General features: G+C 38.9%; 5 protein-coding genes and 2 pseudogenes across 61 annotated transcripts; 2 read left to right on the top strand and 5 right to left on the bottom strand.

The window, feature by feature from the left end:
- Positions 1–1730: 1730 nt before the first annotated feature.
- LAMB4 (laminin subunit beta 4) lies at positions 1731–96798 on the bottom strand. 2 transcript variants are annotated; one of them, XM_069461864.1, is made up of 34 exons: positions 96744–96798; positions 91596–91659; positions 84444–84601; positions 80587–80722; positions 77389–77462; positions 76170–76358; positions 74826–74889; positions 73531–73745; positions 72313–72433; positions 70916–71104; positions 65464–65643; positions 62964–63073; positions 60687–60766; positions 59992–60142; positions 47566–47751; positions 46112–46227; positions 45183–45303; positions 38715–38892; positions 37479–37622; positions 35906–36137; positions 35299–35456; positions 33595–33819; positions 32475–32695; positions 28363–28459; positions 25864–26239; positions 22941–23101; positions 20140–20345; positions 19280–19483; positions 15888–16032; positions 12599–12806; positions 10464–10602; positions 7643–7816; positions 5829–5982; positions 1731–2369 (listed from the first exon to the last, which is right to left on the bottom strand). In XM_069461864.1, the coding sequence occupies exons 2-34, from the start codon at positions 91627–91629 to the stop codon at positions 2230–2232; spliced, it is 5286 nt and encodes a 1761-aa protein (XP_069317965.1). In that variant the 5' UTR covers positions 91630–91659; positions 96744–96798; the 3' UTR covers positions 1731–2229. The 2 variants fall into 2 exon arrangements, with proteins under 2 accessions (XP_069317965.1, XP_069317964.1); XM_069461863.1 differs by having other exon boundaries at positions 91596–91662.
- An 18110-nt stretch (positions 96799–114908) lies between these two features.
- Positions 114909–378912, bottom strand: NRCAM (neuronal cell adhesion molecule). 50 transcript variants are annotated; one of them, XR_011231788.1, is made up of 33 exons: positions 378719–378912; positions 319683–319844; positions 249779–249853; positions 191942–192153; positions 189768–189785; positions 186600–186705; positions 184325–184521; positions 183034–183156; positions 178836–179006; positions 176734–176845; positions 173932–174116; positions 172357–172488; positions 164688–164831; positions 162453–162564; positions 160902–161068; positions 160660–160807; positions 155301–155425; positions 154832–154861; positions 153245–153346; positions 148721–148918; positions 148552–148622; positions 147323–147548; positions 146429–146544; positions 144254–144458; positions 141927–142049; positions 141151–141336; positions 140144–140179; positions 134476–134601; positions 133076–133228; positions 127589–127720; positions 126684–126762; positions 123769–123830; positions 114909–117415 (listed from the first exon to the last, which is right to left on the bottom strand). XR_011231788.1 is itself a non-coding variant. In XM_069462421.1 (33 exons), the coding sequence occupies exons 4-33, from the start codon at positions 192045–192047 to the stop codon at positions 117178–117180; spliced, it is 3915 nt and encodes a 1304-aa protein (XP_069318522.1). In that variant the 5' UTR covers positions 192048–192153; positions 249779–249853; positions 319683–319844; positions 378719–378912; the 3' UTR covers positions 114909–117177. The 50 variants fall into 50 exon arrangements, 47 of the variants coding, with proteins under 47 accessions (XP_069318522.1, XP_069318521.1, XP_069318526.1 ...); XM_069462421.1 differs by lacking the exon at positions 123769–123830 and adding an exon at positions 178275–178331 and having other exon boundaries at positions 141160–141336; XM_069462420.1 differs by lacking the exon at positions 123769–123830 and adding an exon at positions 178275–178331.
- Positions 378913–397196: 18284 nt separating this feature from the next.
- PNPLA8 (patatin like phospholipase domain containing 8) lies at positions 397197–436204 on the bottom strand. Of its 4 annotated transcripts, none has more exons than XM_069462685.1 (10): positions 436144–436204; positions 424673–425820; positions 424385–424534; positions 416955–417106; positions 412984–413078; positions 412091–412262; positions 407788–407845; positions 404951–405145; positions 401566–401761; positions 397197–398185 (listed from the first exon to the last, which is right to left on the bottom strand). In XM_069462685.1, exons 2-10 carry the CDS (start codon positions 425729–425731, stop codon positions 397911–397913), a joined length of 2352 nt encoding a protein of 783 aa, XP_069318786.1. In that variant the 5' UTR covers positions 425732–425820; positions 436144–436204; the 3' UTR covers positions 397197–397910. The 4 variants fall into 4 exon arrangements, with proteins under 4 accessions (XP_069318786.1, XP_069318787.1, XP_069318785.1 ...); XM_069462686.1 differs by lacking the exon at positions 436144–436204 and adding an exon at positions 435974–436096 and having other exon boundaries at positions 424673–425687; XM_069462684.1 differs by lacking the exon at positions 436144–436204 and adding an exon at positions 435974–436096.
- A 21999-nt stretch (positions 436205–458203) lies between these two features.
- Positions 458204–463431, bottom strand: THAP5 (THAP domain containing 5). 2 transcript variants are annotated; one of them, XM_069462063.1, is made up of 3 exons: positions 463315–463431; positions 459893–460085; positions 458204–459434 (listed from the first exon to the last, which is right to left on the bottom strand). In XM_069462063.1, the coding sequence occupies exons 1-3, from the start codon at positions 463392–463394 to the stop codon at positions 458520–458522; spliced, it is 1188 nt and encodes a 395-aa protein (XP_069318164.1). In that variant the 5' UTR covers positions 463395–463431; the 3' UTR covers positions 458204–458519. The 2 variants fall into 2 exon arrangements, with proteins under 2 accessions (XP_069318164.1, XP_069318165.1); XM_069462064.1 differs by having other exon boundaries at positions 462977–463372.
- Positions 463432–463687: 256 nt separating this feature from the next.
- DNAJB9 (DnaJ heat shock protein family (Hsp40) member B9) lies at positions 463688–468725 on the top strand. Of its 3 annotated transcripts, none has more exons than XM_069461557.1 (3): positions 463688–463924; positions 465566–465792; positions 466741–468725. In XM_069461557.1, the coding sequence occupies exons 2-3, from the start codon at positions 465576–465578 to the stop codon at positions 467190–467192; spliced, it is 669 nt and encodes a 222-aa protein (XP_069317658.1). In that variant the 5' UTR covers positions 463688–463924; positions 465566–465575; the 3' UTR covers positions 467193–468725. The 3 variants fall into 3 exon arrangements, with proteins under 3 accessions (XP_069317658.1, XP_069317659.1, XP_069317660.1); XM_069461558.1 differs by having other exon boundaries at positions 463688–463918; XM_069461559.1 differs by having other exon boundaries at positions 463688–463784.
- A 66697-nt stretch (positions 468726–535422) lies between these two features.
- On the bottom strand, positions 535423–540040 carry LOC138376992 (adenylate cyclase type 3 pseudogene; annotated as a pseudogene).
- A 58-nt stretch (positions 540041–540098) lies between these two features.
- LOC138376993 (ankycorbin pseudogene) lies at positions 540099–540749 on the top strand (annotated as a pseudogene).
- Positions 540750–576716: the final 35967 nt, after the last annotated feature.

Consider the following 576716-nt stretch of genomic DNA (forward strand, 5'->3'; position numbering starts at 1 on the left):
CTGGCACCAGCATCCTAGCCTGAGTGAGTGTACTGAGGTGTGATCTTGGGAGTATTCCCAGATGCATAGTTGTCCTTAGTGACATTTTCTCCAGCCATTTCTTCAGTTGTGTGGTATCAGATATCCTTTCAATAAATTCCTTTCCTGCTTAATAAGCTGTTGTTGGTTTTCAGTGTGTGCATCCAAGAACTCAGACTGGTAAAATCATAATATTTAATTGGCTTTTTATTGTTTTTAGGTTCTTTGCATTGTTAATATAAGGAGTGCTGCAATGAGTTGACCACAAAGGTTTTCCCCCCTCATCGTTAAAGATTATTTTCTTAGTATACAGGTTCAACAGCAGAATTACTGGGTCTTAGATCTTGATACACGTTGTCAAATTATTTTGAGATGTATAAGACACGCTATTTCACTGAACCTTCCCTTGGACAACTGATACAGCAAGTAATAGAAGTTAGAATGATTTATCTGACATTAGTGAGGAATGAGATTTTTCACATATGTACTTTTTTTTTTTTAGATAACTAAACCTTATTAAGTTTAGAAAGCACAACCATATATAATTGAAATCTTTCCAAAGTACATCACATACTTTTTAACCTCATCAAACTACAATGCCTGGGGGTCTCCTGGGATGATGAGTTTATCTTGCCTTTTCACTTGATTTCCCAGGTAAGTGTGCTTTTCTAACTGCTGGGATTTTTCTGCCTCTCCAGAACTCAACAGCCAGTCAGTCCTCCCAGTCAGCAGATAATATCTCTTCCCACACCCCCTGGCCTACTACTTGCATAGTCTCTGATCACTGAAAAAAAAGAACAATTAAATATTGCTATTGCAAACAAAAAACCATGCGTGTAAAATTGTGTATCATTTGTACAGAGTTGAAAGTCAGTCCCTGATGGGGAAGCTGGAATGTGTTCCACTCCAGCATTGGAGTAAAGAACTTAGACTTTGCAACAGCTGCCTTTTTTTTGACTCTCTGGATCATTTTATGCACAGTTCATTGGTAGAGGTTTGCAAATCTCAATGCTGGATATGTGGAATTTTACAATTGTATCCTTCAAGAGAGATTTCTGGGGTGGTCCTTCCTGTAGAAAAGTTTCCTTCTATTGTCCAGGATCTCTTGGGAAATAAATCCCATAATTTTCTTTAATGGCCTAAATTTTTAAGAATTTTTCTATTTATGTGTAATCCTAAAGCCCTTTTGTTGAATTTTTAAATCCATTTTTTATGAGCCAGTCCTTAATAGAAAAGCTCCAGCTGATCTTCCTCTTTCATACATCAATGTTGATGTATATTATTTCTTAAAATAATCCCTCTGAAAGACAGCTTTCGCAAACAGAAGCAATGTGCTCTATTATAAATCGAATGTGCAAAAAAAGCTGATGTAAAATCATTCATTCTGAAATGAGACAATCTGATCTTTTATACTAAACAATAAGAACATGATTGCTAGTCTTTTAAAAATAAGTAGATTTTATAGCAGAAATGCCTGCAAATTATGAAAAGTAGTTCAATAATTATCTTTGTGAATACTGTCTTCTTTTCTTCCTTTCCTTCTTTCCTTCCTTCTCTCCCTCCTCCCGTCCTTCCCTCCTCCCCTCCTTTCCTTCCTTCCTTTTTCCCACTTACCAAGCGAATGTGAATACTGTTTCAATGTCATTTGCAGAAAACAATCCTCTAGTTGAGAGAATGAGCATATAGGAAAACAGGTGTGAAAGCAAGTTACATTTTTAACTGTATGCATTTTATCCCAAAGAGAATAATAGTTTTACAAATAAAAGCAAATGCAAATAAATATAAAATATAGGACAATCTAGTGCAAGCCATCCATATTCCATCCTAGTATTAGAGACATTTAGTTAGCATTTAGGTTCACTTGACTGAAGTGATCATTCATAAATACAGTACGTATGTAAACTTTTACCTTCCATGTGTAGCCAATTATTTTAAGTTGTGAAAGAGAAAGGAAGGCAAGAGGAAAGGTTTCTGAAACCAGAGCCAATCTCTTTACTTCCCCTTCTCTACTATAAAGGGGCACTGAAGTGGCATTTTGCTGGCCCAGTTTCCCCCTCCAGCCACACAGAGCAGCGGCGTAGTAAGGAGAGGGGTGGGGAAGGGAAGGTGGGAGAGGCGGACCATTGGTATTTCACAAGTTCAGTGCAGCTCCTCAAGTTTGCTCATCAGAACCCAGAAACGAAGGCACGATCTTTTGCACTTGAACTCTACCTAACTGTAGCAGGTAGCATATTTATTTTCTTGTTTAACAATTTCATTTTTAATGGCGACAACTTGATCTTCTAATTGTTTCAGTTGATCGGCTTTTTCTTGTCTACTGAGATTCAAATCTTGGATCTTTTTTTCTAAATCTGAAAGAAGAAAATGTAAGAAATGATAGGTTTCCATTTGATCAATTCTTCCTGGATATCCGCATCGTACCAAGCACAGGGATTTGTGTGCCTCTTAAAGGTAGATTTAGTTTTGCGTTTTGATTCCATGGATAAAACATCTATTTTCACCAAACTTCTCAAGGTTTTCACATGTACAGAGCAAATGGATATTTTTTTGTCTAAAAATTTGTATATCTAAAGGCATTTATCAATGTGAGTCTGTTGCTGGTTAGAATTCATGAGAAATGAAAAGACGGGTAACAGCCTTGATTGGATTTGGTGAAGTGCTATATTTCCAAAGATTTGTTCTTATTACTTTAACTTCATTTTTAAACATGTGTCCTTCACTTCAGTGTTTTCCAATCTCTTGGAAAAAAGGAATGACATTTTCATTTCTTCATTCTTCTTCCTTGTTGATATTAAAGTCTCTGAACAGTAAGAGCAAGGTGATGCCTTTCTTGGCTTCACTCTTATCCATCCATCAACCCATGGATATGTTATTCCATCCATTTAGCCAGCTATCCATGCCTTCATTTAGTCATTCTTCATTCAACAAGTATCTGGGGATTCTAGTAAACCTTAACAAGGAGCCCATAAGTAGTGGATAGAAGAGGCTTAGAGAGCTACAGTTAACAGTATGAGGTGGCCTTTCTAAAACAAACTCAGACCTTGGGTAGAAGTGGAACTTCTAGAAGGAGAAAGGTAAATGTCCACTTCATTTGGTCAGATCACACGTGAGTACGAAGTTGATTTGGAGTAACTGTGAAACTAACATGTGTTTTGAGGAAAAAGCCAGATTGCTGAAGAAATTTGAAACTGTCCTATGAACAAATATTGAATTAACTGATGATATTTCACGTGGAGAAAAGATCCAGGGCACGTGGATAGCCATAGCTATTTTCAAGTATGTGAAGGGGCAGCTTAGGAAGGAGCGTACATATGTCCTCTGTTATCCTGAGGAAATAAAATGGAAGCCAGCAGGACCAGCTCCATGAAGGAAGAATTTGTCTGAATATAAAGAACTTTCTGTAGTCATGACTGTTCAAAGGCTAAAGAGCTGCCAAGGTGGTATGTGTTCTGCTCTAGAAACTTTCAAACAGCATTTGGGATTGAACAGGGGATTTAATACTGGAAATATATTTGGACAAAAAGGAAAAAAGACCCCGGTGTTTCTACCAGGTAAGTTAATATGATCGATCTGGTTACTTCTCATTTCCCCCACCAGACCCATTCTCCACCCTGTTCTGTGTCCAGGAAAGCTAAACTTCATGGAGGACACTCCTGGCTGCCTTGACCTCTGCCTTGCATTCCTACTCGGCCAATGGACGTGCTGACACATGACCACAGGGTGGAGAGACCACAGTTCCCACCCCTGTTCAGCACCAGGTTCTGGCAGTTCTTTCTTGCATGTGAGCTCCAGCTCCTGCAGGGTGGCCTCTTCCCTGACGGGGCAGTGTTCACAGGGCTCTGGTAACATTCCTGCTTCCCCTGTCCCTTCAGGCCTAGGATGCTAATGGCTTCTGACTGTTGCTAGTCACCTGGTACCCTCCACACCCTCAGCTGGTTCCCCTAATTCTTGTGCATTCTTTGTAGTTCCTCCCATCAAGAAGTAGAATCTACTTCCCTTCTTTCCACCCCTATGCCCCTGAACCTGGGCTGGTTTCGACCAATAGAAAGTAGAAGAAATGATGTTGCAGGATCTCAAGACCTGGCATCTTCTCTTGTCACTCTTGGGGAACCCTGAAACCACCAGGCTGTAAGGCAGCCGGGATGACAGACCATGGAGAGAGCACGCCAGCAGCTCAGCCCAGCCCGGGTCTGGGGTGACGGGTTGAGCCATCAGCCAACGTAGCTGCTTGAGTAGCCCGGGTGAGGCCCGCAGAAGAACCACCCAGGCACCCCACAGCAAAGTAAGAATGGTTGTTGTTTCAAGCCATTAAATTTTGGGGGGGTTTACTATGCAGTGAATAGATAATTGAGACAAGTCCATTTATAAATACATTATTCAGAATTATGTGTGAGTACACTTTCTGTCTGTTGCTGTGACCCAACAGACTCAAAGTTCCATGGGGGTGGCAGGGCCTGGCTGCCAATCTGATTTTAAGAACTATAAAAGTTTCAGTCAATGGGGATCAGTGGAAACAATCTGGACTCTGACATAAAACACAGGACAGAAATACTCTCCTCAAGCTTTTGCTACTGTAGTAAGGACCAGGGTCTGAAATAATAGAAACTGATTTTCACAGTATTGTCTATGGAATGTAAGGTAAAAAAAAATTCCATCTATCCTAGACTTTCCTTTTAAAAATTTTAAGGAAAATAGTTAAAAATGAAAAAAAAAAAAAAATTACCCATACACCAGCTGCTCACCAGCTGCTTTTAAAACAATTATACAAATGTACACAGAAGTGGTTTCCTCTTCGTTCCCTTGCCTCACCAGAAATAACTAATGTTAGCACTTTGGTATGTCTTTTTCCTGACTCTGGCCCATGTTAATGTTGCAATTCATTTTTTTCATGTCATAGTGATGATATAAGTGGTTGTAAAGCCAAAGACTCATTTTCTAAAAAAGAAGCATTTATAACTGAGGAGTTTTGGTTATTTAAATATTTAAGAGTTACTCATATTCCTAATTAATATAATTAAAGTTTTGGGAGACAGTAAATACAACCAAGAATAAAACTATACACTCACCATTTGATATTTCTTGGTGATTTAGAGGTAGTTAAAAACATCATTGCCAAGAAAAATCATAAATATGAATTGTGGGAAAAATATTCTGATTAGCTTTCTTATTGTATGTATTTTATATTTTCTATACTTTGTTTGCATCAAAATGTCCATTTTGATCAAAATCCTTGTCCAGAATGTGATTCCTTCTGGATTGCTATCCAAATATGTATGCTAGATGACCTAGTGCCCTATCATACCGATCCCAAAAGAGTTACGTACATGAGAGGAAAAATAAGCAGTGTCAGTTAGGACAGAGTTTCTCAGTCTTGGCACTGTTGACATTGTGGGCAGGATAACTGTTTGTTGTGGGGAGCTGTCCTGTGCATTGTAGGATATTTAGCAACATCCCTGGCCTCTATACTACATGCCAGTCGTACCCCAGGGTGACAAGCAAAACTGTACCTTTAGACAGAACACTGAATTAGGAAAAGGACATTTCAAGGTGCCTAAAGGAAAGCTCAGTTTGTTTTAATGCTGGACAGATGCTCATTAACATCTTTCTAGGCAAATCCACGCAAGAAGAGGCTTGTTAACTTGCAGTTCCCAAAACACAAGACCAATTCCTACTTCTCTCTCCTCAGTGGACTCTTATGTGGTTAATCAAACTGTGTTAAAGATAAATTGAAATTGGTATAAATTCTACCAGGAAGGGAGAGTAGTATGAGGTTATTGTCAAACTGGTGGGGTGGGTAAAAGAATAGATACCTGTTATTCTTCTTATCTTGTCTTCTGTATCTCCAGCCAATTTTTCTGCAGCATCTTTTAGCTGTTTAACTTTTTCTAATGTTTCCTTTGTCAGTCCTGTAGTGTTTGTTTTATGTTGAAGAATAGCATATTGTTTTTTCAGCTCAACAAACTCCTGTAAGAGAGCAACACTCCCATGACCAGAAAATATTTATAAAGCATGTACATATGCATGATGATTTTTCTAATACCACTCATAAAAGGAAGACAGACGAAATCATAATCTAGTCAATATGCTTAAGTCACTTTGATATTTCCAGCAGGGCTTTTGTTTGCATGCATGTTTTTTCAGGTTGAAAGAAAGTATCTCAGTGTCAATGAAAAATAAAACTCCTTTGTTACAAAATGTCCATCATTACTGCATGTCAAAGCAACTATTTATGAGGCATCAATTGCTTGTTTTGCACTACGTTATGATGGGAGATACAGAAGACAGAAATGATCTAATCGTGTCCTTGACAAATCTCTGGTTCACTTGGGTCGATCAGTTGTACATTGAAAGGAAGGCCAGAGTAAGTGATGAAGATATAGAAGCAGCAAGGATACCTTATTTGGTTGTCAAAAAGGTAAGACAGAAATGAGAGAAAGGGGGCATTAAGGGAAGTAGATCTCCCTTGGAAACAGAATAGAAATCTTTGGATTAGCCTGTGTTGTTGACAAGTTGGAAGGTTAAGTATATGAATAAAGGCCAGAGCTGGGAACGAAATACGGAGATGGGAAGAGAGTGAGTAGAAAGTACCTTTCTTAATCTCTGTTCCACAGAAAATGTTCTCAACTCTTAAGTCACTGGAAATATACTCAGTACATTAGGAATTGAAAGCAAGGGAATAGACCAATTGTAAAAACAATAACATTTTTCTTTTGTTTAAGCTATCATATTATGAGACCAACCAAAAGACTTCTTGTTAAGAAAATGAGTTGATAGGTTCTTTCAGCAACCTAAATTAACAGGCCACTTTCCACAACTGTTTAATTAACTCACTCTGATTTTGGTAACTTGATCTACTCTCTTTGGCAGGTGACTTTCATTTATTGTTTTCTTTATATGTTATGTGATTGAATTAGAGTAAAGGGCAAATACATGCAATATAGACAAACACCACACATTGGGCAAGTTCGGAAGTTCAGGGCAAATTTGATTTATGGGCTATTTGACCAGGACACCACTAAGAACACTAGGATGGGCAGACGGGGCAGGGCACACTCCAGCATGACTTGGCCAGGGACTTCTGTCATCTACAGAGACGGGCTCCTGCTATGGAAGATCCTTGTGTGTCAGGATCCCTCGAACATACACCACTGAATCACAGACCTGCATAAAAGGAAATGCTGAGGCCGGGCGCGGTGGCTCACGCCTGTAATCCTAGCACTCTGGGAGGCCGAGGCGGGTGGATCGCTCAAGGTCAGGAGTTCGAGACCAGCCTGAGCAAGAGCGAGACCCCGTCTCTACTAAAAATAGAAAGAAATTATATGGACAACTAAAAATATATATAGAAAAAATTAGCTGGGCATGGTGGCGCATGCCTGTAGTCCCAGCTACTCGGGAGGCTGAGGCAGGAGGATTGCTTGAGCCCAGGAGTTTGAGGTTGCTGTGAGCTAGGCTGACGCCACGGCACTCACTCTAGCCTGGGCAACAAAGTGAGACTCTGTCTCAAAAAAAAAAAAAAAAAAAAAAAAGGAAATGCTGAGAAATGGCCCAAAAATCTGGGGTAAAAGATTATCTTTCACGGAAGCACAGTTTGCCTGCTCTTGGTGGCAGTAGTAGGACTAATGACCTGCTCAACGCGCTCAGCCTGGCGGTGGGCGGATCCGGCCTGAGCTTTCACACTGACAGCTTGGTCTTCGTTCCTTTGCAACTTGGTCCACAGCAGCGAAAGTCCGTCCTCCAGCTCTGACGGCTGCTTGGCTAAGTCCAGCGCATTCTTCATGTCCTTGGCTTGGTTTTCAGCCTGTTGTTGATTTAAAGACCAGAAAGGGAAAATTTCTTTATGAAACAAGAAAATAAATGATATAAGCTGGGTGTAAAGGGAAATAATGCCTTCGCTTTTTCTGTTGCATGTATTAAAAAATGTTATAATAAAATATTTCAAACATACAAAATGTTCTGAAAAAATCTGACAAATATCCATGTAGCCACCAGCCAGTTTAAGAATAAAGCATTGATAATGAGCTAAGGGCTTCTATGTATCACTCCCCATCATATCTTCTCTCTCTTCTCCCAAAGGCAACCACTATCCTGAATCTAGTATTTGTCATTCCATGTGTTTCTGTAGGCTTTTTACTACAGGCTATGCAGTGTTCCTAAGAATGTGGTATTTATTTTTCACCTTCTATAAATATATCATATTGTATATTTCTGCAACCTGTTTTTTTAAATTCAAAATCATGCTTTTGCAGGTCATTTAAGTTAATTTCTACAGCTTTAGTTCATTGATTTTTACCAATTTAAAGTATTCTATTGTTAGAATATACAATTTATTTTTTTATTCTCCAGCTAGTTCAGGTGGCTTCTAATTTTTTCCCTTACAAATAGTATATTTTATACTTGTTTCTTATTTCAGTGACTATATTTATCATACCTAGAAGTCCTGTTTAAATATATTTCAAATCTAATTAATTATTTGTTAGCTCTTGTCTCTTGTTCATTGATCATACTTTCATACCTTTTTGGATTTTCTTAAACATAGTAAACATTCTTATTTTATATTCTATATCCAATAATGGTAATACCTGTTGTTCATTATTTCTAAAGACTCTTGTTTAAGGTAATGTGTTTCTTTATGTGTTTGGAGGATCTTCTTAAAGGCTAGCTAGTGTTTAAGGTCATTCCTTTGGAGGGGATTTTTCCTCTGTCAGGCATCTGAGAGCACTACCAAGCCAGGACCACTTCAAATGACAGTTTTAGCCTGGGTTTTGGGGGCCACCCAGGTAGTGTGAATTCTAGCCCCAAATTTACATAAGAGCCAGTTTGTGGTTAGCAAATCTTAGTGGGGACTTTACTCTCCAACCCAGAGGCAAGTTTCTCTATGAACTCTGTGTGTGTGTGTGTGTGTGTGTGTGTGTGTGTGAGAGAGAGAGAGAGAGAGAGAGAGAGAGAATTTAACATTTCACTGAGGGTTTTGCCTTTTGGAGTCCCAGCTCTATGCAGGGATCTTGTTCCCTCCCTGCATGGGCTTTGATTTCTGTCTGTCATGCATGGTGACCATTAAAACCCCAAGCTCTAATGCACCAGGGATTGGCAGATGCCTTCTACCTGCCGTCAGGTTAGTGCTTAATTACCTCTGCATTCGTGCTTTCCTGTCATTTTTGGCCTCTGAGGATGTCCTGAGTTTCTTACTAATTCAGCTCTGTACTTAAATTAAATATCCTCTCTAACATTTTTAATTTTTTTTTCCTAATAGGAGGGTTCCCTAGGGTATTGGTCTACCATATTTTTAGAAATGGAAGTCCCTTCCTATGCCTTATGGCACATATGAGAGTATTCCTAGAGCAGGTATCTGCAAACTTTTCTGTAATGGGCCAGACAGTAAATATTTTACACTTCATGATCTGGTTCATACAGTCTCTGTTGCAACCATTCAACTCTGTGCCATTACACTGCAAAAGCAGCGTGGACAATATGGCCTGTGGCTGTATTTTGCTAACCCTTGTTCTAGAGTATATGCCCAGAAGGGGAAAAGCGGTGTGGGCGGGGGGGGGGGGGGGGGGGGGGGGGGGGGGGGGGGGGCGGGGGGGGCTTCTTTTTTGCTACCCTGTACTGACAACCTCTTCATAGCTAACGCTTTCATTTCCTGGTGCACTACTTCCTGTTCTGTTGCTTTCTGCTTTTCTTCTCGAGATGCATGTAGTAAATCTATAAAACACAGCTGAAGAACAGAGGCTGAGTAACTCACAAACTGTACGGAAGCAGCTATGATAGGATGGAGCCTTGGAGGAACAGACCTCACACCATGGGACTGGGGCTGCTCTGTCCTCCAACTCCAGCCTTCCTCTCCCTGGTCCACCATGTGGGTCAATCCAGGGTCTTGCTCCCATCGAACTCTGGATGCAACAAGTTCTTTTGGGTGAGATGTTCTTTCAGTTTTAGGATACTCTGATGGGATTTCATGCAAATGTAGTTACAAAACCTTGCAATAATTGCTCTGTTTTTCTTTGGTTTGTGAGCTTTTAAAACTCTCTTCCTTTCCCTGGTGTCAGCAGGAATGAGCCCTGGCCTCATATCTACCACTAACTAGCTGTGCGACCTTAAGCAATCACTTAAACTCTCTGAGTCTTAGTTTCCTCATTTACAAGCTGGTGGTAGCACCTGCCTTGGTGCGACCCCAGAGACGGTCATAATCGATGAAGTGACGCTAGAGAGGGCTCTGTAGAGCATTAATTAAATGCATAATGCTGCCAACATTAATGTAACAATACTGCTAACATTCATGCAGAACATTAGTTAAATGCCTAATACTACCGAAATCTTATTTTATCCTCAAAGTAATCCCATCAGACAGGCAAGGCAAGCATGACATTGGCATACATAAGAACTACTGTGCTGTTTCCACCCTCAAAACCTGTTTTGGGCTGGTTTCCAGGAAGATAGAGAAATACCTGCAGCACATTCTTTCTTATTTTTGTTATCTCTGCAGTCAGCTGTGTGATGGTCGAGTTTGCCCGTCCTTGAATGATGTGAGCTTGTTGCAACTTGTTCAACGTTTTGTCAAGATTTAATAGAGCATTTGCTGCTTTCCTAAGGTAAGATATTAGCATACCACGTTAGATAAATATACAATTATTCATTTCTTTCACTATGAGAGTTTATTCGCCTCAACTAAAAACCTTGCTGAATTATTTATAAATTTATATTACTTAAGCAAGGGAAAGTGCTGAAGTCTTTGAGATAGTTATATTTAAATGCCAGTAAAAACACATACATACATACACATGCATACCCAGTAGATACAGATTTCACTGGATATGGAAATTAAGGATATAGGTCTTGTTTTTCCTTTATTTGTCATAAGCAGGGAGGTTTGGGGGGTGTAACTGGCAAGCTTTGCATACATAAACTATGCTCAGCCAATTTTGATTCCCTAATTTCTAAAATGTAAGTGACACTCTCCAAACCCTTATTGGAGTGTGGGGAGTAGGGGGTGGGAGAGCCGAGAGGCCCCACTGAGAGCAGAGAGAGGCTAAAGGCCCTGCATTTTCAGGCTGTGTTTATTCAGGGTTATTTAAGCTTCACTAACATTCCAGCCACTCAGGGGCCTCATCAGAGGTTAAAATCACAAGCATTCCAAGTGATCCAGTCTATTTTGCAGACATGAACTCACCTCAAGTCAACATTCACCAGATACTTAGATCTATGGGCTCAAAACCACCTGGAGAAGAACGTTCTGAGGGAGTGAAATATCAGACAGACCTTTGCAGAAGCATCATTAGAAATGCTTGTGCCCAGAACAGAACTAGCTAAATTGCAAAATATTCCCTTCCCCACCCAGCCCATCCTCTCCTCCCATTGGTAATCTCCTTTTCTCTTTGGAAACTTGAGGAGCCTTCCCTCCTTACAACACGGCCCCCCCCCCCCCCCCCCCCCCGCCCCCTGCCGCCCAAGCATTTCATTTCTGTGACATTCCAGCATTCCTGGGGCACCTACTATTCCCCACCACCACATCTTTTTACTGTATTCTTTTTTTCCCTTTGTATTTTCAGTGTAGTGCTCATTATATCAAACTTAGAAAGTATCCAAAAAAAAGTTAAGGGGGAAGTGTACCAGTAATCCTGCCACCTTTAAGATATTGGCATTTTTGTCTTACAAAATTGTTTCTTTTCACGACAGAGATTCTCTTCCATGTAAACTGTTACCTGCTTTTAAAAAGCATATTACGCTGTAAGAATCTACATGTTAAAAATCTTTCATCAACATCATTTTTAATTGCTGTGTGTGATTGTACTGCAGTTACTTAATCTTCCTGGTTTTAAATATTAAACCTGGAAAGGCTGGACTTTTGGATGAGTCCGGTAGGCTTCATTTGTGTACGTGGATGGCGACACAGCGAGGGCAGCTCAGGTCTCCACTCTGCTGAGCTTCCAGCAATGACAGCAGGTGTTGCTGTTACCACCACCCAGCTGACCCCGTAACCCTCACCCACGGCACCCCATGCCCATAAAAACATCAAGGTGGCTTTTCCTGTTTGCTTGGCTAAGTCAGCAGGGCAGAAGGAGGCAAGAGTTTTAACTGTATACCATATATATCATTTTAGACTCATATTATTCCTGGGGCACTAGTATCCATATTTTCCATTTCCCATCATCATATCTTTTTACTATAGTTTTTTTTTAATTTAGATTTTCAAAGTGTTGCTTATTATAGTACTTGTTATTTGGAAAGTACCAAAAATAGGTAAAGAAGGGAAGATACACCAGTATTTCAACCACCTGTTAAAATATTGGCATATAATTAGTATATGGCATTTATTGACGTGCCCTGGTATAAAGAGGGATTAGACCACGGGAAAGGCATTTCAAGTCAAAGGGAAATAGGAAGCGAGGGTCCCTGCACACTGTCACCCAGTTGCCCAGCTTCCTGGGGCACCTCCAAAGACAGCTTAGCTCTCAATTTGGATGCTGAACCACTGCAAGGTAATTTCATTTGAACATTATAGTTCCCTAGGCAAATATTTTTCAGATGGCCTTTTAGCGGATGGTCTGTTAGAGCAAGATAAGAATATTAATCCTGTACTTACTCAGCTACTTTGGCCTTCACCAAAAGCTTTTGGGCTCCATCTGCTGCTTTATTTAGCCTGTTCTCATCTGTCCTGTAGTCCTCACAGAGTTGCATAAGTTTCCGTATTTTGTCAAGTTCATGGGTGAGATTTTGTGATATTCCTGGCAGGTGGATGTCAAGTACATCGTTTGCAAGCTTCTCTATGTCTTCTGGAGGCACATTTTCCTCTTAAATAAGAAGGTGGGTTTTAGGCAATCATGTCCCCTTAATAAACACTGTACCTTATAACCACAACGAACTCTAAGTCAAATGCACTTGCATTTGATTATGTGTCCCTAGAATACAGGGATTAGATTGTACATGTCCCATAGATTCTTCTTCATCCTTAACTGTCCCTTCTCTCTGTAAGAAATGCTGCTTGTGTAGTGCTGAACACTCGCTGAACACTTGTTGGAAAAATGAAAAACTAAAGACTTGGAACAGTGTGTATGTTCTACAAAATGTCATCCTAAGAATTATTTATGAGAAGTACAGACTCAAAAGCAACTAAAATGTTTAGATGTCTGTCATTACAATTTAAACACAATGAATGAAATGGTGGGGAAGCACTGGATTTGAAATCCAACAAAACTTCATTTTGGTCTTCTATGACATTAAAAAGGCTCACAGTTTTTGCTCATCTATATAATTGGTTAACTATACCTGACGCTACTACTTAAAGGCCAACTTTGAGATAGGATTGAGACAATACAGAGTGAAATACCATGTAAATAACATACTGTAAGAAACTTTTAAATACCTCTATTCCCTGCTTTTCAGAAAAATAAAATTTGCCCCTGTTGAAAACTGAAGTGCAAGATGGATTGCTAGGGTTTGGAGCAATGGCCATTTGTCACTTACTGAACACCCATCTATGTAAGGCACAACGTGAAGTTGCACAGGGAAAGCTGGACTTGAGCTAGACTTGGATATTATCCTCATGGGGTTTACCATCAAGTGGGGAACTATAAGTCATTGTGTTCAAATCTTAACCATATAGGAACAGAAGTGATAAACGTAAGGCAAAATGTTGTGGGGTTCAGAGGAAGGGGAAAATACTTCAGGAAAGACTTTAAGCAGGCATTTAAACTGGGCCATGGAAGATAGCAGATTAAATTTATGGAGACTGTGAAGCGTGGGGAGGGGTCAGAGGCACTCTAAGCTGAGGGAGTCGCAGAAGCAAAAGCTCAGTGTGGTGCAAGAAACAGTGCGTGGATCACTCTTGGCAGGAGAGTGGTGTGTCTGAATGGGAGGAGTTCAAGTCTGCAAAGGCTGGAAGCAGATCACACCAGTCCCTGAACTTGAGGCCAAGAAACTTAAGCTTTGTTATGGAGACAGTGGGAGCCATAGAAGGTTTTCAGCATTTGAGTGACATGACACAAGTATATATCTTTTTTGTAGTCATTTTTGCTTTAGCTATTTTGCTTAATATAAACAGAATATTTTACTTTCTATAATGTTTTTGAAACAATATAACAAGAATTTTCTGTGAGTAAAGTAAAACCATATTTTAAACAGAATCAGGCTATTGGCTCTTGAAAGAAATAGTAGCTTTTTAATTTAAAAAAGCTCTAGTGAAAAGTGAATTTAATTCATTAAATATTTTTGGGATTTATTATGAGCTAATAGATTCAAATTTTTATATAGAGAACATTCAGGAGAAGTTACACATACCTTTGTTAATAAGGCATTCAGATTTCAAGGAAAATATTAAGATGGTCAAAGAAGAGCTGAATAGTATGGACATCATCCATTGTAATGATATTTTTATTTGAGCTTTACAGCCAGGAAAAGAGGAGAGGCAAGGGGCAGGTGAAGGATACTGCAAGGCATGATAAGCTTCCTGGTCACCAGCTCTTGGGACCCTGAGCAGTAAAGTTTCTTGTATGGGAAATAATTTTTCTCTATGCCTAGTTGTAATAATATTATTATAATAGTTCTCTATGCCTTTAGTAATAACAATCTGGACACATATTTTTTCAATTCTTCAGGTTAATTAAAGTTTTTTATCAGAAATGTATTCAGTAACGATGAATAATAATAAAAGGACAGCCTCTATGACCCAGTAAATGAGGAAGAAAGCAGGTTATAGAGACCCTATTCCACCATGACCATATTTCACTATTTTCATGCAACTCATTTGGCAATTTTGATTTTGTTTTTGTTTTGGTGCCTGGATTGACTTGTATCTATGGAAATAGCTAAAGTATTTCTCAATCCAACCAGTTCCTGGATCTGGGGCCAGTCAATACCAATTCATCTAGCTAATTCATTGAAAATTTGCTTTTGAATAAACAAAATGTCCGGTAGACTGATTTCCACACAGACTGCCAATTCATTTTTACTGATTATTTTGGTCAAAGGTAATTTCTGCCTAATTTTTAATCTTGAAAATCAGCATTAGATGCTGCCACTACAATTTCTAGAAACACTGAGATAGAAAAAAATACCTGGCCATAGGGATCTCTTACGTATGTTAAATAGATTAGTGAAGTGATTGTAAAGATTGTAATGGATGCTCCAATTGTCAAGTAATTCACATGGAGAGTGTTAGATTTATTGAATTTGGAAAATGGTTATGGAAAAGAAAGCCTTTTAAGGTTAATTCCATATAATGTTGTACCCAAACTACATTATTTGCAGAGTGAGGTTTCAGGTCAATTTCCAGCTACAGAATTTGATTTTTATCTTTAATAATTCTCTGGAGTTTAAAACAAACCTCTCCCAAAATAAGGCACAGTCAATAATGAATCCAATAGTTTCTTTTGGTCAGTCACAGAGAACCAACAAAAGAACACTTGAATAACAGTCAATAATAGTTAATAATCAAGTTTTTAGATACTATTTCACTATAGTATTTGACAAACTAACAAAAATTTGGTATATTTTGATCTCATATCATCTCTGTCAGCAAAGAAAGTTACTGATCCTGAGGTTTGGGAATCTGATCTAGGCATAACATTGAATTTTCCTTTTTTAAAAAATAATAAAATAATTTTAAACACAAAGTTCATGTGCTTGGAATTTTAATTAAATTCTAGGATTTATTAGCAAATTAAATTTATACAGAGAGCCATAATTTTTTGGCACACAGTTGGTATTTTGAGATTATTCTCATTAAGAAATTTAAAACCAAAGGGCACATCATTTTCTTGATTTAGGCATGTCATTTCCAATTAATATAATTTGGAACTGGTCATGATGTTTGAGTGTACATTTAAAAAAAAAGAAGAAACAAAACTAGTCCTAATATATATATATTTAATTACCTAATAAAAAGTTTTTCACTTTTTTGATGAAAAGACTCATTTTTTCTCTTTCAGATTCACTTTGGTTTTTTATATTTCCCACTTTCTCACTTAGCTGTACGGCGTTGTTTTTGGAGACTTCTGCCAGTTTACTTATATTTTTGATCTGGAATAAGAAAGAAACAACAATGAAAAAAACATACTACAATTAGGCATGTTCTATGATATTTAATTACTTATCTGGGCCAAATAAAACTGTCACTAAACCTAAATGGAATTCTCGCTAAACCATAGATTCATTTTAAAGGACTCTTTCACGAGGTGATTATTTGTTTTCATTATCACGTTTTCTTAATAGCATGAATTTACCTTTTAGAACATTATTAGTGGTCAAAATTATTATTTGAAAACAACATTTACCTAGTACTGATGAATTTTTCTAACATAAATGTAACATACAAATCTTGTTTTAATGAGGCTTTAGCATTTTATAATACCAAAACTTGCATAGAAATTACTTAGGACTACTTACCTGCTATGGTCATCATTTTTAATGGGTTGATAGCATTTTCTTTTCTATTTTTTTTCCTAACCCCTCCCATCGTATTTTCTTTTCTATAAGTTAAAACAGTTACTCTTCTAAACATTCCTCAAATTCAAGTAATGTACTTCCTTTGAAAGCTAACAGGAAAGCATTCCTCCTCTTAATAAATGAACTTGAACTGAGAGTGGGCTACAAAGATAAATTCTAAACACTTTGTAAACTTGGTGGAGGAATGATAGGACTAATAGGCTAGCAACCTAGAAGTGCAAATTCTTCATTGTGTGATTTGAGAAAGGTCATGGACTTTTTCTTGGGATTCCAACAAATTAGATTGAGAAAGGGAAAAAAACCCAGAAAGCAATAGGACAATATTGCCAACAAGCTGAGCTTTATTGAATAAATTAATTGTGACAGACGTAGGGCTAATTAGGGTCAAACATAATTAGGAAAAAAAAAAAAAACTCCCTTTATTTCCCCACAAAAGGAGCTTGCTTAATTTGAGCCATAGAGATTTTGTGGAAAAGGATTTAAATTATAGTCATTTGGCAAATGATAAAACAAAAAAGAAGCATTTACATGACTAAAAATGTGTATCTTAATTTTTTTGAGTTGATCCTTAATTTTCTAGAACTTTCTTAACTTTAAAATGGATAGCAGTAAAATGAGAATTCCAGAAATAAATATGCTAGGCAGGAAAGCACCAAGTGATACGGATGAAATCTCAGTGTAGATTAGTTGATACCATATTCAGAAAGAAAGAGATCGCTAAATTACTTCACTCTTAAAACATCTCTCTGCAATCCATCTTCTGTCACAAGTGACTCCTGCGAATTCTCTCACAATCTCTTCTGGCACTCTTCCCCCTCCTAATCAAGAGGGAACTAGCACACCATTTTATCAACATGACAACCTCTCTCATCCTTTTCCAGTTCTCCATTGATGTGCTCATTGAACCAGATTTTGCTAATATGGATTTCATGGGTTATCTTTTAACACCAATAACTTAACGCTATTATTAACTTAATAATATAATCAAGTGGCGATCAGGACTCATGTTAATGGGGTGAGATTTCTATTTTTTTTTTCTTTGAGAAGGGACAATATAATAGTTTAAAATTACATTAAACAATTAAGGACTATTTCAACCGCTGCAGTGTAAGGCCAGGATTTGCATTTGATATGTTCACTGCTGTAGTCTCAACTTCTAGATCAACGCCTGGCACATAGTAGGTACCAAGGAATATTTGTTAAAGCAGTGAAGAATTGCTTATAAGTGAAAAATGATGTGGCAATACAGAATCGTGACTATGTAAGTAATTTTCAATATTTGGTATGTGTAGGGATATTCTCCAGCTTGGCTAATCAGATGCTTGCTCCAGAACTTGGACTCTCAAGGCAGTGGACAAGGACACAGGGGCACAGGGATATGTGTGTATCTTGGCTATGGCTCTCACTCATTCCCAAACATGGTCCTCTATACTTCTCTTGATTCTGAGACTCAGATGTCTTTGCATATATTTCTTTTTTGCTCAGGAGTTGGCTTCTACTGCTTGCAAACAAGAATGCTGACCTATATAATATTCAACATATAAGGGTAAAAAATTCAGCTCTTTAAAAGCTTTTTCTTCTTTGTCAGAGGTTCTACGTTTATTGTCAAAAAAGGAACAGATTGGGGATCATGTCATCATCTTGTTTTCAAAACCAAAGACTGCAATGTATTCTCAAAAAAACCTAAAGAAAACTAGGTAATTAAAAATAATATTCATTTATAAAATAAGTGAAAAGTAAATGAAATCATTTCAAATTATTATAGATTCAATTATAAGGTAGTTAAATGTTAAAACAACTTTACCATGTCTATCAACACAGGAAGAATTCAAAGCATAAGGGTATATTTTTATTAAACTATTTTCTAAAATTAAATTCTAACATTACAATTTGTATATGTAGAATTTCAAATATACCGTGATTTTATGAAAAATTATTTCTTGCTTTGAGAGATCTCTAGTTTTCAAACCTTCCAGGCTAGGCATCTTGACATTTCTATGTAGTGTTTGCTGTAGAAAAAACATGTTCCTCAAGTACATAACCTACAATAATATACTTTGAGTTTTTTCTCTTCTCCTTCTCTTCAGACACACACACACACACACACACACACTCACACCTGACCCTTGAACAACTGGCTTTGAACTGCACAGGTCCACTTATACGTGGATCTTTTTCACTAAAAGTTACACCGATTAAGTGTGCCTGCCTCGCCTGCCTCCCCTTCCACCTCCTCCACCTCCGCTGCCTCTGCCACCCCTGAGACAGCAAGACCAACCTCTCCTCTTCCTCCTCCTCCTCAGCCTCCTCAATGTGAAGATGATGAGGATGAAGACCTTTATCATGATTCATTTCCACTAAATGAATAGTAAATATATTTTCACTTCCTTATGATTTCCTTAATAACATTTTCTCAATAACATTTTCTCTTCTCTAGCTTACTTTATTATAAGAATACAGTATATAATACATAGAACATGCAACATATGTGTTCATCAACTGTTTTTAAGTTATTAGTAAGGCTTCCAGTCAACAGTAGTTAAGTTTTGGGGAGTCAAAATTTACACATGGATTTTTGACTGTGGGGCGGGGGTTGGTACTCCTAACCCCTGTGTTGTTCAAGGGTCAACTGTATACATATATACACACATCTATTCGAAATCTATTTCTAAATCTACATTTATATCCATATTTTTATCCTATATTTCCAGGGTAAGAACACCTAATATCTAGAATTATAAAGTTAAATGGCAATTTTATAAATTTTAGTCTGTTTCTTTATTGCTATAACTTTAAAAATAAAGCAAGAGAAGACATTTACCTGATTCTTCAACCCATGAACCCGGTTGTCCAGATTATGAATCATGGATTCTGCTTCCTGGGCTTTTTGGAGGGCATTCCCTGAGAGGGTCAGGGAGCCGTGGCAGCCGGGACCACCACACCGCCTGTGGCCCTCAGGGCCTGTGCAGAGGGCACCACCACAGGGCGAGAGCGCACACGACAAGTTCCCTAGATCTCCGCACACCTTCTGAGAGAAATGATTCATGTTAAAAAGCAACTGGTGGGCGGAGTTTTTCTAATGCCACCAGGGCTCATTGAGGCAGAGCACTGCTTTATTCATATATGTTTCTTCAATAGGCGTTCATGCTTAGTACATAGGCATGATCCATTGAATGTTTCCTAGGTAACACACATCTAACTAATTTATCATTATTGTGCCAATCTGTCATTTTTCTTTTTTTTCCCTGACCTCATTCTTCCCATCACATGTCATTTTTATATTTATAGTTTTTTTGAAAGATAGTTAAATGTTTAGGGTTTCCATGTAAATTTCATTTTTATTCTTTTAAAATAGAAATTACCTTTTACTTATAATGAGGCAAAGAGGAGCAAATGTCCATAATCTGTACCATTTTGGAAACAGTAAATAATAGAAAATAATCAAATCAAACTGCAATCTTTACTCTTTGATTTTGGTCAAACCTCGACTTAAGAAATAAAAAATTTATATATTATTATTTTTATGGTATATAACAGAACATATATAAACATATATTTTTATATTTATGAAATATAAATATAAAAGAAATAAAAAATATAAGATAGGCAAATACAATTGAAGAGGTCTATATACCAAGTAGAAACCACAAACATTTATATTATAACATCATGAATATTTACCTTTTCATTTAATATTTGGATACCTGGTATCTTAATCTGCTTTAATTTTTCCAATGACAAGTTTCCTTTTGATGTTAGTGTATCTAAGATGGTAAGTGAGTCATTCCTGGTATTTTCAGAGTTATTTATGATGGAACTAGTTTCACTAGTTTTCTTTTCAGCAGATGATGATATGTGATGATACTTCTTGATGTTTTCTGAGGAGTCTGCATCAACACAAATTGAGGTAAGGTAAATTTTGTGAAAACAAATGAAATTATATATTAACTATTAAAGAAATCATTCCACAATTTGGCTACTGTCTTGGTCTCAGTGATCGCTACAAAATTTCAACATCCTCTTCCTTGAATTTGTGTATAATGGAGAAGGACTAGAGGTAGTGTAATAGATATGAATATAATTGATACAGATCACTGTGATTTAAGTCCACAGACATGGGGTGAGTCTTGGCTTCACCCTTTACTGCCTGGGTATGGTCTTGAGCAAATCAGTTAATCTAGATTTTGTAAATTGGTGATAATATGTGAGAGCAGAGATAATATGAAAATACTCTGTAAAATATTCTGCAAATGTAAGGTATTATGAATACCTACATAAATTCAAATATGATAAACCAACTGAGTGCATTTAACTCTATAGAGCAGGGGTTTATACGCTTTTTCAGCAAAGGCCAGAGAATTAATGTTTTAGGCTTCTCTGGCCATAGTGTCTGTTACTACTCACCTCTGCCATGTAGAGCGAAAGCAGCTACAGACAACGTGGAAATAAAGATGTGAGACTGTGTTCTAACGAAACCGTATTTACCAAAACAGGCTGTGGGCAGGATGTGCCCTCCTGCTGTAGTTTGCTGACGCCTGACGCTGAGGCGGAGAACAATAGCTAACAGCAGCTGACTGAGAGCTTTCCATGTGCCCATACTGTACTTCCCATCAGTTTTCTTCCTTAATCTTCACAAAACTGTGTGAAATGTACATTAGTATGATCTTCATTTTACAAATAAGGAAACTAAGCCTCTGCTGAAGTAAGTTATTTGTCTGAGATCTCCCTGATAGTAAGACATAAAGCCAGAATTTCAACCCAGGTAGTTTGACTCTAGAACCTGTGTTCTTAAGCACTTCTCTATATTTTCTATGTTTGTATTAAAATACAAATTTATGAAAGTAATATGGTATGTTTTAATGTAAATTATAACATATTAGGGCTTTAAACTATAACTCCATATTTTAGGAACCAGAAGCTTAGGGTCCCTACGTTACCATAATTCAGACATGAGACAGCCACACCTTATCTTTTTAAACTTTCCTGGTTGTTACACTACCATATGCTTTTTTTTTTTTTTTTTTTTTTTTGAGACAGAATCTCGCTCTGTTTACCGGGCTAGAGTGCCGTGACATCAGCCTAGCTCACAGCAACCTCAAACTCCTGGGCTTAAGCAATCCTCCTGCCTCAGCCTCCCAAGTAGCTGGCACTACAGGCATGTGTCACCACGTCCAGCTAATTTTTTCTGTTTTTAGTTGTCTGGCTAATTTCTTTCTATTTTTAGTAGAGACAGATGTCTCGCTCTTGCTGAGGCTGGTCTTGAACTCCTGAGCTCAAGGGATCCTCCCACCTCGGCCTCCCAGAGTGCTAGGATTACAGGTGTGAGCCACCGCGCCTGGCCTTGCTGCTCTGTTTTCGAGGCAGCTTAAAGATGCTCTAACACAACCTTAGTGCTGTTTGGGGTTGTTTATATTGTTATCTCCCCCATTATACTGGATTATTCATCTCTCTATTGCTACTGCACAATGCCAAGCACTGAGAAAAACTCAGTAACGGCTGCTGGACTGCAAATTTGAGAGGATTAGCATGGGGGCAGTTTTACTTTATTCTACCTGGCTTGTGGTGACCTCTGATGGATTTTGAGTTCTTTCAGTGGGTACTCTCTTCCAGGTGAGGATTTATTTAGGCATTCCTGTAGAGCAATTAGGTTTTCCTAATTGCCTTCTATTGTTTTTTCTTTTTTAGGTCAACATCAGATGAAAACCAGGAGTATACACAATGGATAAGGAAAAGCTATCAATATTTTTGTCTTGACATGGGTTCATGTGTATTTTCCCTTTACCTCTCAATTAGATGGGTTAGGTGTAAAATAGACTCAGTGTTGCCTCTCTTGGTAGGAACAGGTTGTCCACTTCCAAATATAACAGGGATGTCTTCTTAAACAGGGGATGAGCTAATTAAAGTTTTGCTTTATAGTTCCATTTCTCCTCCAAGTTGAACTTAGCTTTAGCATGGCTCACATTTAGTTTTAAGAACTACGCAATGTGAATTAAGGGCCCGTAGTGTGTTGCATGACTCCAATCCCTACAACATTCTTATGAGAAATGTGTTTAATAATTCCTTTTTGCCCCATATTCCTTTGCATTTATGGTTATTGGAAATACAACAGTTTATACCCAGGAAGGCATAGAAGCATCTCTCTCTCTCATTTGCCTGTGGCCAAATTAGAATCTCTAAGTTGCTGATTACTCGAAACCCCTCACATGGGTTAGGACCTGGAAGATCACATTGGGTGTTTGTATATGTTTAGTATCAGACATTGTTAGCCTTACTTGTTGTTTTGGGCAAATACCCTCCAGGCTCTGCAAAGTTTAAAAAGTTGAAATATCCACAAACAAGTAGCACCTTTAATGGGTGTGTCTGCACGCTCTGAAGTGTGCAGGCAGTATGTGGTAGGCACAGGATGACTCACTAATGGAATTTACTATGGATTCCATCAAACTTCGTGCAAAAACAGTTGAAAATGCATTTTTTTTCCTTACCCACAATGCTTGCATTAAGGACGATGGATTGTAAATCAATTTCTTCCTGAAGGTCTTTAAATAAGAGGTCTGCCTCATTCTTCATTCTTTCTATTGTTTCCTTCAGGTCTTGAAATTCATACACCGCTTTGAACTGTTCATTTAGCTGCATGATTTGTTTTCTGTTGGAGAAAATGAGGGTAAATGTGGTTAAGCGTGTATACATTTGATGTATTGGTGGAAAAAACATGCCACAAAAAGTGCCCTCATTATTAGGTATTCTCAATTAGAAGGGATTCCCATCCATCTTCTAATTTTTCATTTGACAACTTATAATTCTACTTATGGCTCATCTCTTTCCTCTTAATTTAGCTTCCTGGAATATTTCAACATTCACTTAAAATATGACCAGCATACAAGATCTAGTAGAATAGAGGTTTTCAAATCTTTCCATTTCAACTGTTTATGCTCTGTCTTCATTTTGGGTTTCAAAACACGTATTCAGACATGGTTCATTTAAGTCAATTAAGAGAGCTGGTCTACATTCAGCTTGCAACACATGATAAAACTGAACACCTTACCCAGCCGGGGGTAAACTCAGTTCATCATTTAGAATAAATCTGTATTGAGCAAGATTCTTTTTAGCACTACTTCTATACAAGGTCTTAACTTTTAGTTTTCATGAGTGACGAGGAAGTTTTCTTGCTGGTGAGTGTTCCCTTGGGTGTGTTTTTCTCCCCCATCACCTTCTTCTTGGATGGGGCACACCTTTGTCCTGCTTCAATTTGCTGGATTCAGCACATACAGTTGGCTCAAGAGAATAATGAATATACCCCCATGATGGGAAAATTGGGTACAAATCTTGAAGGGTACAGTTGAGGGAAGTTATTATAGTAATTCATGGAACTAATTTATCTTGGCAATACTGCAAAGCATTAGCTAACACTTCCTACTGTTTTCTATGATAACTCTCCTTTCTAATTTATAGACTTTTTCTTCAGGGTCCAACTGTCAAGATTACAGTTCTTTAGGCTAATACAAATAATAATAGAAATAATTATTAATAATGTTATGATTGGTACTGCTCAAGCACTATGTGCCAGCCACTATGCTAGGAGACTTGTCTTGAGTAGTTCTCACAAGGGTCCTCCGAAATAGAGACTTGATCCCCTTTTTTGATGAACAAACTGAAGTTGGAGAAATTAAGTAACTTGCCCAAGTAAATTCAGAGAGAGGTGGTTTGACTTCTGAATTTATGCTCATGAAGCTCTGGGGGCGGGGTCCTCCCATTCCCCCTTTAACTTGTAATTTATCCAGCAATGTTTACTATTTAACTCCACCAGGCCTCGAGTGGACAAGCACTGGAGAAGGCAGCCCCTTCCGTGGGGTGCTCCCCAGTGAGGCAGTGGCCAAGGAGCACAAAGACGTGGGAAGAGGACACAAGCCTTTCTCTGAGAAGGTCAGGGCAGGCTTCAGGGAGGAGGTGGTGCTGGGGCGGCCGTTAAAGAGAAGCAGGAGTCCAGCAGGTGCACCAGGAGGGAACGGGCATCTTGGCTTCTGTGGGCTCATCACTGCAGGCCTGGCCTGGGGACGACTCTTCTCTTGCTCTCTTCCCTCTGGCTCTGCGTGGGCCTCCTGCAGTCTCTTTGTACAGAGCATCCCCCGTGGACTGGCTCATTCTGCTTTCTTGGTGCCACTTTGTCTGTCATTTTCCTAATATCTGTAACCACATACCAGTGGTCCACGGGCCAAAGCTCACCCTCAGACATGTTTTCTTTGGGCATTTTACAGGTACTGTTGGGTTAGCAGCCTGCATTTTAAAGTGGGGATATTTCCATAAAAACCTGGATATTTGACATCTCTTGAAAAGTGGGGAGATCTGGTAACACAGGGCCCAAATCCTGCAGTGTAAAAGTCTTTAGAGGGGTATAGATGTGCCTGTTCTCACCTGCCAGTTTGACCTAGCCCTGTGACCTCCTTGGGCCCTGCCACTGTGTTTATGATGCATACATTGTCATACATTTCTGGGATATTTGCCTATAGATAATGATTGGGCCTTATGTTTACACTTGTGTTATGTATGACATAAAATTCTGCAGCTTCAACTATTCATTAATCCAGGAACTTTTACTGGGGAGGAGGGCTATTTTGCTATATAACCACACTTTTAGGGGTTTCTTAGCAGACTATGTGCTTCTATGAGGGTAGAAACTATACTCAATTCATCTGGTTTTGCCCAGAGCAGGTTGGCAAACTTTGCCTGGGGAGTCATAGTGTCTCTATCCTGACTACTCTACTCTGGCATTGTAGAGGGAGACCAGCCACAGGGGAAATGTGAATAATGGGTGTGGTGGTTATGTTCCAGTGAAATTTTATTTATGAAACCAGGTACCATGGTTAGATTTGACCTCTGGACTGTAGTTTGCTGACCCTGGACCCACAGCAACCAACGTAATCTCAAGAAATGGTTGATGAATGAAAAAAGGATTCAGTAATATATGATAAAAATGATCTTGCATTTTGGAAGAATTACCATACTTGTTATAAGACTACGCATTAATGTATGGACTTCTAAACAACTAAAGAATTTGGGAAGATTGGGCAAATTTTCCCTGGCTGCATCATTGAAAAAAATATATTGTTTGTTTTTAAAATGACTTCCAATTTCACATCTTGCAGCTCTGCTGGGTTTGGGCTTCCCAATTAACCTCTTACTGATTGCCTTTTTGTTATAATTAATGGCATCTGGAAAAATCACAGGTAATACTAACTAGGTAAGAAAAAGGCAGATAAACATGATTACTAGCCTGGCTAATAACTGAACAACTATCAGTTTTCTAAAGTCACCATAGGTGCATTTCTAAATTGAAGGCTGACGATGTTAAAGGTCAGTAGGAGTTCAGGTAAATCAGGAATTTGGCTATTACTTGAGCACAAATCTTACCTAACGGAGTCATGATAATCCTTGACTTTTAAGAATTTCCCTGATGAGAAAACAGGATGTTTCAAAATCCTTTCTATTTCAGACATGTTCTCTCTGAGGCCTTTGAAGTCTGCCTCACAGACTGGCAGGGGCTCTCTTTTATCTTGCATGGTAGCGGCCAGCCTACTTAACCCTTGCACAGCTTCGGAGAGGGAAGAAATGTTGTGGTTCCACTGATCAAAGCACAAGTGACATCGAAGACAAGTAGGGAATTCCTGGCCATGACCTGGGGCACAGCGATCGCATCGCTGGCCGCTGACACCCTCGCGGCAGCGGCACCTGCCTGTGTCTGGGTCACAGACGGGCTTCTGGGCACCTGCCCTGCTGCAGTCGCACGCTGTAAAGGAAGAGAGGGAAGGAGCAGAGAATGTCACTGGGTCTTTTGCTTATGACTGGCTCAAGAATAAAGTCCTTTCCCCTCTCCTGAGAATCTTTCCAACTCACATTTCTAAGGTGAACATTTGAAACCAATAGTTTCAGAGATCTGTGCAATGGCCATTACAATATAGCATGCCTCTCTGTGTGCCACTGACAAATCAGTTCAAGGCTTCTCTATGGGAAATATTAGATGTCATTTTTATTGTGTGACTGTGAGTGTATACATATGGGTTTTTCATCTTTTTGAGTGAGAAGCATGGATTTAATTGCAGACAGCACGGTAATAACTCTGCTGCCACTGCCTCCCAGGGTGATTCAGGCATGTCATAGACTCTCTAAGAAGTCCCTTGACCACATTTTTTTTTTTTTTTGAGTAAAATCCAGCCTGGGTGTAGAGAACCATGTTGTTTTCTATTATATAAGGAAAACTGTTTCATTCTCAAAAATAGGGAGAAAATTAAATTCATTTTGTCTTAAAAAAAATAACTGATGCCAACACAGCACTTTATTTGGGTAAGTTTCTGACCAATTCCACGGGTGGAGGATGGGGAGATCTAGTGGTGTTACTGCAATTTCCAAAAGGTTAAGGAATCACTAGCCTACATCTTTGGACAGACTGTAAGGAACAAGTGATTTAAAAATGCATTTGACAGCCTGAGTAAAAATAATGCCAATTACAAATAAGAACTGATTAGCACACACTAGGCTCCTGAACTAGATACCATCTGCCTGGCACATCCAGCCGTGGTCCAGAGGCCTCAGCAGGAACCCCTTGGGGGCAGCATTATGTCATTTTACCAGCTGGAGGCCAAGCTTCTCCCTCATTAGTGGCTCTTCCCAGGAGCTTTGGTGGGGGGTCTGTGGCCTGAGTTGACCATTTGCAGTTTCCTCTACTGCTTCACTATAAAAGATGAAAAAGCATTTTTATGAAATAAGATTATTGAAATATTATTGGGACACGGAATGAGGCTCTCTGAGACAGATTTGCCAAGAGCCAAAATTCCTCCCTGGTTTTTAAAGTAGGAATTCCACTTGGAAAAGTGTGTGAGGCCTAGAGTAAGTCATTGAGAAAGGGTATTTGAATGGGGCATGGGAATGAAGGCAATATTATTTAGGCACAAGAGCACATTTATAAGGGAATGGAGAGGAGGAAGGAGCTACCATGGGTGGGCTATGTAGGGGTGACCACAATGATAAGACCGTTACATTTGACATTTCTTTGGGTTGAGTTCCTCTAGAAGCTGACTTTAAATGAAGATTCAAACATCCTGCCTCTTAGAACCAACCCAGACTCTAAATTAGTGCTGTCCAATATGGTAGTCAATAACCGCATGTCGTTATTTACATTTCAATGAATTAAATTAAACAAATAATTCCATTTCTTAGCTGCTCTACCACATCCCAAGTGCTCCGTAGCTACCTATGTGTGGCTAGTGGCCCCTGCATTGGACAGCGAGGGTGCAGAGTAGTTCTATCACTGCAGAAAGTTCTACTGGACAGCTCTCTGCATCCTACAGCTAGTGGAATGAAAGGCACTAGAACGCAAACTCCAAGAGGACGGGCCTTGCCTTTCTTGTTCACTGTCTAGAGCTCCCAGTTGGCATTCTACGAGTACTTGGATAAATGAATAAGGGAATACTCGACACACCCAGAATCTTGGGAGTCGCTTTGAGGACATATCTCCTTTCTGGCTTCCTATGATCTATCGCCCAGCCTTACCTCCACCTGGGTTAGTCATTTTACTCAATATGCTTCCAAATAACAGAAGATTGGCAAAACCTCCTTAGAGGTTTGTTTCATTGTAATGACTCTGAGGAATTTTAATATAGGTTACAAATTTCAATATAGGCCACAAATTTAATATACACTAAACACTTTAATATACGAGAAAAATCATCTTTTTTATAGGGCTACAACAATATTATTTTCAAAACTAGGATTAGACTTTGTGAATTTTCTAAGTCCACATTGTTAAAAAGCAACAACCAAATAAAGACACTTAAAATTCAGCTGGTTCGTGGCATGCCCATGGCAGGGCCAGGCTGACCGTAGGCGTGTGTTTTTACAATTCCCAATACTCACGCAGGCATCGGCCCCGCGGATCACCATAATAGTCTTCCTCGCACTCACTGCAACGTTTCCCGCCATAGCCTAATTTACAGGGACACTGGCCTGTAAGCTGTGAGAACAGTCACGGGTGAGGAATTGACAAGCTTTGTGATTGAAAAACATGATGCATTTTAATAGGAATCATTCTTCCCTCCAGTGATTTAGAACATACAGCTGTGCAAAGGCGGAGGAAGTCTGATTCCCATGGCCAGCAACCACCCCCGACAATACCAAAGATCAGGAGTTAATGATGTGTTTTGGCTTAGGGCTCTTGAATATACCGCCTGCTTCCAGCTGTTCAGGGACAGGTGGCCCCAAACTGGAAAATATACACAGATGTAGATGAAAACAAAACACATGATGGGAAATGGGCCACATTCTTTTCCTCTATGGTTATGGGAGTTCCCCCATAAGAGAGAGAGGCCAAAGACCTGGTCTAACATTCATCAATTAATTTGGCAAGTAATGTTTTCATTATGGAATGTACAATGTAGTTTCTACCAACTGGACTTGTGTTTTGCTCAAAAAGAAAACAACATCTTTTTTGTACTTTAGACCTAATTGCTTAATGACAGCTATTTAACTGTGTTTTGGGGAGAAGGCTGAACTCTCCTTTACCTTACCAACTGGATTCCTGACCAGCTTTTCTGAAAACTAAGGAGGTTGAAAAATACAAAATAAATACAGGAAAAAATACAAAATAAATCACTATTGTCACAGTCCTAAATAATACCCAGTCAATTCTGCTTAAACAACAACTCCATGTTTCCAGTGGTTAAGTAGCTGGATTCATAAAGTGACTGGATCTACCAAGTTTCATCCATCTTTGGAGTTCTTACAAGATTTGTTCAAACATAGGGAGTTATGGAGAGCTTGTTGGGCTGGGGCCTGTCATATTGCGAAGTGTCCTTGATTGCTGGGTGGTGCTTTCTTATAGTGATGTAGAATCTGCCTCCTCGTAACTTGTTGCCATTGTCCTGAGTTCTGTCTTAAGGAATTGCACAAAACAGGAAGTCTTCCTCTTCTCGTAACTAGAGATGGCCACCTCAACTCGCCTTTGCTTCTCTTCTACGGGTAGATCACCCCTAATTCCTTCAAGCCTTCATAACAGAATAGCACGGTTCTACCCATCATCTTCGTTGTCTTCCTTTGGACACATACTAGTTTGTTAATAATGTTTAAAATGTGGTGCTCAGAAATGACAACAATGACCGTGGCACTGTCTGGCCAGTAGAGTAGATAACGGGACAATAACTGTCCTGAACGTGGCCATGGCACTCCCCTGCTCCAGCCTGCCCAGGCATTGCCTGTTTGGCAGCCCTGCCACACTGCTGGCTCCCTGGAAGTCTGCACACAATGAAAGTCTTCAGATGTTTTTCACAAGAGCTGGTGCCAAATTATTACTCCCACCCTATATTTATATAAGGAATTAAAAAACCCCAATTGCAAAACTTTATTTTTACCCTGTTAACATTGCATCTCCTTGTTCCCAGCCTACATGATAGCTTGTTAGGATATCTTGTCTCTTGTTCTGTCTTTATCATATTAGCTGGTAACTTTGCAATATCTGTAAATTTGATAAGCACGTTTCTTCAGCTCCATCTAAACTGTTGAAAATGTTGACCAGCATGTTTGGATCTCTCTGTAGGAATGCACCAGGGACCACCTTCTGGCTGACACAGAGACATTTATCAGTAGTTGTTTAAACAGCTGGGAATGTAAAGGTCCACATGTCTTCTCTCCAATGAAAGTGTTTCCTGATTGCAGAAAGCAACCTTCCCCGAGGGATCCTCTATGGACCAAATAACCCAAAGCATCCTTGTTATGAGAGGCATTTTGGTTAAATCAATGCCATTTGACTTTCAGAAGTAGGCTACTCCCGAACTGTGGTCTTCACTAAATGCTGCTACAAATATACTTTCCAGTAGGTCTAAGAAGCAGGTAGTGATGTTGAGATCCTCAAGAGTCCTACAGGAATTAGGAAGCCAAGCAATCACATGGAGATCTACTGATTTATTCCATGCTTGGTGGCAGGTGTGGGGAGTGCAAGGGAGCACATGAAACAGGCATGGTCATCCAGTGCCCAGAGCTTGGTTCCTAACACCATTCTCCAGGAAAGGAACTAGCACTGGTTGGAGAAATGGCTGATTCTAGGACGGGGGCAGGAAATATATAAGATGAGCCTAGAGCTTTTTGTAGTACCAGAAAGTAAGGAAGTGCTCTTAAAAACCCTATAATATTGGCCTATGTCAAAGGAACACAAGGGCTAATTAGAAGAGCTTCCAATGATCAAAGCTGAAACAGTCTGAACAATAACATAGAGTAGTGTTGGACTATAATGAAAAGTATGGTATAAATATCCCTGAGTCCATACTGATATAAATAAATGGTTGAATGAATGAATGAATGGTGGACAACAGAGAGATTTCAGTTCAGAAGCATTCCAATGATTCATGGAGGTATTCTGCCCTCAAGCAGGTAGAGCATAACTCCCTACTCCTTAACTGTGGGTTGTACATAGGGACTTCCTTCCATAGAGTACAGTCTGGAAAGTAGGAAAAAGACTCACTTTATGATATAAAGACCTGACAAACACTACTTTAGCCAGGTGACCAAGATTTACATCAATAGTGACATCATGTTAATAATATATACCCTTGACATGATGTGATAGGAATGTCACTTTACCTCTCTGGTCTTATTCTCAAAACCCATAACACCAGTCTACCCATGAGGAAAATATCAGATAAATTTGAATTGAGGGACATTCTACAAAATATTCCTCAAAACTATCAAGGTCATCAAAAACAAGGAAAGTCTGAGAAACTGTCCCAGCCAAAAGGAGTCCAAGGAGATAAGATAACTAAATGTAATGCATTTTGGATGGGGTCTTAGAACAGAAAAGGGACATTAAGTAAAAACCGAGGAAATCTGAATAAATTAAGGAGTTAATGATAATGCATCAATACTGGGTCATTAATTGTGACAATGTATCATTCCAATATAAGATGTTAATAGTAAGAGAAACTGGATATGGGGTATATTTCCCTTGTTCTATCTATACAACTTACAAACTTGTTCTAAAATAAAAAATTTATTTAAGAAAGGGTATGGTGTGTTTGTGTGGGTTGGTGGGGGAGGGTTGGAGAGAAAGAAAATGAAGAGAAGGGAAAACATATTCTCTATATAAGAACTACTTTGAAAAGTTTACTTGTGTAAGATTTGACCTTTGAATAATAAGTTGAACAGTGGAGCTGAAATTGGAGGTGAGCCATGCTTACTAATTGAAAAGACTCCAGTTTCTTAAATTAGCATTTTGATTCCAGTTAAACCCTGATCCCTATATTGTAGATTTGACCTTTTCTAAAATTTCTTGTCATTGTTTTACCCTTTCCCCCCAAGCTCTATTAATGGGAAAATTGTTTCAAAGAATTCATTCATTAAGCCAAAAGACGGAAACCAAAACAACAAAAAACTAAGCATATTAACAAATAGTTTTTCCACAAATAGATAGTTACAACCATTAAAAAATTCTGTGTTCATTGTTTTACTGAGAGAAAATCACATGTGCAGTTTTAAGTAGCACTAACTGTTTATGAAACATTGAAGATTTGCTCCCGGTATACTAGTTTGCATTGTTGTTGGTCTGGAAGCAAAGAAGACACTTTACCCATATGTAAAGCAATTGGTGAATTATAGGGAATTTTTATAAGTGGAATTGTGGGCTCTGAAGGTACCTATTTATTTTAATTCTGATTAACAATCATTTCTGATTAATGATCTAACTCTTGGGTCCTCTCTAGGTTGCCATCTGTGTTTCACTGTGTATAAATTCTGACTTCCCCAATCACAGAGAGGCCTAGGGAAAAGAGAAGCTGGCAAAGCTTAACTTTGAGAGCCTCATTCTCCTTTTTTGGTGCTTTCATTTCTGGGTAAATGCTGACTCTATCCCCTATGAGGCCAATCCTGTTTATAAACTGTAATGAACAATTGCACATACAGAAAACATTCCTTACACACTTGGAAACCATGTCTCACCATCAGTTCTCACTCTGAGTGCACTAGTAAGTTTTAAAGTGTCTTGCCTGGTCACAGTGGCTACTTTGGGAGTTCTGAGGGTCACAGTTGCATGACTGACATCCTCTTCCGGGGACCAGATTCCAGTATCCGTCAGCACAATGGTCACAGGCCAGGCCGGTGACATTTGGCAGACAAGGGCATCTGCCAGTGACAGCATCACAGAGACAAGCTCCCCCACCAGGGGGACACTCAGCTGGATTCACACCGGAAGGATGGCAGGAGCATCCTGGGATGATAAAGCCGTCACTAGAGATAAATTCGATAATAACACTGGCATTGAACAAACTGTCTGAACAGCTTTTTAGACCTGGATGTATCCTTTCTCCAAAGGGCTCTAAGAAACACCTTATAATAGTATACTTATAATAGTAGAGGATTTATCAAAGAATCTAAGTAGGCTAAACCCATTCAATGGTTTCTGATCCCCTCAAGCAGCAAGTTCATATAGTTCAATTTACTATGTGCCAAGAACTCGCAGTTAGGATGACTAAAAGTCTCATTTTTTCCCTCATGCCACTCACCAAAGTTCCATTTATTTAAATGATTTGAAAACAATGGTTTACTAAATTGACTTGGGTGAACTGAAATAGTTAAAATACCTTCTGAAAACGAGCAGTTTATTTCCCGTTTCTTTATCATAGAATCAAACCTTTGTCTTCTTCTACATCAGTGATTCTCATATTTATACATTAAAGTCACTTAATGAGCTTGTCACAGTGCAGATTCCTGGTCCTCACTCCCAGAGATTCCGACTCAGTGGCTCTAAAGTACAGCTCAGGAAACTACATGTTCATTCTCGGGGTACCCGCCCCTCCCCCTCAGCTTCCAGATGCTTCCGGCACAGGTGGACCATGCTCCGAGAAACAATGCTTTCAGCTGTTATAAGCAGCAGTCACAAAAGGCAAACTAATAACACCAGTGAGTACACTGTGGCTGCACCTGAGAATACGGCTGTAGCGCGGTACTGATTTTTGCTGAGGCGTTCAGTGCAACAGCCCAGTCACCCAGTGGGTGCTGCTTTTGCCTGCTGGGACTGGCCTAACTGAATTGAGCATGGGACAGCTGACACCACTCTCATAAGGTGCCACTCAGACACATCCCCCCCTGGGAGCTTCACAGACTTACTTCTGCAGGTCTGATTGAGGGCTGATCCGAAGTAACCTGGTCTGCAGAGCTGGCAGTTTGGGCCCCGAGTGTTGTGCAGACACCTAAGGCACTCCCCTGTCACCCGGCTGCAGGACTCCGGATCAGTTACATCTATGTTGTTGTTGCAGGCACATGGCCGGCAAGGTGCTCCTGAAATTTTCGGATTTCCATAGAAACCGGCAGAGCATTCTCCACACTGAATACCTGGAAGAAGTGGGGAGGAAAAGGGAGTGGGGTGAGGTCTGAGTACTGGGGGAAGGGAGAGATTGATGTAAACAGGAAATTATTGGGCTCCTCTAGGAATAATGAGAAGTCACATACTTGGCGTAAATAAGGAAAATTGTTCTAAATTAACACATTCATTTTCATTATTATTCTTTCAGAGCTAAAAAGCCTATGGTGAAGAGTGGATTCTAATCTTTCTTCAAAATCTATGGAGCTGTGGGCACAGATTTCTAGGTCCTTATATACTCAGAGTCACCCCTGTGTGCCCCAAAGGTAACCTCCTCCCCGTTCACCCTGTAGCAGCCCAACACCCATTCGATCCTAGGGCTGAACTATGGTTAAAATACAGCAGCCTTGAAGGGAAAGTCCCAAATAGCAATCGCCTGAGATACGTGTCTAGAAGTGAAGATGAGCTAGAGCAGTCCTCTTGGCATATGCTCCCTGGAGGGAGTTTCTAGTAAGCGGAGTATGGAGAAGCCATCCTTCTCTCCAACACTCGTGACCCTGCCTACCAAGAGGTAACTGCAGTAGTTTAGGAAATCAGCCTGTGGGTCCACTCTCCACATTTTAGTTCATCCCACTTGGAAATGCTCTTGTAGCCCAAACATGGTTTCAGTTCTCAAAAACTGACCAACCATGGAGAAGTGGCTACAAGAGAAGAGGTAAGAATTAACTAGAGCCATGTGTAACCTTAGATGTAACAAATAAGGAGAAAATCAGTCATGTAATTTATTATCATGATGGTAATTATCATTGAAGAAAATAATAGTGCCATATGTTCTATGTATGATTAAATCAGACTTCGTAAGTTTTTTTCTTGTTTGCATTATACATTCACACTCATGCTTAAACTCTTTAAAGTAAAATTTTGGATTGAGCAATAGATACAAATTTTGAGTTAAGACTTATGCAATGTCTGTACACTGCCCAAATGAGTGCTTTAAGACATCTGAAAAAATTATGATATTCTCTCTGAAATATCAAATTGATTGCTTAGAATTATAAAAAGAAAGCATTTGGCTAACTAAATTTCTAATTTTTAAATTGCTTTGATTTATTTAAAATAAAATTATCATGTTAAGATATATATGTGATTACATAGTATATGTTATAAGCTGAAACTATGTATAAGTTATAAGCATATATAACATGCACAATCACATACATATCTTACTTAACATGTGATAATTTTATTTTAAATAAATTCATTTGACTTGATCTCATTTGGTCAGTTTTCCATAACATTATTTAAAAACAGGTATTGCTCAGTGGAGTTTTTAATTGCCATTGGTTTTTGAACCATTCAAATTCTTTGTTCAGCAAATTAGCAAATTGTGTCTTCTTAACATTTTATACCACTCATTTGTCCAGGGCAGATAAATTATGAATGTGTGATCATTTTTCAGATTGCAGTGTGGGACAGAAGGAAAAAAAACCATCATAAATTATACCGCATACCTACATAACCTTGAAGACAATTGCACACTACATCTGAGCTCCAAGGATTCTGATAACAGGAATGGGCAAAATACTGATTGCTTGAGGGAACATCTGGACACAGGCAAGGACGACAGGGCTGTCCTGAAGAAGGATTTCCATAGTAACCATCCATGCACCTGTCAAGGCAATTTCCTTTTACCAAAATGTTCGCAGGAAAAGCTCACGTGTTCGCATCAATGTGGATTTGCTATGCTTTAGGACAGTGCAACTCTCAAAACTCAGTATTTTAGAAGGTGCTCATTTGCTCTGTAAAAGGACTTTTTGTTTTATATTGAAAGTCTCAAGGTGTAGTCATTAAATTCAATATAATAGCACTTGATTTACATGTCACATTTGAGGAACATAAGAAGCAATTTGCCAGGTCAATGTGTATTATCAATGTAATCCAACATTTTCTGGCTCATAAAATGATTTTAAAGGACGATGGAACAATGAATGGTCTCCCCCACCCATCGCAGTCCTTCTACGCTTGAATACTGCTAAGTGTCTACTCAGTGGGCCTCCATTGTGAGATCAGAACAAAAATTTAAAAACTGAAACATTAGAGTGCATATGAATTCCATACCTTTCACAGTTTCTTCCAGTTGTAAAGCCTCCACAATTGAAGCATGATCCCGTCTCTGGATCACACTGCTCAGCAAACCCGTTACAAAGGCAAGGGCGGCAGTTGGGAAATCCAAAGTAGCCCGCCAGGCACCGATCACAGCGGTGGCCGGCCACCTCTCCGTGGCAAGGACACTGTCCTGTTACTTGGTCACATACCGTGTTCTTGGATCCTTGAGGATGGCAGTGACATGCTGGATAAGGCAAAGAGAGGTGTTGGGTGGGGGCAAGTGGTGTGGTGCTGAGGAGTCACAGTTCTGATTTTGCGTCCCTGTCCCAGGCCAGGGGAATACAGTGAGCCTGAAAGGGCTTAGAACAGAGGCTGGCATATGAGTCCCAGGTAAATGTTAGTTAAATAACAATTTGCTGATTCACTTAATAAACAGCATGTTGTAAGCAATTGGGCCTTATGAATATTTGTTGTTTATGCAGAAGAACTAAACTAGAAACATGTCTTTAACAACTTAAACTTCTATATATCTTAGGAGTCAAAGTATAACTTTGAGACTATAAAAAAACGTAAGAATCCTTCTCACGATGGTCAGACTGCTCTTTTTCCTAGACGAAATAGTAGAGGCCCAATCCTTTTCTGATAAAGTGTTGAATCCCTCGAGCCAATCTTCCCTGGACAAAAGTGCGATGCCTGTTTGTTTGATAGGGGAGGCGTGGGGAGGAAATGTTTGTTCTTTTGTGCAGATGCCTTTGTGTGTCTTAAGCACCTTGTAACTTTTTTGAAAAAGAAAAGAGGAAGTAATGATGGGCCCGGGTGCCATTCGCGGGGTGGGCAGCCATGCCCAGGCAACGCCCAGGACGGGGACCATCTCTCTGAATCAGGACTGAAAAGATAGGCTCCCCCACCAGAAAGAGAAATGAACCTACCCATAGGTTTTCATGGTTCTTAAGGTAGGTTTCCATGGGAAACAGTATTTTCACTAGCGGTTTACACTGTGAACAGAGAACTATATACTCTGTTGAATTATCAACCATGGATGAAGCCCCCTCTAATCCCTTATCGATGGGTGGCTTACAAAATGAGTTCCAAGGCTGTTTGCAACTCTAGCATCAGAAAGGGCAATATCCTCAGTGGGGCAGGTCTTACCTGTGGTGACAGTGTTATCCATTTCTTGACCTCCCAATCTCATCGTTATTTTAGCCTTTCCAGCCACTGGGCTTACGTGCTCGATCATAAAGCTGGGTTTGCACAGCCAACCCCCTTCATGGTGTCCCCACATTTTACCTGCACTACCATCCATTTGGTACAGACTGCAAACTTATAGAAGCATGGACTGTGTTTTGTTCATTACTCACGGTTCCTAATAGAGCTCTATACACAGTTGGTGCTCACTGATGAATGGATGAACGAAGTATGGTGGAAAAATTTTCAGTATATTTTATCTATGTAGATAGACAATCTGAATAACGTGGTCAAATTTCCAATCCCCCTCCCCCTTACAACTCCCCACATCACTTTGCCTGCCTTCAAAATGTCAAGGTTGTGAACAAGTGTGTTTCCCCTTGTGTTTTTTGCTACGTACAATGACAGCCGTGCTGCCCCAAACCGTAGCTTCCAGTTGAGCACCTGTCACAGCAGCGCCCAGTCGCACCAGGTTTACACTGGCACTGGCCTCCAAGTCGGCTGCAGCTGGACCCAACCGAGCCCTGGGGGTGACACTTGCAGGCTGCAGCGAACAAAGGCAGAGAGGTAGAGGTGAAGGAAGTGGCAGAGAGGCACCTTGCCTTGTTAGTTCACTTCTCCTTCATTTGAGACCTCACTAATCCTCTGCTCCCTCCACTTCTACATGGGGATAACATAGGTTCTACCTCATGGGATTGCTGCATGGAGCAAAGGCAATATGGTCTGTGAAGTACTTGCAACAGGGTTTGGCTTGTTGAGTGCTCAATAAACATTACTTAACAAATTAATAAAAGGCTTAAAATAATTGTTTTAGATTATTAATTATTCTAACATGATTATTACTGTTGATATTATTACTTCAATTCCTGACGTTCTGCACCGGTGGCGAAGTATACCTCCTAGTTTTTGATTTCCCTTATTCCATATATTTCAGGAGGTGGATGGCACCCTAACTTCATAGCTCTGTCCTAATGGACGAAGCATTTGCTTGGAACTCAGGAAGCTTAGGCTGTCATTGTAGCTGTCACTTTGTGGCAGTGCTTCTCAACTGAGGGACAATTTTGGCTCCCTGGGGACATTTGACAGAGTTTGGAGACATTTTTGGATGTCACAACTCAGGTAGGGTGATACCGGTATCAGATATGCTGCTAAACACCCTACGGTGCATAAGGCAGGCCCCCACGATGAAGAATTACCCAGCTCAAAATCTCAATAGTGCCAAGGATGAGAAACTTTTCTTTATAGTTAAGTGAAATGGGCAAGTTACATAATGATTTGGGAACCTAATATTAATAATTTCATTAATTAAATGAAGATTTTTGGATGAAAGAAGTTGTTTAGAGTTCCTTCCAGCCCCCAAATTCTAGGATTCCGAATGAATATTTTAGGACCATCGTTCCAACAGTCTAGCATTCCAATGTTACTGCCAGGCTGCTCTTTTATACGCTTACCGAACCGTGCACCATGATTCCAACATACCAGTACACTGCTCTGCGTAGCTAATTGTTGGGTGATGGATATTTTGGTTGTTGTTTGGAATGGATATGGATACTAAACTAAATCGATTTACGCACATTCCAAAAAGCATTTGTACAGATATCTCTGCTTCCGTAGAGCCTGTTAAACAGATACTCACCCACCGCGCCATTGTGTAGCTTGGCAGACATGCTGACCATAAGCCTTTCACACACGCCGGGGAGCACTTGAGGTCCCATTTCCGAGGCAAGTTCAACACAGTTGTGCAGCTGAATCTCATCTAAGTCCTGCTTGCTGCAGAAATTCTCCAATGAATTGATTTGGGGAATAAGGCCAAGCTTTTGAAATAATGAGAAAAGAAGACTTATGTTCAAACTATCTGCTGTTCAAGATTCTAGTTATACAAAAAATATAGATCTATGAGAATAATGGTTCAAAGGAGACTCAGTCTAATCCTTTAAATTGCTTAGGACTGTAGAGTTTTAAGATTTTCAATTTATTTGAGAAATCTTTAAATATTTATATTAATTGACTTATGGCAAAGAAATTACAACAAGCCTTTATCTTTTTATTATCATTATTATTATATTTTACTTGCTAATAAATTTGTCTTAGCTTTGAAAGACTTTTAATTAGGCTTCTCCCGATAAATTAAGAAATTAAAAGGCTTAGACACTGCATCCCATAGTGTTACTATGGAATTCTAATTTCACAAAATTCTCAGCATGTAAACAGTAGTGTTCTACATCACACTAAACTGGTCTCTTGGAGCTTCACAGCACAGATTAGCATATTAAAGGCTCTGAAAAGTCCTGCAAGAAAGATACTTTTTAAACTTAGTGCTTCTTACACTTATTTAACCACTTGATCCCATATCCAAATAGTACTTTCTAACATGCCATGAAACCAATATTTCACAGGTGCCCTATTGGAATTGCAGGGTTAGACCACGCAGCTATTGTGGGGACAAATGCTTTGTTATAAGCTTATTCTTAAATAAAAATCGTCTAGAGTTTAATACCTATGTGAAGAAAAGCTGTTCAGGTATATTTTTTAAGAAGAGTTTATCTAAGTCATGACCTAATACTACTCAAAATGCTTATTAATGGCTTTGGAAGATACAGTAGAGAATGTGTTGGTAAAGCATATTGACCACATCAAGTTGGTTATTTTGAACATCTGGTGTTACAAACTGCATTGAAAATAGGTTTTAATTTGGCAGGTCAAGTGAGGAGACTGAAACTGGCAGCACAGATAAATCTCCCCTGGCCGTCCTTTTGCTTTGTCCATGCTGAAGCTAGTTTCCATGGCCCTTTGCTTCAGCCCTCCCCAGTCTTTCCCTAAGTGTCCTTTGACGCTCCAAGCTGGTGCAATTTCAACCCTAGATGACTTCAGTTGACCCTTGAACAGCACAGGGTTGAACTGTGCAGGTCCAACTGTAGGCAGATTTTCTTCCACCTCTGCCACCCCGAGACAGCAAGACCAGCCCTTCTTCTTCCTCCTCCTCCTCAGACTACTCAACGTGAAGACGATGAAGATGAAGACCTTTATGATGATTCATTTCCACTAAACGAAGAGTAAATATATTTTCTCTTCCTTATGATTTTCTTAATAACATTTTCTCTTTAGCTTACTTTATTATAAGAATACAGTGGATAACACACATAACATGCAAAATATGTGTTAATCAATTGTTTTTAACTTATTGGTAAGGATTTTGATCAACAGTAGGCTATTAGGAGTCACATTTTGGGGGAGTCAAAAATTATAAGTGGGTTTTCAACTGTGGGCAGGGGCTGGCCCCCCTCGCCCCCACGTTGTTGAAGGGTCGGTTGTGGAAGAGGTGTCCCCACTACTTGTCCTCTGCCCTCTGGAAACCCTTCTGTGCCCAGTGCTTTCTTCTTCGCTCTCTGCCTCTTAACTGACATTTAATTGGGCTTCAGTCTCTCCCATCTTCAAAATAGCTCCTTGATCTCATACGTTCCTCCTGTTACTGCCCCCGTCTCGGCCCCTGGACAGCCAAATTTCTTGAAACATTATTTCCTGCTGCCTCCTCTCCCCTCAGTCTTCACGACAATACAGTACCTCTGCCCCAGCCCATCCCTGAATGTTGGGGTCCCTCGGGGTTCTCTCATCAGCCCCCTTCTTACTCCACAACTACCTCCTAGGGGACCTTGGCAACACCGTGCTGCCATCTGTAGGCGGAATTTACGTCTCCTGCGCACCTCTCCGGGGTGAGCTCCGGATCTGCACTGAGCTAACTGCCTACTGGCTCTCCCACAGGCTCCGCAAACCAAACATGCCGAACCCGCTTTCCTTTCTGTGCCACCCCCTGCCGTGCTGCTCAGTGGAGAAAACTGAAGGTGGTCGCCTTTGACACCTGCCTCCTGGCCGTCAGCACTCGCCACCTAACCCACACCCCACCCGCAGCAAATCAGTCACAGCCTGGGCAGTTCTACCTCTTAGGTGTGTCTAGGTGGCGTTTATTGCTTTGTTCCCCTGCCGCTTCCCGAATTCAGGCCACCTGCGTTACCACAGTGGCAGCCCCACAGATGTCCCAGCCTCCACTCTTGCACTCCCAATCAATTTTCTACACCACAGTCATGGTGATCCTTTTAAATGCAGTTTGTTCAGATAATCCCCATTGTAAAACTTCTCCGAGGCTTCCCATTGCCTCAGGATAAAATCTAAACCGAGAGGATGCTCTCCTCTCCCCACTCCCATCCTCCTAGGTCCCTGGTTCTCAATATGGGGGGCACCTCCCCCCCTAGGGAGCATTTTGAAAATGCGTGGGGGTGGCTTTAATTGTCACAGTGATCGGGTGGTGCTCAGCCCTGGCATTTAGCAAGTGGGAGTCAGAAATGTGAGACATTCTCACGAAACAGAATGTCCCCAACAGCTTTTGAATGTTTCACTGAAAATCCGTGAAGGAGAAAATCCTGTTCCCAATGGTCTGAGCTGGGAGCCTAACTATTTTTTTTTAACATGTAAACATGTTTATAACACAGCTGCTTTGTGGCTGTCTCATAGATAGTGATTCGACATCTACAAGCATCTTCCCACTTCATTGTAGCTCTTGGTGTTTCCATGCCTGTGCATATACATACTGAAGTCCAGATGATTTATTTATTACTTTTGATTGTTCCTCTGTATTAATATTAGCACCTTACAGTGTTATTATTTGGAAGTTATAGGTACAGGTAGGCTATGAATTTCATTTCAGGATAGTAAAGAATGTTAGAAAATATTTGTAATAAAAAGGGGCGGTTGGGGCAGATGAGGCCGAGAACCACTGCATGAGTCACACTGCGCTTTTTGGGTCAGTCCCTGCCACTGCTCCCAGGACCTAGCACCCCACACTGTCACCACCTGCTTGTCTGCATCCACCCTTCAGAGAGTGAGCCCCAGGGCGGCAGGGATGGTGCATGTCTTGTTAACATCTATGCCTACTACCGAATCTCATTTATACTAAGTGCTTCAAAAAAATTTGCTCAATAAAGAAGAATATTTACATTTCTACTATTGTATCTTTAAGTTGATACTAAAAGGACTGCATTCTCCAAACACAAACCAAGTGGGGAGAGAAGAAGAAAAAAGCCAGATGGGCTAGGGCTGGGGACAAGGGCAGCCAACTGGAGATTATTTACAGCTATTGGTCTGAGCCGGTTTGGAGCTGGCCATTCCTGGAACTCAGCAGATGGACCAGATGACAAGAGTCCCTGTCAGCTATAGGATTTTGTAATGCATGACTCATTTTTTCTCCTAGAAACTTCTAAGTACTTTATGTTTACCAAGTGTAGTCCATTCCAATTTCAAAAGAAGAATGACAGTTTTATATTCTACAATGCCTAATATACTTTTGACTCTAAACACAGTTTTATAGAAGCACATAGCATGTAATCTGGACAACTGAAAACAAATTTCAGCTGCCTCACTATGCTTGTCAAACAAAAGGCATTTGTGCAGAAGGAGCGCCCATGCTTGAACAAAGGTTTCATTTGATCTTCTTGGTCATATACTCTGGTCTTAGATGCAAATGTTAATCTGGCTGCAGAGGAGAATGAACTTTGAAAGGGCCAAGTCCCAAGCAGTCGCGTGTCTTATTTCCCAGAGCAGCAAAAGCGGTGGTGTGGCATTAATCACAACGGTCTGTAATAATGAAATGTGCAATGACTTTCTCCTACTGGATATTTTGGGTTGGGGACTACAGTGGACGCTGGAGATGCCCGGCTTGGATCCTCTGTGGCAGGCTGGTGTACCCATCCTCCAGCTGCTATGGCATTGCATTGGCTCCTAAAAGGCTCACAGCTGTCCCTTTCAGAAAACTTCACTCAGCCACCGGATCCAGGAGTTAATATACTCACTGGGTGGGGGCTGGGGGTGCAGGCGATGGCGGTGATGAACCTGTAGCCAACGACTTCAGTGCATATAGGCCCACCCCTCTGCCTCCAGGTGGGTTCAACTCTGTGGTGCAAACCCTGCTCCCTGTGGGGTCAGACTGAAGCCATGCTGCAGCGAGACCACATCCTTCCTTCCCCCATCCTCTCCTAGTTCCCTCACTCCTCTTCTCCCAGGAACACACCCTCAATAAATCACATGCACCTGAATCTCAGCTTCTGCTCTTAGGGAATCTGACCTAAAACAAGGGTCTAGGGCCTTTTCCGAGGTTTCTGACAGTTTGCAAAGATCAGATTGCTCTCTTAATTTTTATTCAGGCTTCAGGGTTTTCCATAGCTATATGTAAGGGAATGAATGATTGCTTGAAAACTGATCAAATGGATATATTTAAAACTTAAGTTCAAATCATTCACTTATTGCCTCTATCAAACATCGTTGTAATGATTTTATTTACATGTCTGTCTTCTGTATCAGGCTGAGAATTCTTTGAGGACAAGAACTATATTTCATACCACAGGACCACACAGCCTGGCCCGTGTCCACTCAGTGAACAGGCGATAAACGGATAATTTGTACAGATGCATTTAATACAGCATCAAGTGACAGTCTTTGGAATTTACAAAGTTTAAAAATATTTAGGATATGGATTTAAAATGAGAGGTATGTTGGTTCTTACACATTTGAGTTTCATGATTATTACAACATCCCTTAATGACCTAGGACTTCATCAGTTTCTTCACTAATTTCACTACTTTCTGCACTGTGAACCTTTCTTTACTTTGCCTAAGTTCCCAACTTTCAGCATTTTTTCCCCTAAATTAAACCTGTTGGATTTGATTTGCTTCCTTTTGCAACTCACTTGTTGGTTCATGAGTGCAGTTCTATTTAAAGCTCCTCAGTAGAGAAGATGAGTTATATGGATAGAGAAATTATGATAGTTTAAATTCCCATTTAAGAGTTTGTTTCTGCTTTCTACTTCATTTCTACCATAATAAGGAAGAACCTCACCTCAACTCTTACACAGCCCTCATGTGCAGGATGTAGACCACCTTTGCTTAAGGTTGCCTGATAAAATGTGGCCATAAAGTCTCTGTGCAACTTTTCAACTCTGCGTTTCAGCTTGAAAGCAGCCATACCTGATATGTAAGCACACAGGCCTGGCCGTGTTCCAATAAAATTTTGTCGGGCTATAGTTTGCCAATTAAATCACGATATTAGGAGATTCTCACAAATATTAAAAAATGCAATTTTAACAAAGCAATTTGATTTTTATCCATGAAGTTACCTTTTAAGCCCCCCCCTCCAATTCTGTACAATTCTGTTAAAGGTGGGATGAAACTGGTACTTTCATACTTTTCTGATGATCCTGAAAATTAACTGGGGAGTGCTTTCTAGAAAACATTTTGACAAATTATTTCAAGAGCCATAAAACCTTAAGTAAGGAATACATTTAAAAATATTTTAAAAATATGTATCAAATGTACGTGGTAGTGAAAAATAGAAGCAACTTACATGACCACGAATAGGGTAATAGATGAATAAGTCAATGTACTGAATGCCCCAACTCTGCCCAGGGACAAGCCTGGGTCTGAAGGGCTGCCCAGAGTGAGAGGTTTGGAAGGAATGCCTATGGCCCAACTCTGAGGAAAGATGCTGAAAGAAGTCACTTAGGAAATATTTTGCACGGTTCCTAAAAATGATCAGAAGACTACATAAGCACCATAAGAAAATGCTTATGATAAAATGTGAAGTGAAAAAACTCCATATACATAATTTTATGAACATACTGATTACAGTGATACAAAAGCATAGGATGTACACAATGGGAACTTACAAAATGGTAACAATTTAAGTGGTTGTATTTCTACCCTAAATGCTCTATGATGCCAGCATGTTGCAATGGCTCAGAGCAGGGATCTGGAACCAGGCAGTGTGGCTCTCATTCCTGACTCACCAGCCCTGTGACCCTGCGCCTCAGATCCATCACCTGTAAAATCATGATAGTAGCTATCTCACAGGGTCACCGTGAAAATTAAATAATATGTAAAGCACTTCCAACCATTACTGGGACATACTGTTATATAAGATTTATAATTGCTACTAGATAACTTTTATAATTAAGCAAATGCATTTATAGTTTTCCAGAAACATTTCACCCGGGAGTCTAAAAGCAGAATTATAACGGTGCTCAGTTGAGAATGAGGCATCCACAAAGCTCTGTGATACTTACAGAATCTACCAGGATGTGTGAATGAGTGTGGGACTCTCCTTCCAAAGGCTGGGAAAAATAGACATCGATGGAATATTGTACATCTGGTTCTAAACAGATGGGTGTAGGAAGGAGCATGATTCTGTATTAAGAGAAATAAAGCAAAAATTCAGTGACAAAAGTACAATTATATTACCTGAGTGGCCATAGTATGTGGTAGCATTCCCCTAGTGCTGTGAAGTGGGCTCCATGTGGGGCTGAGGACAGGTCTAAGTCTAGACCAGCACAGGTGGGTTGGCTGGGTGGGGAATTCACACTTAGATCCTTAGTGGCTCTTCCACAGGATTGTGACAAATAGCAAAGTCTTAGAAACTATTGGCCATGGGTTGTCATGACAGCTCTGGGGAAAGGATGGCATAGATATCCTTCATTCCATCTGTCACGCTGATACCAACAGGGTCTCTGTTTTCTTTTGCCACAAATCTCTGATGAGGCAGAGTGATTGGCCTCAAAGTTAGTAGCTTTTAACTTCATAGACTCTCAGCTGTTAAGACTACTCAAGCTGAATATTTTGTTTTTATTCTTATAACGTTTTACTTTTTCACATTTCCACGTGGGGGACTGGAAAAGGAACATTCTGGATTTAGAGTCAGGCTATCTGGGTTGGGATCCTGGTTCTGCTACACACTAGCAATGAGTCTTGAGCAAGTCATTTAAGTATTGTTCTTCTCAATTTCTTTTTCACCTGATGAAGACAAAATCTACCTCACCAAGTTATGAAGATACAATGTGATATTAAACATACAGCATAGTGTGGCACAGTAAGTGCATAATAAATGTTATAGTCTTCTTCAACACTTCTCTTCCACTTAGTTCCCAGATACAAATTATTGATGCAGGAATGAAATCCTAAGAAGCCTTCAGTGTCTGAGGTCGGGTCCCAAGCGTACCTGGCAGCCGCTGGTAAGGCAAAAGACGAAGGCTTTGGCTGTGGATTCCTGCGTGTACAGTACTCGTGCCCTCCGGGGGGGTTCACCACGAGCTGGACAGCCCAGTCAGCTGCAGACTAGACAGGCACGACATGAAAGCACATCACGATGAGGGTGCAGGAAACTGTTTTGCACTCATTCATATATACCTAATGGACAGGACATAAACTGAATTTGCAACCCACATGCTACTTGGAAAATAGAGCTTTGGAGTTGAAAGAGGTCTTAGAGGTTTGCTCCTGGGCCCAACTCTCATGTCTGAATTGTGATCCAGGCAGAAAGAACAGTGCTTCTGGCTATAGCTATACTTATGGGCCTGGAAATACCCTAACCCTTCTGACAGGTCTAAATTTTCAACCTCCGTCTCCCAAAGAGTTGATTAATTCATCATGTCCCAGATTGCAGAACAAATAATAATGGTTTGGCATCATTCACTAAGGGATATATATATATATATATATATATGAAATATATATATATAAGATATATATATATATGAAATATATATATATAAGATATATATATATACACACACACATAGAGAAATATGTAAATTAGCTATATTCTGGATGCCTTACAATTTGGAAAAGCTTTTTAAAGTTGTCAGGGATATACTCTCTCCATGGATAAATTAATCTATTTTTTCTTTTTTAATGGCTTTCTTATATTCACCAAGTCAAAGTACATTAAGCTCCCTTGGCTTTCATTTGTAAGTGAGAAATAGAGAATTATGTTATGTGCAGAATTTCAAATACAGTCTCTAGCAGGGCTTCAGAGCCTCTAAGACCACACCCACCTCCAGCTGTGGAAAACACTTTTCAAGGGAGATGGTTGGTGGGTTTCAGATGACCAAAGAAAAGGTTAGGAACCACTGCTCTAGATCAAGTATTTTTCTAATTTGGTTTCTGGTCTGTCTTAGATGTTTCTCGACAGGCGGGAGGTGGGAGTGGGAGGCGGGGGGTGGGGTGTCTGCTTTTAGTCTTTCTCCTGTTGCAGGGCAGGATCCAAATGCAAGTAAATGCCTCTGCTGCGTCTTCTGTGAGTTTCTGTACATGTGTTGGTTTATTAAATTTTTGGAAAAAAAGTCCCAGGAGGACAGGATTCATGTTATTTTAGTTGTTTATTATTCTTATGCAAACATTCAGTCACCACTTCCGTAAACCTGGTACCTTAAATATACATAATAAGTCCAGCTTTAGATTCTCTCCCTGGGATCAAGCACATGTGCATACGGTTCACCATGTTGCTTCAATATCTCTAGGAAACCCTTTGGTTTATAATGCTCTCCAGATGTTCTACTTTTTGCACATCATTTTATGATGAACCTTTTCTAGCAAGGCTAAAATGAAAACATTTAGTTTGAGAATACATTTTGGTCAGTTTTGACCATCGAAGAAGTTGGAGTTCAAGGATACCTGGGCTTCATAGCGGATGGCAACAGTGAAGTCCACAGGAAAGGGAATGTTGCTGACAGCAAATCTCAAGCCAGCCCCAGGGAGAAGCCTGGCAAATCCGGGTCCAGTCCATGTGACAGGGTTCCCAGGAACTGGCTCTCGTAAAACAGTGTGAACAGCAGGCCCCTGGCCAAAAGTCACCGAGCTCTAAAATGGGAGAGGAATGTAAATAGCTTTGCCTACAGTCAAGGCCTCGAAGAGTTCAGGAAAACAAAACAAAACAAACCACCCCCAAACCAAAAAAACCACTACCCTCCTCCCCATATTTCCTGGTGTGTATATGATTCATCTGAGTCACGGATAAATTATTCCAACCAGGATACGGTCCAGAATCCAGCTGAGAATAATGTGCTGAAACTGCAGCTTTGGAACATATGTTACTGTATAGAATGACTGATTGGAAAGCAGTGTCACTAGAAGCCACTTTAATTTTAAATACCCCATGTATTAATGAACTGAGCAAACCCCACACTGACGACCCTGGGTGTTCTCAGATATGATTGTGGAGTTCTGGATAAAATATGGAAGGAAAAGAATAGTCCCAGGCCTACTTTACAGATTTTGTGTAATCATGAATGACAATGAGAAAACCCACACAGATTTATTTTCTGGCTATTTCTCCTATGCAAACATGGGAGAAATGCTCCTCTTCTATCTGCTTGGGAGCATATAAGTACAAACCTCCTAACACACTTGATTGATTAGCATCCCTGATGGTCTCTATATTGGACATCTGCCTGAGGCCATCTGGACCCTGTAGATAACACCTCTTTAATTATTTTTGCATCTGCCTCTCCACACTCAACAGCCTCCACTCAAATTCCTCCTCTTGTTTCTTTTGCCTGTGCTGCTGCAACAGTCTCGTGGCTCTGCTCTCCTCACTTTCCCTGGTCCAATTCATATTATGAATACATACCTCTGCCAACAAAGCAATTCAAACTCTAACTGCCAACAGAATAACGCCTGAGTAACTTAGTCTGGAGTTCAAGTTGCTCTGTGATCCGCACCAAACTGCTCTTCATTTGATGTTTGCTTAGTAACAATTAAGTGCCAGCCTCTGAATTAGGAATGCAAAGATAAATAGGATGGAGCCCCTGCCATAGAGGAGTTTAGAATCTTGCAGTAAAGAGAGAAATGTAAATAAGCAACTGTTCTACCACATTTGGTTTTAATAGACAGGCATATATGAAGTCATTTTTATGTAATGTTTTTCAAACAGTTAAGACATACCATCAAAATTGCAGTAGACACTCCATATTCCCATCCCAGATCGCCTTTACCTGGTCGGTGCACCCACCCCCTAGTTGCTGTGTGTGTGGCTGCTAACAGTTCACAGTTGACCCTTGCTCTGGAGACCTGGTCTCTCACATCTCCCCAACCTGCACACCCATCCCTCAGGGAACTCATAGCCAATAACTAGCTGCTACGAGGGTATAAAACGCTTGGACTGCAGTTTATGCTCCTGTGCTCCTCTGAGGATCAATCCAAGATTTCGTTTTGCCCAAGACCACTTCTTACTCTGCCCTTTTTTTCTGTCTTGTTTCCTTCACTATCTTAAAGAGTATTCCTGAAGAATACTTTCTTAATAAATCACATGCAGCTGAGTCTCATCTTAGGCTCTGCTTCTAGGGCACCTGACCTGAAACAGTTGATACAAGTTTACCTAAAAGTAGATCCTAAGATGCAATACTGGAGGTGGATAATTTACTGTTCAGCTGGAAATGAGGACCCCGGTATGCAACATGTACTGACGATCCCTGGCATGCAGGAGTGGTGTGATTGCTAAAACTGTCACCTGTGGAGAACTGGGATAAGATAAAAGGGGAAGTGGAGGAAATACTGACTTGAGCAGTATCTTTGGCATTGAAAGATATGCAAGACATAGTAATTATAAGGACTGTGGAAATGAGTGGCTGTTGTTGAATGTCTTTGAGGAGAGAAAATGACAGGCTCAGGATAATCAATCACCAACTTAAAGCGAAGTATGAAAATCGGAGGGCATTTTTGGGGACATGCTCATTAAAGAGATGCTTGTCTCCTTAAGAGCAGAAAGTGCTGAAGACTAGTCATGAGACTTAACTGTAAGAGTTGCAGAACTTCAGAGAAGGCCAAAGTATCAGCCTAGCTAAATTACTTATGCAAACATGCAGATTTCTTGGCCAGGCCCAGATTCTCTGATTTAGCATCTCAGGCAGGCAATAGAACTGCATTTTAAAACTCCCCAGGTAATACTTATGCACAGTGAGATTTGAGGATCACTGATCTGTGCCACAGGGATACGGGGAGGGGTGTAGTGACTCATGCCCTGCTCTTCCCTTTCAGGTGGACTTCGGGTTGAGGAGAGCTTCTTCCAGCATAGAGTCAGAGAAGGCTCCGTGGGGATGTAGTGTGGGAACGGAGGCATGCTTCCTCACAGGGGGGCAGTGGAAGACATGGGTCGATACACACGAGAACCTTGAGCCTCAGGTTCTCCTCAGCACTCTCAGACTACAGATGGAACCCACTTGCTTGTATTGGAAAACAGAGTCACCATTCTACTTCTACCACACTGCAGACAATGTAGAAACCTCAAAGGATGCAGAAGCTTATAAGAAAATGCATGCCTTCCTCAGGATCTGCCTGTGCTCCCCACCTGACCACTTGCCCAATAATTAGGGTCAAGTCTCTGCATGTCAGGGTGGGAAAGTACCGGACCTTTGAAAGGGATTACAACCAAAGGAGCTGTGGGATCTGGCTAACATGTACCATTGGCAACTGGGAGGGAATGGCTGGGTATGGATCCTGAGGAGCAGAATACAAAACTGCATAAGAGGGACTTTGTAGATTTGGGGCCACCTGTGCTATAAGATTTAGTAGCCTCACAAGGGCCCTGGGAGATGGATCTGATATGTTACTTGGGTAACTATTGGAAGCTTGGCAACAGTCATGGCTCAGAAGAAATAAAGTGGAAATGCCAGAACTGCTGTAGCAGGTTGTAGAGCAGACACAAGGCTCAAAGAAGTTGGGATGCGAGAATGAATCTCGGGTAGAAGACCAGAAAATCCACCAGCTAACATGTTCCTGGTGGGGGAGGAGCAGAGGATACTTCATCTACCAAGACAACAGGAATGAACTGGAGGGGACCACCAGCATCACTGAGAAGCTGGGCATTCACTAGCCCATGAAAATCTGGGTAGTGGTACTGAACTCTTGAAAGCAAGGTGGGTATAATTATTATACTGGGCAGCAAGGCTGGAATGAGAGACAAGGGGGACTGACCCACAGGAATCTTCTTTGGAGATGGTTAATAGAACATGGTGTTCCTAGGAGCAAGATCGATGATCAGTCAACAAAAGTATTGTTTAATGAATGTAATCACAAGTGGGCAAGCATGAATCAGCAGAAGGCTGAGGTCAGCTGCACCATGGAAAGACATGATCTTTTGCCAAGTTTCTAGATTGGAGCCACTTCTCAGACCCAGAATCCCCTGACTGAATGAAACGGGTCCCGGTGAGGAAGGGCTCTTCAACATCACAGCAAGTGTGATGCTCTCACTCATTCTCCAAACAGATCTACGAGTATTTACTTGAGTAACTAACTGTCTATTGGGGAAGGGAACAGACCCATATCTTTCAGTGTTAGTGGATACAGGATCTGAGTTGATGCTGATAACCAGGTACCCAAAGTGCCACCAGAGTGCCCCTGTTAGAATAGGGGCATATGTGGGTCAGGGAATAAATGGAGTGCTGGCCTAGGTCCCTTTTATAGTGAGTTCACTGGATTCACAGAGCCACCTATTGATAATTTCCTCGAATTCCTGAATATATAATTGCAATGGACCTGCTTTGTAGTTGACCTTGGTTCTTTGACCTGTAGGGTAAGAGCTTTTACAGTAGGAAAAGCCAAGTCAAAGCCTGTTAAATGAGCCCCCAACCTACCCACCCCCAAGCCACAACTGTACATAAAAAGCAATATTGCAAATCAGGGGCATCCTCAAAGTGCCACTCTCAAGACTTAAAGGGTGAAGAACTGGTGGTTCCCATCATATGCCCCTTTAATTCACCAGTCTTGTCCCTGAAAAAATCGATGGATGACTGGTAGATGGAAGTGAATTACCACAAATTTAACCAAATTGTAGCCCCACTTGCAGCTGTTGTGCTAGATGGAGTATCTTTACTAGGCAGATTAATACAGCCTATGGTACATGCTGTGCAGATATTGATGTGCAAAAATGTGTTCTTTTCCATACCTATAAGGGAAAGGAAACAGCAACAGTTTGTATTTATTTGGGATCGGGAATAGTGTGTGTTCACAGTCTTGTTCCAGGGCTATGCTGATGCTCTTTCTTTCTGTCACAACAGAGCCTAAAAGGATCTGAATCATCCAGATATCCTACAAAATATCACACTAATCCCCTATGTTGAGGGCTAGTAAAGTGGGTACCTTTGCCCAAGGTGGTGTTCTGTGGTCTCCCACAGGGAGAATGAGCACTCTGTGGCCTTGGCTGGCACTACTTTGAGGGCTCAGAGTGTCTAATTCATAAAGGTAGGAAAACACAACATCTCCTCTGCACAAGGGACCCACTTTGCACAGAAGTTCAGCAGTGGTCATGTGAGTTTAGGATCCACTGCTCCTACACAAACCATACCACCCAGAAGATGCTGACCTGAGAAGGCAGTGGAATGGGGCCCCTTAAAGACGCAGCTGATGCATCAGCTTCACTAGCTTGGAAATGGCACCCTATGAGACGGGGCAGTATTCTTCAGGATGTTATGTATTCCTTAAATCCATGGCCTTTATGTGATGCTGTGTCCCAGCAGGTAGAACACATGGGTTTGGTGAACCAAGTAGGATCAGCCATGTCCACCAGCCCAGTGACCATGGGAATTTGGGCTTCTTGTCATTGCAACATCAGGCTCTGTGGATCTAGAGGTCTTGATTCTTGGATGAGGACAAAGAGTTCCACTAACCTTAAAGCCATGGCTGCTGGTCACTTGGGCTACTCATGCCAGGAGACCAGCGATCACAGGAAGGAATTACCATAATTGATGGTGGGACAGGAGGAATATTTATGGCACGGATGGATCCACTGGGGCATCTCCTATACCTGTGGCCTGATACGGGTACAGTAAGCAGGGGCTCCAAACCCTGAGGGCTGAGGCGATGAGTCATCTCACCCAGAAATGCTAGTTGAGAATAAGAAGAATCTAGAATGGGTGGGGAGGTGGGAGGGAGACAGTATCAATTGTAGCCTTGGTACCAACTGTAGCAGCTAGAGGCTACAATTTGTCCTACTAATGTCCTTTTGTAAACTTCCCCAGGTCTTATGACCAATCAAAATCCTGGAGAAGCTGGGCCTGCGTGCAGTGAATTTAATATAAGAAGGAAATGCCAGGGCCAGCTGCATGGCCGTGCAACCTGCGTAGTTGCCTGGTGCCCCATACTCAAAAGGGCTCTATGCTTGGTTTAGTGCCTTGTTGCCACTCTCCTGAAATAATTAATACTTTTCCTTTGAACTTGCTCTATAAGGGAAGTCTCTTGGGACAATGGCACATGCACATGAGCAGAAGAGATATGCACGTGTGTCTGCTTCCATGTGGCCCCATTATATATAGTACACACAATGGCCCATGGACACAGAATTCTAGTGGACTTACTATGCACGAGAGTTCAGTGAGACTAAAAGTGGGGTACGTGTGTGACTAAGCAGGGGCGTTAACAGCTCCAAGAAGCCAAGCTTGCTGTTAGAACCAGAACTTGTTTGGAATGCGGAAAAAAGGCAAAGGCATTCTAACATGAACCACCAAGGCACCCTACTGCATCCTTTCTTATTCATGTGACTTCCCTGTATTAGCCAACTACTTCTTCTGAGAACAATGACAAAAACGAAAGAGAAAGATAAGGCAACCCACAGTTTCTTTTCCTTTCAATCCTTCTGTACTCATCAGTATGCTGAAGGTAAAGGGTTGATGGAACACATAGCAAGAAGTGAAATAAAAACAGTGGAGTTAATTTTGTGCAGGCTTCCTAATGTTCTGGTAAGAACAAAAAACATATGTATGTGTGACTACAAGTTGACAATGTGGATAGGAATACAAATTTGGTAATTTCAGTGATTTCAACACTCTTAAGTTTGCAATTACAAGAAGCATTGCACGATACAAAGATGAAGGGTAAAATTGGTGCTAATAATTTAAATTTTTTTCTATTTTACACAGAATGACATTAAATCAGCACATAATAAAATCCTATGACAGGTTGAGAGAAAGACCATGAAAGAAAGCAAAAAGCTTTATATTATAGTGCTTTCAGTGGCCCTTTCCCTGATTTTTGAAGAGGGCCCTGTAGGTGGGTCTGAGCGCGTAAGAAGTGAGCATTAGTAGACGCTGTTGGTTGGCAGCCGCGTCCCCGCTACTGGGCCAGGGCGACCATCTGCCAGCTCCTGGGACTATTGGCTGCTAAGGCTCACAACTGCCCCCTTCTTTCGAGGTTTGCCCTTGGTCAAAGAAAGCCACCTCGCCTAGGAGGTTACCCACATCTGCCTTGGCAGCACACAACCAATGACTGGCTGACAGGGAACACAGTAGGCTGGCCCTTGTGCCTCAGTGGGGGCAGCTCTGCAGTGCGATTTAAGGTTTGGAGCTTCCCTGGAAGATGAGGCCCAAAGCTAGACTCTACCCCAGCCCTCATCCTTGCCTCACCTTTCCTCATTTCCTAGCCTATCTCCCTCATGCCACCATAGCTTGTTCCTGATGTGCACTCCTTCAATAAAACGCATGCACCTGAATCACTGTTGTGATCTGCTTCGAGAAATTCAGCCTAAGACAGTGACTGTACACACTCACACGTGTGTGCCCACATTTATATAAAACTGGAAAAAAATTTCACACAAAATATGACCTTATTATGTTTCTTTCTATTGTACTAAACTGATTCCATAGCCTACTTACTGACTGGAATGACTCGCAGTTTGAATATTACTGCTCTACAGGATCCCAGAGACTGAAACAATGAATGATGTCCAGATATCGGGGTAGGGAATATCAGAGAGAGATAAGTCCAAATTGAACCTTAAGGGATGAGTTGAAGTTTTCCAAATCGATAACACACAGGTGGAGATTTCAGGCAAGAGTTAGGAGAGAGTGTGTAGTGTTAGAGCAGGGTTTCTCAAAGTGCTATCATGAACCACTTGTATCAGATCATCACGGGATGCTCAGCAAATGTGTAGATTTCTTAGCCAGGCTCAGATGCCCTGATGTGGCATCTCCAGGCTCAGGCTCTGGGATCTACTTTTTAAACAAACTCCCCAGGTGATACTTAGGCACAGTAAAATCTGAGGATCACTAATCTGTGCCACAGGAATAAGAGGAGGCCAACAGTGACCCATTCCCCAGTGTGCTCTCTTAGGTGGAGCTCAGCTTGAGTAGAATTACTACTTCCAATCTAGAAAGTCAGAGGAGCCTTCATGGGGACATGGCGTGGGAACAGGGATATGGCGTGGGTGCAGAAACAAGCACAAGAAAGAGCACAGCCATGCTGATGGGTGTGTGTGGACCACGCAGCAGGAACTCTGACCTTCTCAGCTGGAGGTACTTCTCCTTCATCTGACTCCATGTCACGTTACATGTGGCTCTTTTATGATGCTTAACCCGCCCCGCCATGCAGTAGATGTGTGTGAATAGGGCTCATTTCCTCCACAACAAGCTTAAGGGCGGGCCAGTGCTTCTGTTTTCATTCATTCAACCATTTCACTCACTCAGGAAGGTCTCTTATGTGTAAGGAACTGTTTCAGGTGCTGGGTTTGTGAACAAGACAACCAGGTGTGCTTTCACTCACTGCTCCAGCACAGCCGTCTGTGCATATATACCAGGGAATGCTCAGTAACGATCTCAGCGCAACTGATAAATGAAGCAACGGACCAACGAACAAACAGGCCTACGGCAGTCACGACTTTGCGTGAATGATAGTTCGATGGTCACAAGGTCTTCAGGACTCCTTGGGCTCCTGAAGCCATTGGCAGCCAGGCCCTGGGGAGGTGGCATCATTCTGGCACTGACACCAGCACTGACCAACCTCAACTGCCTTGGAGTCCAAGGCGTGGCCACAGCATCATCCCACTGGCCATCAGCTTATCTTTTCTTCTCCAGTTAGTAGTGGGGCCATTCCTCAGCACTTAACCTCTCCTCACTAAAATGACTAGAAATTGTGAATTCCCAGCGCCTGACTCACCAACCCCGCAGAGCCCAGATTTCTAGAAATTTTCGTTTTGAAAAGAATTAAAGCTATTGACGTTTTCCCCAGAGGCTCTAATTACTCTGAGCTGGCTCTTCCTCCGCTCCATTTCTGTTCATGAGGGTAACAAGAGCTTACTGTGAGCGCTCACACAGGCCAGGCAGGCTCTAAGTGTGTTATTCATCATGGCGTGTCATGGCGGCCATTAATAAACGGTTTACCTCACTTGGCTCGCCGGCACGTAGGCTTTGCTTCTGGTTTCTCTTCAGTATTATGTTTCCTTTGTCAATTACGAAATCATTTCCTTGTTGCTGGACATACACATCACATTTAGGCCAAGCTGTTGCTAATATCTTAAAAAGAAAAGAAAAGAAAAGACAGTTAAAATATAATCATCAAAAGTATCAATTCCAGGTAATCATGATTCTCATTGGAAAGCCTCTGGAAGAAGTAATGCAGACAATTTATAATTTTTTATTTTTTTGTGAAAATGGGGAAATTTTTGGTGGTCCTAAGACTGCATGTTGGGTTTTCTTTTTAAAGGATACTAGTAAAATCCTAAACTGGGAAAACATTCAATTCTTACATACTGGTTTTGTGGTGTTTAAAAAAGTATGAATGCCATGTTTAAATGTTAGATGTCAAGAAGGAAGTTGAAGAAAACCAACAATAGGCATGGCACAGAAATTAAAAAAATTAGCAGACAGTGTAACTTTCAACACTCTCCCGCCCAGTTCTTACTGTTTGTAGATTTTGGTCTTACAGGTTCACATGGGAGGTGGTTTCAGGATAACCAAATTCCACCAGCCAAACTAAAGGAGAGGGAAATCGCATTCATGCAACTCTGATTTCCTTAAAACACTGGTTTTTAATGGGCTTTTCTTTTTTCTCCTTTCCTTAGTTGCCAACCCAGTGAAAATCTCAAATTGTTCCATTTCCCAGTTTTCACTGCATCCTGGATATTGGTGTCTCCCTGGTCAATGGAAATACTGTTGGTTTTACAGAAAAGATTTTCAATTTTACAGGCACCCTAGTTGTTTGTCATGAGCGTGCAGCCTGGAGGTCAGCTGCAGCCTGCCTCAGCAACCTGGTTTATTTCAACATCTACTATTCTGCCTCTCAGTCATGCTCTCTGTGCAGCTCCCAGGCCTCTCTGTGGTGAGGACCCTTTGGATGGGCCGTTCTAGGATTATGTCCCTGTGTCCTTTTCTTCCACCCCTGTGTTCATCTTGTAACACAAAATTATAAACTATTTCACTGATACTATGTAGAAAATATATATTGTGGAATTGGCATTTATACTGTACTATATTAAATTATACTATCTTAAATTCAATCAATATTAGCTTGTTGTGACTTTGAACCAAATTTCTTCTACAAGTTGTTCCTGTAAGAAAGTGAACCAGTGTTTCCCCAACTGCACAGGAATCACCTGGGGCTCTTGTTAAAATGCAGGCCTGATTCAGTAGCCTAAAGGTAGGTCTGAGCTTCTAATGAGCTCCCAGGTGATTCAATATTGCTGGTCAGCAGACTGCATTTTCAATAGCAAAGGTCTACACTGCTTTTGGAAGAGCCACCAGGGAAGTTAATTGTAATTCTTCTTTGTTCTCCAATTAGAGTATTAAAACAATTATTCATAAGATGCAGTCTTGGTTTTATGTTCCTTCCTGTTTCTATCTGCAACCTTTCTCTTCTCTCTGCTACCACTTCACTTAGATCCTTATCTGTTCCCATCTAGACTATTGCAGATGGCTCTTCCCTCCAACCTGGGCTTCACTTCTGTTAGATTAAGTTTGCATGAACACTGAGAACAGTCTTCTTGACATCATTCCATTCTCTTGCTCAGAAAGCTTCAATGAGTTCTCATTGCCCAAAGAATAAAATTTAGCCTCCTTAGTAGGAGAGTGTAATTTTATTTTCCAATACTTCTTCCCTATGTAAACTCCCTGCTCTAACTGTGAATATACTTGTATTGTTTCTCTTCTGAGCTGTTATTTTTTAAGACTTTGGCTAGACTGTCTCCTCATCTATTTCACCAATAGAAATCATACTGTTTTAAAGTCTCTGGCTACATTATTCTACCTTTGTGTTAAGCCCATTCATAAGGAATCACTCCTGGCTCTGAAATTCTAACACACTTATTGACTCTCCTTGTCATATGGCACTGCCCATCCTCTGCCATCTTGAGCTATAGAAATGTACTAGCTACAGTAAAAACTCCCAGGACCAGGGATCCTAACTAATCCCTTGCTATATGGTCCTTAGCCTGGAACAAATGGGTAGGCAACATTTTAATGGGTTAAGGGTAAGAGTTTTGAAACCAGGTACACCTAGATTTCAATCCTGGACCACCCTCCCCACCACCACTATCCACCAGGTATATGACTTTGGGCAAATTACTTAACCTTGCTAATGTTTTCCCTCATCTGGAAATTAGGAATGTAATACTTAGGTTGTTTGGAGAGTTAAATGAGATAATGTATATAAAGTGTGAATCACAGAGCAGTAAATAAATGAAATCATAATACTACAGCAGCAGTGATAGCATCGAAAGCATACCAAAAATTGTTAAATGAATGTGCAAATAATTAAATAGTTCCTACATCTTTTCTATTACAATTAAAGATAATGTCTTTAGCAGAGGAGGAAATTATTCACAGTATTGCCTTTTAAGTATTCAATATCAATCCCACCTTGAATTTCCTGTCTTTTGTCATAGGTATTACTTTCCAATCTTTTAAGAACGTTTAACTTGCCCTTTAAAGCTATTCTGTATCTGTGATATTTTTCTTTAAGCCATGGAGGGAGTAATAAGGATTCATGTCACGAGGGACATGACCTGCTAACCAATGAAACCAGTATTGTTACAGACAGTCTACTCATAAGCCCTGGTTCAGAGGTGTGTTAGCATTCTCAATATTATCCTATTTAATTGATAACAGGATAAACATCCATTCAGGGTGTGCTGTGTGGTGGGTGCTGCCCCACACAGCTATACTGAATACATGTTAAGTAACAGTTCTTCTGTTTTAGAAAATTATGGTGTTTTTTTTTTGTATTTTCTTATCTAAAAAATGGGAATTAGTTATGGTCTAAAATATAACTACCAATATTCCTTTCCAAAACTTATCTTTTCAGCCACCACCACAATATTAAAGACCATGAAGAAGAATCCGGACATAGGATTGCTTCATTCTGATTCCACCCACGGAAGGTGTACGTCTGAGTAGGGACAGTGAAAGTCTCATGCTCTTGCCTCAATTCCAATCAGTAAAAGAGCAAATTCTAAGCCTCCTATTTTCATTCCTTCCCACCAACAGTGTCCAGACAGGAAAGAGATTCCAGGAGCAACTTGGTCATGGGAACCTGGAATGGGTTCCCCTGTGTTATCTATCCAAATCCTGTCTTTAGAATAGATTTTCATGTGCTTTCTCTCCTTAAAGACCTTTACCTTGACTTACATTTCCTTTGCCATATTCCTGTCTGTGGCTGGAGTCACAGTCTTGAGAACTGACCTTATATACTTTATTCATTCATTCATTAGCAAATATCCATAAAGCTCCTACTACATGTCAGGCACACTGTGCTAGGCGCTAGTGCAACAATGATGAATGCCATACACATTCCCCTCCTCCCCCCTTTATAGCTTATAGTGTCATGGGGGAGACAGAAAAGGCATGTTCAATGGACCCATTTTAGGGCCAGGCACAGTGGCTCAGGCCTATAATCTTAGCACTTTGGGAGGCCAAAGTCGGAGGATCACTTGAGGCCAGGAGTTAAAGATCAGCCTAGGAAGCATAGCAAGACCTCCATCTCTACAAAAAATTAAAAAATTAGCTGGGCATGGTGCCACATGCCTGTAGTCCCAGCTACTCGGGAGGCTGAGGTGGAAGGATCACTTGAAGCCCAGGAATTCTAGGCTGCAGTGAGCTATGATCATAACACTGCACTAAGCCTGGGCAACAGAGTGAGACCCTGTCTCTAAAAAACATTTTATCTGTTTTATCTGATGGTTGCACTGAAAGGGCAAGAGTAAACTCTTTCATCATTTGATCTGCATCTGTGGGCAAAAGCACTCTTTTCTAGGTATTTTAACCATGATCTCGAGTGTTGCTGTCTGTATTCACTGACGTGCCATCAAATGAAGTCTGTAGAGAGAGTCAATGAAATACGCACCAAAGGCGCAAGTCCTTGGAGTGGAGTGGCTTCCTCCGCCTCGTAGAGATAGAAACGCAAAGGAGCAAAGAAGTACCCAGGGGCTGGTTCGGTGCAGCTGCGGCCAACGATGTGTGGGCGGCACTCACACTGCCCATCCTTGGGTGAGCACCTGAGGGAAAAACAATTCATCACGAAAAAACATACAGGGGGGTGAGTGCAAAATGAGGGTGTGGGGGTGCTGGGCTAATGCCCCCCGAGTTTGGACCAATTCTTGGAACTGATCGATCAACAGTCCTGTGGGCGGATGCGGAGCAGCCATGGGCTCAACACTGGTCTTGAAAGCGAATCCTGATAGCCACTTCTTTCCCCGGCGGCTTTCTGGTTCTGCTTTAAAAACTGGGAAAAGGAGAGCATTAGGACCTCTCTTTACAGGATGGCAAAAAGCTGGTGTTTTCCTCAGGTCAAGTCACGTGTGTCCAGGTATCTATCCCAGCAGCTCGTGGGATACCCAGGCAGGAAGATCGTCTACCTCACCTTTGGAAATATCTGAAGTAAAAGAAATCAATGCAGTTGTGGTTAACACCTTGAGATCTTTGCTTGTCATGGAATAAAATTCTCCACCTGTGACTATGAGCATATTAGAATAAAATGTGCTTTTATGTGAAAATGAGGACTATTTCTATAGAATTTCATCACTCACTTTACTGACTTACATGTTAGAATAAGCACCTCCAGGGTCACAGTCACAGGGAGAACACCCATGGATGTGATTTCCCAGGCCCCAGTATCCAACCTGCAGAGAAAAAAGGCTCAGTTGATTCCAGCTATAAAGATATTTGCTGCTCTGTGGTGTAATGTGATAATTACTACAATGCAATTGCCACAGAGCACTCAGCTAAACAACCTGAACAATCACAGAGCAGCCTTCCTTGACTGCACACTTGGTGAGTGAACTCCGTGGACTCATCTCCCAGCTCCAGGACTTGAAGTGAAGGGGACAGGCAGTTTGTCCATGTATCGTGTCCAGTGGAAATGCCATGGAATCCACACGATTCCTCTAACAGCATCAGTTTATGCTCAAGCTGGGTCACTGAGTCAGTTCTTCCTGGAGAAGTTCTTCTACCAGCCTATTTGCAAGTGCTTTAATAAAACTGATAGGTCCCCTTACCAGAGCAATCCCCGCCTATTTTATGTACACAATTCTGAAGAGTTTGGAGGTAGAAAAATCAATCAAGCTGATTTGGAGATATACTAATATCACCATTTAGTAGAGTCATTTGCTTCTAAGAGTCAGTTGTTTGGCACAATGTGAACCCGTGTGAGAGAGTCAGCTCTGTCGTTGAAGACTTTTTTCATCATTGCAACATCTTGACCTTTATTCAATGTAAACAGCTGGTGAGATACAAACAACTATTTTTCGAGTCTGATAACATTTAGTATGGAATGCTCAGAAAAATACTTCCCCTTCAAATCTTCATTTAACTTGCTCTGATAAAATTTAGATTTTAGTCAGCATAAGACTCCTATTAGAAATGGTCTTGTTAAGTATTCATATCCTTTTGTTATCGTGGCAAAATTCTATGCTCGATTTTTCAGAAAGATTTTAAACATTAAACATTGATGTTTTTGGACACAATGCAACAAAGGACTGTTGATTTTTCTCCCAAAACCAAACTTCAGTTTAAGAAAAAAAAAAAAAAAAAAAAAGGGACATGAACTGCTTCCCTCAGGATGTGGCTGTGAAAACTCCCTCCAGGCCACGCACGGTCTGCTGTCGTGTTGGCCACCTCAGGCCAGACCCAGGGCAGCACTGGATGCACGTGGATCAGGAGCACCTCATGGGTGCCTGGGCTTAGCTGGGATGGACAGTTCCCCATGGGGTGGCCCCCGCTCAGCTATTTCCCTCCTGCAAATAAAATTGACTCTGCATCACACACATAACAGTTAACCAAGCCAGTGAAAAAAGTCAACCTGAGCTGAAGGTTTGTCTGGAATTTTCTGACTTGGTATCTTTGTTGATTCTGTGACCAACTGTGCACCCTTCTTTGTGTGACATACCTATGGTCACAGAGATTGGTGTGGCCAACCTTCCTCTTTTATGTAAAACTATTCGATTCCCTGACCTGTCTCACACAGAGTCCCTTCTTCATTTGTCCTTCCTTACATCTGTTCCCCACCTTCTCTGTCCCAACCTTTTTTTAGTAAAATAACTTAAAATATTAGCACAAAACTACGTCCTTATAGGCATATGTTTCTTATTTATCAGCTACATTTCTTCAGACACATCAAGGTCACTGTTCTTTTATTAGGTTAAGTGTTTTTTTGTTTCGTTTTTTTTCTTTCTAAAATGTCATGGTGGGCTGCCAAGATTAGAGAACAAAGAAAAGAGTTGGGTTTGAGCTCGCCCATTGCATGACATATTTCTTTTGGAGTAAAATGGTTTCATTTTACTAATTTTAGAATATACATGCTCGTGTGTTTAGTGAAGTCTGTGAAAAATCCAAGAGTTTATTTCCCACAGGAATCTGAAATACATGTAAAACCTCAGTTGCTGGTTTTTTTTTTTTTTTGTTTTTGTTTTTGAGCTCATCCAAAATATTTTTTAAGCAGGGAAAGGTAGGGATTATGTACAACAGACAGAAGAAAGGCCTCATGGTCTGGTGGGCCAAAAGAGTGGGCAGATGAATGCTCTTCTGTTCTACTGCTTGGCACTTTCAGGAAACAATGGGTAAGCTCATTGACATCTGTGCCTGGGTTGGTTCAGTCCAAGTCAGTTCTGTGCTGGTAAATGTTTAATAGCCAGCTCTCTGCAGGGGTGGGGGGAGCCTGATGATAATGTTTGCCCATTTCTGTAGTTAAATACTCATACCACAGGAGTATTGAAATACAATAGGACAAGGAAAGAGGTTAACGAGGCCAAGTCTCTTCTATGCAATGGCCATAGAACTCTGCATCACTTTATAAAAGGAAAATTGTAGGCAAATACGTACAGCGCATTCATCGCAGTGTGGTCCAGTGGCATATGACCGGCACAAGCATTGGCCCGTATCCACATCACAGGTCGAGAGTGGCAGACTCCCAAGGGGGTTACAGTTGCAGGCTGAAAGTGCAGCATACACAGTTATTCTCATTCTTAATTCCTCCGCTCTTGTCAATGCCCCTAACAGCTCATACCACACTAAAAGCGTGGCCACAATAACACAGAACAGCCTGCCCTGCCAGGTTCATTGTATGCCTGGCTGCATCATTATGGTACTGCCGATAACCTCGCACAGGAAATCCTGTGTCAGACACTTCCAGAGCCTGATTTAGTTCTGCTGGATGGCAATTAGGAGGAGACAAGTAAGTAGGAAGTTGTGTAAGCTGTAGTATTGGCACAGTTATCCTGAGTGATGCTGACCAGGGCGCGTGACTCCGGGGCAAGAATTTCTGAGTGTCACAGTTATCATCGATGGCTTCTATTCTGGCAGATGCATCTGTCATTCCCCTTTCTCTTTGCTCTCTTACTACCTTGTTAACTTTTTCTCTTCATTCTCCCTCTCCTTTTTCTCCTCTCAGTCCTGCTTGCAGTGTGAAGTCCAAGAAGCTATGCTACCAGAGCAGGGTATACCCTTCTCCTGCAGGAAAACCAATATTCATGGACACAGCTGAAATGTCCATCAACTGATGAGTGAACAAATAAAATGTGGTATATCTACGTGATGGAATATTATTCAGCAATAAAAAAATGAAGTACTGATATAAGCTACCATGCAGACGAACCTCGAGAACATTATGTTAAGCGAAACAAGCCAGTGGCAAAAGACCTCATAGGATTCTATTTGTATGAAATGTCCATGATAGGATAATCTATAGTGACCGAAAATAGAGTAGTGTTTGCCTAGGGCTGGAAGAATGGGATATAGGGAGGTGGTAGCTAAGAGGGTATGGGGTTTAAAATAAAATTTAAAAAAATAAAATTTATTATCTTAACTATTTTTAAGTATACAGTTCAGTTGTGTTAAGTACAATCACATTGTTGTGCAAGCAATCTCTGAAATTCTTTTCATCTTGCACAACTGAAACTGTGCTCATTAAACAATAACTTCCCATTCTTCTCTTCTCCAAGCGCTGGCAACCACCATTCTACCTTCTGTCTCTATGATTTTGACTACTTTAGGTACCTCAAACAAGTGGAATTATATAGCACTTGTCTTTTTGTGACTGGCTTCTTTCACTTACCATAATATCCTTCAGGGTCATCCATGTTGAAGCATGTGTCAGAATTTTCTTCAAGACTGAATAATATCTCATTGTGTATATGGACCACATTTTGCTTATCTAGCACCCATCAATGGACACTTGGTCACTTCCACCTTTTGGCCATTGTGAATGCTGCTGCTATGGATATGGGTGTACAAATCTCTCTTCAAAACCCTGCTTTCAGTTCTTTGGGGTTTATACCCAGAAGTAGGGTTTCTTTTTTGTGGTGAGAAAAATGTTCTAAAATTGATCGTGGTGATGGTTACAAAACTTTTAATGTACTCAAAATCATTGAATTGTATACTTTAAAGGGTTAATTGTATGGTACATGAATTATGTCTCAATAGAGCTGTTACAAACACACACAAAACAAAATAATGTTATCCTGTTCTTGGAGGACATTGGGTTAGTCAGCGAACAAGGAAGATGTGTGGAGTGTTGAAAAGTGTGATGGGAAATCAGTTTAACTATATCATTTATTCTCATGATATTTCATTTTGCCACCAAACCCAAGAAGAACATTTTATTACAGAAAGATTCAGCCTGATGCTCTCTAAACGTGCAAATAATCCACACTTCCTTACACAGGCAAACATATGGAGCATGATCCTGTGACCAGATGGAATTATTTACTCAGATTCCCTGAGGAATCTGCAGCTCCATGGGGCCCCAAGCAGTTCTGAACTTCTGTGATCCTATAGCCAAGAGTCTGCCCATTTGGCCTCAGAAAACTGCTGAGGATTTTTTTCTATTTCCCCTCCGCTCCTCCCCTCCCCTTGGCTCTTTAACTTTTTTCTTTTCTTTGTCAGACAATATATGGACCAATACTAGGAGGAGTGTGAGAAGAAAGGGGAAAAGTAATTGAAAAAATAAAAGGAAAAGAAACCACCACTTGAAAATTGCCTAAGAAGACATCAATCTTGCAGAAATGCATAATGTAATTTAACGAATTTGTATGTAGAGTCCTAGTGAGGACCATTTTTCTAAAGGTTTCACAACTTGGCATTACATTTTTTGACACTTGCCCTGTTTGTTCCAGGGGGGAAAATGTGAACACTCCCTGCTGGCCCTTTATGATAAACCAAGGAGCAAAGTTCTCTACTAAGTTCCTAAAATTTTTAAAACTCAAAGGCTGGCAGGGGACTCTTATGTATTTACAATTACCCAGTTCTGTGGGCTGACAGAGACAACCCCAGCTTTTAAAATGTGTCGTGGTTGGAGGCCCAGCCCCAACCCCTGTGGACTTACGCTGACAGCCCAGGGGGTCGGTGGCGCTCAGGCCATAGTGGTTGGGCTTGCACTGGTCGCAGTTGGCTCCTTCCACGTTCTCCTTACACAGGCATTGGCCGGCCACGGATCCCACTGCAGGGTCAGAGTGGCTCACACAAATGCCACCAGATATGGTCCCATCAGGGTCACATTCACAAGCTGGGAACACAGACATGTATTGTCTCAGTTAGTAGCAAATCGTGGGAAGCCTGAAATATAAGCATAGCATTTTACCCACACTATAACTATCTTACTTTGTTTAAATAATTAAATATGTTTAAATAATTAGACCAACAGGCAAGGGCTATTTGGAAATGTATCCCAGATCTCTGGCCTTGGAAAATGTTGAATAATTCCATACATCTATATCTTAAAAGACTTTCAAATGATTCAAAAGTCAGAGGACTAGAGGAAGAATTCTATTGTGAAAACTGGATATTAGGAATAGAATGATTCTTTTGGGGATGATGAAATGTTTTGGAACTAGGTAGAGGTGGTGGTTGCATGGCATTGTGCCCGTGAATCGTTCATTTTGAAATGGTTAATTTTTATATGCACTTCATCTAAAAAATAGATAGAACAAAAGAAAACAACTCTAAAGGTGAAAATAAGGCTAAGAGACAGGAGTGGGATGTTGTAATGACATATTTATATCATTACAAGGGATGTGAGAAAGAAAGAGAAATCACAGAAAATGTCTACCAAAGCTCTGAAACATAGTTAAAAGGGAAGTCTTTCCTTCTCTACCATAGAAAAACATGTCACCAGGAAAAGTGACATTCTTTTTGATCCTTCCTGGAAGAAACACCTGTAAGAAAGAAAGGGAGGGAACAGTTAGAGGTATTCATGTCCTTGTTCTCTTTTTGGAAATCTGCTGGTGGGATAAAAGCTTAGGTGAAGAGATTCTGAAAAATGGAATAAACAGTCACCTGTAGCAGGGGAGCAACAAAAGTAGCAACCCCTTTTTTTCTGTCATATGAAAAAGAATGCTGACAGTATGACTAATTCCAGAGGGTAGGACAAGGACTAGCGTGTAGAAGTCACAAAAAGTAGCACTTGATAGAGGATGAGGAAGAACTCTCTAACAGTGAGGGCTGCCCAATACGGCAGTGAACCCTTCATCATTGGAGGTGTCCAGGTAGATGCTGAAATGGCACTTGTGGCTTTGGCACAGAGGACAAGTGTGCTCGTGGGCATTAGATGGCCACCAAGGTCTCTTGTACCTTTGTGGTACTGTGTTTCAAAGGGATTCTACTTTTAAGAAATGCAATAGGCCGGGTGCAGTGGCTCACGCCTGTAATCCTAGCACTCTGGGAGGCCGAGGCGGGTGGATCGCTCAAGGTCAGGAGTTCGAGACCAGCCTGAGCAAGAGTGAGACCCCGTCTCTACTAAAAATAGAAAGAAATTATCTGGCCAACTAAAATATATATAGAAAAAATTAGCCGGGCATGGTGGCGCATGCCTGTAGTCCCAGCTACTCGGGAGGCTGAGGCAGGAGGATCGCTTAAGCCCAGGAGTTGGAGGTTGCTGTGAGCTAGGCTGACGCCACGGCACTCACTCTAGCCCGGGCAACAAAGCGAGACTCTGTCTCAAAAAAAAAAAAAAAAAAAGAAATGCAATAAACATAAAAAATTAATATCCTGATTTTAAGGAACGTGTGTTCACATTTATACACGTTTGCTTTGGATTACTAAAAAAACTTCTCAAGTCTATGTCAATATAACAGCCATTTAGGTTAGTGAGTTTAGTGGAAAAAATCCAGTCTAACCAGTTGTTTGGAGTCATTGAAGCAAACAGGTTTAGCTGTCTGACAAGAATCTTTCAAGTTTCAATTGCTTGTTACTGGTTTGTGACTGGTGATAAAATCTTACTATGGAAAAACAGCATTGGGTTCTGTTTAGTTTGGAAAAACCACGATTTTCTTTTAATTAAATCCAGTTGCTTCTAGAAAGAAGGGAATAAGCTGGATTCATTTTAGAAGTTGCCAAAAGGAAAAAGCTTAGCTTTATTTTGGAGATATTCCAAAGGATCAGTAGTGAGTCCCAGAGTATAATTTAATTATGCACAGAAGTATCCTCTGGGAAAGGGATGCGAGAGGGTAGATAGTAACTTTACTTGGAAATAAGTAAAAGTAAACTTATGTAAGGCCTTTAGAAGTCCAATAAAACCTATGTCACAGCCTTTAGAAGTCCAATAAAACCTCTTGCTGTCACATAATTTAGTTCCAGCAAACTTTATTATCAGTGGTTGAGTCTACCAAATCTTTGTTTTTCTGTATCAAATTTAACTGTGTTAATTGTAGAAAACCCCAAATTAGTCAACTCTTATTCAACTCTTATGCCTGGAATCTGTTTATGTAAATATTTAGGTTCAAACAAGGACAACTTAGAGAAAATTTATATGAGAATGCTAGTCAATCTTCTTAATACACATCGTCTGTATACACAGACATAAACACATGCTTAGGTAACCTGGAGGAACTGGGGAGTCTGGTGACCAGAGTTTGTTGCAAGCTCCTCATCTACATTTTATGGAATAATTCCTTGTTTACAAAGAATGACTTCTTTTTTTTTCTTTTTTTGTTTTTGTTTAATTTTTTTTTTATTTTCTAAAATGACTTCTTAATTTCATATCAAGTGTACAAGTTTTCTTTCCTTGGTTTCTTTCAAAAGCACTATCAAGTTAATACTAAGTTGTTCTTAAGGAAAAAGACTGGCTGATTTGTTCAAAATATTTGGTTTATTATTTCTAAATCTCTTTCCAGATTCCTAGATTATCTGTTTCAAAATACTATATTTTCCTGACTCTACTCAAGGGAGCAATTTCAACTTCTTTTGTAAATTCAGAGCTTTTAAAACAATAAAAGGTGTTGGTCAATGAGTGGTGGCTCATGGCTGTAATTTCAGCACTTTGGGAAGCGGAGGTGGGAGGATGGCTTGAGGCAAGGGGTTCAAGAGCAGCCTGAGCAAAATATCGAGACCCTGTCTCTACAAAAAAAAAAAAAAAATTATCTGGGAATGGTAGCGTGTATCTATAGTTCCACCCACTGGGGAGGCCAAGGCAGGAGGATTGCTTGAGCCCAGGAATTTGAGATTGCAGTGAGCTATGATCACACCACTGCACTCCAGTCTGGGCAACTGAGCAAGATCCTGTCTCTAACAAACAAACAAATAAACAAACAAACAAAAACAACCAAAAAAGAACAGAAGGTGTGTATGATTACAGATTCTGGTAAAAATTGGAAGACAGGAAACTGCTCTAAAGAAACATATTTTCTGAGAATCCAGTTCTTAATATCAATTTTGAACAAGTCATGTAAGATAAATTTTATGAAATGAGATATCCACTAAATAGTCTGAGCAAAAACACCTCATTGATGCTTTTTCTATATTGTGATCATTTAAAGTTTGAAATCCAGGACATTGAATGTGTTCAGATGGCTACTGAATTACTTTTGTATAAGACTTCATTTTATGTGTCATGATTATATGAAATTTGAAGTTATGTATTTTATAGCAGACACCCTCCCACTCCACTTTAACATTACAATGATGATACAGCCTAAGAGGCAGGATCCTGGTATAGGGAGAAGCAGTCCTCCACGGCTGCTGGGTGCCGACTGTGAAAGGCCCTGCCTGCTCTTTCCCAGGCCGTTTCTCAGGGTTGTGTTTGTAGCAAGCAACCTTGAGACATGAGGTAGCATCTTCCCCCAGACAAAAAGCAGGTTGGCTTCCTTCCGTTTGCTATAAAGCAATGAATGAACCCTCCGAGCTCAATGTTCTCCAACTGTGATGTAAAATCACTAGGTGTGCAGTATCCACATGGTATATGTTGTGTTGCCTCCTATGGGACTTGGAGACATGGGAACCCAGGACAATACAATGATCTTGTTGCTTGCTATGGCATAAGTTATAAAGTCCTTTGTTTTTGGCCCAGGAGTTTCACATCTTCAGCCAGTATCCATGAAACAATAACAGGCTAACGTCCTAGTTCTGCAAGTAGAATGCAATCCCAGACCCAGTTACTGACTCTGGGTATTTGAAATTAGATTGGAGTATTTATCTGGGCAATAATGTATAGCAGTGTTGGGATAAGAGTGAGCTAGCAAGATGCCCAGGGCACAAACTTTAAGGAGGGACTCACTCTTAGGTTCGTGCAAGCGGCAAGTGTCAGCTTTGCACTTCCATGACCCTGACAGTGAGTGAGTCCTTCAATTGTGGGACCCAAGTATTTTCCTTGCCTCACTCTAGTCCCCAGTCCCGCAGAGAAATGTAAATTAAGGCAATGATGAGATACCATTTCATTGGCAAAAATGAAAACGTAACAAAACCAAAATTAGCAAAAATTGAAGTTTGAGAAAACCAAGTGTTAGCAAGGATATAGAGCCACAGGAACTCTCAAACATTACCACTGTGAGTGGTAATCAGCATGCCCACTTAGGGAACAGTTCCGTATTATCTAATCAGTCTGAAGAAATCCATACCCCATGGCCTAGAAATTATACTCCTAGGTATGACTCTTAGGGACAGTTTTTGCACACGTACCCAAGGTCATATATATAAGAATGTTTATTGTACCATCAGAAGAAAAATAGACAAATAAATTTTGTCATGTTTATAGGAAGGAATTCTATATAGAAATTTAAATGGAAGAATTAGGGCTACCTGATATGGACAAATCTCAAAAATGTAAAGTTGCATGAAATACCCAAGTTGCTGAAGGATACATACAACATGGTATCATTTATCTAAAGTTTGAAAACATGCCAACATATAATGTTTTGAATAAAAACATATGTGAAAGCGTAAAAACAAGCACAGTAATGATAAATACCAAACATACGAGAGCTTTTACCCCTAGCAAGGAGAGTAGGGACAGAGAGGTACACCTGCTACATCAATAGTGCCTGTCTTGTTTTATTAAAGAAAGTCCTAAAATATGAAGTTTTAACAAAGCTGGTGGTGGATAAAAGGGTGCTTATTATATTGTTCTCTATTATTTTGTGTACGGTTAGAATATTTCCTTTTTAAAAGTTGGGATTAAAGGTAAAAGATTTTTAAAGGTTGATTGATTGATTGCAAGGTAAATACGTCCCCTCACTCAAATGTTTTAGCCAATCTCACTACTTTAATTACTTCTCTGGGCTGACTTCCAGGATACCCAGGATGTCCGTGGCGTTTTCTGAAAGCATCGCCCCTCCTGGCGGAATCCAGAATGCTTTCCCGATTCCCCAGCATCAGCCCCTACTGCCACCCTAGCAGGATGGACGTGGAGGATTTGGATCAGCTGGTCTGCGGGAAGAGCTCGGACAGCGGAAGTGTTTGCAATCCTCCACTCCCCCGGAAAGTTTGGAGGTGCTGTTAAGCTGAGCGGGCTGGCAGCTAAGTGAGACCCAGCTGTGACAGCGGCCAGGGTCGCGGCGGGGACTTACGGATGCACGCGTAAGGATCCGAGACGGCCCTGCGGGGGTCCCTGTGGAAGAGCGGCCTGCAGCGGTCGCAGTGCTGGCCCTCGGTGTTGTGCCTGCAGTCTTCGCACACGCCCCCGCTGCGGCCGCCGCTCGCCAGGTACGCGGCCATGTCGAAGTGACAGCGGTCAGAGTGGCCGTTACAGCTACAGGCTGTGAAAGGAGAGGAGAGTCACCGAGAGGTGTGCCCCGGCCTCGGGACCACTGGCCACGGACCTGCTCATCCTCCGCGACCCCTCGCCCCCCACTCTGTTGCACCAAGTGCACAGAGGGTCTTTTTAGCACGCTGAGTCTGCTCGTGCATTTTATATAAAATGTGCTCCTGAAACGTTTAATAGGTAGTTTTTAAAAATCAAGTGAACAACAACAAAAAACCATTTAGGTGCTCTAGAAGCCGCAGAGTGCAGTATTTGTGGTAGGGTTCTGTAATTAAGAATCCTTCTACCGACCTATGCTTTGTCAGAATTTACGTGAATGTTCTGTGTACTCTGAGATTCTCAGATAAGATGTCAGAGCTGAGGCCGCCCGGCCCCTCCCCTTGCATAGGGCAGAAGAGCAGTGAGGGCTGCAGGTCACTCTTCTCTCATCCGGGGTCAGCCAGGGGACTGAGGGAAAGGCAGGCTGTCTGGAGACATTTGTTTGTCTTCATGGTAACGTCTCCTCCATGACTATGCTGTTGGCCTTGTTGGTTTTTTCCCAGCAAGGGCCAGGCTGCATCTTGCTGGGTCCCCTTTACTGTGACTCTCACAGATGGGGTTTTTCATTAGAGCTCTTCGAGAGACCTTTCATTCCCTGAAATCCCATTTTTCTGGGGAAAAAAACTGCATAACAAGTTTGTTGGGAAGTTCATCAAAAATTCAGAGGCAGCAAACATGTTACTCAAAATAAAATCATCTTATTCGCCTAAATATTTGATTTAAAAATACAGTAGCCTGTCAAACTCAATCCTGGACCTTATTTCTCCTATTATCCTACAGATGGGTTTAAGGTCGTGATCATGGAATGTGTGGTTATTCAGGAAGGCGGTAGGGATTTCTGCACCAAATCTAGTGCTCACCAAATTCTTGGAGTTGCACGGTCCCCACTGTCATTGCCATTCCATGGCTCTGTCCCTCTTCTGGAAGGGTGCCGCGCAACATGCATACTGCTTCATTCGTAAAATGAAAGTTAATGTGTGGTGTGCGAGTTTGAGAGGTCGGTGATTCTCCCAAGTGAGAGACATTAGGGTATCATACTAGGAAGCTGTGGAGCTGGGAGCCGCAGCTTCACCGCTTTGGTGCCTGCAGCCCCACAGAAACGCAGTAAGTGTTCTTCGAGATAAGTGCACACTCAGTTTATACAGAGAACTTATTTTCACCCACGTCTGCAAGTGTTGTCCTGGCGTCCTGCAGCTGGCCTCCAAGGAGCGTCCTGGAAGAAGTCCTTGCATCTCTCACAGTTGGGACCATCTGTATTGTGCTGACAGACACACCGACCATGGACCTGCATTGTGCAGTAAGGAAAAAGAGAGTTCAAAGAGGGCTTATCTTTGAAGATGTTGGGGTTCTTCAAATGGAAAAATAAAATCCCAGGGCCACGGGGCCTCTCTCATTCTTAGTTTCCCATGTGTAAGTTACAATACCAACCTTGATTATCTTCTATTATTTTCTTAACTGGCTTTTAAAAGTTTGATAAATTCAGTGACCACTTACAACATATTTTTTTGGCATTTCTGAATTCTAGTTTCAGGGCAGCACATTGCAGCCCTTGGTAAAACGAGGGACAGTATGGGGAGGTGGGTTTGTGTGGGCGGGGGATGTCAGTGGTGGTTTAGGGGCATACGGGAAAACAGGGAGTTAGAGAGGGGCAGGAAGCTGAAGAAAGGCATGTGATTCTTTTGGATGCTCACAAAATGCTCTAAATGGCCCATATTCAAAGAGAGAATCTCTATGTCCAATGAAAGGCAGCAGAGTGGGAAGGTCCAATAGCCTCAACACCAAACCTTATATAATTACACCTAATAAGTAGTTTAAATTTTTTTAGTAGACGCATCTTGGGGCTCTGCATAAAAATATAATTGTTCTACTATACTAATCTTTAAAGGTTATTCCTCAAAATGAGAAAGATCTATAGTATTAAGACACAGACATTCATAGTGTAAGAATGTTACTTGGATTGACCATTTTTACAATATCAGATATCACTGAAACACCTTAGCATTGACTACAGGACCTTGCACACAACGGACTTGCAGTAAATTTTTGCAAGAGAATGAATGTGGAATTATAGTTCCTCCTTGCCAAATTTCTATTCTCTACAAAACAAACAAAAAGAAGGCCAGGTGGACTGTCTTGAAAACACAAATTATAAATTCTGCTCATGAGCTCAATGATGTTCATATGGGGCAGAATCCACAAGCACCTCTGTCTAGAGGAACTGGAAGGCCACTGGCCTGCTGGGCTAGGTTGAATGACACCTGCTTCAACGCAAAGCTGGCACTCTGGTTCGTTGATCTCCACCTAGAGTGTCTGATCTACACTTAGCACCAGGACAGTGAAAGGTAGGCAGAGAGCCAACTGCTTTTTGGGTTCATAACTCACCATTTCAGGAGGGCTGAAAACGTCTCCCCGCATCTGCTGCGCAGGGCCACACTCACTCGCATGGCCATTGCAAAAGCAGCTTCCTTGAACAACCATCTCGTACAGAGCATAGTAGTATTTATCAAGGGAATCATTTTGCCTCCTTCCAAACACAGTATCCCCAAGGGTATGGAGTTTGGTAAAGTTTATCCTCAGGTTTGTCAGTGTCACAAGGTCTAGACAAAGGAAAATAATGAAAATAATGAATCAAGGTGCACGTCAGCTGTGTCAGTTCAAGGCACCCTCCTTGACTGATAGCCCCTCAGTGCCTATAGACATGCAATTACAGAGCAAGATGGCTGACTAGAGATACCAGGTGCACAAGAAGGGACCAAAGCAATGAATAAACACCTAAGATTTGACTGGAGTGTGGAGGCGAGAGCACTGGAGTATGGTAGAGGAGTGGGGACACTCTTATAGTGGGGATGCAAACTGTACTGCCACTATGGAGAACAGTGTGGAAGTTCTTCAGAAAACTACCATATGAGCCAACAATCCCACCACTGGGCATTTATCCAAAGGAAAGGAAATCAGTATATTGAAGAGGCGTCTGCACCTCCATGTTTATTGCAGTACTGTACACAATAGCCAAGATATGGAATCAACCTAGGTGTTTCAACAACAGATGAATGGATAAAGAAAATGTGGTATATATACACAATGGATTACTATTCATCTATAAAAAAAGAATGAAATCCTACCATTTGTGGCAACATGGATGGAACTGGAGGACATTATGTCAAGCAAAATAAGCCAGGAACAGAAAGTTAAACACCACATCTTCTCACTCATATGTGTAAACTAAAAAAAGTTGATCTCATAGAAGTAAAAAGTAGAATAGAGGATATTAGAGGCTGGGAATGGAAGGGGGAAGGGAAGGACAGAAAGAGCTTGGTAAAGTATATAAAATTATGGTTAGATAGGAGCAATAAGCTCAAGTGTTCTATACCACTGTAGGATGACTATGGTTAATAATATGTTATATAGTTTCAAATAGCTGGAAGGAGGATAGTGAATGTTTCCAACACAAAGAAATGATAAATTTTGAGATGATGGATATGCTAATTACCCTGATGTTATCAATACATGTTACATGTATTGGAACATCACTATGTACCCCATAAATATGTAAAATTGTTATATATCAACTAAAAAAATTAAAAAGTTCTTTTTAAAAGAAACACAATTACAAAGAATATGCCAAACACAAAGTTTTTAAAAAGGAGTTGATGTGAAAAATATAAGGGAATTCATACCTTGGATGTAGGGGGTATAAGGGTTTTCAATTTCAAAACTAGGATCCAAAACTTTAAAAACAACCTGTAAAACAAATGTAGGTAATTTATAGTATATTACCCCAAAACATAATTACCAAATGCAGTCTTAAAGCAGAGGTCCTGACCTTACAAGAAGGCTGAGCCATTGCGTCTCAGTTGGTGTAGGATACAGATTATCATTTGGGTCACCATATGAATTAAAGTATTGAGAACACAAATGAATATAAGTAATTAATCAGGGAGAGAGGGGGGTAGATGGGGAGAAATGACTTAATGGGTACAATGTATGTTATTCTGGTCACGGATACCCTAAAAGTCCTGACTTCACCAATACACAATCTATACACGTAACAAAATTGCACTTGTACCCCATACATTTATACAAATAAAAGTTACTAATCAGTCATTTCTGGCTCTTTATGCACAAGCAGAAATAGACAGAAATGGTAATAGGACTGGTGAAGAGGGCACCTGGGCTGGGATGGGATGGAGTGATGGACCAGTAAGCCATTATCAATTTGGATCTGGCAGGGAATTCTGGAGCTGTCTTCTGCCACCCATTCTTTCTGCTCTACCTGATAAAACGGTACCTTCCCCCACAACCCCACACCCACCCTACCCCTCTGCCAGTCCTCAGCTTTGCTCAGAGGGATGTTCCTGGCAGATTCCTCTGGGGTGGTGGTTTACAGCAGTGGTCCCCAACCTTTTTGGCACCAGAGACCGGTGTCATGCAAGACAATTTTCCCACGGGATTTGGGGGGAAAGGAGGCAGCTCAGAAGGTGATACGAGTGATGGGGAGCAGCTGTCAATACAGATGAAGCTGCTTGCTTCTCACCTCCTCTTGTGCATCCCTGCCCCCTTCCTAAGTTTCATGGAAGACAATTTTGCCACTGACAAGGCGGGGCTGGGGAGAGGGGCAGTGGGGCTCTGTGGCCTAGTCCCTTACTAACCACAGACTGGTTGGGGACTGCAGGTTTACAGAGCATGAGAATGAGATGGCTAAGGCAGGGCTGCTGCTAGCCTGCACGGCTCCTCTGCAAGGGTTAGAAATGGGCATTCCTTCCTCTGGGTGTCCTGCGCCATGGTGCCCAGTTTAAATTTTAGCGCCAGCTCACCTTTAGCTAGGCACTCTCGTGTAGGATTATTCCTAATAATCTGTTTATTATTTCTTATTCAGGACTCATTTCAATTTAGACACTTTCATTTTTAAGAAGCCAACAGCTCAAGTTACATTCCAGTAAACATTACCTAGATTTTTTTCATTTAAGTTAATCTTATTTTTAACAGTTTAAGTGAAAGAAATACAAGTAAGGAATTGCTACCTCACCACCAGTTGAGGGTTCAATATCCGAGTATTTGGAGTCACAAACAATGTCTCCCACTCCGTGGGCCTGGCCAGATGGGATGTTGGGAAAGGAAGTAGCACAATCTTTTGCGAAATATTTGAACACTTTCCAGGTGTGTCCATAGTCTTGGGAACGTTCAACTAACATTGCAGCAGGACGAAACGTCTGTGAAAAAAAATGACTAAAAGTTGAAATGTTTCTCTAAGGCAGATTTTATCTACTTCGGATTGAATATTTATATATTCTAATTCTATTTTTTTAAAACTTTATGTGTGTCTTTTAAAATCTACTATACAATAAATACACCAAGATCTTTTTCCAATAAGTGGGCATGTATTTACGAGTATATACTTTGTCCCTGTAATCTAATTTCATTTTTAAACTGTTCATGGCTATGTGAATTATTAATTGAAGATGACATATAAACTGAAAAGCTAATGTAATTAATATTTTACAGCAATTTGCTGTAGTTCTCTTTGCCTAGAATGCTTTTCCTCTGGCAAACTCATAAATCCTTCAAAACCCATCCATGAAGGTTTATTATGATTCTCTAGAGCAGATTTAGCCTCTTATTTAAGAGCCTTGTTTAAATTCCCCAGCATTCTAATCACACCTCTATTTTTGTACTTATCACTTTGTATTATAATTTTCTACTTATATATTTGTACACATGACTAGATTGTGAGTTCTTTGGGGGCAGAGACTGTTTTTTCTTTTTCTTTTCTATTCATTTTTTTATTACCAAAACTAGCACTAGGCCTGACATCAAAATTAAAATTTTGATGAATGAGTCAAGATAGACTACAGTACAATTATTTGCTCTGGCATCTGACTAACCTTAGTAAAGGCTCTTTAATTTTTCTTCCCCCCGTGATCACAATCTTTCCATATTTCCCTAAATAATTTCCAGTTCTTGCCCTTTTTTCCTGAAAATTATTATTCTAGTTCTCATGGTCACTATCACCCCGGTACTTGGAGTTTTCCTTTTCTATGTGTCTTCTAAGATTTCTTTTTATTAATCAGATAGTCATTGATTAACCAGCAGTGGTTTTTTTTTTTCATTCAAGAACAAAAACCTAGATGACAAAACTTCGTTTGAATTTATTCTGTTTTTTGTTTACTGCGAAGGAAGTGAAATTCTAGGTGGACGCTGAGCATCTAGGGAGCAGAAGGACAGCAGCCTACACATCTGTACCTTAAAGGTCAAGATAAGGTGACTGAACTGAAATAATGCCTCTAGGTCCAATCTGATGCTGACACCATCGAGACCTAAAGAAAAATCCAGAAAGAAGAAAATCAGTGATTTTGAGAGACCCGTGTTTCTCTTGTGAGTCCCCCACTGTGGCTTGACTGTAATGAAGTCCCTTTGAAGTCACATGGCTGGTGATCAACACTCTTCCCCAGTCTGTTGGAGGGTATCTCATGCCACTACAAGCCCGGCGGATCTATGTGAGAGCAGTATGGGTTGGTTTGACTTCAAAATATTAAGGGAGTACAAATGTTTTTGGTTACATAGATGACTTTTGTAATGCTACAGGTGTGCCCATCAGCCAGCCCATCTATCAGTTCCTTGTACCTGTTAGGTAGGTTTTCACCCACCCCCTCCTCCTCCCTCTTCCCTGCTTGATTTCTGCTGAGTTTTATTTACTTTCCTCTGTGCACATGTGGGCTCATTGGTTGGTTCCAGTTGACTAGTGAGTACATGTGGTGTTTGTTTTTCCATTCTATACATACTTCAGTTAGGATAATGGCCTCCAGTTCCATCCAAATTGTTGCAAAAGGCCTTAATTCATCCTTCTTCAAGGCTGAGTATTATTCTATAGTATACGTATACCATATTTTGTTCATCCACTCATGAATCCATGGGCATTTGGGTTTATTCCACATCTCTGCAATTGTGAATTGTATTTCAGTAAACACTCAGATGCAGGTGTCTTTTTGATAGAAAAACTTCTTTTCCTTTAGGTCGATAGCCAGTAGTTGGAATGCTGGATAGAATGGTAGGTCTACTTTTAGTTCTCTGAGGAATCTCCACTCTGTTTTCCATCAAGGTTGTACCAATTCGTAGTCCCACCAACAGTGTAGAGGCATTCCTTTCTCTCTGCATCCGTGCCAGCATCCATCGTTTCTGGCTTTTATTAAAGCCATTCTGACTGGGGTAAGGTGATATCTCATTGTGGTTTTAATTTGCATTTCCCTCGTGATGAGTGATGTTGAGCATTTTTTCATATGTTTATTGGCTTTTTGTCTATTGTCTTTTGAAAAGCTTCTGTTCATGTCTTTTGCCCACTTTTTAATGGGATTATTTTTACCGACTGTGCCCACATCCACATTTTGGTGGCAACACACATGGCCACTGTGTGGCAGCATTACATACTACCAAGGGAGTTCAGAGACATTTCCCATCAGTGCAAAGAGAGGGTTCACTTGCTTGTACTCAAATCTTGACTATACACAAACATGAGCTAGCAAGCCAGCGCTCAGTAAAAACCAACACATCCCTTTCTTCCGACAGCTGCTAACCGTCATTTGAACTAGCATTTTATTGTTGCTTGAAAAATGACAAAGCTTGGAATGTTCCCCTTGGAGTGTGGCTCTGTGGGCTCCCCTTTGGCTGAGGAGATGGCAGAAGTACCCTGGGCAGGACTTTGCACTGAGCTAGTTAGCCCCAATCCATCTAGAGACCCGGGAGCCCAACCCAGACTCATGGACGCTTCGATCTCTCTAGAACACCACTGCCCGACAGAAATAGGAGTCACATATGTCATTTTAAATGTTCTGGAAGCCACATTTAAAATAGTAAAAAGAAACAGGTAAATTTATTTTTCATAATATACTTAAACCAATATATTTAAAAGTTAGCATTTCAACATGTAATCAATATTTTAAAAATTAGTAATTCCTTATTATACATTTTTCCCCCAAACTAAGTATTAGAAACCTGGGATGTTTTACACTTGCAGTCTATCTCAATCTAGATGGGCCATGTGTCAAGTGCCCAGTAGCCACGATGTTGGACGGTGTGGCTCTGGGCAGCAGTGTCGGGACCTCGGTGAACTTGGTTCCAGCTGAGAGTTCCAGGGTGAAAGGCTCGGGACAGCGTTTCTGCTGAGAGGGCGGCCGCATTCCAGGCTTCACATCAAGGCCTCTCCACCCTTTCTAGAAGGGGGATCTACTTTTCCTCTCTAAAGTGCTTGGCTGAGAACCCCTGTTCTATGAAATCAGCCTGGACAGAGTCACACTCCCTTTGTGAGAAGATGTGGAACAGATGCTGGACATGGGGGTCAAAACAGCTGTTAAAAAACAAGGCGTCACTCATCACGAGGAGAGGTGACTGCGGTGACAACCATTTCTGCTCATTAAGGGGAGTCCAGCTACAGATCAATAACTAGGACCCAAAATGAAATGGCATTTAGTAGACACCGATCGATCATGTGTCAAGTGGATGACATTAAAAAAATGGCCTCATGCTGTACTTGCCCTAAGCTATCTTATATATCATGACTCTTCCCACTCCCTTGTCACTGTCTTGAATCCCTTAAGGGAAATGTGTTTCGGAGTCTGAAGAGAGGAGGGATTTTAGCCCACAGTGGTAGAGATGTGGTGAACGGAATCATTCTGTGGGGGTTAAGGAAACTGAAAGGGTTCCAGACCCGTGCTGAAGCGGGGCCACTGGGAGTGAGCACACCCACTGGGAAAGCCCAGCCTGCAGGGACGTGCGTTTGGGCACATACAGCCCATGGCTGGCGCTGGGACACGCGGGATCCCTGATCAGGCCCACGCTCAGGGCAGGCGCCAAGGAAATGTGGACGGATGGTCAGGGCCAGTGCAGGTCACAACTGCTCATGAACAGAGAAGGGCTCACATCCAGGAAGGAAAGAACTTCAGTCAGGAGCCAACTATCCTTTCAATTCAAATTTTATATTGAAATCTTTGGCTTGCAGTAAGAAGCAAAATGTTCTTTTCCTCTTTCCCTTCATGTGTTGGAGAAGGAAAAAGCACATGGTGCTAACTCTCAGCCCTCCCCTGGTATTATTCATTCAGTTTACATCAGTGTGTTTTGTATTAGGCTTAATTTACCAACACTTCATAAAATTTCTTATTTATCACAAAGAATGAAAGGATGCAGAGATATTTTCTTCCCCCACATGGAAAGAGTGAAACATTCTGAGTTATGTGCTTAAAATACACTTAGATTTTCCTATAAAGGAAAGTATTTTTTTTGTTAAAAAGAAAATAAATTTTGTTTTTATGTTAGGCTCTACATTTTTGGTGGATACTATTCCATTCCAGTGTAATATCTTATTGTGATATTATTAAGACACATACAGAGAGGAAGATGACTTATTAAAATATTAAGAAATAAAAAACTGTAAAGGAACTTAAATCATACCATTTTCAGATTGCCACCATGTCTTTTCTCTGTCTGGTTCAAAACTTGCAATGACATTCTCAATGGTGTGGCTGTTAGGTTGGGTGTACCAATCATATGGAAATCTGGAGTCACAGATGAAGCACTTTTGTTCCTCCTGGAAAACACCATCGTTAAAATTAAAAATAAAGAATTATAATTACTTATTGTTGATCTAAATTAAAAACAAGCTGTGCTTACTATATTTGTCTTTGAAGCTGGCTAAAAATAAAAAGCAGAGGAAATAACAAGACATCAATTTTTCCATCAATAGATGCCTAAATATAATAACTAAATTAAAACATGACCTAGAAATTTTAGGAATTTATACATTCAGGGCAAGAATGCAAATTTATGTGAAATTAATTTCTTGTCATATAAGAGGTAGACGACCTGGAAGTTAATTTAAACTGTAGACAAATAACTGGGATGCACTTTTTGAGTTAGAACTAATTCCTTTACCCCAAAAAGGAATATCTGGCAGGAAATTAATGAAACAGTTGGCCACTAAGTTATCTGCAACTGTCATCTTTTTTCCTCAAATTTTCCAGATAGTTTTTGGTAGAAAAGCTTCCATGACCAAAGCCTTTATATTACATGTGTGTACTTAGGAAAAGATTTCAATAGACTCACAACAAAGAGGCCCACTCTTTTATCTTTTCCAATTCATATTAAGACCTTTTAGTCTCTTAGAGGAACTAGTTTTGCTTTGCATGGATTTTCGCAGGTTACAATGGCAAAGACTGGCCTTTGAGCTTGTTTAATTTCATGTGTCCATTTGCAGCTGTCCTTAAAACTCCTAAGGGGCTTTACAAAGATTTCCAAAGCACTGTCAGTGGCCTGCATAGTTATTTCTGGCTAATTCTTGTGGGACTCTGAAGGAGCTTTTTTGCAAAGTTTCCAGGAGATAGGGCTGTTCATTATAATCTGCCATGCTGGAAACTGCCTACGATAGCCTAGGTACTCAGCTGGTGGGGAAAAAGCGCACATAGTTTCATTGCACGTCCTTACCGTGGCTTCCAATGCCTGGCATGATCTGAACAGGGCCATCTCTTTGACTTTATGTCTGTCTACCTGGCTTCCTTCCCTCTCTTGGCTCTAGCTACACTCGCTTCTTACTATTTTTTGAGCACACCAAGAAACTTTCTGCCTTAGAGTCTTGCCACAAGCTATTCAATCTCCCAAATATTCTCATCTCTTGCTCCTTCCCTTCTTTCAGGTCTCTGTTTAAATGACATTCATCTCAAAAGGACATTCCCTGACATTTCCCCTATGTAAAATGCCACCATCTCCTACCCCATTCCCCTCTGCCATGCTCTATCCTTTGCCCTGCTTTACGTATTTCCTAAGTCCTTATCACTACTCCAGACTACATGATATAGTTGCTGGTTTTTAGTCTGTCTCCATAATTATAAGTGAAGCTGAATGAAGGCAGGCACTTGGTTTTGTTTATTGCTGTATCACATTACCTACAATAGTGCCTGGCACATAGAAGGTACTCAGTAGAATTTGTGGAATGAATGCATGATAGTTTGTTTTTTTTTTTTTGAGACAGAGTCTCACTCTGTTGCCTGGGCTAGAGTGCCGTGGCGTCAGCCTAGCTCACAGCAACCTCAAACTCCTGGGCTCAAGCAATCCCTCTGCCTCAGCCTCCCAAGTAGCTGGGACTACAGGCATGTGTCACCATGCTGGCTAATTTTTTTCTACACATTTTTAGTTGTCCAGCTAATTTCTTTCTATTTTTTTAGTAGAGACGGGGTCTCATTCTTGTTCAGGCTGGTCTTGAACTCCTGAGCTCAAACGATCCACCTGACTTGGCCTCTTAGAGTGCTAGGATTACAGGCGTGAGCCACCGCGCCCAGCTGATAGTTTTAATCATTTCAGCTAGAGTCTGTCAAAGTTATCCAACCCTTCAAGAGATCCATATAATCAGTGCATTTTAGAAGCACTGGTCATCGTAGGCCTGGTTGTTGAAGAAAATCAAAATGTCCTTCGAAAATGAAGGCCTGATGGATGCCAAGTTAGTTCTGCATAAGAGTAGGCTAGCCCCAGAACTGCTCTAAATGAGTAAGTGGAAGCCTTGTGCTTCTGTCAAAAGATGTCAAATCTTCAAAGTATTTCCAATCATACTATGGAAATTATTGGGTAAAATGCTTAATTATTGCTTACCTTAATTATTGGGTAAAATGCATAAGCCAAAAATGGCTTATGGGCCATTTTCTGAAAACATTTTAGAAGCATAGGCTTTGATGGGGCTGGTGCCCGAGGATGCTTAGTTGTGGCCACTAGATGTGGGAGTTCCAACTTGGGTAACACATAGGTCAATGTTGACTGGAAGCTTCTGAAGAAAATGTTTCTTAGACAATGGATGGGGAAAAAAAATCATCCTTCATGCTGCATGAATGTTTTTCTAGACTAGTGATTTTAGCCCCACCTGTAATACTTTGTCAGCCTGAAACATTTTGAGGTTGTTTTCCAGCTCTAAGCTTTCTAAGATTTCTCTCATTCTATAGACAAAAGAAGCCCCTGCAGTTGGATTTACTTCTATTTTTGGTGCCATAACTTTGAGACATAGGAACGCCAATTTTTAATTATTGTCAGAGTATGTTGGCTCATGACAACAGTAAGCAAATGTCAGTGGTTGAAGAATAAGATGGGTGATGTTAGTGTTGGAGAGTTTCAGATGTTAGAGTTGAGAACTACTTCTTTGTCCAGAGGACCTGGACTCTGTAAAATCATTTAAAGAGCATCCATCCCACATGGCCTAGAATTGAGCAGAACTTCCACCATGTAATTTCCTTGCATACGTAGAGAATTTGCTTTCTTGCACAAGTACTTCTCAAACTTAGAATAGTGCTAAGCATCCACGTATTGTGTCCACTTATTTAATCATCATCTTTTCCTAGAAATCAATTAGAATACAAAGCATTTCCCAGAGACCTAAACAGGTTGCTTTAAATGAACAATACATGGAAAAGCCTGGGCCACTAACATTAGGCTTATGTCCAGCTTCCTTCCTGCACATCCTCTCATTTAAGGGGTTGATGTCATTGCTTCAGGGTTTTCCGTAGGTATACTACTATGATGACCTTGGATGCTTGTTCTGCTGCCAGTATGTGGGGAGGAAAAAAACCTGAAAAAGCCACTGATCCTTTAAAAAACTGTTCTTTAAGGGAAAAAGGCACAGAAATATGTTTGCATTAGGACTTTATGGTTTTTAGACAATACAACTTCCAGGTAATACTATGAAGTTGGTATACAGTCAATTCACGGTTCTACACCCCCTTCTCTGTCTAAGGCAGAACCATGAGCACACTCACATTCAGCACAGTGGCCTCAAAGCCCTGCAGGATCTTCCATCTCCACTGAATGTGTCAATTATGTTCTCTCTATGGGAGTGACTAATGCAGCTAAGTAGACTAGTAGATTTTGCAGTGATTCCCTTCAAAGATGAACCAAAAAGACTTAATTATGAAGATAACAAGAAATGGAAATTAAGCAGATCTACCCTAATTTTTGATTAGCCAAGGTTTCCTGGACTTTGAATTATATAGCAGTTGGCTCCCCAGTTAGTTTCACATCTTCGGATTCCACCAGGTTATATGCAAATACTGTGCCATTTTAGATCAGAGACTTGAGCATCCATGGATGTTAGTATGGAGAGAAGGGTCCTGGTACCAATCCCCCTGGGGTACCCAGGGACAATTGCCCCTGTGTCTCTATTGTTCAGGAAGGAGTATTGGCTCCTTTAATGTTGTCTGAGTAGCCCCAATGTACTTGGAAAAATCTGCATCATTGATTAAATAATGTCCCAGCAAGTAAACAAAGAGCCAACTCACCTCTAGGTAACTGAGGATACAGTATTTCTGGGCTCCGTTCAGCCCGCAGGTGGAAGAAGCTGTAAGCTGCCTGTTACGGCCCACGAGGAGATTGCCGGCGGTAGGGTGACAGGCACCCCTGCTGCAGTCATCTTGAGCCTTCGAGAAACTGAGCCACCCTTGAACACAACACAAACAGTTACACAGAAGGCAGTCTAAAGGCAGCACAGACAGAAGGAAGAACTGGTTCAACTGGAAAGTTAACAGTCGGTTTATTTTAGATACTGGTTCTGTTGATCATTAAGACCCTGGTAGTGGATGTTGTTGGTGCCCTCAGCCTGATGGACATCTCCTAGCCTGGGAGGTTACATCTTCTGTGTCCCGTCCCCTCCTGGGGCAGCCTGTAGCCAATGACTGATGGATACAGGTTCAAAGGGCTGGCACCACTGCCTCAGACTGGGATCAACTCCTTGTTGCGATTCATGCTCAGAATCTCTTCTCGGCATCAGTTGAAGGTTGAAGCTTGACTCCAGCTAGAACCCCACCTTGTCTCCATTTCCTCACTCCCGTACTCCTGAGAATACTTCCTCAAAAAATCACTTGCCCACAAATCCCTGTCTCAGGCTCTGCTTTGAGGAAACCTGATTTGAGACAGCTTCGATTTACTGGGAATTCTTTGTATGTCATTTTAGGGCAAATAACAGAAACTAATACATAGGTATGAGGAGGGAGAGGCCAAATCCTGCCTGTTACACTAATTCCAGCAAAATAAGTTGGAGAATTTAAGAAATGCTTGGGAAATAACTTTCTCTTAAAATACATAAATTCAATTGAGCTCCTTTATAACCTGAATTGTTGGGTTCAGATACCCAAGGGAACAATTGTGCTCTGTTGGATACAGTGAGAGATTGTGTTCTAGTCTGTATAGCACACACTTATCCTGCCTCAAAACCTGCTGTACAAGTGATCTGCCATGAAGGCACTTGGTCACAAGTGTGACAAGATTATTATTGCAGGGGCAATACTATCTAAATTGTCACCTCAATTCTCTACTTCACTTTTCACGTGTAGCCTCTGAGATAACATCCTTAAGTCTCTGTTTAAAAACTATTTTAGAAATTCTATTTGTTTCAAAATTTTAAGTTCTGGAGAAGGGGTAAGTTACTTGGAGAAATGAGGAGTATATTATAAGCATGTAAAAAGGTTAGCTTCCTAAACTATTGCTAAATAGTAGTAATAATAGTAGTAAATAATATAAAACAAAATAAATCCTAGATATGAGATAGAAAAGGGGTAGAAGAGAATTTATGTGATTTAGAAGCCAGTTTCCATTACCTGGAAAAAATTACAACCATAAGGTATCCATTTATTACTTTCTCTTTTTTAACAAATTTGATATAATGGCAAAAAGAATCAGAATCTCTAAGCAGAGATTCTGGACAGGTTGTAAGTCATTTATAAACATTCAGGCAAATGTGTCTCTCATTAGAGAAAGAGAAAGAAAACACCAGCAGTAAATCCTTTTGATATCAAGTCCTCCAGAAGAGTCCGAACCATAGTTCCATGATTGTATATTTCCAAAGAAGTCTTTGACTCTCAGGAAAGATTTATACTGAATTAGGAAAATATTGCTTCACTCAAGTCTGAAATAAAACCCTTGCACACAAATTCGGGTTTGATTATTGAGTGACTGAGAACGCAGAGGTTGGTAAATACCTAGGTATAGTTAGGCACAGCTAATAACTGTATTTGGACATTTATATATTTATTTAACATTGGCTGAAGATGTATTAGACTTTTAAGTTTATTAATAGATGATGAACAGTCCCAACTTTGCTTGCTGGGTGGCATTAGGTATAATAACTCTTTGAGTCTTAGTTTTTTCAAAATATGGATTTGCGCTAAAGATAAATGCTTCCAAAATGTGATGAACTGAACTCGAGATCAGCAGGATTCTCCATCAGAAAAGGATGTGGGAGATGCTGCACCCTATATCCTTTTCTTGGATATTTACAATGGACACCAGCAATATTAATGTCCCTGAGAAATGCTTTCATGAAAAAAAACAAAATAAAAAGTAATTCTCTTTAAAGTTGTTTAATCTAGTATTTCCCAAATTTATTTCACCATGTAAGGCATTTTTTATTCAAATCAGATTAACATTTTGTACAATACTAGGAAAACACTTTGGGAAATCCTGAACTCAATTTTATTTAAGTGTCTTCCAGCCTGAAAAATCCTATGATTCTGGAAGTGAGGGGGTCACTATGTCTTACTTAAAGATTGGTTTTAAAGTTAAATCTCAGGAATTGATTCAAGGTATAAGTCATATGTAATCAAATTATTCTGGAAAAATTTGGAAATTGCCTATATAGCACAGGATACATGGCTTTGTATGCACAAATCGTAACCATAATTCTCAACGTAACATTTGAGAACCATCAAGTCAGATAAAGGAAAGGAACGGAGGAAAGGATATGTGCAAAGGGGTGAGCATTCGAATCATTCTGAGTTAAGGTAACTGTTAAATTGCTATATGTGCACATGGGGTGAGTAGGGTAATCTGAGCTACTTCTTGCCTGCAGGGTTTGTGTCTTCATGGTAGGTATTACAGTTTGGTGAATGATAATACAGCAATATATTTGTTAATTGTTGGGTAGACTGAATAGAACGAAGTGGAATCTTACTGGGGGTTAAAGTCTGAAGTGAACACATGTAAAGTTAAATGCATGTATAATGAGAGTCAACTATAATATTTGTGGATAGCTATTTATAGAAATAGTTGTATTTCTTCTTTTAAAACGTGTATTTGAACAGGACAGTGTAGTTTCATTGTTAATTCAATTAAAGGGTTAGAATCCTGTTTGATTCTGGAGGCCAAATCTAGGCACTGGTTTTCTCTTGATTATAACTCAAATTACAGGCAAGGTAATTTTGTGGAAATAAAATAGCCTCTGGATGTAAGGGCACAGGACCTATAATAGCTAAAACACTTTGAAAAAGAGTAAAGGGGAAGAAATAGCCCTACCCAATATGGAGGCTTACTATATATAAGTAAATAAACAAGCGAGTGTGATATTGGTGGAGGAACAGACACATAGATCAATGGACTAGAATAGAGAACCCAGAAATAGAACTACATAAAAATGCCCAACTGAATTTTGAGGTGCAAAGGCAATTCAGTAGAGAAGGGATAGCTTTTTCAATGGATAGTGCTGGAGCAATTAGACACAATAGGCAAAAAAATGAACTGCAATAAAAACCTCACACCTCAAGATAATTAATAAATGTTAACTCAAAATGAATCATGGACTTAAGGGTCCAATATAAAACTATAAAGCTATACAACTCCTATAAAACATAAGAGAAAATATTTAGGACTTAAGGTTAGTTGAAGGAAGGATTTTTAGAATTGACAATGAAAGCATGATTCATAAAAGGAGAAACTGGAAAATTGGACCTTATTAAAACTAAAAGCTTTTGAGTTTTATCACAATGAGATATCACCACACACCTATCAGAATGACTCAGATAAAAAATAGGGATAACACCAACTGCTAGAGAGGGTGTGAGAAAAACTGGATCCCTCATATTTTGCTGGTGGGACCGTACAATGGTACAGGCACCCTGGGGAAGAGTGTGGTAATTTCTTATGAAACTAAGTGTGTGCTTATCATACAACTCATCAGTTACATTCTAGGGTATTTAACCCAGAGGAGTTACAACTTCTGTTCACACAAAAATCTGTATATGAACATCCACAGCATCTTTATTTGTAATAGCCAAAAACTGAAATCAACCCAGATGTCCTTCACTGGGTAAAGGTTTAAACAAAGTGTGGTACCTCTGTACCACGAAATAGCACTTAGCAATAAAAAGGAGTGAACCACTGACACATGCAACAACATGCATGGATCCCAAAAGAATTATGCTGGGTGTAAAAGGCTATATATTGCATAATTCCATTTACATCACATTCTTGAATAACACAACTATAGAGATGGAGGACGGATTAGGAGTTGTCAGGGCTTAGGAAGGCAGATAAAAGGGGTCACAAGAATCTCTGCAGTGATAAAATTGACATAGAATTAAATACACACTCATATAAGTACACACATAACTGGTGAAATCTGAGTAAGATCAGTGGACTGTATCAATGTCGATTTCCTGGTTGTGATGTTGTACTATAGTTATACAACATGTTACCATTGAGGGAAACTGGGTGAAGGGTATATGTCTTTCTCTTTGTATTATTTCAAACAACTGCATGTGAACTTACAGCGATCTCAAAATAAAAAGTAAAACAAACAATCCTCTCTCCCCCACCCCATATTTACCCCCTTAGCCTCTGGATGGTGAACCAAGTAAATCTCACACTCTCAAAATACACACGTGGCATGTTCCAGCACTTTTTATATACTTTACCCTTGAGACATGAAAAGACATGAAAATTTATGCCAAGCCCCTATTTTAGTAGACAGATGGGCCTATAATATAAAAATAATTACCATACTGTGAAATAAGCTTGGTTTCTCCTCAGTTTTCTCAACTGTAAAAATATAAGTAAATAATTTTTTTCATGGACTTGTTTTACATTTAATGAATTTCTTTCCTTCAACTTGGCCCCCAAAATAGCCTATATGGCTATTGAAAAATCATGTTCTTTTATGTACATATTATTGACATCAACTATTCTATTAATATGGTCATTTTGTGATTATCATCAGGCATGAAACATGTATAGATCATAAATTCTATAGCTAAGAATATCATACATAACATCTCTACCCCCACAAGTTACTAAATGTCAGTTTGAACAGGAAAAATTTCTGTCCTCAACCTCATTGTAAAATTATCCTAAATCAAAAGCAAAACATTTCTTTCTCTTTCTTTGAGATAGATGTGTGATGAAAGTTAGCTCCATCATACACTTATTTTTTTGTGGTGTAATAAATGATCCTAGATTGGTTAACATGGATTTTTTTAATTCTCCCAGCAACCCAAATCCACATCTCCTTTTATTTTCTGGAATTGGCATCTACAATAAATAACTATTCAGAAGTTTGGACTTCAGCAGACAAAGGTTTTTTTAAAAGCAAGGTCAAATATAACAATTTTGCTGATGCTATATGTGGATTAACTAAGACTTCCCTTCCAGGGATTTATTTATTCTTTTAGACAAGTTCCATCCTGAATTCTTTTATTGGAGTTGTTGCCTTAGAGATTTCACATGTTTTTATAACCTGACTTGGCCAAACTTGTTTTGATCAGATGTATACTTTTCAGAAAAAATATTCCAGGACTTAGGGAAATTGAACTATTATTCCTGTAATATAATAGGTATAAATATGAACTTCGTTTCTAAAATACTTGGCGAAAAGTGGCTAGAAACATAAATAAAGTTTCATGCCTGAACATAGACTCAGCAATATCCTTCCTGGGCTGAAGCTTTCAAATGCCAAGTCACATTAGCGATAGGTTGGAATTGATTCAGAGAATAAAGATGTTTATATCTTTTGACAATCAATTCGTCTCAAAAATGACATACAACTTGAAGATAGAATGATATTAAAAATGAATTTAGGAGATCTGGTCATTTAAAGAAAATTTCTGTAAAGAATCTTTTTGTAGAATAATTACTATATAATTTCTCTAGTAATCTTGCATATTGATATAATTTTCTTAAACACATGAGATGTTTTCTCATACTTTAGAGTTCATGCCAAGCTTAGAGGATGTGAATATACACAAACATTTATGTGCTCACACACGTTTAGTTCTTATGGGTGAGAAAAAGTATGAAGACTACATGTTAGATAAAGTTTGCAGTTGGCATTAAGTTCCCCAAACCTGTGGGCCAATACACTTTTTACGATTCTTTCTCATCTTCCTCAGTCAGAATGCAAAATGAAGTGTTTAAATAGGCTCCAGTATCTATATAAATGCTGATGTTCAAACTACCAATGGGAAAGTGCCCAAGCTGGTGATGTGTGGTTGGCCTGGTTGGGAATTTGACCATAAGCTACCCTAGAGGTCTGGGTTAGGTCAGGGTAAGCTTAGGTTTAAGAAATCCAGGATCGATTACGGCGAGGCCTTTTCTACCTAAGCTAATTTAGAAGATTTTCCCTCCAGAGAGAAGGATCCCCTATCTGAGGAGGGTTCTTAGTGGCTTAGAACTTCTGCAATATGTGAGTAAGGTATTCAACATAGAGGCTGGGAAGAAGGGGGAGTCGTCCTCAGTGGATCTTTCTGACTTTGGATCCTGGTTTAGTTTGAAAGAGAACATCCAAGGCAGGTGTATTAATAGTTCAACACCACTCTTTTATGATCATTTGAGGCCAGACCTAAGCCTCACAGTCCTGGGGTATGGAGTTATGAACATGAGTCTCTGCTCCCACCGGGAGGTGGCTCACACCTCTCCAAGGCAGAGAATTTTCAACAGAGAGCAAATGAACTCTTACCATCTAGAGCTGTTCTTTCTCCTGTTAGCAGTAGATCTAACTGGAAAATTACCTCAGGGTTGGGAAATTGCAAAATTACAAGGCAAGATTCTGAAAGTTTGCTACTGTGAAGAAATTCAGCACAAACATTTGAAGAGAAGATTCTAAACAATTTAGTTTGCACTCAGTAACCAAAGGCAGGGCTGTGATAGATGCAGAAAACTCAGATCAAAGAGAGTAATTGTTGGAAACATCTTTTCTATGATTAATGCAAATAATTCTTAGCTTATTAAAAACAGCAGAAGCATGGAGAATTTGGCCTTTTAGCTCAGAGCTGCTCCTTACTTAGAAGAGTGTATTTTGCCTATCAATTCCTCATAAGACCTCATCACTGGGACAAATATTACCTTCAAAGCAGAGCTTTTAAAAAAATTAAATGCGTTATATTTGTGAATGAAGAATCTGAAACTATTCTCTCCATTCTTAAGTACTTACCAGACTTACCTGCTGATAACATTCCATTAATGAGTGATAGAAATAGGTGCATGTGGAAACTAAACATGTTTGAATGGAATTTTTTCCGTTGCTTAACACAATTACACAACAAGATAGCTATGCAAATATGTATCAGTATAGAAGAAAGAAGTTTGGATGTGTTTAAAAACTATTCCTATTGAATATTTTGGGACAATTCAATACAAACAGGAAAGGGATTTAGACAACTAATACTTACCAAGGTGTAAAAAAAGGGTCAGTTGAAATTGCATTCTTTTGTCAGGAAATGATTAAATTCAGTTCTTCTAGATTAAAAAAAGGTTAAAGTCAGTAACTGACAGAATCAATAATTGCCGTCATCACATATTATTTAAAAGCCCTCAAACTTGTCTAATGGTGCTTAAATGCTTTAGAGATATAAAATACACACAATGTCCAGTTCCTTAGAAAATAAGAGTGCATAAAATTTTAACAAATATTTGTTTATTATTAATGTTGCCATTTTTTGAAGTGACAAGATTAAATAACTTGTGGGAAATAAGATGAAAAAGTATAGTCTCCTCTGCATATTTTAATTTTAACCTATTTTTTTTTTGCCCATGATGAGTGCAATGAGCACTGTCTGGGGAATGGACACGCTTGAAGCTCTGACTCGGGGGGATGGGCGGTACATGGGCAATATATATAACCTGAACTTTTGTACCCCCATAAGAAGCTGAAATAAAAAAAAATTACAGTTAATACACACTCATTGTAGAAAAAGTAGAAAATTCACACAGGCAAAATGAAGAAAAGCATCACCTATAGTATTACCACTCAGAGAAAAGCAATTAATATCTTGCTGTATGTTCTTCTATACTTTCTTTCCTTGCATATAAATAATTAAAAAAAATAATATCACAGTTTTCTTGTTTCAATTAATATATCCCAGACATCCTCTGTACCAACAAATTTTTTTAAAATCAGTATTAAACCCGTGTCTCTCCCCTTTGTGGATTTGGCCATGTCCTTGAGAGAGATGCCTCCCTCCATCCCACAGTCACTGTAGTTGGGATGCTCTGGTAGAGATGGGCGTGTACATGCACCTCAGTGCATAGGGAGGTGAACTTCTTTCCTGCACCTGTACTTTTAATTACCACATAGTATTCCAAATGTAGGAAACTGAATTTATTTAATGAATTCCCTATTGGTTGATGTATACTTTCTTTCTAATATTATAAATATGTCTGCTAAATCTTTGTTCATATTCTTAATTATTCCCTAGGATATATTAAATGGAGTGGAAACAATGGACCATGTACATATATGGATACACACAAATACACATACTACATGTATAAATGTGTATGCATATGTAAAGGTTGTTTTTTTTTTTTTTTTTTTTTTGAGACAGAATCTCACTCTCTTGCCTGGGCCAGAGTGCAGTGGCATCAGCCTAGCTCACAGCAACCTCAAACTCCTGGGCTCAACAATCCTCCTGCCTCAGCCTCCTGAGTAGCTCGGACTACAGGCATGCGCCACCATGCCCGGCTAATTGTTTTTCTATTTTTAGTTGTTTCGCAAATTTCTTTCTATTTTTAGTAGAGACAGGGTCTCGCTCTTGCTCAGGCTGGTCTCGAACTGCTGAGCTCAAACGATCCTCCTGCCTTGGCCTCCCAGAGTGCTAGGATTACAGGTGTGAGCCACCGCGCCCGGCCTATATAAAGGTTTCGATGTCACTTTCCAACTGCCATGCAAAAAGTTTGTCCTAATTTACACTCTCACAACAGTCTATGGGAACAATAGTTGACATGAGCCCTTGTCAATATTATGAATTTTTAAATCTTTGTCCATTAATAAAGCAAAAAATTATGCCTCATCATTATTTTAATTTTTTATTTGGATAGTAGCAAGTATAAAAATATTTTTCCTATATTTTCAGATGAGAATATTTTTGCCATTCTATTCTTCAAGGCTTTTCCTGGTAAATCCTTTGTTAATCCTTCTAGTTCCACGTTCCTAACCCCTCCACTCTCACATCCATTGTTCTTAGTCTGAGTGCTCCCCGTGCTGCTTTCTGAATGCTCCTCTCCAAGGTTGTTTCCTTTGCCTTGAGATGCCACCCTCCTACACCCAAATGCCAGCTTCTCTGTGAAGTCTTTTTAGGGTGTTTCGAAATGCCTCATTTTAGGCAAATTTCCCATTCTGTGATTCAAGCTCTTTACATAGCCTGGGGTTCATTTCGGAAGACCAATGTCATAAGAAAATGACTCACTGAGACACAGTCTTCCTGCAGAAACTCCATCTGAAAGTGAGCTCTACCTGTTAGAAAGTCTGTAATCCTGGACCAATGATCATATACAAAACCTTGTGAAGACCTATGGGGGATGGAGCCTTAGGGAGGTCCATTCTCTATAAGCCATTTGAATCCAAGCACTGAAACTTTGTATCCATTAAACAAGTCCTCATGTCTCCCTCCCCCCAGCCCCTGGCAGCCACCATTCTACTTTCTGTCTCTGTGGATTTGACTACTCCAAGTACCTCACATAAGTGGAATCATAACAGTATTTATCCTTTTGTGACTGGCTTATTTAACTTAGCATAATGTTCTCAAGGTTCATCCATATTGTAGCATTTGTCAGAATTTCTTTCCTTTTTAAGACTGGGTAATATTCCATTGTATGTACCTGGGGAGATTTTAAAACCACCAACGCTCAGGTACAACCCAGAATCTCTGGGGGGGGCCTGGTGTCAGCATGTTAAAATGCTCTCCAGATTCTCATAGCAGCCAGAGCTGAGAACCACTGAAGGCTCACAAACACTTAAAACTCATTAATTTGCCCCCCACCCCTCCTGGATTCCGTTCTAAGACAAGGACAAACCCAATGGTTTTCAAACTTTGTTGCACATTAAGGTCACCTGGGGAGCTTTTAAAAATCCTGCTGCCTGGGTCACATTCCATACCAGTGAAATTAGACTATCTTGCAGTAAGGTCCTGGTAGCAGTATTTTTAAAGATTCTAGGTGATTCCAGTGGGCAGCAAAGTTTGAGACCCACTGTATAACCATGGACCAATTTGCTCAGGCCAGAAACATGAAGGTCACCCTTGATTCCTCTTTTTCTCACCCTTCAAATATAAATTCTCATCAAGCCCAGTTGATCTTATCTCCTTAAACCATGGTTCTCAAAGTGTGGTCCCTGGACTTAATAAGGTGACCAGTTCATCTCAGTTTGCCTGGGACTTTTCTGGTTTTAGCACTGCAAGTTCTCAGGTCCCCGAATCTCCCTTTGTCCTGGGCAAAGCCAGACGGTTGGTCACCCTACCGGACCAGCAGCATCACCTGGGAACTTGTTGGACACGCAGTGATTGGGCCCCAGCTCAGGACCTAGTGATTAACAAACTCTGGGGATGGGCTCAGCACTCTGCTTTCACATGCCCTGACGGTGAGTCTGATGAATGCTCAAGTTTGAGAACCATGGTCCTAGGTAATTCCCAAGTCTTTGCACTGTAAAGCTCGGAGCTACTGCTGCTCCTAGGGATGACAGCTAACACTTAATGAGAACCCACTCTGCAGCAGGTTTGTAATTGTCTGCGGGCCTGACAACTCCTCAGACAGTGCAGGTCCAGGCTGTAGTGTTGGGGTGAGCAGAGGACATCTGGTAATGTCTGCAGAAATTTTTGGCTGTCAACAGTAGAAGAGAGGGATGCTACTGGCTTCCAGTGGGTAGAAGCCAGAGACACTGCCACAATAAATATGCTGCAATGCATCAGACAGTCCCTGTCCCCACAACTAAGAATATTTCTGCCCAAAATATCAATAGTGTGGAGCTTGAGAAACCCTGTAAGTGGCTTCAGTGCCCTTAGCCATGTGCCTTATCTTCCCGTCCTTCATTTCCTCAAATTGCTCACCTCGAGTCTTCCTCCCTGTTTTTTATTTCCCATTTTAGGTGAGCTAAGCTTCAAACTGGATAAGTATCATAGTGAGTCTGGTAACTTCTATAAATTCTGTCATCTGAAATCACCTACTCAGTCATTATAAAACCTGTAGCTGCACAGATAGCCCAGTTTCAGGGGTTGTGGTAATCCCGTCCTTCACCAAGCTATAGATGTAATTGGTACGGCTTTTCCGGTTGGTTTACCAGAGCTGAGATTTTGAAACTCACAGGAGCTACATGATATTTTTTTGCATGCTAGATTCATTGGCGAGTTTGAGTGATATATGTAAAAATGATTGGGGTTAATAAATGTAACATTATTCCTTCTTTGGATGAAAAATGTATAAAAGTATTTCCAAAGGCACCGGATGCATTTTGGTAATTGTTTAATGAATGCTGCGAGCTGACACTGGTCTTAAAATGAGTTAAACATTGCAATAAACAGTAAAATATATTAAACCGACAATAACTTTCTGGCATTGCTAACTGATTTAATTTACTGACTGTTGATCACTAACATTGCTTTATCTGCCCTCACTTGAAGCCTGCTCCCTGTCCAACATCTTGTCAAAGAGGTTTTTTTTCTTTTTTTTTGCCAAAACAACTTGGATGAGACAGATGAAGATATTAGGGACAAATAATGCCGAACTGCCCAGCTCCTGACCCACAGGTGGACATAGTGTTCGATAAAAGCCTGTTCACAAGAAAGGCATGCATTCCACTCCCGTTTCTACTACTGTTCCTTTCTTCTGCAAATTGTGCAGTAATTTATAACACAGCAGATAATTATAATTAACATATTTATATTAATCTTTAAGACTTTTTCTAGCATGCTTCAAATGAGTGATCTTATACATCCAAAGCGACAGTTCTCATAGGAATCTTATATTTAACTTTCCCTTGTTTAACTTTTTTTCATATTATATCACTAGAGATTTCAACTATTTTGCCTTAATTGCATCACAATGAGGGATGCAGAATGCAGAGCGATAAAGTTTACTTTTAATTACAGCAGACATTTTTCTTAAAACTTAATATTTATAAATATCTAGGATAGTAACAAAAATATTTTGAAAACATAGATAGTTCTAAAGAATTTGAGCCTTTTCTAAATTGTCACAAGCTGTATCCCCATAACAAAAATAAGTATTCACTGAGCACACAACTTAAAATTGTGCATTTCAACACTACATCATTTGAAGCTTCCTTCAAGGTACAGAAAGGCTCAAATCGTTGGCTATAACTCACTGTAAGTATCAATTTTCCCACTGGATGCTGTTTTGTGTTATAATTACCTTCTGTACACATGTCATCTGATTATCATTCTGTAAAAATAATCATAATCTATGCTCTTACTGTATTTTTTACTTTATGCTGACTCCCCACGCACCCCCCAAATTCTGAACTTGCTGATACCTTCAGTTAATCCATAAAATTCTAATTTACCAGTGAGACAGCAGACAAGACTCACCAGGATTCGAGAGTCTGTGTCGGAGGCCCAAGCAGCAAACAGGGCGTGTGAAGACACACCTGAAAGTGAGAGTCGATTTAAGTAGAAAATGTTCTCCCTGAGGCATCTAAAAGTAGGGGGGAAAGAAAGATGAGAGCTATTCCAAAACCTGCCAAAAAGATGATTGTGAAGTTACCTGCCTTAGGTTTTGACTAACAAGCACACGCATGCGCACACATAGACACACACACACACACACACACACACACTGCATACAGGGGGAAATAGAGCTCGATTTTACAGCAAATGTTCTTGTCTTCTCTAAAACCCATTTTAATTGCCACAGATAATGCAGAGACATTTTGTCCCGTTTTATTTATTTATTTTGTAGTTCATGTTGCAGTGGTCATTTTTAGACACCTTGACACTTAGCTATGAAATGTGCTGAAGTAGAGGGGCTTGTTTCTTAGAAATGAGAGACCCTGGCCCCACCCCCATCTGCTTCCCAGGGGACCAGGGGGAAGACTTCTGTCTGGGTTCTCAAGGCTCTGTTCATTTAATGGCTTGCACATTTCTGTTTACCTTGTGATTTGGCAAGTATAACTCTGAGAGAACCGCAGGTTTAAGTGGTTTGGGAAGCCATTCTTCTACCAAGTAGGTTTATAGGATAGGAGTGAAAGAAAGGCAGAGTCTTAAATTGTATTCACCTGTCAGTTTATGAAAATATCCATTTCAAATGTATGTGGTTTCAGTGGGTAAGTCTACTGGTTGCTTGAAAAGACACACGTGGGATTCCTAGAGGCTCATGGAGAATAATCCCGTCGTGGAAGAATCATGGCTGTGAACCGAGCCAAAAGAAGACATGCTGTTTTCCACCACGTTTACAAGTCAAGGAACAGATTCAACAAACATTCCTCCCTCACTAGTTTTACAGACCTTTAAGCATTTTCGGAGTTTTTTTTTTTAACGGTTCTTACCTGTTACTTGTGTTTTTATTTATCGCTGTGTTTTAACTTGATACCACCGTTGTTTTTAATTTTGTTTCCTACGGGTCAGGTCCGTCTGCTCCCTTCTGATGTTCTAGAAAGCAAACTCCTAGAAGGCAGGAACCACGTCTTTTCCTTTTTAGGGCTAAGTATCAAGGAAGCTTGCAGTCAATATTTGCTGAACTAACTTGTTTTATTTCTTTATATAAACCAGCAGCGTCCATAAAGCATGAGGTAGTAGGAAACCAAGGAGCAGTATGTGGTTTTTAGGTAGAAACTGAAGCAGGGAGTTGGAGTGAAATTTAGGGACTTTTCAGTTTGTTCAATGAATGGGTTTGTGATCTGTTTTGTTAGTCAAATACTGTTTTTTCCTTTAGATATTTCAATTATTGTTCAAAACAAATTCTGGGCACTAAATGTTTATATTTTAAAATTATTTCAAACATTGAAATTCCATAACAAGTTTTTTCCTTTTGATATGTAAATTTAAAAAGCTTGCTGTATTCTTGAGTGATTTTATTATATCTTCACTGTTTTTCCCCTAATATATGTATCTGCAGTTTTATAATGAAAATTGAAGTGCCAACATGGTTTGAATTTCAAAAATTTGCCTTCAAACAATTGAAAGAATATGTTGCTGTAGGATATTGCCTGTAAATTGATGCCATGTCTTGGTATATCTGCCTCCATCTCAGAAAGGCTCAACTATTTTAGGATTGGGGCTAGGCCTGGAGGCTGTCAGGCAGGAGATATTTTCCCTAAAAATAATTTGCCCACTGAACAGTTGGTGAGAAGCAGTCTCAGTAAAACTCTTCTTAAACAAAGTCTTGCTATCTCTCATTTTTCTTTTCCAAAATGAAAATAGCTCTATTGTTTTTCCTGAAAAATATATGCTCATTTATCCTAAATAAGACAACATAAAAACAAATGAAGAAGTAAAAATCAACTGAAAGCCTAGAATTTTTTGGCGAATATCTTTCTAGATCTCTCCTCTCCCTCATTCTCTTGTTCTTGCTGACTCGCTCTTCTCCCAGAAATAGAGGATGGGCTGAAGAGCAGGAGCAAGTGCCCAAACTCAGAAGTGTGGAGTCCTACCTTTCTTTCTTTGCTTACAAAACCTTCAAAACTGGCAAATTCCATTAGGTAAAACTTACGTGTCAAAATCCATTTGTTGTACGTAAACAGTTTAATGCCTTCAGTTGAACTAAAGCTGAGTTGGAGACAAGTGAACGTTTCATCTCTTGGCGTTGGACGGGGTATTTCCTCAGTAGGCAGCCGGGGAACAAACTCCTTGGTGGAGCCTCATTTTAACCCTTAATGAGCTTTCTCTGGCGGTGGCCTTGCCTGCCTTTCCTTCTTGGTGGCCCACGTCACTGCCGGGCCGAAGATGCTGCACCCAAAGAGACTGGCCCTCAGTCACGGAGATTGCCCGAGTCAGGGGGATTTCACCAGGGATGAGGGCTAAGGAGTCTTCATTAGGCACAAGGAGCCTAGCAAGTCCGCACAGCATGTGTGGGGGATTAGTCAGTGGAAGAGGACCTTGAACAGCTAATCAGCCTTTAATAAGATTCAGTGAACCTGAATGAAGCTCAGATCACGGTGCTGAAGGGAGCTGCCACAAGCTGCCGAAGCTCTGAAAGCACAGGTGGGCGTGGGCCTGCCACAAAGTCCTCAGGCAGGGAGGAAGCGGCAACCCCCCACCCCCACAGGACTGCTACCAACCCCCTTGGGTGACCTCAGAGCGACCCCAGGCAGACAGCCCATTGGCACCTGGCGAGAAGCCCGGGGATTTACCATCTGGTTTCTCTTATAACCCACTTTCCCAGTTCCTCCCCCAACAGAGAAGGATGAGGGGACCCACACATCCTCCAGTGGCCTGGGCCTGATGTCACCCTGGCATTGTCACCTCAAAATCTACCTTGGTGATCTCCAGTTACAGAGACTGAGGTAGATGGAGCTCACATGGCATTTAGGAGAGAGTAGGGCACTCAAGTCCGTTGATTTGTTTTTATAATTCCTGTAAGTATTTAAAAATGCATTTCCATATTTACAGGAAAGTGCTAAAATGTACCAGATTCTAAAGTTGTTGATAAATGTGTAAAAGCTGTATCATTACTCTGCAAAAATTGTTAACACAGTCATAGAGTGTGAGACTCTGCAAGGACTTCGGAGATAATTATATTCAATAGTTCTAACCTAGAGATAAGGAAACTAAAATCTAGGGAGTTAAATAATTCAGCAAAAGCCTCACAATAGCCTACAGCCACCTTTCATCTTTGCCACTCTAACAGCCCAGGGTGGATGGCCATGTTTCTTTTATTCTTTGGTGTGATGGCTTTGTGACACAGAGTCACACTAGCACACTTGAAGGCTTCAGGGAATCCAGGAAAATGGGAATGTTTTATAGGAGAATGAAGTGTACTAAATAATTTAATTCCCACATCAATCTTGTGAGGTAGATACTAAATTATTCTCATTTTATAGAAGAGGACACAGAAGCACAGAGAAGTTAAATAACTTGCCCATGATTGCACAGATATCAACATTTAATTGTCTTGAAATGAACCGATACAGCAAGGAAGCAGGGGAGGTAGAGTAGTAACGACCAGGTGTTCAGGCCTATTACAGGTATCGAGTGGCAGAACCAACCCTCCCAGAGCCCTTCAGTCCCGTCATGCTGAACTATGCCAGGAAAAATTGCAAAAATCTTTGAGATGAAGAAAAAGATTACTGGATATCTTGTATAGTGCATCCTTCCTGTTTATCTCTGTCTTTCATTGTCTTTGAGCTACTTTACAACTCCATAAGTCTTAGGATATTGATAGTAATGCAAATGTTCTTGTCATGGAAATGCAAATTGTGTCCTGTAGAGATGCAACTGATTGTTTCTGTATACATAGCAATACATATAGATATCAGCCAATTGACTTTAGCATTTCTGATGGCCTATGTATGTATATTTTTAAAAAAATACTCCTTTGAATTGGTTATAACATTTTCCTAGTTCCCTCATTAATAAATGAATTGAATAAAATCTTTGGCATATGTTTGTTTTATATATGTATGAAAGTCAGGATTTTACCTTTTAAAAATATTAAACTTTAACATCTGCTTGGCATTCCTGAATGTGCCCATGTGTCTCATATTAATTTGTTTACCTGTTGTCTACAGCTGCATTGTCTACACTACACTAGCAGAGCTGAGTCGTTGTAAGAGACCACACCACCTGCAAAGCCAAAAATATTTACGTCTGGCCCTTTACAGAAAAAGTGTGTTAACCCATGAGCTGCTTAATGCCACTGAGTCTCAGCAGCGCCTCCAGGACACTATCTCTGCAGCCCAGGCTGGGTTTCCCCTTCTGGTGCATATAATGCCGTGTACGTCCATCTACTGTAGCAGCTGCCTCTTATACCTCCGCACCTCATCTATAAATCCCTCCAGACACAGACTGTGTCTTGCTCACCCCTGCATCCCCAGTGCCTAAGATAACATTTGGCACATAATGGGCACTCAGTAGTTGTTGGATGAATGTTTCATCCTGTACGGGGTCTCAAGGGTATTTGTATATCACAATATTCTGAATAGGTATTTAACAACTGGCTATCAACCTATTTTTAAGATAAAATGACATAAATCAATATTTCCTTTAATTCCTCAGAAATGAAATGATATAGCCAAGAAGTGGTGGGAATAGAAGTAGTGAGGACTGGTGTGTTGGGACTTAACACAGTGACCGTGTTCTGGGAAGGTGGGCTGTGCCTGGCGGGGAGCGCGGGTTTAAACAGTCCCAGGAAGACCAGCCGGTTTTCACTGACGCCCCGACTTGGGCGGGGATGGGCAAGTTGCACAACTCTCAGTTGTATGTTTCTCACTGTTTTCCACCTCTCCTCTCTTCTGTGAGTTTCAAAGGGGCTCCTCCTTGTCTTTCTGTCCCATTAATTCTTTGATTTTTCTGCTTTGTCCTTCTTGTCATGCCAAGAAACTTTGCCCTCACTCCTGTGGCATCCTGTGTTGCTCAATATGTTTGAGCTGAATACCCTCCGTAGTCCAGTTCTTTTTTTCTGGTAGCTCTTTGTGCTGCTCTGCATTTCCACTTCCAGAAGGTACTCTTGGTGAGGAAAGCCAAGGGGTCATGTTCAAGTATCAATGCGGGATTTAGGTCACCAAAACAGCTTAGAGAATGAAAATGTGGATAGGAACAAGACTTGTGGGAAACTCTAAGCACTTTTAAGGAGCTCAGCATTGCACAGCTATAAGTGCCCCCTAAACTGGTGTAGATTCTTTCCTGAACCTGCTGATTCTCTTCCTCAGTCTTCAGGTGTGGCTCTCAGCTTTAGTTCAACTGAAGGCATTAAACTGTTTACGTACAACAAATGGATTTTGACACGTAAGTTTTACCTAATGGAATTTGCCAGTTTTGAAGGTTCTGTGAGCAAAGAAAGAAAGGCAGGACTCCACGCTTCTGAGTTTGGGCACTTGCTCCTGCTCTTCAGCCCATCCTCTATTTCTGGGAGAAGAGCGAGTCAGCAAGAACAAGAGAATGAGGGAGAGGAGAGATCTAGAAAGATATTCGCCAAAAAATTCTAGGCTTTCAGTTGATTTTTACTTCTTCATTTGTTTTTATGTTGTCTTATTTAGGATAAATAAGACATATTTATATATTTAGCATATATTTTTCAGGAAAAACAATAAAGCTATTTTCATTTTGGAAAAGAAAAATGAGAGATAGCAAGACTTTATTTAAGAAGAGTTTTACTGAGACTGCTTCTCACCAACCGTTCAGTGGGCAAATTATTTTTCGGGAAAATATCTCCTGCCTGACAGTCTTCAGGCCTATCCCCAATCCTAAAATAGTTGAGCCTTTCTGAGATGGAGGCAGATATACCAAGACATGGCATCGATTTACAGGCAATATCCTACGGCAACATATTCTTTCAATTGTTTGAAGGCAAATTTTTGAAATTCAAACCATATTGGCACTTCAATTTTCTTGTCTTGCTAGAGGATTTGTCATCACTTGGATGACCTTGGAACTCTCTGGTTCCAGACCTGAAACTGTGTGCAGCCTTATGCCACCTCCACCTACTATAGGCCTAGGCACAAATGTCAATTTCTCAAGGCAGTGACCTTCTTTCTGGTCCCTTTGCAACCTTCCTACATCTGGTATATCAGGGAAACTACAGGAGATACTGGCATTGGGAGAATTAGATTCCCATTTACCCATATGTTATGGGTTGAATTTTGTCCTCTACCTGTTATTCCAAATTCATATGTGGAAGTCCCAACCTCCAGGACTTCAGAATGTGACCTTATTTAAGAATGGGATCATTGCAGATGTACTTAAAGTTACGAAGAGGGCATGCTGGAGTAGGGTGGGCCCCTAATCCAATATGACTGATATTCTGATAAAAAGGGGAAATTTGGAAACACAGAGACATGCACATAGGGAGAAAATCATGTGAGGATTGGAGAGATGCTGCCACAAGCCAGGGAACCAGAAGCTAGGAGAGAGGCCTGGGACAGATCCTTCCCTAGTGCCTTCAGAGGAAGCGTGGCCCTGCTGACACCTTGATCTTGGACTTCTGGGCTTGAGAACTGTGAGACAATAAAATCCTGCTGTGTGAGCCACGCAGTTTGCGGTACTTTGCTATGGCAGCACTAGCAAACTAACAGCATGGCGTTGCACTTTTCCTCTTTCTTCTTCCTAACCCCAGTAGTGGGATTATGGGACTGTTATCACTTAGAAGTCACACCTTTTGGTTTTGTTGACCTTGTTGCTTTTTCTAATGGAATGTTCCCTAGTGTTTGAGTTTCCTATTGCTGCTGTAACAAATCATCACACACAGTGGCCTAAAACAACAGACATTTATTATTTTACAGTTATGAAGGTAGAAGTTTGGAATCAGTCTCATAAAACTCAAGTCAAGGGTCAGCTGATCTGTTTTTTTGCAGAGGCTCTGAGGAGAGATTACATTTCCTTGCCTTGTTCAGCATCTAGAGGCTTCTCAAATTCTGTGGCTCCTTCCTGTGTCACTCAAACCTCTTGCTTCCATCGTCACATCTCTTATTACTAATGCTGGTCCTTCTGCCTCTCTCTTATAGGGACCCTTGTGATTCTATTGGGCCCACCAGGATAATATCCCCATCTCAAGATTCTTAATCACATTTGCAAAGTCATTTTTACCATATAACATAACATATTTACAGGTTCTAGGGGTTGGTTAGGCTATGGACATCTTTGGGGACCATTATTCTGTCTACCATATTCTCTTTCCTTCCATTTCCTTTCCAAATTCCTTTCATTTTTCAAGGCCCTCTGCTGGGACTCCTCTATTTCAGCCCATATTGACATCCATCTTTGTAATTATAGTCTTTGTACTACCACAGGGCATGGTCCTAGATCCCTAATTGTTGGGCAGAAAATCACCTAGTTCTCTAATTGCTCTGAAGGGAAAGTGCCTTGGTGCATAGATCACTGTTTGCATTCTTCCAGTCCTCCTGAAACAATGGACATTAGCTGTCTGCCCAAAGATGTAAAAATTACTTGATGGAAGAATTCATTCTCTTTTGGAATAACTAGATGCAGAGGAGCAAATCCCGACCTCACAAATTGGCCTCTCTTCTTCCTCTCTTTGTCCACACAAGACAGAAGGAAGACTGAGTGTGGGTGAGCAGGGTAGAAAGCTGAGATCCCAAAGACATTATCTGCCATGATCACACTCCACAGAGCAGAGCTGGTAGGCAGTTGGGCATGACTTTCACATTCTCATTGTGTCCTTCCCATCTCTATGGAAAATAATAATCATGACACACCCATGACAACCTCTAACCAGTCCCAACAAGGTTTAGGGACTTTATGAAGCAACTTGCAAGTCTGGAGAAAGCTGAGGAAGCTTTGGCTCTGCCTTCCAGAGCACCTGGCAGCCTCACGAGCTGGGGTGAGTCTCGGAAATTGGCTGTCCTCACGCTGTGCTCTACATGCTAACATCCTCAGAGAGAAAGATGTGGGTCTCTGCTCTTACATAAATGTGGGGCCAAGCCTAGGTGGACAGCTCCAAACTCACATGTCCAGAGACTTCTATGTCTTTCCTTTTCATAGCCTTTGGACTGAGGGCCTCCTGGCCTTTAAAAACAATAGGCTTACTTTTCATTTTTAAATATTAGTCTTTCACAACTGGACAGACCCATAGGCCTACTCTTCTCCTGTTTTGGATGTCAGATTTTAATTTTCTGTAGTTTAGACTCCAAGAGAAATCATTTAAAGGGAGAAAGAGCTTGTATTTTGGAGTCAGACACACTTGAGATCATATGCTAGATCTCTTCTACAGCTGTGTGGTCTTTTTGAAGAAAAGCGGTGTGCCTCGCGGGATTGCTGAGTGTGTTGGATGGGAATGCTGTATACACTGCCGTGTAGAGTGCTCGGCATTTTAATAAGCACTAAAGGCAGGTGGGGTATTTTCTGCTTCCTCCCCATTTTAACACAGCATTTTCTTGCTAAATAAGGAGGATTAAATGCTGAAAACACATATAAAGTAGGAAAACACAAGGATTGTTTGCATTTGGGGGACAGATTGTGAAAGAATATAATTTGCAAAGGATTATGTCTTAGTCTGCTCAGGCTGCCGTCACAGAATACCACCACAGACGGGGTGGCTTCAACAAGAGAAATTTGTTTGCTCACAGCTCTAGAGGCTGGATGTCCCACATTAAGGTGCCAGCCAATTTGGTTCCTGGGGAGGACTCTCCTTCTGGTTTGTAGATGGCCACCTTTTCGCTGTGTCCTCACAAGGCAAAGAGAGAGAGAGAGAGAAAGGGAGAGAGAGTGTATGCAAGCTCTCTGGTGTCTCTTATAGGGATATTAATCCTATTGGATCAGGGCCCCACCCTTATGAGCTCATTTAACCTTAGTTACCTCCATAAAGTCCCCATCTGCAAATACAGTCACATTGGGTGTTGAGGCTTCAATATATGAATTTGGAAGGGGGTGGGAACACAAATGTCCAGTCCATTCAGATTGCATGGTCATGTTTACATTTGGCATTTCCTTCCATTTCAGCTTTTATCTTGGAGATTTTAAATTGTATTAAGATTTATAAAAATGCTTCTTTCCCTACTTTAGTCTTTCTGAACTTGGCCAAGGATGGGAACAAGGAGGCTGTGGCAGCATCATTGTGTGCTCTGGAATTTCCCCACAGTCCTGGAGATGAGTGGAGTCTTCTCCCAGGTCCCTTGAGGCACCTGCTCAGTAAGAGTTCCCATGGTGCATTGCAAATGAAATGGGGCTTCTAATGGTATCTCAGTGGCCTCAGTTACCAGAATTGCCCTGTTGAGAGTTTGGAGAGATACACAGAGAAGGAAAGAGTAAGAGAAACAACTGACCTGAAATTCCATGTCCCTTCCCCTCCGAAGATGGTGTGGTCTGTCCACATACCATGCCCTCCTTGCTCCTCGTCCTTAATCAGTTGTCCATTGAATGCATTTTTCATTGCTTATTCTGATATCTCTGTATCTCCACTCAATGCAGCAATACCTTATTTTGAATACACATTTGATGTCAATGTTGTTGTGAAAAGCTGCTGTATGCCTGTTTTCTTGTATATAGTATCCAGAAGTATTATATAAAATTTTCTTTTTAAGGTACTGTAAACATTTTTTTTTTTTTTGGCCAGAGAAAACAGACAAGAACAGGCTTGAATGGGAAACCACAAAAAGGAGCAAAAATAGTGGGTGCTAAGGGAAAGACATCTCATTTGGGTTGGTGGTCTGGGGAAGCTGGCTTGTCAATCTCACATACTGACACCCACTGAATGCAAAGCTACCCTAGGCCTTGAGCCCTACTATTTGGAAGAATATTAATGTGGGAGGAAAAGAGAATATTAATCATTTGCAAGGTGAGAGGTTCCTGTTAGCTGCTCAAACACTTTCCAGTCCTCGTGTGGCCAGATATAAACATGTCCACTTGGCTTCCTGGGGGCTTCCTGAGCCAAGGTGGGAATCAAAGGTGATTATGTGTCATTATAAAGGGGAATAAATGGAGTTGTATGTTCAAATGTCAATACAGAGGTTCTATGCACGTTAAAAAGAGGATAGAAATGTAAAGGAATTGCTTTAAAAAGGCTGACATACGTGGAAAATGGTTATTTACATGTGTGCCCCAGTGAGGCTTATAGGAAAAATCTGGGAATGGCAGCATTCACTTTCTCTCCTTAATTCACTCTACCAATATTTATTTTGTGTCAACTATGAGGCCAGAACAGTGTTTGGCACACACCAGGCACCCAGTAAGTGTCCTGGAATGAAGAAGATCCATGAGTCAGGTGTTTGACTCTAGGCATGAGGGCCATGGTGATGAGCACAAGAGCCAGGTGCCTGCCTTCCTGGAGCTCTGCTTGGGGAATGCAGACACTCAGCAAGTAAACAAATAAATACAGAAGCACATTTCAGACATGCTAGAAGGAAAACAAACAGTGTGACGTGTGTGCAAGACAGTAACAGAGGGAAAAGTGTGCAGGAGTCATTATTCCTGCTGCAGCCTGGAGAATGAGGAGTGAACCACGCAGAGACCTGGGGGAAGAACCTCCAGGCAGAGGGAACAGCAAATGCAAAGCCTCTGGGGAAGGAAAGGCCATAGTTTATGTGTGAAGAAGAGAAAGGGGGCCGGTGTGCCTGGAGCAGAGTGGGAGGAGGGAGTGGGATCCTCTGGTCAGAAATTTGGAGTTTCTTTTAAGAGAAGTCGGGGATCTTTGAAGTATTTTAGGCAGGGAGGTACTTAATCTCTGTATTGCAGAGGTTAGTAAACTGTGGCCTCTGGGCCAAATCTGGCCAGCCATCTGTTATTACAAACAAAACTTTATTGGAACATGGCCACACCCATTCATTTAAGTACTGTCTATGGCTGCTTTTGCTCTACTACAATGAGTAATTGCAACAGAGACAGAATGGCCTACAAAGCCTAAATTATTTACTATCTGATTTTGAAAGAAGTTTGCCAACCCTGCTCTTTGTGTGGAGTATGGTTACAGGTGAGTAAGTGGGGGAGCAGAAACGCAGTGGGAGATGGGAGGTGAGAATGTGATGTGTCCAACATATACTTTGGAAACAGATCTATGGAATTGACTCACGGATTTGTTGGGGTGGGGGAGCTTAAACGATGACTCCTGGGGGTTTTGCTTGAGCCAATGTGGTGCCATTTACTGAGCCTGGGCATTGCTATAGACTGAATGTTTATGTCCCGCCAAATTCATATGTTAAATCCTAACCCCTGGTGTGATGGTATTAGGATGTGGGGCCCTTGGGAGTTGATTAGGACATGAGGGTGGAGCCCTCATAAGTGGGATTAATGCCCTCATAAAAGAGACCCCTGTGAGGACAGAACAACAACAACAACAACAAAATAAGGCCATCTATGAACCAGCCAGCAAGCCCTCACCAGACACTGAATCTGCTGACACCTTGATCTTGGACTTCCCAGCCTCCAGAACTGTGAGAAATACATTTCTGTTCTTTATAAGCCACTCAGTGTATGGGACTCTGTTCTAGCAGCCCAAATGCACTAAGACAGGCACACTGGAGGAGGGAAGAGCTGTAGAGTTCAAAACAACTCAAGGCTTAAATTTTGAACAGGTTGAATAGAGTTGGCAGTTAGACCTAATTTGGATAGAGAATTGAAAGCTAGGGTGGAGGATGCTGTTGGGGCCTGTGAGAGCAAAAATGAGAGCGGTACCAGGAAGGAGTAAGAAAGGCAGTAAAAAGCCTGAGAGAGAAGGGAAAGAAGGAAGAGAGATCGCACAAGGTGCCAAGCTGGCAATACCAACAAGCTAAGACTTCAGAAAAGCCCCAAAGGTGACCTGTCACAGGCCTGGAGAGCAGAGACATAAATTAGGGAGGACGGTCTTCCTGTGCCTGGGCCAGTTTTCTCTGCTTCTCATCCTTCCCAGTGGTGAAGGGATGGAACAGACATAGCTCTGGCCAAGGCTGTCAGGGTTTAGGAGCCTCTGAATTTGGAGTCAATTTGAGAACACAGATGCAGGAATCTGACAGATGGAGATCAAATAGCTTCATTTCTAAGATGGGCTTGAAGACTGTGGATTTGATGGGCAGCCATAACTGGGTTTCCTAATACCCACCCCAACCCCCACTTCTAGACCTTGAGACCACCTACCCAGGGCGGTCTGAGTGTGTACAAGCACTGACATGCATACTCAGATGCCTGACAGCCATCAATGCCACTACCAAGGGGGGTGGGAAAGAAGACTTCCCACACACCTTTCTCTAGAAGGCCGGCTTGGATCCTGACCCCTTGCATTTACCACATGGAGACAGGGCAGAGCGGAATGACTACATCTCACCCCCACCCTTTGGGCAGGCAGACCAAAGAGAAAGTGAGAACCAAGAAGGATGAGAATCATTTCTTGGACTGGATGCCAAGTCTTTTTTTCTTCTCAAAATCAACTTTATTGAGATTTAATAAATAATAATAATGGATGTCACATAATAATGCATGTCCAATATAAGTATATAGTTTTATGAGTCCTGACAAGTAAAAACACCCCTGTAACCACCTCTGTAATCAAGATATAGACAATTTTTATCATCCCTACAAGTTCCCTCTGCTGCTTTGTAGTAAATTCCTCTCCCACCTCCAGCCCCAGGCAATCACTGATCTTCTTTTTGTTATTATGGATTAGTTTTGCCTGTTCCAGTGTTTCGTATAAATGAAGCTTCTGTGTTTGGCTTCTTTCACTCAGCAGGATGAGTTATCTATATCACTAGTTCATTCCTTTTCATTGCTGCTTAGCATTTCATTAGTATGAATACTCATGTAATATGCCAAAATTTATCCATTTACCTGTTGGGTTATTTCAATTTTTTGCTATTATGAAAAGAGCCTAGTTTCTTCTTTTAATCTCAACAAGTAAATCATTCCTATTCCTGTGGGTGGGAGAGGAGCTGGCCAGTACATTGAGCACAACATATTTCCCAAGTTAGTGTACATTAGAATCACCCAGCACAGTTGCTGGCCACCATCTTCAGAGCTTCTGATTCAGTAGATCTGGGGTAGGCCAAGAATGTGCATTTCTAACAAGTGATGCTGATGCTGCTGGTCTGGGGACCATACTTCGAGAACCATTGGTCTTGTGGCATCTGATTGAGGAAACAGGAGAACAGGGAGGTGAAGTGCCCCATGGCGTGGTGCTGTACTCCTCATGAACCTCATTTATACACCGCCCTGTTCACTTCTCAGACAAATAGAAGCTTACCAATGGTTTCCTGTAACAGGTTTATTGAGGTACAATTTATACACCATAAATTCACTTAAGTATAAAATTCAATGATTTTTAGTAAATTTACCAAGTTGTGCAATCATCAACATAATCCAGTTTTAGAACATTTTCAGCACTCCAGTATGATCCCTTATGTCAATTTAGTTAATCCTTGTTTCCATTCCCAGTCCCAGGCAACCACTTCTGTCTTTATAGGTTTTCCTTTTCTGAACATTTCAAGTGAATAGAATCATGCAGTATATGGTCTTTTTTTTCTGGCTTCTTTAATTTAGCATAATGTTTTTTCCGCATTGTAGTGTGCTTTAGTACTTTTCAAAGAATTACTGAATAGTATTTCATTTAATTCTATAGATATCCCACTTACTTGTATGGGTATACCCTGTTTCGTTAGTCCATTAATCTGCTCATGGACTTGTGAGTTGTTTTTTGGCTACGATGATTAATACTTCTCTGAACATTCCTATGCAAGTCTTTGTGTGGACGTGTTTTCATTTCTCTTTGGTATATACCTAAGAGTGGGACTGCTGAGTCATGCAGTAAGTTTATATGTAACATTTTAAGAAACTGCCAAACTGTTTTTCCAAAGTGGCTGTACCAATTTATATTCCCACCAGCAATGCCCATTTTCTCTAGACATGTTTTTCTGTGAGAGGAATACAAGGAAATGTGAGATCAACTGAAATGTATTCAAAATACCGTTCATTAAATACTTTCAGTGCACACACAATAGTGTGGGGACAGTTGTTGCTTTACATCGGTTTCAATCTTGGTTACACGTTGGAATCATCTGGGGAGCTTTAAAAAATCATAGTATCCTAGCCACATCTCAGACAATGACAACGAAGACACTGTGAGGGTGGGCGAGCAGGCATTAGCCCTTTAAAGCTCCCCAGGTGATTCCAGCCTGCAGGCTGAGAACCTCTGCTTTAGAAAGAAAAAGTCTGTCGAGTCATTCCCGGAGATAATAAGCGAAATAGTCATAGCTGAAGAAAGACAGTGTATGTAGGACAAACTGAGCAAGACTGGAGAAGTTCTATGGCTAGAGAAGGAACAAAAGATGTACTGTCTGGCACATAGGGGCTTCTGTGATTATCCTCACATGCTTTTCCTGGTATTATTTCAGCCACGAAGTGGAGGAGAGAAGATGATAACTAAAGGGGGTGGATGGGATGAGGAATCAAAGGTTTCAATGGGCTGTTTGTTTCAGGTGGGAGAGACTTGTACTATTTAAATGCCAATGGACAATCCAGTTAAGCAGGAGTAGGGGTAACTGGTGGGTAAGAATCCACCAAGGAGGAGAGAGATGTCCAGATCCGGGTAGAAAGACGCACCCTAGATCGGAGGGGGGATGGCTCTGTCTTTACAGGAAGTAGAGGCAGAGGATGGGAGCATATTGAGGAAGGCATTTTGGTTTGCTAGCAGGAAGAAGAGGGAATTCCCATCTGTGTGTTTCTTTTTTTCTTTTTTCAATGATTTGCGATGAAAGGTCATTTTGTAGAAAGTGACTTGTGATGGTAAGTGGGCAGGGAGGACAGGGTTGAATGTCTGAGGAGAGTGGAGATTTGAAATAATCACTGTTGAGTGTGAGAAGGTAAGTTCACCCGAGAAAGCTAGCAGGTCTCCTGGGCACTGTTGAGAGTTGAACCATTTGAATTCACAGTGAAACTGACCTTCTCCATTCTACCTCTCAGCTCCTAGGGGCAGGCAGGAGAAAGCAGACAGCAGACTTGATCCTGAGTCGCACGGTATCTCCATAGGTCTTTAGAAAAGACAGAAGGGCAAAGGACTGTAGGGTAAAGCAGGTGTGTTTTTCGTATGGACTATAAAATCTGTGCTGGAGAAGGGATGGAGGAAAGGAATACGCTGAAGGGTTGGGAGAAAGCAGAGGGAAAATGGGCTGGAGGTGCGTACAGTGTATCATTACGGAGGTAGAGATGTCAAGGAACTGTGCTTAGGGACTGATGGGCTGCTCATGTGAGCAATGGCAAAACTTGTCTGCACCTCCTCACCTTCCCACTCTTCATCTACTCCAATCTATTACCACACTCCACAAAACAGCTTTTACCAAGGTCTCAGAGGACCTCCGTGTCCTCAAATCCAAGAAATATTTTCCAGTCTTCATTTTGCTTGGGTTTTCAGTACTATGTGACACTGTAAATCACTCTCTGGTCTTGAAATGGCCTCTCTCACTGGCTTCCAAGACAACACATGCCTCTTGTTTCTTCCCAACTTCTCTGGCTGCTGCCCTGCTGGTCTCCTTGAGAGGTCTGTCTTCCTCGTTTTGTCCACTGCATCTGGGAGTTTCTTAGTGAGGTGTAGTCCTCAGCCCTCTTGTCTGTATTCCCTCCCTAGGCAATCTCATCTGTGTCTCTTGGCTGAAATTGCTATGCTTCATCTCAGAAATTTCCTTTTAGCTTTAAGCCTATATCTAATTCCTACTAGGCATTTCCACTTGGATGGCTTAGAGGTTTTCAAACCCTTCATTTATTAACCTGAATTTATACCTTACCCCCAAATCTGATTCTTCTCCAATGTTTCCAACTATGTGAACCTCATGTCTGGTCAGAAATCTAAGCGCCCTCCTTGATACCTCCCCTTCCCTCAATGCCCCTATACCCAACTCAATATTCCCATCAGTTTTGCTTCCTAAATATCTTCAGAATCCACTTGCTTCTCTCTACCTCCAGTGCTATGCTGGGATCCAGCCTCCATCATCTCTTCTCTAAATGACTGCCTAGCTTCCCAAAGGCCTCGATTTTTCTGGGTCCCCTCCAGTCCATCCTTCACACAAAATTCCATGACCCTCCCCGACCTCCAAAACACAAATCTGATCATACAACCCTTGACTTAAACCCCTTCAATTGCTTCCTGCTTTCCTGCTCCTGAATAAACACAAAAGCTTGCCATTGGTCCTCAAGCCCCAGCATGGCCTGGCCCTGCCCCTGCTCTGGGCACCCTGGCCCACTCTGGGCAGCAGCTCTGTTCTGCCTTCCCCTCCCCACGTCCCCCTCATCCCTGGCTCTCAGCTGGCACCTCTTCCGGGAAGCCTTCCCGATCATCTCGACCAGGCAGGGGTCTACCTGTATTTGCTCTCACAGAGTGGCGTGCCTTCCCTTTACAGTGCTTGCCTCAGCTTGGAGTTACACATTCCTTTAGGTGGTTGTGGGATAATGTCCATCTTCTCACACTAGACTCCAGCCTCCATGGCAGCAGGGACCACATCTGGTTTTGCTCACCTCGAATCCTCCCTGCTTAGCAAAATACCTGGCTCTAGTGCATACTCAGATTTTTGCCGTCACTGGTATTAGGAACCATAGGATTTAAGCAAAAAGGCATCTTAGAAACCATCTGCTATCTGTCATGTTCAAGCTGAGGAAACAGGGGGCTGGAGAGGTGGGAGATTAGGGGGCTCATTCGTACACGGTCACACAGCTAGTAGGTGGCAGATCCGGAATGTGAATCCCCATCTCTTTCCACCTCCACCTAGGACGATTTACTTATTTAATATAAATACTTGGGTAGTATTGTTTCCTTCTGCTTTTTTTTTTTTTAAGTGAAAAATAAGAGCTGTGCTTTTTTGTGCTATACCATCACAAAGCATCAAACCGTCGGTGGCAGATAAAACAGCATCCCTTGGAGAAGGGGAGAAGCCTTTTCAGGACGTGCCCCTCCCTTGTCCCCGCTGACTTGCAGCAGTGAGAGGGATGTCTGGAGGGACCCAGGATGCCCCATCCTCCCTCTCCCTGTGCTGACTCCCCCAGCCCCCATCAGTAAGGGGGAGAAGGTTAACAAGGCTCACAGTGCCACATGCTTGCTCCCTGGAAGCTGAGAACTCATCAGAGAAAGTTGCAAATCCCATTTTCCCCTGTGGCAGCAGGCAGTCTCAGATCACAGTCTGGTTATCAGAATCGGTTTGCACCGTTTCCAGCGGCCGCGTTTTCCTGCAGGCATGTTTCTTTTGCACTGAATAAAGCACGGGAGCCCTCTCGTGGTAACTGCAGGAAATCTCACGCGCGGGAGAGAGTCACTTAGTTTGGGTGGGCAGTCTCAATTCCTTGGATTCCTTTTCCCTTGCCTTCATCAAGCCATTTCCAAAATCATCCATTAGAGGTAAACCAGGGGCACTGTAAACCATCAAGAGACCAATGCTGTTTGTGGTCAGGATTACATTTTGCCTGCCGCCTTCTGCTAAACAGAGTCCCAGAACTGATGCCGTGGACTGCAGTGCGGAGGGGAGGCCCTGATGCGCTGTTCTGAAGTGAGTGACAGACACGCCCTGCAGGGTAGAAAGACCAAGCTCTATACAGCATTGTACAGTTCACTCATTAACATGTTATCCACACCACCGTGCAGGGAGGGGAGCTCTGAGCCAGCAGGAGGTCTTGTGGGGAATAGGCTGGGACCAGGAGCTGGTAAATAAGGGGCAGGGGGTTGAACATGAGGACAAGCCAGGCCTTGGCTGTTTGCAGAGCTGGACAGGTTGGAGACCATTAGAAGAATGAGGGTGGAGAGAAGGGAGTGGATGACAGACACAGGATACTTGCGACTGTCCAAACTGTGTCATCAAGCAGGAGGGTTAAGCAATGCAGGCTGCCTGTGGCCGGGGAGGGTGGAGGTCCAGGCACGCAAAAGAGAGGGGTCCTGACTGGTGGCAGGCACTGGGAACCAGGCTTTGGGAAAGGAAAGGAAAGAACACCTGATTTCTGGAATCTTTTCTTAAAAGGCTGGTAATATCTGGCCTTGCTTTACATTAAAAAAATTTTTTCATATGCCCTATTTTATTAGCTTTATTTTATATTGTATTTAGTTTTGTGTTTAATTTGCTCTGCATAGGATAGCCTTGTAAAATTAAAAATCAAAATTTTCACTAGTTTACAACATTAGGAAATATATGTTTGAAAAAGTTAAAAATCATGAAGAGATTAAGATGGTTTAATAGTTACTTTTTTGACGGAAATCCAATCACATTTGCCTGTACCGTTACATATACCATTACTTGGACATTCACACTCCTCTAGGAACATGATAAATTACAAAAGAGAGAGGGACTTTTAAAACCACATTTAATTTTTAATACAAAATCTGTTGCACTATTACAGAAGTGACCCCTTCATGCACAGATAAATTTAGCATCTACTGGAATGGAAGAGGGAACAACTGTGTTTTTATTGTTCTCCCAAAACATTGGCAAATTTAAAGTAACTTTTATCTTTGTGCTCTCTGATGCCAAGGCAAGCCTGTTTTGTCTTTTTATATTTCCAATAGACAGGATGATCTGTGAAAAGTGAATATAGAGACATGAAAGCATTTAGGGCCATCTTTACCTGGGATTACTTCAAACTATGCTTTACCTACTTATGTCCAAGATGACAGGTGACGAGGCCTGCTGTGCTGCATAGGCAAAGCTCTGAAGATTTCGTCTAGAAACCTGCTGTCAATATGTAGAAAAGTCCACTATTTCAGTTTCACAGCAAAAAGGGGGGGGGGAACCCAAAAGTTATTGAAGTAGATATTTCCAATCCCATGCACTGCATTAATTAGCTTATTTCTTATACAGTACAACATAAACATTGTTTGCATGTTTATTTGTATGTAACTCCTATAAGCATATAGCATCTACACTTTAAGTGTATTTACAAATTCAACAAAATATCTACATATAAAAAGCTTTACTTAAAATTAAACTTGATGCAAGTTATGAGAAACCAATTTATTGGCAAATGAAACTGAGCATCCCTTCAACCATAGGTTGTTATAGATCTTCATATTTGGAGGTAAACCATTGGATAGATGTTGTTTGTGAATATGATAGAATATATATATATTTATTTTTTAAATTGCAGATGTAATCCCTTTGACTATTGGCCTGTTAAGCACTTGTCAGATTTCTTAGAGTCTGAGATGTGTCTGTAGCAATTTGTGTACGTACACCTTGCTTAACGCTGCAGAGAGTTTCGAAAGCTCACATAGGTAAAGCCTGAGAGAATGATGGATCCCTGTTGACATGCTGTTGTATTCTTTTAGTTTTGAAATCATTTGTTTGGTTTTTTTTGATTATTTTTCTAGCATGTTGACATCTTTCTTACTAAATGTAATAGAAAGCAAAAAGGACCACAAAAATCATTTGTGCTCCGATTGGTGACACAGCTTTTCTTTTTATACTTACAAGGAAATGCTCTTTAAAATAAACTGTCTTAAGATTTTTATTTCCACATTTCCTTTCTTCTCAGCATGGCAGTTTTCATTAACTCTGCTTTTTAAAAGTTACTTGTAGACAATGACAGTAATCTAGGACTCGGAACGGACTGTACCAGCTGGTACAGAATGCAGGACGTATGGAATGCTTATCGTCTGAAGGCACCGCATGTGTCTTGCCCTGTGTTCTCTGGAGTAATTTTCAAAACTTAATCTGAGCGATTTGTTTTCGATTCTTTCAGTATGGCACAAATGCCGAAATGCATTGCAATACACATTGTTTATGCCTAAAAACAACTGAACATAGAAGTGATGAGAAGTAGAACACTGTGCTGCTGTAATACCTGGAAGATTAAGGAGCCTACGAAGTAACAGGAGCCAAGAGCAGGTCTCAGTAAGCATCAGCAAATGCGACTGTCATAATTAACTCATGTAGCAAGTATATACTGTACATACTGTTCCTAACAGTCTCCCAAAAAGACTAACGACAGCTAGACATAGAGTCACCAATTCCACAACAATGTCCACAAAGACATTGGAGTTCTAGAGAATACTACAGTAACACTCTTGACAATGAAAACGGAATTCATATTCAGGGGTTCAGCTGAGGATAGTATAAACAAAGTATCAAACCATGTTTTTATAACATACACAGGTATGTCCTTTAAATGTGTAGCATTTTTCATGCATCATATTGAACTGTATCCTGAAGAAGAAGTAGCATGATGTGTTGTTGATATTGCAGGATTTTTATCAGTTCTGAGGAAATCAAAATACCCATCTTGAATGGAAAAGTTTACACTTTGCACTCCAGTTCACATTAACATATCATCTGACTGGGTTATGTTTTTGCTCTGACTGTTCTCATAATATTAACATACAGCAGAAAATAAACTCTTTCCCCATATGTTCATAGTATGAGAGGACTGACAACCAAGTGCTTAAGATAAACATTCTAGAGAAATGGGATATTGGCAAAGAGCTTAAAAATTAAACAAAGGAATTCATGGCGTTGACAGGAGAAGGTGCCTCTGAGCTTTCATTTCCTTCAGCCGGTTCTTTTTCTTTCTTACCACTGTATTGTCCAATGAAAGAGCCATCCTCATTGAACTGGCCATTAACCCCTTCTCCATAGTCAACTAGGCTGTCATCACTATCTTCTTTTTTCACAGTCCTGTCTGAAGGAGTCCGACTTCCTTTTTTCAAAGGCTTGTGGTCTTCTGCGTCACTGGAAAAAATGAGAAGAGACATTTTTGTCAAGACTGACATTGAGGTTAACTGTTTTTGTGTTTACAGACCATGCATGCAAATTATGAAAAAGCATTCGGAGTCCTGGGCTTCTCTAGCCAAATCTAATTGTCAGGTTGACTCCAATGACTAGGATGGGTTGGAATGAAAGTCAGGAGCTGAAATGGTTGAATCATGAAGTCTTCAGTAGAGAGGATGGTTCCCGATTGTGCATGTTAATTTCAATGACAGATTTTTGATTCCTGAGTTGAAAGCAATCCGGAAATAATCACAAGCATTAAAAAAGGAAGAATTGGGAAAAGTTAAAAATCATCACTATGTTGAATTCAAAAGGGGGCAAAAGCTTATGGCAAGTAGAGAAATTAGTATGTTAAACTGCATAGTATCTCTGATTCTTTGGATATGAATGGAGCATGATTTTCGTTAAGTGTGAAATATGGATTTTTTTTTTCTGAGCTAGGAGGAGAAGCAAAATCCTGCATTTCAAATAATTTTGTTATCAAGTGCAGGCCAGACTTGTAAACTTCAACCTTACCTTTCAAGAGACCTATAAATTCCATTAAAAGGATGCAGAAGAAACAAATGAAAATAGCCTAAGAAGAAAAGCAAAATCCTTATACTGATAGTACACAGTATTTGTTTTCTGTAAGAATTTTAGTTAATGGGTAAAGATTTATTTATTTGGAAAGAGATACATTTTAACTTAATGGCAGTACATTTGTACTGTGAATGGCATGCCAACATATTCTAAAGAATGTGAATGATTCCAGACATGTAAAAGCAAATACTTTCTACACTTATCTTAACCCCCTACCCCCTCTCCCAGTGTGTTGGGCAGCTTATCCATGTTAGATGGGAATCTGAGTAGTGTCCTTTAATAAAACTGCACAGAACTCTATTATTATTATTTATTTTTCTGTTGAATCCTAAGGCACAATTTCTGGAAGTGGAAGAGTAATCATTATGTATTAGAATGTCCACCCATATGGTCATTGACCTAGTCCTTAATAGGTAACATTTCGGGGAAAAAAAAAAATAGAAAACAGGCAATGACACAATTCAATATTTTGTTTTCTTTCAGAGAACAAAAATGCAAGGCAAAATAGGAAATAAACACCATATTAGTAAAAATAAAAAGCCTTAATATAAAAAAGATGTCGCCTTGGCTGCAATATTTCATCCAGCAATTTATGCTAAGAGTTTATTGCTTTCTCTGGTTCACAGAGTGACTTTTTTTCTAGCCAAGATAAAATATTTCAAGATGCACAAGTATCCTGACTCTTTTGCCAATAACTTTTACTAGTCGTTTCAATTTTTCTCCAAGAAGAAAATCTGAAGCCTGGGTAATAATGCTAGTATAATATGACACAGGCATATGCTATTGAAAATGACCTGTTTTAACAATACATAAACTCTTGTTGCATATTAAATAAACTATATTATCACCACTGCTAATAGACAGTGGGGGAGGCATCACAAAACCTTAGGGTGGCTTGTGTTTGGGGTACTTCAGAGGACATAGCTTCCAGTGTTCAACCTGTCACAAAAAATAGCTGATGCAGTATCTTTGGGATTTAATCACTAACTTCTAGGTTTGCTTGAACACTTCCTGTGAAATATAGCTCATGACTTGGTGACACAGTTAATTCTGCTGAAGAGTTCAATAATAAACAGAATTTTGTCACCTGGATGCCAACTGTTAGTTTTATTCTGCTTCATAGAACTAGTGTCCCATGGAACACAGTGCAGGAAATTCTCATCTGTAGCGTTTCTTTGGTCAGGCATCTATCCACCCATCCCTTCATTCAATAAATGTTTATTGAGTGCCTACTCTAAAAACAGATATTGTTCTAGGCACTGGGGATACAGAAGCAAACAAAATAGACTAAAGCTCTGACCTCACCGAGTTTACTTCTAGTGGAGGAAACAATATGATAAAAAAAATTAGTTATATATTATGTCAGAAGGTGATTAGTGCTATGGAAAATATAGAGCTTAGTAAAGAGGATGGAAGGTGTCAGGGGAGGGTATGGAGAGTTGACATTGAAATAGGAAGTCCAGGAAAGCCTTATTATGAAGTGACATCTGGTCAATGACTTAAGAGTAGAGTTAGCAAGGTGGAAAGCTGAAGGGAGAGCGATTCCAGCAGAGTTAGAAGCAGTACTAATGCCCTGAGGTAGGGATGAGCCAGGCCTGTTCTAGCAACACTAAGGAACTTGGTGTGGCTGGGACAGAGAGGGAGAGAGGAAGAGAGAGAGAGAGAGGACGTGAACAGTAGGAATTAAGAGAAGTGGCAGGGCTGATCAGTGCCTTGTGGGACATTGTAAGGATGCTGCCTCAACTCTGAGTGAGAGGGGAAACCCATGGAGGGTTTTCAAAGGATGAATGACATGATTTGATGTACAGTTGAAAGCCAGTACTCTGTCATCAGTGTTGAGAATAGCCTACCCTAGAGGGTAGAGGTTGGTCAGCTATGGCAAAATTGGGCCATGTTCCTTTATTACTTATTGTCTGTCACTGCTTTTGCACTACAACAGCAGAATTGCAGAGTTGCAGTAGAGACCATGTGGCCCATAAAGTCTGAAATATCCAGTTTGCCAAACCCTGCTCTAGAGAGTCAGGGGAGATGACCGCAGTAATCCAGGAGTGAGATAACTGTGACATGGAGCAGAGTGGAACACTGGAGGGGGTACAAAGGCTCAGATTATGAACATATTTTAAATGTAGAGCCAACAGGATTTTCTGATAGACTGGATATGGAATAACAGAGAAAAAGATGACACCAAGATTTTTGGGTTGAGCAACAGGAAGCTTGGCATTGCCCTTACTGTGGAGTGGAGCATGTCTCAGGTGGTAGATCGTGGGTTCAGTTTTGGACTTGTTAAAGTTTGGACATGCCAGAAGAACCATTCCTTTAACCAGTTTATGAGGCTAGGGTAACATTGATATCTAAAACCAATAAGAACATTTTGAGAAAGTCAAATTATAGGCTGATCTCATTCATGAACACAGATGAGAAAATTCCAAATGAACTATGAGCAAATCGAATTTAGCAATTTACTAAAAAGATAATATGTCATACCCAAATTGAATTTGTTCCAGGAATGCAGGTTTGTTTTAGCATTAAAACTTCAATTCATATAATTCACCATTTTAGAAGAAGAAAATTAAAATATCTTATGATCATCCCACTAGGTTTAGAAAACAGGTATATGACAAAATTCAACACCCGTTCATGATAAAAACCTTAAGAAAGTATCTGTATTAACCTGATTAAGGGTACCTACAAGAAACCTAGAGTAAACATCATCCTTGATGGTGAATGTTGAAAGCTTTCTGTTTGAAATCAGAAATAATAGGCTGCTATCACCACTTCTAATCAAAACTGCATGGGAAGAACTGAGCAATTTGATGAGAAAAAGAAATAGATGAAAGGAGGCTATCATTATTCATAATTGATATGATTATATATGTAAAAAATCCAGAACAATCTACAGACAAGCATTAGAATAAAAAGAGAGCTATTTGATACAACATTAGTATAAGGGTCAATTTTATTTATGCTCTTGAAAATAATTAGAAAATGAAATTTAAAACATTAGTTCATTAATGATACCATAAAATATGAACTATATAAGAATAAATCTAACAAAGTATGTGTAAGGCCTGTATGAAGAAAATAAAACTTTTATTCAGAGTTATTAAAGAAGACCTAAATAAATGGAGGAATATACCACATCCATGGATGGAAGACTCAAGTACAGTAGATATGTTAACATTTCCCACATTGCTCTTTAGATGCAGTTTGTTTCCAATAAAAGCCCAGCAGGTTTTTATGTGCATCTTGGCAAGCTGATTCTAAGATATGTATGTAAATGAAAAGGGCCAAGAATATCTAAAATGTTCTTGATGAAGAAGATCAAAGTTGGAGGACTTGATCAAGACTTATTAAAAGCTATATTATTAAGACAGTGTAGTTTTGGTACAGAGATAGACAAACTGATCAGTGGAATGGAATACAAGGTCCTATAACCAGTGGAAGATATTTTTGTTGGCTTTATTCTTACATCATATTTTTATGGTATCACAACTAGAATAATGTTTAAATTCTTATTTTCCAATTGTTTTCTGGTACACAGAAATATAATTGACTTTTTGTTAATTTTCTGTCAAGCAACATTATTAAATTCTCTTACTCTAATATTTACCCATAGATTCGTTTGGATTTTTCATACACAATTGTACCAGTTATGATTAATGGGCAGCCAAGAAAGGGCTCTCTGGAAGCATCCATTCATTCCAGCTTAATGGCTGCAGTGGATGAGAGAGAATCTACAGCAACACAGGCTGTACTTGAAAGAACAGAAGGAAGGAATTGAGTGCTCTATCAACAAACAGAGTCTTTCCAGGAAAAGCTGTTCAAAGTCACCAAGATCTTTTTAAGACTAGTCTTTAATAAGTGGTAATGATTCAATATATTGTACTTCAATAATTAGAATGTAGTTAAGTGAGAAAAAATGGTCTAAGTCACAAGCACAGTGCTTGGCACATGGTTTGTGTCCAACAAGTATAAGTGTTCATCCCCCATCACACCTCTTCTCTCCACTCCAGGCCTCCATCTCAGAGAGATTTTTCTAAGAAATACCTTGTACAACACACACACAGAACTTTCCAGATGTGATGAATGGTCACAAGTCTGTGTGAAGCACTGTATTAGTGCTTGCCTTTTTTGAACTCAAAGATGAATTTTATAATGAAATAGTAAATAAATTGCTTTTGATATTGTGCTAAGGGAAATATCCCTGTCAAGTTTTTTTTTCTTTCTTTTCTTTTTTTCTTTTTGAGAAACAGGGTCTCACTCTGTCACCCAGGCTAGCGTGCAGTAGCACGATCACAGCTCACTGCAACCTCGAACTCCTGGGCTCAAGTGATCCTCCTGCCTCAGCCTCCTGAGTAGCTATGATTACAGGTGCACATCACCACGCCCAGCTAATTTTTTAAAAAAAATTCTTTGTAGAGACAAGGTCTAGCTATGTTGCCTAGGCTGGTCTCAAACTCGTGGCCACTGTGGCCTCCCAAAGTGGTGGGATTACAGGCATGAGCCACCATGGCTGGGTACATAGTCAAGTTTAAATGTGAAAGGGTAGTTCCCCAAATGAGAAGAATCAAAACGTTACAGAAGATGATTTAAAAGTCATTTACGTATTTAGCTACATAGTATAGAAAGCTTTATAAAACAAGTAAAAATTCATCCACATTTTATGAGAACTTTTAAGGACAGGATGTATTAGATGTTAATTCTTAGCTCAAAATGTCAAAGATTAAATGAATTTCAAAATAAGTTATAATATAGTATATATAGGTACAAAATATATTCTTGATACTTAGATTCATGAATAAAGATCATTGTGCAATGAAAAGAAATGCTCGCATCACAATATCAAAACTCAGTTCCCGCATTGCTTCCTCTGGAAAGACTCCCTGTACCACCCTCCTTCTACGCTGCCAGTTTGGCTTTGGCTTCCTGCTCCTGCTCGCTTGACACCTTAGCTTTGTCTCTTTCACAGCACTTTTCACACTCTGGTCAAGTATTCCTTTACTTCTCTGCCTCCCTCACTAGACTATAAAGTCCCAATGTGGGAACAAACTCTTACTGGTTTTAATATTCCCCAATACAGTAGGCACTCAATAAATACTGGTTGAATGAATTCATTGTGAAATAATAATAGAGGAGACAGTGGGCATTTTAGAAATTCTTCTTTGTTAAAAAAATTTCATTCCTTCTTAATTTTATGATAGCAGACAAAGCACTGGAATATATTCTTTCCTTTCTCTTGCTCTAAGAATGAAATTTTAGGGAAATCAATTTCTTTTTCCAAAAGCACTTGGTTCAGAGTTATACACACCCATTAAATGCCTATGGAGTAAAATTCAGCAACAGAAGATAATTCAATCATAATTCTGTCTAATTTTCCTGTAGTTACCACCCTTCCATGGTCAAACTGTGTTGCAGTTTTATTGACATTCATGACCCAAACATTCTTTCTGACCCACTGTCTAAAAGTCTATCATTACTCTGTTCACAACCCAGTTCATGTTTGTGAGCAGAATAAATCTAAAGTATATAACACATCTTGGCATCATTCAAGCCTTGTGAGCACAGGTTAGCATGCTTGCCACAAGGCTGTGTTCACATGAATGACAAGATTCCTATGGCAAGAGACACTAATTATGCAGTCAGTTATGAGTTCAATTACCATGGGTATATGGTTTATGACCTAGGTTCATTCTGGTTTTGAGAAGAATGGATCTAAAGAATAAAAAAATACTTACACTGTTGGTTGCATTGTTTCTCTGATTTTTCTATATGCTAGTAAGGATGCAGATCCTACTGTCTGTATAATTAAAGAAACAAACAAACAAAGCTGCAGGCTTCCACCAGAGGGTAACTGCTTGGGGCTGGGTGCTGGAGTAAGGCACAGGGTTATAGCACATGAAAAAAAAATCATATTGGGCCACCACTGACGTTCCATCCCTCTTTGCACTATAAAATATCATCTGGCTCAGAGCCAACCATGTAGAAATAGTTTCATCCTTAGGTGGAGAATGAGTAAATCATAAATGGAATTAATTTACATTTAGGTAATAGTCCTAATTTTGTATGTGTCTGTGTGTGATCAGCATAGTAATTTATTTTTTGGAGTGAAAGAGAATAAGAATTAATAAGTAACACAGAGCTCAAAACTTCCAGAAGGTACAAAGCAGAGACAGGACCCTGGTGATTTAGGGAAGAGAATGACACTTAAAATATTATTAAAAATAAAGATTCTGTAATAAACAGCTGGAACCATTTTCATTAATTGTGACCTCTAAGATAACAAAGGTTTTCTGATTTCTTTAACTAGAAAAGAAACCAAAGGGAAAACAATTCTTAGGCAGTGTCAGAAAAATCACAGGACAGAGCCACATCAGTAACTAAAGGTTGTTGGGAATTTGGGGAAGTGACTTTGTTTGTGAGATTGTCCTTATGAATCAAAAAATCACATCCCTGAGTAGTGTTCTGAGTTAAAACACCGTCAGAACCTTATTTCCCTTGGTACCTACCAGACTGATGTCATTACTTGCGTGGCAAGTGTTTTTGTCTTCACACCAACTGGGTTTGCACTCAATAGACAGAAATGAAATCTTTCTCTCCTAAGAAGCTCAAGGCCTAAGCTAAAGACAGCCATTTGAAAATGCTTCACAAACACAGCACATATGAATTAACACCGAGACAAAGAAATAGAGCCAAATAGATGTAAACACAGTGATTATGAGGCCAGTAACCAAGTATTTGCTATGTACTGCTCTAGAAACAAAGTCATATTAAAAGTGGTTAGTAGATAGCTCATAGAAGAGCTGAGTGGAAAATAAAAATAACAGTCTCTTGATTCCAACCTAGTTCATAAAACTCAACCTCGATTTTAATCAAGTTTTAATGGAGTAGGTAGCATAGTTACCTGGAGAAAGTCACGTGACTTTAGGTCATGGTTTTACATTGCAAGTTGATATTTGAGACCCATGCAGCGAGCAGTACATTGCTAGACTCATTTAAGCATGATAATGTAGAATAGGAATCCATCACCATGTGGAGAATGGATGAGTATAATGGTTTATTTTCAATTCGTGCAAATATATATATTTTTTCAGGCTATGTTAAAGATATAGCTTCCTCACAAATAAATAAAGGAGTGGCATGCATATCCTATACAGAATTATAGCCACAAGAACTCTAAGAATAAAAAGTTATTTAGTAATTGTCAGCTTATCCTCTTTACAGGAGAAACATGTGGAAGAGTGAATTAAATCAGTGAAGATTTCTACTTATCCAGTGTAAGATACGGCTGCCTTAGGCTATGGGCACCTGTAGGCTGCTCTACTTTGTTATGAAAACCGTTTGGGTGGACTGGGTGTGGGTACTGCATGAGGTTTTCTTATCCTTTCAGCCCCAGAGCCAATATTTGATATCAAGACAACCCTATTAGGTATTTTTCTGTATCATAGGATACAGAAATCCTGAAAATTTTTAGAAACCATAGTTACCTTTTTTCAAGGGAAGATCAGAATATAAAAGCTTCGGTGCTAAAAAAGGCAAAATGCTTGTATCTGCATGGAAACTGGTAAGAAACTAGTTTTGATGAAAATATATGGTTTTTCTAAATCAGTTCTATATTTCTCATCCTTGGCATTATTTGTCATTCAAATATGATATTCCATAGTATTGACATGATATTGACATGGAAAAATAAAAAAAATGAATTCTAGAGATAGATAACACTTAACACAAAAATGTCACCTGGCAATCACAATAGTGAAATGGTTCATTTCTCCTAAAACCCTTTTCTTCTGGGAAAAAAAAGTCTCAATATGGGTTCAGTGCATATTGAAAGATTATATTTTATATAAGCAAGAGACTTATAAAAAGGAAAAAAAAAACAAGTTACAAAGGCATTTTATGAATAAAAGTATACTTTTAGAATACCAGAACACCAATCTTTTAAGTAAGTAAGCATATATTTTGTTTCTGGTTTTAAACATATCGAAAAGAATCATTTCTTTCTCTTTGAAAAGATCTGTAACACCTAGGCAAGACTATCTCTGTTTAAAGAGAAGATTTTTTAAAATTTAGCCCATAGGTCATGTTAAAAATTTTCCTTAATGATAGAGTCCAGCCAAGAGGTGAATGAACACACTGCCTAGGGAGCTATGGTATTTCTTAATAATTAACAGCTTCTAAAACAATCCAGTCATTTCACGACTGATGGGCAGGGGTATAGGTATTGTTTAAGAAAAACTAGCTTCATGTCCGAGATTAAAAATTGTGTTAACACTGGTTATAAAAGTCTGTTTAGAAAATGACATGTATAGTTTCCTTTACAATGCCGGTTTTGTAGGGTCTTTATGGTTTTAATTCTCATTGTAACACACAGCTTTGCTAGGCTGACCAACACAGCATGGGTTCCTGGAAAATACCGCAGAGTGGAAGGCACTCCATCTCCAAACTATGACCAGGATGGAAATTTATTTTTTAATGAAAAGTGACAATGTTTAATCATAAGGGACGTGTAAATATTTAGACATGGAAGTGCTTCTATACTTATACTTGAAGAAAATATGAAATGCCAGGCAGAGCTGGCAAGTACTCCTACTCTGGGGAGAGTGTTGTGCGGGCAGAGGACATGAACAGCGGGTGAGAAGCAGAGGCTCACCTGTATTCTCCAAAAGTTCCGTCGTCTTCCTTCATAGGCTGGATCTCAGGATCCGCACGGGCATCTTCCTTTTCTTTAACTAAAAATTTCCAAATGACATTATTAGCCATCGATCCTGTGCTTCCTTGTTCAAAGTTTGTTTAAGAGCACACTCTTTTGAGATAGACAGCAGTGAGAAATCATGCACAAGTAGATGCTGTATAACCACATCTGTTATGTGGCCATGCATATGTTTTGATGATTTAGTCATTTTGAGGCAGCCTAATAGAATGAACATTGAACACGTAAAATGGACTTTAGTTTCTAATTCACCTGATCAAGGAATAATTTTTAAGTTACTAAGATTTAGCCCCTACTTTACTAATCTATTTATTAGCCATATTAATGGCTACAAACTGTTTTTGTAAGTCTATTTTTTTTTTTTTTGCAGGTTTTTTTCTTGTAACTGAAGGGCAAATGGTCAGGTAAAGAAAATATAAATTCACTGGACCCACTAAATTGAGGAAACTATTAACCTTACAGGGAAAGCAATATCCCTATACACATCCAATGTCAAGACTTGGTTCATGCATTACTTCCAGAAAACTTCATGCACCTTCCTCCCACCCTCTCCTTGCCAACTGGTTTTAGGTGCTACGTCAGCATCCATAACTTAGGTGGAGCTTAAGAAAGCAGACCGGTTTCTTCAGAGGACAGATTGATTTGCTCCTCCAAATGCCTTATGATCCTTGCCAATGTTTAGGTTGCCATTATATAAAAAAGGATAAAAAACTGAACAGAAAGTCCAAATTTATGTCTCTGGGAAGATACACTCTTGCAATCTACATGATTACCTTCATGATTTCTTTTTAGTTTACTGGGTAATTATGCAGCATTATAAAGCAACGTTAATCTTTCTTTCTTACCTGGATATTTACCACCCTTGTTTCTTCTGATAAAGCAAACAATCAGCAAAATCAAGATAAGGAGAGCAACGGCACACATGAGACCAATGAACCAGCCCTGAGTCGCAATGTCCACCTGCCGGCTTGCCATGGCTGGAAAACAAATCAATGGTGTTGGTGGCAGTGGTTTAAGGGGGAAATGGGAACTGCTGTTATATCTTGTAGTAAAAATTGCTACATTATATCAGCTTTTACATATTTTACATGTGGCCCCAAATTGGAATCTGTCAGTTAATAATCAGGAATTATATAAATACTTAGCTCTGAAAAATCTTCCTAAGTTAAAAAAATTCAAATAGAGAAATCTGAATACATTAACATTAAATGCTAACAAATCTCGCTTAACATCGTGTTTACAGTTATTTTTACTACATATTTGCAATAGAAATATATTCCCAAACCAATTTAGAAATTTAGTTTCTAGGATAAATTGTACATTAAGTATAATGATAAGCATGGAAAACTGAGTTTTAAACAGAACAGAATGTATACATCTGATGAAGTATTTTCCCTTCAAAGGATCCACTTCTAGAGGCTAAAGTGTCATTGCAAGGCTGCTGCCATTTTCAAAATGTTTTAGAAATATGTTAAAAAAGAAAACGATCCATACAAGAAAAACAGCCTTGTTATTTTATATAACATCCCCATTTGCATCCAAAATATGAGATTTGTTTTTCATCTCATTTACGAGAGTTAGTTCTGAATGGAAATTTCTGAAAATCCAAATCCACCTTCAAAAGATCAACATTTGTTATTACTGGGGGTCCGTTCAGAAAGACATCTTCATCAGTGGAGTCATTATTAGACAAAGTGACCAGTTTGAAGAGAAAATACTCATTCACATGCATACGTATTCTTTCAGTTTTCATCTATTGTGTTTGAGTAAATCAATGTGAAGCCCCTTATCCAACCAGTCATAATATGCAAAACCTAAGAAAACCACAGAATGATTAACATTTCTGGTCTTCCTTAAAAGTGTCAATCATATGGGACAAAGTGCAGCATTAATGGCTATTCAGACATGCCCATGCGGATTTGCTGAAATTGTAGAAATCCTTTCTTAAAAGGCCTTTATTTTTTCTCTTTTGACCATAATCGAGGTAAAAGGTTTTCTTCTTTTGATTCCATAAGCATGCCTACCTATATCACACTTTTAATTTGACGGAATTTCTTCTGAATATGTTTCACATGGTTGGGTTAGGTGTGTGTGATCTCTGGATGCAGAAATAAGCATAGCTACACCTATCCCAGGTTCTGCTATATGTTGAAAAACCAGCATCTCATTGCCTCTTTTTCTCCACACAAAGTATAGGGAGAAAAAGGAAATGCTTAAAATCAAGTGTGAAGAGGAATGTAAAAATGTATGGAAATATGTGGAAGAAATAAGACGAGATGTGGAAACGCATTATCCGGACTACAAACCAATGGCCGGTAGCCTTTCTCCAACAGTTCCTCATACCTCATTACGTAAGGAGGTTTTGAGCTGTTATCATAACCACATACAAGTGAAGCACCAGTAAAGGCAGTTCCCCCTTTCCGTACACATATCACAGTCATGGTGATGGTGATGAAGATGAAGACAATGGTGGTAACAATGACAGCTAACATTTTTGGACCCTTACTATATACTAAGCACTGTGTTGAGGGCATAATCTCATTTAATCTTTGCAACAATCCTCTGAGGTAGGCATTAGGAATAAACCCCAGCTCAGAGAGGGTAAAGAACTTGTCCAAAACTTAGAGTTTGACCTATGTCTGTCTGACTCCAGAAAACATGCTACTGGCCATTATGTTCACCTGCTGTAATGCATTCCTGAAAACATGTCCAGACATCAAATCTCCAAAAGTCTGAACAAACAATAAAATGCTATAGGGACTTTCCATTCCGAGACAGGTAAAAATGTTTGAAAAGTCCATCACTACATACTCTTTGGCAATATATTTCTGTCAATTCGCACATGGTCTTTATGTGCTTTTTCTTCAAAACTGAACCAAAAACCAAGTGGCATAAGTCTCTCGAACATTTGGCTGAAGCTAAACAGTTCTTGTTTTTAGTATGCTTACTGATTTACAGCCTTGCAATGAATAGTTTTGGCATTTACATTTTTCATATAATTAAATGCAACTGATGAGAGAAAAATAAGATGCTCAGGTACTTGCACAGACACAAAGGTAGGGACTGCCAAAACCGAACTGCCAGCTGGCAGCTTGCTGCTATGCAGCCATGCAAAACCTGGTTCTGTTTCTTTACCAGTTGATAAACAAACACCCACATTGACTTTAAATTTTTGCCTCTATGTCTAAAGAAAAAAAGTATCAAATATCTCACTGCCCTGTTATTTAAGATTAGGCAGGCACTATATAGTAATAGGTGCACGTGTGCTTGTGTGTTCGTCCACACACAAACACATGCACGTGCACCAGAAGTTGATTAAAACAAATTGTGCAAGTGGAAATAACAGCTTCTACTGACTTTCAATCCATACAAGAAAAGATCTAAATCCCAGAATGACTACAAGAGGCTTCAAGCCTTCTCAGGATACTTTAAAATCATCTTAATTAGAACATATATACCCAAGTCATAACTGTGATTGTGCATAACACACATAAACACATGGAGACAGACACACAGGATGAAACCTAGGGAGCTTTTCCTTCTAGAATCTGAGATTCAATGGATGGGTATTAGGAGAGTAAAAGAGGATTTTCACTTTATCTCAGTTTTGTACCATAAAATTATATTCATGTATTACTTGAATAATCCATAAAATGATAAATTAAACACACACATATAAAGGATATGAAAATAAAGCAGAGGAACAAAATTTTCTTTGCTTTCTAGTTAGTTTTAACAACAGTCTTCTGCTCTCGTGTGTGCGTTGTGTCATGGATAACCTGTGCTCTGTGGTAGGAGGTCTCTGAGGAAAATGCTGAGTACTTAGGATCATTGAATAAACACAGAAGATACGGGCTGAGCGAAATGGTTGTTCTATACTATTTATGAAGAATCCACTATGTATAAAAATGTCCTGCTCAGTTAAAATAGTTAGAAAAGTTTAGGAAGGGAAAAAAAAAGACCTTGGCTAAAGTTTGGAGACAGTTGACAAAAAAGCTGTTGGGCCCAGAAGAAACAAATCTGCTTTAAATCCTTTATGATATGAGAGGAGAGACTCGGTAACTGAGGGACACAAGTGAGAAAGGAGGAAGAGGAGGTGGGTGGTGTCATACCAGGAGTATGGGGAGAAGCATGGTATCAGGACACTGCCTATAGTTTTGATTTTTCAGTTTGTACTATAGGAAAAAAAATTAAGAAATATACTTTAAAAATCCAGACTATAAAAGGCAGAGACAGTATCATGTTAGGAAGATTCATGAAACAAATGTAAATGAAAGTTGAGTCTAGGTTCCTGAGATTAGCAGAACTGAGAGAGAAGCAGCTCATGAATGCAAGGTTGAAAAATTAGCCAAATAGTGTGTGTGCTTTCATGTGAGTACTGACATTCTTACACCTCAGAACCTAGCGTGGAGGGGAGAAGGAGCAAGAGCAGTAGAAGATAATGCTTCCACACTGGAGTTAATCTGGCAGCCCTAAAGGACGAAGCATTGCAAATGAGGAGAAGGGAGTTGGACTAACAGTAAGTCAAGGGATTCTAGAATGCTGACAGCACTTGCTCTTAGAGGTAACATGTTAACTAAGGTCCCAAGGGTTCAATCAATACGTACTCTATTTAATAGTTACATTTATATGTACAAAGTGACTGTAACTGGTTGTCTCTCTGTCACTGGCACACAAGAATGCCCACTTACCATCTTGAACTATCTGGCAGTGGCTGCTGGAATTGTAGGTAATTTACACCACTGAGTAAAAAACAATTTTCTAAAGGAGTTGTCTTTTGTCCTGTAAAAGGACAAAAAATGCTACCACTTGATATTGAGGGTGAATCTACCTCACCTGCAAGTTGGGGTCCAGAATCACTGTTCAGACGTGCCAAGTGCTAACTGAAGTGGTGATTTCCAAGACAACCTGTTCTACTTGGTGTGTGGGCCTCTGTGACCTTGTACAGTGGATGTAGCGAGGGATTCTCTTCTGGTGTCTGAGGGCTGAGCTTCTAATCCCCGCTCTACCGTGTTCTAGCTGGGTGACTTGGGCATGTACCCCACCTCTCTGAGCGTTGACATGAGGTGTAAGTGGGTAATAACAGTGCCTGCTTCACAGGATTGTTGTAAGGACTGAATGAGAAAACCATTTGCCCGACACAGAGCAGAGCTGACTAAATGCTAGTACTATTATTCGCATTCTAGCTCTATATGAACAGAATTATCTACTTGACCTCTTAGTATTTTGAAATTAAAACAACAAAATCAATAACAACAAACAAAAACCTTGTAAACTAACTATGAATTAGATATTTCCCTTTTAAATTTAATAGAGTGGTTTCCTAGAACTATGTACATAAATGAATATGAAATACAAGGAACAGAGTAATAGGAGAAATATTTTTTCTTAAAACATTATGATTTTCACAAATGAATATTTTAAAAATATAGTTTAACAAGTTATTGAGTATTACCTTTGGTTTCTTTTTTTTTAAAACCACATATGATTATATATTTTCTAAATTTTAAGAAATTTAAAAATCATAATGCTTTCTTAGTGAAAGACACAAAAAAATACATTTTGTCTATGGGTTCTACAGGATATGCAACATTGCCTCAAGAATGCATGAAGTGACTGAACATAATGTGGGCGTATGAACCACAAACTGACCACATAACACAAACCCTTGTTTAAATTTAAGTAAGCAGGGATTGTTTTCCGTCTTGTGAGCAAATATGAATGTTCTTGCATTTTACATAAACATTGTTCTTTACTTTAGAAACTTTTACTTTTTACTCATGTATTTTGATAACGTTCACATAAATAAATATATACAGGCAAATCTGTGTGATAGAAAATGTAATATGTGAATTGTACAGTTTCTTGTTCTATACAAATTTAATAATATTCATACTAGTTGTCTAATCAAATTGCAGGGTTCTGCTGGGTTGTAGTGCATTTTGACATAAAGAATTGTGACTTTCTTATAACTGATTTCAGTTTCAAAAGCATTTCAAAAATTTCAGTTTAACTCAGAGAAAGTTTATACATGTGATATGAAGAATTGAATTATCTAAATAATATGTTAAAAATCATATTTAAATCTATTTTTGTAAAGGTTTTTTTTGGCAATAATGTGGTTAGAAGATGATTTGCTAAATTCTGTAATTCGTTTGATAGAAAGAGCCAAAGATAATTAAAAACCAAAACTCCTAACCCAACAGGGCCCCGTAGAAAGACACTTATGGCCCTACCCACCACACAGCTCCACCAGGCCCCGTCTCCCGCTGGAGTGCCCGGTGGCTTCCACCTCTGAGCGTGAGCCAGAACTGGCGCGGTGTGTGCCTCACCTGGGCCTGTCTCAAACACATCCTCTGAACTCACAAAACCAGAGTCCCCCTCAGCACCAACTCGAACTTTGTATGCTGTTCCTGGCATTAGACCCTTTAACCCAAAGAAGCTCCGAGAACCATTTACAATTTCTTTTCTCCATTCTTCTTTGCCTATGGAAATTTTGCAAAAACAACAAATTTGAATAATTTAAGGGACCAGAAGTCACTTAATGCTTCAAGAAAGGAAAATTCTTTATAAGCTAATGACAAAATCTAGGATGCTTAGGTTTACCATTTTAGATTATTACAAATGTAGTCATGACAAATGGATCAATTAAAATAAAATATCTTCAAAGAAAAATTGATTGGATATCTTGACTGCATATTAATTGTATATACTTTCACTGTATTATTCTTTTTAGTACAAACAAAGCTTCTTTATCTGCACCTTGCCTTAGGAACTGTTAAGTTTCTCTAAAGCTGTTTACAAAAAGAACTATGACATATTAAATAGCTTAAGTTAACTATGGGAGGAATTGTTTTTTAAGATTCACAAGATGAATCTTTTGGTAAACTTAAATGCCTTCTAATTTAAACAATTTATAGATTCAACCTTTTCCAAGTATTGGTTTTTCTAAAGGGATAGTTATTTTTAAAAATGTCTATTTGCATGATAAAAGCCTAAACATAAAGTTGGACTCCAGTCAACATTTTGTCGCATTTATTGGTCACCCAGCTTATTAAGGGGGGGCACTGGGAGTTTCATAAACTGCTGAAAACGAAAGCTGCCCCATCTCCCAGTAGGCGTGACCAGGAATTAAGTGGAGTACCTGATTTGGGTATACAAGGGCTGTCCGGATAGTATCCAGCCATTGTTAATATAATGAGAACCAGTTACATAGCTGGATATTTTCCAGACACCCCTCTTCTATCAAACACTAAAACATGATGGATGTGTCCTTAAAGTATTAATTTTCTGGAATTTCTTGTAAAATTTTCTTGGAATAGTTTGGGCAAAATGAATACTTTCAAGTCAGTTTGATTTCTGCTAGTTCAAGATCCAATTTGAAAAAAAACTTTTCTTCTTTTCTACTTGTACTTACAAATATGATAATTCATTATTACTCTTATTTACATGTCATGGGCATAGAACCGGTTTTACACATCATGATATGAAAATGACATATGTAATGGAACTTAATGCTCCTTGTTATTAATAACATGAAAAAAGGGATTCCTAGTTATATATAAAATATGTAATAGGCTGATGGTTCACTATAAGTTTTTTTAGATAACTCATTCATATAACTGGATCAAGTTAGTTTTCAAGGTGATCCATAGCAAGTCCTTAAAAATGCTCATAATCTCTTAAAATGTATCCCCCAAATTAAAAATCTGGTAATGAAATTGTTTCTTACTGCCTGCTACACCATATTCAACATAAAAGTTCACATGCTCTGGTCCCTCATACTCCCAACTGATATTGGCATAGGTCTCAGCAGCTGCGGCAGTCAGATTGCTGATCCTGGGACTGACTGCTTGAACTAAACATACAATAGAAAAATAAAACAAACAAACAATCATATTGCAGCACCGTACACACAAATATAAAATAGGTTTAAATACTCTGAAATTGTGCAAATAAAATTAAATTAGAACTTACTGTTAAAATTTAGGGTTCACTCATACTTTCATTACAGAAAGGTTTTTCATTTATTAAATTAGAGCCTTAGGAAATAAATTAATCAGAAATAATGATGTATAATACTAAAATTTATGACTTCTATTATAGGGCTTCTGAACAGTGTAAACTGTTGTCCCAGGAAATATCACAGTCTTCATTTACTGATGTATTAATATGATGGAGAGGGGATTGCTGAACAATCCCAGGGGGAGAAGTCATCATGGAATATCAGAGACTTCAAGGTAAAACCCAGTACTATGTGGCTACTTTTCAATTCTATTTGCCATTTCAGTGCAGGTCTTTAAAGAAATGGTGTTGGTATGAGAAACAATGCTTGTTAGAATAGTGGCCTTTGATCTGTTTTGAGTAATAGACTTCATTGAAAATCTGACTTGGGGAGCTCAGGGACCCCAGGTGAGGAACTCCTACTTTAGAGAATGTTGGATGGTTAGAGTACACTGGACGAGAAGCTGCAAAAGGAAGTGCCAGATATGCTATATCAGAAGTTAAGAAAGAAGAAATAAAAGGAGTAAGAACTATATCATTTAATATACCACAGAGAGCAAGACAATCTTAGCTGTTAAGTATTTGTTACATAGCATTTTCTGAAAAATCATAATGCAACCTAAATAGCGTCTTAAAAATCCAAATTATGGATACTAGATGATGCTATATGCTTGCTACTAAGTAAAGACAACATCTAAAGTCATTAAAAAATGTTATTTGAATATTTGAGGCTGACAGTCCTGTCAGCCCTACCTCAATAGCTTAAACTAAAAATGACATATTTAGAGATATATTAACTTTGGTAGTAAAAAAAAATAAGGTAAATTTATTATCCCAGAGAAAATGTACTAGGATAGTACATCAGAAAGCATCAGTGGGTTTACTCAGACTATAAAATTAAATATTAAAATAAGTTACATTTTTTTTTTTTTTTTTAATTTAATTTTTTTTTTTTTTGAGACAGAGTCTCACTTTGTTGCCCGGGCTAGAGTGAGTGCCATGGCGTCAGTCTAGCTCACAGCAACCTCAAACTCCTGGGCTTAAGCGATCCTACTGCCTCAGCCTCCCGAGTAGCTGGGACTACAGGCATTCGCCACCATGCCCGGCTAATTTTTTGTATATATATATTTTAGTTGTCCATATAATTTCTTTCTATTTTTAGTAGAGACGGGGTCTCGCTCTTGCTCAGGCTGGTCTCGAACTCCTGACCTCGAGCGATCCACCCGCCTCGGCCTCCCAGAGTGCTAGGATTACAGGCGTGAGCCACCACGCCCGGCCAAGTTACATAATTTAGAAGCTAACTACCTCTGCTGGAATAAATATAATAAAATAGCATTTCTTAGGATCAAAAAAAGAGAGAAATATATTAAAGAAGTTAAATAATGCTTTTTATCTCTGAAACATTATTCAACAACACCATGTATATTTTGTTTCTCTCTGTGCTAAGCACAGGGAAACAGCAGAGAACAAAACTGATTATTGAATTATGCAGAGTCTTTCTGTGAACCTAATTAATTTTAGTTTTCTGAGATTTTCTTCTAAAGGAATAATTATAGGAATATGATCAGTCAACAGAGACAGTAAATATGCACATGTGTATAAAACATCAGTGGCGAAGAACCGAAGCAAAACATGAATTGTCTTTAAAAATTTTAGAATCATGGAACTGAGAAATTTAGTCTTGGAGTAATTATGGAAGATGTTCTAGGCTGGCTTCAAGGCCCACTTCAACATTACTTTTATGGATCCTGTTTGGTACAATAAATGCTTCATTCCCCTATGCTCGGATAACATTCTGTTCCAACTACTATTTATAGTAGTTCAAATTACTATTTATATTCTGTTCAATCTATTTATTATTCATGCACTGGTCTTACCCACCAGATTTTAAGCACGTCAAAGGCAAGATCTGTGTTACTATCTTGATATACAGTGTCTTAAAAAACTGGTGCATTTCCCGCGCCAGATAGACATTAGCTGTTGAACTCTTTCAATCTTCTATGCTTCTGGGTAGACTTGTTTTGTTTTGTTTTTGTTCAGGCCAAATAAAGGCATGAACTTTAAACTTGCTTTTTATTTACTGGTTCTTTACTCTAGAAAAATATTAATCATATAGTGAGGGTCAGATCACAGAGAAGATTCATCACTAGCTGATCTTCAATGTCCTTCTCTGCTGACTCCTAACTGGTTGGCCACAGCAGGCTGCTAATTAGGTCAAGAATGCATATTCATCCTCCAAAGTGAGGTATCACAAGATCGGAAGAATAGGCACCACATGTACTCACCATCAAATTGGCACTAACTGATCAACATTAACTAAGGTGCTCACACAGTAGTAATAGTCTCTAGGGATTAGGGGGTTAGGGGTGGGTAAACTCACAACTAATGGACGCGGTGAGTGTTGTAGGGGGGAAAGGGCATGCCCCAAATCATGGTTTGGGTGTGGCAAAGTCATAACATGTAACCAAAATGTTTGTACTCCCATAATATCCTGAAAAAAAAAAAAAAAAAGAATGCACATTCAGTTCCTGCCTTGCCAGTTAGTTTCTCCCTATTCCTGTACCCTAATTCAATTAGTCACCCAATAACAGTGTTCTGATGGTTGGTCTCAAGAGTGAAAGAGCAAAATGCTACGGACAAGTGTCAATCCATCAACAATGCTGGAAACATAACTTAAATCCCTTATCTGCATGTTTTGTTTCATTTTTACAAATGCTTTCACAGGTCTACCTCCTAGACTCCCAGAGCCTGAAACCATTTAAAGACATAGAATTTAAACAGCCAAACAACTATAATTCTTTTTTTTTGGAGACAGAGTCTTCCTCTCTTGTGCTGGGTAGAGTGGTTCATTGGTGTCATCATAGCTCACTGCAACCTCAAACTCCTGGGCTCCAGTGATCCTTCTGCCTCAGCCTCCAGAAGAGCTGGGACTATAGGCGTGAGCCATGATGTCTGGCTAATTTTTCTATTTTTAATAGAGATGGGGTTTTGCTCTTGCTCAGGCTGGTCTCAAACTCCTGGCCTCAAGCACTCCTCCCGCCTCGGCCTCCCAGAGTGCTAGGATTATAGCCATGAGCCACTGAGCCCAGCCTAACAACTATAATTCTTATATAAACATTGAGGGCTTTAACAATACAAAGAAATGGATAAAAATAAATGACTTGAAGATCTTGAGTATTTCCATGCTCAATTATATTGAGGAGAACAGTAAGAAGAAGGGTTAGTGTGGCATCACATAGTTAATTAAATTATCCTGGCTCCTTCTTCATGGTTTATAATCCTTTTGTAATTATATATTTGAAAGCTTGGGTTTCATTAACATCTATTAAAATCTGTATGAAAATTAAGACATACAAACTCAGATGCATTTCTTTCTCCCTCTTGGAATAGAAGTGAATTAAAATCACTTTTCATGAAATCCAATTCATGATAAATTAATATTAGATGTTGATGATTCCACAGCTAAGGACATCACAGGTGTTTTCTCTTGATTCATCTCTAATTTATTCCATTTTCTACTGTTTTAAGTTAAAATATAAAAGAGATTTAAAAATTAAAATTTGAAAGGATTTTGGAGAACTTTAATTTTTCTCCTGCCAGAGATTATCTAAATTCTGCACATATGGAGAAGGGATAGAGAAGACAAAAGAATTCATTCTTAGGCTGAAAAAAAAAAAAAAGAAATATTTTTAAGGAAGGAAAACCCAGGATCACAAATTATGCACGAGCAGTTTAAAGTCTTGCCATGTTAAAATATTATATTTTTATGCAAGCAATGTTTAATTACTGCTGCACTATGAAAAGAACCAATATTAAAAATAAGTCAGATTTAGCTTTTTTGTTTTTCCTTAAACACTATTTCATGCCTTATCTGAGATCTGTCAGATTTTAATATTAGGGACTCAATGAACTTTCAGACACTCCATTTTTGCTTGTCTCCGTAAGTAATTCACACAGTTCAATTTAATAACAACAAATGGTAAAACCGAAACGCTTTCAATAAAGATTTCTTTTAATTTATTAAAAACCGGGGTGATGTTTTTCCCAGTAGAATGCATATCCTTTTCTAACATAACAAGTCAATGGACTACTCAGGCTTGCTTCACAGGTAGCCCTGTTGAAGTATAATTGCTCTGCCACCAACTCCAGGCACAGCCACAGTGACATGTCCACTGTGTAGGAAAAGAGGCCAGGCTTTTACTGGAATGCTTCAGTTAAAGTCACACAGCAGTAAACTGTTGTACAACAACCAATGATTTTAATTAATATCTAATTATCACAGAAAAGACATATACATATAAAAGAAAGCAAGTAATCTTTCTATAATATTGTAGCAGGTAGAAAGTATCGTAGAAAGAAAGCAATCTTTCTACAATACTGTAGAAATTTTGAAATTTTACAACTTTGTCCTTTGGAGTTTAAAAACACAAATAAAACATTATCAAGATGACTGAAAATGGTCATAGTTCTTATTCAATCTCTCCAAAATGTATCTGATCTACATTTCGTAATTTACCAAGGTTGTGAACTGTAAGCAAATTTCTAAGCAAATAGAAAAAAAAGTATCAAGTCTAAGCTCACAGGAGTTGAATAATTTAGGGCAAAGCACTTATTTCTCTTGGTCTTCTTTTTCTTCATTCCTATTTGTACTCATTTGGTTTGTGAAAGCCCAGGAAAACCCCAGACCGTGGGCACGCCATGTGAAAACAGCGCCGTGGCAGGGACTCCACTGCTCTCTAGAAAGCTGACTGGTCAGCCAACAGCCAAGGGTCAAAGATTGGGGCATCTTTGGCATTGCTCAGGAGGTGAAGACAGAATGGAATAACACAGCTGAGCAGAGCATGGAAGACTTGCTTGCAGGGAATCCCAGTGGGAAGACTTAGTCCCAAACCAGCTGGAGGGTATTGCTAAACCCAAATCCCAAATGGACAGTGCTGTGTGATGCCAGCAGCGTGTACACTGTGTCTATGAGGAATGCAGCTAAGTCAGATTAGAACAGGACGCTCAGTTGATCTGACTTTTCAAGGTTGTTTTTATCACAGGGCTAATAGATCTGGACCCTTAAATGTGTGGCATGGCCATACAGAGGATCTGTGGTAAATCCACAATTTTGGTCCCGTCTGATCCAACCAAAATCATATTATTAAAAGCTAAGATTAGGATTTGTATCAGGGATAAGTCTTGAAAAAAAATTTGGGGAGAATTCAATATGTGGCTTTTTACTTGTAAAAAAGGACTAGAAATTAAATTTAAAGCCAAGATTGGCCAAAATCTTCTCCTCCTTTTGGTGATTCAAAGCATATTTTATTTTTTGTTTTTCACCCATGCTGCACTTCCCCATGTTTCACATTGCAAATTTCACACATGTATAAAGTCATGCAGATGAATTATTTTACCTTTGCCTGCACCTACATCAGGTGGAGGAATACCAGCTTTAATGAAGGGAAACAGAAATAGGACACTATATAGTTAGATGTCACACAGCCATAAGCATGTATAGAGATAAAAAACACTTATTAAAATGCTAAAGCATGCAAGAAGAATGAAGCCACATCAAGTACAGGGGACAAAGATATGTTGGTGTCCCCAAATTTACCCAGTATTCAAATCCACACATAAGCTGCATTATTCATGCTTGTCTATTATCGAAGAAGGCTTAGGATATTTCAAACCATTTTTGGATAGAAATGTCAATTTCTATTGCTATGGAATATAATCAAATGAATAATCCTTAGCAATTCTACAGTTTAGAGACATGCAAAACCAGAAAATCTTTTTCAATATTTTTGATCATTTTCATTGAATCTAAAATTTTCAGAATTTTTTAAAAAGTATGAAAGGAAGTGTTAATTCCTATTCTAAATACTTTAGTGAGGCTATTTTGCTTTTTCTGTACCAGATGATTCACCAGAACACAAAATCCCTTGGCCAAACACAAAATAAATACATTATTTAATAATTGTTTCAATTTCCTTGCTAGAAAACCTAAAGCAATATGTGAACTAGAAGATTATTTCCAGTGAATCAGGACCAGAACTAGAATTACATATACTTATGTATAAGTGTGTGTGTCTGTGCGTGTGTGTATAAAGTTGTAGATAGGGAAATACATTATCTTGAATTTCAAATTCAAGTGTGGCAAATATAATTTCTCACTCTCACCCTAATATTGTCATATAAGTTTAAAAGTTTCACATGGTCTTAAAAAACAGATATCAAATAATTATTTCAGTATAAGCTAAATAACTGATTTTATAATATATCAGAATGAGAAATTACAAATAAGTGTTTGTATTAATCGGGTAGGATGGCTACTCCATGGTAAGAAGGAAACAGAAAGCATCAACTTGAGTTAAACATTTTTATTCCAGGATACTTATAATTATTTGGATTTTATACATACCCATCTTACCTTCATCCATAGTTGTTACTGCTTCCTCTGTAATTTGACTTCCTGATCCTGCAGATGTTTGTGCATAGAAATAAAACTTATACCGAGTGCTGAAATTTAAATTTTTTAAAGTCCATCGTGTCTTGTTGGCAGGAATTTTTAAATCTACCAGAGGTCCTAATTCATGTGTACTGTTAACTGTCAATAAGAAATAACAAACAAGTGCATTCCTCATTAATTGCTATGCTATTATAAAATAAATATGTTAACCAAAAATGTCAAACCTGGCTTACATTGGCTTATAATCCTACTCACGCTTTGCCTGACATACTAAATGATAACCTTTTACAGCTCCTATAATATGTTTATCATATCATTTAACAAGGGGGAATATGTTCTTCAACAGCCTATAAGCTAGGAGAATTTTATGGTTGAAGCACAACAGCATTTAAAAAAAAAATCTGTGTTTTTGCAGGTAGAATCGTGTATTGTTAAATAACCTCAAACCTTTTCTTCAGAGGCCTTGTGCCCTTACAGATGATGCCAATCTAATCTAAGGATAGCACCTACCTACAACTCACCCCTCAAGGTCTGTATTATTCTACAGATGACTTAATTTTCAATAGCATATACATCATTTTTCTTTAAAAAGACTTGAAGTTCTTTCTAAAAGAACACAGGCAGGTATATGTATATATTTGATAGATACAAAGAAATAATAGCTTGTATTTTATGATAAGAAATATTTTTTAGACCTTATTTCCCCTTTCCCCTTCCCAAAAACTTACTTGGCTGATATTTTAGGGTGTACTCAGTCAAAATGCCATTCGGGTGGCTCGGTGGATCCCATTCCAAAGTGAGGGAGTCCAGTGTAGGATTAACAATCTTCAAAGACGAAGGAGCACTGGGGACTTACAAGGAGAACATACAGTCAACACAAAGGTTTTTCAATGTTTCAAAATGTATTAAAATGATATTTCACCAGGCTCATACAATTCATCAAGGTTTTAATTTTCAGAAACTCATTCCTAACTCAGCTGAAAATACATTAATATGAACCTATGACAGGTACTTATTTATTCTCTTCCTCTTTTTCTCTTACCATTTCCATTTAGATTCATTAAAACCATCCTCTCAAAATACATTTTTACTTTGTATTTATATGGACCCCAAATAAATATTTTTGAAGGAGATAGTACTTATTTGATTCATGAATGCTGTCTTTTTTTTTTTTTTTTGGAGACAGAGTCTCACTCTGTTGCCCAGGCTAGAGTGAGTGCCGTGGCGTCAGCCTAGCTCACAGCAACCTCAAACTCCTGGGCTCAAGTGATCCTACTGCCTCAGCCTCCTGAGTAGCTGGGACTACAGGCATGAGCCACCATGCCTGGCTAAATTTTTCCTATATATTTTTAGTTGTCCAGATAATTTCTTTCTATTTGTAGTAGAGATGGGGCCTCGCTCTTGCTCAGGCTGGTCTTGAACTCCTGAGCTCAAAATATCCGCCCTCCTCGGCCTTCCAGCGTGTTAGGATTACAGGCGTGAGCCACCACGCCCGGCCCATGAATGCTGTCTTAATAAAAGCTAACTAGTTACCAAGTGAAACTATTCTAACCAGACCTTTGAGTGGAAGCAGCTGTGTTCTGGGCCATTCAGGACTGTTTTCCCCAACAAACCAGGTGCCTCCAAACAGTCAGAATGTCCTGCCCGCTGGGCTTTGGGCACGGGCCAACCTGCCCAGGTGTGGACATGTTCTTATCCTGAAAGCTGACAGCTGCCCAGGATCTAGAGGTGATGGACAAAAAGCCCCAGTACTGGCACACCCCCGGCCCCGGGCAAGGCCTGAGGGGTGTCAGGTTCTCTATGGCAGAGGCTGGCAAAGTACCAGAGAAAACATGCCGGGTCTTCTTTTATTCACTTCCTTATGAGGGTGATGGCTGGTGGCAGTTCTCCCTCACGATGGTCCCCTCCCCTACCATATCCCCTGGAAACCCATTGTTGGCACCGTCAGGCCAGCTGAAAACCAGAGTCAGCCTGAACTTCTCCATCTGCCTCATTTCCACCTTCTCCTGAGACACAAAATCTTTTTTCTTTTCTTTTTTTCTGGGACCTGAAATCCTACCAACTCTATCTCCTTAATCTCAGCCATATCCATCCCCTCCTCTCCTCATCTTCTCTGCTACCTCCCCACTTCAGGCCCTCAACAGCCTTTGCCTGGGCCTAGAACTGTGCCTGGCACATAGCTCTCAGCTTCCTCAACCCAATAAGTGGTTCTTAACTTTTGGAGATTACAGACCCCTTTGAGAATCTGATGACAGCCATAAACTCTCCATAGAAAAATATACACACATTTTGCATATAATTTTAGAAGGTTCATGGAGCTCCTTAAACCCATTCACTGACCCCCTAAGGGACTACAGATTAATATTCATAGCATCCAAGACCACCCATGATCTGGGTCCTCCCTAGCTGACCTTCCTCTCCATTTCTGGCCACACAACTAGCAGTTTCCTGAAGGAGCCATGCTGTTTCATACCTTTGTGTCTTCAGACATACCACTTCCTCTCTCTTTATCCTTTAATCCTCCGATCATCTCTTCTATGACACCTTCTCCTGAACTATCTAAAGGACCAGTGTGGAGCCTCCCTTGTGACAGCCTCGAGTAGAAAGAGCCCCGACTCTCTCAGGGACAGTGAGACCAAGGACAAGTGATTGTAATGGGATGGGAGTTTGGACACAGGGTGACTGTCATCCATTTAGTTCTCAGGCTTTTCATATGAGGGTACTGAGGCTTAGAGAAGTTATAGAACTTGCATCAGGTCAGAAAGTTAATAACCAAAATAAACATCAAGTTAGCAGGGTTCAGATAGTATACGTGTGCAGAAAAATTTTAAGGGAGAGAGTGTTTTAGGGTAGCATTTTGTGTTCTGAAGCCTTCTATGTACACTTAGGCTATATATAAGCTGACATTTTGCCAGCTTTGTGTGTGCTGTGTTCATCTCTGGACAAAGGCCACTTAGCTTCCAGAATATACTTTATTTAGAAGGCCTTCTGTCATGCAAACCTCTCGGGCCATGTCGCGTGTCTCTGAGATCTCAGATACACATCCATCCCATACCTCCTTCTGGAGTATTAAAAACTTGGTCGGCGCTGGCGGGGCCCTCCCCCTTCCCATTGACCACTCGGACGTTCAGCGTGTAGTGGCTAAAGGGCTCCAGCCCAGGCAACATGCCGTGAGTCTTGCTGCCTTGGAAGGTGAGGATCTTTTTCTCAATGTGACGTCTGTTTCTTTTAGATGGACTTTGTGCCTTCCAGTAGTAAATCTGAAACAGCAAGAACAAAAGTCAGGGGTGCACAAAGGAACAAATGAGATTCCCCATGTACTCACAAAATTATCGTTTTTTTTCAGAAAATTCCCTCGGTGCATTTTAGAAGAACATTACTAGCAAGAATGATGGATACTGATTCTGAAGCAAGAGGAATAGAAATCCACAGATAATGAGGGAAATTAAATTAAGACAATGTGACAAAGCTGGGCTATACTATTTTGTTGTAGGAGTACACGTGAAATAAATGAAACAGCAAGAGACCCATACGGGTCTACAGAACACGAGACAAATGGATGACAATAGGATTTAAGTCTTTTACTTGTATAAAATAATTGTTATTTATTAAGTCATCTTAAATTCTTCTTAGGAATTTAAAGACTTTTTTTTTTTTTTATTTCATCTTGTTATGGGGGATACAGAATTGCAGGTTACATACGTTGCTCCTGTACCGCCTTTCCCCCCAAGTCAGAGCTCCAGGAGTGTCTGTTCCCCAGGTCGTGCGCGTTGTACCCATCATGTAGGTATATATCCCTCCCTTCCCCACCCCCCCTTCCCGAGTCAGCACCTTCAAGTGTTACCACTCCCCAAACGGTGCGCAATGCACTCATTGTGTAGGCATACCCCCATCCCCTCCCCCACTCCCCACCTCAGTCTGATATCCGATTGGTGTCGTTCCCAGATGTGTATTTAGGTGATGATCAGGGAAACCAATTTTCTGGTGAGTACATGTGATGCTTGTTTTTCCATTCTTGGGATACTTCACTTAATATAATGGGTTCCAACTCTCTCCAGGAGAACCATAGAGATGTCGTATCTTCATTATTCCTTATAGCTGAGTAATATTCCATGGTATACATATACCACAGCTTACTAATCCAATCATGTATTGATGGGCATTTGGGTTGTTTCCACATCTTTGCTATTGTGAATTGTGCTGCTATAAACATTCGGGTACATGTGTCTTTGTTACAGAATGACCTTTTTTCCTCTGGGTATATGCCCAGTAATGGGATTGCTGGGTCAAATGGCAGGTCTACTTGAATCTGTTTAAGATACCTCCATAATGCTTTCCACAGGGGTTGCACTAGTTTGCAGTCCCACCAGCAGTGTATGAGTGTTCCTGTCTCTCCACACCCACGCCAACATGTGTTGTTTTGGGTTTTTTTGATAAAGGCCATTCTCATTGGAGTTAAGTGATATCTCATTGTGGTTTTGATTTGCATTTCTCTGATGATTAGGGATGTTGAGCATTTTTTCATATGTTTGTTAGCTGGAATTTAAAGACATTTTTAAGAGAAATCAACATTATATACAGAATCTTGCAATGTTAGAAAAAAAAAATTGAACATGGTGCAGTACACAAAGTGACCTCTAGGAGTCAGGGTTAACAAATCAAAGTAGTGACACTGCACGCATGTGTGTTTCTGTGTATGTCACAATAACAATCAAAAATCTCTATGAGTCAGTCTTTCTGTGCTTTCCAAAAGCAGAGATAATTGATGTTTGTATGAATGACCCAGTTGGAACTATATGGTCTTAAAGTATAATCTACATTATTAAAAATATGCCTAAATTATTATCAGGATAATTTTGTGTTTTCAACACATGTAATTCATATTACTTTAAAGCTAGGTGCAGTTGGCTATATTCTAGCTCTTTAAGAATTAGTTGTCCCCATTTTGTACAAATATTAGTTGCTTGCTATTGGCAGAATCTTGGATCATCTGTGGGAAAAATGGAGAAAACTTTTTTTTCCCTCGCTTTGGGTGCAGTGAGATTTGAAGTCAACTCTGGCCAGGGTCCTTTAGATGTGGCCCTGCCTGAGGCAATAAATCAAATTCAAGTTCACGAGTTCTTGAGGGGTTGAATCAAGGAATTCCAATCTTATGCAGTGTGCCTGACAAGTGGCATTCACTGATTGCCTGTTACGAAGGACAGAACACGAAAGGTTCCCTTTTACTTGCCCGATAGCCTTGCAGATGTCCTCGGATACTTTTCAGAGGCACCGGGTCCCAGTGCACCTCGGCTAAGGTGCTGTTCACCACAGTCACACGCACGTTCCCGGGAGCCACCATTGGGACTGCAGGAAGGAGAGTGAAGGAGCATACATATCAGTTTTCAATCTCATGCACAAATGTCACTATCTCTAACAATTTTGGCTTGAAGCATACTCCAGTCCTATTCTATGGATTATTAAGGATTGAAAGTAGATTTTTTGGATATCTGTTTATTTAACTTTGTGAGAACAAGATTTGTTTTTTGTTTGTTTTTATAGATGGGATCTTGCTATGTTGCCAAGGCTGGACTCAAAGTCTTTGGCTCAAAGGATTTTCCAGCCTCAGCCTCCTAAGTAGGAGAAAGAGACATTTTTTTTTTTTTTTTAAAGCACAGTTGACCCTTGGACAAATGGGTTTAAACTGTGTGGGTCCCCTTATGTGGGGATTTTTTTCCATATAGTTGCCCCTCTGTATCCACAGGTTTCTACGTCTGCAACCAAATGCAGATGGAAAACGCAGGTGTGAAACTCACAGATACAGAGGGCTGTCTTTTCATACAGGCAGGTTCCGCAGAGCCGACTTTGGGACTTGAGTATTGGCAGATTTGGGTATCTGGGGTGGGGTGTGTCCTGGAACCAATTCCTGGGAGATACCGAGGGACGACTGTACTATAATCACCTTTAACATTCTGAAATTCTCTTTCTTACATACCAGGATGTTTAAATTCAGAGAAGTAACATGAAAATAATTGCTGCCTCCCTCCCTTGCAACCTGAGCACCTCTAGAAATGGCCTTGGCTTGTGGCTTGGTAAGTCTGTTTTGTTAGGGAAAAGCAGAAAGGGAACAGCATTACACACTTACGGTCTTCTCCAGAATGTCCCATGACAATAGCTGGCTCAGGGGCAAACCCCACGTCATTCAGGGCCTGAACTTTGATCAGGTATGGGACAAAGGTTGGCGTGCCTGAGACAATGTATTTGGATACGTTTGCCACAACCACAGACGTCCATTCATCATCACCATCTTTCTGACGCCAGCTTACTTTGTACTGAAGGCCTGGCCCATTAGATTCAAAGCCATTCAAGGGCTACGAGAAAAGCCAAAGAAAAGCTTATAAAACAGATCAGCTGCACAACCTTGTACGGGAACAACAAATTCAATTCCCAAACCTGAAAAGAAAGTGAACATTGAAACACTAAAACACAAGCTATTAACCATGTTCTCTAGGGATCTTTTATCTAGTTTTCATTTGTGATGAGATTCAAAGTTTGTTTGGGATCAACATTTCAAACGTTGTAAATTTTTGTCTTGAAGAAGTAAATATCACATAAACCTTTCAAACTCTGGCTCCATAGCCAAGGGTGGGTAATTCTAAAGATATATCAGTTAATATAGATTCCTTCATATATTCTTGTGTGATGGTACATCATTGTTCATTTTCCTTGGAGACTGAAACTTATGAACTATCGTCCTCTTTATTAAAAAAAAAAAAAAAGGCTAGGCTAGCCAGTCATTCTATCCTGTTTTTATATGTATGTGTATATATATATATGTACATATTTGGATACATATACATGTATAAATCTATCTAGGTTTTAAAATTATACAAGTAAATATATGTTAAATTTTCAAATGCAGAAAACACCCTGCCTCCAAAAGCAGCTGATTACTGGAATAGCTCGATGCATGTCTTCCAGGTGGTTCTTGATGATGCTAATACTAGCTAGCATTTTTTGAGCACATATATGGGCTAGGCACTGTTCTATGTTCTTTAAATGTGTTAACTCCTTTAATCCTCTGAATGTAGTTCTATTATTATTCTCATCATGCAGATGCCTAACAGATGTGGAACAAATGGCTTACAGTCACACAGTAATGGCAGAGCTGGGATTTGCAACCATTCATTTTGGCTCCAGAGATCAAGCTTTTAACTACTACACGATACTGCCTCTTAAAATAAAGATATATGATATATATGGTTTCCTCCCCAGACATGGGTGAAATGGGATTTTAATGCAGATGTTATTTTGAAACAACTCTTTTTTTCACTCTAAAAAATACCGAGGAAAGTTGAAGGCTTCGTAGCTCACCTTCCACGTAATCACCAAATTATCAGGCTCTGATCCTAGTCCTTCCACAGCCATGGGGTTTTTATCTGGTTCTAGAAGTTAAGAAGCCACACATGTGTAAGCTTTGGTCTTTTGCAAGAGTGGAAAACTTTTCTATTCCATTTCATATCACAGAAGTCCCGCTTTATACCTGCGGCTTTCGTCAAATACTGCTCAGACGCCTCGCTGGGCAAGCTCCTCCCGATGCTGTTCTCTGCCATCACTCGGAAGGAGTAGTTCACATAAGGAGACAGCTTCAGCTGGGCTGTGGTCTGCGTTCCAGAAACTTCAGTGTGGTGGTGCCACAGCCCTGCCTCATGCATTGTATCTTCATATTCAATGATGAATTCTGGCCACAACACACACACACCAAACCCAAGACAGAGTTCAGTCAACCCAGGGGTAGGTTGCCAGTGATAACTAACAGGGCAACCTAATAAGAGTAGCCAAGCATGGGTTATTTAACTTTCAAGAAAAATTCCATTAAAATATTTTGATTTCAGACTTCTAGCCTTATCCTTAATACTTAAGCGCACTCAATAATGTCTGGTATTCCTTCTCTAGCATGCTGAGTTTAGTTACTTAAAACTGTTTAGAATCAATCCATATATCACTAAAAAAAGTTTACATAAATGAAAAGATGGTCAATGTTTTTCATAATAGGAGAAATTAAATATAGTGAAATGCCATTTTTCCCCTAAACAGATTGGCAACAATCAAAGGTTTAACACACTTTGTTGACTATGACACACAGAAACAAGCATTCTTTGAAGTGTAAATTGGTATAACTTCTCTATAGGACAATTTAAAAAAATCTAACAATATTTAATGCACATAACCTTTGAGAAATTATACTTTTAGCCATTTATTTTGAATAAATGTGCTCACACATATGTCTCAAAGACATGAAGAAGAATACACATTGCAGTGTTGTTGCAGTTCAAACTACCTAGTTGTAAACAACCTAAATGTCCATCAATATAGAACATTGATTAAACAAATTATGTTACATCCACACAATGGAATACTCTGCATCTGATAAAGTTGAATGGGGCTGCTGAAATGAAATGATTTCTAAAATGCATTAAGTGAAACCAAGCAGGGTACAGAAGAGTGTGTACTGAATACTATACTTATGTAAAAATAAAAAAAATTACTATGACATGTATACACACATATTCACTTAGATATTCATGTATTACTTCTCATAGGATACACACTGGTAACACTGATGTGGCCAGAGGAGCTGGGCCTCAGCAGTGGGAGGAAGATATACTTTTCAGTGCATACCCTCTATATCTACTAAAATTTGGTGGCATGTACATGTTTTAACCTTGTAAAAAATTGGTATTTGTATATCCATTGATTGCCTACCATGTGCCAGGTACCATGATATGAACTATAAATACAAAGATGAACTGGAAGTATTCTATGTCTTGCAGTGGTCCAAAGCTAAGTCCTTGGAGTTCTTTCAGTCTACATTCACTTGCAGGTGATCTTCAGTCTCATAAATGGATGACTTTCACATTTATATCTGCAGCTCAGACATCTTCCCTGAACTACAGCCACTGCCTCTCAACAATTCCGCTAAATTGTCTAATACAACATCTGAAAATGGATATGACCAAAACTGTTTCCAATCTTCTTCCCCAACTGGTAGTGACAACTCAGGTGAAAGCCTGGGGTCCTTCTGGGCTTCTCTTCCTTTTGCACTCTCAATAGACCTATTGCTTCTACCATTAAAATGGATCCAAAATCTGACCATTTCTCAGCCTATTCCAGGCCACTGTCATCTCTTGTGTGAATTATAATATCACATAACCTCCTAACTCAGTAGTTTCCAAGCATTCTCAGTTCATGGTGTACTTAATGTCTTAGTAATTTTTTTTTCATGATTTCATTAGGCCAAATGAAATACCTAACATTTTCATGTATTAAGTAGTTAGGTCCATACAACCTAATAAGTATTTATATCTTGACAATTTAAAAACCTACAGGGCACTGTACAACTTTTTAAACGTTGTAAACAGATTGGACACCACCTTCCTCATGTCCTGTTCCACACTGATTTTCACATGCTACTTGCTTTTTATCACAGCAAATGCTTTGCAGAGATCTGACATCATCAAAATATGACATAGAAGTATAATGCTGAAACTGTAAACTGCCTCAAGCTAATTTCATGTGGTGTCTGACAAATGTCACTGTATTTTCTAAATATCAAAATTTAAAAATTAAAAATTAAAACTATCCCCAGGCACCCCTGTGAATTCGCTAAGGTATCACAGGGCACTTCAGTGCAGTTTGAGAACCATGGTCCTACCTGGTGTCTCTGCTTCCCCTCTTGTCCTTCTATAGACCATTTTCAATAGACCAGCCAGGATATTCATTCATCACTCCTCTGTTAAACCCCTCCAAGGGCTTCCTGATCCTTCCAATGGCCTTCAGGGCCCTGCACAATTCCCAGTCCACGCCCGCCACCTGACTCTTCACCTCTTTGAGCTTCTCTCCAACTTCACTTCCCCTTGTTCATTTTGCTGCAGCCACACCGGCCTCCTAGCAGACATGTCCCGTCATAGGGACTTTGCTCTTTTCCTCTGCTTTCCCTGGAAAGTTCTACACCTAGATAATGGCACAGTGTGCTCACTGACCTCCCTACTCCTGTCTTTTTTTGTTTTAGAGATAGGGTCTCACTATGTTGCCCAGGCTGGTTTTGAATTTCTGGCCTTCCGCCTTGGCCTCCTAAAGTGCTGGGATTACAGGTGTGAGCCACTGTGACTGGCTGGCCCCTACTCCTGTCTTGACTGACATACTCAAATGTTACCTTCTTAGTGTGGCCTTTCCTGACCATCCTATTCATAATTATACACCTGTTCCCCCCATCTCCTTTCCTGATTTGTTCTTTGCATGGCCTAAACACACATATACATACATACACACACAAAGCCATGTGTATAGATAGATATATGTGTTTGAGCCCTCTAGAAAGCAAGTGCTGAGACAGAATTAGAAGCAGAAGAGATTTACTTGTGGAAATGTCCATGGAAGATAAAGAGAGAGGAAGCAGGAGTAGGCAGGGAAGACCTTCAGACCACAGTGCTGGCCTGACATCTGTAACGGGGAGGAGGAGGGAAGAAGGAGTGGGTAGGAAGAGTCTCAGACTGCAGTATAGCTCTGAGATGGTCTCAGTCGGGTCAACGAGGAGCCCCAGGGTAAATATGCCCATTAGAAGAGTTCTGCATTAGGTATGGCTGAACTCTAGGACCCCTACCAAGCTCAGTCACTGGAGTACCCCCAGGGGTGTGCCCTCATGTGAACGCCGCAGCGATCCTGAGAGGAGGTGCAGCAGGTGGAGGCTGTACCTCCTGTTAACACTCCTTGCAGCAGGTTCTCTCTCGAAGGCAGATCTGGGCTCTGTGTGTGTGTGTGTGTGTGTGTGTGTGTATACATGAATTAATACATGTATATGTACACATACCTATAATGACATTATATACAATAACATAATATATATTATTAGTTTGATCTTATTTGTGTCATCTAAAACATAAGCTCCATAAGGGCAGAGATTTTTGACTGTTTTGTTTTAGAACAATACCTGACACCCAATAGGCACTCAACAAATATCTGTTGAATGAGTGAGTGAGTGAATGGAAAAGCAGAAATGTCTTGAAATCTAATGGTATCATGTTAACATAGGTATAAAGAGTCTCCACACCTCCTAACCAGCTAACTCTGGCTAATGTACTGAACTAGCTGGAAGACTCAGCCCAGATGAATGCGTGTTCTGATCGAGAACACTGAAAACTCAATTAGAAAGAAGCACTTCTAAATTAACACAAGATAGAGAGGAAGCTTCTGTTTAATTTATTGGATATATTCTGCTTTACCAGAAGGTACAATAAATCAACACACCTGTCTTTTCAGAATCATCTTAGGTAGTCATTAGAAAGGAATTTAGTCTTCCTGAAGTATATACCTTGAAGGTAATAATGTATTTCAGGCTTGTGACCTGATTATGTCTGCCTTTTAAGTATCTCTTCAGTTTAACAATCAAACTTCTAAGCTTACCTATATTCTAATTTATTAAGCTCTTCCAGTATCCTTATGGCATGGTCCCTCATCTGATTTTATTCCCTAGGCTTATGTCACCAAGGTGAGGAGTTGACACTGTTGAAGGCACTTAGTAGCAGGGGCTAGTGAGAAGAAAGAGTTAATGGACCTGATGCTACATCCAGTTCTGTTACCAACTGTGGGTTTGAAAAGTCACTTTACTCACCATGTCTCGATTTCCTAATATGTATGCAAGGCCTTTCGGCACCTGTCCCTCCTACCCTCTTCTCCCAGAAGTAATGGGCAAAATGAATAACTAACTTAAGATGCATCTTCCTACTGCAGTAGATATTTAAGGTGATCCTTATGGCTCTTAAATCCAAACAACATGTATTTTCTTAATTAACATCTTCAGCAATTAATTAGTGTCCGATACCAGAAGCTATAACCAGGAATAACTCTAGCTCTGATGGTGACCATAAATAAATCTTTTTATCCTATATCAGTAACAAAGCAGAGAATGCCAATAAATATTTTTGTGAGGAATCTCAGTTGCATATTATAAAGTGCCACAAATATGGCCATTAAGCTTATCAGCAATAAATCAGATAATACCACATACTTGTAATAGGACTATTGTTGTCATCTCCTGGGGTCCATGACAGCTGAACACTTTTGTCGAGCGGATTTGTCAATTCTAAATCAAAGGGAGGATTTGGGACATCTGTAGACCAAAGACACATACAGCATTGTTAAGCATCCATCCTTAAGAGTTTCTCCTTTATTTGTGATACTATCCACACAGAGGATATCTTAAAGACACAGTACACTTAATGGCCAATGAGCATGCAACTGAAACAAAATGCAGACAACTGAGGTTGCCGGGAACACACGAGCACACCCAAAAATAATTCGTCAATGAGCTCTGCTCTGTGTTTTTCAAAGGAAGCTGAATCATTTGTAACCAAACCCAGTGAAGCAGACATACATGGTTCATCAGCACTCTCAGTGTGTGTCTCTTCATGAACATGAACGAGCACAAAGATGAAAAATAATATCAAAGCTTAATTTCTAATACATGGGAAATAGAGAATAGCAAATGCTGAAAAACAAATACACGTGAATAAAACATACTGTTTAAAGAAAATTCAAATGTTCTTTCTGAAACATGCTGAATGATAGATTTCATGGCTCCTAGGGAATATTTATATTCTTAAAAGAATATAAAATGCTGTGTAGGTAGCTCTCAGCATGCGTAGCTGTGTTTACCCTCAAAGGACAATAGGATACAGACACCGTTGAGACAAAGGTGTCCTAGAAGCATGTCTGCCTTTTCTAATGTTGCTTCTGAGATCCAGAGAGTTAATGTTCTCCCCTGGGCCCTTATCTGACCTGGCTCCTGGGAGTAACTCTGGCTTTTGGGGGACCAGAGACCATATAAATATATGTTTTTTTTTTCCTTATCAGTAATGAAGCAGTAAATGTCTACAAAGAACAGGTCTTATACAGGATAATTAATGATACTACGTAAAATCCAACTGAGGTCATGCCATAAAATTAAGTTTGTATTTATGTGCTGAATAGAGATGAGGGCTCTCTAAACAAAAAGATTTCTGGAAATAATTTTTGATTTATTTTCCAGACTTAGAAAAGCCACACAACATGGATGTGCCCCTCCTTTTGTTCTTTCTTTAGTGATTTATATCTTGTTAAAACACAGTGAGTTAGTTTTCTCTGATATAAAAGTCAAATGTTCTAAACATCTATTTTTTTCCTGCATAAATTTCTTAAAAATGGAATTGTAAAACATTCATTTTTCTAAAACAACTTTTAGTAAATTGAAGTGAAAACCTAATTTGTGGAACGATATTAGAAATAGCTTCTTAATTCTGTAAAATGTGGGTGATTGTTTTGAAAAAGCACTATGCTACTTTATAAGAAAATTGTATCAAAAAGGGACTTTTATCAAATGAAATCATTTTATACTAGCATAGGAAATATTTAGAAACAACTGGAAACAAACTCAGTGAAAAATTCTAGGGGTATAATGAAGAAATGATTTATTGCGGTAAACAAGTGACACACATAATTGACAGAGCCCTTTTCCATAGGAAACACAATGATGTGAGAGAGAAAGAAAAGTATTTTTTTTTTTTCTGCAAATGTGAAATTGACAGAAAATAGAGAAAGAAGACTCATATTAGTTTACCGTAAACAGGAGCTGGAGTTGGAGTAGGAGCTAGAAAGGACATTAATATAAAGGATTTTAATCAAAATTAGTAATGGAAAGATACAACATAGTACAAGAAGACAAAGACTGTACATGATCTAAGATTATAAAACTAAGGCCTACGCTTAGCTGTGAAACGTGGTATTGATAAACATGCAATAAGAATTTAGGAAAGAAACCCTTCAATTTTAAATAAAAGTAGATCATTTCTCCCAATTTTCTTATAAAAATGTCATTAATGTACATGTCCACCATTTTCCTTCAGTGCTGCTATAGAGTGTATTGATACAGAAACCACTGCCTCAAAGGTATCTTTGAAAGAAGAAAAACGTGGATATTAACACACCCATGGTATCAAGAAGCAAACATTTAATATTTACAATTTTTCTGTTTTCTTTTCAACTTAATACAGGGAAGCTAGTTGTGTCATATTTGTTCTCGTTCTTACCAACAACGCTAAGCACAGCACTGGCAGAAACATTGTCCAGAGTGGTGTTGGCCATACACGTGTAGGTGCCACTGTCATCGTCACTGACATCTGCTATCACCAAATGATCCTTGTCGACAGTGAACCTGTTAGTACAGCACATGTAGAGCAGCTGAAATGGACATGCAACCACACCCTATAATTGCTTTACTGGCATGAAAGAAACTGAATTTGATAGAGAGATGATAAATGTTTTCAGAAAATTAGAGCAACAATCATGTACAATATGTATCACTTTAACAATGATTAAAGTTGAAGAACAATTAGAATGAATTGAATCTTGGGTTAGAAAGGACTTTAAGGTATCTGGTGCAGTGGTTTTCACCCAGGCCTCTGGAGCTTCCTTAAAGTCCCCAGGGGCATTCCGAGGTGTGGGGGCAGCTCCAGTTATCCTTCCTAGAGGGCTTTACCAAGGGGTCTGCTGCTAAGAAACATTGGAAAACCACTCACCTTAGTTTCTATCAAAGTGTGTCTTTTAAATACTTTATTATTTACAACAGAAATTTTTTGCCATTTTTTCCACATGCTCTCTCATAGGAGAAAGTAAATGCTAAGAATAGTAATCTGCTTTATCACTAGGAACAGGAAGATGAGATCAGCAATTTCCACTAGGAGTTTTCGAGAGGTTGCTGGAGGGTATGAAAAATTGCTCAGTGGGTCAAAAATCAATGTATAGAGGATTCGTGTGTGATTTTAATGAGGCTGAATAAATAATAAACTGCCTTCTCAGGTAATTTATGAGTTAAAGCTTTAGCTGACATAAACTGATGGTGATTTTCTCATATTCCGTAGTCTCATCTTTATCAACTCAGATTCCACAAATAAAACTGACCAGTTGAAGCACAGAACTATATGGAAACTCTGGGCACACACAGGAGGCCACAAAATTCTCTTTGGGTCATTAACAACCAATAGAACACCATTTAGGCCCCACAGCTTTAGATCAGATGCCAGAGAATCACAGAAACCATTTCCACCAGAATGCAACATTTCTTCTAATAGGGAATGATGCCTGTAGCCACTTTGACTGCTAAAATTCACACACTCAACTCTGTATACTTACTATGTCAAACTGAGGGCCTCAACTGGAAAATGGCATGACCTTTCTTCCATTCCAAGCTAAAGGACCTTAAAGCTCTTTTATTTTATTTTATTTTATTTTTCTATTTTTTTAATTTTAAAATATCACGGGGGTACAGATATTTTAGGTTACATGTACCGATTTTGTTATGCTTGAGTCAGGGTTATAAGTGTGCCCATCACCCAGATAGTGTTCCTTGTACCCATTAGGTAGGTTTTCACCCATGCCCTCCTCACCCCTTCCACCTGCTTGATTTCCACTGAGTTTTACTTTCCTCTGTGTACATGTGTGCTCATCGGTTAGTTCAAGTTTAATAGTGAGTACGTGTGGTGTTTGTTTTTTCATTCTTTAGATACTTCACTTAGGATAATGGTTTCCAGTTCCATCCAAATTGTTGCGAAAGGCCTTACTCCATCCTTCTTCATGGCTGAGAAGTATTCCATAGTATACATAGTATACATATAGCACATTTAGTTAATCCACTCATGAACTAATGGGCACTTGGGTTGATTCCACATCTTTGCAATTGTGAATTGCGCTGTAACAAACATTCAAGTACAGGTGTCTTTTTGATGAAAAGTCTTCTTTTCCTTTGTGTAGATACCCAATAGTGGGATTGATGGATCAAATGGTAGTTCTATTTTTAGTTCTTTGAGGAATCTCCATACTGTTTTCCATAGGGTTGTACTAATTTGCAGTCCCATCAATACAATATTCTTTCTCTCTGCATCCATGCCAGCATCTACTGTTTTTAGACTTTTTAATAAAAGCCATTCTAACTGGGCTAAGGTGATATCTGTTTGTGGTTTTAATTTGCATTTCCCTGGTGATTAATTATGTGGACTGTTTTTTCATGTTTATTGGCCATTTGTCTTTCTTTTTCTTCTTCTTTTTTTTTTTTTTGGTGGCTTAAACAACAGAACTTTATTTTCTTACAGTTTTGGAGGCTGGAAGTCCAATATCAGTGTGCTAGTAGATTGGGTTCTGATGAGGGTCCTCTTCCTAGCTTGTAAACAATGGTGCTCTTGCTGTGTGCTCAAATGGCCTTTTCCCTGCATATATGTGGAGAGAGCTGTCTTTCTTCTTTTGAGAAGCTTCTGTTCATGTCTTTTGCCTTCTTTTTAATAGTGTTGCTTGTTTTTTCTTGTTAATTTGCTTGAGTTCTTTGTAAATTCTGGATATTAGCCCTTTATCAGATGTGTTGTTTGCTAATATTTCCTCCCATTTTGTAGGTTGTCTATTTGCTCTGTTGATTGTTTTCTTAGCTGTGCAGAAGATTTTTAGTTTAATCAAATTCCATTTATTAATTTTTGCTGTTGCCATGATTGCCATTGGGATTTTACTCATAAATTCTTTGCCTAGGCCGATATCTAGAAGAGTTTTTTTCCTATATTTTCCTCTAGAATTCGTATGGTTTCATGCCTTACATTTAAGTCTTTTATCCATCTTGAATTAATTTTTGTAGATGGCAAGAGATAGGCATCCTGTTTCGCTCTTCTTCATGTGGCTATCCAATTTTCCTAGCACCACTTACTGGATTCTTTTCCCCAGTGTACGTGGTTGTCTGCTTTGTCAAAGATCAGTTGGCTGTATGTGGATGGTTTTATATTTTGGTTCTCTGTTTTGTTCCATTGGTCTATGTCTGTATTTTTCAGCCAATACCATGCTGTTTTTATTACTGTAGCCATTTAGCATAGTTTGCAGTCTGGTAATGTGATACCTCTAGATTTATTCTTTTTGCTTAAGATTGCTTTGGCTATTCGGGCTCTTTTCAGGTTCCAAACAAAGTGTAGAATTATTTTTTCTAGGAGTATGAAATATGATGTTAGTATTTTTATGGGGATTACATTGAATCTGTAAATCACCTTGGGTAGTGTGGACATTTTAACAATGTTGATTCTACTGATCTATGAACATGACATTTTTTCCCATTTGTTTGTATTGTCTATGATTTCTTTCCTCAATGTTTCATAGTTCTCTTTGTAGAGACCTTTTACCTCCCTGGTTACGTATATTCCTAGGCATTTTGTTTTCTTTGTAGCTATTGTGAATGGTATTGAGTCTTTGGTTTTACTCTCAGCTTGACTATTATTGGTGTATAGGCATGCTACTGATTTGTGTACATTGATTTTGTAACCTGAAACTTTGCTGAAATTTATTTATCAATTCTAAGAGTCTCTTGGTGGAGTCTTTGGGGTCTTCTAGATATAAGATCATATTGTCAGCAAAAAGTGATAGTTTGACCTCTTCTTTCCTGATTTATATACTTTTTATTTCTTTCTCTTGCCTGATTGCTCTGGCTAGGACTTCCAGCACTATGTTGAATAGAAGTGGCGACAGTGGGCACCCTTATCTTATTCCAGTTCTTAGTGGGAATGCTTTCACTTTTTCCCATTCAGTATGATGTTGGCCATGGGTTTGTCATATATAGCTTTTATAATCTTGAGATATGTTCCTTCCATGCATAGTTTGTTGAGGGTTTTTATCATGAAATGGTGCTGAATTTTGTTGTATGCTTTTTCTGCATCAATTGAGATAATCCTATGGTCTTTTTTTTTTGCTTCTGTTTATGTGGTGAATCACATTTATTGATTTACATATGTTGACTCATCTTTGCATCCCTAGGACAAAGCCCTGTTGGTCACAGTAGATTATTTTTTTTTGATGTGCTGTTGAATTTGGTTTGCTAGTATTTTATTGAGGATTTTTGCATCTGTATTCATAGCGGTTATTGGTCTGTAGTTTTCTTTTTTTGTTGTGTCCTTTCCTGGCTTTGCCATCAAGGCAATACTGGCTTCGCAGAATGAGATGGGAAGGATTCCCTCCTTCTCGATGTTATAGAATAATTTCTGCAGTATGGGTACCAGCTCTTCTTTGTAGGTCTGGCAAAATTTGGCTGTGAATCCATCTGGTCTGAGGATTTTTCTTGTAGAAAGATTTTTTATTACTGCTTCAATATCATTGCTCATTATTGGTCTGTGCAGTTCTATTTCTTCTTGATTGCATCTTGGGAGGTTGTGTGTTTCCAGGAATTTGTCTATTTCCTCTATGTTTTTGACTTCATGTGCACACAGATTTTCATAGTATTCACAGATGATATTTTGTATTTCTGTGTTATCAGTTGTAATATATCTTTTCTCATTTCTGATTGAGCTTATTTGGGGCCTTTCTCTTCTATTCCTGGTTAATCTAGCAAGAGGTCTATCAATTTAGTTTATCTTTTCAAAGAACCAATTTTTTTTGTTTCATTGATCTTTTGTATTGTTTTTTGTTTCACATTTTGTTTAGTTTTGCTCTGTCCTTGGTTATTTCTTTTCTTCTGCTGGCTTTGGATTTGGTTTGCAGCCTGGTGCTTTGTCCTCAAGAAGCTCCCAGTTCCCTGATGGCAGCAGATTTTGGGCTCATCAGGGTAGAAAGGCTGTCCAGCAGCTCAGGAGCCTGTCAGAGATATGAGGGATAGAGAAACAAACCACTCTACCTATACTTTTTATTGGATTCCATGTCTCTCAGGGGGTTGACCTCTACTGATATCTTTCTCTTTCTTGTTCTGCTCTGCAACTTCCTCCCATGGAATCTCTTGTAGGTTCTGGCACTTTTCCCTCAGCCTTACACCTCATCTATGATTGTTTGTTTTTTCTTTTTCATCTAAAACTTTTCCTTCCTTCTAAGATGATCTGGCAGCTGGTGTCTCTGGTCAGCCATCTTTGAAATTTGGTAGTATCTTAAAGCTCTTGTAAATGCTTTATCTATTTTTGCTTTTCCTTCCCTTTCCACTGGATATTCAAATAAAAACTAGTGTGTTTTAAAATACTGATAAGGATTCAGACACTCTCTGTTCATTAAAGAGATCACATTTCAGCTAATTTGTAGAATAAGGAATGGAAACATCTGTTGAGGTGGTAATGGAAACATCTGTTGAGACTTCACTGTTCAAGGTACGAAACAATGGATGTTGTCCAAGGCCTGAAGGGTTTTTCTATCCCAAATTACACAGGAGACTAACACACAAAGATAGATAAACATTCTCAGGGTCCTATTTCAATCACTTGATACCTTTTTAGGTCCAAATATTTTACAGTAGGGGGAAAATGCGTATCTCTTTATGTTGCAGACAGCAGGCTTCAGAAACTAAAAACAGCATTAAGTCATTATATAATACAATAAATGGAGCAGCCAGGCTAGCAGCTTTTTAGTTCAAGAGCAGCTTAAAGAGAAAAGAAAGAAATTATCTTTAAATACCTTTCATCACTGGGCAGCTCACTGTTGTCCTTCAGCCATATGACAGTGGGTATTAAAGTATGATCGTGTTTCACTTTGCATTCAAAGGAAACTGTGCTCCCTCTTTGCACAACTGCATATTCAGGCTGTTTAATGATCCTTGTTGGATCTGAAATTTAAAGTTATTGTTATCCATTGACAAAGCTGGAGAATTTGCTCAAAGTCATCTAATACTTGAAAATAATTTGTTACCTTTACCTTACCTTTGATTTCTAAGTGAACTTCATTCTTTGCCATCCCTAATTTATTCCTTGCAACACATGTATAAGTTCCTGTACTGTCTTTTTGGGCCACAGGAATTTCCAAAGTTCCATTTTCATGTAAAACATAAATATCTTCATGAAGAGCACTTCCTTTAGCTCCTTTAAACCTTCATTACAGAAATATTACAATGAGAGTTAAAAACACATCATAATTTAAAGTCAGACAAAAAATGCCACATTAAGCTCAAGCCTACCATGGTCTGTGTTAAAAGTCAAGCCCAGAGATATTTGGCATTTGCACAAGTACACTGCATGCTTGTATGTCAGTGAGGTAAATGCAAAGACAAGACCTAAAACTGGAGAATTCAACAATAAATGGTGTTTGTAGAATCATGCTGGTAAAACATAATGTTTATATTATAATTTTTTATTATGAGAGATCTATAATTTAATAAACACATTATTACCTATTTTATCTCTAAATATAATAGTTAATAAAATAGGCAGAATGTAGGCTGCTCTTTTTGATGTTTTCTCCTCAACTGTGATGTATTTGTAACTCTCTCTACAGGCTACAGTTCTAAAGAGATTTTGATTTCAAGGCTAAAAGGTTTGTACTTTTGAAAGTATGAATAGGAAAATATTTAGGGAAGGAACAAAAAAGCATGTATGTCAGATAGAAGAAGTGAAGATGGAAGAAAAGGGATGAGGCAAAGTCAACCTCTTATCTAAGTGTTAATTCATCACCTTCAATAGAAAATTGCCTACACAAGCATTCTTGTTTCTCTTCTCTGGGGTTAAGGTGGAGGCCTGGGAAGATTTTCCTTTAATTCTAACCCTGTTTTTATTCTCACCTCAGTAGCTGGAGCCTAGCACAGCATCTGAGACCTGACAGATGATCAATCAGTGAATGTTCCAATTTTCTTTTATTCATTCTTTCTGAGCTACTATCTATGCATTCTAGTCTTGTCTCTTCCAGCTCAATAAAACATGCTAGAAGGAGCTAGAGGACTTCTATCAAGAGTAGTATATGAAAGGGGATGGTCATAAGTGGGACCTGTGTCTTCAAGGACACAGGAGAGCTTGGCTGGATCCAAGTCAGGCAGATGTGGCAGGAGAGGTAGTAAAGAGAACCCTGGTAATAACAAATTCTGCTTTTCAGCTTATAGAAACCTCCCCCACTCCATGATATTTTATTATCAAGGCCTGTCCCCTAACCAGTCCCTCCAGGGACTACTGACAAAGTTCCAGGGGATTTCCATGACACTGTAAAATATAGCAGCCTTAAATTTTTAAAAATTCATTTACATGTAGCTTTGTGGTTGATAGAGTGTGCTGCTAGATAATATATGTGAAAGTACTTAGCACAGGGCAGGTAATTACTAAATATTTGTGAATGAATTTAATAATTAATAGTATGCTGGATTATGCACTGCCTTCCCCATGTTTGTTTCTTGACTAAAATCCAACATAGTTAGAAATGTGAAGGCTTTAGAAAATGTTAAGTATTAAAAAAAAATAAAAAACAAAACACGTAGGGCCACTACTTACCACTCTATGGTTGGGAGAGGAGACCCAAAGAAGGCACAGTCTAGTAAAGCAGGCCTGTTTGCAATGACCTGGTAGAGTGTATTTGTAGGTGTGAGGATTCGTGGTTGCTCAGCTAAGAATGTTTTACAAAGGTAAAGGTAAAGTAAATATTAGAATACATTTTAGGCCCACAGTATATTTATTGCATTTTGTTTTAAAGTCATTAAAGTTTATGATAAAGCATAACCAACATGTCTCTGTCCCCATATTCCCTATCAAGCATGATACTACTAGTCATTCAAGGGAGGAAAAATACAATTTTCCTTCCCTCTGTCACATGCCTACATCTTGCTCAGGCATTATTTTAATTGTTGATTTACTTCTCTGTATCTTCTATAATACTGTGAGTTCACTGCAGCCAGGGAATGGAACTTTTTATCATTTTATAAATGATATCTCCAGCACAGTGTCTGGCACAAAAATAATGGCTAGGTATATTTTTGTTGAATGACCAACCCATCATAACCCTAGTGGGTGGGAATGCTGGGAACACATAAACTGGCAGACAACAGCAGAGTGATGAGTGTGATGACTAAAAGATGGAACCAGGGCAACAAAACCAAAAATAGACAAATGAGATTACATCAAATTGAAAAGCTTGCACAGCCAAGGAAACAATCAACAGAGTGAAGAGATAACCTAGAGAATGGGAAAAAGTATTTGCAAACCATATGTCTGATAAGGGGTTAATATTCAAATTATATAAGGAAATCAGACAACTCAATAGTAAGAAAATGATTAACCTGATTTAAAATGGGCAAAGGATTGGAATAGAAATTTCTCAAAAGAAGATGTTCAAATGGCCAACAGGTATATGAAAAAATGCTCAACATCATTGATCACAAGGGAAATGCAAATCAAAATCACAATGAGATATCACTTCATATCTATTAGAATGGCTATTATCAAAAAGATGAAAGACAAGTATTGGTGAGGATGTGGAGAAAAGGGAATACTTACACACTGTTTGTGGGAGTGTAAATTAGTACAGCTGTTATGGAAAATAGTATAAATATTGTTTATACTGCTTATACTAAAAAAATCAAAAATGAAACTACTATATGATCCAACAATCCCACTACTGGGTATATAGTAAAAGAAAATGAAATCAGTATGTCAGGATATCTGAACTCCCGTGTTCACTGCAGCATTATTCACAATAGTCAAGATATGGAATCAACCTAAGTGTCCACCAGTGGATGAATAAGGTAAAGAAAATGTGGTAAATATACTCAATGGCACACTATTCAGCCTTAAAAAAGAAGGAAATCCTGGCATTTGCGACAACATGTATGAACCTAGAGAACATTATGGTAAGTGAAACAAGGCAGATACAGGAAAACAAATACTGCATGATATCACTTATATGTAGAATCTAAAAAAGTTGAACTCATAAAAGTAGAGAATAAAAAATGGAACTGGTCAAAACTGCTTCTTCAACATCCACTAATATCTTAACTGCTTAGCTCTTCATGTGATTAATGAACTTCATTTCAAGCATGAAGGAAAAATACCAAGTATTTGTTGGCTTCCTGACGTTACTTTTGTTTGAAAAGGGAGCATATTCATCTTAAAGAGTTGAAGTATAATTCCCTGGCACCATGAAAATAATTCTCACATAAATTTTGACAAATGTGGTATTTTGCTAGTTTTGTCCAATATTAGAAGTACAATGTTCACATAAACCAACCATTTGTTAATATGTTTGAGTATGTCACATTTTTAAAATATATTTTTACAAATTAAATAAATTTACATCCATGACTTGGATAAAGGCCAAGGATTACAATTAATGGTTTCCTTTTTAAAAATAAGAATCATGAAATTGTTAATCAACTTGTCAGTTTCTAAGGATGGAAGAGTGGTAATGTTCAGTTACTAATAGCAGACAAATGCTATTTTCCTTTTGATGGGTTTGACACTTAGTCTAACCATCTGTGAATGGCACAGCCTATTTTATTATTTCTACAATGAAGAATTTGCCATTATAAAAACTGTTATGGATGAACATTAAGACCAGACTGCAATATCCTTTAGGGCAAGATCTGTGTCTTATCCATCTTTGTATTTCCCTCATAGCTCTGGACACTGTGCATTGCCCATAGTAGATGCCCAAATATATTTTTGCTGAATGAGTAGAAAATAACAGCAGTCATTAATTTAATTTTCCATGTCTTTCATAAAGAGAGAGCTTACCCAGCACGTTGACAAATGCATTTGCCAGTAAATATCCATATTCATTAGAGGCATTGCACTGATATACTGCACTTGATCTTTCTTGAACATTTGAAAAAATGATGGTATCACCATCTATTTTTCTGCTGGGGTCATCAGGGGCAACTGTTCGGGTGTAAAAACAGAAAGTATATATTTTATTCCTCTTTGCTTAAAAGATGTATACTACACTTGTAAAGCTTGAGGTCTACATTCCAGTCAGGAGGACATAAATACAGACCGATTCAGGTATATGCATCAGCAAGACGACTAGAAGTCAGGCAGAAACCATGAATTTTCCTCCTCTGAATTTAGGTATCGTATATCAGCATGAGTATATGCTTAATATTCATTTAGTCTTAAGCAGATTGATTTTGCAACACTGAATATTACTTTAAGAGATGCAGGAAAAAAACCTCACAAGTTCAGGTGAAAATTGTACCACAAATTCAGGAAAACATTGCTTTGCTCACAAAGAGACTGCAGTTATTTATGAGGAGGCAAGTTAATGATCAGGAGACAGCAAAAGCTAGTCAAAAAACACAGAAACACGTTCACTCGTCCAAACCTGCCCCTTTTGAGAGCCTCTTCTTGAAATAAATAAATAAATAAATAAGTACATAAGTACATAAATAAATATAGGGCTAACAATCAAATGTGAAAATATTTATTTTTCTTGTTTTGGCAGTTCCTGAGGCTGAAGTAGAAATAAATTGTGTAAAGTTTCTCTTAAGGACTGTTTTCAACTAAATTTCTTAAGTACTTAAAAAAATGTTAGGACCAGGACTGATTCTTACTGAAGTGAAATAAAACTGCCTAGGTAACATAATATGTGAGGATTTAGTCTAGGGAAGGCCCAACAATTTGGAACTCCTGTGCTATTAGAGATGAAATCCTTTTTGTGAATGCTAAACCTTAGGTTGTGACCTTACATTGCTTTAAAAGTACATAGGGGTTCAGATCTCTTGTCTCAGCATGCTGATCAACGTCAAAACCAAATAACAGCACTCTTTCTCTTAAACTGCTTTTGCAACTTGAACCAGTTAGGAGCCTTTACTTTCTTTCTAAACGCCATTTCTTTTTTTTTTGGTGATAGGAAAAGGATGTGCATCTAAGATATATTTATCACTGCATTTAGACTCCTTTATCACTTTAAAATAAAAAATATTTGGTTCATCTGTGCTTTACTAACCCATTTGAATAAAAATATGAAACTAAAGGTATTCATCCTTGTTTTAGTATACATACTCAAAATATTTTGCTCACTCATTCTGTAATAGTTTTCTACTCTTGCTGTAACAAATGACCACAAACTTTGTGGCTTAAAGCCACACAAATTTATTATCATTAAGTTCTGTATGTTAGGAGTCTGATATGGGCGTCACTAAGCTAAAACCAAGGTATCAGCGGGGCTACGTTCCTTTCTGGAGGTTCTAGGGGAGAATCCACTTCCTTGTCTATTCCGGCCTCTGGAGGCTGCCTGCATTCCTTGGCCCGTGGTCCCCTTCCTCCATTTTTGGGAACCAGCACTTGGGCACTCAGTGCTGGGACTCCTTCGGGGACTCTTGGTGCCTGCCCTGACTGCACCTCTGGCTATGCCAGACAGTGGAGTATTGTGCCTGGGTGTTTTAGACTGTGATGAGGCACAGGCAGAGGTCTGGGCCGAATCTCATTGGATGGGTGGCAGACTGTGTGAGAAGAGCTCCTCAAATGCCTTGAGTATATTGAGCTTTTAAAAGTTACACCACCATGTGATGTTTAATGGGTAAAGAGTTCCAGTTCTAGACATCTACTGCACAATAATGTGAATATACTTAACACTACTGAACTGTGCATTTAAAAATGGTTACGACAGTAAATTTTGTTATGTGTTTTAACCACAATAATTAAAAAAATTATACCACCACGAACATGGGAGACGAAAGTCAATTAATACAGCCAGTAGGACAATTTTCCCTAAGTGGAGATTCTTTAATCACAAACATAAACCATTTCGAAAAGCTTGTCTGGAGCTCCCAATTGCACTTTTCTTTGCTATCAACTCTTTAGGAAGATACTTTTTACCTGAAAGCCATCTGACTGTATCTGCCTTATTTATGCTAAATGGAGTAGTCTTCAAATATTTATTTTTGGCAAGGTATTTAGGAATAAAACAAACCCTTTAGGTAAGAGTAATGAATAAGCAGATCTTTCTCCATGGGGTTTTGGGCTACGTTTCCTTAAGTACTTATTTTTTAAAAATGCAAACAAATCCAGGAACTGTCATGGTAACATATGGAGGCCCAGTTGGTAGCTGGACACAGAATAAAATTGCTAAAGCACAGACATTTGAAGCTTTGGACACTATTTGCTGGCTACTGGTCAGGAGTAACTCTCCAACATGCAAACACAAGTTATCCAAAGGAATAATAATTAATTCTGGGAATAATCAACTTCATTTGCTGTAAATAAACACTGGAGAAAGAAATTTAGGAGTACAGAATCACCATGCATAACTTAAAGCCCTAAAGGTAAGGTCTACAACTGGGCTGGTAGCCTTCAGATTACACTTTCTTTTAACCAAATTCTTCTGACATGGCTGGCTAAAACTATACATGTTTGTAACATTTAGATAACGAGTATAATAATAATAATGATGATGCCACCTTACATGTACAGAGTACTATCAATTTTGAAAATGTTTTTATATCTATTACATAATTTTATTTTAAAAAGAACACATTGTGAAATAGGTTAACCAGATAGTATTACACACATTTTAGAATATGAGAAACTACAAACAGGAGCACTTAATTGTTTGTTTAAATGAGATTGATGCTCAGGTTTTCTGAGTTGGTCAACTTTATAAATGTTTCCTGGAATCTGAACATTTGGGTATAATGTAGAACAAATTTCTGGTGAAGAGTTGAATTTTCCTTTTCACCTACTTATTCTGTCACCTAGAAGGAAATGTCAACCGAGCCCCTTAGTTTTGCAAAAAGGAAGAAGAAGGAAGATGCCTTGATGGAATTGTGGGAATATCCCAGACCAGTCCTCCATTCCTCAGGCTGATTGCTTTGTGTCACTGGCTTTCAGTCTCTCCTTTCCACACAAACAAAATATGTCTCTGCGGCAGGAAGTCTTCTGCCCATTCTCATTTTCTTAGTTCCTGTCCCTCCTCATATCTGAGAGAAAAGGGGCCTTTTAATGTAATAATGGTGTGATCTTATACACGTTCCATGCGAAGAGTCTGAGAGATCTAACACAATTCATGTTGGAAACTATTGAAGATCTGCAAGTGTTAGACTCTCAAACTGTCTCCCAGGACAGAGATGGGAATCACAGAGGCCATGGCCTTGGCCTTGGGACCACTACCAGGATGGCATGGACGTTCCAGTGGGTAAGACCGAGAGGAGGAAGGAACTTAGGGACAGCCACCTAAGGGTGATTCTGAAGTCCAGAAAGGCGACTTCCTGGGGGCAGGAGGGAAGTGCTTTGCCCATCCTGCTGATACTAAGTTCATTTTCTTTCTGGTCCTGGGTCCTACCTTCACACTCTCTCATCACACAGCAAAATCAGAGTTCTCTTTCAGTACCAGCTCTCTGCAGCTGTGTTCTTTTTCCTGACTTCTGGTGACTGTTTTAAAAATATTTTCAGGAGGTTTGGGCAAATTTCATATTGAATACAGCCTATTTTTTTTTTTTTTTTTTGCTTCAAAGGAAAGTATTAGTAACCTGGCCAGCTCAGTGGAAGACAAAGCTTTAGAAGACATTGAGATAAAAGCCCACTTGTTTTTGGAGTTAATTCTTTCAGTTCTGTAAAACAGTAGGTTCCAGAGTTCTGAAACTAACAGTCACGAATCAATAACATTGCATTTTGCTAAAAGAAAATTCTTACTCCTCCCTCTTCCTGTTCCCACTTATCTTTTTACAGTATTTATGTGCACTCGGCAGCCAGAGCCTGCGGAGGCAGGAGGAGAGGGTCAGTGTCCTTAGGCAAGCACCCACAAATCACGAGTGGGGAGGCTGCGTATCTTGCAGTATGGTCCCCTGACTGTGTCTCTGTTGTGTGGTCAGGGGACAAACTTCAGGCACCTGGCCGGGATGCTGCACAGCTCCTGCATGACGGTACTGCAGAGGCACAGCTGTTCCCCTGCCCTTCACCCTCAGCAGCTGGTCCACCCACAGTTTCTGCAGCGTCTTGGGTGGAAAGTGCAGTTAGCAAGTCAGTTCATGCTCCCAGCTGACTTCTGGGGCCTATGCTAGGCCCCTGTGAAGGTGAGGCGTCCTTACTATGCTAATTCGGTGCCGCTGCATACTGCAGCAGATTTTGCTCTCAGTTCCCACCCCTGCCTCTCTGTGTCTCTCTGCCATCCTTCCCCTGTGGCCCCAGCATTGCTGGATGCATCTGTGGGGTGCACAACTCAGCGGACTGCAGATGAGAAACAAGCACCATCCCCTGTTTCCAGCATGGTCTCCAAACCTCAAAGGCAATTCTGTTCAGGGGTCTCTAAATTCATGGGGCAACTCCCAAGCGGGGTGGAAAGGGGAGAGGCACAAAGCTCCTCAAACCTCTACCAGTTTTTTGGATAGTTTTCTTTCTCATTTACTCCTTATTTTGGAGCAGGGGAGGTCAACACATGGTGGGGGCATGTGTGGTTCACTTTGAACTTCGCTGTTTAAGTGTCCACCCAGAAGCCACTCAGCACAAGCTGCAGACGGGCCAGCTGCTGAGGGCCAGTGGTGGGGAACCGCTGTGCCTTTGCGGTTTCAGCATGTAGAGAGCTGTGCAGGGGCCCCGCCAGTCCATCACCTTTCAGCTCTGAGATGTCCGAACAGTAACCCATGCACTTTCGGTTTGGCCACCAGATGTGGAGAAAGACCCACATCACCTTGGCATTAACATGCAGCACCTGCTCCCGGCACCATGGGGCAGCCTAGTGGGGCCTGGCCCCTTGCTCTGCTGCCATGCTGTGTGCTGTTCCTCTTCTTGCGTGTCCACCAGAGTGACTGGTCTGAGGCACTCAAGGGACCCCGGAGCCATTCCAATCCTATGTGCTCAGCCTCCTTTTTTCCATCCCATGGGGCCTTAAAGAATACTTTTGGGATGGAAAAAATGAGCTGATTTGGAATCTGATTTGAGACATTTTGCTCTTTCTCTGCTCTGAACCTAATCAGATGATTTAGGATTACATAAGAAAGGTCTAATTTGTCTCCCTAGAACTACCAGCCCCTGCCCCCAAAGCAGGCCTTTTGCAGTTGGTCCTCCCCACAAAAGCTTCATTTAAAAGGGAAGTATCTATAAGTGTGTTTTTAAAGCTTTTAATACAACTAGAGTTATGAGGTTCTGTCAGAGGCACTGCCTTTGCTGGTGCTATGGTCTGAATGTTTGTGTCCCTCTAAAATTCATATGTTGAAACCTAACACCCACGGTGATGGTATTAACAGGTGGGGCCTTTGGGAGGTGATTAAGCCACTAGGGCTCCACTCTCATGAATGAATTAGTGCCCTTCTCAAAGGCTTTGGGGAGCCTGTTTGCCCCTTTGCCATGTAAGGACACAGAAGACGGGAGCTATGAGGAACGGGCTCTCACCATGCAGCACATCTGCGGGCACCTTGACCTTGGACTTTTTAGCCTCCAGAACTGTGAGCAATGAATTTCTGTTGTTTATAAATGACCCAGTCTAAGGTATTTTGCTATAGCAGCAGGAACAGACTAAGGGGGCCGGTGTAGAAAGATGATGAACTGAGCAAGTTGGGAGCAAAATCAGTCTCAGGATTGCATCCTGGCTGCTGAGCTCGAGGGTTTATCCTTTCAATATGCCCTGGCTCCCCCGTTTTCCTTGCTGGGTGGCTAGATGGATGGTCCCTCCCACTTGTCAGTTTCGCTGAGTCTGGATCTCAGGTGCACTTTTAACTTCCCATAAATCGAGACAGAACCTCTGAGCTGCAAACACGCTGTGAAAGTGCTGAGCATGCGCCATCATTTATTGCCATTCTGTAGGCATTCCTAAGAAAGTCATACTTGTACCATCAAACTTCTTCTTTAGATCTGGCTTTCTTCCACTTTTGCTCTTAGTTTTTACTCCCATTCTCCTGAGAGTGGCAACAGCTTCCTGATAACACAACCACAAATTACTCTCTGCAGTTTCTCCTGATCTCAATCATGATTAAAATCGGGAGGGAAAATACCCATACCCCAGTTGCTGGCCTCTTTAGAATCTGTGTTTTCCCAGGAACATCTTCCTTTTACAGTAAACACAGGCTGTCGGTTTCAAAGCATCTGATAACGACTGTGCTATATAACACAAGAAAACGCCCAATAAATCCTCACGGAACACAGTGCAGTTACTCAGTCTAACTCTGCAGCTGTTAGACCTTGACAGTGAGAAACAGGGACCTGTGCCACTCTAAATCTGCCAGCAGTTTTCAGATCCATCTTAGGGGGAAGAATGTGCATTGCTTTGGGAAACTCAGCTCAGTAGACCTTTTAGTTATGTAAAAGGGGAACCAATATTTGATTCTGACTTGGAGGCAATCAAGAGCCAATTTGCTCTACATCACAAGCCTGAAGGTTGTCTTCATTGTGAGTGAAGAGTATCTTTGCAGATAATCATGGTAATGACTGGGAGGGTGAACCTGGGGCTGGGTGTGATACAGAAACCGATTTTCTCTGTCTCTGGGTCTACGAGGTCCATAAAGGGTAAACTGTTCAAAGATTCTGTCGGCAGCAGCTGGTGGTGGGTGGGATGGAGGAAGTGGAGAGCCAGTGGGCTCTCTGTTCATGGCCATGGCTTAGGAATCAGAAGCAATGAGCTGCAATGTCCATTTTAAGTTTTTTTTTTTTCTTTATTATAATTCCTTTTCACTGTCCCCAAGCCTTTAACCAAGTTTTGTAAAATTGGTCTTTGGCAGTGATTTGGAAGATTGATGCAAGAGCCTATAGCCATACTTTTGGGGACTGTTATGGGAAGCTTGCAGAAGATGGCAGATGAGGAAGTGCAGGGAGTGGGGCAGCAGAGCAGGGACGCTGCTGAGTAGGTGACAAGCACAGGTAGGCTACATGGTGTTGCTCAAGGGTGATCTCAGCAGTACTCAAGGAGGAAAAGCTAGTCAAAGATTGAGCATCCTGCATATGATTGGAGTCTGAGGATGTGTTCTTTGGATGGTAAATAAGATGGTGACCTCTGAAGACTGGAGAACTTGGGAACATCGGGCTATATTTAGGACTGAAAATTTTTAAATTAAAACAGTCATGTTTCTGATTCTTGTCATATATCCACTGGCTCTATGCCTAGAGTCCCCATCCATCTCCTCTGACTCCTGTGGTATTTCCATGAATCATTTGATGTTTTGAACAAAGAAGATCATCTGAAATTTTTGTTGAAGTTTATTTCTGACCCTGTCATTCTTCCCATCATCCACGTAAAAAACAGAGGAAATATTGCCAACTCCCAATCAACACATACCATTATGTCAATAGCATAAACTATTCAACGTCAAAATAAATATCTGATGGTAAGAAAAGTCTAAACGTAATTTGGTGCTTTTGTTTAGCATATTAATGGCTTCCTTTCCTAGCCTGAATTATTTTTTATCACCATTTGTTCACTGTTGAGATGTACATATGCTCTGAAAATACACTGCAACTAGAGCCAATCAAGGCAACTTACTTTCAACTGGGACTCCATTCGTTAACCAGCTAATTCTGGGTTTGGGTTTGCCATTAGCTCTGCAGATCAGGGTCCCATCCTCTCCTGGTGACAGCACAAGATTTTGAGGTGCCATGATCCAGTATGGAGCCGCTTTATTGGAGGAAGAGGAAAAAAAAAGACCAAAAATCTGAATCAGATGAGTATTTTAGCAAAATAATATATTGAACTAGTTTAATAATAAAAATAAGTACTTGTTAGCCTCATTTTTTAGAAGGAATATATTTATAAGTGATGCTTCAAAGAACACAAAAGAATGTTTAAAGAAACTCACTGACATATATGTGCTATTTCTAGATCTGTTTGATACAAATGTCATTGTATCATTTTACATTAAGATTAATCAGACATCTAAGAGGTAACAGATTTATCTAAGGCTGTAGAGCGATTTACAGGTAAAGATAGAGCTAAGAAATATGAATTTAAATTCTGAGCCCTGTAGAATACATGTAATTATAAAATTAGGAAGTGATTTTAAATACTTCATTTTTGAAGAATTGCAAAGGTAATGGAGAGTGTTCTCATATACCCTTCACTCAGCTTTCTCTGATGTTAACATCGTACATGGCCATGTTACAGTTATCAAAACAAAAAATTAACATTGGTGCCATTAACTAAATTATACACTTTGTTAAAATTTCCCTAATCTTTCCACTAATGTCTTGTTTCTACCTCAGGATCCTGTCCCAGATACCATACTATATTTACTTGTCGTGTCTCCTTAGTTTCCTCCAATATGACAGTTTCTTGTCTTTCCTTGTCTTGCATGATGTTGACACTTTTGAAGAGTACTGGGTAGTTATTTTGTAGAATGCCTTTCAACCTGGGTTTGTCTGATGTTTTCTCACAATTAGCCTGAGGTTTGGGGCTTTTGAGAATACCATAGAGGTGATGGATCATAGCAGGGAATATATGAAGGCAACATGATTTATTATTGGTGAATGTCAACATTCATCACTTGGATTATCAACACTTAGGTGGTGTCTGCCAGGTCTCCCTACTGCAAAGTTACTGTTTTCCTGGATTCTATACTCTGTCCATTAGCAGCGAGTCACTATGTCCAGCCGATACGCAAGAAGAGGCAGAGTAAACTCCATCTCCTTGGGGAAGGAGTATTAAAGAATGTGTGGACATATGTTAAAACTGCCCCAGTAATTAATTTTTTTGGGGAGAGAAGCACTTTGAAGCTATGTATATATTCTGTTCCCCTTAATGTTTCACCCACTAATTTTAACATTCATTGGTGGATCTGCCTGCAGCAGTTATTACTGTGGGATTCTAACGGTGATTTTCTATTTCTCTCATTCCTTCCATATTTATTAATTGGAATTCTTTTGTGAGGAAGATTTTAAGAAGGAAATTTTTTAACCTGATTTAGATGAACTATAAATAGCAATGAGAGGAGATTCAAGGTACCATGAATGTTGATATAAATTTACATTTAACATTATTGAAGAACATAATGAAAGGCATATTTCATTGAAGTTTCAGGATCTTCATGAAGGCAGGAAGAATGCATTTTAAACAGTGATATACCTTTAACTGTAACAGAAATGGTATGATGGATGGCTCCTAATGCATTTTTTGCTATACATTGGTAATTTCCAGAGTCTGCTTCTGAAACATGAATGATCTGCAAAGTTTTCTTAAAGTTCTTATAAAATGTCCGGTTGATGGGTAGTATTCCGTCTTCTTTTATCCAGTAAATAATTGGGGTAGGCCTGATAGGATAAATAAATAGTGATGTTACAAAAAAAGAAGTCCACCCGTGACTGCTTTTGAGGGTGAATTTTCATGCGAGTTTATACGAAATCTTTATATAGAGATCAGGAGAAATACATAGATATTTTAATTAGCATCACAGGTCTACAAATAATGCTCAAAGTTTTACATTTTCACATAATCAGAACTATACTAATTTATGGCAGACCATAAACTTTGACTTCAATGATACAGTAAGAATGTTAGCATGAGTTGTGTTACTGAAGGGGCCTAATTATTTTCTCTAGAGTTCTGACCAATGAGGATCTTTTGGAAATTTTTACGTGAAGGTACTATGCCAATCAAGACATATCATTACATTAATGATACTGAATTATAATTTTTCATCAGTTAAAATTTAAAACATACAAAGAACTCATAAACATATCTCTGCCTATGAACTTTTATATACAGTTTCATTTCAAATGGAAAAATTTCTGTATTTTATAGTAGACTATTTGATGATATAAATTAAGTGATTGGGGAATAGCATTCTTTCTTTAGTTTAATTATTAGTAATATTTAAAAATATTATCATACCAATTGATAGGAATAGATCAAACTCATGTGTTACTCAAACCATTTCTCACCCAACTATGTTTCTTATTAAGTCATAAAATATGGAGACAGATGGAAAGCCAGAATACAGGCTTGGAGTTAGAAGAGCTTCACAACTCTAGCTCTCTCTCTAAAGTTCTCTCTGATCTTGGACCTCTGACCTCTTCGGGCCTTAGTTTCCTTAGTGGGGATAATAATGCTTGACTTGATCTAACGACTTTAGAAGGTTTTCATGAGGGTAAAATAAAAATCTATTCAACACGAACATTTCCTAAGCACTGAACTGTGTGCGAGCACTGAGCTATGTGTTGGGAAGATAATGCTGAAAAAAGTATGGTGCAGGCCCTCAGGAAGATCGCAGCCTTTGTCAATAGAAATGTAAGCGGGATTAATTGATCGTAAATTGGTTTGGGTTTGTTTGGTTGAATAAAAATAACTGAGCATATATATCTGATGAGTTAGATTCTAAAATTAAAACATGCTATAAATATAAAAAGAAGTGGATGATGTGAAATCATTTTGAAAAACCAAAATACCGTACACCTGTGGAATCTGGTAACATAGCTTAATGTTTCCTTACAGTTAGACTAATCTGCATCTCATATGACCTGCAGGTGAGAAGGGGATGGAGATAGAAGCACAGTATCATAGTTTATACCTCACAAAGCCGCGAATGGTTTTGGGGGCCTCCTACTCTACTGCAGAGTTGTTAAGAATTAGAAATATTTTGAGTCTATGAGTCTAATGATTGTTGTTTGTAAATGATAGAGTCCCAATCTTGGTTTTATAACATCCCAAAGTTTTTAAAATTCCTTTTGGAGTTTTGTGAAATTTCTAAATACCAACCATATTTTAGTTTTTTACATACTATATCATTTGTGGGAGGAGAAGTCACTAAATTGTGAGAATAGGTACTTCTGCTCCCAAAAGGTGAGAGGTTGGCAGATTAAACCACTTTCTTATACAATGATGATGAAAATTGGAAGTTTTTTAAAATTTTAATTCCAGTGGAAAAGATAGATTTTTAACATATCTTTAAAAGGGGGTTTTGCTAGTTTTCAGTTTCTCAAGGAACTGAGTAATGCATAGTGTGATTTCCTGCCTTGGCCAGCAGAGGCCTCCATGAGCCTCCTGAAGGAAAGTTATTCCTGGATTCACGAACGAGTGAGACCAGTGAGCCACCAGGTCAAGGGCAGCTGGGATCACAGCATGTGAAGGCAGCGTGTTTCTGAGATTCCGTTCCAGATTTTCAGCAGATGTGCCCATACTGACGGTACCTGCTCTGTGCCGGGCACAAGGCGGGGACTATACAGAAATTTGCCTGTAACGTGGATATAACATAACAGTTGCTCTTGAGTGTGGGGCAGCCCTCCCTGCAACTCCTGTCAAAATCCCATCAGTTTTGGGGCGGTTTGAGTTTTGAGGTGTGCACAGATGAGACAGTTCAAAGAATCTGGGCTTGGCCTTGTGGAAGGGACATTGTGCTAGTCCTGAGGCTGAGAGGCCTAGTGTGCGACAAGACTGATGGAGGGATGTGAGAAACTCATGGCCAACAGCTCAGATGTCCCAGTGAACATCCAGCAGCCCCTGAGAGTCCTGAACTGCCCGCTGAGCCCCAGCAGATGTACGAGCATGCTTAGTTGACATTAGCCGAACCTAGCTGGTTACAGCACTACTGCCCTGCAGACCTCGGGGCAAGGGATCGATAATAAACAGCAATTATTTTTAAGCCACTAATTTTTGAGGTGTTTTGTTACCAAATAGTAAAATGATACATCCTAATTATAGTCAGAGCAATCATAAGGTGATTATTTCAATATGCACACTATTCCATGAACAAAATAGTTTAACAGTAATATGAGATTCACATAGGCTACTTTGGAAATAATTACTAAATTTTTCTTGATGCTTGATGGAACTAGTATAAGACAGTTACTCTTCCTATGATATTAATGCCTCTCTACAAACCTGCTATACTTTTATAAGAAATGTAGATCAGGACAGAAAGTGTTAACTCACAGTCCTTCTGCAATGCACTCTAGCGAAAGCACATTTCCTCTTAATTCCTCTTTGTTACTTGCATTGCCTTCCGGAGTTAAAAATGTTGGTGGCCTCTCTCTACTTGATTTAGCTGCAAATAAGAAAATCAATATGCATTAAAACTTATGAATATGTATTTCTGGAAACACAGTCCGCTGTCAAAAAAGCTGCCTGAAATTCTAATCCCTTTTCAAAACTATTTAATATTAATTATGAAATTTGTTAAGCTACACATACACACTCTCCTAGCCATCACTCACTCAATTACCCAGGAATAGAAACAATTTTGGCTGCATAAGCACTAGTAATAAGGACTGTTTTTCCTTTTGTGTGTTTCCTTAATTTGGGTTAGGTTTTTATAAATTTTCTGTGGGATATCATATCTTCAAAATGTTAACATAGGAAAACCATGTTATCAACTACATTTTCCTTAATGTTAGTGTTCAGGTCAAAGCAAAAATTAACTATCTTCGGAAAGATGTTAGGATTTTCAGAAAGATATGGTTGTGGAAGGGGTATTTTGATTTATACTGGGGACATTATAGCCAAATCCACTGATTAATCATATTAAGATCCCCAAACTACAAGGTTTATGGAAATCAAAACAAAACTAGAGAGTTATTGACAGAGGTCTTGCAAATTGTATGCCATAAATTAAGAATAATGGTGGGATTAAATAAATTGAAATTGGTTTCCTCAATGAAAAAATAAAGAGGGCCCCAGTCAGAGATCTTAAGGATATTTATACAGGCCACCTTCCTATTTATGGAGACTTTTCCAAAATGTATCCTTATCTTTTGAAGGCTTCTCAGAAAAACTTAAAGTGGAAATTACACCATATTAGGGTTTAAAGGAATGAGTTCTGGACCCCTTATCCAGAACCCATTATTTTCACTGATAAACACTATACTTGAGAATTATATTTCCCTTAAGGAAATCAAATTCATTTCTGTTTAAAGGAACGAAGTTCAATGCTCTATTTTTAAAAAGATTACTTCCATTAAAGACAGTGACTTGATTTTAAACAAAACTAAGAGAAGTGCTATTGCTAATTATATTGATAATATCATGTAAAAACAGAGAGGAAATGTGATGATTTACTATGAAATCCACTTAATATTAGTTGCTAAAGGCTCTGATGGGTCAGTATTCTAGCAGGTTAAGAGGTTCTGCCAACTCTAACTTAGTTCACAAGAAAAGTTCATGAATAGGACAAAAAATAGAAAATAGAATTCTGAACATACATGAAAGATTTTTTTCCAAATCATGTGAAATGGTTCTTTACACGAACACAGTTATAACAAGTTTCATTGTCATACATACATCATGGAAAATGTTCTAGTGACATGCTTGAAAGTTTATAGCTAAAGTTCATAGGAGACATACATTTATACTAGTGGTATTAAACATGTAACTAGAAATTTCATAAAGAAATAAGGTTAAATAGCCATGGAGGTGAAGTTAGTGGACTAAATTCTACAATGAAGGAGAGAATATCAGTCACAATCACCATAACTCACCACTATAAAACTCAGTGTCACTCAAATTAGCAGCTATAGTGTCATTCAATTCATCCACTGAAATAAACAGAATATTATGAAGAGGGCACAAAAGTAGTGGAGGAGAGTCAAAAAGTACTGGGTAACAAAAGCAAAAGTATACAGCTATGCTGGTCAAGTGCTGTCCCTACCAAGTAAAAACACTGCTTTACATTGTACAAGACTAACTCATTGATTCATTCAGCCACCCCCAGCCAGTAATATGCGAGCATATGAATTAAGCTGCAGGATTGCCAATAAAAGGCATCGTGGGGCATAAAGCACACATAAATGCTCAGAACACCAAGTGATTCAGAAGGTTCTCATGGAACCAATAATGGCAATAATAGCAAGAACCATAAAGTACAGTACTTAGGCTATGCACATTCTTTATAATGCATACATCAACACTTTAGTGATCATTCACAAGTTCCCGATCAATGAACCTGTTTACCTCAAAGTCAGTAGTATTTAATAGTTAATATATTTTGTACATATTTGCAAATATCATTGAAAGAGAGATTCAGGAAGCTGAATTCTTACCTGAAATCACTTTTACAGAAATTGGTTGCTTCTGCTGTATGGTTTGAGTATGATTAAATCTGGCATAACAGATATAGTCTTCCCGGGTGTCCTCTGGGAGGACATTGGAAAAATAAAGATCCCCATTCAGACCTTGAGAAACCCTCTCACTCTGTGGAAGTCTTTGAAAGGCTAGAGAAAGGCAGAGAGATGTACAGATCATTCCATCATAAAGTGGCCACTCTCCAAATTAACAAGATAAACGTGTCTACTAACGGTTTTGTGAACTTCATTTGAATATAAGTTTTTCTCTATAAAGCCCTTTGGGTAAAAGCAAATAACTGTAAAAAATATACATGACACACTAAAACCCTAACTGTACCTACCTGACCCTAATTTCTCTGGGGTGGGAGCAGAGGTGAGATAAGAGTCACACAGGGAAGTGTTTTATTAAGCAAAGTGTAAACAAAAAAATATTTTATGAAAAGCTTGTATGACTTTTTCTAATATCAAAATTAGTCCCTGTTAAACACACATATACATACATTTTAGAAAATGCATTGAGGAAGATTGTAAAGATGTTAACATGGGTTGCACCTACACACAACCAATGGTCAGAAATGAAATGCTTAGGTGAGCACCTAACGGTGAGCAAGGCCCGTGCCAGGCCCAGGCATATATGAGTCTCAGCCCCACCTGAGCTCATGACCCAAGTGGAAAACTGGGCAGCAAATGGGCCATTAACAATAGGGTGCAATGATGACAGTATTTAATCCTGCAACCTGCCCCAAAGAAGCCCCTCAGGCCCAGTCTCCCTCACCTCCTCTACTTTTTCTTTTCTGAATTACTCATCACCTCTTGACATATGACATATTTTACTCATCATATGTATGATGTATTGCCTGTCTCTCCACACTAGAATTTAAGTTCCAGGAGGGTGGACGCTTTCACCTGCTTTGTCCACTGTTAGCACTGGAACTGTGCCTGGCCCTTCATAGGGGCTCCTTTAAATCCTCACTGGAGGACTAAATGAACAACCACCAGGACTCTGACTTTCCAGTTTTAAGCATGATCATTGATATCTCCTCGGGTTCAGTTAAGGAACTATCCAGCCCTAGGCATGGAAGAAAGATTTCCTTTTTCTTTTTCTTTTATTGACACATAATAAATTGTACAAATGTATGGGGTATGATGTGATGTTTTGATACATGTATATATTGTGTAATGATCAAATTATGATAATTAGCATATCCATCACCTTAAACATTTATTTCTTTGTTGTGAGAACATTCAAAATCTTCTCTTCTAGCTATTTGATATATACAATGAATTATTGTTAGCAATAGCCACACTACTGTGCCAGTGGAGTACCAGAACTTATTTAGAGGGAAGAAAGTGGACGAAGGATGCTGGGAGGGGAGCCATGGATCTGTATGTAAATTTACACTTGGCCAGCTAAAATGCATCCTAGAGCTTCTGATTCAGTTCACAGAGCCTTAACTGTGAGAGTTCTTCAGCTCCCACGTGAGAGAACTGGGAAATTGTACATCCCCGTAGCCTAGGGCAGGTGTCATGTCTCCTGGCAGGATTTCTCCATTTTGAGTCAAGCAGGTGTGCTCCTCCTGTGGCAGGTGCTTGGTCTAACATTTCACAAAATGCAAAATTATGGTTAAAAGCCTGCAGCTCCCTCAGGCAGGAAAAGGCAGAGAAACGTGGAGCCAGAGCTTGAAAGAAACCTGGTTAATCATGTTAACCAAATTATTGGTCAAGATGGGGGTTGGTTGGCAATTGCAAATTCATGGTTTTAAGCCATTAATCCCCAGGGAAAGGACTATCTTAAAAATAGCTCAGAAAAATAATGTACATTTATCTAATGAACACAAAGAGTTGAAGACAGACATACATTTCTTGTCTTCTGTTTCTCCTGCTGTATTTTATCAATGACAGGGGTTGGTAGATCAAATGTAAGACAATGGAACTACATGAGGGTAGTGGCATTTTGCCATTTGAGTTCCTTTCCATTACATTTTAAAAACAATGTATGCATATACAAATAACTTCAGAATGTCTTCTTGCAAGAAGAATGTTATGTGGATCAAAATCTTTCTCATATTCCAGATGCAAGTCCATTTGAAAGATTAGATGCTTGACCAACAGCCTAAAAATTACATAAATGACATAGCCAGCTGTGCAATGTGGGAAAAATATTAGTTACGTATTCAGATGATTCTGAGACTTTACACATGATATGTCTCTTTATTAAGCAACAAAAATAATCATTTCTGAATAAAAACCAAGGACCAAATACTGGGCCTTATTTTGGCAGTGACATTTGTTATTCTTGAAGCCATAAAACACTCATTTACACTTGGCTTATTCTTATTCTTGCAAAAATCTATAAAAGCTGTCAATAATAGGAAAAATACATTTGTGCATTTGTTTATCTACATATTTGTTTTTCATTTCTTTGTGATGTATCTTCATATCTTATAGGAAATAGAATATATTTCCTACAAATATTTTTAATTCATTCCCACCATTCCACCTAAAAGACTCTTACCAATGTTACCAGTGATCTCTATTTTGCCAAATTGAATAGTCATTTCTCAGTCCTCATGTTATCTGATCTATCAGCAGCATTTGAAACAGCTGATCACGCTGTCTTTTTTTTTTTTTTTTTGGACAGGGTCTTACTCCATTGCCCTGGGTAGAATGTAGTGGCATCACCATAGCTCACTATAACCTCAAACTCCTGGGCTCAGTCTCCCAGGCTCTGTACCCACCACCTACACCTACTCCCTAAATTCTCTCATCCAGCCCAGCACCCCAGGGAGCACTTGTGCACTAAGGAGTCATACATTGCTGATTATAGTCCTGGATCCTCCTTCTCACTCATACATCTCTGACCCTTGCTGGGCACCTTGACATGAAATGTCTTAAGGGGCCACTCACATCCCAGACTCTGATTTCTTAGTCTCCAAGCAGAGCTGTGTGACACCTCTAAGGTAACGTGCTAACCTATTAGCTCAGGAAATGCTGGAGGGCAGAAGAAGCAGAGCAATAACTAACTCCCTCAATGATAGGGACAGGGGTAGACAAATTAGATATTGCCTAATGGATGGCTTCATTTCTCTTTGCCTCAATTTCCTCATCTGCAAAGTAGAAAGAATAATTGTACATGCTTCATAGAATTGTTGTAAAAATTAATGGGATAACCATGCAAAGTTCTTACAAAGGGATTGACATTTAGTAAAAACCTGATAAATATTTGCTATTTTGGGGGATGAAAAAATGAAAATATAAGATATCCAAAACAGCTTGGTTTCTTCCCTGATATGTAATTCTGGAAATGGCAATTTCATTTCATCAATTGTTCAGGCTCCAAACTTTCTAGTTATCCTTGATTCCTCTCTTTCTTGCTCCTACCCCTCCCACAACAAATCCCTGAGGCTTTAATGTATACCTTTAAATGTATCCAGAATCTGACCGTTTCCTACCCACTCCACCCACCAAGTCCAAGTCAACATCAACTCTTGCCTAGATTACAGCAGTGGCCCCAACCAGTCTTTTGTACTCTATGTTCTCCACACATGAAATGAAGTGGTACTATTACTATTTATTTTATTGTAGATAAAGACACTCCTTCAGTGTTTCTCTACTTCACTTGGAGCTAAAGCCAAAGCTCTTTCCACCGAGTCCCTGTGACCTTTCTGACTTTGTCCATCACACTCCTTCTTGGCTCCATCAGTCTGGTCACCTTGGCCTCCTTGTTTTTAAAACCATCAGCGATGCTCCTTCCTTAGGGGCTTGCACCAGTGTTCCCTTTCTACCCAGATATTTAGAGGCCTGGTTGGCTCTTTCCCCTTTGGTCTCTGCTCAAACTCTGCCTTGTTTTTCTTCATAGCACTTATTGCCAATTTCCTAAATGCAATTATTATCTGCCTTCTTCCTCACCTCCCTCCACTCCCATTGTGTAGGATGTAAGCTCAGTGAGAGCAGGATATTTGTTTAGTTTATTTAGAGCACTATCTGGCACATAGTAAGTGCTCAATAAAATTGAGTGACTGAATGATATGACATGTTATTTATTTCGATGAGCAGCTATTTTCCTGAGCATCTCTAAAACATAAACATTTTATGAACCACAAGAGGTAATAATTTATCATGATGGTAAACGATCATAAGATTCTTGGAGAAAGTTCATATTGTCAAAACTTACAATTATCCATCCAAAATATTATAGGTGGTGGTAATCCAACTGGGGGTCTACAGGGAAGTACTAAAGATTGACCATTTCGAAGTGTTATTGGTTCAAGTTTTTCTTTGGTCCACAATGGTGACCCTATTAAGTAAAAAAAAAATAAATAAATAAACTTCTATATTATTTCTGCATTGAAAAATAAACAAAGACAGCACTACAAAAGATGGCAAACTGAAATCTTAGGAAAATAGTAACTTGTAATTTATGTATCTTAAATTAATGAGAAAATAATTTTTAAATGCAGTATTAAAAGTAAAAAAAAGTAATTAACATAGGAAGAAGTGACAATTCTCATTCACTGCCATTGACAGTATAAATTCTGAGTTAGTGATTCCATGGCTAAGAATTTATACTAAATGCATCATCAGGAAGATACATAATTTCTATATAAGTGTATTCTTCACAAAAGAATAGAAAACACTTAAATGTCAAAAGATTTATTAAATAAATAATTGTATATCTACACCTTTGAATACCATATATTATATAAGTAGACTTGTTTATAAGGTTGTTATGAGAATATATACATGATGTATCAATAAAACAGAAAAGGTTGTAAAATAGTATTTCAGAATGAGCTGATTTTAAATATATACACACACATCTGCCTAGAAAAAAATGGAAAGAATATTTGAGCAGTAGTTATTTCCCTAAATGGAAGGATTCATGAGCAAATTTTAAATTTCTTTTTGGTTTAATTGTAATTAATTTTTCTATAATGAACACATATTACACATGTAATAATTTTTTTTTAAATGACAGAACTGCAAATGGTCACTGTAATTTAAATATATGCTCTTGAGGTTATTGAGAGGATTTTGGTACTGACCATTGCAAAAAGAGCCACAGTGATATCAAGGTAGTGAAGACACTCATTCAAAACAAGAATGCTTGATTATCTATATGATACTGAATTTATTTCCATCTGGCCATTGGAATTTTGCTTATATATAAGATACATGAGAAATAAATAATTAGGTAAATTCAGGGAAGAAACACTTTTTTTTTTTAACCCTGGTGTCTTATTCAGGACTTGTATAAAAGACACATTGGATTGGCAGAGCATTAGGCTGAGGAGCTTGTTAGCATAAAGTGGAAAGAAGCAATAATTTTCACGCAAAACAAAGTCAGAATATTGGAAGCGATGCTATTGCTTTTTCTTATAACAGTATTTGGATGATGTAACAGAAGCTGAGTCTTGGAGCAATACTTTAAGAAGGGTTATGTTTGGTTGACGAGTCTCACTTACTGGACGGGCGGACGACAATGTTATTAGAAATCGCAGCTCCGCGTTCGTTCCTCGCTGTGCACTGATAGACTCCTTCGTACGTCTCAGCTTTCCCCTCGCTCATGATGTTGATTATGAGCGTCCCTGAGCCAGGCTTCATGGTGACTAGAGGGTCTTTATCTATGTCAAAATGTGTCCCATTACGGGTCCAGGAAAAGCTGCCCAACACACGAAAGATTAAGTGTGTTAATGGTCCAGAAAAATAGGATTACTTACCCTTTAACAAATTCCTAGCAGTTTTATGGGCTTCTAGAAATAATTACTAGATTTTCCTATTCAGTAAAAGAGCAATAAGCCCCCATACCTAATAGGTTTCATTGAATCATGACTTAGAAAAAAGTGCTGACTACACATTTTAAGGTACCTGTCTTCTGTAGAGCTAGCCCAAATCCGACTCAATAAAGAAATCATGCACACAAATTGCCTTTCCTTTTTCTAAGAAAATATAGGAAGCAAGTCTCCCAGGCACACTCTCTTAGAGCTTTATTACCATTTTTATTGTAAACGCCACTGTTCAGAGAGTTGATAACCTGTCTATAAAAATTGGCTCTGGGCTAAAATGTGACAAGAAAGCCCTCTACAAGTACTAGCTATATGTGTTGAAAATAAGTCAGACCAATTTCAAGTTACCAAAATGCAAAGTGTAGGTTGAGAGGAGAGTAAGAGATACGACTTGTGGGTGTTTTAAATGTTGGTTATTAAAAGTGGTAATTATATATAAAATATAACTTGACAATTTTTAATTCTAGAGAGAGATGACTTTATGAGTTCCTGAGGAGGTATGCCAAATTGTCAACTGAGATTTTTCTTTCTCAGTTTTATTTATATTAAAGATTGCCTTATATAAAAGTCACAATGCTCATGTAATTAAATACTGTATAACCAGTCACGAAACAATAATGGCTATGCTCAGACACAGGCATGAATCTCTAAACGTCACAGTATTTTCTGGGCCCGCATGGATTTCCCTTCCTGCCACTTATCTTTAGAGCAGTGGTTGTGGAAACTAGGGCAGGAGGTGGTGGATGCTACTGGCATCTGGTGGGCAGAGGTCAGGGATGCTGCTAAATATTCTACAATGCACAGGACAGCTTTCATCCCCACAACAAAAATCATCCCATCCCAAATTGTGCTGAGGAGGAAAAATCCTGCTTTATGGAGAGTTACAGGAGGTAGTAGTAAGTAAGTGTGAAGCTGAAGGGAAACTCCATCAAAGGACATCACATCAGGGCTTGTATGACAGAGGGTTTCCAATAACATGGCAGAATATATTGTTTTGAAGCAAACCTTTGATTGAAGTTTTGACATAGTGTGTAGGTATTCAGTACCAGTTAATTTTTTTCTCAGGTGCTAGTCTGTGATAGCTTAATAAGGCCTGTAATAGACAAACCTGGAAATAAATATCTAGAAACTTTCACTTCTTTATGACTTAAAAATCCACATTACATTTTAATAGTAATAATCCAACTCTCTAAAACTGCCATATATTACAAGACAAGTTATAGATTATCCCCTGTGAGACCTTGGATAAGTTACCTAGCATTACTGGGTACCAGTTTCTCATCTACAAAATGTATTGGTTGGACTGGATTATCTCTAATATCTCTACCAACTCTAAAAAGCTATGCAGTGTTCATACCTAGATCCATGTGGCATGAATCCTGAGTACTGAAACCCTGCCAAGTTTGGAAAACCATTTAGGACAACTTTATAGGCTGCTATAGAGATAGAAGAGATCTTGAAAGTCATCAATTCAACTTCTTTCTTTTACAGATGAGGAAATTAAGCCCAGAGGAAAGGGGTTTGCCCATATCATATGACTATTATTGTCAGAATCAGGATTAGAAAGCTCTTTTCACATCTCCCCACAATTATGAGCATTTTTCAGAATGGTATGAGTAGGGAAATATCAATAATCTACGTTTTTAAGAAGAAAAAATTGGCTCTAATTAAGCAGAGACAAAACAGTAAACCTACAGATGATACTTAAGGGACATGTAGTACCTAAGAGTATCTTTGGAGGACCTTCACTATGTCTGAAGGGCCAAAATGGGATGGGGAGTTGGTTAGATGAACCAAAGGGTAATCTAGTCAGCCAATTTGAGAAATATCCAGCTAAAAAATAAAGTGCTCCACCTGGCTAACCTTATTCTACCTAAATTTCCAAACACTTTCTATATTCAGAGAGATCTCCTGACTTATTTTTAGTACTATACCAAAGCATACAGCAACTCACCTTGGAGGAGGTTTCCCTTTGGCCTCACACTGGATTACAATATTCTCCCGAGGGTCAATAATGTAATCTTTTGGAGATTGTTGAGTGATGGTTGGAGGTTGGACCACTTAATTGTAGGAAGAAGAATAATATAAAGAAATAAATCATTTAATATAATAATAGCAATCATTTTTTCCTGTATCAAAATCTCTTACCTAAAACTAAATATGCTCCATGTATTTTTAGTAATTTTTGTTGTAGCAGCACATACCTCAGTAGATCTTCAATGAGAAGTCTCCTAAGACTGTGAAGTCAAGGCATAACTTCCTTTTGGTAACTTTATGTGCACTCACAAAGTCCATTTTCCCACACTAAAAGTTTGGGAAAATAATTGCCAGCTCAAGCCTACTATTAAGAGAGTTTCTTTTCTGATGTAACAATGAGAAATTCTTCTGATTTCTTGGGTTCAAATGACATTTTTCAATGAAATTTAAGTTATGAGGTAAATTTGCATCTTTCTGAGGAAACAGTAACTGACTTATAGTCCATTAGTGTCCTACTATAAATTCATATATGTTAGGAACAAACATATTTGAGAAATTAATATTAAAAAGATTGTTAAATTGGAGACTTGACATGTCTTATTAGATCTAGGATGTAGGTGAATTAGGGACAAAGATAAAATGGTCTTATTTGGAAGATAAATGAAATTGAGGAAGTTCTCTGTTCTAGGAGACAGTGTTTCCATTTCGCTCTTCAAAGTGTTATCTGTTTATTATCAAATCAGAGAGAGAAACTGTTCTGACTCAGAACAATCCAATCTAAAGAAAGCTGGTTTCTAGACCTCTAATGTTGTTCAAGTGGTTCTAAGATCACTTTGTCCTTCTTGTGAGATCATAATTACAGTGTTAGCACAGGAAGGGCCTGGAGAATTAATCTATCCCAACCTCATTTTTTGCTGCTTAGGATGGCAAAATGGCTCGACTAGGAAGGTACAAAGCAGAGAAGAGAACTAAACTCCCTTGACTGGCTCCTGGTAGAAAGCCACAGCCTTACACAACTCCGTGGAGAGCCACTTACACAGGCCAGTGGTCCTCACCCAGGGGCAATTTGTCCTCACCCTTCCAGGGACTTTTGGCCATATCTGGAGACAATTATAGTCATCATGACTGGGGTTGAGGTGATACTCTCATCTCGTGGAGAGAGGCCAGGGATGTTGCTAAACACTTAACAATGTATAGGACACCCCCCACGTCCCCAACAAAGACTTATCTGGCCTAAAATGTCCGTAGTGCTGAGGCTAAGAAGCCTGGGGCAGACCACAATGTGATGGGCACCCCAGAGCTGCGCAGTGCAGTGGCCCTGCTGCGGTATGCTTTCCTCTGCAGCATGCAACTTTCCCCAAGGCCTCTCTTAGACTCTCACTTTCCTTCCCTTCCCTGCCGTATTTGACATTCTGGCTCATTTAAGTTGCTCGTGTTCTGGATGTTCCCTTTCTTCTCTGCTCACACTGTGCTTCCTTTGCAAAACTTCTTCAACCTGCCAACCAAGCATTTCCCAAAGCTCAGTAACTGTCCTTTGCCCTTGTCTCACTCTCGTGGTTATTTGTTGCAAAGGCTAAATGTGTCATCTCCACATCCAGAGTCTTAAAAATCTGCAAATATGGTTCTATTCTCTTGCCTTGCATCCAGTCTTACTGGTGTCCGCCAGACATCTCTTACTAACTATCCAAATAACACCTAAGTATAGATCAAAAGCTAACCTCATTACTGTCAACATTTATCATGCACCTATTTATGCAGGGTTTGGGGCACTGTCAATTTCCCTTCCCTTGGGCAATATATCATCTCCTTCTTAATTTTCCAGCCAAACCCAGCTACTCTTCCAGCCTCCATCATACACGGGGAAACCTCATTCTTCTAGCCCCATCAGTATCCAATGCTAGGTAACAGTTTGGTCTGGTGGTTAAGAACTAGCCTGTTTGTTTCTTACTAGCTGTGAGTCTACAAGCAAATTTCTTAACTTCTGTAAGCCCTAGTTTCCTCAGAGGGAAATGAGGTTTAAAAGTAATATCTATTCCCAGGTCTTGGGAGGAATAAGAAAATGATTTGTATAAAATTCTTAGTACAAACCAATGCTATAATGGCTCAATGATGTCAGTCAGCTATTTTAAAATTATCATAATAATTTTTATTTGGACCAGACTCACCTTTGAATGATCCTTCAAGCTTTGGGACTATAGAGTTTGGGATAATAGAAGGAAGCCTGGAATCCCACACCCAGGGAATAGTGGACATGGGCAGTAGGGGAGGGGATTCTTAGGAGCGACATAGTCCAATTCCTTGTGCTTTTCTGGGAGTGATAGAGGAGCAGATTTGGTGGTTTCAAATGCAGAACTTCTATTTACATGCTGAGCTGGCTTAGATGCTACTCCTAACTGCCAGGAGTTTACTGTCTGGATGTACCTCTGAACAGTGCTTAGGTCACTCAACAATTAACAAATGCTTTGCAGAAATAAGGGGAAAAAGTGATTTTACATAATTTTCCTGATTAATCCAACATCAAAGGAAATTTTCAAATGCCTGAAAACTGTCTATTTTTTTAGCTAGATGATAGATGTCTGGAGCAAGCCATTCAGGAATGATGTTGAGTGGGAGCTGCTTGTCTTTTGCACGTTTCAAGACAATATTCAAATTCGCTGGGTTATTCTACTTATGACACCTAGAAACACCAGTCTCCACAGTCCTGAAGGGTAAAGATGTATAATGGGGCATATAGCTGCTGACTTGGGTAAAGCTTTTGCACATGCCCACCTTCTTAAAGACACCAAAAGACATATCTTTGCTCTGGAGAGCATTTAATAGCATTTAGAACCAGATAAGCATTCTCTCCAAATTTTGAGAATTTTCTCATTGAGTTACATCAGATGTGAATAAAGCTTGGAAGTTAGTAAAGCAGCATACTGGTAAAAGAAAGAGTAATACCTGAGTCTTCACAATTCATGCAGGTAATATATTACACTGGCTTCTTGGTATTTAAATGCAACGCTTAGCTATAGTAAATGCATGTGCTTAAAAAGACACTCATCACAAAACATGAAATTGTGCATTTAATTCACAGTATTAATTCAAAAAACAAAGACATGGTCAAATTTTCACACTGCCTAGTAATTTACAGAAAGACACTTACAGTCTTCAAGAAGTTTTGCTTTTTCCCCATCAATATCAGCAGGTGAGTGGGCAAAAAGGATTAAAGAAAATCAGATGTTAGTAATAAGAACGTTAGAACCCTGAAGATAAAAGAGTCATCTGTCTATTTGATTTGACCTAAAAAACCCGTATAGTGGAGATTGAGGTTGTGAAGTTGTAAGAGACAGAAACTGACATTAATAGTTTTGTTTACTCCTATGGCAGCTTTCCCACGTAGACACATGGAAGAACAAAAGCAATGCTGTAGGCAAAAAAAATGATTCTTCCAGGAACAGGAATGGCTAATTCCATTCCATACATGTTGTGCCGGACAAGTAATTATGTTCAATTTGAAAAATAGCTGAAATCTACAATTAATTTGAGTTGTCACATGCTGTGTAGTGTCTGATCCCATTATCCCAGACATCACTATGCATATGGTAATAATACCTAACAATGGGACATTGCTATAATGACAATGCTCCATCCAAACCAAGTCCAACACTGATTTTAGATTTTTATATTTCTCTGGTTAATCTCCAAGTCAGTAATTGAACTTTTTAGACTGTTAGCATATTTCTGCTTCAGAATTCCTCAATCACCCAGGGGTTGCTGGTGCCCACACCAAAGAGTCACTCTTGTACTGGAGAAAGGGTGTAAGAAATAGGGGCAGGGAAGAAATTACATTAGCATGCAATTCAGATCATTCCACAGTGCTGCCTGTCATTACTACTTGCTAAGGTTAATGCAGGAGTGCCTGAGTTAGCTGTGACTTTCTTTTCATCATGGTCATGCCTCTTCTCCATTAGCAGCGATAATTGAGTTAGCCGTAGGTGACTGTTTCCCTCTGATTGTTAGATTGAGCAGTCAGATTAAGGGGGAATATATTTAACACGAGAGAGAACAAAAGCATTTCTCTCAAGTGCTTTTCTTCCTCTCCTGTGTATCTGTCAGGGCAAATGCTTACTTAGGCATTCCTACTCCAATGGGCTTGAGCAATTACATATATTTTTGAAAATTGAAATTAAGGTCATTGAATGCATATTGTTTAAAAATAAGAAAAATATTGCATTTCATTGTGTTTTTGACTATAGAAGTGCAGCGAAGGAAGTCAACAAAGTGTGGGGCAAACCACATCTCTTCTTAATGTCTTCCCACTGGCAGTTGCAACCTCTAAGGCAAAAAAGAAAAAAATGACATCCCAACAATTGAACAGCCCTAGGAAAGCGTTATCTTCCTTGCACCTTGGAAAGCTTGCCAAACAGATGTTCTATTCAGGAAGCTAATGGATTTAAAGAGGTCGTGCAGATTAAGGATAAAGGAGAAATCAATGCTGAAGTACAGTAATTGTCCAGATATGAAATTCTGCTTACCATTGCAGGAAAAGGGACGAGTTGAAACCTAGCATTATATTTATTTTTCACAGTCAAGCCACCCAGATCAGGGAGAGTGCAGCGTATGTATATTTTACTATTAGGAAAAGAGTGGATGAACATAGTAGCTGTTGTTTGTTCCATGTTTGTGTTTTTGCATATTACTTGTTTTAGTCTCAAAATTTGCATCTTGGTCTTTGGATCACGTTGTTTAAACCAAAGAAGACAATTTGCTACTCTCTAGATAAGATATTCTTCCTAGTTCTAGACTCATGTTTAAGACTCACAATCAGAAGGTGACACATGTGTTGTCTGAATCAAGAGAAATGAATTAAGTGTGGTCTGGGGGTTCCAAGAAGTGTAAGGCTGGCAGAGAGAGCATCCCTGCATCTTTGCAGAACACGTGATGGGGAGGTGTGGAGGGGCAGTGGGGAAGTCTCTATGATCCTTTTAAAGTGGTTCATCTAGTTTTCTTGCAGGACAGCTTCTCTAAAGAGCCACCTGTTGGGAGGACCCAGCAGCAGAACAACTCATTGCTTCTCAGGCCATCCCTGCACACAAAGGCACCTGACGGGCAGGAGGAGAACGATAGGGAGGGAACAGTGTGCCTGGCCATTTCAATGGCCATTTCTGCGGTGTGAGTCTTTAAAAACACCAGGTGCTGAAGGTTAAAGCCAAATTATATTCGATTAGCTTTTCAGTATCACACAGACACCTTCTTCATTCGAGTAGTTCAGAGTGATAGTAAATGCCGGGAGGCTTTGACTCCCAGGCCTAACAGCTTTAAAATGTTAATACTTACGATCAAGAGGTACTTCCAGTGCACTAATCATCTGGCACAGGAACAGAATCAGGGGCACTCTGCCTGCAGATAAGCGCTTCTTTTTCGGCATTATTTTAAGCTGCATTAGCTTAACTCCTGCTGAGACACACAAACGGAATTTCCTTTTCTTCCTTCACAAAAGATTTTGTGAAACGTTGTGTGCAGTGTTTAAATAATTTTCATGCGGGGAACTGAAAAAGGATAGAGTAAGAATAATAATTATAAGCTATTAAAAAGAAGGAAATGAAGAGCAGACGTCTGTAGCACAGGAAATCAGCCCTGTATTATACATGAACTCTAAAAGAAAGAAAGCTAACTTTTAAATATTTAACTCTCTCGACTGGAATAATCATTTATTCATAAATCAGCTAAAATCAGTTCAGAAATACATGTAGTGATGTCAAGCTAAACCTGTCTACTTTACCATCCTTACGGTTTTTCCATTTTAAATGGTATTTGTATTGCAAGTGCTCAGAAGGTATCACGTCCTGCCTAGTAGATGAGGAAAACTTGGCTTTTAAGCCAGTTAGGAAGCAATCTCTTTGTTATTTTAGGGGGGAGGCCTAATGGCTTCTCCATTCTAGAGATTATCCCTGGGAAAGTTCAGGGCATTGTTGCAAATTTACTTCAAATCTGAAACACTGTTACCAGCCGAACACCAACAATTCGGGTCTTCCCCATCTCTCACCTAGATGACAGCAACAGACCTGGCTGGGCTCTGAGTTCAGGCCTTTGTCACCGTGGTCACCCTCCTTAACAGTGCAGATTAATTTTTTTTTCCTAAACAGTCTTCTCCGGTTAAATATTGGTAGTAGCCATACTTGATCTATCCTATGAAGTCCAATATATCCTTAAACAGTATTTGAAGACCTCAGCGATCTGGCCTCAATTTATCCTACAAGCCTTACTTCCTCCTATTTCCATATAACTATTTTTTTTGTTTGATGATTCGTTTCTGTTTTTCTTTCTTGTGTCAATCCTTCAGTATGCCTCAAATTTTCCCACCTTCTCGTCTTTGCTTATTCTATTCCCTTTGTCTAGAATACCTTGTCCGCCATATATTCTTATCAAAGTCCATTTCTTATAAATTAGTGAAAAGGTCACCTCCAAGAAACATTAGCTAGTCACCCCAACTAGAAGTCATTTCACTGCCAACTCTGAATTCCTGAAATTCCTTGTTTTAAACATCACATACATTATATAGATATATTAATAAATAGACCATTTATATTTATATAAATATGTATATTTGTAGACATGCTCTTTCTCTCTCCCCTGCTCCTTCAGCAAGGATTGTGCCTCTCTCATCTTTGGATCCCTCTCCCACCACTTAATATACTGTGCCTTGCACCTGGAAGTGTTCACTGCACAATGGGGAGCATGAGCATAAACACAGAACGGAGATATCTACCCTACAGGAAACTCCTACCTGAAATGATAGGTTTAATCATGGCTTCTCCTGAATGAAGAGAGGTGGGGGTGACCAATGACTCTCTCAAGAAGGTGGGAGGGATGTTATTGTTACAAACTGGGGTAGCCCCTACAGGTTTACATACTGGACTATCTGTGTAATTTTTATTTGTGTAATTGTGTATTCCTAGGATGTCCATCTTTTTCATTAAACTGCAAGTCTCCTCAGGGCAGGGACTGCATCTGTCCTGTGCCCACTGCATCCCCAGGGCCCACCATGGTGCCTGCCACACGGTAGGGAGTAAATAAATATTTTCTGGGAAAAAAATGAATGAAAGGAGGAAAGAGGAAAGAAAAGGAGGCTTAAGACCTTTGGAGTTGAGGTTGTATTCAGACAGGCAGTCTGAGCATGGTCTACCCAAGGCTGTATTTATACTGCTTGGTTTAAAAACCAAACTCTTGTCAATATGGCCAAATTAGTTTTAAGATCCTGTCTGTGTATGTGTGTGGAATAGAGCTTAAATGTATAAAAGGAATAGCAAACAATGCTCTGCCCCATGTATTTTGCTAGCAACTGAGTTCTCATTTGAACATGGTGAAAATTGTAGGACACTTCTTGCAAAACAAATTTAAAAAAAGAACTTTTTTTTTTTTTTTTTTTTTTTTTTTTATTTTTTTTTTGTTGAGACAGAGTCTCACTTTGTTGCCCAGGTTAGAGTGAGTGCCGTGGCGTCAGCTTAGCTCACAGCAACCTCAAACTCCTGGGCTTAAGCGATCCTACTGCCTCAGCCTCCCGAGTAGCTGGGACTACAGGCATGCGCCACTATGCCCGGCTAATTTTTTCTATATAGATTTTTAGGTGTCCATATAATGTCTTTCTATTTTTAGTAGAGACGGGGTCTCGCTCAGGCTGGTCTCGAACTCCTGACCTTGAGCAATCCACCCGCCTCGGCCTCCCAGAGTGCTAGGATTACAGGCGTGAGCCACCGCGCCCGGCCTTAAAAAAAGAACTTAACATAGTAAACATAAACGTTATACTTATATAGTATTATAGTATAAATAAAACATCCATGTTATGTGGTTTCACTTAACAGCCAGGAAATTTGTTTTCCTATATCATAAAATATGAACGTTCATGTCCATTAAACATCGAGAAGCAGGTATAGCAGCTCACCCAACCACTTCTGACCAAAATACTAACCAGACTTTCTGTGTGTGCAAAGCATATCTATGTTATTTAATAAATTTTACTTAAGTATCTCAGGAGTTCTCTGTTGAAATGCTAATTGTGAATTTACCCAAAAGCTTCAGGGAAAATAAAAATAGTGATAAAAATGGCACTAAAACAAGCTGATCTTACATATTACACATATTAAGAGAAAACAACAGAGCTAAACCCTGGGAAAACAAATAGTATACCTGCCTGATTCCTGTGTCATGCCAAAGAAGTTTATTCAAGCGCCAAGCTCTCTGAATAGGGGCTGGATAAGTAATATAATTTCCAAAAACTGTACTAGTAAATTGTAATGCCTGTAAGAACTTAAACAGCTACATAAAATTTCTGTTATAAGTTCTTTATTTATTTTGCCTGGATGCCTAAACTGTTCATCCTCCAAAACAGAGAAAACCTTTAGACAGCTTCATTTAAAAGAAAGCATCAATCAACCTTCTTTACCATTTTAGAGTATATACATAGAGTAAAATATTGCATATGAAATCACAGTGTTTTATAAAGAAAAAATAAAAATGTTAAGAAAAATTGAGAGAGAACTTACTTAAAGAGATATGAATGAATAAATCCTCATACTGCTGGGAGGTCGTGGACTATGATAACTGAAGATGTGTTCTCTCTCCGGAAGTTTAAGTGAACTGCACCCTTAGCTACAAATCATCTCTAGAGTAGGTTCTGTTAAGGGCGGACAAAGCAATGGTCCAGCCTATCCTCTGACTCCTGCCCACGGAAAATCACCCACTCCTCCTACGGATGCCCTCATAGGTGAAAATCCAAGCACGTAAGGACAGCATTAAGTCCCCAGCACTCCATCAAACTGAAAATCAAATACAGCTACTGAAGATTGAGCTTTCTCTCAGCAAGAGTAATGCACTTGGCACATTGCACAAAGAAAAACCACTGCTTTGCACTCTCAGCATTGATGTCAACGCCCTGCCCCACTGGAGCCCGTCTGCCTCATACTTTACCTTGGAAAATGACAGTCAGTCTTCCTTAAGTGAGAATCATGAACTAAAACTAAACTGTTTATGTAATTATCCTACAATGAATAAAACCCCAATTTGAAATAGCAGCATCATTTTTAGTCAAGGCTAATGAGTATGTTAGTGCAATACAGCTTGTAATTTGCAAAAAAATATTTTCCATAGACATTTTAAAGCATGCTTGAATGGGAAAAATGGTAGGTTCATCTTCTGAAAATAAATCAGCCTGATATTTAAAATCTCATATAGTAATGATAAACAGTAAAGGTCTTTCATATTTCATTTCATTCAACTCCATTCAAAGCAACTTTTTGGATGTTACCTATAGGACCTGTGAAATACAAAGGGAAAAAAGCTCCCTTCTTCAGTAAACTCTCACCATTAGGCAAGAAATGCAATTCAAGGGTCCCTTACTTCCTTGGCCTCAAATGCATATCAAATCACACAGCAAATGTTCCCAGTGTAATTTGCTGTATGTTTCTAAAGAGAAATCTAAAGTTTTGATGAAGGATTCACATCAGACCTGAGAAGAACAGCTCTGCTTTGCTTACTTAAGAAGTCTTATCTTTAGGGAAAAAAAAACAAAAAACAAAAAACACCTTTCTTTTTCTCTCAAATGAAGGATGAAATTGTTTTAATGAAAAAAAAAAAATAAATCAGTTCTTTACCAGAACTGAAAGGCCCTGCGACACCTGCCATTTCCTTCTTCTCTGTCTGTGTTTTTCAGCTTTCCAACATGGGTGGGCTCAACGCAGACGGCACATGTAATGTGATCTACACTCTCCAAGCCAATAAACAAATATGCTTATGTGACTGGACGCCCTTTGACACACTGATTATTGCTCTGATGACCCATCGGTGGCTGGCCTCTCTGACTGGACAACTAAGTGGGTGTGACATCATCTTGGCTGTGAAAGGCGTTTTTCAGCAGTCAACTCAAGGATGGTCACTTTTTATATTTTAAATATATACCATGAGGAATAAGCACATGAGTGTCCATCCTCAGCCCATGCTTGTGCTCACTAATCACAGATTTTGAGTCTGAGAGCGTGGAGGAAAGGTTAGAGAGAATTAGATAATGACCATTAATAGTTAACACATCAACAAGTCACAGTGACATCTATACAACTATACAACCACCAAACACACCTCAGAAAAAAGTAGTTTGGGATTATGGGACTATAGGGAGCATAATGATCAAACAACAAGGCAAATTGTGTGAAGCATTAAGGGACATGTTTCTAATTTCCTTAGTACAAAGGAATCTCCCACAGTAGAGTTTCTGCAAGCAATCTGGCAACTAGAACCCTGAGGAGCACCTAAGGAAAGGCGAACGATTAACAGGTGGTTTTTACCCAAATAGCAGAGAATTGAACACATCCTGATAAGAGCTCAAAATCCTCCTCCTCACAGCACTATAACTGACTATCTTATCTGATATTCATAAAAACCCAAGAACATAGGCAAGCAGGTATCATACCCATTTAACAAATGGGAAGAAAAGAGCAATCACAACTGGCTACTATTCCGTGAGCCCTTTCCATGGACCAGGCATTGCACTGAGTCTCCTCCACGCATTAACTTATCTCATCTTCCCAACAACTCCAAAATGGAAGTTTTATACATTTCCCAACTTCTTATAAGGAATCCAAGGTGCAGGATGGCAAGTTACCTGCTTAAGGTAACTTCACACAGTATGTGAAGTACCAGATCTGAGTTCCAGTTTTGAAAAGTTCTGGAGCTTTTAGCCATCTCACATTGCCATACTCTCAGAGGTCCTTGCATTTCCCTCCCTCCTATACCCTCTTACTTTGCAATTATACAATAAACAAATAGAATAACCAAGTTTACTCATTAATGTTAAAAAAGCAAAACACTAATGGTTTCTGAATATTGACAGAAGATCTTCACAGTGTTGCCTATAGCACAACTTCAGGGGCTTCTTCACACTGGATTGCATGTGACTAGTGCTGCCTGGAACAGTACCACCTGCTGCGCCCCTGGCCTTTTAAAGGAACAGCAAGTTAGCACATACTTTAAAGAGTTAACCTTGGAAGTAGGCAAAATATATGCACATGGTACAACATTCATAAACTACAAAAGACCATATAATACAAAGTAAGCAACCAGAAACCCAGTTTCTCCCTTGGGAAGCAGTCATTATTATTGGGTTCTGTGAATCCTGCTAGAGATAGATTCATACATAAACATAAGAATATATTAAACAATATTTTAAGGATGTTTTAGATTTAAAAAAATTTTCTAAAGCTTTTTGGATATTGAAGTTAGATCATCAAAAAAACAAAGGTCTTTCAACGAAATCTAGTTCTTTTCAACACAAGAAATTATATGGATACTGGCTTTTTCACACCTCTTTTACTTACACAGCAATTATAAGAAAGAAAATAGTACGATATCAGACAATGATATAACTCAGAGGACAAAGGATAAAGCAAGATTAATGAAAAGTCCATACATATGAGACTAATAGTGATCCTGACCAAGGATGGCACCTGTTCCACGCTTGTCCAGCCAGCTCTCTGATGACAGTTGTCAGGAGGAGCTTCCGGGATGAGAGAGCTGCTTAGAAAAGGAAGGATGGTTGGGGTAAGAGAGAAGGGGAGTATTTCTTTGAAAAAGAAAGGGAATGTCCCTCCTCATCCCTACCTCCCAATCCAATCGCAATTAGCTGAACAGAATAGGGAGGAGCCTTCTCCACCCCGAATGCCTGCTGTGCTCACAGCCTTTCTTTCTGCATTGACCCCACCACCCTGACCAAGCCTGAAAGAATCAGGGTGGGTGTCTGAACAAAGGCAGACAGCCACGTAGAGCCTGGGAGGTGACTTGGTTGCTTGAGAGGGACTGAAGAGTGACCAACTAAGTGGCAACAAATTCCTTTCTCATGGGGAGGGTGAATGTGACACACAAGGAGGGAGTGAGTCAGCAGTTTGGGGCAGGAACAAAGGCCAAAGGTCAAACAGAGGCAAGGCAGCATGAGAATCCATGAGTAAGCAGAGGATATGAGGTGTCAAGAGCAGAATGAAGCCAGTGGGCAGCAAAAGATCAGTAGAAGCAGATACAGAGAAGAGCTGAGTGACCATAGCATCGGTGGAACACAAGACAGGTGATAACAAAACACCTGCTACTCTTGTACTATGATAACCAGGCCTCTCAATCTCTTGGTACCGCAATGTTCCAACTGTCTATGAGGTTTGCCAGAATTGTGATCATGGTTAAGGTATCTTCCTGTCTTTCTTCTGTCCTGTGTATTCTACAGCAAACCTTCATTAACCTGGTAGGTAGACTGTTACATTGGTGGTGCCCCAAAAGCATGCCAGTATCCTTACCCTTGTATAGTATCCTTACCCTTGTACAGTCCCCTCTCACAATGGCTCCAGGCTTGGGTATGTCACATGCTTTGGCCAATGGGATTTTAGCAAGTATTATGCAAGCAGGTGTGTGATGAGCACTTGCACACTGGGGCTTCTATCTTGTAATGTTCCCTCCGGGGAGTATGAGCCATCCTACTGATGATGAGAGGCCAGTGGAAAGAGACCTCAGGAAATGAAAGACCATCTTGGACTTTCTGGCCCCAGCTGAGCTCTCAGACTCAGTAAGTGACTTGTTAAACCACATGCAACAGAAGAACCATCCTGTCAAACCTCAGGATTATAAGAAATAAATTGTTTTTAAGTCACAAGATTTTGGAATGGTTTTGTTACATAGCCATAGATATCTGCAACAATGAATTAAGATAAACTGAGATTGGCTGTTGCTGCAACTGGAAATATACTAAGATGCACATTTAGCAGTATTGATGATCCAAATGCACAGGTCTCCTTAGAAGATCATGGCTGAAACCACAGGAATTCTAAGTGAATAAGTAGTCTGGTAAGGTAGATTCAAAATTGATCTATCATTTTGTTTTCTTTCTAGATACACTTCCTTGTATATATATGTTGGTGCAGCCAAAGGGCACAGACTTAAGTAACATTTCTTACACAAAACTTATACTCAGAATAAATAGAAGACAGAGAACATTGACCATTATTTTAGTACTATATAAACTTGTTTATACTAAAATAATTGTGTATTATGTCTAACTTATTGTCTTAGGCATTATATCAATTTACTTCTAATGCAGAAAAGCAAAAATTAAGGTAGAGAACAGGATGATGTCTACCCCTCCCACCTTCCTAGCTCCATGAATCCTACTAGAATGCCGAATGAGCTCAGTCCCAGATTCTATTCCTCTTGCTCTCCCGCCAGACAGGGAATCTGAAAAAAGCAGGAGGGGACAAGCCAGGGAGACATGCCTATTCCTTTATCACAAGGTCCACTTTCCAACTGACTCCCTTCTGACATAAAATAGAGACAAAGCTCCAATTTTTAAAAACGGAAAGTGAGGAACTGCTCTAAAGGTGAAGTCTGAGAAATGGAAATTTGATTCTGAATATGGGTCTTGAGAGTAACATATTGGGAAACATTTGTAGAATCACTGAAACAAGCTCTGGCTCTATTTATCTTCCTATAAACTGAGATTTCTACAAATATCATGGAAAAGATATAAAGATCAGACATAGTTTATTAAAAACTTCAGCACAAAAAGGCCACACAGGATATTAGTATTCTAAAAATGCTATCCCTTATCCACTTGTCAGGAAAACAACACATGGCAAAATGGCAGCCATTTAATAGTAGAAAACAGCATTTTGGAAATCCTGGCAGGCTTGTCACTTTTGTAAAAAATTGTCACATTTCAAAGATAAACCCTGTTATTCTTGCTGAATGGTAGGCACCATTCAGAGTCGGGATACAACACACAGGTCAAAATCTCAAGGTGTGCTCTCTTCCTAATGGGCACGGGAGGTGGCAGTCCAGGGAGGAGAGGGAGCTGGAGAGAGAATTAACCTACTCTGTGGTCAGAAATTAACCTAGAAGTCTCAGTGCATAACACAATGCAGCTTATACATCATCCATGCTACTGTCCCCATGTGGGGGTGCCAGCTCTTTGTGATGCTGCCATCTCAACATGTGGCTTCTAAAGTCCCCATGCTGTCCTGCCCTTACCTTCCTGCATTCAGAAGTGATGCATCTAGAATATTTAGTGAGCCTTATATTCTCTCTGCCACAGAGAGCAATGCCCTATTCACAGCAAATCTGAAGTGCCTTTTCTGGGAAGAGTTTCAGAAGTGACATTCTTGTCTCATCTCAGCAGTTAGTCAGGGGCAGGATGACGGTGGGAACAAGAGCTGATGGATGTGTGGGTGCTGGTTGGCCGAACCACCTCCTCTGTCTTCCTCCCAGCTGCATCTGTGAGTCATTCTCTCCTATAACTTGGGCTTTCCCCAAACAGAGGCCTGGGCATGGGGGTTGGGGAGGCAAAAGGCCCAGATTTACCAACCCAAGGGACATCACTCCTGCCATGCCACAGATTACTACAATCTTCACAGCAACATTTCAAAACAGATTTTGCCAAGGTATCCAGGCTCTCTGTAATCACAACAGAACCATGAAAATGAGAAATAGAGACTGATATGACATGAAGAATTTTATTTTCCACTTGCTATCAGTGCTAGGGAAGGTATATTATCATAAACCAAATAGCTGGAAATCCTTCATTCCAGCCAGAGGCTATTTCATATGAAGAACAAATCTCAGTCACTTGCTGATATGCATTTTGTACTACAAAGGCTTTACCAGCAAAACAGCAGAGTAATGCATGAAATATTTAGCTCCTGGTGCATTTAATTTTCTTTCAACAGGCTATGTGAAAATCTGCATTTATCAAAAATAAATAAATCAACAAGCGGCCATTTGTTTGCAAGAAAACTTATCAGATTTATTCCAAAGAGCATCCTTCTCCTGGGCATTTAAGAAAATAATTCAGTTTCCTGGAAGTTAAATATTAACTCCTCAGGAGACCACGTTCTCTGTAAAAGGTAAGTACATAAAAGCATGAATGTCAGAAACAATGGTCTCTGTAATGTGAGATTTAATCCACCCAACAGTTTAATTTAGGAGCTTCGGAATATTCTGCTGTCTGTGCTAAAAGACAGTGACTTCTCAGAAACCACTTTTTCTATGAGAAGATCACATTCTCTTTCACTACCACTTAAATGGACCATATAAGAAGGATAGGTCCCATTTCGGTGGTGTGAAAGAAATGTCAATACAAAGAGCAGTTTATAGGAACGTCACTAGGAAGAAAGTATTCTTGGTCCGAGTGTCCAGTCCCAGGAAGAATCAGGATGCGTTCTGTTTTTTTATCAAAGTTGGTTGATAAGAACATTAAACCTAGAATTACTGCCTGTTTGTATCTCTTCAGTTGAGTTTTTATGGATATTTTTTGTGGGTAAACTGAGCATTTATTTCCTAAAGAGCAATATTTGTACCCTTCTGAAAAGAAAGTTGGGAAGTAAGAATAAAAGTGAGATAGGAGGATAAAAGAAAAAGCAATGAAAGAAGAAACACTGTAGATATAATAAATTTCCAAGTTACATTGTGATTATTCTTATCATTTTTTGTTCATTTGGGAATTATAGTAATCTACACACCCACACACACACACACACACGCACACACGCACAAACTGGGCTCAAAAATACTTACGGAAAATAATTTCTTTAAGCATATTAAAAGTATCACAAAGATTTCAAAGAAAATGTTCATGTAGAAGATCCCCTGTAGGGGCTAATGCTTAGACCATCTCTAAAGTCTGCCCTACCCCTAACTCTTAATTATGAGAGCCAAATCTGCTATAATTTAAGTGGAGCCCAATAAACCAGTCACCAACAGTGACAGCTATTGAGATGCCACAGCAGAAGGTAAAAACAAGACCAGAAATTGGAAAAACAGTGCTAAGTATCAGATTCTTCTAGGTAGCTGGTTATTGGGACCAGCCACAGACAGGAATGGAAAAATGAGTATTAGCCACATGGTACAATCTCAGTGAAGGGAAGAATGATGCCAACAGGCCAAGCCAGTCTGTACCTAGACCCTTCTCAGAGAGGAGTAGGCTTGGGGCTCTCAGCTGAGGCTGAGCGATGGTTTCTGGGTCTGGACGATACCTGTAGGATCTGTGTCCAGTGAAGCCAAGTTGGGCAACATCTTGGGGAGAAGTCGATTCAAAAGCCTGGAGGAGCATCTCCAGGGTTTAAAAATGAAAAGCCTGGGTAAAGAGTAAAATCTAGGTAGGAGGCCCCAGAAAGGATATGGGGAGACCATGAAGAATAAGATTTGAGACTAAGGGATGTAGGAGATAGAACCTGGAGACATCCCTAGAGCTGGAGAGAATTAACTGCATATGGTTTTATAGGGTATCAGGTATAGGGGTTGCTCAGGAATGGTCAGAAGAAACTGTTAAAGGTCCTATTCCTGACTGGTCAGCTGGCTCAGAATTAAGCAGGCAAACACTGGGTGCCATCTTGCCATACCTCACTGGGCCAAGGGCAGCATCTCAAATATGTCCAGTTAGTCTGTCTGAGGAAGGCTTTCAAAGTTTAGGTTTCTGTCTCCTTCATGAATTTTAAATAAGAGTATTCTATGCCCTTGCTAGAGTATGAAACAGTATTTGTTGATCTCCAACTCCTCTCACATGCCTTGCAGAGAAAAATAAGTTTTTGGTTTTTGGAAGACCTAAATATTCTTCTAGAAATAGTTCTAGCAGACCTGTCAATACTCAACAGCAGCTCAGTGTTAACTTCTGGTTTTTATCAAATTTGGTTATAAGAACAAGATAAATGAATTCTCAGTGTTTTCTCTGTACATGTAACTAGATCAAGAGACCTGGTTCTCATGTACAGACTTTGTAAATTGGACTAAGCTACCAGGCAGACAAGCAAGAAGCAGGGGGAAAAATCAAAATCATATTTGAAAGATATATTTTTGGTTTCAGTTGAGAGAAAGGGTTTGGATGGAGACAAGCTACCCTCTACACATTTCTGAGAAAATTTTGCTCAAGAGGGGGAAGCAAGTGATAATAATCTCTACATTGGATGCTGAAAATTTTAAGTAGAGGGAAAGCCTACAAAATTGAGAAGAAAGCACATGCTACCGAACAGAAGCATGATGTCTGACACTACTGCCAGACTGGGCATTTCTAAAACGACAAATTTTAAAGGGGAGAGTTCTTATTTTTCACTCCTAAGCTTTAAAGCTGCAGCATTAGAGCAGTGACTAAGAGCACTTAGAGTTCTTTGTAGGATTCACTTCAAACATTTTATTAAAAACATTTATTGGGCACATTATATTTCAGATACTGAGGGGATTCCGGTGTGAATCTGACATACTTCATACCCCTGAAGGGCTCAAAATCTGGCCTTGGGAGAGGGAAGTGAGCTCTGTAAGAATATAACTAAGTGCAAAACGATGTGGTAAGTGCTTAACTAGCTGCAGGATCTGAGCCTGTGGAAGCATGCAGTAGGATGCATCCAATTCTGCTCCAGGGGGAAGAGGAAAAGATTTTGGAGGAGAAACCTGAATTTACCTTGCCCTGGAAGAGTAACAAGAATACTCCAGGCAGAGGAGAGGGAAGCCACGAGTAAAGTCAAAGGGTATGGGGTGTTCCTGGCAAGTCCCCAGACGGGACTGAAGGATACAAGGCAGGGGGTGGGAAGGATGGGGCAGAAATGCCAAGTTAGTGCCAGTTGCTGTCTTACTGATTGAATTTTGTCTTTGTCTTCATCACAATATTAGATGAGTTTCAAAGGACTAAGCTGGGTAAGTGAGTTAAAGAACTTTTCTTTCAAAAGGAACGTCAAGAGGGCCATATTCTCATGCAAAGAGTAAATAAAATGTGCAGGGAATTTTAGAGGATTCAATTAAATTTAACTCAATAACCCGAAAATCAATTATGTGCAGATCAATGGATGCCTGAGGCTGGGGGTGGTCGGAGAGGAGATTGATGGCAAACAGGCAGGAGGGAACTTTCTGAGTACTGTGCTCAGGAGGAGGCATGACATAGGCTGCTGGGGCCAAGTTATAATTAGTCAAAATGACAACAATATACCCAGCCTCCTGCCCCCTGTTCTTGCCACAACCACAAACCACAACACTAACAGAGACTGCCAAACCCCTTGTTGTGGCATCCAGTAGATGGTTATTGTTTTAAAGAATAAAAGTCAATAGTTTTTGCATTTTTGACATAAAATGTAAGAGAATATCTCTGTGAGCCTGGTTAGGTAGGTTTCTTAGATATGACACCAAAAGAAAAAAATTGATAAATTCAACATCATTGAAATTAAAAACATCTTCAGAGGACATCAATAAGCAAAAGCAAAGATAAGCTACAGATTAAGAAACATATTTATAGATCATATATCTAATAAAGGACTCATATCCACAAAATATAGAAAAATTCTTACAAGCCAAAAATAAGAAGACAAAACAACCCAATAAAAAAGATGGGCAAAAATTTTAATAGATGCTTCTCCAAAGAAGATACATAAATGAAAAGATGCTCAGTATCATTTATGATTAAGGAAATGCAAATTAAAAGCACAATGCAATACCACCATACACCACTTGGATGGCTATATTCAAAGACTAATAATATCCAGTATTGGTGAGGATGTGGAGAAACCGGAATCCTCATACATTGCTATGGAACGTAAAAACACATAGCCACTTTGGAAAATAATTTGGCAATTTCTTAAAAGTTAAACATTCACTTACTATACAACCTAGTAACTCTACTCCTTTACCTAAGAGTAATGAAAACATATAACCACATAAAGACTTGTATGCAAATTTACACAGCAGCATTATTTACAATAATCAAAAATTGGAAACAAACTCAATGTCCATTAACTAGTGAAAGGATAAACAAAATGTGGTATATTCTTATAATGGAAAATGACTTATCAATAACAAACAAGAATTACCGATGTATGCAACAACATGAGACATTGATAAAACCTCAAAACTACACTAAGTGAAAGGATCCAGGCACAAGAGACCATATATGTTTCCATTTATATGAATCTTTTAGAAAGGCAAATCTGTAGAATCAGAAAACACATCAGTGGCTGCCAGAGGTTGGGGCAGGAGAGAAGACTGGCAGGAGGGAACTTTGTCAGCTGATGGTAACGTTCTATAACTAGATTGGAGTGAAGTTTGCACAACTGCTAAAAATGTACCCAAACTCAACCAACTACATTTTGTGGTATGTAACCTCAATAAAGCTATAAATAAGAAAGATAACTTGAACACCCTGTTGTCCAATTCAAGACACTCTTCAGAGGAAACACCATGGGCTTTTCCCCCTGATGCTTTTACATACAATACTCACTCTAGTCCCAGCATATGCTAAATGTATCTATTTTAAAATAAAGAACACAAAGCAATACTGAAAGAGATGGCAGACAATCTATGAGTATATGAGTCTGACTGAATTACTGAAAGAGTGATTTGAAGGAAAGAAGTAGACAGGAGCCTAATCTAATGAAAATAAATAATGCCAATGAAAATAAGCTACATTTGTCACTTTTATGAACAAACTTATTTCTATCACCATCTGCAAATCAATTCCTTAATAAGAATTTATGACAATTTTCAGTATTCTTAAGATGATTTTTATGATATATTAAGACTCACTTCTACATAACCTTGATTTCAAATCAAAATTGCTTTTCACTTCACATTCACTTCCAGCTCATCGAAGGCACCTAAGATATTAAGCATAAGTCAGGCAGAGAGGATCCAGTTCATCAGGAGTCTCAGATGAGAGCGTTGGTTCCCCTCTCTTCTTTACACGCCACGCTGCCACCTCCTCGTCTTCATGTCGCTTCGCATGCTGAGGCTTACGAACACTTTTATAAATCAATGTTACTTATTTCTGTCTCCCTAAGCAAAAATAAGCCACTGAAAATAGAGACTAAAAAAAGAAAACTCAGGCTGGTGGTGTACGTCTGTAGTCCCAGCTACTTGGGAGGCTGAGCCAGGAGGATCGTTTGAGCCCAAGAGTTTGAGGTTGCTGTGACCTATGATCATGCCACTGCACTCTAGCCTGGGTGACAGAGTGAGAGACCCTGTTTTCTCATTTTTCTCAAAGCCTTTTGCCTCTTGTTTTTACATCATTATATTCTTGCCTAGGAAAAACTTCAATTCAGAACAGTCTTGCCTATAATGACATAAAGGTCAAATAATTCCCTATGTGGCATATGCAAGTGGGGTAAAGAGATAAAGTAGAAAGCAGATGGGCTGTGGAGTCAGATTCTAGTTTAAATCCTGGCTCTGTTGCTCAGAAGCTGTGCTGCATTGGTTATGTTAAATAACCTCTCTGTGCCTTAGTCTTCTTATCTGTGAAATGGGGCTAATTGCCTACCTCTACAGCTGTCGAGAGGATAAATGAGAAAAGTATTAAGTGTAATGAGCTTAGCAATGAGCCAGGAGCTCATGGACCATTAGTAAATGGGGACCATTATAATTGCAAGGACAGTCATGACATGGCTTCTGCTTACCTTTCTAGCCTTCCCCCTTGTGACTCACTTTGTCACAGGCCTAACAAACAAACACACTGATCTCCATGCCCTTCCCTGTTGTTCCCTCTGCCTGGAACACTTTTCCCACTTTCTACCTGATCCCCATCCTCCTCATGGCCTGGGTAGCGCCTGCTCATTCCTGGCTAAAATGTCAACCTTTAGAACTGTTCCATCAAAAATAGGAGCCACTGGTCCCAAGCGGCTATTTACATACAAATTAATTAAAATTAACTAAAATAAAAAAGTCAGACCCTCAGTCACACTATTCACCATTCAAGTGCCCACTAGCTGCATGTGGCTGCCCTGTGGATACTGTGATGGACAGCACAGAATGGACCGTTTTCATCATCACAGAACGTTCTACTGGGCAGAGCTTCTCTAGAGGAAAATGTCTTTGCCAACCTTCTCTCAAAGAACTCAGGTGTACTTTTACGTATGCATTGATCGCTTGCTTTTTTGAGTGTTTAATTGTTTGTTTTTCTCTATAAATTGTAAGCTTTTTGCAGTGGCACCCAAATCAGCACAAATTTGCTACATAAGCTGTTGAATGAATGGTTAAAAAGACTTTTTTAAAATAAAACTTTTAATTGTCTGGAGGCCCAGACCCACGAGGAGGAGCTCCGGATGTCCCTGCTTTCAGGACCTGGTCCTGAATGGCTGTGCCTCGTTTTGCTTCCTACTCCATTTCTCAACCCATTTCTAACCCTCAGCCCGTTCAGGCAAGCCCAGCTCTAGACCACGTGGCCAGGATTTCTTGACCTCTAAGAAAGGGAGTTAATCAATATGGCTTCTGAGAAAACATCTGATATCAGATAAGTCATTGAATGTAAAAGTTCATCTCTGTACTCAGTGCCCCAAGCAGTGTCTGCCCGAAGTACATAGCTCGTGAGTATGGGTTGAAGAATGAACGGGTTATTATTTCATCAGGGAACACAATCTGAGGGAGGAGTGAGGTACGGGGGAGAGAAGCTGGGAAGGAAGGAGACGCAATGTGGAGACGTGCATTCTGCTGAATGAAACGGATGCTCAAAGCACAGACCACGTGCCAAGAAGCTCCACAACCTGCAGCTCAGGACCAGCCCTATGAGTGGGGAAAGGGAGAATTTATCGCCAGGCTCCACTTGGTCAAAGGTTCTCCCCTTTGCATCTCTGGGTCATGCATTCCAGGGCATGTGTGCTAGTGGGCTCTGCAGTGTTGTCCACATGGGAGCCTGGGGCAGGAGATGAGCAGTATACTGGTGTGAAGGTGGCTGAGGCCCACACAGAGCTGGAACAAGAGATATGGAGGCCGAGGCTTAAAGTGGTGCATAAACAGTGCATAAACAATACATACATTAACCTTTCAAATTATCTACCCATCATGGGCAGGACTTGGAGGCATTTGGGAAAGGTTTACTTACGATGTGGGGTGTTCTCATACTCAATTCCTGGCAAAGTTCTAGGTACATGGTAAATATCAATATAAATTGACTGGTTGATTACACAGAGGCACCTGAGCAGTCCTGTAGGGGACTAGGTTCCTACAGGGTGATGGTGATGGAGGGGAAGTGATGTGGGACGTTAAGGGACCAAGCTTTATACAAGGCATGTACGTCCAGATGTGCAGTTTCACCCTTTTCCTGAGTCACTTCTTCTTGGGTCTCTGCATCTGGTCTTCCTCCATCTCCTCCGGGAGCACAAGATGCAGATGCAGAGCTTCTCTAAGTGGCTCATTTTGACCCTCAGTATGAAAAGTCTTCTGCTTTGTTGGCTACAATTTTTTCCCCTTTTCTTTCTCCTTTGGGTCACATATGTTCACCATGAAGCCTCTTCGAATTGTTTTTTATTCTCCTTTCTTCATTGGAAATATAAGTAAACACTCCCTTGGTGCAAATTCCTCCATTCTATATAGAAGCACATAAACCACGGCTTGGAGAAGCATTTCCCAGACATCTTCAACATATCCTCAAGCTCAGCTACCAGCTTGACGTGGGGGAACATGTGGGAAGGAAGGTGAACATTGTGCAACCCATGGAGACCACTAAAACCGCCCTCATCTTCCAGGTGCTTGGAAGTTAGAGTGGGCGTCTCATCTCTGCAGTCCACTCTGAAACTGCATTGATGCCCTGAGGCAGCAAACCCCCAATTTCATCTCAGCCTTTAGACTCCAGGAGAAATAACCAAATCATGTTATTTTTTCTGTTTGCTTCATTTCACCATGTTCATTAAACGTCTGCACAGAAAAGAATGTCATTACTTTCTTTGCCTATTTTTTTCTTTTTTTTGTGGAAATGAGAACTGATGTCCTTTCTCTCCAAGTGTGGGGCAAGAATAACACTAACTCCCAAGGTTAGAATGAAAGCAATCCTTTGTGCATGAATGACACAATAGTCTGGCCTCTTCACTGACAGGTGCACGGTGACATAGGAGCCAATTGCAGTGCACTGCCCTAACTCCATGCTTCCTCATCAGGCGGTGCTGAAACAGGGGGGCCCGCTTCCTGCCAGCACCATCTGGCAGGTGCTGGAGTCTCCCAGCCACAAACTGGGCTGCGTAATTGCCTCAAATCATGGAGTGCTTCTCTGAAGCCCTTACCCCTGCTACGAGCACAACTGTCACCCAGAAACCACTTAGGAAACTAGAAGTCATTCATCTGACCCACTCCACCGAGCTTGGCTCATAGGCTTATGAGATGAGTTAATCAGAAAAGCTCATTTTCATGTTGGGTGGATGCCACTAGCAAGGAACACATGTTAGACAGCTGAAGGTGACCTGGGCCAGGCCTCGTACCAGGACAGCAGACTAAAGAGCTCCTGAACTTTATTTACCTTATGATTCACAAGTCTTCCTGTGTTCAGTCTTTCCATATTGCACTGCCTGCTGTTTTTAAAACATTCCATAATACTACTACTGTATTTAATGCTATGCATATGAAAATATAACGTGGCATAGCATATTCCTTCCTACTTCCTGTGTAAAGCTCTCTTTTCACTTGCCAAGGAAGACATCTTCAATGCTGCGTTATTTTATTTCTAATTATGCTTACATTATTTATAATCTGAGTCACATGTTTTCCTGGCCTAATCAAAAAAGATAATGCCCAACATGGAATCACAGGCAAATCACAGGGACCTTAAGGTCACCGAATCTCACCAACAAGGATTATTCTTCTACCTTTATTTGAAATGATCACTCTAAAACTGGTCCAACCATTGCAACAAATTGGAATTTCAGAAACATTTTCATGCTCCATACTGATTGATACAATATTTAACTGTACCTGGCATCAATCATGTATACAGTACCTATCTTTATCAGCTTCTAGCAGTAACCTATTGCTTCTTATGGTCTTCTTGGTAGTGAGTACTAAAAACAAAGCAATCTCTTGTTCCTATGACAAGCATGTAATAACTCCCTTTCCCTGGGTTGTCCTCTCCTAACCAGAAATCAGAGGTCTGTGTCCAGTCTTATTAATGGAATCAAGCCATCTTTCGGTTTCTAGGTTTTTGATTCTATGAGTTTTGAAGGAAAGAAAAAGATATTCTCTTTCAAAAGGTTAAATACAAACACAATAATCTCAATACTTTCTCTTCCCTCCAATAGCAGAAGGATAATGAGTGTCTCCTACCAGACAGGTGATGAACACTGACCTTACATTTGCTCAAGGGGAGCTGAGCAATCTGGGCCTGAAGCTCCATCAGGTGCTCCCAGGGGCAGCGGGGGCACCTGTGCAACCTCCGACAGCTCCTGCCTCGTCTCAGCCCCACCGTCTGCGAGATGTGCAGAGCCGAGCTGAGTGTGTAGCGGCTGTGGCTCACACAGAGCTCTGGGGGACAGAACTGCATTTAGGAAGTAAAGCTGTGGGACAGTACTCATGGCATATTCCCAACTGTCCCTTCTTTTGTCACCAGTAGAACCCTGGATCCTGCATAAACCCTGGAGTTCTGGACACAGGCTAGTGGAACACCCTTGCCCCTGTGGAAGGTCCTACTAGTGTCCCCTACCCTTGATTTCATGGTGATGGCAGGTCATCTTGCAGATGAATCCCAACGTCCCTCTTCGAGATATAGATGATTTCACAGCACAGCTTTGTTAAGGACTATCCTAATCCAACCCAGTTTAACAAGTAGGTAGAGGCCTCCATATCTTTTTCAATCACTTTCTAGGAATCAGTTTCCTACCTGGTCTCTACTTTATGCTTTCTAAATTACGTCACAGAATTTGCCTTCCTACCAGATCTTCACAGAAGTTCTCTGAGTTAGGTATTATTATTAACAGATCATGGCTTGTTAATATAAAATTTCACAGATGCTTAGCAGAGTTCACAAAACACTACACACAGTGTCTTCAAGAATTAACTGGCTGGGTGCGGTGGCTCACACCTATAATCCCAGCACTCTGGGAGGCTGAGGCGGGAGGATCCTTTGAGCCCAGCAGTTTGAGGTCACAGTGAGGTACGGCCACGGCACTTTAACCTGGGCAAGAGAGGGAGCCCTGTCTCTAAAACTAACTAAATAAATAAAAACTTTAAAAATAAAAAAAAATAAATAAAAAGAATTAACTGGCACATTTGTACTCTGATCAAAGCAGTTGTCTTTAAATCATGCCTTTCCTATTTGCTGTATCTTTTACAGTATAATACACCATTAACGTTTAGCCAATGAAAGCATACCTGTGAGAGAAGAAAGTTGGTGAAGGAGAAAACCAGTAGTTGTAAAAGTGCTAGAGATAATCAACATTTTGGATAGCTCTGAATTGTTTAAGTCCTTTGAAATATTCCTTCCCCTACATCTAATCTGATTTTCATAAAATTTTTCAGTTTTCAAAGTCTTAACGTACTGTGTATGTGTTTTCAAATATTTTCTCTTATATGTGAAAAGTGTCATTCCACAGTGCTCTTCGTAAGCTCTCCCCACATCGCTGTTTCCAGTGAGGCTTTCTGACTCTTAAACCGGTGAGAGAACAGATAACAGAGAAGCCGTGTGCTGGCTCCCCCTTTCGGGTTGTCATGCCCTTAATGTAACCGTTTTGGGTGAAGTACAGACATTTCTGTCTAGTCTAATAGGGTGATTTCCTACAGTTGTATCCATACTAGGAAGGCAGATACGAAGAAATGCTGCTATCGTATCAACCACAGCAACACAGACTTTGGAATCCTGGGATGGAGAGGCCTGGCCATGATGGCTAAATTGAGCTTTTATTACCTGGATGAAGCTTATGGTTATCTGCTCTGTCTCCTAGAGTCATTGCACACAAGGTTTACTACAGGTCATGCATGTTCTCTAGGAAAATTTGGATGATGTTTTAGGGGGGAATCTGAGCTCAAAGAGACCCTGGGTCAAAGACAAAGACTTTGTTACATACATCAATAGTAGTAGCTAGAGTATGAACATTTTCTCATATTGGTTTCAGTTCCTACGGGGTGATATAAAGAGGGCCATGGGACACGTGCACACGTAGCAAACTGCATTGCATGACAGGAACTCTGAGCTTAGGGAACCAGAATCTTTTATAATGGGTGGTAAGCAAGCCTGCTCTTTGCTGTAGAGGGAAACACTTTCTCTGCCTCTCAAGGCTATTCATTATGCAAACATCATCAAAAAGAGACTCTGGAACAAAGGGCAACCAGTGCCTCTGCTTGCAAGATGTGCAAGAGAACCACAGAGAATTTTCTCCCAACAATCCTTCAATTTTTTTCTCCGCTTGCTGTGGCTCTTTCAACAGGCAACGGCACACTTTCAGTCAAGGCTCTTGGGATCTTGCCTTTGGGCCCTGAGACTCCTGTGGTTTCCAAAGAGAATGTAAATGTCAATAATGACTTTTGGTTGCATTTCTCCATATAAAGGTATCTACTTTAAAAAGCGACTACCCCGAGTTTCACTACAAATTTAAACAAATTTTAATAAATGTGACCACAAAACAGACATCTTTAAAGGGAAATGCTTTCATTTCTTGTGCTTTATTTGAATTGGAACACTGCATGTAAATTTTAGTGAGCTCAGTTTTTTTTATCAGAGACAGAAAGATATTTATATTTACATATAATCTCAGACAGAATATAAAAAGAGCTCATCAAAGGAGAATACTAATTCCAGGCAAATGGCCTCTTTCTACAAATTGTTAATTAAAAGCTTGAGGGTAAAATAGGAAAAAACTCATTTATTCATTTTGAGATAAGGCTCAGTTCTTCCATGGTATAACATTGTTTTCCACAGGGAAGTTATTATATTCACATATAGAATTGACTTTGTCAAAAATATTACCTGTAAACCAGAAATCTATACAGATAATTAAATTCCTGCTATCTCACAAGTTGCCCCCAGCCTTATAGAATAAATTAGCGTACATCAGGGTTTTTTTAAAATTGAAACTTGTATTTAGCCATTTTCAGATCAATATCTTGAATAAGTAAAATTCATTTACACAGCATTTCTTCACTTTTAAATGAGGAATTTCTCCTGCTTACTCACTGTACTTTCTTTTTTCCCGAGAATATTATGGGGATGCAAACACTTTGGTCACATTAATAGCCTTTGCATGGCTGGAGTCAAAGTGACAAGCATGCCATCCCCCCCTCCCTCCCCCCCCAGAGTGACAGCACACTCATTAGGTGTGAATTTACCCATCCCCTCCTCCCTTCTCCCACTGGTTGTACTTTTAAAGTATAAACACAACATCCTTGCCATAAGCGATAAAAAGATTATATTCTTTTCAAAAAAGTGCCTTTATGTGACTAAAAAAGTATATTAGATTTTGTAGATCACCATGAATTTAAAGTTGTACTAGAAATAAATGCTAACAAAAAGCCATGCATTTCCCTTGAGGCAGGAGAGAAGCAGTGGATTTTGCAAGGGGAGCCTGACAGTGTGCCTCTATGCAAGGAAAACTCAGGAAATATTCCATGTTTCTGACAGTGCCCAAAGTTGCCTGTGAGTGATGGTGACCACAACTCCTCACCATCTCCCTGGTTATTTCAGAGTCAAAAAAGAGGATGTGAAATGAACAAATGAACAAGTCTTTCACTTTTAAAACATATGACCACATTAGCTACAGGATTGTCCTGAGTATATGTAAATTTAGCAAAAATGGCAAGGGAAGAAATGCGGATGGCAGCCTGGTGAATTCAGACATATGGGATCCAGCTCATGATGAATCATTTAGTACGTGAAACAGTTGAGAGGCATCTTCTTAAATAGATGTACCACACTTTGTGCCAGGTACTGATCTACTGCTTTACAAATATTAACTTATATTAATCCTTATAAAAACCTTATCCAGTATTACTATCCCTACTTTACAGAAGTGGAAACTGAGGCACAGTAGAAGCAGCTCGTTCAAGGTCACACAGATGGTGAGTGGCAAAACCAGGACTGGAACACAAGGAGTGTGGCTTTGGATCAGGGCTGAGCCTGCAGGAAGGCAGGTGAGGCATTACCCTAGGTGCAAAGGCTAGGGAGGCACCCCAAACTCAGAAATCAAAGTAAATAATATCATAGTGCCATAGTTATAAAAAAGTAACATTAAGACAAAACATCCATTGAACAAAATATCAAAAGTTTAATAAAGACAGGATCAGCATTACTGAATTTCCCTTCCGTCTCAGGCTCTGATGTGACTTGGGATGGCAGTGTTTTAGGACCTGTATTTTACCTACTATGGTTTGCAACCTCCTTTTTAAACCTCTCTCTTTTCTTCATAGCTCAGATTTTAGTTTGTAATTGTACAAATGTAGTCAGTTTGTTTGGCTAATGTCGCCCTTCCCTTTAGATGGTAAACTTTATGAGACTAGGAATTGTCTGTCTGTCTGTCTTGAGTCACCTTTTATCCAAGACAGGCAGAAGGAAGGATCTGACTGGCAGGGAAGGGATGGGTACAGGGGAGGTAGTCCAGGTGTTATAAGAAGGCAGGGGGCAGGCCCCCTATGGGTTACACACTCAAATATGATACGATTATATATCTGACAGGAGAAACATGTTGAAAAGATAATGAATAGAAGGCTACATAAAATTATAATGAGTTATATGCTTGAATAATACACTCCATTAATCAGTCAGGTAAATAATCAAAGACCTATATGCCCAAATCATAAAAGAAATTGGACTTAAAGCAAATTAGAATTTTTATTAAAACTGAAAATATGACACAGATGCCATTTCATCCTGTAGCTACAGGATCCAGCCTTTATCACCACGGCACCTGTAAGAGTAGGTAGGAAGGTAGAAATGAAATTTCGTAGCCATATAAAAGGTTTCGAAGGTGTTGGAAATCTTAGCAAGGTTTCCTTAAATAGTACTTACAATTTTATCTGATTTCACATCTGAAGGAAACATTGATTCTTTATTTGGTGTATGTTAGAGTTCAAAATATATCAGCAGACAGAACTTCCCTTATCTTCACAACCTATCATGAGCTTGGAAAATAATCGTTTTCCTTATTCTGTAAATCTTTCTTATTCCTATTCTGTAAGGAGCTATTTGGTTGGTTACTTGAAGGACCATCAAATGGGAAAAGTCAGCAAGATAAGAGCAATAGAGTGAGACTCAAAAATAATTCAGTAGGAAAACCAACCACTTTCCTTTCTGCAATGCCCTGGATTCTGAGTTTGAACTGGCCTTCAGGGCTTGCCATAAGAAAGCTACCTGGTGATGCTTTTCCATGGTCCTTCAGCCAGAGAAAAGGCCAAGCGTCCCCTTTTCAAGGCTCCCTTCCTGTGAAGGCTGGCAACTTAATAATTCACAAGTTGACAACAGGTTAAAATATGAGGGCTTCACAGCTAAATCTAAAATTTAAAACTTTTATTTATGCTGAATTTCTGCTATTGAGACTTTAAATAGCCAGGTTAGCATATTAACAGCCTTATTTTTTAAGATAATATGAGCATCTTTGAACACACAGATGATAACTATACTATTAATAATTCAAGGTCAGAAAGTTGTTTACACCTATTTTCATAGCAGCATTAGTCACAATAGCAAAAGGTAGAAACAACTCATGTGTCCATCAAAGGATGAATGAATAAACAAAATGTGGTATATACTGTATATACAATGAAAAATTATTCAGCCTTAAAAAGGACAAAAATTCTGACACATGCTACAACATGGGTGAATCTTGAAGACATTATGCTAAGTGAAATAATTCAGTTTCAAAAGGACAAATATTGTATGCGTCCATTTATATAAGGTATCTAGAGTAGCGAAATTCTAGAGACAGAAAGCAGAATGGGGAAGGGAAGAATGGGAAGTTAAGTGTTTAATGGGTACAACATTTCAACTGGGGAAAATGAAAAAGTTCTGGAGATGGATGGTGGTGATGGTTGAACAACAATGTGAATATATTTAATGACACAAAATTGTACACTTTAAAATGGTTGAAATGGTAAATTTTATGTTATGTATATTTTACCACAATAAAAAGATCAAACAGTTACCAATAAGATATGATTTTTTAACAATTACCCTTTCCAAATGTAACAAAAAATACATACTTAAGAAAAGATTAAATTCTACATACTTTCATTAATAGACAGATATGCTAGAAAGGAGGTTCTCAAAAGGAAAAAATACTCTTCTGCTGTGGCATGGTGGATGACATTTGTTCCAAACGCACTCCTGCACCGTGCCCTCTGTATCTCCTCCAGTTAAGAAGATGTATTAGAACCCAACAAAGTGAGAGCGATAGTACCATAGGATAACCTGAAATGTTCACCATTTATTTTTTAATTAAATAGTTTACAAACTCTGGAACTTCATTGCTGGTAAAACTTCTTGTGAGACATTCCACACTGATCCTGGCACACTGTGTGCTGAGAACTGCTGGGCTAAGGTCACATGGAGCATAAACTAGCAAGCAAAATTTAGCATGAACATAAATCATTTCAGGATGTTCAGCCACACTAGCTGAACTAGCGAAATGATTGATTTTATCCCCTCAAGTAAGATGTATGGTCAAAAAGAGAAAAAGCTAAAAATGTCTTGGTACTAATTTTAACTGTATGTAATGGAAATCTCATTTCCTGTTCTAGATCTAAAATTCTGATCTTATCAATCATCTCAGAGTACAGTGACATATCTGGATCTAAAATTACTCATGGAGGCATTTATGTCCTCTTGTGAATACTATTTTCTTGAAGAGTGAATTTCATCACCATTTTTAAAAGTACCATATGGCCTTTTATAAAATCCAATGGGAATCAGAAGTATATATTGAGTAGAATTCTTTTATTCACATTCCAATTTGTGGGAGAGATGAAATTCACACTGTCTGCCATATTAAATAAAAATGGCAGCTACTGGTGGTGGAGTAACTACTCTTTGCCAAACACACCCCCCTCATAATAAGGGTTAGTACAGGTTCACGATCACTTACCCAACAGCTCTGAAAACCGCAAGCTTTAGTGATGAACCCGACCTGTTTACATTCTTTATTTAGCCCACTAAGTGTACATGCCTGCACATTTTACTAAAGAATTACTAATATGTTTGACTATAGGATGCTGTTCTAGACTGTGCTGGGGGTGTTTACATATGCATTGTGTTGACTTTCTAAAATAAAAAATCTAAAAAAAAAAAAAAAAAATCCTGAGTTCTAAAACTCTTCTGGTCCCAAGATTACAGAAAAGGAATCATGAACTTGTATGCCCTTACAGATGAAGAAACTGGGGCTTAGAGAGTGGCAGTGTCTTGCCAAGGACATATAGTAAGTTAGGAGGCCAAGCCACTGAAAGAGGGCTGTCTACCTACAATGCCAACACTCTTTCCATTATACCAGGGGATAGAGAAATACTCATCTGGATAAAGACTACAGGGTAAGAGATTAGATGTTTGGTGTGAATCTGAGTGGGCTTCTTGGTATAAGCATAGCATGACTAAAATAGTTGGAAAGATACTGATTACTTGAATGTGATGGGATTTTCTTTGAGATTAATCATAGTTTTTAACAATTTTATTTTCTTTGTACTTACTATCAATAAGAAGATTTGATACTTTTACACACAAATCAAATAGAACCCTGGTTGATGTTTCATAATTGCTGTAGTTTGTTTCATATGCCTTTTAACACTTACAGTCTTAAAATATAAAATACATACATAAAAGTATTTTTCTGCCTGGAAATTTGGGAGTGGGGACATTTATGCCCTCACCCACAGGGAGACTTATGCAACACTATTTGTATGCTTCCTAAACGAAGTGAGCTTTATTTGTATTATAATTTAACAGCGACATAAATGTAGGCAGTGTTTTAAAGTAGTCTGAGCATCGATGAGGAATGAAACACTGGTGTCTCACATTTTCAGCTGCACACTCAGCTTCGGCAGCAACAGTGCCAATTTACTACCAAAAACAAATCTTATGTCTAAGTAATTTTTGTATCCAAACAATTTAATAGAATATAGTAAAAGATCAGAAGGAAAGACACAATGAAACCCTCTACGTTAAGAGCTGGCCTGCTCTTAGCATCAGTAGGGTCACTGTTATATTTCCCTTGGTAGCTCAAAAGAAAATCATTCTTCCCATTGGGCTAATGAGCCTAGAAGCTCTAGCAATTCTGGTTCCCTTCAATGGAATGAAGAGCAATCTGCAATTAACAGGAAGAGGCCAGAGTTTCATATGTGAGGAAGAAATAAGATATGTAGTATATGGTATAAAAGCCTCTCTCTCTCTCTCTCTCTCTCTCTCTAGGAGGATTGCCAAGGCAGTTTTGATGAGTAAACTAAAAGTTAGTGGGATGCCTAAGAGTTACCACCATACACATATCCAGCAAGCTTTTAACTCATCCTATTCAGTTGTGCTATAAGTACGTTTAAAAAGAATTTCTGGAATCACAGAATGTTAGGAGTTGGAATAGAGACCTCCCACTGAACAACAATGAATGCACACAACCCTAACTATATCTCAACGTAATTTTTTTCATTGAACTGTCTCAAAAATCATGATGATGTTAACCTAAAACTCCCACATTTAGTTTCTTTGGTGCTACTGGAAATAGTATGACTTTTGTCCATTTTTAACTGGATTGAGGGAAATAACAATGTCATTCATTGTGTTTTACATAATGAAATAAAGGATCTGGTGATACAGCCAGCAGCTGTTATAAAGAAGACACGAATGCCACCTTAATATGATTTCTTAAATATTTAATAAGCTGGGTTTTAGAGTGGGTCTGTATGCTCACTAATATGAGGTCAAAAAAAATAATGAATTATCTTCTTCATGAAGACAGGGAAGGTAGACGGGGAGGCAATGGCCTATTATGTTAAAAGCTCTTAAAATGCAGGCATTAAATATACTTAAAAATTAAATGATGAAAAGCCTGTTCTAAAGTTTTTAAATATGGGTTCCTTGGTAAAAGAAATAAATAATTTTCTGTCTGCTCTTTGGTATAACACAATAAATATGGTAATTAATTTATGGAATAACTTAGATAAATTGCTTCAAATGATTGCATTTGTTTTCATTTTTAAATATATAAAAATTATAAAAACATAAATCTACTTTTTCCTCTTAACCTGATGAAATGAACAAAATCAAATAAATACTTGAGCAATTTCTTCATGTCTTCAGTTATATACTTGTTTCCATATATATTACCTACATATTTTATAAATGTCTTTAATTTTAATTTAATATATTTTTTTAATCTCAACATTGTGAGCAATAAAAAGTGAATGATGAAAGCGCTCAAGGAGTTCTGGGTATGGGAGGGGAGATAAGAGAGGAGGCAGTACCATAAATTACCGAAATATAAGGAATAAAGGGATAAATGGCACGACATGCTAGGAGAGGTCCGAGGAAAAAAGTTATCTTGGGATTATGAATCAAAAAGGTTTCATGGGGTAGGAAGTATTTGAATTGGATCTTGGCAAGGATTTGAAAGGATGCTAGAGGTGTCCAGCTGGCTGCCCAGGGGCTGCCAGAGAATGCAGGTTAAAGAGCCCAGCGGCAGTTGGGAGGTAGGGGAGGGGTCTCCAGAGAACTCAGGAGACACCAGCATTAAGCCGCTGCCAGCCTGGGGCTGCTCTGCCCCTGCTAGCCGGCTTGAGCTCGGGAAGGGGCAAAGCCTTAGCTTTGAATAAAGTTGGCAGGTTTGATGAATAAACTAAACTGGACACAATAATAACCGAACTGAAGAGTGTTTCAGGAATTCAAGTGTCTGGAAGACTTTTGATTAAAGACAAGTGGAGTGGGTGGATTAAGTGTCTGAGATTTCTTCCACAGAGCAGAAGTATAGGGGCAACTGTGGGAAAAATTAAAGTTGCTATGTCATTGTGCCCTGTGAGTCTTGTTTGACATAACATAAATATGGAAATATCTCACTTTGGCAGGCTGAGGTGGGAGTTTGAGACCAGCCTGAGCAACACAGTGCCCTGCAAAAAATAGAAAGATTAGCCAGGTGTGGTGGGGCATGCCTGTGGTCCCAGCTACTTGAGGGGCTGAGGCAGGAGGATCATTTGAGCCCAAAAGTTGGAGGTTGCAGTGAGCTCACTGCACTTCAGCCTGGGCAACAGAGCTAGATACTGTCTCAAAAAAAAAAAAAAAAAAAAAAAAAAGGAAATATCTTAAATAAAAAGCAGCCATGTATGATAATTTATTTAGTACTTTTAAGTGTACCTAGCTCTTTATAAGGAGTGCACAAACTTAGTAGCATAAAGAAGTACAGTATAAAGAACAAAAGATAATTACTACATCATTTTTAATGAAATGACAAAAATTAAGATTTTTCAAAAGAGAAGGTAAGCAGAAACCCACTGTTAGGATGTCTCCTGTGAAACACAAGTTGGAGTACTTTACTAATGTCTGGGGTGAACTGATGAATACCTACCTCAGTGCTTCTCTCTCCTCTTTCATTTTTCTTTGACGAAAGAAATCTTTTCATACATTTTTTTCTCCAGAGACGTGATTACTAGAAATGTTTAACACTTGAGCAGTAGCATTCATCAGCCTATTTTTAAAAGAAATTTCTGCTCACCTCGAACTCAATAAGAATAGAATTACTATGGGGTCTTAGTACTTTTAACAATGTTTATTATGCCTCAAAATGTCAGTATAAAATCAAATTTATTTTCTATCAAACTAGACATGAAAATTTTATACAGTCAAAGTTTTGTTGTTTGCTGGCAACTGGCCAAAACAACACATTTATAAACAAAATGGGTATTTTTTTCCTGGCAGAGATAAGAGCTCTGTCAGTCATCTTTTGAGGACTGTTCTCTCTTGGGTTGGGGGACTAGAGGGGGAGAAAGAGAAAGAGAGAGAATATATTACAGTTAAAAACAAAATTTCCTGCTTTATAACTACACACAAATTTCAACGTAGAAACAATAAATCATCACTAGTAAAAAATGTGATTTTCAAATGCAAATGAGCTTGAAAAACAGTATTTTGCAAACTTACACATTAGAACCACCTGGGGAGATTTAAAGCCTTCCACTGCCTAGGCTAGAAGCCTTATCAATTAAATCAGAAGCTCTAGGGCTGGGACTTCGGTATCAGCGTTGCCAAAACTCCCCAGGTGATTCCAATGTGCAGCCAAGTTTAAAAATCAGTGTTTAAAATGCTTCTCTGTTCCCTACCCTCTATGCACACTGGACTTTTGTAATCAAATTTAAAATTGTCTATGAAGATAAAAAAACAATGTAAGAATGTTGTGAGAAAGTCATCTTTACTGATTTCATGTCACAAATCATTAATTTTCTGATAAGAGCTAAATTTTGCTGGTGGAGAGTTGGTTTTAAAAGTCTTTAAATCAGCAGTGAAAGACAATTGCATATCTTTAGTATGACCTCATGGTTGAGTCCCAAAGTGTTCTGCAAATATGATTTGTGTGCTTTGCAACTGAGCAGAAAAAGTACGATTACATGAGTGATCATAAGATTAAGTAGAAAGTGACACATGACACAGAGATGTACAGAAAAAGTGCTATGATTGTCAAGAGAGGGAGAGATTAATGCCAGATTAGTCAAAATTGAAGATGAGGGCATTTGATGTGGACTTTGAAGCACTCATTCCAGTAAAGGAAAAGGAGCAGGTGATGCAGACGAGGGACACACACAGGAAACAGAGAATAGATCAATTTGGTAGATGCAAAAAGTAAAAGGAGATAGGTTTGGAAAAGGAGGCTGGATCACTTCCAGGAGGATCCCGCACCTCTAAGGGTGAGACTACCGGCACGTAGAATGACATCATCTAACGGGATCTTACTTGACCTTTCTGCAGTGTGCGGCACTGTTGACCACTCACTGCTCTCCTTTCTGCATTCTCCTCCCTCAATCTCCTTTACTTTCCAGCTCTCTGATGCTCTTTTTAGACTTCTCTACCTCCATTTATCCTTTACATGCCTCTCATTCCCAAAATTCTATCACAGTTTTAAAAAGTCTCTTATCCCAGAGTTCTATTCTACCCTGTCTTCATTTCTCATACCACAAACATCCAGTACTTGAACTACTCGCAGGTGCTTGGACTCCAAGCTAGAACTTAAATGTCATCCACACTCCTCTTTCCTTCTCCCTCCCACACCTAGGAAGTCATCTAGTTCAGCTGAGTCTCTGTTCATAACCTCTCTAACTTTCACCTTTTCTAGATGGTACAGGCCACACTTGGATACCGTAATAGCTGTAAGTAGGCTTCCCGTCTCCAGCATCATCAGTACCTTCTAGTCCATCTCCACGTGGCTTCCAGAGCATCATTACAACATCCTGTTCATGGCTTCCAGAGCATCATTACAACATCCTGTTCATGTGACTCCCCTGTTCAGGCCCCTGGGGTTCTCAGGTTATTGTTAGAATTTCTACTTAGCATATACGGTCCCTTATGATTTGACGCTTGCTCACTGCTAATGTGATCCTCTCCCACCTGCACCTATGGTTCTAGCCATCCCAACCCACCTGCAGTTGCTAGGGTATGCCATTTTTTTCCAGGTCTTTATGCCTTCCTAAATATTGTTTCCTCTGCCTGGCTCATACCCCTTCCCTTCTCATTCTTCAAGTCTCAATCCTCTCCGTGGATGCCTTTCGAGACTCCCTGCTCTGAGTCAGATGTTCTTCCTCTGTGCCCAACTCATGGCTTATACTGAACAGCAACTGTTAATTTACTTGTCTGTCCCCAGGATGTGATTTTCACTGGCACAGACATACATCTATTAGAAGCCCACCCTACTTCACTGCACTTGTTTACAAGTCTGTCTCCACTGGGAGCCCGTGAGCGCCTCACTGGGGAGGGCAGGACATACTTCTTGTTCAGCTTTGTGTGTCACATACTTAGCACGGCCCCTGGCACGTAATTAGCACTCCCCCGAATGAATGACTGGCTACTCAGAGCTGAGCAGTAGAAGAGCTCATTCATCTACTCACTGAATGACCGAAGCAACAATGTAACAACACACTGGGGTGAAACTTTGAGAGAGGAGAGGAATTAAATGCTATCATGAAAAGTCAGGAGCACCCATGCAACTTACCAACAGTTCTTTAACTTATTAAATTTACTGGCTTGTCTAGCTTGACCATCTGTACTTTAAATCCACCTAATGGCTTTATTTCTGTCTTCTCCCTCAGTCTCAGTCACTGGACACCAGATTGCACAGTGTCTCTTCCACATACAGGGAAAAAAACAACAAAAACCGACCTTCTACCCTTTCCTATTTACCCAGTTCCATTCCTTTAGAGAAAAATACTATCCCACTAATCACCGCAGGAATAGCGGTTTGTATTTAGTTGAAGAACAATATGCATTTATTCACAAATACCAGTACTGGCTCCATCTGTAAGTACTATCACTATATGTGATCAGTTTCAATCTGTTTCTTTAAAAAAGCTTTATAATGGGTTCCAAAATAGATATTTGATCTGGTCAGTCCTTCTCCTAAAGAGAAACAATAGAATTCTCAGCTTGCTCAGAGGAGACAATGGATTTCCCAAGGATAACAGACTAACTGAGGGGGGGTGGATTTAGATCTTTTCTGAAATGCAGGTCCAAACTGTTCATCGGGATTGTTTCAGTGAAACCTTACTGTGCAGTCTCCCCCAGACCACTGTCTTGATTGCTTCATAGATAAAATTGTGTAAAAGCATTGGGAAGCTAGTGACAAAAGTCCTTTGGACATAGTGATCTTTCACTAAATTTTTTAAGGAGTTAATGGCATGATGAGAAGAGCAGAGAGATGATGGATTTTTGTCTCTGTGTGTAGACAATTGTATCAGAAGCTCAATCATGTGTCTCCTTGAAAGCTCTGTTCCACACAGTCACCTTTGGAAGTGCAATGCTTACTCTAAGCCTGCTACTACAGCTCCTGCCATGAAACTCCTTTTTAGAGCTAGCTTCAGAGCCACATTAAAATGCACACATGTTCTATTCCTTTAGAACAGGGGTCAGAAAACATTTTCTGGAAAGGGTCATACAGCAAATATTTCGGGCTTTGCAGACCTTAAAGACTTAACTCTGTCATCATCACGTGAAAGCAGCCATAGACAAGACTAAACAAATACTCATGGCTATGCTCCAACAAAACTTTATGGACACAGAGATCTGAATTGCATATAATTTTCATGTCATGAAATGTTATTCTTCTTTTAATTTTTTCAACTATCTAAAAAGGCAAAGGCCATTTTTAGACCACAGGCCATATAAAACAGGCAGAGGGCCAGATTTGGCCAGCAGTAATAGTTTGTAGTCCACTATTTAGAGCTGTGGTCCCCAACCCCTGGGCTGAGGACTGGTGTTGGTCTGTGGCATGTTAGGAACCAGGCTGCAGCAGGTGAGTGGCAGGCAAGTGAGCGAAGCTTCATCTGTTTTTACCGCAACTCCACACCTCTTGCATCACTGCATAGCTCCACCTTCTGTCAGATCAGCAATGGCATTAGAGTCTCTGGTGGATGAACCCTACTGTAAACTGTGCATGCGAGAGTCTAGGTTATGCTCCTTATGAGAATCTAATGCCTGATGATCTGAGCTGGAGCTGAAGCAATGATGTTAGCGCGGGGGAGCAGCTGCAAATACAGATTATCATAATAAATGTAATGTGCTTCAATCATCCTGAAACCAACCCCCTTACCCCAGTCCATGGAAAAATTGTCGTCTACGAAACTGGTCCCTGGTGCCAAAAAGGTTGGAGACCGCTGATTTAGAGCAATTCTCACAAGCCATATCCACTAGTATGGTGTTGGCACTGAATGACCATTTCAGAAATCAAATTCATCCTTAATATGTGAAAATGATAATAGAAATTCAATGAGATGATTCCTTTAAGTAGGAAAATAATGGTTGGAATAAATAAATAAAACTAAAAGAAGGAGGAAGAAGAAGAGGAGGGGAGAAGAGGAGGGAAGGAGGAGGAGAAGAAGATAAAAAAAGAAGAAAGATTGGAGGTGAAAGAGAAGGTATTTATTGAATGATTAATATGTATCAAACATTCTTCTAAGTATTCTCTGTACCTTATTTTATTTAATCCTCCAAAATCCTCTGAATAAGCATTACCCCTCCCATTTTACAGATACACAACTATTAAATGAAAGAATCATGATTCAAAGCCAGGTCTGTGTTTAAGTCCACAACCCACACTCTTTCCAGGCTACTTCATTGTCTATTGACTGAAAATGTGATATTTTTATTATTTTTAGGTACATCTTACATAGTGAGGTTCCAGTACATTGAGTTTTTAAATCTTAAGAAATCCTGGCCGGGCGCGGTGGCTCACGCCTGTAATCCTAGCACTCTGGGAGGCCGAGGTGGGCGGATCATTTGAGCTCAAGAGTTCGAGACCAGCCTGAGCAAGAGCGAGATCCCATCTCTACTAAAAATAGAAAGAAATTATATGGACAGCTAAAAATATATATAGAAAAAATTAGCCGGGCATGGTGGTGCATGCCTGTAGTCCCAGCTACTCGGGAGGCTGAGACAGGAGGATCGCTTGAGCTCAGGAGTTTGAGGTTGCTGTGAGCTAGGCTGACGCCACAGCACTCACTCTAGCCTGGGCAACAGAGTAAGACTCTGTCTCAAAAAAAAAAAAAAAAGAAATCCTAAGTAGGAAGTTTTTATAAGGCACACAACAAAAGAGGTTTGTTCATTCAAACTCCTTACTAAATACACTCTCACATTAAAATGCATATATTGGCAAGGGCTACTCAAAGGCACATGGAGAATGTACATCAGTATAGCATTTTGAGAGCTGTAAGTAAACTAATGTAAATTCATCTCTATATGCCAACTAATTTAGATTCAATAAGAAACTTATTTTTAGCTCATTTCACATGCATTCATACATTTATTGCATTCCCCTATTCATATTTAACAGCATATTTTACTGGAGACATGAATCTTTTCTCCAGTTGGTAAGCAGTTGAAATTACATTAGAACCTGTCCCCACTACTACTTACACTCTTTAAATGCTTCCTAAAATAAATTAACAATTAGCAGGAGCCAGGGGGAGTTCTCCATTAGTCTTCACAGTAACAGTAGGGAAAGTGTTTTCCCCGACAAAAAAGATGCTGGATAACTACCCATATGGGCCATCACTACTGAATTTGCTTGTTATTTTTATCTTTGAAGTAGATGTAATTTGCCTTCTATGGAGAAGATATGAGACATTTCTTTAGTCAAAGGTTATGATTTAGACCTTGGGTCTCTGTTGTTGCTTGTGATGGCTCTTCCCTATTTCTATTTTTTGGGGAGAATCGGGTGAGGGGAGGTGAAGACAAGCCTGCTTGGAATAGCACATGAGGTGAATTGGGCTGGGACTTCCCTGAAACAAAATTTATCTAGGACTTGGGGAAAACATGGGATGCAAATTTCTATTTCAAATAACAATGCAGAATAACCATTGGAATGGTTGGAATAGTATGATCAAAGAAATTTGACATTCCATTAAAAAGCCTTTATATACTACATACAGTATGAAGAGAAAAAGTATAAACAGATTCTCTGCCCTTTCTGTGTAGTTGTTTAGGCAATTGAAATATGTTTGTAAGCTTTTTTTAGAACTGACAGATCAAATTATACATATTTATGTATGACATGATGTTGCGGAATGGCTAAATCAAGCTAGTTAACATATGCCTCACCTCACATAGTTGTCATTTTTGTGGTAAGAATACTTAAAATCTATTAACATTTTCAGGAATACACTAATACATTGTTATTAACTATAGTCACCATGTTGTCCAATAGATCTCTTGGAGTATTCTTCCTGTCTAACTGAAATTTTGTAAACTTTGACCAATATCTGCTTGTAAGCTTTTTAAGAGCAGCCTGACTCATCTTCCTTTCTCTTCTTATGATTAGCAGTGTCTGGCAGTGCCAGGCACGCAATAGGCATTCAAGAAATGGTTGTTGAATTAAATGCCATCAACAGCTAGATCACGGAAATTAAGGTGTCATTCAGAGCCTTATCTAAGAATTTTTCACTAGCAGGAATGTTGACCTGTAATAGATAAAATTCTTCTAACCCTTCTGGGCTCTCAAAGTACTGTCTCCAGACCCCAGCATCAGCATCACCTGGGAACTTGTTAGAAAGGCAAGTTCTTTGGCTCTACCCTAATCCCCTAAATCTGCAGTCCCCAACCCTTGGGCTGTGGCCTATTACCAGTCTGTGGTTTGTTAGGAAACAGGCTGCGTATCACCACCTAAGCTCCACACCACACCCCCATGACACCCCAACCCCCATCCCCAGTTCGTGGAAAAACTGTCTTTCATGAAACCGGCTCTTGGTGCCAAAAAGGTTGGGGGCCACTGACCTAAATCAGAAACTTTGGGGCTGGGGACTGGGATCTGCAGTGCAATAAACACTTCGGGTGATTCTCATACACACTAAAATTTGAGAATCACTGTAATCTAACCCAAAATGGTATTGTGGGGCTCCTCTTTTCCTAAAAGGAGGCCATGAAGAGAAAGAGATACACTCTCTATATTTAGGGCAAGCCTATGGTGTTACTAAATATCAGCCTAGTAGGTTAGATAATAGGTAGACCTGTAACATTAATTTCATCAAATTTCAAAGGCTCCTTTTCATCTCAAAGGTCAACATTCAATGTTAGCTAAATCCAATGAATTTATCAGCTGGAAAAGTAATACTGTCATGACACTTGCATCCTCGTGGCCCTTCCTGATCTTCCTGCATAAAACGTGAGCATTGCCAGCAGTCAAAGGGAAAGAATGAGGACTCAACCTAAGAGGGAAAAGCAGAAAGCAAAAAGAATCATGTACCCTTAAGAGTATCTGCCAAGCGCCATATTTTCCTCGGTTGCTAACCACCAGACTTCTTTGTCCTGAGCAAAAATACTACTACTGTGCTTTGTGTAACTCATTCTTTTTCAGGTTTCTGTCAGCTGAACACTATTGCTATCTGACACAAAAGCTAAAAAGCATTTTCCTCAAACATTTAAAAAGGAAATCATTTAGAGTTGAATCAGCAACTATCAGAGAAGGCCAGAGTCGGGTCAACAGTACAGTACAAAGCAAGCATTTCTAGTCTTTGTGATTACAACTGTCTAAACATTTCTGACAGATTTCATGTGGTAATGTTTTTCTGAATGCCATCTCATAGAACTTAAACAATAAAGAATTAAAGTCAAAACTTGAAAAAGATAATCAAAGAAAATGAACTGTAATCGTTTTTTCAGAGGCTAAATTGCATCAACATTTGAATATCTATTATTTCTTTTGTCGTTTCAGCATTGTGTACTATCATTATCTATTCTTTCGGGGTTCTGAAAAGGCTTTAGAATCTGCTGATTGTCATCAGCTAGCTACTGAACACCGCTGGACCGTGGCAAATGTAAAAAAGATAGTTAACTACTGCAAATAGGGTTTCTGTTGCCAGATAAACAGCATTGCAAAGCTGGAGTTTCAGCGCTCACATCTGGGCACTTTCAGAGAGCAATCTGTACGTGAGCATGAACAAAACCACCTGGGATTAGTCATATTTCCAATGGTTCCACGGCAAAAACTGGCAGATCCAGAATCTAGTTGCTTAGCTGTTGGCAGATAAAATATACAAGATCAAAAGAAAAAAGGGCTGTGTTTCTGGGCAACCCTTCCTCCACACATCCCGAATCTAACACCAAATTAATTTGTATGGCATGAGTGTTTTGAATTAAACACGCCATGGAAATATTTTATTATCTCTTGCATTTACTTTGGGTAAATACTACTTAATTTGACTCCCTTCTGAGTAATTAAAAATGCATTATCTCAATGGGAAATAGAATTAGTTTCATTATGCAATTTATTTTTGAATTAAAAATAGCCAGAGAGCAAGCAAATACTTAGAGGTCAGAAGCCTGATGCTATATAATTAGAAAACCAGAAATTAATACAATGTACTGATTGGCATAACAACATAAAACAAGACAAGCTGATTTTAAATACTTTGTTCTTTCTCAAATGTGTCTTTCTTGACAATTAAGCGTGAGTCATAGGACTGGCTAATGACAGTATCACTGACTGGTCTTTAAATATATTTGTTATGTATGTATATGATTATTGCTTACAAATGAAGAGAGTGATCAATGTTTCTTTCCACCTTGCCTGAAACTAATATATTATCACAAATTCTGAGAGAGAGAGAGAGAGAGAGAGAGAAATAGAAAGAGAGAGGAGAAAAGAAAGCATTGAAGAAGAGACACAACTTTCTCACTCCTTTAGAGAAGTTGCAACCTGACTATAATCTTAAAGTAAAACATTTTTTAAAAGTATCTTAACTCTAAATGGCCACAATTTTCTGAAATAACACTGTAGTATTGCAAAAAGAAGACAAAGTAGGAATCAGGAAGTCTCTGTTCAGAATTAGTGGTCTCAAACTCAAATGCCAAGGGGACCAAACAGTTAAAGCTAAAGAATGGAGCTGTCCAGTAGAGCAATGGACATCTACTCAGGCCCTGGTTAGAGGTGAAGGCTGCTGTTACCCAGCTTCAGCTGATTGTGGTCAAGGATTCGAATACATACCTGGTGTTGCCAGATCACCTGATTTTTTCTTAAAGCCAGAAATTCAAATTTTTATATGAAATCAACTGTTTTTAAAATGGTAGCAGCTAATTTAAAAGTGCTATATGGCTCCAGGACTCCTAGTGAAAGAAACTCATCCAGGGTCAGACGCTGTCTAGACTTTGCACTGCCACTAAATAGCTATGGGTCTCCTTGGGACTGTTTTCTTATCTGTAAAACACATGTCCAAGTTTCTATTGGCACCAGATACTTATTCAAGTCCTTTTATATAATAAATTTCTTCACTTGTGAAAAACCTGTTTAGGAATTTTGATTTCCAATAAGTTAGAGTACTGAAATAATATCAAAATCAGAAAAGGCAATTTCAAAATGCTAATGCAATCTAAGTTTTAGAGACGTGCTTGCTAATTGAGAAGTATGATTTATCCACATAAGTTTGTGTCATTAAATATGCCATACAGAGTTAGGTAAACAATCATCAAACAAGTAGAGACAGAAAGAAGTTTGGATTTTTGAGAGGCAGTGCATCCTAGTGGTCAAGACCACACCGCTAGATCCAGCCTGACCTAGTCTGACAGCCCAGGTCTCCAGTTACCAACTAGCTTTATGTAAGTAACTTAAGGTCTGTATGTCTCAATTTCCTCATCTGTGAAAATGGGGATCACCATTCCTACCTCACAGGGTTATTGTGAAGTTTAAGTGAGTCAGTGTAAAGTGCTTAGAACAGTGTCTGACACAAAGCAAGCATTAGGAAAAAATTAGCTGTTATAATAACTAGTGTAAAACAGCTGAAGTGTTAAAACCGCAAGTGAATAGCTAAATCCACCAAATCTCCTACACTGGTTGAACTAGCATTTTACTGTAAACATCTAAAAGAAATTAAACCCAATTTTCATCCAATCAAGGCCCAAATCAATGGTTTTTTACAAGTCAGTCCATCGGTAACTTGTCAATGAAGGTCTAACATGTGACAATTCGTAAAAATCTAAGAAGTCAACGTAGGAAACGTGGATCAATGCAGTAGAACCGGGGGCATGCAAAATCAAACAGTGCGAATGCCTCGTTCTTGGTTTCTACCCCCTTGTGATTAATTAACAGCCTTACTGTATCCACCCACCAGCTGTATCCTAGCTCGTAGGCCTGACCCCAACTGAGGACTACAACAGTATAATGAAAACTGTGCCTCTAATTGTCCAGCGGGCAATCATGGCTTGGCTAAGAAAGGCTCTTTTCACTTCCCTCCTTTCTGATTAACTAGATGGCTTTATAAATCCCCTTAATAAGTTCATTTGTGTAACCCAAGGCTGGCTGCCCTTCCTTCCTGCTGCTAAGAGGGCTCAGCTGCTTATCTTTGGATGTGACCCATCAAAAGAGAATTGCTAAAAAAAAAAAAATTTCAAATCTGCTAAATTGACAAGCGAAGCTGATCTCACATCTCCCCTAATTTAGTAATGTTTTCTCGTGTCATAAAGCAAGTCTAAGAGCAGGCAGTAAATTGTGAGACTGGCAGAAATCTTTTGTAGCTTATAAAAAAGCCTTTATGATTATCTCATAAGTAGTGAATTTGATAACTGCCAACAGGCCCATGTAAAGTAACTAATATTCACAGAAATTTTTATCGCTTCTAAATAGTGTCCACATGCATTATATCCTTCAGTTCTCCCAACAACTCTGTGAGGCGGTACTATTATTATTCTCATTTTACAAGCAAGAAGCTTGAGGCTTGGAGAGGTTAAGTAACTCGTACAAGATGACATTATTGCTGCGTGTTACATATGGACTTTATTTCAGGTTGATTTTAAATCCAGTGCTATTTCTACTGTAACGTGTGTACCAACTATTCATCTGTTGTCTTTCAGCCCCACACCTGTCCCTGTATATGTTGTATTATTGGGGCCAGGAGTTTGCAATCTGAATTTCTCATGCTCCTTTACCAGTTGTCTTTCCACTGGGTTCTGCTAATTGGAGGTACTGGTGGGTAATAAGAAAGCTTGATAAAGACAGAAGATTCTTGGTTCTGACTCTTCAAATGAGGCAGTTGATGGCAGTTGCTATACGAGCAGTGGGGCTGCTGTGATTCTGGACTGCAGCAGCCCTGAAAGGGCCAGTACTTTTTTTATTGGTTTCAAACCTGGTTGAGATAGCGCCTCTTGAGTGGATCCAGGACCAAATGCATGTGTCTCCAACCCACTTGGAACTGCTGGAGCAAGCTCATGTGTTCCAGCCCAGGGGTGCAAGCTGTTTCCAATCTTTGTACCACCTCTTCTTCCTGTATGTTCCTCCAACACCCCTCCTGCTTCCTGTTGTGGTTCCAGCCTTTCCAATACATTTCCATATTTGGAATACCTAAAGTGGCTTCCATTTTCCTGCTGAATTTTGCTTTACAGACATATACCTGCTCTGTTGGCAACCCTTTGGGAAAGGCATATAAACTAGAAGACGCTGAACCTGTCTCAAAGGGATGTGTGCTCTAACTGGCTGACAGAACTAATGCATTTGAACCAAGAGCAAACAAGACAAAACAGATACATTCAAGGGCTGGAGTAAACGTCCCTCAGACTATCTGTGCTACAGGATGGTTATTAGGTACTTCATCACAAACTGCATTTGCTTGGTGTGAGGAGAGGGACTTGCCTTTGTGTCCTGCCTTAGACATGCTTTCAAGTCCGTCCTCAGCCAGTGCAGAGGCAGCCCCTCGTCCAGCTCACCCCTCTGGTCTTCCGAATCACTTCCCCCTTCAGGCCGTGCTTGGTTTACACTTCCTGCCCCGCAGCCATCTCTGGTGCCACATAGTCTGCCCCATTCTCGTTCAGTTTCCTGTCCATTAACTTCTTGCTCATTGTAAGATTAGCATCCTTAAAGTCCACATTTGCATCACCACACATGAAAAACCTTTGTCTACAGCAAAAAGGGGCACAATTATGACATGTATGATTTGGTACAGAACTACTCACTATAACAGGGGTTAAGAGTGGGTGAAAAGTGATTAAATGGTTGATAGACTGTCAAATATTTTGCAGCCCTCATGAAATCTACTGATTTTACTTTTTTGTCTCCTAAAATAGAAGAATTCTATATCATTTGGGATTGCTATTTATTTTTAAAACAACTACTCTTTATTGAGGGCTTATTCTGTACTAGATACTAATAATTTGTATACGTTAATTCTTTTACATCTCTCAAAACCAAATGTTTTCTCTTTTTACATATGAGGAAATTGAAACCCAAAGTGATTAAGTTACTTCTCCATCATCTTAGTCTGTTCAGGATGTTATAAAAAAATACCATAAACAGGGTAACATATAAATAACAGAAATTTACTTCTTACAGATCTGGAGGCTGGGAAATCCAAGATCAAGGTGCAGGCAGAGTCAGTGTCTGGTGAGGACCTGCTTTTTGGTTCTTAGGTGGTTATCTTCTTGCTGAGTCCACACAGGGTGGAATAGGGGAAGGCAGCTCTCTGGGGCCTCTTGTTAAGGACACTATTCCCAGCCTTCAAAGGCCCCACCTCCTAATACCATCACATTGGTGATTAGGTTTCAACATACGAATATTGGGGGAGGTGGGACACACACATTCATATCATAGCATCTCCATTCTTTACTTGATACTGGCAAAGCCAGGACTCATGTTGTCTGACTCTTATGTCCATGCACTTAAAGACAATGCTAAACTGTCTCTGTGGATGGAGAACGGTATTTCCAGTTTGGAGGTCCTACCAACCTACCTCTGTCATCAGCATCCTCAGCCAGGGGATAGCAACATGGGCAGAGCCTCTGCACGGCACAGAGGAGAGAAGAAGGAGGAAGGGCTCCAGAGTAACTTGGCTTCTCCCTGTCTTATATATCGGCGTCTGCACAGGACAGCATTTGAAAAGGGCTCTGCAGCACTTGCTGAAGGAGTGCACTTGAGCTAGTACAGAGTTCCCAGAGGGTGTAAGCAAAGCCTATTCTTTGCTTGACACAGTTATAGATGGAAGTCAGACACTTCTGCCTGATGTGCTTTCACACACTTCAAGGGCTCAAGGATGGAGAAAACATGGCAACTACGCAGAGAACCACGGTGCTCTAGCAATTGGCATCCTTTTACCCCTACAACTAGTGGATGAAGCATGGCCTCTGTTACTGCGAAGGTGGGACAGTTTCTCTATGGTCCCTTCCAGTTGTTCACCTTTTCTTACACAGGTACCAGCCTTTCTCTCTCTCCTCAACTGTTCAGTATCCTGATATCTTTTCATGGAAATAACTGAAATATGGAGCCTCTAAAGCATCACATGTGGTTGAGACCTCAGAGTTTTCATTTCGTCAGAGATTAGAGCATGAAGTCCCTGGTACAGTCATATACAGACAACCTGGGGTGCTAATCTCACGTCTGATATGTGACTGAAGCATTAGCAGCTCAATAAATACAGAACTGAATTAAGGAAACGAAGTGTTAGCAGGAGAAGTTCAGGCATTGTCCAGTAGGTTGGGATGTGATTTTTTGGAGAAAGGGGCATTGTGGGGATGCTCTTAGCACCCTCAAATCATAACATGAATGCACGGTCTGGGGCGGGCCTTGAAGATTGATAAAGATTTTTACTGTATTTTATTGTATTAATAGGAGACACATTAGCTTCAATGTTAGTACCACAATACACAGACCCTGTAATTGGGAGGCCATTAGGAAGATTGTTCTGATTCAAGTGGTCTCTGTGCTTCCACAACTAGCAAATTAAATGAATTATTGAAAGAAAAGCCTCTAAGAAACACATAATGATAATTATTCTCCCCAAATAATCTATGTTTCCCTCTACCATTATAGAAACTGATGTAACTTTGGCAGAATTCTTAATGTTATTTATATCCCACACAATGCATTCTTTTAATCCAAAAGATAGCACTAGGCAAAAAATCTAATTTCTTTGAGGACAGGGTTTTTACTTAAAATATATGTGGCTGTGCCAGTTAAGAGCCTCCTCTGTGTCAGTGCCAGAAATTAGTCACAAGCCAAATGCCCAAACAGTCTTTGTAAACTTATGATTAGCTTTCAACCCAACAAAGCCTGTATTTGTCACTAGGATACTTGCTTCTCCAGCTACTGGTTAAAGGATCAGTGACATACTTCAAAGATTTTGGGAACAGTTTCTGTTCTTTTCGAAGAGCATTTGTGCTCTCAAAAACAAATGCTAGATTTGTTCATTTGCTCCAAAAAATGAGAGGAACATTTCTTTTGATTGTTGTCCAACTCCACCTCCGCATTTTAACAATAGAAAGCCACAATACCCTTTCTTCCTGCTAGCAGAATTTGTGAGTAAGCTGAGTCCCAAAATATGCCATTTCCAAACCTTGGGAAATCAGGCTGTCACACAAAACTAGAGCAGAATGTATTTAGCTAACAGCATTATCTGACAAAGAGCTGAAACTTTAAAGTTTCACAAGTCTTCATTCATTCATTAATTCATTCACTGAGCAAATTAAGCACCTACTACATGCCAGGTAGTATTCTTGGTTCATATATTAATGAACACAATAAACAAAAGTTCCTGTCTTCATAGATGTTATATTCTAGAAGGGGAAAACAGGCATCAATTATATGGTTTGTTAGGTTGTATTATGGAGAAAAAATAAAACAAGAAAGGGGATATAGTGGTTCCAAAGTGTGTGTGAATGTGCACATGCATAATACACTTTCTTGCCACAAGTTCAGGAAATAAGTCACTAGAAAATGATGTACGAGCAAAGACCTAAAGAAGAGGCAGTGAGCTCGGAGGACATGTGCAGGAAGCGTGTTCCAACAGAGGGAGCCATGGTGCAAAGGCCCTGCTGTGGGAGGGCGCCTGGCTTGTTCATGGGGCATTAAGGGGGCCAACATACCTACAGCAGAGTCAGGAGAGGGATGTGGCTTTGTACAAGCTTAATTAGGACAAAGAAAAATTAAGTAATATTCAGAATGAGACACTTGATAATTAGGAGGTCATTAATAAAACTAAATACAAATTTAAATAAAATCTACGTTGCAAACCCATCATATTTAAAGAAAAACATACCTAATGACCATGATCATTGTCTAGAAGGCATCATTGAAATTATTATAATCTAAGTAGGTGGGGGATTTATGAGTAGATAGTTTTACTGTGTAGTAATGTAAGGGGCTCACAAGACAAGGGTCCCCAGTCCAAAAAAGATAAACCTTCCACACTTGAATCTAATGATAGGATTTAATGTTTCCTTTCTTTGGATCGTCAAGGCTATTTATGTTCCAGGTTCTTCTACTAAAACACAAACACTAGGTTAGGATGGGACGGGGGCAGGGAAAGGAAGTCTCTAAAGCAGCTATTGGTTAGTTGCTTCTGCGAAGCAGTGGACGGCATGCTGCCTTCCAAATCTTGTGTGAATAAAACGTGGCTTGGGTTTCTGGAGAAGAGCTCTAGGAAGGAACAAGTGGCCTGGGGAGAGAGCAAGGTACAGAAAACAAACTTTCATTGTGACTACTTCTATTACTGTGGACAAAGGCCATACCTGTGAGCAAACCACGCTGACACTACATCTAAGAATATATTATAATATATACATTTTTTGAGATAGAGTCAGCCACATAAGAGATAAGAATGCCCAACATGACTGTAATATCACCTTGTAGCAAGCAAGCTTTCCCAACTCTGTTATACTGCTGGGTCTAGAATTTTTTTTTCTCTTTCTGTAGCACCCATTTATTCTACACAGTGAACATGACATGGAATGGATATTTAGAACCACAGGTGCAGTGTAACAACCTTGACAGTCTTCAGATTTATTATTTGATGTGAACGGGCAGCAGGGTAATAACTTTGACTTCCATATGAGACCTTATTTGTCATGTACATACAGCACACTGACCAGAACTCCCCAGGCCAAGTGCTTCCCTTATGAACTAATTAAGCATTCTGGTGGGTGCATCTCTGGTCCAGGCAGAGATGCGGTGGTGAAGCACATGCGCCCTGAAATTAGACTGCCTTGGTTTCAGCCCCTGCTCTACCATTTCCTAGCTCTGTGTCCATGGGCAATGTAGTAAACACTGTACCTTGGTTTCTTTATCTATAAAATGAGGATAATAACAGGTTACTCTGACAATAACATGAGATAAAACATGTACAGTGTGTAGAACATGTTTAGCACATGGTAAGCCTTAATAAACGGTTACAGTAGAACATAATGGTTTTCGGAATATGTATTACTGGGAATATCCAATTCCTCTGTTAAGATATAACTGCCTGCATACAAATTTAATAATTCCCCAAGATTCTATTGACATTTTCTATAAGCATAGACTAAAAAGAGAAAAAAAAAAAAAAAACCACTGATATTGAAAAAATACTGCTCAGGGCATATTCTGATTATTCTCAATTGTTATTGTAATACTGTGTTAATTTTACCTTATTAAATATTGAAGAAGGGCCATCACCGTTGGGAAGAAATTAAAATATCTTATATAAAATTAAACTAATTTGTCTTTACGCAATATAACATTAGAGGATCCCAGATGCTATTTTTACAATAAACATCTATTTTATAAAAAGGTCATCATGTCATGCATGTGCCAACAAAACAGAGAAGCATAAGACAAATGCATCCCTGGGTCAGTTAAGATCCTTCGAGAAAATATTTTGCCTCCCAGCTGTGCTAAACTGGGGGCAGCACTGAAAAGAACAAGTCAAATGAGAATTCCCAAAGAATGTCAAATGTCTACCTTCGTTAGGGCACATAGGCCGGGAGGAAATATAAGTTAAAAATAAAGAGATCAGGCAAAATTTGTTTCAGATCTTGCTTTAAAACTTGAAATTCCTTCATTTTGTTTTCTAATTCATCATAACATTGAAATTGTGGTGCTGATTGGTCACTAAAATATATCAGTTAAGAGAAGCTCAATCTTAGAAAATATGATTTTTAAATTCAAATACTTTTGATTAAAATATAATACTATCAACTGTAACAGAAAGCCTTTTTTAAAAATTCTGCTTTACTTTACATTTTATTTAGGAAATAAACTTTACTTATATTGGGTGTATATTTTTACAGAATTAGATTTCATTGAATAATGAATTCTCATTAAAAATAAGTCTTCAAAAAATAAAAAAGCAAACTACACAAGATTCTCTATATTCTAGAAATAGAGATAAAATACTCCATTACAATGAAGAAGTATACAAGGCACAACTATATAATGCCAAGAAAAGAAAGAATAATTTTGATAAGAAAATAAATTGAAATTGTAATGAACTCTCTAACATCATCTGCAGAGAATTCTACATAATTTGAACAATTTAAAAATAGTTATTGTGTATCTTAACAAAGATTTCCCATTCCTTTCATCAGGAAGCTAGTTAATGTCAGATGATAAATGTAATTTTATTATGCCAAAGTGTATTAATGCCAGCCAGATTCACAACAATGCTAAGTAAAATGTGGAAAACAAACTAGAAAAGTTTTTTCCACAGACGATATTTATAGAAATTAAAATAAGTATTCAATTGTTTTCTAGAAAATAGGTTCTAGGGTCTACACAAACCACCAGTATGATTTCTAGGATAGCTGGAACTAATGAATTGGTACCAGGCACCTGGGAAGTCATTAGCACTAACCAGGGGTGACTAGGATGAGCGACAGAAGGAAACAGGCAGGGTGCCCCCATGGCAGGAACAGTACAACCTCCTCCTATCCCATCTCATGTTTCTGAGATAATAAAAAAAAAAAAATGCCTAGATTTCAAGGTTTTTTTTTTCTTTCCTTTCCTTTTTTTTTTTTTTGCTTATTGTATGTACATGAGAAATAGAAGGGAAATTAGATAATTTTACTATTTTTGAAAAAATACAGCTCTCTTCCATTTGAGTAGAAGATGAATGGATAGTGGTATGGATTTTGATTAAGAAATATCTAGGAGCTCAAAATGAAAAATTTATGAATGTAAATTATTATGTGGGCATTTACAATTATGATTGGGTGCATTAATTATGGCAGAATTTGTCTATAAGTACACATGAATTCCCTCTGCAGCCAGTGCATCGCTTTAGGATAATATTTCTGAGACTCATGATTCATCTTTGCACATACCCTAGGGTTAAACTGCCTTTCATCTTAATAAATCTGAAAGAATTATTAAGATGAAAATGTTTCATGGAAATACCACCTGAGTCATTTGGCATGTGTCTAACTGATCACCCTCTCCAAATAGTGACCATAGGACTAAAAAACCCACAAAAATAACAACAACAGAAACAATGCAGCTCTTTTCCCTCATATTTGACTCAAATTCATCTGCATAGTAATAATGACATATTGTCCCATGTTATTGCTTCAAAAAATGTTTCCAGTGACCCTTGGGAATGCTATGTACTGTTTTCCTTCATTTTTGCCCTTGGCAAAATTTTATTCATTCAGATCATTCTTTGAGAAAATCGTTTCAGTCTGAATTGTATACTTTCTAGGTCCCTCAGTTAATAAGAGTTGTTGACCTTTTGGTTTTACAGCCGGTTCTCTTGGAGATGACTGATGTCATTAATTCTCTTCACACGAGGTCTTCAAGAAACCACTCCTCATTCTTCAAAAAAGTGCACTAATTCTCAGAACAAACTGCTGCCAACCCAGTTCTCTGAGTTCCAGAAGGCAAAGATGTCTCCATTACAATTGTATTCACAGAACCATGTGACAGAAGTTCTGGGTAAATTTAAATAAAATGACAAAAGGCAAGGAGACACTGTTCTCCAGGGGCAATTTGTTTGACTCCTGGCATTGCTACGTACCATTCCCACAACCTCTACCCTAGATTTGGGATCTCAGTACAAACGTATCTACCAAAGCAATCATTTCCTAACTGCTTTCCTCATCTTCTATCATCAAGTTCTTTCATCAAATTTTTCTAAAATGGTAACGCCAAGTTAACCTTCTCAAAACAATGTTGGACACATATCACTTCTCACAGAAGAACTTAATGAGTTCAAAACAGTGCAACTCAAACTTATTACAGTATATTCACAACATGACATATTTTAAACTCAATACATTCACAACAGAACTCTCTGTCTTCCTCAAAAGCAGCCCTTTTGCTGCATTTTCTGTTAGGGTCAGTAGCACCACCACCTACCCAGTATCTAAAGGCAGAAGTCAGGCCTCGATGTTCCTCATTCTTCATTCTCAACTGACAAATATACTCTGAACTGTCTCCTCTTCAGCCCCTCTTTTAGGACCTTGGCTCAGGCTCATTTGCTTCTTATCTCTAGCCTCCTACTCATTTCCAGCTTCCAATTTCACCCATACTCCCATCTGTCCTACATATAGCTGCCAAGCTGTTTGTTCTGAACTCACATCTGACCACAGAACTCCCATATTCAAAATTCTTCAGTGGAATCTCATTAACCTATCCCAAACTCCTGGCCTCAGGTGGCCTCACCAACCTGCACAGCACCTCCAACTTCTTCACCTTCGGTCACACCAATGCACTCAAAGTGTGTCCACTGGTGATTTTCAGGTAGTATCTACTAGACCTCTGCTCTCCCATAGCCTGGCATGTCCTTCTCCATGACTGCCTGGAAGATGCTCACTCTTATTTGATGCTGTTTCTCAAGGATTTTCCTGATGCTACCATGTGAAGTTGTCATCTTCACCTTTACATCACCATTACATCTTTACATGTATGCATATATATTAATATATATATATATATACACACAAAAATATATATATAATTTTGACATTTTTTGGACTAATTATACCATATTGCAATTATTGTGCTGTAGTCATTTCTTGTTACTCCTCGAAGATATCTGAAACACAGTAGGTCATTTATGAATGAATGCATAAATTTTATTCATTCACAAAAAAAGGAAGGAAGGAACAGACAGCTCTCCAAAGTTATTTTCAATCACTTGTTAGTTCTACTTGCTACTTTAAATTGGCTTACTTATTTTCTCTTTTGCCATGCAAATACCATACTTATCTTCCTCTATGCTCAAGACTTTGCGATTTTCCCCACTGTAATTTCTATTCTTTTTAATTTAATTTTTCTAAAGTACTTTTAGAACCATTCTTCTTTCATGATCAGTTCAAGTCCAAACCAGTCATAAACCTCGGTTAGTCTCTCAGTAACTAGTGGTCATCATTCCTTTGAACTCCCAGAGCACTTTTAGCCTATACAACACATTTAACCATCCATAACGCTACTCCATGCTTTCTTTTTATATCCACACCTAGTATATACTTATGTATATGAACAGTCAATTTATACACTTATTACACATACATAAAGAGTGTGAGTCCAGGAAGGGCAAGTACCATATCTGGCTCTTTTTGCATTCTTAGAACCTCTCATGGTTCCCTATAGATCGGAAGAAATCAATAATGTTTATTAACAAAAATGGGCACAATATAGGCATTACATGTAGCTTCCATAAATTAGTATTTTATTTATATTAATAAAACCAAAATAACTTCAGAATAAACTTTGATTTATTCTCAATAAGATAATGAGATTCTAGGTTCAACTATGGGTAATGTTTCCACCAATCATTCATTCAATGGCTATTGAACATGCTACTTGTAAGAACTCACAGCTGAGGGGAATCTATTTTATAAAAGAAAGTCTTTCAATTGTTTACTCTTTCAAGCAAAGGTCTTTTTATGCCCTAAATATTGGATCACTTACTGGATCAAGACTGGTATATTTCGGTAACAAAAAATAATTTTAACAGAATCGAGAAGCCCATTATAATGTAGGTATTTGAAATCTACTTCCTCACAGAACTTGGAGATTGATCTACAGAAGAAAAATCTTATCATTCAAATGTTTTCTTTCAGGAAAATGAAAATTTCTATCAATTTACCATAAATTGGCTGGGCGCGGTGGCTCACACCTGTAATCCTAGCACTCTGGGAGGCCAAGGCGGGAGGATCGTTTGAGCTCAGGAGTTGGAGACCAGCCTGAGCAAGAGCAAGACCCTGTCTCTACTAAAAACAGAAAGAAATTAGCTGGACAACTAAAAATATACAGAAAAGATTAGCCGGGCATGATGGCGCATGCCTGTAGTCCCAGCTACTCAGGAGGCTGAGGCAGAAGGATTGTTTGAGCCCAGGAGTTTGAGGTTGCTGTGAACTAGGCTGATGCCCTGGCACTCTAACCCCAGCAACAGAGTGAGACTCTGTCTCAAAAAAAAAATTTACCATAAATTTGCTTTGAGTAATCAACAACCATCTGCAGTACATGAGAAGACCCAGAGAGAAAATTTAGGGGAAAATTTTCCTTCCAGTTCTAGTAGAATACATTTATTTTTGCTACTATTCTAGAAAGCTTGAAAAGAAAGCTTTTCAAGTGCCTTCAAAAACAAATGAGTCAAATAATTTATTACTTTGCAAACCAAATCAATGTGAAGACTTTTGTATTGAAGGATATCTACAGCTGGATTCTCCATAAGAGGAAAATGTTATATAATGAAGAAATATTTTACAGGACAATGGGAACTTAGATATATTTCCAGATCATTTGAATCATTTAAATATGGTACTTTTGTCTAGTTATATATATATATATATATATATACACACATACATATAACAAATTCCTTCTCAGTTTTTTTGCCCCAGGGAACAAAAGCCATTTAGGAAACTACATTAACTACATCTTCTCTGTGCTTTTTGACAAAAATAAATACATAAAAACTTGCAGAAACCATTTTCCCTGTGCTGCTTCTCCATGTTGGGTTGTTCTCTGCTTTCTATTCTCTCCTTTCATAACCTGTCCCCCTGGCCTTTCCCTCACCAGGCTAACAGCTTTTGTCAGTAGGCTTTTATTCAGTACAGTATCAAAAGCTTCGCAGAAAAATGGATTAATCATGTTCATTGCTTCTCTTTGTTTACCCCTTCAATTCTTGTAGACTTCAAGCAAACCAAGAAAATGCATGTCTAATTACAAATGTGTACTCCCTCTTAGATAGTGATTTGGTGCATTTCTCTTTGAAATATATCGTAGAATTAAAATGGTTCTCCGAGAACTAATGTTTCAAATAAGAGTAGTTTTCCCAAATATATCTTCTACATTAAATATGTCTTACAATGATTTAAACACATATTCAGTAAACCTCAAGTTCCAAAAACGAAGTTTATGTATGCAGATGTCACAGAAGTGATTCAATGTTTTCCTTTTTTATTTTCCACAAATATTGTTTGTGAGGCAGATACAATCAAACATTTAAAAATAATAGTATTCATTTATAAGTGGGAGCTAAATAACGTGTACACATTGGCATAGAGTGTGTAATAGTAGACGATGGAGACCCGGAAGGGTGGGTAGGTGGGAGGGGGGTAAAATTACTTAATGTGTACAGTGTACACTATTCGGGTGATGGTTACACTCAAAGCGCAGATCTCATGGATGTTACAATATACCCATGTATCAAAACTGCACTTGCATCCTCTAAATTTATACAAAAATGAAGTAACAGTAAATTTGGGGTGAAATATTATTAATCAAATAACAGAAATTATGTATTCTGTGAACCTCCAAAGTGGACCTTTGAATAGTGTTGTCACTGATAAGTCTAAATAGGATAAAGAATACTCATTGAAATTTTATTCTTAAAAATATCAAAATGCCTTCCTTCACCATTAATTTCATGCCAAGATTTAATGAGATAAATATTGGTGACTTTACTACTTCTTTATATAACTGTTTCATGCAGTAATTCTCTATTGCATAAAAATTCCCTCTTGTTCTGGATGAACTTGTTTGCTTTGATTTTTGACAACGTTAGAAGTAGTTTTTCTATGTAGCATTGATGGTTTCTTCTTTTAAAATACTGCAATTGGAAGCCCCGGGCACCACGGGCAACATCATCACCCCAGCACCATTGGGCCGTTTCTTCTATGCCTGGACCCTCACTCACCATTTTAGAAAACAGCTTTCTGGTAATTTTTGTCTTCTTGCTGATAATTAAATGGTCAGAAAGTTTTAAAAGCAGTAGTAGAATTCTTATGTCTCAAATAACAAGTAAAATATACTAAAGAAATAAAAAAAAACCTCTCAAACACTCATCTTTTTCAAACCATTAGCCAGGCAGAACCACATCAAGATGAACCTTTTAGAAATATGCTATGAAAAAAAATATGTGGTTGAGTGGGAATTCAGAATATAGCAAGAGAAGTCACAACCCCAAATGAAGAAGAGTGGAAACAGAATTACCCTGGCTGGCCTGATGGCATCCCTGCCTGCGGGAAGACAGGGGTGTCTAACTGAGATGCCAAGTTCACCAAGTGTCTAATGGGCAATCCATTTGCACATCTCTTCCTGTATTATTCCAGTGCGTACTGCACTCCATAAATATTTTCAGCATTTTCTCTTTACAAAAATTTTGAAAAGAACAGAAATGAAACTCAGGGCAGGATTTTATGAAGGACAGACAGATGCCACCAAGCATTTACGTTTATTAGAAGAGCGTTCCTCCTGTGAACTTCATAGTTTATAGAGTCCCTACTAGATTACAGTGTAGAACATTTTTGTATGAGGAGAATATTTCTGTAAAAAGTCTTCTAGAGCTGTGTTTTTATTTATAAAGGTACGGTGTGAAATATACACGCAGAAGACCCATGTGCAAATGGGCCCACGTGAGCGAAGCAGCAGCCAGGGAGGAGGCACATCGGACACACCTCAGGTGCAGTGGCGGCTTAAGGAGGCATCCCAGGAACACATTAATCAACACATTCAAGGAATGCATTAATCAACACTGCTGCAACGGCTGGCATGTCCCATTGTTTTCACCGTGGCATGCTAAAGAACACAGAGCAGCAATCTGAATGTGAATTTCCACCATGCTGCAAGAAACAAAACCCTTTTCAGGACTGGCTCCATGCACCATATCCTACTCGACTCTTTCAATAGAAATCATTCTCTCCTGTATTCGGGTAGTTTATGAACTTGCTTTCTGCGACAGTCAACCAGAAACAAAGAATCTTTACAGACCAGCTAAGTTTGACAAAAGCTGTAGAAATGCCTTCTGCAGATATGAAAACTTGAGATTTTTTTTCCTCTGCCTTACAAAACGAATGTTGTTGTGAAAGACAAAATAAAACAAAACAAAGCAAAAGAAAAAAAAAATTCAAGCATCTATTTGTGTATGCAGTCAGTTGTGACAGCAACATACTGCATTACCAGCAGGGGCCTGGTCCTGGCCTCCTGCTCCACACTGGGTTTCATTTTCCTCCCGGGTAGTTCCCTAGATAACCCTCCTGTCAGGATTTGACTCCCTCCAAAAGCAGCCAGGGATGAAATGTCCAGATGCTGGAAGGAAGGGACATGATAAAATACCCACAGAACCCAGGCACACATGTCTACCTTTGTGTACACAGAGTACACGTGGACCTGAACACATGAGGCTGTCCAGCATTCCTGCTGTGTGGCTCTTCCGAAAGCCATACGTGGAGTATCTTACTCAGTAGGTTATGGTGCCCAATTAAAGTCCAATTAATAATGATTTTGGTGATCAGACTGATGCCTATAAAGATCCTAATTCTGAATGAATAAGAGATGCCATTTATAACGATCATTTGGAATAAGCTTCCTCTCAGAAGGTAGAGATATTTTTCTAGAGGTTGTACTTGCTGGGAACAAGGGACACAGGGCAGTGGCTTCCCCTCTTTGTCTGGTGGCACTGTTTTAGTCATTTCAGTGAACCAGAAAATTAAAATTTGTGGTCCACTAAGCTAGCCTTATCTCATCACCAGCTCCAATTCTAGTAACCCTAGAAAATAGTTAAAAACTACAAGCCAAAAGTACAGCAGGGAAAGCAAATCTGAGCAGGTAAGTATATGCAAAGTGCTATTTACAAAGGTCACTGCATCAGCCCTTTGGTGCATAAATGCTAAGTCGCTACTCATTTCCTGTACTGGAATGACTGAGGCAAATTTTTCCTTCCAATTTCAAAGCTGATATTTCTCCCCACTAGACTACAGTGGGAGGAGAGGAATCCTGCACATGAAAGTTGCAGAATCTCAGCCACTGACTACTGGCACTAATCACCGTTGCCACAGAAACATAATGCCACCTCTCTCATCACTGTCTCCCCATTACGTCATCCTATCCTCCACCTGACTAGCTCCCAAGAGAGAATGTTGATGTCTTTTTTCAGACATTTTTCAACTGCTCTCTCTGAGCCTTCAGAAACAGCTACCAAACTGAGCAGCCCAGAGTAGTGGGAGCCATGGGAGGGGGACAGGGTGAGCTGTCCGGAGAAAAATGGTTGTGTCCCATGAGAATAATGAGGACAGGATGCAAGGGGCAGAGAGAGCTTAATCAATAAAGGCCTCTCAATCATGGATGCCATTATAACTTGGAGATAAACATCCCGAAATGTATTATAATTCGACCTCCCTTCAGAAATGCTGTATGTGAGATTTCATATGCTTCCATCTGACCCCAGGAGGCAGGGTGTTGCTCAGACTCCACACAGAAATGGAAGGCTGGGCAGTGCCCTGGGATGGAAGAACAGAATGTTCCCCACTGCACAGTCATTCAGCTTCCAGGAATGCTGCGCTTCGGTGGTGAGTAGCCATCCTGTGAAGTTTGCCATGATCACAATAGAGGGACTGTCCAAGTATGCTAATGTTTCAAGAGATGTTGTCACTTCATTGAAATCTGGCTCTTGCCCTCATGATCACGTCAGGGTGAAGAGGGAGGAAGCTAATAAATATAAGAAAAGATTGTTTCGGTTTTCCAGATGACTAAATATCGAATAAACTGAACTGGCATAAAACAATAAAGAGGTGAATATCCTTTACTTAGAGTTAGATCCCTGTCTTGGTTTTTGTAAGTTCTAGGCTTCCCAGGGTAACTGCTTTATTCATGAGCTTCTCATCTTGAGTTTCACAGGGCAAGTATTCTTTCCGTGGATGCTATCTGCGTGTCTTCTGGATTTGACTGGTGTCAAGTAACATGAGATAAAACCTAGCTTTAAAATGATCCCGTAGGACAAAATTTTGATGGGTCTCTTTACTGTTAAATAGCACTAAAAATTGTATTATGATTTGGACTTTGTCGCAAAATGGTGGTTCACATTTACAAATCAACTTAATTATAAGATAAAGCCTTTTTACCCTTATTAGTTTTACTTTTATCTATTCAGAGTATGAATACCATTCTCCTAAGATGTATGCATAACTTTAACACCTTAGTACTCTAAATCGAAGGGAAAGAACAATTTTCAAGTCATGAACCAAAAGCAATCAGTAAATAATTCCAATAACCTGTCAGTTTTTTCTTTCTACATAGCTTGCCATAGGGGAGTATGCTTTAAGGTGTAGCATGGGCATGATTTTACCTCAGACTTGTTATGGTTACTACCAGCACCAAACTTACACCAGTGTAGCCAGAGCAGAAAACCAGTTACCCAAGTGATTTCAGAGGAATCCTCTACCCTTCTGCCTCAGTCTGGTTGATTACTGAAATGCCACCATTAGTGTCACACATTTTAGTGCAAGGTTTTCAACTCAGGTAGAAGGCAGATTTTCCATGGAGAGAATTTACACATTAGGGCTAATGACAAATGTGAGCACAGTTTTTACATGACACTGGACACTGGTGGAGGTAGCACTTCCCAAAGAGAAGGAACGTGGGACAGGCAGGGGGATTTGCAAACCACAGTCCACAATGTTGGCTACTCACATCTTTCAAACACCGCAGCACACGAGTGAATGTGGGAAACACTACTGAAAACTCTAAGTAGCTACAAAAAGCATACTTATTCTAAAATCAGAGGCTGAATACTTGAATAGCCTGAGGACCTTCTGAATACCAGTGAGCCTTAGAACTTCAGGAAGTTTCAGCCAGTCTTTGTGAGGGGAGGGAAAGAAATGGCGAAGACACTCAGTATTTAGTTTCGACCAGATTAAACCATTCACAAGGATAAAATGAGATAGTTTAGAGGCTGTAATACACCTAAACAAGTAAAAGTTCTCTTGAGCCACTTAAAAAGCTAGCTAAAAAGATCACGAAATATGTTTTGAGAAAGGCAGAATTGAACCTTTTCACTTGTTGCTCTAAAAGACAGAGATTTTAAATCAAATATCTTTCATGCAATGAAAGGAAGAGAAAATAATGCATCCAGCCAGGAAAACTCCCTTAGAACTACCTGAGAGTGTGCTAGAAACCACCTGCTGTGGAGCCCAGTCGGTGCTACATTTGAAGGAAACCAAGCACTTCCTCGAGGTGGCCCCTTTTCTTTCCTTGTCTTCCTCTACTTTCTTTTCACTAGAAACCACCATTTTTACATATAAGCTCCTTCTCTCAATGTCTTTCTACCTCTTGTAGGTACCTCGCAATGTATCATCCATATAAGAACTTGCCACACCTTACGACTGACACTAGTATTGTGTTGGTAAGCTACTGTCCTTATCACCATTATTACTAATTCCTCACTTCCAACAATTGCAATTTGGTTCATACATATGCCATGCCCATGGCAGAATGCATGGAGTCTTACCATCACATCGCTTTACCTTGCAGGTGTTCTTTATTTTACAAAATATGGACACTTGTAGGGAGGAGGGGTACATCAAAAATTTATAAAATAAGTTATTTTGCATTAACCAAGGAAGCTTCCTATTAGAAGAGAACTTTATACAAATTTAAAGCTCTTTTGGTATTGGTCATAATTACCTAACATCAATTTTGCCCAGTTTTTGCTCATTTTCACTTTTCAAGGACTCTTCAAGCAGAACAAAATATGTACTATTTGATTTACAAAGCAACATTCTTAGTTTCCAAACTACTGATTTGGGGATTTCTGATGGTATTCTGAAACACTATAAGAACTAGTTCTATGAAGTCAGTTTCAATATAACACAATGGAAGCAAATTCAGCTGAGGCATGAATCATTTCCTCTTAATTACGAAATGACATCTCAATGGATCAAGCTAAGAATTCTCAAGGACAAGGGACAACCTGTGCAAAGGATTTTACTCCCTCAAAATCTTGTATACAATCTTCTTTTCTTAAAGTCCATAAGAGTTTCTTTATTTGTTAAATGAAACCTATGAGGTAAAGGACTAAATGTCTCAACAATCAGGCTCTCATAATTTTTTAAGAAAGCTATTATTGGTTGAGACACAGTTCTCTGAACTGTGTTCCAGATCTCCAAGTCAGATATTTTTCATCAAGTTTCGTACTATAATAGATGGCCTTTCAGAAGGCACCATAGGCCTGGCAGGGTCTGTTCAAGAGCTGATAATTCTGATGGCACAAATAGCAATGGGGTGGGCAGTGAGGGTGGGAACTAAGAAGTAGTAGGGAAGGGATTTACAAAGCAGAAAGCACATTTCAAAGTAATATTTAAACTTCCAAAACAGACTTTTTTATTCTTTGGAGTTCATTGTGAGATAAGAAAAATCATTAATGAATTCAGAAGAATTTTGATATATGATTGAATCAAAAAGAAAATTCTTTCCTTGTGAATGATTCCCTATAATTTTTAATCTTTAGTTCCTTCAGAAACATATTTTTTACTAGCAGTGATTTTACTCTGCTGTCTATTTTCTGGATTTCATGACTCATGATTTAGTAAAACAAAAATCTTATTACTATGACAGGACATGAGGACTGGTTTTCTTCCCTGTGTATTTGATCCATCCTCTTTGGCAGTAGTAAGATTAATGTTTCTGCATCTATGTTCCTCTTTTCTGTCTTTTATCATACTCTCTGGATTTAAAAGTATTAAATATATCAATAATATTACATAATCACATCATTTTATGATATAATTTCCTTCTTTACTAATTTAAACATTTTAAGAAGACAAACTCTTACCTTTGCAGGTCTTCTTATATGAAGAAGGTGTTCTTCCTTTTAATTCTTTAAACCAAAGGTCTTCCTAGCATTGCTCTGTGGGTTGAAGAGTGGGGGGAAATGTTAACTAGACATTGGTTGTCATCAATCACAGCAGATTGTCAATACATTAACTCCAACTGACTCCCTGATGGGAAGCACAATTACAGAGAATGCCCTGCAAGGAAGACAAATTATGAATAGATTTGCTGAAACATATCTTTGCTGGCTTCAATCAAAAGTGACAGCAGAGAGGTGACCAGAATTCTGGTGGACATCCCATTAATGGAGACATGTCTGATTCCTCTTTTAAGTTTAGGGGAATAGAGGGCTTATTGTTGTGTGTATGTGTGTGTGTGTGTGTGTGTGTGTGTATAACATATGTGTATGTATATATGTACAGTGTGGATAAAATACTTTCTTGCTATGGACTTATTATTATTATGGTTTAAATTGTTTATTTAGTAGAACAGGAATTCTTTGGATTATGTTTGAGAGGTCCTAAGTTTTCATGAAGAGAGTCAAGAATAGATGACGGGAACAGCCGAGATCTGAGGAGAAAGTTCCACTGGCGCTACGCACAGGCAAGCCATGGATGGGTCCCAAGCTCTGAGATCTCCAACTCTCCACCCCTCAGCCTCAATGTTTCCTTTGCAAATATTCCAGCTGAGAATTAGCCAGAAAAGGACAGCATGGATGGGGAGTAGAACAATCAAAGTTGAGCAAATTAAGTTTCATTTTTTAGACAACCAATTCAGTGACACCCAACATTTTCTAAGGGAGGATTTGTGTCTTTTTGAACTTCAAATTTTTGGAAACAGAAGTCATACTATCAACCTCTGAAAAACCCTTCAGAGAAGAGAAACAAGTGTCAATTCAAGAACTCTGGATTGCACTCAAATATTAAGACAACCATGAATTGCAAAAGTATTCCATTAATAAAATGAAAAGATGTGTAATAATCTCAGCTGTTTCAGTTTATGCATGTGTTATAAAATATTTTCTGCACTAAATAGCAAAAAAACTTTCTTAATTACATGTAAAACCACCTTTAATAGATTTTTATTGTATCTAGTGCAATGATATTTTATACGGACAAAATAATAATATTGTGGAGGTTAGTGATTTTTGCTTGGAATTGAAACCAATTTTATAGTAATAAAGATTCAATTCCCACTTTAAAAAACCCTCTAGAGGTATGTAGGAGTCTATAAGAATTTGAAACTATGTCTACAATAACAATTCAATTCAACAAACTTATACTGAGTATTTAATATATGTCTGTCAATTCATTGGATATATAGAAACATAAGGAATAAAGAATAAAATACAAATATATCATGTTGCCTATCATCACCATAAAATGTAGTATGTATAGAGTATTGTGAGACCACAGAAGGAGGAACAATTAATTCTACAAGTGGGCATCAAGGATGGCTTTCCACAGGAGATAACAACTGAATTGAACCTTAAAGATGGGTAGGAAGGGCACTCAGGGGAGAAGGAAGAGTGGGAGCAAAGCAATGGCAGTGGCAAAGTGGGTGGTGTGTGCCCACTGGTAGAGCAGTGAAGCCACAGTATTGATGGGGGTGGGGGGAGTGTAGCAAGAAGGGAGGCTACACCAGTCACTTGGAGCCAGAGTGCAAAGGGCCTTGAGCACCAACAAATCTATGAGTCTAGACTTTAACTTGAGAATGACATGGACCCACTGAAGGTTTTAGGCAAAAGGGAAGAAAATTTGTTAGTGGTGTGGGTGACTAAGGGAAGTTAGACAGTGGAAATGGAGACTCTTTAGGAGGTGTTTCAGTAACCAGCATGCAAGAGTCTTGCCTTCTACAGGTAACCCCTGCCTCCTCCCTGAGCCCACTCCTAAAAGGCACACACACTTGACTCCTCCCCAGGATGAATCGGGATACACAGATGGAAATAATTTAAGGTTAAAAACACCGATCAGGCCATGATATCTGAAATTATTGCACATCTTTCAATTTTATTAATGAAATAATTTTGTGATATGTAGTTGTCCTAATCTGTGAGTGCAACTTCAGGGGTGGAATCTTGTGAGGTTAGTACGTAAATGTGGTCTTGTTTCTCTCTTCTTCACCTGGCCATCTCTCTTCCCATCTTCCCACCATCTCCTCAACCAGGGCAGCCCAGCTCTGTGCTTCTGGCCCTGCCCAGGACCTGAGGCAGGTAGGTTGGCCCAGTCTAGTACTTGATGCCAGGGAAACCCCTCCCTGTGGGTCCTTTTTCTTTGTTACTGCATGTGTGTTTTGTATCAGTCTTCCCCTTTCCATTGTGGTGTTAATATCTGACACTGGTTTGGGCTCAAGGGAAACAGATCCTGCCTAATGGAGTACTTTGCTTCCAGGCCATTCAAACTAACCTGGCTTAGGGAAAAGGAGCCTGTCAGCTCTTCCAGCCCAGTGTAATAGAGCTCTGCATTGGGATTTGAGACCAAAGCCCTAGCTAATAATAGATTTTTACCTTGTCTTGCTTTGTCAATGTCCCCACTATAAGTGTCTCTTTTGGAGATTTCATGGGTGGAGCATAATGCATGCATTTTTGGGTCTCTTGTCTAAAATATACCACAATCCTTCATCTCCAAATAATCATGTCAGTTAAGGCAGACATGCAACTCAAAAGGATAGCCTGTGCCTTCCTGATTAAAGTTCCTTCTAAAACAAATTTCTGTGTATGGTAAAATTAACGAAATTTAAAGAGTACTTAAGTTTGCTAGACCAAGCCCTTTAGGGGAATCTTCACCCCAACCGCACCCCTCATTGTGTTTGAAGCACCTACACTACATGGCTATGGAGCTATTGAAAATTTGTATCACAGACAGCTGGAGGCTACAGCTAAATACTGCAGAATTAATTAAAGATATGTCAATAAAATTACTGTAATTTTTACCTGGAGGAGATAAGAGAACTAACATTTAACAAGCTACTATTATGTTCCAGACTCTCATGTACATATTATAGCAGGTGACACCAATTCTATGAGATAAGTATCATTATTTCTTTCATACAGAGGCAGAAACTGAAACAAAGAGAGGTTAAGTCAATGACTCTAGTCACACAGCTATCGAGCAACACAGCTGGACTACAAAACCACTTCTGTCTGAATCCAAAGGCTGTTACTTTGCTACTTCACCCTGTGGCTCTTAGGAGAAGACAAGGCTAAACTTGGGGTGAGGGTGCCACTGAGGCTTTAGAGGAAGGCAGCAGAAGAGGAAGCTACCAGAAAGAATGGCAAGACCAAGAGAGAGACATGGACAAAGCCAAGAAATAAAAAGCCCAGGAAGGGAGGAGGGGTGGTCCAGGGTCGAAAGCTGCAGGAAGGATATAAATGGGGAGGCCTCTGTGGCCGTGGGTGGCTCATCCCTGCAGCCCCGAGCTGGTGCTCTCGGCATGCCATCTCCTCCCTGCGCACTGTGGTTTAAAGCTTCTGTGAGTCATGCTGCACTATCGTTTCCATGCCTCTCTGCCAAACATACTTTCTATCAGTAACATTTCACAAAAGGGGCAGGTATGAAAATACTGCTGAGTGTGGAAGAATATGCTTTTGAACATAAATTTTAAAGGAAAGTCAAAAGAATGTGGGATTTTTTTTTTATATCTTTTAACAATTTTTAGCATAATTCAATTAAGGGCAAAATTATCTAAAAAGAACATATATGTAATTTTGCATAGGTATAGTTCCATGGCATCATATGGAAAAATTATTTCATCCTTCCTTACATGTATTATTGATATGGCGCTGTCACATTTTTAATTTTTTTAATTTTTAAAATTTTATTAGAGACGAGGTCTCACTGTATTGCCAGGCTGGCCTCAAAATTCTCGACTCAATTGATCCTCCTGCCTCAGCACCCCAGGTAGCTGGGACTACAGGCACGTGCTACTGCACCTGGCTCACAACCACACTTTTAACTTCCTTTGAAGATTTAAACCCTTAAGCCTTTGCAAGGACCACCAAAAGACTGTATAGTAACTATTCCCATGTCAGCAATTATGTCAAATATTTCTAGGGAATGAATTTTTGTTACATTCATTATTCTTGTTTTGACAATCCTGTCAATGGGCTTTCATCACTCTGAAACGCATTTAGGTCGACAGAATAGGGTAATACATCATTGCTATTTTTCCAATAACCAAATAACAATTTATTTCTTTTTTACCAAAATGCAATCAACTTATCCTATTAAATAAAACCAGTCCTAAGTCAAAAGGTCAAGATGAGATCTGATGTGTTTTAAAAGTAGCCTTCAGAAAAGCTGAATGACATCTAGGTGAAAAATGTAAGAAACCCAAAGGCCATAGTACACATAATAAAGCAATTATAATAAAAGTAATTCAATGGTATGTAAGTATAATATAAAAAATTCAATAATTCAGAAAAGTGAATACTAAGCCACTCATGGAAAAATAAAATAATAAATTTCCTAACTGCCCCAAAGTAAATCACAATTGATTGGCATAAATTTTTTACAGGATTTGTTTTTGTTTTTATTTTGTTTTAAAATGAGAATCTGTAACATTCAATACAATGGAAAATCTGTTATTATAAATACTATTAGGTAAAAAGTATTAGCATGCAAAAATGCTTGAAATCTCATTTGGTTTATACTTTCTGACACAACTGTTAAGATATTAAAAATGTTCACTGTTTGGTTCTTGTGAGGTTGATTTCTAAAAACTGGCCTCCTTATTAATTATACAGCAAAGGGTAGATTACATTGAGATGTCAAGCTTTGACACCTTCCAACCAATTCTGTTTTCAATTGTAACAATTGTTTTGTTTATACTCTTCAAAATAAGTATAGCTGGGAAATATTTTTTAGAACATCAATTTTGAAGATTTTATATGTAATGATATATTTATATATCTGCATGCATTTATACAATATATTGACATTTATTCACCTTTATGTATTTGTACAGCATGTAAAATTGTTTGGCCTTTTATCACTATAAAATGATAGTAATTTACAAACTTTAACATTATTTCTTTTTTATCTGATAATTTTTATTTCAAAATTCTAAGAGGGTACAAGTGTTTTTGTTACATGGATAAATTATATAATGCTGAAGTCAGGGCTTTTAGTGTGCCTGTCACCTGAATAGTGTACCTTGTACCCAATAGGTAAGTTTTTATCCCTCACTCCTCTCCCATACTCCCACCTTCTTAGTTTCCAGTGTCCTTTATGACAAACTTATTTTTAATCTTTAGTCTTAACAAAACTTGATAGTAACAAAATCATAGACTAACCCTAAACTGTTTTTTTTTCCCTGAACTTCCTGCCTTTGACATGATTCTTGGACTGAATTTGGGGTCCATTCATACTTATTAACTGGAGAGAAAAGGATAAACAAACAACTCTGTTAAAATTGGCATTTATCTTTGGTTTCTCCAGGGTAGGCCTGTCATCCAGCAGCCTAATTAAGCTTGACATGGCAAAAAGCCAAACTCATCTAGAAACCCAGTTCTCCCATTGCAGCAGCCTATGAAACAAAACACATTCCAAAAAGCAGAGGGTATGGTCTGAAATAAAGCAAACTTCTTTACAAATTCCCCAGTTTGTGATATTTTGTTATAGCCATACAAAACGGACTAGACCAATAGTGCATGGTACATTTCATCATTTCATAGGAGGAATTATTAAAACCATAAATAAAACCTAGAAGTTCAGTGTGCAGTAAGGGCAGCTCTCTACCAAAGAGTCATGTCCCCTTCTGTCACACAGAGTGGCTGTGGGGAAGGGACTCCTGTCCAGGTCTACATTCCAACACCCCTTCTATCTAGGTGAGACCATGAGATGTATGGGAGTTAATACTTTGTTGATCAGATGTTTAAGAAACAAATGTGTCTTTTCCATGCCCTCCTATTTCCCCACTTCTGGCTGGATGTCAATGCCAGTGTAACCTCAGAAGTCACACAGCATAGGCTCTCTGTCAGTGAGGGTCCCTTAAGGGTGAAGAGTGAAGATCCTTCTCTCCACACTCACGGTCTACATTGCTAACAATGAACTGCTACAGGAGCTGAGAAGAAACTCCGTGTGACGATTTCACAGTGTGAGGGTTTTTTACAACAGCTAGCTCTGCCCTATCTAATAGAGGCAACATGTTGTGAACGTAATAGAAACTGTAAATGAAATCTAGTCCTCGCTGGTCCTTTTTCTATGTCTATAATCTAAGAGGAAGAGATTTAATTTTTAAATATTAGCATATTCAGAGAAGGAAAGCAAAAGTTCAAGGGCATTAAACAAGTCTTAACAGAAACAAACTAATTGTTTACTTCACCTAGGGAAGAAAAAACTTAACGGAGTCTAGTTAAACTGTCAATGAATACATGGAGGACCCCAAAATTTTATATAGCAAATATTAAGAAACTGTTTTCCAGTTTCATTAAATATAAAACAAACAAATATAGAATGATTTACATGATGGTATATAAAATAGCATTGTATCTAAAAAAATAGGGAAGATTGAAAACAGTTTTTGAGAGAATTGGATTCAGCAGATAAAGGATGGACCTGGAAATCCACTTTTCTAATAGGCAGCCCCAGGGGGTTCTGATGCAGGTTGTCGTGAGTTAGAAGGTGGAAGAATGTCTCTAGGGTAATGATGGTCAAACACTGAAATCTGCTACTTTGTGAGGCTATCAAATTTCCTTCCTAGAAGAAAGTAAAATTAAGAATGTTTCTCATCCACAGGGTGGAAAACATACCCTGTCCACAAACACAAAAGAGCTCTGGGTATCTAGATAAGCAGGACATGATCCCAACCCTTAAGCAGCTCTCAGTCTTACAAGAGAGACCATGAATTTCTTGCGTGTATATGCTTGTGTGTGTATGGAAGGTGGTGATGAGCAGAAAGAGGAAACAAAGATGACCTCTGGGTTTAAACCGAGGAGGTGAGATCTCACTCATGGGTGAGCAGATGCACCTCAGTGTGGCCCTAGGGACCCCGATGTCCTCTGGGCATCCTTGTTTTGGAACATAGTCTCCACCAACCAACATACAGAATGAAACAAAGAAAGTTGAGCTCCCAACCCATTTAAGAAGCAAAAGCAGTTCATGTTTATATATTTTACATATCAAACTTCCATGTAAAGTAGGAAGAAAAGATTCTAAGATAACTAAGTTTTATAAAAACACAGCTATATGGGGAGTTATTGCTTAATGGGTATAGAGTTTCAATCTGAGATGATGAAAAAGCTCTGAAGATAGATATGGTGATGGTCACACAACAATGTGAATATACTTAATGCCACTGGCCTGTACACTTAAAAATGGTTAAAGTAGCAAATTTCATTTTATATATATATTACCATAAAAACATGGCTATAACTTCCTTCCAACACTATAAGTTAATGTATATAAGATATTTGTAGGAAAAAATTTCAACTTATACCCTATACTTCCCCATTAATACTTTCTGTGTCCTTGAAGACAGAAAAACATTAATTTACTAATAAATATTTAATGAGCAACTACTAAGGCCCAGTCACTTGCTGGGTGTCCCCACTCAGTGTCCCCAGACACTGAGGATACCGTAATGACCAGAATAGAAAATAATATCCTCATAGAGCATTTATTTATACATCTCCTCATACACCCAACATTTATTAAATGTTTACCATTTGCCAAGTTTTATGCTGAGCACCAGAAATACAATGGAGAAAAAACAATGAAAGCATCAGCTAACCAGGCATTTCCCTACCCTCATGAGGCTTATAGTCAACTTCAGAGACAGATATTGAACATATGTCAATCACAGAAAGGGATCTAAAATGCCAACTTTGAGAAGTTGTTAAGGCAGAAGCGTGTGGTGATAGGAACTGGTTTAGTCAAGGTCAGTCTTTCCTAAGGACACGATGACTGAGCTGAGATCTACAGGGTGGGGGAAGGGACACTGTGGCTGGAGCAAAGCAGGGGCCTGGGGAGAGGTTCAATGAGTTTGGTGACACAGTCAGAGGGCCGGCCACTCAGAACCCCATAGATCTTTCCGTCTTTATCTTAAGGGCAATGGGAAGCCACTCATGTATTTTAAGGAGGCTGGGGGTGGGAGAGAAATGATTTGATCAGAAATAATACTAATTTTGCTGCTCTAACGATTTAAAAACTACCAACTGAAAATCAAGGCAAGAACTATAAGTAAATTCCTTTACAGTTATAAAAATAGGTGAAATAATTTGAAGCTTTCAGATGAAAGATAGTGTTTAATATATCAAAGAATTATCATGATCAGATACAAAATGATAAGTTTTTAATTCTTTGGTGTTGATCAAAACACAGTCTCTTAAGGTCCTATTATACAAGCTACTAATGAAGCTGAATTTGATTAAAACTGAGTCACCTGAACTTGCAAGCCTGGTCAATTAAGTTGCCCACTCTTGATTAATACTGTTTGAAGTGAATATTTTGAAAAACAAAACAACAGTGAAACTATTTGATCAAAGAAATAAATTATATTAAACTTCACATAAAATGATTACTTTGGCATGTTTCCTTGACACATAAGGTAACAAGGGGAAATTTAACTAATTATTTTACTGACTTGATTAATATTTAAGAGCTGGAATAAGGAATCGAATACATATACATTTCTTCCTTTAAAATATGGTTATCAATGCTAATTTATACTGTTGAATGAGGGGAAAAGGTTCAGACCAGCAAAATATTGTGTGTTAAGAAAAGACATACGTGTAATAATAAAAACACTACCTTTTGTATATAATCAGGTTGCTATTTTAATTTATACTGACTTAAACATTCAGTAAGTAGGTGACAAATATTTCTGTGCATTTCAAATTCTGGATAAAACAGGAGTAGGAAACATCAAACATTCAATTATGTAGTGAGCTAATCTGACCTCTGAACAGGATAGTACAACTTCAGACTATCTTTCATGTTCAGAAAAGTTTTATATACTTGAACAATATAGTTGGCATGATTCATCTTTTCACCAAATTGTCATTTATACAGTTCAGAGCTGTCAATTCATTTTTCTGCTTAAATTATGTTCAGAATGCAATGTACACAGCCAGAGGAATATTCCCAAGGATGCTTCACCACATTTTATTTTAACCTGCCAAAGCCCCCTTGTGTTTACAGGTCCCAGGAACTAAGGCTTACTTGCAAAGAGGCCTTTACTACCATTACCTTTTGACACTAAGTCTCACAAAGATCTTAATTTTAAAGTTTAATCTGACTTGGTTTAAGACCTAGTAATTTTATTGCCCTACCAATTTACAATTTGGTCTGACCAATTTTAATATAATTGTACACAAAAACTTTTTAAAATTTCACTTGCAAAATTCTTCTTTAAAACAAACTTTTATATGTCCCATTAAATTGTCTGTTGGTATCAAAATTATAGCTCATATTCTAGCAGATGTTATGAATAATAAATCAGATGTAAAGATGCACATAAAAATATAGTAAATCAGATTCAGGAACAGTAAAGGAGAATGAATGCATGTCCCTTAAAAGGAGGGGAAGAAAAACTTTTTTTAAAAATTAAAATTATAATTTGGCTGTGCATTTTTGTTTTTGTTGTTGTTGGTAGTAAACAAATCTCATTATAAAGATGAAATAAGAAGAGGTTTTGAAAAACTTTCAAACATTTGGATAAAGATTCCACATTTTTTTTTCAAAGTTGGAAAGTCATTTTTGCTTCAAAATTCTCCTTAGATCCTCTAGTTTTCCTGTCTCCTCTTGATACAGACATGAACTCACAAGTAGTCTCCTCACTTTTATATTTCCTCACAACTTCCTGAGTCTTTGACATGCTCACTGAACTGAATTTGAGGGCTTTTCATAATACTGCTCTGGAAGGAGAAAGGAATGAGCCACAACAGAAACAACATAAAGTGGGTTCAAAGTACAACTCTGCTATAGCCTCTGTGATTACCCCACATTCACCATAGTATTGGTTGGCACCTGGGACTCCCTAATGAGGATTTTGACTCTAATTCTTAGTTTATGCAAGCACTGATCTTCAATTTTAGTTATACTGAGTTTTTGAACCAAATGGAACTTTCTGAATATAAAAACAAAAGGCAAAGGAATTCTAACAGGATTTAAATTAGGGCTTGGGAGGATCCCAAATCACACCTAAGCCTGCCATTCCAGATTTCTCTATAAGAGTATTTGAGCAAAGTGGCCTAATCCTGGTCAATATCAAAATGACTTTGGGAGTCTCAGCCCACTCAGTTCTCTAAATCAGTTTCCCAATTTAAGATCATGAAACCCTGGTCTTATAGAAATCTTGAATACTGTTAGTTCCAGGTTGCTAACTATGCTGAACTGCAAATATGAAGCTGCCCATTTGAGAGATCATCTTTGATGTAATGTGACCTGTATTAAACAAACTACTATTTATAAATAAAGCAATCAAATTATGAATTTAATAGCTTACCAAGTGACATTAGGCAAATTACTTCCTTTCTGTGTACAAAATGGGGTTAATAGTCCTGACCTATGTCTCAAGGTCTCTGGGGACAATTCATTTAGGAATTGCCTAAGTGCTGTATAAATGTTACTGGTGTTATGAGAGCTTGGTTTTATTGTCAGTGGAAGGCCTATCATAATAAGGAATGCAGAGGTCTAGTCAGAGGTGAATTAACAAAGCGAGGTCTATGCTAATACAAGTGCCCCCTGACCTTGGATCACTGAGCTTGAAAAATTGCACAGATCAGAATGTAAATGAAGTTTGTATTTTCAGAGACACAGAGTTTTTGTTAATGTATTTCCTTTTAATTCTTTTGCTTTGAAAATCATTATTTTGGAAGCAAAACAACCAATTTCCATTTCCACCTACTTTTTTTTTTTTGTATTATTCTCTTGGGAATTCCCAGCATCATTTGCATTTAAGCATGACATCGAAGGCATCTTTCTGAATCAGATATCCAGCACACTCAGGAAACATGCCTGTCAGTAGACAAGGGATGCATATACATCAACTCTCTTTCATTTTAAGGTTCTTTTAAATTGTGTGATCCCCAGACTTTCATTACTTTTAGAGAAAATAAGTTCTCTTTTCCACTTAAATTTCCACAATTCATTCACATATTTGGAAAATAGTTTCTGTGTACCTAATATGAACCAGGCACTGTCCTAGATGTTGGAGATAACAGTAAATAAAACAGGCAGAAATCCCTGCTCTCACATAGCTCATATTCTAGTAGGTGAAGATAAATAGTAAGCAAAAATAAATATAGTATTTTAGGATAAAAAAAAAGAATAATGAGAAGACAGGTGTGCAAAGATGGGAAGGGCAATTTTAAATATGGTCAGGGGAAAACCTCCTTGAAAGTTAGGATTTGAGTGGAGATTCGAGGGCCACAAGTGTTACAGCCACTGGGGAAGGGCATTGCAGGGAAGGCAAGGGTGCCTGGCAAATGCAAAGGCCCTGGGGTAGGGGTCTGTTTGCCTGTTTGAGAACAGCAAAGAGGCCAGGTGGCTGAAGGGAAATGAGCAAGGGGGAAAAATCAGGAGATGAAGCCCCAGGCGGGTCAGGGCACCAGGTGATCTAGGGCAAGGCCCCTGGCTTGCACTCTGAGTGAAATGGCAAGCCCTTGAGGGGTTTTGAGCAGAGAAGTGACACAGTTTGACTTCTGTCTATACCGAGAACAGGCTGAAGGGGAGCAAGGTTGAGACAGGAAGACCCCATAGAAGGCTATCACAATCGTCCAGAGCAGAGGTTAGTGGCTTGATCCAGGGCGGGTAGCACAGGGTAGACTCTCACAGCTTTCAATTATTAAACACACATCCTTCTTCGTCTAGTTATGGTTTCTTATTTGAATTACTTCACTCTCTAAGGAGATATTTTTTTCTTTAAAGCCTTCCCTTTCCATTCCCTCACTCTCAATAATAATGCTTCGGCTCACATCATTTTAGAAAGGGTCAAAACATGCCAAATTTGGATGTAGTTAAATCAGCAAGTAAACTATTCTCCAAAACTGCAAATGACTTGACAGGGTTCTGCTGAAGTTCTCAGCACAGACACCCGCCCTCTCTTCAAGAGGCCTCCTGCATCACAGTGTGGGTGAAAGCGAGGCGGAAGCCTCCCTGTAAAGTGGGGGGCAGGCGTGAGGAGGGAGGGGACTGGTGTAGACGTCTCAGGGGGCCAAGAGCTTCCATTTTCAGCAATGTCGCTTGCATTCTGAGTTAAGTCCCAATACTTCACAAAAACACTTTTGAAGCAAATTAAGAACCTGTACTCATATACTTATGTGTCTATGTTAACCAAAGAAATGCTCACTGACTTTTAATTCCTGTTCGTGTAAAATTTAGTACTGTACTTTAAAAAATTTATTTTTATTTTTTTAGCTTTACCGAGGGCCAGCATAATCATACACCATGTACTAAACAAACCTAAGCCCCGAAGCCCTGATTACCAAGAAACAGCAGGAACGGACACTCCCTTCACCAACTAGTAAGAAAGTGGCTGCATTTGAGCACAATTCCAAATTTCCTACGAAGGTGGTGGCAAGGGCTACTACCCAAAGGGAAGATTCTGGAAATGGCCCTTGTGGGAAAAGGAGGAAAATACATCAGTATTTTCAGCTAACCTAGAAAAAAATTTTCTTGACAACTTCAGAACCCACAGAGAAGGAGGAATGTGTAATCGGAGAGTTCTTGGATTACCATGGCATCCTCTTTAGGTCGGTGGGAGTACTGTCAGTCGTGATCTGGGTCTCATTTGTTCCAGAATAATTAAAAATGAGAACTTGGATATTCTATGAATGAAGTGGTATATGATTATTAATGGATTATTATTACTTTAAATGAATTATTTTTCTTTTCTTCATTTGGGTGACTTACTAGAAACAAACTACACTTTGACATTTAGAAAAAAAAATTTTCTTTTCCCAGATCTTGGGGTTCTAAACTGCTGCTCCACTTCCTCCAGGTATCTGTGTTGCTCCTTCATCTTCTTCTGATGTCTGTCATCTCTCTGAGGCCTTCTTTGGCTGCATGTCCAAAGGGCCAACCACATGCAACTTCCCGTCTCCTTTCTCTGCATTATTTTTCTTCTTAACACTTGCCACCATCTAATATATGATGTATTTTATTGATTTACCTTCTTTATTGTCTCATGTACCAGAACGTAGGATTCATGGCAGGGATTTTGTCTGTTTTGTTCATGTTCTATCCCTAGTGCCTAGAACAATGCCTAACACAGAGCATTATAAAATTTGTTCAATGACTAAATTAATTCCACAAAGGGACCAGATAAGAGTTTTAACTTGAAATGCTATATTTAAAAGATCGATTTTGGTCAGTAAAGACACAGGAAGTATTTCTGGAAAGACACACAAAAGACTGATACCAGCATTTATCTTGGAGGGAAAAGGATTTGAGGGGGAGACATTTACATATAATTTTATAGCCTTATGTACTATTTGACCTTTAACATCATTAGACTGTTTTTTTAATCATCACTCAGAGATGTATGAGGGCTATAAATTATGGGCCCTTTTAATTGTTTTTATAATCTTCAACAGTAAAAAAACTAATAAATGTTAATTTAAAAGTAACCACATATATTTGTAAAAATCGACACATACACATATATTGTACTCAGTGAGACATACAAAGTTAATATAAAAAGATACATCTAATAACTACTCTACTTTTTGAGCATTAAAAAAATTATCTATAACAGGATTAACAGGGTGGTATATTGGTACAAAGACATTGCAGCAAATGAGGACTTGCCACGAATCAGGACATTATGAGTGCTGGAGAAGGAACCAGGTAAGAGAATATTCTTACAACCTTATTCATACTAATTACATGGGAGCAAGTATTTCAATGGGGGCCAAAGCATTCCAGTTTTCATTTGAATTTCAGGGTAAGGCTAAGTATTATATAATATAGTATTCATAATGACATTTCCTCAGAAAAATGGGAAGAAACCATAAAAATCAGAGCACTGTCAGAAAAGTCAAAGAGAAGTGGGTTGACAAAATACTAGAATTAAACTATGAGTACAGTTACTTGAAGAGTAGGAAAATTCAGAACAAAAAGAAGGAAGACATGGCAAGTGAATGTCACTCAGTAGCAGAAATTAAATATTATTCTCAATGTAAGTCCAGTAAACATGAGATCTAGGCCAAAAATGTTATAAAGGAAAAGTTTATAGATTTGATCATTTATTTTCTAGGAATGAAATGTTAACTGTAAAGTTTGGGAAAAGTGTCCTAGATTCCTATTCATAATCCACAGGGGCCCGTGGTCATCAGGCACAAGAAATTTCTCAAAAGAAACCAAGGGCAGGGAAAGCAGTACTGAGGGACAGGGCCTTGTTTTGAAGGAGAGGAAAAGAGGGAAGCATGAAACTCATGCATCAGTTTGCCCTGATTTCCACACTTCTCTTAACTGCACTCAGTTATTTTGGTATCTTTTCTCCCTTCTCTCTCACTCTCTTGCTTATTCCACTTTACAATCAAACAGTCTTTGATTTTATTTTTACTCTACCTAACACCAGCTGTTGCCAGAGCCTTCTTATTAAAAGGCTCAGTCCAAACAGTCTGATCATTAAAGCAAACATCTAGCACATGGAGCCAAGACAGCATTTTGGAAAGGGCACTGGTCTGAATGCCTGGGAGGGAATTCAGCTCTGCATGTTCCTGGCGGGGTAGCTTGGGGCACACTGCTCAGTCTCGCTAAGTCTCACTTATCTCATCTTTAAAATGTGGCTAATAAGATCTGCTCTCTCTGCAGAGGATGGTTAAGAGGATCAAACTACACAGTGCAAGCTGTAAAGCACTATATACAAACGTAAGTTATTTTTCCAGTGACTTTCATGCTAATTTGTTATTGTCCGTGGAAAATCTGAGCAAAAATGGAAAAATTGCCCTGTGAAAATACCAGAGTGTCTTTTAATATACTTGCTTCTTGTCTAGCTGTTAAAAAAAAAAGTCATGACGATGAATATTTTCTGGGGTAGTTCTAAAGATGCAAAACTTTAGTTTCAAGATATTAGCTTGGTTGCATTAGGTATAATCATGCTATGTTTCATTTCATGAGGTTCAAAAAACTGAGATTTTGAATATAATGTTACATATGGTCTAAAATTATTTCATGAACTAAAGCTAACAAATCCAATTATCATTTTTTTTTAAAGTGCCCCTAATCCAGCTTTTCTCGTCCTCTTGACCATTGAACTCTCTGGAATATAGGAGAATTAATACAGAAAACTTAGGGGAAACTTTCAAGTTAGTGCAGAGAGAATGAAAATACAACCTCTTTTTTTTAGGCACATGAGTAAAGTTTATGCTATACTTTGCACACAAAAAGTACTATAGCATCCTTAAAAACAATGGAAATGTAGAAAATAAGGGAGATAATGGGTTTAAGGTAATATAAAAATGGTCCATGAGACTATTAAGAGCAAATACCTACACAAAGAATGACAAAATATGCTAAAATTACATGTTAACACACCCTGTTCATATACCCTGATAGCAAACATAAACCTACAAGCACTTAATTTTTCTTTAAAATGTGTTCACATTTTTCTGCTAAAAATATTCGAACCAAATCTGACTGTCATTGATCTGCCAAAGCCCCTTTTAAGTGTTGAACAAGCTATGTGAAAGATAACTGATTTTTGGAACAAACTCCACCTTCCAGAATGGCACACTAAATCAAATCACATCAAATCAATGAACAGAGAACATACAACCTCAGACAAGCCTTTATGGGTGGAATACAATTCTAATTTTGGCTTCAGTTTTAAACAAATCATTAAAATGATACCTGAGAGGAGGAACAAAAATCAATCCAATCGGTCCCAGTAGCCAGGACTGTCAAACCTCACTTTCCTCCGCACATAAAGAAGCACAGATACTACCTTACAAATGAAGTTGTCTTACAGCTTTCCATTTCCTTCCAGTAGCAAAAGTAAAATCTTAACCAAAGTGCCCATCCCAGCACATTTCTGCAGATAAAAGCCCTGGCCAAGGGAACCCTGCTGTGTCTGGCCCATGTGCAGTAAAATGTTAAAGTCCTGCTCTCAACAACCAATCCGAAGCTGCTCAGACCTCCCAGGCCTCCCAGGGTGATCAGCCTGGCTTTGTGGCAATACAATGGGAGTTAAACATTTCCTCTATTTAGAAGCAAGAAAAATCTGTTTAGTTGCTCAAAATGATTTAACAAAACACACAATGGGTTGTGATAATAATACTGTTTTAAGAAAGTATCTGCCATACTTTTACATATGAGGGGGATGATGTAAGAGTGTTACATAGTTTCTTCTTTCTTTTTAAATCTAGTAGTAACTCGAAATAACATTTTAGAGTGCCTATCTGGCTGTTTAATTATTTTTTCTTTACGGCCTTTTTCTTTACTGGTTTGTTTATTTCAGCCTGAGAACCCACATCACATACATGTATAACCTGCCATCCATATGACTCACAACAGTCCTTTCTGAATTTTTTCTTTCATGATAACCTCAAAACTCTATTTGCTTCAATTAATTTAACGTAAGATCTTAGCAAAATAAATATTATAATTCTTAGTTTCTTTTCAGTTTCATCCCTCTTTGGAGCTTCTCTAGTACTCATTGTCATTAGTATTTACCTATCCAAGGTGGTTGTTACTATTCTTGTAAGCCAGATATTAGTGGTACATAAGTACACAAATAAAAATAACAAAGTCAGCTGGTATTTTCACTAGCGTGCTAAATACATTAGTATTATATTTCATGCTAAGAAGACCTAAAGAAAGCGATGGAAAGCATTCTAAAATGTATTATTTCCAGTAGGATCTCATTGTTGGAGTTGCCACAAATCCTTAAGCCACCTGTTTTTGCATGAACTTCTAATAATTACCTTTCAAGCTTTAAGGTTCTCCGGAAAAACTTCAAGAAAAGCAGATTTATAAGACATTCACCGGCTATGATTCAAGTTTAGAAAGTGTCCATTTACTATATATTCAATTAGTTATTCACTTCCTAAGAACAAACCTGAAAAACTGTTCCGTATTTATTACAGCAACTGTTGTGTGAACAAGGGTTGAATATATTTCTTTGAAGCTCTTTTCGGGATTTCTTAAAGACCTGCTTAGAATAATGCCTTTCTTCAAAAAAGCACAATCAACCTGTAACATAATCTCCTTCAAAAGCATATTGTGCGAGATCAACAAGGACCACAGCCACATGACCTCTGAAACCCAACCAAGTAGAGACATCGGAGAATCCTGACTGGGTCCTATCTCTGCACATCCACTTCTCTGCAGAATATGTCCCGATTATTTTTGAATTATGCTAATAGAAACCTGAAACATAGAAATAATTTTCTGATTTATTTTTTACTCTTTTAAAAGATAAAACAAGAAGAGGAGGAGAGCCTTTAAACTTATTTCCTCTTGGTTATGTATCTACTGGCATGTATATGTGTGATTAGTGCTGCCAGCTGCTAGAAAACAGGCAATAATCAGCTGCCGAGTCACTGATACAGCACACACTACTGATAACAGAAACCAGGCGAGAGAGTTATGATTCCTAGATCTTACCCCTTTCGGTATTTACCAATTGTCCATTTAAAGTGAATTTATAAAATTTAAATAAACAGTTCTATTGGAAAGAAGAACTTGCCCGTGTTTTTCTATTAATATGTTAACATAATCTTTTCTTTTCCTAGTCAGCTATTCCTACAGGTGCAAAAAAGGTTCACACACAAATGTGAAAGAAGGTTGTATTTTAAAAAATAGTATAAAAATGGGCTTTGAACTGTGATTGTGCTCTGAGCAGTAAGGACTAAAGGGAGGAAAGACGAGTCTGATTGTGCGGCTCGACTGACCGAGCCTAATCAGAACTGTCTCGGCACGCTGCTCCTCTACGGCCACAGACCCACTGAACACCAAATGCTTCTGCAGACTGATTCTGGCTCCCACTGCGCCTGTTACCTTGCAACAGTGGTTGCTCAGTGGGCTACTCTAAACATTTTTTTTGGTAAATATAGGTCCTGGATTTAACAGGCTCCTCAAAATTCACCATCAAATCTGTCATTTTATGGCAAGAACAGCTACTGTCCCACTACAAGAGGACCAGTGGGACTGCCATGCAGAAGGGGGCCCTTTGAACTAATTATTTGTCTTGCAATATATTTTTATTAAGAAAAGTTGAAGTCATGACAGCTTTTATTCCTTCCACAAAAGCAGCTTTGTCTTCAGTAATTGAATTTTGGAAATCTCATTTTAAACTCATCAGGTTATTAACTCTTATCATCTTGCTTAACACATTCTGAAACAGGTAATTCCATTTGGGGGGCCAGGCAAGGCAACTTATGGCACCAAAATGTACTTTGCTTTCTGTTTCCCATATTCAATCTCTCAAAGTGTGCAAACCTATCCATTTCTGATATGTATGTGATCTCCTACATGATATGACATGGTGCCCATTCTAATTTAAGTATATAAGAATAATTGATGTGATTTTTTTTAATAGATAAACGCCTTCATTTAAACCTAAACATATGTATCTATGTTTTGATTAAAATAGATATAATCAGAAATTTTCAGTTTTTAATAAAGTACTTTCTATACAAATTTTATAGTTTTATATATCATAATATACATGTAGAATATTCACCCTTGGTGCCTCAGTATACTTATCTGTAAAATGAGGATAATAGAGTATCTTCTTCAGAAAGCTGTCATGAGGATTAAATGAGTTAATATTCCTAAATCACTTGGAACAGTGTCTAGCACATAGTAGATGCTATATGACTGTTTCTTTTAACAAATAAAAATAAATCAGACACTATCTATGAATGAAAAGATGAGCAAATGATTCTTTCAGACAATCTTCCAGAATGAAAGAGTTACATAGTGAACTATTAGTTTACCTGCATATTTTATTTTTGCAATTATTTAGCAGGCCCTTATATTTCCCCAAGTTCACATTCACTGCCAGTTTTTTTCTGCAATGTTTTGTAGGTTCTCCTAGTACAGAAATGATGGATGCTTTTCTTTTGAAATTTTTTACAGGAAGAAAAAAGGGTGCCAACTAGCTGGTTGAACATGTGATAGAGTTTTGCAAAAGCATCCTATAAAGTAGGTGGGAAAAATGAAATAACCAAGAGTTTCTTTCCTGAAACACTGTGCTATACCCAAAAGCTCACAAGCGTCAAAGGGCGTGTTTCTCAAAGCTGAGATCTGCATAGTGGAGACAAGTGCCATGTCATTTGCTGAAAGTGCCCCTGGAGTCATCTGTTTCTGTAAATACTGTACAGAGATCCAGGAACCCCACAGATAATGTGATGGAACAGCAGACTGGCATCCTATTGCTTTTTCCTAATTTACTGATAGGCAAAATGCCAAAATTCTACAAAGGTATTGTAGAGCTGAGTTAAGGAGAGAGACTGAAGAAAAGTGTTTTGGAGATGAACTGGTACATTTTTAAACATTTCAAGAGAACAGCAGAGACTGGGTTTCTTTCTGAATCTGGGCACCATCAAAACACCAAGACTGAAATTTGTTTCTTTGTGAGGACTCAGAGACAGTCCTCTCACATTCATTAATTCTCTGCTCTTGCTTTCTTTTCTCCTTTCTTCAATCACCTTTTCCTTATCACTCCTGCCTCACCTTGATAAGAAAACATACAGATTTTACAAACCACTGCTTTAAAAAAAGAACTCTAGTATTGTTACAATTAAGAATAATTCTTTAAGAAAACTGTCCCTGGAAATGAAAGTAGTCAAAACACTGGATGCCTTTAACAAGAATACTGAAATGAACCAGAATTTTTTGTGCACTATATCTTTGTAACACTTTATATAGGATTTCTTTATGACTACTCATATGTGTATCAAGACAATGTAGACACAGGCTGTATCAATACAGTATGCATTTAATTTAAAACACATGTCTAAATACATTGCATTTAAAGTCTTCTTAGTGAGAATTATCTTTACATGAACATTTATCAGACAATAAAAGAATAGAATAGCAATGATGTAATCATAATTGAAATTTGGAAGGATATAACAACAGGAGATAGAAATGAGAAGAGAAAAAAGGAGGTTGTAAGGAATAGAAAACATAATCAGGATCAAACTATATAAGATTGCTATTTTACAGGTCAGAAAAGGTCAAATATTAGCAATTTAATATGGTTCAACCTAACTATTAATGCATCCCTGGGACTGCCCAGCTCCAGTAACGTCCAAATCATTTAACAGAAATACAGCCAGAGTTCCCAGAGCAAATAATTTCCATTTCTATCACTGGTTGTAAAACAAGATTAATTACCATTTTCTGGAAGTTTCGGTTGCTATAGCAACAACCTGCCAAACAGCCACACACTGCTGAAGTGCATTCAAGTGTTGAGGTAATTTTTTCTACTTCTTCCTCACTAGATATTTAAGTGTACACACACACACACACACACACACACACATATACACACTTTTCTGGAATCGGTCTCCCCTGAATATATCTCCAGCTAAGAATAGTTCATTCCTGTAAGTTCATTTTTTAAAAAATTACTTCTGACATCTAAAACTATTTGAATAATGCAGAAACAATTCATCCACAAAAATAAAATAGAAAGAGGTTGGATAATTCTACTTCAACAAAACTCACCAAAATCATGCTAGCTGGAAGAGATTTATTTATTTATTTATTTATTTATTTTATTTCATCTTATTGTTATGGGGGATACAGAATTGCAGGTTACATATGTTGCCCATGTACCGCCTTTCTCCCCAAGTCAGAGCTCCAGGCGTGTCTGTTCCCCAGATAGTGCGCGTTGCACCCATCATGTAGGTATATATCCCTCCCTTTCCCACCCCCCCTTCCCGAGTCAGCACCTTCAAGCGTTACCATTCCCCAAAGGGTGCGCAATGCACTCATTGGTAGGCATACACCCATCCCCTCCCTCCACCCCCCACCTCAGTCTGATATCCGATTGGTGTCGTTCCCAGATGTGTATTTAGGTGATGATCAGGGAAACCAATTTTCTGATGAGTACATGTGATGCTTGTTTTTCCATTCTTGGGATACTTCACTTAATATAATGGGTTCCAACTCTCTCCAGGAGAACCATAGAGATGTCGTATCTTCATTATTCCTTATAGCTGAGTAATATTCCATGGTATACATATACCACTGCTTACTAATCCAATCATGTATTGATGGGCATTTGGGTTGTTTCCACATCTTTGCTATTGTGAATTGTGCTACTATAAACATTCGGGTACATGTGTCTTTGTTACAGAATGACCTTTTTTCCTTTGGGTATATGCCCAATAATGGGATTGCTGGATCGAATGGCAGGTCTACTTGAATCTGTTTAAGATACCTCCATAATGCTTTCCACAGGGGTTGCACTAGTTTGCAGTCCCACCAGCAGTGTATGAGTGTTCCTGTCTCTCCATATCCACGTCAACATGTGTTGTTTTGGGTTTTTTTGATAAAGGCCATTCTCACTGGGGTTAAGTGATATCTCATTGTGGTTTTGATTTGCATTTCGAAGAGATTTTTTAAAATCAGATATTTTCTAATTTCAGATTTTTTAAAATCTATGACTCCAAATTGATTTTCCATGAGTCTTAAATTGTTCCAACTAAACAGGTCTATGATCCCAGCCCCAAACACGCAAAGCCTAATCTACCTCTATTTACTCTGTTTCCAGATGCCACTCTTGGAATGCACTCCTCACTCCTCTCCCTCTGTTTAAATCTCTCACTTCCATCAACACCAAAATCAAGTCCATTTGCCCCCATGACAATTTAGCTGAGGGACACAGCCCTCAGGGAGCTGCCCCTCTGCCCTCAGACCTTATCATCTAGCACTTACTATCTTAAATTTACTACCTTGTTTTGTAATTTAGCTTTTCAAAAATATTTTGAAATATTCCAAAAATATTCTCTTTTCTTTCCAACTCAAAATAGTATAAATTATGTCTGTAACTCTAACACCAAGCCCTGCACTTTGCACACAGCAGCTGTCTATTAACTGTTAGGCCAATCAGTGAGTGTCTGATAGGATACACGACTGTTTTCCTGCTTACGATTCTGCGTATGAACTTGCATATGATTTTGAGAAAACATGTTCATTAAAGTCAAATAGAACCATCTTCACCTTCTCACAGAGGGATGAGCATGAATAATTAGTTCTTGGCTACATGCCCTTCTCTCCATGTTGTCACTACTTGTTCTTCCATTTTTCCTGCCTTCCCTTTAATAGTCTTTCATGCATTCCGTCATTTCCACCAATTCATCTGTCATTATTTTTCTGTTTCCCCAGAACTGCCCTCTTCCTTAGTTATCTATCATGTACCACTTCCTTTTCAGCTCATTTCTGCAATATATTCATAAAGGGTCACAGTGGTTACCAGTTCAGGGTTCATATTCCATTTCTGTCTTTTACTAGTTTGTGACCTTAGACCTTTTGCCCCTTCAAAACTCATTTTATTCATTTTGCAAATGGTCATGATAGTGGTAACCTACATCACAGAGTCCCCAGGAAAAAAATATTACGATAATACAAAGCATTATCTCATTTATTATAGCAAATTCTTAATAATGTTAACTTTTAATAATCACCTTATAGCTCAATCTGCCTATTTTATAAATTCTTTATTTTAAAATCTTATCACTTCTCCCCATCACTCTTATTTTCCTACTACTTATCATATAAATTCTCTCCATCTTATCTTTCCTTTCTTTATTACTAATTGAAAAAGAAAACGGAAAACAAATGTAATTAATTAGTAAAAAAAATAATCCTATGAAATGACTAACAGAATAGAAAAACAAAACTGGCAGCAATTTTGCTTACCTGTGTCTCCTTTATCTAGGTCTCTCCATTAGCTTTTTTATTTCCAAGTTCATTGCAATTGCATACCTTCTATTTCATATACAGTCATGTACCACATGAGACGTTTCAGTCAACAGTAGACTGCATATGTGACAGTGGTCCCGTAAGATTATAATACTGTATTTTTACTGTACCTTTTCTATGTTTAGGTATGTGTAGATACACAAATATTACTACTGTGTTACAATTGCCTACAATGTTCAGTACAGTAACATGCCGTACAGGTTTGTAGCCTAGGAGCAGTAGGCTATACCATAAAGCCTAGTTGTGTAGTTGGCTATACCATCCAAGTTTGCATAAGTACACTCTGTGATGTTTGCACAATGAAATCACCCAGTGATGCATTTCTCAGAAAGTATCCCTGTCATAAGGGACCTATGACTGTATGTGTATACACACACACACACACACACACACACACACATTTTCTCATGCCTGAATAGCTTAAACATTTCCTTCATTCCTTTTATTCGCAACCATAGCCCTCAAATAGAATGTATGTTTTAGTTTGCATTTCTAAAGCCCACTACTGTCAAAGCCACTGTTTTTAAAGTAATAAAATATACATAGAAGAAATAAGAAAATGAAGAGATGTTCGCTATCTCTGGGAAAGAATAGGGGAGGTCCTTCTAGATGGGAAGAATAGGATGAGCACAGGTGGGGGGGGGTAGCAGAATCTGGCCCGATCAGGAAACAGAGCTGCTCAATACTGGGCTTTGTTGCTGTGATCAGCCTGGCAGGTAATGGGCATGACCAGGTCACAGTCCAGCCGGGGATGAGAAGGCTGACTGGGGGCATGGCCCACTGGACAGTGTATGTCTATGAGTGGCTCAGACACACCTGAAGGAGGGGACTGGCTACCAAACATCACCTTCCCCACCTGATTTCTTCAGGTTATTTTAAAATAAAAATAAAACAGTATCTAGTAATCAAGGAATAATAAAATGGATGCCCTCATATATTTAATATTTTATACAAGATGAGGAATGAAGAGACAAATTAGAAAATGGGGAAATTTGACCATTTTGCCATTTATATTAGTACATGGTTATATAATAAAAAGTGGCATTTATTGAACCCTTCCATCACTGTTTTAGGCATGTTTACATCTACTAACTAATTTAATCCTCACAATAACACTGTGATATATTTCCAATTACTATTGGCATTTTACAGAAGAGGACACTGAGGGTCAGAGGAGTTAAGTAACTTGCCTAAAGGCACACAGCACGAAAATTGTGGAGCTGGAATTTATTAGTGTACATACCTTAGTGTTAGTGTTGGTGGGCACTCTTTCTAACCACAAATATCATCACATCAGAATTTGCATTAAACCTCATGTTGACCATGCCATGCATATCATAATCATAGGCTTTATATAGCAACGATTGCTTCTGCTACTGATGTATTTTCCTGCACAGAACAGATAGGAGATTCCCTGTATTTTTCGTCAGAACATAAAAAGAAATAGAAGATAAGAAAATGAGAACTTCCCCTTCCAATTCGTCACCTGGTTGGTTCATATTCAGTGAATCTGTTTTGCCAGCTTCCTTTTTTTTTTTTTTTTTTTTTTTTTGAGTTTTCACTGCGAAGACAAGGGGCTGGCTGACTGCCAAGTAAGGGAGAGTAATTTTGAGAATCCTTGGGAGATCTCAGATTCAACTATTTTGATCTCTCTTCCATCCTTTAGATACAGAAAGTGCCTACCTGCTAATCTTACACAGAAGTCTCCAAAGACATGGCAACTTCTTTTGTCTCCCCAGAGCTATTATTAATTCCAGGTTAGTGGAGTGAAAAATGGTTTTTACTGGCTTTCAGATTTATTTTTTCATCCAGCTGAACCACAGAAATCTTACTGTTGCTATAAAATGACTGCACTGTGTCCTCCCATGCCTCAAATTACATTCCTGGGAAAGATCACAGCTCACACATAGGACAGATGCATGACTCAACATCTCTCTATTAACTGTCCACTGTTTCTCTTTGTTGTTTAATTCTTTCTTCCCCCTTTTTCAATTTTCCACAAGCAGCAGTAGGAGCTACCATCGACAGGGATTAATATTAAGAACGAAAGCATGTTTTCAATTACCTATCTTTAAATCAAAACACTAATTCTGAAAGTGCCTCTCCTATCTATTTGATTTGAAATGACCTTCCAGACAAATGTCACCCCACAGACCTGTCTTATTCTGTTCTATATAAATTGTTAGAGGTCCATGACCTCTGTTTTGTTCAAATGATCTCTCTCTAGTTCAAGGTTTTGCTGACCTTATTTTCTATAGTTAATTAGTCATATTTAAAAGGTTGTCTAATACCATCCAACTCATTTACATAACTGAGGCAGGCAAATCCACGATAGGACCTTAAGCTTCTTCCACCCGCCAAGTCCCCCTTCCCGGCTGTCTAATCCAATTTGATGCTTTTTGTGGTGGAGCTTCTGTTCCTTGGTATGTTTGCATCCATTTGTATGCACCAGAAGAATGGATGCAGTGTTTACAAAAATAAAATAATGAAAAGCACAGAAGTCTTTTAAATGGATGCAAACCAGAGAGATTAGCTGGTTTTAAATTATTTGTAGAAATTAACGCTAAAACTATTTCCCTTTTAAGCAATATTATATGTTGAAGTTTTTAAAAATCTTGGGTACCGATTGAAAATATATTAAATGTTATAAGACTATCCTGGTTTGCCTTCCCCACCCTAAGTATTGTGCTAGCCAATCACATAGTTTTACAGATTCTTCTAGGGTTCACTAGAAACTTTAAAATGTTCTAAATAATTTTATGAGGAAACCAACCTAAGTCTATGTAGACCCACTAATCGTAAGCTTTCTCATCATTCTGATATATCTTAAAAATTTTCCAGACACATTGTAAAATTCAAGTAAAGAACTGAATGTTTTTCTGCTGAGAAGTCCACCTAAAAAAAGTATTGAATGTAAAAATCATTTTTAGCTAAAAAATGACAAATTTCATATCTCTTAAATAATTACAAATAAATAACTACAATTAAATAAAATCTTCCTAAATTAAGAGATAATTTTAGTTAAAATAATTATATAAGATAGAAAATTCTTAAGAGGAGTTTTTGCAGTAAGTTACTAATAAGAATAAATGATAGTAAAAAATAAATATTTTCCATTATAGTGGAAAACTGGTTAAAACATCTGATATTTCCATAACTCATTTTTTGCTGCTATGAAAAATCATAGCACATATTACTCTCCTGGAGTGGCAGAGGTTCAGGTCAATTAACAATAAAATTCAAGTAACTACTCATATATACCATTCAGTACTACTGACATTTTGTCCCATTAAATACCTATTCCCTAAATATTTATTGAATGACTATTGTGTGAAATGTACCATTTTAGGGGCTATTGGATATAGAAAGAAATTTTATAGCAGGAAGAGTCATAGAAATTATTTAGCTTTTAATTTTCATTTTATAGTTGAGATAAAAAATCAAAATACACAGAGTCAATTGCCCAGTATGGGTAATAAAGTCTTAACCTTATTTCTAAACAAAAATACATTTTAGAAAATAGGGCATCATTCTGGCTGTCTTTAATTATATGAAGTCAGGGATAAAAGAGAGGGAGAAACCAAGAAGAAAGGCTTGCTTCTGACCTATCTAGAGAATAGGATTAGACTCAATCCATAGAAGTTTTAATGAAACAAATTAACAGGACCTGATGAAGAGGGAAGGAGAAATGTGAGCCCCTGATAGATTTTATATTTCATAAAAAAAATGGAATGAAGAGGTGAATTCAAATAGGAAATTTTATTTTACTGTGTATATTATATGTGGACATAAAAGAAGACTGGAATGAGAACATGATGTCTGGATTCCAGGTTCATCCATCAACCTTAGTGAGCTGTATAATGCAGGCAAATTACTTGACCCAGAAAGGTTTCTCAATTATTCAGTCAAATGTTGGACTAGGTAATCACAAAGATTAAATTTAGCACAAAATTTCCAAAATCTCATGGGAAAAGTTTTATCTCAAAATAAGGAAACCTACCTAGGTATTAAAATTGTTCAAAAATGACTCACACATGGTTATGTTTGAGTTTCTACAAGAGCAATTTATGCCTTGGGATTATTATTCTCAAAATCTTCTTGAATGCTGATCCACTGGGTCCCTGCTGTGAACTGATGTTTGTGTCCCCTCAAAATTCATATATTGAAGTTCTAATCCCAATAGTATTCAAGATGCAGCCTTTAGTAAGTAATTGATCATGATGGTGGAGCCTTCATGATGGGATTAATGCCCTTATAAGAAGAGACTTGAGAGAGATGATCTCTCTCTCCACCATATGATGATACAGCAAGAAGGTGGCCCTCTACAAACCAGGAATAGAGCCCTTACCAGGAACCCCATTGGCCAGCACCTTGATCTTTGACTTCCCAGCCTACAGAACTGTGAGGAATACATTTCTGTTGTTTAAACCACCCAGTTTATGGTATTTTGTTACAGCAGTCTGAGAAAACTAAGATAGTCCCCAAAGCTATCATATCTTGCAAGCTACACAAGTCCAGAAAAGCTAGAACAAGAGCTGTGTATGGCGGAACCCAGAAGTCGAAGCTGGGTAGCAGATAACAGCAGGCCATGCCAACTGCTGTGGGCTGTAGGAGCCACTGATGGACATTAAGTATGAGAAGATCCGATTTTTATTTAGAAAGATTTCTTTGATGGCTGTGTGGAGGATAGATTTGAAAAGTTGCTAGGGAGTCTAGCTATGGTGGTTCAGGTAAGAAATTATGCAGGCTTGAAGTCAGGCAGTGGGGGAGGAGAGGAGATAAAGGCTGTGGGATTTATTTAAGAGGCAGTGTGTCAACACGACTTAGGAGGAGTGGAAGGAATTTAGAGATATCACATCCAATCCTTTATTTTACGGGTGAGGAAACTGAAGGCTAGACAGGTTAATTTACTTGTTTAGGAACCTAAATTTAACTAGTGGCAGAACTAAGACTATTATTTGAGTCTCTCGACTTCCAGGGCTCTTTTTTTCTCCTAAAGCAGTATGCTTATTTTACACATTAAAAAATTTTTCATGTAAAAGAGGTATAGTAACCAGTATTCATTTTCTTCATTATTAAACACATATGTATAGACTAAGTATTTTGTCACCACACATTAATCCATATTTCTACTCACTACATAGTTAATATAACTATTAATAGCTGGTTAATTCCATTAGGTTGATTTAAAAAAATAATAATTCACAACTTTATTTTGAGATTTAAACAATCTTTTCTCTCACCTCCTGCTCTGCTGTAAATAGAAGACAAAAAGTACTGGCTTTGATATCATCTCTTGCAATGATGGTGTTTTTCTGGCCAGTTTTCATGAGATTTGGGAAGATTGAGTGATGGAGCAGGGGTACAGGCAGATTCTAACACCCAGAGCTTGCTGTCCAATTCAGTAGCACTTGAAATGAAGTTAGTTCATGTTAAAACATGCTGCATGATTATATATATTGTGGGTTTTTAAGATTTAGTAGGAAAAAACAGAATGAGTGATCTCATTAATTGTTTAATATTGATTATATGTTGAAATAACATTTTGGATTTATTGGGCTAAACAATAAATACAACATATTTAAATTAATTTCACCTGTTTCTTTTTACTTGTTAAAAATGTGGTTACTAGAAGATTTAAAATTACATATGTGGCTCATTATAAATTAGACTGTGCTACTCTAGACATTTACAACACATGTTGAGGAAGTAAGGCACTCATACATAACATCATAGCTGCCAGGAGCAGCGTAAGAGGCTAGGGAGAAAAAATCTGTCTAGGCTAGTAGGGAATCAGGCCGCAATCTTCTAAAGGCTGAGAAAGAAAAACCCCAGTTAAATAAAGTCCTGGCTTCCATCTCAAATTCTGAATGAGAACATCCTGAGCATTTGATCCAAAAGAACCTTCTTAGGATATATATTCCTCAACTGACCCTCAATCCTCAAACCCTGCAAATTCATGGGTTGAAGTAGTATTTTGCTAACTCAAAGGGATCCAGGATATTCCTGATGAGGGGTTCCTTTAAGTCAAAAACTTTTGCTTATGAGGATAGAGCCTAGCAGAAAGTTTTGAGCAGCTTCCAAAAATGTGAGGAATGCCTCAAGGCTGATGTGCACGGGGCGCTGTCCTCGGTACTGAGACCTCTGTCTTTGGTTGGTTCAGCCTTGGTTCCCTGTGCTGGTGAGTGGAACCCCTCCACCTTGGGCCTGTACTGCTTTCTTTGCTCTGCCCAAACTCACCTCCTCCCCATCCCCTGTGAATGTCCCAGTCACTGCGCTCACCACGCTCTATGACTATATGTTTATACACTCATCTCTCCCACCGGATTGAGCACCTTGAGGCTAGGGACAATATTGTACATTCCTCTTTGTACCCCAGATACAAAGGTTGCTATGAAGTAATTTCAATAAATAAACAAATGTTTACCTAAGACCTGTAACTGTGCTACTTTGTGATCTGCTATATCTCCTCTGCTGGGCTGCACCAAGCATAGAGAAGGATTTGGGGAAAAGATTTAAGATGTAATTTTTTTGGTAGGCAGAGATTGTGTGTGTGTGTGTGAATATGTGTGTGAAGACACAATGGACAATGTCAGAAGAGGGAAAGTGTGAGAGCAAAAACCCATAAGGCAAGTTCAGCACATGACAAGCTCTGTTAGTTTGATGCTGGGGGTGAGAGAGAAGTGAGAAATAAGCCTTATCTGGCAACTAAGGAGATTGGTTGTTATCCCTAGGCAAGGAACAAGCATCTCAGAGAGATTTTATTTAGAGGACTAACAGGATAAAAGGAGTATTTTAGGGAACAGTGAGCTGTGGGAGAGAGGATCAAGACAAAAATAGCATTTCAAAAGTTATTAGGAGAATAAATGAAGGGAAAAGTCTCCTTGTGCTTGATTTTTGGGGTGGAATTTACAGATTTTTTTTTTATTTCAGAATATTATGAGGGTACAAATGTTTTGGTTACATGGATTGCTTTTGTACTGCTTGAGTCAAAGTTATAAGTGTGCCCATCACCCAAATAGTGATCATTGTACCTATTGGGTATGATTTCACCCATCCCCTCTTCTTGCCTCCCCCATGCTGGATTTCCAATGAGGTTTTTTTTTGAGACAGAGTCTCGCTCTGTTGCCCGGGCTGGAGTGAGTGCTGTGGTGTCAGCCTAGCTCACAGCAACCTCAAACTCCTGGGCTTAAGCAATCCTACTGCCTCAGCCTCCTGAGTAGCTGGGACTACATGAGTGTGCCACCATGCCCAGCTAATTTTTTCTATATATGTTTTTAGTTGGCCAGATAATTTCTTTCTATTTTTAGTAGAGACGGGGTCTTGCTCTTGCTCAGGCTGGTCTTGAACTCCTGACCTCGAGCGATCCACCCGCCTTAGCCTCCCAGGGTGCTAGGATTACAGGAATGAGCCACCGCGCCTGGCCTCCATTGAGTTTTACTTCCATCTGTGCACATGAGTGCTGATCAGCTAGTTCCAGTTTAACAGTGAGTACATGTAGTGTTTGTTTTACCACTCTTCAGATACTTCACTTAGGATAATGGTCTCTAGGTCCATCTAAATTGTTGTAAAATATATTAATTCATTTTTTTATGGATGAGTAGTATTCCATGGTGTGTATATGTGTGTGTCTGTGTGTGTATATATATATTTATATTTATATCTCACATTTTGTTAATCCACTTATGAATTGATGGGAACTTGGGTTGATTTCACATCTTTGCAATTGTGAATTGTGCTGCAATAAACATTGGAATTAGAAAGGAAAGTCTTTAAGGGCAGCCAAGGAATGTGTGAGCCATCAAGATGGAAGGGATGTATTGGCAATACAGGATTTGGGGAAGTTTTGCTATGTCATGGGCTATACAAAATCTCTATGCACAAAAATCTAAATACAATCTACATTATTTTTCAGGGATTTCACAAGTGGGTTGATGAGCAATTGAATGTGACTCTACAGCCGCCTAGAGACTGGCCAAAGATAGCACTGACCTACGAGGTTTTAGGTTGGTTGCATTTTATTTTTATTATTGCTCTGAGCCTCTTGGCACTTTTGACTTTGTGCATATTTAAGTCACTATCCTTGTTATTGCTCTTTAAATTTGTACTAGTTATTAACTTTTAAATCTTGCTCTTAGTCAATGATCCCATCTATTTTTAGATCTTATTTGCTATAATGTATATTTCACCCTTTAATTATTAATGGTTGGATACCACTTTGCATGAATAGGAAGCACTGCCACTCACCAGAAGACATTTCTTACTGTGATATCTGTACTTCCCTGCTCTGAGCCATGACAGTCTCTTACCTGCATTATTACACCAGCTTCCTCACCCATCGCCCTGTTTCTACTCTTATCTCACATACAGAAGTCACAATGATTGTTTAGAACAAAAACAGAGCATCCATACTGTTCAAAACTCTCTACTAGCTTCTCATCATATTCAAAACAAATTCCAAATTCCTTGCCATCACTATGAGGTTCCTACACAATTGAGCCTTTGTCTACGTGACCAAAGGTATTCCCTGCCATCTTCCCCATTGGTGATTCTGCTTCACCTATAATGGCTCATTTAGTTCCCTGAACCTATCAAGTTCTCTCCCATCTCAGGGCCTTTACAGTTGCCCCCTCCACTGGAGACCCTTCCCTAAGATATAGCTATGCTTCAGTCCTCCACATTCAAGTTTCTGCTCAAATGTCACTTTCTCAAATGCTACCTTGCTAACCTCCCACCTCCCACCACACTCTCTGAAATGGTATTCCTGCCCCCATGTCCACAACCTTACTCAGCTTTACTTCGTTTATGGGGTTTATTGTAATTTAACTTTACTGTTCAATAATCTTAAGATGCTCATTGTAACAGACACTGTTGGTGTTCCTCGAGTATCCCCTTGGCATTCATGCTTCTGGGCACACTGATGGCTTCTGACTGCAAGCACCTGTGACCCTCCACCTACGAGGTTTCCCTGAGTGCTCAGCCTACATCAGAGCAGGCCTGAAGAACTGGGAGTTGACACATTAGCTCAGCTGACATCTCAGCCAATGACCAATGGAAATTGGTAGATAAATATCCACTTGGGTAGGACAACACTAAGACCCCCAAATAGGATATATGCTTCATACAAAAGCTTGTCTGTTTTTTGTCTTTATTCTCTGGTATGTCCCTGGTATACTGAACAGTGCCTAGCACAGAACAGATGTTCCATAAAAACACTCAATCAAGTGTGGAATTGAGGGGTGCTATGGTTTGAATGTGTCCCCCAAAATTCATGTGTTGAAAACTTAATCCCCAATGTAACAAAGTTGAGAGGTGGGATCTTTAAGAGGTGATTAGGTGAATAGATTAAAGCCATTATTGTGGGAGTGGGTTCCTGATAAAAGGATGAGTGCAGCCCCTTCCTCTCTTGCTCTTCTGCCTTTGCCGTGGGATGATGCAGCAAGAAGGCTCTCACCAGATGCAGGCCCCTTGACCTTGGATTTCCCAGCCTCCAGAACTGTAGGATATAAATATTTGTTCTTTATAAATTACCCAGTCTCAGGTATTCTATTATAGCAGCATCAAACAGACTAAGACAAGGGGATGGTATCACCTCTCTTCAAGAGCCACATTAAGGTCCCTTACAGAATAGTCTAACTTTGGCTGATGCAGTGGCTCATGCCTGTAATCCCAGCACTTTGAGAAGCTGAGGCAGGAGCTTCACTTGAGGCCCGGAGTTCGAAACCACCCTGGGCAACAGAGTGAGACGCCATCCTACAAAAAATTTTTTAAAAATTAGCTGGACATGGTGGTATATCCCTGTAGTTCTACATACTCGGGAGGATCACTTGAGACCAGGACTTCGAGGTTACAGTGAACTATGAGCTCACAACTGCACCTGAGCATGACAAGAGGGTGACTTTGTCTCTATAAAAAAATAGAATAGCCTATGAACTGTGGGAGACCCGAGGCAACACTGGCAGATGCAAGAAGCAACATCACCATTGAATTGATTGGATCAGGCTCTCTCTATTGAGTATAAAATTTTGGACAGACTTTGGGATACCTAAGACCTCATATTTGTTTCACTGTATTTTTTTTTTTTTTTTTTGATAACTCAGAAGGAGGCGTGAACCCACAGAGGGAAATATTGGACTTACTGCTATTATGACAAGCTTAAATAATTAACTAAGGATTTATTGAGATGAAATAGGAAATGTAACTCAAGATTGTGGACAGGTCATACTGGTTACTTTTTTTAGTTTTTTATTAAGCTAGCTAAGGATATTTTGGGAACAAGATGAAATACAAGTTTAACAAAAGAAAATATTTGTCTTTTTGTATTTCCAGTGCAAACACCGCAGTGCAATTATGTGGATTGTATAGACCCATTAGTCATCCATAGTGAGGCTACTAAAAGACAATCTCACGGAAAGCAGAGACAGCTGTGCCACTGCCCCCAGAGTGCCTTAGGGCCTCAGGGACCCTTCTCAAAGCAGAGATTAAAAGACCACTCACTCCCTGGCTACAGAGTCATTAGTGCTTGAGTGGCACTAATAACAAAACCACCATTATACAAATTATATTATTTGTAAGAATGCTCTGTCCTCTAAGAATTTACCTGATACAACTTATTTCTACACAGGTCAACAAAAGCCTACAAACTTAGGTTGCCAAACACTCAAAATTGTGAATTTTGCTAACCTGGAATGCAAGATGTGGCATCCTATTGTCAAATCCCTGGACTCCATCAGTCCATTAAAATAATGAGAATTGTGATGTTTCCTTAGCAATATTAAGAGCATCTTAATTACTTAATCTCCAGTGAGTGGCATACATATACATTTTATGCATAATATAATCAAACAGCTATGGAAGAGTGTTCTGTGTTAAAGTCAAAGAGATTTTTCCTCCAATGTGACACCTAGTTGGCCACCACTAGAAGAACTACTGAAGAAAGTAAGTGTAGAGGTTCAGGTTTGCCTGGATGTCAGAAAGGCTGTTCTGCCTGTGAGATAAGTTTTTTATTTACAGTTCTATGGAGAAAATAGATTTTTCATGTGACATTCTTGTGAGTTTCCATATAAAATGAATATTTTTATAAAAATTAATAAATTAATAAAAAAGGAATATTTTTATATATTTGGCAAAATTTTTACTGACAATGTTTTGATAAGTACCAATAGAATAATGGTGGCTAATTTTTACCAAAAATCAACTTTTGTTACCTCTTGGGGGAAAAATCTATTCATTGCCTAAACATTCTGATTTGAGTAAATAGTATGATTCAGTTGTTCAAATCATAAAGCTAGGAGTCATCCTGAATTATTCTCTTTTCCCAAAACCGTTTCTCTATAGTAGCCATAAACATTATAGAATGTAAGTTTGGAAAAACCTTAGCATTCACCCATTCATTTAATCCACCAGCAAACCCCACTGATTATGCCTCCAAAACATATTCCAAATCCACCCATTTCTCTGAGCCTGCTACTGCCAGCTTAGTCTAAGCCTCTACAGTCTATTGCCTTGAAGATTGTAACAACTTCCCAGCTGCTTCCACTGCTTCTAGATGGCATCCTACAGCCTTTTCCACACTGAGCACCAGAGTGAGCTCTTTAAAATATAAGCCAGGTCATGCCACTTCCATCCTGGAAACCCTTCACTTACTTTCCATTTTTCTTTTGTATGATCTATATCTGTCCCTTGCTCCTAAAATGTAAACTTCATGAAAACAAGGACCTCTTTGGTCTTGTTTTCTACTATATTCTGAGCTCCTAGAGCACATGGCAGGTGTGCAATAATTCCTTCTTGAAAGAATGAATGAATAAATTAATGAGTGAGCTTTTCACCATGTGCTAGGCACTGTGCAAAGCACTTTACAAGCAATATTGCTTTTGATCCCTGGCAGCTATACAAGATAGGGACTGGTATTATCTCCACTGTACAGAATAAAACTGGGTTCATAGACTAGTAAGTGGCTGACTTGTAAAAACCCAACAAGTACAACCACATAACTCCATTTCCAACGTACGATGCTGGACTGGTTATTTAATGCTTTATTAATTTCAGTTTTCTCTCCTGAGGAATAAGTACCAGGTACACATCCTTCCCAAAGTCATATAAATCAGAGAATCCTTAAAAATACGTCACAGAATCATAGAGCGACAAGTTACTTTAGACAACCTTCAAGTCTCCTAATTCCACCATATATTGCTAAATGAAATACCCAACAATGCATAAAAAAGTATAAATATAAAATGGGGTTCCCAGGAAATATATGAATGGTTCAACATTAGAAAACATAGTGAAGTAATTCACCATACCAAAAGATTAAAGGAGAAAAACTATAGGCTCATCTCATTAAGTGCATAAAATATTCAATAAAATTCCATACTCATTCAAGATAAAGCTTTTAGAAGACCAGAAATAGAAGAAAACGTCCTTAATCTAATAAGAGGTTATCAAAAACTTATAGTAAATACAGTTTATACTGACATGTTCGAATCAAGAACAGGACAAGGATGCCCATTATCACCACTTCTACTCAGGTAGATAAAAGGAATGACAGGTAGAAATAATCAAATTAAGAGTTAGTAGAAATCAGCAATATTTACAGATAATACAATTAGCTGCAAAGAAAACTCAAGAGTATCTACACACATATTGACAGAATCCAGAGAGATTTCAGCAATTTTGTTGGATATAAGAACAACATAAAAAAGCAATATCATTTCTGTATGCCAGTAACGAACTTTTAACAATGGAAATTAAAATAACATAACACAACTCAAGTACCCATCAATACATAAGTGGATTAATAAAATGTGCTATACGTATACCATGGAGTTCTATTCAGCCACAAAAAACAACGGTGATCTAGCACCTCTTATATTATCCTGGATACAGCTGGAGCCCATCCTTCGAAGTGAAATATCACAAGAATGGAAAAACAAGCATCTCTAGGGAGGAGCGTAAGTTTGAAGAGAACGTGGACAACAAAGGTGAAGAACTTTTGTTTCTTTTCTATATAATTATAGATTAAATTTTTTTATATAATGAGAACACATTTACATATTATCTGAGTAATATATGAACCAAAGTGTTATGAAAAATTCTGGGTGATTTATAAAGTAATCAGCTAGAAACCCAACTGTAAGGAGGAAAAATGATGTATATAGTAGTCCCCCCTTATCCACAGTTTTGATTTCTGAGGTTTCAGTTATACACAGGCAACTATAGTCCAGAAATATTACATGGAAAATCCTATAAGCAAATGATCTATAGGTTTAAATTGAGAGGCCATTCTGAGTGGTGTGATGAAATTTCTCCTTGACTTGCTCCACCCACGCAGAGGTGAGTCATCCCTCTGTCCAGTAAAGCCATAGGGTAGACTCTACCTGCACGCTAGTCATCAGCATCATCTGCTCTTGACATCCAACCACCAACATCGTCATGACTCGATTATCCAAGATCACCGGAAGCAGATGATCCTCCTTGTGATGTATTATCAGATGGTCAATCGTAACCTAATGCTACTTCACAATGCCTGCATCATTCACCCTACTTCGTCTCATTATGTAGGCATTTTATCATTTTGCATCATCAGAAGAGTGCGCACAGTACAGTGAGATATTTTGAGAGGGAGAGAGAGAAAGCCCATGTTCACGTAACTTTTACTACAGTATATTTTATAATTGCTTTATTTTATCATTAGTTGTTGTTAATCTCTTACTGTGCCTAATTTATAAATTAAACTTTATTATAGGTATTTATGTATAGGAAAAATATAGTATATATAGGCTGCGGTATATCTGCAGTTTCAGACATCCACTGGGGGTTCTTATTAATAGAATGTATCCCCGGCAGATAAAGGAGGATTACTGTACTGCCTTTTTACAAGTGTCCCAATGGCAAAATGCTACATGGCTGTGGTCTAAAAATCTGTTTAACCAGGAGCTGCAAAAAAAAAAAAAGCTTTTTAAAAAAATAATTATAGCCTGACAAAATATAGCTATATAGGCCAAAGAGGAGCCACAGGGCTTGACTTAGATTACTTTATAAATCATATGCATACACAGTGAATTAGAGCTTCACAGAGGTTGACTATTCCTGAGTCAGGAAGGGATCTCAGTCCAGTCTGCAGCTCCTACAAAACACTCTGCCATACTGCAGCATCACTATTTTGGTGACTCATCATCACTCTAGACAGGAAATGATGTGCTATGGACTGAATGTTGGTGTTCCCCAAAAATTCATATGTTGAAACCCTAATCCCCAATGTGATGGTATTTGGAGATGGGGCCTTTGGGAGGGAGGTATTTAGGTCATGGAGCCCTCATGATGGAATTAGTGTCCTTATAAGAAGAGACACAAGAGATCTTGCTTTCTTTCTCTCTATTCTCTGCCAGGTGAGAATACAACTGGAAGACAACTATCTGTAAACCAGGAAGGAGTCCCTCCCCAGACACTGAATCTGATGGCACCCTGATCTTGAACTTCCCAGCCTCCAGAAATGTGCGAAATTAAATGTTTGCTGTTTAAGCCACCTAGTCCATGTTATTCTGTTATAGCAGCCTGAACTAAGACATGATGGCAGGAAAAAGAGAGGGCAACAGTCTCAGATGGGAGCTTCACTTTGCAAAAAACATTGTAAACATAAAGTATATACTCTCTAGGCTTTGGTTTCCTTGCCCTTTTTTAAGCTCTTTTCAGATTTTCATTGTCCCAAATCGTTTCACAACAGGCTAAGATTAAAAGTTCTATTTCCTTAGGTGGGGCCAATATTTTTTACCAAAATGTTAACTTTTTAATCTTTTTATTGGACTTAGAAATTCCTATTCATATTAGCCATATTGTGGGGCTGGGGAGTTAGGGGGAGGCCTCATTCTTTTCTCTGTCCTGCCTTTAGTAAGTACATCTCCCCATCCACCATTTGATTAAATTTAGGCCTAAGCATTCTGACTAAAATGGTTATCTGAGATTTTGAAGAGAATATTCAGCTTTCTCTAGTTAGCTTTGCCCCTCCCCCTGCTAAGGTGGCCTATTTGAGTATAGAAAGAATGAAGATAAAACATGACTCTTCTGGCTGTCAAGGTCTCCTACTCTGTTTTGAAAACAGTGAGTATGGTGGGGAAGGGCGAGGAAGCCCTATTGCCCATGTGGTCTGGCTTGTCCTGACAGACTGTATAAAAATCTTAGGAAAGAACTTTATGAATGAAATCTTAATAAATCAGTGCTGAAAATCACAAATACACCTTTTCCCCTTCAAATGGTCTTTGGCTACACTTTCTTTTTAAAGGTTTAAAGCTTCCTGCCACTGTCCCAGTACTCCTCTATAAAAGATTTTTTTTAAGAAGGATAAGAGAGGCGAGGAGATGTTGGCTTCAGTTGGTAAGTTTCACAAGGAACTGTTGCCAATGTCAGGTCCTGTCTAATTAGCATTCACACACAGATCCTCGCAACCCATAATGCTCTGGACTCCTTAAAGCTTGCATCTCTTGAGCCTGAGCTAGGCTTTCAGGCCTAACTGCAGAACCGCCAGTGCTCCACTTGCTTCAGCTTCAGCGTACGCCCTGAACATTGTAAGCCACTCCCTCCTGTCAAGGGGAGCTTGTTTATCCTATTAGCAAAACCAACTGAGTGCTGCCTCTGGGTCCATCAATGTGCCAGATGCCTTGGTTGGGAATTCCGCCTGAGGACAAAGTCTGAGGGCACTGCCAGATGAGGACATCATCAAAGCCCCAGCAGTTGGAGGGCTATAATGGGGGAAATGACTTAACAGACTGCACAAAACTGTTTAAAAATCATTCCAGGGGCTGTCATGCTTTTCAGATTTGCATGGATATGTTATAAGCTCAGGAGTTAGCTGGCAGCCACCAAAGTTATGCCCGTTCTCCGTATCATATTGGATCTAGTTCATTACACCTTTATCCTAGCCTTACAAGTAGGATGTAGGGTATATTAGAGGTTTTGAAAGATGTTGAGATGGCTACCCTTCCCCAGTATTCCCCATACCTCCCAATTCATCAATCTGTTCATTCATTCTGTCATCCATCCATCCATTTAATAAATGTTCATCTAGGTCCCATGGGTGACAGAAATGAAGCAAATGTAAGTCCTGCCTTTAATGTAACTCATAGGTTGAAGTGGGAATAGGATGCTCATAAACAGTGCCTGGCACACTGTAAACACTACAAATATAGCAACATAAATAATTATAGTAAAACCAGGGGAAAGTCAAGGGTGCCATAAAAGAAACACAAAATGCTATCAGGACAGGTGTTTAGAGAAGGTGGATGACCTCTGATATGGAATTTGAGGGAAGATCGTTTTGATACATGATGATTGACAATGGGAAATAGGTATACATTCCTAACTAAGGAAAAGTGAGAGCAAAGACACAGAAATGGAAAAACACAGGGCATGTGTGAAGAAGAGAGAAATTTCCATTTTGCTAGAACACAGGGCATAGGAGGGAAATAATAAGAAAAACTCGGAAAAATATGTAGATGTCAGGTTTTCAAACACCCTGAATGATAAGTTAAGGAGTTTGAGCTGAGAGCTGTGGTTAGCCACCAAACATCTTTATTTTATTTTTCACTTTAAAAAAATTGAGGTATAATTCCACATTGAAAAATGTACAGATCTTCAGTGTCTGGTTTGATGAATTGTGACAAATATCTGTACCTGTGTAATCAAATTATAGAATATTTTCATGGCCCTAGAAAATTCCATCTTGTTTCATTTATATCTACTCCCCTCCCATCCTCCAGTGGCAATTAATATTCTAAATTTTATCCTCATAGATTAGTTTTGTCTGTTCTTGAGCTTCATAAAAATGCTATTACACAGTATGTGCTCTTTTGTGACTGACTTCTTTTACTCAACATGTTTTTGAGATTCACCCATGTTCTAAAATGTCTTTAGCAGGAAAAATAATATGATCATCTCTATACTTTGGATGGTTAATATGCCCCTAATGTATGGAAGTTTCCAGAGATGTAAAAGTAATTACAGAAGCATATTTTAGGGAAGTTGGATTTGTAGAAATGTATGAAGGGATTGGATTCAAATAACACTGGAGTAGGTGAAGGGCTACAGAATTTGCCAGTTAACCAGAGCTTGTATAGGTGAGGAGGGAAAAAGCCAAAGATCACTATAAATATTCCCTTCAAAGTGGATTAACAGCTGATTGGTGCTGAGAAAGAGACACAGGTAAATGCAAATAAAGAAGTGCAGGGACAAATACAAATGAACACAACCTGGGGTGGGGGGTGGGGTAGAAGGGAAGAATGAAAATAAAAAAAAATTTCAAAGGTTAAAATATCTCTAAGGCTAAAATTCACATGAAACACAGGGGACCGAGAATAGCCAAAACAACCTTGAAAAAGCAGAACACAGTTGAAGGATTCATATTTTCTGATTTCAAAACTTATTGCAGTGATGAAGACAGTGTTATACTGGCATGAAGACAGACATATAGCTCAATGAAACAGAATTGAAAGTCCAGAAATAAAACTTTACATTTAAGAATCAACATCGTTAAAATGTCCATACTGCCCAAAGCAATTTACAGATTCAGTGCAGTCACCATCAAAATACCAATGTCACATTTCACAGATCTAGAAAAAAGTAATTCTGCGCTTCATTTGGAACCAAAGATCCCAAATAGCCAAAGCAATCTTAAGCAAAAGAAAAAATCTGGAGGCATCATATTACCTGACATCAAATTATAATACAAGGATATAATAAACAAAACAACATGGTACTGGTATAAAAGTAGAGACATAGACCAATGGAACAGAATAGAGAATCCAGAAATAAAACCATCTACGTACAATCAACTGATCTCCAACAAAGTAGACAACAACATACACTTTCTTTTGTAAAAACATGGTTTTTTTTTGGTTTGTTTATTTGTGGAGGTTTTTTGGTCCCAAATAGTGCTTTTCATTATTTTATATTTAAGTAACATATAAAGGTTTTAGGCATTGCTATAGTCTGAATGTATCTCCCAAAATTCATATCTTGAAACTTTATTGCTAATGTGAGGACACAGCATTCACGGCACCATTGTGGAAGCGAAAAGCAGCCCTCACCAGACAGTGAATCTGCCCATCTCTTCATTTTGAACTTCCCAGCCTCCAAAACTGTGAAAAATAAATTTTTGCTCTTTATAAATTATCCAGTCTTGGACATTTTGTTATAGCAGCACAAAAAGACTAATACAGCCATAATATATATCAGATTCATGATTTTGTCTCATTCTCTGATTGCTAAAAGAATAGGTAGCGGGGGTCCTTGAAGACAATTACATACAAATTTCATAATCATGCTATTGGGCCACTAATGTAAAAGGCTTGTGAAATGATATATTCTGAATGTCTGTTTATTTTTTAAAAGGTTATATATGAATATATGTGTTTTTTTTTTTTTTTGAGACAGAGTCTCACTCTGTTGCCCAGGCTAGAGTGAGTGCCGTGGCATCAGCCTAGCTCACAGCAACCTCAAACTCCTGAGCTCAAGCGATCCTCCTGTCTCAGCCTCCCGAGTAGCTGGGACTACAGGCATGCACCACCATGCCCGGCTAATTTTTTCTATATTTTTAGCTGTCCATATCATTTGTTTCTATTTTTAGTAGAGATGGGGTCTCGCTCTTGCTCAGGCTGGTCTCGAACTCCTGAGCTCAAACGATCCGCCCACCTCGGCCTCCCAGAGTGCTAGGATTACAGGCGTGAGCCACCGCGCCCGGCCTTTATATATGTGTTTCTTAAACACGTTTGCTAGGGTAATGTAGAGGTGAAAGGCTAGCTCCACAGTCATAATCTGAATTTAAATCTTAGCTCTGTCTTTTAGGTCAAGTTACTTAACCTCTCCACATTTTGGTTTCCTCATCTGTAAAATGAACATTACTACTTTTACCTCACAGGGCTGTTATTGAGGATTAAAGAAAAAATGCATGCAAAAGACATAGCACAGTGCCTGAAATACAGTGAGTGCCCCATACAAAGTCAACCAAAAGAAAACTCACCATGACTTCATATACCGGTACAGATCCCTAATTGTAAGCTAATTGTCCACGGTTGGACAGCTGGAATTCAAACCCAGATATGTCTGACTCCAACTCATCTGATTATGCCATATTGTATCATAATGATTGTTTATTATCTCAGAACAAAGTCTGGGAGATCCTTAAGTAAAGAAAGGACAAAAGGCTAAAGATTTTACCACCCTAGATCAAAATGCATTATTTTCCATATTTTTTTTTTGTACCTTAGAGCAATTGTATCCAAGGATAAGTGAGAAGAAACTATTGAAATGATTTTGGGGAGAGATGCTCTATAATCTCAAATGTTAAAATAACATTTACTCAGTTCTGTGGCAGTTAGCCACTTTGATCAGAATGGGAAATGGGGCCAGGTGCGGTGGCTCACACCTGTAATCCTAGCACTCTGGGAGGCCAATGCGGGAGAATTGCTTGAGCTCAGGAGTTCGAGACCAGCCTGAGTAAGAGCTAGACACAGTCTCTACTAAAAATAGAAAAAATTAGCTAGGCGTGGTGGCACATGCCTGTGGTCTCAGCTACTTGGGAGGCTGAGGCAGAAGGATCACTTGAGCCCAGGAGTTTGAGGTTGCTGTAAGCTAGACTGATGGCACTCTAGCCTGGGCAATAAAGTGAGACTGTCTCCAGAAAAAAAAAAAAAAAAAAAAGGGGGAAATGAGAAAGTGAAAGTGGCTTTCTCAACTAATTATGGGTGTTACAGTCACACAGACTGTAACATTGGAGATACCCATAAAGAATGGTGCCTGCTTGACTCCAATCACATATTGTGACTACTGTACCCCAAAAGCAACTGCCTTGAAATACTATCCTGTTAAAACTCTAGGTTCATATTTTTAACATATAAAATCAAATAATCATATTAGATGTGAAATATAGACATGGTATTTTCATTTTGAATGTATACCTGATTAAAGCTTGAAGAAGGTATTTGATTTATTGTGTATTATTATAATACATCTGAGTACCTAAGACTAATTCTGAAATAAATAACTGAGGTTCCACTTACAGGGCTGCTAAAGCAACCACTAAGATATTTGTTTAATGAAGTCATTGTTAGCCCAGTAATAGAATTATTCATGCTGGAACTCTATAGGAGTTTGGGGCAGCTATTTTGTAAGCAGAGTTAGGCTGGATTTGGGGAATTTGCTGGAATTTTTCATATTTAATGTTTTCATAAAAAATTTTTATTTCTAAATTCAATTTTCTTTTCTTTATATCTAAAGGAGATTCTCACCTTTACTCAACAGAGAATCATGTGAAAGAAAGATCACATGTTATAAGTGAAAATTTCTTTTAGGAGTTAAAAGAAAAAAGTGCTTATACAAATGCAAAGTTTCATTTAAATACTCATTTATCCAAATATGGTTGGAAAAGGGGGAAATCCAGTTAAAACAAATATTTTCATCACTAAAGGTTATCATATAAACATACATTCTTTATCTGTCAATGTCAAGAAATTATATAAAAAAGACTCAGGCCCTAACATACTGTATAGGTTAATTTTTTTTCATGCTTAGGGAAGTAGTTCAGGATTTTCTCATGCCTCAGTATCACTATTATGCCTTTTAATCAACTATATATGACAAAAACACACTTTTAATTTTAGCTTTGAGGCTGACTCTCTTCCAGATAGAGGGGGCTAATAGGACAGCTATTTTTATCTTGATCCTCACCAGGTTTTTGATGTTCTGCCTGGATCCCACTGTGGTATATTTAGCACCAGCTCTTCCTATAACAGCCTTGGCTACATGGAATCATGTTTTGATACCCCCTCACTACTGCTGAATAGATAATCTAAGCCCTGAAACACGGTTTCTGAAAGATTGATCACTCCTCACAGAAGAATAGGTAAAACATTTTCTAATGTGATTTGACTTACCAAGTGAAGTTGATGGAACTTTGTCAAAAGCCACGTGTATATAACGCACACATACACACAGACACACACAATTCTGAAATAAAGTAAAAAATCTTCTCCTTCGAAAAAGAGGAAAGATTTTAAGGAAAGAGATGAGCAGTGTGTATTTAAATGTCCTTCTACAGATCACACATATATGTATGTTTGGTTTGGAACAACAGCAGCCCAGTTAATGTGACCAGACATATATTTCACTCAAATGTTGCTATGGAATCCTTTCCTAACTGAAAATTAAATTTCTCCATCTGTTTGCATTACTTTGTGTTCATTGTAGTGCCAAGGGCCAGCTGATCTAACAAACATGCCGCTGAACAGATTCCTCAAACCAGAAAGGAAAAAAAAAAAAAAAAATGCAAAGTAGAGCAAATAGCATGAGAAACCATATAATACTGAAAGGTTCACTCTCCAAAAGGCACACTGGTCTTGATGAAACTGGTGGAGCTTTATTTAGGGCTATACTCTCACCTGGGCAACTTAACACACAAGCTTCTCAACAGTACAATGAACATGATCTGTTTAGGAAATGCTGTAAATCCAAATATTGAATTCTATTATGACCAACTAAGAAGAGGGCATTTAACATACAATTTGGAGCTGATTCAGGCTGTATTTTAAAAGTACCAAAAAGATAACAAACCATATTAAAAATACTAAATGTATTCCATGTAATGTACTTTTTGCAAAACCAAATTAAAGATTCTTCAATGATAACCAAAGATTGTGGTATAGATGATAAATTAAATTTTAGTTTTATTTTAGTTAACTTATCACATATTTTATAATGTAATTCATGTTAGCAAGTCCCAGAAGTTTCAAAGACTATAAACCTATTCTGATTAATTCCAATTATCTGAGTAATTTTACATTTATAAAATTGTTATTACAGACATCTAATTTATAAACTTGCTGCCCACAAACACATAAATTTTATATGACACTAATAAAATTCTTAATTATTTACATTAGCCAATTGTAAATTTATCAAAATATTACATATAATGAATTACTGATAAAATTTTCTTAAAATTTTAAAAAGTATTTTATGAAGTATAGTCCACTGAAAAATCTTTGAAAGTATTTTTTCTTTAAAAAAATTAACAGAATTTTAAATCAATTTAATTAACTGCTATTCCTAAAGGGAAATCAGCAGATACTATTAGCTCATCACTTTTCATCTCTTCAAATATATTTTGTTCCCAAATTGTTTTTTAGTTATTTGTTCATACCATGCTTGTAGGGTTTGTTTTCTTCTCTGAATTGCAGGTGATTTTATTTATAGACAAGTTTTCCCTCCCCGAGTAAACTAGGAAGTTCTACAAGTAAGAAGATGATTATGTCTCACCTAAAATGTTTGTTAAAATGGATTATCCATCTTTAAAGTCTCCCACATTAGCCTATTTTCTTGGAATTAAATATCTGCTGATTAGCTATAGACTCACAGTGAATTTTCCCATTGAAGTGATATGCTTCAGGTCTTAGGAAACAAAAATTATAAAAAAAGAGTATAAACTTGAACTTTACCATCATCTGGAAAAAATGTTACCTGATAAACAAAACAATGGAAAACATATCATGCTCATGGATAGGTAGTCAGCATTGTTAAAATGTCCATGCTACCCAAAGTGATTTACAAATTCAATGCAGTCCCCATCAAATTATGAATGTCATACTTCACAGATTTAGAAAAAATAATTCTACACTTCATTTGGAACCAGAAAAGAGCCTGAATAGCCAAAGCAATCTTAAGTAAAAAGAACAAATCTAGAGGCATCACATTACCAGACTTCAAACTATTCTACAAGGATATAGTAACCAAAACAGCATGGTATTAGTACAGAGATAGAGACACAGACCAATGGAACAGAACAGAGAACCCAGATATAAAATCATCTACCTACAGCCAACTGATCTTCAACAAAGCAGGAGACAAAGTACACTGGGGAAAAGAAGCCTTATTCAATAAATGGTGCCAGGAAAATTGGATAGCCACATGCCAAAGAGTGAAACAGGATACCTACCTCTCACCACTCACAAAAATTAATTCAAGATGAATAAAAGATTTAAATCTAAGGTATGAAACCATAAGAATTCTAGAGGAAAATGTAGGAAAAACTCTTAGTTATCAGCCTACGCAAAGAATTTATGACTAAGACTCCAATGGCAATCATGGCAACAACAAAAATTAACAAATAAAATTTGATTAAACTAAAAAGCTTCTGCATAGCTAAGGAAACAATCAACAGAGCAAAGAGACAACCTACAAAATGTGAGGAAATGTTCATAAGCAAGACATATGATAAAGAGCTAATATTCAGAATTTCCAAAGAACTCAAGTAAATCAGCAAGAAAAAAAACAAACAACCCTATTAAAGATAGAGCAAAAGACATGAACAGAAGTTTCTCAAAAGAAGATAGACAAATGGGCAATAAACATATTAAAAAATGCTCAATATCATTAATCATTAGGGAAATGCAAATTAAAACCACAGTGAGATATCACCTTATCCTAGTTAGAATGGCTTTTATTAAAAAGTCCAAAAACAATAGATGTTGGCATGAAGTCAGAGAGAAAGGAATGCTTATACACTGTTGGTGGGACTGCAAATTAGTACAACCCTTATAAAAAACAGTATGGAGATTCTTCAAAGAATTTAAAGTAGACCTACCATTTGATCCAGCAATCCCACTATTGGGTATCTACCCAAAAGGAAAGACTATTTTTCATCAAAAAGACACATGTACTCAAATGTTTATTGCAGCACAATTCACAGTAGTGAAGATGTGGAATCAACCCAAGTGCCCAACAATTCATGAGTGGATTAATAAAATGTGGTATGTGCGTGCGTGCGTGTGTGTATACATATATATGTGTGTGTATATATATATATATGTATATATCACGGAGTACTCCTCAGCCATAAAAAAAAGATTAATTAATACCTTTTGCAACAATCTGAATGGAACTGGAGACCACTGTCCTAAGTGAAGTATGTCAAGAATGGAAAAACAAACCACATGTACTCACTATTAAGTTGGAACTAACCGATGAGCACGCGTGTGCACAGAGAGAGGTGAAACTCAGTGGAAATCAACGGGGGTGGGGGGCAGGGGGAAGGGAGAAGAGAGAAGGATTGAAAATGTATCTAATGGGTACAATGAACACTGTTTGGGTGACAGGCACATATATAGCTGGGACTCAAGCATTACAAAAGTGATCCATATAACCTAAAACAATTGCATCCTCTTAATATTTGGAAATTTTAAAAAATCTACCTTGGTTGATAGTTTTATGTTAATTAAAACCAAATGGCTCTTTAAAAATTATTTTTAACAAACTATTAAGATTAAAAGATTCAATTCAGCTGCCTGTAATATTTAGAAATAGAATCATTCATTCTGGTGAGACTGCTTACCTATTTTCTAGGCTTGATGAGAAATTCAATCTTATTTCTCTATACCTTACAATTAATTTTCTAATATTTGGATTATTATCTATTTTATTATTATTAAGTAATTATTAAATAATTTTATCATTAAATAATTATTTAATTATTTTCTATTATAAAATTATCTCATCATAAGGATATGATGCAATTGATCCAAATAATTACCAGAAAGGAAGTCAATATGGCACCATCATCTTGGGACCGATTCAATCTTGAGCCAATGTTTTCTAAAGTTCCAAGTTAAAGCTGTTTTAGGCAAGTTAGGATTGGGATACATTATTATATACTTTGCATCTCACTTTCTATGCCAAGTGTCTCAGACCCCTCACAAATAGAATCAGAGAGTCAGGCATCAGAGAACATTTTCCTGTATGACTTAAAGACTGGTCCCACTGTAAAAGGGTCATTTTCAAAAATAATAAGCATGAATGGCAATGAAAATTTATTTTAATAAGAGTAATTAAACATAATAAGACTATTTTGTCAAAATATTCTAGGACAATAAATTAGCAATTATCATGATATTAATACTTCTGTATATGTTCATAAAATCATAACATTTTTTAAATAGTCAAATATTTCATTTGTTAGTCTCTATTTCCTTAGTATTATAATCAATAACCCTTTTCATGTGCTCCAAAGTAGCAGCAAAAGTAGAATGGGTAAACATCCAACATTTGCTGCATCTATTTCTGTAATACATCTCCCACATTATATATACAAGTTAAAGCTTCAAGACTGTGGTTAATTTTAAGCCTAGTCAAGATGGCAGCACACCCACGTTCCCAGGCTTAAAATATAACATCTTTCATAACTCCTTCTTCATACCTTACAGAATTCATATATACTTGCAGTCATACGAACAATATTTCTCCAACCAGGTTCTACTTACATCTGCCTTCAAAAGTTTGCTCATTTTGTATGCATTAATGTTATCTACCAGAGTTGTATTTCTTCTTTAAAAAACCTAAGAAATCTGTCAGAGACAATAAACTTGTATAACACAGAATAAGAGAAATGACCTGCTCCTTGCTATAAAGACTTAAGTCTTTTTTCAGCTTAAAAACAAAAGTAACACCAAGGAAAACTCAGATTTACTTCTTTTTACAGAGATTCTGAGACAGTAAGCAAATATAAGTTATAAGATGAGAACTAATTTTACCTAGCAGATGTTACATAGAGGCCAAGCCTACTGGTTATAAAAATGCTTTAGTATAACAGAGTAAGAAGGCAATGAAGAAAGAAAAAAAAATGGACTAACATTTCCTTCGACATTTCTTAGGGCAAGTGGAAAGAGGCACTTCGTGGTTTCAATTCTTGCTCAGCAGCCTCCTCCTCCCTCATTCTGCCACTACATCTACTAAGTGGGGAGGGAGGAAAGGGCAGGGGATCAAAAGGTCTTTGACTCTCCCTGCACACTGAGGGCACACTAACGTACACAGTGTCTCCAGGGCTGCACTGAGGGAGGTGATGTGTTTTCTCTATAGGTTCAAGCGGGCTTGATGTTATAAAAGTGTTCTCAGAAGTTTGGGGTAAGTAAACATATTTTTAAAAATTGAATTATTAATAACTATTTATCGAACATCCCTAGGTATAAGGCACTAGAATGGTCACTGGGGATATAAAGAAGAGTGAGATACCGCCCCTTGTTCCAGAAATTTATTCAGCTGGAATCCAAGTTCCATGAACATAAGTAACAGTTACACAGATGGCATGGAAAAAGTGCTTCTATCACAGCACAGTAAAAGTATGTTTACTTATTAATACTACCCAAAGTAATCTATAGATTCAATGCAATTCTTGTTAAAATTCCAATAACACTTTTTATAGAAATAAAAAATAATAATTTTACAACTCAATATGGAATCACAAGAGACCACTAATAGCCAAATCAATCTTGAGAAAGAAGAAAGCTGGAGGCATCACATTTCCTAATTTCAAAATATATTACAAATCTATAGTAATCAAAACAGTACAGAACTGGCATAAAGACAGATATATAGACCAATGGGACAGAATCAAGAGCCCAGAAATAAATCCATGGATATATGGTCAACTGATCTTCAACAAGGATGCAAAGAATACACAATGGGGCAAGGATAGTCTCTTCAACTGATGGTGCTGTTAAATCTGAATATCTGCAAGCACAAGAATGAAACTGGACCCTTATCTTATGGCATACACAAAAACTAACTCAAAATGGATAAATATTTAAAGGCATGACCTGAAACTGTAAAACTTCTAGAAGAACACATAAGGGAAAGCTGCTTGACATTGCTCTTAACGATGATTTAATGGATATGACACCAAAAACAAAAATAAATAAGTGGGACTACATAAAATTAAAAATCATCTGCACAGCCAAGGAAATTATCAACACAGTGAAAAGGCAAGCTATGAAATAGGAGAAAATATTTGTAATTCATATATCTGATAAGGGGTTAATATTCAGAATATAAAAGGAACTCTCATACATCAATAGCAAAAATACTAATAGTCCAGTTAAAAATGGGCTAAGGACTTGAGCAGACATTTCTCCAAAGAAGACATACAAATGGCCAATGTTCAACATCATTAGTCATCAGGGAAATGAAAGTCAAAACCACAATGAGATATCACCTCACTCCTATTGGAATAGCTATTACAAACAAACAAATAAATAAAAGACAACATGCATTGGCAAAGATGTGGAAAAATTGGAACACTTGCACACTGTTGGTGGGGATGCAAAATGCTTTAGCCACTATGGAAAACAGTATGGAGATTCCTCAAAAAATTAGAAATAAAACTTCCATATTATCCAACAATCCTACTTCTGTGTATTGATCCAAAATATATAACATCTCAAAGCAGTATATGTACTCCTATGTTCCTTGCAGCACTATTCACAATAGCCAAGATGTGGAAATACCTAAATGTCCATTGATAGATGAATGAACAAAGAAAATAAGATATACACGTACACCATTAAGCCTTTAAAAAGAAGAAATTCTGCAATATGGGACTACATGGATGAATCTTGAGGACATTACGCTAAGTGAAATAAGCCAGTCACAGAAAGACAAACACTGCAGAATCCACTTACAGGCAGTATTTAAAATAGTCAAATTCATAGAATCAAAGAGTGGAATGTTGTTGCCATGGGAAATGGAAAGGTACTAATCACTGGGCATAAAGTTTTAGTTAAACATGTGTTAAGTTCCAGGGATTTGCTGTACGACATTGTCCCTATATGCAACAAAATTGTATCACATACTTAAAAATTTGTCAAGAGGGTAGATCTTATATTAAGTGTTCTTACCACAATAAAGAATACATTTTTAAATATGCAAAGGCCATTGCAAAAAGAAGCACAAGGACATTGGTGGGCTATAGACCTGTTCAGTGGACACAAGGAGCCGCAGCTGCCTTACTTTCAATTTCAGACCCAAATCTACCATGAGGAGTAGCTGGTCCTCCTACAATGGGCTGAGGCTAAAGCATGGGGGCCAGTAAGGTGGAAAGTGACAAACAAAAATCAGTTATGGTTGTCAGCACGCTGGTGTTGTATCAGCAAATCCTGCACTAGGCGTGCAAAGGGGCCATTGAGTATGCATCTGCCTTATCCATAGGCTTCGCAGATTGTCCCAGACAATAACACGAGGGCAAGACCTGTGAACTATAAAGCTAATGGTTGCTACTGGGATGTAAGTGGGTGGACCACACGCATTTGGACTGAGGTGATAACTTCCTAAGTCACTGTGGGAGTGAGGAATATTTAATGATGTTGCATGGGAAGCGCCATGGCAACCACATTTATTCTAAATGGGGAATACATGTTCTTTTTTGTCAAACATGTTTTAAAATGTCCTTTCCATAGAAAATGCAAACAAACAGTGATGGCTGTCAGAGAGAAACACAGCCACCAAACAGAATTAAGAAACAAAACACCCAACCACAGAAACAGAACTGCTTCATATAGCCATTTTCAAGTAAAGTAAGAAGCCAGTATTTTACCATGCACATTAGAGAAAAGGAAAACTTCCTCCTGACATAACCGAATATTTAGTACTTAAAGGCTATTCTTGAAAAGTGTACAGATTAAGAGTAAGAAGTCTTAATGACTAGTAATTAGAGCTCTGAATCTAGAAGAAAGCATCCCCGTGGAACACATAGGACATGGAGGAGAATCTAGTCTGAACGAGACTTCAGTCACACTGACTAAAAGTTATTATATCATCAGACCTTGAGGAGGGGCAACTGATAACTGACCAAAATCCAGCAGGTACACTCAAATAGTTTGATATAGTATATCATTCCAATGACCGAATTACCATCTTATAAAATCCCAAGCAAAGCACCTAAGTGTTTAATGTAGTGATATCTGGAGCAAGAGGAAGGCACTACCTGAACACTGTAATCAATATTCTGTTCCCAGAGTGAACAACGACAGGTCATCTGAATCTATTATAGAGTGCTGTCTTTATGAGGCTCCTTTCTATCTGAGTTTGCTCAAATTAGAGTAGATATGAAGCATACGTAGAAAGATGATGAATCCAAACTATCAAGTGAGATTTCAGTTCAACAAACATTTATTGAGCTATGTGTAGGATGTCTGCAAAATATTGGGGTTACACTGATGAAACAAAAGCTTTACTTCAAATGCAAGATAAGCCCTTAAGCAAAAAGATGCCATATGATGAAATAGATGCCATAACAGAGGTAGAACTCAGAGCATAGTGTGGGCGTGTACAACTTCATGGTCAATGATTAGGAAGAGCTCGAAGAAGGTGTCTGTGGGTTCCAAAGAGAGTAACAATAATGAATTTTCTTCTCAGCAGTACTCTTAGGCAGGAGATATCTACTTGTTTTTTTTTTTTTCTTTACTGATTACCAAGAATAAAAACTCTGCAGCTTTAGATACAAAATATTTATTAGTGCATGGAGTTATGTAGATGTCAGGAATTAAAGGTATTACCTATAACACAAAATATCAGAAAGTGAGAAGGCAAAGAGCCTGGCCACACAGCCCAAACTGCCTGTTTTTGTAAGGTTAGCTCAGTCTCAGTATAGACAAAAGAAGTCCTCTGATCTTGACTGAGGAGCCCCTCACTAGTGGTACACATGGCTGTTTATGAGTCTATTTCCCCATGGTGGACCATGAGCTACTTGAGGGCAGTGACTACATTGTCCAACACAGTGCATAACACACAGAAGGTGCTCAGTATCTGAGTGTCGAATGAGTCAATGCATCAGTGAATGACTCTATACCTAAAGCACCATTCTCTTTTCCCAAAGTAATTAATACTAATTTTTAAAGCCCTTCAAGAGAAGATTTGTCACAACTTCTTCTAAGAATCAAGACTTTCATCTATGTCTTGATCTTTTCACTTTTCTAAGTGAAAAGTCTACTGCTAATGTTAGCACATTTCGTCATTGCTTGATCTCTGAGAGTTTAAGAGTACTCAGGATAAGCCTGGAAATAAAAGAATCACAGTGTTAAAGATACGCATTAAGTCACCGCTTTCCCCTATTATAACATAAGCACTTCCTACAGAAAAAAAGGTATAAGAGATAAATCATGGGACAGCTGTAAAATCTCTTTCTGGAGACACTTCAAACTTACTAATTAAACTATAGCCTATCTTGAGTCCCATGTTGATCTCACAAAAGTCAAAGCAAGAATATAAAAAATAGTAAACCCCATGAATATCATTATGTTTAATAGATTTTTTTATTCCATTGTCCTCCAAACAAATTTTTCTATTGCATTTGATATGTGCAAACATGTGAAGTTTAGAGAATATCATCTGTCCAATTTCTTGTACAGGAAATAATGTGAACTGAAATGGCTAAACGACAACAGAAACAAAAGGAAGAGAAACATACCTGAAAGCATCTGAGAAGTTACTAATAAACCCCAGGAACACTTAGACTCGACTATATTAACCAGATGTATGATAGATACCTAATCTGACTTGATATTAAACTGCCATTGCCTCAAACACTCCAGTGATCCACAGTTAACCTGAGATAGAAACCTACTGGTGTTTGGTTGCCTAAGACCCAGGCCTTGTTTCTAAGAACATCACACATTTCTTTCTGGGAGTTACTTCACCTTTGGATATAATCTGGGGAGGCTCTGAATCCTGTCTTTTTCTGATCTCTTCCAGCCAAGGGGCAACCACGTGACCCCAGCTTGATCAATCAAATTCCTGACTGGTATTCAAATCCCGAGCAGAGTGCCTAAGAGATTGAAATGGCTGGGGTTCAACCATGTGATCACTGTCACCCTAACCAGATTGTTCCTGCTGCAAGATAACACCTGTTGTTCCTGCTTCCTGCTCTCTGGAGGTAACCTGGTTCCTGCCCATAGTCAAGTCTGGTCCCACAGTCATCCTATACATTCTGTGCTCTCCTAGTAGCCTTCCAATAAATTGCCTTTCCTTTAAGTTAGTCAAGGCTGGTTTTATGTGCAGGGCAAGTGTGGTCTGGTACTTGCTGTCCTCCTGAGAAGGGTGAGTGAAAGAGCTACTGCTAGAGAGGTGGGATACCTGTTCTCTTGTTTCTTTAAAACCTCTGACAGCCTGAGTATACCAGTGAGCATATGTAAATCGTGCTGGGGTATGCCTGCCTTATTCTCCTTTCCTTTTCTACCTCTCTCCCACATAAGGCCCAGTTAAAGATGAATACCAGGCAAAGTCAATATAGGGAAACTGGTGAGAAGGCCACCCCAATTTCTTTCTATAATCTGTCTTAAACACTATCAAAAGTCAGTAGTTACATAAAAGCTACTACTAAGCAACTCTTTCCAAATAGAACAACAGTAATAGGAAATGAATGGAACATACAGACTGTAAACATATCTGCATAGCGTATTCTTAAAATGGAAAATTTGAGCATCAAGAAATTCATAGCCAGAACAACAAGAAAAGACACTTAACAAACAAAATGAATTCCAGACAGCTGTAGCACTTTCACACTTGGGAACCTGGTTTGCAGTCTTGTGAATAGAAAGACATACGAGAAGAATAATTAAAAGATGTCAAAGACAAGTGTCAATGAACTTACCTATAAATATCCTCAATGATAATGTTAAATTTCCTTTGGGAAATTATTAAAATTGAGAGTGGATTGTACCAGTTAAGAATGGGAAAGATCAAATTAAGAAAAGGGAGACAACATTTCAGAAGTAAAGCAATCCCAGGAGTCCCACGATAGTCTATGGTCTATTGGTATTCCTAGAGACTTGGAAAGTTGGACAGGGCCTTGGATGGATGAGAGTAATGCTGCCATTCAGGACACCCAGAGCAAGTGTGCCTTCCTTTCTCATTACCTACCAACAGCAAAGCAATACTTTCCCAATATCACTGAGAATTGGTAGCACTTTAAATGCTCAGAATTTCCTTTCCCAGCAATATAACAGACTGCATATTCTGAAATCCAACTAAACATCTAAACATTCTAGATAAAGCATGAAAGACATGTTTATAAAAGAATAGCTGAACTATAAGTAATTAAAAGGGAAATATCAGAGGATAACATTAAAGTGAAAATAATAATCCAAAAATGTTATACTCTCTGCATAACCACTCCCCCAAAATCCAAAGCCAACAAATTAATGTAAAGCAATCCTGTTTCCCTTAGAAATAAACTTAAGTCCTCTATGGAGGAAGGTACCTTCAAACCAGACCTTACAGAAGTTCCACAGACAAAATCCCAATAAATATTATTTCACAATTCTTAAAAAATTTAAATTGCATGAAAAAGCAAGGCACCATAAGTGAAAGTCAGCAGAATACATTGTACAGACCTGCCAAGACTTCATACGTTAGAATTACTGGAATCAAAATATAAATTAAGTGTCCTATTTATTAAGGAATTGAATATATAAGCAAAGACCATGAGACTACAAAAAATGAAGCAGATTTGAAAAAGAGCCAAATAGAAATATACATTTTCTTGAAAACAAAAATGTAATTTAAATGAAAAAAATTTATTGAACATGTCAACTAGCTAATAAGACACAGATAAAAAGAGTAAATTAGACAACTAGAACCCAAAGTTGAAGAAATCACCAGACTGCAACAGAGACAAACTTTTTTTTTTTTTTAGAAAAAGACTAAGAGACATGAAGGATACAAATCAAGGACTAACACAGATATTATTATAGGAACTATAGAAAGAGGTAATAGTGAAAATAAGGGAGAAACAAATATGAAGAAATAATGCTTAAGCATTTTTCAGAATAGATGAAATATACAAACTCCCAGATTCAGGAAGCAGAATGAATAACAAGCAGGACTAAACACACACACACACACACACACACACACACACACGTACGTACGTGCACTTAAAGGTGGACTCCTGGACACATAAATTTCACATAATAAAGTGAAATTTGAGAATTCCAAAGGCAAAGAGAAAAGCTTGAAGAGCCAGACAAGACAGTGTGGTGGAGATAAAAGAGAAGGAAAGATGAAATAAGAAGGATGAAGGAGGAAGGAACAGGAAAAAGAAGGAAAGAATATTACAGAAAAAAAAATGGATAAGAGAAAAAAAAAAAATAGCTGGAACCAGCAAACATGAAAGCCAGACTCTCCATAGGGGTAAATGCTGCTAACAGCCTAAGGATGCTTGTGAGCTGTAGCTGAACCTGAAATCCTAAAGCTGAACCTGAACCTGAGCCTGGAAGGCTAACGTGTTTCCAGATTGGTAGCGCCCCTGACTCCTGCCAGAAGATAACAATCCTCCTTAAAATAGGTCTCAGGATTCCCAAATAATAAATTCAATCTATTATAACCTCCTAAATAATATTTCCACTTTATCCCCCCTCCCCACTATCCAAATGGTTAATGGGTGAAAAAATATAGTTAGACAGAATGAACAATATTTGCTAGCACAACAAAATGACTATAGTCAACAATAAGTTATGGTACAGTTTAAAATAACTAAGAGTGGAATTAAAATGTTCCTAACAGAAAGAAATGATAAATGCTTGAGGTGATGGATACCTGTTACTCTGATTTGATTAATATACATTGTATGCCTGCATCAGAACATCACATGTTCCCTAGGAATATACATAACTATTATGTATCCATAATAATTAAAAATTAAAAATTAAAAAATATATATATTTCCAAACACCTAGGGGGACAAGCCACCATGAAGAAAAATCAGAACAACAGATCCAGATGCCCAAGAACTTCTGATGTTATAATTATCAGATACTAATGTAAAATTATCTTAGAAATGATTAAAAAACATGGTAATAAAAATTACAAAGGAACATACAACAAAACATTATTTGACTTTAAAAGAAAAGATACTCTGACACATGCTACAACATGGAAAAGCCTTGATTTTGCTAAATGAAATAAGCCAGTCACAAAAAGACAAATATCATATGATTCTACTTACATGAGGCACCTGGAGCAGTCAAAATCAGAGACAGTAAAACGGTGTCAGGGGCTAAGAGAGACAGGGGTTGTCTAATAGGCAGAGCATTTCAGTTTTGTAAGATTAAGAGTTCTGGAGATCAGTTGCACAATTATGAATGTACTTAACACAACTAAACCGTACACTTAAAAAGTGTACTTAAGATAGTGAATTTTATCTTATGTGTATTTTATCACAATTAAATTAAAAAAAAATCACAAAGGATAAGGCGTTATAAAAGTGACCAGGCAGATCTACAAAATAAGAAATGATTCGGGTACAATGTACACTATTTAGGTGATAGGTACACTAAAAGCCCTGACTTCACCACTATATGGTTCATTCATGTAACAAAAAACCACTTGTACCCCTAAATCTCCTGAAAGAAAAAAAAGACATGAAATTTCTGACAATGAAAAATAAAATCATTTTATTTTACAAAAATGTTAAAAACTCAAAATACAAAATAAACATATTAGACACAGCTGAAGACAGTATTATTTTTAAAAGCAGACTTAAAGAAATCACCCATATTATAAGAAGGAAAATATAAAAAAAGAGAGGTTAAGTCATAAAAAATGAAACATAAAGGTCTAAATAATTCTAGTTAGAGTTTCAGAGGGGAAGGATGGAGGAAAGGCAATGTTCAAAGAATTAGTGGCTGAGATTTTTCCATAATTGATGAAAGATATGAATTTGGGACCACAATATATTAATATGTCAAGAAGCACAAATAATAAGAAATATACACCTAGACATATCAAGATAAAACTACAGATCTCTAAAGACAAGAAAATATCTGAAAACAGTCAAGGAGAAAAGACATATCCATACAGAACAAAACCTTAAAAGTTAGTGCCTACAGACTTTTCATCTCTTATACACTCCTGGTTTAAGTATATGTATACCAGTAGAACCATTTTGGAAAATAATTCACCATTTCTAGCGAAGTTGAAGATGCACACACACTACTCTCCAGGAAATAGACTCCTTTAAAAAAAAGGAAAAGAACACAACACACTTTGCACGTGTGCACTCAAAGACATGCACAAGAATGTTCATAGCAGCATCTCTTATAATCACACAAAACCCAAAGGGATATGAAATTCTAATATACACATAAAATGGAATAGTGTTAGCATTGAAAAAAATCACCTTGAATAAATCTCACAAAATGTTAAGTAAAAATTAGTACAACACTAATTATATGAAGTTCAAAAATATGTACAGTTAAACAATGATTTAGGAGGAGTCACCTGTAGGATAAAGGAAGCGAGGTGTGATCAAGGAATGAAACACAAACAAAAAAATCATGTCATATTTCTTATGTTGGTGGTGCTTGTCTTTATTCTTTTTATCTTATATATATGGTAACATTTCATTTTTTGAAGTAATAATAGCTAACACTTTACTATTTAATTCTAACAATAATCCTATGAATGATGTATTAATACTATTTTATCCCCATTTTTATATATGGGGAACTTAGGCACAGAAAGATTTATTAACTTGCTTAAAGTTCTGGGCTGACAAATGGCAGATCCAAGACCATGTGTCTCCATAACAAATACTCCTGAGTACTGGGTTATTCTTCCTCTCTTTCGTACGTATGTAATATTCCGTTTTAAAAATAAAAAGAAGCTGAGCAGGGCATCCCACAGTCCAAGCTACTTGGGAGGCTGAGAGGGGAGGATTGCTTGAGCTCAGGTGCTCAAGGCCAACCTGGGCAAAATTGCAAGATCTCATGTTTAAAAATAATGGTAACGAAAACTAAGAAAAGAACAATAAAAAGAAAAAACTGAAAAGGAAAAAAATACTTGGCATTAATACACTAAGGACTAATGCCATTAAAACTGTTTTGCAAAAAGATAAATACGTATGTATAACCATATATGTGTCAGTGTAATGAGAAATAAATATAAAAAAGTTAATCATTTTGTCAGTGTTATTTTTATTCTCTTCATATTTTTCTTCATTTTTCAAATTGTCAGCAATGAACATGTATTAATTCTATATTCGGGGGGAAAACCAATGCTATTTAAAATACTCTTGCCCTTGGCTTCTTTTTTTAATCTCATATCCTAAATTACATGGTTAATTGCATAGGAAGTCTAATTACATCTTGCCTGAAAGATAAAAGACAGTGAGTTTTACTGGGTTCCAAAAAAGGGCCTTCACTTTGTATCTAAAGGCAAATACTGTTTTACATTTCAGAAAATTTTTTAAGAGCCTTGTGAACAGTTGCTTCACGCTGGTCTTAATGTTGACCTTGACAAATACATGCGGCTTTAGGGCAGTCCCACCTCTATCCAAGACAGAAAGATACTCCAGCTCCTGGGTCTACAGTCACCCAGCTTAACAGGGAGAGGCACCGAGGGAAGGTTACACAACAATCAAGGAACAGATTCACAATACAAAGAGATTAGCTGCCTGACTAGCAAATTAGACCAATAGTCCTCAAATGGGAGCTTGAGGTTCTTGCTGACGTTCAGGGGCGCCCCAGAAGCTGCGGAGTGCGTGGAGCTGCTAATTATGTGGCGCTGAACCCTCTCGGTCACTTAAGAGCTGTGTCTGTTTTGTTTTCCAAAGGAGTGGGAAGGAACACTGAAGAACAGGAATTGATAGTAGGAAAATGTGTGCTCTCTTTGATTCTAACTGATGCTATTCGCTTCTGTGACTGTGCTTGCTTTTAGTTGTTTAATAAATATAGTTAATCAGAATGAAAAACAGAGATAAGAACAAAGGTAACTCCATGATAGGCTAGGCTTCCTGGATGTGAGAAGCCTAGTTCTGCTTCTGTATATATGGCTTGCTGGCTTGGTGCTTAACGTATGGCAGGCTTCACTAAAGTAAAGGAAAACAAAGCCCTGGGGAGGTAACCACAAGTTACTTCCTGATAAAGGGCTGGAGAGTCCAGGTGCCTTCCAACCAAGTAAGTAGATAAGAAGAGCAAGACATGATCAGCGCATGAACAGCTTGTGCAGGGCATGTGTTCCCAGTATCGCTTGTAACCAAAAACTAGAAGGTATGCAACAACAGGCCCCCTCCCCCCCGTCGGAGACCCTCCTCTTCCCCTGGATGACGTTAACTACAACTGGCGCCAGCGCAAAAAGCCCGAAGCTTAGAGTCAACAAACCAGAAGCCAACGTGATCAGCCACTTCTAAAAAAAGAACAAATAAACTGAAGGGGGATGATGTGCAGACTAGTGTGTTATGTGCAGACTAGTGTGTCGTGTGCAGACTAACGTGTCGTGTGCAGACTAACGTGTCGTGTGAAAACTAGCATACAGAAAACTATAAAAGCTTAACCTTTACCCCAGGGCGGGGTCCTAGTTCCTGGAGAGGCCACTGCATTGGTGCTCTGGAATTTGGACCCTGGCCTGGGCTAGTCAATAAACTCCTTTGCCTTTTTGCAGCCTCAGTGACTCTGCCTCTTCTTCCTGGGGCCAAGGGGAACCAGATCTAACAACACATTTCTGGAAAGCAGAGCATTTTTGAAAGTGGGAAAAAAAAACTCTTTAGAGGCAGATAATGGTAGCGTTTGGTAATATTGTCCAGTCAAGAAAGCACTGACTAAACGGGCACTCCAGGGGGATACCGGGTCTATACCCTGGCATCCGAGTGCTAGAGCTGAGCCTCAGGATTAAGCAAGGGCAGGAACAGCAACTCAGGTTTGGTATCATTTTTCTTAACAACTTAACATACCAAAATTTAAAAAAATCAACTCTGTAAAATAGCCCCAAAGCACCCAGTATTAATTTCTACAAAACAACCAAAAGAGCATCGTGGAACACCCACTTTTCAATTTTTCTCTCGTCACCTGCTCCCCTTCCTTCACTTACTAGCTTGTGAATTGAAGCAAATCGCTAACTCTGTCTAAGCTTCAGTTCCCACCTCGTAACAGGGATGTAAAAGTGAGACAGTGGATGTAGTGTCCAGCACTATGTTCTTGCGGGTGATCTGGAAATGTTCGTTCCACTCCAGTCCCATCTACTCACCCACTGAGTCCCAAGCCGTTCCCCCCAACCCACACACACACTGGATGTAGCCTAGGAAGACAGCCTTCAAAAGTCACCCCTGTCTGGCTCAAGACCTCTGAAATCAAGATTAACAATCCAAATATATTAAAGTGCAAATTGGGTGTTATTTTTCACTTCAGATTTCATTTAAAAATAACAAAATTACAAAATAGTAGCTAGAAAGAGAACCTGCTAATGAATATTCATGAAGACTACTAACCAGAAATAAAGACAAAAGTTACCTTTTCTTTTCTTTTTTTTTTTTTGTCACATTAAAGTGAAAACAAACAAGACATGGAGAAGGCAGCAGGATAGCCAAAACAAACCTTCCATTTCAGGAGTGAATGCAACGAGTTAGACACAATATAATTTAGCAGGAGCATGGTGATACACAACCCCAGGAATGCTAATGAACACAGCCCTCACAGACTTTAATGGAGTTCCATCTTGAACATCCAAGAGCGGTCATTTGGCTCATGGTGAATAGATCTAGCTCTTGGCTTCCTAGCCAAAGAAGATTGAGAAATTTAAATAAAAACTAAGAACAAGAACTTTAAAAATGCTTCTTTTTAATAAAGTACAGTTTCATACTTCATCAACTTCATTTTATGCCAAAGACAGCCATATATCATCCTTGCATGAAGAACCTGGTGAAATATAATAAATAAGTACTGAAATGTCTTCATTGTTTTCTGTTGGGTATGTGTGTTTAGATTTTACTTCTGAGTTTCACTGAAGTCTTAGTGAGGCAACTGAATTTCCTATTCTGAAAAGTAACCATGATCATGAGACACCACTAAGAGTCAAGGCTTGGAAGTAAGTGGTGCTTTGGTTTAAAAACAGGTTGATGAACAGGAAAAAAAAAAAATTGTTGAAGGGCACAAGCTGGACTAGAGGAAAGAAAAGATTTTATTTCCATATGAGTTCGAAGTTTCAAAGATGGACTAGACTGTATTTAAACTTAAAAATCTGAAAGTAACTAAAAAAATCTATCAAGTCTAGCAGGAACTTGTTCAAAGGAAAGGAGATTTGACAGAGGAGATTTGGATGCTGTGATAGGAGTAAAAATAAAAACCTTTTCATGTCTGTGCTGCAGAAGCTTAAATTGTCCTTAGATTAGAGCACCATTCCAACTTTAGAGTACATATGAGTCCCTGAGCATCTTGTTGAAATGCATGTTCTGATTCAGCAGGTCTAGGGTGAGACCCGAGTTTCTGCATTTTTAACAAGCTGCACGTGATGGTCATACCGCTGGGATGTAGACCACACTTTTAGTAGCATGCATGTAGAGCAATAAAAGAGAAATTTGAGTTTCAGTGACCACTGTTGGTTTATCACATTAAGACTTGGGGGCATACTTTTCTTGTTTGATAGATACTAAGCCTACTTTTCTTGTTTGATAGATACTCACTTGCCCTAGTTACCTCAATGTGAAACTGAAACTAAACAACATGCCAAAGTGCTTTATGAAATGCAAAGAACAAAGAATAGCAGTATTATCACCATCATCAAAAAGATCATAAAGGATAAATGATTTGCTGAAGGATCCAAAGTGAGAGGTTGAACTAGGCTAAAACCTATATCATCTTGGCGGGGCACGGTGGCTCACGCCTGTAATCCTAGCACTCTGGGAGGCTGAGGCAGGAGGATCTCTTGAGTTCAGGAGTTCGAGACTGGCCTGAGCAAGAGTGAGACACTCCCCCCCCCATCTCTACTAAAAATAGAAAAATTAGCCGGGAGCAGTGGGATGCATCTGTAGTCCCAGCTACTCAGGAGACTGAGTGAGGTAGGAGGATTCCTGGACCCCAGGAGTTCGAGGTTGCAGTGAGCTATGATGACTGACGCCACTGCACTCTAGTCAGGGCGACAGAGTGAGACTCTGTCTCAAAACAAAACAAAAACAAAATCTATATCTTCTGATCTTAAGCAAGTGCTGTGTACTCCAGTGTGTGGCGACTGAAGGTGATAGGAGGAATAGATAACTTTTGCTTCCATCGTATATTTATCAACCTGTCTCAATTTTCAATTACATTGAAAACTTAAATGTTGGGATGATTCCAGCCCTTGTATTTCCTTAGCGGGGCAGAGGTCACTGTGACTGTGGTAGTGCCCTCTGGTGCCCCGCCACTCAGGGGGCAATCATAACACTCACTGCGCCCACAGTCTACATCACACCATTGTCTACTGGGTAAGTGTAATGCAGACTAATGTGCATGCCCAACCACGTGAGAGAATTTCAGAAATGGGACAGAACCCATGGACTAGAATAATCAAGGAAGGCTTTGTGGAAGAGAAGTATGTGTTTTGAAGTGTGTTCAAAAGGAAGAGAATGGTTTAGGTAGCTTAGAAGAAGAGCAAGGCAAACACTGAGCAAAATCACAGAGAGGGAATGCAGATGAATTAGTGGTTTGTGACTGCCCGCACAGCGTTGGACACTGCATTTGATACACACCTCAAGATAATTTTATGTGTTAGAACACTGTGGCCAACTCAAAATGGGGTAGACTAGCTCAATATTTAGGAGGGAGGCCTGGAATACCAGGGTAAGAACAATCCTCATGGGACAGAAAACCATTTGAAGAATTTTAGCTCGGCAGTAACAGAAGGGATGACATTGGGTATATGAATGAAATGTATTGGGGAAAACATGGAAGGCATGGGAATCCGTATGACGATCATGAAAATTTCTGTTTCTAGCAATGGACTCATTTAATCAAGTGAAATCTTAAATGCAACCTCTGTCTGTCTATCTGTGTTGAGAGAGAGAGAATATGAAAGCAGAGCTACTTTAGGTCAGGGTGTGGTAGGCCCGGCAGGCTGCACTGTCAGAAGTTGAACCCTCAGGTCTGCTGGGTTTCTTCTGAAAGATCCTGCATCCTGTATCCTATCAGACTATAGGATACAGGATGCAGGATCCAGAAATGCAAAGGAAACCTATCCAGACATGGTTTTATGAGGGAAGAACAGGTCATCTGTCTGGCATTTGGGCTTGCAGTTCAGGGCTCTTCATCTACATCACTCTGTCTCTGCCTATCTGACAAGACATGCCGAGGAGAAAATGCAAAATCCAATATACTTATTAGTAATTTAGAAACTTCTTAGTAGCTTCCTCTTATCTTCTGACACTGAGGTCTTAAAAGAGCATTTAGTCTAAAAACCTAGTCCCATATCCATTCTTTAATCTTATCTCTGAGCAATTAATTGATTGGAAAATCATTTCTTCTCCAAAGTTCCAGACTTCCTGTTGTTGTTCCAAGCCCTTCATAGTGACTAAATACTCATGAGTGTTTTAACAACACCTTCACAAGATCTGAGTCACAAAACAGCTTACACTGCATATAAATAAATGGCCCAGGATGGCAGGCCTTATTTTTATAGAGAATATAAAGAGATAGCATACAGTAAGATTGAAAACTATGATAACAATATCTAGCAGATTTTTAAATGCACATCTTTTAAATGAAAAAAGATATGTTACATTTTCAGAAAAGCACATACAAGGTGTTTTTCAACACAAAGATACTATAAGAAATTTGGTTATTAAGAAAATGATTGGGGATAATGGTAATTATTTTCTTCCATTTGCAAAACAAAACACGTGTTTGAACTTCTAGGAAGTGTCATTTCTGAAATCACAGAAACACAGAGTTCAGAGTTCTTAAAGTCTGTAGGAAATGTCTCAGTAACTTCGGTCTGAATATTGTCTTTTCTTTCCTTGAAGGTTTTTTAGAATTGTATATTCTATTAGCTTCTTCCAGTCTTTTATTGTCAAGAGCAAGGAAGTCCCCTTGATACAGACCTAACTGTCTTTCTCCTTTAATTTATGCCCATTTCTTCTTGTTCTATCCTCTGAACACAGAAGAAAATGCCCAATATCCTCCTTGCAACAAGCCTCCACTTGCTTTAAGATAGAAGGCATGTTATGCCTCAATTATCTTATTTTAAACAATTCCAGGTCCTTTAACTTTTACTCATAGAACTTCCTTTTCATCTCTTTAATCACTTTAGGTTCCCTTTGAAACAAGAATTATTTAAAATTGCAGGTGATGCATCTTTTATTAATCTCTATACTCTACTATGGTAAATGTTGTAATAAAATGACATTAAAATGAATTCTGTATTGTAACCAATTGCTCAGAACTAGTGCACTATGTATAGATTATTTATAGGTAATTATGGGTAATTACAATAATTGTTATAATGTAATGAATGTTTCCTATGTGCCAGGCACTTAATACTTTGCTATCAAATCCTGGCAACAACTGAAGAAGTAGGTATTATTATCCCCATTTTTTTATAGGAAGGGCCCAGGCTAGATTGTCACAGATCTTGATTATTATTCTGGAGCCAGCTCCTTATCACAATGTTACAAAGATACATAATCACATGCTCATACACGCACCCACTGCATGGTTCATGTATGGTGACTGCTGTAGGTCAGGTTTCTCTGGAACCAGACACTGGGATGAGGATCTGCATGCAGGAATTTTACTGGTGAGAGCTCTGGGGCTTAAAGCCTATGGAGGAGTGCATAAAGCAGAACAGATGGTGGAAGAAGTTGGGCTGTGATGCTGTCATAACAAAAGCCTCAGCTAACCCTTCGGGTCCCTCGTGTTGTCCTGAACTGGAGCAAGGACCTTTGTATCCCCCAGTTGACCAGCCATTGAATGCACACTGCCCTGGGGCAAATTGTATAACCTTGGGTGAGGCAGCTCTCCTTAGCTGAAGGCTGAGGACAAGCCCAAAAGGAGGGACCCAGCTGTGAGCTACCAGCTCCAAGAAGCTGTTGAAAAAGTGCCTCGGTCAGGAAGGGAGAGAGATCTCAGTAGCACATCATGGCTCTACTACAGTGACTATATTTCCTGATTCCCAACGTAGGATATGGTTCTGTATACCTGTTTATGGGTTTGTAAGTGACGCATCATGAGTTTTCATGTCAAAGATTGAAGGGAGAAAAGAACTTCAAATATTGCTTTGCTTTATGTGTAGGGTAAGAGGAATGTCTATCTCTCTCCTTCCAGTCTGTCTCTCTTTTTCTGTCTCTCTTTTCTGTTTCATTCACATTCTCTGTGTGATACAGACACACTAATATGATGATTCTAATAAAACATGAAACCCCGGATAGTAAAGAGGGTAAACAGAAGAGGAGAGACAATAATTGGAAATATCAGAAACAGATAATTATTACCCAAGTAGACATTGCCATTTCTGAATAGTTCTATTAATAATAATCTACATGTCCTATAAATCAGTGGTCTCCAACCTTTTTGGCAATGGGGACTGGTTTCATGGAAGACAATTTTTCCATGGACTCGGGGTGGAGGGAGTGGCAAGCAATGGGGAGCTGCTACAAATATAGATGAAGCTTCACTGTCACCTGCCACTCACCTCCTGCTCTGCGACCTGATTCCTAACAGGGCATGGACCAGTACTGGTCCTCAGACCGGGGTTTGGGCAGCACAGCTCTAAATGAATTGGGTGAATAAAACCCTGTTAGGAGTTCTGCATCCTCAATCATTTTTTTAATCCTCAATCTTTCCTCATAGATTTTATTTTCCAAACCGTATTAAAAGATATAATTGCCTCTGGATGGTTCTTGCCTGAAACAAACATCACAAATACTATTGATCGTGAAGAGGAAATTCTGTTTTATTTTTCCAGTTTTTAATGAGAACAATCAAAAATGTTTTTAAAGCTTAAGATCGAAATTATTTATTATTTATTGTTACCTATTTATCCATTATGTGGAAGCTTTTAAAAAGCTAGAAATTCAACAACTAGCAGGAATCATTTATTAGGGCATGAATTTGAAGTAGATCCCCAGGGGATGACAAATTCGGCTTATATTATGGGAAAATGTGAAGAGTCATTAATTCATATTATGCTGCCTTGATATCCTATTAACTAACGCAAAAATAAATTCTCTAGTCACCATTCTCATTTAACACAAGTAGAAAGATATTAGTGCAGTAGCTGGGGTTCAAAAGTTAATAATAAACCTGAATCAAGAATAATTTTGAAAGTACCCAAACAACAAAAGGCAGTTGAGAGGGAAAATTCAAATGTAGCAGGACATTATCTGATTAGAAATCCGCTGTCATTGTCCTCCACCAGAATGGTTCACAAATTGCTGATGCAAAGTCTATGACCTCTATGGTGGGATTGAATTTGTACCAAAAGTTGGTGGCTCAGCATTTCCTCTCCTCTTTTTAAAATCCCACACTACAGAAGGGCATAGGGTAACACATTTTACTGTTAAATATGATTTGTGCCTGCTGGAATGCTTCCCATTCAAAAGTGTCACCCTAGCAACTCACCCATGGCTTCTCCTTTCCAGTAGGAGTTTTCCCCGTGCAACCTTCCTCTTGCAGAATGCCATGCTCTAACCACAGAGTAGAAAGAGAGAAGTCTTGAATGTTATTTCAAATTCTAAATACTTGTAAGTGGCAACTCCAACAATAAAAAACTCTATGTATTGCTTTGTTTGCCTAATAGCATTTGCAACCCTCACTTTGGAACCTGAGCAGAAAGCAGCCACCCAACACTGACGAGTTCTCTACTTCAGCCACGGTAAGAAGTTCAGAAGACCATCAAGCCAAACAACAGTGATGAAAGCTGACCTCCCCTTTCGCAGCCACCATACCATCTTGCTCTCACAGTCTGCAGTAGTTTCCATATCTGTTCATCCCTGTTCATTCTGTTGTTCTGCCCAATGTAGCCAAGCAAGGCAGAAGGCAAACATTCAGCACGTGCCAGATGATGCCCCCCTATCCCCCCAGCTCTCGCCTCTGATCCATAACACACTATTTCCGCTGCCAGTTCCATAAACACAGTCAAGGGTCTCAGGTGTTGAATATATCATATTAAAGTGTGTCTATCACACAGAGAATAGAAGTGAGCCAGAAAAAGAGACTCAGAGGCAGAGAGAGAAAAAGAGAGACAGAAAGAAGCAAAGAGAGAAACTGCAACAGGGAGAAATATTCCTTGTGTTCTGACATAAATGAGTGGAAACGCCTTTTGTTACTGGAAGCTTTGAGGATGAGTGAATCATGTTTTGTGTACGCACCCTGATAATTTACAGCCCACTGGTTTCACAGCAAAGACTGAGCATTCTGTGAACTTCAGTGAACAATTCATTGTCTTCGAGACCACCTACAACTTGCATGCATATGCCGTCATTCTAAGTTACACCAACTCAGCATTTCCATAAATTCATTTTCTATACATAAAATTCACAGTAGACTGCAATGTAATTGACCAAATCAGAACTATCTTGTGCTTTGGGTGACTACAGTTAACAATAATTTATTGTATATTTCAAAATAGCTAGAAGAAAGTTTGGAATGTTCTCAACACAAAGAAATAATAAATGTGTTTGAGGTGATAGATATTCCAATTACCCTGATTGGATAACTACATATTGAATGCTTTATCAAAGTATCACCTGTACCCCAGAAATATGTACAATCATTATGTATCAATAAACAAAATTAACAGAAAAAAGAAATATCTTGTGCTTAAAAGTGTTGGTTTTAAAATTATTAATGAGCATCTTTTTTTTAACAAGAATTTAAACACGATGATTTGATTCTGTTCCAATCCTTCGTTTTAGTGGTGGAACCAATCTAGAGAAATAAAGGATGCCAAGAACAAAATCCATGTTAAAAATTAAAAATTCTAAAATTTAAAAATAATAAAGCCTCAACAGAGCCTCAAGTATTTAAAGCAAAATCCATTTAATCTAGAGTGATTGATTAACCAAAGCAAATATCACCAGTGTGAACTAATTCACTGAATTCAATTCCCTATTTTAAGGCATGCAGATAATGTCACAGTTCAATAAGGACTTGGAATGAAAGGGAAAAATGATGAGGCAGAAAAAGCAGAGTGAGATTCAAGAGACCAGGACTCTGGTTCCGGCTGTTGGTATTAAGTTACTTAATTTTGCTTCAAATTGTTTTCCTTGTGTATGAAAATGAAAGTGATAGATCAGCTGATCTTTAAAGTTCCTGAAAAGATGAAAGTAAAGTAGACTATCAAGAATAAAAATGAGGATTTTGTAATTTTTTAACATGTATTAAGGAAAAAAAATCAGTAAGCTAATTAAGACCATAGTAATGAAATGAAATTCATTCAAAATAGTACTATTGTAAGTGTTATTTGAATTTAAAATTTTTACCCATGACATTCCCTCAAAGAAGGCTGAGTAATAATGAGTAACAAAACTCTAACTCGGGTGGACTTACTCTCAAACAGTGCAGCCTCTGTTAGGACAGGTCCCAACCATGTTCTGGGTGGGTGCTGGGAAGACCCAAAGGGAGGGGCCCTGGCACCTCCCCTCTGAGGAATGCAAGAAAGACCCTGCTCAGTCTCCCATAAGCAATGCTCAAGCACCACACAGAGCAATGAGAGTCAGGAATTGACAAGAGACCACGATTACTACAGCAGAAGAACTACACTTCAAAAAGGAAAGCACCTTCCTTAAATAATTTCTGTGACTACTGTGAATTAAGATAAAGAACAGCACTGGCTTGTAACTCTCCTAAATATTAGGGTTTACATTGCTTATTAAATACTACTTTAAATTTTGCTTTATCAAACTGAAAAAGTCACCATATTGGTCCCTAAGAAAAATCCTAATTTATTATGCCAAGATAATAAGCAGAACAATTACGGATATGAATGAAACAGCAGATAATGTCAAAATAAAAATGGAAATTGAGAATGTGGTGAGTTGCATTTTAAGTAAATGAATGAATAATATTGAAGGCTTAAGGACTAAATCAAATTTATATTTTAAAAAAGGGTAAGGCAGATGTTGAGGCTGACAGAAACCCTAAATACATAAGAAATCTCTCTGAAAAGAGAAATGTCATTGATTTTTTAAAAAGTGGGATGTGTGTGTGTGTGTGTGTGTGTGTGAGAGAGAGAGAGAGAAAGTCTTAATAGATCAGAGATCCAACTTCAAATAAATTCCTGTTCGGTCAAAATAGCCAACTGGTTTCCTTCATAAATACTAAAAAATTCTCCTGCAAAAGAAAAACTCTCAATTGTTTATAAAGAATTTCCAATAACCTGTTCCCCTATTCACACTTTCCCAAGAAGTAGATTTTGGAAGACAAATCAGCTAATTCAGACTTCTAAAGACCAAGAAAGAACTAATTCACTTACCTTCAGAAGGTCCACTGGGCTAGAAGCCTCCCAAATGTTTCCCTGATTTCTGAAGGCGTCCTGTCGTTTTCTCAGGATGATGCTAATAGCCGAGAGCAGCTTTGGCCAAAGTCTTCAGCAAACCGGGGTAAAAAGTGCTGAGGAAGAAGATCACAAAGATTCCTGAAAAGGAAAAACACAGAACAACGTAAATTATTGTTTGGGATTAGTTAATTCTATTAAGCTGAAATTTCGTTCTACTTATAGTATTAAAATTGATAAGGTGAACTTAATACATATCAAATTCCATGATTAATTTTAACCAAGCATTATTGTACTTAATGACATCCATCTCTCGGAAACTTTAAGCAACTTAATGGCAACAGGTAATGAAAACAGGTAACATAATTCCAATTACATTTCATTGTAGAATAGAAGTCTGAATTACCCCCTAAATAGCAGGAAACAACCGTGTACACAAATCAAAAAGAAAAAAGGCACTTGATCTTATTCTACTCTAATACTTCATGGGAACACACCACGCATTACAATCACATCAACACACAGGCTGTGGCTGGGAAGAATCTAATACGGACTGAAAAGAACAAACAATGAAAACTAAGTATTTGATCAAGGTTGACAATGTCAGAGAGGAACTCAGCAATGAAATTACATTTTAGAGGTGGGTTGGAAGGCAGTGAGAAAAGAAGGCATCTGGGAATACAGGGGTTGCTGAACACATCATTGTAAGAAAAAAAGGCATAAGGGTAAGGTGGAACAGCAAGAAACCTTAATTAAACAGAAGCCAACTAACAGATGTGCTTGCATAGCATGTTTATTGAATATCTTGCTTTTATAAGAAAGGGTAAAATCACCCTTTCTTTTAAACCAGAACTTGGAGGTAGTCTGAAGCAAGAAGAACAGAAGCCAGAGTTCTAGACCTGTCTCCATCACTAACAGCATGACCTTGGGCTTGCTAAGTGCTTTTCAACCCTGCCTGTACATTAGCACCACTGGGCAAACTTTCAAAAAATATTGATGGCTGGGCTCCATCCAGACCAAATAAATTCCTGACCAATTATATCAGAATCTCAGGTGGGATGGCGCCCAAGCGCCGTTATTTTTTCAAAAGAGAGAAAGTCGGGGAAGATGTTCTTTGATGATTCTTCTAGTTCTAACATTCTGTCTTCTTTACACTTTTGGCACTTGACAACTGATTTGTTCTTAAAATAGATACAATTTAAATTAATAGTCCAAAATTTTAAAGCCATATAAAATAGTTCCCCAGTTTTCAGGAGGAAGGAACTGACAGTCAAAAGATGATACAGTGACTTATGCAAGGTTCAAGCAAAGTAGCAACATAAGGATGGAGTCAAGTCTTTTGGGGATAGAGCCAGATGGATTGTGAGCTGGGGCAGACACAACTCTGCTTCCGGCCGGGCTGGGTAGGATTGGAATTCACCAGCCACACCTAAAGACTGATGATGCTCTTGGCTCTCTGGGCAGGAGAGCATAACCTCAGGGTTCCCACCTCTTAAGAAACAATAGAGTAATAATGGTAGTAGCTAAATTACTGGGCTGCTATGAGTTAGATGCTGTGCCAAGAAGTGTGCTTTAATCCTCACAAGAACTCTTTGACTTAGGTACTATTATCATCCCCAATTTATAAATGAGGAAACTGAAGCCAAGAGAGTTTAGTCTTGTCTCAAAAATAGTGGACCTAGAATTTTAACAAAGCTACTCTCTCCTGACCATGTATTGCCTCAAGGGAATGCAGTTTCCAGGCAGGCTGGGGTCTTTCTTGTCTCAGTGCATTCTCACATTGGAAAGTAGAAAGGGAAACCGCCTGCAGTCTCCCTGGTACTTTCAGAATTTCTCAGGGTAAATAACTAATTTCTGTTGAGAAAGGATTTACATTTTATGAAATGATTTTATTCTCCCTTTATACACACTGGCAAATTAGTAGAGTTCGAATGCTGAGATTTAATTACACTATTTTGGAGAACTTCAGCTCAGGCAACTATCAGAAGAGTCATCACTGAAATCTGCCCAAAATGATTCAGTACATCATGATATGTAAGTTTAAAAGCCTAACTGAAATCTCTGGAACATCATTTATAATTCATTTGGAAAAAAATTTCCTAACATTCTTACACTCACCTTTTTTTATTATTTAAAAATATTAAGGGGCTACAAGTGTTTTGTTTCATGGTTACCTCATACAATGCTTAAGTCAGGGTGCCCATCATCAGAATAGTGTTCATTGTACCCAACAGATAAGTTTTTATCTCACACATCTCCTCCCACCCTCCCCCTTTCTTGGTTTCTCATGTCCTCTATATCACTTTGTGCCCATGTGTACCCATCTATTAGCTCTCACTTATTAGTGAGAACATATGTTTGGTTTTCCCTTCCTGAGATACTTCACTTAGGACAATGGTTTCCAGTTCCGTCCAAGTTGCTGCAAATGACATTATTTCATTCCATTTTATGACTGACTAGTACTCCATAGTGTATACGTATACCACATTTTCTTTATCCACTCATGAATTGATGGGCACTTAGGTTGATTTCATATCTTTGCAATTGTGAATTGTGCTGCAGTAAACATTCAAGTGCAGTTGTCTTTTTGATAAAATGACTTTATTTCCTTTGGAGGTAGATACCCAGCAGGGGGATTGCTGGATCGAATGGTAGGTCTACAATTATTTCTTTGAAGAATCTCCATACTGGTTTCCATAGATGTACTAGTTTTCAGTCCCACCAACAGTGTACAAGCGTGCCTTTCTCTCTGTATCCACCCAAGCATCTTTTGTTTTTGACTCTTTCATAATGGCCATCCTGATAGGAGTAAGGTGGTATCTCACTGTAGTTTTAATTTGCATTTTCCTGATGATTAGTGGTGTGGAGCATTTTTTCATGTTTATTGGCCATTTGTCTATCTTCTTTTGAAAAACATCAATCATCTTACAGAAGTATCCCTGTTGCGGTTTGCTGCTCCATTACATTTACATTAGGTAGATTATTTCCTTTCTTTGGATGGCATTGATATTTACCATAATAAAATCTAATTTACAAATGTTTTACATATGAAATATATTTTTTTAAGAGGCTAACGGAAGACCATGACTGTTTCTGACCCCTTAGGCATATCCTAATTATACTGTGTCAGAATTATCTTCATGGTTCATTTTAACAATAATGTGAAAAGATGGTTTTCATTAGACACCTCTGGGAAGAAATAAAGGAATAGTAATAAAAATAAAAACACAATTTTGGAAGGTAGAAGGAGCCTGGAAGGTCACTAAATCCAACCATCTATCTGCCTATGGCAGATTCCATTCCATTTTTAGGGAATTCCATATGTAGCTGAATCTCTCTTCCTGTAGCCGTCACTCATTGGTCCCAATTCTGGCCCTTGATAATAAGACAAGTCAATCACATTGGCTCTCTCTGAGATTTGTATTGGCTATCCGGAGTCAAAGGAGAACCTACTAAATATGCAGGGGTAGCAGGAAGGCCACATGAGAGACCATGAGAGAAAGGAGTCAATCCCTTGAGGTCACCTCAGACCCAAATTTCTAGATCCAAATAGGGAAGCTGTGCTGTAAGTCCCTCTTTCTTAGGGTGTCCTGAGTGAGTCTCTATGTTTTGCAGCCCAAAGTGCCCAATTCATATAGACTAGGATTATAGCACCTCAATTACTAGCCTTTCTTATAGCTGTGTATCAGACTGACAGTTAAGATTTCCCTTATCTTTTTGCAAGCACCAAGAAAAGGCTTTATTTTCAACTCATCAATATTTCACCTTCTTAGATTGGGCCCATTATCCCAACCTGCCCAAAACTTTTGACTTCCCAACTCTGTCCTTATAAAATATTTGTTATGTCTTTCACCATCACATCATCTATGAATTAGACCATCTAGAACACCATCTAGCATGCCACTTATAAAAAACAACAACAACATTGAGCAAAGAGTGGTATAAAAATGGTTAAAACCAAATTGTTAATAAAAATGAATTTATTTTAGTTTATAGGTCATTACTTAAAATTAATAATTACCAATACTCCAAATTGACTGCAAATTATCTTGAAGATATAAAAAGCTACATAAACTGATATGACCAAGCAATTCATTTACTGATTAAAGGTTTTAACATTTACTGGTTAGAGCTTGCAAAACCCAGAAGAATTAGGTTTTGGCATCCTCAGAGAAAATGAGGCCATAGTTGAGATAATTGGCAACATGAACTTCGTAGTTAGAGTAATTACCTGTGCAGCAGACCAAGAAGTTATGTTTGAGAAACATATTGCAAAAACAGAGCCAAGTTATCTTCAACCTTCCCTGAGGCAATCATGGAAATTAGCAGAATCTGTCCTTTTAGGTCATCTGGTACCCTTGCCAAAGTGCAATTGTTCTCCCAACAAGATCTCAACTGCTTTGTCTAATTTAGCTTTCAGTAAGCCCCATGGGATCTCTCCTTATGGTATAAAGCCCCACACTGAAGGGCTTTTTAAGATCTTGTGTCTGCTTTTCTTAGTTTTTCTGTCCCCACCATTACAGCTGGGGATAAGCTGCCACTTCTCACTTGGTCAGTGTGCCTGCCCAGCATAAACACACCCATTCTTCCTGCTCTAACTGGACACTCTTGGTCTTCCCAGAGCTGATTCTGGGCAAAGTCAAACAGAAAAGCTTACGAGAGAGGGCCTTATGGGACAGTCTATTATAAAAGCATATGAGTGTTATGTGTAGATTTCACACCATCTCTGTTAACCATTCAGAGGCTTTCTTGGCTTGCTTACTTTTTCTCAGCTGTGTTGAATCATTAAACTATCCATTTAATAATTGGTGTTGTAGACCCACCGGGGCATGGTGCTGCCCTGGGAGCCACAGAAATGCAAAGACAGCTAAGACTGGGCAGCTCCTACTCAAGGGCAGACATAAGAGATGATAATACCATTTTGTGTTCAATGGCATTTTGAAGTTTACTTTCCACAGAGGTAATCTCATTTAATACCAAAAAATAAGTGTTTTTCTACTACTTTACAGGTTAAAAAAAATAAGTTTTAGTAAGGTAACTTCTCAAGGACTCATCACAGCTAGTAAGTGGCAAAGCTAAGACTCCAGGTGTATTGTAATTCTTAGTGCACATACTTTCCCAACCCATAGATTCACCCATGGCTTATGCAGGTAAAATTACTGCCTAGCAACACAGTGAGTGCTTACTGCATTCTGAGCACTGTCGTGACTTGCTGGCATATATTTGATCATCATAACAACTTTATATGAGGTAGACAGTTTTATTATCCCCATCTAAAAGATGAGAAAACTGAGGCGCAGAAACTGGACTAGTGGCCCAAGGTCATACAGCTAGCAGATGGCAGAAAGTGATGAACACAATGAGAGCCATGCCACCCGGAAGCAATGTGGAGGAAGTTGTTGGATCTGTTGCTAGGAAGAACACTAAGCAAGTTTTGGAACGTTTTCTGGCATTTTCAGAACAGTGAGACTTTTCTTCTCTTGTAAATCTTGTGAGAAGACATTGGCATCAAAGATGAGAAAAAGATGGCAATTCCAAGAAATGTGAAATGTGGTTTTTCCCCTTCCCCTCCACTCTGGCTATGGATGTGCGAGTGACTTAGCAGCACAGAGAGCTTGCAGCATATGAACACCATCTGCCATTTTAATACTTGCTATGTATATTTTCTGTTATTTCAAATTCTTTGGGCAGATCAACTGGTTGAGTAAAGCAGAGAGAACAGACTCTTGGCATGCATGACCTTATGCTTGCAGTTTGTGATCTGACAGTGAATGCCCAGGAGGCTCGTGAAGTGTATTGACTTGGTGATTTGCTGGGACACCAGTTGGAATCATGCAAACACACTGGCTGCTCAGCACTCACACCTCAGCAGCTTCCTTGTTCTGAACGTGTTTTCAGGTTTAACAAACGAGGGAGCCCAGGAGAAAGGAAGCACTCAAACATTCAGTGAGCAACTCTGATGGCCCAGACATGGCACCAAGGGCCTCCCAGACAATACCTCTTTTAATCCTCACAATAATCCCATGAGGTGGGCATTACTACAGCAATTTTGTATGTGGGCATATTGAGCCACAGAGAAGTCTAGCGACACACCCCCACATCAGAGAGCTTGTCCATGTCAACATGTCCTGGCATTTGAACCCAAGTCTGACTCTGTGCTGTGGCACGGCCTCTTCTCTTTACTTCTGCTGAAAGAATTAGACAAGCAAATACACAAACAAAAACTTGCTGAGGAAGAGGGAAAGCCACTAGATGAAAGATGAAATTTTAGTTAAGGTTAGAAAGGCAGTTAACTTTAGATGAGAGATACATGCAAAAAGCGTAAGACACTTAATGGAAATGAGTTCCAGGAGAAGGCTACAAACCTGTTCATATTCTTGATTTAAGAGATACTCTAAAGTCTCAGAAATTAGTCCCCATAGGGACTGCTGTGTTCCTAGGAATTCAGAGCTGAAGGGAAAAATGTGTCAAAGACAGGAATATGCCTGGCCTAGTGCCCGAGGAAGGGTATGACTGACACAACACGAATACTGTGAAGGACAGACAAGGGGGTTGGATAGTCCTGAGGAGGGAGGAAGTACTTCCGCTGGAATCAGGCGGTGAGTACTGACAGCCTCCTTGAGAGGCTGGCGGTGAAGGAAAGGGAGCGATAGAACGGCCACGCTAGGGAGGGGCAGAGATGAGAAGCAATTTTGGGCCAGAGGAGGTTTGAGTGCATTTGTAGGCTGAGAAGACAGATGCAATAAGGAGAGACAGAGAGAGAACAAAGCTGCAAGTTGGCAAAAGTAGCGAACAGAGCCAAGGCCCAGTGCAGAGGGTTGGGAACAAGGAACACACAGGGATTTGGGGAGTCAAGTGTATCATAAAAATGTAAAACTACTTCAACATGATAAGGTATGTGTGGGCTCATTTCACATTTGTTTTCTCCCATATTGAAGAGAACACTCCTCAGATTGAAGCTTTTCTGAAATGGGCAAGAACTAATACAACAGCCCATATGCAGAAAACTGCTTATTTGCATATTGCCCAGTCCTGTTATACTAAAAAACAGTTGGAATCAGTCAAAATGAAATGAAATGCCAACACACTTCAACAGTAGTACAAATGCCTCACAACCTCAAACTTGAGTTTAATAGAATAAACAAAACAAATTTGCTCTGATGACTCTGAAAAGCAACTGAACTAGTTCCAACTTGAGCAGGGGTTTGTTTATTTTGCTTAGCTCCAGTCATTTATTCAAATCGCTCAAGAAACATTTAGTGAGTGCCTACTGGGTAATGCATACTAGTCTGAAGCTAGAATGCTAATGATTTTTACATTCTTCCATCATTTTGACTGGATTGTTCCAGACAGGGATTTATTTTTATTTAGGGGAAGTTTTGCAGCTGATTTTTAATAACATTTATTCTTTAAGTGTTTTCATTTTTCAAAGTATGGAAAGTACAGAAAGATATTTTAAAAATTAAAATGTTTTATTCCACCATTAGAAATAATAATTATGAGTGTTTTGATGTATATTTTCCAAGTCATTTATTTTTCCTATGTCTGTGAGTATACTTTTTTCCAAATAGAAGTGGTATCATTCAGCACACACTGATTTAGCAACTTGCTGTTCTCACTTAACAATACACAATGAACATTTCCCCAACTCAATAAATATTCTACAAAATCAGCTCTAGTGTCTGCATAATATTCCACCATATAAAGAAACTATATCCATTGAATCAGTATCCTAATATTGGACATTGTTACTCCAATTGGCTGACATCTTTAATATTATTTTCTAAAGATGCACTATTTTACTAGCACTATACGAAAACGGCCAATAAGATTGTCATACAATGGATATGTGGAGCATTATTCAACTGTAAAGTTCCATTTCCCTCATCTGGATTTGCGGTCAATTGAACTGAGGATTCCAGGCCAGGTGCCTGCTCCTGGCAGAGCCAGCACAAATTCCCACTTAGTTCCCACCTTTTCCCATCCCAGTCCCGTCTTCGCCATTTGCTATAGATCTATAGTCTGACAACAAGTAGTCTGCCTCACTGAATGGGAAGAACAGACATAAGTAACACGCTTAACCAGCTTATGATTTTGAGGCTCTATTGTGGTAGTTCTCAGCGGTGCTGGACTTAGGACTCACCTGAGCAGGTTTTATAACCACAGATGCTATGTTTACTATCTTGATTGTGGCAATGGTTTCACAGGTATATACATGTGTTAAAACTTACCAAATTGTCCATTTTAAATATGTGCAGTTTGTTGTATGTTAATTTTACCCCCAATAAAAGTGTTAAAAAATTAAAACCCCAGATGCCCAAAACCCACAACTGAGATTCTGATTTAATTGGTCTTGGGTGGGGCTCCCCAGGTAGTTTTAATGGGAAGCCAAGAACCACTGATATGAAATACAATGAATCTTTCCAAACTTATTATAAATTGATAAATTGATGTGACTGATATGAAATTGATATGGGAATATTTTTAAAGAAGTGATTTTTATCATTTTCAAGTACATGCTGTAAAAAGTTTGCTTTTTTTGAAACTGCTATCCAGAAAAGAAATTTAGAGGCTTGCTTTAATGATTTGTAATAATTCATCAATCAAACTTTTAAGAGCTTATTATGTATTAGGTACTATGCTAGGCAACACATAGATCATGTATGTGTATGCAACTGATTGTTTTTAAGAGCCAAACATTCTCTTAAGTGCATTTATACTAGGTTAAATTTACAAAGTAGTTAAATATTGATTTATCTAGGAAAAACTAAACACAGAAAATATAAAAATAAACCTGTAATGGTCCCAATGGGTGATCATGGATTCTATGTGAGTGCCATTCAAATCCAGGAGGTTTTGCTCTATTTGCCAGGCCATTGAGCTGGGCCCAGGCTTTTTAGCAAGAATGTGAGAAAAGTTGTCCTAGAAAATTGGAAACTTCCTGCCAGAGGGCACCATCATCCCCTCCAGACATGTGAGAGGCTCTATGCCAGTGTCTTCATATACAGATACCCAGATAGTTTCATATCCATAATAAAATAGCCGAGCCCTCTTATTAGAGAAAATTACTATTCAACATTAGCTCACATATGTCTTAACTTTATTATTAATAAGGAACCTTGAACATAATTAGTGTTGGCTTTGAATGCAGTTTGGAATTGCACCCAGCTGGAAAGGGGCCATGGAGCATTGGGTTTCATTCCTCACCAAGCTGAGCACTCTCTGAAAGGGATTAGAAGAAAAAGAAATGGAGCCGACCCTCATTCAGAAAGAAGTACTCTCGTTGAGTTCACCAGGAGGGCCCAGTGCAGGGTGGGGGCAGAACTGTGGCTGTCATGGGTATGGCCCTTCTCAATTCCTTGTCACCTCCCACCTCCGTAAGGCACTGGAAAGTGCAATTAGATTAATGGAGCATTCTGGGGGTGAAGAACAAGAGGTGTGACATCTTCAGAGAGCTCCTTGGGGTGAGACAAGACCAGAAACACCTGCCTAGAAGGAGGAGGTGGCTAAGAAGCCTCATGCCACCCCACTGGAATGAGACCCCTTTTGATCAGAGGATGGAGGCCAGGAAGGAATTTGAGGTTAGGATTGATGTGCACAGTGTATTAAGAGAAATGTAAACTGCAAAACCGTATGATTTCCAGACTGCTGGCCATCATCACTGCTTTAGCTACAACATATTGAATAGAAATAAATAAATATACATGGAATATTTTATATCCCACATGGGAAACAAAGTAGGGCCAACAGGCAACTTTCAAAAACCAGCTCAATGCCTTGTACAGAGCCATCCTAGCAACAGCCAGTGACACTCATACTAAAATCTGGGATCCTTCTGACGCTTTCTCCCCAAACTTCCCCATGTATTCTGACATTTTCTGCTGGCCTCTCTTTAGATTGCTGCCTGGGTCACTCTTCAAGTCCATTTTCACCCCTAACGCCATGTCTTGGGTCACCACAGTCTCCAGGCACCAGGCCTGAGGACACGTCACCCCATCTTCATCCCAGTGCCTAGCGCAGGGGTCCAGGAACCCAGTTTTTTTTGGCAGGGACACAATGCCTTCACTCCCCATACACATTTTTCTAGTTAGTTTGCACAACGTCTTATAAGTGACCTGTGATAGACTCTCGTTTTCAGTCGGGAGAAATTCAACTTTAACAAAATTTCCCTAGGCCACACACGCACACACACAAAAACAAAAACAAAGCAACCTCACACCCCATAGAAGCTGTGAACACAGGGCTATGTTTACCTTAACTTGCTACATAAAATAATATGCATAGACTTTTGGAGGATATCTAAATTCTAACACTCTCTATATCATAATTTCTAGTTTTCACTACTAAACTCTAAACAAAGATTATATTTCCTCATAATTTTATAATTATATATTTCTTTTTTAAAAGGCTGTATTTGATTGATTGATTTCCCACTAAATCAGGTCAGATACATGTTTCACCTTTAGCTTATTTCCACCACTGCCTAGGGTTTGTTTTTACGTCATTAGAAAAAGAACCCTGAGCCAGTGAAAACTGGAGGCAGACCCAAAAGAACCTGCTCAGCACATAGTCCCTGACACAGGAGACTCTCAAATCTATATTTTTATGTTGCATTTTAGTCCAACTGCTGCAACTGTGCAGGCCTTGAGTTTTCAAGTGAACAAACTTCATTAGAGATAGAAAATATAAGCCCATCCTAAACAGACTGTGTTTAAATTTTGGTTTGTTTCCTTGTAATACAATTCTAACCACCATAACTGTATTTCACCAAATTTCTTCTTAAGAAAATCTTGTTGTAGTGATTTCGGTATGAATTGATACTCATCACACAGACCTTTAAAACAGTCCAAGCCAATTCCTATAAAGACCAGGGGATAATTTTCTTGGAGAAGAGATGAAGGTGAAATGTGAGAGTGCTTTTTAAAAGTTTGACGGATTTCCAGGAGTACCGTGGTTGGCATGAAACTCCCTCGGGCTCTTTCAGAAACAGTCTGATGCTTGGGCCCCACTCCCAGGGACTTAATTGGTCTGGGGTGGGGACTGGGCTTTGATCAAATTTTAAAGCTCATTCTGATGTGTGTTAGAGGTAAACCTGCCCCGGAGGTAGATTTTACTTCAATACAGTACTAAGAACTTGGTAAAAAGCAGAGCTGTCCAAGGACAGGACAGGTCACCTCATGAGGGGCTGAGTCCCCTGGCATAGCAGGTGTACAAGGACGGGCTGAACCCTATCCAAGGACAGGGGAGAAAGTGGGCTGCTGGGTGGTTCAGATCCTTGAAATTGATTTTTTTCTATCCTAGTTCTACCTAGGTTCAAGATTTAAGGTAAAGTAAGCAAAGAAAAATGTCTTGTTTCCTATGTCATCCTTGGAACAAAATAAGTTTATATAAAATCTTTCACAGCATCCATATAAAACTTGTTAATCTGCACATAAAATCAAGTGAGTACAAAATTTTGTTCCATTTTTAGTATTATTCTATTTTTAAAAAACTTTCCTTCCACAATGAATTGATTATATTCTGATTTTTGATACTTTTTCCAACTTTCCACTACTTTAGCCTATAAAAAGCCTTTTTAAATCAGTTGGTATTTTTCTTCAATTCATAATAATTCCTCATCCTTTATGTTCTGTGAAATGTTATTGATATAGAACTACCTATGGCTTCCTTCCCAATTATCTCTCTCTCTCTTTTTTTTTTCTTGAACACTAACATGAAAATTTCCTCTAACCCTTTCTGGGAGATGAAGTTTGGTTCTTATTTAAAGGATGATACCCTTGAGGGTTTTGTCCCCTTAAATTTAGACAAATGCATACATGCAGAAGCAAACAGAATAAAAAGGGAAAAGTTCCTTCATGTCCCTATCCTTAGGTTGGGATTTTTTCTTTTTAAGTTTTGCACTTTGTTGTTTCTTATACAACTGAGCTAATACTATATGCTATTTTACAACTTGCTTTTTCATTGTGAGATCATGTCTTGAGATTGTTCCATATCATTACATATGGGCCTACATCTTTTAACAGTCTCATAGCATGGATGTACCTTAGTTTGTTATCCTCTCCACTGTTGACATTCCACTGTTGATGGATATTTAAGTTGAACTCATTTTCCTTATTAGAAACAAAATTGCAATGAACAATCTTGTAAATATATTTATATATACATAGATACCCAAAATGGAATTTCTGGATCAATAATTATTTACATTTTAAATTTTGATAACAATATCAAATTGACCTCCAAAAAGGTTACAATGATTTATACACTCATAAAAATGTATAAGAAAACTTTTTCTCCACGTCTTTGCCAACAATATATACATTGATTTTAATTTTTCCAATCTCAAAGGCAATAAAACACCTTTGGGTTTTGCCAGAGTTTAGAGTATAAGCCAAAGTATAAATATCAATTTTCTATATTGTTCTTGCATTTTACAAAAAATGATGAGGCTAAACTATCCTAGCAGATGTCTAAAATCTACTCAAAAACCTGGCATTTTTCTCAAATTCTAAGATTCCATGAGAATTTTCCTCTGCTTTTTTCCCCCCTCATAATCATTTTTTTTATTTTTAAATGTTTTATTTTATTTTTTAACTAACAAAATTGTACATAGAATATTCATTACATACAACATGATGTTTTGAAATATATATATTGTGGCATGGCTACATTGAACTAATTAACATATGTATTACCTCACATAGTTGTCATTTTTTCATTTTTGTGGTGAGAACACTTAAAGCTTACTTTGTTAACATTTTTCAAAAATACAATATATTATTATTAACTATAGTCACCATGTTATACAGTAGATCTCTTGAACTTATTCCTCTTATCTAACTTAAGTTTGGTATCCTTTGACCAACATCTCCCCAAACATCCAACCACCACCACCACCACCCAGCCCCTCGTAACCACCATTCCACTCTCCACTTCTATGAGTTCAACGTTTTTAAGATTCCACGTACAAGTGAGATCATGCAGTATTTGTCTTTCTATGCCTGACTTACAATTAACATAATGTCCTCCACATTCATCCATGTTGCTGTAAATGACAGGATTTCCTTCTTTTTCAAAGCTGAATAGTATTCCATTGCGTGTATATAACACATTTTCTTTATCCATTCATCTATTGGACACTTACGTTGACTCAATATCTTGGCTATTATGAATAATGCTGCAATAAACATGGGAGTTCAGATATCTCGACATACTGATTTCAATTCCTTTGAATATATGTCCAATAGTGGGATTGCTGGATCATATGGTAGTTCTATTTTTAATTTTTTTGAGGAAACACAATACTATTTTCCATAATAGCTGTACTACTTTACATTCCCACCAACAGTGTGCCACTGTCCCTTTTCTCCACATCCTCTCCAACACTTAAAATCTTTTTTGTCATAGCCATTCTAACAGGTATGAGGTGATATCCCATTGTGGTTTTAATTTGCATTTACCTGATGATTGGTATGTTGAGCATTTTTTCATATACTTGCTGGCCATTTGTATGTCTTCTTTTGAGAAATGTCTATTCAGGTCCTTTGCACATTTTTTGCTGAAATTAATAGTTTTCTTGTTATTGAGTTGAGTTCCTTATATATTTTGGATAATAACACTTTTTGAGATGTAAGGTTTGCCAATATTTTCTCTCATTCCATACAACTCCTTCCTCTTTATGAATCCTTACCATTATAGCCTTCAAAAGAATAACTCAAAACTCACCTCCTCCAGGAAGCCTTCCTTGATTAATAACATCTATCTCACACATTTTTATTCTTCCTTTACTCTAATTCCTCAACACTTACGTATTAAATCTGAATTGGCTTTTAAATCTCCTTTGGTATCTCCCAATAATACCAGTAAAGTAGAATATAGGAGACAATTAACTAACAAAAGTCAATAAAGATTTATTAAATATTTATTATATTTAGTTATCTAGTCAATATCAATTTATTTGGCTCCATACTGGACCTAATTTATGTGCTTTCCCAGATTCATCTCCCTTCTCCGCATTAGGCCTTTGGCTGCTTGTCTCCTGTGGCTGATGGCCCTGGCTCAGGCTCTATCATGTCCACTGGAACAGGAACTACCACAGCTCTGCACCCTAGTCCCACGTAACTGTGATCTTGGAGACTCTGGCTCCTTGGGCCACTTCTAGACTCTAAGGAAGCACCCTGCTGTGGGGTATAGCATGTGGCTTCCCCTACCAGAGGGGCTTGGTAACACAACTTGGACACAGGGACATAAAACCCAGTGAGGTAACCTTGGCCAGGAAGAGACAAGAGACAAGAAGGAGCTGGAGGGTCAATTCCTTGCCTTTCCTTCTTGCGACAGATTGTTGCAAGGTACAGTGGTTCCAAAGACCTGTCTGCAACACCATGCATGTCACGGAGCAACTAGCTGTATTTTCTGAAGAAGCTGTGGACAGGTTGGTAATACACTACCTTGCATTTGTCCTGTGTCCTCTGTTCCCTCACTATTGCTGTCCTGCAATTGTACCTCCTCATAAAGCCTTCTCATGTGAGTTTTGTCTCAAGCTCTGTTTTCTAGGGAACCCAGGCTAAGACACACTTACTATCTATATTAGCACAGCACTATACATTAGATTAGCCCTGAGAAAGGGTACAAAAGACATGTAAAAGAAACTAATCCTGTCCATAACAACTTCGATGTCTTGAGGCAAGACATCTACTAATGTAACAATAAGTGAAAAACACAAAATAAGGGAATAAACAAATGATTATGATAAGAGGATAAATTATGCAGAGGTTTAGGAAATGTAGAGCATTTGATACTACTCTGCATACAGGGTGCACAATAGATACAAAAGGTATTCACAGAGAAAAGGAAAACCATTAGATCCCACCCACAGCAGATTGCTAGGGACAAGGGGGAAGGGGGAGACTGCTGGGAGGGTGTTCCTGGGTGAAGAGTCACCTCCATGAGCCAGCACAGCTACAGCAGCAGGTGCACTAAGGAGAAGGGGGAGAACTGTAGGGAGGGTGGTCTTGCCCTAGCAGCTTGGCTTGGCGGGGAGCAGCAGGGCAGGTCCAGGGCTCACAGCAGAGGGCTGTGGAGGCACAGCAGACGGGGTTTGAGGTGAAAGCCATTCCCCACTCCTCATAGTCTCATAGAAGAGATGAAATATCCACTCCATTTCTCAGGAGGCTACAGTGTATGTATACCATTCCCAGTTTCTCCTCCCTCCCACCATTCCACCTGTGAGCCACCAGCTCAAACAGTCTGGGAGAAGAAATTAGGTCTGGCTGGCCCCGAGGTCTCTCTTGTGTACGTGCCAGCTGGCAAAGATGTCCCTTTCTTGGGCAGGCTTTGTGGTGGGACCTCCAGGGAGAGAATGTCTAAGGAGGGAGAAGCACCAGGGAGCCTTTGTAGCCAGGCATGTAATCACTTCCCCAGTCTTCACTGTAATCAAGCTGCCATTTCTCCTTCCACCTGGTTTTTGTGTCGTATTTCTCAATTGGTGCAAACTTGGGAGGGAAGGACAGGAATATTCTTTAGTGACTTCCTAAAATATCAAAAGGGGCTTAGACTCCATGCAGTGAGGAATGGGCAAGGCAGTGAACAAAGCATGATGAAAACAGATAATAAATACATCTTCATTGAGTCGGTTGCCCTACATCCTTATTTCTGCCCATAAAAAGGAAATGAGAGGGCTCTGTGGCTTCCATGCGGTTCCTCTTGTGTGGTTTTTTTTGCCCTCAAGTGTTTTTCACAGTGGCCCCTCTGGCTATATTTCTGCCATGAAGTTTCCTTTTCCTCTGAGAGATGCCACAGACATTTCACTTGCTTTCTCCACTCCAGAAGAACGACTCTTCCGTGACAGAACAGGGCCAGCCATTCACATGAGCCCATCCCTTCATACCAGCATGACCAAGATATTCATCTTCATCTAGCAAGAATAACTACAGGCGATTTGAATGCCACAATTGCTTTAAATAAAACTGCAGATGCAATTCCAGGAGTAGGATAGAGACAGCAGAAAGACAACACATTTTTTTATAGTACCATAGTGTCTATTTTAATCAGTATTTTACAGATGTTTTGAGACATTCCAGTAAAATTTACATGGCTTAAAATGCTAGACAGAATTGCCTCATGGGGGAAAAAGAAGAAAAGATTAAACCACAGGCGTGTGGCAAAGGAACCTGCTTTGTCAGAACTATGCTTTGTCATCATTGCTGAGATCAGAGGTATGTTTCTATGGCAGCAGGCAACACGTTCTGGCCAGAAGGCAATCATGTAGGGATTTTTTCTTTCATTTTATGTCTAATTGTCTACTACTTTGAGAAAGAAACAAATACTAAAATCTTCCTTAACTAGATAGATTAATACCCCAAGGAAAATCTTGGCCGTTTATAATATGCTTTTTAAGATATGGATTTCATGTCTGGGTGGTTGAAGGCATAGAAACTCCTCCAATAAGGCACAATGAAATTGGTAAAAAGGAAAGGAAACTTGAATGAAATTTCAGTCACTGCAGAACAATTCTACATCCTGTTAATTACTAATGTCGGTCATAATTGAAGGAGGTTCCTCATGGATCTTACCAGCCCTGCTAGCAAACAGCATCTACTTTGGTGGCCCATTGAAAGAAGTTATGCTATAAGAGAGTTCCTTCCCATTTTAGCTCCATGCTACTCATTTCCCTCAGTAATTAACTGACAACATTACAAACACACATTCTCTAGAGAAATTCCTAGTTTTGGACCATCACTTTTCAGATGTGGCTATTGCTGTCACTGGCCATTTATTTCAATGTTTCCCATCTTCCCTTAAAGAGTAATTGACTGAATGCCTCATGATTTTCTGCTTTTGCAACTTGCTTCCCACAACTTGATCAAATAGCACTAGTGCTTCTAAGGATCCTTTAAGCTCACAGCCAACAAGTAGCCTATTTGAATTGGTATGGAGATGTCTTAGTTTGTTCTGTGCTCGTTTAACAGAAAACCTGAGACTGGGTAATTTATAATGAGCAGAAACTTATTGGCTCACAGTTCTGAAGGCTGGGAAGTCCAATCTCAAGGTGCTGGCATCTGTTGAGGATCTTGTTGCTGTGTCATGCCATTGCAGAAGGGCAAGAGAGGGCAAGAGAGAGACGGGGAAGGGGGCCAAACTCACCCTTTTATAGAAATGCCAATCCCACCCATGAGGGTGTGCCCTTATGGCCTAATCACCTCTCAAAGGTCCCACCTCTAGTTTTGGAGGGGACAAACATTCAAACCACAGTAGGAGAAAAGAAACAATTTTCTGGTCTCTGAGGTAAATATTCTAGCAATTCAATCAATTGGGAGTTCCTGCCATAATCACCTGTAGACTTTTTCTTTTTTTAAATTCAGATGCCCAGAAGTCAACTTCCAAATGTTGGTTCTTTTCTTTCTTTCTTTCTTTCTTTCTTTCTTTCTTTCTTTCTTTCTTTCTTTCTTTCTTTTTTCTTTTACAAGTTACCGAGGTGACACTAGTGTCCATTCTTGGTTAAACACCACTAGCTGACAGCCACTCTTTACCCATCCTTCTGATTCTATGGCAGCCCTTAACCTGCAGGGACTTTCCAACAATGTACACACAAAGTGGGCAGCAATTCTCAATGTCACACACCAAACTGCAACCTTTTATGCTTTTAGCACTGAAGGGTGCTCTCACTAACCCTGGGCCAATGGGATCCACACTGATTTCAGCAAAGGAATAAAGGCAAAAAATAAAAGCCTTTATGTCTACAGAAGCCACATCTGTGACACATAGAACAAGAAATGACTTCTGGGTGATGAGGAGAGGTGTGGTCACCCAAATTCTTGAGAGTGTGGCTACCACAGGTCTGCACTTCTTTGGTCTTCCCCACAGTTCACAGCCAGTGCAAAAGGACATACTGACTTGTGTTTCTGAAATAGAGATTCTCTCACCAAACAAAAGATTTCTGTGCTTCCACGAAGCATACACTATATCAAGGCATATTTTGAGAAGACAGACAAGGCCACTCAGAGAATATATGCAGATGAGCATCTCCAGGGATGCCAGTTGCTGCTGGGAACTTAGGACACGTTGTACTGAAGAGCACAATAATATATGAGACAAGGGATGGTGTTCCATCTGGAAGTGGCCAGCACCACAGCTTGATCCATTAAAGCAGTGTTGGCCTGACCACACACTGGCTGGGATGGGAGATTTTTATTATCTGGTACATATCTGGTGTATATATAATATAAACATATCCACCCGTGTGCAAGCACTTAGAAAATACACCACCATCTTCAAGTTATGATGAAGGCCAATACTTAACTCGATTGATTAAAAATGTTTAATATAATTTAAACATTTTAATATAACTGTGTAGGTTTTATTCTGGCTTATTTTCCAGCATGGAAATTTATTTGACCATTAGTGTAGAGGCTTTTGAATATGATACAAGTTGACACATCCAATAACTCCGTGGCAAGAAAACATTTTGAAAAAAAAAATTCTGCTCTGAATTTGAAAAATTGAGAGTTTTCCAGGAGTGATTCTTTCCTACTCATAACTTCCAAAAATATCTGTCAGCCCTTTTGATAATGAGAGGTACTAATAGGATTATGTATCCTTAATTAGTTTGAAAAAAAAAAAACCACCCTGTGTCTACTCTGGTTAGTGCTTATCCTAAGGATTTCCCTTCATCCCTCTCTGATTCGTGCTTCATCTCTTCTTTAAGCAAAAGGACTGCCCTCATCCCCATAACTGCTCTTAAAAGATAATGTCAGTGATTGTATTCCTACAATATGCTTCTCGTCTGGCAGTTAATTTCCCCTGAGGGTACTGCAGCCATTTTATTTTCAGATAATCTTCAATTAGCTTCTTCTCTTCATTATCCTGACCATCTCACTTCCATAATTTTCTCCTATACCTCCCCCTCCTCTTAACATATTTCTTCCATCTCAGGGAAGGTACATGATTTACATTGCTTTTCATTTTACCTCATTCTTTTCGAGTTCACCTGTGTGCTAGAGATTTTAGAATGTCCAAAATCCAAAATAAAATAAAACCACATATTCCCTCAAAGGTTTCTCTCTCCATCTGAGCTGACTTAGTGTTCGATCTTTTTCTCTATGAGTGTGGCAGGGTAGTTTGAGATATGTTACATACAGTGCTCATAAACAAGACATGCCTACGTTGTGGAAGAGTAGGAGCTCATCTATGTGCTCTCATTTCAAAACACCCCCTTTCCCTGAAGAAAGTTACATGTCTTCACTTCCATGTCAACACCCAAAAATCCTTTGTCTAAGCTAAAAAAGTTTTTATGTCAAAATTATAGCTTAAGACAGTGCAGGTAAATGATTTAGATTTGTGCTAGTGGACTAAAGTTGGATTCTTTGAGAATAGGTTCTGGTACTGGGGCAGGGGTGTCCAGTGGGCATTGAGTCCTCCCAGTAGCACCTCAGAGGAGAGAAATGAGCGTATGTACAGTGGAGAAATTGAGGCCACTGAATATACTTCATTTTGTTTTCCATTTTTATGTACGACAGAACCATCTTCTAGTTATTTGGCAGTAGACCAAGAAGACTGATATTTAAGTATTTATTACAATGATTTAGTTCCATCATTTGTGTGTGTGAGGGTGGTATTTTAATTTGTAGGTATTTGAATCTACAAAAGTATATCCTTTCAGAACATCTGTGCCAGATTGAGGAATCTGGGAAAGAGAACAGAAGTGAACTGAACATATTGGTCTTATCTTTGTTTGGCCTCAATCAATATTTGCTTCCTCCATCAATCATCAAAAATATCTACTTCAGTAGCTATAACTGCAGAGAGTCTGCTTTACGGATACACACAAATTAAATCTTTACAGACCCTTGATGTCTGATGAGCATCTCCTTTAAGCATTTCTGCTTCTGCGAAGATCTCTATCCCCAAATAGTGAGCAATACTTTGCTAAAAATAAGAAACAATCCTATGTTTTACATGAGTGCAAAGCCCTTATTAATATATGAATTGCTGTTAAAGTCCACAAGTAGACAGATTCTTATCCATCTTTCTTCTAGCCTCAAATTTTAAGGAAATCCTGGAGTTTCTCAGCTATCTAGAAAGATATGAGAATAGTTCCCCAGTTCACAGAACATTTCCCATTTCCAGTAGTACCTACTGCCCAATTATAAATTTTACACTTGTTCTGTGTGAATTTATATTGTTGTTAGACTTTTTTAGATATCTGTGGTTCCTCTCCCCAACTACTCCATTGGTTTCTTTACTTAGGTTTCACTGAATCTCCCACAGCCCAGTGTAGAATCCCAATTAATGCTGGGATAACCTGGATGTCTCCATACTCTTAATTTTACATTCTTTTCATTACATGACACTGCCTCAGAACTCTCTAAGGAGGTATCTTTCATAATCGTGTGTGTGTGTGTGTGTGTGTGTGTGTGAGAGAGAGAGAGACAGAGACAGAGACAGAGACAGACAGACAGAGAAATGTAGAACGGGAAGAAACTATTTATGGTAAATATCTTTTTAATATATTAAGAGCATGTTGGTAGGAAAAAAGTGCCTGTTAACTAAGGGTTAATGAAAACCACAACTGTTTGAAAGCAAAGACTTAACTTCATTCCCCCACACACCCTAAAATAGCATATACAGAAAAGACACAGTCTGTGAAGAAGGATTCATTATGTCTCTACCATGAACTCGACATTATGATAGGTGTTGGGAAAAAAGAATGTGATTATGTGTGTGTCTTTGTGTATATAAAATATGTACAAAAGAACATAAAAGAATAATAAATCTTGTGTCACATGGAGTGGAACAGGCTGAAAGCATTATGAGAGAAATTAGTGTGAAAGTATTATGAGAGAAATAAGAGTGAGCTAGATATTAGCATATTCTGGTTTAATTTGCAAATACTCATCTTTGACACATTATGCTAAGTATTGCCTATAATAACATATGCCTTGTATTTATGTTTACATGTCTCATAGTTATATATTCAAATATTTATAATTATTCCTTAATATAGACCATTGAAATTTCATTTAGAATATACAAAACTAAGTCTCCCTTAATGAGAATTGTAATTAAAACCTGTAAATACCAGATTTTCTGAAGATGGACTGAGATAAAGAATGTGAAAGCATTTTGTAGAAGGAAAATCATTATTCATGAGGTAGGTGTTACAATCATCATTACTATCATCAACTTAGTAATAAAATTACTTGAAGAAAAAAAACACAAAATGCAAAGCTAAGATACGATATGACCTCAATTCTGTTTGTTTGTTAAATAAAAGAGGTAGGCATCATTTTCCCCATATTCCAGATAGGGAATGGAAGCTATTCAATCCACAACTCAAGGAAAATCAGTGGGATAGTAACCACTGACAAAGTGAAACACTTTGCTCTTCAATCATTTTGCTTTTCTGACCAATCTTCACAGCTTATTTTGAGAACTCTGTGATTTTTAGCTACTCTTGAAATCTTAGAAGTTTACAGTGACTTCTGACCTGGCCCGTGGAGATTAATGACTTGTTTAATCACATTATGTCTAACAGCAGGCAAAAGATCTGCCTAACAGAATGGCAGCAGCCCCTGCCATTAAAACAAACATGCCATATAGAGTGGACCAGTAGGTCTATGGGAAGTGGGCATTCCAACCTCCTCTACAGCAACATGACATTTCATAAATAATACCTCCTCTAAGAGCCACTCCACAAGTTCTTAGGTCAGAGCATGTTTCTCCCTTCTACATGCCTTTCTTTTCTAAGGTGCAATACCAGTAACACAGCCTTCAAGCTCTATGCTCCATCCTAAAATAAATCTTTCAAATAAATTATAGCATTACTTAATGTTCTAAGCTCAAAATGCTATGTTACAATAGCTAGTATTTATTTAGTGCTGTATGCCAGGCACGCGTAAGCACATGCATCATTTCACAAACTGCTTTGGGAGGTAGGACTATTATTGCCCCGATTTTTACATGTTAAAAAACCAATGCTCAGAGAAACTAAGTAACTTGCTTAAGCTCACACAGCTCAGCCACTTATTGGATACTTACTGTATCCCTCTGGCCCAAACTCTTTTGTGAAATCTTTAAAACATACTAAGAAGCGGAGTATAATATAAAACACATCATCCAGCTTTGACACAAATACACTTACATTGAAAAAAACAGATCATCTTTTATGTAAAAATACAACTTAAAATATAATGGGGTTTCTCAATCCAAAAGAAAAGGGCAATAGGAAGATGAGGATAGCAGTGAATCTACACCCCATAAAGTTCTTTTTTTAGCCCTACAGGTAAGCAGACATAAAGAAAGTCTAATAAGCACAGTGCAAGGCATTAAGAAGGTGCCCAATAATAGTTCATTGAACATATAACAATACTTTCCTATCTAATTACGTAACAGAGGCCAGAGAAACCATGTGAATAAAACTATGACTCTCCAGTGGGGAGCAATGCAGAATTGTTCTGCAGTGAAAGAGCTTTCCCTTCCCACCAGCCCCAACTCCGGCCCCTCCCTGGCTGCAGTAGGTGGTCCTCTCATTTCAGCCCCTCGTCTTAGCCTCCAACAGCCAAGAGAAGATGCCACTGCACAGGCTGTGTGCAGGGGAGAGCATCATTCGTCCTGCCCAGGGAAATCAGAGCAAGGTGGGAAACAGAATTTAAGATGGTAGTTACCTCTCGGGAGGGGAAAAGATTTGGGGATAGGAATTCAATGATTTTGGTGACATTCTGCATCTTCAGCAGGGTGCCTTCAGCTCATTATGTCATTCTTTACCTTTTCATATGTAGGAAATTATGAAACATACATACTACAAAGGACTGAGGTAGCTGAGGGGAGAAAAATAGTCAGGGAAGTAAGTAAATGAAAGCATAAGAAAGATGAAAGGTAAGGAGGAAGAGAAAGAGAGGAGGAAAGTTGGGTGGGCAACTGAGGCAAGAACACAGCTCTCAGCAGGGATTTAGCAAAAGGGTGGGGGGAATCACCGGAATCAGAGAGGAAAGGAGGATATAGAGATAAAATGAGGAAATGATTAGTGAATGATGTGGTCAAAGAAAAAGGTAACCTCAAATGTGACTATATGTTTGAGCTTGTGTTCAAAGAGAACTTCAGCAGTGTGAACAGGAACAGTTTTATGAGGCTCCAAAACAAAATCAAGTGGCACCTCAGCCATTGCATGAGTCTATATTCCAGATAACAGACACTTATACTTTAATCTCACAACTTTATTTTTGGTGGCAATCTTGATAAAACACGTTATATTCATGGCCTTCCTAAACAGGATCTGACCTTTTCTCTATCACTCAGAGTCATCACCAAGAACATGAGCGACACACACAGGGACAACTGCTGTGGGAGGTCTACAGCCCCCCACTTTCACCAGGCTAGAGTGAGAAAGATGCAAGAATGAAATGCTTAGCTACAGGGAAGCCAAATAACTGACTTCTGTTGACATCAGAGAGTTGCAATCTCCTTTCTGGAAGTTGACCTTCAAGTTTTTGCCCCACTGAACATAGCGACAAATCCCTCATCTAAATCTACTGCTGTCACCAGCTTGTCTCCATGTGCTTCTCCCTTCCTTCCAAGAGGACAGCACATACTCTAAATGTGCCCCAGGACAGTTGTTCTGATTATCAATCACACTCACCTCTCTGAGCCCATCGGCCTTGAACTCATGCGCTCATATGAAAGAAAAGAAACATTATCCCTTCACAGCCACAAATCTTAGGACCCCAATTTAGCCCAGTGTTGACTGACTGGTAGGTAAGGGCATATCAAATTTCCTACCAGGAAAAGAGCATCAAAGAGAGCCGGTGAGAAGGGAGTGCGCTAGAAAATGCCGCTTGGATTCCACATGGCCTTCCCAGAGAAATAACCAAGATGGTAGCCATTCTGTCCCCTATGAAAAATGAGGAATTGAAAGCACGGCATGTGATGTGGCTTCCTGGAAGCCCTGCAGAGGGAGAAGTCAGTCAGAGGTACAGTTGGCATCTCCAACTGACAATTACACTGCATCAAATAATCACTTTAATAAAAGGGAGTGTTGCCTGTCAGGCAAGAAAACAAAGATGTGTGGAAGCAGAAAGGGGCCCTTGACACAGTATGTTAAAACACATCATTTCCAAACTTCATAGCTTTTGTCAGTGGGGTTTACACTATTCCTGATTTTAAAAACCGAATATAGATAAGCTACTATCAATAGCTAGAGTGTAATAATTCTCAAAAGTGCCTGAGTGAAAAGACATTTTAGTGAAATTGAACATGATTTATTCCATCATGAAAATATCAGGGGGAAAAGAATGTACTGAAAATTGATCCTTCTTTGAAACGTGTAATTATTAAATCCCAAATTTGTATATTATCTTTGAGCAGCAACATGACTATAAATGTAAAAGGTAGCACATATGGTTTATATACTACATTAGTATAATAGTTTTGTTTCATCCACAGCCTTTCTCTCAATCAGGGTTCCACTTACTTTGAAGAGAATTAAGCTCTAGAGAAAATTATTTGCATAATTATTTTCTCGGTTCTCTCAGGGATGGTACATAGTGCATAGATGATAAGTTAATTTATTACATTCAATTAATGCCTTAGGATATTAGAGTGTGGTAAAGTCCCCCTCCTTCAATTTCATGAAAATTTTTCACAAGCACGTGCACATGAGCAATTTTCCGGGATGAGATGTCATAGCTTTTGTCAGATTTTTTTAAAAGATCATGACCCAAAAGGTTAAGAACCAGTATGGTAAAATATTAGTAAGATTATAAAAAAATCTGATTTTATAGAAAAGAATAAAAGAAATGAAACATAAAAAGATAAAGTTTTATTTTCCCAATGTTTATTTCATATGTATTATATCAGTGGGTTTTATTTGTGGGGGTGTGGGAGGGCTTTCAGATTCAAATTTATAGCGTGCCCTTTATTCTTACAATCTAGGATGTGAGTCTGTCAAGATAGAGAAATATAGCCCCCAAACTTTGCTGCCTCAAGTAGTTGTCCCTGATCTTATAGTTCTTACATATATTTAAAACATACATTCATGTCCTAATAGTCAGATCCAAACCCAAGTTTATACAATAAAACACAAAATATCAGCCACCCAAATGCACAAAACTACCACATCGGCCTGTCTGGGTCCACTGACTATATTGGCCAATCACGTGTTCTTCTCTTTACCGTGACAGGTTAAATTCACCGTTGACACCATACATTGTGTAGCTGCACCGTGAACAGAAATGGCTGGAGAGTACGTAGTTCAGACGCAAGGGAGACGTGCAGTTACTAAGGAAAGCCTTGACCTCCCTCGTCAGGGCTGAGGGAAGCAAAGCTCTGAGGTCCCCCACTGCCACTATTGCCCCTGGCTTTCTTTAGGACCTAGAGCAGCTGGCCTAAACTACTGTTTTATTTATGAGGAAGACATTTTTAAATTGGATGACACTAATGCATTAATTATTTTAAGGAATGAATTCAAATTTTCAAGAGGATACAGTGGATGACTCTGGGCATCTCTGAAGCAGGACTGAGTATGTTTGTGTGACTAAAAAGGTATAGGTACATCTCTGTCATCAGAACTAGACATTATGCAGAATGTGGCTCCTTCTCTAATTTAAATTCCATTTATAAGCTGAAGCTACACAACTATTTTCCATATAATAGTCTCTTAGAAATGTCTGTGCTCCTCTCTCCCCCAAAACTCTAGATGTTACATACCTTTGTCATTGCTATGCACCAGACACAAAGCTTAAACAGAGTGAGTGCTTGGTATGTCTTCCCCTTTACTTTAATTGTATAAAATAACTATTTAACCAAATGCCTTTATAGCCCATAAAGCGTTTGAATGCCTGATGCTGATGGGGGAAGACCATTTTACTCTGACCAGATGAAGTCTGCACCATTTTTCTTTCTCTGAGCAGAAGCCTCATTCAGGGTGGGGCAGAAGCCCACTCACTTATGAAACAAGGAGGGCCGTGAGGGGGGTGGCAAGGCAGCTCTGTTGATCAGAGGAGGCCCTGACTTCTTTTCCCCATCAGCAGATTAAGACCACCTGTCATGTGGTCTGAACAAAGGGCACATAAGCACATTTCATTAAGCAAACAAAACATGTAATTATTGCCATAACAGAAAATAAATACTTTGGTATTATCTGTTGTTTTTAAAATATCTGTAAAACCAGACTTTATTTCAAAGACCATAAATATTTATGGAGGGGGAGGCAACACTGTGCAAAACACCGTGGGATGTTCAAATGATATACGGATCCTGCTTACAGAGGCAGTTTGATATCCCTTATACAGCACTTTCATTGTCTCAGTTATTTAATCAAAATCTGTCATTGCTCCCCATCGTCCAGTGGGGTAACAGCTTTTGACTAAGAAAGTTAATCACAATTTGATCCACTTTACTCATCCAATCTACTTCTCTATATTTCAAAACCAAAGCTCTGCTCTATTCAAGGCAGTATTCCTTACTGTTTCACAAACATGCTTTTCCTCTAGAACTCCCATGCTCTAGCCTCCTCACTCCAAATCCTAGGGCACCTCAAGGCCCATCTCTATTCCTTTTTCTTCCAAGAGGCCTCCAACCATTGCCACCTCCAGGGATTACTGCTTTCCCTGAAGACCCACGGCATGTGCAGGCTCTATTCCATGACATAGCAATTAATAAATACAGCCAGATATAATTATTTCAGATGTGCTAGTCCTCTTTCCTCAACTAGAGGAGTTCCTAGAAAGCAAACACTCCCTCTGACTCCCACAAGCCAGCTCTAATTGAATAAATAATGGGTAAATTGCCTCACCCATGTTTTTACTGACAAAAAAAAAAAAAAAAAAAAAGAAAGAAAGAAATGTATTCTAAAGTTCAGTGGTTTTCAGACTTGAGCTTGCATCAGAATCACCTGGAGGGCTTGTTTAAAACAGATTGCTGGATTCCACCTCTAGAGTTTCTGATTTGGTAGGTCTGGGACAAGGCCCTAGAATCTGCAAGCTTAACAAGTCCCCAGATGACACAAATCATGCTAGTTTGGGGACCACACTTTGATTCACTCACTTGAGTAGCAAGTTCTAATTGGCAAGAGAAGGAACGTAGCATAAAATACTGGAAAAGCACAGGACAGGAAGCCAAGAGAATTAACTTCTCAGTTTGTCCTCTTACTAGCCACCACCTGGCCTTAGCAAATCATAGTTTTGGTTACTCTCTCATCTGTAAAATTGGAATAATATTTTCTACTCAGTTAAGCCTGTTGTGAGAATCAAATGTGATCAAATGAGAATAACAAGGAGTAAATATATATGAAAGCAACTTGTAAGTTACTTTACAAATGTGCCTGGCACATAACAGGCATTCAGTAAGTATTTATTCAATTTATTTATTGTTTGGCCCAAGACTTCAACTCTACGTCAGATTTCTTGAGACATAGATTAATTTGGTTCTTCAGTATAACTTCACTGATTGGAGAGAAATTTTTATGAAGATTACTCATTATAAGGACCACCAATTTTACTTTTGAGAAAAAGAAATTTATTTGTGAATACCATGCCTACTGCACTCAAAACAGCTGAACTCTACCATATTCTCTGCTTTTACTTAAATACTTTAAAAAAGAGATCAGAACCTTGAAATCCTTTACTCAAAAGCAAGAGATGACCACTAAAACAAAAATCTTGCCAATTCTTTGTCTAAAAAGAAATTATTGGCTGGCAAAGAAAGTGCTTGTTCTAAACAGCAAATCCAAGAAACCCTACCAAATAGAGTTAATCCAATCTTAGTCTTGGTTTTATTGTTCTTAACTATTTTACTGCCATATCTCATTTTATTTGAGTGATTAATCATCAATCAAATTTTAAGATTCCCCCGTGGTCTCACAACCTGCCAATTAGGAAAATAAAATGTCTCCTTTACCAGAGTTAAGATCCATGACCTTCCTAAGTATGTATAATAAAAAGGGGTCATGGGTCATTAATGACAAATGGGCTTTGTGATGGATAGCTAAAAGCAGAGAAAAGACAAGATAAAGCAAAAGGAGAGACATTTTAAAACTCCATAGAAATTGAAAGAAAGGATATACAATATCTTCAGAATCTATATATATCTTTGCTGACATTAGTGATAGAACATGCTATTATACATATAAAAAAAACCACTCACAGTTTTTCTACACACAGTTGAGAAGAGATAAAGTGGCCTTTAAATATATTTTTGGCAAATAATACAGCTAGAATGGTAAAAAAGAAATTAATGATTACCTACCCTGCATCAGGTGTGCCTAAATATATTAATGAAAGTATACAGATGTTGGCAATTTTGCCCTCTTTATTTCCGCAGGATGCATATTTTAATGTTCGGATGCAGAGAGAAAACCGGTGGGCCAACCTGCTGCTCTAAGAGGCAGAGAACCAGGGCCTTGCACATATGACCTTTCGGCTTGTGAAAAGGCCTCATGTTCTTGCAAATAAACTCACAGAGGCTGCAAGTCAAAATGATTCCAAGATCCTTGGTCAAAAGGAAGACAGAGAAGAGAGGGAAAGAGCAACCGAAAAGGAAACAGAACCAAGCAGCGTGATCCTTATGCACCACGACAGGCCCAGCAGAGAGGGGCCCTTCTGTGGGCAAATCTGTAATATACCCCAACATAATAGCTTTTACAGAAATTTTCCTCGATATCAACGTAAGTAATTTTATGCAACTTAATGAGCCTGTTTAAAATAGTGCAGGGCTCCTTTCCATTCCAACTTTGAATTTTTTCATGGTTTTTTTTTTTTTTTTCCCCACTTCATTTGCACCTGTTTTTCAGTTCCTGTTTGTTGGTAGAAAAGTGGAAACATTTTTTGATTGGAGGGACAAATCCATAATACAGGAATCAGAAGAAAAATGTGAATTTTGACGTATCATTTTGACCTAAAATTAAAATTTTCTTTTCTTTTATTTTGAAGATGGGTTCCAAGGATTGTCAAGTGACCTCCAGACTGTAAAGAGGAAACTCAGTGGCCCCAAGCAAGCTCTGCTTTGTTTAGAGGGCCTAGTAAAACATGCATTATGTTCTAAGTCCTCAACTAATAACATCTAATTTTTAAAAATTTCAGTTGCAAAGCAAAACCAGGGAATCAATATGAAGGAAGCTTCTCTTCAACATGGATGTTTCTTTTTAAAATATATACTCTGCACACCAAAAAAAACCTGGAGTTCATTTTTACTTCCCCTTATTACAGACCTTTTATGAATCTCCCAATTAAAGATGGTACAATTCTTAAACTGCAAATAATCCAAGGTAATTGTTTCAGGGGTGCCCATGATGTTTCCTCACATAGACAGGTTCCTCAATGGCATGCACAGAGACCTTTAATTTATTCATTCAACAAATATTTACTAAGATCCTAATGTGTACTGGGTACCATTCTTTGTGCTTGGGATGCAAAATCTCTGGCCTGTGAGGCTCACATTTCTACTGGGGAAAGACAGTCTAAGAAAATTATGTGGTATTTAAAAAGTGGTAAGTAGTGGTAAGTATGGAAATAAACTACAGCAAGCTAAACAGAATCAGGAGTAAGGAGTGGGAAGTTGCAATTTAAATGGGGTGAATAGGTTAGGCCTCATTAAAAGGTGACATTGGAGGGAAGATATTAAAGAGGGGACAGAGGAGTGGACAGGCAGATCTAAGGGAAGAAGGTTCCAGGCTCAGGACATGGCCAGTGCAAAGGCTGAGGGCAGGAGCAATGCCTGGAGTGGTGAGGACTGAGCAAGGGGGCACAGAGCTTAGTGGGGGATGCATAATGAGAGATGAGGCTGGAAAGGCAGAGGGGCCAGTGGCTTGTGGGTTTTTGGTAAGAATCTTGCTTTTACTCTGACAGCCATGGGTTGCTATAGAGGTTACTGAGAGTGACATTGTCTGACTTTTATTTTTAAAGGATCCTCTGTTTGCTATGCTGAGAATAAGATGTAGCAGCACCACGGAAGCAGAGAGAACAGGAGGCTCTTGCAATAATTCAGGCATGAGACTACAGTGGCTTGATAGAAACGGCGGTGGTGAGAAGTGGTCAGATTCTGGATACACGGAGAAGGTAGACAGATTAGATGTGGTGTATAGAAGAAAGGAAGGAGTCAAGCATGACTTCAAGGATTTTGACCCACACATGTGGAAGGATGGGGCTGCCATCAACTGAGGTGAAGCAAGTCTTGGGCTGGAGAGAAGAGCAGGAATCAATTTTGGACACATGAAGTGTAAAAAAAAAAAATTATTTTAGTCAGTCTAGTGCCTAGAACAAGTGAATTCAGGCCATCTCTCCATCATCCAAAATAATGTTATGCACACTCACACCTCTGCACCTTTGAACATACAGGTCTCTCTGCCTAAGATGTCTTTTCACCCCCTTTCAGGCTGGCAAACCTGTATTTTCCAGGTCAAAAACCACTTTCTCTGTGATGACTTTAACAATTCCCCTAAGCAGAGGTTGCCATGGCCACTTCTGTTCTCTAACAGCATTTGTAGCTGCTGAAACTCTAGCCCCCACCCATACGGCGCTTGTAAGGCTTTGCTTGTGGGTTTCTCTTCTGCCCCGAGAATTGTGAGTTCCAGCTTATGGATCATCTAGGTAGGTGCATCCTAATGTATTAACGAGGACAACGCAGGTCTAGCTGTATATGTTCACTAAATGAATAAGGACACAGTACTAACAGCTGCCACCATCTTTCACTTTTACAAGGCACTTTGACTTATTTTCTCATTTTATCTTAACAATAACCCTGAGAAGAAAGGCAAGTATTGTTTATGCCAGCAGGGAAAATGAAGCTCAGAGAGCTTGACTTGCCCAAGGTCATGTTATTTCATGGCAGACTGAACTCTTGCCAAAGCCTCCTGACTCTTTGTCCAGTGCTCCTTCCACCAGACTGTGCTATTTCCACTGCCACAGGGTCTGATCAAGCTGCCAACATCAGCACCCCCTTGTTACATAGCTCTTGCACTTGGAAAATTCAGACCTTGCATGGCACTGTGGCAAAGGCTGCAGCAATGCCTCAACAATTGACTACTGTCTTTAGTTCTGGTCATGACTCACAATTCCTGTCAAAAGAGCGGAGTACAGGAGTAGCAGTAAATTTACAGGATTTGTTTTTTTTTAAATAAAAAGCATGCCAAAAATGGGGCCAAGAAAATATTGACAAAATTTAGTTTTAAAAGATTTATTCAGGGCCATGCTAGCCAAACCAAGAGGTGGAGGCAAAGGTAACAGGACTCTCGTGAGTTGAGGGGCTTTAGGTACCTAGAACTTCTTTGCCTGACCTGACAAAGTTTTTGAGTTGGCTGATGGGTTCCAATTCAGGTTAGCAGGGGAGGGAAGGAGACAGGCAAGAGGAGGTGCTGCTAAGACAGGTATTCAGAATTTTAGTGGATGGCCACGTGTGTCAGTGCTGGATTTGTTTGGAACATTGTTTTGCATGGGTTGTCCCTACAGAATGTTTACTATCTCAACCACTAATCTTTGTCCTATGTGTACTATGTCAGCTTTTCTACAAGCTTTAAAAAGGAGAAGGAAGAAAAAAAAAGTTAATGTCATTGATCTTCTAATATGGATGACTTAAAATGCAACTAATGGCAATTACTGCCTATTTCCACAGAATCTTCAGAGACAGCATTAGAGTCTTGTAAGTTATGCCAAATAATATGCCCTTCTTCTTGTTCAAAGAATTGACATAACAAGAGTACCGATCTCCACCCAATAGTAAGCATGAGATAAAACATAGCTTTGCTCCAGCACTAAGTAGCCAGCTACAACAATGGAGGGTTTTCAAAGTTATCAAAAACACAATAAATGAACCCGTTGAAAATTTGTTGACAAGTATTTAGTATGTACATGAAGGGGAAATAAAAGCGTTCTCTTTGACCACAATAATGACATGGGGGGGGAAAAAAGAAAAAGAAAAACTGGAGTCTGTTTTATGTCCAGGACCAAAGATAAAAACAACTTTAACCGAACTTTTCCTGAAGTGCCCACAAGCAGGCCTACTTGTAACTTGGAGCAAGAGTACAAATGAGGGCTCCCTTCTCCTCCCAGCCCATCTCAGCCCTGCACCACGAGGGGCCTTGTGCCTCTGTGTGTAGAAACCTAGTCTAAAGGTCCAAGCTTCCCAAGCTTCCCAAGCTTTGTCTTCCATATCCCCCACCCCGTCACGCCAACCACACCCCCCACTAGCTGCTTCCTAGCTTCCCCTCCAGCCTAGAGGTGTGCACACTTCAGTAATCAGTCCTCTGAGACTTACATAGGCCCTGGATACAGGCTCTGGCTCTTTGAACGGGGAATCCCAAGCTTTTTAGCACCTACAGCAGGTCTAGCACATTGCTACCCAAAGTGTGATCAGGGGACCAGCAGCATTGTCATCACCTGGGAGCTTATGAAAAATGCAGAATCTCAGGCCCCACCCCAGACCTGCTGAATCTGAATCATCAGGATTTTAGTAGGATTCCCAGGTGATTCAGGTGCACAGTAGAGTTTGAGAAGCACATTAGACATCCACTTGGCCTTTGGACTCCTCCCCCCTTACGGAACAGCCAGACTCAGGGAGAAGCAGATCAGTGTCCTCTAGCCACAGGCCCAGGGCAGGAGTGCTGGCTGCCAAGCCCAAGATCCATAATGCCCATGAAGGATTTTCCTGGAATATGTTCTAGTAATCTACAAATGCTGTTTCTAAGGCTTAAGAAATATGATAGGCTGCTCAGGAAATGGGATACCTGGCAAGTTCAATGTGATTAATATTATTTGGGGGAGAGTAGATGGGCAGTTACATGTTAGCCCTTGATCCCTGACCTGCTGTTGCAGTCTACATTCAAACCCTGGAGTTTTCTTCACACTGGCATCTGAGTGCCCTCAGTCAGTCACATTTTTTGACCATCTTGTTAGTGTGTCAGAGACACTATTATTCTTTTCTAAATTGGACTGTACAGGGAACTAGTCTATTTAGTATTAATTTTCTGGAATACTTCTTGTTCTGAAGAAACCAAGAAGTATTGTTTTTTGTTGAAAATCCTTCTCAAATTTGTTAGTCCACTTTCCTGAAAAAATAAGCATACTGCTCTGTCTTTTGTTGAAGAGGAAAGATCTGACAGAACCCGGAGACTGTCATCCTGTGTACCTACATTCAGCATTCAGACCTGCTGATAAATATTGTGAACGTCCAGGCTGTTGGGCTAATCCTACAGCGCATGACACGCACCTGAATGCTGACTCTGCCACACAACCGCTCTGAGACCTTGGGTAAGTTACCCTCTCTGGGCCTTAGTTCTTACCACTAAATAGAGGCGGTGCAGCGGACATCTTTCCTGTATCTAATGTCAGTACTTTCAGGATAATGCTGGACTTGATAATTTAATAAATGCTTTTTTCTCTGTGGGGAAAGAAGTCAGGAATGTAACAAGACTGGCCTTTGAATACAGTGTCACTCTCCCTCCCTGGGGCTCACATGAGGGTCAGCACTGGCGAGAACTGTGTTGAGAGCCGACACCCAGGGACCCATGCCGGTCTGGGAAGAACGCCCAAGAATAAGGACAGAAGGTGCAGGGCCAGAGCTGCCTACCAGGGTGGGTCGTGTCAGAGCGCCTGCCCTGAGCACAGGTCTGGGCGAGGCAGTTCTGAGGGGGCAAAGATGTGATGGACAGTCCTGCCACTAGGGTCGCCCCATTCTAGGTGGGTCTCTGGTCAATAGGCAGAGATCCTATCTGAGCCCTCTTCCTTGTCTGGAATCTCTGTTTTTCTTCACCACTCATTGTCCATCTCATCAGCATTTCTACACATTGTTATTTTTGTTAATTCGATATCCTTTAATATTGAGTTTAAGTCTCTCCCAGCTTTCTGTTCTGGTGACTCAGTCCTAATTTCTTTAACCTTTTTTTTTTTTTTAATAGTCTAACTCTCCAATTGTTTTAAAAAAAAATAGGTGCTAGAGCCTCTGCCTCATTCTTTAAGAGAAAAAAATCCGTATGAGTCATTTTTAATCACCTGAGAACCCTATACAAGGGAAACTGGTATTTACTGGATTTTTTTTACCTTATGTGCTAGGTCCCATCCCAAGTGTTTTTAATGATCTCAGTGAACCCTCACAACCACATTATAAGTTAAGTATTATAATCCCTAATGATTACTAATGGAGAAACTGAGGCTTCTAGAAGTTAAACAACTAGTCTGAGGTTATATATAAGCAGTAGCAGTGGGGTTGAACCCAGGTCTATCTACCTTCAAAGTCCTTTTATCTCCATTCCGTATCTGTTATACCTATAAAAATGAATTTCAGAAATGAACATATCCTTTCAATAACAGGGTTGTGTATGTGTCTCAGATTTATTCCTGGGCCCATCCATTCTGATTTTAATAAATGAGCCTTCATAAGTACACACACAACATACACACAAGTGCACACTTATGAAGAGGACTTCTGGCATAATAGATTGAGGAGGTTGACAAATTCTCTCCCTAAAAGACAACCATAAACCTGGACAGAACCGTCAAAAGAAACAACCGTTTCAGTATTCTGTTAAATTGACCAAAGGCATCCAACAACCTAAGAAGCATTTATTTATGACAACTACTGACCTCAGGGTCAGAACAGTGAGTCTGTGGCAGCATTTTTGCCTGGATCTGCTTCCATCCAACAATACCCCCATACACACCCCCACCCTGGGTTCTGTCACCAAAGTAATTCACTCAATCAGGGGAGGACAAAAATGTGAAAACCAGCAGTTTCACTGCACCTGCCAGAGGGGCTTTCTTGATTAGAGCATTCTCAGTAAAAGTGGAAGTTTTTATTGGAAAGCAAACAGGAAGTCCAGACATCCTGAGGTTGCAGTCCTGTTTGGGGCAAACAAGAAAACTAGTAGACTAATCGGGGATTTAACAGGGAGTTCCAATAGGTGAACAAGAGATAGAGGGCTAGGAAGAGCTCTCTACACATTCTGGGTTGACAAGGGCTATGCAAATGCATAGCAGAGACCAGAGAGATCCAAGTCATGCGCCAGTGGCGTTTGCACACACACAGTAGACACAAGGGAGTCTAGCTGAATGTAAAAGGTGGGGGAAGACTTGAAAATGGCATAAAGTTGAATGCATTCTCCAGCCACACATACGTCCATCACCAGAGAGTGGAAGCCTTATCAGCTGGAAGTGTTTAAGCACAACTCTGGTCAATCTTAGCTGACTACTAAGCTATGCAGACACAGAAGCAAACCTTAAGAAACCAAGTTAAAATATTTTAAATTTAATAAAAAGATGGGGCTGGGCATGGTGGCTCATGCCTGTATTCCCAGGACTTTAGGAGGCCAAGGTGGCAGGGTTGCTTAAAACCAGGAGTTCAAGACCAGCCTGGGCAATGTAGTAAGACTCTGTCTCTACAAAAAAATTAAAAAAAAATTAGCCAGTTATGGTGGTGCACACCTGTTGTCTTAGCTACTCGGGAGGCTGAGGCAGGAAGATCGCTTAAGCCCAGGAGTCTTAGGCTACCGTGAGCTATGATGACACCACTACACTCCAGCCTGGGCAGCAGAGTAAGACCCTGTCTCTAAAAAACAAAGAAGAAAGAAACTGAGTGGAGACGCCAGCACACATATTGCAGGGGAAATATGCCACAGATTTAGTAAAAACAAGTCACTAAACAAACAATAACAACAGCAACTACAAATTTCTGGGGAGATGGGAGAACGACAAATCCACAGTTGTTACTACATATCTAAAATGTCAGTATTCAATAGCAACAACAATTGTGAGACAAGCAAAGAAAAAGAAAGTGTTATTCATATACAGGAGAAAAAGCTATCAATAAAGAATGTCCCTGAGTGGTCCTAAATGTTGTACTTAGGACCACTGAGGCTTCTAAAGCAGCTATTATAAATATGTTCAAAAAGCAAAGAAAACCAGGTTTAAAAATTGAAGGAAAACATGATGACAATTATTCAACTAATAGGGAATATCCATAAAATAACAGAAAGTATAAAAATAATCAAATGGGAAGTTTTAGAATTGGAAAGATCCGTATCTGAAATGAAAATTTGACTTCAGGCATTCATAGCAAATCTGAGAAGGCAGAAGAGGAAATCAGTGAACCAAAAAAACCAGATCACTAGAAATTATCGAATCTGAAGAACAGGGAGAAAGAAGGATGAAGAAAAATAAGCAGTCTCAGAAATCACGGGACAATATCAAGCATGTCAAATAAGTACAGTGGTAGTCCCAAAAGGAGAGGAGAGGGGGAAATAAAGGGGGCACAAAAAGTATTTGAAGAAATAATAGCTGAAAACCTCCCAAATTTAATGATACCTTTTAATACAGAGATCTAAGAAGTTCAGTGAACCCTAGTAAGATAAACACAGAGAGCTATATCTAGGCATATCAAAGTCAAACCGTTAAAAAGCAAGGGCAAAGAAAATTTTGAAAGGAGCAAGAGATATTATTTGTCAATTAAAAATAAAATAAATTTTTTTTTTTTTTTTTTTTGAGACAGAGTCTCACTCTGTTGCCCAGGCTAGAGTGAGTGCTGTGGCGTCAGCCTAGCTCACAGCAACCTCAAACTCCTGAGCTCAAGTGATCCTCCTGTCTCAGCCTCCCGAGTAGCTGGGACTACAGGCATGTGCCACCATGCCCGGCTAATTTTTTCTATATATATTTTTAGCTGTCTATATAATTTCTTTCTATTTCTTAGTAGAGATGGGGTCTCGCTCTTGCTCAGGCTGGTCTCGAACTCCTGAACTCAAACGATCCGCCCACCTCGGCCTCCCAGAGTGCTAGGATTACAGGCGTGAGCCACCGCGCCCGGCCAATAAAATAAAACTTTAAAAAAAGATTCAACCAAGACATCATGTGCCTGCTAACAATGGCTACATCACTGCCTATGGATTCATCTTGCTAAAAACACAGATCATGAACATAATCAAACATTTGGTGCCAGCCATAAATCCCCTGGAAAAATGGATGCCAGACTGAGATGTTAAGTGACATAACGGGGTTGTAATCTTCAAAATCCAAACTGTAGTAAACTCTGCCAGGCAAACAACCCATTCCTTTAAGAAATAATTTACTCTCACACATATACTATCCTTCTTTCCCCCACCTCCAATCCCAAAATGGATGGGCTACAGAGATTAAAAGATTTTTCAGAAACAGATTAACCAGCTGTAAAGTGTAGGTTTTATAAAGATCCTGAATAAAATGCAATATAAAACCAAGAAAACAAACAAATGACAAAATTACAGGAATTTTAATACTGATTAGATATTTGGTTATAGGAAGATACGGCCTTTAAGGGATACTGAAATATTCACAGATAAAATGATATGCTCTCAGGAATTGCTGCAGGTTAGTTCCATGAGAATGGAATCCATATTCATTATGAGTTTGTATTTCTTGAAGCAAAGTGATGGATATGTGGGAGTTTGTTTTCTATTCTTTCTGCTTTTGTAGATTTTTGAAAAATTCAGAACAAAATTTTCATAAAAATAGTATACTCAGCTGACTGTTCACATCACAATACTTAAAAAATAAAACATTATAGATATTTAAAAAAGAAAAGAAAGCAGGAAGAGAAAAATGACTCATCACCTACAGTGAAACAACAATCCAAATAATTTGTGACTCCTTATCAAAAACAATGGAGGCCTGAACGCAGTAAAATGAAATAATCAAACTGCTGAAAGAAAAAAAAATCTGTCAATCAAAAATATACCCCACAAAGTTATCCTTCTAAAGCAAAACAAACCAACAACCCCCCCCCACATTTCCAGGTAAACAAAGACTTTATGAAGCAATACTTACAAGATTCATAAATAGAGTATTTAGAACATATGTAAAAAGAATGTAAATGACAATAATAGCATAAAAGAGGGAGGAGGGAAGGAGATAGTGACGTACAATTTTTATATTTTACTGGAATTAAATTAGTATTCTGAAGTAGAGTATAATAAGATGCATATTACAATGATTAGAGCAACCATTAAAAAATAATTCAAGAAAAAAGCAAAAACTTCAATGGTGGAATTAAAATGGTATTATAAAAATTATTTAGCACAAAATAAATCAGTAAAGAAACATCAGAAAACAAAAAGGAAATAAAATGATAGAAAACAAATAGCAAAATGTTATACACAAAGCCAACCAAATCAACAATTACACTAAATATACACGTACCAAATATCCTACATAAAAAGTAGATTTTTAGACCAAAACCTAACTATATGCTATCTAAAAGAGACACACCTTCAAAGACACAAATAAATTCAAAGTAAGAGGATGGAAAAATATATTCTATACAAACAAAAACCATAAGAAAGTTAACTATATTAATAATAGAATAAATAAATTTGAAGACAAGAAATATAGAGACAAACTGAGACATTTAATAACGATAAAACAATCAATACATCAAAAAGATAAAACAATTATAAATGTTATTTTAAAAACTGACAGAATTAAAAGGAAAAAGTATTAATGTAACTCAAAAATAGTTGAATGTTTCAATATCCACTCTCAATAAGTGATAGGAAAACCACACAGAAAAATTAGAAGGGATACCGAATAACTGAACAAAATTAGCAATCAGCTTGACCTGATATTTATAGACTATGCCACCTAATGACAACAGATACACCTTCTTTTCAAGCAGACAAAGAACTCTGTCCAGGAGAGATCATGTGCTGGGCCACAGTTCAAGTCTCAATACATTTTAAAAGATAATCAATCATTTGAGTATGTTTTCTGACTACAACAGAATTAAGTTAGAGATCCATAACAGAAAGAAATTGGGGATATCCCCAATTATTTGGAAAATAAGTAACACATTTCTAAATAACTCAAGAGTCAAAAAAAAAGGGGAACTAAAAAATATCTTGTACTAAATTTCAGAAAACATAACACATCAAAATATGGGATGCAACTAAAATGGTACATAAAAAGAAATCTATAGCATTAAATGCCTATATCAGAAAAAAGAAAGGCCTCAAATTAATAACCTAAGCTTTCACTTTAAGAAACTAGGGGAAAAAAAGTAAACTAAACCCAAAGCAAGTAGAAGAAAGAAAATAATAAATGAAGCCGTAATCAATAAAAGCAAACATTGGCTTTTTAAAAGTATCAACAAAATTGGCAAACCATTAATTAGTCTAACCAAGAAAATAGGAGAGAAGTTAACAAAATCAGATATGAAAGTGGAGACATCACTATTGACAATATAGAAATTAAAAAGAATTATAAGAAAATATTAACTTTATGCCAACAAACTAGATAACTTAAATAAAATGGAGAAAGTCCTAGAAAGACACAAATTACTTAAACCAATTCAAGAACAGATAGAAAATTTGAATAGACCTATAACAAGTAACTAAATTTAATTAACAATTAAAAATATTCCCCCAGAGAAAAATCCAGGACCAGATGGCTTCACTGATGAATTCTATTCCTCCACAAACTTTTTCAGAAATAGATAAGAGAACACTTCTCAATGCAATCAAGGGCCAATCAAACAAGGCCAGCTTTACTCTGGTACCAAAATTAGGTCAAGGCACTATAAGAACAGAAAACTACATATCAAATCCCCTAGGGACATAGAAGCAAATATCCTTAACAAAATATCAGCAATCTGAATTCAGCAACACATAAAAAAGATTATACAACACGACCAAGTGGGAAGTATTGCAGAAATACAAGTTTGTTTTAATATCCAAAAATCAATTAATATAATATACTATATTAATAAATGACAAAAACCACATTATCATTTTAGTAGATGTAGAGAATGCATTTAACAAAATCCCGTACCCATTCATGATGAAAATTCTCAACAAACTAGAAATGGAAATTCCTCAACTAAATAAAGGGCTTCTGTGAAAAATCTACACTTAACACAGTTAATGTGAAAGAGTGGAAGTTTTCCCCTAAGATTGGGAACAAAGTAAGGATGTCCATTCTCATTACTTTCATTCAACATTGTATTAGAGCTTCTGGTTAGTACAATAAGGAACATAAAAATTAATGGCATCCTAATCAGGAAGAAAGAAGCAAAATTGTCTTTATTCACAGATGACATGATGTAGAAAACCCTAAGAAATCCATACAAAACTAATAGAATTAGTAAACAAGTTTAGCAAGGTAATGGGATATAAGATCGATACATAAAAATCAATTTTATTTCGACATATTTTTAACAATCCAAAATGATATGAATGAAATAATTCCATTCACAATAGCATCACACAAAAATAAAATACTTAGGAATAAATTCAACAAAAGTTCAACTCAGGACACTAAAAATTCAAAACATTGCTGAAAGAAATTAAAGAAAATCTAAATAAATAGGCATTAAATGTTCATGGATTAGAAGATTTGATATTGTTAACATGGCAATTCTCCCCAAATTGATCTACTGATTTAATACCTACCAAAATCTTATCACATTTTTAAATAAAATTAACAAGATGATATTCAAATTTAAATGGAAAATTCTTAGGAGAATGTGACCTTGAGCAAGGAAATGAATTCTTAGATATGGCACCAAGAACATAAGCAGCAAAAGAAAAAATAATTACATTGGTCTTATCAAAATTAAAAATCTTTGTGCTTTGAAGGATACCACCAAGAAAGTGAAAAGACAGCCCACAAAATGGGAGAAAATATTTTCAAATCTTATATTTGATAAGGAACTTGTATCCAGAATCAATTTTTAGAAAACTCAGTAATAAGGACACAACTCAATTTTTAAAAAATGGCAAAACATTTAAATAGACATTTCACCAAATAAGATATAGTGATGACTAATAAACATATGAGAATATGCTCCACATTATTAATCACTAGGGAAATGCAAGTAAAACTAAAAAGAAATACCACTACACAGCCACTAGAATGGCCATAATAAAAAAGACAATACCAAGAGTTGGCAAGGATGTCAAGAAACCGGAAACCTCATACATTGCTGGTGGGAAAGTAAAATGATACTGTCACTCTAGAAATCAGTTTGGCAGCGTCTTAAAAAGTAAAACACAATTTTACCATATAACCCCGCAATTCTATTGCTAAGTAGCTACCTAAGAGAAATGAAAACAGAGGTACACACACAGACTTGCCCGCTAATGTTCACAGCAGCATTATTCATAATAATGCTGGTCCCAATCCCAAATGTGCATCCACTGGTGAATACACAAACACAACCTGGTATCTCCATGCAATGGAATCCCACTGATACAGATTACAGGATGGAGGAACCTCAAAAACATTATGCAAAATGAAAGAAGTCAGACACAAAAGATTCCGTATTATATGATTCCATTAAAATGAACTCTCCAGGAAAGCCAAATTTGTAGAGAGAGAAAGCAGCTCAGTGGTTGCCTCAGGGTGAGAGCAAAGTTTGACTGCAAATGGCCTCAAGGAAATTTTGGGGGGTGATGAAAATTTTCCCAACTGCACTGCGGTTATGGTTGCTGTGTTAGTTTTCTGCTGCTGCATAACAAACTACAACAGATCTAGAGACTTAAAACACACATTTATCATCTCATAGATTCTTACAGGTCAGAGCCCAGGCACAGCCAAGACGGGTCTCACAAGGCTGCAATCAAGGTGCCCTCCAGGATGCTTTTCCTCTGGAGCACAGGGTCCTCTTTGAGCTCATTTATGTTGTTGGCAGCATTCAGTTCCTTGTGAAGGACTGAGGCCACCGTTCTCCATCAGCAATTCACAACACGGTCGTTAGCTTCCTCAAAGCCAGTAGAAGAATGTCTCTCTTCTAACAGCCCTTTTTTAAGGGTTTACATCTGCTTAAGTGAGGCCCAGCCAGGTTACACTACTTTTCCATTAACTCAAAATCAACTGACAAGAGACCTTAATTATATCGGCAAAATCCCTTCACCTTTGCCAGATAATGTAACCTAATTATGGAAGTGACATCTGGTCATAGTCACAGGTCCCACCCACACTCAAGGGGAAGGTATAGTACTGGGCATGCACATCAGGGGTGAGAATCTTAGCGGTATCTTGCAATTCTGCTTACGATAGTCACATAGTTTATAAGTTTATTAAAACTCACTACTTGTATACAGACACTCCCTGCCTTACACTGATTAGATGTGATTATTCAACTTTATGATGGGTTTATCAGCATGTAATCCCATCATGAATTGAGGAGCATATGGATTTATAATGGTTCAATTTATGACGTTTTGACTTGCTATGGCTTTATTGGGACATTGGAATGTAATCCCTTGTAAATTGGAAAGCATCTGTATTTCCCACGGGTGAATTTTATAATATGTAAATTATACCTCAACAAAGCTGTAAAAAGTATGCTGTGAAAAACAAAATGTTGTCCACAGCACCATAATTCAACTTTTTTATTTGGGCTACATTTTGTTTCATCAAAATGAACTAAGCTGAGGACTATCTTTAGGAAATTATTCAACAGGAAAAAGTTGTCTACATTCATTGACCATACCCTTTATAATTTGTTGCACCAATTAATTCACAGTAACCACTTCAGAGGAGCAAAGCAGCCAACTTTTCCACTAGTTGGGTTTTATTCCTCTGCGAGCTTTCTTAGTAATGAATGAAGGCCCACTTATATTCAAAGACTTCAGATTTCCAAAGAGAGTAGAGTTACCTCCAGACAAGAGTTTCTTCTCTCTGATTTCTCCACCAGGGAGTGGTTCCATTCTGAGCTTCCCTCAAACAAAGTATGAACAACGGTGTTTAGTCACACGAAGCCCCCATTTTGCCAGCTGCATACTTCCTAAAATTTCTTTCACCTGAAGGTCAGGAACTGTGTTCTGGAGCTCCTTATGGTGTCCTGAGAATGTCTTTGAAGTCTGGCTGCTCATGGTATTTTGTGTGTGCTGAATTTTTGTACAAAACTCAATATTTCCTGACTTCAGTCTACTCTGAGAACCTTTAAATCCTTTAAAGGATTTAAATCCTTTAAGAGCTTGCTACATAAAAAACACAGTGAGCGGCGGGGCACAGGGGTTCATGCCTGTAATCTTAGCACTTTGGGAACCTGAGGCAGGAGGATCACTTGAGGACAGGAGTTTGACATTGCAGTGATCTCTGATGACACCACTGCACTCTAACCTGGGTGACACGGTGAGACTTTGTCTCAAAAATAAATAAATAAATAAATAAACAAACACAGCAAGCCTCTGTAATTCTACTTCAGGTGTTATCTGGACACCATGAGGCACTACAAATTCCCTAAGGGGATGCCTTATAATGTCAACTGGATGGTTATCTTGTAGGTTTATTGTTTTCAAGCCGAAACTTAACTGTTACCATGGAAATAAAACACAAAAGGAGATGTCTATTCTGGGGGGAAAAAAAGCTGTTTAGAATTCTCATTCAAAGGTTTTATGTTAAACATGGATGAAGCTATTCTGAATAATTTATTTTTGTGAAAATAAAAATATTCCTTGGGAATATGCAAAAGTTATCTTACTATAAAATGCTTGGACCACCAACTTATCAGCAAATTTTAAAAAGTAATATTTTACATATTTTTTTAAAATTAGGGTCATTTGCTTTTTGCAATCCTATTGACTAAAATGGACACATTATCAGATCATTTGGAGAATCTCAGACACTCTATTTAATTAGTCAAGTTGGATGCAGTTACATCACTTGTATGTGCTGTAGATTAGACTATCTACATTTACCTGAATGGCATCTTCAGTCCTACACAACATTTCCCTTAGAAGTTTGGGTCATAATCTGTAACTCACAACATGCAAAAGCTAAAATTCCATTCCTTTGTTATTTATCATGGCAGGATGACAGTAGCTCACAGGAGTTAAGACTGAGGGATAAGGATCAAATTCTTTGGGTTAGAATCCTAGCTCTGCAACTTAGCAGCTGTGCTATTTTAACCAGTTACTTATACTCCCTAAGCCACAGTTTCCTCATCTATAAAATGGGTATAATAGCATAAAGCAGGGGTTGGCAAACTATGACCATGGGCCAAATCTGGCCTGCTGACAATTTTCTAAAGAAAGTTTTACATAGCCACACCCATTCATTTATGTATTGTCTATGACTGTTTTTGGAGAGATTGCTTGGCTTACCACGTTTAAAATATTTACTATCCGGCCCTTTATAGAAACAACTTGCCAGTTTCTGACATAAAGTGTTTTTGTGAAGATTAAATGAGATAACTCATGTAAAGTGGTCCATACAGTTAAACAACCAATAAATGTCAGGGATTATTGTCATTTATTAAAAGTAATAAGTTGAAAAAATCGTTGTGCTCTCATTTGCTCACGTTCAGAGAGACATCTATATATACATAATACCTCAGCAGCAGGCTGCCCATGAAGTAATATCTCCAGACCAGCAGGCACGGCCCCTTTTTTTTTTTTGATGTATTGGTCCTGGAGGTGGCTGAGATGGTGTGATTGCAGGATGTGATGTGCAGCTGTCAGTGCAGGGCAGAGAGCCCGGTGGGCCACAGACAGCAGCTGTCACGAGTTATCCATTTCAAGTAACTGATACTGTGCCATTCCTTGATGGAGGGGCTCTTGGTCACAGGTGTATGAAACATGCATATTCATGACTGGCCCCACTTCTAACAGTGCAGAGGAGACCAAAGAGAAAGTAGGGAGGGCTAGAGTTATGCTTAGATGATGACCAGAGCAGGTGAAGATAGCCACTACAGAGCCTACTTCCATTTCCCAGGCAGTAACTGGTTTTCCAAGATGTATTCTGTTGTCCAGAATAGGAAACAGGGAGAGTGGTCAGTGCATGATGTCTTAAAATGTGAGTTTAATGTAACAAAATCTAGACTAACAACTCACAATAATATAATGGATCTAAAGCTGGTAACTTACTATAGAACTGGCATTGCTGAGCCCATGTTAGTACATTTGCAAAAAGACTTTGGTCAATCACCAAAAGTTACAATGGTGCCCGTAAGTCTTTCAAACTATCCTTACAACATTGTCTTTCAAGGAAAATATTTAAAAGATCTAAGGAATTTACAGTGAAACAGTGATATTCAGATATAAACTACTGTCTCCTATATACTGTCTGCTCCTGCCTAGGGCCTTGGACATCTCACTTAATCAATTTGCACCTCACTGCCTTGCATGTTAAAGGGAAGCTGTAAGGACATGCAAAATTATAACAGCCATGATTCAAAATTATTTCCTGTTGGATGCTGGTGGAGTCTCATTAGTTGCTTCCGACAGGCTCATAAATAAACTTGAGTCCATAGCAAAGAAAGAACATTATCCCTGGTAGGAAACCCCAAAATGGCAAGTGGTTTACATACTAAAATGGAACCACTGAATTGCACAAAGTCAGTTGTAAAGTCTTCAGTGTTCATCTAAAGAACCTTTCTAGCAAACATCTCATTGGTATTATCTAAAACAATTAGGCCCTTTTTTGGATGCAGTAGTTCATCAAACACCACACACACAACATTAGTAATCAGGGTTATTTCCCTGCAGGAGCTTACCGTCCATGATAGACAAGGCTGTCACTGGTGGAAATGAAGAACAGGCATTCACACCAAGTGGGCAGGCATCATAATAGAATTCACAGTGTATTCAAACCAATATTCAAATTGATTCCAAGCTCTTGGCAATCCTGCTTCTTCAAAAAGACAGTGTGGTGTTGCCTGATTATAGCTAGCTGGAAAATTCTCCATAATGCTTTCTTCACACTGCCCCACTGAAGCAGCAGTCAGACGGAAGTTATCTGAGGGCTCATCCATGGCTTTGCTTCCCTGTGCGTGAGTAAATATCAGCAACCTCACCATTTTTCATGTTGAAAGAAAACTGATTGGCAAGAAGCAGCAAGGGCACCTGCAGACTCTTCAATAAAATACATCCCTTTAACTCCCCAGGTGATGACAATTTACACTTGATAGAGGCAGCCAAGTTGGAGTCAACTTGATATAACCAAAAAGAGTAATCACTTAATTAAACTACTAATTTCATACATTTGTCCAGGTAATAAAATTAATTCTCTCTCCACCACTAACAGCATTTCTGTGGCTTAATTCAAGGGATACATTTCTAAATTACTGATTAATATACACATACTACTTTGGTACTCACAGTATATAGACATAGATACAGTTGTCCCTTGGTATTCCCACAGATTAAACCAACAGCAAATAGAAGACAATTGAAAAAGCCAGGTGCAGTGGCTTGCACCTGTAATTGTAATTCCAGCTACTTGGGAGGCTGAGCCGAAAGGATCACTTCAGCCCAGGGGTTCGCAGCCACAGTGAGCTTTGATCACACCACTGCACTCCAACCTAGGCAATAGAATGAGACCTCGTCTATAAAAACAAACAAACAAAAGAAACAAACAAACAAAAAACCCAAAGAAAAGAAAATATTTGGAAAAAAGTAAAAACAATGCAAGCAAATCAGCAAGAAAAAAATCAAACAACCCTATTAAAAAATGTGCAAAAGACATCAAACTTTTCAAAAGAAGATAGACTAATGGCCAAAAAATATATGAAAAAATGCTCAACATCCCTAATCATCAGGGAAATGCAAATCAAAAACACAGTGAGATGTCACTTAACTCCAGGGAGAACAGCTTTTATCAAAAAGTCCCCAAACAACAAATGTTGGCATGGATGTGGAGAGAGAGTAACATTCATACACTGCTGGTGGGACCACAAACTAGTACAACCTCTATGGAAAGTAGTATGGAGATACCTCAAAGAACTAAAAGTAGAACTACCATTTGATCCAACAATCCCATTACTGGGTGTTTACCCAAAGGAAAAAAAGGCATTCTATAAAAAAGACACCCTCACTCGAATGTTTACAGCAGCATAATTCACAATTGCAAAGATGTGGAAACAACCCAAGTGCCCATCAAGACATGAGTAGATTATTAAAATGTGGTATATGTATACCATGGAGTACTACTCAGCCATAAAAAATGGTGAACTAATACCTCTTGAATTAACCTAGATGGAACTGGAGACCATTCTTCTAAGTGAAGTATCACAAGAACAGAAAAACAAACACCACATGTATTCACCATTAAATTAGAACTAATGGATTAATATTTATGTGCACATATGAAAATAACATTCACTGGAAATCAAGTAGGTGGAAGGGGAGAGGAGGCAATGGGTAAATTCACACATAACAGGTACAATGCACACTATCTGGGGGATGGGCACACTTATAATCTTGACTCAAACGGTACCAAAGCAATTTATGTAACCAAAACATTTGTAGCCCCATAATATTCTTAAATAAATTAAAATTTTTAAAAAATGCAACAATAAAAAATAATACAAATAAAAATACATTTTAACAACTATTTACATCAGAATAGGTATCATAAGTAATCTAGAGATGATTTAAAGTGTACCAGAGGATGTATATAGGTTATGTGAAAATACTACACCATTTTATATCAGGAACTTGAGCATCCTTGAATTTTGGTATCCTGGAGGAGGGGCAATATGGGGGGCTCCTAGAACCAATCCCCCTTGGATACCTAAGGATGACTGCAGAGGTGAAGACAGAGATAGAGATACAGACACAGAGATGTGGGGAAGCTGTATTTTCACTCTTTTTTTGTAAAAGATAGGTTTAGGAACAGGTGAACTGTATTCGTTTCTGTATTAGTTTGCTAGGGCTGCTGTAACATAGTACCACAAACTAGGTGACTTACACAACAGAAATTTATCATCTTACAGTGCTGGAGGCTAACAGTCAAAGATCAAGGTGTGGGAAGTGTCAGTTCCTCCTGAGGCCTGTGGGGGAGAATCCGTTCTGTCTCTTCTGGCTTCTGGTAGCCTACTGGCAACCCCTGGCCTTCCTTGGCCTGCAGATCTTTGCCTTCTTTTTCACATGGCCTTCGACCACTCTATCTCTAAATATCCTCTTTTCATAACAACATTAGTTATACTGGATTAGGGCCCACCCTAATTACCTCATTCTAACTGTAAAGACCCTATAAGGTACTCAGATACTGGGGGTTTGGACTTCAACATGAATTTTGGGAGACACAATTCAACCCATAACATATTCCCATTTTCTAAAGCTCTGTGTCTACATCCATGTCGTTGACAACTACTATTTTAAGTACCTATCTCTTCTCTAAAGTGCAGAGGAGCAAAATAAATAAAATAAAAGGTGCAAAGTACCTCAATTTTATATACAAACCTGCTCACAAGCCGCACTGCATGCATTTCTTTTTATATCGAACTTCTAAGTATGTGCAGTTTGTAAGCTGGATGAATTTAATATATTAAAATGGTTTCATGCTTTATTGGTTTGCAGGGTTGCTAGTCATGGCCGACACAAAAAATTGCTGACTGTCCTCTTGAAAAATATGAATGGAGTTATGGCTTGAAATAAAACACAATTAGATTTCAAAAGACTATTACTGACATTGAATGCCACTGAAAAAAAGTATTTGCTGAATTTACACCCTTATTTTATCAAATTGACTCAATATGACTTTCACATATATATCATTTGTTGGAAGTTAAGACTATGGTTTGTGGTTTGAAAACAGTCCCATTATCTAGCATCAATAAGGGTATCAATCTCTCAGACTGCAGTGTGAGACCATTTCATTTATTCAAAATCAGGTAGATACAGATATTGTTAAAGACATACGATATGTACATATCCCTGAAGCACATTTTGCCAGAATGCTATGGTGAAAAAAGTGACACGTGCATTCTACCTAATAACAACTTAGATTTATGTCACCTTCTCTTGGCACTTTCATTTTTATCATTTGTTATAGTTACATACCCTTATGGGGTAGGGTTAGGTAATGAGAAAGTTTTTGTGTTTTAGTTCCCTTCTCTAGCTAAAGGAAAAAAAAAAAAAAAACTTAAGTAACTTTTCCAAAGCCATGCAGTAGCTAAAAATTTAATCAAAGATTTCATGTAATTTTTCACTCTAGGAGTCTCACTACCTTGAACCCAACCCCTAAAGCCCACTAACTAGCTGGGAAAGGCCCTGCTGTAACTAAGTCAACTCACATCTTGGAATATAAAGAAAACAACAGATAGGAGCACTTAATGGCCAACCAAAGAGGGGAGAAAATTCCATTACTAAAGCTTAAAGCTGCAGCATGAGTACTTCTGATCTGCTTCACAGGCCAGCCTTTTCACTTTTCATTTCAGTCCTGTGTGCCTCGCTTATGATTTCTTCCAATTCAGAGGTTAGAAAGCAATTTCAAATGTGCTTAACTCAGTCAGTGTGCAGCCACGCAGAGACCTCTGGAGGGAAATGACAAGCACCAGGTTCAGACAGTACAGGTAAAGGAAAGCCGTGTGCAAATCTGGGATCATCTGCCATGAGCAAAGGTAGAAAATTATAGAGGAATTCTTCTGGGTCACAAAGATGTCATTTATGGCACCACAGCAGCAATTTAAAAAAAATGGTACCCTTCTGGATTGAATGATTTCACCTGCCTGCTCAAGTGCCTAATTTAGAACCAGCAAGCAAATTACAATCTACAGAATTCAGGCATGAAATTATGAATGTTTGATTTCCCATGGTCTAGACTTTGTCTTCAAACCAGGGCCAAGAACAAAATCCCACCATTTTCTGCAACGAAGACCTACCTGACATTCTGACATTTTTCAATATTCATGTATTCAGTCATTCATTCTTGCATTAACTCATTTATCAAATATGGCGGCTCTCACCTACATACCATGCATAATGAGAAAAGCAGCCCAGGATCCTCATGGAACAGAGCAAGCACTAGGTTTCTAAGGTCAGAGATGTGGGGAAAGCTGACAGAATCCTATTATGAGCAAGGCCCAAAATGCCTGGATGACTATTTAGTTATCATGCAGCACTTGGCCTCTCAATGTTATCTAGAGCAAATATCAAATATTTTCATACAATTGGGATACTTTTCTTCATTTACCACCTGTCCACTTTACTTTTATTTAGCCTTATTTGCTTTGGTTTCACTTGGTATCTTTTATGCTGTGCTCTTTCTGTAGACTGAATAAACTGATTACTTAGATATTTTTTTAAAAAATGCTCCTGAATTCAGCTTTAATACATTACAGAAGCTCAGTCATCATATAGTCCTTGTGCAAAGCGAAGAATTCTGTTTGACATGAATAGTCACCCCAAATGGGTTTGCCAAGTTCACATTTTTATATTATCTAACTTTCTCAAACTGAGGCCACCTGTATATAAAGGAACAAAATAGTTGGAAAAAAGAGCTGCTCTGGCTAAGAATTTAACTATATTTCACTGAAATAACCTTAGCTTTGACTTCTTAGTAAATTCTTCTCAATACATGTCTTTTAAAAGTAAATGTATTATCGTATTTCATTTTGTAGGGTGATTTTATAAGTTATTTCTATTTTATGCTATTAAGTTACTTCAGTGACCCAAAGTACCACAATAAAATATCTCTTGACTCTTCTCCATTAGCTAGGCAATCACCATAAAAATTTTTATTCTCTTCCCTTTCTCTTTCTTTCAGATTTTAAGTTCTTACTGTCCTAGTGCTCTGTTCTTTACTCTCTCCTCATTATTTAAAATTTCCCTCACTCCATCTGCCACAGGACACTTCTCCAGGATGTTACGATTTTCCTGACCCACCTGAGCCTTCCCTCTGTCTGAATCCTTCACACTGTCTCATCTCCATCCTCCATTTCTACTCCCAGCAAATGAATCTCACCATGAACTCACTCCCTCTCGCTGTTTAATGAATCTCTTCATAATCTTAGGACAGCAATAAACACTTGATATATATTTACCTTCCACCATAATTTTCCATCATGGTAACTGTTACTAGAAACATATATATAGCCATGGAGTTTTAAAAACCCCAATCCATCTATAAAAATGCAACTTACCTTAAAATGTGTGAGACATACAAAGTATATATAATTATTTATGTAAAATACAACACATCATATAAGTTAATATAATAAATTCTGAAGTAAATGACCTTTGTTTATATTACAGTAGTAATTATCTCTCAATTTTCACTTTACTTTTCTGTTCATATGATTGTCATGCCAATGCTGTTTCCCTAAAAGTAGAAATATTCATTTGAATATATTAAATATATATTTAAAAATGGCTTTTAACCATCATGCTAACAACATCAGAACAAAAGACTATGTCATCAAGTCATTTAATTGGTCAAAGATGACAAAGCAAAATTTGATAGTTTTTCAACTTTCAATTTTTTAGTTTTCAAATACTACAATTTTTCAATTTTCAGTTGTGGTTTTATGGAACACCAGGGAGAGTTTCAAATTACCCCAAATTGTTTTTTATTTCACTTACATCCTAGTAATCTCTATTTCCCAGTACCTGTTTTAGTGTTCTAGTTATACACAAAACTAACTCTCCTACTGAAATGTTTTAAATCAGATGTTGTCCCCCAAAATGAGTGGAAGACGGGGTGCCATATTAAAAACTTCAAGAGCAAATATTAGACTGATGGACTCCCACTGGCAGCAGAAAGCAGAAATCCACTCTCCATGAATATACTCATATAACATTGTTAGTATGTAGGACAGATTTATCTTGTCACATATCAAAACAATCTGTGGACAATACTAAAACTCTGTAATGCAATTTTACAAGAGAAGCTGGTTGGGTATTTCTGCATTTGTTCAAATAGATAATAGAGGAAACGGCCGTGGAACAGTCAGAAGAATATTTGCAATGCAATTAGGGGGGACAAGTGCATGAGTGTGTGCCAGGCACAGGAGCTTCCCCTTAATTCACACAGTCCGATGTCTTAATGGTACAGCAGCAAACTGCACTTCCTACAGTTTTAAAACTTTTGTCAGTTAACTAGATGTTTACCGAGTGCCTCGCTTGGGCACTCAACATTTCGGGTATGCCATCCAGCTCTATGGACGTTGTTCCAACACCATCTGTCACTTAAGCTTCCACAGATTCAAAAATTTCAATTCAAACTAATCTACTCGGCACTCAAACTGAAGCTATAATTCAAATTTCGACATGAAGCTTGAATTCCTTTTCAGTGTTCTTCAACTTTGACCCAGCTCCCCCCCTCCTTCACTGAAAAGGGCCAAGACAACAGCCCAGCAAGTGGGGCAGGCAAAACAGGCCTCCTTTGTTCACTTTTGTCCTTTCAGCTCTCTATTGAGGTAAGGGACTGAAAAGGCGCACCAGGCTTTGGAAAGCAGCAGCGGACTCGCTCGCAAGCCATCCTTCCTCAAAGAACCAAAAAACTCCAGGATGAAACTTTTTCGACAGGCCATTCTTACCTTAAGGCATAATTAATGGTACTTTTCCTTTCCGTTTGCCTTGAGAGAGAATCTGTTAATGGTGTTTAACGTGAGTTTGTAATGTGCCCCCAAAATGCATGCTGTAAATCATGCCATTCAAATGCCAAGGGCATCTAAAAGTGGAATGAAATTAGCTTTAAAGTTGAAATTTGGAGAAAAGATCACTACACGCTGAATACACATACTGAATTTTTTGAATGCTCTCAGCCCACTTGAGAAAGATAAATCAAATTCATTGCATATTACCCAGTGGAAGACCTCCTACAGGATTCCCTCAGATTGCCCTGGGAATAGATTTTTCTGGTTACAGTGGGTTTTGAATCAATACATCATGCACATCATAAAATTGAAAGATCTATATGTAAATATATATATATTCAAAATATTGTTTTCAGCCTTTCTCACCATTATTTAATAATAAGGATCTTAAGAGGATCATTTTTGTCTGACAGTAATAATCATTTTCATTCTCATGTGAACTAAACAAAGTACAGGGCAATATGGAAGGAAATCAGGGAGCCTGCAATACAAGGTAAGATTTGTCATTTTTGTGTTTAAACTGAATAAGCATTTGGACAGCATGTGCAGTGGAAGAGCATTAGTGGTTGTAAATTTCTTCCCTTTACCACTGGCATTGCTTATATTCACTGGCTTTTTAGTCACTTGAGGGAAACCCTCCATCAGACTGTTAAAAATTACCTTTTTCTAATTTGAAATTCCAATCTTGTAGGCCAGTAAAATAGGTCAATTAAGTTGACACCACATCTTTTTTATTAGCTCAGCTAAGCAATTATAATTGGGTGGTGAGGGTTTATGCTGTCATGTTTGAAGATTCAATGGTGGGAAGAAATGCCCAATACAGAACTGTAATTTACAACTCCAGCACATCCCTAAACCTTCAGTATAAGGATATTCCTATCTATTTTCAGATATGAGGCAAATTTGCTCTTGGTCTGGATTAAAATAACAATGTCATTTTTTGGCAATGAAACAAAAGCATACTAATTTAACCTACCCTCATAGGAAAATCATCTAGCACAAGTGCATTATAGACATAGACACTCTAATTCAACATCTTAGCAAAATAACAAGATGGTATGTCACCAATGCTGGCTTACCCTGGACTACAACACACAAGCTCCATAACATCTATTTCGTGCTTTGCACAAGGTATGTGGTCAATCAGTATCTGTTGGAAACCATACACCTCCTTATTAATAAATATTAAATCAGTAAGGTTAGGAAATATTATAAATGATTTGTTCATAACACATAGATAATAATTTATAGCTTTATATATATATATATATATATTTTTTTTTTTTTTTTTTTTTGAGACAGAGTCTCACTCTGTTGCCTGGGCTAGAGTGAGTGCCATGGTGTCAGCCTAGCTCACAGCAACCTCAAACTCCTGGATTTAAGCGATCCTCCTGCCTCAGCCTCCCGAGTAGCTGGGACTACAGGCATGCGCCACCATGCCTGGCTAATTTTTCTATATATATTTTTAGCTGTCCATATAATTTCTTTCTATTTTTAGTAGAGACGGGGTCTCGCTGTTGCTCAGGCTGGTCTCAAACTCCTGAGCTCAAACAACCCGCCCGCCTCAGCCTCCCAGAGTGCTAGGATTACAGGCATGAGCCACCACACCCAGCCAATAATTTATAACTTTAAAAGGTAACAGCAACAGCACTTCACACCCATTAGTCTGACTACTAACAAGAAAACAGAAAATACTAATAACAAGTTTTGGCCAAGATGTGGAGAATTTGGAACCCTTGTGCACTTTTGGTGGGAATGTAAAATGTTGTAACTGTTACAGAAAACAGTATGGTGCTTTCTGAAAAAAAATTAAAATAGACCTACCATATGATCCAGCTGTCTCACTTCTGGGTATGAACCCAAAAGAACTGGAAGCAGTGACTTAGACAGATATTTGTACACGGATGTTCATAGCAGCATCATTCACAATAGCCCAAAGGTGAAAGTAACTCAAGTGTACATGACAGATGAATGGATAAGGAAAGTGTGGCATATACATACAATGAAATACTATGCACCTTTAAAAAGGATGGAAATTCTGACACATAGATAAATCTTGAAGACATTTTGCTAAGTGAAATAAGCCAGTCACGAAATGACAAATACCGTATGATTCCATTCAGATAAGGTACTTGGTATGGTCAAATTCATAGAGACAGAAAGTAGAATGATGGCTGCCAGGGGCTGGGGCCCGAGGAAACAGGAGTTACTGTTTAATGGGCACAGAGTTTCAGTTTGGGAAGATGAAAAAGATCTGGAGATGGATAGCAGCAATGTTTGCACACAATGTAAATGTACTTAATGTCACTGAACTATATGCTACAAAATGATTAAAATAGTATATCTTATGTTATATATATTTTACCACAATAAAAAGTACTTTAGCAAAAATATCACATTTTAAATAACCATATTGCACTTATTCCCTCATTTAAAGACAACCTGATAATGAAGGATTTACAGTTGCCAAAGCTGGAGGCAGAACCATTCCCATACTTTTCACCCTCATGTTGCCCTCTCCTCCACATTTTGGGAGGGAAAATAAGCATTCATCAATTCATTGAGGTACATTTTCCTGTTCTCAAGATACTTTAGTCAAACTGGTATATGAAGCAAGTAGAATGGTATGGCCATGGGCTAGGAGGGAGAGGGAAACGAGGAGATGTTGGTCACGGGGTACAAAGTTTCAGTTAGGGAGGATGAATAAATTCTGGCCGTCTAATGTACAGCACGGTGACTATAGTTAAAACTAACATATTGTATCCTTGAAATTTGCTAAGATAGATCTTAAATGTTCTCACCACACATACACACAAAAGGTAACACTGTGAAGTGATGGATATGTTAATTAGTTTGTGGTAATCATTTCACAATGTATACATATATCAAAACATCACATTATACATCTTAAATATATATAATTTTTTATTTGTCAATTATACCTCAATAAATCTAGGGGAAGGGGAGGAAACTTCAGATTATGATGCCAATGGAGGCCTTCTTTAACCAAAGGGGGCTTTTCATTTGCCAAGGCAGATAAAGAGTTAAATTAAATAAGCCACTGGATTATTGCCCCTAGCATCTAGGTCTCTCCTCTGTCCTGACCTGCCAGGAAGGTTCAGGGCTCCTTCACATGGGAAAGCATAAAATTTAAAATGAAAAGAACATCTGAATGTATTTAATAATTTTCAATCATTTTCAAATCACTTCCTCTGCACCAATCATCTCAGCAGTTGGAGACTGACCTAAAGTGGTCTTTGGATCCAAAACACAAAACTTCCAAGAAAAGAACATATTAGGAGCTTCGTATTCCAGTTAAATTTGCTATGGGTTGTGGTGTTTCTTAGATGGAAATTGTTCTTTGAAAATGGGGTGAGACTGCAAAGGCTGCTGATATAAGGTGAGAATATCAGGGAAAAAGCCTGGTGTCTCAGTGGTTACCCTTTGGTGCCAATAATGACTGGTAGGAGCCACAAGGGGGCTCTCTCAGGCGTGCATTACACTGTTTCTTGATTTGACAGCTAGTTACATCAGCATGTTCCGTTTATGCAAATTCATCAAGCTGTACACCTATAATATGTGAAAAAAAATCTGTGTGGGGGGAAGTATGTAGCAATGGATGATAAAATTAGAATTAATCTCCCCGAGGGCAGAAACTCTTTTGTTCACCGCTGTATTCCCAATGCCTGGAAGGGTAGGCCATGCACTCAGTAAATATGTATGAATGAATGAATGAATGTCTTTACCAGAAAAGCCTCTAGTGGAGTTCCATTCAATAACTCCTTTGTATGTACACGATATAATATCTGCAGAGTCTATTTATATTCAATCAATTACAAAAGGAAAACTCTACATATAGGAAAGTATTATTTGAAATGATTCCTGAAATTTTCTACAGCCCAGGTGTCTCCAATCTTAGGGCCCTCTCACATTTCTGAAGCACTTGCACTTAGGCATTATCACCACCATTGTTGTCTTGGCCTCACAGGAAGTACCATTTCCAAAAATGACTTGCTTTCCGTTTACTGCCACTGTAGCAATAACAAAAAATGATGTGGTGTAAGGGCACTGGCTTCCAGCCCAAAAACCACATCACCACCCTGTATCACAGGCTGGGGGACCTTCCTGAGCTCCCTTACACTTGTTCTGAAATGCAACGGGTTATGTGAAATGTTTAGCAACTTCCCTGTAATAAAGAAGAAAGAAGGTTGAAAGAAGACCATGAGTCAGTAGGATTAAAAATGCAAAATGAATCCATTTTTCCATTTGATCAGTTAATTATAATAATTCTAAAAGCTATTCCAAAAATAGATGATTTCATTTTCATTCAAATTCTTCATTTTTACTGGTTAACAGGAAGCGTCTTTATAAATGTACCACACGTTTCTATATATTTAGGATATTGAATGCTTTCCTAAGATTGGATACTAGGGTCCTATTCAAACTCAACATCCAATTTGAGGAGTAACTCTTCTGCAGTCAAAACAGTTTGCAAAAGACATTCAGGGTTGGGTGACTTTTCCTTATTAAAAATTTTTTTTTCTTAAAAATCATGACATGCCAAGCACATCTCTCTGTAATCATATAGGGGGCTGGCTCTGATTATTACAAACAGTTCAGTGACTGCAATGGGTTAACAACTATGTACTTAAAAACTAATCGGAATAATAGAACATGTAAAAGAATTACAGAGAAATAAAAGGCTATTCCACAATATGGTTCTGAATTACAATATTGCCTGCTACTCTGAGGTCTGCAGAGGCCTGAATGTCATGGGCTTATAAGGTACGTCCCTGGATTTGAACACTCGGTGGTTTTAGGCTTCCCCTGAGTCTCCAAAAGGCCACATTTTCAGTTTTGGATGGTAAAGCGCGGGGGCAAAACACTAATCCTGCTCCCCTACTTCCTAGCTGAGTGGCCTTGGGAAAGTTACTTGATCTCTCTAAGCCTGTGTCCCTAATTTTTAAAATGTGGTGGTTGTGGGAATTAAATGAGATGATACATGTAACATGCACAGAGCCCAGGATATCTGAAGCTCTCATAAACCAGTTGTCTATCATTAGTATTAAAGTAGAAAGTATCCAATTGTCTAACTCCATTTCAGCACTCTGGAAGGTCTCATTCACTCATGAGCCATTGTTACAATATTTTAATAGCAGGGCATGGTTAGCATAAAGCAGTCCCAACCCAAGCAGCCCAGTCTCCTAGGTTTGTATTCAGTGGCTATTCAGTGTTCCTTCCCAGGACCACCCCAGGGGGAGCTCCTGGTGCAGAACCAAAGCCTCCTAACCCATTATTGGCTCCATTTCTTCCTGCAAGAGCCTCAGGCGAGGAAGGGCCCAGCCACTCAGATCCTCACTTCTGAGCCTTAACCATCTGGGACTAGGAAAGGAATAGAAGGCTTCCCTCTCAGGACAGCTCTACGCCAGGTGTAGCCTCGCGCTGAAGCTGCTGGTGCGAAAAGCGCAGGAGAGAGGCGGGGTGGGAAGGAGACGCCACCGCTCCGCGCCCTCCCTCAGTGCCAGCCGCTGCGCAGGGGCCGCCTCAACCGTGCGGAGGACAGAAGACACCGCCAGGGGCCGGGGGCCAGGCGATTCCGAGGGGAGGAAGCGGCCTGCTAACCCGCCTCCCGGGCCCAGGGCGCTTGCTGCCCGAAGTACACTGCTCTGGAAGAAATGACAACTCCCTGGCTCACCCTCCCGCGACACTCTGGTCCCCCTCTGCACTCTGACAGATGCGGGCCGGGAGTGGCTGAGCCGGCGAAGCGCCGGGGACCAGGATGCTGCAGCGCCCACCCGCACTGCGAAGAGGGGGCCGGGGGCGGCGCCCGGCGCAGATGGCGCTCCCTGCGAGATGGATGCTCCAGGGCGGCTAATCACTCCTGGCTCAACACAGCAACCCAGGGCGACGCTGCTGCCAGAACCCACCGCTGGGAGCCTGGGCAGGGAGGGGATCTTTCCAGTCACTCCAAGCCCGGCGCGCCAGCCGCCGCAAGCCCCAGCACTCCGAGGCTGGGCGGGGCGCTGGGACCCCCGGGACCCGCACCTGTAGGACCAACAAAGCCCCCGCAAAAGCCCCCACCCCACTGTCCTCGGTGTCTCTCCCGTCCCCTCATGATTCCCCGAGTGTCCTCTCCAGGGCAGCGAGAGTGGAGGAGCAAAGTCGGCCTCGCCCCCTGAACTCGGCGATCCGCGCAGGTGTGAGCGCATCCGAACAAAGCCCACGCCCAGATGTGTCCGCGGGGACCGGAACACGCACACGCCGGTGCGCACCCGGCCGGGCCCCTGAGCTCGTCGCCCACCGGCTCTGTGGCGTGACACCCTGCGCCCTAAGTGTCCGTGCCCGGGAAGCCTCCGTGCCGAGCCCCAGCAGCCTCTCCATGCCCAACTGCCCACAGGGAGACCTCCAGGCAGGGCTTCCCGGAAAGCGTGGGACGCGGGTGCGGATGCAGAAGTTGGCCACAGGCTGGAGGAGGTGGTGGGTGCCGGCGCTGCTGTATTTCAGCTGTGCCCTCTCCCGGGCGCCCGTCCCCCTCCTCCCGTTCGGCCCCTCCAGCAGTGTCCGGGGCCTGCCGGGGAGAAGGGAGTCGGCGATCTGCTTCGCCCCTGCCGCAGGCGTGCTACCCGGGAGAGCGCTGAACCCCGGCCGGTGTCCCAGTGACAACGCAGCAGCCTCCCGCGTCCTCCTCCGCCCCAGCTGCCGCCCCCAAGCAGGACAGAGTGTCACCGCCACACGCGCACAGAGCTACTCACGTTCTCGCGCCGCGCCCACCGCTCAGCCCCGGCGCGACTGCCCTGGACCCTGGAGCGCAGATGTCCTTCGTTCTTGACGAAGCTGTCGCCTCTGGCTGCCCCAGCCAGGCGGCCCCAGAGCTGCCCTCTGCGCCCGCGCGTCTGAGGCTCGGACTGCGGCGCGCGTCCGCCCGCGACCCTGGCGAAGCGAGGCTGGCCCCGCGCCGGCGCGCGCCCCCGCCGCTCCCGCCCTCTCCACTCCCCCCTCCCCGCGTCGTGCTTTCGCCCCTCCCGGCTCTCCTTCGCGTCCTCCTGTCCCCTCCTCCGCAGTCCTCCCTGCGTCCCCCGCCCCTTCCCCTCCCGGCCGACTCCCTCCCGCCCTGCTGCTGTCGCGGCAGCTAATGGGCTCCAGCCGCCTGCGCCTCAGGGGACTGGGTGGCCCCTCACCTGAGCCGCCGCGCCACCCTCGGCCTCTGTCACCCTGCGAGCGTGTGTGATACTGGTTGTGGGGGTGGGGGACGGAGGGCGGGGGTGTCCCGGGGACCAGGGTGGCTGAGATTTAGCTTCAGAAGATGTTCCAGAAAATGGGTACTTTTTAAATGTCACTCTTAGGGGTGTAGATTTCTGTGGGAGGTCTATGGTCTTTTTTATTTTCCTTCTTTTAAAACATTTAATTTCTTCGAAACTCATCAGTTGGAGTGATTGAGATTGAGGGGTGTTTTTTTGTTTTGTTTTGTTTTTGTAACCATTCTTTCCAAACAACCCTCATCAAGGGCGCCTTCGGAGTAAGGTAGATGCTGTCTATTCCATAGTAGGAATTGGGTCTTCTGTTCCCAGCTAACAGGGTTAGTTCAAATTTGCTTGTTTTCAGATTTGGGAGTATTATGGAGACTTTTTCTGCAATGTAAAACAATTAAGAATTTCTAACTGTGTACTACTTGAGTCAACACACTGCATGCGGCACCGTTCACGCTGCGGAGCCCACTCTCACTGAGTCCGGGATGATGTCCAAGATCCTTAGCCTGACGCTCAAAGTCCTTCGTAATGTACTCCGGTCTGCAGACCAAATGACTGGCCTGCCCGGTGTCACCCGATTTGACCACTGCAGCAGGCTCCAGCTCTCACTGGGCTCCGCTGAAGCCTTGCTTCCTTCTCTGCTTTAATTCACTTGAACTTGTCACTTCCACCCACAGCATCTGCATACAAGCAAGCAGCCTTCTTTTCTTTCTCCTGCTGCTGCCATCCTCTCCTTCTCCTACAGCCAACTGTGTTCCGCCACACAGAACCTCCTTCGGTTCCTGAACCAATGTTCTGATCCCCGGCTGCTGGGTCATTGCACAAGCTATTTCCTCAGTCCCATCAGTCATTCTTCTGGTCTTTACCCCACAGCCATTCACCTGGTTACCTTGCACCTCTCAATTTACTGTCTGAATTTCCCTCTGAAATATTAAAAAAAAAAAAAAGTGATTCCATGATCCTCCTGCTTAAAAGTCTGGAAATTCCAGATCTTTTGGTGTGCCCATTTACAATCTGCCCCTAACTTACCTCTCCATCCTCCAGCAAAGAGAATTTTCATAACTCTAAGCCTGTGCATATGAGATTCCTTCTAGCTAGAATATTCCTCCATCTCTTTTTCATCTGAAAAACTCTTGTTCATCCTTCAGAGCCTTACTTAGTTGTCCCCTCCTCTGTGAATTCTTTCCTAAATTGCTGTGTGTTTTATTATAATAGTGCTTGTCACTTTTTAATGCTCTATTTTCATGCTTGACTTCATAACATTTCACTTCTTTGAGGACAATTTGTCTTATTTATTTTCTGTGACCTCATTTCACACCAGTACAAATGAAGCTACAAATAACCAGAACTCAGCTCTCACTGCCTCAACATTTTCACCTGTGTAAAGGACATCAGGCCCCTCAATTTCCTCCCCTCTGCAGTGATTACTGAGAGTCCTGGGGTTGTCCTGCGTGTGCTTCTCATATCTATCTACTCTAAGGTTGTCCCCTCACCTCAGCCTCTGTGTGACAATAATTTCTCGTCCACATTCTTTTCTAGTGAATCCCACAGGGCAAACCTGTGGGGTGGGAAAATGACACCCTCCTCTCTTCAGTTCTTGCCGTGGTTCTGTGTAGCAATTTGTCCCTTGGGCACTGAAGCAACATTACTTGTGTCTCCCTGTGTTACAACCCCATAAAGACCTTCCTTAAACAACAACTCCTTCAACTTCTGCTTGGAATTGTTCTTTCTCTTCAGGTCCTGGCCCTGGTCCATGGAGCCAGGATGGGGCAGGCAGCACTTGGTCCTGGTGAGGTCCAGATCTGTCCCAACGCCTGGGAGACTACTTGGGTTACGGAGGTACGCGGGGGTTGTTGAAGGAATGAGTACTTAAATGAAATCTTGGGCAAGTGACACCTTCTATAGGTATAGTTTTCCTCATCTGTATAGGTAGAATAACAATATTTATTACACGGGATTATTGTGAGGGTCAGTTTAAAACACTGGCCAGTATCTAGGACATAATAAATATTCAGCAAATTCTAGTTTAAACAGTAATTGTTTGATAAGGTGTTTGTCAAATAAATACATGCTTGAATACAAAGGATAAAGCCATAAAAGAAAAAGCTCTGGAGGAAATAGGAACCACAGGGACAACACCAAACAAAAATTTAAATAATTTTGATACTACAGAATAGGTGCAATAATGTAACATTATTATATAGTTTTAATTTCTAGCTTATTACTTCAACTGCATTGCAGCTCTTCATTGCTGGGGATTAGCCTCTTGAGAGGATGAGTGACAGGGAGGACCAAACAGCTGCTGCGGGAGGAGCTGAAATTAAGGGAGCATGGGAGGAGAGGATAGAATGATCTAAAAAAGGATTAGAAGGATGCCCAAGCACGCAAGAGACTTTCTAATGCAGTCTGTTCGATTTGCCTGGTGATGCAGGAGACATTCCAATTTGGCTGCACATTGCCAGTGATTTGCATAACTCACCTCCTTACCCTAACTGCTACCCCTTCCCCATTCCTAACTGTTATCCTGTCCTCTACCCCCAGCTTCACTCCATCTTCAAACCCAGGTGAGGACTGGGAATAAGGTAAGTCTGTTGTGCTTATCATTTGATAATAATAGAATTTTCCATGTGCCCAAGGCCGTTGTCGCACTTTACATTTATGAACTCATTTAGTCAGACGGCAGCACCATGCAGCAGGTACTATTATCTTTCCCCTCTTAAAAAATGAGGCAAAGGAGATTAAAGAACTTACAGAGACACACAGCTAGCAGCAGAGATGGGATTCAAGCCGGCATTCTGACTCCAGTGTCAACAGTCATAACCCACCACTGTGCCATGCTGCCTGTCAGTGACAGCATGCTAAAAGTTTTAACAGTTTGTTTTGATGGCTGCATCAGTGTCACTGCATTAAAACAGCTACGTCAGAAAGTCGTGGAGCCCCCCAGTGGTACCTGCGGTGAATATGTTTTAGCCTTTCTCCTTCCTCTTTTGTAGTCCTCCCTTTCTCACGATTCCCCTTTCTTCTTTTCCTCTTCCACTTTTTTCTTTCCACACCTTATTTTCCAGGCTAATTTTCTTAAGCCACATCCATGCTGCAGGCCTCCCAGGGCAGTCAGCGCAATTGGCCCCGTCCTAAAACCGAATGCTAAGTTCACCAAAGCCTAACCTGGACCCAGCTATGCCAGTGACGAGCTGTGTGTCCACCAGCAGGTCCCTTCCCCTCGCAGCCTGTTTCCACACTGTGAAAGGAAAGAGTTAGGCAGGGTGAACATCACGGTCCCTTTTTAGCTGTGTTATTTTATGATTCTGATGGTAACCAAGAGAATTTCTTCAACTCCTCTGGTAAAACTCAGTTAAAAGCTGGCTGAATTCTAGGTAAAAAAGATTGGAGCAGTAAAAAATTGTTCTCACAGTAGTATAAAAAGGTTGTTTGCTACAAGAATTGCTTATATTGGTGTCATCATGATCTTAAGGTAATATTTTTATGCCTAGTCAACATGCATTAGATTTCTGACAGGGATATGGTAAATGTAATAATTTTAAAAGGCCCTCTATCAGGGCTCTGTGGCACATGCCTGTAATCCCAGCAACTTGGGAGGCTGAGGGGGGAGGATTGCTTGAGGCCAGGAGTTTGAGACTAGTCTGAGTAACATAGTAAGCCCTTATCTCAAAAATAGATAAATAAACAAAAAAATGAATAAATGAATGCCCTTCTATTTGAAAGGATATTTATAATCCAATATCATCGAAAAGCATTGTTGTTTAGATGGGCAGCTTCCAAACTGGTTCCCAGTGACCCCTTTCTCCTGGTATCTGTGCCTGGGTATAATCTCCTCCCCTTGATACTGGGCCTAATGAATCACTTCTAATGCACAGAATATGGCAAAAATAGAAGGATGTCACTTCCGGTAGTAGTCTACAAGACACTCTGGCTTCTGTCTTGCTGTCTTGCTCTTTGGTGTGCTTGCTTGGAGGGAAGCCAGCTGCCGTGTTGTGAGCCGCCCTATAGAGGGGCTCTCAGGGCAAGGGACTCAGTGGAGCCTCCAGCCTGTGAGGAACTGAGGGCCTCAGGCCAATAGCCCGAACCTTGCCGCAGCCACAGCTGTATGAGTGAGCGAGCTTGGAAGCAGATCGTCCCCCAGCCAAGCCTTGAGATGAGTCCAGCCCAGGCTGGCGCCTTGATTGTAGCCTTCTGAGAGCCGTGGACCAGAGGATTCTGAAAACCTGCGCCTGGTTTCCTGACCTCCAGAAACTGGGAGATAATACATGTTTCTAGTGTTAAGCTGCTAAATACATCACTGATACAGTTGTCTAAGTGTATTCCAGAACTCCAAATTTGCATCTGACCACACAAATAAAATCTCTTTCCTCGATAGAAAAGGGGCAAAATGATCAAACTGCAGCTGTCATAAGATGCAGCTATAGTGCTGGGTAAGGAAGCAATTGTGGGACAGATGAGACACCAGTATGACTTAACCAAAGTGAACCTCAGCAGCTCCCACCCCCACATCTAAGTCACACTGAGCTCCTACAGCCAAGCCTAGGGTGACCGTCCCCTGTGCCCCACCCAGAGCTGGTCCTTTCTCCTCTTGGATGCTAACCACAGTCTCAGCTGGCCCCTATCTCATGAAGTTTCACAGTGGGTGATTATTACCCACTATGGATACTAGGATGTGTGGTTATATCAACAGTATTATACTATGTGCAGTTTCCTACTTCACTTGACCAGCAATGCAAAGTTTCTACAGATGCAAAACACCAATTGCTATCCTGTGCTTCTCCTCACCCTCAGCCACATAACCACAGAACTCTGTGTGCCAGTCTGGTGCCATTTGGCCACGTGTCAAACAGAAACCAGAAATTTAAAACCCATTCCTTGCCTGATGCTTAGCAACACAGGATCCTACCCCTATCTAAAGAATGTAATGCTCGAGCAATTGGAGGAAAACGTGACCTTCATGCCTGCCATATGTGGCTTTCTTCTCTGGGAGCTTATGAGTCACTAGGATCTTCCGCTGGGCTCAACCCACCCCTTGCTTGGGGAACCAAGTTGGAATGAGGAGGAACATTTTTAGTGATAATAAGCATATTCCTGTAGCCAACTCCTCCATCTGTTCCTACAGTTTCTATCTACAAGAATGTGCAAAGGTTCTGCTGCATAGATTTAAGACTAGCCAGGGTCCCTGTGCAATCAGCCGCTGCGGATGAGGTCATCCAGTCATTAAGGACAGGGAACTGCAGACACGGAAAACAGAGATGCTGAGAAACACTCTTGGTATGTGCCCTTCATTTCCGGCATGAGGGGTAACAGGTGACAGGTACAATGAAGATGAGCTCGCTATGGAGGAAAGAGAGAAAGAGGCTTCAGAACCAATACTCTTGGGTCTGAATGATTGACTTGGAAGGCTTTCTTATTTAGCTATTTTGTTGCATTTTTAAAAAGAAAAAGGGTCTTAGATTAAATATACACTGACATTGTACTTCTGTTTATATTTTCTTTTAAGGCTTGATTTAAATTTTAACTTTTTTCAATATATTTTTGAAATTCTGGTAAAATACACATAACATAAAATTTTCCATCTTAGCTATTGTTAATTATACAGTTCAGTAGTGTTAAGTACATTCACATTGTTGTGCAACCATCACCACCATTCATCTCCAGAACTCTTTTCATGGTGCAAAACTAAAACTCTATACCCTTAAACAACAAATTCCACATTCTTCTTTCCCTCTGGGCTCTAGTTACCACTATTCCACTTTCTGTCTCTATGAATTTGACTATTCGAAGTACCTCATGTAAGTGGGATCATGTAGTATTTGTCTTTTCGTGGCTGTTGTATTTCACTTAGCATAATGTCCTCAAGGTTCATCCCTGTTGCAGCATGTGTCCAAAGTTCCTTCCTGTTTCAGGCTGAATGATATTCTGTTGTGTGTGTATATAACATTTTGTTTTTCCAGTCATCTGTTGATGGACACTTGGTTGCTTTCACCTTTTGGCTTTCATGAATAATGCTGCTATGAACATGTGTGTACAACTATCTCTCGAAGATTCTGCTTTCATTTTTTTGCTATATACCCAGAAGTGAGACAGCTAGGTCATATGGCAATTCTATTTTAAAGCTTTTGAGGAAGCACCATGTTGTTTTCCATAGCAGCTGCGCCATTTTACATTTCCACCAACTGTGTGTGAGGGTTTCAGGTGCTCCACATCCTCACCAACACTTGTCATTTTGTTTTGTTTTTCAATAGTAGCCATTTTAATGAGTGTAAGGTCTTCCAATATTTTTAAATGTCAGAAATCCATAGGATACAAGCAAGTCCAGTATTTTAGAAAGCCCTGCTCTGGCCCACCTAGAGCCTGTGCTCACTCAAGTACACTTTGAAGGTTTGCGGCCTTTGGAGGTTTAAAACTAAGTCAGAGGTGGGCCATGGAATGGCTGTCCCCATGTCACCACATTGTAGCACAGAACTCTGAAGAGTCTAAGAATTCAAAATTCAAACCTGGACACCCAGGTCTTTATGATGATATCTTTATTAAGGTAAGACAGAACATATAACTTTTAGATATTTAGACCCATGATATGTGGGCCTCCAATTGTATCCATCCCCCAAGCTCCCCATTTGTTAGGGAAGGTCCTGAATGAATCCATTTCTTAATGTAATAGATACATGGATCTATTAAAACATATTGTTAGAATAATAAGGTTACTTCTGGATTTAAGTAATTTTGATTTAGTAATATTTCATACTAAAATGGACCTAATCCTAAATCTTTGTGTGTGGGTGGATGGGAGGCAAGATTAATTGGAATAATAAACTTTCTTAAAAATGACTAATGTTATCTTAATTTTTGGCCAAGAACTGTACAATTTTTCCCCTGGTGGCCAAATGCCTCAAAAATTTCCACAATTTTTATATTAACTACATTAGTAATGCCTTAAACAGCATTGTAGCATACTTATTAGATATTGAATACTGAAAGCATAAAGTTAATTCTCTTAACAAATATCAACTTAAATATGTGAGAAAGTATATTATTTATAGCATATAAAATATCAAATATTTTGTTACTAAAGACAATATTTTTTAAAATTACAGAGTTTAAAATCTTGACATATAGTTATCTGTTATGCTAATTAAGCAATTATGTACAGTGCTTTACCCAATGTTTATCACATAAGGGGTTCTGTGTTTGGGGTATTATTTCGGAGAAGGGTTCTAGCATTTGTTGAATGGGGAGGCTGAGTCTCAGAGAGATTAACTAACTCACTTGAGGTCACATAGTAAGAAATTCCATCTGGGATTTGAGTCAAGGTGCATTTTTCTTTCAATTCATTCAGTATGTTCATTGAGCACCTACTATATGCCAGATGGCATTTAAATGCTGGAGATGAAGCAGTGAATAAGAGAGGCAGAAGTCCCTGTCTCAGGGATCATATAGCTTGGAAAGGAAAGACCAACACTAAACAAATAAATATTTGTCTAATTATCTCATTCCAGTTGTAGTAAACACAATGAAAGATTGCAAGAAGATTGTAAAAACGTGGAGCCAAACTTAAGTCTGAGGAGTAAGAACCCTTCCTTGAAGATTTTAAGCAGAATTAAATGAACAAAGGAGAAGAGATCGCTATGCACCAAAAAAGCCCAGTATTTGTAGAGGCGAGAGGCCAGAAGTGGTTTGGGGCATTTCAGAAACTGAAAGAATGGCAGGGGGCTGGAGCAAACAGCAAAGCAGAAAGATGTATGTGATGAGTCTGCAGGGCCAGGCAGGGCCAGGTGATGCAGGGCCTTGACACCGTGACAAGCACTTTGGAAAGCTGAAGGATTTCAAGCTCTCTGCTTACAGATGGAGAGTGGATTTGCAGGAACAGATTGGAAATGGGAATATTGGTTAAGAGGCTTTCTAAGAGATTCAGAAAGAAAAAAAAAGGTGGTTGAACACAGGTGGTGGTGATGGAGAAAAAGCAAAGTAGATAGAATAAGGATGTCTAGCCTAAGAGGGAAAAGGTGATAGACCTTGGTTACCACCAAGGGAAGTGACAGGTGGAGGAGGATGTTGGGCTCCTGGCATGAGAAACTAGCAAGCTGGTGAATTAGAACACATTGGAAGAGTGGGGCTAAGGAGTAAGGGAACAGGCAGAATGATGAGTTCAGGTTTTGACATCTTGGGTTGGAAGTGCTGTTGAGGCGTCCAAAGCGAGAAGAGTACACAGTTGGGTCAATGGCTGTGGAGCGCAGGCAGGACACCGGGGCTGGGATTTGCCAGGATTGAGATGGCAGTTGAGAAGACGGTGAGTATGAGCTCAGCTAGGGAGCAGAGAGGAGGAGAGGCGAGGGCCTGTGAAGCTTTTGCTGGAGAAACAGCCAGCAGAGGAAACCAAGGCTCAGGAGGTAAGGAAACCCTCAGGAAAGGGTTGTGTTTTGAAGCCTCAGAAAATTACATTTCAGGAAGGGAACGTCTGACAAATACTGTTAAGGGGAAAGGAAAAGAGAAGTAGAAAAGCGACCATTAGCTATGGGAATTGGCAATCACTGGCAAGTTAGAGAAAGGCAAGTCAGTGGAGTGACTGAGACTGTCTGGAGTTACAGAGTGAAGGGGAAGGAGATAATAAAAAGGTAGAGACAAGTTGAGTTGTGACAACTTCTGTGCAAAATCTGGCTGTGAGGAGGGGAAGGATGTGGAGCCTGGAGAGAGATTTGTTTTAAAACTGGGGGAGACTAGTGTATATCGAAATGCCAGTGGACTGAATTGAGAAGATAAGAGGTGGAGAAACTAGAAAGGAGTGAGATATGTCCTTAAGCAACAATAAAAAAATAAAAAGTAAATGATAACCATATTTTCCAGACTAAAAATCAGGAGATGTGTTGAAGACATTACAGAATTTTAGAAAAACTAGACTACTAGTGTATGTAATTATCTATTTCTGTTCACATTTTAAATAAGACACACCATCATAATTATAATTTATTAATGTGATTCAAAAAACATTTCTGTAGCTTGGGGCCATCTTTCTGTATCAACATTTAAAAGTGCTTTCCTATTATTCTTTTCTAGTTTGAAAAACTTACTGGATTTTTTATCCAAAACCTGCATTTAAAGATAAAGGTATTGCTTCCCCTCAATGTTTTTATTATTCAGTTGGATGACTATCCAAGACTGTTGTTTTTCTTATTGCCTTTTGTTATTTTACCAAGAATTGCCTTGAGACAGGAAGAGATAGCAAAAATCAAATCACTTTATTTCCTGCTTGACTTTACTTGCTCAAATTAGAGGACTTTTATATTAAAAGTTTAACAAGTTATGGTGTAATAACATGGAAATGTCATATTACTGTTTTAAATGATAATTAAGAAGACTGAGAAATAAGGATAATGTTCATAAGCTATATTCTATGTGAAAATAGTGGAACACAAAATGGTACCTGAACATTATTGCAACTCTAAATACATACAAGAGAAAGGCAATATGCAAATGAAAATAGCTCTATTAAGGGGACAGAATTATGGGTGATTTTTAAATCATTTGTCTTTTTGATTAGACTTATGTTATCTTTCCAATAAAATATTTTTATTTAACATCTTAGTCTATTTTCTCATTTCTTTTTCCTTCCCTTCTCTACTGTCATGCCCTAGGCCAGGCTGTGGAACCTAGTGGCCCCTGGGCATTGTTTGGCCTTGGCACTAAACCCTGGAGCTAACGCAGCTACTGTCCTCACTCCAAATCCCAGGGAGAGCGTGTTCCGTGAAGGTCCGCCCTGTGGTAGAGGGACCTCTGCATTCTGGCGATCTTCTAAAGATGGTCCAGAAATAGAATAGACTGCAGTTATTTGACCTTAAAATAAGGGAGGCACACGTTGGCGGGGCAGGTTATGTGCTTAAAGAATTACTGTACTTTGGCCTTTTGGTGATTCTCTTTGGGAATGCATGGTATTTTAAAATAGAAATACCTAAAGGTAGAAATAAAAACCAAAAATTCTAAACTTCGAAACTGACAGAGTTTTGCCCATCCCACTGCATGCTACGTAAGTGAATAAAAGATCTATAATATATAGAAGGTATTTCTGATTTAAAAACTATGTGATTGAGTCTTAATTATTAAAATATGTACAGACAGATTTTTGCCAAGTAAGATGGGTGTTCAGTGTCACCATTTTGGGTTGATTAAGTAATAATGGCAATAGCTATCATTTATTGAGGATTATATGTCAAGCACATGTGGATCGTAGGTACTTTGTCATCTCATTTCATCCTCAAAACCATGTTTTTCTTTCCTGTTACCCTGGTTTTACAAAGTGAAGAAACTCAACCTCAGAACAGTTAAATAACTTGCTGAAAGGTCATGCACTTGAACTTGTTTTGTTTCAAAGACAATGTTATTTCTACCACATTATCAGTAAAGAAATTAATTACATATATATTTATATCAAAAATTTATTTTATATATGAGAATTATATGTATAACAGGGATTGTGTATACAGTATATACACAAACATATATGTACTAGCTCAGGAAGACAGTTCTAGAGCTTCCCAGAATGACTGCTTTTAAAGGCCAAGACACTCTTTTGGATGCATAAGGTATGGTGCTTTGGTGTTTTCACCACTCCATATCAATGTTTTATTACCATTCCTTGAATATGTCCGGCACATATTAGGCATGTAAGAAATATTTGTTCAACGAACAAATGAAATGTCAGCACAGAGAACTCACAGGGCTCAGGAAACACGGTGTGCATGTATGTTGCGGGTGGTGGGGCAGTGTATAGTGTGAGGCACAATGAGGATGCTCTGCTAAGAAATAACAATAAGTTTAAAAACACACTAAGCATAAAGATGGCATAAAGAACTTCTTTCTTTGGCTACAGAAAAAAAAATTACATTTCCAGATCCAGGACAAGAAAACACAAATGTAGATATGCTCTGGAAACTATGCCTTCCCTGTCTGTCAAAATTACTGGCATGGAGCCTCTACTCAACTTGATGTGCTTCCCTCTCTTCTACATTTCTCGGTGGAGTAGTCTTGTGGGAAGGGAGTCAACTCTGCAGTCAAGATTTGAGGTGGTAACAACAGTAAGGCTCATGGAATTCGTAGGTAACTGTTTTCATTTCAAATGGCATGACCTGCACATTTAGTAACTTGCAAACTAAGGGATATATAATGGACTGAATATCTTTTTTTTTGAGACAGAGTCTCACTCTGTTGCCCAGGCTAGAGTGAGTGCCGTGGCGTCAGCCTAGCTCACAGCAACCTCAAACTTCTAGGCTCCGGTGATCCTCCTGCCTCAGCCTCCTGAGGAGCTGGGACTACAAGCATGTGCCACCATGCCCAGCTAATTTTTTTCTATGTATTTTTAGTTGTCCAGCTAATTTCTTTCTATTTTTAGTAGAGACAGGGTCTCGCTCTTGCGCAGGCTGTTCTTGAACTCCTGAGCTCAAACCATCCTCCTGCCTCAGACTCCCAGAGTGCTAAGATTACAGGCACGAGCCACTGTGCCCAGCCAACTTGCTGAATATGGTAAAGTATCTTTTTAGGCATAAAGAAAACATGTAAAGCCTATAATTCTAAGTTCATACTTACTGTTTTACTTTAAAATCAATTTCAGAAATAAGGGCATTGAAAATTGTTTGAAATTATTTGGAAGCAAATAACATGGAATGTACCAATTCATGTGCAGCAAAAGCATTTGTCTCCAAAATCTGTGACATTATTTTCAAATAAACGAGAGCAGACACTATTTATATCCTCAAACTACAACATTTGTGCTCCTTTAATATGCTGAAATAAAAAAAATTTCTTTATAAATTATCATCTGTCATACTATGTTATAGCAACACAAAATGGACTACGACAATTTGTGTACTTACAAAGTGTATAGGATATCGCTCACCAAATTGTTTTGTGTTTCTGTCACCAAGACATCATAGAATCTTTAGAGAACAAATTCTTTGATATACTGTACTGTACTGAAATCTTATAGTGAGATTGATGATACAAATGGGCACTTAACAGATGTCATTTAGATAATGAGGTATTTCCATTTCTGAAAAATAAAAGCAAGCCTCACAGAAACACACCTCTTACATGCTGTCACAGGGAAGAAATGCAAACCACTACCATGATCAAAATCTATTAATTGCATCCAATCCCGCATTCCCAACTATTATATGGAAAGCAGTGGAGAGCGTCCTGGGTTGGGAATCCAATCCAATGATGACCCAAGTCATCAAAGGTAACAGGGCAAGCTCCTACAAGCCTTTGGTTTTTTTAGTGCCATAATTTTCAGAAATTCCTTGTGGGATAACAATGCTGGCTTTGCCAAACCTACAGGATAGTTAGAATAAAATGAGGAAGCATATTTGAAGGTGCTTTAGAAAGTAAATAAATGCTGTATCCAACTACAAATAAATGCTGTATATAAATGTATTACTATAGTTATTGTTTATTGAAGGTACAGAACTCTCTTGCCCACGAATTTACTAAAAGGTGTATCTTTAAGAATCCAGGCAACAAGGTAGCCCACTTAAAAGATTCAGTCTGACAAAATAAAGAAGACTCCAAGTCAAGAGGCACTGATGAGGAACAGGGGATATGGCTTTAGAATGAGCAGATATTGGTCAAAAAGAGATAGAAAAAAGCTCACTTTCTGAACAAAAGAAACCTTTTATTCTGTGCTCAGAAGAGCTGTATTGAGTCCGTGTGGATACAAGACATGCAGCCACGTGAATGGTGTTTACCTCAGGCACTGCGTGAAAGGAAGTGTGCAATGTTTATTGTCTAGAAAGGCCCCCAGCTCACAATGAGGAAAACGATCCCAGCCACGATTCTGCCTATTAGCACAGGGAAAAGCACCATTTTCAGATTTTTCAAAAAGAAATTACTTCGGAAAGTAGTTTTTAAAGCATTTTCATTTTCCTCATCTCCCCATGATGATGTAAGGCAGATGATTCAGTTAAGCCTAACTTAAGATAAATATTAAGGACTATATTGTACCTAGCAGTATTCTAGAAGCTGTGAGAGATTTCTATGAAGCATATGGCAAGTTGAATTGGGAACATATAAAATAATTAGATAAAAATAAAGGAAACTATGCTGTTTGAATTATGTGTTGCCCAATGAGAATTTCCACTCCTTTTCCTCTCATGCAATAGTTTTAGCTACATGTTTTAAAATTGAAATCATGACTTTTGTAGATATTTTCAAATGATTCCAGGGTTTACCTTCTGGTGCATACCAGATGCTCTTTTTTTTTTTTTTTTTTTAGCAACTCCCTGGTTGTGAAAACTACACAAAAGAGGGTGGGAATTGAGCTCTCATTCTAACTTGAACTGATGATTAAGCTTGTGATGAACCAGTTTCTCACATGCTACTGCAGACACAGGGGCACGGTGTCTGAAGACCAGAACATAGCCATTTTCCCATGCTCAAAAAATAAGAATGTTATAAGCCTATATTACAAAATTCTATACTATCTAAACTTCACCAAAACCTCTGAAGCATACCTATCCTTGTTATGCTGTATATGCATATACAAAAGATATTTGCATTATATGCTAAGATAGTATAAAGTTCCATGGCTTCTACAGCTTTTGTGTCAGCACTGGGCATTTTTCACATAATTCAACATAGGAAATGGATGCATAAGGGCATGTTTAGATGTGTATGGATTAATTGTACTCTGATACCAAACGTGTTCATTCAAAATTAGCAAAATAACAGCACTTGTGATTTACAAGAATGTGGCCTCAATGACTGGGAAATAGAAAAATATGTGGTTTTAAATGACTCTTAATTCTACCGGCATTATTTTAAAAACTTGTGTTTTTAAGATAAAATCTGAAAGGCAGAAAGAGGTGTTAATTACACTGGCTTTGTTGAATTTTTTCAATTTGAAAAACTTTTGATATGAGAATTCCCTAGGGTGTTCATATATATTACCATAAGCACAAAAGCATAATGACTGTATTTGTTACCCTAGAACACTTTTTTAAAAATGTGGTCCAATTGTACAAAACAGAATGAAAGATAAAGCACCTGGTTTTGCAAGATCCATATAGGTGAATCCCAAAGACATGTGCATCTTGGCACAGAACATTTGGTGGCTTTTATTTTTTCCTTTTTAATATTCTGTTCTGTTTGGTCAAGATATTATTTATTTTTAATTGCATTTACATTCTTTTAAAATTATTTTGATAGCCAATTTAATTAAAATGTTACATTACTTTTTTGGACCAAGGTGTGTTGGGCATACAATGCAATATATTTAACACAAGATGATATAACCATCCTTTCTTCTCAGATAATTGGATAGATTTTTGGATTGTTGCTAATCACATTGTCTTTTACATAGTCAGTAGTGTATACTATCACAGAATGCTACCAAGTAGCAATTGTTAACTATTTTATTCTTTTATTGGATGAGTACATCTTGGTTTGACCTTTAAAAATTGCCTAAATAATACAAATCAAGCACTTAGATGTGATGTAGATTTGGTTAGAATATAATATTTGAGAAGATATTACAATATCTGTAATTCTAGATATTTAATTTAGGAGAGAAGGCTATAGAGACATGTTCATAATATGATTTATAATTTCCCGTTGATATTGAGAAAGCAGTTATCACCTTCTCCGTGTTGTTATATAAAATAGGAATAATGATGGTACCCACCTCATAAGGTTGTTGTGAAAATTAAATGGTAATAAATGTTAGCTACAACTATTACTGGAACATCCAACCATTTTGGACCATGTAGCCTGTTCATATTGAATCACACTGAAACTTTAAAATCCATCTCACAATTTATATTGTCCACAGGCAATCAATGAGTCTGTATTCAGATTAAAGATTAATGTTAAAGATTTTTATCATGAAGGTAAGTCAACATCAGTTTTAACAAATTATCTGAACTAGTAATGCATATCTGTGGAGTGTGATGAATTTCAATCCACTCACATCAGTTGAATAAAAGTTATAATGAACAAAGCAATCAGTGTGAGTTCTAAGGGACACATTTATCAAACCCTTGGACCGATACATACAAACAGTTTAGTCTGGGACATCTGTACTCTATGAGGCTTTTTTGGGTGGTGGATAGCTCCTGCCAGGAACAGAACAAACTGTTTTTTTGATGTGATCTCCTCCTTCCTACCTCCTAGTCACCAAAGAGTAATTGCCATAGATTTGCTCCAAAATAGTGAGATTAAGTGAACAGTTCCGTTGTATTTAAACTTGGCAAAAAAAAAAAAAAGAGCAATGAATGGAAGAAGAATTTCTGTTGGGATTGAACCAGAATGGAATTTTACAAACGGCTTATGCACCCTAACTGGGCAAAGTATATCTTCAGTTTCTTGTGGAAGAAATTCATTACTTGCATTCTGTGGAAAAGCAGTTCAGAGTTTCTGAAAGGGAAAAATGTTGGCATTTGAGGTGCGAGAGTTCTTCATTATGAGGGGCTGTCCATGCCCAGTGCTTCCCATAACACTTACCAACTCTGTCTCTGTTCCCCCAATCTCCCCTCGTCCCCTGAGATTTGCAAATTCTTCCAGGGAGAGGTAAGACCACTGCTAGTAGAGAACCATTGTGTTAACAAACAAAGAGATAAAGAGGAGTATTCACCTTAATTTGATATGGGATTAATATTCTTTTTCAAAAAACAACTCTGAAATCATGAAGATTGAGATGACATTTACCGACATCAGTACAGTTCTTCACTGTAAATTTAACCCCAATATATTTTAACCACTCAGTAAATTTTAACCCCAAAATTTCACAGATTCAATTTAGCAAGCTAGTCTTAAAGTCACTTCACATTCCGGGAAAGGACATTCCAGGACAGAGGGAAAGAAAGAGTTGTGGCTGAGAGAATGGACTGGTCCTAGCTATACCACTCCTAACTGTGGTATCTTCGGCAACTTTTCCTAAGAAAGGGATAATAATGATATTTACCTCACAGGCTTATTGTGACAATTCAATGTACTAATACATGTAACCTGCTAGCTCAGTTCCTGGTTATCAGTAAACACTCAAATGTTAGCTATGTTCTAGTCACATTACTAGTAGGGATGCTTGTGAAATATTCAAAACTGTGACTAGCACTATTCCTAGGGCATAGCAGGTTAGGCAAAATTCTGAACTTCAAACTTCAGGGGTCCCAGCTACTCCAGTAATCAGCAGTTCTATCATAAGTGAAAGGGGGAGGCAACTGTCACTAGCTGCTAGGGAAAAAAAAAAAAAAACCTCAAAGGGAGCCTCTTCCTCCTGTCACCAAAAAGTTGTAAGATCCCCTTCTATCCCTATACTGGCCTTCTGTGACTTCCTTCCCTCTCAAAAGATTCCTTTGACATCTCATTTATCCTGGGTAAAAATGCGGTGTGAGAGGGGGAGAAGTGCACAATGTAATTATAACAGAGGCAGGGCTCTCTCCACCCGCCAGGGGAACTCCCATCCAGTCCGTGTGCCTCTAGGGACAACTCTCTCTGAAGTACGATTTGTAATAAAGAATAATATCTGTAGCAAGAACAGCACTGAAATATTGCCAGTGCACCATTTTCTATAGAAATAATTCTGAGACACCCAGGAAAGCCTGAGCATCAAAAATTTTTTATTCTCTGTTTTTAAAATACAATTGATGTGTTGAGGAACTTATTACATTGTATAAAATAGACTACTCTACCTTTTTGCTTCTTTAAAAAGGGCACTATTTTATCTGTATAGGTCTGAAAATTCATTTTTACATCTCTTCCTGTCTACTGGACATTTGCAGAATTTATTTTATGGGTGGTTTTTGGACGGAGAAACCACTGGTCTTATTATAAAATGAGGGTTATCTCAGGTGAATTACAATTCTCCAGATAACCAGTTTCAAGCACAAATGGGGACAAGAATGACTGCAAACTGGTGCACCACACAACTGGATGCGCCTTTTGTTGTAGAGTGAAAAGAGCTGAAGAAATAGGGACAGGGAACACAGGCATATGCTTACGTGGTTTAAGAAAAGCTTTGGCCAGAGTTCACTTGTGTATTGTACTGTTTAGGAGGGAAATGACCGGCCAAGCACAAAGGGACAGAATTAACTTCAGCTGTAACACAGATGCATTGCATCAGTTTAGGACAAGAGTGACCTTACAATAAGGTGCAAATATGTAAACTGCATAAATATTACCTTATCGTGCTTGAAATTTATTACAAAGCATTCCCTGAAATATTCTGATTTCCAATTATTTGTATTCCTCTTACAAGTTGTTCTAGTTGCATATTAATATGTGTACATTTGTGGTCTGAAAGAACCATTTTATAATATCTTTAGGAATCACTGGTAGTTTTTCACTTACTTATACTGTGTCTATGTATCCAAGACTATGTAATTTGGATGTGAAAAAATTTTAGAGCTAGCTTTCCTCATTTGACAAATGAAATATCTGAAGCCCAAAGAGGTTATCTGCCTTCCTCAGTGTCACAGACAGAAGGACTTTGCAACAGAGCCAGGATTAGCATCCAGACTCCCAACTTCCTCCTGCACGCTTTGGACCACATCTCCCTGCCTCTGTGAATCAGTGCTGCAAAGGAGCAATATGACAATACTGACAACAGGGTTTAGCTTTAGTTTGTATGTCTACAGCAAAGGGCACCTCCCTTGTTTCATTTTTCTTGAGGAATCTAACTAAACATGATGTAGAGATTTACATGACAAATAGATAATGCAACAAAGATGAATTTGTTTGGCATAAATAATGTTTCAGGTACATGTATATGTTATTCACTCTTGTAAAATCCAGACAGTTCAAAGGAGTTAATAAGGCAAAACAAGCCTAACTTTCTTTTTAAACATACTGTTGACAGGTGTATCTAAATGCTACAAAGAAATAGGGAGCTATATTATGAATAATTAATTTTAAAATGACATTAGCCTTTTAACAACAGATTATTTCAACAGTTTATTTCTGTTAATGATAGGAATATTTTCTCAGTAAATTCAAACAACTTTATAACAGGAAATGATAAGCTAGAGCTAGAGCTGGAAAAGTTAACAGAATTATCTTGAAATTTCAGGGGAAAAAGTGGTTGATTAGAACTTCACCTTTTTTTAACCCAATAATGTTAAAATAAGCAAATTCTGAATAGAAAATTGTATTTGGTTCATTCATATTTCAAATGTAAAAGTACTTTAGTAGAGAAAATTCCATTTTCTGCATCTATTTAGATGGAATTGTAGTAAAAGGTGGCATGTGGATTGCAAAAGGTAGCTAGTGAAAACATTAAATAATGTAAATTTAAGAAGAAATTAGCTTTCCAAATGAAATAAAATCAATGATCACATAAATTCAACATGATTATGATGACTGAAGCAAAAATAAAAGGAGAATATGATAGTTTTTAGTTTCTTGTTTGGCACATATATTAATACATTTTCAAACATCAAACAATATAACACCAATATCTACTAAAACCAACTAGCACAATAATACAATTCCTAAAGTTTAGTTAATTATTAACATTTTAAAAACCTAATTCCCATGAATTCTGTAGCCAAGCATATCCTCTGTGCTGTGCAAGCTGGCCAAAGCACCATCTTTTTCAGGATTTCCCAGAATTCGTAAGTATTTCAACATTAACTCATGTTGAACCCCACAATTTCTTATTGAATTTGGTGAACCTTCTGGACAGGCCTTCATTTATGAGAACATATGCACACACTCATCACAGTTTTGAAAAGAATGGAAGGCCTTCATACATGTCAGTTTTTAATTTTATCCAATCATTAATTTTCTGCAGAGTTGTTTTTTCTTGACTTAATATTTTTGCAACCTTTTTCATCTTTTGTTCATTTCTTTCTATGTACTTCAACCCTTCCAACTGCAGCTGATCCAGCTTTTCATTTCGACTTTCATCTAGAGGTATGTTTTCACACATTACAGGATTGAATCTAAAATAGGTGTCAGGAGGTAACAGACCATCAAGCATTATATGGACTTCTGTTAAAAACGGAATAAGGTAGAGAAAAAAAAGAGAGGATAGGGTAAGTTATTCTGCAATGATCTATTAATTTTATCTTTATTTAAAATTATCTTAGGCACATTACAAAGACACTTGCTTATTTCACTACTCAAACTAATTAACAATAGGAGTAAGGAATCTGTAATAATGCATAAAACTACAAAATGAAATTCATCTTCCAAAATACCTTATATTATTTTGCTAAATTAGGATAACTGTTCTCATCTCTGTGTGCTTTTGGTCATGCTGTTCACCACTGCTGATACGCCTTTTAATCTTTCTTTCTTTGTTTTAAATTTTTTGGTATCATCTTTATTGAGGTATAATTTATATACCAAGCAATTCACCAATTTTAACTATCATTTGACAAGCTTTGACAAATGTATACACCTGTGTAACCATGACAACAATCATGACATAGAGCATTTCCATCACTACAAAAAGTTCCTTCAAGTTTCTTTATAGTTGGTCTCCCCCTTAGCCTTTGAGTTTTCTAGAATTTATACCAAACAGAATCACAAGTATATAGCTCTTCTGTGTCTACCTTCTTTCACTTAGCAAAATGCTTTTGAGATTCATCCATGTTGCAGCATATGTAAGTAGTTCCTTTCTTTTTATTGCTGAGTAGTACTCCCCTGTATAGATACAACACAATTTGTTCTCTCCAGTTCTGGTCTAAGCTCTCTTCAGTTTTTAGCTGTTAGAAATAATCCTATTATACAGCCAAGTGCCGTGGCTCATGCCTGCAATCCCAGCACTTTGGGAGGCTGAGGTGGGAGGATTGCTTGAGGGCAGGAATTTGACACCAGCCTGGGCAACATAGAGAGACCCTGTCTCTACAAAAAATTTTAAAAAATTAGCCAGGTGTGGTGGTGTGTACCTGTCATCCTAGCTACTTAGGAGGCTGAGGTGGGAGGACTACTTGAGTCTAGGAGTTCGAGGTTACTATGAACTATGATCCTGCCACTGCACTCCAGCCTGGGAGACAGAGCGAGACCCTGTCTCCAATCATCATCATCATCATCATCATCCTGCTATAAACATTTACAGATAAGTCTTTGTGTGGATACATGATTCCATTTCTTTTGAGCAAAAACCTAAGGATGAAATTTCTGGTTCATATGGTAAAAGTGTATTTTTTTTTTTTTTTTTTTCAAATTGCCACACTGTCTTCCAAAATGGAAGTACCATTTTTGCATTCCAATCATTAACATATTAGAGTTCCCTCTGCTACATATCTTTGCCAAAACTTGGTATCGTCAGTCTTAATTTTAGCATTCTAGTGGGTGTGTACTGGTATTAATTTTCATTTCTCTAATGACTAATGATGTTGAAAAGCTTTACATGTACTTATCAGTTATCTATATCTCTTCTTCAGTGAAGTGTCTGTTCAAATCTTTTGCCCATTTTTTTCACTGAATTGCTTGTGCTTCTTTATATATTCTATATATATACAGATATATATATATAAGAATTCTCTATATATTTTGCATCTAATTATATATTTAGATCTGATAATGGATCACATATATGTTTTACAAATATATTCTTTTAGTCTATGGCTTGCCTTTTCATTTTATTAAAAGTGTCTTCCAAAGAGCAAAATTTGTAATCTGAAGTCTAAGTTATCTATTTTTCTTTTTTGGTTCATGTTTTTTGGGTCCTATCCAAAGAATCTTTACCTACCCAAGGTCATCAAGATTTTCTCCAATATATTCTTTCATAAGTTTTATAATTTTAGCTCTTAGATTTAGATTTTCACCTAAGATCAAGAACAGAGTAAGATGTCTACTCTCACCACTTCCAATAAACACTGTACTAGAGGGCCTCCCCCCCACCCCACACATACACGGTAACTATGTCAGGTGATGATATGCTAATTAGATGGATTGTAGGAATCATTACGCAAGGAATACTTATATCAAAACACCTTGTTGTATACCTTAAATATATTCAATTTTTTAATCTATCAATCAGACCTCAATTAAGCTAGGGGAAAAAAGAATATTTTATTGATTTGACAACAAAACTCCAGATAGTGAAAAACCCAGTGTATCAGCTTTTCTTCGGTTATCATCTAATGAATAAAAGTTTTTAGTGGGGAGTTTAAGATCCTCACTTAGGTTGATGATCGAGCCAATAACACGCTGATATGGAAAGAATGAGATTCAAAAACAAGGGCTGTTAAGTAGTAACAATTTAAAAACAACTGATAACAGATTTCATACAAGACCTAAAAATAAAATGGTAAAATGAATTGATCTAAACCTCAAGGCCAAAAGTAGAAATTCAACATAAACTCACTGAACACGTATTATGTGCCAGGCATTGGAGTCAATAGAAACTAGGTAAGTCAAAGCAAACTGGGTAAGTTCTTGTCTTGCATTCTTGTGGGATAGATAATAAGCAAGTAAACAAGCAAACATGTAATATTATATCTATAATGAGATAAATACTCTAGGAGGAAAAAAAAAAAAAGAAAGAAAAAGAAAGAAGCAGGATAAGGGATCTGAGTGAGACAGAGAGGGAGGTGGAAAAGTGGTCAGGAGAGGTCTCTCTGAGGAAGTGATGTTTGAGCAGAGACCTGAATGAAATAAAGGTCAAGTACATATCTGAGTTTCCCCTTCTTTCGAGCCTTACAGAGAGAAGCACAGGAAGCAACCACAGAGGCTCTGAGGCAGGAGAGTTCTCAGCAAGTCTGAGGAACGGTGAGAATTCAAGTATGGCCGGACTCACTTTGGAGAAGGCATACACTAAGAGAGGGGAAGAGGATTTAAAGGACCTGGTAAACTTCAGTGAATGAGGCTTTTGGGTTCTGTTCCAAGTGTGATGGGAAGCCTAGAGGGTTCTGAGAAAGGGAAAGGCATGATTTGATTTACATTTTAAAACGATCACTTTGGCCTTTGTATGAAGACTAGACTACAGAGGCAGCAAGAACAGAAGCCAGAACTTTCTCTAATTCTAATTGCTTCCATATTACTAAATTATTGAATTCCATTACTCTAATTCTCTGTTACCATGTGTACATTTGAACCAATCTGACTTCTTTTGTTGCTTTTCCCTTTCTTAACTGGCTGGAGTCTCCAGGCTGGAGATTTTGTGCTATCCCTGCTTTAGACACTGCTCCACCCGTAAGTAGGCAAAGGTAGCACAGCTCCTAGATAGAGAATAGTCTCTGTTCTAGGGTCACTTAACAAGAAATGAGTAAGAAGGGAAAACAAAATATTTGCTCCCATGTGTTTCCTAAGCCCACACTACAGAAATATCATACTCTTTTGTAGTTAGGATCAACATATTCTACCAAAAACTGCTAGAATGCCAAAAGCTGAAGTGTTTTAAAGTAGCAAAACAGACTAACCTTCTGTATCTGTAGCACTGTTGATAACATTAGAAAGTTTGGTTTTCAAACTTGTGTGTGTCACGGTGTTTCTCACGTCACTGTCATAACGCCCGGTGCCCAGGGATACTATGCACTCTAATGGGACATCTGGCCAAAGACATTTACACTCATGCATTGCCAATGCTGAAGGGTTATTCAAAAGCAAACCTCCATCCTGCAAAATACAAGTTAAAAAAACTCTTAAAAGTGAAATTGTATAAATATGAAAACAAAAATTATAGTTTAAACAGTTTGACACTCATAGGGAAAGCTGAACTCTGTAATAAGCTAACCAAATTATTTAAAAGCAAGAAGTTCCTTTAAAGTGAATTTCTTTTATATAGTACAGCTGCAAAAAAAAAAAAAAAAAAAACTCACTACCTCATGAGGAAATTTCTTACTGAGCTTTTCTTTCCTATTATGAAAGTTCTTTGAACTTCTTGGATTTCTTTGCATATTTTGCTGAAAAATACTGAAGTGAACTGAATTACTTTTTAAAGACATGTTATCCTCATTTAGTGGTTAATATAGATTCTATATAAAGCCTAACAGAAAAGAACTGCGGTTATACTAAGCAATTAAAATTTGTCCTTTTCTCACAAGTCAAATATAACCAAATAATTCTAAATTAATTGAAGTTTTATTAATACAATTTCAAAGCATCACATTCATTATAATGCAGATATAGTATTTAAAAAGTAGGCAACACTTTGTATTGTATTTCTAATTATTTATCATTAATAAATATTATTTTAGAGAATTCAAAAGGAAAGGAAGGTCAAATATGCTGATAGATTACTATAAAAATATAAAATAAAAATAAATAACATTATGGTCAAACTGTAATAAAACTCATTGCAGAGCTATATTAAAATATACTACATCATTAACATTATATTTAAAATCCAACAAGATAGGTTTTACTTAAAATAGTTTAAGTGACCACTCCTTTTCCTGTACAGCTCCCATCTGTGCCAGTTAATACTCTGGTAAGTACAGAGAAAGAGGCTTCTTGCTTCCCAGGTAAACAACCTGAATAAACTCAAATGACTTTTGATGTCACTGATGTCTTGGCATCTCCCTTGGAATTCTTCATTGCTAAGATTTCCAACAGACCTTGGAATTCCCCTAGTTCAATCTTCCACATATAGCCCTATAAAAGTTTTTGACAGAATTCTTGAACACTTTCAGTAATGTGGCACATACTACCTTATAAAGCAACTCATTTCATTTAAAAGTATTTTAATTTTTAAGATTATACAGTAAAATTAACTTTTTTCATGTACAGTTCCATGAATTTTAACATATATATAGGTTCTTGTAACCACTACCACAACCAGGATACAGAACAGTTCCGGTCACCCCCCAAAAAACTCTCTCATGCTATCTCTTTGTAGGCAAACCCTACCCTCCTCCCACCCATGACTCCTGACAGCCACTGATCTGTTTTCCATCATTATAGTTTTAACTTTTCAAGGAGGTCACAGAAATGGAATAATACAGTATGGGACCTTTTGAAACTGCATTCAACAGTCATTGAGATTAATCCAACTTGCTGCATGTATCAATGTTCCCTTTTACTGCTGACTGTATGAATGTGCCGCACAGTTTGTTTATCCATTCATCCACTGTAGGACCTCTGAGTTGTTTCCAGCATTTGACTACTACAAATAAAGCTGCTATCAACATTTGAGTACAGGATTTCGTGTGGACATAATTTTTCATTACTCTAGAGTAAATACCCCAAAGTGGGACTGTTAGATTATATGGTAATTGTACCTGTAACTTTAGAGAAACTGCCAAAATATTTTCAAAGTGGTTGTCCACTTTGCATTCCTACCAGCAATGTATGAAAGTTCCAGTTGCTCTGCATCCTTGGCAACACTTGGTATTGTATTTTTTATTTCAGCCATGTTAATAGTTCTGTGGTGGTATTTCATCATGGTTTTACTTTGCATTTCCCTAATATCTAATGATGCTGAACATCTTTTCACATCCTCACAACCTTTTGCCATCCTTTTATCCTATGGTGAAGTGTCTATTGAAGGCCTTAGCTTACACTGTTAAATTTTGAGCTTCTTTTATATTCTGGATATAAGTCCTTTGTTAGGTATGTGATTTGGAAATATTATAGAGCAAAATTTTTAATTTTGATGAAGTCCAATTTGTCAATTTTTTTCTTTAATGGATGATGATTTCAGTATAATCATAAGAAGTCTTTCATCTAACCCCCAGTCATGAAGCTATTCTATCAAAATATAAGAAAACATAAAATTGATAAAAATGTTTTAGTTATAATATTGACACATGTAAATTAAAATTATCCATTTATGTAGTTGACATATAGCTTATAGAAAATCTATGGATAAGTTTCTGAATACTGTCTGAAAATCCTTGTCAACAATATTAGATTTTTTTTTTCTCAACAGATACCTGAAATTTAAAATAAACAGAGCACACATACTTCAGTTACTAGAGAGGAAAGTTAAGATTCCACTCATTTGACTCCGTGAAATGAGACTGATTTTAAGTGGGATATCATATAAAAACTTAAGTATTTATAAAAAAATACAAATTTTGAAAGTATCAGTTCAAAGCTTTATTGATCTTATTCTTATTGTTTAGTATATGTTATGAATTAGGATTTCCATAGAGTAGGAAAAACTTGACAGAGAAAAAATTTAAGATAAGTAAATTAGTCTACATAACAGAAAAAGATTAACAGAAATATTCAACTTATAGATAATTTAACCATAAATTTAAAACAGTATAATTATAGATAGCATCCTGTCACTTAACAGCTGTTTCTCTAGTCTAGCTACTTAACCGTTCTTAAGACTCCAATTATTTGTAAAATGTTAGTAACTCTCCCTCATAAGTAGCAATGATTAAATGAGATAATGAGATAATGTATGCAAAGCACCAAATAAGTGTCTGGCACATAGCTGACTTAATGAGCATTTACTATTATTTTTTCATGCCCTCTTCTTCAAAATATGCCTACCAAAATTGTCAAATAGAGTGGGCTTTGCATTTTCAGGAGCTGTATTTCACTTTTATCATGTTTGGAAAGCTAATCATACATACTATCTAGTTTTTCCGTCAATACAATGATCCTAATGGGCTACAAATCACACTATATAAAATACAAAAAAAATCTTTCCTAAAATATGTTCTCATGTCAGAAGGCTTGTTAGGAAAACAAACAAATACAAATATCTTGAATGGCACATCTTTTGACATATGAAGACATGAAGAAGAGTGTCTCCTTGGTTGATCCCTCTAAAGTTCAGTGAGATTTAGTAAGTGCTGATTCTTTTAATCATATAAAATTTACAAAGACAGGTCAAACAAGTCAACTTACTTGATGAAGATCATTTCCCAATGCATATTCGGCAAAGTAGCCTGGAGCAGCAGATGAGGCTCTAATGGCCTGCCACATTTTATACTGACAGCCTCCCAAATAATGAGAGTTGATTCCAGGAAAATGACCATAGTTTCTGAACACAAAAGCTTTCGGCGTTATCCCTCTGTTTACTATGGTACTTACAGCAGCTACCTAGTGAATTTAAAAAGTGAACAATACCATTGTAAGCAGCAATATTTGGGATCTGTAAAAATTAAACAATATTTAATAGTATGAATGAATATATGGCTCTATCCAATAGCATAAATGTGTAACACAAATATAATGTTGAGCAAAGGGAATCAGATCTTTTAAAATAGGTATTTCTTTATGGGACAATAGATACAAAGCTGAGACAATTCTGAGAAATGTACTACAAGAGAATAATACAAAATTTTTTTGACTACATGATTTATTTACTTTAAAAAGATATTCAAAAAGGCATATTTTTTAGACTTTTAAGTAATAATTGATACAGCAGTAGTAATGAATAGAAACTGCCTTAAGATTAGGAAGTACACTATTTTCATAATATACAAATTTACTAATATTTACAAATTAGTCTTTGTTTCTGTGATCTTTGAAAGTATTTGAACTTTACTAAAACCAAAACGTACAACTACACAAACTATCAGGGCTTTCAGATAACAGTTATTAAAACTTGGTAGTGGGGTAATTTTTATTAAAAAACTATAATGTCATCCATCCCAGGTCTCAGATTTTATTGCTGTCAGTTGAATTCATGCCAAATGTGCTGTTTTGTTAATTGATGCTCTGCACTACAAACTTAAGGCTGAAAGGTACTGATAAGGTCAAAGTTGTTCGTGTCCTATGCCAAGTCCTGCCAGAGACTTGTTTGCTTTGCTGTTTAATGAACAGAGGTCATATCCCAAATTCCTGTGAGTAATCCAAGTGTGTCTCTGGGTCACTATGGATAAGAGTTGGCCATAGACTAAAATCCAGAGAGTGTTTCGGTAGCTGGCATATAGACAGGGCTGGATTAAGAAACATTTTGGGTGTCTGCTCCATTTATCATGATGAATTACTTTTTGAGTTGGCTATTCTCTTACACTCCATTATTTTATTTAAATTGACAACTTTCATGATTTAAAAGCAAGCTAACAGACAAGGAGCCCTGGAGATACAAGGGTATAAGCAAGAGGTGTAGAGTGCAAACTAAGGTCCTCTCCAAAAGAGCTAAGTCACCTCTTCATCACAGTCTATGAAGCCTGCGTAGTCTAATCTGCCTACTGCTCTAGCCTCATCCCACATGTTGCTCTTGGAGTCTGAGGCAAGTTAAGTCTTTCAGTTCCCGGAATTCCCTATGATGATTCCTGCATAGGCCATTCCCTTTGCCAGGAAGGCTATTCATCTATCAGCCTTCACTCCAAGGTCTCAAATCTCACTAGCCTTTCCTCGTGTCCTTTTAAATATATGCTTTCATACAATTACTTTTGAGCTCCATAGCACTTATACATTTTAGGGAAACTAAATCTTACCTGTGTGATTATTTCAATAATACCTACGTTGCTCTACTGGGCCGTTAACTCCATGTCTGTGTTTGACCACCAATGTATCAAAAGTGCCTAGCACAGTGTACAGTGTGTGCATAATAGTACAGAATGAATGAAAGTATGAATATGCTGATGTTAAAGAGCAACAGAGGGAGCTGTATTTGATTTTTCATGGTTATAGCTTGTTATCCGAGAATAAATACAAGTTGTGTGGGAATCCTAGCCACATAAATACTATTCCTTAATCAACTGAGTAATATTAAAGAAAACAGAACTCAGGCAATACTCATATCATTGGGTTTCAAACAAATAAATAAATAAGGAGCCACATTGAGACATATCTAAGTGACACTAAATTTTTTAATTGGGATTCTATTTGTACATTAATATAATACAGTCATGTGACACATTAATGTTTTGGTCAATGACTTTTTTTATTCTTGTATTTATTTATCTTATTCTTAATATTTTTGTAGAGATGGGGGTCTCACTACATTGTTCAAGCTGGTCTCAAAATCCTGGCCTCAAGTAATCCTCCTGCCTTGGCCTCCCAAAGTGCTGGGATTACAGGCATGAACCATTGCCCTCGGTCTGTTTTGGTCATTGATAGACTGTACACATGATGGTGGTCCCATAAGATTATAATGGAGCTTTTATACTGTGTTTTTACTGTACCTCTTGTATGTATAGATATACAAATACCTGCCATTGTGTTACAGTTGTCTACAGTATTCAGTAGAGTAACATGCTGTATAGGTTTGTAGCCTAGGAACAAGTAGGCTATGCCATATAGCCTTGGTGTGTAGTAGGTTATGCCATCTAGGTTTGTGTAAGCACATCTGTGATGTTTGCACAACAAGAAAATAACCTAATGACATATTCTCATCATTAAGTAATATGTGACTGTATGTGTATGTGTATACATTATATATATATGAGGCAGATAAAATTTCTTTTTAAAAGTCTAGGAGAGGAAATACCATAATTTTCCTTACATCACTAGATTTGATTAAAATAATTATGATAAAATAATTCTTCCTCATTTTTAGTTCCACTCTTTCATGTTCTTAAACTTCTGTTATACTTTTACTGGATATAGAAAAGGTCTAATAATCACATCTTATGTCTTCATAGAATGACCCATTATATAAGGAATTAATATAATCTATTAGAAGAAATTCCTAAGAATTTTTTCCCTTAATAATAGGGCCCTCAAAATACGTGCTCTCACCAGACCTTCAGTTCCAGCAAGGTGTCACATTTAAGAGACTCTAAGCTTACCTTAGGACATGTGGGATTTCTTGCTGTTTCAATCATTAGTGCAGATCCCATTCTATCCCTTTATTAAAGGAGAAGAAATAAATTATATCAAAATGATTTTATCTGCTAAATACCAGGGAACATGCACTATGCAATTACTGTTTGTCCATGGCTTTGTCTAACTGCTATGAGTGACCAAGAAAAAAAAATGTTTAAGACTCTCTTCTAGGAGGCTTATAGTCCAATTAATGGACATGAAATAATATGTAGTTATTTATTAATATCTGGTTCAAACTGCAAGTATGTATAGTTCTGAGGTAGAACAATCATTATAGGGTGCAGAAACTGAGAAAGATGCATGAAGGTAGCTTAAGAAGGACACTGAAATATAGCAAGGAAACATATTCAAAGCCAGGACATATATAGGTTAAAGGCACAGGGCAGAAAAAAATCTTTTGTTTTCAGGGTCCTGCTGACAGGATAAAGGAGCTGCGTTAAGATAAGACTGCAGAAGTATGTTCAGACTAGAGTTACCTAAAAACCAGGTGAGGACATTTAGATTTTAAACTTGTTTAAGTATTAATAGGTAACAGAGAGCCAATGGCATCAAAAACTACTTTTAAAATCATCAGAGTTGTCATCTGAATTACATCAAAGAAATTGTCCTTGGGCAACAATTTCCATAATTTCATCTCACAGTTCCATAATAAGGAATTTTATTTCAATGTGGACTTTTTCCAGAGTTAAAAATTATATAATATTTTTTTCCCATGAATTGAATATAAAGACTATGGTTTTACCAACCTTCCTCATGAGTAAAACCATTTTTCTAATGACATTTTACAAACAATACTCATGTTTCTCAACTAGAATGTTAATGAATTTCACTTAAGGGCAATATTTACAAATTGCTTAGTGATCTACCCTTTATAAGCTTTTATAAATACCAATGTTAAAATGCTTTCCAAAATGGATGAGATCTTTCATCTTTCCCAACCTGATATAAACATTTCTTCTGCATGAAGATCAACGAAATTTTATTCTTCCTTAAGGGTCTTTATCTTTTCATAGAACTCTTAGTATAAAATTGGAACAGAAATCTTAGAAGCATATTGCTTTCAAACTTTTAAGCAAAGTTCACACTTATTTTTTGTTTAAATCTTGATATTATCAAAAGAGCTAAAATGCTTTAGTGAATTAAGTTATGAATATAAATTTGCAAACAAAAGGTAGGAAGAGTAATTGCTTATTTCGGAGAGATGTCAAAATATGAAAAAATCCTCAATATTCCTAGATTCTACTGATGCCTTATTTAAAAATAGTCTTCCTAAAGTAACATAAAATCCTTATCTCAGAAAAAACACATAAAAGTGCTCTCAATAAACAATGAGGGAAAAAAATGTTATGTCAAAAAAGGCCAGAAGGTAGATGTGGTAGAATGTAACGATAATGGTCCCCAGTGAACCACGCTTCCTGGTATCCATGTCCTTGTTTGTAGTCTCTTCCCATACAGACCCTCAACTTCAGTGGCTTTGGTCAATGGGACATCAGGAAACACATCCTTAAACTGAGGCTTGATAAGTGTTTATGCACTAGGGCTTGCCCTCTGGGAACTCAGAGACCACGTGATGAGACAAAGCTTGGATGAGAATGACCAAGTAGAGAGAGAAACCCAGTTGTCCCAGCCACATTAGCTGAACTACAAAGTGAGCTTAGGCAAAAACAGAAGAAATGCCCTGTCAAACCACAAAAATCGTAAGACTAAATCATCATTTTTTAAATCACCAAGTTTTGGAGTAGTTTGTTTTGCAGCAAAAATTGAGGAAAAAGTAGAAAAAGAAAAAACAACTAATCACATTTATAAAATTTATCAATACTGTGATTAAAAATAAGTCTCTGGAAAAGCAAAGCTGAGCAGTATGCAAATATATGAAGATATTCTCATGAGTAACAAAATGAAAAAAACATTTCATAGTAGAGAAGCTGGTTTTACAGTAAATTTTTAAAATGTCATTGAGAAACCTTACTAAACAGTATTGATTTTATGATTTCATGGGAACAAATATGAATTATTTTTTTCTAATAGACACAAAAGACCTAAAAACAACATACAACGATAACAGATGGGAAGATTTCACAACTGGAAAGATGTCAATATTCTACAAAATAATTTATACATTTCATGTAATTTCCATCCAAATATCAGTGGGATATATTTAGATGATAGCAGTAACCTAAGATTTGCTTTGAAGACTAAGTGAAAACAGCTAACAGAACTGTGAAAAAGAATAATAAGATAAAAAACCTGTTATACTGTATCAATATAAAAACATTATACAAAGTTTAAAAAACCAAATTTATAGAATCTGTACAAAAATAAAGAAATCAATAGAAAAAACAAAAACTTGGACATATACTCTAATATAGATAAGAATTCAAAATATGATAAAGCTGATGTTTCAAATCAGTTAATAAAAGGAAAAAATACTTGGTAAGTGGTACTGGGATTTTTGAATTAATATTGGAGAAAAAAAATAAAGCCTGACCTCTTTATAATAGACACTGAAATAAGTTTCAGGTAACTTCAGAATTAAATATAAAATTGATAAAACCTTAGTACTAGAAAATAATATAAATATGTACCTGCTTTCAGGGAAGAAAGACTTTATAAACATAAAAGCAAAGTTAAAAAATCATTAAAGGAAAAGATTTGGCTAAATAAAGATTTTTAAATCCTCTACATTAAAAAACTCATTAATTAAAAAAGCACTTTTTCCAAAAAAAAAAAAAAAGCACTTTTTCAATATATGGTTAATATATTTACAATACGGTGTGGAACACTCTGATAGGAAAATTAGCAAAGATTATACCCTCAAAATTCATAAAAAAGAATAAATCAAAAAATGTTCAAACTCATCAATAAGTGATATAAATTGAAACACCAGTTTCAAAATCGCTCAAACTGATTAAATTGTTTGGTGTTCATGAAATAGAAATACAAATTGATGCTGGTGGATAAGTAAGCTAGGGCAACTGTTTTGAAGAACAATTTAGCTATATATGTATCAAGATTTTTAAAATATGTATACTTTCTGACCCAAAATTTCACTCTAGAAATTTACCTTAAAGATATAATCAAAGACTTAAGTAGAGGTATGGGATGTCCATCTAAATTTTATTTTGAACTGCAAAAATATCTGAAGTATCCTTTACCACAACAGAATTTGTTAAATAAAAAATAGTACCATAAAATGGTGAAGATCATGAAAAAATGTGTCAAAACATTATTAAATAATATAGAAAATCATTTGTGATAAAATGCTAAGTGAAAAGAAAAACAGAATACAAAACTACATGTGCATTATTATCTCAATTTTGCTAAGGGGATGAATACATAAACACAACTACATATACATACACTTGTTTATCTGTAGGAAATTATAAAAAAAATGTATTGCCATGTTAATAGCGCTTTCGCTTTTAGTGGGATTACAAGTTATTGTCATTGTCTTCTTGATATGGTCTCTATGTCCCATATAATGATTACTTTAAAAAAATATATCAACATTTGACCCAATAATTATGATTCTTATAAACTGACCTGATGATATATTCCAAAATATGAAAAGAAATTTAAACTTAATGTTTCCTACCACAGCATTATGCATAATCACAAAAAAATCAGGAGGAACATAAATGTCCTACATGCCCTTAAAAAATCCTAAATGGAAATGATTAAGAAAATATGGTACCATCACATTCTGGAGTATACGGTAGTCTTTAAAAATGCATCAAGAGATTTTAATAAAGTTGGTAAAAACGGAATGGATACAAATTTACAACTATAGTTTCAGCTACATAAAATGTATTAATACATAGTCTAGAAAAAAACTAGAAGGAAATATATTACAAGGTCTACAGCTCTGAATAACAGGATTGTGGGTGATTTTAAGCTTCTACTTTATGCTTGCATTTTTGACTTTATATAATAATATTTGAAAGAAATTTAAAAATTATTAAATATTTTAGAAGGATGACTTGAGAAAAGATTAATATGTTAAATAAAAACAATAGGATGCAAATATTGTCTGTATACAACATGGTTTCATATTTTTAAAAGAGCAATTGTAACTTTTACATGCAAATCTACATATATGAATCCAAGAAAACAATGACTAGAATATGATTCACCAAAATAGTAACAGCAGCTATCTCTCATTAGTGGGATTAATAATTTAATATTCTTCTTTATATTTTTCAAATTATAATATGTACTTATTACCTATATAATCAGAATATTTTAAAAAGAATAACGATAACTTACTTAAGAATCTTTTCCCATGTTTGACTGTCATAAAATGCATGGCTCCAACTCATTTTGACTGTTCCAACAATGACATTTTGTGAAAATACATCTGATCCTAATTTTCGATACAGTTCCTCACATTCATCCAAGGGCATATGAAACAATCCCAACATGAAAGCTAATATGGCACCTGAAAAAAAGAATCCTGTTTTTATCAGCATTGACACTAGAGCACTTATTAGATCTCCTGAGCCATAGATCTGGCCTAAATTCTAGCTTTGATATTTTCTAGCTACATCACCTGGGACAAATTATTTCACTTCTCAGAGCCCTAATTCTTTCATCTGTAACATGGGAATAATAAGAACAACTAGAATTCTTAAGTCTCTTGTACTGCAATAATACATGTAAAGGGCTTTACCAGGCCTCAGAAATAAATGCTACCCAACAATGATAATGATCATGATGATAATTTAAAAATATGTAAAAATGTGCTATTTTACATTAAATTATATAATATATAAGAAAGATACTGTGGTAGATAATATTCTTTCTAACATTAATAAATTACTTAGTTTTAGTCACAGAATACAGTATATTTGACAACTCACCAATTCATTAAGTAATTATTCCTTCAAGTTAGTCCTAGGAACCAATGTATTATAATTAGAGAAATTAGGTCCTCCTCAGGATGTCCTTTTAAATAGCTTATTTCATATCTGGCTGTAATTGGTAGGACACATTGCCACCTAGTGTGTCTAACTGGTCTAACCCTGAATGAAAGAGAAGAAGGGGAGGAGAAAGATTTGGGGTACAGAGGCAGGGCTGGAGAAGGCGAAGGACCATGATCTTAAACGAAAGTGCTTAATGTTCTTTTCCTTAATGCATCACTTCTATATGATAATAATTACCTGTGCTTACACCACAAATGTAATCAAAGAGCTGATGCACTGGCTTCTGAGTAAGTTCAACTAATTTTCGTAGTGTCTGAAGAGCAACCACACCCCTGTAGAAAAGATTAAAGGCAAAATGAGAATTCCTGTTTCAAGAAAAATTAAGTTATTGAATAAAACTATTCTAAAAATTACTTTTATAATTTATATGCTAACATGAAAACTAATAATATAAATTAGAAACAGTAAAAATTGCTGACCAAATCTTTAGGGTCACTTGAAAATCCAGTATCTAAGTAATGGTAAAAAAACCTGTGTTATGGAAACATATTTTAAAATTTATACTATTATCTCTTTAATTAAGAATACATCTGCCCAAATAAACTCGAGACTGCCAAAAACAAACAAACAAATAAATAAGAATACAAAGATATGCCAATGTAAGATTTTTTTTAAACACTCCAACTGCAGAAAACACTTAAAACCTCCACTCACCAGTTTTGGGGTGCTATACATTGGTTTCTTCTCTTACCAATATAGTTGGTCACCTATGCTTCTATACATTTGTGTTTTCTATATTGCACTACTCAGATTTTTAATCTCCCTTTTATTTATTCATTTTTTAAAACTCTTGATAACCTTAATATAATTCTCTGAATTATGGGTATATTAATTAATGCTGCTTTGTTCATTTCTGGATCCTTGCCAAAGGCAGTAAATAGCTTCATGAAGGAATGTGAAAAGATGAAATAGCCTGGTAGGTGTAGGCCAATTCAGGGTGTGTGTACCATGGGGACAATTTTTAACACAGGGAGAATATACAAAAACAATGAAAAGCTCTATTCCCAATACAAGGTATGGGGCAGGTAAGTACTGGAACACAATGGTAGTAGGCACCAAAAAAATAAAATTTAGAATGTCAAATTTTACCGTGATACTGCTAACAGAAGTAACCAGAAAACACTGTTAAGATTAAAGTAGAAAACCAAAGACACAAGATTTTTTCTTTATGCAACAAATAATGTAAATTTGAGGAAAGGTAAGAAGACAAGATGAAAGAAATACATTATTATTTCAAGGCGAGACATGAAGAATTAAAGATAATGCTGGATAAAATATATTTACCAGTGTGGCTTCAGTTATTTTATAAAAAGTAAAACATGCACATATATATTCACAAAGGAAAAGATTTCAAGAAAATAAATGAAAATATTAAAATGATCTTGGAGTTATGAGCTATGGTTTTTTCTTTCTTTTCTCTTAAGTTTTTCCAATTACTTGTATAATCAAAAAAATATTTTAAAATGTCGTAGTTATAAATTAATTCAGAATGAATTTTAAAATATATACACTTACCAGATTGCTACTACTATATATGCCTAACACTGTACTTACCAGGCTCTCTTATACAAAAGAAATAAAAGAGTTAGGTTCTTTTTCTCGTAAGTCCTCATACCTTACTGCTTTCAACACAAAACCTCCCATTCTGGCTGCTCTCTCATATTCCCTTAAACTAAGGTTTCTCAGTAACAGTACAATTGATAATTCTGGGTCAGACAATTCTTTGTTTTGGGAGAGTGTCCTATGCATTGTAGAATGTTTAGTGACAACTGTCTTCAAACTAGATGTAAATGGTAGTCCCCCCAAAAATGTCTCCAGACACTGTCAAATGTCCTTTAGGGGGCAAAATCACCTCCAGTGGAGAATCACTGATCTAAACTTACCTTAAACCTAACCCACACCTAGATTTTCCCAAATTTCCTCATGCTAATTTCTTCCCTGTATGACACACAAAACTCTTATTCTACCAGATCAAATATTTACTGGTCACAAACATCTTTTTCATCATACCTCTCTCACTTTAAATAAACATTTGAATGTCCTTTGATATTCTTACTTCTTTCAGAACTCTATTTAAATATTACTTCCTTGAAAAGAAATCACGTCATGATTATTCTTTAAAACAGCACTATTATTCTCCAACCCTTTACTTTGCCTTTACTTTTCTTCATAGCTCCATTACTAGCCAATAATATTTTTGTTTTTCTATTCGTTGCCTTTGTCCTCTTCTAGATTGTAAGCACCATGAAGACTTCAATTTTGTCTATTTTGTTTACTCAGTGTCCCCAGAATCTAAATCAGTGCTTACAACATGGTAGGCAATCACTATTTGCTCGTTAGTTGACTCAATGAAAGACATTATCTTTCCCAACTCCCCTGAACTTAACAGCAGAGAAGATTCTTTCTGCTCCTCAGTGAAATGATCCTACTCATTTAACTGCTACTCTCCCTATTTCGCATCAGTTGGAACCAACTCTGTAAACTAGAATGATCTCTCTCATTTATTATCTTTTTATCACATGAATGAAGTATTCCTTCTTAGATTATTTCACTTCCCTAAGAAACATCCACCAAGATCTTCTAAACTTCTAAAACTTTGCTCTCTTCAGTTGGCTTTTCTTTGCCAGCTGAGCATTTCCATATGGATGTATATAATCTTATATTCAACATGTGCACAATAGAACTGTCTTTCCCAACACCAATCACCTCCCCTGTCCCTGCAATCTTGTCCCAGGCACCTACAGGGTTATACTTAGAGTCACCTTGATCTACATGTACTATATCCAGTCTCCCTTTTCCTTCAAAATTTCTTGCATATCTTTCCTTCTTCCTGCTTCCCACTGCCACCATCTGAGATTAGTATTTTATTGTTCTACACCTAAATTATGAAATAGCCTCCTTCTCTCATCTCTCACTCCTTCCTCACACTGATGTCAAAGTGTTAAGAACTTGGGTGAATATAGGACCATGGAATTTAACAAAAAGACATGGTACTACTTGAACATACAGAAGAATGACTGGCAAAGCAGGTACACCAGAGAGCAAAATCAGAGAGGTAAGTTAAAGCTAAGAACAATAGGCAGGGCATATTAGATATTAATACCATGAACTCATAGTATCTTAGATACTATGAATTTAAGAGGTAAGAGTAGATATGGCAGGGAACTAGAACCCAAGCTTGAAAATTTGGGGAAAAAGGTCCAAAGAACCAAGCCAACGAATCTAAGCAACAAGTAGGGAGAAACTAGACAAACCAAGACAGAAGCAGCAGCATGCGTAGATTGCCAGTAGTAAGAATAGAGTTAGATAGTGAAATTATCTCCTTCTGAACAAAGAATGTGTTTATTTCTTATATAGCACCATACCTGGCATCTGCAAGTGAAGACAAAGGGAACCAGGAAGTTATTGATATAGTCTCTTTTCTAACCATCATTTCATCAAGTGACTAGTTGACTGACATAAACAGGTTAGATAAATATAATGAAAAAAAAGCTAAAATTATAAAACATTGTCAAGATTTTAATAGAATAATGGTTGACAAGCTTCTAAACTATCAAAAAGGTCTGAAAAGACCAAACTAAAAATAAATCCTAAATCTAATCAAAATAAAAAGTAATTCAGGTATATGCTAGAGTAGCTCTTAGATTGATAAATTAAGGAAAACAATTTCATGTTATATTTTAAAATTTTGATTTTATAATGATATAATTATATCAAATCAGTTTTCTTAAGTCCCTAAAGCTGAACTGAATTTGTAGTTTTTTTTTTGTTTGTTTGTTTGTTTGTTTGTTTTGAGACAGAGTCTCGCTTTGTTGCCCGGGCTAGAGTGAGTGCCGTGGCGTCAGCCTAGCTCCCAGCAACCTCAGACTCCTGGGCTTAAGCGATCCTACTGCCTCAGCCTCCCGAGTAGCTGGGACTACAGGCATGCGCCACTATACCCAGCTAATTTTTTTCAATATATATTTTAGTTGGCCAGATAATTTCTTTCTATTTTTTAATAGAGACGGGGTCTCGCTCTTGCTCAGGCTGGTCTCGAACACCTGACCTTGAGCGATCCACCCGCCTCGGTCTCCCAGAGTGCTAGGATTACAGGCGTGAGCCACTGCGCCCGGCCTTGTAGTTTTTAAAAATAACTTTTTTAGCCTTACCTTGTTCCTCCACCATCAATTGTAAGGATTCGAATTCCTCTCCCTTTCACGGGATCTACGTAACCAATTAAGGCCAAAATTTCTCTAACTGCAGCCTGAAGAGTTTCATCCTTAATTTGTCTCAGTCGTAATAAATATGGAATAATTCTTTCCTATATTGAGAGAAAAGATACTTTATTGTTTTTGTCAAATCAAGAGTGAAAGGGTATGTTTATTTTTAACCAACACATGTAGACTGTCATATAAAATCAAGGTGCCACTGTTCATTCCTTTCTCATTATTCTTAAATGATCAATTATTAGTTTCTGACATACTGTCTATTAATATCCAGGATATATTTGTCCTAATATCAAGGACAAAAATTAACCTTTATTCAAATATTTCTTTAAAAGGTACAATGCTAAAAAATTAAAGAAGATATAATTTGCTTAACACAAATTTACAGAGTATTAATTGTTATAATAAAAGGTTAACATTATAAATTTCACACAATATTTTGTCCAAATCCTAAAGAGGATAAAACTGCTTCATAATATTAAAAGGAAAAAATAAGCCATCTTGTGTATATTGAACATGGAATACAAGGGGACCTTATAGTGGAATATGAACAAATGATAATTAATAAGTAAAACTGGAGTAGAAGATAAAATCTGACCATTATAATTAAATAATTAGTGTAAGTAAACCTGGGACTTCAAGATTTTAAGCATCCAACTTTCTACTGTTGATCACAGGAAAGAGCTTATTTATTTATTTTTTTCCCCCACTAATCTGATGGGAAGCAAAAACATGCTAGAGCTTAAATCCTAGGGTTCTCTGTCACTCACCAAAGATTCTCTAGCTTCTGTACACAGAGCATCTTATATGGTCAGTACCCCAGGTTTAATGGAATGACTGATGCAGCTATACTTCTGCTGTGTAACCTTCAGTAAATCAAACAATTTTCCAAAGTATCACTAATTTTGTTTATTGTTTATGATCAATCAAGCCTGAAATACTACTGCTCTAAGTTTTTTTTTCAATTTTCTTTCTTCTTTTGCCCTGGCTAGTGTAGCTCCCACTAGAGGAACCCGAACAATCAATGGTGGAGGATGGAAACGCAAATTTTCATTTCTGGTTAGAATGGAACAATCTGTTAGAGATCAATGCTCATGCCAAGAATGAACAGAAAAGCTTGATAAAATATAAGGAAAAACACCATCTGTTTAAAAGCATCAGAGAGCTGCTGAAGCAAAGAGGACAGGAGGGGCTAAGAATCTGGAGAGGGAATAATTACCGGGAAGTGAGTTATGAACTATAGCTTTACTTCTCTTGGGGCATTTGTTGAGTTTGGGAAGAAGTAAAGGGTTAAATAACTGGACTTGGCAACAAGAGGGGCAACAAATGAAGGAGAGAAAACTATCTGATCATTTAGTTTCATGGGTTTGGAGTGAAAAAATGGAAGACCTGAGGGGGCTTCAATCACATTTCTGGTTTTACCTCAAGATGTTTGCTGGATTCTAAGACTATGAGGTGTGGGAGGCTAAAAAAGCTAAGCTGAAGCCTCTGAAAATCAGTGGAATTTTTTGTATTCTTGAGAATTTAGGAACTAAGGGGAGGGTGGTAGTGAATACACCAGGGACTGACAACTGAAAGCCCTGGAGGATTACGCCCTAAAAACAGAGCAAACTAGAGATCTTACCCAAATTGTAACACAGCCTTGACCCAGCTCTGACACTGACTGAATTAAGGTTATTAGTACCCCACTCTATGTGCCAACCAGAGGAACAAATAAACTCTCTGGAAAAAGAAATCATCTAATATAATCTGGATTCTACACAGTATTTTTTTATTTACAATGTCCAGCATCCAGAAAAATTATCATGCCTGTGAAGCCATTACCAAATGACCAAAGACCAAGAGGTGATCCTCAGAATTACCATTAAAAAATGTTAAAATAAAAACAAAATTACCATGCAAAGATATACCTATGAATTAATTTAAGAAACATCCAATGAAAGATGTGCAAGACACCTATATTAAACATTTTTAAAATACTAAGGGAAAATTAAGATGACCCAAATAAATGGAAGAGTATGCCATATTCATAGCTTGGAAGATCAGTATTATAAAGATCCATTTCACCCTAAATTGTTCCATAGATTCAACGCAATGCCAGCATAATTTTCTTCTTTTTTTTATTTTTGATAAACTGATGCTAAAATTTGTATGGAAATATGACATGTCAAGAATAGCCAAGCCATATTAAGAGGAAGAACAAAGCTGAAGGATTTATCCTAGCAGATATCAGGTTTATCATAAAGCTACAAAAATTTAGGCAGTGCAGTATTGGAGCAAGAATAGACAGATACACCAACGGAACAATATATAGTGTCTAGAAACAGCTTCATATATAATCACTTGATTTATGATAAAGTTCTTTTCAATAAATGGTGTCAGGTCAACTGCATAAGTATATAAAAAATGGTCCTACCTCATACAACCAAATCTTCTGGATGAATAGTAGATGTAAGTGTGAAAAGTACAGCAAAATTTTAGAAGAAAATACAGGAAAATATCTCTATGACCTTGGGACAGGCAAAGATTTTTTAAACAGGACATAAAATACTTATAAATTGGACTAAATTAAAATTAAGAATATCTGCTCACCAAAAAAACACCAAAAAGAGTGAAAAGGTAAGCCACAAAGTGGGAGAATATTTGCAAGACATATATATGTATACACATACACACATATACATATATACGCACACACAGGCACACATACATATATGACAAGAGACTTATAGCCATTACATATAAAAAAAAATTACACAAATCAGTAAGAAATGCAATGGAAAAACAGGCAAGACCTGGAATAAGTACTTCACAAAGGAAGTATGCAAATAGCCAATAAACACTGAAAAAGATGCTAAACTTCATAGATAGATACCAGAGAAATAAAAAATAAAAACCACAATATCACTTAACACCCAACAAAAGTGCTAATAAAAGATAAAAAATAAAATAAACTGTTGGAGAGGAAGTAGAACAACCAGATGGTACACACAATTCTGATAAAAGTAAAAATTGGTATAAGCACTATGCAATACCACTTGGCAGTACCTAACAGAGATGAAAATATGCACTCTGTGACCTGCAATACGTAAGAGGTATATACTCCAAAGAAATGAAGACATATGTTTTCCAAAAGATATATCCCAGAAGCACTACTAAATATTGCCAAACTGTAAACTATCCAAATGTCTAGCAGTAGAATGCATGTTCTACAGCTATACCAAACTATGTAGAAGGTTCTCAAAAACATAATGTAGAGTGAAAAAAAAAACCCAGACATAAAAAAGCACATGCTGTATCACTCCATTTATATAACATGCAAAAAAGGCACAACTAACCTATGCTGCTAGAGTTCAGAAAAATTGGTCAAGCTTTTTGGGAATAGTGTTTAGAGTGCTGGTAACATTATTTTTCTCATTCTGGGTAGTAGTTATATAAATGTGCCCCATTTGTGAAAAATCATGGAGCTATATCCATATGATTTGTACACTTTTCTATATATTTCTATAAAAAGTTAAAAATAAAAAAGGATACATGAATTGGGTTGAAGAGGCCCCTACTAGTCAAAGTTGTGACAAATTCAGCATTTAAAAAAAAGATTATAGAAACACATTTAACTTATGAAAAAACATGAGTCCATAATCCAAATTTTTTAAAAAGTGAGTTCTCACACCTTTAGTTCCCAAGAGAGTTGGTTGTTAAAAAGAGCCTGATACCTCCCCTATCACTCTCTAGCTGCCTCTCTTCTCATGTGATCTATGCACAGATGGCTCACCTTTGCCTTTCACCACGAGTGGAAGCAGCCTGATGTCCTCATCAGATGCAGATGCCCAATCTAGAACTTTTCAGACATCAGAATTGTGAGCTAATAAACTTCTTTTTTTTTTATGAATTACCCAGCCTTAGGTATTCCTTTATAGCAACACAAAAGAGACTAAGACATGGTTGATGGGATAATGGTTCTAGCATAACTATCCAATCAAAAGCATATTGTCATCACTCTAATCCAGTGGTCACCCTTAGCATTACTAATAGTTGCTCAACCAATTATTATGTGTGTCCTGATATGGGGCATTATGAGGCACATGACATTACCTACAATGTACTCTAATGAGAAAATATTTAACTCAATCAGTCATGCCTTTATATATAAATTCCAGCATACAAGAAACAAAAAGGAAAGAGGAACACAACAAATAACACCAATATGAAGGAAACTAGGTAAATCCAGAAAGTGAGTCATTCTGCAAGTTAACCAGCCCTTTCTGTTCAGTTGGTCAGTTCTGAAGGTGGGGGTGAAAAAGGACTATGTTATAAGTGACTTGGAGAAATAATCAGATGCAATGTGTGGTCTAAACTGAACCCTCATTTGGGTCCAATCAGTTATATAAAGAACATTTTTGAGCTGTGTAAATAGATGAAAATTTACTGATACAGATGGTTGCACATTGTAAGCTCAAAAAACAGGTTATAAAACAGTATATATAGAATGAGTTTATTTTGGTATATATTATATGCATAAAACAATTTCTGGAGGATTACTGTGGCAGACATCACTAATGTTCACCAATACCCAGTCTGCAACTCCTCCTAAGCACACAGAAGTCTATACTTCTCAGGCCCAAGCAATTGACCAGGTATTTATCTACAAGTAGATAAATTTATCTATAGTCTACAAGTAGAAGAAACCTGTGGCACCTTCTGCTGGAATACTCTTATGCTGCTACAGAAATCATGGAGAGAACTTCGACTGAGATACAGGTAATAAGATCGAAGTAGCCACCACATGGAGGTTCTCTGAGCTGGTGAGTCACCTAAACCCAGGGCCAACTTTGCAAGAGTGAGAAATAAATTTCTGTTTTGTTAGGCCACTGATATTTTGGTGTTGTAATATTAGAGTTTAACTCAGCTTACTAATACAGATAAACTCTAATATATTACCATGATAATCTCAGGGCAGTAGCAACATACTATTTATATTTTTATTTTCTGATTTTTCTTTCCTTTTTTTCTAATTTTCTACAATGTCCATGTGCTGCCCTTGCTCTTTTTAAACAATTAAAGGTTATTTTTTAAATTTAAAAATGTAGTGAAAGGAGACCACCTTCATCACCAACAATGAAAAAATTATATAACACAATTCCCTAGATGTGGCTGCCACAAATGTAGCACACAAAATAAATGTATACAAAATAGGCAGCTAGGGTTTTTCTTTTTATGGTATTAGGTTTGAAAGATGATTTCCTAGATTTGGCTACCATAAATATGGTACATACATAAAAAAGTAAAATTCATATCAAAGTTCTATAACATAAAATTATAGCATTTTTAAAAAGCTCAATTCTTGATAATAATGAAAAGCTTCACGAGAGTGTACATGATGACATATATTAAGCAATATATCCACATCATTGTTTTTGAGATGCTTATTTAAGGGAAGGGCAACAACTTTCTTCAGACTATCTCAATTTTTATTTATAATTGATCTGAATACATTAACATATTTCTATCATATTTCTTGTTGGTATTGAAGAGTCCTTAGATTTGGGATAGTTATGTAAGATAAGAGTCCTCAAAGTTTTAATTAGCAAGACTATTCATGATAAACTAAAAGTGAAAACTATCCAGAAATCCATCAATAGCACAATGAATAAACTGTGATACATTCACACCGTGAAATATAAAGACAATTAGAATGAATGATTTACAGCTACCCATAACAATGTAAATGATTCCCATCAACATGTTGAATGAAAGAAGCCAATCACACAAGTGTTCACGTAACAGAAAAGTGGGCTAAACTAACCTGTGATTACCTTTTTGGGAGATTGTGACTAAACAGGGCACAAAAGAGACTTCTGAGGCACTGGTTATGTCCTGTTTCTTCATCTCAGTGCTAACTACATGGATGCGCTCAGTTTGTAACTGAACTTTATGCTTACAGATATATCTGTATTATACTTCAGTGTTTTCTAAAAGTTCTTTAAAATATGTGCTATGATCTGAATGTTGGCATCCCCTCTAAAATTCATATGTTGAAATATAGTACCCAAAGCAATAATATTAATGCAATAATATTAAAAGGTGAGGGGTGAGGCCTTTCAGGGAGTAATTAAGCCCTGAGGGCTCTGCCTCATAAATAGTACTAGAATGCCCTTGTAACAGATGTTGAAGGAGCTGCCTATCCCCTTCTGCCATGTGAGTATGCCGCAAGATGCCATCTATCAGGAACAGAACTCTCACCAGACATCAAATCTGCTGGTGCCTTGATCTTGGACTCCTAGCCTCCAGAACTGTGAGGAATAAATTCTGTTGTATATAAATTGCCCAGGCTAAGGTATTTTGTTATAGCACCGGAATGGACTAAGATAGTATATAATTCTATTTTAGATGTCTGCTTTCAGTATATCACTAAAATGTGAAATATACTTAAAAGTGTATGTGTATTTGGAAAATTTATCTTTTAGGTAAGGGATTATATAAATAGAAAAGACAATTCCAAATTTTAGAAACATGAATTACTAAAACTTGTCTATTATAACCTATGTATTATATAATATAAAACTAAGGAAGGGTACATTATTCAAAGATGTAGATAATTTCTCAGCAAAGTGATTATCAAAAAGTTGGATAATTGTGAACTAAGTTAACATAATTTTCTGAAGGGCAAGCTAAAACCAAGTACTAGTCGATTTCTAATGAAATTTTAGCAATATCTATCACTGTATGATATTTTCAAATTGTTCATTAAATATTACAAGTAATCTTAACAGTAGAGATATAAAGAGACTCGACCACATTCGTCCTATTCTTCAGCATTTCTCTGAAAACAGTCTATTCAAATCAGTCTAAATTATCTTCACTATCTTATAATTGAAAAAACTAAGGCAAAGAAAAGCTAATTGTTCTACTTAATATGATTACCAATTCAATTATCAATAAGGTTAAAATTTTTAGACTTTCAAATATGAAAGGATCATGAAATAAGAACTAGCAAGAATTTACATATGAATTATGTCTCCTGTCTTAAGAGTAATTACATAGTATAAATATCTCATTGTATTTTTAAAAACATGGCTGGCAGCTGTTAGGCAATTCAGCTAATATACTGATATTTATCTTCTATATTATAAAGGTTTACTATCAAAGGACAAATATTAATACTAATAGCATAATTTGCATTACAGAATAAAATGGATTCCTTAGCATAATGTATATCATAAACAGGGCAATTACTAAACATATATCACATGTATAATAAAAACCACAAAAAATTTAAATAAAAAAATGAAAGGCTTTCGCTTCTCCATTTTAGAAAGTTTATTAGTATTTTTGTTCCAAGACAAACCCAGATTAAATAAGTTAGAAATTACCTTGACAGCCACTCCTTTTCCTTCAGGAAATTCTAGAAGATGAAAAGTCAATTCTTCAACCCTAGTAATGCAGAGCTTTGGGTCAGCTGTTCTTCTTAATGCCTGAACTAATGCCCGGGTTCTGTTATCAATACTCACTCTTGCAATAATCTGCAAAGACATATTAAATATATATGATTAAAATATGAAACCACTCTAAATAACAGTTAAAATTCCTTAACTTTTATGGAAAGTTACAACTTTGAGAAAAGTTAATACAACTTAAACCTACAATGAATAACAACTTGCCTTTTCTCGCTGAAGAGATAAACGCTTTTTCTCCTCTGCATTTTTGTCTTTGCTGATAGCCTGCTCAGTTTTAGCAGGTTCTTCCTGTTCTTCTGACTGACTCTTGGAATCATATTTTAATTTGGGGACAAGTCCACCAATATAACCACCTACTAAAGCTTGCACACCTTCGGTGGGACGAGAAAGAAAGTTAGCAATACTTTGTTTAGTAGACACTGGAAGAACCTCAGGTACCCCACTGGGACTTGCAGGCTTGTCCGCAGAATCTAGAGAAGATTCTGAGCCTGGCTTGTCAGTCAAGATGCCAGGATCTGGAGAACTTGATTTCCCTTCTTCAACATTTTTACCTTCAAGTTCTGATTTGTCCAGGAAATGTTTATTTTCCTTTTTTTGAGACATTTTTTCCTCACGTTTGAAATATGAATTAATATGATTTGATAAAAAGTAGAATGATTCTCCAAATTTTGTGGTTATAGAATTCGTGTAATGAAAAAGACTTTGTTTACCTGTATCTTCTTCTTTATCTATAACATGACTTTTCTCTTCTGGAAGAAGACTCTTTTCTGTTGATTTATCACTATATTTTTTCAGAGATTTGATGGCTTGTTTAATGTTTTTCTGTTTTAACCAGCCACTATCTGTTACTTTTCTTAATATTCCAGAAATTGGCTTAAATTGAGCTAAACGTGAAATCATTTCATTCTGATTGCCAAAAATAGCCTTTGAAACAGAGTTCAAAGTACTTTTAATACGGGACATACGAATGCTCACTTTCGTAAGTCCCTTAGGAGCAGAAGTGCTAAGTTTCAAAATTCCAATATGTAAATCATGGTTGCTTGGAGAGTAACAGTGCTTACTGCAAGAATGTGCTTGACTTTTGGTCCATTTACATCTTATTTTGCTTGTATGAAAACCTCTTTGTAGACTGTTATGACTTATCCTCCAGTAATGTTTAGATGCAAACAAGAAATGCAGTTGCTTGCTTCTCTGCTTCCCACAAAGACTTCTTGCATTACTAAGGAGATAAATATATATATCTACAGTCAAATTAATAGACATAACTTAAAAATCATCTATTTTCTATATGACATTCTCTCATTTCATTCCTGAATGCTTCATTTAAGAAATTCCATAATTCATGGTCTTACCTGAAATGGCAAGGAAAAAAAATTAAAATTCAAGTTAAAATTGAAACATGGTATAATGCAAAACACATGACTATTTGAACTAAACTCAGTAAATTATCCCAAAAAAGGGCATAATAATATATTTTCATCATGGCTGATATAGATTTCATTTTTAAGGTGATAAAAAATAATTGACAGTTGAAAGCATTCCTCCTTAGAACTGGAACCAGACCAGGTTGCCCACTGTCATCACTTCTTTTCAGCATAGTGCTGGAAGTCCTAGCCAGAGCAATCAGGCAAGAGAAGGAAATCAAGGGCATCCAAATGGGGAAAGAAGAGATCAAACTATTGCTCTTTACTGATGATATGATCTTATATCTAGAAAACTCTATTTTGCCAGGAGACTCCTACAATTGATAAATAAATTCAGCAAAGTCTCAGGTTACAAAATCAATGTACACAAATCAATAGCATTCCTATACACCAACAGTCAAGCTGAGAATCAAATCAAAGACTCAATACCTTTCACAATAGCAACACAGAAAATAAAATACCTACTAATATATTTAACCAAGGAAGTGAAAGACTTCTACAAGTAGAACTATGAAACGATGAGGAAGGAAATCACAGAAGATGTAAACAAATGGAAAAACATATCATGCTCATGGATCGGCAGAATCAACATTGTTAAAATGTCTATACTACCCAAAGTGATTTACAGATTCAATGTGATCCCCATTAAAATACCAACATCATTTTTTGCAGATCTAGAAAAAATAATTCTATGCTTCATATGGAATCAGAAAAGACCCCATAGCAAAAGCAATCCTAAGCAAAAAGATCAAATTGGGAGGCATCAAGCCATACTATAAACTTTAAGATACACCTCCAAGGCTATAGTAACCAAAACAGCATGGTACTGGCATGAGAACAGAGATATAGACCAATGGATCACAACAGAGAACCCAGATATACAACCATCCTCACATGGCCATGTGATCTTTGACAAAGCAAACAAAAATACACACTGGGGGAAAAAAATCCCTATTCAATAAATGGTTCCAGGAAAACTGGATAGCCACACATAGGCGACTGAAATAGGATCTGCATCTCTCACCACTCACAAAAATTAATTCACGATAGAAACAGACTTAAACCTGAGGCATGACACTATAAGGATTCCAGAAGAAAATGTTAGAAAAACTCTTATAGACTTTGGCCTAGGCAAAGAATTTATGAAGTCCTCAAAGGCAATCACAGTAACAACAAAAATAAATAAATGGGACCTGACTAAATTAAAAAGCTTCTGCACAGACAAGGAAACAATCCACAGAGCAAATAGACAACCTACAGAATGGGAGAAAATATCTGCATGCCATACATCCAACAAAGGGCTAATAATCAGAATTTACAAAGAACTCAAGCAAATCAGCAAGGAAAAAAAAAAAAGCAAACCACCCCATTAAAAAGTGGACAAAAGACCGGAACAGAAGCTTTTCAAAAGAAGATAGACTAATGGACAACAAACATATAAAAAAAATGGTCAACATCTCTCACATCAGAGAAATGCAAATCAAAACCACAATGAGATACCACCTAACTCCAGTGAGAATGGCTTATTATCAAAAAGTCTCAAAACAACAGATGCTTCTATAGCAGGGGGAGGAGAACTGAAATACACCAGGGTGTACTGTTGTTCTTCGCAAGGTCTGCCCTCAGGAGAAACTATTAGTAGTTAACCAGAAACTAACCTGCTGGGGTTTTTTCAGAGCCTAATTGACCTGGAAAAAGGGAAATACTCAATTCTGGCCCACTGTAGCTACCCTGTCCCAACTAGGGTGGGGAAAAAACTAAGAAGCACTTGTGAAGTTCACAGTCCAGAGGCACAGGCTCACTAAAAGACTGAGACCTAATCATAGAACTAGAGAAAGCTTTTCTTCCCCTCATACCTTACCACCATATTACTAAACGTCTATTAACAGCGTTTCTTTTTACCCAACACATCATGTCTGGCTGTTGAGAAAAAACTACAAGGCATACTAAAAGGCAAAAAACACAACTTGAGACAAAGTAAACATCAGAACCAGACATGGAAGGAATGTTGGAATTATCAGGCCTGGAATTTCAAACAAGTGTGATTAATATGCCAAGGGCTCTAACAGATAACATAAACAGCATGCAAGAACAGATGGGCAATGTAAGCAGAGAGACAGAAATCCTAAGAAAGAACCAATAAGAAATGCTAGAGATTGAAAGCACTATAACAGAAATGAAGAATGCCTTTGATGGGTTTATCAGTAGACTGAGGAAGAACAGACCGACGTAGATGAGGAAGAACATCTCTGAGCTTAAGGATATATCAATACAAAACCTCAGAACTTAACAGCAAAATAACAAAGACTGAAGAAAACATCACATAATATCAAGGATTGAGGAACAACTACAAAAGGCATAAATATGTGAAATGCATATAATAGCAAGAGAAGAGAAAAAGGAATGGAAAAAATATTGAAATAACAAGGATTGAAAATTTCTCCAAAGTAATGTCAGATACCAAACCACAGATCCAGAAAGCTCAGAGAACATTAAGCAGCATAAATGCCAAAAAAAAAAAAAACCCAAAACAAAACCCTGTACCTATGCATACCATTCTCAAACTACAGAAAATCTAAAACAAGAAAAAAATCCTCCAAGAAGCTAGAGGAAAAAAAGCCTTACCTAGTAAAGGAATAAAGATAAGAATGACATCCAACCTCCCCTCAAAAACCATGCAAACAAGAATAAAGTGAAGTAAAATATTTAAAATGTTGACAGAAAAAAACCTACCAAACTAGAATTCTGAACCGTGCAAAATTATCCTCCAAATTTGAAAGAAAAACAAAGACTTTCTCAAACAAAGATTTAGGAAATTTGTTATCAGTAGACCTACACTGCAAGAAATGTTAAAATTCTTTCTCAGAGAGAGAAATAATATACGTTAGAAACTTAGATCCCCATAAAGAAAGGAAGAGCACTGAAGAAGGAATAAGTGAAGGTAAAATATGAACTTTTATTTTTCCTATTCTTTATTGATCTAACAAATAACAGTTTGTTCAAAATAAAAATAGCAACAATGTGCTCAAGTATGTATACTTATGTATATATCATGTATACTTATGTATATCTATGCTTATGTATACTTATACATAGGTGAAATGAAAGACAGCAATGATACAAGGGATAGAAGAGAGGAATTAATATTATTTTGTTATTATAAACAACTCATATTACCTGTGAAGTAGTATAGTGTTATTTGAAATGGACTTGGATTAGTTTTAAATGTATATTATAAACTCTAGGGCAACAACTTAAGAAAGTTAAAAAACAAAAAACGAAGTGTAACTGATATGGAGAATGGAGAAAACACAGAATTATATAAAATGTCCAATTAAAACCACAGAAATGCAGAAAAAGAGTGGAAAATAAAAATAGGAACAAAGAAAAAGGGCGACAAATAGAAAACAGTAAAAAATACGGTATACTGTAGATATTAATCAACTGTGTCAATAATCATGTTGAATGTCAATGGTGTAAATCCACCAATCAAAAGACAGATTGTCAGAGTGGACTTAAAAAAAAAAAAAGACCCAACAATGTTGTCTACAAGAAACACACTTTAAATATAAATAAATATATACTCCAGGGAAAGGAGAAATAAAATTGTCTTTGGTTGCAGATGACATGATTGCCTATGTAGAAAATATAAAAAGAGTCAACAGAAAAGCTCCTGGAATTAATAAGCAATTATATTAATAGCTTGGTTACAGAATATAAGGTTAATATACAAAAGCTTACATACCAGCAATGAACAACTGAAATTTGAAAAAACACAGTATCATTTACAGTAGCATGCCCCTAAAATGAAACACTTACATATAACTCTAACAAAATATGTATAAGGAGGAAAACTACTAAACTCCGATGAAAGAAATCAAAGAACTAAGTAAGTGGAGAGATGTTTATTAATAGGAAAACTCAGTATTCTCAAGATGTCAATTCTTTCCAACTTTATCTACAGATAAACAAAATTTTAATCAAAATTTCAGCAAGTTATTCCATGTATATCAACGAACTGATTCTAAACTTTACATAGAGAGGCAAAAGAGCCAGAATGGCCAGCACAGGATTGAAGGAGGACAACAAAGTTGGAGGACTGATGCTACTTGACTTCAAGGCTTACTATTAAGCTACAGAAATCAAGACAATGTGGTATTGGTGAAAGAACAAATAGATCAATGGAACAGAATAGAAAGCCCATAAATAGACCCAATTAAATACAGTTAACTGACAATGACAAAAGAGCAAAAGCAATACAATGGAGCAAAGATAGTCTTCTCAATAAATGGTGCTAGAACAACTGGACATCAACATGCAAAAAAATGAATCTAGACACAGAACTTACATCTTTCACAAAAATTAAGTCTAAATGGATCATAGACCTAAATGTAAAATGCAAATCTATAAAACTTATGGAATACAACATAGGGGAAAACCTAGATGACCCAGGGAATGGCAACGACTTTTTAGCCATAACACCAAAAGCCTGATCTATGAAAGAAACAATCAATAAGGTAGACTTCATTAAAATTAAAAATTTCTCCTCTGTGATAGTGTCAAGAGAATGAGAAGACAAGCAGAAACTCAGAGAAAATATTTGTAAGAGACATATCTGATATAGGGCTGGTATCCAAAATATACAAAAACTCTTTAAACTCAACAATAAGAAAACAAAAAACAATTAAAAATGGGCCAAAGATGTTAAAAGCCACTGCATCAAGAGATTAACAGCAAATAAACATATGCAAATACGTACCACGTCATATGTCATCAGAAAAATGCAAATTAACACAATAAGATACTACGACACACCTATAAGAATGGCCAGTATCTGACAACACCAAATGCTAGTGAGGATGTAGAGTAAAAGGAACTCTCATTCATTGCCGATGAAATGCAAAATGGTTCAGTCACTGTGAGAGAGAGTTTGGCAGTGTTTTACAAAATTAAACATTCTTTTACCACATGATCCAGCAATCATACTCCTTGGTATTAACCCAAAGCAGCTGAACACTTATGTCCACACAAAAACCTTCATGTACACATTTATAGCTGCTTTATCCATAATAGCCAAAACTTGGAAGCAATCAAGATGTCTTTGAATAAATGAATGGATAAATAATCCATAATGTGGTACACCAGTATTTGGTATGTGTACGATGGTACATACAATGATACAGACAATGGAAATTTATTCAGTGCTAAAAAGAAATGAGCTATCAAGCCATAAAAAGACCTGCAGGAACCTTAAATGCATATTACTAAGTGAAAGGAGCCAATCTGAAAAGGCTACATACTGTAAGTGTCTTAGTCTATTCAGGCTGCTATAACAAAACACCATAAACTGGGTGGCTTATAAACAACAGAAATTTACTTCTCACAGTTTCGGAGGCTGGCAAATCCAAGATCAAGGCACTAGCAGATTCAGTGTCTGGTGAGGGTTCACTTTCTGGTTTGCAGATGATGACTTTTACCTGTGTCCTCACATGGTAGGAGGAACTAGCTAGCTCTCTGGGGCCTTTTTTATAAGGGCACTTAATTCTATTCATGAGAGCTACACCGTCGTTACCTAATCACCTCCTAAAGGCCCTACCTCCTAATACCATCACCTTGGGGGCTAGGATTTCAACGTGAATTATGGGAGACATACACATTCACACCATAGCAGTATGAGTCCAACTATATGACATTCTGGAAAAGGCAAAACTATGGAGGCAGTAAAAAGATCAGTGGTTCCTGGGGTTGAGTAGGGGGAAGGGATGAATAGGCAGAGCACAGAGATTATTAGGGCAGTAAAAATACTCTGTATGATAGTATAATAATGGATATATAGCATCATATATTTTTTCAAACCCACAGAATGTTGTCCATAGTTCAAGCATGAACCCAAATGTAAACTATGGACTTTGGGTGACTGTGTCAATGTAGTTTCATCAGTTGTAACAACTGTACCACTCTGGTGGGGGATGTTGATAATGGAGGCGGCTATGCATATGTGGGAGCAGGGGATATATGGAAAATCTCTGTACCTTCCTTTTGTGAACCTAAAACTGCTCTAAAAGAAAGTCTTAAAAAAAAGCAAAATGCAGTATTAAATATACTATACACATATGAATAAATATATCGATATATAGACATTTAAAAATAAAATGAAAACCTACATATGTGGTTGAAATTTGTGGGTATGCACATACACACACACACACACACACACACATGCACACAGATTCTAAATTAATAAGCACATTTTTATTTATTCTTGTGAGTTGAGGAGTGGGACCAAGGGAGAATGAGAAGGATTTTTACTTTTTATTTTTCTATTGCCTGAATTATTTACAATGAGCAGGTATTATTTTGTAATTTTAAAAAGTAAAACATTTAAAGCACTCTAATAGAAGGTACCGTGTGAATAGAAGACACACAGTGAGAGGAGATACCAAGGGAAGTTTAAAAAAGAGGTTAAAAGTGGACAAAGTTCAAAAGGAATTCATCATGCATAAGATGAGAAGGAAAAGAGAGAATTCTAAATAATGGTGAAAAACACAAGCAAACACAAAATCAAATAAGAAAGCACAGATAGCACATGCAAAAATTGTAAGTAGTCTAGTTTTACCTCAAGACCTAGAGAGATTATATGAGGGAGAGGTAGAAGATGATATTGAGAAAGATGGAATCAAGGACCTATTGTATTAATAATACAATATCCAGAAGATTACAGTTTGAAGTGAAATCCTTCTAAATTTCATATGCAAATATTACTTTTAAATACCGAATTGTACAGGGGGAAAGAGAGAAAAGAAGCAAACCTATCTGTCTTCTTAGCTGGAGAAGCCCAGGGAACTTCACCCCAAAATATGGCTCCCTAATATAACGAGTATTTAAAGGCCTTTAAAGATCAACAGATGCTGGAAGAGACTTTTACCCTGTCAACATATAAAACAGAGAACCCACCAAGAAGAACAATTTGTTTTTCCTTCTCCTTCCTGTTACCTCATTATCTACTTTAGAAAAGAAGAATGAAGAATTGTAACCACACCTGAATGGACGCTTTCACAAGATGTCTGTCTCTCAGGCTCAGTCATTTCCTACGACAACCATTTATAAGTTAATCTGTTCCTCATCCATTCATTGTCATTAGTAATCATTTACTGCCCTTCAATAGAATTACCTGTATTTCTCATCTTCCCCCTGTCCTCTGAAAAAAAGTTATGTAAGAATCTGGGCCCATGCATGTTGATAAATTTGTATTTCATTTCTTCTATTGATCTACCTTTTGTCAGTTGATTTTCAGTAAAACTTCAGAGGCTGAGGGGGAAGTTTTCCCTTGGTCCTTACATATAACTTCTGAACTCCTTAGGAAAAAGACAACCAATGCTTTGGAGATAAAAGTGAGCTCTGCATGTTCAGAACAGCAAAAATGACAAGGTGGCAAGTAAGGAAAACGAAGAATGATAGAGATGGGGCCCAAGATTCAGGCAGAAAACTGGACAATGCCCTAGACTATGGTAAGGAGTTTTCATTGCTTCTTTCCAATATGTTTAATTATGAATACATCTATCAACTTGGCATTGAAATACAATATATAAAGCCAAAAAATGGGAACCATTACAAGAAGACTAGACAATGGCATGATCATGAGAGATTTTAATATACCTTTCAGAAGCTACAACCGCTAAGCAAAAGTTATGAAATGGAGAGATGATCAACAAAATCAAAAAGCTTAATTTGTGCAATGCGCACCATCTGGGGGATGGATACGCTTGAAGCTCTGACAAGGAGGAGGGGGGACAAGGGCAACATACATAACCTAAACATTTGTACCCCCATAATATGCAGAAATAGAAAAAAAAAGCTTAATCTAATTGCTCTTAAATCACAACACTAGTAAATGCAAAATAAGTGTTTTGAGAGTAAATTTAGCCAAAACAAAAGTTAGAATGCAAAAAGATAGGAAGAAGAATAAGTAAGGGGTGCTATCATTTACTGAGAAAAGAGCAAGGAAGAATAGAGGTAGTGTATAAATACAATGGGGGTATAAAAAAATGGAGAGGCTTGGACCAAGTATCCAGGGGAGGAATAGAGTTTTAACTAGAGGAATTAAGGGAACTGTTAAGTGGAGGCCCAGCTGAGGATGGAAAGAATGAATTTATAGAGGATGTCAATTATTCCAATAATGTAGACAAAAAAGTGACAAGGATTTGAATTATAGTAATAGTACTTGAATGGAGAAGAAGGCGACTCTGAGCATTTTCAAAGTAGGGACAAAGAAACAAAGCGACCAAATCCAGGACTTGGTGACAGCTAAGAATAGGGTAAAGAGAGAGATGTCGAGAGAACTGTAATGTTTTAAATCAGAAACATATGAAGAACATCATTTGTGAATATGAGAAAACTGGGAAGAAGCCAATTTAATAAGAGAAAAAATCAATTTTCTTTTGGATTTACAGGATGAAGTAACAGCGGGACATTCAAATGGAAGTGTACATAGACTGGATTCACACGTGGACTTACCAGCACAGTGGCAGTTAAAACTATAAGACAGGATAGATTTATCAAAGAATAGTTTACAATAATGATACCTGAGTATTTTGGGATCTTAAAACCTGATGATAGCTCTTCTTCCTTGAAAAATGTTTATTTGCAAATTCACACTATATTTTTTATGATACTTCAGGATATTCACAGACCTGTTAAAGTATTTCTTGGGTTTCAAATATGAAAATTCTGGTTTAGAGAGAACCATGGATAGAGCCTTCAGTTTCACCCAGAGGATTAGGAGGAGGAAGAGAAGACCTTCCAAGAAACAAAAAAAGCATAGGAGAAAAGATTCCCCCCCAAAAAATCAGGGTACTGAAACCAATACAGGAGAAAGTGTTCAAAAATAATGGATAATGAACAGAATGAAATACATGAGGATGGAAGAGAAAGATTACAACTAAGAAATGACACGACAGGAAGGTGTCTAGCGCTAAGAGTTTTAACTCTTGACCTTTTTACCAGTACCTGTTCCACAAGTGAAGCAATATGCAGCTTCAGCACAAATCCTCTGTTTTAACTGAGGAAAAAACTCCAAGTACAAGCTGTTCTTGAAACAAGTAAACATACAAACTAGTGAAACTGACCCTTTCATTCAACAACACTCATTAAAAGGGCATTCCTTATGAGATTTTAATTTAGATCTGATATAGAAATAGAAAAACAAGATCAACATTAAGAAAAAGTTTGATTAATAAAAATTACCAAATAAAAATATGTTCTTATATTGGAAGTACAGCTAATCGGCATAAGCAATTTAAAATAGCTATAATGGGCTCCATACAACTGCTCATACAAGGCATAAGCTCTCAGTTCACAGTAATATACTTTCTAAAAATCCTTGGATTTTAAAATTAACAAATATTTCACTGTTTAACGATATTTTCTCAACGCACTGAAACACACTTTTGTCTTTTTTGAAATCTCAACAATTAGGACTGCAGAACTAGTATACAACTATTATTGGAAATAAAAACAGTACTTTAAACAGTATTTTATGATAATCCCTTATGTCACATCTCTTCTAAGTTTTTCCTAGGAGTCGCCACTTTTCTTTACAGTTATCACCGAATTAGGCGTGGAAATCAGGTTCCTCCCAGCATGACAGAAATGACACAGGGATAGGAAGCACTGCAACACAATGATTCATACACCTTCACCTTTAAAAAAGCACACACCTAAATCCACTTAAGCAAGAACAGTCAGGCATAGAATCAAACGTGGGAGGGTTAAAAAGAAATCGCTAATAAAAACATCACGCAGTAGAATCACCAGGTGCACACTAACAGCAGAGAATGATGTAGAATAGGCAAACCGTTTTGAGAGTCACCAGTGAACTGCTGGAGATCACTACAGTCCAGGGCAAGGCAGGACAGACTCCGGGAAAGTGGGCTAGGAGTCATGGGTTGGGACACAAGACGCCGGGCAGGATCAGAGAAACCAAAACAGTTTGAGCTTTTGGGGCCGCAAAACCCGCCGGTGCGCAGGAGGCGGAGGGCGCTGCACACCAACAAGCCCCAGGACCCGCGGGCTCCTTCCATACCCGGTGGCTCTTTGGACCCGCGATCCTGGGACCTTCCGGGCGTCTCCCCACCCTCTCACTCTGGAAGTGCCCAAAGAAAACAGACAGGAAGACCCAGAGGGCCGGACAACTGTCCAGAGTGAACACTCGGCCTCCTACCGTCCCGCCCCCGTTCCCTCAAGGCCACTGACCGGGATGCAGGCCGCAGTCACTTGGGCGGCAGTGGTGACTGGCTCCTTCCCGGCATTGACGTCCACCCGGGCTGTCCTGCATCAGCTGAGCTTCCAACACAAACAGACGCGCAGCAGCCGGGGTGCCACCCCCTCAGCCCACCCTGTCCCGCCCCCAGCGGAAGTGACGCACAGGCCTGTTCGAGTCTACTCGCCCGTTGGGTGCGGTTCCTCCTCCCTCTGGCCTCTGCCTCCCTGCCAATCGCCGCTCCGCCCCTCCCCAGGCATGCGCAATAGAGCATGACGGAGCGCGAGGCTGCAGGCCCGCGGGTGTAGTGCGTGCGTGCACTTGCAGGCCGGCTGCCGGAGAGGCGTGGCTGGGTGGCTGGGAATGTGGAGAGTTTAGATAGGGTCTGGCCCGGGTGCTTGAGCTCGGGGCCAGGAAAGCTTGTGTTTCCTCCGTGGGCCAGACCGCAGAGCAGGCTCGGGGCTTGCTTGTTTGCAGGCTGCCATCCCCTTTCAGCAGAGCCAAGCCTCCGTCTCCACGTCCGTGACGGCCCTGTCCTCGGAGCTGCTGGCTGCGAGCTGCCTGGAGGGTGGTGAGCGGCATGGCCCGCCCGCTTCCACGCTGGTGTCACCGTTCACGGTGACGTCTCCTCGATATCCATTCCCGGGCATGGCTACCCAGACTAAATGTCATTCAGAAGCGCTTTCCTGTATATTATTGTAAATTAGAACAAATGGTCGAATTCTGACACTTTATCCGTACCAGGTAGGCAAACTACAGCCCACCGCATGTTTTTGTACAGCTGTGAGCTAAGAATGGTTTTCGCATTTTTCAAAGCTTGAAGAAGAATGCGTGTTTGGGGGCACATGACAATTATATGACGTTCATATTTCAGTGTCTGTCCATTAAAAAATAAGTTTTATTAGAACACAGCCATGCCATTCCTTTCATGCTACAATAGCGAATTTGGGTTATTGCAACAGCCCTTACTCTGTTGAAGTGACCTTGCAATTAAGTTGATGGACGTGGAAAACTAGTCTTAACTAGTTTTCAACCTCAAAATGTTAGCAAGACTGTTAGACTCCACTCTATGGCTCACTTTCTTACCGGTGTCAATGCTTTAGTCCCCTGTAAGATTATCGTAAAGTCCTTAAGGAAGGAAATGGTATGAACTGCCACATGTACTGAATGTTAGACTGATAGTAGTATTTTTAAAAAATTAAGGAGGGGGCTGGATGCGGTGATTCAGGGCTGTAATCCTAGCACTCTGGGAGGCTGAGGCAGGAGGATAGCTTGAGCTCAGGAGTTCAAGACCAGCCTGAGCAAGAGTGAGACCGTGTCTCTACTAAAAATAGAAAAATTGGCTGGATGTGGTGGCGCAGACCTGTAGTTCCAGCTACTCGGGAGGCTGAGGCAGAAGGATCACTTAAGCCCAGGAGTTGGAGGTTGCTGTGAATTAGGCTGACGCCACGGCACTCTAGCCCAGGCAACAGAGCCAGACTCTGTCTCAAAAAAATAAAAAAATTAAGGAGAGAAGCCAGCTTGTTAGGCTGTTGGGGGACACAGGTAAACTGAATTCGGTCCATCATGATACCAGCTATGCATAAGCCAGACATGTTATTTAGCTAAATGACAGTTAAAAGATATATGCACAAATAAAACCTTAGAGGAGTATGGAAGTAAATTTAGTTCTTGAGGGATATTTCTCTCTTTTGTTAAAGAAAAAATTATTCTGACATTTGTTCAAATGACAAGGAAGACTATTCAGGACTATCAAAATAGGCGTCAAGGCTATTGCCATAGGGCAGAGAGATCAGCTTCAAGTTCTAATACAACAAAGACAGCTAGGATTTATAGCCAACAGACAGAATGAGGGGTCAGTGCATAGAAAATCACTAAGAGGTGACCTCACTGTAGGGGATGTTCTTGCTAAACTGACTTAAGATTCTTGTTGAAAATAGGTGGGGGTGATCTGTTATCAAAGGTTGGGATATTCTCTCTAAACTGACTTAGCTGGATTCTTGCTGCAACTGGACTCAGCAGGCCTAAAACAGGGCCCTAAGGACCAGCGCTAGTTGAGAAAGGGGCTCACGCTAACTAAAGTTTGGTAGAGGAGAGAGTCTCACCATACCTTCTCCCCTCGTGTTCCTTTATTCCCTAGTTTAGTCAGATGTTATCAAATATCCAGATTTCTCTCCCATGTCAGAAATTTTCAAGAAACTCTCATTCCTCCTCCTTACTTGCCCTTCTCACTCTCTTGTCCGCCACCATACCTTTAATTCGTCGTAAGGTCTGACAAGTCTTACTGTAGAATCTTTTGAATCTTCCCTCTGCTCTACATTCTCATTTCAACTGCTTTCATTTAGGCTTTCATCCTCCCCCCTCAATCTCATCTAAACTGGTTTTCCAGTGTAACTAACCTCTGACTCAGTCAGTCTCTTCTTTGCAGTCCCGGTAATCTTTAGAAATGCACGTCCAATCATGTGTTTTCTCTGATTAAAAAGCTTTCGCTAGCACTTCATCTCCATGGAACAAACTGTATGGCATGATAGGCTTTGACCCTGCCTACTGTCCTGCCTTTACCTTGACTTCTTGCTGCTCACTCTTTACCCTCTAGTCATACCTGTATTTCCCCAAACACCCTATGCCTTTTCATACTTAGTGCCTTTGCTCATGCTGTTGGCTCAGCTTCCCTTCCACCCTGTCCTCTTAAAGATTTATTTGTCCTTCAACCAGGAAAATCTTACCTCACTATTTCATAGATTAAATCATTCCTTCCACCTGTGCTTGCTTCACCTATTGCCTGTGCAGTATTATAATTTATTTGTTTATATCCCTGCAAGTTTCCTACAGGCTGGAAGTGTAATGTAACTATATTTGTATCTTCTAGATCTAGCATAATACCAAAAAAATAGCAGACTCTCCAAAATTCTGTATTATTGAATTGATTTTAATTTTATTTAGATTACTAGTTTGATAAGTTAAAAATGGAAAATAAAAGGCACTTATGATTCTTTCAATGTTGGGCAAAGTTTTGAGAGAAAAGAGAATTTCGGCCGGGCGCGGTGGCTCACGCCTGTAATCCTAGCACTCTGGGAGGCCGAGGCGGGTGGATCGCTCGAGGTCAGGAATTCGAGACCAGCCTGAGCAAGAGTGAGACCCCCGTCTCTACTAAAAATAGAAAGAAATTATATGGACAACTAAAATATATATATACAAAAAATTAGCCGGGCATGGTGGTGCATGCCTGTAGTCCCAGCTACTCGGGAGGCTGAGGCAGGAGGATCGCTTGAGCCCAGGAGTTTGAGGTTGCTGTGAGCTAGGCTGACGCCACGGCACTCACTTTAGCCCCGGCAACAGAGTGAGACTCTGTCTCAAAAAAAAAAGAAAAGAGAATTTCATTTAATTGCAAACAAAATAAATTCAGTAATGTGCAAAATAGATCATCTTGTGTGTTAATACTAGACTAATGCCTTCAGGAAATAATGTTAAATGCAGTAATTGTTCAACCCTATATTCTTCTGCAGTTAGGTAAAAGAGATATCCACATTGCCCCTGTATCCATTTACTTGCTGTGCTCATTCCATTTATAATGTTTACTACTGATTTCCTCATGCATTTTAGATCTTTCCCTCTTCTATATCCATAGTCACTCCTTTATATTAACTATTACGGTCTGGTTCATAATAAGTTCTTCAAAGGACTTCTAGTCTATTGCTCAAACAAAATGTAATGTAGCCAAAATAAATTTAGCCATATTGGTGTAAGATATTTCTTCAAATCAACCAAGTGAGGGATATGCCAAAAATTAGTTCTTTAAGAATAGTCACCATGGTAGGCAAAATGATGGCCTCCTAAAAAACGTTTATGCCCTAATCTTGGAACCTGTAAATATGTTACATGGCAAAAGTGACTTCTTGTGGATGTAGTTAAGGTTACAGATTTTAAGAAAGGAAAATTATTCTGGATTATCCTTGTGGGTCCAGTCTAATCACATGAGCCCTTAGAAGCAGTAGAGATGTGACAGGAAGAAAGTCAGAGAGATTGAAGATGGGAGCTGGGGAGCAATTTGACAAGGAATGCAGGTGGTCTTAGGAGCCAAGAGAGAGTCCTGGCTGACAGCCAGTCAGGAAATAGAGACGTCAGCCCTAAAGCTGCATGGAATTGAATTCTGCCAACATGCTAAATAACCTTAAAAATACATTCTTCTACAAAGCCACCAGATGAAAACCCAGGTCTGCTGACACTTGATTTCAGCCTTGTCAGACCTGCAGCAGAGGAACCAGCCACCTTACATGGACTTCTGACCAACAGAACTATGACATAATAAATTTGAGTTGTTTTAAGCCACTAAATTTATAGTATTTTGTTTCAACAGCAATAGAAAATTAATATAATTGTCTTTTTATAGTTTGAAGACATGAAGGCAAGGATTTTATCTGTTTTGATCCTTAGTACTGAGGCTTTGCATTTAGTAGGTACTCAGTAACTATTTGATGAACATATATTGAACAAATTAGATTTACTCATTCAACCATTGAGTGCTTACTACATGCTTGGCACCAAGCTATTTGCTGGAAGTAAAAAATTGAAGAGCCTTCATGGAACTCAAAGTCTAAGCTTAGGTAATTATACAATGTGGAAAGAGCACTAATGGAGATATGCACTGGGTATTTTCAGAGTTCAAAGCAGAGATCCCAGGCTGTGGTGTCAGGAAGGGCTTACTGGGAGAAAGGACTTCTGAGCCAAGTCATAAAAGATATTGTTAGCAAAGCACATGGCAGTAGTGGAGGTGGTAAGAAAAAGGAGAGAGCTTTACAGAGAGAAGGGACATCGTGATTAAAGGCAATGAGGTAAGAAACAACATAGTTACCAATTACTCGCCATGATGTATGAAGGGAACTATCTGTTCCATGCTTCTGGTACTGGAAATGTGATATAAGGGTTGGATAAGACCTAAAACTGAGCTTGACTTGATCTTCTAGGTGATCAGAATCAGATTTTAATGCAAAAGAGTAATATGGTCAAATTTAAGTTTTAAGTAGATTTCTTTCGGCATCGTGAGAGGGCAAGATTTGAAGGAGATGAGGAGCCATGTTGTTGTTATATTGTGTTGTTTCTCTATTTAACCTCTTAATAAAAATCATTCTTTATCCACCTTAAAATTGCCTTAATGAGTTTGTCTGTCTATACCTGCAGTCCAGACCTCTCTATCAGGTTTGAGACCAGTTTATCCAACTTCCTGCTGGGAAATCCCCAGAGGAACTAAACCAGTGGAAAATAAACCAGATATATGAGGTAATTTTTTAGGTGAAGAAAGAATGGTTTTATTAATAGGCAAGTTATATCTCAGGTTTTGGCACAAGAGTAACAACACAAAATCTTAAGGACGTATTTTCTCTAACTTGCTTTTGAATCTAAGTTACCTTTTACCTAATACTTTTGTAGGTTATTCTCTGCCTTACTTATTCACAGAACATCTTATCTAGTTAAAAATTCAGAAAAAAAAACTAAAAATGCCCCAATATTCAATTTTATTGTCAATTTTCTTATAGACAAATATTAATGTTTGCATTGCATAACTTCAGAGTTAAGACAGGGTTGGAGTCCTAGCCTCACCATTTACTAGTTGTGATACTGTGGGAAAATAACTTCTGCAAGCCTCCCTTTCCTCAGTAAAATCTTTCAACATCCCAATCGAATAGTCTAATTCAATTTATGATCTATGGCCAGAGAATGAAGTACTGTGACTGGTCAGCGTGGTCAAGCTACACCAAACTCCTCAACAGCACCCTAGCGTGTTGTGTCTTTCAAGAAAACAGCATCTCCCATAGAACCACAGTATTTGTCTTGGAAGAAAAGTTTTTCACAGAAGGAGAAAAATGCAGGGAAGAAAAACAAGAAGGCTGGGCAACATAGCCAGCAGCTGAACACTGGTTGGAATGTATGAATGAACCAGTGCCTAGATACAACAGAGCAAGTAGCACTTTTCCTTTAATGCCTTTTATAGTTCCTGAGAGCTCAAAGGTTTGTCAGGGACTAATGATGTTTAGGAATTACAGTGTCTATGAAGAGCATGTGCTTTAAAGTCAGGCAAACTTAGATTCCAGTTCTAGCTTTGCCACTTAACTTGAGCAAAATACCCAACTTTTAAGTCTCAGTTCCAACAGTTGAAAAATGTATTTTGTTTATAAGGACTTTTTCAAAGACATTTGGATCCAGTTTGAGATAGAATTTCTGTTTTCTAAAGGCAGCAATACTTGCTTATATTGTATCATAAAATCATTCAAGTATGACTTCAGACTCATACGAATCAGAGCTACGTTTTGTCACTCCCAAAAAAATAGCAAGACTTGTAACCTCTCTGAGTCTTACTTTTCTCATCTAAAAAAATAGGCACAATACTGCCCATTTTAAAAAGTTTTATGGAAGCTTAAATGAAATAATACATGTAAAATGCCTAGTATTTATTAAAATACTTATTGTAAACATTTTATGACCTTATTATTGTGGTAGTCTCTAAATATACACCAGTCAATAATCTGAATATATACCAGTTAATAAAGCAGATGTAATCCTAGCTCTTGTGAACTGTACAACACACAGGATATACTCAGTAAATTTAGCTAGTATTATTGGCATACCAATGCCAAATTAATAGGGCTGAAAAGAAGTTCATAACATTTCCAGAGATATTGTTTGAAGTAAGAGTCTAGCCTGAATCAACATAGTAGGATGCTAATTCAATTCAAAAGAAATGGTATTTATGGGCACCAATTATGGGCAAAACAGTGAGCTAGGTACAGTGCCTACCTCCAAAGAGTCTTATAGAAGAGGCTGATCTCCATATTCATTATAAAACAAGGAAGGATGAAATATGTTATATAATCAAAAAACCAACAACGTTCTGGGGAGAATTCAGAGGAGACAGTGATGGATTCCAAAAGGGGGTTAGGGATAAGGTTGCCAGCTCTAACAATATAAATATTATGTGGGAAATATTTATACTATTAATAAAAAATTTTATGTTGTTTATCTGAAACTCAAATTTAACTGGGCATTACATTTTATTTAATTAGGCTACCCTAATTGAGGGAAGCTGCTGAAAAGCCATAAAACTTAATTATTTCCAAATGGAAGAATGTGCAGGATATAAAATAGGTGAGAAAACATATTTAATATAAGAACAATAGAAAAAAAGGCATAAAAGTGAGGACTATACATGGCCTTTCCTGAGAATGGTATAAAAGCCAAAGGCTTGAATAGAATAATAGATAAAGCTGGAAATGTATAAAGAGCTAAATCACAAAGTACCTTGAATGGCTGAACTAGGAATTTGATCTTTTTGATGATTTATAGTGGTATATAATTCACATGAAAGATAAATTAAACCTTTTCATTCTATTTTGAATATTCAAGTTATAGATGTTATGTGGTTGTAAGAGGAGAAAGTACCACAGAGAGGGCCAGGCAGGAGGACTGCCCTGGAAGGAGGCCATAAGTGATTTATTAAAGAATGGGACCCTGAGGAAAGCTGGCAGTGACTTCAGATTAAATGAAACACACAAACAAAAACACCTTGAAAATCTTGAGAAGAGTAAAAGACCTGTTTAAAAGGAACAGGAAATGAGTTCTCTCTAGGAAAATTAGTTAATGCCCAGGTATATGAGTCACAGACTTCAGAGTAGGCAAAATCAGCACAAACAGAATTGAAATGTTCAGAAACTGTGATGCCCCTTACAAACCCCAAAGAACAGAGAGTGAAACAATTCTAGGGAATCACAATGTGTGAGCCAAGATAGCATCTTATTTCACCAAGGAAGCCCTAATGGAAAAGCTTCCCTATTTTTTCAGCCAAATGCATGCAATGCCAGGAATACAGTAGCATAAGGGAAGGAGGGACTTTGCTAGCTAGTATCCCAGCCACTATAGCTCAAAGGAATGGTTTTGAATTAATCAGACTGTAGAAAAAAAAAATCTGTAAAGTAAAATAGTTCCAAGGATGTGAAGTGAATGAAGAGAACAGAGCATGTGATCCTGATAATATTCCATAATATTAATTAATCTTCCATAACACTAAGTGTGCCCAAGGAAACCACAGGAGGTGACGTTATCTTTCTTTCCCTCCTCCTTGTCCTCTTTCTCCTCCTTTGATATTGCAAAAATAATTTTAACTTCATGATTAATTTGTTATATAAATAGCAAGAGAAATAAAGAAGTAAAACCTGACTCCAACCTCCTTAAAAAGTAACATTTCAAATATGTTCAAACTTTAAAAATTTGAAAAGTTGAAAAAGGTATATTTTATACTATTTTCTCTATTTTAAGAAACTGCTTTTCCAACTAATAAAAGACTAGTAGTACTATTAATATATAGGTGTGACAGTATAGTATATATATATACTATATAAGTGATTATATTTATAGATTTTTTATCTCCACTAAAATTTTTTGGCTTCACTTTATGAGCAGTAAAAAATTGAGATATATATATATATATACAAACACACACACACATACATATAACATATCTTAAATCTGAAGAACTCAAGATAAATAGATTTATGATATTTATATAAACATCTTAAAACCTCTTTTTAAACATCCTAATTAGATAATATTCATTACTGATAAATAAATATGGTAGAGAGTGAGATGTCCCTTGTTTCTCAAGGGACATCCATTCAGACTTTAGAACTTGGTATAGTTCTAATGTTTGATTAAAAAGAAAATTTTGGGGAGATTGGGACTTTGTATAAACTCAACTAATTCCCATTAATTCCAAACAACCTCTGTATAACTAGACTAGACGTAAAGCCTGGTTGCCTCTACACATCCCTTCCAACTAATAATATTGTGATGCATAAGACTGGCAAGTTGTTTCGGAGTGGGCTTCCTGGGGTTGCTATACATAGACTTCAAATATGTAAATTCAGATACTACTTTTAGTTTACCAGGCATGATCAGACTTTTGGGAAATAGATTCACTCTAGTCAGATTCATAAGAAATTTTGATTAACCAAAATTCCAAAGTACTTGTTTACATTGGGAGGTAGGTGGCTTTTTATTGATATTTGCTATTTAGCACATCCTCTTTTTAATTAAAAAAATCAAAGTACCTGGAGAAGAGATGCTGGCATAGCAAAGTGATAGAGTGTTCACAGAAAACTTGGAAATAATGGTAGTAGGTTTTTTCACAAGAAGTCTATCAAAGTTTTTCTGTGTTTTTATATCTGTCTTGGCAACATTTCATGATTTCTTAATTCTTGCAGATCAAGTGTAACTTTGGCTTAGATGTCACAATTTACATAGCTGATCTTCCCATTATGTTTCTGAAACCCTGTATTTCTGGGTGTTTGGAATTTACATTGAAACAGTGGATTTAATGTGTTTGCTTGCTTAGCCTGTCATTGGTCTCAATATTTTTAATGAAATATTCTCATTTAAAATATACTTTTCCATATTTAAGTGTCTCTTTCTCTCTCTCTCAATTCTTTCTGTCAATCTTCCCCTCTATCTCACTCTTGTATAACTATTTAGAGATGTCATTCTCCTTTTTTCCAAACTTTACTCGTTTTTGCGTTTTTGTTCATTACATTTTCACCTTTATTTTAACATATTTTTCTAACAAATTATAATCTCAAAACTACAATTAAAGGTAATTTCACATTGATTAACTTCTGTCTTGATTCCTTCCTAAGGACATAAAGAGATAAATAAAGAGCTCTTTGTTTTCACCAGTGAGATCTTTATAATCATGTGGTAGAAAGTTACTTCTAGGAAAACTTAACTTTCAGTAATTAATCTTCTGTAGGATGCATGGATTTTGTTAACTTCAGTCTTAGGAAGTGATATTTCTGATCTTTTTCCTTAGAACTGAAAGTTCATCTTAATTAGGGAACTCTAACTTTCTACTTATTAAATGCACACTTAATTGTAATCAAAGAATGAAAGAAAGAACTAGAAATTTAACAACATGCATGTTGTATTTCCCAACATTATGGAACTTAAAAGTTTTCCTAAACTTCCTTTTGAAGGTGAGAATGACATTAGTAGTATATTCATAGCATTCAAGAAAGACCAGAATAATTATTTTAAGATCTGATGATTATATTTACTTCATTTTGAATTTCACTCTGTTGCATAATTTTTTTTACTAATATTCAAATATAACTATGACTTAGTAACTTCTTAAATCTCACTGATTCTCTATTGTCTGTTAATGATATTTAGAACCATATTATCATTTAGACTCAGCAGTGATCCTAAAAATCACCTAGTTTAAATCTCTTATTTAACAAATGACTTAAATATTTTAATGAGATCTGATGAGATTAAATGACTTCTGCATTTGCACATACCTAGTTAATTCAACCAAGATAATATAAAATATATTATATTATATAAAATATTTATATAATATATAAACATATTATTTATTTATATATAAAACATATATTTTAATTTTTTAATTAATTGTTCTCGTTTTTCTACTGAATTTTATGTTTCTAGAATATAGATGCTATTATGAATTTTTTTGTACTAAAATTGAGCCGTTTTATGTTAAATTGTTTTAATATTTTGCAGTTTAAGAAACAAGAATCAGTATTAGCAGAGAAAAGTGACAAAGTATTGTTGAATTTCTTACTAAGTCTTTGGAGTTTTAACAAAGTTAATTAAAAATACGTATTATAAAATGTGAAAAATAACACAAGAATTAAGTCAACTTAATACCAGTGGCACCAAGCAATGGAAGCAGTATTTTTAAAATACAGAATAAAAGTGATGTGGTAGCCCTTGAGTTACTGTTTGTCAAACGAAAAGAATCACCTGCAGCCTTCTAAAAGTATGGATTCCCAGACCCTGCTCCTGGAAATTCTAATTCATAATGTCTAGGGTGGTGCTCTGGAATCACATTTCACAACACCATGTGAGCAAACAAGGGGTTCATAACTTTTTCGGTTTATGAACTCCTCTGGCAATCTGTTAAAGCCAGTGAATCCTTTCTTGGAATATTTCAATTTAGGCTGAGTGTCCACTGTTAGGGGTTCAGGTAGATTGGGGCATGCATGGTGAAGGATAATTCTTTTTTTTTTTTTTTTTTTATATTACCTTCTCCTTTCTTCTTTTTCTTTCTTTCTTTTTTTTTTTTTTTCTTTTTTTTTTTTCAGCACATTTTGGGGGTACAAAAGTTCAGGCTATATATATGGCCCATGCCTCCCCAACCCCCCCGAGTCTGAGCTTCAATTGTGTCCATTCCCTAGACAGTGCACATCGCACTCATCATGTAGGTATGCACCCATCCCTTCCACCCAGCCCCCACCTCTGTCCGATACCCAATTGGTGCTATTCCCAAATGTGCACTCAGGGAGACCAGTTTGCTGGTGAGTACATGTGGTGCTTATTTTTGAAGGATAATTCTTGAGTCACTTTCTTCAGCGCATGTTTCGGGGCTGAGGAGGCCGTGAGTGAGAACTCACTTTATGGCCAGAGCATGTCTGGTGAACTGGCGAAACGGGTAGACTGAGAGAATTCCGTTTGCAATTCCTGGGAGACAGTACAACCCAAGTGAAGAAGGATCCCAAGCACTCTAAATTGGGTGTGTAACAAAGCCTAAAGAAGACTGGGGTGGGGGGTAGCCCTCTATGTAAAGACTGATAATTGAACAGAAGTTTGTCTCCAACTTATGTCTTGAGAGAAGACTGTCACTAAAGCGTGTGAGAACTCTGTCCCATTAAATTTTATAACTGCTTAGGAGCACAAGCATCATTACTGCATTGACATACAAGGCAGAGGCCCATTCTCTGTGAAGATCCACCGACCATGCTTGGCCAATAACCACACACAAACCATGGGAGTGCATGTCTGACACCAATTTGGGAATTTCAAAATGCATAACAGAGTTGGGGAAGAAGTTTACAGGGCTATAGAGATCCTTCATAAGCAGATGGAGTCATTGGTTTTAGTTTGTTTTGTTCACTGATGCATATTTAGGGCTTGTAATTGTGCCTTTCATTTACAGAATATTTGTTAAATAAATAATGAAAAAATGAATGTAAAAAGGACTGACTTTATAGCAACAGGTTGGTTAAGCTTGGAGAAATGTAGGTTACAACAGACCTTGTTTGGCAATACTAAGTCACTGCTTCTAGAACCCAGATCCAGGAAAATGTCAAAACTGTAAAAAATGTTTAAAAAGAATGTTAACAGAAAACACATCTGCTTGCACCATACCTGCCTGATCTAGTATTAATGTAGCATATCCCAACAACGGCAGCAACACAGCTGAACAGAATTACTATGTAGTCAGAGGGGGCAGAACATTGTTATGGATGCCACTGCTATAATATCAAACAATAATGATCCAAGCAGGAGGGTTCTCTCAGTGTGGTGGACACAGCTAGCTGCTGTGGGAGAGAGAAAATAAAAATGTAAAAATCTCTAATAAACCCTTGACTTGTAATATTTTTCACTTCATTTTGAATTGTTTGAAAGACCTCTCTTTAAAGAAAGCTGTAAAACAAGGCCAGGCTATAGCTTCTGGCAATAGAGATGATATAGATAGACTATATATAGATCTAGATATAGGTACATATAAATAGATAGATGATATAGCTATAGGTATAAAGATTGTCTGAGGTTCAAATAAATTTAGTGGTTTAATATTTATATTTATTAGTGTGTTAAAAAGAATATTATATAGTGATTCCAGATGGTATATTTTAACAGTGATTGTTTCCTGAGCAAATCTCAGAAAAAAGCCACAAATATTAAAAATTCTAAAATTCGCTTCGTTGTAGTAGTAGCTTCTAACTTCTGCCATACTGAAAATATTGCCATACTCTAAATGTAAAACTTTACAAAAGAAAAAAAGGAAAAGGGCTAACATATTCTTTATTTTAACACTAGATGGCAGCCCAGAGTGGCAAATTGTATCTGCTTTTCAGAGCTACCACTTGTTTTCACCTTAATTTATCCATAAGGAAAGAAAGTTATAATAGTAGCTTTTCCCCCCTTAACTAAAAGGAACATTTCATAATAACTCTTTTTTTTCTTGACAGGTTGGCTGGGAAGATCATTATTAAAATATATCTCTTTAGCTACATGAGTATAGATAATTCTGAAAGCAAATATTTTCTGGCATATCTACTTAGTTTACATTTATATACTTTAGTAACTTTATTTCAATAATGGTTTGCTGCAACTAATTTTTGAACCTGAATTAAGTAGATTCTTATGAGGTAATTTTTAGAGTATACAGTTGTTTTTGTAGAGCACTAGGATTTAGGTGATCTATTCCTTTTGTTTGTTTTAATGCTTTCCCATGAGCACAACATTTGAAAGCCTTTAATACAGAGGTCCAGGAAACTTTCCAAATTTTGAAATTCTGAAAAGACTGAGTGTATCAGAAATTAGTCAGTTACCTTACTTAGGTCTTCCCTTGCCTTGAATTAGCTCTCAAAAAGTTTTATTCTTCTGAACTTTGGATAGTGTCATGAAATATTTCTCTATTGTATGATTTATGATGGTCAAAACCTATATTGGGAAAAAAAAAAAAAAAAAGAAACAACCTAGAGGAAAGAAAGCAAGTTAAGATCTTCCATCCACTCAGCCTAGAAGGGTGAATACCTGGCATCCAATAGAAGCCAAGGAGAGAGAAGTGTTCATGAGAATCATGAATTAGAATTACTAATGTGAGAAAATTGGAGGTGGTTGTTTTTTTATTTTGAAATAATTTCAAGCTTATAGAAAAAAATTCTCATAGAATATAAATACCTTCTGTTTCCTCAACCATTTGAGGATAAGCTGACCTGATGCCTTTCTAATATTATAGTGTGAATTTCTTACAAATAAGGACATTTTACTACATAACCATAATACAACCTTCAAAATCAGAAAATTAATGTTGATTCATAACTACCATCTAATCCTCAGATCTCATTTAACTGTCATTTGTCTTTAGTTTCTTTCACTCTAGAATAGCTTATCAGTCTTTCCTTGTCTTCCAGAAATTTGATGCAAAGTAAGTTTTTTGTAGTCTGTCCCTCTGTTTAGTTTTTGTTTCATGATTAGATTAAGATTACTTATTGTTGGCAGTAATACCACAGAAGTGATGCTGTTTTCTCATCATACCCAAAAAATGTCTATGCACACAAAATTTTGCATTAAATTTTAGGGGATTCGATGATCCTTGGAGGTCTCCCATAGTCTACCATTTCTGGAGGGAATGCTACTTCACCTTTACTAGGTACTGGTTATAACCTGCCAGGAGAGATTTAAAATAGCAGTATTTACACTATAACTCAATAATTTAAGAGCTGCCTGAAAAATGGGACAATGATACACTCATGAAGCTGCAAATTGGTTAATTTATATGCTGACTGTCTCAATGTGGAGCCAGAATTAGACCCAGCAAAACAGTTCCTGAAATATGGTTTAGTAGGTGATGCTGTTCACCTGAAAAATATTTATGGAGCTGTTTTGTACTAGGAATTGTCCTAGGCAATGAAGCTAAAAAATTCATAAAAACTAACATGCTAAGACTTCATCCAACATAAGATATTTTGCTCATTTATGTTAAATTATTTAAGATAAAAATTTAAGTAGCTAGTTTAAAAGACATCTGTAAGAACATTGAAATTACCTTTCATATATTTAAGAATTTGTCAGTTCGTTTCTACAGTGAAATATTCATCATGTTACCGTTACCTGAATGTATGAAATCAAGTCCTTTTGAAATATATACAATGCTGGAAAAAAAAGTAATGCTGTATCACAATGCTTGAAGAGGGAAAAAAAACACAGATATACACAGTCGTGGATGGACAAGCTAACACTATTTAATAAAAGTAATAACACAGATACATGTGATAGAGTCACCATCACTGCCAAAGGCTCTGGGATCCAGAGTTGCCTGGAGGCCTTTGGTATAAGGGTCCAGGGAGGTAGAGGGAGTCAAAAACAGAATGGGAGTCTGAAAAGGAATAGAAGATGACTTCTTTCTAGCAGGAAAATACAAGAAAATGTTTTTTTCCTATTATCTAGAAGGCATAGGATTTATGGAGAGAGAGAATTAGTGAATAAATTCTCAAATGAGGCAGAACAAAGGGTTACCATATTTAATTAGACATTGCATAACTGTATATATGCTACAGAGACACTATTAAAAACCTGAACCTTGGAACCTTAGAACAGAACTACTGATGTGTTGGTAACAAACTAGTGATGGATTGTTCTTTGTCCTTAAGGTTTCTCTGAAATAGATTGTAAATGAAGTGAGATTACTATTTTAGAGCTTCTTTTATTAAAATATTAAATATGTATAGTTTCCTATTAATATCCTCAGGTTTTTATTTCAAAATTGGGGAAGAGAATAGCTTTAAAACTATTTAGTTTCAGTTCATATTAGCTTTAAACCCACTCTCATTCTTGTAAGATTATATGTTATCCTTTCCAGTACTGCCTGGTTCTTCACTTTCTCTGGAAATAGGGAAGTGGTTTAGTGGGCTGTTACAAGCTCAAAGAAAGGCATGAAACTAGAACTTGCTTGCAAAGGGAAGAATGGTACACAAAATGTCATTCTCAGGTAGTTCACATTTTACTGCTGCATAAAACTAAAGAAGTCAGTTACCTGCCTGAGCACCTACAGCCTCTTTTTCAAAGGGAAACTGCTCCTTCTCAAAGCTTTACTAAGTTATATGGGCTCTGTTCTGTACCATGTGACTCTTCCCTACCCTATTCACCAGATGCAATTGCAGCTTATGAGACTTGACTCAAAGGACACCAATTCATAGGTTTAATGGAGTCCCACTGGCTTAAAAATGCAAGCTGGGTCGACTGGATTCCTTTCTTGGGAATTTGGAATTGAAAAACTGAATGACTGTATTAAGGTTATCAAATATGAAATGTCCGATTTCCTTACGTATTAAGTTTGATAGTTGATATCTCTGACATTTCACTTTGACACTTATTTTATTTTTATTGTGACGGTACATCCTCAGTCTTTCAAATGCACATTTTGGCTTGTGATTATCTTTCACATGTTTTTGTAAAGCAATTTTTGTGAAACCATGGATAAGTAAAAAATTTGTGTTATTTTCAAGTATGAGTTCTGTCATGGAACCAATGCAGTGCAGACAGCTCAAAATATTAATGAAGTATTTGGGAAGGATATGACTAAAGAACACATATGGTTTGAGAAGTTCCATTCTGGTGATTTTAACCTTGAAAATGAGCCATGTGGGTGACCTGAGACCAAGGTGGATAATGATGAACTGAAAGCTCTAGTGGAAGCAAGCTTGAATTACAGCAAGGTTTGACATTACTAATCCAATAATATTGGACCATTTGAAACAAATCATCAAGGTAAATTAGCTGGATAGATGGATTCCACACAAATTAAATGAATGTCAGAAGAGACATCCTCTTGAAGCTTGCCTTTCTTTGCTGTCACAACATAAAGGTAAACCATCTCTATTAATACTGTATTATTACGTGTGATGAAAAACAGATTCTTTTTGACAATTACAAGCGTGTAGCACAATGGTTGGATAAAGATGAAGTGCCGAAACACAGTCTAAAATGAAATATTCATCAGAAAAAGCTAATGGTGTCTGTTTGGTCATCCAGCGCTTGTATTATCCACTACAGCTTCATGAAACCTGCTCAATCCATTACAGCAGATGTGTACTGCAACCAACTGGATAAAATAATGAGGATGCATGTGATGCAGCAGCTGAGATTGGTCAATAGAGACAGGCCAATTCTCTTGCAAGACAATGCTAGACCACATGTTGCACAAACAATGCTGCTGAAACTACAGGGGCTGGACTTGGAAACTCTGCCATCCACCCTATTCACCAGACCTTGCACTAACTGACTACCACTTCTTTTAAATTTTGGACCACTTCTTGCAAGCAAAACTATTCAATTCTCAACAAGCTGTGGAAAACAACTCTTGTGATTTCATTGCCACTCGCTCTCCAGGCTCCTTTGCTGCTGGCATAAACAAGCTACTGTTAAGATGGCAAAACTGTGTGAATAGTTTAGGTGCATACTTGTACTGCTTGTTTGACATCATAATAAACTACAGTTCTGATTCAAAATCAGGCATTTCATATTTAATGACCTAATAATAGTGAGACTCAAAGCTGAAGGTTTATGATGTAGAGAAAACCTACGGTTCTGTTTGTAAACTGAGATTATAGGGTTTGGCCAGGGGAAAGAATGGAACAGATGTCATTCAGGGGGCAGTTGCTATGAGGAAGCCTCCGTGGGGCACAACTGGCTGCAACTCTTCACTTTGGATTCCTGTGAGACACTTGTTCGAGCCTTTCAATTCTGCCCTTCCCTATACCCTTTCTTGAGCTGGATTGATTTCTGTTCCTTGGAACCAAAAGAGCCCTAACCCAAATCCTCTCCAACACTAACAGAGTTGCTTCAGTCATGTGCCATGGCAATAATGAGAATGAATTCATCTGCTGGTGGAAACAATCTACATAAGGGGAGAACATTCCATAGTATTACCTTTTTTATTGCCAAAAATGTGGAGTTGGTGATGGGCAGATTCAAACACTGACTTGGTTCTTGACATCCTGTATCTGATGAGGGTCCTTCAGTAATGAAGATCTCTTGTTTACTGAGATGGGGGTGAGGAATCCAGAATTTCAGTTCACAGGAAGGATTTCCTGTTATACTCCTGGAGGTTGAGGGACTGTAGAAGAATCCTCACCTGATTTCTCCTTCACAGCCTTGAGCTCTGGCTACTGTCTAGGAAAGCAGTTGTCAGAGTGAAGTGTAAATTCCCTATAACTATACATCCATCTATCCATGTACCTATCTATCCAGTCATCCACTCTTTCTCCTCCCTCTCTCCCTTCATGCCGTCTTTCCCCCTTTCATCCTTCTCATCTACCCTTACTTTCTTCCATACAGATTTTGAGGAATATTCACTGTAATTTTTAGGTTTACAAATTTCTAAAGACTTTCTTACTCCATAGCCTAGGAAATCTTTCAATTTTAGAATACATGGTTTTAGGAGCAAATCTGTGGCTTATTTTATCTCAGGTGACAAGAATTGAATTTCAACAGCCAATTGCCTTACATGGATCATGATTATGGTTTCCACAGAAGTAAACTTCGAAATGGCTACACTTTTTTTCATTCTGATTAGGGCAGCAATAAATCTTGTATTCTGCATACATTAGGCCTTAATGAATGAATCTAGAAATCTAAAAATAATTTCTGGTTTTTAGTCATTACAAAGAGAAATCAAATAATGTTAATAGTTGACATTTCTATAGCCTTTTAGTTTGCAGAACACTTTTACATATATGATACGAAATATTACCTCTGAATAAAGCATTAATTGTGTTTCAGTGAGAAAGCTATATGTTCAGCAAATTAAGCAACAGGCGAATGTACAAAGTACTCTTTCAACGTGTTGGGGAAAGAAACTTGAGGGGAATAAAAGCTGAATCTCAAACAGATTAAGTACTTGTATTACTTTAATATTGCTGCCCTTAGCAATTACTACAAGCTTAGTAGCTTAAAAAAACACAAGCTTATTATCTTATTGTTCTGTAGGTTAGAAGTTGGGTTAGGGTCTTACTAGCCTAAAATCAAGGTATTGGAAAACTGTGTTCCTTTCTAGAGGCTCTAGGGGAGAATGTTTCCTGCTTATTCAGAATGTTGGCAAAGTTCAGCTCCTTGTGGTTGTAAGACTGAGGTCATCATTTTTTATTAGCTATAAACTGAGACCTGTTTCCAGCTTCTAGAGAATGCTATGCTCTTAGGCTTGTGGTCTCCTTCCTTCATCTTCAAAGTTAGCAAAGTGGGTTGAGTCCTCATGTGGCATCTCTCTGACTCCATCTGGAAAAGATTCTCCATTTTTAAGGACTAATGTGATTAGCTGGGGCACACCCACATCATCTAGGATAATTTTCCCATCTCAAGGTTTGTAACCTTAATTACATCTGCAGAGTACCTTTTGCCATATAAGGTAACATTCATAGGTTCTGTAGATCTGGTTGTGGAAATCCTTGGTAAGGGACCATTATTCTGTCACAGTGACTAACTTCAAATATGTTTACTGATTTTGAATCATCGACTTTTTCACTGTAATCTCCCTCTACCCACCTCTTTCTCTCAAATGGTCTTAAAACAGAAAACTACAATCATAACAAACTATTAGAATGAAGTGTAAGCACAGATGACCTTAACTTCATAAAAAGGCTAACACATCATTCTGTTATTTTAACTAAAACATGTAGTTTTTTTGTTTTTAGCTTTGGAACATTTTATAGAATAAAGTACCTACCACTTAGTTTAGATATTAACATTTTAACCTTACTCAACTCCCTTTTCTTTTTTAATAAATGAAACATAAAATCTCTCCACCATAACTCCTTCTTGCCTCCCCAGAGGTAATCATTATCATGAAGTCAGTGTGCTTTTAAACTATACAGGAATATATATACACACATATATATAAGCAACATAACATTATTTTTGCATTTTAGGATTTTAAGTAGTATCCTATCAAACCTTTGGCAACTTACCTTTTTGCATATTATTTTGGTATTCATTTTGATACATGCAGAGCATTATAACTATAGTATATTTCACTGTTTTCGATTATAGGGATGTTTTAGTCAGCACAGGCGGCCATTACAAAATGCCACAGACTGGGTAGCTTAAACAACAGAAACTTATTTTCTCACAGTTCTGGAGGCCAGAAGTCTGAGATCAGGGTGCCAGCATGGTCGGGTGCTGGGGGGGAGCTCTCTTCCTGGCTTGCAGATGGCCACCTTCTTGCTGTGTCCTCACATGGTGGAGAGAGCATCTCTCTGGTATTTCTTATAAAGACAATCTTTTCATAGCAGGGACCCACCCTAATGACCTCACTGAACTTTAGCTACATTTCCTTAAAGGCTCCCATCTCCAAATAGTCATATTGGGGGTCCGGGTTTCAATGTATAAATTTGGGGGAAACACAATTCAGTTCATAGCAAGGGGTTGGGTTGGAGAGGAAGGGAGGACTGTGAGGAAGAATTTGAGTGAAATTATGAACTTACTAGAGAAATACAGTAACATTGTTAGGCCTATCTGAGGTTTGTGGTCATGAATTTATAATCAAGTCTGTCCAACTGTGTGATTTCTCCAGCTTGTTTTTCTGATGTAGGAATAGAAAAGGCAAAAATATGAGAGTTCAGGAATGGAGTTTAGGGAAGTGAGGACAATAAAGGAAAGAGCAATGTTGTTGAAAGTTTTACAGAATGATTATGATGGTAAGGATTAAGGTGAATAGAGAAAGTTGTTTTTCAGATTTTGGAATTTTTGCATCACACTTAATGGCTGAGCACCCTAAGTTCAAAAATCCAAAATCTGAAATGTTCCCAGGACCATTTCCCTTGTGCATCATGCAGGTACTCAAAATTTTGGATTTTGGGTTTTTGGATAAAAGACACTCAACTTGTATACTTACAATTTATTAAGTTTAAAGAAATATAGCTAATTTAAATTATTCCTGAGGAATCTATAAACAAAAATTATCATGTACACTGTTAAAACTGGAAACACATCATTACTTTCCTGTGGCTCAGGGCTAATCTGTATTATTTATTTTAAATTAAGTGTTAGCAAAATGCAACATGGGGATACTTAAAAATGACATTGTATTGACTCTACCAATTATCTGCACATAATTTATGCAAAAATTTTAAGTATTTTTCTCTATGGTCATCTAATAAAGACACTTCTAATTTTTCATAATAAGCCAACACACTTTCATATACTATCAATTAATTTTATTAGACTGAAGAAACTATGTGAAATATGGCCAAAAATAATCATCATGCATTTACAAAACAATTGGTATAGTATGAAATACTTGCTATTCAGAGTCAACTAATATTTATTGAGCACCTCCTATTTTCCAGGGCCAGAAAGATGTTTGTTACCTTACAGAATTCTAAAAATCATCCTTTTAGATAGAAAATAGTATTTTCCATTTCACAGATGATAAAACTAAGAATCAGACCGACAAGACCTCGCTCACCACCACAGGCAGTAATGTATTTAAAGATACTGCCAATTTTAAGAAAATATATCTATTTTTCAAATTTGTATTAACACAATGTCTTCACGTTTACATTTTTCTTAAATTCCTGTAGACATAATCAGTATTTTTATTTGTATCACCATCACTTCTCTTTCCTAAGAGAAAACCTTTATCTCTCTAGGGTCACCACCATTTATAATTTCTTGCTTATAAATTTTAATAAAATATATATGTGTACATATGGTTTTGACACTTATTTTGATGCATGTAGATTTTAACTATTGTATGATATTTCATTGTTTTGGATTATAGGGACGTTTTAGTCAGCACAGGCTGCCATTATAAAATAACATGGACTGGGTAGCTTAAACAACAGAAACTTATTTTCTCACAGTTCTGGAATAATACAGTATTCCTCTATTATTCTGAAATTTAAAAATGACACAAGCACACACTTCAAAAGCTACACCTGTTAAGAAATAAACTATGATTTCTAAAATATACTTACATATATTTAAAATTAACCTCACTAAAATTTTTGGTTTACAAATATAACTGTATAAATACAGGATGTTAAGAAGCTGAAATGACCATGTATTATGATAGTTAGCCACATATAAGGTACTGAAATACATACTTTTTCAAGTTTGAAGTACCCCTCCTAAGAACTGGGCTAATGGGTGACTCTTTATTTTAGTTTAACTAGAACAAAAAGTGTATTTTACTTTATATTACAGATATATAACCATAGCCAAAAAATCAAACACCACAGAATCCAATAAATATTGAGGATAACTCAATTAATATTATCAAATTCTAGCCAACTTCCAGTATTATGTATGTATATATTATCTTATAGCAAACTGGTTCTAATAAAATATCTTAATAGAAAATCGAACTATAAAGAAACAGACTATTACAGATCTAGTAAATTCTCTTATTTTACAGATTAGGGACTGAGGCTCAATCTTGATAAGTAACTTGCTCAGGTCATATACACCAGTGGGAAAACCAGGACTGATTCCTGAACTTGACTTCTATTCCAGGCTCTTTTGACCGTATCTTTGTTCTCTCATGTTATGACTATCATTTTTTTGCCATACTTTAATTTGGAAAATTATCAAGTAATAAAACTTTTTCTCTTCAGTCCAACAATTGTCTGGTTTTTCTAAAAAATGAGCATTACAAGAACAGGATGCAGTTCATAACATTAAACAACTCTCATAGGTTCATTAAGATGCAATCTTTATACAGGAAAAAGTTCACTTTACATATAATTTGGTTTGGCTGGGAAAAGCTTAACAGTCACAGCTTTAAAACTTCTTTACCCTATATCATAGTGACTTCATATGTTGTAAAATGATTTTCTATAATCTTGACATTTTCTTCAGATAGCCAGTTTTCCTGCTTTAGCTGCCTTACAAGAGCTTCCAAAGACTTCAATCTTCCTAGAGTTTGCTGCTCTTGTAGCTCAAGAAGAGTTATCTTTGAATGTAGCTTAGAGACTTTCTGCCAAAGATGTTCCTTATTTACATCTTGTCTGCAGTAAGAATGTTCAATTTGTAAAACTTCTGTCCCATAGTCTACATCCTTATATAAAGAGTCTTCAATGTCTGTGTCCTCCATTTCCATGGTTTCTTTTTGGGCAGATATAAAAGAATTAACTGCAGGTTTAGAATTTTCTGCAGGTACAAAAATGGCAATAATAGATTCTTTATTTGTGTTTAATTCTTCAACTGTTTGATTAATTGTGCTGAATAAGAATGGCTTTTCTTGTGCTGACTTAATTTCCACGGAATTATTGGTTAAGCTTGGATTAGCAAGATGATTGGTAGTTATTTCAAGCACTTCCTGGGTTTCCAAAGACTGATGAACACCTTCTGAATTTGAAGTTGTCAAAGTAATAGTTGTAGAATTTAGATTCTCAAAAGATGTGTGAAAACCACCTATACCTATATCTTGGTTAACTGATGTTTTCAAGGTAGATTCTGGTTTTCCCGTATCTTGTTTAACTAGATTAAGAGTTAACATGTTATTTTGTATAATTCCTGTTTTTGGAGCTTGTGGCTTCAACAAAGCAGATGAATCAAGTAATTCTGCATGTTCAGGGGGCATATCTGTGTTAACTACATTTTTATTTGCCTCATTTAATGCAAATGATTCTTCTGACTTGACTTTTAGGCATACTTCTTTCTCATTTTCCAATTTTTTCTTCTGGGGTTTTTTTTTGGAAGGATCTTTTCCCTAGAAAATAATATTTTCAAATTCTGAAAAAGATAGCCTTTACAGGCATTCTCTTATTAGTTAGTGCTGACTACAACTTGGAGCAGTATACTGGCCAAGAAAATTTATTCAATTTAAAAAATGTTCTAAGTATATAATAAATATACCTTAGAGTGTTTTTAAAAAAGCATTAAACCCATTTGATATATGACAAACATTTCAGGTCATTCAAAAGACCAGTAAAAAATTTATTAACTTATGTTAATAACTTAATAATAATGTATCTATCTTTTGCTTCTCTTGAGCTGTGCTTCATGACCATTTAAATTTTTTAAAAAGTTATCACACCTTTAGTAAAAGCACAAATTAGTGTTCCTTTTTCTCATATATGTTTTCCCAAGTTACCTTTCCCTTTCACTCTCTTCACCTGATCACCTGCCACCCTGCTCAGCATTACCCATCTCCCCTACCCCCAATACCTGATTGTCTTCAGGCAAAGAAAATATTGTTGGAATTGCAGTTTGTTTTAAATACCGAATACCCCATCTGATGTCAAGAGAGTCAGGAGTAAAATGGTCACTACACAGGAACTGGTATTTACTGGGAACCCATGAATCTCGTTTCATATTCTTTAACCACTTTTCAAGTCTTTCTTTGTCATGCAGAGGAAATCTGAAATTAAAAAAAGACAGAAAATTTTGCTATATTTTCATAGTTTTGCCATATTTCTGGCCTACGTATCTAGGTAATCTATCCATTAAGTGCTATAAGAGCAACACATCCATCCCTACCAAATAAGAGCATCTTCGTAACAACTACTATCATCTCTGCAGTAAAAGAACTAAGAAATAAGATATGTAGTCAAAGCTTTTGTCTGGGAAGAGCTGAACATATTCACAGTGCTTTTAAGTAAAATATATGTGTTCTTATAAAGGATAAAAATCTATTCCTATTTTCTATGAATTATGTTCCATTTTTACTTCGTTGTATAGTTTGCCTAGAACAAGGAAAGAACTTTTTGTAATTACAAATTCCTATCCAAGGTATTTCACACTAATACAAGTCAAATGGTTTATTATCTATAATTCAAGGTATTGAGCTTTAGGCCATTACTTATATTAATATTTTTAAAATAAGGAGATGTTATTTCAAACAAATGATTTAGCTGAAAAAAATGAACATTCTTATAAAACTAATATTCTCTTTACTGGCATCAGCCTCATTCTACTCATATGTAATTTAGTTTAATATTACTAGATTTCTATAACCAATGGACTGAGAACTCCAAAATTCAAGTTCTAAAAGAGAAACTCTGATATAAGGAAAGAATTAAACATGTTAAAAAGGATGGACTCACATATTTTATATGAAACAAATAAAATATAAAAGATAAAGGCAAGACAGTTCTCTATACATTTTGTTCCTGTACTGACAAGAACCTGGATTTAGAGTTGGTACTAACGTATTGCAGTATGTTTTATAGGCAAAATTGGACTAATGGCAGAATTTGATAGAAAATTTTTGCTACTAAATAGGTTTGGGTTAATGTGTATTAAACACTAGTTGACAGTGGTTTATATTTCATTTGATAATTTTCCAAGAATGCAGTCCAAGACATATACTACATTAACAATTTCCCGTTTTTAAAAAATAGTAAAAAACGTAAGGTTTCTATATAAAATGTAGCTGTTGTATATTCCTTCCCCCTAACCACTTAGCATGATTTTTCTAAGTTTTGGTAAGTTTATAAGATGCTGTGGTGAGAGTTTGGGTACTTTGTCAGAAGAAATTTTTAATCCTGACATTCTTACATGGAAAAATCAGATGAACTATCTTTGGAAGTTCTCACCATAGAAACAGTATTAATACATGTTTTGAAAATATTTTAACCTTATACATATCAATAACTTAGGTTTTAAGTATGACAGGCATAACCAGAAAAGGCACTAAAGGCAAAAATAACTTTTTTTTTTTAGAGGACCAGAATTCTGCTAGCCATAGGTAAGAGCGGACCTTTTGTTACATCTAAAATGAGAATATGCCTTTTATAATGTTTATATAAATTCATGTATAAGTATATTTGCCAATTATTTCCATTACACCTATATGCTAAGTTATCAAATCATTAGTAAAATGTACTTTGCGAATATCCTTGGTAACTGGATTTCCTCCATTCTTGAACACGTAAATCTCTAAGAAATCTAGACTATATTTCCTGAATAACTTATTATCTTTATATTGGTTTAAAGTGTTTGACTGATAATTTTGTTTCACTGTCTTATTCTCAACAAAGCATAAGCTAATCACAGTATAAACTGGACATTATATGCATACATCAACTGAGTTTCCAAATGCATAAAAATTTATACTATCACTTGCTGTAGTGTTAATATGGGTAAATTCAACTCTTCAAGTTTGGTGCTATTGGGGAATTTTTAAAACTAAATCAATTTTTATTTTGTGAATTATACATGGAATTTTAAAAATCCATAAAAATAAAAAATTCCACTTTCACTAACTTCCCATTTTGAAAAAACATATAACTCACTTAGCATTATTTTTTTCCTTCTTAAAAACATTAACTGTGAGGTCCACAAAAATTTCAAAAATTTTTAGTCTGGGGTTATGCCCCCTCCAATATCAAAGGCCAAATAAATCTGGGAAACATGGGGCTGTATCAAGTTCAACATGATCTTTTGCTAGAAACCTCAGAGCCAGAGACATTAATATAGTAACATTTCCCTATCAACTAAAGGTAGATTAGATTTTTTCCTCCCAAAATCTCTTTGCATCTTGAGGAAGGGCTTCAGAGGTGACAATCCTGGAAAGAATGCCAGGTGGTGTGAATTACTTGGTGTTACCAGGTTTTTTCCATTACTTAAGATACTCATTAGTTTATCATTAGTGAATGAGAGCTTCAGGTCTAAAGTAAAATGAGCTTCACCAAATAACTGGAGAAAATCTGAAGAAAGGAAGAGACAATCAGGTTAGATCTAAATGAATTGTTTTTAAATACAAAAAAGTGGAATGTTTTAAATATGCTGATTGTCATAGGCCTTTTATATATATTAAGCATGTACTACCTCCAAGTGCCATTTTACCTCTTCGCACGTTAAGTGTGAATTAAGTACTACTACTATCTCCATTTTATAGACGAGAAATCTGAGGCACCAAGAGCTTAAATAATTGCAGGGCATTCAGCTATAAAGCAGTGCAACCAGAATTTGAATCTACTAAGAGCCTGGATTCTTAATTATTATACAACACTGCTTCCCTTTTCTTCTGAATAAAAATCAGTACTTCAATGGCTTCATGGAAATATTTTGTGGCTCTAGTAATTCAAAATAACACTTACCTACTCCATTCTCTGTACCAAGGAAGACTATATACAGCCCTGAGCAGACGACAGTTTATAATTCTGGCTCTGACACAAAACTTTCAAGTTCGGTTACCTAATCTTTCTGGGCCTCAGTTTCCTTAGGAGAAAGGTGGGATTATATTATACTTATGCGACCTAACTCATAGGAGTGTAAATCAACTTCCACTTCACAGGTTTCATGTACCTTAAATGGTGGTTAATGTTTCAGTGAAATGAGGTCAGGAGAGGCGGGGAAAAGGCTCTGCAAAGCAGAGCACCGCGCAAACTTAACTGTTTTAACTTCTTTTTAACACCCAACAGGCCCCTATGCCTCGCCACCAGCCCGGCGACCTCGCTCACGAACAGCATTGCTAGGTAAACTGAACTCAAGCCTTCGTGCCCTTCTCCTGTGCAGTGACCAACCACGTCTGGAGGGCTGAGCACTAATTTTTAGAGCAGACAGGAAGGAGATACACAAACCCAAAGGCCACAGGACAGCGGCCCAAAGGCGAGGCTTGCGCTTCTGCTCCTGGGGCAACTTACGGGTAAAAACTCGGCTTCTGGTCTTTATTGTTTCGTCCCCGGCGGTTCTTACAGCAAATCGCTGCGCAATAACGGGGCATTGCTCGGGTGAGGCCCCAGGAGACCGGGGCCAGCAAGGGGCACAGGACAGCCCTCCTCGCTGAGGCGGAGCCCCAGGTCCAGGTCGCCTGATCCACCGCGCCTGCGCCGGAATCATCCCGGGGAAAAGTCGCTCAACCCTCGACCCACTTCCGCCTCTACGGGCTTCAGCCCCGCCTTTTCCAGGGTTGGGGCCAGAAGTGACGCACAGGCTGAGCGGCAACAACAGTTTTCCACGTGCGCGTAGGGCGCAAGGGTCATGTGGGGAGGTGAGAGCCAATGAGGAAGCGTTTCGTGTAGGTCTTCTCCTGAGGTGGTGGCTCCTGAGGAGGCCGCCCGCCAGAAGGGAGCGGGCTGAGGGACTCGTTGGTGGTTTCAGGAGCGCGAGGCTGGTGTGTAAGCGGCAGTGGGGCGCGCGCCAGCTGCGGGAGGCCGGGGTGAGGGGCCGAGCCCGAGCAGCCGAACCGAGCCGACCGTCAGCATCGCCGGCGCCTCCGCTCTGTGGAGAAGCCCGAGCAGCCTGAGGGTGCGGGTGAGGGATGAAGCCGGGGTCGTGGGGAGGGGAGTTTGGGGCGTCCCGGGAGCCCAGGCCTGTCTTTGTTGGCCTGCTCGGCCTGGGTGTCCGCCACACTGGCTTCGAGCTGCATGTTCTTGAAGGGAATGGAAGGAAGGAGATAGCCGAGCCAAAGCGATGGTGCGTTTTGTGCTCTGGGTAGTGCCGCTGGCTTTCTCGGGCATCGGACAGCTCCTCCGAGGACTGGACCCCGGGCCGCGAGGAGCCCCGGCGGCGGGGCCTGGAAGGGCAAGGGCGTGTGCCTGTCGCCTTTGGGTTAAGGTTGGACGGTCCAACCCGGCCAGTCGCCGGCGCTGGGGAGGGAGGCCCAGCCTGCTGACAGGCGGGTTTGTCTTGGGAATGAGAAGTCAGTAAAATGCCAAAGTTAGTTTGCTAAGAAAGGGTCAGATGTTCTACTCGAAACCGTGGAGTAACGCTCATCAAAGCGGGAAGGTGCCTCTGTCAGTTTTAGATTCGCCCTTTGGCTAGGGAGCAGCCTGCAGTCCAGGCAGCGTCCACAGAAAACGCTCCGTTGGTCGTCTTTAAACCGGGAGGTTGTACTTGATCTTTGGTACCCGTGACTATGAGTAACTCTCTGGAAAGAAGTAATCCACCTGCTAATTACTCTCAGAAAAGGCCACAGGAGGGGAAGGCAGGCAGTTTCCACAAACCGCAGTGTCTTTCGTCAGACTTGTTATTAAGGACTCTTGTGGTACAGTCTTCAAGAAACAGGATCACTTCATTTTGACTCTTGAGTCATTAAACATACGTTGTCAAGAATTTTAAGTGAAAACTTCTTTAATGGTTTAAAAGTAAGAGAAATATTTTAACAACTGAGAAGTTTGAAAGTAAGAATCTAAGTTAGCTAGAGTACAAACTATCAAAGTTCACTTTTCTGGTGGCCTTAGCAGAAATCTTAAATTCTATTAATTATGAGTTTTAAACAAAACGTATTTATCCATGGTTCTTTGTTAAACATGTGAGATCTTATATTTTTAAAAAAAATACGTTCTACTGTATTGTCAGTATTGTGATATTAAGTTCTCTATTTGCAGTCCTTGGCTCACCTTGCTGAAATGACAGCTGAACTCGTGCTTTTTTAGGGAGAGAAGATTACTGCTAATTAGACATACTGAACTATTTACCTTGTTAATACCCTCCTTTTTTTTTTCTGGGAAGTTAGATACCTTATTAACTCCTCAGAATATGAATTCTTTAAAGGGAGATTGGGATCCTTTAAAATATTATTTGAATCCTCCACCCCTTTTTTAACAATGCTTGCTTATGATTAGTCTTCAATATTATAAAAATCAGTTACTGAAAAGTTTGTCTTCTCTGTGTATGGCCAGGGTATTAGTAGAAAGGCAAAGCCAAAAAATATTTTTCTCAATTTGGTTGAATTCTATTAATATTTGCTCTCAACAAGGTTAAGCCAATTTGGGAGTTATAAAACCCGTATAAATGAAATAATTCGTGAACAGGTACAAGATAAACTGTATGCGTAACATTTTGATCCTTCATTAGGTTTACCTTATATCCCAAAGATTCATTGGGTTTCTTTTAAAAGAAAAAAGTCTTAGATTAGCTCCGTGAATAAAATTTTTTTCTTTTCTTTTTTAGGATATTAGAAATGGCTACTCCTCAGTCAGTTTTCATCTTTGCAATCTGCATCTTAATGATAACAGAATTAATTCTGGCCTCAAAAAGCTATTATGATATCTTAGGTGTACCAAAATCAGCATCAGAGCGCCAAATCAAGAAGGCCTTTCACAAGTTGGCCATGAAGTACCACCCTGACAAAAATAAGAGCCCTGATGCTGAAGCAAAATTCAGAGAGATTGCAGAAGGTAAATAAATGACTATCTTTGAGGTCTCATGGGTATTAACTAATAAGGAGAATGATAGCTAAGAAGTGTGTATTTGAAGGTTTTGTGAAGATGGGTGGGAGAGTGGGATTTACGTATAAATAGATTCTCTGAGATTATTTTCTCCTGACATAATTGATTCTGAAATGAATGTATGAAGGACAGTACATAATTTTATTGGTATACAGATCAAAAAATGCTAAAAATCTATTATTTCAGTCTATTATTTATGAAATCACTGTTGCTTCTGTGACGAAAGGAATTTTAGCTACCTCTAATTCTTAACTAATTTATGAAACACAGTATTTTACTATATAGATTATAAAAAATTAAAATAAGACTCTAAAGTGCCTTATTTTCTTCTTCATTTGATGTATGTTTCAAAGCCATATTTGCCTTTAAAGAAAAAATTGAAGCAAGTTCTGACTTTAGACTAGTTCAAAAACAGATTGCACCTCCTGAGCATTCAATAATTATTGGTGGGTAGAGGTAACTGAGTAGGGAATTAGAATTAAACATTTACTTTGACTACTAAGGAAGTAGAAAAAAAGTCTTAATTCTTATTAATTAGTATATTTGACTATTTACTTCTTTAATACAAGTAATGGTTTCACACAAATAATGTGAAGATTAAAGAACTCCGTAATTATTGCCCACATGTTTATTTTACTAATGGTAGCATTCATTTAATAAATATTTATTGGGTATTTACTAGAGGTGGCATTGTGCTAACTGCTGACAATACAGCAGTGAATCAAACAAAAAGTCTATGCCTTGTTTTATAACTTCATTTTAACTTAATGGTTATGTTTGTAATGTTTTGGTTTACTGTGATTTGAAATTCTTCCCTAAAATAATAGTTGAATTCACTTATTTGAAGAGTTTTGAATATTTTTCCTTCAGTTACTAAAGTATTTTTGTCTCTTTCAGCATATGAAACACTTTCAGATGCTAATAGGCGAAAAGAGTATGATACACTTGGACATAGTGCTTTTGCTAATGGTAAAGGACAAAGAGGTAGTGGAAGTCCTTTTGAGCAATCATTTAACTTCAATTTTGATGACTTATTTAAAGACTTTGGCTTTTTTGGTGAAAACCAAAACACTCGGTCCAAGAAGCATTTTGAAAATCATTTCCAGACACGCCAGGATGGTTCCAGTAGACAAAGGCATCATTTCCAGGAGTTTTCTTTTGGAGGTGGACTGTTTGATGACATGTTTGAAGATATGGAGAAAATGTTTTCTTTTAGTGGTTTTGACACCACCAATCAGCACACAGTACAGACTGAAAATAGATTCCATGGATCTAGCAAGCACTGCAGGACTGTCACTCAACGAAGAGGAAATATGGTTACTACATACACTGACTGTTCAGGACAGTAGTTTGTTTTTTCTCTGTTCTCATTAAACCCAACTAGTTCACTCTTCCTCAGTATCTTTGATGCAAAACAATTTTCTGTGAACTATTTTGACAAGTGCATGATTTCACTTTAAACAACTTGACATAGCTATTAAATATATTTAAGTTGTTTTTGACACATTCAGCAACATTCAACTAGTAGGCAAAATGCTAAATTATTAATTTCTCTGATTAGGAAAGGTTCTTTAAAAAAAGATATAATTCTGCCTAGTCCTTTTTCTCTATCTGCCCTTGAGCTCACTAATGTGGTCAGTTCTATTACCAAGAAAAGATTGCGTTTGCCTGATATATATTTAAAGATTAAACTTTAAAAAGTTATTGTAGACTTAAATTGTGTGAACTTGAATGATTTTTGCAGTGAAACCTTTACTAATGTAAAATTGCATGCTCTGTAGCAGCTGTGAGTTGGGTTGCTAAATGTACATGAAACTGTGTAATTGAGTTATTTAGCAAAGGAGAACAGTATCTTGGTTAATTGCCACTGAAAGCTTTAGAAAGGGATGGTTTGATATTTAACACAGAACCATACTTTTCTACAGTAAAATTGGGGTAAAAAAAGATTTTATCGCTTACAGTCTTTTGGGCTGGAAAAAAGTTGAAAACTTATGAAATATTGCCAAGAGATTGTTACGTGTTTGGTCCCTGCCTAAAAATAATTTTGTAGTGTTGAAATCATAGCTACTTATACATCTTTCACATTTCTTTCTTAGTTGTTGGCACTCTAGGTTTTACTATGGTTTTTGTGTGTGTGTAGTTCCTCTTTGTACTCATCTTTATCTAGAGATTGACTAATACCTCATTCTGTTTGTAAAACCAGCCAGTAATTTCTGTGCAACCCTTATTATGTGCAATATTTTTAAATCCTAAGAAATGTGTGCTTTTCTTTTCAAATAGACTTAATTTTCTTTAGTTCTGCACTTTTCCACATTATACTCCGTATGAGTATTAATCCTATGGATACATATTAAAACTAGTAAATGTCTCATACAACACTGTATGTGAGTGAGAGGAATATAAATATTTACAACCTGATGTTCTTTGTCGTCATTTTATTATTAAAAGTTTATTAAGCAGCTCTGGAGGCATGGAGGATACATAAGCTAATGGGGCTATGCTGATCAAAGGCCATGTTCCTGGAATTACTTTTGACTAACCTGAAAACCCTGACAGGATCTTGTTTGAGTGCCATTTGGTAATTTCTATTGCCTTCATATCATCCTCCTCCTCTCACAAATTTTGGTAGCTTGAAGATTTTGTTAATTATGATTTTATTGTATTCGCTTGCTAGGAGTAAGTTGTTCATGCCACCAGTTCTTTTCCTTTTTAGGCCAGGTTGGGAAAAAGCAGAAACTTTGCATAAAGCTGTATTTGTTATTCATCTTTAATTTGAAAACTGTTAAGAAAATGAATTTATTGTATTTATGTACCCTACTTATTTCCCAGAAGTTATACCTACTAGTTAGTTTTGTTTGATAATGAAATAGCCATATCTTGAATTTTGGGCTGAGGGTTATCTATAGCATATTAAACAACAAATGAGGCCAAAGAAAAAAGTCTCATTTTCAAATGAAGATTAATTTGATGCATTTTGTTGTTGTTGTTAGCATGTGTCTCCTTTTTTCCCAGGGCCTGGTAATCTTGTTTTCCCCGTTCTGAACATTTATTTTGATTTTCTCTTTTTTAACCTTCATTTGCCTGTTGGGCATAATTTTTGCAAGGAAAAATGGACTGTGAATCATTCAAACTTAAGATACAAACTAAATACCGATATAGGTAATCTATAGGGGTGTGAGGAGTTTGATATAAGCAATTGGGAATTAGACTAGTAATATAAAAGTTTCCCCAATAACTTAAATTTTTTTCTGCTTTATGGTTTGTACAGATTGAATGTACAAAGAAAATGGGAGACTTCTGTAATTAAATGACCAATAAAATAGGTTAATCTTTGTCTCCTACACAAATGACCACCTATGAAGTCTATCAAAGTTTTTTTTTTCCCCTTCTGGCTAAACTAGTAATTTTCATATTATGACTTTTAATCATTTTCTTGAACTAAGTTCTCTAACTCTTGAATATTCCTGGGTTGACTGTCTAGAATTGGATGCAATTGGCGTATAGTAGGCATGTGATGAGATTAGTTCCATGACAATTCAGATCACCCAAGGTCAATTAAGAATTTGTACATTCCTGGAGTAGTTATTTAAATTTTTTGAAGTAGATTTTTGTTGAACACACTAGAGGAAAATGAGGTCATTGCCAAATGGAATAAAGAGGAGATTGGTACCAGCAGTAGGTCTCTAAAGTTTTTATATTTTTTATTTTAATGCTAGCACCTTCAGTTCCAGATGACAGGTTGAATATAGTTAGTCATGATTATTTTTCTCCCCCTTGATCCCAGTGAAATGACAAAATATAATAATGAAGGTATAAAAGTGTTGGAAAACAGCAGCCAGAAGTTTTGAGACAGTTTCAGGAATGTATAAAGCAGAAGGGTTTGGATTAGAAGAGAAATCAGAAAAACCACTGTGTTCTGGAGAAGCTTTAAGTATCAGAAGTGGGTGAGGGTGGTGAGGAACAGGCCAGAATTCAATCATGTGAATTAACTGAAGGACTGCATTGGAAACCCCTGCTCTTCGTCTTCCCTCCAGGTAAACAAACAGTTGTCAGAAGTATAATAGCTTTTTCCTCAGGCTAGGGACTAAGAACAACTCTTGAAAGAAAGGGATTATTTTGAGAGAGGCTTCCCAGTGAGAGTTTTAGGGTGTGATATGAAGGCAGAGTAGAGACCAAGTGAATTTTCACTTGGGGGTGAAGAGAGTGCTGGTGAAAAATGACTGCACTCCATTCTCAGAGTAAAGCCTCTTTACTTAAGCACAGTGGAGAACAATATCTTCTGCATGCTGGCCGCATACTCAACCTGCAGGCACTTGCTGGTTAAGAAGCTCTGACAACCTACCCAGAACCAAAGCTCCTATTCAAAAAGCATATCTAATGCAGACATAGAATTGCTGAGGAAACTTCTTTTTCAGCTATCTGTGCAATTTGATGTAGTCTTTACAAACACGTACAGATGTCCCAGGAATATCAGACATTTAAGGAAAACTAACAGCAGGGAAAAGAAGCTCCAACAGCCAACAGCCAACACTGACAGAAAGAAATGTAATTCAGGGATTGAAAGATAATTTAAAATTCTAGTATTATCAGATTTATGATAGAATATTGCATCAATAAATCAGGCATAGGTTCTTCTCTTAACCCACTTGCTTGGGGATTTCCTTCCATGTAATGATAGTACCAGAATAGATGAAGTAATATGAATTTACATGTAGTTTACATTTACAACAGCTATGACCAGTCAATGGGAGATACCAGATGTACAGTACATATGTTCCCTACCATGCAGGCCTTTTTTTTTTTTTTTTGAGACAGAGTCTCACTCTGTTGCCTGGGCTAGAGTGAGTGCCGTGGCGTCAGTCTAGCTCACAGCAACCTCAAACTCCTGGGCTTAAGCTATCCTACTGCCTCAGCCTCCCGAGTAGCTGGGACTACAGGCATGCGCCACCATGCCCGGCTAATTTTTTGTATATATATATTTTAGTTGTCCATATAATTTCTTTCTATTTTTAGTAGAGACGGGGTCTCACTTTTGCTCAGGCTGGTCTTGAACTCCTGACCTCGAGCAATCCACCCGCCTCGGCCTCCCAGAGTGCTAGGATTACAGGCGTGAGCCACCGCGCCCGGCCCATGCAGGCCTTTTTTGCCCTCAAAATTCATATTCTTCCTCTTATCTCAATTTTGCTACTCAACTCCCTCCCCAGCTTCTCTCCAGACCTTGCCCTAAGGTGGAGCTACCTAGATAATTTATTGTGCAGGTGTATTTGTGGTAATTCATTATAATGCACCATAAGGGGTGAGCAGGGTGGTGGGGGTGATTACCTTCTTGTAGAAGGAAATAAGCACAAATTACATGAATAAATTACTATATAAGTTGATTAAAGTATGGGAAAAAATGCACAGGGGAGGAGAATTGGGAGGGCAGCCAGGTTAAGGATGTGTTGCAATTTTCAACAGGCTTGTCAGTGTAAGCCTCACAGTTTGTGTGAAGACTTGAAGGGAGTTATTTGGATGGAAGGTAGAAGCATTTGTGAGAAGTTCTGGGAAGAACAAAGAAGCCATTATGGCTGGAGGCCAGTAAGCAAACCAGAATAGTGAGAGGTGAGTTCATAAAGGTAAGAGGGGTTTGGAGCAGCCCTACAGATCGTGTAGGGCCTTACCAATCTTTGTAAAGGATTTGGCTTTGGAATGTGACGTGATGGCTGACTTTGTGTAGTTAACTGACATGATCTTTTAAACATTTACGAAGGATCACTCTAGGTGCTGTGTTGATGATAATAGACTATAAAGGGGCAATGGTGGAATAGGGAGACCACTTTGGAAGCTATTTCAATATTCTAGGATGAGAAATTGTTGCAGCCTGTGCACCATGCCAGGGTAGTAGTGGAAGAGGTGGGAAGTGGTTGGATGCCAGATGTATTCTGCAAGTAAAGCGGCCAGGATTTGTTAGTGGATTAAATGTAGACATGAAAGAGGAGAAAAGTATGATTCTATGCTTCATGTTCTAAGTAACTCGAAAGAGAGATTTGCTTTTAACTAAGATGGAGAAGGCTGCAGTAAGAAGACATTTAAGAGGGAAAATCAGAAGTTTGGACCTACTGGATTTGAAATGATGAGTTAGATGGGTGGAGGTGTGTCTGGAGTTCGGGGGAGAGAACTGAGCTGGAAATGTACATTTTGGAATTGTCAAAATATGGGTGATATTTAAAACTTTGAGGCTAGATAAAATCACCAGGGGAATGTATATAGATATAAAAAGAAGCAAAGAACTGAGTCCCTGGGTACTCTAAAATTAAAAAATACAAGGCGAAAATGAGGAACCTACAAAGGTAACTGAAAGAAGCAGCCAGTGAGTTTGGAGTTTTGTGTCTTGGAAGAAAGTAAAACAAGTATATCAAGAAGCAGAAAGTGATTAACCTTATAAAATGCTGCCACTAAGTCTAGCAAGATGATGACTGAGAAGAGACCATTGTTTTTTTTAGCAACACAGATGTCAAAAATGACCTTGAAAAGACCAATTTCTATCGAGTAGTAAGTGTATGCCTGATTGGAGCAGGTTTAACAGAGAATGGTAGCAAAATTAAGTGCTCTTAAAGAAATTATTTGAATAAGAATTTATAGTGAAAACATTTCCGGATAGAATTTTTAACATGGACGTTTTAATAGAATTTAAGTTATGGTTCCATCTGTGTAGCAACAGCTTATTCTATAGAATGATGTTCTACAGGAATAAGCATGCTATGAAAAAAATTATGTTCAAATAAATTTCTGAAAGCTGGATTAGGATTTAAACCTTGTTAAATATGTTTCTTTATAGTTGGGTGCCATGGTCTGAATGTTTATGTCCCCCCACCAATTCCTATGTTGGAATTTGCACTCCCAAGGTGATGGTATTGGGAGGTGAGGCCTTTGGGTTGTGACTAGGTCATGGGGCACAGCTCTCATTAATGGGATTAGTACCCTTATATAAGAGGCCCGGGAGAGACCATTCTCTGTTCCCCTAACCATGTCAGGTTAGAATGAGAAAATCTGTGAGGAGGAGGCCTGTCACTAGACAGTGAATATGCTAATGCCTTGATCTTGGACTTCTCAGAGTCCGGAACAGTGAGAAATAAATTTGTTCTTTATAAGCCACCCAGTCTATGGTATTTTGTTATAGAAGTCTACATGGACCAAGACAATGGGCTTCTTGGAGTTATCAATCTAGTGATCTATATTTTGAATCTTTGGTAGAGAAGCCAAGTATTGTTTACCAAACTTATTGGTAACATTTTTACTAAGTACTCTTAACCATATCATTTTTACTAAATACTCTTAACCATGTCTAAATGTACTCTTAACCATATCTAAATGGTAGAAGCTTGGTAAATACTGGCCTAAATAAAACTGAGTAAAATATAATATTTAATAAATCTTTGGAACATATGCATGAACACATATCAAAGCAAGTAGGATAGCATATATTATACTGATATTTGTGTTGCCATTATCAAAAAAATATGTATTTGAATGAACTATGATTGAAAAAGATTATGCCATCAGAGCCCATTATGATTTCCCTTAGTCTAGCCTGTATTTCATCAATATGATTTTCTTCTTCTGATGACTGCTCTAGCTACTTGAATAATGCTGTTTCTTCAGGACTATTTGACACCTACAATAGCCATCATCAAGCAATTATGAGAGGATAATTTATGTAAATGAAAACTCCTTTATTCTCCCAAGAAAATAAAAGCTAGTTATTATTGTTACAAAAGTGTATTTTAAAAACAAGACAGTATTTGAGGACAGAAGAATCAGGCTGTGACTATTAAAATAAAGGACAAATCACTGTTATAGTCTGCTGTGGTTTGGATGCTTGTCCCCTGCAAACCTCATGTTGAAATTTGATACTCAATATTGGAGGCGGGGCCCAATGGGAGGTGTTAGGGTCATGAGGGCAGATCCCTCACAGGTGAGTGAGTTCTCACTCTATGACTTCCCGTGAGAGCTGTTTATTAAAGAGAGCCTGCACCTTCCCCTACTCGCTTCCTCTCTTGGCACATGATCTCTGCACATGCCAGCTCCCCTTGGCCTTCTGCCATGAGTGGAAGCAGCTTGAGGCCCTCACCAGAAATGGAGCAGAATCCAGGTCCATGTGTCTTGTACAGGCTGCAGAATCATTAGCTAAATAAACCTCTTTTCTTTATAAAGTACCCAGATCCAGGTATTCCTTTATAGCAACACAAAATGGACTAAGACCCAGTCTAATCCTTTTAGTAATTGGACCAGTAGTAGCAGTTAGTAATGTCAAATACGTTCTGACAGTTGAGTAGTGAATTGAAGTATTTCTAGTCAGTGAGGTATGGAATAAACACACACACACACACACCCCCCCTATACATATTTTTGGTGAAATATCCTCCGGCTTTGCAAAATAATGGGGTGAATAGAAACAGATCAAAATACTAATATAAGTGAATAATTAATCACAGGGTTTTCTTAGAATTAACTGGTTTTTTTTTACTTTGCATATATGCCTAAGTCAAAAATACTGATCCTGTTCTTATTAATAAAACTTTATTATAAAAGTTTTGGTTGGTAAGTGCCAACAAAATGGTTTAGTGTTGTGAGAGAACACAAAAGATTCACCAAAAAAATAAATCATTACAAAAGGGTGAGAGGAAGGATGAGAATGAAAGGAGAGGAAAGGAAAACACCAAATATAGAAGAGCAACATATAGAGCTTTTCTGGAAATAGTCACAGAGAAGCAAGCAGTATTTGGTGGGGAAGTAGAGCCAAAATAAGTTTCTCTACAAAGTAGCAATAATTAATTTAACAGATTTCTAAGAAATAATACTAGATGCTAAAGTCAAATGGAGTGATATCTTCAAAGATTTGAAAGGGAAAAATGCTTCTGAATTTAGACTGAACAGATACATTATTAATAGAGGATGAGACCAAATAAAGGCATTTTGAAAACAGAAGAACTCAAAGATTACCACCTACATACCCCTTATGAAAAAATAATAACTGGTTTTTATGCTACATTACAATGTACAAGAAAAGGTACAACATGAGAAACAAGAGACAATGCCAGCCGAGTATATATCCTAATGAAGGAATAAATAAAGCTAGAAGGAAATTGAGAGTATACATTAGAAATTGACACTTGGAAATTTCTTTTTTTGAAAACAAAAATTTTGTTTCTTTCTTGGATCTAATTACTCAATTTACAACAAAGTTGTTTGCATTATCATGTTATAAATGTTTTCCAATTAATCTACAAACAAAGCACAAAAGATATAATGTATCAGATAATTATGTAAAATGTACCTAACATAGTGGGAAATGGAAGGAGAAATAAAAGGGATAGGTGAGATAGAAGAAAAGATTAGTGTATTCTACCATCTTTCATGGTTGGTAGTCAATTAATTCTGTCCAAAGTTATAAATCAAAGATGTGATTTAAGCATATTATAAATATTTTAAATTTTAATGACAACCACTGGAAAATCTGATGACAGACACTGATAACGTGGTAATTTCTAAGGAATGTGACTGGAAGGAAGGGGGGTCTTCTCTTTGTATCCCTGAATGATGGCTGAGTTTTTGTTTCAGTTAGAAATCAAACTCACCATAAATACTGTATAATCTTGACATTAGTAGATTTAACATTTTTGGTTTCAACTATTTGGGGCAGATTCCCAAGTTGTATAATGTAATAATTTATATGTATTATTACATACACATACATAATGTAATAATTTATGGTTTTTCTGGAGCACAAAATCAAATTGCATGCCTTAGCTGTCCATTATTCATTCAGGTAGTAAGTGAGCCTCGCTACTTACTCAACATCTACATATCAAAATATCTTTGAGTGGTATGTAAATAAAGTTATTTTTATCTTTGGGTGAAGATTACTTTAGGCATTTTAAGAGGGAACTTATTTGCTAAATGGTGTTCACCACATTAGAGATGTGAGTCTCTTTAATCAGGGTCAAGGCTGTTTGGTTTTGGCTGGAGTTGGCTGCTATTATGGCTCATTCACCTGATCAAATCTTTTGCTGCCCACCCCTTTCCACTCTACCTCATCCTGCCACAGTCACACCTAAATTTCCCTCATTTATTTGAATACTGACTTTGATTTTTAAACTACTGGCCTTTAGGGAGTCAAATCTACACCTGGATGATTTCCCTTAGCCTGGGCCCTGCAAACTCCTGGTTTTTACCCTTTCCCCACCAACTTATGCTGCTGAGGTCCCAGGGTTGCCTCACAGTAGAGATTTTTTGAGTTATGACACATTATGCAATTATCACTCACTAAATTAGCAGTTTCAATCAGTATTGCAGACACTTTCAACTATTCAATTTTTAAACTTAATTTCCTATTATTTGAATATAATTTCTTTTTTTTTTTTTTTTTTTTTTGAGACAGAGTCTCACTCTGTTGCCCAGGCTAGAGTGAGTGCCGTGGCGTCAGCCTAGCTCACAGCAACCTCAAACTCCTGAGCTCAAGGGATCCTCCTGTCTCAGCCTCCCGAGTAGCTGGGACTACAGGCATGCGCCACCATGCCCGGCTAATTTTTTCTATATATATTTTTTTAGCTGTCCATATAATTTCTTTCTATTTTTAGTAGAGATGGGGTCTCGCTCTTGCTCAGGCTGGTCTCGAACTCCTGAGCTCCAACGATCCGCCCACCTTGGCCTCCCAGAGTGCTAGGATTACAGGCGTGAGCCACCGTGCCCGGCCTAATTTCATATAATAATCATTTAAAGAAGCATTACATGATTCATTACATATATCAGGGAAAAGTCATTAAAATAAAATTCTCTGCTGACATTTCACAATTTGCTTTTAGTTACAACTGACTGTATTAATATGTAGGTAATTATTTAAAAGTGTTACAATATTTTCTTGTTTTAAATGAATTTTACCATAGCATTTTCTAAATGGTTCTTCTAGGATAGGTCTTACATTACATATTTCATAATTAGAAATGGAAGAGACTGGTATTTGATAATTAATATTATTAATGAATATTATTTGGTTCTTTCTATTTTTATAATTTACATAATATTGATCTTATTCCCTGACACATAATCAGTAATATAGGCCCACATAGATCTGGGACATAAGATACGGAGAAAAACTTTTTTTTTTTTTTTTTGCTTTTCAGGGAGGGTTATGATCCATTCATCTCTGTTCCCCTCTCTGTGTAGGTAGTCTGTTAGTCAGCATAGACTAGCTGATGCTACAATAACAACCCCCAAATCTTAGTGACTTAACACTATAAAAGTTTATTTCTTGCCCATGCTTATTCAGCTACCTGGGAGGCTGAGACAGGAGCACTGCTTGAACCCAGGACTTGGAGACCAGACTGAGCAACGAGACCCCATTTCTAAAAAAAAAAAAAAAAAAGTTTATTTCTTATTTAGACTAAATTTGCTCTGGGTCCAGGTGTTTTTCCAGAGCAGCTGTCTTCCAAATGATGAGCCATCAGTGCTGACACCAATGTCTCTACCTATGTGAGGCTTTTTTGGTTGTCAGGGAAAGAGTTAAGAGTCTCGTGCTGTCAAATGCTTTGGCCCAGAAGTGATATACATACTTCACCCCATGGGCCAGGTGTAGTCTTATGATGCCATCGAAGAAGGAATCTGGAAGTACAATCTTCTATGTGACTAAGAGGCAGAATAGAGCTGGACGATGGTAAATGTTAGCAGTGTCTAACTCGAGGAGGCACTTTGTAGGTCATGGGAAATTCTTCAGGAGACAGATGATCTCGAATTTTGCAACACTAAACACACACATCTCAATTCATACATCATAGTGATTGTGTGAAAGTAAAAAGGGCTGCACCAATGGAATGTATATGTTTTCTATGCAAGAATATAATAGGTAAGGAAAATAGAACATGCTAGAGTGAAATATATTCCACATTCATTTTCTTAAACATTAGAATAATATCAAAATAAAATATTTCTAATAATTTTATTATAGATAAATATTTTATTTTGTGTTTTTGCAAAAGGAATAGCTGTAAAACAACCTTTCCAAAGTGTGTTATGTTTATACTCAGTGAAAATAAGAGTTTTATTGTCAAGTACGGGAAACACTGGGTTGCAAAAGTTTCCTTATTATCTGAAGATTTCTCAGAGTCTTTAATATGTTAATTTTCACTGGATGTCTCAAAGAAGCAGATATAATTTGAGGCATTTCTAAACTGTAACATCAAGAAACCTTTTTTTCAAGGAGCATCTCTCTGGACCAATTAAATAAGAGTTCTGTGTAATGCTCTTTGGAAACTTTGGACTAGACATACCTTTAAAAATCTAATTAAAGAACAAACTTTTGTAGAGAAGGCAAACTTCTAAATACTTTACTCTAAAAGCTTGCCATGAGCATTAATTAATGTTCCCTATCGAGCTACTATAGGCACTAGAGAAAATTCACTAGAAGACTGATTTGAAGAGAAAGTCATGACCTTAAAGGTACAAAGGATGTGGAGTATTACCTTGCCTTTCTTTGTTAGGAACGTTAGGAAGCTCCAGATTAAATCTGGACATTGATCTGAAAGAAAAAATACCTAAAAGACATAATACACGTGCATTTTAGAGGGCAAGGGCCTAAAAGTCCTCCTTCACTTATTCCCAGACTGCTCATTAACTTCTGTGTTTGCCTGCCACCTGGAAAATGGTATAAAAATTGTCAATATAAAAAGCCAGTATTGGGAAAATTAGAAACTTCATCTAGATGGAAAAAAAAAAAAAAAAAACAGTGCAAAGATAGTTGTGTTCATACTCATTCATAGCTGGTGCTCACAAATTGTAGTAATCTGAAAAGAACTTCCCAAGTCTCCCCACCGTCTTCCTGTAGCAGTGGCTTTATTTCCTCTGCCTGACTGGGAATCCATTACCATCCACAGTCTCGTCATCTCATCATCTTCCCATCGACAGCTGACCTCCCCTCTGTGCACTGGATCACATTGCTCAGGGCATTCAGACATTGCTCTAGAGAGTCTTCCCTTCTCCTATGTTATCTTTTTTTTTTTTCTTTTTTGCTTTCCATTCAATAATTCCCACTAGCAAACAAGCCTATTGCCATTTCTGCCACATTAAAACAAATTCTTTTTTTGACCCCACTTCTCCAACCAATAGCAGTTGCATTTCTTTTCTCTCCTTTGTAGCAAAACTTCCCCTAAGAGTTTTCATTCCCACCATCCCACCAAAACTTCTCTTGTAAGCGTTATCAATGAGCTGCATATAGTGAAATCCATGTCAGATAACAAATACGTTGATCTCAGACCTCATCTTACACACAGTTCAACCCTCTCCTCCTTGATAAGATTTCTTCACTTAGCTCCCAGAACGCCGAACTCTTGGTGTTTCTTGTCCCCTACTCGTTGCTCCTTCTCAGTTTCTTTTGTTCATTCCTCCTCCTCTCCTTTGCATCTGCTCATTCCTTGTCCTCCCTTTCCCCTCTTCCCTCCAGGTCTTTCTTCTCTCTTCCTTTTCCCTCTTCTCCTCTTCTCCTCTTAGTTCCCCTTCCCCCTCCCTTTCCTTCCCTGCTTCTTTTATCACTTCTGTTTTCTTCTGTTCCCTTGGTGCTCTCTTTTCATCTCATAGTTTTAATATCATCAGTATGCCTATCACTTCCAAATTTCTATCTCCAGCCAAGATTCATATATTAAAAACTCCAGGTTAATATAGTCAACTGCCTAACGTACACCTTAACTCAACATGTCCAATATGGATTTATTAATAGTCCAACTCAAACCTGCTCCATCTCAGCGGATCGCAAATCCATCCTTCCAGTTGCTCAGGTTAAAACCGTGCAGTGATTCTTGATTTCCATCAGGCTCTTGTACTTGCTCCCCATAGCCAATCCCTTTGGTTATACCTTTAAAATATTTCCAACATCCCACACAGCTTCTTATCACCTCCAATGCTAATACCACCATCATCTTTCATGTGGATTATTAGGTAAAAGTACATTTCCATTTTTTACCCCTTATGGTCTGTTATCAAGCTAGCAACAAGAATTATTCTTCTTAAAGGTAAATTAGAGCTTATTTCCCTGCCTAAAACCTTCCATTTACTCCCATTTTATTCACAGAAAAAGCTAAACCATTTACAATGGCCTATAAAGTCCTATGTAATCAGCCCACTCTCCTCCTTACCTTACTAGTTTTATCTTCCATCCTCTTCCCCTTGTTTACTCTTTTCCTGCCAGACAGGGCCCTTACTCTTCCAGGAACATGCCAGGTGTGCTTCCTCTTTTGGGTCTTTGCAGGAGCTGTTCCCTCTGGACCATTCCTGTATGATGTGGCCAACCCCTCCAACTGCTTCCAGTCTTGGCTTACCTGGCACCTTTCCAGTGGGACTTCCTGACCACCCTACTTCATACCACACTGTATTAATACCTTAATGCCTCCTCCTCCTCTACCTCCTCCTCTACCTCACTCTGTTTTCCTTTTTTACACATCGCTTACCATCTTATTTTATTATGAATTATGTTATTATCTGTTTCCTCCTGGTAGAATGTAAGCTGTAAGCTGGGATCTTTGTTTTGTTCACTGTTGTATCTCATGTGCCCAGATCTGTGACTGGCATAGAGCGGAATCTCAATAACTATTTAGTGAATGAGTGAATTAGATGTATTATAAGATGTGTATATCTCATAATTCAATTATCTGAAACATTACAAAATCTTTTATTTACATGATAAAATAGGCTAATCTGAATTGAGACATCTTGATTCTACCAAATAAGTGACATGTTCATAAAGATATTTGGATACCGATTTAGTCATTCACCAAATGTTTTTTCAATCCCAAATGATAACATCTCTTTGGCTAGAACTTTTCTATCATTATTTTTCTTTTAGACATTTTAGTGTGAGAAAATAACTTCTGTTCAAATACCATTGTCCAAACTTTCAGAGATACTATCTTATAAGGAATTATGGTCAGAGGGAGAAAAAGTCAGTTTATATATCAATACTGGTGGATTTTTAGATACTTAGAAAACTAGGATACAGCCTCTCAGTTATAAGATCAGATGAGAACTTTAAAAAACTTTTTATTGAGTTAAAAAGTTAAAATCAAGTGTTAACTATTTTTATATAGACACCCTTTTCTGAATGGGGACATGTGAGTTTATCTTTTAAGGACCTTTAAAAGAATAAATTCTTCCTGTCCCAACTTCTTCGATCTGTTTATATTGGCACAGTGACTTACATGTGCAATTTAAATTTCACACTCAAGCCATAATAAATGGTGTATTGAAAATTTACTCTATTGGTAATTAGAAACAAAATAATTCTGTCCTTTCTGGCACTTCTAGAATATTTAAAAATTGATCATATAAGAGATCAAAAGAAATCTCCGTGAATTTATATTTAGATAATTTGTATATTTCAGCTGGGACTGCTAACAGAAAAGACTGATGTAAAAATAATATTGCCAAAGGCTACCATGGGACCTGAGAAAGGTTCAGAGATGATTTCAGAGCCATTTAGCCCTGGATCTGGCTATACCTGAAGCCAATCTTCCTTTGAACTCTTCAGTTATGTTAGACAAAAAAGGTCTCCTTTTTGCTTATGCCAATCTGAGCTGAATTCTAGCACTTGCCACTCAAGTGGACCCTTCATCAAGTGTTAGGAGCAACCAGGAGTTATTAATACATTGAGCTGTTCCAGAGAAGGAAGGAAGAAGACAGGAACACAAGGGAAGCTAATGCTTCCATAGGAAGATGGAAGTGTGCTGCCCTGGTGAAGAGAGGAATCCCCTGAGACTGGGAGGAAGCAGGGTGGCTGATTAATGAGCGGCAGAGCTTCCCATCTCACTCAGCTGTCCTGGAGGTCTCCATGGACAAGTGCTTTAGCTTTAACAGCAGTAGGGTGAGCCCCTGGGACCAATCCTGCTGTCAATGTTGGCAGCAAGACTTCCGAAATGTTGTGCCATGGCCTAATAGGATTATCCAGTTGCCCCAGCATGCTGTAAAAATATTTTTATTTTCACTGTGTTCCCTGATGAAAAAGGAGATTGGAAAGCACCAGAAGAGGATTGCCATGTGGAGCGTCTATCATATAGCCTGTAGGAGGTGAATTATCATCCCTCAAAGATGCCCACGTCCTAATCCCCAGCACATGTGAATGTGTTCGCTTACCTGGCAAGGGGGCATTTAGGTTGCAGCTGGAATTAAAGTTGTTAATCAGCTGACTTCAAAATGAGGAGATTATCCTGGATTATCACAGTGGGCCCAATATCATCACAAGGGTCTTTAAATGGGAAAGAGGGAGAAAAAAGAGTCAAAATCCGAGAAATGGCATCATCATGAGAAAGACTGAACCTACCATTGCTGGCTTTGAAGAGGGAGGAAGGGGCCACTAACTAAGGAATGCAGGCAGCCTCTCCAAGCTGGAAAAAGCAAGAAAGTGGATTCTCTCCTGTGGCCTCTAGAAAGGAACATAGACCTGCCAACACCTTAATTTTAGACCAGTAAGGCCCATTTTGGACTTTCAATGTCCAGAATTGTAATGTAATAAATTTGTGTTGTTTTTAGGCCACCAAGGTTTTGGCACTTCATTACAGCTGCAATAGGAAACTAATATAGTGTCTCATGGAGGGCAGAAGATCAGTGCTTGATGGCAAAATCAGGCAATGAAAAGAGGATTAGTAATTACAATGACAGATGTGGACTGAGGGCCAGGCCTAGCCCATGTTGTTGTCACCACATTAGTCGCAGGATTCTTGTGCATTTCTTGGAGAGATGCAGTCCTTTTTCTGGAGTAGGATTTCTACTATTTGAAGTTTATGCACTTTTTTTTCTTTTTTTTCTTTTTTTTTTTTTACAGGCAGCGTCGTACTGTCATTGTTGCCCAGGCTGGAGTGCAATGGTGTGATCACAGCTCACCGCAACCTCCAACTCCTGGACTCAAGCAATCCTCCCATCTCAGCCTCCCTAGTAGTTGAGACTACAGGCCACTATGCCTGGCTAATTTTTTTTTTTTTTTGTAGAGACAGGGTCTCATTATGCTGCCCAGGCTGGTCTCGAACTCCTGGCCTCAAGCAATCCTCTTGCCTCGGCCTCCCAAAGTGCTGGGATTACAGGTATGAGCCACCGTGTCTGGCCCACTTCTCTCTTTTGACATTATCCTCACCAGCAATAAACACTACTCCATCTGTGTTGATAACTGTCACTCAACTTTTGTGATCTCTTTTTCAACTTGCATTCACTTTGAGCAGTACCCGATTAACTACAAAGCTCATCTCCTCTCTGGTTCCTGAAGGTGGTGCTATTACCTCCATGAATGTCATTAGGCCCAGCCCCTCCCAACCCTCCTTTTATCCTCATTGCTGCAGACATCCTCTTGTCCTGCTATCTTAAAGGCACAGAACATCATAAAAGCTTATGAATTTATTCTCTATTACGGTTCTAACTACTCTTCTTACTCTCTAAACCCTGCTGGTTGCAATTTGCTTAAAGCTTCTTTTTACTTCATTCTCTGACCTATACTCTTTCTTATGACTACTTTTTCACTGAATCCTGAGAACCATGTTATGGAAAATAATTATCATTTGTCTATTGACTGCCCAAAGCTTTTAATTATAAGTTGATTTGTAACAGTTTATATAGTTTTGCTGCATAATAAAAGTGCAGAAACATTAAATTCAATTTCATTTCAAACAAAAGCATACTACTAATGGGCTGAAAAGCTCTTATATTGATGGTACCTAGTCACATTTTTGCCAAACAGTCTTTTTTCTTTTCCCGGCTCCTATGGGTAGTGACAGGAAGCTGAAGACTAAACTCTCAGACACTTAATTTTACTGGTTGACAGTGACTGGGTGGTCAGTTGCTCTTTTTCACGTATCTTGAAGTATTTTCCATAATAAACTACAACATAAAAAGTAACTTTGCAGTCTTTAGTGCTGCTATTATTTCTTATAAAAATCACTTGGATATATATTGGTTGGATTATAGTTTAAGGTGTAGCATTTGTTTTAATCAGACAGATTAAACACTGAATTGCCCAGGGGTGAAAACTTTTTTTTCAAAATGGTTAGATTCTTCATTTTTTTCCATTATTACTTGCAAAGAAGATAAAATCATCCTTATTCTATTTAGCCTACTGCCTGAGGGATAGATTTTTTTCGTTTAGTTTCACTGATGCATTAGCATTTGTGACACGGCAAAAGCTGGAACATTACAAATGTCTGTAATTGTTTGCATTGCTGTAGGGAATATAATGTTGTTAATATCTATTACTGGATTAAATGAATAAATTAAGTAGCCAGAAACAAATATGATTGTCAAGCATGATTTAGTTGGCGTATAGCTTCAGAACAGCTGCCAAATTTAATATGTAGGATGGAGGAGGGTTTAATAACATTTGCAAATACCAATGTGGGACACCTCTGCTTCCCCACTAGATGGAGGCCTTGCTTTGCTTTAAAGCTATGTACAGCCCGGATGCCGCAGTATGGTGGAAAATGGATAAAGTCCTACAGATTTTTTTCTTTTCCTTCTATGTTCCATTGCTGTATTTCTATTGTTAAACACTATTTGTGCTGCGTGCATGCTTTTGCCCTTTGGAGTGGGCCATAAGAGAGGATCAAATCAGGAGGAGGGAAGAGTGGGGAGACCAGAGGGTAAAAATGGTACTAGCATAAGCTCTGCCGTGAGGGAGGCTGAGCTTGGAATTTAGTTCCTCCCGTTTTCCCCATTAGTATCCCCTGCCTTGCTCTTGGCTGCAAAGTTGTGCATGGCTGCCTAGGGCCTCTCTTCTGTGGGCATTCCTGATATATTTCAAAATATATCTTTACAATGTCCTATTTCCGCATATAGATTCAGATTCATATTTGGGTTCATCTAATACTATATTCACTGAGCAGCTTTTATGTACCAGGCACAGTGCCAGGCAACTTCGCATCAACCATCTCAGTCTTGCAATTCTGTGGGGCAGAGGTTATAATCCATTTCTCAGCCAGGTGGCAGTCAGCTATTCTGGGAAGGCAATATGCTAAAAATGTTTTCTAAATTGGCATGCTGCAGACATTTCAACAATGTTTCAAATATTGTGGCCCAATAAATTTAGAGTATGTGGTGACAGACATTGTTAAATAGGTCTTTTTATTGCAGGATTCCCTGAATCTGTAACAGTGACTTCTGACTGTTGGACACCCTCACCCTGTCCCCCATCAATAATATTTCTGTTACCTTCAGGTGCAAAACCCTTCCTTATGGTTTTTGGTGTCTAAGAACCTCCTGCTATAGCATGAACATTCTTCTGGAAGATCAATTGTTCTCATTACAAATGCTACATAGGATACCCCTAGCTCTAGCTAGCATCTCCATAGCACTTATGGGGAAGAAAGGGAGTGGGAAGCAGCCACATTCCAGGACAGAAGATGAACAGTCAACCTTCCTGGAATGAAGCAGGACAGAAGCAACCAACTACAGTGTCTTTATTGTGTCATTTTGTATGGCATATATGTTATGAGGTCAGTACCTTCTGATACTCATCAAGTTTAATGAGTGGCATTACCTGGAAAGTTCTTCTCCTCCAATATCAATTCCTGGATTATGGATTATGGGTTGTCCCAAATCTAATGACTATATTTATGGGAGATCATGGATATTAACACTTACTTTCTCATCTAAAGACTGAATTGTGTGAGATATTAATAAACAATGATGTATCAGTAAATCAAGTACTCTATTTAACAGTAGGGCTTATGGACATAGAGAAAACAAAGCTGTGAGCTTCTCAATTCTCCAAGGGCAAAGATCTTTGGAGCTCTGTCACCGGAAATGCTAGAATCAGCCTCCGTAAGGCCTAACATCACCACCCTTTGCTGATTACCTGACTTGATGCTGAGCTCAGCTCATTGGCTCTTTTCCTCTTTCTTGGTGATTTTTTTTAAAATCAAGGGGCCTTTTGGCCTTCTCTGTCCCTTAACTTTTGTCGGTACCAGTGCAGTCCACAGATTTCAGTGGCTGAATCTTGAGACAAAGGGTTGCGGTTTAGATTCCTTTTTTCCTAGAAGGCCTTTGAGCTACTTAAACACATTTGTTCCAGCCCTCCAGAAACCTTCAGTATTTGGCACAATCCCCATAATGTACATGTATATTATTTATTACATTTCTATGTCATTAGACATCTTATCAAAGGCCCCAAACAAGCAAAAAAAAAATCCCTCTTGTTACAGCATGCTAAATGCAACTCTTCCTGTTGTCTCAGAGGAAGGCAGAAGCCTCAAAGGCTGGGAGCAATATAGTGGCCCTCAAGGACTCTACATTCTAAAGCAAAGGGTCAGACATGCCAAGACACTGCGAAGTCTGGTTCTGCTACCATTGTTCCAATGCCCACCTGCAGACTACAGAAGAGAAATGAAGAAGACTCATAGAAAGAATGACTTTGCAGAGGAGACGCTTATCCCCAGTCCTGCCTGTTCCCCCTGCCTTCCACACCAAAGGTACACTTCAGGAAAACTGCTAGGACAACTTGACGGTGTGCCTTCTAAAGGGTGACAATCACTGGAACTGAAATCTGACTCATGCTGAAAGGTCTCAAGGGAGGGGCTGTGGCTAGAGCTGCCCCAGGGGGATGCGGGGGAAGAGAAAGGGCTGGGCTGGGAATGGCTTTCTCTTCCAGGGTTTGGGCAGCAAGGAGACATCAGTGTTTGTCTAGGTATGGACACTGGGGAAGGCAACTGGATTGGGTTGCCTTGAGAGGGTCCCCATCCTAGGCGGCTGCCTCTGAGGTCAAAGTCACCCCCACATAAGAGCAGAACATTGGGAACAAGGGGGCTGAGGAGGAAGTTGAAGAGCACCTGCTGGAGGAGTTCCCCAGCATCAGGGAACTACAGAGAAGAGATCCTTGCAGTCATGGGAATGGTCTCTGAAGAGTCTACCAAAGTCTTCCACAGAGTTCTCCTCGGCCATTCGCTCAGTCCAGTGGACCTCAATGCAAGATGACAATTGTACCCAGGTGGTAAGGGCTTTTTTGTGCCCTTCCCAATCCTCCTCCTCTCACTCAGGCCCCTAACTGAGGGGCCCAGAGCATCGTAGCAAGTACAGTAAGGAGTGGGCCGTGTTCTCTGCTTTGCCACTGCAGATTTTCTGGCCTGAGGGAGGAAGCGAGGAGTAAAACTGGATAATGTTTTAGTATTAAGTTTGGCCAGATATTTTACTGCCTGCAATGCTCAGAGGACTTTCAGTTACCTGAGACTAACCTGAAAATCTGCAGGACCTGCCCAGGATTTCCTTCAGGGGCACGGACGAGCAAGCTGGGAGAGCCAGTGTAAAGAGCTGAGGGGGGGAGGAACGGCTACCTCTGCTCGACTCTACATCCTATGGGTCCAGTTTGTCCAACAAATTGGTTCTACTGGGAGGAACTACTCAGGTAGCATTGACTCAGGAAGTGGCCGAAGCTGGTCCCATTGCCTCAGTCAACAACGTCCTGAGGAAAGACTCCGGGAGGCGCCGGACATGTCTATTGCCTCACATGTCTATCGCAGGTGAGTGTGCGTGTCCACTCATCAAAATGTACACATTCAGTATGTGCAGTTCTTGGTGTACCGGTTATACCTCAATCAAACACCCACTGGCGGGCAAAGTGAGTAAATTCAGGGCCTGGAAGTGAGTTTTTGATTGTGTATAGATTTATCCTTTCCATTCTTCTCAAAGACCAGAATTACAAGATGTAGGAAGAGTGACAGATACAGGCTCCCACAACTCAGTTTATCAACTCTATCAGTGTGGTCCTCCCTGCCCTCCCCTCATCATACAGTTAGTTTTGAGGTCGATCTTCTCCCTGTGCGCACAGTGGTACACAGGTGCCATCTCCCATTTCCTCAGCTTTCTCACTAGTGGAAATTAGTTCTAATTTAGCCCTTTTTATGAACTTACTAATTTGTTCATAAAATGTGTTCATAGACTTCTACAGCCATGGTCCACTCTTAAGCAATTAAAGATACATAAAATGAACATTTTCTGGCTGATAATGACTGAATGAAGTAGCTCAGGGGCTAAGGTGAAACTGAGGCTCCCACATCCAGCATTAACCAGCAATGTTAATTGATAATCCTTGGCAGTTATCCTTAGCATTTTGCAAACATTAATGAAACCTCATAACACTCTTGTGAGGCAGATGTTGTCATCTCTGTTTTTCACTCATGAGGAAACTATAGGAAAAAGATTAAAAAGCCGAATGGTAAAATACCTGCCTAAATCTTTGTCTTTTCATAGTCATGTAATGGGGAAAATGGGGACAAACACACTGTCTCTCTTTTTCTAATGCTCTTTTCTCCAGCAAAAAGACTGCTTGGAATTTCAAGGACATTTTTGAAACAGCATTACTTTTTATTTCCCTTTTGCCCAGGTCTTTGAAGAATTTAGAAATCAAGAAAAATCTAGCCCCGTAATTAAAATGTGAAAACAAAAGCTATTTGTAGCAGAAAAACATCCCATTAATGTGATTTCCGTGTGGTGGATTGACAAGTTCAAAGCAGTAATGCATGTTGCCATGGGCACCAGATTCTATTTGCTCTGCTGGTTCATTTTACTTAGCTGCTGAAGGAGGAGGGTAGCATTCAGACAGGGATCACTGAGCATTGTAAGGACAGATTTGTAATTTTTATGTAATACCCTCTCTTTATAAATCTATACAGATAACAGCTGCAAACTGTTTATAGCCACGTTAGGGGCAGAGTTTTCAGAGTCTCTTAGGAATATAGACTGCAGAAGGGGGCATGGGCAGGACCTTTTCTCCCTTCTCAAACATCTCATCCATAACAGGCTGTAAATAAATATTTGTCAAAAAGATGGGAGATGGATGAATGGATGACTCATCACGTGCTAGCTGTCTGAATTAAACTTTGGGTTTATGGGGAGGGCGTTGGGACAGAAATTTCAATGCGGAAGAGAAGGCAGGGGAAAGGGGAATGTCGGGAGAGAGAAGCAAGCAGACATTCTGGAGTAGTTCATAATCATTCAGACACAGGGATGCAGAATTAAGTCTGTCCTTTGGCAGAGTCAGAGGGAGAAAGAGCAAGAACAAGTGAGACAGATACTGAGTACTGCTTTTCCTGAGACCACTAGAGTCAAATACACAAAAAGCAATTGGGCTGCTGATGTTATCTAACTCTCTTCCTTCATCAGACACTTAGAGCATCTAACAGGAAGTAAGAAACGAGGACAAAAAACTCGTCCCATCTGGAAGGGCAGGAATGGTTCCCTGGCGTTGAACCAAAGAATGGAGTTTTGCTTCATTTGTTTCAAGTTATCGGGACCAGGTGACTTTTGTTTTGAATTATGCATTTTCCTTCCCTGACAAATGAAGCCTCCTGCCAATGCCTTCAGATCGGGAAAGGCTCCTGCTCCTCTGCAGCAGCAAGCATCTCACAATTTAAAATGATGGTTCCAGAATTGCGATGGAAGTGGCAATATTTCATAGTGATTTTCTCCCTTCCTTCTCACTCCTCCCCCCCCCACCCCGTGTTCAGTGTTGTCTAAGCAAATTCTGGCAGTGTCTTTTGTATCTGCATGATGCCTAAGTAAGCAAAAGACAGGATAAAGCAAATGTTTCCAAATTTCCATTTATCATGACCACAAATTGTAGTTTCAGCTCTTTTGCTTGATGCAAATAAGCTGACAGATGTATATCATCGGCAGCAAATCTTATAACTGACTTGGCCCTGTCTGCTGCTGAATCTATGTCTGTATTTTTCCTGGGAAGGGATAAATTGTGAAGGAAAATTAATTGGTGTTAATGCTCCCTGACCTCTCTGCCTCTCTGCTCCAGGTTCATTGCCCCCCACCCGCACCCCTTTTACCTTTCCAGAGCTCCAGTGTCCAGAGGCTAAGGCTTGGCTGCCCCCAGGATTCAGGTCCCTCTTCTCAGTTGAGTTTCACACTGTTCTTCCCCTCCTTCATGCATTTCCTCCTCAACTCCCCAACCACAAACCTCAGTTACTTATCCTTTTCAATTCTTCTTTGGCCTTTGTAGGTAAGTGTTTGGTGATGATTTCGGAGAGTCTGACAAATGAATTTACAAGTATTAAAAGACAATAATAAAATAGGGCATAATTCCTTAAACAATCCAACTAAAATCCTCTTACCATAGAAAAAAGTGAATGAGCATCTCTAAAGGGGCTTAGGGATACAGGATGGGAGGCAGGAAAGTAGGGTTCCCGGAAAGAAGGCCTGAGGGAAAGGGCTTAAGAATCTGTTTTAAATTGCTTACCATTCAGATTATTTAATGCCCTTAACCCTTCCAGAATTGCCAGCAAAATGCACTTTCTAGAATGATATGCCTTGTCCATCCTGTGCTTTTGCAAACCCCTGGTATGCTGCTACGTACTTCTGAAGGTGTGCAGAGGTAAATTTTTAATTCAAACAAATTTATCATTTATCCTATCCTTTAAAACATTTTATTGGTATAAATATACATCACAAAGATCATATTTGCTTTTATAAACTCTTCAAATAACACAGAAGAGTGTGAAGAAAAATGTTCCCTCTTCCCAAATCTATTCTTTTAGAGGTAACCACTAATAATAATTTGCTGCTTATTCTTTCAGACTTTAAAAATGCGTATCATTAGATGGTCTATATTCCAAAATACTTCAGTGTGTGTGTTTTAGCTTTATTCAATACCGTAGGGCTGATTAGTTCACCTTTGACATTCCCTGATCAAAACAATCTAGACTCTGAGGATGGTTAGTTACCATTGAAAGACTCATCAGAAGGCCACACTCTAGAACTACTGCAAGCTTTCCAGATATTTACTTATTTTTTTAGCATAATAAATATTAGAAATAATTTTTCCTTAGTAAAGTTACTAGTATTCAAGATGTGTGAATTGGCTAGAAATATTATGTAGGCACCCATGCCCTTGGTGAACAGGGAACAAGAATCTAGTTGAGGACAATCCTATACCCTTTGTGTGGCACATTAAGTCTAACATTCCATTCTGTCCTGTGTGCAGTTATAAGGGAAAATTTTATCATTCACCTACTAGGTCTAGTGACTACTGTAGGTAGACTGTTGTCACAGCTGCCACTGGTGAACCTTTAATACAAGATCAATTGGAGTGTCTAAAAGAACAGAGAACTGGCACTTTGACCTAAGAGAAGAGATCGTGACTGTGTTTGTGCCTGCCTGCTAATAAATCTTTGTCTTCTCAGCAAAAGTCCACGTGAGGCCTGCTTTCATCATAGCCCCTGGTGAGGCAGTTGTAGAAGAAGAGACCTTAACTATCACCTACTTGTAACCTTTAGAGACTACAACTGTCTATCAAAAACAACCTAATGACTGTGCACAAATTGGTTTGGGTCAGTTTCCAACACATGTATAATCATATATAAATAAATAATAAATAGATATTAAAATATATGTTCATTTAAAAAACAACAAAAATAAGATTATATGATATACATTGCTCAAAATATGTTGTAAGTATTTAATTATGGGAATTGTGGGTACCTGCAGGATACCAGTGGAAGTGATCTTTGGATAACATAGGCTTTTGTAAAATCTCAAATTTCTGTTACATAAGTGAATGTTTGTTCTGTTGATGAGTTGAATTATCTCTTCACAGAAGGCCAAAAAACATTCATCATGGAAAGACTGAAAAATATAGAAGAAAATTAAATCATTCATAATCCCCTCATTAGAAGATAAGTTACTGACAATTTGATGTTTCCTTCTATTGTGAGTATGAGTGTGTGTGTGTGTGTGTGTGTGTGTAGACATCTTATAAATGAAATCATATTGCAGGTACAATTTAGTACCATGATTCTTTTGTTTAACATAATATAGTGAGCATTTCCCCAGATCATTAAAATGACTTGAAAGCATAATTCTATGATTGTCCAATAATTCTACCATACAGATATGACTAAACCATTTCCCTGTCATTGGACATTTAGATATCTAGATTTTGTTTTGTTTTGTTTTGATATTATCATATTGTGACTTAGTATGAAAAGCTTTGCCTTCATCTCTGATGCTAGAATCCTGGGTATTGTTTGGACAGCATAGTTTATATATGACCCATTTCGTGCTGCTCATTCATCTATCATCCTCCAAAAATAAACAAACACAAAACTCTGTGACCTCACGCTCTGCCATTTAGAAATATTTGAAAGGTTTTCAGAAAAAAAAAATGAGAATGGTCTAAAAAAGAGTACTGTTAGTGTTACAAGCTATGGTTTTGTTTTGAAACAAAACAAAAAAAAGAATAAAAAAAAAAAAAAGGCTTTTCATTGTCTTTCTGATGTTCTGATGGCTGGTTCTATTAAGAGCAGATTTAGGATTCCAGCCTAACTTAACCACCACTTAGCTCCTGGCTCAGGGTCTGTTCCATTCTCTCCCAGTGGGTCTGTTTTGTCCTGGCGTCACCTTGCCATCCACTGAAGCACCATCCCTCCAATCGCTGAGTTCAGGTCCTTCCTTGCTCTTTTGTTCCTGTTTCTCTGAGGGGAAATAAACATTTAAACCTTACGTGTGATGCCCAGCAGCTGCCAGTGATACCCACGGAGCATCCCAGTCCCACACGCTACAAAGCAGGGGTGAGCCAGAGCTCGCCATCTTGTTCACAGGGTGCAGAGAGACTCTCAGCTGTCCTCTGCCAGCCCTTGTCTCCTCTGAGTCTGTAAAGTGACAGTTTCCGTGGGCTCAGAGTAGATGTTGGGAAGCTTTCTAGAGTCCTCTGACCCTGGAAGCTGCTAATTAAAGTACCACCAAGATGCTTCCGGCGTCTCTGAGCTAGTTACACATACATTTTAAAGAGCTGACCTTGCCCCTTTCTGTCTCTTGTACCCCATGGTGAGTGCCGTGGGTGGTCAGCAAATAATAACAGTTAATAACCTTTTCCTATTCTTTCAAACCTCTACAGAAATGCAAATCGCTGCTTTCAGAAGCAAGCACACAGGCCTATGAATTTTATATCAGCAGGGATTACCAATGAGTCATGTTTGATGTTGCTGTAAAAACCATTCAGGTAGGAAGGCAGAGTGCTGCAATAGGAGAATACCACGGGGAGAGCCTCCCTTCCCTGAATGTTCAGTTATTGAAGAGCACACAGCACACACACATGCCCCAACCCACAAAAACAGACAATTATATAAAATATATGCCAAAATCTCCTCAGGAAGGAAAACTAAGCTCTTCAGAATCAAATGCTTATCACAACGCCGGAAAGAGTACGTCTGTAAGGTGGTAAGCGGTGTTAATACGTTGGCGAGCGCCAGAACTCACGCGGATGTGTGTTATTTATGCCCTTAATTGTTATTTCCAGTAGGTGTCTGGCTGTCAGCGCACATGAGTTAAGTACTGTAAAATAGCAGATGTCACACATCACGAGAACATCAGGGAGTCGATACAAGCAGCAGTGTAAATCTCATTACCTCAGATACTCAGGAAAAGAAGAGAAAGTACACAAAAACAGACGAGCCTGTGGCTGTAATTTATAAAACAAATGATCTCATTTGAATATGTTCTATAGTAATTATGTACCTGCACTGAGTACACTAAGAGAAAAGCCATCTTGGAATGATAGAGCCTATTTGGATAATTGTAGTGAATTCTTATAATTTTGTGTTGCCTCGGCATCCATTTTGAATACAAATTTAACTTTTGCATACCAGAAACAGGGCTCAGTCACACTCACAGTTTCCAGTTCTACACCACACCCAAATGGCCCAAGCCATGGCCAGAGATAAGAACCCAGAGGCGTCTCTCCAGCCAAGCTGGGATCCCTGCCTTGCACTGCTCCTTTAAAAGGATTGTTCAGACATTTGCCCACAAACTTAAAGTGGCCAACACTCTATTCCCTTATACGCACTGCTTCTCTCTGCCTGACTCTTCCGTGTTGCCTCACGTGACCCAGGGACGAAGGACCGCCTTCCTGACTCAGTGCACCCTCCCTGCCTAGGATCTGTAAGTAAAACTCTGTGAACTTATTTCCTATTGTGGTGGTGTACTGAATTTGCACCTTCCATCTGAAGAACCAGGGGCTGCCCCCGGCCAGGTTTACTGGGACACTGGGCAGAGGACAAGGTCAGGCTCCCAGTGCCAGAGCGATGGTTGGGCAGGCATGAACTGGACACGGGTCAGACAAGAGCCACAAGGGCATCTGCCAGTATAAACAAGTTTCCATTGTGAGCGACCACCCCCAGCCCCTTGGTCATGGATCAGACTAGGAGGCATTAGGCTGTCTGCCAGGTAAAAGAAGTATCCTGTGAAAAGCCCACTGTAAACACCTGTGTCCGGCTCCCTTTCATTTCTCCTTGGGGCAGGGTTGCTAGCTGCTCTGGTACTGGAACCCTGATTTAGTTAAGGACCCTCAAGACAGGAACAAAGTTTTCCTTGATTCATAAAGGAAAAAAGAAACAGGGGAGAATGAGTAAGAGAATAAATGAGAGTCCCAAAACGGAGAGAACCAGCCAGTAACATTTTTTAGCGAAAGGAGAGCGAGATGCAAGAACAAGACGCAGGAAAGCCTTGGATGTAAATGTTAAAAGCAACACGGATGATCTGGCGGGAGAGGATGTGCCAGCAGGGCTTGCAACATAGCTCCACGTGATGGTGAGGAGGACACCCCAGACTGAGCATTTACAAAGGCTCAAGGGGGCTCAGAGATTCGAGCAAAAAAATTTAACAAAACAAGATTCAACTGAGAGAAGTGAACGCAAACACATCTGGGGAAAATAATCTTAAATAAAGATACTCAGCTGGGGAAAAAAATGTGTCAAGCCTGGACCTGGCGTGAAAGCAGATAGTAAATTCTATCTGAATTGCAAGGTATTACAACAGCTCAGAAAGGCGAGAATTCCCTTTTGGGGTTTTAAACGCAGAGGTGTCTCATTATGAAGTACTGACAAAGGAATTCATGTCTCTCCTTACAAATAGAATGAAATCTTCATTACATATCTGAACAAATGATTTCTTGTTCACAATGTAGAGTACATTTTGGGGTGTGTGAATATACACACGTGGGTGAAACTGTTCTAACTGCCACTATCGTTCTAATTAAACAATTTTATAGAAACTTGTCTATACCAAACTTTTCAAATCTTAAGGAGCTATTTAATAATAATAGCATGTACTATGTATCTAGATCTTGTTGTAAGCACTTTAAATATTTAAGTCATTAAATCCTCATAACAAATCCCCCAAATAGGTGCAATTGTCCTTCTCCTCAACAGATGAGGGAACCAAGGTACAGAGAGTTTAATGACCTTCCCACGATCACACATAGAATAAATGGTCATTCAGGGATTCAAACCCAGGCCGACTATCTCCCAAGTTCATGCCCCTTTAGCACTAGACTAGATTTCCCATCTGTGGGCAGAAAAGGAAGCTAACTAGATAATTCCCTTTAATTTGGCAGATAGACTTGCTTTCTGAAGGAGACTGGGCATATCCCCAGCCTCCACCATCCACCCTAGTGTATGTCTTCCTCTCTCCCCACTCCCACGTAGCCAGTTCCCCTCCAAGGGTGAACTATGTGGTCTGCAGGATGTGGGGTCACAAGTTATATTTTGCGCTCCAGCACCCGGACATTTATCATCTTTGGCCCACTGAGTTGCAATGGTCTTTAAAAGACATGCTGAAAACTATGAAGAGCCCATATAGATCTAAGAATCCGAATGACCTTTGTCATTTAGCTGGGAAATTAGAATTGTAGTTAGTTTTAGGAGATTAAAAAATAACTGTAGTAGAGAATTTTTGAAAATTACTCTGTGAAAACATAAATAAATACAGTATATATTATTTACAAAACATGTGTTTCTTTGGGGATACTCTTTGTCTCCCCAGAATCTCAAAGCCTAGATGGTGGCCCCCATAACTGTGTTTTGAAGGAACCCATAAGATCACGACTGACTCAGAATACATTTTCCACTGGCCTGCACGGTGCTTTTCTTTTTTCCTCCCTGGCGTAACACTCTCAGCATTAGTCACTATTTTTGATTAGTTAACACAGCACAGTGCCTCTGGAAGATCATTATGCAAATCCATGTGTGATGTATGATGAGTCTCTTGTAACTGATCAAGTTCCCCTCTATTGGCAGCCATGAGCCTCCGAGCCAGAGAGAGTTGTGACCCAGCCTTAGTAAGTGTATCACCACCCTTAATTATCACAACATCTTTCCTATTTTTATCATTTGGATTTGCCAATTTTTTTGACTTATAATTTTACTCTTATGTGCTGAATTGTGTCCCCCTGAAAGTCATATGAAGTCCTATCCCCCCAGTATCCCAGAATGTGACTGTGTTTGGAGATAGGGTCTTTAATTAAGTTAAAATGAGGTCATTAGGGTGAGCCCTAATCCAGTATGAGTGGTGTCCCTATAAGAAGAGGGGATCAGGACACAGACACACAGAAGGGCCCCGTGAAGACAGAGAGAAGGCGGCCATCTACAAGCCAAGGAGGGAGGCCTCAGAAGTAACCGGCCCTGCTGGCACCTTGATCTCGGACTCCCAGCCTCCAGAATTGTGAGAAAATAATTTCCCTTGTTTAAGCCTCCCAGTTGGTGGTACTTAGTATGGCAACCTGTTATGGACTGAATTGTGTTCCTCATAAGTTCGTATGTCCAAACCCCAGCTTCCCATGTGATTATATTTGGAGATAGGGCCTTTAGGGAGGTACTTAAGGGTCAATGAGGTCATAAGGGTGGGGCCCTAATCTGATGATAGGACTAGTGTCCTTAAAAGAAGAGGAAGAGACACCAGAGATCTCTCTCTCTCTCTGCACAGAGAAGAGGCCATGTGAGGACAACAACAGCAAGGCTGCTGTCTACGAGCCAGAGAGGCCTCACCAGAAACCAGCCCCAGTGGCACCTTGATCTCAGACTGTCAGCCTCCCAAGCTGTGTGAAAATAAATTTCTGTTGTTGAAGCCACCCAGTCTGTGGTATTTTGTTATGTTATCCCTAGAAAACTAATATATAGCTCTAGCAAACTAATACATTTACTTTGTTCTATTGTTTTGATTTTTTTTTAGAGGCGCCTTAAATCTTCTTTGGAACAAACCATGTTTGTATTTATCTCATTTTTAGAGATGAAAAAGTAGCAAGTATTAGCCTGTTTTAAACTGCAAATGCTATGATAAGGAAAAAAGATACCAAAATGTACAGGTCAGCAAGGGCTGGCCAGAGAAAAGTTTTAATTCTCAGTATTACTAAACTTTATCTTCTTAAGCAAAATAGAGTACTAAGCTCGTAATTATTAAGCCCCACTTCTCTGAGTGAAGCTTGGGGGTAAATAAGTCAATGAAGATGAACCCTACTTTTTGGGGGAGTGGGGCAACTAGGAGAAGATAAACCAGAAAACTGAGTCTGAGTTTTGGTCTGGCACTGCTGAGTTTGGGACATTTCTACCATTCATAGAAACTGACTGGCCTCTCCAACTATTGCATGAGAGTTGAAGAGGCCAGTGTTGACCCAGCCCAGTGACAGTCCAAAAAAATTTCCTTTAACGTAAATCCACTGCCAGCCACATCCACCCTGAGGCAGAATGCCCCATGCGCCAACTGCAACAGTGATCTGTGGGACTGGGAGAGTTGGAGATTGGATGGAGTAGGGGTTTGGTGCTAACTGATTCCTTTACTTCATCTCAGAATTAGCCTCTTTCCCTCTTGCAGAGATTGGGACTGAATTCTTAATTCAGGAGGCCCATGTGACGAGGTCAACAGGATTATGCTCAACATTTAATCCTTGTACCACTTCTCCTGGCTCACTCAGAGACCACCCAGAATGAAAGGCTGGAAGTAAGATGAAAACATTAAAATGCAGCACATGGTGTATCCACACAGAAGTAGCTTGTACTAACAGTTGTGTGTCTGCTTACCTGGTTTTGCCTATTATGGGCATCTTCAATCAAAGAGTTAGGTAAGGGTCAGGCGTGGTGGCTCATGCTTGTAATCCTAAGACTCTGGGAGACCGAGGCGGGTGGATCACTCGAGGACAGGAGTTCGAGACCAGCGAGAGCAAGAGCGAGACCCCATTTCTACTAAAAATAGAAAGAAATTATCTGGACAACTAAAAATATATATATAGAAAATATTAGCCGGGCATGGTGGTGCATGCCTATAGTCCCAGCTACCCAGGAGGCTGAGGCAGGAGAATCACTTGAGCCCGGGAGTTTGAGGTTGCTGTGAGCTAGGCTGATGCCATGGCACTCACTCTAGCCTGAGCAACAAAGCAAGACTCTTCCTCAAAAAAAAGAAGAGTTAGGTAAGATAGCTAGTATAGGTATTCAAATATAACAATATCTGGATTTATTATTTAATCATCTGTATGTATATATGTGTGTATGTGTGTGTATGTCTGTATCTATTTATCTACATATCATCTATTGATCTGTCATTATCTATAAAGGATATAAAGTATACCAATCAGTACTCTTAATATAAGCAACCTAAGCTAGTTCTTGCTAACTCTACCAAAAAGAGAATTTATTGGCGGTATCCATCACAGAATATATAAACTTAGAAGTGCGATGGCTTCCAAGCAATCACAGAGTAAGAACAGAAACCAGGGCAGGGCAGGTTGGCAGGTCTCTAGGCAGTGGAAACTATCTGACCAACTTTTACAGGTTCTTCCCTGGAATGAGTGTGCCCCAAACTTTATTTTTAAAAAACTATCTTTGCATCACTCCTCTTAATATTCAAAGTCCAGGGACAGAGAATCTCATTCCATGACTTGGTGCCAAATCTCTGCTTAGGTAAGGAATAGTTGGTTTCACTAAGACTGCACAGAGAGGTGAAGAAGTAATTGTCCTAAGAAGGAATTGAGATAATATTAGGAAAAAGAAAGGAATCTTGATTGACTAAACAATAACAATGACAACAATAATGGCGAGAAATGCTCACATGATTTCAAGTCCTTGCTTCAGATTTGGTGATCTGCCCAGCATGGCTCCACTCCAGTGTGTCCCAGGCTGTTTTTGGCACCCCCTGTCTGAAAGAGGATGACTACCTCTTATTTAGTATCTATACCACTAATCACAGAAAGTAGTTAGCTTGTATTTAAGCTCTGCCCAGAGCATGGTTTTTAAGTACTAAATTGCCATCTGCTAATTTCCAGGGCATAGTGTCCTTCTAGTGTCCTCTGGAAGATGCTGAATGCCTGGTTTGCAAGTTTATGGGGGAGAATGACTGCGTGAGGCTGCCCCCTGCATCTTGCCTGGATCTGTTTGCTCTTAGCTGGTTGCTGTCATGCTGGACAATGAGGCCACTCTTCCCCAAGGGTACATGATGAAGGCTTTCAATTCTTCTTGGTGGCAATGGCCACTTGCTGCGAGGAGGCTGAGCTCGGGCCATTTTTGGTTTAATCACGGCATGTCCACATCATATAGGTTACCAAATGTTACCCAAAGAGGATTCTGAGGGTCCATACAGTACGAGAAATGTTTTTCTCAAGTTAACTGTTACTCTGAAGGGGAGGCATAGCGGTGATGGACTGTGGGTGGATAGGAGAGAGCACAAAATGTACACGAAGGACACCTAGATGGTTCCCTGAGCAGTCCCAGAAATGCAAGGTTTAGGGTAGCAGGGCTTCCTCGCCTCACTGCCAGAGCATTTATGTTCATTCTCCTCCCTCATCACATCACTTCCCTTATTAAGTGCTCAGAATCCTTGCGCTCTCTCCCAGTTCTTGTTAGAGCCAAAGGTAGGTAGTCTAATAAATGTGAACATATACCAAGGTGTTAAGAATGGGGTGAGCTGTCCCTCCAGGGGAAAATTTACTTTTAAAGTGGTTAGGGCAATTTATAACATAATGGAATCAATCCTTCTGGTGGGATTTTTAGTTATCATAGTTGTGGGGAAGATACTATTGGACTACGAGAATCTTCTTTATATCCTTAAAAAAACACAGCATATTGACCACTTCCTGATTCTGCCCATGTACAACCTTACCTGGGGCATTTCCAAGCTATTGTGGAGCGAGGAAAATGATATCAAACAAAAAGCAGCCAAGATTCATTTGGCTGCACAACAAGTTCTGTGCCTTCAGGGACTGGCTTGTGGAAGGAGTCACTGGAAAACCTGATTCAAAGAGCAATTAGCCAACAGAGCCCCCTCTCTTAGCTCTCCTTAATCTCAGGAGAGGTCTTAAGCATGCTCTTACACATTTTACAGTTCTACAAAGAGCCAAACCATTCAATATACACTTAGGGTTTAAGAAGGAAAAGAAATTCACCCAGGAGCATTTGCAGATAAACTATAAACTAATTGAAGGCAATGATTATGCTGTCAATGCTTTCTTATCATGCCATTCACCTGAATTTATTCAATTCATTTAGCGCAGATTTCTTGAGCAGCTACTATGTGCCAGGCACTATGCTGGATGTTGGAGACTCTAAATAAGTAAGATGTTGTTATTTTCCTTAAAGAAATTGGAACCTAGTGAGGAAGACAGAGGCTATGCACACACAATAGTTGTAAGATAACATGTGAAGTGTGTTTTTCTTTGTAGGAATAAAGTACTATCATATCATTGAGAAGGGAAGAATTAATTCTGTCTGGCTTTAGAGACATGTTGGCATTTGAGCTCAGTCTTGAAGGACAAGGCATTTTTTCAGTATCTCATTAGCTTGGCATCCTGAATGTGGCAAAGATTTAATAAATGTCATTGCCTAATAGCCTCAGAGATAGAGGAAACTAGAGATACAGGAAACTAGAATTCCTTGAAGGTTAAGTCCATTGTTGTTTTCCCCAGTTTTTTGCCTTGATTGAAGTAGAACCATTTCACATTCATCAATAAGAACCTTCATAGTTCTAGCATGGCATCATTTGATCCATATATATAACCAATGGTCCTGAGATATCACATGGGCACTAAATAGGAATAAGAACTTGACATATTATAAATGCCAAATTAGTTGTTGAAATTATCATTACTTCTATTTTTTTTTTCCATTTGAGTGTTTTATATTTTTAAGTTTTTGGCCTTGATACCTATCATCTATTTTGTGCTGCTATAACAGAATACCTGAGACTGGGTAATTTATAAAGAACAGAGACTTACTTCTCACAGTTCTAGGGGCTGGGAAGTCCAAGTTTGAGGGGCCCACATCTGGCAAGGGCCTTCATGCTGCATCATCCCGTGGAGGAAGGCAGAAGAGCCTAAGAGAACAAGGGGACACCAAGTTCGCTTTCATAACAAACCCACTCTTGTGATAATGACATTAATCCACTCATGAGAGTACAGCTCTCATGACCTAATCACCTCTTAATGGTCCTACCTCTCAACACTGCATTGGGGATTAAGTTTCCCACGTATGAACTTTGGGGCACACATTCAAGCCATAGCATTCTGCCCCTGGCCCCCCAAATTCATGTCCTTCTCACAAAGCAAAATACATTCATTCTATCCCAACAGTCCCTAAAGTCATTCCAGCATCAACTCAAAAGTCCAAAGCCCAAAGTTTCATCTAAATCAGATATGAGTGAGACTCAAGGCACAATTCATCCTGAGGCAAATTCTTCTCCAGCTGTGAGCCTGTGAAATCAAAACAAGTTGCATGTTTCCAAAACACAAGGGTAGGATAAGCATTCCCATTCCAAAAGAGAGGCAAGAAGAAAGGAGTAATAGGCCCAAGAAAGTCTAAAACCTAACGGGGGTGACAATATTCACTCTTAAGACTGCAGAATGATCTTGCACTCCATGTGCAACCTCCTAAACGCGCTGGCATCGGGTGGCCCAACACCTATGGTTTTGCTGCGCTCGGCCCACATAGCAGTTCTCATGGGTTGGAGTCTTGTGCCTGTAGCTCTCTGTGGTCATTGTTGCATTCTGGTGGCTCTACAGTTCTGGGATCTCTGAGGTGGCCTTTCTCCCCTGGCTCCATTAGGCATTATAGTGGCCCCAGCCCTATGACAAGTTATTGCCTGGGCCCCAGGCTGCCTGATACATCCTGTGAAATCTAGGTGGAGGCTGCATGGCCCCACAGCTCGTATTCTCTGTGTCTACAGAGTCAGCACCACTTGGACATACCAAGGCTTATGTCTTGTACCTTCCAAAGCAGGGGGTCAAGCCACACCTGGGCTCAGTTGAGCCATGGCTGGGGGTAGGAGCTGAAGAGTACTGTGCTAGGATTCAGGGAGCAGAGACTAGAGGTGGCACAGGGTAGCAAATGTGGAGTGACTGTGGGTGCCTCTCTGTAAAACTTTACCCTCAAGCCCCCACTCTGAGACCATGATAAGATGGCCTGCCTAGAGGATATCTGAAATGCCTGTGGGATCTTTCTCTCATTGTCTTGATGAATAGCAAGTGTCTCCCTTCTACTCCTACTACCCTCTTTAGCAACTGGTCACTTGGCCACACCCTTGGTTTGCCATACCACATTCATAACCCCACTAATTCAGCTGAAAGTACATTTTGATGAATGACTAAATTTATAACTGTGGTGACACTTAATCAGGCACCAGTGAGAATTCAATTCTAGGGCTGTAAGTTTTAGATTTTATAATAAAATTTTAATTAAACTGGGCTTTTTTCCTAGGGATAATTATTCTGTGAATGAGCACAGTATTTAGAAAATAAATGGTGAAAAGCCTAACACAAATCTTTTGCAGTCATTAGCCACTCTATATTTAAAAGTAATGTTGGATTATCTTGATGTACTTAATTTCCATTTTCAGGCACTCTGAAAAGTAAACAATTTAATGTTGTTGGAAAAAAAATTGACTAGCTACTCCCATTGGTTGTTTTTGCTTACATCTAGAAGATACCATATACCTGGATGAAAAAGAAAACACCATCTACCAACCATCAGATGTTTCAAAAGTACCTGAATTTGGATGACATGGAGAAATCAATGAAATGATCAGCTGCATTTGTCAATTTTTATTCAAACTTGACACTGGGTGTAAAGACTTCTCTGTCCATTTATCAGCCTTTAGACTTCTGAAATAGAGAAATCCTAATTTTCTCCACAAGGGGGAAGTAGAACACTAAAATGTTATAAATTGGAGACTAATGAAAAGACATACTCTGTTTGTGTTAAGAAAACCTGCACTTTGTAGCAAGAAATAAGAAAATTTAAAAAAATGTCTACTAAAATTTAGTAATCCTTGTGGCCTTATGTTCACATTAATTTCAGCCTCTTTATAGTTTGTAAATTTTCTACAAATTTCACCTTCAGACTCAATATAGGGTTTACAAAATGAACAAAGAAAAGGAGTAACAATTGACGTGACAATTGACAGACACATTTCCTCCTGAATGATAACATGTTATCTCAAGTGTTTGGGGGATGTTTATCAATTTTCTCAAGATGGCTGGCTAGGAGTACATAGTTTTCTGGCTTCAATATCAGTGAAAGATAGATCGGCCAAAGTGGTTGCATGATATAGTTTAGCATTTAGACAGAGCCTAAACATATTTCAAAAGGTAAATATTTACTCCGTTTTCCTGGTCTTGCTCATAGAACCTTTTATCAAGAGAGAAGGTCAGGCAAGTCTTCTATTTCTTATTAAGTCTGACTCAAAATTCTCTTCCTTCAGAAAATATTCCTAATCTCATTCCACCTGAAGCAGATGCCTCTTTTTTAGTCTGTGTCAGAATCTTCTGGAGAAGCTGTCAAAGCACAGATTGTTGGGCCCCACCCCCGGAGTTTCTGATTTTGTGGATCTAGATGGGGACCCAGATATGTACTTCCAACAAGCTCCCTGGTGATGCTGATGCTGTTGGTCTGGGCCCACACCTTGAGAATCACTGTTTTAGCAGTTTTTCACCCATGCTGGTGTGGGGAACCTGCAGCTTGAAGGCCACGTGTGGCCCTCTAGGTCCTTCAGTGCAGCCTTTTGACTAAATCCAAATTTTACAGAACACATCCTTTTATTAAAAGGGGTGCAGCAGAGAAAGATGAAGCTTTTCTTGCCTCCTTTGGTGCTTAAAAAAGAACCATCTTGAAATCAGAAGGTGGCAGGTCCCCACCCCTTGTTCCTTATTTGTTTGTTATACTGGAGTTGGGTTTGGCTAAATATTGTTTGAAACTAGGTAGCTGTTGTCTGTAGCTCAGAAAGTTTTCTCCTCACAGCTCTGCAGTTGGATTTATTTATTAGAATTTGACCTGAATATTGTCTTACATTTATAGTTGTATTGGTTTCTCAGGACATTTTGTGGGTACATGTTGTTCCTTTCTAAGCACATTTGAGGTGGGCCTGGGCCTTTGCTCCTGTGCTTGCCCCTTACTCTTCCATAGAGCTGGCAGGAAGCTGGGTCTGCAGCACATGTGCACTCAATTCTTAATAACTGAAGACAAATTAATCTTCCCGGTATTCATGCTATTTAGTGAGTGAGTCTTGCCAGACATACTAGTACTGATATAAAATGAGAATTAGGGAAGGATTTGGCCTGAGTAATTCAACTTATATGTATTAGTCAGGGTTCTCCAGGGACACAGAATCGACAGGTCGCTCTCTCTCAATTTATTATTGGCTCATGCAATTATGGAGGCTGAGAAGTCCCCCAAGATCTGCAGGCATCTATCTGGACACCCAGAGAGCTGATGCTGTAGTTCCAGTCCAAGTCCAAAGGCCTGGCAACCAGGAGAGAACATGGTGGAAGTTCTAGTCCAAAAGCTGTCAAGTTCGAGACCCAAGAAGAGCTGATGTTTCAGTTTGAGTTGAAAAGCAGGAAAAGACTGCTGTTTCAGCTCAAGCACCAGGCAGGAGGATTTCCCTCTTATTTAGGGAAGGATCAACCTTCTTGTTCTATCCTGGCCTGCGACTCTTTTGCTGAGGGCCACACACGGTAGGGAAGGCAATCTGCTTTACTCAGTCTGCCCATCCAAATGTTAATCTCATCCGAAAACACTTTCACCGACACGCCCACAATAATATTTGATCAGATATCTGGGTACTCCATGGCCCAGTCCAGTTGACACACAAAATTTACCATCACATTGTATATTTATAACCATTAGTTAAATGAAAATTAGTTCATTGTCCATATTTCTTTACCATTCTCTCACTAAAAGAAAAAATGGGCCAACACTGTTCTGGGTGTCAGCATATGACTTCTGTTTGGTCCTTAGTTTAGTTGGTAAATTGTAGCAATGTTATCTCCTTTGGCCATTTGGAATAAGATGAAAACAGCCACGTTCACCTAAACAAATCCACTGAGAAAGTCAATTAGCAACTACAACAAAAACATCTCTTGTAAACATGAAGTGCTATACATATATTTAATAAAGGCAATCATTTCCATGTTATGGGTTTTACTGGTCAGATATATTTCTTCATAAACCATGCTTCTAGAAATAGAAGAACTATAAGCAGAAATGCATGAATCTACTGAGGACAATATAATATAATGGCAACAATTTAAAGATACTGAAGATTAAAGCTGGCTATCTACCAGGATGTCAGAATGGGTGTAAGACTTTATGTGGTATATATTTTAATTGCTTAACAAATCAACTCAGGCAACACAATTAATCTGGTAGGCCCCATAGACTCTGTCACTGACTCCCTGATTCACAATAAGCAACACACACATTCTTTAGAGGTTCTGAGTTGTGTGTAATCTCTACACAACAATCTGTGAAATTCCAATTTGTAAATCATCATTGTCTTCTCTCTATCCTAGGTGAAAGTGCAGAACACCCCACAGGATCCTAGGAGGATACTGGATTCTTTTCTAGTACTCCCACCCTAGCTTTAGGGCACTGAATTAATAAGGATTTTTTACAAGGGCCATGGTGAAAGTGTTCATGAAAGGTTTTGAGGTCCTTGATTAAAGACATGACATTATACATGTTGGTATACTCTTCTCAAGTGAGATATCCAAACAGATTCCAAAATAATATATATACACACACACACACATATATATTTTAAGAAAAAATGAGAGGAAATGAAAGAATTCTATTTGATCTCCAGAATTTGCTTTCAAATTATCCATTCTTTCCAAGATGGCTATTTCCAGTTAAGCCTGATGGTGGCTTATAATTCCAGATGCTGAAAGATAAACAGATCATAGGTTCTGGATGAGGCTGAGCACAGGCTTCAAAAGCAGCATTGCACACCCACAGCTTGTCCTGCCTTCAGGGCTCTGCCCCTTGGACCTCTGATTCCATTTACCGCCCTTGCTGCTTGCCTGACTCTTTTCAGTTTCATTCTCATTTGGCTATTTCCTCACTTCCAGCCAGCACTCGCTAGAGGTTCTGGCAAGGGCATGGACTCGTAAGTCAGATTGCCTGGGTTTAATTCCTGTTCTACCACTTGCTCTCGGAGTCTCAGTTTCCTTCTCCCTAAAACAGAGCTAGAACCTGTCTCAAATGGTGGTTGTCAAGATTCACAGAGATAAGTACAATTTCTGCCAAATATTTGTGTTCAATACATGGCAGCTGTTGTTGTTGTTATTAATTAGATGTTTTTGCGTTTAGCTTGACCTTATGTTACTTTGTCTTCATGACCTGATACTGCTTGCTCCTGCTTAATTCTGTGGCACTGATTTCCTGTCCCAGCTTTCCTTGAGCTGGGTATCCCCTCTGTTTCTCTCCCCACTTCCTCTCCTGGGTGCAGGGCTCCTGGGGTTAGGAGGGCTGCTTTTCTGTTAGCACTGACATCATTATACTTCCATCTCAGACTACAGAAAACGTCTTTCAGATCCCACCACTCAAAGGGCCAGGTCAGCAGTGGAACCGACCTGTTGGTTTTGTCATCTTAGGAAATGCTATAGATCACCTCCAGAATGATTTGGCTTTAGAGATCAATATTCATCATTGATGTGATTAAATTGACTGACTCACTTGGCCATTGCTCTATTCATTACTCATTCATTGATCAATTGAAGGTATGGCTGCAGAATCCCAATTTCAGGGACAATTATTCCAATGCCAGCGGTGTGGACATTCAACTTTGTTTCTAGCCAAGTTTTAGGTTGAACCATTACTTGTTTTAATGTGTATGACCTCTCTTAGGGAACCCTCATTCAGTTATTAGCTTGAAATATCACCCAAAGGCCAAGGATGTTTTCTGTCTTGTAGGTTAGAGGCCAGGTTTCTGGGGTCTGGAGGAGGAAGGCAACAAAGCTCAGAGAATTTATCTCCTGTTTATACAGAACAGGTGGATGGAGGATTTCCTCCCTTGTAAGACTTTGGAGGACACATTTTGTCTCTCTGAAGAATTGGTAGGAAAAAAAGTGGAGTTAGATAATAAAGAAAATTGTGCACTATGAACAAAAAAGTTTAAAAACGTTTTTACCTATGGAATAAGGCAAGGAAAAGCAGCTCTATTTTTAAATGAATCAATCTTAGCTTATCCCTTAACAATAAATAAATGAGGCACCTAAATCTCCATTAATTTTGAATACCTGTGATGCATCATTATAATCAATGGTTTGTTCTTTTGTCCCACAAATGAGCTGGAGACAGGGCCTTTTTTTAATATGAAATATACTGATTTTGTTGGATTCTATTGCATTCTCATGCTGCTAAAAAGTCTTTTCATGTTCAAATTCCACTGTGTTTTCAATGTCAGGTTTTTTTCTTTCAAAAGGAAAAGGGTCCCCTGTGGAAGTTTATGAAAGCTGACACATTTTCTTGTAAAATATCCTTCTGAGACCATATGGTTTATCAGTAAGCACATATTTTTGGACCTTTTAAAGTGAGTATTATGAAATTAATGTGAGATGTTTTTAGAAAAGTGAATGCTATTGACTCAGTAGGGCAGAATGCCTGTCTCCTTTGTGGTTGTTACTCTTTATAATTCCCTGCAAAAGGCATTTGCAGATAATTAAAAAAGGTATTTGGTCTGTGGAGCAAAAATACTTCTCAAAAGAGGTTATATAACACAAGCATGGCAGCCACTTGTCAAAGTTAAATATACCCATTTCTTTCCCCCCAAAGCCATTAGATCTATTACCACCTAATTGCTTGGAAAATTCATTTTCTTTTTCTCAAATCACAGCCTTAATTGAGGTCTGAAAGCTCACCAAGGGCCTCTTAAATCAGCAAACCTAACTTTTCTTTTTTTTTAATTCTTCTATAATTTAACTTTGTGGCCGAGGCCATGTTTTTCTCTTTGAGACAGTTACAGCAGTCAGTACTAGTAGAAAAACCTCTTACTTTGAGAAATAAGAGAACCGGGAGCATGTCCTCTAGTTTCTGGTAATGCACGTTGAGGCCAAGAGTTCACAGCAAAGTGAACAGATATTAATGCAAGCATATTATTTAATCTCTCTTAAACTAAGAGATTTTTAAACCAACTTATATGGATGTTTCATCCTAAATATTAGGAGGAGAAACACAATCTATTCTTCATTCTGGTTGTGGAAATCTGCCCTCCATGTAGCCGCCTGCGAGAGTACCACGTGTAACACACACTACCTTATTCCTTGTTATACAAGCCCTGGAGAATTTACATAACAAGGAATAATTTTTGGTTTTGGTTTATGACATCTGAGGTTGCTTTCAAGCATAAATGATGATTAAAATACATAAATTGAGGTCTGAAATCAGAATTTTTTTTTTTTTGAGATAGAGTCTTGCTCTGTTTCCTGGGTTAGAGTGCCCTGGCATCAGCCTAGCTCACAGTAACCTCAAACTCCTGGGCTCAAGCGATCCTCCTGCCTCAGCCTCCTGAGTAGCTGGGACTACAGGCGTGCACCACCACACCTAGCTAATTTTTTTTCTACTTGTAGTTGCCCGGCATTTCTTTTTAGTAGAGATGGGGTCTTGTTCTTGCTGAGGCTGGTCTTGAACTCCTGACCTCAAGTAATCCTCCCACCTTGGCCTCCCAGAGTGCTAGTCGAAATCAGAATTAATTTTAATTATATGAGAGAAAATAGAATAATTGTGATTTTTTAAAAAAACCACACAGATGCAACCATTCAGGTTAGGGTTACTATTTCAAGGAGTCACCTTGGGAAACTATTAACTAAGTCAAAAAATTCTATCATTTCTCAGATGTTTTTGAAACCCCTCTGTTAGAATTGCCTCAGACTTAGTTTTTGATCTGTGTCTCCTTATTACTTTAGAGTTCCATTTTTGCTACAGATGGTATTGCCCTGCCGGGGTACTTTATTCACCAAACTTGACACAGAGAGAACTCTTGTTTGTTTCAAAATTTACAGGGCTATGATGCCAGCAATTCCAAAATACTTGGTGCAACACGACCTCTCCGAATTGGCTATGTGCCTCTTCTCCTGCCACAGGATAACTTTAGCTTATTTGGGAAGGAGTAAGCTGGGTGGTTAATATTCATTACTCTCATTTAATTGCCACAAAAGTCCTATTAAGCAGGTTTTATCTTTGTTATCTAGATGAGGAAACAGAATCAAAATGTTTAAATGATTTAACATCTCTTAGAACTATTATCGAATTGGCATTTATCTGGCACTAGATTTCTATTTTTTCTTATACATCCTATTATTGCCATCTAAGGTGACAACATCATTTTGGAATTACAAGTCGTGTTTGTGAAAAATTCAGCCATGTTACTTTTTAATTATGTTGTCCATGTACATGCCTATGTAAGCTTGGGCCAGTACATCAGACATATTTTTACTATTCTGTCATTATGTAGTTCTGAGAGATGAGGAAAGGAGACCAAATGGCAAGCACTGTGACAGGAAGGCCACATAACATTGAGCACTGTTGACAATAATATTTTTTACTTCCTAGTGTTATAAAAATTTGCCTCATTAAATAAGATCAAGCAAATAAGCCAATAAGTAGAAAACCCCATTTCCAACGATCAGATCTTAAGAGTAAATATAACCAATGAGACGTGAGCCTGTGGTTCTAATGTAAAAACCGTGGGAGAGATGGGCCAGAGATGATTCGGGTCTCTGTTTAGGATGATATGTTTGAAGACAAAAGGGCCCAAAAGCATACTGAGTCCTTGGTTTAGGAGGTCTGCATTCTGCTTACTCAGAGGACATAATTCTGAAAAGGAACAGCAACCGGAGATATGTAACAATCTAGCTGTGGTCCAAAAGAGGTTACTGTCTTTCCATGTATCATCAACTACATCATTCATAACAAAGCTAACACAGAAATACTGTTTACCATGTGCCAGGTGGGGTTACCAACTTGTCCTGCTTGGCCTGGGACTTCCCTTGTTTCAGCACTGAAAGTCCTATGTCCTTGGAGCCCCTAAGGTCTGGATAATCAGTCTTTGATGCCAGGTTCTGTTTTAATGCTTTATGTTTAGTAGCACATTGATTCTTCACAACAACCCTGTGTGATAGGTACTATTATTATGCCTATTTTACAGATGAGGAAATCCTTGCATAGAGAAGTTACAACACTTGCTCAGGGTCCCATGGCCAGCAGGGGACAGAGTCAGGATTTGAAATCAGGCAGCCTGGTTCAGTGTCAGGCTGCCTCTTAGACTGCCTCTAGGAAGGTTGTCTCTAAGAGTATCGTGCTTTGTAATAAAGAGAGAAAGAGGGATTGTTGGGGATAGCACGATGGCTAAAAGCACTGTCTTCCTCTCCTGGTGCATACGTGAGCTATATAGGCAAGAAAACAGACAATCACTAGCTCTGGGAAAGAAGAGAAACTCTTGTCAGAGAGTAAGTAGAGTGAGCTATTTGACTATGTTGGAAAGTTAATAAGCCAACCTGATAGGTCAGGGGCGACATGAGACAATATGTTATGGGGCTAGGCTCCTGCCTGATCAATAAATAGAAGTATGTCATTAGCCTTTGATAGTGGCAGATGAAGGAGAATTGACAACAATGACAATGGCTGCAGAAAAGTGGAAATGATTGTTAAGGAGGAGTGTGAGTCACTCAGGACTTCCAAGGAAGCAGGGGATAGGATGGGGAAATTTGGGGTAGGATAAATCGCATTGTGATTGTCCCCAAGGCCATGATAGGGTTGGCCTGCAAGTCTATGTGGTCCGTGGAAGCCTGGGTTAAATGAACATATATCACTGAGGATTTCTTGGTGGGAGATTCTTAGGCATATCCATGGTCAGATGCTGATATGTTAGTATTACCACCACCACCACAACACAAGAAAACAAACAAAAGCACGAATAAAAGAACAAGACTTGGAACCGTCTTTTTTGGAAGGCAGGAACTGGGGTATGTTGCTGTTAGGTATAGAGATTAGCAGGTTTCAGAGCTCTTTCCTGACTTGGAAAACAGTAAGCACTGTCATTCACTGTCAGCCTGATCTATAAGAGGGTAATGTAACTGTTACTTGTAGGTTTGTGCAGGACTGTCTTGGATTTAGCATTGAAAGTCCCTTGTCCCAGGAGACCCCCTTAATCCCGAGAAAACTGGACAGTTGGCAGCTATATGAGCAGGCTGGCTTTGGAGCTGCTCAGTCCCAACTCAACAGCTTGCTTCAAGCTATGTGACCTTGGGAAAATTACTTCATTTCTTTTTAGACTTAGTTTACTCATCTATAAAATGGCCATGATAAGAGTTCCTACTGTACAGTTACTGTGCGTATTAAATAGTACTTATCTGTTCTTATTGCAGCCCCTTGCACATAATAAGTGCTCAATAAATTTTAGGTATTATTAGGAAATATAAAAATTCTACAAAACAGAAGGGTTTGTCTGTAATGCTTTGCTTTGTCCAAACCTTCCTAGTGCATTAAGACAACTATAGTAATGTCTCATGGTCAGTTTTGCTGCTCAGCAAATATTTCTGGTTCTTTGAGTACATGGTAGGACGAGGTTAGGTGTGACCATGTGACTTGCTTTGGTTAATGAAATAGGAGAAGTGATGTGTTACATCCCAGTGGAAGCTTTAGAAACTAGCACATGGTGCACCATGCTCTCCTTCCCAAGAATGTCCCAGATAACAGCTGCTCTGTTCTTTAGGACATTCCTGGGAAATGGGTCCTGAACTAATGACAAAGTAAAGCAAAGCCCCTAGTTGATCTGTAACAGATGTGAGGCATTAGTGAGAAAGAATCATTCTTTGCTTTAAGCTGCTGAGGAAGTCTGAGTTTGTTTGTTACCACAGCATAAACTAGCCTATACACCAAGGCAGTGCAATGCATGGAATGCGTAGAGTACTATAGTCAGAGCACCTTTTCTGAGCATTTAAATAGATCTTAGGCAGAGTTAATTGGAGATAAAAGTTTACAGTTAATCAGGCAGGTTGTAGCACAATATCCAACTGACATAACACAGTTACTTTCTAACTGATCATAAACTTAAGTTTATTTTTGGCTTTCAATTAGGTTTTACATTTTGTTAAAGAACAAGGTGACTCTGGGCATGCTTTATTGTGGTTTGACTTGCATCGGCAATGATGTCAATCTGTAGCATACCGTGCTTGTGCTGTATTTTGCCTTGCGTTTGTTTGCTGTTTATGTGTAATGCCTTCAGTTGGACAGTCATTTACAACCCTGCCTGGATATTAGACTTTTCTGGGGAGCTTCTAAAAAATATCCATATCTTGGCTGTACTCCAGACTATATGGTTTTGCAGAAGGTCCCCAGGTGCAGTTGGGGGTTTCTGCCTGAACCAGATCATTAACTCCGTGGTGAGGGACTATGACCTGAAATTGTTAGATATCTTCTTTATGTCTGTTGTAAGCAGGATCCCAGGACACAGAGGGCCCTGGGGCACCATGGAGAGGAATGGATGACATGACTTAGTGGAGGGCAGACCATTATACCACACTTCTAAGTGGTATTAGCCAACCCAGAGCACGCACTCAGTGGGGTCTAGCAGCATCTTTCTGGAGAAGTAATTCAGGGCTGCAGGTGCCAATTAAACTCTTGTACAATTTAATGTGTTACAAATGTCCACATCATCAAGAAGGTGAGATCTCCTTAAGAAGAAGGGATCACTTCGTGGTAGACATACTAAGGGAAGTTCTCTACTTTTGTAAAAGAGTGATACTGATCTACAAGCACTGTGGACAAGCTCACATTAGGAGGGGACATCTTGTCTCCTACTGTTTCCTTGGCTTCGCTTGTAGCTGACCTTGGCTCTCTTACTGTGATCAGCTATTCATTGTCTTTTTGATATTGCCTTCTCCTACTGACATGCACTTGTATAAGCTCGAGGGTTTTGTTTTTGTCTCTGTTCTCATTTGTGTTAATGAATGCTCCTCTGTGGTTTGGATCTTCTGATCCAGAATCCTGGGGGTCACCTGGAGCCAGTGCTCGCTGAGTCTGGGGAGCACTGGCCAGGCTCCTCTTTGTTGAGCTGCCCATCTGGAATGTTTCTATTTTTCAGCTCAGCCTGCCAACTTATGCCCACCCAGGCTCGGCGGAGGCTGAATGAAGGACCCTGCTTTTTGCAGCTTTTGCTGGAGTCCTTGTCCTTTGATACTTACAAACTGATTGAGAGCTGCCTTATTCTAGGAGGAACCCTTTGCCTCTGTCTGACTTCCTGCCTTTCTCACCTTCTCCAAGCGTTTAAATGGATCATAGGCAGAAGTTAATTGGAGATAAAAGTTTACAGTTAAGCAGGCAGGTTGCAGCGCAATATCCATATAATGTAAAGTAACTGGGGCTCTCTCAGGGTCATTGAAATGTACAAAGGTATTCTTCCAATGCATTTTTAAAACCTAGATAAATTGTGTGTCATATAAAATGCATTATAAAACGTTCCAATTGAGTCATTGGGTTAAATGAACCTTTCAACACCTTCCAGAGGAAAAGAGATGGTATTTGGTGTGATAGAGTAGTCAATGCTTGGCTTCACATTCAGTGGTGCAGCAATCTTCTAGGTAGATTTTACTTAAAAAGAGAAATAAAAAGAAATAAACCCATGAACTCATGACTCTGTATTAGATATAACATTTTTTTTTTTAAAATAAAGACTTCCAGGTTATTCCCAGGAAGGAAAACGATGCCTAAAGCTCCAACCTTCCTTTGACCCACTACTAAAGTGATATCTAGTCTACCCCTCCCACACCCAATGTTCACTCCCACCCATCAAGTGATTGATTAGGCATATGCTAAAAGCTGTCTGGATTTCTCTCTCTCTTTTCTCTTAAATAGCAAGTGTAACATTCTGCTAATGTCACAATTAACAGGAAGCTGGAGGCCAATCTCTGACCAGTGAACTAATCCAGAAGAATCAGAACAGACGCAATCAACATATTAAAAAGGGTTTAATTTTTTATTCTTTAATTTTCTTTATTCTGAACCTGTGTTTTAGAAATTGATGTAAAAGATTCTATCAACTTGGAATTCATTTAGTTAGCTTCATATTTGGGAAAGAGTGTAAGGTTACCCATGGACATACTTAATTTTGTGTGTATAACATTGTACTTTTACCTTTATGGAGAATAATTGAGAGACATTTTCTGATCCTTCACTGCCTAAATTCCAAAGTCCACCTCTCTCACTCCTTTTCTCTCCTCATCTCATTTTCACCTTCTTTCTGTCTCTCAGCCTTCTGACCAAGTTGTCTGTGATGTCCTCCGTTTATTTTCCAACTTAAAGGTAATATTTTGTTCAAGTATTTTTACCTTCTTGCTCCCCATTTGAATACCTATACCATGATTATTTTTCTTAGAATTTAAGGTACCTGAAGATAGAGGACTTGCTTCTGCTAAGATGCTGTTCTGGAATAGTGATGATGATGATAAGCTAGAATACGGAAGACATCAGATTTGCATACATTAAAATGGTTATAAGAAACATTAAAATCCTGGGATAAAGTTTATATTATAATTTCTAGCTGAGCTTCTTGAAAACAAGATCACAGGCACTGGTAAAATTGAAATTTATAAAAATTATTCTTTCCTCTTGGAGCTCCCCATGCAAATTTTTATTGAGGAGCTACTTTATGCCTTATACTGGCTTTAGCTCTCCCAGGCTGTCTTTCATTCCAATCCCACTTGGACAGAGTCCCAGATTTTCTTGCAGGCTGTGGAGGGGATGGGGGAAGAGGAAATGAGCTGAGATTCTGGCATGTGCAGGGTTGCTGTTGCAGAGTGGGGCTGGCCCTGTAGCTGAGAGAGGCAGGACCAACTGCCTCAATGAGAGAAAAGATGGGCTTCAACCAGACAATGGGGCCTTAATGAAACTGAAAGAGGCCAGGCTGTGAAAATCCCACCAGCTGCCAAATTAACGGCAGATGCCAGCAGAATGCCCGGGAACATGCCCAGTAGCACTTCTGTGATTGCCAGTCCAGAGAAAAGCATAAGGATAGAGAATGTAAATCCCAGACTTCCTCTCCCTACTGTCAGGAGGACACAGAAAACATACTTCATATACCAGATGTCCTTTTGGGGACGAGGAGGAAGAGAAAGAAGGCATCTCAAAGAGTGGACATTCATCCAAAAAAGACTAAGTTCTCTAGAGGAAATTAGATTAATTTGCAAGACAAGAATAAACTCAGTTTTTATCACCACTCAGCAGGTAGGTGCTAATGAGGAAGATCAGACTGCTTACAGACAAAATAAAGAGGCCGATTTTTCTCTGCACGTTTATGTAAAGTGAGAAAAATTTTGGGAACCTCTGCTGTGTGTGATATGTGTGTGGAGGGAGGGTAGATGGAGGGAGGGTTCATCTGAAACCCGAAAAGGAAGTAGTAACATAGAAGAAAAAATTTATAGCTGGTCCTTGGGTGGTTCTGGCAAGTAGTGACCAGCGTTTCCGACCCCCAACTTGCGCCCATTACCCACGAACACTGCCATCTATTAAACAAGATAGAATGAAACAAGGGCTAATGAGAAATATAAGCAACACGTGAAAAGTATGCAGAAAGGTTACTATTAACACTGTTTGGGGAATCATGAAAGACTCTATTAAAGAAGCAGTCTTTGAGGTGTACCCTGAAAGATGAGTAGAATTTCAAAAGAATATTGTGCAAGAGCTGAGAAGCAAGGGATTATAAAACATGCATAGAGAAAAATGAAATGCCCAGTTTGTCCAGGCTGTAGACAACACAGAGGGAAGGAGTCAGGAGGTGCAGCTGAAAAGGCAGGATGGGGCCAAGCTGGGGGCGACAGGACCAAGAGTTTGCACTTTATTCTATAGGACATTGGGACCCACAAGTGGATTTTGTTCATCTCACACTTCTGCTGAAACTCCTCAATGACTTCTCTTGGACAACTTTGTATCCTACAATGGATTTAATAACATATCCTGCCTGGTGTCTCATAGGAAACAGAGGTTCCAGGTCATATAAACTTGGAAAATATCCTACATCAAATTCTCCTTCTTCAAATTCCTGGAGAGTCACGATACCCATTTTCCTATAAAAAGCTCTAAGAAATCCTACAGTAAAGAAACCTGTTTATCATTGTTTACTTCATTTAATCCAGCATTTCATGGACCAATGGATTATGGAATACTTTTTTTTTTTACATTAACCCTTATTAACATCCTCTGAAAGTAATGTGTTCCTCTTTGACTTATAATAATTGGATTCCTTGCCTGAGAGTTGAAACTCTTCATGATCCTGTCCTCTCTGTGAAATGAACTTCTTCAGCATTTTCTGAGCTCCTGTATTCCTCCAGACTCACTTGTTACTTTCTATTTAGAAACATCTTTCTTTGTTGACCAAGGACTCATTTGTTTCTTTTTTTTCTCTAATGAACCCTTTATAGTATATATTTATGATGATTGGTTTTCTCCACTGTTCTTTGAGCCCCTTGAGGGTAGTATATATACCTTTTCAATTTCTGCATTTCCATCATTTAAGACAGTGTCTGGAACATAACAAGCACTCAATTTATGTTAAATATGTGAAATAAATGAATGATTCCACCTGTGCTCTACAAATAACTATGGTAGAGGTGTGGGAGATGAACTTGAGGAGAGAAGACAGTCGAAGCAAGGAGACTTGTGGAAACCTACTGCAGTTGTGAGAGAGAACTTAGGTCTGTCCTAGAGTAGCGGCAACAGGGATAAAAGAGGGAGGTAAGGTTCATTGAGCATCTGTTATGTGCCAGGCACTAGACAAGTTGCTGTACATCTTACCTTATCCTCACAAACACCTGGACTGGGCAGGTCACGTGAGCGAGTGTTCAGTTACACGACTCCTTTCTGAGAAGCCTCAGAGTGCCTGCCTTGTTAACAGCTCTCTTTTAATAAGGTCTCTATGCAGATGTAGCTGTGCTTTGTCCTGTGTGATCTGACCAGTTTAGCCACACTTGAGTGTATGATGAATGAGCATCAGGTTCCAAGGCAGCCATCCACAGGCTGGACAGTTCTTTACAAGGGACAGATATCAAATTCTGTCCTAAATACCGAGTTCTATTCTGAGTAGTAACTAAGTCTGACCCTGTCTCTTAGGCAGCTTAAAAACGAAACACACAAACAAGGGTGCAGTGGGTACTGGAAGCAGAAGAAGAGAAATACACATAAAAAAGGCAACAGAAGGAAGGCAATGGAAGTAGGAAGTTAGCCAGAGTCGTATCAGGAAGAATAGAGAGAAGTTAGTCGGTGTACAGTAGAAAGAAGCAGGTGGAAAATAAGAAGCAGAGAAAGAGAATGTCACCATTTTGGCAGAGCTGCTAGTGTAGGGAGTAAGGAACTCTCATCTTTGAGTGGATAAGTTTGAGTTCTGATAGGTCATCAGAGCAGCATCTGCCCTGTTCTGAGTCATGATCAACACCCAAGAGAAACAAAATCATTTTATAAAAGACACCTGCACCCATATGCTTATCGCAGCACAATTCACAATTGCAAAGATATGGAACAACCTAAGTGCCCACAAACCAAAGACTGTGTGTACACACACACACACCATGGAATACTACTCAGCCATCAAAAAGATTGAAATAAGGTTTTTTTGCAGCAACTTGGATGGAGCTGGAGGCCATTATTCTAAGTGAAATAGCTCAGGAACAAAGAACCAAATACTGTATGTTTTCATTTATAGGTGGAGCTAAGCAATTGGTATACATGGTCATACAGAGTGACTTAATGGACACTGGAGGGGGATATGGGATGAAGTATTACCTGTTGGGTACAATGTACACTATGCAGGTGATGGGTATATTAAAAGCCTAGACCTCTCCACTATGCAATGCAGCCATGTAACAAATAAACCACTTGTACCCCCCAAATCTATTTAAACAAACAAAAAATTTAATTATATTAAATTAAAGAAAAATAAAAATTTTTAAAAATTAAAGAAAAAAGCCCCAATGTCCTGGTTATCTAGGTGGAGACTAAGAGAATTTCCTTCTCTTCCTGTTTATTTCTTTTTTTAAATTATAAATTGATAATTTATACTTGTATACTTTTATGGGATACATGTGATGTTATGATTTGTATGTACAATGTAAAATAATTAAATCAAACTAGTTAACATATCCATCTCCTCAAATGTTTAACATTTTTTTGTGGTGAGAACATTTCAAGTTTACTCTCAGCAATTTTGAAATGTACAATATTCTATTATTAATTATATTCATCACGCTGTACAATAGGACTATAAAAAATCATACTCTTCCTGAGATTTTGTATCCTTTGACCATCATCTCCCCATTCCCTCCAGCCCCCAGCCTCTGTAACCACCATTCTACTCTCAGCTTCTATGAGTTCAACTGTTTTAGATTCTACATAGAACTGAGAATCAGGTATTTGTCTCTCTGTACCCGGCTTATTTCACGTAGCATAAGATTCTCCAGTTCCACCTATGTTGTTGCAAATGACAGAACTTTCTTCTTTTTAAAGGCTATTATTCCATTGTGTGGGTATATGTGTGTGCGTGTGTGTGTGTGTGTGTGTGTGTGTTTTCTTTACTCATTCACCTGTTGACAGTCATCTAGTTTGATTCCATAACTTGGCTATCGTGAATAGTGCTGTATTGAACATGGGAGCCCAGACATCTCTTCGACAAACTAATTTCAAGTCTTTTCAGTAAATACCCAGAAGTGGGGTTGCTGGATCATATGGTGATTATAGTTTTAGGTTTTTTAAGGAACCACCATACTATTTTCCATAATGGCTGCACTAAATTACGTTCCCACCAACAGTGTACACTGGTTCCCTTTTCTTCACATCCTCACCAACACTTGTTATCTATTAGTTTTTTTGATAATAATCATTCTGAGCGACGTGAAGTGGTATCTCATTGTAGTTTTAATTTGCATTTCACTATTGATTAGCAATGTTGAACATTTTTTCACATGCTTGTTGGCTATTTGTATGTCTTCTTTTGAGGAAATCTATTCAGCACTCTTTCCCATTTTTTAATTGAGTTTTTTGTTTTCATGCCATTGAGTTGTTTGGGCTCCTTATGTATTTTGGATACTAACCCCTCGTCAGATGTACAGCTTACAAATATTTGTCTTCAGTCCGTAGGTTGTCTCCTGCACACTGCTAATTGTTTCCTTTGCTGTAAAGAAGCTTTTTATATCCTATATAAATCTTTATAATACCCTGAGATAACTGGAACTTCTCTCTTTTCCTTGAACCTGAGAGAGAGCGAGGCATTATTATTCTAATTTTTACAGGTGAGGAAACCAAGGCTCAGAAATGCTAGGTATTTTGCTCAAGCTCATAGAACTAGTAAGCACTAGAGACTGAAGCAGAAGCCGGATTTGTTTGACTCAGAGCCAATATTATATCTAATTCAATATAAAACTTCCACCAGCTGGGAAGCAGAATGGATTCAAAAAATACTGCAGAATTACCATCCATGGTGCTTGGTGACCTACTAACTGTTTCATTTGCATATCATTAAACAAAAGGTCTTAGAATGTTTTTTCTCTTCTCCCATGTTTTTTTTTAACCTCCATTTGCACTGTAGGAAGCTGACATCGAATTATAGACTGAAAGGGCTGCAATGCTGTTAAGTCCACTTCTTTTTGTTCTCTTTTTTTGAGACAGAGTCTCACTCTGTCACCCAGGCTAGAGTGCCATGGCGTCGGCTTAGCTCACAGCAACCTCAAACTCCTGGGCTTAAGCGATCCTTCTGCCTCAGCCTCCCGAGTAGCTGGGACTACAGGCATGTGCCACCATGCCCGGCTAATTTTTTTCTATTTATATTTTTGGCTGTCCAGATCATTTCTTTCTTTTTTTAGTAGAGACGGGGGTCTCACTCTTGCTCAGGCTGGTCTCGAACTCCTGACCTCCTGACCTCGAGCGATCCTCCCGCCTCGGCCTCCCATAGTGCTAGGATTATAGGTGTGAGCCACCGTGCCCGGCCCTTTTTGTTCTTTTTAAAAAATTTCTGAAACACATGGGATTTTGCCTCAGCCTAACAGCAGAGACTTCTCAGATATAGTAACTCTTGATTTTGGGTACTCATGAAAAGAGAAAGCTTTTCTGTTACCCACTAGTCCAGATAGGAGAAAGAAGCGCAGCACCTAGTCCCGCAAAATTCACAAAAACATTCCTTACCCTTCATCGCTGCAACACAGCATCCTGTGGACAAGACCTGTCCTCACCCTTCTGGCTTCAGGGAGGACCCCACCTATGCTTCCTGTGAGAGGACTTCAACCAAATTTTATTAACTTGGTCTCCACAAATTTAAAGACAGTTGAATCAGACACAAGGTGGTCTGAAGTTTATCCTTTATAGATACATAGAAAGAATTGCATGTTGAAAACTCACTGTGTGAAGACAACTGGGGTGAACGTTGTGCTTTCTAGAAGCAGCGCTATGTGAGAAAACGTGTATGTATTCTGTGTCTGTTTTCCATTATAAACTCCATGATGTCAGGAACCGAGTCTTTCTTGTTTGTTGCTGCATTTCCAGCTCTAGTTTAGTGTCTGCCACATGATGGTTACATGTTATGGACTGAATTGTATCCTCACAAAATTCATATGTTGAAGCACTAACCTTCAATGTGACTGTATTTGGAGATAGGGTCTTCATGGAGGTGTTTAAGGTTAAATGAGGTTGTAAGTGTGGGGCCCTACTCTGATAGGACTAGTGTCCTTATAAGAAGAGGAAGAGAGATTAGATATCTCTCTCTCTCTCTCTCTCTCTCCCTGTCCATGCACACACAGAGCAAAAGCCATGTGAGGACACAATGAGAAGGCAGTTGTCTATACACCAGAAAGAGAGGCCTCCCCAGAAACGAACCCCAAGGGCACCTTGATCTTGGACTTCTAGCTTCCAGAACTGTAAGAAAATAAATTTCTGTTGGTTAAGCCACACAGCCTGTGGTATTTTATTAAGACAGCCCTAGGAGACTAATACACTATACAAAAAATATTTTTGTAAAGAAATAAAGGAAAGAAGAAAGGCACATAGAAGAAGAGATCTGTCTTTTTCACTGACTGGATTGTATGATGTTGTGCAGATCACTGCAGATGCCTCTGTTTGAGTCTCTATTTCCTAACAGACAGAATACAGATGAAAATAAGTCCCCCTTTTCATGGTTCTAGGGAGGAGTAAATAAGAGAGTACATGTAAGTATAAAATACTATTCAAACGTTAGTTGCTCTTGTTTAAGAAACTATTCCCCCCAATATTAGTCACTTCAGCAAAAGCACTCACTCAGTGACTTTTGACTGTGGATTCATGAGGACTGCTTGCTAGACTATGAGGTGTAGAAACACCAGCTTTTATTTTTGACTGCAGAAGTAGTGAAGAAATACTGAAATCTGTATCAGATGATAAAAGAAATGTGTTTTAAGGAATAAGATATGATTGTCATTTTCTTTGACTTCTCTGGCTCTTTCCATACTTTTCAGAAAACAAGGCATATATATATGTATATATGAACAAAGGCTGTAAGAGTCTCTCATATTTGTATTTCAGCTGTATCGCATTAAAATTTGTGGAACTCTCCTGTCTGTGTTAAATGCCATCAACAGTAAAGGGTAATGCAAGCCATTCCTTGCAATCTGGTGCTGATGTCTTCCTTCTGTTCCTGAATCCTTGCATAAAACAAACAAAATAAAAAGATTAAAAAGTTGCCAAGCAGCACCAAGCTATCCATGGACTTTTACAGAAGCTTTATGAAACAAGGTAGGGTGAGTTTCAGTTTTTCAGGATGATTAAGTTCTAGAGATCTGCTATACAGCATAGTACCCACAATTAACAATACAGTGTGGTGCATTTTAAAATATGTTAAGTATTCTTAACACAAAGAACAAACACACACATACACACACATGTTCACACAAAAGAACACAAGGAAATTTTTGGAGGTGATGGATATGTTTAGTACCTTGATTACGGTGACAGCATCATGGGTGTATGCATGTGCCCAAACTCATCAAAATGTATACATTAACTATGTGCAATTTTTTAATGTATCAATTATACCTCAATAAAGTTTAAAAACAACAAAAATCCAAAAGTGGTCTGCTCGAACCAGTTTGTACTGGCTTGTAGGAGCCAATTCTTATATTTTCATGAATGTTGTGAGCCTATTATTAAGCATAAACATTATTAAAAATTAAGTGATATAAACTTACAATTAAATAAATTTATAAATTAAAACACAGATTATACTCAAAACATATCACCTTCTAATGATTATACTCCATTTTATGATTATGATCTTGAAGTTTATGTCTATTTATGTCTATTGTGTTTATATGGAGGAAATATAACCTAAGGGTGAGCTACTGCACCTCTCTTCCCAACCGTGTGTGCAGTGATGTCACCTTGGTTTGAAATCAGCCCTGGTAGGCTTATTTATACCATGGAAATCGGCAAATGCTACAAATCTGAGCTCTCCTGCGCCCTCCACTGGAGACTTGGAAGTTAAACACTTACCCACAGATGACTGGGGGCAACAACCAGAAGTAACTGTACATGACTCTTCAAGGTGCTGACAGGGTTGGTTTCTCATTCAAGGTGCCCTGGGCAATGAACGAGCCTTCTCCCAGTGGTGGATGGGAGTGGGGGTGTGCCAAAACCAACTTTTCATGGGACCATGTTTTTCTCTCCAATAGGGGATGCAACATCTCATGTGCCCTAAAATCTCTAAAAGCTGGCAGCTGGTGTTTCCAGACACATACTGTGAAGGGCTGCCATCAAAACAGATTGCCCGGGGCAAGCAACCTGTGTACTCCCCAACCAACAAGGCTACCTTCTCGTGTTAGTACAATACGGAAGGCAGAATAACCTGGTGCAAGGCCCTGCACTTGAATGCAAACTCCCACTGTGGGCCCAGCAGAGCCCATGGCCTCAGTATGCATCCTTGTGATATAATGGGCAGAACAGCAGGACTCAAGATTTTGCTTCTCTTTAGGTGTGAATTTACACAACTCCTCTTCCCCCCTCCCACCTGCTTGATTTCTGATAGATGTTATTTCCATATGTGCATATAAGTGTTGATCAATTAGTTCCAATTTAATGGTGAGTACGTGTGGTATTTGTTTTTCCATTATTGTGATACTTTACTTAGAAGAGTGGTCTCCAGTTCCATCCAGGTACAGGAGGTATTAGTTCACCACTTTTTTTTATGGCTGAGTAATACTCCATGGTATACATATACCACATTTTATTAATTCACTCATATGTTGTTGGGCACTTGGGTTGTTTCCACATCTTTGCAGTTGTGAATTGTGCTGCTATAAACATTTGAGTACAGGTGTCTTTTTTATAGAATGCCTTTTTTTGCCTTTGGGTAAATATCTAGTAGTGGGATTGCTAAATCAAAAGGTAATTTTACTTTTAGTTCTTTGAGGTATCTCCATACTACTTTCCATAGAGGTTATACTCGTTTGCAGTCCCACCAACAGTGTATGAATATTCCTATCTTTTTGCATCCATACCAGCATTTGTTGACTTTTTGATACAAGCCATTTTCACTGGAGTTAAGTGATTGATACCTCACTGTGGTTTTGATTTGCAATTCCCTGATGATTAGAGATGTTAAGCATTTTTTCATATGTTTTTTGGTCATTAGTCTGTCTTTTGAAAAGTTTTCTGTTCATGTCCTTTGCCCACTTTTTAATGGGATTGATTTTTTCTTGCTGATTTTCCTGAGTTCTATATAGATTCCAGTTATCAGCCCTTTATTGGATGTGTAGCATGCAAATATTTTCTCCCATTCTGTAGGTTGTCTGTTTGCTCTAATGATTGTTTCCTTGGCTGTGCAGAAGCTCTTTAATTTGATCAGGTCCCATTAATTTTTGTTGTTGCTGTGATTGCTTTTGGTGGCTTCTTTATAAATTCTTTGCCTAGGCCAATATCTAGAAGAGTTTTTCTAACATTTTCTTCTAGAATTCTTATAGTTTCATGCCTTAGGTTTAAGTCTGTTATCCATCGTGAGTTGATTTTTGTGAGTGGGGAGAGGCGTGGATCCTGTTTCAATCTTCTATGTGTGGCTAATTTTCCCAGCACTGTTTATTGAATAGCGATTCTTTTCCCCTAGTGTATGTTTTTGTCTGCTTTGTCAAGGATCAGATGGAAATATGAAGATTGGTTTTATATTTGGGTTCTCTGTTCTGATCCGTTGGTCTATGTCTCTGTTGTGCCAGTACCATGGTGTTTGGTTACTATATCCTTGTAGTATAGCTTGAAGTCTGGTAAAGTGATGCATTCCAATTCACACCTAATGGATACAATGTACACTATCAGGGGGATGGGCACACTTATAACTTTGACTCAAATGGTACAAAAGCAATTTATGTAACCAAAATGTTTGTACCCCCACAATATTCTGAAATTAAAAAAAAAAAAAAAAAGGATGGTAAAAGTAGAAAACCAAAAAATTATTTTGCTACTCCTGCCTTTTCCTTTCCTCAACAATGCTGTAAACCATGCCATCTAACACTGTGGTATGAGTCCTGAATTCTGGTACATATGAGATGAGACACAAGGCCAGAAAAAGAAAGAATAAAATAACAAACCTAACAACTTTGAAAACTATGTTAATGAGACCTACCCATTCACATAGCACCCATTTCATTTTTTGGCTCATGTCCTGAAAGTTCCTTGCTTATTACATTTTAGAAATTTGTTTTTACCTCATAGTATTATAAAAAGATGGTTTGCAAATATGTGTACCCTACATCATGTTGGAATAAATTAAAAATAAGAGACAGAATATGAGAGAATTTGGACAAATGGAATATAAGTAATAGAAGGAAAGAAATCCCAGAATATACAAATGCTGGTCACAACAGCCTGTATCCTTGCAAGTGGTGCTTCACAAGTTTTTTCTAGCAGCCATCAAGAAAACACAACCATTATATTGACAGGATCTTTAAGGCACCAACAGACTATTTAGGAAAAGCACAACTATTCTTGATACTGTGACAATAGGATACTTCTTGTTGTAGTGAGTGATGTCCTCAACAATACTCTATGGTTAATATAACATTTAATTTCATTGTGCTGTTTCCTATAATGGCTTGATGTAAGTTGATATTAATTTCCATTGTCTCTACATTAATGAATGTGGCAAACGCCTCAGCTAGATTTGGTTATACATGTTACCTCTGTCAAGTTTTTCTTCCATCATTCTGATTTTGCTTGATCCTCTTTTTCGTATTCCACTGTTGTTTTGTGTCTTCCTTTGGTATTTGTTGCAAACATCACTTTCTCATATTGTGACATTTGTTAATTGCAGAAAATTCTCAGTCTTTTGGTCTACAAAATGATTAAAGTTTAGATTGAAAATAATGATATTTACATCAATTGTATTAATTAGAAAGTTTGATGCAGCCAATATGATTTTCAAAATTTTTGACCCTAACATGTTGTTACCAGGGTATGCTGTTTTTAATCTAGGGATCTCTTGCTCTTATCTCTGTGTGCCTTAGGCCCTCTGAGGAGTCAGAGTGAGATTTATTCTTTCTGTCATGAAAAATAGTGTCTAAATCAGGTCCAATCTTACAGGATTCACTTTGGGCCAGGTATGGCAATTACTGTATTAAATCTTACTATGCGCCAGGCATTTTGCTACATGCTTCACATATGTTATTTCATTTAACCCTCACAACACAGAGTTTGTATATTTATTACTTCCATTTTACAGCTAAAGCAGCTGAGGCTCAGAGAGGATAAATTAACTTCCCAATGTTGCCCAGGGAGGAGCAGAATTTTAACTAGGGTCTCTGACACCGAAGCATGTGCTTTGAACTCCTGGTTGCATGTATTACTTTTTCAAAAATTGATTTTATTTTTTAGGGCAGTTTTTGGTTCACAGCAAAACTGAATGAGAAGTACTGTACAAAGACTTGTCATATACCCCAACATGCACAGCCTGCCATTTTCCACATCCCCCACCAGAGTGGTACATTTGTTACAATTGATGAACCTACATTGACACATCGTCATCACCCAAAGTCAATATGTTACATTAGTGTTTCCTCTTGGTGTTGTGCATTCCATGGGTTTGGACAAACGTATCATGATGTATCCTGTGTGTTACTTTTCACCATTTCACACATTTGCTCAGGTAGGGTTCTTCTGCACACTGATGAAATCTCTGAGGGCCCAGAATCCAGTTTCAAGAAACTTGATGCTTTCAGTTTGCTTAGGAATGATAAGCTTTTGGGGGACTCACTCCAGGCTAACATGGCACATGAATTTATTTATAAATAAGTGCTAACATTAACATTCAGTGGGGATTTGCTTTTCTTGTCACTGGAAAACCCTCATGTAAGATAGCCCTTTCCATTGTCAAGATTCCCTGGAATTCAGTTTGCAAACCAAAAAATTGTGAGGCAAATATGAACATATGAGATCCCGGTAAAATAAATTCAGTAGTATTGAAAAATATTTCTTTTGGATTGTGGCAGAAATTAGAAATTTTCACCATTCAGTACATCTTTCTAGTGACTTGTGTCATTTAGATTCCAGGTATCCGGATAGACTCTAACAAATGATTATTTTTCAACTCTCCATTTTTAAACTTCATGCAGATTGCCACTTCATCTTGTTTGCATTTATTAATAAAATGTGGTCTTCCAGGTTATCGGAAGTCAAAGCTCAGGCTGTAGAGATTTAGTTCCCCAAGGAGATATAGGCACACACCAGTTTCCTGCACAATTCATTTCAAAGTCCCTCTAGTGGGTCACTCCTGCAGAAGGCTAATCACATTCATTTTTATGTTAATTAATATGAACTTGAATTTCAGAGGATGACTTTTCTGATTTTGTTCCCAATTTTTGTGAGTGACTCTTACTCAGGCTTTGGAGTTCGTTATGCACTGATTATAAAAATGGAGGCAAAAATATTTTACTTTTGCTTTAGCAGGGTTCACTGGAGACTGGGAATATAGCAATAATGTGGCATATATGTGTGACGATTCATATGTGGTTAAGGTTTATTTATTTTTACTTAGGATCTGAAATGAGGGTGTCAGATGTATTAAAGTAATACAAAGAATCACTTGACAGAATGGAAGTCTTAGAGAAGTAAATAAAGCAAATTATAAAAACACAAATCTCATAGTTTCTCTCAAAATCCCCCTGGAACCAACCCCAATCCTGCTCCTGACTTAGACTGCTTATGACAGTTTGACAAAGTGAATTCTACCCTGACTCAACCTCAATTGTGTATCTTATGTTATCAGGGCAGTTTTATTCTCTTGGGTTCCTAAAACCAGGATCTGCCAAATTAAGTGTCACTTTCTATTGAGTATGGAATGTGAGCTACTACCTTCAAAGGGACACCCGTGAGGAGAACTCATTTTTCCAGCCTTTCAGGTGACAAGGCTTTGGTTTATCAGTATCAAATTAACAAATGCAATGTCTGAACATAAACAAAAGAATGTAAGTCTGTCATTAATGACTGTGGATTTAGTTCAAAACCTTAGTGGTCTTCTCTCAGGCTATTCTTTAATTATGATAAATAGCAATTGGAAATTTTAAAAAAAGAGAGACATCAAAACACACCTTCATCTCCTGCTTAAAGTTCTTCAGTTTGATACTGTGAAACCTGTGCTTGATTCATATCCCAAGATTGACTTTTTTTTTTTTTTACATTGCTGCTTAAAGGGACAAAAAATATCCAATCTGGAAGTCTACTTTCTAAATGAAAATGATTTTTGACTTTGAGCAGTAAGACAATCAGGCTAGTTGGAGAATCAGTCTTTTGTATTTTCCAAGCACAAGAGTACAGGGGGTGAGGAGGATGCCTTGTGGCTAGCATGTGCTCCGGCGAAGGGTTCAGAAATTGGAAGAAAAGGTGAGTGGCAGTGGGCAGGTGGGACATGCTCTTTATTGTCTGGGGGATACAGCAGTGGCGAAAAGCATGGCTGAGAACGTGTCCAGCGCTTATGTATGGCTCTGAACAATAGTGGCATCATGCCATGGGAAAGCGTGATCACATGGGTTCACATAGGAAGATAAAGCCACCCTTACTGGGCTGTGCCCTACTAGCCAACCTTGGGCTTTTACGTAGGTAACCAGACAGTGAGGTCCTTAAATATGGCCCAGTTATCAGTGCAGACATGAAAAGGGGATTGCCTGTGCAGATCAGAGCACACAGTTCAGCCCATTGGCTGCTCTGTCCTTGCCCCGTTTCAAACCAAGTTTTTCATTCCTCCAGAGGAGGGAGACTGTCCTTCAAGGTAAGGGCTTTCTTTCCTGGATGGCTATTACTGTCCATTGGGCTAAGGGGCCACGACGGATCTGTAGGCATACCATGCCTCTGCTGGAGGGCGACCTTGTCCTTCAAGGTATTCCCTGTACCACCGCCCCCCCCCTCCCCCATGGGGCAGTACATACTCCATTTTCTGCTTTATGACCGGGAGGGCTCTCAGCAGAGGGCGGAGAGGGCCCGCCCTCAGTCTCCTGCATACTTGCAGTGTCGTCAGCATACAAGGTCGGACCGCTCTTTAACTCTTTCTCCACTTCCTGCAGGTGGGCTTCCAAATTTTCCTGTGTCTCTTGTAACTCCCTTACCTGGGCTTCCCGCCCAGAGTGTCCTTACACCACTTGCGGAGGGCCGTAAGGAAAAGCCAGCCCACCTGAGCAGCTGCTGCTCGCTCCGAGGCTGCAGCGACTCCTCCAAGGCCTTCAAGGCCTTTTCCAGGGCGGCAGGGGTAAGTGCCACCTGCGCCCACCCCGTGGCAGGGGCCCACGACATGAGAACCGCTGCCACTGGCTGCCACAAGCCTGTAGGAGGCCACATGTCCTCTCCTGCTGGGGTGGAGGGAACACTTCCCCCTCTGGATGCTGCCAACTACGCCCAGTGTGAGGAGGATGCCCTGTGGCTAGCGTGTGCTCCAGCTCAGGCTTTGGATGTTGGGTGAAAAGGCCAGTGGCAGTGGACAGATGCAACATGCTCTTTATTGTCGGGGGTAGGGGGGGCGGTGGGGGTGGATACAGCAGCGGCAAAAAGCATGGCCGAGAACATGGCGAGCGCTTATATATGGCTCTGAACAATAGTGGCAACATGCCGTGGGAAAACACGGTCACATGGGTTCACCCAGGAGATAACACCTTGGTTACATGAGTATGCTGATCATGTCTCCGTGGAAGGCCAACAAACCAGGGGGCAGGGCTGGAAAAAACACTGTGGCAGTCATCTTAGTTTGGCCTGAGAAAACTGTTGCGTATACAAATGCATTTTCCCTTACATATGTTTTCTCTCCTTGCTAGGACTTGGTTCTCTGCTTGTTCACTAGCCTGTGACAGTGAGAATTGTTGGGTTCAAGGAGGGCTCAGTTAGCCATTACTTCTGTTGCTTTCCATTAATACCTGGTCCATAGCTCCATTATTAGTGTCTATCACAGCGTGGTAGCACACCTACCCATCTTTATGAATCATGTGCCTCAGCGCGCCTCCTCCAACTAGACCATGGGTTAGCAGAGGCACCTTTTCTTATTTATCTTGTCTTCCTAAGGGAAATTCCAGGAATCTAGAAGCTTCTGTTTATGGCTCTGAACAATAGTGGGAAAACACGATCACATGGGTTCACACAGGAGATAACATAGTAATAATAAGATAATAACAAAATAATTTAGTATGTAAATTACAGAGAGAGACTGCCATTTTCGAATTAAAGTGTGTGACTCCTTTTAGTGCGTGATGAGGTCACGGGATGTTCATTTCCTCGTGTTTTTAAGGGATGGCTGCAAAGTTAACAGAGCTACCCTCCGAGGAGCCATTAGGAAGGTAAAGGAGAGCTGAGGCTTTGATCCACATTTCATATTTAAGGGGCTGCCATCTTCTTGCTGAGTCATTTCTTCTTTATCTCAGCCTCTCTTGGCAGCTCTTTTTAAAACTGTTGTTCTTTAAGGAGTTCTTGTTCCTCTATTCTAGTAGAGCGGCTCCAAATTTATGGAATCAGCTTTCTTCAATTTGCTGTTTTTCTCCAGGATCTGTGTGGTGACCAGACTTGCTTTAAGAAGACTGTCTAATTTTCTAATAACAATCTTGAGTTTTAACAGTGGTGACTTCTATCCCTGCTTTGGATTTCCACTCATTACTCATGCTGTGATATTGCCTCACCTTAGATGCTTTGTTTTGTGAATGGTTGAGTTCAGAATTGTAGTTTTCACAGTCTGTAGCTCATATTCTAGAGTTTGTCACATAATTAAAATGCTTATGCACTTTTGCTCTCAATTAATAACTCAATTAGCCTGATTAACAATGAAATGTATTCAGTTTCTGTATGTATTATCTGCAATGAGGAATTAGGTGAGTGGATAGCCCTGGTGACACAGTAGACCAGCATTTGTTTTGGGGAAGGGAGGAAAGGTGGGTTGGGAAGGCAGAATTATGCTGCAAAACCAAGCCCTGCACCTTATAGGAGAGTAAAAATATCTTTTCCTTCTATCCATCTTGTGTTCATTGGCTGGGACCCCTAAAAGACAGATTAACAAGACAAAAGTATGCACATTTATGTAATAAAAGTTTTACATGATGTGGGAAACTGCATAAGGAAATGAAGACCCAAAGAGGTTAAACTTGAATTTTTTTTATAGAAAGTTTGATGAAGAGTGGAAAATCATGGAAAAATATGATACGGCAAAAAGGGAATGATCTAATGGTAACAAATTGGGGGGAACTTAGCAAAACCCGTTCAGATTCTTCTTGCCATCTCTGTCTTTGGAGATAAGGATGTTCCCTTCTTCCACATCCAGGGAGGCCACCACTCACATGAGGGTCTTTTGACCTGCTTTAGGAGAAGGTCAGAAAACCCTTCCTAGGTTTTATGACCTGCTTCAGGGAAGAAGGGTGAGAGAAGGTCAAAGAATGACTTTCCTGCTTCTGTGGTTTTTTCAAATTCCTTCAGTGTAAAATATGCAATACACCAAACTGCCATATTTTGGGATACTGTTTCCTGAACCTCATAATCTCCAAGTTCCAAATACCAACCAACATCTCAATGATGGAAATTTGTTAAAGGCTTAAAGCCAATAGTGACAACATCATTTGAAGTTAAGTGGTTGAAGTTAAGTCTTTGGTCTTACATGACATCCCCAACCTTCCATTTCAAAGCACTTGCTCTTTTTCTTGATAATGCCTGGCCCATGCCCACTTTGGTGTGCAGTGCCCTCTGCCCCTTGGGTCGAGGTGCTTGCCTCTGCTCTTTCTTCTAGTCCTCCCTTATCTGTTTGTTTGTTTGAAACAGAATCTTGCTCTGTTGCCTGGGCTAGAGTGCCATGCCGTCAGCTTAGCTCCCAGCAACCTCAAATTCCTGGGCTCAAACAATCCTCCTGCCTTAGCCTCCTGAGTAGCTGGGACTACAGGCACTCAACACCATACCACCACCATGCCTGGCTAATTTTTTCTATTTTTAGTAGAGATGGGGTCTTGCTCGTGCTCAGGCTGGTCTCGAACTCCTGACTTCAAGTGATCCTCCCACCTCAGCCTCCCAGAGTGCTAGGATTACAGGTGTGAGCCACCGTGCCTGGTCCCTTATCTGTTTTCTTACCTCTGGAAACAGTGTGACTGCTTCCCATCTGAGTTTGCTCATGCTTTCAGGACTTAATATGCACCACAGTGCATTCTTTTCTCGCCCTGTCTTTCCCTTTCTCTTCATTTATTCCTGTCAAGGTAACTCAAATGACAACCTCTTACTGCAGTGGCAGCCTCTTTGGTGGGTGCTGTTGTAAAACAATACAGATCTTTTCCCTTTTTACTCAGAAAAGCTAATGTATTTTACGTTCAAAAGAAAATTAGTAGCAGCTGAAAGTGGACTTCTAATGACACAGGAACCTAATTATTATTCAGCTTTCACTTTAAAGCCTACCTTTCCTCTTCCATGAATTCCTAATAATTCATCAGCTAAATAATGTGATTTCTACTAAGGATTCTGACATCTAGTTCTCTGCCTGTGCAGGTTTATTGCCAGAGCAAAAAATGCTGTGTCTTTTTAGTAATTTTGAACAACAAGCGTAATAAAAATATAAAGTAGTGTTTAATATGTATCTAATAAGAAGAATTGGCATCTTCTTTGAGAAATGGTTGGATAGAGAGATACGGATCAAATTTGGAAGTCTTCTCTCCTAGGCTTAAGTCATTATTTGAATAAGTACCAGCTGATTGGACACGGGGAAGATCTATCTGTATTTTAAACTATGATTCATATCTATTTATTTTTAAAATTTTAACATAAAGAGTAATTTTTGAGATGGCAAAAAATTACGAATTAGACATGCAACTTTTCAAATTGTGATGGTTGCCATCCTTGAAATGGTTGAATTTACAAAATATCCCACAAGTAGTGCATTGATTATTTCTATCTGAAGCAAGACTCTAAGTCTGAAATTCTGATAGTTGCTGTTGGAAGGCAGTGGGTGAGGGTGGAAGCATAGTCTTACAGATTGAATCAGCAAGGTGGGTAGCTGCCAGGTGTCAAAAGTGCTATAACTCTGATAACATGTGTGCCCAGGATTCACTCCTGGGGTACGGAATTCTGGGCGTAGTTTACAGAACGATTTAATTCAAGTCCAGTTAGATGACGGAGGGCTTCTCCAGACTCAAATTGGTTCAATATCTGAGGTAGCCCTAGGAGTGGATTAGGTTTGTCCAATTAGTAAGTTCAAATGTGTAGAAGAGCAATGAGTCAGGTAAAGATATAATCCCTTTGAGAGAGGACTACAGGAGCAAGATTAAAAGAAATAGAGTACTTAGGCAGTCCTAGATTGGTGCCATATGTCATATTAACTTCTGATGTGATAAATTATTACTTGATATAATCCAGCCCTGGGTTCTTGTGGAGGCTGGGCCTAGAAGAAAGGATGGAGGGATGCAAAGAATATGAGCAGTGTGAATGAAGGGTCAGGTGAAAACACCTGCCCGAAGCCGCTTGTTTGCTGCATGCAAAGCAGCTGACCTGTATGGAAGTTGTTAAAGAAATTAGCAAACAGCCCTGATCCATTGCACGTGTCCTTGGAAATAAATAAGGGGAGGACGTTAGCTGAGCAGGCCATTTTCTCCTTCAGACTTTGGCTTCTACCCTTCTTTGGAAACATTGTGTTTCGCGTGATTACTCATTTCTTCGCTACCAAGCTCGGGAGTGAAAAGCGGCCACCCAAGTAGTGACCCCGACGTGATTCAGGAATCCACGCGTCCAGCGAGCGTCTTCGTCGTCTGGACTACAAGGGGGCATCATCCAGGTAAGGAACCATCCTGCCTGCTGCTTTGGGAAAGGGACCGATGCGAGTAGTTTCAGAAAGGGATTTCTAACATGGGGTAAGAGCTGTAGAAAAATCATCGAATCTATCTGTGCACTTTGCAACAACTCTTAAAAGCTGCTTCATGTTCTGTTGGACCAAAAGCCTTACAACAGCTCTTATGTGCAGTAAGGCAACAGTGCCCTTAGTTCCCAGATGAGGGCACGTTAGGTTTAGAGCTCTAGGAGTGAGTAGGGAAGTTCTTTAAGACAAATTTTAGGTGGGGGATTCAGGTGCCCCTTGCTGTATTAACTACGTGGAGCCTGGTGTGAACAGCGCTGACTCCCTTTGTTCCTCCGGGTTCTAATCCACTGGAACCCGCTCCCCCTCTTCCTCTGCCATCTGCTCTGGTGGAGGAGCCGGCATCCCCTGTTGTAAAAGTCCCGAATCCTGAGCCATTCTCCCCACCATGGCTTTCTGAGATTCAACAGGAAGAGCAGCTATCTCCACCCGCTCCTTCTCCCCCTCTCAAAGGGGATCTCTATTCCTCCCCTGGTAAATCGTCTACTTTTCAACATTGCCTATGAGAGGGGCTTCTCGGGAATCCTCTTAGGGTTAGCAGAGAGGGTGGTGTCTCAGCCTCTCAGAGACAAAGTACCCATTGCCTTCGACGTATAGGCCCTGACCAACAAGGGCCCACACTCCAACCCCTCATCCTTCCCCTACCGTACTCTTCATAGGGATGAGGTTTGCTACAACAATGGAATCTTCTGTAGCTACCCAGCCTTTTCATTAGGGGCCACTGCTCAGGTGCGTCCAATACAACCCACACCTGGACTACTAATTTGTCCATCTAGATAGAGCAGTGGCCCATTAAGCAGGATAAATTAAAACATTTAACATCTCTTGTCCAGGACCAACTTAAAGCAGGACATATAGAACCTTCCCTGAGCCCATAGAACACTCCTGTATTTTGCATACCTAAAAAGAACAATAAGTGGCATTTACGTACAGGACCTAAGAGCTCTTAATGCTATTATAGTCCTGATGGGACCTCTACAACTCAGTCTTCCACAGCTGTTGTTAATTCTAAGAGATTGGCCTTTGATTTTAATTGACTTAAAAGATTGTTTTTTCTCAATTCCTCCAGTGAAACAAGACTGGGAAAGATTTGCGTTTTCTGTTCCCAGTTACAATGCTCACGGTTGACAGGTATCACTGGAAAGCCCTTCCACAAGGGATGTTAAATAGTCCCACGATTTGTCAACATTATCAAGCTTACTCCCTTCTTGGTGCCAGTTCCCACCTGCTATCATCTATTACTCTATGGATGACACTCCTAATTTTTTCACTTTGTCCAGGCTCCAGCTGCCATCCACCTCAGTCCTTTGTCATCACACCTCCCCTTCTGGAGCCCTGACAGAAAGTGAGTGCCACAATGGGACTCCGCAGGAACCAGAGGTGGCTTGTTTGGGGTGTGAACATGGGGAAGAGAGATGTTTGTGCTCAAACTTCTGCAAGTCCCGAGTGGTCCCTTCCAGACCAGTTCGCCTACATCATGAACTGGATTTGGCAAATGAAACACCTCTCCCTCCAGCTACCACTGATGGGGGTCCCGCCGCCGACAGACACACAACACCATGATGGTGCCCTGGATCACGTCGGGTCAATTGAGACAACCACAGACACAGGCCTCAGCTATAACACAACTGGGGGCTCCTCCTACCCCAGGGATCACTTCTCTGATGTATTTCGCTATTGCTGCCTGTAAGGAGTCAGATACCCGGAGGCTTTTTCTCCTTTTATTTCTCCCAGGCAGTACAGCCACGGTTTACTGGGCTCACGTCTTAAAACAGACTGTGTTTTAGCCCTTAACATGGTGGGACTCGGAGACCCCTCTGTCTACCAATAACTCGACAGGGACTGGAGATCCCGCCCCTGCAGGTGGGTGCAGGTGACAGGAATTATCTAAATCATATGTGGATAACTTTACATTGCCTTCAATAATTTTATTCTTTTAAAAGTTAAATTATGTGTTTTATAAAGCATTATCATATGCAAGAAGGTATGGCTATGACCATTCCAAATGATTGCAAAGCATTCATTTCCTGTTCGTCTTCTAGTGGCAAAGTGAAAACTGAACTGAAATTAAGTTGGAGTGTGTGACACCATTGCCAGGGACAGACACATAAAGAAACAAAGTCATTTCCAAAGGAGAGGAACCTTGTGAAAGTGAAAGAAGAGGAGTTACTGAGTTCTGCACTGAGGGACAACTTTTCCTGGGGGCACGTGCGTGGGACCTGGCTGAGGATCCACATTGTCTGCTCCTGCAGTTTGTACCTCAGGACAAAGGCCTAAACTTGAGTTATCAAAATAGGAAACTGGATGAGATGCTGGTAGAGACTTTGATTGGCTATCAGGAAACCAAGATTTTGATGACTCCTTTGGCACAGGATCTTGTAACTTCCATTCCTTACATTCATAAGGTGTAATCTGTCTCTTTTCAGAAGCTGTCCCGGTCACTTCAGGAGACTTTGGAGAATTCTCATAAGCTATTTCTTTGTGAACCTCTCTTTTCAGGGTTCTTTCCTTCCAAGTTTCGACCTCGTTGGAAGGATGATGATTATTGCTTAACAGTTCATTCTTTTGCTTTGCTAGCTGTTCATTTTGCTGCTTTAATTTAGAAATTTCCTTTCCTAGCCTTACATATTCACTTTTCAAAATAAGAGCTTTTGTGTTTTATACAATGCCGCTGCCACCCCCACAGGTTAAGAGTTTATTTGAAGGCTGAGAATCAATATGTTCTGAAACCATTGAGGTATCTTGGGCCTATTGAATTCTTCTTAGATTTTTCTCTCGGTGGGAGACTTACCGAGATGGGAAAGGGAAAGGTTCTATTGGTCTGATGGGGACTGGCTTCAGGTCCTGAGTTGTCAAACTTCTGCGTTTACTTGGGTGGAGGTGGGGAGAGTTAGGGGTACATAGGTACTATTGTGCTGTTGCGACAATATCAGATGAAAAACCGGTGACTCTCCAGTAGAGAGCAGTGACAACTGGTGTGGTGGTCAGCTGAGCATGGAGGGCGGCACAGTGGCAGCTGGGTAGGCGAATGCAGCATGGGAGATGGCTGGGGTCAGCTCTGTGGTGTACAGAGGGTAGGGGGCCCAGGCCCTGGGGACACAGGGATCCGACCAGGTCTCCACTGTAGCTCTCTTCAGAGTGAAAAGCACTACTTTGAAGTTCCAGCTGGGGGCGGAGCATTTCCAGCACAGTGTCCCGCCCCACCCCATGTGAAGCAGAGCTTCCTCGCTGTGCTCCCAGCCCAGCGGCAAAGGCAGCCTTGTCTGCCTCTGTCCCACCCCTGCTCACAGTGGCCAGGGCCTCTCTGGGGCAAGAAGGGCTGGGTTGGAACGAGGGCTCTGAAAGGATTGTTCCAGTACTACACCTAAGGCCCCTGCTCGGGGGACACTACAGGCACACTGAGGAATAATATGGCTGCCCTTAGAGCTCACATATCCACCAACAAATGAAGCCTTGAGATTTTTAAACTGAAAGTCTATGTGAATGTGCACTTCAACAATTTAGGAATGTTGGGACTTGGTAATTTGTCCTGTCCCAAGGCCTTTCTCTGATTAAAAAAAAATATACTCTCCCTTCACCTTTGGATTGTTGCGGGACCCCAGGAGTTGTCTACTACCTGGTGGGTCAGTGTGACAAAGGAGCCATTGGGGAAGGCAGCTGGCTTGTCCTATCCCTTCAAGAAAAGGTCAGCAGCTCCCCCTTCCCCTTTAAGAAGATGAGACCTAGCCTTACAAAGCAGAAGCCATACTTTCGAAGGCTGAGTTGTTTCTTCCACCACCCAAATGTTGTCCATGGCCCCTGTGGACTCCATTCTGCTAGCCACGTTAACCGTGTTGCCCCAGATGTCAGTGTGGTTTATTGAGCTCCAATGACCCCAACCAAAACCTCCTTTCTTCATGCCTATGCACAGCATGAAGTTGTTGAAGAACTGGTTGTTGATGTTTGTAAGTGTGTCCTTCATGGCGAGTGCAAAGTTGGCCAGTGCTGCCAGAGCTCCTTGTCAGACTTGTCCTCCTTGCTGGAGCTGGTAGAGCTATTGGTGTTGACATCTGGGGTGACTCCTGAAGCTGTCATGTAGGTGCTGCCAATGGTTTTGACCTTGGTGATGACTCAGAATTTGGGCTTGTCCAGGAGGGAGTCAAAATCTGAGATGATCTCATCGAGGAAGCGTAGATACTCATTGATGCTCTCCTCAGTGTAGAAGTCAGCAAAGTTGGGCAGGGAGGCAAACATGACTCCAATTTCATCACATGACTGGCTGTACAGCTCCTCATCTCTCGGACCCCAGGAAGTGGCGTGCCACATGTTCAGGCAACATGTTGGTGACCAAGGCCTCGTTCCAGTGTCGCATTTCTTACACATGTCCCTTCTGGTTGTGGATCTCGATTTTCCACAAGAATGTCTGTGCCAGTTTCTCCTTGTGGCAGAAGAAGTAGTAAAAACTCAGCATCATGATGAGTGTCGTCGCTGTCATTGAATACTTGGAAGGCACCAGTGGCAGCCTGTCACTGCCATTGAGCCCAGAGGTGGAGAAGACCTGCATCTTCTCTGAGGCCATCACCAAAAAGCTGTGTCTCTGAAAGCATCTGTGGCCATAGTCATCAAAGATGGGGCACCAGGCATAGAGGTTGATGGTGGCCACAGCACCTGTGACCAGTAGCATGAGCGTGAGCTTCATCCTGTGGCTGACCTGCACCAGCATGATGGTGGCGATGAGGGACAGTACAGTGATGTAGTTGTAATACTTGGGGTTCTCCAGACAGCTGCCCTTCACCTCCGTCCCTGCCATTGTGTTGCTGGGTCCCATGTAGTACTGGAGACAGCTCAGCATGTCCACGACATTTGCCATAACCAGGGTGAAGATGGCTAACTGGCCCAGGTGTTCCTGGCCCAGAAGGTCTGGTCAATACAAGTTGAGAAGGCCACAATCTGCTTAGGAAAGGCCTGGGGAAAGATGGCAGCCAGTGAGCAGGTGGTCAGGATCAGGAGGAGAATCTCCCCAACCACAAAGGTCACGTAGTTTGTCATAAGCCAAGTGTCAACGAGTATCTCAACCAGGGCCGTGCACAGCAGGACGACACAGGAGCAGCTGAAGATGGCCCCGCTCTGCTTTTCCTTTTCCACCGAATAGTGGGTTTCCATATCAGGGTCCATGAAGCACATGGACAGGAGGAAGGTGTTTCTCTTCTTCACCACCTGGGCAGACTTTTGCTTGAGCAGGGCCTCGTTGAGTAGCTGGTTGAGCTCATGCTCGTCCTTGGAGGCATCCACCACTCAGTTGGCCAGGTCCTGAAGGCACAGCCTCCGGTGAGAGTTGGGGAATGAGGGGTTGTCGGCCTGGGCGTCCTGCTCCTCAGGCTCTTATGACATGAAACCACCAGTGTGGATGCTCCCATTGGGCTCCTTGGTTTCAATGAGGGCCAGGGATCTGGGCTTGGATTAAGTTGGGGCTTCCTTCAGCAGGCCTGAGCTGTTGAGGCCATTTTGGGTGGCCGTTTTCTTCACCTCTGGCTTGGATGTGATGAGGTAGGTTTCAATGCTCTTCTCCTCCAGGTAATCGCAGTGGCTCCCCCCCATGGCCTGGATCCACATCAAACTCTCCTTTCAGGCAGTCCATAGTGCTCTGGAAGATATGCGCATGCCCAGGGATGCCACTGGCCTTCGTCTTCTTGGCCACAGTGATATCAGTAGACCACATGTCGTACTGCCAGCACTTCTGGCCCAGGACACCCCCCAGCACAGTACCCGTGTGTACTCCCACATGCATGTCTACCCAGGTCTTGGTCTTCTCCCACACATACGAGGTGGCCTCCACCATGGCGAGCCCCATGAGGATGGAGCAGATGGTGTGGTCCTCCCGGTAGTTGGGCAGGCTGCAGATGCAGTAGTAATGGTCACGCAGGATGTTGATCCGCAGCTGGTGGTATTTGGCTGCCAACTTATAGAAGCGGGCAAAGAGCTCAATGAGCAGCTTCACAAGCTCCTGGGCACTGCAGGAGATGACAGCTGGGTGAAGCCCACAGTGTCCATGAAGAGGATGCTGACATTCTTGTGGCAGTATATGTACATGGTGTTGAACTGCTGCTGGTCCTTCTGGCTCTCGTCTTTCTTCATGTCCTTCAACATCTTGTCAGCCATGTGTTTGGGCAGGATGGAAAGCATGAGGTTCTGCTGCTGCTGGCTCTGCTCCTCCAGGTTCATCTTCACCGCTAGTGACTGGCGGGCCTCCAGGAAGGCCTTTTGATGCTTATGGTTGGCCATGTAGTACGACATGATGCCCATGATGATGGTGCACAGGTAGAGGAAGATGTTGGCCAGGATCTCCCTGAGCAACTGCATTCCCTTCAGCTGATCCTGCTGCTGCTGGGCCATGGTGATCCCCAAGACGAGTGTGTGCACAGCACAGGAGACCACAGAGATGGCCATGATGTGGCTGAGGCTGAGGGGCAGCATGATGAAGAAGACGACAAAGAAGGCCTGCCAGCCCACCATGTTGCTGGCCATGTGGGCAACAGTGAAGTTCAGGCCCAGGTAGGAGAAGAGCAGCCACAGCAGGTAGGGCACCATTTTCTGGGTGAGCTGGTTCGGGAGCAGCCCCTTTTTGCAGATCAGGAAGAGGATGATGTCCAACACCAGCCCAATCCCAGCCATGGTGAGAAGAGCCAGCTTGTCGCTGGAGAACACCACAGCACACATGACCACCATGTAGCAGTCAGAGGGCTGCAGAGACCACCAGCACCAGCAGGGTTTCATGGTGCTGCCTTTTGAAGTAGGTGTGGTACAGGTTCTTTGCCCTGGTAGTGGTCCGTGGACCCACAGAAAGATGTCATAGCTTTTAAGTGAGTGTGTTGGCATCGAAATTAAAGGATTCAGTAAAAGAGAAAGAGAAGGTCCATTCAGAGGTTGCCCAGATTAGAAGTGAGGTCTCACAAGTAAAAAGAGAAAAGGAAAATACTCATACTCTCTTGATATCCAAAGAGCAAGAAGTAAATGAACTTCTGCAAAACTTCCAGCAAGCTCAGGAAGAACTTGCAGAAATGAAAAGATATTCTGAGAGCTCTTCTAAACTGGAGGAGGATAAAAATAAAAAGATAAATGAGATGTCGAAGGAAGTCATCACATTGAAGAAGGTCCTGAACAGCCTCTCGCAGCTCTCCTACTCAACAAACTCGTCCAAAAAACAGAGTCAGCAGCTGGAAGCGCTGCAGCAGCAGGTCAAGCAGCTCCAGCACCAGCTGGCCGAATGCAAGAAACAATACCAGGAGATCATATGAGTTTACAGAATGCATCTTCTATATGCTCTGCAGGGCCAGATGGATGAAGATGTCCAGGAAGTACTGAAGCATAATCCTTACCATGTGTAAAAACCAGTCTCAAAAGAAGTAAAGTGGATTCCTTGGCAGGACACTGCCCCCTTGTTGTCCATCTTTGTGTTAGATCCAGAGTTGTTGGCAACCACTGCCCTTGTTCTCATTTGTGGTATGCACTGTGGCCTAGCATAGCTTCTTCCCTTTCCAGAGCTTTCCAAGGACTCGTCCCAGGGGAAGACTGCCCTCCTCAGAACTGCTTAGACTTCATACCAGCAGAGGTGAAAATCCCTGTCAGCCCCTCAGGTTCTAGGGCTGGGCTCGCCACATCCAAAGGTCAGGTCCTGATGTGGCAGGCGGGCACCCTCCTCAGTACCTGACCGGCTGTGTGGCTCCATCACCACTGAGTGACATGCTGAGGTCTCCACGCAGTGGATGCTGCTTCCATTTCTGCACGCGGGCCGTGCCAGTCAGCATAGGAGAGCTCTTTTTGCCTTTGGCTTCCAATGCCCCAAACATGATTTACTTTGTACTCACATGCAGAGGGGAGACAGCAGGATGCCCTACTAGCACCGGCGGCCTCACCCCTGCTTGCTCTGTCTCTCCAGCCCGGCCTGCCTGTGGCCCACCCCAGCCCTGGGGTCAGGGGGCAGCTGCTACTCAGTGCCAAATCCAGGGGGCACAGAGCCATATACCTCACTGTCTGGCCCCACCCTGCGCCGCTGTCATCTCCACTTCAGGAAAAGCCGCACTTTACACCCCGCCTGACTCCTCCTCCTCTCCAGCCCTGGTCCCCTATCACAGTCAGGCTGGGGGCCCCTTGGCAGCCCTGGGGTGGGTCGAGGACATGAGTGACCTGCACCCCCGCTGCCCCTCCCCTAGCACCAAGGCAGGGAGCCTCCGGAAGCGACACTGAGGGGCTGGACTCCAGCCTGTTCCCCTGACCCTGTGGGTCTTTCTGTTGGAAGCTTCCCAGCAAGGTGGTTCAGGGTCCTTGTCCTCCTCTTTCCCGCATCCTTTGTTTTGTTTATGTTTCTGTTGACAAGTTGGAGTGAGGTCCTGGGGACAGGGCAGCTCGCCCAGCCTGGCGTTGTCCAGTGTGTTGTTTTGCTCTTTGCTCGAGCCCTTTGCAGAGTTGGACTCGGCCACCCCCTCACCCCGACCAAGGACCACAGTGAAGTGGTAACTGCCTTGAACCCCTCTTGCTGTTTAATTTATTAAACTTGATTTGCTGCCCCTCCCCCTAAAAAAGGTCTGGGGGATGGACACGCTTGTAGCTCTGACTTGGGTGGGACAAAGGCAATATATGTAAACATTTGTACCCCTGTAATATTCTGAAATTTAGAAAAAAAGGTGGAATGCAGGGTGCAGACCCAGGGAGAACTTCTAAGTTTTGAGAATGTGTGCTCACACTCCTGACAGGAGGCAGCCTGTGTTTCCCTGGACCTTGTGGCCATTTTCAATAACACAGCCTACTGCACCGCATTTTCTGACAAACCGACTATGACGAGAGAAATGAGGAGCTCTTCATTTGCATTGACTTCAGCCAAGAGTCTCAGCATAAAGCAGTGGTTCTCAGACTTCAAGGCTTATAACCAAGCAGATTGCTGACCCTTGAACTTCAGAGTTTCTGATTCAGTGAGAGTGGTATGGGACAGAGATTCTGAATTTTTAACATATCCAGGTGATGCTGCTACAGCTGGCCCAAGGACCACATCTTCGGAGCCACGGGAACAAAATTGTTTCATTTTTAACAAAAAAATTCACAGAATCCAGGGTTCTAAGTTATTTTTTCTGTGTCCTTTGTTATCATGATGACTTGTTTCCTGACAAACTAAAATATACATCATTTTCTTGCTATTACAAAATCTCTTCCTTATTATTCACAGGGCGTCTCCTCCTGCTGGTCTCCCCCACCCTCCTGACCCTCCCACCTCATCCCAAGGCCCAGCCCTCTGCAGGGACCAGTCTCCCCAGTACCTGGCCTTGGTCTGGTCATCTCCTCCCATAGGCTGTGCAGGTGGCTGAAGGGGAGGGGGCTCCAGGAAGCCCAGTTCTCACCAGAAGCTTTGGCTCGGAACTGGGAGGGAGATGGTGTTCCCTAGGTCTCATGCAACATTAGGGGAGAGAAAACAGGGTCTGGCTAAACCAGTCAGGGGACAAAGGCCTCAGGAAGAGGGGGGATCAGCCATATATATGCATATTCAGCTTTAAAAAAGAAAGAAATCCTGCCATTTGCAATAACATTGATGAAACTGGAGGGTGTAACTATATGAAGTGATGAATGAAAACTGGTGCAACCACTATGAAAATCTCGTGTTTCTTCAAAAAACATTAAATATAGAATTACCATATGATCTAGCAATTTTACTTCTAGGCATATATCCCAAAGAATTGAAAGCAGGACCTTGAAGAGATTTTTGCACACCCATGTTCCTGATAGTGCTATTCATAATGGCCAAAAGGTGGAAACAAACTCAGCATCCATTGACGAATGGAGGAGCAAAATGGGGTATATAAATACAATAGAGTATTATTCAACCTTAAAAAGGAAGGACATTCTGACACATGCTACAACATGGATGAACCTTGAAGACATTAGGCCAAGTGAAATAAGCCAGTCACAAAAGGACAAATATTGTATGATTCCACTTATATGAGGTATCTAGAATAGTCAAACTCATACAGACAGAAGGTAGAATGCCAGGGACTAGTGAGGAAGGGAATGAGAAGTTGTTTAATGAGACCAGAATTGCGGTTTTGCTGGATGAAAGGGGTTCTAGACATGGATGGTGGTCATGATTGCAGCACACAGTGACTGTATTTTATGCTATTGGACTGTACGCCTAGAAATGGTTACATGGTAAATTTTCTGTTATGTGTATTCAAACCCAAATTCATTCACCTGGGTATCTTTATCCAATCAATTGAAGACCTGAATAGAACAAAAGTGGCTAAGCGGGAACTTTGCCTGCCTGACTGCTTGAACGAGGACTTTGGTCTTCCTCTGTCCTCAGACTAGCACTTATCCCATCTGCTCTCCTGGTTCTCAGGCCTTTGGACATATACTGGACTCCCCTGGATCTCCAGCTTGCCAACTGAAAATTAGAGAATTCTCAGTTTTCATAATTTCATGAGCCAGTTCCTTATAATCTGTGCGTGTGTGTGTGTGTGTGTGTGTATAGTATTGGTTCCATTTCTCTGAAGAACCCCTACTACTATTATATCTGCATTGTTAGAAAGATTGGCAGCTTCTTTTTTGGCCTTGATAGCAGCAAAGATCTGTTCATTATGAAAAATAGTACTTGTTAGGTTTGTTCCAGGTGGGAGCTGGAAAAGTCTGTATGGGACAGAATATGGTTACTAGAAAACTGAGGTTTGTGAAACAATAGCCGCAGGAGTCTGGAGGGTCCCCTGAGGTTGTAAAATCTGACAGCTGTGGCATTCCTATCCCCCCTGATAAGGAAGTACCTCCCTGCCTTGTCTCTACAGGATGAGACTGACCCAGGGGTCCCAGAAATTGGTTGTTTTAAAACATTTTTTTTTTATTGCAGCAGCTGTTCTGGCCCAGGTACTCACTGCCCCCTAAGAAACCCTCTATAAAACCCAAGGCTTTCCCCTCTCTCAGTGTGGATGCCTTCGCCTCCACCCATCTGCACCCGGATGCCCCAAATAAACAGCATTTTGCTACACATGAGGCTTCGTTTGTCTCTCTCTTGGCTCCGGACCTAACAGTACTGACAGTAGCAAAGGCTAATATTCACGTGTCTGGCAATGGGAAGCAGTTGGCCAAGGCCACAAATTGGGCCCAGTGTCTCCCATTATCCAGCAGACTAGGCCAAGCTTCTTCACAGGGTGGTCACAGCATTCTCAAGAGCAACAAGAAAGAGCAACTGATGCCCAGGCATTTTCAAGTCTGGTACCACATTTGCTACTGTCCTGTTGGCCAAAGCCGGTTTCATGGCTTCCTTCCTTATGAAGAATCATCCCTTCTTCATAGAAAGGGACAAGAGAACATAAAAGGATAAGAAATTAATTCATCAAATTATCTCAAACTTAAGGTTCTCCCCCATAAAGTTTTACTAAAGCAGTTGAGCTGAAGTCCAGTGTTTTGATTAAGGATGTGGGCTGGGAAACCAAACTCTATTTGAGTCCTAGCTTTGTCACTATTTGACAAAGTGGGTTGAGGGGTTACATGACCTCTCTAGGCCTATTTTTCCTCATCTACAATATGGGAATAATAATATTAATCTCTATCTTATGGGGCTCCTGTAGGGAGTAAATGAATTAACCTATGTAAAGCACTTAGAAAGTTGTCTGGCACCCAGTGATTACTTATAAACATCAGTGTGGGTGTGTTCTAGTTGTTATTGTTATACCAATAGTGCCTCCTACTGCCTCTCTTCTCTACCATTTCATGGTGTCCTGTAAAAATTATAGTGCCCATAAAAAATCGCCATCAGTTCAAAGTGCTGCCATGTCAATATGCCTAAGAAGCAGTTTTTCCTTGCACAAATTTGGGGAGGGAATGCAGGGATGTGAAGGGGAAGGGGACACTCATTCTTTGCCTTGCCCAAGGTCCATACTCCTGGGAAGGTACTCTTTCCAAATATAGGCAACAGAGGGCTCATCCTGTCTTTTCTTTCCATTCTCAAGGAGGCAAGGTGCTGGCTCCAAATTGGGGGAATGTCTTAGTTGCACATAGAGAAGTTAGGGGTAAGAATCAGTAATAGCACTGAGGCAAAGCTACCATGAAATTGAAGCTGGCAGTTAGCACCCTCTTTCAAACTCAAGCTCTTTACCCCTTTGGTTCCCCCTCATAACTGTCTATCCTGGATGCCCTCTCAAGAGAGAAGTTCTTGAATGCCATGGTGTCACTATCCTGTTTTCTCCTTCCTCTCACCAGAGGTGGTAAGGATCCAAGGCTATCACAGAAGACCCTGTCCTCCTGAACAGTCACATCCCCCCACTTTTGCCCACCCCACTTCACTTTCCTGGTCCCAGAAACTTGGGGTCTTCCTGCCTGCCCCAACACACAAACACACACATACACACACACAGTACCATTTTCAGTATCTCACCAGGGCCAGGCTCTCTGTGCCTCACAGTAAGTTCCTGAGAAACTAATTCATACTTTTGGGGAAAGTAGAATATTAATGGTTAAGTTCAGGAGCTTTGGATCCAGGAAGACCTGAGTTGGAGTGTTGGTTTAGACACAAATCGTGTGACTCGACAACTTACTTAACAGTTTTGAGCCTCATTCTTCTCTTTTGAAAAGTGGGGATATCAATTCCTATGTTAGAGAGCAGTTGGAATAATTAAATGACATACGTGTACAGCACTTAGCATGGGCCTGGTTTACAGCAAGCAGTGAATAAACAGAAGTGAATATTGGTGTTTCTGTACCAACGAGAAGAGTTTAGACACAATATTCTGTCACCTTACCTCCTGTCCCTCTGACTAATTCTGTCTTTTTTACCTCGTAAAATAACTTGTTTTATAGAGACAATGCCTTCTGTTTTGATGCCCAGAATTCCAGAGTAGGGATTCTATTAGTAAAAGTCCAGCCTAATGAGCATTTTGGTGAACTAGCAAGAGTAAGGACTGATCAACAAGAGGTTAGCATTTCTGGCAGGAGCACTTTGCCTGCTCCACATCTCTAAGGTTGGTTTCACTTACTAGATAAGAAATTGCAGAGTGGTAGAAGGCTTTAACAGTGCTTAGTGCGAACAACAAGGAAAGAGATTTGGCTTCATACCTTGGCCACTTGAGCAGGGAGTCCACAGTTACAATGGAAGCATTCCTCTGCAGCCACATCAGGCTTCATTAATCTTGTATGGCTCATTTCATTAATTCATCAAGTGTTTGAGAACCTACTGTGTGTAAGTACATGTTTCTTTTTGTGTTGACAGCCTTACTAATGTTCTGATATAGACCAAATTTCAGCTTGCATCAGCATTGCCTGGGGAGCCTGTTAAAACAGATTGCTCAGCCTCACCCTCAGAGTTTCTGATTCAGTAGATTCAGGGGAGGGCCTGAGAATTTGCATTTTGAATAAATTCCCCGGATAAATCTGATGCTGTGGGTGTAGGACCACACTTTGAGAACCGCTGAGGTAGACACGAGGAGCTCCTGCCATCTAGCGGACAAAGGGGGAACTGTATTGAGTAGGGACAACGGACTTGCTCAAGCTACAAGTACAGCAACCCAGACCAGGGATTTTTTTCTGTTAAAGTGATTTGGAAACATTGACTGTCTACAAAGGGTGACATATACTCACCACCTCTTTCTCTCTAGCTAAGTACCAGCTGCTTCTTTTAGGCAGATCTCCATGGTAGGAGAGTTTACCTGCCCTGAGAAAGATCAGCTCCAAGTGGGAGTCTGAGGCCCAGTGGACAGTAGAGTTGAGACCATCACTGACAGACATGTAGCTGAGCTCAGAAGGGACAAGTAGAGATGGACTGTAAAGCAATTACAGATTTCCTCTTACAGGCAGCCTTCCTTGATTTGCTCATTAATTTCCACCTGTGTTAATATCTCCATGTATTGCCTCTCCTAGAACTATATACATTTGGTAAAGGAGGGTATGGTTTAGTCCAGAGAAATAAAATAGAAATTGGTGGGGATTTTCTGGCTTAGTGGCCCTTGGAAGGAAAGATAGTAGGAGGCCCCCTGACACTGCTTGCCCCCCCTGCTGCCCCGGCTGGCCTCCTTCTCCTGGCCCATGTGTCTGTGCCACCTGCAGAAAGATAGGAGCACTTTGCTTGACTTCAGATGTGGAGATTCCATTCTCCCACTAGGGCCATCCCCTGAAAGGTTGGAATAGCTCATTCTATGATCTAGAATAAGGGAGAGGGAGACACTACTATCATTGCCGTTTTCAGGTAGAGAAATGAATTATTGGTAGAGACAGGGCTGCAACCCCTTGCTCTGTGAGTCTTCCTGATCCCTTCCCTAATTCATTCTGCTACCTCGAAGTATGCCTGCTGAAAAGCGGCAGAGAAAGGTAAAACAATATTTCACAACTTTTACAATTTTGTATGTAATTTCATTAGGAGTATCATTTATTAGCACAATAGTCCTTTATTCAGTATTCGAAGTTCAGAATATTTGCTTGGGATAAAATGCAGAACTCAGATGTACGTTTGAACCAATCCAGAGTCAAAGTAAAATAATAGCAATGATTTAAATCACTTCGAATCATTAATGAGATTTAGCATTAAGTCCAACTGAAACAAAATTTAATTTACAACAAAGAGAGTTTCCTACTTGTAGCATTTCCAGTCTTTCTGAAAAGACCTAATTCAGTTGTTTAGAGGAAATTATCAAGAGGATTATCTAAGGCTTTAGCTTCTCATCCTTTCCTCTAAGGCTGGCAAGTTTGGAAGCATTTGAGCATTAGCAGATCGTGGGACAGTGAGCAGAGACATGGAAGAGGCCTCAGCCGTTGGTTACTTGGCTGTCCTGGAAATAGGGCAATGCAAGATGGGGGCAGGCCCTGGGGAATAAGGTTGAATTATTGTCTCATCAAGAGTTTTCCACACTTTTTTTGGTATATTTCACACAGTCCTGATTTTATTCATTTTACTCATCTGCAATAATTAAGATGTGCTTGCAACTGGTATAATTAAGAAATAGACTGATGTAACATACGCTGTTTGTAATGCCTTTGTCTAGTTATTTTATTGGCTTACCTTATTCTGCATCTATTTCCTCCCCAGGTTTGTCTTGTGTAATCTATATGCCTAATCTTCTACAACTTAATGCTTCTCAAAATAAGCTGACTACATTCTTCAATTTCAAGCCACCCAAAAATCTCAAGGTAGACTTTATTAATTAACACTATTTACAAATGTTAAGTGGTTTGCAAAGTGCATTCAATAAGCTAAATAGCACTAAAATAGAAGATTCGGAGAGACTAAGGTATGGGGCAAGTAGTGTAAGTGTCTGAAATGAAATAACAAAGAAGGCTTTGTATATCCTTTATTTTGGAAAAGAGAGATGGTCTGTCAGCGGATAGTCTTTTTAGGAAGCTTTGTTCAAACCTAGTGTTCAAACCAAAGAACTTCCTTCTGTTCTCTTTCCTTCATTTGAATAGTAATTATTGCATTTTTTTGTTATAGCAGAATAATTTTATCTGAAAAATTTTATATCTGAGAAATCTGTAAAAATTCTCCTAGAGGCTCCAACTTTGCCCTTTTATTTATCCAACCTTTACCTTTTAAGAAAATAATGCTTCAGATCCCCATTCTTGTTTCTGTGCACTTGCTTTTACATTTCTGAAGCAGAAATAAACTACTGTGGCTGCTGGAGCAGTTTGCTGTGCCCTAGAGCTGTCCATCTCCTGCTACAATGTCGCCCACATCACCTGTGGTTCTTGTGGAAGGAAATACCCACCTACTGGGTCTGCGGTGGGTCCTGAGACTGTGATTTCTAAATACTCTCCAGGTGATGTCATTGCCACTGCACTACGATCACACTTAAGTAGAGAGGTCATAGAGAAGTAGTCCCCCAAATTTTCTGCATATTGGAAACACCTGGAGGAGTTTTAAGTCCTACTGATGCCTGAATCACTGCCAGGGATTCTGATTTAAGTGGTCCAAAGTAAGTCCTGGGCTTTAGACGCTTTAAAAGATCCCCAGGTGGCTCTAATTTGCTGACAAATTTGGGAACCTTTGCCACAGAACTTGTGATTAGAGTTCTTCTATTGGACTCAAATTTTTTAAAAAATTTTTTTGTTCATTTATTTTTTTAGAGATGGGGGTCTCACCAGGTTTCCCAGGCTGGATTCGAACTCCTGGGCTCAAGTGAATCTCCTGCCTCAGCCTTCTGAGTAGCCGGGACCATAGGCTCACACCACTGTGCCTGGCTCTGGACTCAAATATTATATTTAATAAAAAAGTTATTTTATGGAATAGAGACAAACTATTGCCTTTTATTATCTTAGTTTTATTTTATTTGCAAACTAAATTAACTTTGATCCAGAATACTCTATGGAGACTTACACAAATATGAAAATCTGTCTGAAATCAAGAAGGTGACATTCCCTATAGTGATAGTAAGACATCCTAATTTTTAATTTTTTTTCTGTTGTTTCACACCGCTCCATATTTATCATTAGTATGTTTTCTTTCCTTTAAAATTATAGTTGTTGCCAGGGTGACATTCTTTTGTGCAAATAAGCCACCTTAGGTGCCTATTTGTACTCAGTGTGGGGCCACATGGTCTCAAAGTTATCAGGAATTGTGTTTGCAAAGTTGTTGTCATCCTTCTTTGCTGTCCCATTGCCATTGGCTTTGCCCTAAGTCCCAGAGACATCAGTCATGGTAACAGCATAACCCCCTACTCTGGGAAGAACTTTTTTCGAGTTTCTTCCATTCACACCCCTATCTTGCCCCCCCCCCAAATACCCCACAAACGAACAAAACCAAATTATGTACCTCATCTTTAAGGTTCTGGAGCTCCTGGAGAATTAAGAGCAAATACATTGGTAACCGCAGAGGAGTGTGTACCATGGGCCAGACTGCCCCGAGGCATTGCCACCCAGTGTGAGCTCCGTGTGGACCTGGGAAGGAATGACTGAGACCTTCCAGTGTTTTCAATGCATTATCTTATTTAATCTTCCCAATAAAGCTGTGAGGCAGTTGGTCCTGTCCAATTTTACAAATAAATACACTGAAGCACAGAAAGCTTAAGTAACTTACTTAACTTTTGGTGGAAAATAGAAGAACTAGGATTGAACCCAATATCTAAGACCCTCAAAGCCCGTATCTTTCCAGTAAGTCAGGCTTGTGTACTAGGTCCCATCCTCTTGAGAAACTCTATTTCCTTTTCATTTAATATTTCTTTCTTTCTTTTCTTTCTTTTTTTTTTTTTGAGACAGAATCTCACTCTGTCACCCTGGGTAGAATGCAGTGGTGTCATCATAGCTAACTGCAACCTCAAACTCCTGGGTTCACTTGATCCTCCTGCCTCAGCCTCCTGGGTAGCTGGGATTATAGGTGCATGACACCACACCCAGCTAATGTTTTCTAGTTTTTGTGGAGACAGAGTCTCACTCTTGTTCAGGCTGGTCTCAAACTCCTGACCTCAAGTGATCCTCCTGCCTCGGCTCATTTAATATTTCTGAGCCTTGTACCACCAACCAGAGAGAGCATACATTTCCTAGACAGCAGGGACTTGTACATTTTCTGTATATGTTAGACTGCTTTTGGTCTTAGTAGGTAAAAAATGTTAATTTTGATTTGATGGGTACTTCCTTGAAGCTCTGGGTTCCAATGGGAGTCAGAGCAGTATCAAAAAACCTTTAAGGTCTCTCAACAAACCTAATATCATAGGTAAATAGAGGCCATGGTATTGGTGATAGCTCTGACTGAGGTGTAGTTTGATAGCCACAAGAATGAAAGATGTTGATGAAAAAGTATCAATTCTAAGTAACCATATAATGATTAGTTTATTTCTAGTCCATTATTACTATATAGAAGAAAAAAGTGGATGTTAAACTCCATTTACTCATGCCAAACTGACATTTCATAACACGCATTTTATATAGCTGCCATTTATAATATATAAATTTGATGTTCTGATTTTTTTAACACTATTTTATTTGCCTATTTCTATTTCTTCACATGGTTTACAAACTGGTACTTTACTATGTCTTCCTGTTGCTGTATTGTAATTAACCAGTTTTCTACTCTTGTCACTTGAGTTGTTTCTAAATTATTTTTTAGTATTTAGTATGTAAAGTTTTTCATATTTAAAGTATTTTAGTATTTATTGCATTGCTAAAATAATCTTAATAAATTTTGGGGGTGGTATCATTGTCTTAAAGATAAGAATAGCACTTATTATATAATTGCTTGAAAGTTTTCTAGAAAATGATTATAATGTGCCCACCAAGTCATCAATGCAGTGTTTCAAAAACTTGGATTTTTTTTCTTTTTGTAAAAAAAATTTTTTGTCTATCTTTTGCCAGTAAGTGAATAATTAAACAAAATTATTTAATGTTTTTTAGTCTCATATTTTTGACTAGGAACAAGAGATGTTGCTAAAAATGCTTTCCTCCAATAGTCAATTTTGAGAAAGTATGTAAAGTTGAATAAGTATGGCCTGAGGGATGAATAAGAAAGACTTATTCTGGCACTTAGGGAATGACATGGGAAAATATATTGAGACAGGAATAGAAAGGCACAGAAAAGGAAAGATATGCACATAAACTAAGTGAATCCAGTTTACTGGGCATAGAGAAAATGAAATGGTGGTAAGTAAGGGTGTAATTGAAGTAAATTCTAAAGAAAGATCAAAAAAGTTTAAAATAAATACTACAAATGGAGAGATAATCTACAGGAATTGAAAGTGTTTAGATTATTGGGAGGTTCTTGTGAGCCATGAGGTAGGGGTTTCCTTCTTTTTGTTTTTTGAGACAGAGTCTCGCTCTGTTGCCTGAACTAGAGTGCCGTGGCATCAGCCTAGCTTACAGCAACCTCAAACTCCTGGGCTCCAGTGATCCTCCTGCCTCAGCCTCTCGAGGAGCTGGGCCTACAGGCATGTGCCACCATGCCTAGCTAATTTTTTGTATATATTTTTTGTTGTCCAGCTAATCTCTTTCTACTTTTAGTAGAGACAGGGTCTTGCTCTTGCTCAGTCTGGTCTTGAACACCTGAGCTCAAACGATCCTCCTGCCTCGGCCTCCCAGAGTGCTAGGATTACAGGTGTGAGCCACCGAACCCGGCCAGGGTTTCCTTCTTAATATCCCTCAAAGTTTACAAAGATCCCAGTTAGAAAATGATTAAAGATGAATCTTTTAGCTTTAGTGTGCTTTCAGTAAGGAATTCTAACTTGGCATCCAGAAATACTTTTTCTTGTGCAATTAATTATCATGCTGCATATGAATGAAAAATAAAGTACAACATATTGTTCTTTTTTTCTTACCAGAAGGCGTATTTTTCCTACAACCAAATTTCTGAAATGTGTGATCTGTCGGCATACCATGCTCTCACTAAACTAATTTTGGACAGTATCCTTTGAATGAGTAAAGAGGAAAATGAAAGAATTAAAATGAAAAAATGAAAATTAAAGGGTACATATTAAAGAATATATACCAGATTACATGGAGTAGTGCCAGATAAGTAGTTTCTGTTTTCTGACTGGGCGGGCTCTCAGCAGAGGGGGCGGGCCGGGGGGGGGGCACCCTCAGTCTCCTGCCTATTTGTAGTCTCCTCAGCGTCCAAGGTCCGACCGCTCTTTGGAACTCCTGCAGGTGGGCGTCCAAATTTTCCTGTGTCTCCTGTAACTCCCTTACCTGGGCTTCCCGCCCAGGGTGTCCTTACGCCGCTTGCGGAGGGCCGTAAGGAAAAGCCAGCCCACCGGACCAGCCGCTGCTTGCTCCCGAGGCTGCAGCGACTCTTCCAAGGCCTTCAAGGCCTTTTCCAGGGCGGCCCGGGTATGTGCCACCTGCGCCCACCCCGTGGCAGGGGCCCACGACATGAGAACCGCTGCTACTGGCTGCTACAAGCCTGTAGGAGGCCACATGTCCTCCCCTGCTGGGGTGGAGGGGACACTTCCCCCTCTGGATCCTGCCGACCAGTGTGAGGAGGATGCCCTGTGGCTAACGTGTGCTCTGGCGCCGGCTTCGGAAACTGGGCGAAAAGGCGAGTGGCAGCCGGCAGGTGAGACATGCTCTTTACTGGGGGGCTGGGGTTACAGCAGTGGCAAAAAGCTTGGCCGAGAGCATGGCGAGCGCTCATACATGGCTCTGAACAATAGTGGCAACGTGCCCTGGGAAAGCGTGATCCCATGGCTTCAACGGGAGGTAACACCTTGGTTACAGAAGTGCTGCTGACTCAGGCCGCCCCAGAAGGCCGGCTAATGGGGGGTGGCAGGGTGGGGGCTGGGAAAAACACTGTGGCAGTCATCTTAGCGTGGCCTAAGAAATTTATTGTCTATACAAATGTATCTTCCCTTACAGGGCTTTCCTTAAATATGTCCCTTTTGAAATTAATGGCAAACTTGATGTCTCCTTTTCTTAATCACTAAGCCATACTCACAGAGACACGAGGGCTCTGTCATTGTATGCCTCTCCTCTTCTTAACACACAGGGTCAAATTAGAACTGTAAAATGACAGTTAAGAAAGTAATTACACCCTGTGTTCCTTGTGCTGCCAGAGGAGGGGTTGTGAGTAAACATGGGAGAGCCTAGTGCTTCCAAGCTATAACAGAATTTCCCTCGTGCATTTTTCTCTCTTTGTGCAGACATTAGTTGAGGTAAATCCCGTTTCTCTTAATAACTTCCTGGATTAAGTAGGCTTTCTGAAGAGACTAATTTACATAAAATACGCTGATTCAAATAATTGCTGCTAGTTTGAAGATTGAAAACAAATGTGTACTTGCAAGTTTTGCAAAAGATTTTGACTTGATTGGCACTGCTTCAGGTGTTTCCTATATCAATGAGGTTAAAGTTTCCTTACTATATTCATCAGTGAAAAGGGCTAAAGAGAAATTTCCATAGAAATAAATTCTTTGTGAACTAATTACTAGGCATTTTGCCTAAAAGTTTGTACTGCCTTAACTCACAAAAATACAAACATGAAACCAAAGATAGAAGAAAAAATTAATTCTTCTGAAACTAAGGATTTACAGTTTATCTTTATAAAATCTTTATACAATGGCTAACGATATTTAGCTCCATAAAAATGGAGAAAAATTAAGAATTTCTTTATAACTAGAAATTAAATACTTACTGTAATAACTAAATAAGTCTTTATAAAACGCCTTTCATTTAAATTTTGTGAAAGAGCCGAGATATAATAATATAATGTATAGTTTACATCTAGCATTTAGGCAGAGGTTCCTGAACTTTCTCCAATCTCAGTACCCTTGGTGTGTAGTAATTTTTTTACAGACTCTCTAGGCAAAAGAAATACCTAATGGATCTGTTTATTAAGTAGTTAGGTCCAAACAACATAATATTTATGTCCTAAAAACAGAAGTGATTTAGAAAAAATTATACATATAGAAAAATATTTCATTCGGAAATGACTGCAGTTATTTGCCAATGGTTATGTGTCTGTTGGCCACTGCAGAAGTTCTCAAACCTTAGAAACAGATGCTGCTCTCATTTCTTGCTCCACATTAATTTTCGTATGGTGCTTGCTTCTTATCCCAGCAATTGCTGAAATGTTTCACAATATGACGTCATCACAAGAAATGTAGACGGATCTAATGGTGATGTAGTTACCGCGGAGCTAGTAGTTCGCATGGTGTCCGACAGATGCCGCTGTGTTTCCCTTGAAAACTAAATATCCTGTGGTATCCTTGTGAATTCGCTGCAGCTTCCCTGGGGGACCCGGTGCGGGTTGAGAAGGGCAGCATTTAGGCCAATATATTCTAGAAAGTTTTATATATACATCTTATGGTTCACTAATTATATAAAGCTAAATTTCTTATCAGTGTTTTCAATTATTGGTAGTGATGTTAGTTATGAGTGCTAAAAAATGTTAACTGTATTACACACTCAATTAATATTCTTTTATAATTATTTTGATCCACTTCAGGGATAATGGTAACCTTTTTGAAGAGGAATATTTGGTGGAAACATCGATTTAGTTTAACTTTCCAGAAAAGCAGTATGTAAGCACCCCTTGAATATATCAGAGACCAGGATATAACGTACCCAGTTGTAAATTGTATTCTCATCCTTGAAATAAATTCCCAAGAGAGAAACACCAGAAAGTTTCATTTGCCAGGGTATTTACCTGACTCGCTGCCACAGCATTCTTTTTTTCTGCTTTGTTTGCAATTCTCATCCTTGGAATTACTCCTTTGTGAACCCAAGAAACACAGGGCATGGGGTTCAAGGGATTAGTGCTAATATAAAATAAACATCTTATCTTAGAGAAGAGTAGAAGACAGAAAGTGGGATTGGCCTTCCCTGAATTGTTGTATGCACTTGAGTTTCAGATTAACCATCTATTACCTAGAGAAGAACAGAGTTGTGAAGACTGGATGAAGAATAGGCAGGTAAAATGTAGATGGCAGCACAGTCTCAGAAAGGGCAGGACTGAACCAAATATGAAATAGGCATGAAGCAACATAAAGACAAGCTTGGGATCTGGGTTGAGGAAGTGTGTAAGAGATAAAGGAGTGGGATCTGCAGATTACATTACCCATTTGAATGGGAGAAAACAGGACTAGGAGGGCCTGAGCTATTTCCAATTGCTTATTAACTAATTCCATGGGATGGCCCTTAGGTTTTTCACTCTTATATCTAAGAAGTTGATAAGAGGGTGATAGGTACCCTCATACATAAATCTTGAGGCATATCTCTGATAATCTCCATAGGACAAATTCCCATAAGGAGTATGCTGAATTATAGAATATAAGTATGTTTTGACTTTTGATAAATTTTGTCAAAGCATCGCACAGAAAGGTAATAACAATTAAAATTTCACCATCAATACATGAGAGTGGACACTGGAAATGGCACTCTAATCATCTGGCGTAGTCCACCCAAGACAGCTATCTCTGTACATAGCAACAAGAGGAATCCTCCCACCTCTTCAAAGGTTAGAAATTGAGAAATATTAGATTTACACCAAAAACTAAGTAAGATTTATTAATAATGTTAATTTATAAATACTTCTAAGTATCTGTGGATACGTCATAGTGACATTTTGGCAGCAAGTTCTAGTTACTTCTCAAGGATAGGAATACCAAGCCAGAGTAGCTGCAGGAGTGATTTCTCCTTGATTCTGTCTGGATACTTTCACCTGATTTAACAGAGCCTTCAAAAATGATCTCATTATCTTTATTCAAAAATCTGCCCTCCTTTCTGAATTTTCCTATCTTTGTGAATAGAACTGCCGTGCACACATTTGGCCAAGCTAGATCTGGGAATGACCCCAAAGTACCACTGTAAGCCCCCACCCAGACCCAGCAGCCAGCTGGTTACCGACTCCTATCAATTCTACTTTCTGAATATTTTTCAAACATACCGACTTTGGATGCCCTAGTTTACACCTTTATCATTTCTTGTTTCCTTATGTTCTCGCTGTCTTTGGCCTTATTCTTCTTCAGTCCATCACACCAATACTAGAATGAGATTTCTAAAACATGTATCAGATCATACCATGCTCCTGCTCAGCATTTTAAATAGATTCCTCTTGTCTGTAGAATAGAGACTACACCTTATGTTCAGGCTTAAGTGGTCCTGTGAGCCATGAAGCTGTGTCATGTCACATGCCTGCTGTCACAGAACACACCCACACACTGGTCATGGTTTTCAGAATGAGAATCTGAAAACCATGACTTTGTCTTCACCCATCTAAGGCATCATATCCTGACTTAGTCTTATCCCTCACGCTTTTGACTTATGATTGATCTTCATAGGCACAGCCTCTCTTTAACCTTCCTACGTTATGCTCAGCACCGTGTCTCTGGCTTTGACTTTTGTCCTGTCTAATTATTATTGCGAATCTCCCTTTGTCTCTGTTGCCTTCAGCTACTATGGAAAAAGATATCAAGAGTGCTACTAGGGCGTCATTTCAGAGTGAAACTAGAAGTAATGCTGATTTGATAACTATCTGGTGCTTCTTAAAATCACCTTCACTATAGACAGAGCTGCCCCAAAGCCTGGGGACAGGCTAAACTTGTCAGAAGGGACTCAGTTGCTTGAGTGTAAGCATTGGGGTTGTGCAGCACCAGAACCAAGGCGTCTAACCAGGGTTTTTAGAGGGAAATTTCCATCTGAAAGGTTTGTCTCGGCAGTTTTTCCTGAAAAGCTATCACAGGAATGCTGTAGAGATAATTCAGATTTTAATAACAGAATTCCTTCCGTAGGTTTAGAAAGAATTTTTTAATATGCTAAATTATTTGCAGTTGAGAAATGGCTTAGGATTTGAAAAAGCAGGAAAGCATAATTTCCTGCCTGATATCTTAGTCTATTAATAAATAAATGACATCTGAGGTAAGCTGACTAACCTGATTTTAGTGTTATTCATGCTAATATGCAATTGGTTAATGAAAGGAAGCAAAAACATTGCTCATATAAATAACATTTATCTCAGTAAAATACTTCTTAATGTTGCTGGTTAAAGAAAAATAGCCAGAATAAATGCATTTTAAGCAAATAAAACATTGACATTACTGTTATTTACCTTAATATAGTATGACTATAATATTTATAATTTACCTGTTGAGTCTGAAGTGCTTTGCTGCCAATTACTTTACAAGAACTTACTTTTGATTAGCCTCTGAATAAGAACATTAAGACAATTCAATTTTCTTATGCACACAGAAAATGAATATACATGCTAAAACAAAGCAGTGCAATAAAATGTATAAAGTTGGTCTTACAAAAATCAAACTTGTATATTTATATCATTGTTATAGTTTTAAAAATTATGATATGTAATACTTTAGGGTTGGAAAGGCTTTTATTGGACTTCAGTCATATAGTGTAAGCGTGGATAAGGACAATTTAATTGGGAAAGTATCTGGAGCTCCAAACAGGATCATGGGGTCTATTTTGTGAGGAAGGCATGGAGGCCCACCTGAAGAGGGTCACTGAATGGAGAGAGGCGGTCACATAGATTCAAGTCCCAGACAGGCCACATGAAAGAGATGCTCTCAAATTTATGTAAATGTATGATTGATCTCCATTTTCACTGAGCATCAAATAAATATTCACCAGATTAACAATTAGTAAAACACCACAGAGTAAGGGATTAGAAGGTACAAGATTCAATTCTTAATGGAAAAAAGAAAATATTTATATGTAGGCAAATATTGATTATCTAACATGCTGTGAACTTTTTTCCAGATCAAAATAATTGCCTCTCACTTAGAAAAGCTTTCATTGACGCCTCATCTTGAGTAATAACAAACATATTGTAAAACTCATCTAAGTGATTAATAGTTTTTGGCTTTTAGGGGAGTTTTCAATAAGATAAAGAGACTGGAGTGGAATTGAAGGGAGGCCATCTGTTTCAGTGTTGAATTTTAATTTTCTGTTATTAATGTAACAATTAGCAATTGATAATTATTCCAGATAAAAGCTGTGTTCATAAATATTTAAAACAAGACAAGTGGGTGGGTGGGTGGGTGGGTCGGACGACTTGAATCAATGCAACCAGAATTTAGTGGTTATATGGTTTGTGTTACTTGCTAAATTCTATAATGGCACAGGGATATAGAATGGCCTTAAATTAATTTCTTTTTTCACTCTCGTTTTCGTGCAATTTCCCACATTATACACTTTGCTATAATATGTGCCATGTTCAATTAAGGTGTGCTAGTATGTTGAAGTATTTTTCAACAACTCTGTTGAAATCTCATGAATGAGGTCAGCTCACAGGGTCAAACTAATACATGCTAAATGCTTGTATGTAATTTTTTAGCTTGAGACAGGCTGTAAGGCATTTATTTGACGAACTCCTAAGAATAATTGGTTCTCCAACAACCTTGACAGAAAAGGCTTTTTGAGAATAAAATAGGTCGTCTTTCATTCCTTTCCTGTAGCTCATTTTGAGTAGCATCTTATAACAATCCAAATTTTAAAGTTACTTCTATTCATCCAATGAAAGTAACTTGCTTCTTTTGATCCTTTTGGTAGCTGAGTCTTTAATTTGCTTAGAGCTGTTCTCTAAAACTGTCACTGTTAATCATGCACATTTGTTTTGCCTTATGCTATTAGTAGGATAGAATTTACTAACTTCTTTGCATGATCCTGTTATACTGATACACTTAACATCTGCCATAAATGATTTATTAAGGTTTAGTGAAAATTATATTTAAAAATATTTAAGGTGCAAACTTTGTTGAAAACATAAATAATTTACTCACTTCTTAGTACTCTCTAAACCTTTCTAATTATAATTAAGACATAATTTCATTTCCTTATTATTTTGGAGCCCCAAGCTGCCACAACTTACCTTTTCCTTTATGCACCATTTTCCCTTTAAAAACATTCATAAAACATTCATTTTATTCAGGTGAGTACAGGCCTTTGGTTGCAATTTCTTTTTCAGGTCTGATGCATGTTTCAAGGTATGGAACATTTTGTGATTTTCAGAGTAATATAAAAGCCTAGGCTAGGAATTTAACTTAACAGATGGAAAACACACACACACACACACACACACACACAAATAAATGGAATTTGATGCTTTTTTTTATATTGCTCACACAGAAGGTTATTTTATTTAAATAGGTCAAATCACTTGGGTCACTGAAGCTAATGTAATAAATCTGGCTGTTTATGTTAAAGCATTAACTTAATGGATTAATATGCCTTCTCTGAATAAATAACTCTCTTGAGATTATTTCATCCTGTGAATTCAATACATTTACCACCCCCAAAACATTAGGCTTCAGTAGAGTTCTACTCTCTTGGCACTTCAGCCTCACAACTCCAAATCAAACTTTACAAGGGTTTCCAGTTGCATTTCCTTTCCTATGCTTCCTTTGATCTTGTGACTAAGGTCACTGTCTTGTATGTGTGTACAGACTTGTAACAATTTGAACTCTATAATTAGTGACTGGATTACTCTGCAGTATCCAAAGGTAAAGATCACTATTTAACTTTATCTCTTGGAGCTAAGTGACCTCATTCTTACAATAATGGTAGGGTCTCTACGTTTTTGTGGGTAAAATGGTTAAAAGGAACATCTCCAGAGCTGCTGGGGGAAGGTAGATAATGGGGAAAGATCTTTTCAGCTGAGATGGTGTCAGCTTAGTTCACTAAGTTCTCAGTAAATAGTAACTAATGTTATTATTACTAAAAAATTAATTCACCACAACTTTCCATTTGCCAGGCTATGCAGAGTGCACATCGCTACGGTGAGGCAGAACAGTGACATCACAGGAGAGAGGCCCATATTAGAGAGAAACCTTCATTTCAGTTTTAATAAATAAATGTCAAAGGTTTGGTCTGAATATGCCTTTTTAAGGAGCATATTGGAGCAAACATACATAGGAATCCTTCAGTAAATGTTTCTTACCCAAAGCATGCTTTGAACAACCATTAATCAGAGACTGAGAATAGTCTACAAGTAGTTAAAAAAAAAAGAAAGCAGGGTTGCAATCTGGAGGTTCATGAGTGAAATTTGCTCCTCACTGTGTTTTGCTTGACTGTCAGGATGGTTTAAAAAAAATTAACGTGAATTAGTTTAGGCAAGACAGGTATCTTCCCATTTGCTGCAGGCTCCATTATTCCCTAATGTTTTGAAATTGTCAAAGTTTATATCTTTATATACCTTTATGGGCTTTGAAGCTGATGGAGTTTATGTTCTCTGATAATTAGGTATCTGTATTTAGGGTCTTTGTATTCCATCACAGAGATATATAAGAAAAGAATGATGTTACCCCTAACTGGAGGCTCTTTTAGGCCAGGTGGAAGTTTCCAGACCAAACCAAAGAGAGACCATTCCTTACTTCTTACATGGTATTCCCATTCTTGAAGACAAATTAGAACTTGCCACCAGAATCTCACTGTGGAACATTCACAGATGCTTAGAAGTATTTATAAATTAACATTATTAGTAAATCTTACTTAGCTCTTGCTTTTTAGTATAAGTCTAATATTTCTCAGGGAATTAATTTCTAGCCTTTGAAGAGGGGGCAGTACTCCTCTTGTCATTGCTATGCACAGCTATAACTGGCCTAGGTAGACCTTGTCAGGCAATTACAGTACCATCTCTGGTGTCCATTCTCATACACTGATGGTGAGCTTCCAGTTGTTATTACTTTTCTGTGCAATGCTTTGGCAACGTGTGTCAAAACTGTTAACATACTTACAGTCTGTGACTCAGCAATTCTTCTAGGAATTTGTCCTGTGGGAATGATTAGAGATGTGCATAAAGGTATATTTATGATAATGTCTAGCACCCTATCAGTTATAAGAGTAAAAAATCAGAAATAATCTAAGTGCCCCAAATGGATATTTGTTAAATAAATTCCAGTAGGATAAATTGAGATTCATTGCAGCTATTAAAAATCTTTATTGAAATATATAGTAGCAGAACATAGAGAAAATATTCACAACAAAGTATGCTGTGAAAAAAGTGCACTATGAAATAGTGTGTATGCTATGACTTCACTTGAGTCTTTCAAAAGCAAATATAAAATCAAAGAATAAGTTTAGAACTATGCCGCAAAATGTTAACAGTGGCTCACTGGACGATAACAGTATGGTTTGTTTTAATTTCTTCTGTGTGCTTTTCTGTGTTTTCTAAATTTTATTATTTTGTCATAAGAACAATACTAAAAATAGCTATTAATATTTTTTTAAAAGGTATTCTCATGCTCTGATGGCTAACACGAGGCAAGCAGTACCTCTTAAAGACTATTCGACAAGTCTAGTTCCTGGCTGTTTCCTCTGCCTAAGCCAGAGGACTTGAACATCACTTCTCTAGAGGGCACTTTCAACTACATGGCCTGATTCTATGATTTTAAGATAATTGTGATTTGCAGATCTCTTGTCATCTCGAGCAACTTTTCAACTGTAGAGGAATTTGAAGCTTTTCAGTGTCAGGGCTAATGGTCCATACCAGTACTGTCACCCTGCAGAATAATTATGCTTTTAAGGGAAAAATTCTCTGCTGCCCTGTGATGGTTAAGTGCGGGATTGTTCTTCTCATTTTAAGAGGAGTGGCTCTAATTTAATGCTTCTGAATGATAGTGAAGGGAACAGATATTTGTTCTCAGAAGGGCATTTTTAATAGGACCATTGCCTTAAAGCAATGTTCCCGTGGAAACTGCTTGATGTCTGTCTGTGCAGCAGAGATATTCGACGTTTAGAAGTTGGGTGCATGTGTGTGTGTGAATTCATATCAAAATGGTTGAAGATTAGTACCAGAAAAGGAAATCCATTTATATTCTGAAAACTCAAATTCAATTAAAAATATCTAACTTTTTTTAAGAAGAAGGTATAGTAAAGAAAAGAAAACTTGCAATTATCTTTTAAATGTTTATGTGGTGGGAAAAATTTATATCTAAAATATACAACTCCTAAACCCATAGCAGTTTTCAAATTCTTTCTTAGCTTCTGTGCTATGGGTTATATGAAGAAATTAATATATGCCACTGCAAAGTTGCTAGCTTTGCATAAGAACCCTTGCATAAATGCTATTTTGGGGGTGTGGGAAGGTAAATTAATACAAAAAGTGTTTATTATTAATAACATCTAATACTTTGGAGATTGTAAAAGGAAAAAAGGGAAAGCTTATACTCATTGGATGACATAGACTGATTGCATGAGAAATACAAAACTTTATTTCAATTAATGAGTTCAGAACACAATCTACAGGAGATAATAAAAACACATCCTAAGTATTGAAAGGATGTTGGAGAGCATCTAGCTAAGTGGTCCCAAATGGCCAGGGGGCATGTGTGGCAGAAGATTGCAAGGGGGCTTGATAAAATAAGCAATCAATTGCTGAGCATTCTCAGACTGCTAAAACTCTGCCCTGCATAAGGGGTTGTATCAGAATTAGATGGAAGAGTAGGGAGTTTTTTGGTTATGTGAATTGTGAAAAATTCCCAGGAGTTCCTGCTCAAAACCCATGCAGTTTAACTTTGTAAATTTATGAATGAAAATACCAGAGTCCAGAGAAGTTAAGTGGCATTACATAAAGTTACCAAACTAGTTTAGAAAACTGAGATTGATTTTTTTTTTATCCATAGTGTGAACTGTTTTAATACACAAATTGAAAGGAAGGGGATAGGAAAAAAATCTCAATAGATTGAGCACAAAGTCCTTCTCAGATGCCTTTATACTTTCTACACCAGTGCAACCCAATTCTTTACTTATTGTTATTGATGGGCTTAGTTGTTGTGATTGCTGCATTTATTTCTTTCTAATAGCATGTAGGTCAGATCTAACTTGCCGGGCTTGGCTGGGCTTGGTGAGACTTGGGTGCAGTCTGCGGGTTGGTTCAAGTTTGATCCACATGACTTTCATTCAGGGACCAACAGCAATCTCAGGCGTGCTCTTTTCAAGCCAGATAATAGAAGCACAAGTGGTCAAGCCAAACCATGACAGCACATTTAAAACCTCTTACTGTATAACCTCCCCTCACACATCCACTGACCAAAGAAAATCACATGGCTTCGCCCAACATCAATGGGTCAGAGAAATACACACCTCCCACAGAATCAGGAAAGAGACCACATACCTCTCGGTAGTGAATTTTGGGGTTACATGTGGCGAGGTATAACACTCCACTGCTCTTCATTGGCACCTTCCTATTATACAGAGACTTTGTATATTGACTCATAGTCTGGGATGGCTTTGGTTTTCCACAGCTGTGTTTGCTTACTTCATCGCAGCACTTATCCTTGCACTGTGCAATTAGGGTATTCAGGGAGGCTTCACTGAAAGGGAGACATTTGAATGAACTTCCTAAAGAGGCAAGGGGGAGAGTCATACAGATATCTGGGAAGGATATTCTAGGCAGAGATAAAGTCAAGTACAAAGGCATTGGGAGAGACTGTACCTGTTGTGTTCAAGGATCAGCAGGTAGGCTAGGGCAGTAGAAACAGACTAAGGGGAGAACAGCAGGAGATGAGGTCAATGCAGTAAAGGGGATTGACGGTGGATTAAGGAGAGAAGTGACATGGTCTAACTTACATTCAAAGGCTCATTCTGGTTGTCATATTGAGAATATACTGTAGGGGGTTGAGGGTGAAAACATGGAGACTGGTTAGGAGGCTATAATTATTCTCCTGAAAAGAGATGATGATGACTTGAACCAAGGTGGCAACAATGGACATGATGAAAAGGTCAAATTCCAGACATATTTTGAAGGTAGAGCCAATAGGATTGAAAGGGTGTGTGAGAGAAAGGATCAGGTCACTGATACTTCCAGGCTTTTGGAACAAGTGGAATGATAGCATTGTCTTTTGCAGATATGAAAAAGATTATGGGAAAAGCAGGTTTGTGGGTAAAATTTTGTTCATGACATGTTTTTAGATTTTTATTGGACATCTAAGTGAAGACATTGAATAGGGAGTTGGTGTCATAGATTGTATTAGTCTCAATTCTTCCTCCCTTCTGCCCTCATCCTTGTTCTGGCTTCTCTTAGGTGGAGTATGCTTCTCATTGGTGTTGGACTTGGTGCCGGACTTTGAAATATTACTTTGGCCAATTGAATGTGGGTGGAAGTGATAGCGTGTAAACTGAGCTAAAGCCGTAAATAGTATGGTAAAAATGTGGCAGCCCCTTTGAAGATTTTACCCCCTGCCATAAGAATATGCCCTTGAAGAGCTGCTGGTACTACTATGTGAAGCAGACTTGAACTGAACCTTTACCCTGAAGCAGAGATGCCTGGGCAAACCTGCAGATAAATGAGCAAGAAATAAATATTTGTTATCATGAGCCACTGAGCTTGTGAGTTGTTTGTTACACAGCATTATCAAAACAGAAGCATTACTAATGCAGTTGGATATTTGAGACTGGAGTTTATGGGAGATGTCAGGGCTAAAAATATAAATCTGAGAGTCATCAACCTGTGTATTAATAGATCACCAAGGAAATGAGTGTAGATAGAGGAGATCCAGAGTCTGAGCCCTGGGCTCTCCACTGCGAAGCTGTCATAAATGCGAGGAGGGTCCAGCAAAGGAAACTGAAGAGTGACCCATGGATAGGGGAAAAATCAGAAGAATGTGGGGGCCTGGAAACCAAATGAAGAAAATATTTCAAGGAGAAGGATGTGATCAACTAAGTCAAATACTGCAGCCCTGTCAGGCAGGCAGAAGATTGAAACCTGACTTAGGAACCTGTAGGCGACCTTGATAACAGAAGTTTTGGTGAACTGGCTATTATATCTTTAACATAATAATTTAGAAGAGATTAAAAAATCACAAAAGGGAAATGGGAGAATTTTTGGAGCAATGTAATTTATTTGATGAGAGATTATAAGATCCAGTGCTCAAGTAGAAGAGTTGGCTTTAGAGGAAGGCATGAAAAATCCACCTATAGTAACAGAAAGGAAGGTGCAGCTGGGGAGGTAGAGGTGGTGGCAGTAGTTTCTAGAACCATCCTTTTCTCAGAGATATAGGAAGCAAGTCATTAGCTGAGAGGGAAAATGAGCTGATGGAGTTTTGAGGTGAAGGAAGAAATGTGAAAGGGTCTTTTAGGAGAATGAGAAAATTGAGTAGAGGAGAGAACTATGGTCCATTCTCTGAGCATCACTACAGGTCTCTTTGAGATCAGTGATTATGATTTAAAGATAAAGAGCATTTTTTCTCTAGTTACATTCAGTTTCAAGGGTGTCAGGACAGAGCAGGTGGAGAACTGGATTTAACCATGATTAAGATTTTTCTAGTTAGAGCCATGAGATAAGAGGATAAGAGCATTGAGGTTTTATGCAAAAGAAAGATGATGGGCTGTTAATTTTAAACTAAGTAAGGAGGATAATAAATATATGACTAGGATCTGTAAAAAAGTGAAAGGTCCTGGTTGGGATTGGGATGTTAGGAGGGAAAGTGCTAGAAGGGCAAAAGGTGGTGGTGAGAGAGTGAAATGGTTGGTATTGAGCCTATAGGGGAATTGTGTTCTAGGTGGAAGATGAGAACATAGAAGAGCTCAAGTGTATTGGAAGAATCATCCAGTTGGATATTGAAGTCACCAAGCACGATAACTAGAGTGAGTGGTGGAGGTGCAGTGGGCTAAGGAGTGAGGGAAAGAACTCAGGTGTAGATAATTGCAACAAGGAGGGGTAGTGAGTTGACAGTCTGAAGACATGAAAGGAAACCATATCTTGTCAGGAGAGCCAAGTCAAGTTGAGGACATTCAAGTTACAAGGGATTTTACTGGTGATTGATTATGGGTTCAGAGGGCACATTGGAAGTGCTTCAGGATTTGGGGATGGATGGGAGTTGAGTTCATGAAAGGGTAAGTAGACAGCTATCTGTTAAGAAAAATATGGGGACAAAGGCATATTGGGGGTGGGGGATTGGGGAGCTGAGCTTCTTGAGGTGATCAGCAAGTCAGGAATTAAGAGGTCTAGGTGTCAAGGTCGATAGGCTGTGAGAGTGGTGTAGTGAGCAGGGAGGGTGGGGTTTTGTCTGTAGCACACAATATTTGAAGACCTTCCTCTTCATGTCAAGGCTAATGGGATAATGTGCTGCTTGAAGAGCTCCAGAGCATGGAATTAGGACTCTGTGGTGTGAGTGGTTGAGGTAGTATTTAATGTTAGGATTACATATGCAATTAACCAGGGCTATTTGTTTTCAGGGACTTTAGGTTCAGAACATGGGGCTCCTCTTCCCTCCTCATGATAACCTTTTTCTACCTCATAAAAGCCACGGTTCAGTAGCCACGTGTTTGACAAGTTAAAAACCAAAAACAAAGAAACACATATTGAGAGCATGCATACAAGACACATAGTTACAGGATACTTTATCCCATCTAAGTATCAATCTATCCATTTCTTTATTGTGTAGGGGTGTGGTTGGAGGGGCTACTATCTCTGACCTCAAAGAAATTTCAGAGAGGATAAAAAATGTGCTCAAACTATTTACTATGGAAAGAATAAATCAGGGCTACATGCCTTCTTCCTTCTGTTATGATCATGTTGTAGCCCTGGGTCAACTTCAGGAGTTCAAAGGGGAGGTAGATGTAATATGGTGTGTGGTGAGTTGTCCATCCTTACTTTTAAGGGACTCTGCAAGAAGTTTTTCATAAGATTCTGCAGAATACTGCCCTTGAAGAAGATGAATTTCCTATACTTCTTGCTGCAAAGATCCTCTTTTCGCCAAATGGAAGGCTAGAAAAGATCGATGAGGACATTTTGGCTACTTCATAATAAAATTTCCCTTTATTTTGCATAGCAATTGGGGCATAAATATGCTTTATTTTTATAAGGTACATTTTCAAAGCTACTTTACTTACAATGGTTAATTTTGTGATAGAATTTAAACTTTTTGCTCACTTTAATTTATGGTGTTGAAGTGTTACATCTGAGTACTTTGCTTAATTGGCTTCCAGAGAGTGACTGACAGGCATAGCTTACATTAATCAGCTCTGAATCTCCATAGCAAAATTTCCTTTACCTTTTATAATAATTTTATGCTTAGAGGCTGTCAGGAAATAGTACAGGAAATAGTATTCCCTGGGGAATCCCACATTCTAGAGAAGCTAATGTGTGGGAGATAATAAGCCATGTGGCTCCTTGGCACTTGTGCTCCTCTGGGATGGAATTCTCAAATAATTAGATCATGATAGGTTGAGAAGCACCACTCTACTGTATTTAAAAGTGAAATGCATCTTAGTTCATCAACAGCACTCTTTAATTTGGAGTCTTGAGATAGAAGGTGTAATACCTTGTTCATTTGTTCTTTGCCTTTCCTGAGGAAAACCACATCAGATTTTCATTTGTTCTTCACATCAAATGGAGGCAAAATGACCACCAGAAAGAGACTAGAACATAATCTGTATGTTGTAATGGGTATAAGTTGCTTTGCATCATTTCATTTTTCAGGTGAAAATATTAGTTGATTATGGTACATAATGTAGTTTCTATTAGGTAACAAAATTATGTCATAGCTTTATTTGATATAAATTAGGTTCACAGCTCTCAATTGTTTTTAAATTGAGAGCTCACACATTTTTTGAATTTTGTAGTAAATTAAAATGTACCTTATGTGGTTATGTATATAGTTTACCTTTATATGCTTGACTAAGTGAATGAAGTTTAATGCCACAAAATCTATGATTTTCTACTTTAATAGTGTACATTACAATTTTAGCCAAAAGACATTATCTAGTTGAATGAGATAGGAGAGTCAAAATGCATAAAAGGGTTATCAATTGTATTATACTATTTTAGTTAAAGCTGTGTAGATACTTTTGGCAAATTTAAAATAAAATATCAAGATTCTTTGTCATTTGTTTTCCAAGTTGCTTTTCATCCATCATTGAAAATTGACCACTATCGTTTCAAATTGCCAGGGAGACCATCCACATTAAAAAATCATGTTAAAGTGACTGTATTGTTTTCTTATTATATGCAAAGTGATTGTATTAGTTTTTTATTGCTGCTGTAACAAATTACCACAAACTCGGTGACTTAAAACAGCACAAATTTATTATCTTATAGTTCTGATGATCAGAAATCCAGTTTGGGTCTCACTGGTATTAGTAGGGCTGTGCTCCTTCTGGAAGCTCTAGGGAATAATCCATTTTTTTGCCTTTTCCACCTTCGAAAGGCCACCTCCATTCCTTGGCTCATGACCCCTTCCTTCATTTCCAAAGCCAGCAATATCTGGCCGAGTCTTTCTCGTGATGCCATCTCTCTGATATCTATCTTCTGCCTCCCTCTTCCACTTAGACAGACCCTGGTGATCACTTTGGGCCCCCCTGGATAACTCAGGGTAATCTCTCCATCTAAGGTCATCTGATTAGGAAACTTAATTCCACTTTTACCCTTAATTCCCCTTGCCATGTAATTTAACATACTCACAAATTCCAGATAATAGGACTTGGACATCTTTGGGGGGCCATTCTGCCTTCCACAGTGATGAATAAGGAAAATATATTATCTAGAACTACCAGAGATCTTGGGAGCCAACAATGGGTCAAAGCAAGTCCAGGTAAAGATATAAGTTGTAGTTAAATTGCCTCTTAAAACAACTCTTGGTTTCTGTACCTAAAAAGTGCAGTTTTGACTTAATAAACATTTCTCAAATTTTAGCATTTTAGCATGACCTTCATGATTTTGCCATGTTCTTTTGCTAGCACTTATTTCATATTTTTTCTTTACATCAACTTGCTTTCAAAAACATAGTGTCTTCAAAAAAGAATGTAACAGGGAAAAGACAAGTATAAAAAATATGAAGGATACTATAATTGTGTATGCATGATCTACATTAGTTTAAACCCATAGAATGTACAACACTAAGAGTGAACCCCAATGTAAATTATAGACTTTGGGTGATAATGATATATTGGTGTAGGTTCATCAATGGTAACAAATGTTCCCCTTGGGTGGGAGATGTTGATAACGGGGAAGTTATGCATGTGTTGGGGTGGGGGGAACACAGGAAATCTCTGTACCTTCCACTCTATTTTGCTGTAAACCTAAGACTGCTCTAAAAAAAAATGAAGACTTAAAAGAGTATGAAAGTATAAAGGATCAAGGCAGAGCATAAAGGAGTTGCCTCTAGAGTCAGAGGGCAGTGTGAAGTGCAGGGCAGAAAGAAATGTGGCTGGGGCTGGCCGTGCCCACCCTGAGAGGTTGAGGCCGGGAAGCAGCAGCGTGACAGTGGGCACCAGTCCCGCCAGCATGCCTGGGAGGTGTATGGTTGACTGGTGAGGAAGGAGCGGGCACCAGCCTAGGAAATGTTGAACTGAGCTGGGGGTGAAAAGGGATGGAGGAGGGGCAGGTGGTGGCAAATGTAGCATTACAGGTAGGAAGCCTGCGGCTGAAGAAGGAACGTTGGCAGGGGAAGAAGTCTCTCAAGTCAAGTCATTCTTCCGTCTGTTGGGTGCATTTCCAGTCTGATGCCCTCATGGCCACGAGATAACTGCCAGCAGCACCCAGGAAATCATGTTTCCTTTTCACTTTCTTAAAGAGAGAGGGAGTATGGGAGGCATGTGTTGGGTTTGTGTTGCTAGAGAGACAGGCAGGTGGAAGATGTCAAGTGGGGAGCTGGAATGTCTAAAGCTGGAGCCAGGAACCAGAGCCTCAGGCTTAGGAGTAGCTGAGATAGGCAGGGGAGAGGATGTGTAGAGAAGGAAAGGAAAGATCCAAGGAAAGACATTCCTTCGGAAGAAAAGAGTGACAGGCAGAGAAGCCATGTTCAGTGTAAGACTGAAGTGTCATGGTATCAATTTTCAGGTAAGGACATTGTTAATAAGGCCAAATACTGCAGCAAGATCAAGGAGGATGAAGACCACAAAAGGCCATTAAATGTGGCATTTAGGGAGGATTCATAGCTATAGGAATCTATGCTGTGACTTATGCCCCACTGTGATCTGCTTTGCTATACCTGCTCGGCTCTTGCTGATGTCTGGTCCCCTCTTTTACCCTCCTCTAGAATGGTTGTAGGTTCCCTTTTCCTGTGAACTGCTATTATTGGCTCCACTGCCTTACAACATGCTGCTGCTGGCAGGCCAGGTACTGCCTGTCGTTGATGCAGGTGTTGGCACATCCCAGCTTACAGGGTCCAGGAGAAACAGTTAACCTTTGAGAGAGAAGTCCCAGGTTGGAGGGTGGGGAAAAAGCTAAACTGCAAGGCATTAAGGGGAAGCAGTGTTTGTGGGCTACATGATTGCACCACTGCCATTCAACTTTGTGAACATACTAAAAGCCACTGAATTATATACTTTAAAAGGATGAATTTTATGGTATGTGGATTCCATTTCAATTAAAAATTTATAGATAAACACCAAAAAATTTATTGAATATGGTACATGCTATGTACCAGATACTACTGTTGGTGCTGGGAATTAATTGTCAAATGAAACCAAAATCTCTGCCTTAGTAGAGCTTAATTCTAATGGAGGAATTCTAGTGGACTCTATAGTTCAAAGAAGTATCAGACTAGGAGATGAAAGAGACCTGAGCAATATTGCAAATGTAGGGAAAGGAGCTGGGTGAGGAAAATAGAGCTGAGAAAAATGGTAACCCGGTCAATCTTGGGAGTGAATGGTGTTTCTTTTGTGAAACAAGTGGAAACAAAGGAAAGGTAGGCCTAGATATTGTGAAGTTTTAAGGTTGAAGTGCTAGAAATCAGTGGTATTTGGTGGTGTTATCTCTGTAAAGAGTGATGGAAGTTAATTCCTGTATTAATTTATTTTTGGTGCATAGAGGAAAAAAACATCAGTTTCATAGTCACAGGACTTCAGCACACTTTACCCAGGACAATGGTCTTCTAGAACTAGTGTTTGGCACTTATTGGTCAGAGGTGGGGATGTTCACCTGTGCAGCAGTCCTCGTCTAAGTCTATCTTTCCCACCAGAGTAACTGATATAGTTTTCATCAGGCTGTTTGGTCATATCTTTCAGGTTGTAAATTTTTACAGACACCAGCCCTGCATTTTCAAGTGCCCTGTGTCCATGCTCTTCATAATAGCTCAATAAATATTTGATTCATGATCACAGTTTGTTAACAGCTACTTCATTTCCAGAAGAAGAGCGAATGTGAGTTGCTAGGGTCGGTATTCCAGTACTTCAGTTAATAGGAAGATATGGTAGCGTAGCCTATCTTTTATTAATACTTAGAGTTATGAAATGCAACCTTGTGATTAAGCAGGGGATGTAAGTTGGAGAGGACTCTCCTGGGTGGAAATATCCTAAAAATCCACAAGAGGGAGATATATTGCCATTGAAGTAGAGAGGGGAGCTAATGAGATACCAATTGCTAACTTTTGAGAGCCAGAATATTGTAGTGTATTTCCTCAGCGGAAAATAAGAAAAGGATAGGCTTTACAGTTTTCTTTTGGGATGACAGATTAGATTTAGGGATGCTTGGTTATTTGCAGACTCCTGGAATATGCATGATATGTCAAAGTTTCTGTTGCATCAACAGCCTCAATGAGCATGTCTAAAGGCTTTAAGGATTTTTGTTTGTTTGATTTTGATCTGATCATGGCTCTTTCAAGGATGGCTTGCAAAGCTGCTTTTGTTGTTTTCCCTTTTCATTTTCTTGGCAGTGGCAGTAGAGAGTTAGCACTGTCCAAATTGGGTTTACCATCCTTGCAGGGAAGTGCCCTCGCTAGTCTCACTGTCTCTTTTGGGCAAGAGGTTCCAGCAGAATGTTTCATTTTGGTTTTCAGGGGCCTTTACCTATGAAAAGGCAAACCTGAACTGCAGGTAACTGTACAAAAGAGGAACACAGGGAAACTTGATTCTGGATAGTGTCTATTTGCACTTTGAAATTCATACGCTGTACCTGACCTCCTCATGTTTATGTGGCCAGTAGGGGCAGAAATTCTTTACGATTTCCACAGAAATTTTTGCAGCCATTATTCCTAGATCACTTGAAAGTTTTATTTGGTTCCTTTTTAGAAAATTTTCTTTTCTCCTATTGTGTGTGCTTACAGATGACATTGCCTAATGATATTTTCAGTGTTTGGCATTCCTGACCCCTCCTTAATTCTTAAGGCTGTTTCTTCCCTTGGTCTTCTCATTCCCTTTTTTTAGCTTCCAATCCTCAGTATTCTTCAAGAGATCCTTTCCTCCTCCCATGTCATTGCTGTCTGGGGTTATCCCTGTGGCCGTCCTCTCTTAGGAAGGCTGTATTGTGTGGCGATTATGAGCACAGACTGGAGACATGGTTTTCTGAGTTCACAGCCGAGCTCCAGCACTGACTAGCTGTGTGTGACCTCAGGTAAGCTGCTTAAATTCTCTGTGCCTTAGTCTTAAAAGCTGCAAGGTGAGGCTAGTGATAATGCCCACCTCATTGGATTTCTTTGAAGATGAGAAGAGTTAATATATGTAAAGGGCTTAGAATAGAGCCTGGCACATGGGAAATACTCTTTCAGTGTTGGTTGTTATTATTAGTCTCTTCTATTATAGACTGTCTTTGCAGGAGCTCATCTATGCCCAAAGTCCCAACTATCCCCTTTACATCTTTTCTGAGTCCGAGGCACATTTCCTAGGGCTTTCTAGAAAGCCTTGGACTGTTTACAGGTACTTCAGACTCAGCATGTTCAAAATTGAACTCATCATCTCTCACCATCTTTTCCCTGCAAAACTGCTTCTTTTTCTGTTCTTCTTTTAGCCAGTGGTGCCATTTCTTGTCTAGTAGCCAAAGCCAGGAAATAATGAGTTATCCCTGTCTTCAATTCTTCATCTCCAATTCATTTGGTTATCAAATTATGTCACTGTATCTATTAAAACTTCATTCACATTCAAGCCCTTAATCACCACTTGGACTCTGAACCCATCTCCTTGCCCCTGGTTGTACCTTGTTCTTTCCATCTTAGCCAGAATGATTTTTTACCAATGCAAACCTTATTCCATACTTCCCCAGTTTAAAAATATTCCATATTTTTCATAGCTTTCAAGGTTATGTGCAGTTTGATGATTTGGACCCTGCTTCCTGCGTTGTGCTGCCAATTGCTTCTCTCTGCCACACAGAAATTACTGTCCTAGTACCAACTTGGGGGCACAGATGGGAAACCTCATTGTCCCTGCAGCAGAGAGGGAGTAGCATCTAAATCCCTTGTGTTGAATACAGACATTAGCACATAGTAAGTACTTAATATATGTTCATATCTGTATGAATAAAGGCCGTACTCATCCTTAGACTTTAAAACTATCTTCAATGTGTTGACTGGAATCAGCATGTTCCACAACATAATTAAAATGTGAGAAATGTTTCTAGCACATCAATAATATAGACATTTTCAAAAAATGTCTGAGGAAATGCAAGCTCAAACTTACAAATAGCCTTTTACATAAACAACACTCAGAGGTGCATTTTCTTCTTAATGCACGTACATAACTTCCATTAACGTTCTTTGCCTCCGTATTTAGCTTTTATTTTTATGTCTGTTGTGTAAATCTGAGACTTGACACTTTAATGGAAAGATCTTGGTTTGTTATGACATCATATCAAATGTAAAGTAGAGAGGGTCAGATTGTTTGGAAAACTTTCATCTGAGAATGTCTATCTATAATCCTGAAGAAAATTTATTATAAACCAGGGGCATTCTGCTTCCCAAAGGAGCCTCTCTTGTCCACATGTCCTAGTGCTACCTTCACCCTTCCAAGTTGTATCTCCTGGATGATTTCACACCGATAAATTATAGGAAAATAGCTTGATGGGACATAATCCCACTTAAAAGGCAAAGGTCTTAGCCTGGAGAGAAGTTCTCGAAGTCATGTGTCTGCAGAAAGGGGCTGAAGTGCTATAGGAATGGTGATGAAGAGGAACACGTGATAGGAAAAGAGCAGCTGAGGCTTTTTTAAAATTGAGATAGGTTCTCCCTCTGTCACCCAGGTTAGAGTGCAGTGATGTCATCATAGCTCACTACAGCCTCAAACTCCTGGGCTCAGCCATCCTCCTGCCTCAGGCTCCCTAAGTGCTAGGATTATAGGCGGGAGCTACCATGCCTGGCCTTCATTCATTTTTTGTATTAGTGCAGTGTTCAGCACATAGTTGGTATTCTAGAAACCACTCTGGTGATGCTTTGTCTAATATCCTACAATCTATATCTTTTCACACCAAGTTTGGGGCAAACTAAAGATTTGAGCAAACAAGGGTCTCCTGGGTTTTCCAATGTTGCTCTGGGATCCTGAAAAGTTAGAGGCAGGCATAGATCTTTTTATTCTTCTCACGATTTTCCGTTAGGCCTCCCTGGCAGAGGGCGTGGCCATTGGATCCTGCTTGATGTAGATGGAAGTGTGAAACCTGGCAGTCTCCCTAGGTTGTCTTCACTCACTTCCCACCCCACCTGCCTTGGTGAATGATCTGTGGCTTTGACCTTCATGCTGGATTGTGACCCTGACTTTTATTCTATGTTGTTCGCTGGATCAGACAGATGCTGAGGGTTTTAATTCCAGTGCAAAATCGCTTCTCCACTCATGAACCCCAAAGAATATCTCAGAGCTCATAGGCTGTTGAGCTGGAATCTAGGCAGTTGTCCCGCTATTAGGGAGAAGGAAACCAAGACTCACAGAACTGAAGTTACTTGCTCAAGACGGAATAGGATGGGAGCTCAGAGTCCAGACTTCAGTATGGACCCACCTTCCTTCACTCCATTCCAAATTTCTCTCATTCTCTCTCTTTCCATTCTTTTTTTCCCCCACTCTCTCTTCCATTTTATTTCTGTTATATAGGAGCACTTTTTACAATGTAGAGGGCATTGTCATTTTTATATCATTAAAATCCTAACGATTATCTCTTTAGTGACCACAATGAATTATTAAAGAGCATGAAAAGATGAACTTTATTTTTTGAAGATTTTTTTCACTATTAACTTTCCCTAGATCAGAGAATTGACTCTTGACAGTTTTGCTTTGAGACTGCCCATTTAGTGATGTTGGTTCATCTCTTTTCATGGCTCATTTTTGATAGCCAGGTACTTGTAAGGGCAACTCATTGTCTTGCTCTCAGCTCAGGCTGGTCTTTTGTGTCATTTAATGCCTCTGTGACATTTATCTCTGCTGATACTCATACTCTAGTCGCAGTAACTAATTTTCTTTTTAATTTAAAAATATTTCCAGCATATAAGAATAAGAGAAATATAAAACATACCCACAGTATCCACCATCTAGATTTAATGCATGTTAACATTTTTCCACAACTTCTTTAGAAGCTTTAATGAAATAAAACATTGTAGAAACATTAGAAAGTCCCTAAATCCCCAAATCTGTCAAGCATGAGCATTGTCTTAATGTGTTTCCATTTCTTTATAACATGTCTCCACAACAATGTGTTTTTAACATAACTAGAATCATTGTGTACGTCCTTTTTTTTTTTTTTTTTACTCAAAACTAGTTTATTTAAACATATCTATATTGATACAGTAACTTATTTTCATTGATCTACATATTATTCATTTGGACTTCTATGTATGATATCATTTAGTGAAAATTACCATAATTTATCTCTTTCACTATTGATAGACATTGAAGTTGCATTCAGTTTTTTCTGTTATAAACCATGCTGCAGTGAACATTTTTGTAGGTATTTTTTTAGTGGACTTAAAGGGAGATTCTGTAGGATACCCACATGAGAGTAGAAATTTTGGTTTGTAGGGTATATTTAATTTTGCCACTACTTCTTGCTCTCTGCCATCTAGGCACATGGTGGAATCACACTCTTCCAATTTGATTTGTTTAGGGCAATGAAATCTGAGCAGAGCCTAAGAGCCAGTGAGGAATCACCATGTTCTCTCTTTGCCTCTGCTCAGGGAACTTGAATGATCCACATGATGACTTCTTCATCAAATTGGGTCTCAGTAAGGATGACATGGAGTAAAGCCTTCAGTTGGTTTGCAATGAATATGAGGCATGAGCTATAAATAAATTATAGAGGTTTCATATAAGGGGTTGGCAAACCAGGCCTATTAGCCAAATCTGGCCCACTGTTTGTTTATATCTAGGCAGAATTGAATAATTGAGAGAGAAACCCTGTGGCCTACAAAGTTGAAAATATTTACTATTTGGCCCTTTGAAGAAAAAGTTTGGGGACCCCTGTATTA

This window comes from Eulemur rufifrons, chromosome 29, assembly GCF_041146395.1.
Source record: "Eulemur rufifrons isolate Redbay chromosome 29, OSU_ERuf_1, whole genome shotgun sequence".
NCBI classification, from domain to species: Eukaryota; Metazoa; Chordata; class Mammalia; order Primates; family Lemuridae; genus Eulemur; species Eulemur rufifrons.

Bases quoted from the DNA above. Each gene is read 5' to 3' on its own strand.
- NRCAM (XM_069462419.1), bottom strand. From the start codon at position 192,047: ATGCAGCTTAAAATAATGCCGAAAAAGAAGCGCTTATCTGCAGGCAGA. The intron at 148,919-153,244 runs GTATGTGGTATT...TGTTGTGGCCAG, and splicing joins CAACAATAGTCCTATTACAA to AATTCATCATTGAATATGAA. The intron at 146,545-147,322 runs GTAAGTGTGTAA...TCCTTCCTGCAG, and splicing joins GGGACATTCTGGAGAAGACC to TCCCAATGGTGGCTCCCGGG.
- DNAJB9 (XM_069461557.1), top strand. From the start codon at position 465,576: ATGGCTACTCCTCAGTCAGTTTTCATCTTTGCAATCTGCATCTTAATG. The intron at 465,793-466,740 runs GTAAATAAATGA...TGTCTCTTTCAG, and splicing joins ATTCAGAGAGATTGCAGAAG to CATATGAAACACTTTCAGAT.
- THAP5 (XM_069462063.1), bottom strand. From the start codon at position 463,394: ATGCCCCGTTATTGCGCAGCGATTTGCTGTAAGAACCGCCGGGGACGA. The intron at 460,086-463,314 runs GTAAGTTGCCCC...TTTTAATTTCAG, and splicing joins CAGAAGCCGAGTTTTTACCC to ATTTCCTCTGCATGACAAAG. The intron at 459,435-459,892 runs GTATTGGGGGTA...ATTATTTTCTAG, and splicing joins CTTTGCCTGAAGACAATCAG to GGAAAAGATCCTTCCAAAAA.
- PNPLA8 (XM_069462685.1), bottom strand. From the start codon at position 425,731: ATGTCTATTAATTTGACTGTAGATATATATATTTATCTCCTTAGTAAT. The intron at 413,079-416,954 runs GTAAGGCTAAAA...TCTTTTCTACAG, and splicing joins ATTGATGGTGGAGGAACAAG to GGGTGTGGTTGCTCTTCAGA. The intron at 412,263-412,983 runs GTAATTATTATC...TCTTTTTTTCAG, and splicing joins CATTTGTGGTGTAAGCACAG to GTGCCATATTAGCTTTCATG.
- LAMB4 (XM_069461864.1), bottom strand. From the start codon at position 91,629: ATGCAATTTCAACTGACCCTTTTTTTACACCTTG. The intron at 63,074-65,463 runs GTAAGTCCACAG...CTGCACTTTCAG, and splicing joins CGACCCCCTGGGCTGTCAGC to CCTGCAACTGTAACCCCCTT. The intron at 60,143-60,686 runs GTAAGTCAGTAA...TTTTTCCCTCAG, and splicing joins GGAGGTGCTTATTCTAACAT to GTGCTCACCCAAGGATGGGC.